The 521,508-nt window shown below is 37.1% G+C and overlaps 5 long non-coding RNA genes and 2 pseudogenes across 25 annotated transcripts in view, besides 9 other annotated features; 5 read left to right on the forward strand and 2 right to left on the reverse strand.

Moving 5' to 3' along the window:
• Positions 1-40,732: 40,732 nt before the first annotated feature.
• LOC124909341 (uncharacterized) lies at positions 40,733-47,875 on the forward strand. The gene is made up of 2 exons (XR_007095801.1): positions 40,733-40,782; positions 47,564-47,875. It is a non-coding gene; the product is annotated as an uncharacterized LOC124909341 (long non-coding RNA).
• Positions 171,776-172,436: an enhancer, noted in NCBI's record as "OCT4-NANOG-H3K27ac-H3K4me1 hESC enhancer chr3:6531628-6532288 (GRCh37/hg19 assembly coordinates)". NCBI's record gives its function as "activates a minimal SCP1, AML or CMV promoter by ChIP-STARR-seq in primed H9 embryonic stem cells {active_cell/tissue: H9 hESC(primed)}" and the evidence as "EXISTENCE:reporter gene assay evidence [ECO:0000049][PMID:30033119]".
• Positions 171,776-173,247: a biological region, named in NCBI's record as "CDK7 strongly-dependent group 2 enhancer GRCh37_chr3:6531900-6533099".
• Positions 172,048-173,247: an enhancer, noted in NCBI's record as "CDK7 strongly-dependent group 2 enhancer chr3:6531900-6533099 (GRCh37/hg19 assembly coordinates)". NCBI's record gives its function as "activates an origin of replication core promoter dependent on BRD2, BRD4, P300/CBP, MED14 and CDK7 cofactors, with strong dependence on CDK7, by STARR-seq in HCT116 cells {active_cell/tissue: HCT116}" and the evidence as "EXISTENCE:reporter gene assay evidence [ECO:0000049][PMID:35650434]".
• LOC105376944 (uncharacterized) lies at positions 172,277-418,574 on the forward strand. Of its 19 annotated transcripts, NR_188699.1 has the most exons (10): positions 172,560-172,781; positions 376,612-376,712; positions 379,231-379,346; positions 379,667-379,782; positions 392,288-392,378; positions 399,404-399,502; positions 401,922-402,106; positions 406,285-406,381; positions 414,106-414,330; positions 417,497-418,574. It is a non-coding gene; the product is annotated as an uncharacterized LOC105376944 (long non-coding RNA). The 19 variants fall into 19 exon arrangements; NR_188711.1 differs by lacking the exons at positions 172,560-172,781; positions 379,667-379,782; positions 392,288-392,378 and adding exons at positions 189,616-189,787; positions 388,471-388,563 and having other exon boundaries at positions 376,560-376,712; NR_188704.1 differs by lacking the exons at positions 172,560-172,781; positions 379,667-379,782 and adding an exon at positions 189,616-189,787 and having other exon boundaries at positions 376,560-376,712.
• Positions 172,437-173,095: an enhancer, noted in NCBI's record as "OCT4-NANOG-H3K27ac-H3K4me1 hESC enhancer chr3:6532289-6532947 (GRCh37/hg19 assembly coordinates)". NCBI's record gives its function as "activates a minimal SCP1, AML or CMV promoter by ChIP-STARR-seq in naive and primed H9 embryonic stem cells {active_cell/tissue: H9 hESC(naive and primed)}" and the evidence as "EXISTENCE:reporter gene assay evidence [ECO:0000049][PMID:30033119]".
• Positions 246,318-246,487: an enhancer, noted in NCBI's record as "experimental_70950 CRE fragment used in MPRA reporter constructs". NCBI's record gives its function as "activates a minimal promoter by MPRAs in K562 erythroleukemia cells, with activity observed for the non-introgressed 3:6606255 variant allele {active_cell/tissue: K562}" and the evidence as "EXISTENCE:reporter gene assay evidence [ECO:0000049][PMID:34662402]".
• Positions 253,043-253,243: a silencer, noted in NCBI's record as "peak4528 fragment used in MPRA reporter construct". NCBI's record gives its function as "represses an SCP1 promoter by STARR-seq MPRAs in K562 erythroleukemia cells {active_cell/tissue: K562}" and the evidence as "EXISTENCE:reporter gene assay evidence [ECO:0000049][PMID:32103011]".
• Positions 314,193-487,284, reverse strand: GRM7-AS3 (GRM7 antisense RNA 3). 2 transcript variants are annotated; one of them, NR_110123.1, is made up of 4 exons: positions 487,224-487,284; positions 472,888-472,976; positions 316,922-317,032; positions 314,193-314,414 (listed from the first exon to the last, which is right to left on the reverse strand). It is a non-coding gene; the product is annotated as a GRM7 antisense RNA 3 (long non-coding RNA). The 2 variants fall into 2 exon arrangements; NR_110125.1 differs by lacking the exons at positions 314,193-314,414; positions 316,922-317,032 and adding exons at positions 413,007-413,223; positions 418,575-418,672.
• Positions 326,542-326,631: an enhancer, noted in NCBI's record as "active region_19389". NCBI's record gives its function as "activates an Ori minimal core promoter by ATAC-STARR-seq in GM12878 lymphoblastoid cells {active_cell/tissue: GM12878}" and the evidence as "EXISTENCE:reporter gene assay evidence [ECO:0000049][PMID:35858748]".
• YWHAQP10 (YWHAQ pseudogene) lies at positions 374,154-374,923 on the forward strand (annotated as a pseudogene).
• Positions 451,071-451,678: an enhancer, noted in NCBI's record as "OCT4-NANOG-H3K27ac-H3K4me1 hESC enhancer chr3:6810923-6811530 (GRCh37/hg19 assembly coordinates)". NCBI's record gives its function as "activates a minimal SCP1, AML or CMV promoter by ChIP-STARR-seq in primed H9 embryonic stem cells {active_cell/tissue: H9 hESC(primed)}" and the evidence as "EXISTENCE:reporter gene assay evidence [ECO:0000049][PMID:30033119]".
• Positions 451,679-452,285: an enhancer, noted in NCBI's record as "OCT4-NANOG-H3K27ac-H3K4me1 hESC enhancer chr3:6811531-6812137 (GRCh37/hg19 assembly coordinates)". NCBI's record gives its function as "activates a minimal SCP1, AML or CMV promoter by ChIP-STARR-seq in primed H9 embryonic stem cells {active_cell/tissue: H9 hESC(primed)}" and the evidence as "EXISTENCE:reporter gene assay evidence [ECO:0000049][PMID:30033119]".
• MRPS36P1 (mitochondrial ribosomal protein S36 pseudogene 1) lies at positions 454,672-455,205 on the reverse strand (annotated as a pseudogene).
• LOC105376943 (uncharacterized) lies at positions 462,281-466,090 on the forward strand. Its single transcript, XR_940580.3, has 3 exons — positions 462,281-462,439; positions 463,896-463,974; positions 464,626-466,090. It is a non-coding gene; the product is annotated as an uncharacterized LOC105376943 (long non-coding RNA).
• Positions 487,285-510,463: 23,179 nt separating the features above from the next.
• The window catches only part of LOC105376945 (uncharacterized), a 19,196-nt gene continuing 8,151 nt past the window's right edge, over positions 510,464-521,508 (forward strand). Inside the window, exons 1-2 of one of the 2 annotated variants that reach the window (XR_007095812.1) lie at positions 510,464-510,539; positions 514,499-515,157. This is a non-coding gene — a long non-coding RNA (uncharacterized LOC105376945). Of the gene's footprint in view, positions 510,540-514,498; positions 515,158-521,508 lie in introns of those variants that run through there. The other variant, XR_940582.3, reaches the window with a different exon arrangement.

Genomic DNA, 521,508 nt, shown 5'->3' on the forward strand with positions numbered 1-521,508 from the left:
GTTTGTATTTCTGTGGGATCGGTGGTGATATCCCTTTTATCATTTTTTATTGCGTCTATTTGATTCTTCTCTCTTTTTTTCTTTATTAGTCTTGCTAGCGGTCTATCAATTTTGTTGATCCTTTCAAAAAACCAGCTCTTGGATTCATTAATTTTTTATGAACATTGATGCAAAAATCCTCAATAAAATACTGGCAAACCGAATCCAGCAGCACATCAAAAAGCTTATCCACCATGATCAAGTGGGCTTCATCCCTGGGATGCAAGGCTGGTTCAATATACACAAATCAATAAATGTAATCCAGCATATAAACAGAACCAAAGACAAAAACCACATGATTATCTCAATAGATGCAGAAAAGGCCTTTGACAAAATTCAACAACCCTTCATGCTAAAAACTCTCAATAAATTAGGTATTGATGGGACGTATCTCAAAATAATAAGAGCTATCTATGACAAACCCACAGCCAATATCATACTGAATGGGCAAAAACCAGCTCTTGGATTCATTAAATTTTTATGAACATTGATGCAAAAATCCTCAATAAAATACTGGCAAACCGAATCCAGCAGCACATCAAAAAGCTTATCCACCATGATCAAGTGGGCTTCATCCCTGGGATGCAAGGCTGGTTCAACATACGCAAATCAATAAATGTAATCCCTTTGAAAACTGGCGCAAGACAGGGATGCCCTCTCTAACCACTCCTATTCAACACAGTGTTGGAAGTTCTGGCCAGGGCAATTAGGCAGGAGAAGGAAATAAAAGGTATTCAATTAGGAAAAGAGGAAGTCAAATTGTCCCTGTTTGCAGATGACATGATTGTATATCTAGAAAACCCCATTGTCTCACCCCAAAATCTCCTTAAGCTGATAAGCAACTTCAGCAAAGTCTCAGGATACAAAATCAATGTACAAAAATCACAAGCATTCTTATACACCAATAACAGACAAACAGAGAGCCAAATCATGAGTGAACTCCCATTCACAATTGCTTCAAAGAGAATAAAATACCTAGGAATCCAACGTACAAGGGACGTGAAGGAGCTCTTCAAGGAGAACTACAAACCACTGCTCAATGAAATAAAAGAGGATACAAACAAATGGAAGAACATTCCATGCTCATGGGTAGGAAGAATCAATATCGTGAAAATGGCCATACTGCCCAAGGTAATTTATAGATTCAATGCCATCCCCATCAAGCTACCAATGACTTTCTTCACAGAATTGGAAAAAACTACTTTAAAGTTCATATGGAACCAAAAAAGAGCCTGCATCACCAAGTCAATCCTAAGCCAAAAGAACAAAGCTGGAGGCATCACGCTACCTGACTTCAAACTATACTACAAGGCTATAGTAACCAAAACAGCATGGTACTGGTACCAAAACAGAGATATAGATCAATGGAACAGAACAGAGCCCTCAGAAATAACGCCGCATATCTACAACTGTCTGATCTTTGACAAACCTGAGAAAAACAAGCAATGGGGAAAGGATTCCCTATTTAATAAATGGTGCTAGGAAAACTGGCTAGCCATATGTAGAAAGCTGAAACTGGATCCCTTCCTTACACCTTATACAAAAATTAATTCAAGATGGATTAAAGACTTAAATGTTAGACCTAAAACCATAAAAACCCTAGAAGAAAACCTAGGCAATACCATTCAGGACATAGGCATGGGCAAGGACTTCATGTCTAAAACACCAAAAGCAATGGCAACAAAAGCCAAAATTGACAAATGGAATCTAATTAAACTAAAGAGCTTCTGCACAGCAAAAGAAACTACCATCAGAGTGAACAGGCAACCTACAAAATGGGAGAAAATTTTCGCAACCTACTCATCTGACAAAGGGCTAATATCCAGAATCTACAATGAACTCAAAGAAACTTACAAGAAAAAAACAACCCCATCAACAAGTGGGCGAAGGACATGAACAGACACTTCTCAAAAGGAGACATTTATGCAGCCAAAAAACACATGAAAAAATGCTCACCATCACTGGCCATCAGAGAAATGCAAATCAAAACCACAATGAGATACCATCTCACACCAGTTAGATTGGCAATCATTAAAAAGTCAGGAAACAACAGATGCTGAAGAGGATGTGGAGAAATAGGAACACTTTTACACTGTTGGTGGGACTGTAAACTAGTTCAACCATTGTGGAAATCAGTGTGGCGATTCCTCAGGGATCTAGAACTAGAAATACCATTTGACCCAGCCATCCCATTACTGAGTATATACCCAAAGGACTATAAATCATGCTGCTATAAAGACACATGCACACGTATGTTTATTGCGGCACTATTCACAATAGCAAAGACTTGGAACCAACCCAAATGTCCAACAATGATAGACTGGATTAAGAAAATGTGGCACATATACACCATGGAATACTATGCAGCCATAAAAAATGATGAGTTCATGTCCTTTGTAGGGACATGGATGAAATTGGAAATCATCATTCTCAGTAAACTATCGCAAGGACAAAAAACCAAACACCGCATGTTCTCACTCATAGGTGGGAATGGAACAATGAGAACACATGGACACAGGAAGGGGAACATCACACTCTGGGGACTGTTGTGGGGTGGGGGGAGCAGGGAGGGATAGCATTAGGAGATATACCTAATGCTAAATGACAAGTTAATGGGTGCAGCACACCAGCATGACACATTTATACATATGTAACTAACCTGCACATTGTGCACATGTACCCTAAAACTTAAAGTATAATAAAATAAAATAAAAAATAAAATAAAAATAAGGCATAGAGTAATCAGATAGCTTTCCCAGATAGCATTAAAGATGATGACAAAAATCATTTCCTGTACAAAACAATGTGCTTTCCACTGATCAGTTTTGTACTGGCTATTTTACAGTGACTAATGAGAGCTCTGCACAGACTGAATACCAAAACTTTTACCATATTCTTGTAATATTCCTATAACTGCGTATGAATTGATGTTTTATGGAGATATTTAAACAGAAAGAATTATAGATGTATTGATATTGTGAATACACAGCTTACAGATATCCTATATATTTATATGTGAACACATTTATTGTGTGATTACTGCATCTGTTAAAATGTCTGATAAAGCAAACTCTGATGGACAAGTGATATTAAAACTGTACTTTCTACTTTTCAAATAATGAAAACATTTAGAGAATGCAATGGGTTTATAAAAAGGGAAGGAGGCTAGTAGATGCTGGAGTTCTAGTTCTATCTGCTCCTAAATGTGTGATCTATTTGATACATAGGTTAATATATTTAAATCTATTCTTTGCCTCTTAACATGGCAGGTCTGGAGTAGGTCATCTCTAAAATTACTGCCAGCTTTGGCATTTTGATTTCTCTTTGAATAACTTAGAACTTTATATTTACAATTGTTGTAAGTGTAATGCAGATCATGAAAGTGTTGAAGATCATACAAATGTTGTCTTCAAATTCTTACACTGAATGGGCTGGGCGCAGTGGCTCATGCCTGTAATGCCAGCTCTTTGGGAGGCTGAGGTGGAAGGATCACAAGGTCAGGAGTTCCAAACCAACCTGGTCAAGATGGTGAAACCCCGTCTCTACTAAAAATACAAAAAAAAAAAAAAAAAAATTAGCAGGGCGGGTGGCATGTACCTGTAGTCCCAGTTACTAAGAGGCTGAGGCAGGAGAATTGCTTGAACCTGGGAGGCTGAGGTTGCAGTGAGCCGAGATCACACCACTGCACCCCAGCCTGGGTGACAGAGTGAGACATTGTCTCAAAAAAAAAAAAAAAGAAAAAGAAAAAGAAAAAAAAATCTTACCCTGAATGGAGACTACTTATAAAATAGAACAATTATAACAGTATGCCAGCATTACTACTCTGGCACTTTAGGGTCATTATTAAGTTAAATAAGGGTGACTTGAAAACAGTCACTGCAATGCCACCACAGTCGATCTCATAACCAAGACTACTAAATAACTAGTGGGTGGGAAGTGTTAGCATGGAGACTCTGGACAAAGAGATGATTCATATCTTCCATGGGATAGGTGGGATGGCATGAGATTTCATCACATTACTCAGAAGGGCATGCAATGTAAAACTTGTCAATTTCTATTTCTGGATTTTCCATTTAAGATTTCTGGGCTGTGGTCGACTGGGGGTAAGTGAAACCTAGGAAAGCAAAACAGAGCATAAAAGGGGCATTACCGTATATGCCAGACCCTGAGCTAGTGTCTCAATAGCTAGATGATGAACGACTGAGTAAACTGACAAACAGAAGCCATAGATGTCAGCCCTAGGAGTAAAGAGGCAATCCTAGAAAAAACCATGGTTTAAAAGGATATGGTACCACGGAAGGAATGATCGATTGCATTAGCAAATGCAGTTCAGTCATAGAAGGCATGTTTATTTGTTGTCTGCTCCTGTTAGAAATCTGCTTTTAAGGTTGAATTGTTGAACAGTACTCTGTCATGTCAGGAGGATACAGGATTTACAAGTAAACTGGTCACCTATGCAATCTGGCATTAATTGCACAATTTCCTCTAGACTAAATTTAGAGCATCTGTATTAAGGAACACATCGTTAAGAGAGATTCCCAGAGAAACGTGCCTACTTCCCTAACATATTTCTGCTTCCAACACTCTATAATCAGCCCATTCCTTCCCCAGGCTAAAAACAATCTAAGGCAATAGCTAAAGAGAAAAACTAGAGCATAATCAGGTAAAATATGTATAGGGTACCCCAGTCCCTTCTTTTGAAGTAAAATAAAAGAAATAAAAGGAAAGGAAGTGGTGATTACAGGTATGTGATGAATGCTCACTATGCCTGGAGACTACGGACAAGTAAGGCATAGTCGTTGGAATCTACTTTAAGGTTAAAATACACTATAGCCATTCACACGCTTGTTATGCCACACTTGTTACTGGAGTCACTGAGATAAATTTTTGAGCTTCATTGTCTTTGTTTTTCCACTATTAATTTTACTTATTGCATGTTTTTAATATGCTAGACACTGTTCAATGTAATGCATATATTATCAGTACCTAATTGTAGAACTATCCCGTGAAGGACATCGCCATGCTCATTTTACAGACGAAAAAACAAAGGCTCAGATAGGGTCTACCAGTAGCCAATAGAGGAGTTGGGGTTTGATCCCAGGTCTTCCTCAAAACTAATGTATTTACAGTTAGCCTCTATTCTACACAGCCTTCAAAATCTTTTTCAGTGGAGATACTTGAAGTAAAGTGAAAAGAGTAAGCAGATAAATTCAGTTTACATTTCACCCAATGCCAAATAAAGCTTTCCCTAATCTTGTTTACTCTAAGAATATAAAGTTATTTTCTTAACTGGCTTAATGCATATTCATAAACACTATTAAACTGTCTAGGTTTGGCCAATCGTGGTGGCTCACGCCTGTAATCCCAGCACTTTGGGAGGCCGAGACCGGCGGATCACGAGGTCAGGAGATTGAGACCATACTGGCTAACACGGTGAAACCCCGTTTCTACTAAACAAAATACAAAAAATTAGCCGGGCGTGGTGGCGGGCGGCTGTAGTCCCAGCTACTCGGGAGGCTGAGGCAGGAGAATGGCATGAACCCGGGAGGTGGAGCTTGCAAGGAGCCAAGATTGCGCCACTGCACTCCAGCCTGGGCTACAGAGCGAGACTCTGTCTCAAAAAAACAAATTGTACTTGATAAACAATACAATTTCATGTAGAGAACATGGGGAACTGAACAAGATCACTGTGAGAGCAAAGCCTGAATTCCATAAATGTCCTTCAAGTATTTTCTAGTATAGAAAAATACCTATTTTAGAACATGAATTTCTTCTTTTTGATGGCCAGCTATGACGGACTCTCCAGAAATATTCACATGTTCACAAATTTTGAGTGTGCTTTAGGAATATTAGGCAAAAAGAAATGTTTAAAATAATGATGAAAACAAAAATGAAAAGTTATGATACACTGAACATGTAGTATGTGCAAGGAAAATTAAATGAATTTCTTGAATTGATTATTAATTTACCTTATTAGAGCTTAGGAGCCTATGAGATTCCATGTTGTCCTAACTACAAATCAGAACATTAAGGAGGACTAGTCTCTTTTGAACCAGTGCTTCTCAACCTGGGGTGTATTACCCTTAGGGGATTCCTGCATTCCAGAAATATTATTCACTTTTCATGTGCCTTTATATTTTTTTGGGAGGAGAGAGTCCATTTTTTTTCACCAGATGGCTAGAGATATCTGTGATTTTCTCCAAACTGAACTAGAGATGAAAAAATAAAACTATATACTGGCACCAAAATTGTGGTCAATATTTAATGACATTGGAGAGTACTTTTGAAATAATGTTGATTAAAAATTAAGAAAAAAATTATGTGGAGATATCTCATAACATCTCACATCTATAAAATAATTTATTGAAGATTTCAAATATACCATAATGTAAACAAACAGCAGTTATCTATCTGCTCATAGATAACTTTTAGTCTCTTTTTCCATTTATTTGTTAATGTTTAATGTTTTTAAGGTGTTATTTTAAAAGCTTTTTAGAATGACCATATTTTAACATTACACTAGAAAAATCAATATTTTAAAGATATTTGAATAAATAATATAAAATAAAATATATTCAACATGATTCCCCTTAATACCACCAGACTCTCCTGAGAAAAAGTGGACTTTTCATTTATCTAGAAAATTTGATTCAAATTTTTTGAATGTCCTGATTCATTTGTTCTGAAGGGAGACCTGCTGGTGCTGTCGGGAATGTGAATATTCATCATTAACTTATGATTTACATTCAGTTCTCCGATACTTTCCAATTGGGAAAAGTGGTCTTTATGTTCTCAAAGTTCTTTGCTAAAGGGGAATGTTTATCGTATGATTTTTATAGACAATCTGGTGTGTATGATCCAAATTAGATTTTGAAAAGCTTTTTTGCTCCAAATTGGCAGCTATTTAAGGACACTGGTGGCGCAGAAAATTCTTGTCCCCATCATGTCTCCAATCCTCTGAGATTTTATGCTTTTTTGTAGGTTTCATTTTATTTAAACCCGTGCAAATTTTTGAGAATGTAATCACATATCTACAATGAATCTTCTTAAAGCAAACAAAATTGTTTAAGTGGTGATTATGCATTTTTTTAACACTGAGCTCTGACATTCACTTTATTTTGAAGAGACACTTTACAGGCTTATTACAGAATAGCTCTTTGACTGGCCGTATATGAAATAATCTTTTTAAATGGCAGAATGATTGTTTGATTACAAAATTATTAATCGCAATTTGAGCTCTTTAGAGTTGGATGGGATGTCAGAGGTTATCTGGTATATTTTTCCATCTGATGCCTAAGTTGCCTCCAAATTTTCTAACATCTGAACACTCTGCGTGACCTAGAACATATTATCTCATTGGGCCAAGCATTCTGAATCAAGTAACTTTAATTTTAGACAAGCTTCTTTATTGCATGAAATCCCAATGCTTCTCTTTTGAAATGCTAGTAATTAATTTTTGTCCTGACTTTTAGGGTTATATGAAAAAAGTCTTATTCTTTCAAATTCCAGATGGAGAAGATTTACTACAAGCTACAATCAACCAGTCCAAACTAGATTAAGCAAAAAAGATAATAAATATTAATTCAATGCAGAATTGAGCAGGTAGAGTTTGGTCCTAAAGTGTGTGGCTTAATTACGATTTTGGCTTTCTATGTGTAAGACCCTCTCAGTGTACAGTAATTGTCTTATCTGTGGGACAATTTGTTGCACTTAACATAAATTTTAGCAGTTTTATACAACACTATTGAACTAATTTGTTTTCTCCGTGTGTTTCTCTTGTGCATATCAACTTTACCTTTTGTTATGAATCTCCTTTTGGAACCAAATTTTAAGATTTATAATCATTATGCTTCATTTTTTCTGATATGAACTATGATAATAACCAGTTGATATCTCTGGTTTGAATCACCTGTAAATTTTATGATTATGTCAAGTATGTTCTTAGACTATATAATGCATATAGATAACCTAACACTATACTTGCTGCATGTAGACTCAAGGTCTATTTGAAGTAAACTAGCATCATTCAAAGTATTACTAAAATGGTTGAATGGGGCAAAGCATAAGATAAAATTCTGCCATAAGACTTTACTCTTCTATCATGACAAACTGACTTTAATCATCACATTTAGGTTGCACATCAACCTAGAGCCTGATCCAGGTTTTGTTTAGCCAACCGGAAACAAAGCAAAAAACTTTAATCAAATGCCTGGCTGATATGTGTGCACGTGCATGTGCACACAAACACACATGTATACTATACGTACATTTGTATGCATATATGTGCATATATATGCAATCTAGACAAGCAACACTTAGCACACTAGCTGTCTGCTGTCTTGGATATATATTTTTTCCATAATGATTACATTTTATTTTTCAAATAAAAATAACATTTACTTTATGTTGAGTTTTTACCATAGTTTGTAAGCCCAAGTGTCTTATTTGTCATAACTTAAGCTATCTGACCAGCTTAAAGTACTTAAGAAATGCCTACTCAATAATTTATTCCAGAATTTTCTAGGAAATTATGTTTGATTCCTGATCTTCAGGAATCTACCTCTACCATCTAGGCATTTGTCTGACTCATTCTTCCAGTACCGATTTGACTTTCCAGGAGTCCCTGAAATTACACTAGTGGATGCCGTGCCCAGATCCCCTCTTCAGGTTTGAAGCACTTAACTCCCTATAGCTGTTGCACCTGCTGGTGGTAAAGGCCTCAGCTGTCAGCCTGTCTAAAAATGTCCTTCAGCTGATGAAAGCTGCCTCACACACAGCCACGCTCTTTTCTGGGGACAGCCTGGATCTGGTGACTCTTCCATACAGGAATGTAAAAACATACCCGCTTCTGACAGCTGAATAACCTCGAGGGCCCATCCCAGCCTCAGTGCTCTCCAGGAGATCACCCGAGCTCTTTGTAACTGCTTTGTAGCTCAACTTTTCTTTGCCAATCCTACTTCCTAATAAACTTTTTTCATGTTACTCTCCATCTCTGTCTGCTTCCCAGGGAACCCAATTTGAAGCAGTTACTGAGTCCAAGTCAGAGCTCTCATTTCTAAGTTCTCGGAGCAATGACTTGATTCATCTTGGCCAGATAGCTTCTAATCCATTTTTACCCTTTAACTCCTTCTAGTCCTGCTTGAAATTTAATTATTTCTTAAACATTTGTGTTCAAATTTTCTAGTCATATCTACATACACAAAAAATAATTTTAGATCACTTTTTTTAAACTGGATAGCTAATGAGAAATGTTATCAAAAATATGAAAAACTTGTGTTTTATTATCTCAACCTTCAAAGTTTTAGTGAAAGCGTTGGCACAACTTCATTGGTAAAGATAATGGGGCATAAAATAGAGAGATTATTGTTTCTAGAATATACTGTTTTCTGGTAATATTATTCACAGTTGGCATCAGGCTTTCTCTAGAAATTAATCTCATTTATTCAGTACATAAAAGTGTTATGAAACTATTAGACCTAATTAAAACTCCAATAATTACCTGCTTATAAAATAATTTATAACTTTGTAGATAACAATAACTAGTTTGAAAAGAAAATGACAGTAACGGATCTCATCCAGAGTAAAAACAAAATTTAAAATCTTTAAAGATAAGCATAACAGAAATGTAAAGGGCCTATACAAAGAAAGCTACACTTTTTTTTTTTTTTTCTGAAGATGGAGTCTTGCTCTATTGCCCACACTGGAGTGCAATGGCGCCATCTCGGCTCACTGCAACCTCCAACAAAATTTTGTTAAGGCACACAGAAAAGATTTGAAAATGTAAGAAGACAAAGGTGGTGATTATCTCAAAATAAATAATTTTAAAAACACTATATGTATGCAGGCAATGAATTAAAATGCTTACGCTGTAAACAGCTCCAACAAGTTAATGATAAAACTATCAGCACCTTATTAAAAATATGGAGCAGAGATGTCTGAGTAATGGAACTGGCTCCACCATTTATTAACTTTGAATAACATGGTAGAGTACAAAGTCCCTGTGAGCCTGGGACTCCATATCGACTGCAAAGCAAATTGTCTACCTTATGGAGTTAATGCAAGGAACAATAGCGATGATGAAATCTCTAAAACACACTGCCTGATTCTTGGCTGCCTTAATTAATTCAAATAATGACGGCTTTACTTAATCTTGTGAAAATAAATAAATAAATATATATATATATGTATGCAAAATGAAAGAAAAAATCTACTCTAGAAATGGAGGAAATTAAAATAAACATTACAATGAAGCATCATATTTTACTTACAAAACTTGCAAATTTTAAGGATTTTAATCACATTATTTACAATAACACAAAGTTTATAAATGCACAACAAATTGTGGAATTCTATATGTTGGCCATTGGATGGCTTTTAGAAAATGATCTTATTATATTGTACAAGTACATTTGATGATATAAAAAATATTCACTATACTTTGACTGGAATGTTATTAAATTCCCAGGGAACCCATTTTGTTAATGAAGGAATAAAAATGTAAATTCTAGTGAATAGTAGCCACATAGGAATATAACTGTTGTGTTATATTAGACCTTCCCCCCCAAAAAAAAGACTTAGGTAGGTATATTAAGGAGGATTACATAGAAAATCGTGTTTGAATTGTAAAGGAGCCAAATGGGAAATGATGCCAACTGGCACATATTCTATGCATTAACTGGTACTTTCATGGTATAGTAAGCAAAATTATAGTATATTACTTAATTGCCTAGAAATCTCCATGTACTCATTCACACATTGTGAATTATAAATATTATTTTTACTTCCAAGTATTTTCCTCCCTGGAAGTGTATTGCTTCTTTGTTTTTAATACAAGAGTGTAAAAGGAAAGTATTCCACAACATTTTTAACTGTGTCAAGAACAGTAGCAAAAAATATCTCTGATAGTGAAAATAACATAATTTCACTTAGGTGCACTGATGCTTGGTAAGATCATTTGTAGAATTATGGGCATTGCTTGAAGAACTGTTCTTAGTTATTTATTTTACTGATAGAAAAAATATTTTGCTCCACATTGGTTGTAAAAATAATGTAGAGAATTAACTTCATCCTCTAGCAAATAAAAGTAAAAAAAGAAAAGTAAATTTTTATAAAATAGGAGATAGAAACATATTTAACTATTAATTATCAGAAAAATAAGTATCCCTGAATTTAACATAGTCCCTGTATTATTTTAGTGATATACTTTACAATGGAACAGTCAATGGAAATAAAGAATATTATTTGCTTATTAGAGGGAGGAATTTTGTACTTACTAAAATGTCCATAGTATACAAGTTCTCTTCAATTCGGATGGATTGTGAAAAGGTTAAAATTATATCTAATATATATAATGTAATCTTTCATTATTATAACATATTTATTATATATAATACAATGTAACTATTATATTATGTATATAATATAATATATATTATATGATAAAAATTGTATAATATATAATATATACACATATATACTATATAATATATACTTTTATTATATATTATAATTATATATTATATTTGTATTAGATATTAAATACTATATAATATATACTTTTATATATTTTATATAATATATTGTAAAATTATATTATATCTAATGATGAATATGTTACGATGAAAGGAATATATAATTGTCAGCTTTTTACAAACCATCTGAATTGAAGAGAAGTTGTGTACTATGGACATTTTATATATTATAAAAGTTACAATATACTTTATAAATAATGCTGAATATATTATAATGATGTTCTTTTCAGTTGTGTATATGTATGTGAACCAGTGTTTTGCAAATCTATAAGAAGAAGAGAACCAGTCAGACAATTTACAAGGAAAAGATTTATGACTTGCTCACCATTGAAGAAATTGATAAGACATATAAGAATCACATGTTTTCAATCCACATTCCAGGAATCCCTAGGGATTATTTAAATCAGTGTGTCCCAGTCAAAATTTTTCTAGCAGGAGAAAAAGAAACAGAAAACAAAGAAGATAGCATGAAAAATGGTCTCAGTTAAAGATTACCAGGAAGGAAGGCATGAAAGGATACGAATTAATAACTTCCTCCCACCATCTCCCAGCCCTTCTGCAGCTTCCAGTACAAGTGCACATGTCTCATTAGTTTTTGAATTCACACCTATTAGAATGGCTACAACTTTATTTCCATAAGTTCAAATATAATCATTTTCATTAAACAGGAAGTAACAAGCACAACTGAAGTGGTTTTCTTTCCGTGCTCCTCCTTAAAAATATGTGCTTACTTACTGATATAGTTTGGCTGTGTTCCCACCCAAATCTCATCTTGAATTGTAACTCCCACAATTCCCATGTATCGTGGGAGGAACCCAGTGGAAGGTAATTGAATCATGGGGGCGGGTCTTTCCCATGCTGTTCTTGTGATGGTGAATAAGTCTCACGAGATCTGATGGTTTTAAAAAGGGGAGTTTCCCCGTATAAGCTCTCCTCTCTGCCACCATGTGAGATTCACCTTTCACCTTCCTCCATGATTGTGAGGCCTCCACAGCCCTGTGGAACTGTAAGTCCAATAAACATCTTTCTTTTGTAAATTGCCCAGTCTCAGATATGTCTTTATCAGCAGAGTGAAAACAGACTACTACGGTAAATTGGTACCAGCAGTGGGGTACTGCTGAAAAGATACCCGAAAATGTGGAAGCAACTTTGGAACTGGGTAGCAGGCAGGGGCTGCAACAGTTTGGAGGGCTCAGAAAAAGACAGGAAAATGTGGGAAAGTTTGGAACTCCCCATAGACTTGTTGAATGACTTTATCCAAAATGCTGATAGTGATATGGACCATAAAGTCCAGGCTGAGATGGTCTCAGATGGAAATGAGGAACTTGTTGGGAACAGTAGCAAAAGGTGACTCTTGTTATGTTTTAGCAAAGACACTAAGCATTTTTCCCCTGCCCTAGAGATTTGTGGAACTTTGAACTTGGAGAGATGATTTAGGGTATCTGGTGAAATAAATTTCTAAGCAGCAAAGCATTCAAGAGGTGACTTGGGTGCTGTTAAAGGCATTCATTTTTATAACAGAAGCAGCATAAAGCTTTGGAAAATTTGCAGCCTGACAATGTGATAGAAAAGAAAATCCCAGCAGGGCATGGTGGCTCACGCCTGTAATCCCAGCACTTTGGGAGGCTGAGGTGAGCACATCACCTGAGGTCAGGAGTTCAAGACCAGCCTGGCCAACATGGGAAAACCCCGTCTCTACTAAAAAAAAAAATACAAAAAATTAGCCAGGCGCAGTGGCGGGTGCCTATAATCCCAGCTACTCGGGAAACTGAGGCAGGGAGAATTGCTTGAACCGGGGAGGCGGAAGTTGCAGTGAGCTGAGATTGCACCACTTGCACTCCAGCTTGGACAACAGAGCGAGACTCCATCTCAAAAAAAAAGAAAAAAGAAAAAAAGAAAATCCCATTTTTTGAGAAGAAATCCTAGACAACTACAGAAATTTGCATAAGTCATGAGGAGCCGAATGTTAATCCCTAAGAAAATGGGGAAAATGTCTCCAGGGCATGCCAGAGGTCTTTCCAGCAGCCCCTCCCATCAAAGGCCCAGAGGCCTAGGAGGTAAAAGTGGTTTTATGGGCTGAGCCCAGGGTCTCCGTGCTGTGTGCAGCCTAGGGACTTGGCAACCTGTGTCTCAGCTGCTATAGCCATGGCTGAAAGGGGCCAACATAGAGCTCAGGCCGTGGCTTCAGTGGGTGCAAGCCCCAACCCGTGGCAGCTTCCACATGGTGTTGAGCCTGCAGGTGCACAGAAGTCAAGAATTGAGGTTTGAGAACCTCTGCCTAGATGTCAGAAGATGAATGGAAACGCCTGGATACCCAAGCAGAAGTTTGATGCAGGGGTGGGGCTCTCATAGAGAACCTCTGCTAGGGCAGTACAGGAGGACAATGTGGGCTAGGAGCCCCCACACAGAGTCCTTACTGGGTCACCACCTAGTGGAGGTATGAGAAGAGGGCCACTGTCCTCCAGACCCTAGAATGATAGATCCACTGACAGCTTGCACCATGTGCCTGGAAAAGCTACAGACACTCAACACCACCCCGTGAAGGCAGCTGGGAGTGAGGCTGTACCCTGCAAAGCCACAGGGGTCGAGATGCCCGAAGACTATGGGAACCTACCTCTTGCATCAGCATGACCTGGATGTGAGACATAGAATCAAAGCAGATCCTTTTGGAGCTTTAATATTTGACTGCCCTGCTGGATTTTAGACCTGCATGGGGCCTGTGGCCCCTTTGTTTTGTCCAATTTCTCCCATTGGCAATGACTGTATTTACCCAATGCCTTTACCCCCACTCTATCTAGGAAGTAACTAACTTGCTTTTTGATTTTACAGACTCATAGGCGGAAGGCGCATGCCTTGTTTCAGATGATACTTTGTGCTGTGAACTTTTGAGTTAATGCTGAAATGAGTTAAGACTTTGGAGGACTGTTGGGAAGGCATGACTGGTTTTGAAATGTGAGGACATGAGATTTGAGAGGAGTCAGAGGTGGAATGATATAGTTTGGCTGTGTCTCCACCCAAATCTCATCTTGAATTGTAACTCCTACAATTCCCATGTGTTGTGGAAGGAACCCAGTGGGAGGTAATTGAATCATGGGGCAAGTCTTTCCCATACTGTTCTCATGATAGTGAATAAGTCTCACAAGATCTGATGGTTTTAAAAAGGGGAGCTTCCCCACACAATCTCTCTTCTCCTGTCTGGCGCCGTGTGAGATGTGCCTTTCACATTCCACCATGTTTGTAACGCCTCCCCAGCCACGTGGAACTGTAAGTCCCATAAATCTCTTTATTTTGTAAATTGCCCAGTCTCAGGTGTGTCTATCAGCAGTGTGAAAATGGACTAGTACACTTACACATTCAAAAATAAATCATTTTTTCTTAATAAAGGGCAAAAATGAATTCATTTTAAACTCATTACGTATTATATATCAACAATTTTAAATACATAATGTATTTTATCTCTATTATTGAGTACCAGTTGACAATTTGGAATGTAGTAAAGCAGTATTTATCACTATTAGGTACGGGGCAGAAAATTTTTTATATGTTAGTTTTATATATATATATTTTTTTCATTAGTTGTGTAAAACAATATTTCTTTAGTGGTCTGAATATTGTTTCTTTCCAAGGCACAAATAACATAATTCAGCTTACATATTGGACTTATCAATAGAAATGAAACAAAACGATTTCTTTTGTGTGCATATATATATGTGAGAGTAAAGAACAAATGAAACAAAAATGCTTTGGGCAGGCCAATTATCTCTTTTGTCTCAAGCATATTCAAAGTGTCTTCAAAAACATGGAGTTTACATTGTTTGAATCAATAAATCATTCAGTATGAATGCCTTGCTCTACTCTTCAGACAACATAATTAGCAAACTAAACAGTATGAAGCATATCCAGGTGGAGAGATGATGTTTAATTAAAAATGGGACTACTTCCAATAATTTTATTTGTTTTGAGTTGCAATTTTCAGCCTTTGCACTGTTGAGCAGTGATCTAGATTTCCAAAGTGGAATCACGTTAGGAGGTGTTAATTTTGCTTCTTTGAAAGTGAGTTGCTTTAGTCATTTTCCCAATGAACAGTCTGTATTTTTTGCTTTTGTTTTTTGTTTTGTTTTGTTTTTTGGTCTGAGAAGCATTATTTAACTCTTCTGTTTCATTTTGAATACGTGTACTATTTGAGTAAGTCTTTCCCTCATTAAATAATTTTTTATTACTACAAGCCAAGCACTGTGCTGCATGTAGGAGATACAGTGGTAAAAAGGATATAGCAGTGTTTTTTCTTATGAAACTCACATTGAATTTTTAAAAATTTACTTATGTCATTAAAATGACATAAGTAAAAGCATAATTATATACAAAACCAATTTGTGTTAACTAATAGATAGAGGCAGTCACTTTGGATTCAGTAGTTAGAGAAAACTCTTTGGGTCCATTAAGCTAATACTGGATAGTTGACTATAAATTAGTCATGCAAAAGTGGGAGTGGAAGGTTTTTCTAGAGAAAAAGTGCATGCTTTGAATCAGGAAAGGCTTTGACATACTCTGTTAATTCCTAAAGGTCACTGTGGATAGAGAATAGTGAACGTGGAGAAAGTGGCCCTGTATAAATTTGGTGATATAAGTATTAGTCAAATTACAAAAAGGATTATAGTTCACGGTTAAAAGCTTGAATTTTATTCTAAAGTCAATTAAAAGCATGAAGTTTTATTGTCAACTGTGGAGGAATATGTGTTGAGTTATGGTTAGCCATGGAAGATGAACTAGTAACAGTTCAGATGAAATATGACAGTGTCTTGGATAGGGAAAGTGGTTATGAAAATGCAGAGAACTGGATACAGTGGAGCTATTATTAAATAAACAATTTTAACTAAACTTAGTCCTATTTGAGGACCAAGTATGTAGCCATTATGTGGCTATTATTCTGTAGCCAAATTTCTCAACAGCAGCACTACTGACATTTTATTACAGACACGCAATTTGTGTTTTAGGTTGTCCTGTCCATTGTAGCATTCTTGGCCTTTACATACTAGATGCCAGCAGCACACCTCCTTCCCGGACCAGGCCCGTTTTGGCAATCAGAAATGAGTCCAGACATTGCCAAATGTTATTTTGGAGGCAAAATGTCCCATACTTAAGAACTGCTTTTCCATAGTGATAGGTCTAGTGTCTGAGTTATTGAAGAGCAATATGCTGGGAATGAAAATAAATGTTCAACTTCACTTCAGTAACTCAGGGAAAACAATTTCAGAAACATGGAGAGTTCCAGTGAAACCACAGGCTGAGAAGCTGACTGGATATTCTGCCTCCACATCTTCTGTTATGGGATGAATTCTATACTTTCTTATTTTTGAAACCTGCTGGTATAAGTGTGTGTGTGTGCGTGTGGCAGGGTGGGGTCAAGTATGGGAAAGCCCCTTCCATTTAGGTTGAAGGACTGAATCATAATTGCAAATAATGGTGCAAATCAGAATCTCCTAATGATCTTGGCAGTTTACTTCACTCATACATTTAACAAATATTTATCAAGTGCTTGCTCTTCTATGTGCCAAGAATGTTTTGGACATTGAGAAGACAGTAGTAAATAAGAGACAAAAATGCCTGCTCTCCAGGAGCTTATCTGTAATGGGGAAAAGCTTGATAGAATTGTAAATTTTCAGGCCTCAGTTAGAAAGATTCTCATTTAGCAGGACTAGGGTGGAACACAGGAATTGGAATTTTTGTCAAGCATTTGGGCTGTAAATGTTTTTATTACTGCATTTTGAGGAACATTGAGTTTGAGTCTAAATGGAAGCCTCTGAGGTATTTTAGACATATTTTAAAAAATGATCCCTGGAGATTCAGGGATCATTTATTAAAATATGTTTATTTATATTTTTATATATACACATTTACATGTATAAATATATAGATAGACATATTTTATAAATACATGTTTTTTATATATACACACACACACACACACACACACATACATATACACATTTCTATATCTACAGCTATCTAATGTTGACCATAGGCTAGACAATTGCTAGGTCCTTTGGCTGATGCAAAGTTGTATAACAGTGTATCTGTTTCTAAAAGTGTTATATTTTAGCTCAAAAAGACATGTAAGTGTGCTTGCATGTGTATGCATATCTATACATACCACTAGGTTAAAAATGATTGTTTTGCTTATTATCATTGTTTTAAAAATTCAGGTAGATTTTCACCAAATATAGAGTTATGCTTAAAATGGGCTGTCTTATAGTAGTATATGTACAATATATAAAGTTCCATTTGAAGAGTTGCAGGAAAGCCAAATTCCTGTACAGTAGCAGAAATTGTAGAATGAAAAGTAGCCTCTAAGATTGGCATATATATTTAACACATAAAAGAGAGAAAGAAAAACAGAGGGAGAGAGAAACATGGAGCACTTTCAAATTGGAATATCATATCAATGTCCTCAAGCAGGTATCTGAAATTTTAGGTGTTTCTGTTTAAGTTGTTTCATAGAAAAATTCTAAGGTCTATGGCAATGGTTCTCAAATAATGGTGTCTAAGAATCACGTGAAGAGCTAATTGAGAATATAGAGTCTTGGGTTTGTGGAAGTCTGATATAGCCTGGCCTCTGCAGCTGTACCAATTTCTCCAGTGATTCTCATACACACCAAAGTTTGAGAACAGTTTTGCTGCCGGAAGAGTAGCAGCAGAAAACGGTTTATTTAACCATGGTTAATGATACTTCCAAGTCACATAAGAGGCTGCTAGAAATTTATAAATGTATACAGACATTTGCAAAAGTCCTATGCAATTACAGGAGTTTGTCAATTTTTGCATATATGATAGATATGAAATCGTATTTCAGTATCATTTTAATTTGTATCTATCCTCTCATAAGGTAATTTGAGAATATTTTTATATGTTTAAAAACCATTTTCATATCTTTCTTCATTAATTGTACGTCTTTTGTCCACTTTTCCAATTTTTAAAATTTTATGTATATTAGAGATATCGGCCCCTTGTTCTTTAAGTGAAAAAGATTGCCAAGACCATTCTAAGTGTCAGGACCTGCGCAGAAAATGACAAAGGATATAGAAGAGCAAATACTCTGTGTGTTGGATGAGAGCAGTAATTTCAAATGGGAAATTGGCCTTGAAATATATAAATAGTAGTGTTAGATAATATGTGGATATAATACTAAATTACTTTGAATCTTTCAGTGAATCATCATTCTAATTATATCAAAAAAGAGTTAATTTGGTGGTATTTGATAATCCTGTATTTTTTGAAAGAAGAAAGAGGCCTCAGGCTCAGAATCAGATGCAGGAAATGGTATCTAATGATAATTTAATCACATTATTTCATTGTGTTTATTTTCCTGTTATTTTCTGCTTATAATAATATTTTGTATTTTTGGAAGAGGGATATAGTGTCTTGAAAAACCCAGTTATTCCAGTAAAAATTGTATCATGTTTATGACAAACCAAAAAATATAATAGTGTAGGTGATGGCAAGAAATGGCCAAATCATGTAGGTGCTTAGGAAATAACTTAAATTTCAGCCGTAGATTTACTTTTACAAGCATGCAGTAAATAACTCTAAGTCTTTTTTTTAAGTCTTTGCTTTTGTTTTTCTTGTTAAGCGGTGTCATCTGTGATGTTCTGGCTCAGGTGAAGTATTGGTATGTCCACATGTTGTGGTCTTTTAGTGCCTAGTTCAGGGTTTTTCCTAAATGTTTTTCATTTCAAGAAGGGAAAGTAGGAGGAAGAAGATAAAAAAGAAGGAGGAGGGGGAAGAGGAGAACAACAGCAAGAAGAACAATGAAGGGAAGAAATTATATACTTTTATATAGGTAGGTTTGGCATATGATTAAAAAATAACAAAATTTTATAGGGGTCAATGATAAGCCAAGTCTCTGATTCCTAATTAATGATTTCATTTCAATGATACTAACAATAAATACAACAATACCGAAAATAAACTTTTATGGACTTTTCCTTTTTTTTTGAGACAAAGTCTCACTCCGTCACCAAGGCTGGAGTGCAGTGGCGCGATCTCGGCTCACTGCAACCTCCGCCTCCCGGATTCAAGTGATTCTCCTGCCTCAGCCTCCCGTGTAGGTAGGATTGTAGTTGCCCGCCACCACTCCCGGCTAATTTTTGTATTTTTAGTAGAGATGGGGTTTCACCATGTTGGCCAGGCTGATCTCAAACTCCTGTCCATCCGCCTCGGCCTCCCAAAGTGCTGGGATTACAGGCGTGAGCCACTGCGCCCGACCTGGATCTTTCTATATGTGTCATAATGAAGGTGTGGATGTATTATCTTTTTTCATGTCCTAACAGTATGGAGGTGAGAGTTATTATGATCTCCATTTCACCTATGAGGAGATTGCAGCTTATAGACGTTAGGAACTTGTTCAACGTAACACAGCTGAGAGTGAGAATCGAAGTTTGGACCCAAACCTCACAAGGTCCGAGTGCCTGTGGTTTTAACCCAAGTAGTATCAGGCCTTCAAGTACATCATACTTTATGGAGAATTTTCTAACATTTTGTTATTTCATGTGTTCTGTACTGCAGCCCTCTGAATTGAGCAGGATCAAAAACAGTCCCCCAAGAGAAAGTTGAGACTTAAATGCACTTGGGAGATTTGTTCTCAGCCACAATATCTACCATTGGATTGGGGCTACAACATCTGTCTTCCGGTGTTGCAGCCTGCAGGTTTTTACTGAGATATTTCCTGTATACACCTCCGACTCAAAGTTAGATGGCAATGGCAGATATTTACTGAAGCCATCTGGGAAAACCTCCAGCTACTAAGCTGTTCAGGCCCCAAATTCTAGGACTGTGTTCTTGATATCCCGCTTAGCCCTTCATTATCTGAGACCATTCTTGGGAGTCTCTTGCCAGGCGACAATGCCTGCATCAAGAAAGATAGATGTCTGGTAGTGGTGCCTCTGCAATTCCTTGCATCCTTGCTTCCTTTGCCCCAGGAGGATTCCCCAGCATGCTCACTTCGGTAGGCCCTCACAGTAGGCCCTTACTTTTAACGAAGAAGTGAGTTACTTCTTACCAAAGAAGTAAGTTAAAGTTAGTAAACTGTACTTTACTAACCACTTTATATTAATTCTCTCAGACCATATTAAAATTAGTTCTTATAATTTAAAAAAAATTGAGACAATATGAAGAATATTAAAGAAAACATGTATAACCCAATACCCAGAATTGACATCCTATAGCATGTTTTATTATTTGCTTGCATTTTTAAAAATAAAATGTTGGCATATATCGAAATTCCTTTTAATAATCCCCTTGTTCCCTTTTCACCACTCTCCTCAGGAGCAAAAATTTTCAGTTTTTGTTTTGTTTTGTTTTGAGACAAGATCTCATTGCATTGCCCAGGCTGGTCTTGAATGCCTGGACTCAAAGGATCCAATTGCCTCAGTAGCTGGGACTACAAACAGATGCCACAGCCCCCAGTTAATTTTTTCTAAATGTTTTATAGAGACAGAGTCTCGCTGTGTTGCCCGGGCTGATCTTGAACTCCTGGCTCAAGTAATCCTCCCGCCTCAATCTCCTGGGAGCTCATAAAATTTTAATACTTTAAAATCTCTTATACTTTAAAAATATTCACTTTTTAATGCTTGTAATACATATATGTAGTTGTAAATAACTAGTGTTGTTTTTTTATAGAGGTTTCGTGTAAATTTTAGCAAACCATATTTGCTAGTTATATCTTGAATTTTTCATTCAATGTTATTTTGAGATACATTTAAAATGAGAATATAAAAAATATATGGACATTATGTAAATAAGCTATACATTCTGTACTATGTACAAATATATGTGTTATGTGTTGTGTGTATATACTTATATATGTGTGTATATATTTACTGATATATATCCATATGTATGTTATTCAGTTTATTCTTTTAATTGCTGAATATTATTTCATGTGATAGATTAACTATATTTATTTATTCTTTTTTTCTTCATTTATTTCCTATTTTCAACTTGAGAGAGTTAAGGCTTAGTATAGAGGTTTAACCAAGACGAATCAGCTAGTAAAAAGTGAAGCTAGGATTTAAATACAAATCCATCTGACTCCAAAGACAAGGATGTCTAATTTGTATACACCTGGATCTCTTTATTTTCCCACGTCCTTTTAAGCCACATGTTCAAAAAGACAAGAATGCAGGCAATGCTAGGAATTTAAAACTTAAATCTGTCTATGTAGACCAGACTACATCTCTTGCACTGTGAAAGTTGGAAAGTAAATGAGAATGAAAGGAGATCAAGAAAAATGTACAAAGATGAAATCATGCATGAGAAGATTTATAAGTAGCCGTAAGTGTTTGGCATTAACTAAAAGAAGTAACAAAATTTCTAAACTGTCATGTACTACACATCATGCTAGTTCCTTTACAAATATTATGCTAAACATCACGATAATCCCAAAAGAGAAATACAGGTGCTTGCCATTTTACAAATGAGAAGCAGAAACGGATATCTGAATAATCTGCCTTTAAGATAACACTGAATAAGTAGAAACACTGGGATTCTAATCCTGAACTGTCCCAAACTTTCGTTCATGTTCTCATACCATGCTCAAAAGCAAGGGATTACAGTTAAAGTTGTTAAAATAGACCTCTAGTACTCGTCATTATAGGGCCTCAGGCCAGGTAACTGGCCAGTAGTATTAATGCACAAAAGGCTGCTTTATGGCCAGGCGCGGTGGCTCACGCCTGTAATCCCAGCACTTTGGGAGGCCGAGACGGGCGGATCACGAGGTCAGGAGATCGAGACCACGGTGAAACCCCGTCTCTACTAAAAATACAAAAAATTAGCCGGGCGCAGTGGCGGGCGCCTGTAGTCCCAGCTACTCCGGAGGCTGAGGCAGGAGAATGGCGTGAACCCGGAAGGCGGAGCTTGCAGTGAGCGGAGATCGCGCCACAGCACTCCCGCCTGGGCGACAGAACGAGACTCCGTCTCAAAAAAAAAAAAAAAAAAGGCTGCTTTAGATAAAATGTCACCAATTATCAAAATCCCTTAATTGATACTTATTTTTTGTCCTGTGTCTTTTGCTGATAAAAGAATTATTAGGGGGGGCAGCCAAGATGGCCGAATAGGAACAGCTCCGGTCTACAGCTCCCAGCGTGAGTGACGCAGAAGACAGGTGATTTCTGCATTTCCATCTGAGGTGCCGGGTTAATCTCACTAGGGAGTGCCAGACAGTGGGCGCAGGTCAGTGGGTGCACGCACCGTGCGCGAGCCGAAGCAGGGCGAGGCATTGCCTCACTCGGGAAGCACGAGGGGTCAGGGAGTTCCCATTCCTAGTCAAAGAAAGGGGTGACGGACGCACCTGGAAAATCGGGTCACTCCCACCCGAATACTGCGCTTTTCCGGCGGGCTTAAAAAACGGCGCACCACGAGACTATATCCCACACCTGGCTCGGAGGGTCCTACACCCACGGAGTATCACTGATTGCTAGCACAGCAGTCTGAGATCAAACTGCAAGGCGTCAGCGAGGCTGGGGGAGGGGCGCCCGCCATTGCCCAGGCTTGATTAGTTAAACAAAGCAGCCAGGAAGCTCGAACTGGGTGGAGCCCACCACAGCTCAAGGAGGCCTGCCTGCCTCTGTAGGCTCCACCTCTGGGGACAGGGCACAGACAAACAAAAAGACAGCAGTAACCTCTGCAGACTTAAATGTCCCTGTCTGACAGCTTTGAAGAGAGCAGCGGTTCTCCCAGCATGCAGCTAGAGATCTGAGAATGGGCAGACTGCCTCCTCAAGTGGACCCCTGACCCCAGAGCAGCCTAACTGGGAGGCACCCCCCAGTAGGGGCAGACTGATACCTCACATGGCTGGGTACTCCTCTGAGACAAAACTTCCAGAGGAACAATCAGACAGCAGCATTCCTGGTTCATGAAAATCCGCTGTTCTGCAGCCACCACTGCTGATACCCAGGCAAACAGGGTCTGCAGTGGACCTCTAGCAAACTCCTACAGACCTGCAGCTAAGGGTCCTGTCTGATAGAAGGAAAACTAACAAACAGAAAGGACATCCACACCAAAAACCCATCTGTACATCACCATCATCAAAGATCAAAAGTAGATAAAACCACAAAGATGGGGAAAAAACAGAGCAGAAAAACTGGAAACTCTAAAAAGCAGAGTGCCTCTCCTCCTCCAAAGGAACGCAGCTCCTCACCAGCAATGGAACAAAACTGGATGGAGAACGACTTTGACGAGTTGAGAGAGGAAGGCTTCAGATGATCAAACTACTCCGAGCTACAGGAGTAAATTCAAACCAAAGGAAAAGAAGTTAAAAACTTTGAAAAAAATTTAGAGAAATGTACAACTAGAATAACCAATACAGAGAAGTGCTTAAAGGAGCTGATGGAGCTGAAAGCCAAGGCTCGAGAACTACGTGAAGAATGCAGAAGCCTCAGGAGCCGATGTGATCAACTGGAAGAAAGGGTATCAGTGATGGAAGATGAAATGAATGAAATGAAGTGAGAAGGGAAGTTTAGAGAAAAAAGAATAAAAAGAAACAAACAAAGCCTCCAAGAAATATGGGACTATGTGAAAAGACCAAATCTACGTCTGATTGGTGTACCTGAAAGTGATGGGGAGAATGGAACCAAGTTGGAAAACACTCTGCAGGATATTATCCAGGAGAACTTCCCCAATCTAGCAAGGCAGGCCAACATTCAGATTCAGGAAATACAGAGAACGCCACAAAGATACTCCTCAAGAAGAGCAACTCCAAGACACATAATTGTCAGATTCACCAAAGTTGAAATGAAGGAAAAAATGTTAAGGGAAGCCAGAGAGAAAGGTCGGGTTACCCTCAAAGGGAAGCCCATCAGACTAACAGCAGATCTCTCGGCAGAAACTCTACAAGCCAGAAGAGAGTAGGGGCCAATATTCAACATTCTTAAAGAAAAGAATTTTCAACCCAGAATTTCATATCCAGCCAAACTAAGCTTCATAAGTGAAGGAGAAATAAAATAGTTTACAGAGAAGCAAATGCTGAGAGATTTCATCACCACCAGGCCTGCCCTAAAAGAGCTCCTGAAGGAAGCACTAAACATGGAAAGGAACAACTGGTACCAGCCACTGCAAAATCATGCCAAAATGTAAAGAATATCGAGACTAGGAAGAAACTGCATCAACTAACGAGCAAAATAACCAGCTAACATCATAATGACAGGATCAAATTCACACATAACAATATTAACTTTAAATGTAAATGGACTAAATGCTCCAATTACAAGACACAGACTGGCAAACTGGATAAAGAGTCAAGACCCATCAGTGTGCTGTATTCAGGAAACTCATCTCACATGCAGAGACACAGATAGGCTCAAAATAAAAGGATGGAGGAAGATCTACCAAGCAAATGGAAAACAAAAAAAGACAGGGGTTGCAATCCTAGTCTCTGATAAAACAGACTTTAAACCAACAAAGATCAAAAGACACAAAGAAGGCCATTACCTAATGGTAAAGGGATCAATTCAACAAGAAGAGCTAACTATCCCAAATATACATGCACCCAATACAGGAGCACCCAGATTCATAAAGCAAGTCCTGAGTGACCTGCAAAGAGACTTAGACTCCCACACAATAATAATGGGAGATTTTAACACCCCACTGTCAACATCAGACAGATCAACAAGACAGAAAGTTAACAAGGATACCCAGGAATTGAACTCAGCTCTGCACCAGGCAGACCTAATAGACATCTACAGAACTCTCCACCCCAAATCAACAGAATATACATTTTTTCAGCACCACACCACACCTATTCCAAAATTGACCACATAGTTGGAAGTAAAGCTCTCCTCAGCAAATGTAAAAGAACAGAAATTATAACAAACTGTCTCTCAGACCACAGTACAATCAAACTAGAACTCAGGATTAAGAAACTCACTCAAAACTGCTCAACTACATGGAAACTGAACAACCTGCTCCTGAATGACTACTGGGTACATAACAAAATGAAGGCAGAAATAAAGATGTTCTTTGAAACCAACGAGAACAAAGACACAACATACCAGAATCTCTGGGACACAAAGCAGTGTGCAGCGGGAAATTTATACCACTAAATGCCCACAAGAGAAAGCAGGAAAGATCCAAAATTGACACCCTAACATCACAATTAAAAGAACTAGAAAAGCAAGAGCAAACACATTCAAAAGCTAGCAGAACGCAAGAAATAACTAAAATCAGAGCAGAACTGAAGGAAATAGAGACAGAAAAAACCCTTCAAAAAATTAATGAATCCAGGAGCTGGTTTTTTGAAAGGACCAACAAAATTGACAGACCGCTAGCAAGAAAAAGAAGAAAAGAGAGAAGAATCAAATAGACACAATAAAAAATGATAAAGGGGATATCACCACCAATCCCACAGTAATACAAACTACCATCAGAGAATACTACAAACACCTCTATGCAAATAAACTAGAAAATCTAGAAGAAATAGATAAATTCCTCAACACATACACTCTCCCAAGACTAAACCAGGAAGAAGTTGAATCTCTGAATAGACCAATAACAGGCTCTGAAATTGTGGCAATAATCAATAGCTTACCAACCAAAAAGAGTCCAGGACCAGATAGATTCACAGCCGAATTCTACCAGAGGTATAAGGAGGAACTGGTACCATTCCTTCTGAAACTATTCCAATCAATAGAAAAACAGGGAATCCTCCCTAACTCATTTTATGAGGCCAGCATCATCCTGATACCAAAGCCGGGCAGAGACACAACCAAAAAAGAGAATTTTAGACCAATATCCTTGATGAACACTGATGCAAAAATCCTCAATAAAATACTGTCAAACTGAATTCAGCAGCACATCAAAAAGCTTATCCACCATGATCAAGTGGGCTTCATCCCTGGGATGCAAGGCTGGTTCAATATACACAAATCAATAAATGTAATCCAGCATATAAACAGAACCAAAGACAAAAAACACATGATTATCTCAATAGATGCAGAAAAGGCCTTTGACAAAATTCAACAACCCTTCATGCTAAAAACTCTCAATAAATTTGGTATTGATGGGATGTATCTCAAAATAATAAGGGCTATCTATGACAAACCCACAGCCAATATCATACTGAATGGGCAAAAACTGGAAGCATTCCCTTTGAAAACTGGCACAAGACAGGGATGCCTTCTCTCACCACTCCTATTCAACACAGTGTTAGAAGTTCTGGCCAGGGCAATTAGGCAGGAGAAGGAAATAAAGGGTATTCAATTAGGAAAAGAGGAAGTCAAATTGTCCCTGTTTGCAGATGACATGATTGTATATCTAGAAAGCCCCATTGTCTCAGCCCAAAATCTCCTTAAGCTGATAAGCAACTTCAGCAAAGTCTCAGGATACAAAATCAATGTACAAAAATCACAAGCATTCTTATACACCAATAACAGACAAACAGAGAGCCAAATCATGAGTGAACTCCCATTCACAATTGCTTCAAAGAGAATAAAATACTAGGAATCCAACTTACAAGGGACATGAAGGACCTCTTCAAGGAGAACTACAAACCACTGCTCAATGAAGTAAAAGAGGATACAAAGAAATGGAAGAAAATTTCATGCTCATGGGTAGGAAGAATCAATATATTGAAAATGGCCATACTGCCCAAGGTAATTTATAGATTCAATGCCCTCCCCATCAAGCTACCAATGACTTTCTTCACAGAATTGGAAAAAACTACTTTGAAGTTCATATGGAACCAAAAAAGAGCCTGCATCACCAAGTCAATCCTAAGCCAAAAGAACAGAGTGGGAGGCATCATGCTACCTGACTTCAAACTATACTACAGGCTACAGTAACCAAAACAGCATGGTACTAGTACCAAAACAGAGATATAGATCAATGGAACAGAACAGAGCCCTCAGAAATAACGCCGCATATCTACAACTATCTGATCTTTGACAAACCTGAGAAAAACAAGCAATGGGGAAAGGATTCCCTATTTAATAAATGGTGCTAGGGAAACTGGCTAGCCATATGTAGAAAGCTGAAACTGGATCCCTTCCTTACACCTTATACAAAAATTAATTCAAGATGAATTAAAGACTTAAACGTTAGACCTAAAACCATAAAAACCCTAGAAGAAAACCTAGGCATTACCATTCAGGACATAGGCATGGGCAAGGACTTCATGTCTAAAACACCAAAAGCAATGGTAACAAAAGCCAGAATTGACAAATGGGATCTAATTAAACTAAAGAGCTTCTGCACAGCAAAAGAAACTACCATCAGAGTGTACAGGCAACCTACAAAATGGGAGAAAATTTTCACAACCTACTCATCTGACAAAGGGCTAATATCCAGAATCTACAATGAACTCAAAGAAATTTACAAGAAAAAAACAACCCCATCAACAAGTGGGTGAAGGACATGAACAGACACTTCTCAAAAGGAGACATTTATGCAGCCAAAAAACACATGAAAAAATGCTCACCATCATTGGCCATCAGAGAAATGCAAATCAAAACCACAATGAGCTACCATCTCACACTAGTTAGAATGGCAATCATTAAAAAGTCAGGAAACAACAGGTTCTGGAGAGGATGTGGAGAAATAGGAACACTTTCACACTGTTGGTGGGACTGTTAACTAGTTCAACCATTGTGGAAGTCAGTGTGGCGGTTCCTCAGGGATCTAGAACTAGAAATACCATTTGACCCAGCCATCCCATTACTGGGTATATACCCAAAGGACTATAAATCATGCTGCTATAAAGACACATGCACACGTATGTTTATTGCATCACTCTTCACAATAGCAAAGACTTGGAATCAACCCAAATGTCCAACAATGATAGACTGGATTAAGAAAATGTGGCACATATACACCATGGAATACTATGCATCCATAAAAAATGATGAGTTCATGTCCTTTGTAGGGACATGGATGAAACTGGAAATCATCATTCTCAGTAAACTATTGCAAGGACGAGAAACCAAACACCGCATGTTCTCACTTATAGGTGGGAATTGAACAATGGGAACACATGGACACAGGAAGGGGAACATCACACTCTGGGGACCGTTGTGGAGTGGGGGGAGGGGAGAGGAATAGCATTAGGAGATATACCTAATGCTCAATGACGAGTTAATGGGTGCAGCACACCAGCATGGCACATGTATACATTGTGCACATATACCCTAAAACTTAAAGTATAATAAAAATAAAATAAAATAAAAAGAATAATAGAATATAAACTTGCTCACAAAAAAAAAGAATAATTAAAGCCTTTACTCTAAACATTAAAATATCATCCATGGTGTACTCAATTTTTGAATTGGTCCAATCTCATGGACTTATATTTCACTCTTATCCTGCAAACAACACTGCATAACTAGAATATTTAGGGTTTCAACATTCAAAATAAGGAAACAAAAAACAAAAGTTCAAGTGCAAAGTAGCAATTTAGTAAATGTTTTTGGCACTGAATTGCCTGGAATAAAGTCAAATCCTGGGTAGTTATATTTTCATGTATGTTTTTAAAGAATAGTTTTACATAAACACTTGTATAATTCCAAACTACAGTCTTCAATAAATCATTTGTTAATAAAAGCTAATTATTTAACTGAACTAGGATTTTGTTTATCCCTTACCTTTGTTGTGACTTCAGAACCTGAGTTACGACATGAGCGATGATCTTCCACTGGGAATGTGTAGATCTCCTGAGGTGTCTTGTGGATACCTGGTAATTCTCTGAAGGCTGCTGTGTAATGACCTGCAAAATTAGAAAGGGATGAATATACTGGTATCTTGGGATAGAATGAGATTCACGCCAGAAAAGGAAATCAGCTAAAGCTCTGATCAATCAATTGAGAAAGCCCGGGTTGGTGTTGCAGGGCCATTTCCTAGGCCTTCAAGCAAGACACAAATTTAAAAATAAAAACCAAAAAAAGCTCCTCTGGCTTTCTTTTTCTGTAATAGTGCAATCAGTTTTAACTCGGAAACTTCAAAACAGTAACAAAGACTTAAAATAGAGGTGTTAGAGTGGGGGAATCTGAGATTAGAACTTGTCACAAAAAAAAAAATCTCATTCTGTCTAGCAAATCCCACTTGGCTATGAGTCACAGGAGATCAAGATATGCACTGGTAACACAATTTAGTTTGTCCCTAACTGGAAAAATGTATGTGTGTATGCATATGCATATGTATATACGTATGTATGTATACACACACGCACACATATATGTTTTCATTTGGGATTAATTTACAATTCAATTTAGTTGTGATTTATAGTGTGTGTGTGTGTGTGTGTGTATATATATATATATATATATATATATATATACACATATATATTTAGTTGTGATTAATTCAGGGCTAGTCTCTCATTAGCACTGTGTTAGACCCTATGGTGGTCAGTGGTGGGGGCTAGGTACACAGATACAAAGATATCTATTGCAGAGACCTGTCCTCAATGAATTGATTGTAATTTAAATGAAGAGTCCTCCACAACTGAGAAAGTGTATTAATCAAGGTTCTCCAGAGAAGAAGAACAAATATGGTGGATGGATGGATAGGTGATAGATAGATAGGCAGGCAGACTAGAGGATTTATTTTGGGAATTGGGTCTCTTGGTTATGAAGTCCAAGAAGTCCCATGATCTGTGGCCTGCAAGCTGGAGACCCAGGAAAGCCAATGGCGTTATTCAGTCTGGGTCTGAAATCCTGAGGACCAGGGGAGCCAATGGTGTAGCTCCCAGTCCCAGGCTGAAGGCCTGAAAACTGGGATTGGGAGGTGCTGGTGTAAGTCCCGGAGTCTGAAAGCCCGTGAGGCAGGAACTCTGTCAGAGAACAAGAGAAGATGGATGTCCCAGCTCCAGAAGAGAAAGAATTTACCTTTTCTCCACATTATTGTTGTATTCAGGCTCTCAACAGATTGGATAACGCCCATTTACACTGGTAAGGGTGGATCTTCCTTACTCTGTCTACAGATTCAAATACTAATCTCAAGAAACACCCTTTTAGACCAACCTAAAAATAATGTTTCACCAGCTGTCTTAGCCCAGTCATGTTGACATATAAAATTAACCATCACATTCAGTAAATAATAAGGTTAAGAAATAGCTTTCTTTACAAGTGTTTGAAATACATAGTCAAACTCTAAACTTCAGCAAAAATAATATATTATTGCTAATAAGATGACAAGACAAAAAGTTGAACTGCCAAACGTATGCTACAAGACACAAGTGCTCATTGTTTTGTGAGAGAACTCACAGGGAAGGTTTTGTACAGGACATGAATTGGCATGAAGGATAAGGAGAAGTGGGTAGATGCCACCAAGATAAGATTAGACCTACCTTCTGGCTTCGTAAGTTGCAAAGCACCTGAGGAAGCCATCCCTCTGTCTGCAAATATGCCATCGTTGTACTAGTAGCTGAGAGCCATGAATAAAGAACTGTTTTCTTCTGAAGAGTACAGTGCTCTGCCCAGTTCTGGACCCTTCTACTTGCAAATTACTACAGCTGAAGCCACTTAACTGTTGCGTCTTGGCCAACCTCGGACCAGTTCTACTGCAGTCAACAATTCCCTGCCAGTAACCTCATGGCTCAATATAGATCACACCCACTCAGTATTCCTGTCTGGGTTTCCTGATCCTTAAGCTCGTGATATAGTAACTGGACTTTAAAAAAAGTCCTTCTCATCAAGATTATTCCTAGTAATATTGTGACAGTACTAGATTGTTCCTTTGTTTCTTTGAGCAGAGAGAATGTCGATTTCAAAAAGAACCAAGCTCCATCCTGACCTTAAAATTCAGGACTTGAGATTGAAATTCAGTATACCTCATCAAACATTCTTAATCTGCCATCTTTTTAGTCCTATACATATATAACTCATATATATCTTATATATGAGTTACTGTTCTAAGAGTATGGCAGAGACTATCTCATTTAATCTATAAAAAAGCCCTATGAAATAGGCACTCTTATCAATATCCCCATTTTTTTCTTAACAACTCTAGGTATTGAGGCATGCAGTGGTTAAGTAATTTGCCAAGCAACTTAGCTTGCAATAATGGTAAGTGGCAGAACCAGAATTCAAGTCCAAGCGATCTGGCTTAAGAGGCCAGGCTCTCTGCCACCATGCTGTCTCAGTCTTTTATTTGGTTACTGAGGACTCTAATGAAACTACTTTCTTTGGTGTCTTTGATGCAGACAACCCCTAGTAGCAACCTAATTCGCCGTCTTCAGAACCCACTGCATGACTTTTCTCCTCCCTTCTGCCCTCTACTTCTGGTTCTTTTCTGAGTTCCTACTGTATTAGTAGTACAAAGTTGGAGATTTTGTTTGTTTATTTTTGCAATGGGCCTTTATGATCTCATCCAGGCTCCATCCCACCACAGACTGCAGCTTGCTTTAGAGGGATACATACTTTTTCCCACCTATTACTGCATCAAACCAACCAAATTAGACCTTATGCAACAACATACAGATTGTGTAAACTCTGTTTTCTGAACCCTTTCATTCAATAATGTGTCTTGACGTTGCATGTATTCACAAGCCATCTTAATTGTGGCAGCCACTAATCAATCACCTAATGTATATTGTGCAATGCTATATAGGTTGTGAGGTGCTTTCATGCTTGGGAGAAACATATTCAAGAAGAGGGAACAACAATAATAACGCATTGCATGTCTGCAATGCCAGTATGTTTATTTTCAACCTCTTTTTAATTATGCCATTGAGATAACAGAGGCACTCAAAAATGTAAAAATTTGATCACATTAAAATGGGTTAATTACATCAGGGAAAGTTTCAGTAAGGATCTGGCATACTTAGTATTACTGGTTTTCAAACATCTAAGAATCTGATTTCTGGATTTAGACTACTTGCTTGTCTTAGCCTCAATTCCCATTCTCTACTGCCAAATATTTCACACATGTCAGTTTGAGAGTTGAATGACATTCAGAGCACTCTTTATGCCAATGGAATCATTGACATCAAGAGTGAGGTAATTACCCTAGGGAACATGCTGGACAATTAGTTTATTATCCCAAGTTGCTCCAATACAAATATCCTATATCACCATTTATTTGGACTTAATATGGAAATAGAATGGACTTTAGAAATACACAAGTTACAATTAGAAGGCATGTTTCTTAGGAAGAAATAAAAAGTCAAGTCGGGATGATTTTTTTTCTTGGAATGATTTTTAATAGCACTTTCACTATTATTATTGATAAATTAATGAATCAATAAAAATGTAAAATAATAAATAATGAAGCCTCATAAAGGCCATTCTATTTTCATATGAAGTCCAAATAAATGGTGATATAGGATATTTTTATCGAAGCAAGTTGGGATAATAAACTATTGTCTAGCAAATTCCTTGGGGTAGTTACCTCAATCTTGATGAAGCCTCATTATTGATTAGTTTACATTATAATTGATTAGTGCACACTCATTTAATAATCTGTTTCTACTTATTAGAATATAAGCTTAAAAAGTATCCAAGTTATTCTTAACTGTCCCCAGAACCCCCAAAACAGGCATAGAACACAATATGTGTAAAATATACATTTGTTGATTAAAAACATAAGTACTATAATATACCTTAAAAATTTGTTAAGAGGGTAGATCTCATGTTAAGTGTTCTTGCCAAAATAAAATAAATATAAATATATAGTAAATGTGTTTGGTTCTAATGGAAATTATCTCTGTGTGTTTAATTCTTTAGAATAGTAAATATTTTAAATATTTACTTTGCAAACTGCAAAAATATTTATTATATTTCCTTAGATGTAGAGATCGTTGCCTAAAAGGGTCCTTCTCAGTTTAATGCTCATTGCCCCTCGAAGAAAATAAACAAAAGTCTGAATATAAAGAACACATTGAAGCAATAAGTTAGTATATCTGGATGTCAGGTTTATTATCAACTACCAAGAATAACATAAGAAAAAAAGATACACTAAGAAATGTGTGACTGGTAGTTGAAAGAAAACAGAAACTATAATCAAGCCTTTATTCTTTCCTGATCTACACCAAAGTCTTTGCAGTGTAGGCTCTGGCTTCGTTACAGAATGCCTTAATTCACAAAGTCTGACACAATTCGTCATCTTCTTTCAAAGAAAATGTCTTTTTATTCTGTGCCTTGCCAAAGCTTCGTGAGGGCTGAGCAGAGAAGGGTGAAGCTGGAGAGCTCTGATTACCCAGAAAACTATGTTGTCACCCATGCTTGTCTCCTGTGCACACAGTCTCTGCCACTGCTCCTGTGCTCTGGTTTTCAGTGGGAAAGATAATGTCACCTTCTTAGTCATGGTGTTGCTGCTTATGACAAGTACCTCCCCCAACACTCTACCAATACTTGAATTCTTTTACATTCAGATGTTTAAACACCTGGGGAAAAAATTTATAATAGAAAATGCTGCTTATTTGTTAAATGTGATTTTCTTCCCACAAATTGATACTTTGCCAATAACCATCATTTTCTGCCACTCCTGTGACAGGTAAGGAACATGGACTCTGAGGTTCAGATAGCCTCCCATTCAAATCCTGACTCCACCATGTATTTGTCATGTGCTCCTAAGCCAGTGACTTAATCTCCATGTGCCTTGATTTCTTCATATGCACACTGAACAATAATGTCTGCCTCACAGAACTTCTATGAGAAATACATCAGATACTACCTCTAAAAAGTTCAGAATAGTCCCTGACATATTGTCTTTAGTTTTTAGTAGATAAGTGTTGGGTAGTTTTCTTTTCGTTAATATCAGATAAAATTTATGTAGAATAACCCATACATGATATAAAGAGGTGCTTTGGTGTTCTTGAGAACTAAATCCCCATCCTACCTTTAATCTTAATGATGACATACATAGCCTTTGATGTGGGATGTGGGAAGTTTTTCTCTGGGGTAGAAGAAACAAGAAAGGAGTAAGGGATTTGGCTATTGTAAGTAATTGAAAAGTATAATGAGTTTTAGATTTGAATAGCATTTTAATGACATTTTTACCATGATGACTTCCAAGTAACATTAGATGTACAAACAGTATTTATTTTATTAATTGATTCATATTTTGTTTTCAACCACAAAATATTTATAAAGGCTGGAGTGCAACAGTTGTTTTCATTCCCAAGTATGTCTGTTGTACTTTATTTCATTTCATTTCATTTCATTTTTGAGACAGAGTCTCGCTCTGCTGCAAAGGTTGGAGCACAGTGGTGTGATCTCGGCTCACTGCAACCTCCACCTCCCGGGTTCAAGCAATTCTCCTGCCTCAGCTTCCTGAGTAGCTGGGACTACAGGAGTGTGCCACCACACCCAGCTAATTTTTGTATTTCTAATAGAGACGGGGTTTCATCATGTTGGCCAGGCTGGTCTCGACCTCCTGACCTCAAGAGATCCACCCACCTTGGCTTCCCAAAGTGCTGGGATTACAGGTGTGAGCCACTGCGCCCAGCCTGAATTTTTATTTAAAAAAATTAACACAGGGCTTTAAAATTATTATATAGCATTTTCTCCAGTAACAGATTATAATCCACCCACCAATGCATATACTGAATAGAATCCCTGGGTTTTTTTGATCCATCAAGTCTGTCTTTATTTATTAAGTCCTCTTCGTTTGTAAAGTCTCCAAAGACTTATTTATTCCCAGTAAATACAACATTTTTCTAGTAATAAAAACAAATAGATAGAAAAAAACTAAAGAGATTTCTAAGATAGCTAAGATATCTATCCCTTCTGGGAGACTCTTAGTTAATAAGGAATTGAAGCTTGGATGTTTTCACACTGCATTTTACTGAAGTGTCTGCAGACATCTCTGGAAAGAAAACCTCCTCTTTGCATCCGTGGTTCTTGCCTTTATTTTTGTGTCTTAGTTTTTTTATTGTCATTAGTTGAGTTAGCATCTGGAAAATCAGAATAACGAAAGAATGAGTGGAAATGGGCCTTATGCTATAGAAAGGATATTATACTTGGAGTCATGAAGTCTAGATTCTTGTCTTGACACCCCCAATGATACCAGCTAATGCTTACTGAGTACACACCAGGGGCCAGGTAAGCCCTATTTATTCATTATCTCATTTAACTAAACCAGTTCAACTCTAAAGTGATTCTCAGGCAACATGGCTATGGCTAGCCTTGTGCCAGTGGATGAGCAACCTAATTGCTCTTTGTTTATAAAATAAAATCAGATAAAACAATGTCAAATAATTTTTTTAATAACTGAGATCATGTATATTAAACTTCTTTAAAATCTCAGTAATAATTGTTAGCATTTAGATATTTCTTTTGTGCAAGACACAATGTTATTCTTCATCTCACTTAATCCTCCCCAAAACCCAATGAGGTAATTATTAAAATACTATCATTTAGCAGATGTGGAAGCAGATTCAAAAAAAGAGTAACTGAGACTCCTATCCGTCTGACTTGATCTCAAACTCTTATCTACTATTCTATCTTCTTAAAGCTGATAATGCTCTGGCAAGTTTAGTTGTATATACAGCTAATTCTTTGAGAATGTATCTTACACATTTAGTGAAGTTTCAAGCTTCGGGAAAAAAGTTTTAAGAAACTATCTCCTTAAACATGATAAGCAGCTGGTATGTGTCAGGCACTCTGTCTTATGGTTCTAAAGATGCCCCAACATCCCCTCGATCTAACAACAAAGAGGCCTTCAAATTTTTTTTAAATGTAGTCCGCTAAATAATTATATACAAATTATATTCCTATGAAAGTATTAATGTGATTATATATATTATCTGTAGTCTGTATTTGATCATTTAGTGGCTTAAAACAACATTTTTACTGTCTTTGCATCAGGAGCGCAGGCACAGTTTAACTGGGTTCTCTGGATCGAAGTCTCTCACAAGGCCACAGTCAAGATATCAAGTGTGGCTGGGGTCCTCTTTAACCTCCATCCGAGTGGATCTACTGCTAGGCTCACGCACATGGCTATTGACAGGATTCAGTTCATTGCAGGCTGTTGGCTCTAAGTTCCTTACTATGTGGGCTTCTCATGGGGTAGTGCCCATGAAGGCAGCTGGATTCTATCAAAGTGAGCAAATGAGAGAGGAAGAGAGGTTGTAATTTACTTTCAGATGTAGCCTCCTGTCACTTTTGCTGTATTCTGTTTATGAGAGGTGAGTCACTGGGGCCAGCCCACACGCAAGCATCTGTGTGAATACCTGACTTTGGGGATGACTAGGGACCATCTTATAAAGCAGCCCACAACAAACAGCAACTCATCTTTTCTGGTTGTTGTTGTTGGGAAAGAGGTAGAAGAGGACTTTAGTTGAAGGCAAGTGTTGAGAATTGCTAGCACATTCTCAGCCTAGTAGATCTAGTAAAGATTCAGTAAAGAATCGGTCCCTGAAATAAATTAAATCCTGAGTGCCTATTCAGGTTGGCAACATCCTATCCTATTATCTTATCAAATGACTCTTAAGCATTGTATCTGGAATTCTGAGGAATGTGACAAGGGTTCTGAGCAGCAGCTGAGTATGGACAGATCTGTACTTTGTCATCACTCTAGTTGCTCAAAGAAACTTCCAAAGTTGGAAAGAAAGAAAGCATGTTTAATGCTTTCTTTGTACAATGTAAATATTTGTAAAATGAAGGGGTGAATTTTATGGAAGAAAGAAAGAATAAGATGAAACGACAAAGAACAAAATACCAAATTCACAAACTCTCTTCACACTTCAATATCTCAAAGATTGAAACCTCAGTATAAATTTGTTGAATGACATATCATAAATAAAATATAAAATATGTGCTCACATATCATATGTCTCTACAATAACTACTGAAGTGGAATTAAGTGCTGCAATGAAAACTTTGGTGGTATAACAAGGAAATATGAATTAGTGGAAGTCTGAGAATAGTACAAAGGAGTAAAGAAATGTACAGATAAACTCATATACTATAAGGAAAAAAAATATGCGATACTGAATGGATTTAGGGTTAAGCTATTTGTACTTATAATTTAGAAACAGTGTCTTGGTCCATTTTCTGTTGCTTATAAGAGAATGCCTGAAACTGGGTAATTTATTTTTAAGGAGAATTTATTTCTTATGGTGATGGAGGCGGAGAAGTCCAAGGTTGAGAGGCTGCATCATGTGATAGAAAGCCTTCTTGCTGGTGGGGACCTTTGCATAGTCCCAAGGCAGCACAGGACATCACATGGCAAGAGGACTGAGAGTGTTAGCTCAGGTCTCTCTTCCTTTTTTAACAAAGCCACGAGTTCCCCTTCCATGACAGCCCAATAATTCATAAATTCATGAATCCATAAATAAATTAATCCATCCAAAAAGGGAGAACCTTCATGACCCACTTACTCCCACCTCTCAATACTGCAACACTGGAGATTAAATTTCAACATGAGTGTTGGAGGGGACAAATATTCAAATTATAGCACTTAGAAAAAAAAGAGAAATTGAATTCAGAATGTTATGAACACTGAACACATAGCAAAAACCTACTGAAAGAAAATAGCTAAAGCTCGCTAGAGATAAATTTGTTGTAACTTCTGTTTTTGTAGCTGAATTCCTCACCCTTCCCTTCTGTCTACCGATTCATCTTCATGGATGTTAGAAGAAAATTTGAGTTGCAGAAATATTTGAGAGAAAGAGCTAGAGTGAGAATGAGAGAGAGTAAGGGAGGGGAGGGGGCTTTAGTCCCTGCTGCATTCTTGTTCTCTTTCCCTGTTCTCACTTCCTTGGCTAATTTCTCCACCTTCACAACCTAACTAGTGTTCAGCTATGCAGAAATCTGTCACACCGTTACTAAGCTGAGGGTTATGCCACTCCGAGGAGAAGCTGCGGGCAGAGGGAAGGACAGTGTGGCAGGCTGTGTTTGGGAATGGAGAGCTGGGGGGATGTTCTTATGTCTCAATAGACTCCATATCTGCTGATTACTATGTTGTTGCAAACAATCAATTCCTTTATTTCTTCATCCTTTAAGTAGTGGTTTTACAAATGCAGCACTTGCTTTTTTTTTTTTTTTTTTTTTTTTTTTTTTTTGCAAACCACAATTACTTTTCAAACAATTTATTGGGCTTCAAGACAATGAAGAGTTTACCATTCAATACTAGAACAAAGTAAAGGTAATATATGTTGAGACAGCATTTACAATGTGCTAGTAAAGTGCCAGATAATGTGTACAAGTTCTTTGCCTTCATGCAAAGAAGCTTTCCTCTCATCTCTACCAGGGAATGCTCAAACAGCATGATAAGATATTGGTTCAAGATTTAAACAATATTATCTCTGTCATGCTGAGTATGGTGCCAAAGGGCTTGAGTAAAGAAAGGGTGCCATATGTGATGTTTTGTGTACATTTGTGCCAAGAAGGGAGACTTAAACATAGATTTCAAAAATGATATTATTTGCCTGATTAGTCAGCTACAACTATACATTCAAATAAATGTAGACTATCAAGTATGATGCAAGAAGGAGAATATTTTGTTTGGTAATACATAGGAAAAAAAATTACCGGGAAGTTGGTATCCAAAACCAAGGCTTAGAACTTCAGACAATTTTATATTCATCGTTTCTGAAGGAAATCCTGAATAACATATTCTACATGATATACAATTTCATTTAGGATGTTTCTGAAAAGCTTGGGGAAAAACAAATATATTCTTTTACATAATGAGAAATAATGCAGATGTTGACACTACTTCTTTGCTGTTCATGGGTATGCATTCATTTTTATATAGATTTGGTCCTCAGGCTGGCCCTATGTTGGGGTTGTAAGATGGCAACAACAATTAAAGACATCACATCTAAATATGACATAGTTCATAGGAATAGAGTCCAATTCTTACTTGTAATTATCTGTTATTAAAAAAAAAAAACCTTCCCAGAAACTCCCAGCAAGCTTTCATTCACATCTCATTGGATGGAAATGTATCACATGCCCAAGCAAAACAGATCAGTGGCCAAGGACCACCATGATCATCTTAGTCAGGTAGGACATATGCTCGAATCTGGGGATAGTTGTCCTCATTGGAACAAGGTCATGTGGAAGATGGTGGGTACCAACTTCCACAAATTAAGGTTACCATCTTTTGCAAATTAAAATTAAAAAAAGAATATTGGGGGTAGAACAAGTTATTGGATATACATCTAGCAGTGTCTACTATAGGAGCAGTGTTAAAAAAAAAAATAAGAATTCCACACTTTGGGAGGCTGAGGCTGGTGGATCATGAGGTCAGGAGATCAAGACCATTCTGGCCAACATGGTGAAACCCTGTCTGTACTAAAAATACAAAAATTAGCTGGGTGTGGTGGTGAGTGCGTGTAATTCCAGCTACTCAGGAGGCTGAGGCAGAAGAATCCTTTGGACCTGAGACCCGGAGACTGCATGGAGCTGAGATTGTGTCACTGTACTCTAGCCTGGGCAACAGAGCAAGACTCTGTCTCCAAAAAAAAAAAAGAAAAAGAAAAAGAAAAAAGAAAAGAATTCCAAAGTCAAGTACGTTTAGAACATTTTGGGTTTAATTTTATTTCAAATTTTCTTGGCTATGGAAACTTTAGGGTACTTTTTTGATGCTTATGGGCATTATAAATCTACAAGTTGGGGTATAACAGGCTGCATTTCCCTTCCTGTTCTACATTTTTGTTGTTTCTACTGTTTTATCATTCTGTTATAACTTCATATGTAAATTTACTATAATATAAACTCATATGAGCATTCCACAGCTTATGAAATAGTACTAAAGAGCTGTAGCATGCAGGTGGTATTCATTTTGGCCTCCCAGCATCCTTTTCTGTGTATGAAAAATTATCCAATTTATGAAATTTTGTGAACATTAAGTTGCAGTTATGGCAATAACAGTTGAGAATTCTGCATACGTGCTTTCCCAGCCTGGCTTGCAGCTAGGTTGCAGAGAGTTTTGACATGAGATGTGGAAAGCCAAAAAGAAAATGATAAGAAAACATCTCTCCTCCCCACCTTTCTCCTCCACCTCCTACCTGCCACTCTTCCTCCTCCACCTCCTGTCCTTTCTCCTTCTTCTCTTCCTGACCCTCCCACCTGCTATTTTTGTAGTAACAACAATTTTCTCAGCAGATATGATCTGGTATAAAATCTAGGGTGATTTTTCTAGCTGTTTATTGTACGCATAGTTGTCTAGCCTTCCTAATATGTCTGTGAGTTAGCCAATGTCTTTTTAATAAGTTGCTGTTTTCATTATTTCAGGGTGAGCCAGCTTCGGGATTGCAACTGAGAAGTGGGACTATTAAAAGGTACTAAAGCAGAGAATACGACCAGTAAACAAACAAAAAAAAAGCACTTTAAATAGGAATAAAATATATTAATAAATGTGACCACATGGAGATTAGTGACCATAGAAGGTAATGATTCATTCCAAATAATTAGGCTAACAGGGAATTCAGAGTCATTCTGAATTGTCAAGGAAACATTTACATGTATGAAGACTTTTGTTCCAAAGGAGTTCATAATTTCTAGTAAGTTTACATTTTATCATGAATAGCTTAACAACTAAACATCACCATTGAATAGCAGAATGACAGGGGAGAAATATTTTCAACCAAAATGTTGAGAACCACTGCCAATGATAGATGAATTCAAACTAAGCCAAAGAAAACTCTAAAATGATTGTATAGGTCACTGGGAAAATAAGATTTGATTGATAAAAATCTGTTTAGAGGCCACAGTGGGCAGATCATGAGGTCAGGAGATCGTTTCCATCTCCTGATGGCTAACACGGTGAAACTCTGTCTCTACTAAAAATATAAAAATTAGCCAGGCATGGTGGTGGGCATCTGTTATCCCAGCTACTTGGGAGGCTGAGGCAGGAGAATTGCTTGAATCTGGGAGGCGGAGGTTGCAGTGAGCTGAAATCGTGCCACTGCACTCCAGCCAAGGTGACAGAGCAAGACTCGGTCTCCAAAAAAAAAAAAAAAAAAAAGAAATGAATAAATTTTATGATCAAATATTGAAGTGTTTAAATTTTGAAGAACATACTCGGGAATTTCAGAATTATATTTAAGTCTTCAATGCAATTATTCTCAGACTTTTTTCCCCAAGACATTCATATAATTTAACCATGCTATTGCACTTTGGAAGCTAAGAACCGTTCTTCTCTTTATAGAAAGCATTATTAGCTACCATCACACATGTTTAAATTAAACTCAAGAATTTTTATTTATTTTTAAGACCAAAAAAGATTGCAGAGAACTAAAAAAGAAAAGAAAAATGTGTTCACAGCTTCAGTATTTTATCTCCTAGCTAAAAATTCACCATACATGAGACTATACATCAGAATAAAAAAAAAAAACCTAACAAGTTTGAGGAAAATGGGAAATCATTCTTAGCATAGAGCCTAATCTATAATGTCTTGGTTAATTTCTAATGGTGAAATAACGCTAAATCAAATATACAGTAGTCTGTTTCTTTTTACTAAGATTGACCTTATAAAAACAAAGTTATAATGTTTTTCTAAGCACTTTTCATTGGACAAAAATGAATTTCTTCTACAGTTCCTCATTAGACAAAATGAAAAATGTTCGTATAAAACATGGACTTGTGTGTGATTATCCAACCAAGTAAAATTATGACTGACAGGCAGAAAATAATGACTTTGAGATAATAGCTGTACTGAATCAGATGACTTATGCAAATCTTTTATCATTGGTTACCATTTGAGTCCTGTTCTGATTCTTTTGCCTTTCCAGCCTTACATTAAAACGAGCTCATTTCTCATAGATCAGATTATGTTTTTATTTACAAAAACTAAAGTCCTAATCTAATTGATTACTTGGAAATATATATCAAGAAATTATGTTGCAATATCAGATTTTGACATTAAATCAAATAAATTTCAGAGTCTCTTTCATGTCTTATTCATTTTCTATAAACAGTTATAGATTTTTAAAAACTGATTTCTCTAGCATGTATGCACACATCTCAGCAGAAGTAATTGCTTCCCCTTCCAGTACATTTCTAGTGTCATTATTTAGTTTTTACTTTTTATTATTCTTATCTCTACATTCCAAAATTCCCCTACTTCTCCATTTTTCATTTATCACTTCAAACTCCTGGTAACAAATCATTAGCTACTAATGCAACCTGCTTCCTGGCACATAGAAATATGTTCAATAAATATATATTAGGTGAATAACTCAATAAGTAATAAAATACCCTACTTGTTTATGTTTTATTTTGCATTCCAAAGAAATACTTCTAGCAATAGAAATAGTCCCATGAGCTACTTTTATTACCATATTCAATCTTGCTTTTATATGGTAAACTGTTTAAGGACTTATAATTATGAATAGTAAGAGGAAGTTCTAGCCAGAGCAATCAGGCAAGAGAAAGAAATAAAAGGCAACAAAACAGGAAAAGAAAATGTCAAACTGTTTCTATTCACAGATGATATAATTCTATAGCTAGAAAACCCTAAAAATTCTGCCAAAAGGCTCCTGGAAATGATAAACAACTTCAGTGAAGTTTGAGGATACAAAGTCAATACACAAAAAAAGGCGGCATTTTTATACACCAATAATGTTCATGTTGAGAGCGAAATCACGAACACAATCCCATTTACAAAGCAACAACAACAAAAAATACCAAAGAACACTTTTTTTTTTTTTTTTTTTTTTTTTTTTTTGAGATGGAGTCTTGCTCTCTCGCCCAGGCTGGAGTGCAGTGGCACGATCTTGGCTCACTCCAACCTCTGCCTCCTGGGTTTAAGCTATTCTCCTGCCTCAGTCTCCCGAGTAGTGGGATTACAGGCACCTGCCATCACGCTCAGCTAATGTTTGTATTTTTAGTAGAGATGGGGTTTCACCATGTTGGCCAGGCTTGTCTCAGACTCCTGACCTCAGGTGATCTGCCTGTCTCAGTATCTCAAAGTGCGGGGATTACAGGTGTGATCCATCATGCCCAGCCTCCAAGGAACACATTTAACCAAGGAGATTAAAGTTCTCTACAAGGATACCTATGAAACATTGCTGAAAGGAATCATAGATTACATAAACAAATGTAATAACATTTCATCCTCGTGTATTGAAAGAACTGATATAAAAATGGCCATAGTGCCCAAAGAAATCTACAGATTCAATGCTATTCTTATCAATCTACCAACATGATTTTTCACAGTTAGAAAAAGCTATTTTAAAATTGATATTTTACCAAAAAGGAGCTCAAAAATAGCCAAAGCAATCATAAGCAAAAAGAATGAAGTCGGAGGCATCACATTGCCTGACTTCAAACAATACTATAAGGCTACAGTAATCAAACAGCATGGCACAAAACAGACACATAGACTAATGGAATAGAATAGAGAACCTAGAAATAAAGTGGCACACCTATAGCCATCTGATCTTGGGCCAGTTAATAAAAATAAGAAATGGGGAAAGGAATCCCTATTCAATAAATGCAAATGGGATAGCTGGCTAACCACATACAGAAGAATGAACCTGGATGCTTATACTTTTCACCACACACAAAAACTAACTCAAGATAGATTAAAGATTTAAGTGTAAGACCTCAAACTATAAAAATTCTGGAAGAAAATCTAGGAAACACCATCCTGAACATCAGCCTTGAAAAAGAATTTCTGAATAAGTTCTCAAGAGCAATTGCAACAAAAACCAAAATTGACAAGTGGGACCTAATTAAACTAAAGAGCTTCTGCACAGCAAGAGAAAATATCAACAGAGTAAACAGTCTACAGAATGGGAGAAAATGTCTGCAAACTATGCCTCCGATAAAGCTGTAATATCCAGAATCTATAAGGAACTTAAGTCAAGAAGCAAAAAACAAATAACTCCATTAAAAAATAGGCAAAAGACATGAACAGATACTTCGCAAAAGAAAACATACAAGTGGCCAATAAACATATGAAAAATGCTCGTCAGCACTAATCATCAGAGAAACGCAAATCAAAACCACAGTGAGATACCCTCTCACACTAGTCAGAATGGTTACATTACCATTAAAAAGTAAAAAAAACAACAGGTGCTGGTGAGACTATGGAGAAAAGAGAACACTTTTACACTGTTGGGGGGATGTAAATTAGTTCAGCCAATGTGGAAAGCAGTTTGGAGATTTCTCAAAGAACTTAAAATATGTGTTTCTGTCCCCTCTTATTTCCTTGAGCAGTGGTTTGTCATTCTCCTTGAAGAGGTCCTTCACATCCCTTGTTACTGTATTCCTAGGTATTTTATTCTCTTTGTAGCAATTGTGAATGCGAGTTCATTCATGATTTGGCTCTCTGCTTGTCTATTGTTGGTATATAGGAGTGCTTGTGATTTGTGCACATTGATTTTATATCCTGAGACTTGGCTGAAGTTGCTTATTATCATGGATAGGAAGAATAAATACAACAGGGGCCATACTGCTCAAAGCAATTTATAGATTCAATGCTATTCCCACCAAACTACCATTGACATTCTTCACGGAATTGGAAAAAACTACTTTAAATTTCATATGGAACCAAAAAAAGAGTCCATATAGCCAAAACAATCCCAAGCAAAAAGAACAAAGCTGGAATCATCATGCTACCTGCCTTCAAACTATACTACAAGGCTACAATAACCAAAACAGCATGGTACTGGTAACTAAAGAGACATATAGATCAATAGAACAGAGCAGAGACCTCAGACATAACATCACACATCTACGACCATCTGATCTTTGACAAACCGGACAAAACAAGCAATAGGAAAAGGATTCCCTATTTAATAAATGGTGCTGGGAAAACTGGTTAGCCATATACAGAAAACCGAAACTGGGCCTATTCCTTACACCTTATACAAAAATTAACTCAAGATAGATTAAAGACTTAAATGTGAAACCCAAAACCATAAAAACCCTAGAGGAAAACCTAGGCAATACCATTCAGGACATAGCCATGGGCAAAGACTTCATGACAAAAACACCAAAAGCAATTGCAGCAAAAGCCCAAATTGACAACTGAGTTGTAGTTAAACTAAAGAGCTTCTGCACAGCAAAAAAACAAAACAAAACAAAACAAAACAAAACAAACAAAAACCAAAAACAAAAACAAAAAAAAAAACTGTCATTAGAGTGAACAGGCAACCTACAGAATGGGAGAAAAATTTTGTAATCTACACACCTGACAAAGGTCTAATATCCAGAATATACAAGGAACTTAAACAAATTTACAAGAAAAAAACAAACAGCCCCATCAAAAAGTGGAAAAATGATGTGTACAGACACTTCTCAAAAGAAGACATTTATGTGGCCAAGAAACATATGAAAAAAAGCTCAAAATCATTGATCATTAGAGAAATGCAAATCAAAACCACAATGAGATACCATCTCATGCCAGCCAGAATGGCGATTATTAAAAAGTCAAGAAGCAATAGATGCTGGTAAGGCTGTGGAGGAATAGGAATGGTTTTCCACTGTTGGTGGGAATGTAAATTAGTTCAGCCACTGTGGAAGACAGTGTAACATTTCCTCAAGGATCTAGAACCAGAAATACAATTTGACTCAGCAATCCCATTAGGGGGTATATACCCAAAGGAATATAAATCATTCTACTATGAAGACACACCCACACGTATATTTATTGCAGTACTATTTACAATAGCTAAGACATGGAACCAACCCAAATGCCCATTGAAGATAGACTGGATAAAGAAAATGTGGTACATATACACCATGGAATACTATGCATACATAAAAACAAATGAGATTATGTCCTTTGCAGGGACATGGATAAAGCTGGAAGGCATCATCCTCAGCAAACTAACACAAGAACAGAAAACCAAACACCGCATGTTCTCACTCATAAGTGGGAGTTGAACAATGAGATCACATGAACACAGGGAGGAGAACAACATACACCAGGGGCCAGCCAGAGGGTGAGGGGTGAGGGGAAGAATAGCATTAGGACAATAACTAATGTATGCGGAGCTTAAAACCTAAATGACAGGTTGATAGGTGCAGCAAACCACCATGCCACACGTATACCTATGTAACAAACCTACACATTCTGCACTTGTATCCTGGAACTTAAAGGAAGATTAAAAAAAAAGAAGGTAAAATAAAACTACCATTTGACTCAGCAATCCCATTACTGGGTATATACCTGAAAGAAAACACATCACTCTAACAAAAAGACACATGCGCTTGTTTGCTCATCGCTGCATTATCCACAATAGCAAAGATATGGAATCAACTTAGGTGCCCATCAATGGTGGATTGGAATAAGAAAATGTGGTATATACATACATTGGACTACTACACGGCCATGAAAAGGAACAAAATCTTGTCTTTTGCAGCAACATTGATGCAGCTCGAGGCCATTATCCTAAGTAAATTAACAGAGGAACATAAAACCAAATACCATATGTTCTCACTTATAAGTGGGAGCTAAACATTGGTTACTCATGGACTTAAAGATGAGGACAATAGCCACTAGGAATGAATAGAAGGGAGAGGTATGGAGGGGAGCAATAGTTAGGTTTTTTAGGATTAAAACTAGAAATACGAATTAGTTTTTGGGAGTTTTAATCCTAAAAAACTAACTATTGGATACTATGCTCACTACCTGGGTGACGGGATCATTCATATCCCAAACTCAGTATCACGCAATATACTCATCTAGCAAACCTGTACATGTACTCTCTGAATCTAAAATAAAAGTTGAAATTGTTTTTAAAAAGAATATTAAAGTATATTGTTCATTTGATCTTATCATCATATATCGAGTTCCATTTTGCTTCTCATGTGTGGATGCAAGGGAGCAGCATTTGAACTTTTATTGCAATCTTTTGTCTTTTGAGTCTAGGATACTGTGGAAAATTTAAGTATTGCTTCCACTTTCTCTCCTTCCCCCTCACTGATGTGCTTGGCCATCTAACTTTCTAGTCCCCACAAAAGGCAGAGCACGCTTTCCTGTCCCATGTTTTTCATGTGGCTGTATGGCTTGCTTTAGCCAATGGGATGTTAGTAGTCATTCTGCAAATAGATGTTTGAAATATGCTTGTATGTTTGGTCATTCATTCTTTATTTCCTTCATTGCCACAGAAAGTCATGCCCAGGTGGCTCACCAAGCTGGAGAAGGGACAAGAGACCTCTGGAGCTTCGCCTTTATAGCTGATTGCTTTTTGAATCCCAGCCATCCCAGCCTCCACAGTCTGAAGCAGAAACATCTCATCCAAACTGCATTTGTGTGAGCAAGAAATAAATGCAGACAGTTATATGCCAAGGAGATTTTATAGTTGCTTGTTATGTAATAACAATGACTAATAGAGAAATGATTGAAGAGTACTGAATCACAACATTACTAGCTCAACCTGCTCCCCAGAAAATTGCTAATAAAGACAATAATAACAAGAATTCCCTCTTATTAATGCCTATCAAATGCCAGCAATAACTAGATGCTTTGCACATTGTAATCTCATTTTATCCTAGGAAGACAACAACTCTGTGAAGTTGGTGATCTTATCCCTATTTCATTCCCAGGAAATTAGGATTCAGAAATGGCTTATAGATTTTCAGAGATCACAAAGTTAAGAAGTATCAATTCCAAGCTTACAAACCAAAGACTTTAGACTATAAAATCCCTACCTGTTAGCTGGTGCCAATGTGGCAAGATTTACCTTTACTTCTCTTCAGCTTATCTTTCCATCATTCCATTCCCACATTTCCACTCCCATTCCCCAGCCCATGTAATTCCTATTGAGTGCTGTAACTTTATTCTATTTAATGCTAAGTTGTAAGGGCTCAGAATTTAAGTTGCCTTTCATGGTATCCTAATTTTGGTAGTAGGGAATAGATAGGCATAGATGGGGTGAAAAAATGCGTTCATATATTTGTAGAATGCTCATAGCAAAAAACAAAATGAAGTTATCTTAACTATGTCAAAAGTTTTAGTGAATCCAAATAATGTACACACAAAAAAAATTTTAAATAAAAGCAAGAGTTGCATAAGAAACAAATATTTAGGAAGAATTGGGATGTCTATCGCCACCCACAAAATTAGAGAGTTATTATATCCCCTGATTGTAGATCAGGAACAGTAGTCAAAGGGATTATTTGAAAATGCAAATCTGATTATGTCGCTTACATTTTAATAGGTAGAGACAGTCAGTAATTGCTATGGCCTGAATGTTTGTGTCCTAAAATTCATATGTTGAAACCTAATTATCAAAGTGATGGTATTATCATGTAGGCCTCTGGCAAATGATTTGATTTTGAAGATGGAGCCTGTATGAATGGGATTAGCGTCCTTATAAAACAGACACAAGGAAGCTCATTGGCTCTTTCTACCCTGTGAGCATGCAAAAAGAAGGTACCAATTATGAAGCAGAATGTGGGTCCCCACGAGATGCTGAATCTGTTCATACCTTGATTTTAGATCTTCCAGCCTGTGGAAATGTGAGAAATAAATTTTTTTAAACCACGTAGTCTATGGCATTTGTTATAGCAGCATATACAGATTAAGGCAGTAATTTTACAGATTGGTAGGTTTTAGAAAGAGACACAGGTTTTGAGGAAACTTGTGTCCCTTTTGAAAAGGGTGTTCCAGACATAAGGAATATTCAGTGCAAAGGTGTTAAGGCAAAAGAGTGTATCTAATATTTTCCAGGAACGTTAAAGGCAGTATGTCTGGAAAGAGTGCATTGTTGTAGGATAATAGGAGATATTATCAGAAAGATAAGAAACAGACAGATCACATAAGGCCCTCCGGGTTATTTTAAGGACTCTGGCTTTATCCTGGATGAAGTGGTGAATGGTTACAAGGTTTTGGACAAGAATAAACTGAGGGGAGAGTGTCAGAGTAGGAATAGGGAGACAAGTTTTAAGGTTCAGACAAGGGATTTAGAAAAATAAATGAGAAGAGGTAGTTGGATTTTTTATCTGTTTTGAAGAGAGCGTGATTTCCAAATAAATTAGAGGTGGGAATAAGAAAAACAGAGTTGAAAATGACTGCAATGTCTTAAGCCTGGGCAGTTGGAAGGATTGTCACCTTAAACTATGATGGGGAAGGAGGTAGGTGGATCACGTTTTGAGGGGGAATATTAGAAGTTCAGTTTTGGATATGTTTATTTTACATTGTAAGCAGAGATTCAAGAGTGGAGATAAATTTATATACCTGGTGTTGGTGGGAGATGAAGATATAGATGTAGATTTTGGAGTCATTTGCATACTGTTACAAACTAAGTCATGAGAAACATAAAAGAGTGAGTATAGAAAGAAAAGAAAAGACATGCAAACGGTAAGCCTAAAGTCCTCCAATATTAAGATGTATGAGACATAAAGAGGAATGCCAGGCTGCACTGGGAATGAGTAACCAGTGAAGTAAGAGAAAAACCAGGCTTTAATGTCCTTAAGCCCAATCAAGAAAGTGTATGAAGGAGAAGGAATTGATAGTCTGTACGTCCAGTGAGATAACTGAACATTGACTATCACAGTTAGAATCATGGAGGTCATTAAGATCATCGCTAGTAAAAGTTGTGGTGGGATGAATGCATGGTGAATAGAAAGGAATTAGAAACAGTGTGTTTAGACAACCGTTACGGGATTTCTGCTGTACCAGCTAGCCAAGAAATGGAGCAGCAGCTAACGGGAAAGTAGGATCATGGGAAAAAATGTGATCGATGAAGTAACAATCAGCTGTTTGCTGATGAGAATGATCCTCAAAGGAAGAAAACAAATAATGATTTAGGAGAAAAAGATAAGAATTGCTGGCTGGGCCCGGGGTCTCACGCCTATAATCCCCACACTTTGAGAGGCCAAGGTGGGCGGATCACTTGAGGTCAGGAGTTTGAGAACAGCCTGGCCAACATGGTGAAACCCCATCTCCACTAAACATACAAAAATGAGCTGGGCATGGTGGCACACTCCTGTAATCCCAGCTACTCGGGAGGCTGAGGCAAGAGAATGGCTTGAACCTGGGAGGTGGAGGTTGTAGTGAGCTAAGATTGCACCACTGCACTCCAGCCTTGGTGACAGAGCAAGACTCTGTCTCAAAATAAATAAATAATTGCTTCAATGACATCCTCAGATGGAGAGAGTTGCTAGGGTGATGTCCTTAACTAAGCAAAAGCAAATGGAAGCTTAAGCACAAGTGGGGGATTTGGCTGCATACAGAAACATAGGAAGTTTGTCTGTGGTAACTGGTTTGGTGTCATTTGTTTAACAAAGTTCAACCCACACAACTGTACGGTCCTTCAGAACAGAAGACAGAAGCCCTGTCTGTCTTATCAACCATTTCATGTCCATGGCCTACATATTACCGGGCACTGAGTAGAAACTCAGCATATAGTTATTGAAGAGGGATGGACAGATGAATCAATGTACACATGGATGAGCTTCACATAGTAAATAAGTCTCCTCCCACTTTTAGTGTAAAAGATGCAGGTTCATTGTTTATTTGCATTCTACATAGAAGCCAATGACGTGGTCTGAGCACTTAAAAGCATTATATGAAATGAACCAACCCACATATCTGACTATGATCAATGGAAGAGAAAAGCAACAACATGGTCTCACACTCTCACTTCAATAAAAGATAATATTGAAATAGCTCATGTCATCTGAGATGACTGTTATCAGTTCTGATTTTTGAGTAAGGAATGGCCCTGTCTGTTGTGTACATTTGTGAAATATTCCCCATGGAGTTCCTTCTGAGATCACATTAATGTGATGTTTTAAAAAACATGCGCTAATTATAAATCAAAATTTGCAAGTATCCTAAATTCATTCATTAGTTATTCTGGAGCTGCTAAGCATTTAACACTTTTGCATTTTTTCAGTGTAACCGAAATCCCTTGAGCACTTTTATTGTGAAAATAAATAAAATGCTCACTAATGAAAGTAACACAAAGAAATTTGGATTCTTGCTGGTCACAGATGAGATTAGAAAAACATGAGGCTTTGTTGAAACATGACTGATTTTTTCTTAGCAAGAATATGAATAAAATTCAAGAAAATTTGATCCATTTTTATCGCATTTTTTGCATACATGGACTCAAATTACAAATAACACACACACACACACACACACACTCCCCAAGAAACATGCATATGAATAACTAATTTTGTTTCATATAGCTAGAGATTTTACACATCTCTATGAAAAAAGTTCAGCAGAGGTAGGGAGAAATGAAAACTGAGCAAAGATTAGCACATCAAATTAGCTCACATGAAAAGCCCCCAAAGTGTATTATTTTGTTAAGAAATAAAAATGAAGTTCCTCACTGGTAAAAGAATTATCTGGTTAACTGCTCACCCAAGTCTCCACCTTAACTGGCTTTTGTAGATACAGTTTGATTGAAGTACTTCTGAGAATTAAAATGTAAAGCCAATTTAAAGTTTACACTACACAGGCATGTGTCACTTAATGATGGGATACATCTGAGAAATGAGACATTATGTGAGTTTATTGTCGTGTGAACTTTGTAGAATGTGCGTACGCAAACCTAGATAGTACAGCCTAATACACACATAAGTTCTATGAGACAGCCTGTTGCTTGTAAGAAGCATATTATTGGATTGAATACTGTAGGCACTTGTAACAAATAGTTAAGTACTTGTGTTTCTAACCAGATCTAAACATAGGAAACGTACAGTAAAAATATGGTATAAAATAGGGTTCTCTAAACTCTGGGCCACAGACTGATACCAGTCCATGGCCTGTTAGAAACTGGGCTTCACACCAGGAGGTGAGCCGTGGGTGAGCAAGGGAAGCTTAATCTGTATTTACAGCCACTACTCACCACCTGCATTACTACCTGAGCTCTTCATCCTGTCAGATCAGTGGTGGCATTAGATTCTCACAGGAGCGTGAACCCTATTGTGAACTGTGCTTTTGAAGGATCTAGGTTGCACGCTCCTTAAGAGAATCTAAAGCCTGATGATCCGTCACTGTCTCTCATCACCCCCAGATGGGACAGTCTAGTTACAAGACAACAAGTTCAAGGCTCCCACTGACTCTACATTATGATGAGTTATATAATAATTTCATTATATATTACAATGTAATAATAATAGAAATAAAGTGCACAATAAATGTTATCTGCTTGAGTCATCCCAAAACCATCCCTCCACTCTGGCCCGTGGAAAAATTATCTTCCACTAAACCAGTTCCTGGTGCCAAAAAAGTTGAGGACCTGCTGGTATAAAAGATAAAAAATATCACACCTGTCTAAGTCACTTACCATGAACGGAGCTTGCAGGACTGGAAACTGTCTTGGGTGAGTCAGTGAGTGAGTGGTGAGTGAATGTGAAGGCCTAGGACATTACTGTGCACTACTGTAGACTTTATAAATATCATACATGACATTAAATTTACTTAAAAATGTCATTCTTCAATCATAAACTAACCTTAGTTTGTTGTATCTTTTTTATGTTATAAACTGTTAAATTTTTTTAACTTTTTGACCCCTTTGTAATAACATTTAGCTTAAGCCACAAACACATTATACAGCTGTACAAACATATTTTCTTTATTATATCCTCAATCTATAAGTTTTTTTCTATTCCTAATTTTTATTTTATTTTTTGGCTTTTAAAACTTTTTTGGTAAAAACTAAGACACAAATATACACAATAACATAGGCCGACACAGAGTCAGAATCCCCAATACCACTGTCTTCCACCTCTACATCTTGTCACACTGGACGGTCTTCAGAGGTAATAACATGCATGGAGCTGTCATCTCTAGGATAACAATGCCTTCTTCTGGAAAACCTTCTGAAGGACCTGCCTGAGGCTGTATTTACAGCTTACTTTCTTTTCTATAAGTCGAGTATACTCTAATGATAAAAATCATGGCATAGCAAATATATAAGCAAGTAACAGTCATTTATTGTCATTATCGAGCATTATGTACTGTACGTACTTGTATATGCTAGACTTTTATATGACTGGCAGTGCAGTACATTTGTTTATACAGCATCATCACCCACAACATGAGTAATGCCTTCCACTATGACATTATAACAGCTATGATGTCAGTAGGTGAGAGGAACGTGTCAGGTCCATTATAATCTTATGAGACCATTGTATATGTGGCCTGCCTTTGACCAAAACATTATGCAGCACATGATAGTATATTCTTCCTCTCTTAAACATTTCATCATAGTTAATATGAGTTTTTGAAAGTCATATAATATTGTCAATATGTGGATTTTTCAAATTGGCTCACAGGAATTCAAACTAGAAAATATAGCATTTTTAAAGACAAATTTATTTTGCTATAAAATTGACATCACACCAACTCAATTTGACTTTGAAAGTAAGGATTTCCATGTTATTCATCTTGGCATAGTATAAATTGGTCAATGGTTTTTAGGTTTTTTTTCAGATAAACATTTTACAAATGTTTATAAGAAAAACAATTTGCCAAATATGTTTTCCCTAACTCTATTTTCTTAAGGAAATGTGGAGATATTAGAATGTCTGCCAGGTCTCTTATAAGGGAAGCTGAATTTGTTCTGATAACAGAAGTTAAATGTTACAGATAACAATTAAAGTGTTATTTAAATTATATATGCATATGGATATATAATTAAAATGTTATTTAAATTATATATCCATATGGATATATAATTAAAATGTTATTTAAATTATATATCCATATGGATATATAATTAAAATTAAATTTAATTACATACACATATATAATTAAAATTAAATTTAATTACGTATACGTATATATGTAACTTAAAATGGCTGTGTTTAAAAGAAACTTATCAAACATCTGCTTGAAAGTGAAGACATTTATCAAATCCATTAGGTAATAGGTTAATCAGATAATTCATATTCTCCCTATTTCACATAACCTTGGATAATCAATAATTGGCTTCATTTTCCTTAACAAATTGTTTTTCAAATGACTTGGCTTTAATCTGGTCAAGCACATATTCAATACTGACATTTTTATAGTGTCCAATAAAGTGAGTGAGGTACAGATTCATGCCTCTGTGTGATACGGACCAGACAAAGAAATCCATGAGTTCACAAGTATGTCTAATACATATGTCTTGGTAACATTTATTTTGTTTGTATAATAAAAAATTATATTGATTCAGTTGTTTCAGATATGTACGACTGAACCCACAGTGCTGGGCTGCTCTCTGAATTCTTTGTAATCCCAGTTTCAGTATGCAAAATATTATTTAAATTAATTTAAAATATCTACATAAATGCATAAATAAAAGAATATTATGGAATGATATGCTGTCATTGAAACCCAAGACAAATCTTATATGGAAAGAATTTCTCTGTTTTGTCTCAGATGCTATTTATATTTACATTGATTGTAAAACAAGATTTGGAATCAGGTGCAGAATCTGCTCCTAATCCTAAATCGAAAGTGATTTGAATGAATGGCACCAGTTTTCTGAATTCTACTGTATAAGCTTCATAAGCAAGATAGTGTGGCGATACCTCAGGAATCTAGAACTAGAAATATCATTTGACCCAGCTATCCCATTACTGGGTATACACCCAGAGGAATATAAATCATGCTGCTATAAAGACACATGCACACATATGTTTATTGCAGCACTACTCACAATAGCAAAGACTTGGAACCAACCCAAATGTTCAACAATGATAGACTGGATTAAGAAAATGTGGCACGTATACACCATGGAATACTATGCAGCCATAAAAAATGATGAGTTCATGTCCTTTGTAGGGGCATGGATGAAGCTGGAAACCATCATTCTCAGCAAGCTATCGCAAAGACAAAAAACCAAACACTGCATGTTCTCACTCATAGGTGGGAATTAAACAATGAGAACACTTGGACACAGGAAGGGGAACATCATACACCGGGGCCTGTTGTGGGGTAGGGGGAGGGGGGAAAGATAGCATTAGGAGATATATCTAATGTAAATGACAAGTTAATGGGTGCAGCACACCAACATGGCACATGTATACATATGTAACAAACCTGCACATTGTGTACATGTACCCTAGAACTTAAAGTATAATTTAAAAAATGAGATGTAAATTAAAGGAATTTAATTTAAATTGGAGGATTTGATAAAAACGTGAGTGTCGTGTGACATCAATTCATGTATTAAATATAACTATAACAATGTAACATTCAGAAATATTAAAATACTTTTAACTCTTAAGATATGAAGATGCCAGATAAGAGCCTTAAGCTTGTATTTTCCTTCTAATTGTTTTTCTTTCACTAACAGCTGATGATATTGTCAAGAAATACCAAGGATGTAATGTTGAAGCCTTTTAGATCTTTGAAGGATATTAAACTAAGAAAAATGCATTGACGGGGTTTTGCACAATCTGCATGACTGCCTAGGGTTGCATTCCTACTCAGAATTATTTAGTCTGTTCCAGGGTTCTATGTGGCCCTAATGACATCTATAAAAAAAAATTGCTCATTTTCTTACCTTTATTTTCATTGCTTCATTGACTTTGTGTGGCATGTCCAGCACTTTAGACAGAACAACTTAAAATACGGCATAGGAAGCAGCGCCTCTGTCATGATATAAAACATAAATCACTAACTTTTTTGTGCCTTTGGCAAATTGTGATTGCTTTTCTACTCAAAAAATGCAGGTCACTGGCCTTCTGGCAAACTCTCTTCATCAGCAGTCTGAATGCTTTGTTTTGAACAAAAAGGAAAGGCAAGAGAAAATGTGCAAGTTTGGTTTATAAACCGGCAGGTTATTCATTCAGATAATTTTAAGAAAGCAAGCAGTGGAAATTTCGATGAGAAAATAACTTGAAGAAAGAGGGAGTCACCTTAGGGTGAAGACCTTTGGGTAGTAACTTAATGACCAGGCTAGAAACTATGTAATAAAAGGGCAATGAGTAGCAGATAACTTTGTGGTCATCACACAATGGGGACTTGAGATAGACAATGGGAAGTACATGTATGTATGCGCTAATAGTTTCTAGCTTGATCTTAGAGCTCTCAGCCTATCTCTTGCTTTCTCCAAAAAAACCTCTTTCAAACCAAGAAGGATGTGTTCCTACAGCACCTAGCTCAGAAATATACACACATGTGCACGTGCACACACACACAGACACACACATCACATTACAAGATCTTTGAGTACACGGGCCTATAAATTATACTTAGATAGTACAATATAAGACAGAAGGTTAAACCCTAACATAAAGAGCACATGTTGCAGATCTGGTTCTTGCATATACTACCTCAGTGGCCGTGGATCAGGTATTAAAAATCTGTTGAGACTTATTTTCTTCTCATGTGTAAATAGGGATTTTAATTTCCATTCTGTGTCATTGTAAAGCCTAATTTGTATGTGATACAATGAGCAAATGCCAGACTATCTGCTGCACTTCCAGCACAGTGCTTTGCATATAGAAAGCACTCAATAAATTGATATTTTGGTTGAGGTCAAATGGAGAGATGGAATATTCTTGCTGTCTTCCAAATTGATGATAGTTCATGAAATAGAAATTTCACTTGCTCTTCTGTGTTTGTAGTCCCAGGAAAATCAACCCTGGTAAAAATGGTACATCCACCCTCTATATCTGCCATTCATTTCTCTCCACCCTCTTTGACATTCCCCAGAGTAAGACAAATTTTCTGCCTTAGAGTTTAGTTCAGAGTGTGGCATCCATTAAGCTACATTCCTCTACTAACTGGGGTTAATGCAGTAATGGCTGATACTTATATGAGCCCTGACTTACCTATGACTATCTCTTTAGGATTGCCAACAATGGGCTATAAAATATTCTATTCTTTCTTCTTTCTTCCTTCCATGTGATGAACTTTTCTGGATACTCTTTGACGAGAAGAAGAATTTGACTATGGAGTTTTCTAGCTTCTCTAACTATAATTGAGGGGTGTGCTTAATTCAGAAAAAAGAATAGTGTATCAGTTAACTATTGCTACATAACAAACTACCCCCAATGTTAAGCATTCTTTTTATTACTGTTACTTAAAATAACAACTGCCTACTAGCTGACTCCTTCTGCTGATCTGGGCAAGCTTTGGCTGATCTCAGCTGGGCTCCTTCACATATCTGAGGTCAATTAGAGGGTTGGATGGGGCTGAGGAGTCTAGGATTCTTAGGCAGAGATCACTCATTCTCCTTATGTTTCTCACATTGTTCCAGCAAGCTAGTAAAAGCATTTCCTCACAGTGATGGCAAGGATTGTAAAAATAAATAAATAAACAGAACTGTAGAAGCATTATTTTTAAGCCTTTGTTTGCAGGAAGTTTGATTCTGTCCCATTTGCCAAAGCAAGTTTCATGTCCAAGTCCAGAGTAAGTGTGGGAAGGTACTACCAAAAGGCAGAGATACAAGGAAGCATGAAAAATAGGGTGCATTAAATTAATAGAAATTGGGTGCACTGATCAATAGGAATTATAGTTTGGCCGCAGTTTCAAGCCATGTTTTCCCAACCAGTATCACCTGCATCAAAGCAGGTATTTGGCTCTGACTCTGGTATCTCTTTCCCAACTGGTTCAAAACCCTCACCCTAACAGATGATGAGCATATGGGAGATTTACATAACAATACAAAGACATGCTTTGTACTTTGTGAATGATCTGGCCAGGCTAGTGATGCTGGCACAATTTACAGGGACAGATATCCACCTATCCAAATCATTTTATTATATTGATTAAAATCCAGGAAACCTATAGAATACAAAAAGTTTTGAAGAAGCAGAATTTTCCAGGTAGGCACATTTATTTAATTAGTTTGAAATTCTGAGAAAAGAAAATGTTTAAATTACTTAATTAATGATTTTAAGACCAACTAAAAGGACTTGAAGAAAGACAACCTCTGTTGGAACCTGATTCAGCTACACAGTTGCACTGTGTAAGCCCCATGATCTCATTTAATCTAATTTGGAAAACTGCAACAATAACCGTTTAATCTTAAAGATATCTCTAGAGGATCATTCCTCCTGAAGATGCTTTGTAAACTTAAAAACGTTATCAAACACTATGCCCTCCAAACTCATCCCAAGTTTATTAGTGTCATAGAATTTTATTTTATGAAGGAAATTTAGTGAATATATATCATTACTTAGCATTGTATGTGAAACACAGCAAGTCCTAGGACAGTTAATAGCCCATTTGTCTAATTAATGTGTATATGATCTACCAGTCACTCAATACCAAGATAATCATGATTTTTCTTTGTCAGAAAACATTCTAGAAAATGAAATGTTTTGGTGAAGACTCAGAGATTTTTCTGCATATGCAAATAATTATGAAGGGAAACAAAAGAGAGCAAGTCATTAGTAAACAAACTATTTTCCATTGGTCAGTGGTCCCAAAGTTCTTTTGGTGCCTTTAAGCCAAGGGAGTCAAATTCAGATTTTACATTAAAATTATTAGGAACAGGCTGGGTGCAGTGGCTCACACCTGTAATCTCCGGACTTTGGGAGGCCGATGGGGGTAGATCCCTTGATGTCAGGAGTTTAAGACTAGCCTGGCCAACATATTGAAATTCTGTTTCCACTAAAAATATAAAAATTAGCCGGGCATGGTGGTGGGCACCTGTAATCCCAGCTACTCGGGGAGCTGAGGCAGGAGAATTGCTTGAACCCAGGAGGTGGAGGTTGCAGTGAGCCAAAATCATGCCACTGCACTCCACCGTGGGCAACAGAACCAGAATCCTTCTCAAAGAAAAAAAAAAGAAAAAAATTTTTAGGAACAAAGTAAGAAGTGAGGTGCCTGGGGACCAAAATTTAAGGAAGTTCTCATTCTTCGGTGAGGACCCTGTCTTTGCACTACACTAAGAGTGAGTGTCTCCTTGCATTTTGTGCCCAAGGAACTTCATTTGTCTTGCCCTAGTAAGGCCCTAGTTAGGGCATGGTAAAAATATCAGACATTATTCTCCTAGTAGAATCGGACTTTAAATCAATAAGCAGGTAGCTTAATTTTTAATGCATTGGCATTAAACACTTTTAAATGTAGGCTTCATTCAGATTCTTGATGCAGCATTTTTTAAATGTGTAGAGCCATCTAAAATATTTGAAAAATAAAAGACAATCTTAGCACAACAATTCTTCTTAGCATACTAGGTAAGAAATCCTCGCCATTTGGCCTTGGTTGAGAGCAGATTTGGAGTCTGTTAACAGGGTTTTGAAACCCATCTCCACCCTTTGCTGGCTCTGTGAGCTTGCACAAGATATTTAGTTTCCTCATTTGGCAAATGGGGATAATTTTTATAGCACTTATCTTTCATGTTTTACATGCAGGTGAGAGAACTAAATGTAATAATGTACATAAAACTTTTAACAGTAACTGGCTTACAGAAAGAACTTACCAAATGATAGGTATTATTATTGATATTATTTTTGTTATTATTTCTGGAATAAAGCCTTTGCCAAATTATTTTGCCTTTGGCACTAAAAATTCATTCACAGGATTCAAAATATCTGTCCTGATGCCTCTTTTCAGCAGAAGCAGCCAGAAAGAATCTTTGTCCAACACCCCATAACAGCAGTTAGGTTTACTTCTCTTGAATGGGAATAATACAGGAATTATTCAAAAATAATTTTTAGGCAGCTAGAAAGAGTAAAGGTTCTCGGCAGAATTTTCCTTTAATAAAAAGCAACCCCTGAAACTTTTCTTTTCGAACAGGAACGTGGCTTGAAAAGCCAGGCCAGCAAGCTTTTATATGCAAATGCAGGTGATTAGAAACTGGGTCCATCCAACATGGTGATTCCTGCCCTCTTCTGCTTGTCAACACATGTGCCAGGTATCATGGTCACCTCCAGATGACTCCACGTGTGCAGGACATCATGGTGACCTGTATTTGCATATTAAAAGACCAGGGTGGGAGGGCCATGTTTTTCGCTGGCTATGTGAATGACACACCTGGTCAAACCAATCCCCTGGGCCTTGTGCAAATTAGACACCACCTGCTCCAGCCTCCCAATATAGCCAACTGCTTTTCCATTACATATGGGATTTTCTCCATTCAGAGCTCTCCTCTCTCTGTATAGGGGAGCCATTTTCTTCTTTCTTCTTTCTTGCCTATTAAACTTTCTTCTCCTTAAAACCAAAAAAAAAAAAAAAAAAAAAAAAGTCCTGAAATAGATTGGAAGGTTGTCTTCCTTCTTCCATATCTCCTATAATGATTCTTATGAAGAGAAATCAAATGGAAGTTCTGGGGATATGAAAGAGAAGAGAGAGACAACAGAAGAATGAGAAGAATTATGAAACCTAACCTGAAATTTAAAACAATTTCAATTTTTTTAGCTTCTTGAAGAGAAGGTTTAGCGTGATTAATAATTATTTGTTATTATTACTATTTAATAATGATTGATAATTAATAGACTTTGGTAAGCTATTTTCTACCTCTTAAAATCCCATTGTTTTAGGACTCAAAAATCCTTCTGTCATTAGGGAAAGTTTTCTCTAAACTTTGAAAAGTTTTTTAGGATGTGGTTTTCCCCCAAACATTTACTTTACATATTCTCTTCCCTAAATTGATATTTTCAGAATGATAGAGGTTTTCCTTTTAATTGGTAGATTTAAAAAATAAATCGGCCTAGATTCATAGAATAGAAATGACCTCTAAGCCTCAAGTTAATATTGTGAAATACATGGTTAGAGGGCCTAACAATTAATATAGAAAATTATAAAAATAGCATAAAAGCACAGTAATAATCAATATCAAGGTAGAGAGTAATAGAAAATAATGAGTCTAGGTGAAAAATAGGTGTATTAAATAGGTATAATTTACATGAATTCTGAGATAGAGATAAATGTAATCATCTTCTGAAATAAAATTGTCTTCATGCATGTATTAATTTGTTTACTGATTTATAGCATATTTTGGCAAATCAATTCTCAAGGACCTGCATTATCAATTCACTAATTTTGGTGCTAATTTCTCAACATAAAAAGGATAGCAAAACAGAGCACAGAGAACATTTTCCTTTTGTATTTTTTAAGAATTTGAAGAACTATGGTGTTAAAGTGCTTCAACATAAAAAAAAATTCAGAAAATTGCTAATTGGATCACTCACATATTGTTTGAACACTGCCAAGAAAGAGATGATAATGTAAGTACCTTATAGGACCTTTTATGGGATGATTTTGGTACCTCAAACTTAGTCAAAATTGCACATTTAGGCTGACAGGTCATATTTTCTCAGATCTTCAACTTTGCTTGATTCTCGGTTGTATCAGTAGGGCTCAGCGGAGTGCAGTGGCACTGTCACAGCTCACTGCAGCCTCAACCTCCCAGGCTCAAGCAATCCTCCTGCCTCAGCCCCACAAGTAGCTGGAAGTACGGGCACATACCACTACGCCTGGCAAATTTTTGAATTTTTTGTAGAGACAGGGTGTCTCCATGTTGCCCAGGCTGGTCTCAGACTCCTGGGGTCAAGCAATCAGCCTGCTTCAGGCTCCCAAAATGCTAGGATTGCAGGAGTGAGCCACCGTGCCTGGCCTGAGCATCTTTTCATTTTATCTATCTAGCTATGTTGAAAGGAGGTATAGCACCATCTAAAAGAATAGAATTCTGAATGCAACAGATATAAGTTGTGTCCAGTTTTAACCAATATTAGTCATCTGGTGCTGGAAAAGTTAAAAATTCTCTGAACTCAAGTTTTCTCTTCTAAAAAAAAAGAGATCATATTTATTTTATAAAGCTACTTTGAAAATTAAATTAGGAAAAGAATATAAAATATTTGGCAAAGTACTGGCATAAGTACTCAATTTATAGCAGCTGCTAGAATTATTATGTTATTGTTGAATGGATAAGAAACTGGCTGTCAGGAATTAGGTGAAATCCTCTGACTCAAAAGATATATAAGGGAGAATAGCTATCCTTGGGAGCTCTTGATGGAATAGTCAAAAGTCCAAAGAGACAGATGAATAGATATTGATGGACGTCTTGGAAGCACAGAGGAGGAACACCAGGCTAGACACTGAGATTCAGGGAAGGCCTCTGTCTAAGCTGAATCCTCAAGCAGGAGAAATGGGGAACACATGGTGTCTAGTAGAGGAAACATTATGGGAGCAGACCTACTGGGTGTTCAGCAGGCTGGCTGGAGCAGAAATGGGAAACGAGGAAGAAACAAGAGAGGAGGCTAGAGAGATAAGTAGAGGCCAGATCTCAAAAAGGATTCTAAAGTCAACCAGAGAATTTGAACCATATCCCAAGGCTGATAGAAAGAGCTATGAAGGGTTTTAAGGCAGAGAGTGAGAGGATCGGATTTTCACTTTAGAAAGGTCACTGGAAATGAGAGAGGGAAAGCAATTAGGGACTCCATTTGTCCCAATTATGGCATAAAAGTAGTCTCAGCTGGAGAATTGATGGTGGGTACAAAAAAGTGGCTGGATCTCAAGAATGCTGAAAAATGTTGCCTTGCTAAAATTTAGCAAATGAATGAGAAAAGCAATGCACAGAGATCATTATCCGATAAGGCTGCTAAATCCACCCCAGCCACTGGATGGATGGCTGACCTTGGTTATTTGGCCTTTGATCCTGCATATGTCTCTTTTGTCAACCAGAACAAGTAGAAAGGAAAGAAAATTAATCTTTTCAGCCTTTTTCTACATGTTTGTGTTCTCACATAAAAACGAATTTTGAATTGGTTCTCTATATAATTTTCACCACTTACTTTCAGTTAATTTCCATGGATAAGCAAATTAATTATATCCTGTTTCTTTACATCAACTATACTGACATGGTTCATAGGTAATTGTACGGTGTCATTTCTGCTTTACACCATCACTGGGAATATTGGATCTGTAAATGTTAGCATGCTGCTTCTCAGGAAGATACAATTTTCTTTTATTATCATTTTTTTAAATCTTGAGGAATTCTCACTGACCTAGTTTTCTTTATTTTCCATTTCCATTTGGAATTTCATTACACCTAACATGCCATACAACAGGCATTATAATGAATAGATAACTGATTAATTGGGACCCATTTAAACTCAGTTGTAGCATAATTTCACTTCCATTTGATCCTAAGTCATTCAAGGTCTCTCTTCAGCTTGCCTCTCAGCCTCTCTCTTAATACTCCTCTCAATAGCCTTGGCTGTAGACCAATAGGTGTTTGCCATTCTCCAAACACTTGCTCACTTGCAGTTTTTATGGAGTCCCTAATGTTTCCTTGGCCTAAAACGTACTCCTTCCATGCTACCCTGATTTCATTACAGTAGTGCCCCCATATCTGGAGTTTTGCTTTCGAAGGTTTCAGTTACCTGTGGTCAGTTATGGTAAACCATGGTCTGAAACTATTAAATGGGAAATTTCAGAAATAAAAAATTCATAAATTTTAAAACATGCACCTTTCTGAGTAGCATGATGAGATGAAATCTTGTGCCATCCTGATCCATCCTACCCAAGCCTGAATCATCCTTTTGTGCAGTGTGTCCATGCTGTGTATGCTACTCCCCAATTAGTCATTTAGCAGCTGTCACAGTTATCAGATCAACCTACATAGTGTACATAGAGTTCATCTCTATCCTCAGTTTCAGGAATCCACTGGGGATCTTGGAGCATATGCCCCATGGATAAGGGGAGGACTCTTGTAATTCTTGTTCTTCTTTTCTCTGCTGAGAGATTCATTCGGAAAGGTTTCATGAACACACATGGCTCTTTATGGAGGGCTTACTTCACATTATACTAGGCACATAAAGAATTTAAAGTTGAGCAAAGCAAACTTGGCTGTGACCCTATGGAACTTCAAGTACAGATGAAAAGACCGATGTTAATACAAACACACACACACACATGCTCACATATATGTAGAGTGTCTCTGGAATGGCATCAAGGAAGAGGTAGAAAAAGGTAGTCTCTGAAGAAAGGAAATGGTACTAGGGTCACAAAGCTAAGAAGTCTTCTTCAGAAGAAGACATTTTCTTTGGAATTATTTAAATATGTATCAGATGGATATAGTTCAAGAATCAATTAAGAAATTTGAAAAATGCGGTAAGTGCTATGAAGTAATAGTACATGGTACGATTAGAGAAGATACCAGAATAGCCTAATTTAATTTGGGGAGCTAATTTTACTTTTCTCTGAAGAAATGATCTTTATTGGAATAGGGTAGAATATTCCAGATAGAACAATCAGCCTAGGGAAAGGCCCACGTCAGGAAAAAGATTGACCTTCCAAAAAAAAAAAGAGAGAGAAAGAAGAATGGCAGAATTAGATTGCTGAAGATGAAGTAAAAGTTGGTGAGGGGTGAGACATGAGTGGATGAAAGAAGCTACGTTATGCAGAAGCTTGTAGATCATGTTGTAGGTTTCACATTTTATTTTAAGTGCAGGGTGGGGGATGTAAGTATTTTGAGAAGAAAATGGTGAGATCTATTTTTCACTTTTAAAAAGTTGTCCTGGATATTCGGTAGGGAGTGTATTAGGGAGACAGTTTTATGAAGTATGTTAGGGAGACTTTTAAGACCATTGGAACAATGTTGTATTAGTACAAGTGAGATGTTCCAGTCATTTGGACTATGCCAAAGAGTGGCATAAGTAAAGAGATTCAACAAATATTGTGGAGATGTCCTAGGTAAGAATGGTAAGGCATTTTCTGTAGGCGGTGAGAGAGAGATAAGTATGACTTCCAAGTTTCTCCACAGAGCATTTTGGAATACAGTGAATTTACTTAGATGGAGATTATTCTGAAAAGTCTACCTACTCTATGATCCCAAGTATATGACGTTTTGAAAATGGCAACAGTCTAGAGAAAGTAAAAAGATCATTGATTGTCATGGGTTCAGAGAAATGCAGGGAGAGATGAAATAGGTGGATCACAGGAGATTTTTAGCACAATGAAATTACTCTGTATAATACCGTAATAGTAAATAAATGACATTATACATTTGTCAAAACTTTGTACATAGACCTGCAGGACAGAAAGAGTGAGCCCTAATGTAAGCTATGGACTTTAGTTAATAATAGTATGTCAATATTGGTCCATCGATTGTAGCAAATGTTGCATACCAATGCAAGATGTTAGTAACAGGAAATATTGTGTGCAGGAGAGTAGGTATAGGAAAATTTCATTACTATCCAATTTTTTTTCTGGAAATCTGAAACTTCTCTAAAAAAATAAAGTCTATGAATTTAAAAAGAAGAAGAAGAAGAAAAGAAGCTTTCTTCTTTTGTGGTAAACATGAGAAATGTCATGGAAGAAAAACGAAGGGGTATTCCATGAAGGAATTAGTAATCAAACATATCAAATGTTGCTGAAAGATTAAATGAGATAAAGAAATGAAATCCATTGAGTTGGACAATATGACATTTATTTGTGATTTTATTATAGCAAGAGTAGTTTCAATAGTGTAGGCAGAAGTGATGTTCTAGCAGTGTTTCAATGGTAGAGGCAGAAGTCAGATTGGTGTGGATAAAGATAAAATAGTTCCCCTCAGAAAATTTAGGATTTAAAACTTAAAGGATCAAGTGAACTAAAAGTACACTCTCCATAATCATATGTGGAAAAAATCCTTAAAGAATTTTTAAAACCTTGCATAGCTACAAAATACACAAAGTATGTATATGTGTGTGCATTGTTCAGTATTTTATATTATGCTGTAGGCATTATGCAATGGATATCTCAAGAAAGACCTAGTTTTACTAACTATCCAGCTTGAAAATTTCTTTAAGCTACATATGTTTTTAAACAGGATTGGTTATAAAATTTGGAATATTATTGTCAAGGCTAGATTGATTAACAAAGAAATTTCTCACATGGTTATCATAGATCCATCTATCACTGTATATAAAAACATATATTTTCCTCAAATATGTATGGAATATTCATAAAACATTATTCATATTTAGTATCATTGAGAAAAAAGGCAATGAATTTATGGTTACGGAGTAAGTTTAACAAAAATTTTTACTAAATATTAACTACAACTTGATGGGTGTAAAAATGAAAAGTTAGATAAAATTGATAATATTTTAGATAGAATATAAAATATCCTCCAGGAGAAATAAAGAAAGATGGATCTTTTTCTGACCAAGATAGAATAATAGCAAAAAGATATATCCTGCCTAAAACCACTGAAAAATCAACAAGATATAGTAAACAAGTTTTGATACTTTAGATATCATGCAATGAAGGTCAGTGACCCCAAAGTGATGGAAAATGAAAGAGCTGAGCTCCACGACTGCCCTAACTTACTGCCTGGCTACAGTTTACAGGATGCAGTATGGGAAACGGGAATCCAGGCAGTGTCTAGCAGTCTCCATGAGGTGAAGACACCGAGATGGGAATCTTCAGGGGCCACAGTGTCTAGAACTTGCAAGATAGAATACTAGAGAGGAGAGAGAGTGAGAACTCTGGATATAGACAGAAGGTCCCAGACTAGTCTCCAACTTAGTACTGATTGCACATGCACATGACAAAACTACCCCAAGCCAGGAAAAGAACTATTTGAAAAGGTTGGAGGGAATAATCCTCAAAGTGAGAACAGGCTGAAAATGGTTCCTTTTTCCACCACCAAGAGTGAAGAACGTCAAAAGTCATGGAATATTGGCAGGTTATTCCAAAAGGTTTGTCTCAGTAGTGAAAAATATTAACCTTAGACAAAATGTCATTCTGGATCAACTTGTCTCTAAGCAAGTTAAAGACTTTCCAGGACAAAGGTAAAAAATATTTGTAAGAATTTAAAAAATCCAGTATTTGTTCTTGTGAAGAGTATTTTAAGCAACCATCACTTATTTGTTCTGAATTCTCTGTAAGTTTCTAGACCTTAACTGTTTATACAAATGTAACTTTTGTCTAGTATCTTGTCATTTTCAAAATGCCAGATAAGTTTTCAGCAAAGTTTGAATATTATGAATGTGTGTGGTTTTAATGATTTTACATTAGTTTTCTATTTTTTGTGTGTGATTTGGGTTAACATATAAGTCATGCAATACAGTGCTAATCCAAATACAATTTGTAGACTGGAGGAAGTAAGGAGACTGTTTCTGAACCATAATAAGGTAAACACAAAAATAAAGACTAGTTTTTAGAAACTTTCAAGCCATGTGACACTGCTGCAACATCCAAACACATATTATAATTAATTGATTTGAGTCATTAAACAGAGTATATAGACCAGTTTGCATCATGAGTCATATGTGGTATGAGTTGGGTAATGGTGACTTGCAGAAGGTGTGATAGCCTGGAAATAAGATTAAAAAAATCCTGGACCACAGTTGGTTTGAGAAGCACTAATGTAAGTTATAAAATTCACTTCATGGCATCCAGAGGAGAAGAGTATTGAAAGAGATACACAGTCATTTCTATGGAAACTGAAGCTCAAATACAACTTAAGGTCTATGTGACTGTTAATAAGGACCGATGACATCATGTCAATACATGACAAGCATAACAAATCAAGCTGTCTTTTCAAATTTGCACCTCAAATAAAAATTACGGGGGTAAACACTTGAATTGCAGTTGTTTTTTATTAAGCTACTTCATATGTGGGCAGCTCTATGCAGTGAGTTCCAGGGTGAGAGGAGTATAACTCACTATTAATACTGCAGGTGTCAGTCTGTGGATGTCTCTATTTTTTGCTTCCTCCCTTGTATATTCACTCATCATCATTGTCCTCAGACGCCATTGCAAAATTGTTCTTTTTTGTTGTTCTGCAGATGTCACCAGTTTGGCAATATGAATATGTTTAGGATCATCTCTTCATGTCAATACTCTGAAAACTAAATTACCATTTCTTATTTTTGTCTTTCACCCTTTTTCCCAGTAATAAGATACGTAAGTTCTGAATATTTTCTTTTTTTTTTTTTTTTTTTTTAAAAAGAGTGACCTCCTATGCTATGAATCAAAGCAATATGATGCCAAACTTGAACAGACAGAATGGTGGCTGCCTGGTACCATCGGCTTTATTTTTTATTATTTTCCACAGTTACCCGTTTTTTCACAGTAGGAGAAGAGAAGGATTACCCCGCTGAGAACTCCATTTCAAATACCACAATCATTGTTGTGTGCTTACAGCGGGTCAACTGCACGCAGTGGAAGGATGAGGAATGCAGTGACAAAATCAATAATGCTGAGTTGCTCCTTGTTGAACAGTGAAAAAATTTTATCTTTTTGTTAATAGGATAGTGTTTGTTTTTACCCCAAATCAATTAAATACAACTGGAATGTGTATTTTATGTTTTCCTTAGAAACCAAATTAATCCACTGGTAATTGTTTCACTCTCTAGCGAATGGGCATAGACCAGCACTTTTATTCTATTTGTCTACTTAGTTTTTTAATCAGCAAGACGGGTTTAATGGCTTCCTAATTAAAAGTAACATTTTCTTAACTTTCACTTTATTTCTCCTGTTTCTTCTCCTTTTATGGGATTATCAGATGCATTCCAATAAATAACATTTCTCTTATGCTCTTTACAATATGAAATAATAACACATCAGGAAATTTGGTGATGTCTACTCTGTGCATGGCCTTTTGAAGGAGTAAGCATTTTGATACAGAATACCTTATATTGTCTATCTCTAATTATTTATAAGGTCATCTAATATGAGATTTGATTTTTTACAATTAAGCAGTGTGAATAAACAATTTTGGGCTTCATTCTATCACATCTGCAAAAGCAAAGTTACAGATTCAGGGAGGTGAGGATGCAGTGACAGTAGTGTCTCCCATTGAGCACTTTCTCAAATAGGAACTTTCTGGAAATGCTTTTTTAAAATAAATAAGGTAATATTATGGCTTTAAAGATTATAATAAAAGTGTATTTAATAAACTAACATGAAAGCAAGCTCATTCAACATCTAAAGAAGGCATCTGTAGCATGATCCTACCCTTTCTATGTGCTCATTCACTTTTTTTTTTTTTTTTTTTTTCAGACAGAGTCTTGCTCTGTCACCCAGGCTGGAGGGCAGTGGTGTGATCTCGGCTCACTGCAATCTCTGCCTCCTGGGTTCAAGTGATTCTCCTGCCTGAGCTTCCTGAGTAGCTGGGATTACGAGTGCCCATCACCACCCCCAGCAAGTTTTTGTATTTTTAGTAGAGACGGGGTTTCACCATGTTTGTGAGGCTGGTCTTGAACTCCTGACCTCAGGTGATCTGCCTGCCTCAGCCTCCCAAAGAGCTGGGATCACAGGTGTAAGCCACCATGCCAGGCCCTCACTTATTCTTTAACAAATGATTTAGATTCCACTCTGCTGTTGATTCTTATTTAAGTTGGTTCTGCTTAGAAGTTGCCTGAGTTTTTACCTAATTATCTAGGGAAATTATCCAAAAATTTATGCCTTTTTCCCCAGATAATATTTAAATCAGTAAAATATTTCTCTATTCTGAGGAAGTTGTCCACCATGAAGTTTACAGAGAGAATCTGCTTTCTTTTATTTTTCTTTTTTTCTTTTTTTTTTTTTTTTTTTTTTGAGGCAGAGTCTCACTCTGTCACCCAGGCTGGAGTGCAGTGGCGTGATCTTGGCTCACTGCAAGCTCCACCTCCCGGATTCACACCATTCTCCTGCCTCAGCCTCCCGAGTAGCTGGGACTACAGGTGCCTGCCACCATGCCCGACTAATTTTTTGTATTTTTAGTAAAGATGGGGTTTCACCATGTTGGGCAGGCTGGTCTTGATCTCCTGACCTCATGATCTGCCCACCTCGGCCTCCCAAAGTACTGGGATTACAGGCATGAGCCACCGCGCCCAGCCGAGAATCTGCTTTTATTCTATGCTGGCATTGGCAGTATTTTAATGTATATCCATCGTGGATTAAGGATCTGAGAAGCAGGAAAACGTTGGATAGTATTAGAAAGTAAGATAGTATACTCTCATTTGTGGTTACACCATGTGTTATAACAGAGAAATATTAGGTTACAGTAGATTAAAACATCTGAGATTTACTTCCTACTCACATAAAGTCTAACTGACATGGCGGTAGCGGCAGGAAGGCTGCTGTCCATACACCACAGCACGCTCACCGGCTCATGTTGCTTTCAGGATCACCCTGAATGAGCAGGAAGGCTGCTGTCCATACACCACAGCATGCTCACCGGCTCATGTTGCTTTCAGGATCACCCTGAATGAGCAGGAAGGCTGCTGTCCATGCACCACAGCACGCTCACCGGCTCATGTTGCTTTCAGGATCACCCTGAATGAGCAGGAAGGCTGCTGTCCATGCACCACAGCACGCTCACCGGCTCATGTTGCTTTCAGGATCACCCTGAATGAGCAGGAAGGCTGCTGTCCATGCACCACAGCACGCTCACCGGCTCATGTTGCTTTCAGGATCACCCTGAATGAGCAGGAAGGCTGCTGTCCATACACCACAGCACGCTCACCGGCTCATGTTGCTTTCAGGATCACCCTGAATGAGCAGGAAGGCTGCTGTCCATACACCACAGCATGCTCACCGGCTCATGTTGCTTTCAGGATCACCCTGAATGGCAATATGCAACCAGAAAAGGAAGGAGATGAGTGGAGGAGGCACATGTTTTGTTTTGTTTGTTTGTTTTGTTTTGTTTTTTTGCCAGGTCTGTCCCGCAGATTCTGGCCGAAATGAGTACTCAGACACAGGTATGTAGTGTAAAAGCAGCTAGGTTACTGCCTGTCTCTAGAGGCCAGAGAGCAGCCCTGAGAAGCTAGAGCTCCTTGCTTTTATTCAGTGCAGGCACAATGCCAAAAACCTGGGGCCAACACAACCTGTAGGTAATTAACAATTATTTTTCCCCTTTCAGGGAATGTCATGCATGGAGATGATCAAAGGTCAGTTCCTGGTCAACATAAGTAAACAAGCCTATTTAAGATAAATTCCTTCACACTGCCTTGTACCTACTCCTTGCCCTCTGCCTCAGGGTTATAGAATAGTTGCCTTCAGCTATTCTCCCCCAGGGCTCCGCAGAACCTTCCTACCTTTCAGAAGGTTTGTGTCCTTTCCCTATAGTTTTTCCCACCACTGTGACCAATCCCCCACGTTTTTTAATCCTATTGACAAAGAAATGAGACACATCATTTTTCTCATAGACCATGGCAAGAAAAAGTCACATGGTCACAACAGAAAACAAAGGTCGCTGAGAAATGTCTCCAGACAGACAGGGGCACCTTTACATTATGTAAAGGAAGCTAACATCTTTGATAGTAAAGCCAACTGCCTTTACCATGTATGATATATTTTTTCAATATTGGTGATACCTGCAATGAGTACATTTTACCAAAATCTTTCAAAGTGAAATGCAACTAATTCTTGATTAACCTCTTTTCAAATTGATACTGTTTTAATCAATGTACAACAATTCAATTCCATTATCTTGATTGGTCCTCCATTCCTTGATCAATAAAGAGTGCATTGACATTTTAGCATTCTTTATTCCAAGTTCTTTCAATTACTTTTCAAAAATAATACATACAAATAAATACCATATCAATTTATCTCTTAAAAAATGTTATTAAACAAATTATATTAATGAAGAGCTGGAAAAAAGAAAACTAAATTCCATCAATTCAGTTACTCTATGAAGAGTTTCAATTTTTCCAAGTTTTCAGTTTTGTTCTTGAGAAATTATAATATTATAGCTAAATATTTACATTCCATGATATTTACATTTTCTAAGAGTATAGTTGGACTGACCACTCACTATACTTTCATACTCAAAGATAAAGAATATGATTTATGTTAAGCGTGAGCAACTAACTGGAGGGTCTGGAAATGTAAATGTGAACAATTATATCAAGTTTAGGGCCGAAAATAGTTGCCAGTCTCATTAGAGACAGACTCACCATTCAGGACTATTATTTTGCAGAAATAGCCAACAAAAGCCAGTACTTGCTCAGCCCAGTTTGATTGCATTTTTGTAGTCTGCATTATCATTTTAATATTCAACCTAGCAGATAGTATTTTTAAGCCAAACACATCAAGGTTCTCAGCAGTGTAACTGCAATACTGTCAGAGTTGCATATGAGCAAGGGCTACATTGGACCCCTCAGCCTGTAGAGGGTAAGATAGTTCCTTATGATCCTAATGCCATAGGATTTGCTCAGACTGTTAGTTGGATTCAGATATGGTGTTTATTTTACTCTGCATTAGATACTGAGATTACTGAGACCTCCAACCTCTATTGAGAAGCCTCTGGCCTCTAGCACTATAATAATATGCTAATAAAATAACCAGTTTGTTTGTAATTTGTTTTAATCCTTCAAATTTTTTGGTTTGATTTGTAAAAAGGTTCATATACCTTTCCTCCCCTATTTTGGGTAATTGGTCGCTTCTAAAATATGTAAAATAAATATATTTTGAAGTAATCACATCAAGTTTTGAACAATCAAATAGATGTCTTACAGGGAGGCATGTTTTCCCTCATTGCTAAAATTCCTGAGGAGGATAAACCTTGGCTTTCTAGGCATTCTGGTTAAGTGAAGTTGGTCAAAACAAACTTGTGCTGTAATTATTTTTTTTGTATCTGGAGAAACACTTTTGTAAGTGACACATTTATCGACTTAAATTTTGTACTCACTGCCTTCTAAAGGTAATATTTTCTTCACTGTACAGTATAGCTGGATATTAAATTTATGTTCAGAATTAAACATTAATTATGCATAAAATACCTAGGAAAACTAATGCATTTAAAATATTTGCAAAAGAACAAAAACTACTGAAGGGAAACAAAGAGAGTTCTTAGTCACATCCCAGCTAGATAGGCTCCTGGAAATAAGTTCAGTTAATATACTCTTTCAACCATCAGAAGTCCATTCAGCACTTCACAGCTACACAATAGTGGTAAAAGTATTTCCTTAATCCATAGTCCCATTACTTAAAAAATATGCAAAAAATCAAAATTTTAGTTTTTTTAATGCAACTTTACTTCTTACAAAAATGTCTCAGTGAATGCAAAGGTTTTGCTTGAGGGGCTGGGTAGAAGGAATGCTGATGGAAAGGTTTGGAGAACCACTACCAAAACTATATGGTGAGCCATGTGGACACTGGGACTTATGAAGTTAGTTGAAATTTCCTTGGAATTATCCCTTTTCATTTTTAGGTATTGAAAGGTAAATTATTAAAGCATTTTTTCTTTTTAATGAATAAGTTTTCTTTATCTTTCTTCAAAAGGGGAAAGTCAATGGTAGAGTTAATCTGAAGTGGCAGATTTTGCAGCTCTTAAAAATTTACTCTCAGAGGAATAACCTGTATATGCTGACCATAATCTGTCTGAAATACTGGGAGATCAGAAATTTTGGGAATTAACAATAAAAAAACATTTAATTGCCCCATCCAAGCCCTCTGTGTAAGCACCTCCCCATAAGCAATTTCCATTCCATGTAGACAGAAAATGATCCATTATAAATTATCCAAGAGCTGATGGATTTTTCCAATTAATATAGTATCCCTTTAATTCCATGTTAACTTCTGTGCATCAAACCTTCCCTTATATTTCAGAAATCGGGACTATTTCTTTCCACTTGCCAGTATTTTAAAATAAAAAGACTCTTTAGTCAATTTTGTTAAGGGCTCACACATTCTCTTCCGAGTAGTGAACAGTACCGTGGAACATTTCCCATTGATGAGATCGGTAATTATTGCTGAGTAAAAGAAAAAACAGATTAGAATGATGATACTAGTATCTGAAAAGTTAAAAGAAAAAGATAAGCATGATCTTTCCATTTTGGCACTTTTGACATTTGGGGTGGGATAATTCCTTGTTGTGTGCGGATGTCCTGTACTCTGCAGAATGTTTAGCAGCATCCATGGCTTCTGCCCACTAGATGCCAGTAGCAGTTTCTCCTCTAGTTATGACAGCCAAAAATATCTCCAGACAGAGCCAAACATCCTCTCAAAGGACACAATTGCCTCCTTCCCCTCTCTTCATTAAAAGCCACTTGGGTAAAATAAGAACTAACAGGAATAATAAAAATTGCACCCTCAAGAATGCCAGTCTTCAAATAATGGGAGTAGATCACCTGTTTATTATAAATCTAGTAGATTGAAGCCTAATATATCTTCCCAGCCACTGCTCTCCTAGATGCTTCTCTACTTTTTTAGGTGTATTATGGATTGTTTAGCACGCATAGAAGATATATATTTTGTTAACCTGTGTTATGGAATGGAACTGGTGTTAAGTTTATGGGTTGAGATTCTGAAATTCTTAGTACTTCACTAAAAAATGGGAGTAATTATGTAAGGACTTGGATGGCCCATGTAATGCTGCCTGGTTTATTCCTTGGAAGAAACCTGACAGACTAAATAGGCAGCATTATCCATATGTCCATGGTGATCCAAGGAAGTCCGATATTACATAAAAGTCATTCTGGTAGTGTCATCCCCATTCTCTGTTTTCCTTAGTTCTCAACTGCTGGGAAGGGAGGCAAGGGTTTCAGAATAAAGAGAATGTAAGTGTCGGATGTAAAACCTGGAAGATTTATTCAAGATAGCAGTGAACTCTAGCTGTGTTAGCCTTTAGGACGTTGCCTTGCATACACTAAGGGCACCACTTTTTCCCTGTAATTCATTCATCTGCTCATTACTCCCAGTCAGTACGTGAGCAAATCCTTGCCCTATCCATCGCCAGGGATTTAAAGAATAAAGGTCATTAGAATATTTGGCTTCCCTGGCTACTGAAACTGGTGCAGATATTAGCTGATGACTCAAAGGATATTCAATGGCAAACAATCTCATGTCTTTTTTGGGACCAATTGGAAGCAGAATTTTTACTAGAATTGGGAACAGAATAGGATAATATTTGGAGGGTCTAGAAACCACGACAGAGGGATGGAGCAGATTCTGCATGAAATTATTCAAAACTCTGGAGCCAGATGGGTTTGAAAGTAGCTGAACTCTTGAATGTTTCTGTTCAAGAAGTAATTAACTCCCTCTTGTTACTCAAGCAATGAAAGTCTGATTTATTATTTCGCTTGCAACCCAGGGTCCTCACTAATAAGGATACAACTAGTCTCACGCCCACCATCCTCTCTTACAGTTATGGAACTGAGTATTAATGATTTGTCCAGAATCATGCTTTTCTGATCACTATCTTGTATAATTTAAGCTTAATCTGTATTCTAATTTGGGTTTTTTCCTTGATGCCCAGCTGTAAATTGAACTGGTTTATTATTTGGTTTGCATAACACCCAACAACTAGTGTTAATTATTTTTCATTTACTAATTACCTAAATTGATTAGATATACAGACTCTCTCGAAACTCTGGCTTGCATTATTTGTCTATCACTTCGTTCAGATTGAAGTTGTTATGTTGAGACACAAATATGCAAAAAAAGGGTAGTATAACTAAGTATAAATGATTAATCCCAGTGCTTCTTATTGATTCATGCTCTTAAATCCGATGCTGATTATCCTATTTATTGAGCTATTTAAATACCTATTGGAGTCCTAAAAGGTTTGTCACAGGACAGACCCACAGTCATAATTTTTATTGTGATTCCAGCACAAAACAACTTTTTATTTTTTAGGTAATTGTTTTTCTCCTTTCTATTTTTCCATGGGCACTATAAATCATAGAGTTTATTAGACATTTGCATCATTTTTGTTATGACAAATGTAAAGCACAATTAGAATATAGTAGCATCAATATGTTTATACAGATGTGAAGGTAAACTCATCAACATTCATTCCATATGTCTGTAATCTAGCTTTTTCTTTTATTGTCAAACCAAATAATTTTAAATTAGGGTAATTTTTACCAGTATCTTTTATACTTCTATGTGCAGATGTATAAGAAAATAACCTACGTTGTCACCGAAGTTGATGGTTATAGAGTTTTGGTTACTCTGTGTTGCTAAGGATGACAGAAATATAGAACACAGTCTACCTGTTTATGGGAAATGATTGTTGTGACCAATAATGGAAATGGTTTAATGTGATTCTGATGGGTTTGTATAAATCTCTGATCCAACACATTCACCACTAAAACTAGAGAAATTTTACAACACTGAAATCTAAAACCAAATGAGGATGTACCTAACTATGCCTTAAACTAGGATGGCCTGAGAAAACATGAATAAGTAATTTAAAAAATCGCTTTACTGAAGTGAGGGGAGTGGCGCAGGACTCTGAAAAACTTTAAGGTTTGACTTTACACTGATATTAGCCTTCCTGGAGATTATAAACCCCAGCGTCTCTGACGGCAAGACAAATTTCACATCATGGCAAGACAAATTTCACATCATGGCAGAAAAGTATCTGCTGGCCTTCAGAAATAGCAGCATAGTCAGAAATCCTGAATATCATCCCAGATTGTGTTAGCTTTGTCCTTCTTAAGATTCTTTTGGCTGTTTTCGATACTTTTATTTTCATATAAATTTTAAAATTATGTCTTAATTTAGGAACAAGGTATTGCTAAGTGAGTAAGGGGAGAAAGAAGGTTTGGTACCTATAGATTATGGGGACACAAGTGAGAGAAGAGGAAACCTGTCAGAGAAGGAACATCTTTGCTGGATACAGATAAAACCAGTAAAGCATTTGATGAACCTGAGGGCTGGCATGTTGATTTGAACATGAAGGAGCCCAAATGCAAAGATAATCTTCACTGCCAAGTGTTTTACCTGGGAATTTTGCTGAATCAGCATAGGCTGAGCGCCCCCCTCCCCCACTCACCCGTTTCAGTCCTGGGGCCATCACTGTTCACTTAGCCAATCCAGAGGTCTCTGTGGGTCAAACCAGTCTGATGAAGGTATGGACTCCACTGTCCATTATGGTAACCATGACCACTTAGTCTTGGGCAGTTGTGTTACCACTTGGGCCCAGAAACCTTCTATTTCTGTAGAAATCATGGCAGCAGTTCACCCTACCATTTCTGGACAATAAGGAATAACCACTACAGGATGCTGTACTCCCCTCATCTATGTAAATCTCAACTCCTGGGTGAAGGAAGCATCTGCAGACCCTCTGGAGAGACATGAGTAGAGGATGGGTGAGAAAGTCTTGCCCAATAAATCCAATTGAGCATTTCAAGTAGTGTAAATCTTTGTATAGTAAAGAAGTTCTGGCATTTCAGTTTATTTCAGTGTAAGCACCTGGGACCCCACTACAGACAGAGCCCACTCCCAGCCACTTAAGATGACACATCACAGGAACACAAAATCTCATTTTAGTGTAAGGATATTAAAACACTTAGTCCAATGAAGCATTTGATTCCTTTCACCTTGATCCCACATCCTCAGATATCATTCCAATTAATACTCTCCAGGTTTATGTTGCTACGAATTGGTAACATCTTGCAATTCCTTTGGACACATAACATACAGCATTTTCTTAAGGGTCACAATGTGTAACTGATCCCTTAGGAACTTCTAGGAGTTGGATATGATTTTAGGTGTACATTCAATGAGAGGTAGTATGTGGGAAGTGGGAGTGAAATTTAAAAAAGTTCGGCTATCCCCCACAGTGCAACAAACTCATGAAAAAACATTCTTCAGGTAAAGTGAGATCTACCTCCTCAGACAGGGGTAAAAGGGCTACTTCTGCTGGCAAAGAAGGTTGGTTGGATTTAGGAGTCCAAGTTCCTCAGTTTCATCAGAATCTGCTCAACATCTTCATCCCAATTTTCAGAATCCCACTCCTTTCTGCTGACTGTCCTGACATTAGAGAGTCTGTGAAGTTATGGATTCAAGGTGCACTATAATTTAGCCATCTACAGAATCAAATTTTAGTTGACAGAAAGTACAGATGTTTTGTTCCCTTATCTGATCCCTAAACTGGGTATGTAAATTTCTAAGCACATCATTTCATTTCCCTAGTTTCTGTGAAACACTTAGGCATATAAAACCAACCCCATTATAATTCTAATCTTTACTAAAATAGTCTATGACAATAAGTACTTTGCCTTTTTAAATAACTTGATTATAGATGATGATATAATAAATTATTTTGTCAGTTTATACTACGGGCTACCAGTATCTCCTTTTCCTCTAGCAATGAGGTGCTTCATGCCTTTAAATGTTTAGTCAAATTAAATAGATAATTCCAGGTCCCAGCTTTAAGGTTTGCAAAACTTAACTGCTTTTTTGTACCAATAAATGGTCACATTTCAATCAGAAAAACAAAACTACTGTGAGTGCAGTGGAATAAGGAATTAATTATAGAAATTCAGCTTTGCATTATTGTCAGAGAAATTAGAGAATCCAAAGTCCAAATGCAGGAGTTGAAGGATCAGAGATAAATCACTATCCAGGCTTGAAGCGTCTGAACAAATCAGAGCTTGCAGGAAAATTTGGAAGCTGTGTGTGTCTAGCTTTTGGAAGAGTTCCAAGAAAAAGGATGGTGTAAGTCTATGAAAGGCTGCTCACTCTTTGGCTATAGTCTCTCCAGTGGGGAGCAAGGCAGTTGCTGTTGATGAGTAGGACCAGCAGCAGGAAGAGGAGCTACATGCAGAGTGAGGAAGAGGGAAGACATGCTGGAAACTGCCTGTAATTCTGCATTTGTCTCCTATAGCCCTTAACCAATGACAGTCTTCAGAGTGTAACATAATCTTATCCAACTTCACTTTTGGCTATTTCTAACTTGGATCATACCTAGCAAAGTTCATTCCAGGAAATGTAGTTTCCAATATAATCACGATAAAAATACCACAATCCACCATACAACACAATGTACCCCTTTTATAAGAAAAGAAGTCTATACAATGGTTTAAAAAGTGATCTCTTGTATAGGACTACGTAGGGTTGGATATCACTCTTTTACTTAGTAAGCATGTAATCGTGGACATGCTTGAAGACCTCTTTTGCTCAGTTTCCTTATCTGAAAAGCAGGGATGAAGATAACATCTGCTAAGGCTTGTATTTTCAGTTCTCTCATATAAAATGCTTCAAAGTAATCAGTACCATCCACACAAATGAAAAGCTGAACAAACTGAAAATCAACTACTTTTCTTAGATCCGTCAGAGAATTGAGGTATTACGGCAAACGAGCACTCTGATACCTGAAGAAACATTATAGATTAAAGAATGATCCCCCCTCCCAAGCACCTTGCTATCAACACATCAATAGGCCATTTGTTATTACTACTTAATAACTGTCAGGCCTCTGAGCCCAAGCCAAGCCATCACATCTCCTGTGACTTGCACGTATACACCCAGATGGCCTGAAGTAACTGAAGAATCACAAAAGAAGTGAATATGCCCTGCCCCGCCTTAACTGATGACATTACACCACAAAAGAAGTGAAAATTGCCTGTCCTTGCCTATTACCTTGTGAAAGTCCTTTTCCTGGCTCATCCTGGCTAAAAAGCTACCCCACTGAGCACCTTGCGACCCCCACTCCTGCCCGCCAGAGAACAAACCCCCTTTGACTGTAATTTTCCTTTACCTACCCAAATCTTATAAAACAGCCCCACCCCTATCTCCCTTCGCTGGGAGATATCTTCCCTCTCTCTCTTTTTGAACTCAGCCCGCCTGCACTCAGATGATTAAAAGCTTTTATTGCTCACACAAAGCCTGTTTGGTGATCTCTTCACAGGGACACGCATGAAATTTGGTGCCATGACTCGGATCAGGGCACCTCCCTTGGGAGATCAATCCCTTGTCCTCCTGCTCTTTGCTCGGTGAGAAAGATCCACCTACGACCTCAGGTCCTCAGACCAACCAGCCCAAGAAACATCACACCAATTTCAAATCCGGTAAGCGGCCTCTTTTTACTCACTTCTCCAACCTCCCTCACTATCCCTCAACCTCTTTCTCCTTTCAATCTTGGCGCCACACTTCAATCTCTCCCTTCTTTTAATTTCAATTCCTTTCATTTTCTGGTAGAGACAAAGGAGACACATTTTATCCGTGGACCCAAAACTCTGGCGCCGGTCATGGACTGGGAAGGCAGCCTTCCCTTGGTGTTTCATCATTTCAGGGACGCCTCTGATTATTCACCCATGTTTCAGAGGTGTCAGACCATGCAGGGACACCTGGCTTGGTCCTTCACCCTTAGCGGCAAGTCCTGCTTTTCTGGGGGAGGGGCAAGTACCCAAACCCCTTCTCTCCGTGTCTCTACCCCTTCTCCACCTTTCTGGGGGGCAAGAAACCCCCAACCCCTTCTAATTCACTCTTAGCGGCAAGTCCCGCTTTTGTAGGGGAAGGGCAAGTACCCCAACCTCCTATCTCTGTGCCTCGATCCCTTAATTCCGTGCCCCGACCTCTTATCTCTGTGCCCCAATCCCTTATTTCTGTGCCCTGACCTCTTATCTCTGTGCCCCATCCCTTATTTCCATGCCCTGACCTCTTATCTCTGCGCCCCAACCCCTTGTTTCCATGCCTCAACCCCTTTCCCACTTTTCAGGAGGGTAAGAACCCCCAAACCCCTTCCCTCCGTGTCTCTACTCTCTTTTCTCTGAGCTTGCTTCCTTCACTATGGGCAACCTTCCACCCTCCATTCCTCCTTTTTCTCCCTTAGCCTGTGTTCTCAAAAACTTAAAAGCTCTTCAACTCACATCTGACCTAAAACCTAAATGCCTTATTTTCTTCTGCAATGCTGCTTGACCCCAATACAAACTCAACAGTAGTTCCAAATAGCCAGAAAATGGCACTTTCAATTTTTCCATCCTGCAAGATCTAAATAATTCTTGTCATAAAACAGGCAAACAGTCTGAGGTGCCTGACATCCAGGCATTCTTTTACACATCGGTCCCTTCCTAGTCTCTGTGCCCAATGCAACTTGTCCCAAATCTTCCTTCTTCCCTCCTGCCTGTCCCCTCAGTCCCAACCCCAAGCATCGCTAACTCTTTCTAATCTTCCTTTTCTATAGACCAATCTGAAATCTCCCCTCCTCCCCAGGCTGCTCCTCGCCAGGCTGAGCTAGGTCCCAATTCTTCCTCAGCCTCCGCTCCTCCACCCTATAATATTTTTATCACCTCCCCTCCTCACACCTGGTACGGTTTACAGTTTCATTCCGTGACTAGCCCTCCCCCACCTGCCCAGCAATTTCCTCTTAAAAAGATGGCTGAAGCTAAAGGCATAGTCAAGGTTAATGCTCCTTTTTCCTTATCCCAAATCAGTGAGCATTTAGGCTCTTTCATCAAATATGAAAAACCCAGCCCAGTTCATGACTTGTTTGGCAACAACCCTGAGACGCTTTACAGCCCTAGACCCTAAAAGGTCAAAAGGCCGTCTTATTCTCAATATACATTTTATTACCCAATCTGCTCCCGACATTAAATAAAACTCCAAAAATTAAATTCCAGCCCTCAAACCCCACAACAGGACTTAATTAACCTCACCTTCAAGGTGTACAATAATAGAGTAGAGGCAGCCAAGTAGCAATGTATTCCTGAGTTGCAATAACTTGCCTCCACTGTGAGACAAACCCCAGCCACATCTCCAGCACACAAGAACTCCAAACGCCTCAACTGCAGCTGCCAGGGGTTCCTCCAGAACCTCCTCCCCCAGGAGCTTGCTACAAGTGCTGGAAATCTGGCCACTGGGCCAAGGAATGCCCACAGCCCAGGATTCCTCCTAAGCCATATCCCATCTGTGTGGCACCCCACTGAAAATCAGACTGTTCAACTCACCTGGCAGCCATTCCCAGAGCCCCTGGAACTCTGGCCCAGGGCTCTCTGACTCCTTCCCAGATCTTCTCGGCTTAGCAGCTGAAGACTGACACTGCCCGATTGCCTCAGAAGCCCCATAGACCATCACAGATGCCGAGCTTTAGGTAATTCTCACAGGGAGGGTACGTCCGTCCCCTTCTTAGCCAATACGGAGGCTACCCACTCCACATTACCTTCTTTTCAAGGGCCTGTTTCCCTTGCCTCCATAACTGTTGTGGGTATTGGCGGCCAGGCTTCTAAACCTCTTAAAACTCCCCAACTCTAGTGGCAACTTAGACAATGCTCTTTTAAGCACTCCTTTTTAGTTATCCCCACCTGCCCAGTTCCCTTATTAGGCTGAGACACTTTAACTAAATTATCTGCTTCCCTGACTATTCCTGGACTACAGCTGCATCTCATTGCCGCCCTTCTTCCCAATCCAAAGCCTCCTTTGCGTCCTCCTCTTGTATCCCCCGACCTTAACCCACAAGTATAAGATACCTCTACTCCCCCCTTGGTGACTGATCACGCACCCCTTACCATCTCATTAAAACCTAATCACCCTTACCCCGCTCAATGCCAAGATCCCATCCCACAGCACGCTTTAAAAGGATTAAAGCCTATTATCACTAGCCTGCTACAGCATGGTCTTTTAAAGCCTATAAACTCTCCTTACAATTCCCCCATTTTACCTGTCCTAGAACCAGACAAGTCTTACAGGTTAGTTCAGGATCTGTGCCTTATCATCCAAATTGTTTTGCCTATCCACCCCATGGTGCCAAACCCATATACTGTCCTATCATCAATACCTCCCTCTACAACCCACTATTCCGTTCTGGATCTCAAACGTGCTTTCTTTACTATTCCTTTGCACCCTTCATCCCAGCCTCTCTTCACTTTCACTTAGACTGACCCTGACACCCATTAGGCTCAGCAAATAACCTGGGCCGTACTGCCGCAAGGCTTCACAGACAGCCCCCATTACTTCAGTCAAGCTCAAATTTCATCCTCATCTGTTACCTATCTGGGCATAATTCTCATAAAAACACACGTGCTTTCCCTGCTGATCGGGTCCGACTAATCTCCCAAACCTCAATCCCTTACAAAACAACAACTTCTTTCCTTCCTAGGCATGGTTAGTGTGGTCAGAATTCTTACACAAAAGCCAGGACTGCACCCTGTAGCCTTTCTGTGCAAACAACTTGACCTTACTGTTTTAGCCTAGCCCTCATGTCTGCGTGCAGTGGCTGCCTCTGCTTTAATACTTTTAGAGGCCCTAAAAATCACAAACTATTCTCAACTCACTCCCTACATTTCTCATAACTTCCAAAATCTATTTTCTTCCTCATACCTGATGCATATACTTTCTGCTCCCCCGCTCCTTCAGCTGAACTCACTCTTTCTTAGGTCCCACGATTACCTTTGTTCCTGGCCCGGACTTCAATCTGGCCTGCCACATTATTCCTGATACCACACCTGACCCCCATGACTGTATCTCTCTGATCCACCTGACATTCACCCCATTTTCCCATATTTCCTTCTTTCCTGTTCCTCACCCTGATCATGCTTGATTTATTGATGGCGGTTCCACCAGGCCTAATTGCCACACACCAGCAAAGGCAGGCTACGCTATAGTACAAGCCACTAGCCCGCCTCTTAGAACCTCTCATTTCCTTTCCATTGTGGAAATCTATCCTCAAGGAAATAACTTCTCAGTGTTCCATCTGCTATTCTACTACTCCCCAGGGATTATTCAGGCTCCCCTCCCTTCCCTACACACCAAGCTCGAGGATTTGCCCCAACCCAGGACTGGCAAATTAGCTTTACTCAACATGCCCCAAGTCAGATAACTAAAATACCTCTTAGTCTAGGTAGACACTTTCACTGGATAGGTAGAGTCCTTTCCTACAGGGTCTGAGAAGGCCACTGCAGTCATTTCTTCCCTTCTGTCAGACATAATTCCTCAGTTCAGCCTTCCCACCTCTATACAGTCTGATAACGGACCAGCCTTTACTAGTCAAATCACCAAGCAGTTTCTCAGGCTCTTGGTATTCAGTGGAAACTTCATATCCCTTACCATCCTCAATCTTCAGGAAAGGTAGAACGGACTAATGGTCTTTTAAAGACACACCTCACCAAGCTCAGCCTCCAACTTAAAAAGGATTGGACAGTACTTTTACCTCTTGCCCTTCTCAGAATTAGAGCCTGTCCACGAGATGCTACAGGGTACAGTCCATTTATATGGACGCAATTTCTTGCTTGGCCCCAACCTCATCCCAGACACCAGCCCTCTTGAGAGACTATCTTCCAGTCCTCCAACAGGCTAGACAGGAAATTCGCCAGGCTGCTAATCTTCTCTTGCCTACTCCAGATCCCCAGCCATATTAAGACACCCTAGCTGGATGATCAGTTCTTGTTAAGAATCTGACCCCTGAAACTCTACAACCTCGATGGACCAGACCCTACTTAGTCATCTATAGTACCCCAACTGCCGTCTGCCTGCAGGATCCTCCCCACTGGGTTCACTGTTCCAGAATAAAGCTGTGTCCATCGGACAGCCAGCCTAATCCCTCCTCTTCCTCCTGGAAGTCGCAAGTACTCTCCCCTACTTCCCTTAAGCTCACTCATATTTCTGAAGAACAGTAATAACCCTTATGAGCCTAATACATCCCTTCATTCTATTAGGTCTGTTCGTCCTTACCCTACTTTTTGCAACAGGGCTTTATGAAGTCACCCCCACCACTTAGGCCAAGCCCAAAAAAAACTTGTCATCCCTACTATTTTCTGTCTAGTCATACTCCTATTCTCCGTTCTCAACTGCTTATAAATGCCCTACTCTTGTTTACACTGCCGGTTTACACTGTTTCTTCAAGCCATCACAGCTGATATCTCTTGGTGCTATCCCCAAACTGCCACTCTTAATTCCCTCTTAGAGTGGGTAGATGATCTTTGCTGGCAGGGCACCCTCCAATACTTCCACCCTGATGAAGTATGTATCCATTAAAAAATTAACCCCAAAAGCACAAAAAAGAAGAAATAATTAAGGACAATAAAAAGAACAGGGGTGAAAACAATAAGGAACCTGAAGCTGCTGGCACTTACAGCTATAGGAAATATTAAACATATCCTAACTCCTGTTAACCAGATTAAAATAAAAAACACAGTCTGGGCGGGGTGCAATGGCTCACGCCTGTAATCCCAGCACTTTGGGAGGCCGATCTAGACCATCCTGGCTAACACAGTGAAACCCCGTCTCTACTAAAAATAGAAAAAATTAGCCAGGCGTGGTGGTGGGTGCCTTTAGTCCCAGCTAGTTGGGAGGCTGAGGCAGGAGAATGGTGTGAACCTGGGAGGCAGAGCTTGCAGTGAGCCAAGATCATGCCACAGCACTTCAGCCTGGGTGACAGTGTGAGACTCCATCTCAAAAAATAAATAAACAAACAAACAACAACAAAAAGGAACACAGTCTGAATAGACAAAGCAAACATCAGAACTAGACTCAAACATGGTACTGATTTTGAAATTATCAGACAGAGATTTTAAAATAACTATGGTCAATATGTTAAGCGTTCTAATAGAAAGTAGACAGCACACTAGGACAGGTGACTAATATAGGCAGAAAGATGAAAACTAAGAAAGCATCAAAAAGAAATGCTAGAGGCCAGGCACAGTGGCTCACACCTGTAATCCCAGCACTTTGGGAGGCTGAGGCGGGTGGATCACGAGGTCTGGAGATTGAGACCATCCTGGCTAACATGGTGAAACCCTGTCTCTACTAAAAATACAAAAAATTAGCAGGGCTTGGTGACGGGCGCCTGTAGTCCCAGCTACTTGGGAGGCTGAGGCAGGAGAATGGCATGAACCCTGGAGGCAGAGCTTGCAGTGAGTCGAGATTGGGCCACTGCACTCCAGCCTGGGCGACAGAGTGAGACTCCATCCATCTCAAAAAAAAAAAAAAAAAGAAAGAAAAAAAAGAAATGCTAGAAACCAAAAACCCTGTAACAGGAATAAAGAATACCTTTGATGAGCTGGTCAATAGAATGGGCATGGCCAAAAAAAGAATCAGTGAGCTTGAAGATATGTCAATATAAACTCTACTTCTACAAAATTATTTCTACAAAATGAAATAAGAAAAAAATGAAAAGAATAAAAGTATCTGAGACCTGTGGAAAAAAAAAAAAGTTGTAATATACACATAATGATAATACCAGAAAGAGGAAGCAGAGAGGAACAGGAGTATTCGCAGTAATAGTGGTTGAGTATTATTCAAAATTAATTACAGATAACAACCCACAGTTACATCCAGGAAGCTCAGAGAACACCAATCAGCATAAACATCAAAACATCTACATGTAACCATATTATATTCACATTGCAGAAAATGAGACAAAAGTCAAAAGAATTGAGAAATAATAATTGAGAAACAAGACAAAAATCTTTACCTATAGAAGAAGTGGATAAAAATTACACTGGACTTGTCACCAGTAATAATGCAGGCAAGAAGAAAATGAAGTGAAATATCTACAGAGTTGAAAGAAAGAAAATCAACAAACTAGAATTCTACATATAGTAAAATTATGCTTCAAAAGTAAATAAGAAATAGAGACTCCTTCAGACTCACAAAAGTTAAGAAAATATGTTGCCAGTAGACCTGCCTTGCAAAAAGTTTTTCAAAAAAAGTAGCTCAGAGCAAAAAAAATAGTGTTGTCATAAAATAGGATCTGCATTTTAAAAAGGAAGAACAGTGGAGAAGGAATAAGTGAAGGTAGAATGATACCTTTTATGTTGTTTTTCTTAATTGATCTAATACATGACTGCTTATTTTAGGTAAAAATAGCAAGAATGCTTTGGGAGATCATACCATATAGATAAGTAGAATGAATTACAGTAATAGTTTAAGAAATGGGAGAGGAAATTTGAGAATACTATGTTATAAAGTACATGTACTACCTATGAAGTGGTATAGTATTACTTGAAAGTGGACTTAGATTAGTTTTAAATGTATATGTAAAAACCTAGAGCATCCACTAAAAACAATGAAAAAGTCTGCAGATGTTGCTAACATAATTTCATAAAATTTTATGAAGAGAGAAGGCAGAAAAAAGAGGAATAGTTATAAAATAGCAATAACATGAAATAAGTGTAATGGATAAAAAACAGATACAAGCATGGTAGATATTTACCTAACTATATCAATAATCACTTTAAGTGTGAATGGACTAAAAATATCAAATGAAAGACAGAGAAAGTCAAAGTGGATTAAAAAAAGTAAAAACATAAGACCAATGATATGTTATCTAGAAGAAATCTAGTTTAGTATAAAGACACAGATACATTAAAAGTAAAGGGATGACAAGATAAGTCATGTTAACACTAATCAAAAGAAAACTGGAGTAGCTATATTAATTTCAGGCACTACAGGCTTCAGAGCAAGGAAAATCATCAAGGATAATGAGAGGCATTACATAATAATAGAGAAGTTTATTCTCTATTATATGGGACTACAAAAAGAAATAGACAAATTCACTATTATTGCTGCAGAATTCAACATATATCTATCAGTAACTGAGAATTCCAACAGACAGAAAATCATTAAGACATAGTTGAACTGAACAATACATAGAAATAAAGTGTATCTAATTAATGTTTGTAGAGTATTTCACCCAATAAGAGCAGAATACATATTCTTCTCAAGTTCACATATTCACCAAAATAGACAACATACTGCATCATAAAATACATCTTAACAAATTCAAAATGATAGAAATTATACAACTTATGATTTAGAAAGACCACAGTAAAATTAAACTAGTTGAAAAATCCAATATGTTTTTTGGTTCAACAATACACTTTAAAATAACACATGGAACAAAGAATTTGCAAGACAAATTAAAGAGATATTGTTAGTTAAATAAAAATATAAATATACTGTATCAAAATCTGTGAGGTACAGGAAAAGAAGCACTTAGAGGCAAATTTATAGCATTGAATACATATATTAGAAAACAAGAAATATTAAAATAAATAACCTAATCTTTCACATTAGGAAATTAGAGAAGAAGAGCAAATTTAGGACCAAAGCAAGCAGAAGAAAAGACCTACTAAAAATTAGAGTAGAAATCATTAAATTGAAAACAAGGAATCAATAGAAAAATTAATCAAATTTTTTGAAAATTTTGTTTTTTGAAAAGACCAATAAAATTAAAAAACCCTAATCCAGAGTGGGGGTGGAGAGGAAGGAAAAGGAAGAAAGGGAAAGAGAGAGAGAGAGAGACAGAACATTAATAGTCTTAAAAATGAATGGGAGATCATCACTACTGATCTAATAAACATTAAATGATTAAATTGATTAAAAAAGAAATATTATAAGCTACTATATGCCCACAAATAAAATAACTTACATTAAATAGGCCAGTTTCCTGAAAGACAAAAACTGTGATACACACAAAAAATAGATTCTCTAAAGAGGCCTATATTTATTAAATAAATTTTATCAGTAGAAAACAACCCCCAAAAGAGCACTTGGCCTAGATGGTTTCACTGGTAAATTCTATTAAATATGTCAGAAAAAAATAATGGTACCAACTCTCTCCACTTTTTTTAGAAGACAGGATCATAGGGAATACTTCCTAAATCATTCTGTGAAGGTACATTCCTCTAAAGCCAAAACTATATTAAGACCTTACAAGAAAAGAAAACTGCATACCAATATCCTTCATGAACAGAGATGCAAAAAATCTTCAAAATTTATTAGCAACTATATTCAACAGTGAATAAAAATAATTATACACCATGACCAAGATAAATTTATTTCAGGCATGCAAAAATGGTTCAACATTTGCAAATCAATTCATGTAATTCATCACATCGACATAGTGAGAGGTGAAGCCAGCTGGACTTCCTGGGTCGAGTGGGGATTTGGAGAACTTTTCTGTCTAGCTAGAGGATTTTAAATGCACCAATCAGCACTCTGTGTCTAACTAAAGGATTGTAAATGCACCAATCAGCACTCTGTAAAAATGCACAAATCAGCACTTTGTGTCTAGCTAAAGGATTGTAAACACAGCAATCATCCCTCTGTAAAAACGCACCAATCAGTGCTCTGTGTCTAGCTAAAGGACTGTAAATGCACCAATCAGCACTCTGTGTCTAGCTAAAGGCTTGTAAACGCACCAGTCAGCACTCTGTAAAAGGAGTTTATGGGAGGGAGAATTAGTGGAAAAAGTGCAGGGAATTTTTAGAACAATTAAATGATTCTATATGGCTCTGCAATGTACAAACATAGCATTACGCATTTGTCAAAACCCATAAAACTATATAACACAAAGAGTGAGCCTTAGTGTAAACCACAAGTTTTAGTTTATAATGATGTATCATTATTAACACATTAGTTTTAACAAACACACCACATTAATGCAAGATGTTAATGGTAAAGTGAATGTGGGGGTTGGCATATGGGAACTCTCTCTACTGTCTGCTCAGTTTTTCTGTAAATACAAACTGTTCTATGAAACAGATAAAGTTTTTAATAGAATTTAATTAAATGCTATTAATTTTTTAAAAAGAAGCTACTTCATAGAACTCTTGTATTAATATATATGTGGCATTTAGAACACTACTCAATAAAAATTACCACTCAATAAAAATTAACTTCATTATATTGTTATCATGATTATTATTATTATTACATAATAGATATATTAACAGAGCTGTGTCCTCTGAAAAACATGGTTTTTTTTTCCTTTAATGCACTTGTAAATCTAGAACTTGAAACTACAGAAAATGTCATTGCTTGCCCTAAAGAAAAATGTTTTCCTGTACAATTAAATAAAATGAGAAAATATCTTTCGTGTTTAGTTACATAAACTGACAATTTACAAAAAGTTTCATTGTAGCAATTGCTTTGTGCTACAACTACAAAGAAATATTTATTCAAAAATTACACTGTTTTATATATTACATTTTTACATTTGTTCATGTACTAGAAAAAGTCAGCACAACCAAAACATTGCTATGTTTTAGAATAAATAACTTTGTAAAAGGTATTTTATATTAAGACACTTTTGTCTATATGTATTTGTATTCTTTACAAATCTGGAAGATGAAAGATTATGTTTTCTTCACTTTTAATTTAAAACAGTAGGGAAACAACTGTCTGTTATTCAGAAATCATCTTTTTTATTTATTTTTCTGAATCTAAAATAGATATAGAATATCTTTATCACCAGTAGTGCTTTGGGAGACATGAAAGATACATAATTTGTTAAGTGACAACAGAACTTTCAAAATAATCAGATGTAGCTACTTTTAAATGTTTCTGAAGTTGTCACTTTCCTTTTTCTGCTTTAAAATTTCAGAAAGTACTTGCTTGAAAGTGAAGAATCCATCATTTGGACAGTCTTCACTTCTATGCCAAAAAGTTTCATTTGCAACATCAGTACAACAGTTTAATTTGAGCAACTTATAAACTAATTATTTCAAGGAGAATATATCAATCTGATTAATTACTTGATGGCAAGTAGACCAAATGCTTCACTGGGTCATTGAACCTTTCTTTCTTGTTCATGCCACATAAGCAGTTCTTCTTTGACATATAAAATTATTATTTTAAAACTTTTTTACTACAATGTAAAAAGAATAACCTACTGTCTTTTTATGGTGAACAGATAGAAATATATCATTTTCTAACATATCTAGGAAGTCTTCTTTGAATAACACCTGTAGTATATAAAAATTGTTACAAAGATGGCTTCTATTTCATACGCTGAGATCATCCAGCTGTGTCCATAGGGAGGAAGTGGCATACATGGTATGTAAATTTTTGAAATTGTTTATCTAATTTGTAATTATACTTTCTTCCTCTTATTTTATCAACTTTTTGTCTAAACCATTTAGTTAATCCAAAAGTCATAGGACTGATTAGCAAAAATCACCAGAGGTATCCAGGCAGTAGAAGGAAATGCAGTGCAGTTTTAGACAACTCAATTATGTCCAAGCTTAAAGCATTAAAAATATTGTCTAAGCATAATTTTGGCAAATAGACTTAATCCTCTTAGAACTTTTGGAGGAGTAAAGCTTTTTTGAAAGGTCAAGAGTTATTCTTGTGGGATGGTGATCTGTGTGACTTCCCCTTTGAATAGCTGACTGGTCCTATATAAAATCCTGGAGATGTTAGTAAAGTGAACATCCAAAGATTATCTCAAAACTTAACAATCATAAAAACCTAAAGTCATTACTGTTCCTAAAGTCATTCTTGTCTGGGTAACCCCAACTCTCCTCAGTCTCCTTAGCTTTAAGTGGAAGAAGAAGAGTTACAAGGACTTTGTAGTCACTTGCAATTAGATCTGTGCTGGGAAGAAGCATAGAGACTCCAGCCTGTGGAGTCTAAGAGATCTGTGCACATCTTGGGTGTGCCACTCACTGGTCGGATGTCCTTGCTGACATTTTTAGCTTTAGCGTCTTAGTAAAACATGTACAAAACGGAGACTGTATTTGAGTTCTCCAGAGAAGCAGAACCAATAGGATGTATTTTTGTAGAGAGAGAGATATTTATTTTATTTTTTTTCTGCAAGAGATATTAACCTTATTCTTTCATACCCCAACATAATTTCTACTTAGTTCCTCAATCTGCTTGTGGTGAAAACTTTTCAGTCAGTTCAGAGGGACCTCTGTCAAATCTTGCTTCAAAGAGAATAAAATACCTAGGAATCCAGCTTACGAGGGATGTGAAGGACCTCTTCAAGGAGAACTACAAACCACTGCTCAATGAAATAAAAGTGGACAAACACAAATGGAAAAACATTCCATGCTCATGGATAGGAAGAATCAATATCATGAAAATGGCCACAGTGCCCAAGGTAATTTATAGTTTCAATGCCATCTGCATCAAGCTACCAATGACTTTCTTCACAGAATTGGAAAAAACTACTTTAAAGTTCATATGGAACCAAAAAAGAGCCTGCATTGCCAAGTCAATCCTAAGCCAAAAGAACAAAGCTGGAGGCGTCATGTTACCTGACTTCAAACTGTACTAAAAGGCTACAGTAACCAAAACAGTGTGGTACTGTTACCAAGCCAGAGATATAGACCAATGGAACAGAATAGAGCCCTCAGAAATAATACCACACATCAACAATCATCTGATCTTTGACAAACCTGACAAAAACAAGCAATGGCGAAAGGATTCCCTATTTAACAAATGGTGCTGGGAAAACTGGCTAGCCATATGTAGAAAGCTGAAACTGGATCCCTTCCTTACACCTCATACAAAAATTAATTCAAGATGGATTAAAGACTTAAATGTTAGACTTAAAACCATAAAAACCCTAGAAGTAAACATAGGCAATACCATTCAGGACATAGGCATGGGCAAGGACTTCATGTCTAAAACACAAAAAGCAATGGCAACAGAAGCCAAAATTGACAAATGGGGTCTAATTAAACTAAAAAGCTTCTGCATAGCAAAAGAAACTACCATCAGAGTGAAGAGGCAACCTACAGAATGGGAGAAAATTTTTGCAATCTACTCATCTGACAAAGGGCTAATATCCAGAATCTACAAAGAACTGAAACAAATTTACAAGAAAAAAACAACCACATCAACTAGTGGGCGAAGGATATGAACAGACACTTCTCAAACGAAGACATTTATGCAGCCAACAGACACATGAAAAAATGCTCATCATCACTGGCCATCACAGAGATATTTATTTTAAGAAATTGTCTCATGCAGTTGGCAATTGTTGAGGCTGGCAAGTTCAAAATTTGCAGGGCAGACCAGCAGACTGGAGACTCAGGAAGAGTTAATGCTTCAGCTTCAGTCCAAAGACAGTCTGGAAGCGGAATTACCTCTTTTTTGTGGGAGGGGGCTTCTCAACTGATTGGATGATATGCATTCATATAATGAAGGGTAACCTGCTTACTCAAAGTGTACTTATTTAAATGTTAATCACATCAAAACAATACCCTCACAGCAACATCTAGATTAGTTGACCAAACATTTGAGCATCACCGCCTAGCCAAGCTGACACATAAGATTAATCATCACAGGAATGATAATATTAACAACATAAATCTCATTATATTAATGAGGATTAGATTAGATAATGATGGTTATGTTATTAATATACTGTTGGGAACATAGTAGTTTCTCAATAAATGGTAGTTACTATTATTGTTGTTGTTACCATTATTAGGTATTTCTATACAATCCCTGAGTTTATAGCCATCATCACCTATAAGTTTCAAGGAAAATTATTAATTCATGGTGGTGTTTTGGATAAATGTTAATTTTTTGCTTTGATAAAAGTACTATCTGTTACATGGTTTTACAAAATCTCTTGACAAACATGCCAAGAAAATACTTCTTTGTATGTGTCTAGAGCATAATAAACTTGGGAAGCCTAAAAAAAATTATGAGCAATGCTCTATAACAATGAATGCCCAATAAAATTTTAAAGGGTGAAATAGATATCTCTGTTCTTTAACTAATGTAATATCGTATGAAAATTGTCGAGTTTTGAGTAATGAAAATTATATAAGTGAAAAGTGCTTTTGAAGATGAATGAAGTGTATTATGAAATTTCTTCATCCCTGAGGCCACATTATTAAAATTTCAAGATACCACTGGGATAATGTGGTAAGTAGCAAGTTCCTACTACTCCCTTGCTGGGGAAAAAAGGAAATCTTTGCTGAAAAAAATCGAGGAAAAATATGATTGAAGAATACAATCATTTGATTAAGAAACATAGAACCAAATTCACTTGGCAATGCAGGACCATCACTCTAACTCAGTTCTTCATAGATTAGAAGTTGGTTAAAGCAAGAGGTAGTGAGGCCTGGAGCAATTTTCTTTCAAACTTTTGGACTACAACCTCCAGATCACTTGATAATATCAAATCATTTCATAGATACCTTTGAAAATAATTATCCTAAAAGAAAATTTTAATTAATTATCATTCAAATATATTTATATAAGCAGAATATACACCTTATTTTTCTGACAGATCTTAGTTGGTATGCAAATGGATTCACCAGCTATATGACGTAACTCCATAAGCCACCAGGAATTTGTGGCCTATAGGCTGGCAGTCACTCCTGTAGGGGAAAGACCAGGTAACTTCACAGAAAGCAAATTGGGTAATTGTCAGCCAGGATCATCTATGATACTGAGCAAGGACCTAGATTAAGATTGTAGAGTTTAGTTTGTACCATGCTTAGGTTTCTTCAGTAATTTTCTGGGGTGCTCCCTTAATCAAGTATAGTAAAGCCCCCTTGAAAAAAAAAGGAAGATGGCTCTTCCCTTGGTGTAAGAGTGATTCATAATCTAAAAGGGGATGCTATTTCATAAATTAGATTATTAGCTATAAAGAATTGAAACCTACCCAAAAGTCCCATAGAGTGTTCATTTTGATAAACACAGAAATGAACCTTTCTGGTCCTAAAGGTTGAAACTTATATTTGTTTCATCTGAGCTCCTTCCTCAGGAAAGAACCTTCAGGTCTCTCAAAAAACTATCAAAGAAGGGAAACTCACCAGATCACTGCACCAGATAGGACCCCTCATTCTCATGATTGCTTCCTTGCCCCTCCCTAGTTCCTGCTTTCTTACACATTGTTACATTTCTCCTCTGCTATATAAAGCCCTAGCTTTAGTCAGTGGGGGAGACAGATTTGAGACTGAGCTTCTAATTCCTCAGCTGCAGCACCCAATTAAATCCTTCTCTCTTGGCAATACTTGGTGTCTCAGTCATTGGCATTCTGTGCGGTGAGCCCCAGGACCTATACCAAACCCCTGGTGTTTCGGTAACAGAATTTTACCCTTTCTCTTTCTCTTTCTTTCTGTAATTCTGGAACTAAATGGAAGTTTTATCAGCTTTTTGGCATGTTTGTATAGAAGAGGATACTTGTTAATTCATTTTATTCATGTAGACATTGCCCCACTGAACAGGTCCTTAAACACAGAAATACATCTATCCAAATTATTTCCATTATTTTTTAAATTAATTATCAGAGTGATTCGTGTTTATACTAATATTTATAAATGTAGAAACAGTTTTACTGAGTTTAAAATCTTAACGTTTAGGTTTCTGCAGATGTCAATCACATGCCCCAAGCATAAATACAAATATTTTTGAGGGAATGTGTGTATAGTTCAGAATAGTTCTGTAGCCAGGAGCAAGCAGTTGGACACATATGTGTTTAGCTACATATGTGTAGCTAACAGTGAATGCTGTTGTAAACATGAAATCACTGGAAGGAAATAAGGAAACTCCCCCACTAGGAACATTATTCTCTCTCTGGAGAGAGAACATTTTCAACTCATTGATAATAAAAAATGACTATGGATGAGGGGCTAACCTTTCAGATTTGGAGCTTAAGCTTTTGCTTTCCTCTCTTCTCTGCCTACCTTAGGTTGCATGATTGTATACTTTAAATATACAACACCTGTAATTTAAACAGCATTTAAAAAATATGTCCTGCATTTCTATTCTGAGTTGACAACTATAGCCTTTAGGCACAAAACCATCACTTTACTTTTTATAAAAATATGTGTACATTATGTGATTTATGCATAAGGTAAAAAAAGGAAAAGAAGGAAAAGCAGGAAAAAAAATAAGCCTTGATTGTTGTTTTTCTTATCTTTTTAAAAATATTCTCAGAAAAAAATTATCAGGATAACTCACCCCAGGTTGGATTTTATGGCACTCTTTTGTGTTGGCTATTGAAAATTTCTTTTGGCATAGTTGTTGACTTCACCTCATTTTTTCCCTGCACTAAATATATAGTAGGTAATTACAATAAAAGTTTACTAGCTAAAAATCAAAGATAAGAAATTGAGTGAAGTTTATGCCACATATCATGTGATCTCAGGCAAGTTTCAAAGTCTCTAAATCTCAAGTTTTCTTATCTATAAACTCTGTCCTTGCTACCTTACATCAAGAAAATCAAATTAGAAAACACCATATTAACTACAAAGAACTGTAAAAATATAAGCTATTCTTGGAATTCTAACTGTGGTGAAGACTAGCAGAGTACTTTGGGATGCAAAGATACAGAAAATGTGTCCATCCCCATCCAGTTTACAGCACAGTAAGAAAGGCCCATAAATTACCACAGTACCCATGGTACCAAGCTGTATGTGATGCACATCAAATGACCAGTAGAGGTGATTATGGGAGTAAAGGACTTCAGCAGAGAGAGATCACTTCTGTTTGACAAGCTTATGACAGCATTTATGGAAGATGATGATGTTAAACAACACTAAGATCATCAACCAATATTTGAGTGCTACGATGCGTGGGGTATGCTACTAAGAGATTTATATTGATTGTCTAATTTAATTATAAAACATTTAATTATTCTAGGACTACTTTTATTTCCACTTTACAAATAGGAAACAGATTCTGAAAGGAGAAGCAACTTACCAAGGTCACATAATTAGTAAATAGTTGAGTTAGGATTGGAAACCAGGTGTGTTTGTCTTCAGGAATCATGGTTCTTGTCACTGTGATATGAGAGTATTAAACTGGAACTAGTTCTTAGAGCACAGAAAGAAAGTGGTATAGATTTTATTAGTGGTCCTCATTCCAATTTTCCTCTCTCCCATGTATACAACCCATGACCTTTGCTATATTTCTTTGTAGTTTCTGCCACATTAAAGGCAAGATATGTATCCCCAGCTTCTGACTGATTTCAACTGTGTGACTTGGTTGGAACAACAGTATGAGGGGAACTTTGTATCCCATCTGAGCCTAGGCTTCCAGGGTTTTTGCATGTATTTGTTCTCTTGCGCTTCTGCCGTTGCTATAGGGAGAACATGCCTGGGCTGTTCCACTGGTCCAGAGAAGAATTAGAAACATGTGGAGCAGAGCTGTCCCACAACCAAGACAAGGCTCAAGCAGAACCCTCAGCCAACCCACACGCTGCTCAAAACAGATGCATGAGTGTGTTTTGCTATTAGTTGATCCACACATCCATAAGCTGTAATAATACCTGATTTTAAAAAGTCACTGAATTGTGGGGCAGTTTGTTAGACAGCAATAGCTAACTGATGCAGATAATATTTTTTCATATGTAATTTTTTTATATTATAAAAATATCAATTCATTGTTTAATTGGAAAGAGCAAAAAAAAGAGTAAAAAGAAGAGAAAAAAATTAATCACCAAATCCTACCACCCAGAAGTAAACATTATGATATAAAAAATTTTAATGCTATGTACCATTTACTATGTACCAGGCATTCTTTTAAAAACTTTGCATGTACTGGGCTCCATGGTTGAGAGATATTGCCGACTGTGTGTATAGAATAGACATGAAAGCAGTTCTGTACAGTATGCTTTCCGGATCCTCTTTGGAGCTGTGTTTTGAGCAGCATGTATGTCGCCTGCTGATTTGATCTGAGAGAAGTATTGCACAGGGGAATAAAAGAGGTTTTTTAAAATACTTGGCATTTTTCGACTAAAAACATTTGGTCCTTAAAAAACATCGTAGTTATTATAATAGACACAGCCCTCTGCAATAGGCACCATTATTAGGCACATTTTAAACATGGGAAAACTGGGCCATAGAAAGTTTAAGTAACACAGCTAATGGGGATTAAAACTTGAAATTGAATCCAGAAAGAATGGCTCCAACAATAATGTCTTTAAACACTCTGTTCTACAGTCTCTCTGGCCATAATTCTCTCTAGTCCGTACTGCTGCACTTTGACTTCTGCTCATCACGGCATCATATAAAATGTAGGTGGATGAAGGGGCAGCTACGGTCAGGAAAGACGATAGAGTGAGCAATGGACTGAAGTAGGACCATGGATGGAGAATCACTCCAGGTCTTCAAAGAACAGAAGGCTTGCTGGTTTCACAGGAGTCAAGGCTGATGAATATTATCAGTTACCCTTGGAAAATATCTCACCATTAAAAATAAACATTTTTGAGGATGGTTCAGCAGTGCACACCTGTAGTCCCAGCTCCTTGGGAGGCTGAGGCTGGATTATCACGTGAGCCTAAAAGTTCAAGTCCAGCCTAGGCAACATAGTGAGATCTCTGCGTCTAAAAAAAAATTTTTTTTTAATGAATATTCTTTTGTGGTTTGTCATTTCACTTTTGCTCAGTTTTAGCCCAGAGGCATTTGAAAGTGAAGCTTAAAAAAAAGTCTCCAGTTACCAAGGCAAACACAGCTTGAAATGAGAACCACAGAACTGGAGACATTTGTACATTCAAGTGTTTATTCATTTCTGCACACACCCTGCTTCAAGATTTGTTTATGTCAGCTGAGTGCTGTTCAGGAACAGCCTATTGTACAGGTGGCAATATTATATACTGGGACAGCATCTCATCCCTTGACACTCCCGTGAGAATGAATTCTATGGATATCCCATTCTTTATGACATTGCTATGAGCAAGAAAAAGGCAAGCAGCGAGGATCCAGCTTATTTGAATGATCAGCATTTGTAGTGTAGGAGAATAATTCACTGCCACTCACAGGTGTCTCTAATGGCTGCATTCTCCTTGCCTCCTCTGTGCTGTGGACTACAATTTTATGCTTTTGTACAAAAAGGAGCTGCATCTTTATGCTTAAAAGCCAAGATTCCAAGACTCTTTTTAGCTAGACAAGGACTATCATGGCCATCCTAATATAACATAGCTTTTCATTGGCCCTCCTGGGTCTCATGCAGACTAGCACTATGCCTTCAAACATTAAAATTAAGATAAAAAACTTACCTTCTGCAAAGGTGCCAGAGGGAGAAGAGGCAGCTGTCAGTGTCCAGATTTGGCTCTAACTGTTAGCTCTCAGCTAATCACTTTTGGCAGCCTGTCTTCAAAGCCAAGGTAAGACCTGCATATGAACACTAACATTGGCCTTGCAAGTAATACCACAGTCTCTAAACGTAGCCAATTGTCTCCCACCAAATACCTTCAGGCAGTCAAATTAAATTAGCTATTATGGCTATTCTGGAGTTTCTCATCTGTGAGCCTCAAAGTTCCATTTTCTAATGTAGTCCATCTGCCACATATGACCACTCAGAAAAAAGCTCTCTGTAGTATTCAACAATGTGAATTCTAGAATATGAAATACCTACTGTGGGGGCGGGGGGGGGCAATTTTCCAGTTCTTTGTAAAATGCTCATATTCAGATGAGAAGTCAGCCATGTACCAGCCTAATTATATATACTATAGTAATTGCTATGTACTATAGTAATTGCTATGATGGAACCATGGAGTTGGAAGCCCACAGTATTACGGCCTTGCAGTTCTAAGAGCGGGCCCCAGACCTACAGTATTGCGTCATCAATAAAACATTAAAAATGCTATGGGGCAGGGCTTCTCCATTGCTGCTCATGTTGGAATCACCTGGAAGCTTTTAGGAATCAAGATGTCCAGCCAGGCGAGGTGGCTCACACCTGTAATCCCAGCATTTTGGGAGGTTGAGGTGAGTGGATCACCTGAGGTCAGGAGTTTGAGACCACCCTGACCAATATGGTGAAATCCCTTCTCTACTAAAAATACAAAAATTAGCTGGGGGTGGTGGCAGGTGCCTGTAATCCCAGCTACTCAGGAGGCTGAGACAGGAAAATTGCTTTAACCTGGGAGGCAGAGGTTGCAGTGAGCCAAGATGACGCCACTGCACTCCAGCATGGGCAACAGAGCAAGACTCCATCTCAAAAAAAAAAAAGAAAAGAAAAAAAAGAAATTCTGATGTCTGGTCTGTGGTCCAGCTTTCTTAAATCAGAATCACTGAGGGCCCAGACTCCAGTAGTTTTTTACTTCCCACCCCCTCCAAGGGGGCGCTGCCAACCCTGAAAGCCAGCTCTCTTGAGAGGAATGGCCAACTTTGTATCTATACCTATCTTCTACCATGTTATTCAATTGAAGGTAACGTTGCCTACCTAGGAACAGATTTTCTCATATTTTTGCTAATACCTAAAAAGTATACTGAAGTCAGCTTTCCAGGAATTATAAGTCTTAGGGCTGTATCTTAATTCACACTCTAAACCAATCCTGGTAACTTCATTCCTCTGCCAGTGACTGACTTAAACATGGACTCCTGGTGCCCTTCTGGCCAAAACAAAAGAGGGAATATGGATTCAGGATGACTAGGAAAGTGGTCTTCACTCTTAAAGAGGAACTTTAAGAGGTGGTACATTCTTTGTTCTTCCTGCAATTGAATGTTATTGTGTGATACCTGGAGCCACTGCAGATGGCTCATGACCATAGGGACTGAGGGCACATTTGGGCAGAGAGGTCAGAAGGGGGGTCAGAAGTTGTGTTATGGTTGACCTGCTGAACTGTCCAGCCTTCATAACTGTCTCTGATCTCCTTTCTGAAATACTAATTTTTCTTATTTATTAAGATACTTTTAGCTGGATTTTCTTTTGCTTTTTGCTGAAAGCCTCTTAGTAGCTAATATTTATCCCATAGATGAATAATAACAATAATAATGCATGCTATGAAATACTCTGTAATAACAAACATAAGTCATGGACTTTTAATACAGAAAGGACCCCAAACATCATGCAATCCAACTGTTCAGATAGTCTCTGGACAGTGCTGAAATATGTTTTGCTTCCAGCAGAATAACAGAAAATTTAGAAAACTTGCTGACTTGGTATTTTTGCAAGTCATCTTCTCATTTTCTGCCTTTGACTTGACAGATGAGGAACATCCAAATAAATAGATTGTTTCTGCCTGAAGGGGCACAGAATGCACTGCCTGGGGAAACATATTCTTATGTACAAGGCATGCGTGTGTATTGCTCATTTGAAAATGGAAGAACAATGAGTGGCTCATGAAGCTATTCTTGAGTTCTCCTTTGCTGACCCTCTCTTATGTAGAATTCAAATCTAGAATTATTAATAGAATCAGGAGGAGTTGGTAAATTTAAATTTAATTAATATCATTACACTTTCCAATTGGTTGTGATTAAATTAGAAAAAAAATACTTCTGGTATGGTTCAAAAGTAACTTGTAATCATGTCTCAAAATGGGTATTTTGGTCTGTTTCATTCATTGCAATATCAGCACAATATTCATTCATTGCAGTATCCTCAGTGCCTAGAATAGCACCTGGCACATTGTAAATACTCAATAAATACTGGTTGAAACAAATAAATGCATGAGTAACTTCCTAATGACTACCATATCTCACCACTGTTTCTAGCTTAGTTACTATCTGAAAGAGAGCACATCCTTAATAATTGTTAGCTGAATAAGTTAATGAATAACTGGACATTTCTTATGTTTTATATCAGATATTAGGAGGGTAATGGGTACCTTGGCTCCGAAGGCAAAATATTTATTTACTAAGAGATCCTGAAATATTTTCATTGACTCTAGAATCCCAAAGCTGAGGTTACCAGTCTTCAGGCTTACATATCACATTTTACTTTGCTGATGAAAATTATTATTTTTCTCTTGAAGAACAATATCCATGCTCTCACTGTGCGACATTACTTTCTTTAAATTTAGAGTTTTCGCTTTTTTCTTAACGTCAATAAATATTTATTTAATGTCTACTTCAAAGAGGCATTGGGCTCGGTATTGCAGAGTAAATAAAGACAAGAAGGACCCAAGGCCTGAGTTTGTAACCTAGGATGACCATATGCTTCTTGAAGTCATAGTAATTGTGATTTCCTCTAATGGTTAGCCAAGTGACAGGCAAGAAGTATTCAATAGGTGTGTGTTGAATGGAAAACTGTTACACTGAATTAAAGACAGTGTATAATATACATCTCTAAAGGAAATGCAAACTGCTCTGTGAGGTTTCTAGAGGGAATAGTCTCATCTAGACCGTGGCGCAGCTTTCTGGAGAAAGTAATCCTTAGAGACAGGTTGCCAATAGTTGCAAATGATAGGAGAGCCTACCTTACATGGATAAATCAGCTTAACCATCACAATGTCATCAGGCATCTTCAAAAAAAGTAAATAGTACAATTTATCTCATATATAGGTTGTTTAGTGTATAGGTCTTCAAAGATAACTAAGAGTTGCCAAGTGTAGTACTTGAATGCCCATACGAGTAATTTTTACTTGCATCATAGACATAGTCAACGGTTCCTAAATGTTGCTGCATGTTGTAATCACCCGATGGTCTTTGAATACTGCAGATGTTTGGTCACCCTCAGATATTCTGATTTAATCAGTATGGAGAGTAATCAGGACATTAAAAATATTAAAAGCTTCCCAGGTGACTGCAATGTGGGGCAAAGTTTGGGACCTGTCTCTGTAAGTGATGAAAGGAGGTATGACGATAAAGGGAGAGCAAGGTGGGAGTTACATTTCATTTCTGAAGGGTCACTTTGGACTTAGGAGTTTAATGTACTGAAAGGAAAGTCTGGCAGGGAATTCACCAAGTAGATCTGAAATCCAGGAGCAAAGACAACATTTCTTACTTAGGTTTGGAAGTCATTGGTATGGCAGAACCAGCTTCACCTAATGAACTCCTGTTCATTGTATCAATTACAGCTGACATTGCTTTTCACTGGGGAAACTAGCCTAAGCTGCTAAAAAGGTCAGACAACTGTGTTCCATGCTCTAAAAGCCATCTGAACTTCTTTGACACAGTACTGTTCACAGTTTATATTATATATATATATATTTTTTGGTGTTATGTATATATGCAAATGAGCTCATCTGTGATTGGAAAGTAGAGGATTTTTGTCTGTGCAACACAAAGTACAATAATTCAACTGAATATAGCAAGCTTAGATAAGGACTGTTCAGCAGGGTGTCCCCAGACTCTGCTATTTGGCTCAGATTGGTCAGATGTTTTATCTTGGAAGTCTTTACTGCATGGTTATCCCTATCTTTTGGCACTTTACACCATCTTCATAACTTAGTTCTCAGAGAATCAAGAAACACGGATAATACAAAGCTTGTATTAAGGTTCTCTAAGAAACAATCTATGGAGTATATATGTATTACATTTTATTGAGGGCTTTCAAGCTGAGGATCATGTAAAATTTAAACTAAAAGATACTACATTTTTCCCTAAAGAAATTTTAATCTTAAATTTTAAAAAGTAACTGATGAAACAAGCATGTTCAAAAATTTTTGTTAAAGAATAAACTCTTATTTTTCCACTTTATGTTTCTTCAGTCTTTTCTAATTTATTTTTTTTTCTGTAGTGCAGTTTTTTTCCTCTGTCCAGTTCTTGGCTTTCAATGACTTACCCTGTTCCTATTGTATTTATTTTTACAAGGTGTCTTTTTTAAAGTTAGCACTAATTCGTGTTTCTTAAGCTGTCATTAGTATTTATTTTGAAGCTTCCCCTCTCTTAGAGTTTATGATATACAGCAAGCATGAACGACTTTTGCTTAAAAGGCCAGATAGTGAATGTAGACCATGTAGACCAAGATGCAAAATTGAGGTTATTGCTCAGTCATTGCGTAGTTCCCAAATCACCTCAAATACCTTAGTCTTCCTTGTTCCATGTCTAAAACATAAGTTAATAGAGTCGCCTAACCCATGGAATGCTGTGTTAAATCTTGCTTTTCTCTAGAGGGTCCATTAAAGGTCTGGATCATTGTATTAGCCAAAGAGCTTCATGTTAGAATTGTAACCAAAGTTCAGGTCTTTGTTAAGGAGCAAAACTTTTTTCACAAACCCAGTGTACAATCGCAGCAAGTTTAAAGGCTGGTGACTATTAACATATTAACTAAAAATGTTGCTTAAAGGAGGAGAATTTTCTCCTTAGAAAGAAAGAAATGAACAAAAAATGAATGACAAGCTAGTAGCATTAGAATGGATGAAAATTTTGCTCTCCTACCATTAATTAAGAAAAGGTAAAGCCGGCCAGTGTAGCATCTGCATGACAAAGAAAGCAGTGCAAACAGAAAGTGGCTCAAGATTAATGTCCTCTTAAGATTCAAAGTTGAAAGGAGATATAAAACAGGAAAAATTTTACATTTGCTCTTGCAAGCATTTGTGGCCTTCAAGGGCTTTATCCTCCAGGGGAAAGAGGTGTGCTTGTCATTCAGACCTGTACGACTTTAAAAGAGCAAAACTGTTTATCTTTGCTTTCACATATGTAAACCATCTTCCTTTTTACTCTTTCTTTGTAGTTTCAAACTAAAGAATATGTTGCTGCTGATATGTGAGCTAACTTCCTCTCATCATAGGCTTCCAAAGTTCCTGTCCCTGCCAGTACTGAAATTCAGAGAAAATAATATGATGCCATCACATTGAGTCAGTGTTTGCAGCAGATAGAGGTTAAAGCTATGAAGCTAATTATTTTTTCTTTAGAAACACTGCGTCATTGTTATTTGGTGAAGTCTGTAAGCCAGTGCCAGTCCCCATGTTGTCTGTTACTGGTCTACAGCAAGAGAAGTTACAAATTTGACACTAAAGGTTTAGAGACATTAAGCACATTGACAGTAATTTTACATCTAATAATTATAATGATAAAAAAGAACCTGTTTGTGTGTCTTTGTTCTTATTCCATTTTCTTATTAATTTCTTTGTATTGTATTGTACAAAATTGCCTTTGAAAGATATGGTAGATTTTATTTTTAAATGATCTTTTATTACAGAGCATTTGAAATAACCTGTCTTAACACATTTTTGGTAGATTGGAAATTCCCACTGGAAAAATAACAAAATCAACAGCAACAACTACAACTACAATCCTCATTTTTGCTTGTAATACTATAATTTGTGTTGTTGTGGCAGGCCAGTTCTCATTAACACAGGCCTTCATAACAACTATTTCAGCCCTGACTGAGTGGTTGAGTTAAATATTCAAAGCTGAAAGAGCCAGTGACCTTATACAAAGGCTGGAATATAATAAAAGCCCACCAAGAGTCTGCTTAGGCCTTTCCTGGGACTTGAAGTATGACTGGATCATGAAGGAATTCTTAAGAAGACCCATTTAGGATTATTGGGGGTCTGAAGAAACTCCCCAGGCCTCTACAAACAAGTTTATTGGGGGTCTGAAGGAACTCCACAAACCTCTATGACTTAGGAGGAGACAAGATAAAAGTAGTGACCCCAGGACCTCAACCCATTCAGATTAAGTAAACTTACAGATTCCAGAGGAAGGTCGTCAGAACTCAGATCTTAGTTATAGATTAAAAGAAGTTAATCACTTATGTCTTTAGATCAATGCATACTTATACATAGACATATAACTTAGAAGACGTATTAGTCTGTTTTCAACACTGCTGATAAAAACATACCTGAGACTGGGCAATTTACAAAAGAAAGAGGTTTAATGGTTCCACATGGCTAGGGGGGCCTCACAATCATGGTGGAAGGCAAAAAGGAGCAAGTCATGTCTTACATGGATGGCAGCAGCCAAAGAAAGAGCTTGTGCAGGGAAACTGCCTCCCCCCAACACAGTTGTTTTTTTGTTGTTGTTTTGTTTTTTTTTTTGAGACTAAGTCTCTCTCTGTCACCCAGGCTGGAGTGCAATGGTGTGATCTCAGCTCACTGCAACCTCTGCCTCCCAGGTTCAAGCAATTCTCCTGCCTCAGTCTCCCGAGTAGCTGGGATTACAGGTGCCCACCATGACATGTGGCTAATTTTTGTATTTTTAGTAGAGACTGGGTTTCACCATGTTAGACAGGCTGGTCTCAAACTCCTGACCTCAAGTGATCCACCTGTATTGGCCTCCCAAAGTGCTGGGATTAGAGACATGAGCCACCACACCCTGCCAAAACTCCCATTTTTAAAACCATCAGATCTCATGAGACTCATTCACTATCACAAGAATAGCATGGGAAAGACTCACCCCCATAATTCAGCCACCACTGGGTTCCTCCCACAACATGTCAGAATTGTGGGAGTTACAATTCAGGATGAGATTTGGGTGGGGACATAGCCAAATCATATCATTCCACCCTTGGCCCCTCCCAAATCTCTTATCTTCACATTTCAAAACCAATCATGCCTTCCCAACAGTTCCCCCAAAGTCTTAACTCATTTCAGCATTAACTCAAAAGTCCACAGTAAAAGTCTCATCTGAGACTAGGCAAGTGCCTTCTTTCTATGAGCCTGTAAAATCAAAAGCAAGTTAGTTACTTCCTAGATACAATGGGGGTATACGCAATGGGCAAATACAGCCATTCCAAATGGGAGAAATTGGCCAAAACAGTGGCTACAAGCCCCATTCAAGTCTAAAATCTAGCAGGGCGGTCAAATCCTAAAGCTCCAAAATGATCTCCTTTCACTCTGTCTCACATCTGGGTCACACTGATGAAAGAGGTGGGATCCCATGGTCTTTAGCAACTCTACCCCTGTGGCTTTGCAGAGTACAGGCTCCCTCCTGGCTGCTTTCATGGGCTGATGTTGAGTGTCTGTGGTTTTTCCAGGCACACAGTGCAAGTTGTTGGTGGATCTACCATTCTGGGGTCTGGAGAACAGTGGCCCTCTTCTCACAGCTCCACTAGGTATGCCCCAGTAGGGACTCCATGTGAGGGCTCAGACCACATATTTCCCTTCCGCACTGCCCTGGCAGAAATTCTCCATGAGAGCCCTGCCCCTGCAGCAAACTTCTGCCTGGATATCTGGACATTTCCATTCATCCTCTGAAACCTAGATGGAGGTTCCCAAACCTCAATTCTTGACTACTGTGTACCCACAGGCTCAACACCACATGGAAGCTGCCAAGGGTTGGGGCTTTCCCCCTCTGAAGTCATGGCCTGAGCTGTACCTTGGCCCCTTTTAGTCATGGCTGAAGTGGCTTGGATGCAAGGCATCAAGTCCTTAGACTGCACACAGTGTGGGAACCCTGGGCCCAGCCCATGATTCCATTCTTTCTTTCTAGGTATCTGGGCCTGTGATGGGAGGGGCTGCTGGGAAGACCTCTGACATGCCCAGGAGACATTTTTCCTATTGCCTTGGGGATTAACATTCAGCTCCTCGTTATTTATGCAAATTTCTACAGCTGGTTTGAATTTTTCCTTAGAAAATGGGATTTTCTTTTCTATTGCATTGTCAGGCTGCAAATTTTCCAGACTTTTATGTACTGCTTCCCTTATAAAACTGAATGCCTTTAACAGTACCCAAGCCACCTCTTGAATGCTTTGCTGCTTAGAAATTTCTTCTGCCAGACCCTAAATTTTCCCTTCTCAAGTTCAAAGTTCCATAAATCTCTAAGGCAGGGGCAAAATGCCACCAGTCTGTTTGCTAAAACATAACCTTTGCTCTAGTTCCCAACAAGTTCCTCATTTCCATCTGAGACCACTTCAGCATGGACTTTATTATTGTCCATGTTGCTATCAGCATTTTGGGCAAAGCCATTCAACAAGTCTCTAGGAAGTTCCAAACTTTTCCACATTTTCCCGTCCTCTTCTGAGCCCTCCAGACTATTCCAACCCCTGCCTGTTACCCAGTTACAAAGTCACTTCCGCATTATTGAATATCTTTTCAGCAGCACCTCACTCCTGGTACCAATTTACTGTATTAGTCCATTTTCAAGCTGCTGATAGAGACATATCTAAGACTGGGTAGTTTACAAAAGAAAGAGGTTTAATGGACTTATGGTTCCACGTGTCTGGTGGGGGAGCTCACAATCATGGTGGAAGGCAAGGAAGAGCAAGCCACGTCTTACAAGGGTGGCAGCAGGCAAAGAGAGAGCTTGTGCAGGGAAACTCCCATTCTTAAAACCATCAGATCTTGTGAGAGTCATTCACTATGCAAGAACAGCACAGGAATGACCCGCCCCCATAATTCAATCACCTCCCACCAGGTTTCTCCCACAACACATGGAAATTGTGGGAATTACAACGCAAGTTGAGATTTGAGTGGGGACACAGCCAAACCATATCAGAAGGTATATAAGCTCTGGAAGACTTTATAATTTTTAGTCTGGCAATATTTTCCAGGCCTTCTCCCTGTAACCGGCTACAGAAATAAAAACTCTCTTCCTCCCCATTCATCTTGCATCTTGCTATTGGGCCATGAGAATAAGCAGCCTGACCCTTAGTTTGGTCTGGGAACATTGTGTTGTGTAACACCTACAACTGGATCAGTGACTTTTCTCATTTAATAATCTCAGAGAATCTAAGGAAGTTATTACCATTCCTACTTTATAAATGAGGAAACTGATACTCAGAAAGTTAATGACAATGTATAATTTTCAAAAAATTGAAACACATAGTTCTTATATAGATATAATGTGAGTACTTGTTAAAGATTTTAAAACTCATTAAAAGAGGAATCAGTAGAATGATAAAGCTAGTTCCAATGGGGATTCAAGATGTTACTGGAAAGGGGTCCTGTTCCAGATCCAAGAGAGAGTTCTTGGACCTCACACAAAAAAGAATTTGGGGTGAGTCCATAAAGTGACAGCAAATTTATTAGGAAAGTAAAGGAATAAAGAATAGCTACTCCATAGGCAGAGCAGCCCCATGGGCTTCTGGTTGGCTATTTTTATGGTTATTTCTTGATAATATGCTAAAAAATGGGTGGATTATTCATGAGTTTTCCAGGAAAGGAGTGGGCAATTCCTGGAACTGAAGGTTCCTCCCCATTTTAAACCGTATGGGATAATTTGCTGACATTGCCATGGCATTTGTAAACTGTCCTGGCACTGGTGGGAGTGTCTTTTAGCATGCTAATGTATTACAATTAGCATATAATGAGTAGTGAGGATAATCAGAGGTCACTTTCATCACCATCTTGGTTTTGGTGGGTTTTATCTGGCTTGTTTACCACATACTTTTATCAGTAATGTCTCTGTGACGTGTACCTTGTGCTGACCTCCTATCTCATCCTGTGACTAAGAATGCCTAACCTCCTTAGAATGCAGCCCAGTAAGTCTCTGCCTTACTTTACCCACCCCTATTCAAGATGGAGTGACTCTGGTTCAAACACCTCTGACAAAGAGACCAAAGCATTTAGAATTAATGAAAGACAGAATGCTAAAATATGACTGTAAAAACAGGTGGTTTTAGAAGAGCCTCCCAGTTAGACTCAGGTGGCTCTAACACCCTGAGTTCTTACGTAAGCCAACCAAACCCAACTCAGTGTGAGCAGTCAGATCCTAGAGAAACAACACTTAAACTTCACCAGTGAGAAGCTACTAACCAATCTCTAACTCGGGATTTTAAGGCCACTTCTCCAGTTTAACCATTCAAATATTTTCTTTGCCTTTCTGCTAGATAAAAAGCATTTTATTTTTTCTTAGATAAAAGTTATTTTCAATGTGTTCATTTTCTACAAGTTTAAATCGACTTTTCAGAGTATGAGCCAAGATTAATAATAAATGCGAAGCCAAAAGAAGAAAGAACTCTTAGACAAGTCTTTCAGGGCTAGGTAGATCACCAAATTCCATTATGACCATGCTTCTGTCTAGCTCAAAACATGATACTCTGAAGTCTGGCAACTTACATGCTGAGTACTTTGAACTGGAGACTGGAAGGACATCAAAAGCAAAGTCTTTGTGACTTTCTTCTGTCCTCCTGTCACCTGCCCATCGTTCTCCTCTTAAAGTGATTGGTAGAAAACAGAATTCTCCCCCAAGGTAGTTCATAGAAACTAGAACTCTTCTTCCCCAAAGCAAGCCATAAAACGGAGAAAAGTCATTCTCTGATATTCTCCCTTTTTTTTTTTTTTTTGGAAGATCCTCATTCCAAAGGGGTCCTGCTTCATATGCAGGAGGGAATAACGCTGCACAGAGAGGCCAAGAAGAATCCGAGCAGACAGCCCCTGCTGGGTTTTCCCCTCAGTCTATTTATTACTAGTAAATCATACCTTTGTCCAATCACATTTCTACAGAGCTGTCCATTCTTCATCTAACCCAAGCATATAAATAGACAGTTTTCCTGCAGTTTTGAGTCTTTAGTTCTGATCTCCTGAGTCATGTAAAATTTCGATTGCATACATTTGTTACTTTTTTTTCTGTTAACCTGTCTTGCTATAAGTGTCTGCTGTGGCCCCTATGATGGACAAGGACATATACCATAGTTTTTCACTCCTACACTTCACAAAGAAAAGTCAGAAAGTGACCATTCTAGGTTTTATTGCTTGCTTTGGGGGACAGGGATTCTAGTTTCTATGGACTCGATTTAGGAGACTGATAAGGGTGGGTGACAGGAGATGGGAGAAGGTCATAGAGACCTTGCTTCTGTGGCCCTCCTGTCGTCTTCAGCTCAAAAATACTCAGTGTGCCAAGGCAGGAGACTTTGGGATATTGTGTTCAGCACCCTGCCATTAGTAATCATGCTATGAATATTCAAATATAAGAGAACCTATTTTCACATCCATCTCTATATTCTAGAGTATTGATTACATACATAACGATAGATACGTGGAAGGATGGATACTAGTTGTATACTAAAAGGCTCAGGCTTTGGATACTGAACTGAAATTCTAGCTTAATTGTTTTCTAGCAGAATGATCTGGGGCAAATTATTATTTTTTTATTTTATTTTTTATTTATTTATTTTTATATTTTTTATTTTTTTATTTATTTATTTTTTATTTTATTATTATTATACTTTAAGTTTTAGGGTACATGTGCACAATGGGCAGGTTAGTTACATATGTATACATGTACCATGCTGGTGTGCTGCACCCATTAACTCCTCATTTAGCATTAGGTATATCTCCTAAAGCTATCCCTCCCCACTTCCCCTACCCCACAACAGTCCCCAGAGTGTGATGTTCCCCTTCCTGTGTCCATGTGTTCTCATTGTTCCATTCCCACCTATGAGTGAGAATATGTGGTGTTTGGTTTTTTGTTCTTGTGATAGTTTACTGAGAATGATGATTTCTAATTTCATCCATGTCCCTACAAAGGACATGAACTCATCATTTTTTATGGCTGCATAGTATTCCATGGTGTATATGTGCCACATTTTCTTAATCCAGTCTATCATTGTTGGACATTTGGGTTGGTTCCAAGTCTTTGCTATTGTGAATAGAGCTGCAATAAACATACGTGTGCATGTGTCTTTATAGCAGCATGATTTATAGTCCTTTGGGTATATACCCAGTAATGGGATGGCTGCGTCAAATGGTATTACCAGTTCTAGATCCCTGAGGAATCGCCACACTGACTTCCACAATGGTTGAACTAGTTTACAGTCCCACCAACAGTGTAAAAGTGTTCCTATTTCTCCACATCCTCTCCAGCACCTGTTGTTTCCTGACTTTTTAATGACTGCCATTCTAACTGGTGTGAGATGATATCTCATTGTGGTTTTGATTTGCATTTCTCTGATGGGCAGTGATGGTGAGCATTTTTTCATGTGTTTTTTGGCTGCATAAATGTCTTCTTTTGAGAAGTGTCTGTTCATGTCCTTCTCCCACTTTTTGATGGGGTTGTTTGTTTTTATCTTGTAAATTTGTTTGAGTTCTTTGTAGATTCTGGATACTAGCTACTCATCTGACATGGGGCAAATTATTTAACCTCTCTAAACCTCCTTTTACTGATGTATACATGGAGATAATATTAATAGCACATCATAGAGCTTTGGTGAGGATTGAGTTAGAGAATGCCTGTAAAAGCTTGACACAGTACCTAACATGCTTTCTCCCCAATTCTCCTAGTTTCTTCCGGTGAAATGTTCCAATAACAACAACTCCTGGCCTTGCTTTGCACTCTCACATATTAGGCCCTAGAGATGGAGGAACAATATCTATCTGAATGGTGACCTTGAAATAAGAAAGTAGGTATGCATATCCTGGTCCCTTCTTTCCTTTCTTTTTTCATGTGGGTATGCTGCTTGTAAGTATCACGTATTTTTTATCATTGAGCAGGACGTCATTTGCCTGCAGATACAGACCAGCTTCTCTAACAATAGTTTAATCCATATAGATCATTTTGACTCTTTTTTCTTATTTCTCAAAGGTTTTAGAACCTGGGCAAGGAACAGTGTTACTCCCTTGAACCTCATGATGGCTTATAGAAAATTCAATGAAAGCTGTTTTTAGCTCTATATATTTTTAAATGGTTATTTTACTGCTTTTTAGTTTTTGCTTGTTTTAAATTGGTTACCTTTCTTTATTGAGCTTTATTTCTAAATAGGATAAAATTATTAACCTCTATGGGTTATTGTAAACCTGGAAAATTATTCTGTATGTAAATTCTCTGACCCATAGTGAACATTCTATCTTGTGACCAGAATTCCTGTCAAATATTTTGCTCTTGAGAGTATGTTTATTTTATATATAGGGCCACTTAAGCATAATAACTAAATTGCTATTTTGCATGAAAAATACAAACTCTTGGATAGATAACAATGGAACCAAAAGGAAACTTTTATTGTTTTTTAATAATTAGGATAGTAACTGCCAGTCACTGCTTTGCTTTGTAAAAAGTTTGAAAAGTACATTTGGACTCAGAGAGTTTTTTTCCTGATGTCTAATATTAGTCAAGATACATTTTATTAAATCAAATTATTCAAATTTAAAATCCTGTGGTAACAGGATTGGGATGTGAAAAACAAATTATTCCTTAAAGTACTAACTGGAAAATCTATCATAAATGTGAAAAATTTTTTCAAAAAGGGACTTTGATCAAATAGCTGGAATTCCATCTTATGATGAATATCCATCAGAAACAAAATAGATGACTTAAACCACATGAGTGTCTTTCATGATAAAAAAAAATCGTAAACAATTCATGGATTATTTCACTTCAGTGTGTTGCTGATTTTTAATTAAATCCAATTAGAGTCAATTCATTTTATCACATGCAGTTTGTTTCTGTACCATCTTAGTTTCGAAGTATTTTTATGTTCCTAATTCTAAACTCTGTAGGCTATAAAGATGCATACTGCAAAACCTGTAAGGCTGGTATTTAGAGTGTTTTTGGTAACAGAAAAGAGCAAGGCAAAGGGATTATTTTTTTCCCCCGAGCTGATAAATGTTATTTATGAAGAATGGACATGAATTAATGGTTCTGTCAGTAATTCTGTAGTTATGACTTCGAAGCAGGCACCATTTCCTTGAATTCCTGGGAAGCTATATTTTATGTTTGCTTTCTTTTGACAATGGTTTTTGTTAAAACTGGGTTGCTAATAACTCCCTAAAGCAAGTTAGTTTACTGAGCAATATAATTTGACAAATGCTTATTAGTAAAAGCTATATTCTTGAGATTTACTTGACTGAAGTGTCCCATTGATTGTCATTAATTATCATGTTGATTCACAAACAAGTTTCTATGTTCATTTGTCACTCCAGCAATTTAGATATTGATTGGATCCATTTGGACGTGTAACACCCAAGTTGAGGCTCCCTTGAAAACTTGTCAAAAGGTACCAAAGATTATACTGACAGTCAACAGTACAGAACACAACAGCATTATATTTAAGCAGTTAATCATTTCTGGAGAAGAAAATGCAGTAGTTTCCAAAAGAAATTGGCTAAAAGAATACAAAGAAGTTGCCAGTGGAAGGCATTAGGATGTATTCTTGAGAATTCAGGTAGGCACAATGGTAGTCAGTTAATAGGGTTTAAGAACAAACACACAGACAAAAAATCACGTCACTTACAACCTCTAAGAACAAAAACATACCTATAGCTGATAGACCTAAGGCATGGGATTGCAGGCCTTACAGGGCAATACTCTTAGCATTTGCTTTTAGGAAGAACCTAGCGTCTGTCAACAAGTATATATCTGATGGAATGGCATTGATTACCACAGTGTTAAGATGGAAGAAGCACCAGATGGAGGTCACAAATCCCCTGTCACAAACCCCAGGCTCTGTCACTTAGCTGTATTCTTAGTGGGAACTCGGGCAAGATATTTAGTGACTTTTATCTTGCCAAAGATATCACTGAATGTAGATGTGCCGTTATTTTATGTGCCACTAGGAAAGAAAAATACCAAGAAACCGTGGCACGGTATCAATTGTAAAATGCAACTTCTGAGATGCTAAAAGTTATCGAAAAATATATATTCTGAAGGGACTTACTTCACTTATTTATCTGTGAATGGAGAAGACTGGGTTAGATTGGTGGCCATTTAACATAAATTCCTTGGAATGCTAATATGTATAATGTTAAATATAATTTTGCAACAAATAAGATATCCAAGAATACATACCTGTATATTTTATATATATAATAATAATATTTTATTATTTTCCCAAAATAATAAATGGGAAATAAAATCCCATTTATTTTTAATAAACTTAAATCAATAAATTAAGTCCATGAAGTATGGTCTCCCCTTCTCTGGTGACTTCAAGGACTTATAATTTCATCTTCCTGGTGTTACTGCTAATTTTCATCTCTATTCCTAATTCTCACTGTCCCCTCTTCACACTCTGCCACCAAATGAGTGTACATACAACTTAGGTTGACCTGTGAGAGTCCCCACATCCCTATCCACAGTGATGAAACAGAGATGGGCTTATGAACCAAATAAGCCTAATTAGACCCTTTCCTGAGATTGTATATGAACTCTAGAACAAAGAAAGTCCCTTTATGGTTGGGTTTGCATGTTGGGAACATAGGTATCTAGCATTCATTTTAAAGAAATGTTAAAAAAAAAAACTGTTGGGGAAATAAGCCAATTAGAAATAAGGAATGTAGGCTGGGCATGGTGGCTCACGCCTGTAATCCCAGCACTTTGGGAGGCCAAAGTGGGCGGATCACTTGAGTTCCGGAGTTCCAGACTCATACCTGTAATCCCAGCACTTTGGGAGGCCAAAGTGGGTGGATCACTTGAGGTCAGGAGCCTGGCCAACATGGTAAAATCCTGTCTCTACTAAAAATACAAAAATTATCCAGATGTGGTGGCAGGCGCCTATAATCCCAGATACTCAGGAGGCTGAGCCAGCAGAATCGCTTGAACCTGGGAGGCAGAGGTTGCAGTGAGCCAAGATCGCATCATTGCACTCCAGCCTGGGTGACAAGAATGAAACTCTGTCTCAAAAAAAAAAAGAAAGAAAGAAAGGAAAAATAGAAATAAGGAATGTGAAGAGAAAAATTGCTTTGAGGACATTGTTTATATCATTGAGTTCTGCCTTAGCTAAGGCTAGACCACCGCTGGCCAATGAATTGTATAAACCAATAAATGTCCTTTTTGCTTAACATGTATGTTTCTGTCATTGCTAATTAAAGGATTCTAATACAGGGGTCAGATATAAAAGTATATTCAGATCAATTACATCTTCAAAGGGACCGCTTTTTAAATGAACTTGTCTTTCATGAATGGACATTTCCTACTAAATTTTGCATTCATTGAGAGTAGTGATAACTCATCCATTTTTTATATATGCAGTGCTTAGCATGCAATTAACCTGGCACACAGTCATTCCTCCATAAGTCTTTTGGTGAACAAGTGAATTGCATGAATTTGAATGTTGGAATAGGGAAGACATGGAACAATGAAGAGGGTGGAAGATGATGTGATTCATTTTATTTAAAGAAATCAAGATTATCCAAAACATAAGATGTTAGTCAGCATTTTCCAAAGCACATTCCCTGGATCTCTAATTTATTTGGGGACAAATGGATGTGTTTCCCAAACAAATTCTGCATGTATATTGCCTACCATAGTACCTGGCATGTGGTAAATAATCAGTATACAATTTCTGTGTTTGTGCTCTTAGTGGCAGATTCTTTTTGAATTGCATTTTTGAGGGTAAAAAGAGGCTAAAAGTTAAACTTGTTCTATTCCTTACTGTCTGGTTTGTACCATTCCTGAAATCTCCGTTACTTTCTGGAACATTTACTCAAAATCCACATTACTTTCTTCTTTGACTTCTGCCAAAACAATCTAGTGCATTGCGACTCAAAGTGTGGTTCCCCTAACCATTACTGCTCCACTAACAAATAACAAATCAGGACAAAATACAAATCAGTGCATTCCTTCCTACATTAGAAAAAAATGTCAATTGAACTAAGTAACATCCTTAGTAATATAGCTAGTTTATCTTCTCGTTGGTTCTTCTTCCTGACAAAGACCAGTAACAAGTGATTGATGGATCTGTACTTAAAGTAGCAGTGACCTGTAAAACAACAACAAGTTGTAATCAGGAACAGCTAGGAATAGCCGGAGGACTTGAGGCTAACACACAGAAATCCCTGTCTTGCGAAGCTCTTCCTCCATGGTTAGAACTTCCAACCAGTCATACAGTGTGTGCGGTTGTGGGTGTGAGTGTTAAATTGCCCTCTCCAAGTTGTAGGTCAAAATGATTGAGAATCCTGTCGTTTTTCGTCATCATTTTATTTTGTTGTCATAAGTAATTTTTTTTCTTAATTTTATTGCCTGTCATATTAGTCCATTTTCACGTTGCTATAAAGAACTACCTGAGGTTTAATTGATTCACAGTTCCACATGGCTGGGGAGGCCTCAGGAAACTTACAATCATGGAGAAAGGTGAAGGGGAAGCAAGGCATGTCTTACATGGAAGCAGGAGAGAGAGAGAGAAGGTGAAGCAGGAAGTGCCACACGCACTTTCAAACAACTAGATCTCATGAGAACTCATTCACTATCATGAGAACAGCAAAGGAGAAGTCTACCCCCATGATCCAATCACTTCCCACCAGGCCCCTCCACTGACATGTGGGGATTACAATTCAAGATGATATTTGGGTGGGGACACAGAGCCAAACCGTATAACCTGTAGTTCCACATGTACGTGGATCAGCTCTTAGTCCCATACATTCCAAATTACATTATTTAAGCTTCTTACAAAAGGGCATGCTCATTCCAATGGGTTTCTTGTAATGTATATTTGATTAGGACTCATGTGCTATTCATTCAAACATTCTTTTGTTCATCGTAAATTAGTTTTTTTTGAGCCAATATTGTTAGAGCTTCTTCTAACCAAGAAGGATCTTTAGAAATTGATGCCCTCTGTGGCTTTGGTAGCTCCCAGAATCGATGAATCATGATTAGTTGTTTAAAGGAGAAAGAGTCTTCTTCAGATATAAAAAGGAGAAATGCCCACATGGACCCCACCCTCTACCCTGAGAAAGTTCTCAACTAAAAGCAATAGCCTTGTCATCTCACATCAGTGGTTTCTCGTCCTACACATTCTGAGATGTGATCTCTTAATCCCATTTATGTAAAAGTGGAAGAGTTTGTCCTTCTGTCTGTATTCCTCTCTCATGTTGTCTTGTAGAGCTCTTAATATCCATTCACGTGCTTAACATTTAATCTTTATCCATTTATTTTGCTCTGACCTAAGGCAGATAGTCACCTTCACAATTCTTTTAGGTAGTCAGAATGTATACAATGTGTTACAAAATCATAAAGGGAAAAGTGGTCTTACAGTTCTTAAGTATTTTTTATATTACAAAGTTTTTAAAAAGCCAAGTTGGAGAAATAATGTTTTCATTGGCAAGAGACATTAAGAACTGTAGTAATTGTTCACTAATTGGTTTCTCTGTGCCAGAGCTGTACTGGGCATATGGCTTATATAATTTACCTTGATATTCACAAGAAGCTTATGATGTGAGTTTTATCATTCTCATGTTAGAGGATACATGAGATTTAGATTTTACATGACTTGACTAGGCTTATGCAGCTAGTTCAAAAACCTGGGTTTCAGCTCATGTCTTTTAAAGTTTCAGGCTAATGTTCTTAAATATTAATGTGTAATATCTACTGATGATGTCAAATGACTGAATGAAAATTGCATTTTCTTAGCTATCATTAATAAGCAGTCTTCTCTAATTAATTCTGAGTTCATAGCCAAGTATTTCCTTAAGAAACATATATGTAGGAAATATGTTTGTGTGTGTCTAGATTCTAGTGATCTAATGATACGGATAATCCCTGTGGACTTAAGGTAGAAAATCTAGTGCATCACTCAATCATTATGCATCAGCAAATGAGAATGAATCTGTATTTAGTTCAAAGAATATTCATTAAACAACATACTTTACTTTTTGTTTGGTAGCATAATGGGAAAGTAATCAACATGTCACCTTTGTTGGAGTCTTTACAGCTGGATGATTTCTGAAATGCCAAACTTTACCAGGATTACGCCTTTCCTATATACTAATATTTAACTATTTACAAATGAATACAAGCTTTGGGATGGCTGAGGGATTTTGAGGGAGAAGTCTGCTATCAAGCATATGCAGAGCTTCTTTTTCTTCATCTTCCTTCCAGGCCTTGGTGCCATATTGAGAACTTATAATTAGGCCCTAACTCAAAGCCTGCCAAGAATGTATTTTCAATTTTTGTGCTTTGCTATCTCAGCTATTTCAATTACATATATCCATGCTGTAGGAAACATGTTATCCTAAATGTTTCTGGGGATTGATTTTTTCCAAGTATTTCTAACTTTTGTTTAAACATAATAAAAGTTAACTGAAATTAACAGGAGAGCTTAACTCAGAGAATCTCATCAGTGATTGTATCCATTCATTATGTTTTTTTTATGGCAAGGTAGGCATTGCGCTGGGCATTTTTGGGATTTGCCTCATCTACTCTTCATAATAAGTCTATAACTTAGGTACTATTGACCAACTTTTTAGAGATAAAGAAACTAACCTAGGGAGATTAAATACATTACTAGTTATTCCACCTTATGACTTGGCTTCTAAACCCAAGCTTTTAACTACTGTTGTAGGGCTTGGCAAAATATATTTTAGATTCCTGTTAATGGCTCATCATAATCTCTTTCATTTCCAGAGGGAGTTAGCATTATCCTCATTTTGTGTATGAAAAATCTCAGATATTGGAAAACTAGATGACCTATTCAAGATAACTTATTTGAGACATGAAAGAGTTGGAGCTTAGTTCCTTTTTACTTTTTAAATGATTAGTATATGATGCAGAAGCTTGTTAATTATTATATTCCTTGCAAGAGAAATTACTCTATATTTTAAAAGCATCATAAGTATAAGATAAAACACATACACCTGGGTTGTAATCATATAAAATATAGGCTTTTATATATTGGCTTCTGTGTTTGAAACTAACACATCTACATAGTAATAGAGTGGCCCAGCACCATTGAATATGAAACAAATTTTGTTTCTTTATGTTAGGAATCCAGTAAGCCCTGCGACTGGTTGATTTTGAAAGTCAGGTAAGGTTTCTTTACTCCCTGCAAGGAGGCATAGGTCCTATGAATCTGGGTTCCCGCTGGGGACAAGTTGGTATACAAACCTACCCCTGAGTGTGACACTAATCCTCTGTCCTCAGCATCTAATCCCAAGCCTCCCCCAAGGGTAATTTGAAGGTTCCCGGGATTTTGGGATTGGGGGTTACATAACTGCCAGGTGACTAAGGGGTTTTAGGCTGGATGGAAAGTTTAGAAGACAGGGGCTTAGGGAGGCTCTGTCTACTCTTAAGTATCTTCACTGCTTCCCTCTGTCTTCCATCTTCCTTCTCATTCCCTACCCCCTTTTTCTCTATCTCATCTTCTTTCTATTTGCCTTCCTACAAAGGACAACAAAAAAGGGAGAAAGTGTGAAAATCTCTTTTAGTAACTTGGGGGTGGGGAAATGTTGCATTTTCTCTTTTGCTAGAATTCTTTCCAATCTCCACTTTGTACTGGAACTCTGCAATTTTCCACTTGCCCGCCTACAGTTCCTCATTTTTCTCAATTCCCTCTCTTCTGCCCGCAATAAAGGTGATACTAGAACACATCAAAATGTGAGGGTACTGTTTCCCACTGCTTTTCAGTCCTCAGTTGTTTCTTCTCTGCATGATAACAAATGAAAGCCAGCTACAAAAATTTCTTTGTACTCAATCAATTCTGTCACGATTGTTAGCTATGACCAAGAACACTACTTACAATGGTGTAAACATTAATAAGATGTGTCACTCCACATGTGCAGGGGAGGCGTGAACTCCACATCCGTTACCCTCAGGGAACATACTATATTTCTCTTGGACTATCTCAGGTTGTTTTTTTCCCACAAGTCACCTTTGGCTTTAGGATGACTTATCTCAGGTAGTAAGACAGGATTCCTCTGTGTGTTGACTATCCTATTTCAGATTCCACAGCTCCAGCTATTGGTACATAGATGTAGATATGAACAGATACTGCAGAGGCAGATATATTTAGACAACTGAGAGACCACAGATAATTGAATACATAGAGACATAAGCAGATAGATAGATAGATAGATAGATAGATAGATAGATAGATAGATAGATGATAGATGATAGATTGATAGAATAAGAACTTGAGTTTTTATTCACATCTGTATACTCAGTACCTTTCCCAGTGCATCACATATTGTGGGCCTGAATGCATGCTTACTGCGTGAATGGACAAAGAGGACTACATAGCTTCCTAACCACGAAGGGCTGCTTGTTATTTCTTGTACTCTGAATGCAACTGGAGACCAAACTCAGAGTCAATATTGTCCCAATTTACTGAGACACCAACTAGCACAGTTCATTCAGACTTTGTTTTTACCACATTCCAATTTTAGAGAGCTTATCAATCCACCACTATATGTGCGCATGTGTTAGGGGCAAAGAGAGAGATGTATATTTTAATATGGAATTCAAACAATCTTGTTTTGGAAAGACCACAAAAGATATGAACCCTTTTATAACTTCCCTGCAAGTGAATGTTGACTCTATATTTGATTACATCTAGTGAAGGGAACTTAACCACCTCATGCATTTTTGAGAAAATCTGAAAAGTTCTTCCACATATTGAGTTGAAAACTATCTTCCTGTAACTTCTACCCCTTTATTCTGCTTTTATACTAATTCCGTACTTTTTCTTCCAGAATGGAAAGAGGCGAATGCTAATCGAGGGATTATAATCCCTGCTGAACAGCAGAAGTTTCTACCTTTGTATCCCCATTAAAGCATCCTTGAAACTATTCATTAACCTCCAAGGATGGCTCCTGGGACATAGAACATTTGAAAGCAGCAGCTCTAAAACAGAAATTTCCCAGAATACTCTGGCATGAGGACTTTCACCATTTTAATTTGGAGAAATGCTTTTTACCCCAATTGTATTTTCCCACTCATTTGTTAAAACTTAAGGAGACTCTAATACACTGTATATAATGGCAATTCCAGACTTCCCTCTGAAGAAGGAAGTTTGCATCTGCTGCCGTACATTTCTGCCACGGGGAAATTTCCATTTCTTACCTTTCTTTCTGTTTCTGGTTTCTACCTGGGGTGGAAGTAGGGGGAGTGAGTTCTGCAATCAGTATGTTGTACCAGAGGCACAAGACGATCACTATTAATGACATGTGCTGCATGTTCATGGACTATAAGAGGAGCTTCATAAACATTTATTTCCCCAAACATAAGAGAATCATAAAGTCCCCGCTCACTAAACTGAGTAGCACTAATTTAATTTCATGACTTGCCATGGAACAATGGGCCTGAGAGGCAATAAAGGTTGTCCAAGCATGATAATTTCTCATGATAAATAGCCAGGAAACAGAAAAGTGCTACTTAGAGACCTGGGAATAGGAGACAAGGACCACCAAGATAGTGGCGCTGTCACAACCTGCAAGGGGCCGTCTTAGAGCAACCCATCCGCTTGCTTTTGTACTATCAAAGGGTTCCACAAAGAACTACAAAAGCTTCCGCTTTCTTCAGAGCCTCATTTATTTTTATTAAGAGCAGATGGTGGCAGAAGTCCTCTGAGCACTTTACTAGCGTACTACCGTTCACCGAACAGCAGCCAGTAGAGCACAGAATAGAGATTTCTGTCCATCCGTTCATTTGCTTCTCCCTGCAGTCTCCATGGCAGAACAAGCAAGTGCAGTTTTAGTGTCAACAAGCATAATTAAAGGTCTGAGATGTTTCGTAGTATTGTGATTTCATACAGACTAGATAATGCCATTGAGAGTAATTTATGTCACATCTAAATGATTTTACCATATAAATATATTATTGGCTTGTTGTTCAAGATATACTGATAATTTGTTTAAATCACCTGCAGCTAAGTACGTGCCTCAAAAATATCTCTTTTACTTTTTCCTATTTTATGTTATTTATATATTTCAAGTAGGTACCCTCACATCATAGGCATCTTATGAGCTTGGTATGCTATGTTTATTCAAATGAATAACAAATTAGAGGGGAGAAGATATTTTTCATAGTCAGCATATTTTCTTCATATTTTTCAGGTGTACTCTGTGATCAGCCAACTATATTCTTATATTTGTCTAAGGAGAATCTTACAGTTCATTTAAAAACTTAATTTTTTTCCAAGGTAGGAATTGCCTTGTTTTCATGTAATTAACTCTTAGGCAACACATCATAAAATAATTTTATTGTATAAAGAAAATAAGTGATGGTTGATTTTAGGTGTCAACTTGACTGGATTGAGGGATGCCTAGATGGTTCAGGATGCATTGTTCCTGGATGTATCTGTGGGGGTGTTTCCAGAGGAGACTGACTTGTGAGTCAGTGGACTGAGAAAGGAAGACCTGCGCTCAATGTGGGTGGGCACCATTCAGTTAGCTGGGGACAAATGAGACAAGCTGGTAGAAGAAGGAGGATTTGGCCCTGTGTACTATCTTCCTTCCAAAGTAGGACACTTTTTCTCCTCTTGCCCCTGGACATCAGGCTCCAGGCTCTTCAGCTTTTTGACCTTGGGATTGGCACTAGCAGCCTGCAGGGCTCTGGGCCATAACTGGGCGCTGCACTGTTGACTTCCCCAAGTCTTCAGGCTTGGAATGAGCCATGCTGCTGGTTTTCAGCCATGCTGCTAACTTTTCTGGTTTCTCAGCTTGCAGTTGGCCTATTGTGGAAATTCTCGTCCTCTGTAATCCTCCTGTGAGCAAGTTCCCCCTAATAAATCTGCTTTCATATATCCTACTGGTTTTATCTGTCTGGAGAACCCTGACTAATACACAGTATTAATATTGGGAGTTGTGCTTCTGCTTGAAGACTCAATATCAAATATCTTATAATAAAAAATTACAAAAGTCATACAATATAGGGTTGTTTAATCAGCTAGGATAATTAAACAACATTCTGACACTTAAAATACAAACACAAATATGTTATAAAGGTGCAAATTGTGTGATGGTGTGTCCAGTTTATAAAAATAGGTCTTTTCTATATCATAATGCGTATGTCAACACAGTGCTTCTCACTTTGGGATTAGATGAGTAGACCATGAAAACTCATACTGTAGTATAATTTTTTTGTCTGTGAAAGTCTTTTTGTGATTAAATGGTAAAATATTGTAGGTATATTTGGCCCCAGGCATGATCCTCATTTATTTAAGCCCTGGGTAGATTAATGACCTCTCTGACCTAAAGTAACTTCACACAGGCAGTCCTCGAATGGAGGAGGAATTTTATGTTCTCCTCCAGGTGGCCATAAATACTTGCTGGTTATCAAATAATCTTAAATCTTCTCATTGAGGATGTTGGGGGCAAGGAAGTGTATAAATTTTAGCTGAGTGATGAAAAATGTACTCAGGTAGGCTGTGGGCTATGTCATATTTTTTGGAAGGTGTTGTAATTTTCTTCACTCAGTTGACTTTTTCAAGTTTGGATAGTAAAGAGCGTCACATTATAAAATAGAGGGTCATGTACTTTCGAGCCAGCCAGTTTTCAGGAGTTTGAGATTCTGCTTTGAATTTTGAGAGTTCAGCAAATGAGAGACAGATATCACACTATCCAAACTAAAGAACTAAAGGACTATCTCAAAATTGTGAAATAGGACTCTTAGCTTCTGCTCATTATATTTACTTGGATGAAATGATGCCTAAACATGTATAGTGAGACAGAGAAAAATGTGTCCAGCTCTATAATCCTACAAAGTATTACCATCAATATTAGAATAGTTTCATTGTGTTATCAGTGAACTAATCTTACCAACTACTGAGTTTCTTAGCTAATATTTATAAAGTTTTTAATGATGTTTTAGGTGCTATTCTTTCTCTCTCTATAGGATTTATATATATATATATATAGACTCATACATACAATAGTTTATGTGATTATATATATATACGTGTACACAAGAACCTAATGAGGTAGGTACTATTGTTATTGCTCTTTCAGAGAAGGGAACCCTGAGGCATAGAAAGGTTATGCACATGCTCAACATCACTTAACTGGTAAGAGGCAGAGTAGGATCTGAAACCAGGCAGTATGGCTCCAGAGTTTATATTCTTCCCCAGGGGTCAGCAGACCTTTTTCTGTCACGGGCCAGATAGAGAATATCTTAGGCTTTGTAGCCTGCACTGCAGGGTCTTTGTCTCACCTAGTCAACTCTGCTGTTACAGCTCAAAAGCATCCACAGATGATAGATAAATCAATGGACATGGCTGTGCTCCAATAAACTTCTATTTATGAACCATTTATGAACCCTGAAATATGAATTTCCTGTGGCACAAGATATGATTATTCTTTAGATTTTTTTTCCAATCACTTAAAAATGTAAAAACCCTTCGTAGCTTGAGGCCCATTCCAAAACTGGTGATGGGCCAGAGGTGGCCTGTGAGCCCTTTATAGTTTGTTCACCACTGCTCTAAACTCTTCCACTCCAAACTGCCCATGTGGTTCATGTATGAACAGTGTTGGCATCGCTGTCCAGCTTGTTAGAAATGCACATTCTCCAGCCTACTGAATTACAATCTGCATTTCACCAGGGGATGTATATGAATGCTAAAGTTTGAGAATCACTGCTCCAAGCAGCTAAGATATCCTCTTTTTCATTCTAAAAAGACTGCTTTATAAAGGTTGACTTTTAATCATCCCAATAATTAGAATGAGACTGAAAACAACTGTCATTTTTCTTATCACAGAATGTTTGTGTTCATAGAGGATACTGTCCAAAACAGTAGTTTGTGAGAGAAGTTCTATTTTAAAGGGAGGCTGTGATCAAATAAATAGGGGTCACTGTAATCTGTTCCAGTCTTGGAGATTCGCAATAACAATGAGTATGTCAAAGCCTCTGTGGAGTCCTGCAGGTTTTTAAGGTGCTTTGTTTAACCTGGTGTTTCCCAAACATAACTAGGGAACCCTTTTGGTGAGAAACACTTATTAATATCATAAGGGACTCTAAGAACATCGTGACTTAAGTAATAGTTTGAGGACAATATGGCATCAAGGAAATCAGTGGCCTCAGACAAGACCAATTTGGATGCCAGCCTAATTTCACTGACTATTTCTGTAACTACAGCAGGCTTGTCTTATACTCTGCAAGGTTGTATCATTCTGCACCCCCATCCTGTTTACATCTATATGTTTTGTGGCTTCTATAATACTATTTCAAGTTATCTCACCTTTCTAGGCTTCTGTGACCCCATCTATAAAATGTGATAACATGTGGGATAAATGGGATAAATGGCTTCCATGACCCCCATTTATAACATGTCTTACCACAATTAAAGGAGTTAATATGTATAATATGCTTAGAATCCTGCCTGACACATAATAAATATTCAGCTTATTCTAGCTTTAATATCATTGAAGGATAAAATGTCATATAACACCAAAATGACCTAATCAAAAAGGGTTCAAGGCCCTAGAGCAGAACTTTTTGAGCTGTTGGAAATGTTACGTATCTGCACGTCCAATATGGTAGCCACCCACCACGTGTGAAACTGAGCATTTGAAATGTCACCAGTGTGACTGAGGAACTCAACTTTAAACTTCATTTCACTTTCATTAATTTAAATTTAAAACACATATGTGACCATTGGCCACCATATTAAACCATACAGCCCTAGACAGGTTGGGGTATTATCCTTCAATAGATGTTTAAAGGCTGGTTATGGGAACTTAACACCACTTTTCAGCCCCTGCGTACATCAATAGACAGGCGTACAGATGTAGTAAAAAAAAAAAAATATTTGATCACAAAATGGAAGAAAAATTAAGTGGAGCCCTTTGAAAATATAAAATTTTTCACATTTCATCTACAGCCTGAAATGGTTAAAACTAGACTTATGCCTCTGACCTATCAGTCTACTTAATGCCCCATAAAGCTTTATGAGGCTTTTTAAGAAATGGAGCTTGGGATTCTCAGTGGTGTAACTGTCTATAGATTATGGCTTTGAGTGGCGCTGTTCCTTCCTGTATCACCCTCATGAGCTACCAGATGAAAAAATAAATTATATGCCACAGTCTTTTTTCTGGAAGAGAACTGCATTTGTGCAGAGAAAGAAATTATTAACAAACTTGCTGAGCAAGAAGCTAAGATACTCAGGGAACCAGAAGGTGTTTGCACTTTTCTGTGCTCGACGAAGGGATCCATTTTGGTTTTACTACCAGGAGGGAGGAAGTGTGAGAAAGGGAGGGCAAGGGGATAGAGCCAGATGCAGAGGGTATTCTGTGGACTCTGAAATCCATTCTAAAGCAACCTAAGTGAGTGCAAGTTTGATATGAGTGAGGGGTGTTGTCTGAAACAAAGCCTCATAACTAAGGTGGTGTGAGCAGATGCTATAGCAAAATAGAGGAGAGAAGATGAAGGAAATTAACATGAATTTTCAGGCCAAATTATCTGAGATGCAAAATTAAACTAGGTACACTATAGAGTCCCTTTGTGCTTGTCCCATTAGCAGAACAGCAGCCTTCTACCGCCCCTCTTTCCCTCCCCCAGAGATACTTCCTGCATGGTACTCCATCTCTCCTGAATGCAAAATTGTCCATGCATTTGCCAAAGTTAGAAATCATGGAGCTCTTTCCATCCTTGCTGTAGTCGGTCAGTCCCCAAGTCCCAGCCTCCTATCATCATGTCCCCTAAATGCGTCTCTTCCTTTCAACCCTTTCTCTCCAGTCCAAGTTGTCATCAGCTTTTTTTTCTGGAGCATTTCAACAGGCTTGTCTTCCCACTGAAGTTTTCGCTTCTACATTTTTTCCAAAGGTTGCTAAAGTGATCAATGTAAAACACAGATCTGCCCACGTCCCTCTACTTCTTGAAAACTTTTCAAAGCTCCCCATGGCCCTTGAGGGCTCTTTCAAGAGACATTGAATGCCCTCCACAGACTAGCCTAGTGCACCCTTTCTTCTCAGCGGCTGCTACTTTACTTCACAAAATCTATGTGCCAGGCAAACAGAAGGCCTCTAAAAGGCCCTGTTCTTTCCTGACTCTTCTGATCTCCTTGCCTGAAATTCCCCTTCTCCTGTCTCTCAGGCCTACATTGCACTCCTCTTTGAAGGCTGCCTCAAATGCTATCTCACCCATCCAGCAGGCTGTGGCCTCTCTTTTCTCTGAACTTCTGTTATGATTCACACTGCACATCTGTCAAAATTTCAGAGCTTGACAGATATAAATTCTTATTTAATGCCTTACTTGGGGCACTTCCTCCTCTGCCCCACCACCCCATCTTCAATGGAACTGGTAGCTCCATCTTTGGCATTTGTGAAGACCCCTCTGTTGTGCCAGACCCCTATTGACTCCAGTAGGGATGGCACTATGTTCAGGAAGCTGAAAAAAAGACCTGTAGCCAGCCAGTGACAAATAGGGTTTAGTGAGGATTTATATACAGTGGCAGTCCAGTGGCAGAAGGCTGGACAGGAGAATTGCTGCCATTCACAAAAAGCATGCAGTTTCTATAGCATTTTCACTCAGCACCCTCCACTTAACAATCTCCATTTAACCCAGAACAAAGGGCCTTGGTTCCTTGAAAGTCCTGTGCTCCAAGAAATGAGACAGGGATTCAGATGTCTTTCATAGATAAAGAGTGAATCTCTGGGTTGGCAATTCTTAGATTCCCTGGCTCTGGACTCTGAATAAACATACTTCTTAGACAGTTGAGTCATTCTCAAGGTATGCTTAAATTATTACTGTTAGGTGCATCTGTCATATACCCCCTATGGTTGCCTATAACACTTTGTAATATAATTAGTTGTGTCTATGGTTTTGTCCCAATCAAATTGTATCTCTCTGAGTGCAACTTTCTGGGCTTGTTCTTGATTATATCTTCAGAACCTATCACAGCACCTGGAACATTTCACATGCTTACCTGCTTAATGCATGCATTAAATAAATAAAAGAAATGAATGGATGTCAGTAAAAGACGAATGGAGAAAAAAAACAAAAGCAACATTCTACATTATTCAATTAGCCATACTATATTGCAGCATTTTGAATGCCAAATGCAGAAATTTTTCATTATTCCTTCTAAGGCTTGAGAAAGGCAGTTTCTCTGTTGTTTAATATGCTCATTAGTTACTAGCTTTGAGATACAGCAGTAACAAAATGCAATTAATCAGACAATTCTAATGCCAAATTATATCTAAATTTCTGCTCTTTCAGTTACTTTCAATACCTTTGAGGACAAGAGCAATGCATTATGCTATCTTTTTACTCCCTATCTTGCCATGTCCTCCAGCACAAAACAGTAAGAGTTCCATAAATGATTGATTGATTGTCATCAGAATGGAATCTATTCCACAGATGTAGGGTAGGGTGAGATTTGGCAGCATTTTTTGGCTATTTCTTGGCCTTTTACCATGTAAAGCCAGCATGTAAAAACAGAGACATTTCCAAAACTACAAATACATGGTTTGTATTTTGCAGACTTGTAGTGAAATTGTAAGTAGCCTATCACCAGGAAAAGCTATTGGACTTAATTTGGATTCAAATGAAAAGAACAATCGAAAGACCTTTTTCAGCAAGGATAACCTATTGACATGTAAGAGAGGATGATAAATCGGTTCCTAAAAAGCCTAGGGTTGTTTTTCCTGTGAAGAATCTTAAATGAGAAAAGCTGAGGAAGAACTAATGTGGTCATTTCAGTTCAAGTGTCATTATCATTATCATGCAGGATGTAGAAAATATTATGCAAATGTATTAACTGAACCACACAGTCTAAAAGGAACAAACCAGAGGAAACAAATGTCTGTGATTCTTACATTGTGGTATTCTGGGGCATGTACTTTCCGAAGATTTCTGTTCATTGAGATCTAAAATTCTGGAGAAGCTTGTGGCTTATTTTACTTCATTTTTACCCTTTCATCCACAATTGGCACTTGTTCTTTCATTCAACAAAGATTTACTGCGTGTCATGGATATTCACTCTAATTTTTTTTATTTAGCATCTCATCAAAATCATGACATCGTACTATGTTGAAAAGTGGCCTATTTACACAAATGTCTAGTACAATTAGGATATTTATTAATTGAAACTCTTTCAGTTACAAAATATAGAAACTCAAGTCACAGCAAAATGGGAATGCATTACTGCCTATGGCTAGACAGTTCAAAGAGTAATTTCCATTCAAACAATGCTGGATCCAAGATCTGTACCATCTGTGTATTTTTAGGAGGCTAATTTTTCTGCAGTTCTTTCCCCTGCTTTCCACTCTGTTGGTTTTATTTCCAGCTGACCTCTCCAGACACATATTCCAACTCCAGGAAAAGGAAAAATTCCCATGAAACTTCTAGCAAATGTCACAGAGTCAACTCTTACTGTATCCTTCCTGGGGATTATATGCTCTTCTAAACTCACTACTGATGCAGGATATTTTCTTGACCCCTTCACAGGACTCGTGACAGGGGTGCCCTGTTTACTCAGCATGCCATGCTCAGCCCCTCACAGGAGGAAGCATGCGGGTGAACAAGTGCAGGAACTGGCTGAGCACTTCTGAGCTGGTAGGAGCAAACTCCATTTATTCGGCTCTGCCACTCTCCACCCCTTGCAGAGGGAGCATGTAGGCAAGCCAGTGCAGGAACCAGCTGGCTTCTTTAGAGTGGCAAGAGCAAACTCCGTGCAGGGCCCTACAGCAGTGTCCAGGTGGAGGTGTCTGTGACCCCAAGGACTCAGAGGGTGTGTTACAGTGATCTCTTAGTGCTGTGATCCACAGATAGTGGTGTGTTATCAGCTCAGTGGACCCTTTGCCTCGTCCTGTGATGTGGCTGCCCTCTGCCAGCAAGGGCAGAGGGCCAGTGTGACAGCTTTTTTGGGCACCCGCACTTGGTGGGTCCCAAATTCTTGTCTGGTGCCCAAGAAGGAGGTCACATAGATGAATTGAAAGATGGTGAATGCAGAAATTTTATTGAGCAATGAAAGTGGCTCTCAGCAGAGAGGGGAGCTGGGAAGGGGACGGGAAGGGCAGGTCGCTCTCCCCTGAAGCACCTCTCTGCCTGTCTCCTCCAAAGTCAAGTTGCCTCTCCCTGATATCTATCCACTTCTCTCCTCCACCAGCCGACTCTGGGATTTTTATAGGCACAGGACGGGGGGCAGGGTGGGCCATAGGTAGTTTTGGAAAAGGCAACATTTGATTGGTAAAATGACATTACTCAGAAAGAACCAGTTGGGAGAGAGCAGGCAAACAGAAATAGAAGTTCTCACTTTGAGCCACAGGTTTCAGGCTACTTTTGACTTGAAGATAGGGTTCCCACCAGGTACCTACCCTTGTCTGCCTAGTGTCTGTCTGCCTTCTGCCTCTGTCACTACCAAGGTCAGGAAAGTACAATATTTTGAGGGACCACGCTGGAATCATACATCTAGCTCGTGGACCCAGCCATAATATTAGCTCCATATAAACCACAGGTGGGGAAGGAGAAGTGGTTCCATGAAAGAATGCTACGTAAAAGGAAAAAATATATATTTTTTATCTATTCCAGGAATATGATCTACAGCTAGTTCATTTTGTAAATTGTTCTCCCGTGTGAGAAAAGCAGAACATGTTTAAATCACATGAACTATTTTAAGTTAACCTGATTTCATGTTTTGAAATAGCCTTTAATTCATTATTTTAGATTAGAAATTATGGAAGATTCAAAGGCAGTTTGCCTGCAATTTGTGTCATGGGAAAGGCCTGAAACCCAAACAAGAAAAACTGAGCACTCCACTTGTAACTCAGGGAAAAATAATTCTGTAAAGAGTCTCTGAATTTGTAGCTATCATTTCCTGTGTTGCCCTAACTAGATGTCAGTTCTTTTACCTTTGAACTCTCCTGGCACTTTGATTGAAGATCTCATGTGGGATTTACCACATGCTACCTTGAATTATAAATAGTTGTGTACTTACCTTAGTGCCCTAGGAGATGATATGCTACTTACAGAACGAAGGAAAATTTTCTTCATCTATTCTATGCATCCTCATTTAGTGTTTGTTACTGGGCCTCATGTAACAGTAGGTATCAAATAATCTGTTAAACATAGTTCATTTTTTCCTTCCCTATTGTGAAAAGCCAAAATTACAGCAAATTTAGTTATATATTTAATTGACTTTTATTCATGATATATGAATTTTGGAGTAGCCTCCATTCTACAAAAGAGAATGAGAGTTCCCACTGGACAATAACAGAACATGGAAATTTGATGGGTGGAAACAAGGAAACAGAAGAATTAGGGGAATAGCTGTTTGGTTAACATCAGGTTACTTTAGGTTACTTTTTTGATAAGGGTTAAAGCAGAGGGACTTCCTTAATATGCTGACTCAAGTAGACTGGAATCTGTTTTCAGGAAAAAGTGGTTTGTTTGGGGATGTGTCAGTTTCCTTAAATTTTCAGTTTGATTGTATGTCATTTAGCATACGTGATTCCCTTTTTGTTTGGTCTGATCTCTTGGCGCCTAGTGCAGAAACTCAGTCGAAAGCAATGGCCTCCAGTGATATCAGTTTAACAGAATAAATCACTATGCAAATTCCAGGTGCACTGCTTTATTATCAGAAGTCACAAATGTTTTAGCAAATTGTTACTGAGTGTGCACTGTATGCCAAGCATGGACTGGATGTTTGTGTTTTTGTTACCAACTTTAATTTCCTGGGCTCTAGATTCCACCATGGCAGAGGCCTGTCTGTGTAGGCTCACCATGCTTTCTCAGGGCCTAGTACACAGTGACTCTCATTGGTGAGTAAGCATTTAAACAAGCCATCACAACAATTCCTTACAATAGTGGTTCTCAGCCAGGCGTGGTGGCTCTTGCCTGTAATCCCAGCACTTTGGGAGGCTAAGGCGGGTACATCACCTGAGGTCAGTTCAAGACCAGCCTGGCCAACATGGTGAAACCCCATCTCTATTAAAAAAAAAAAAATTACGTGAGTGTGATTACACATGTCTATAATCCCAGCTACTTGGGAGGCTGAGGCAGGAGAATTGCTTGCACCTGGGAGGTGGAGGTCGCAGTGAGCCGAGATTCCACCACTGTACTTCAGCCTGGGCAACAAGAGTGAAACTCCGTCTCAAAAAAATAATGGTTCTTAACCAGGGGCAATTATTTCCCCAAGGGATAGTTGGTAAAATCCAGAGACTTTTTTTTAATCATCACAAATGTGGGAGAATTCTACTGGCATCTAGTGGGTAGAGACCGGGGATGTTACTCATCATCCTACAATGTGCAGGACAGCTCCCCACAACCAAGAAATTATCTGTCCAAAAATGTCAATAGTGCCAAGCATGAGAAACCTTGTTTTGGAATAACCGTATTATCACTATATACATATAAGGAGACTAATGCTCAGAGGGAAAATGTAAATTCTCCTAAACTCACATTGGTGATAAATTACAAAGCATAAATTTTAACCAAGGTTTTTTGATTTTCTGATGCGGAATTAAATATCAGTTTGCATAATTACATGTAAATTTGTGCTTGGATTGTCAGTCATAATTTAGAAAAGTATATAGGATGCTTCCTAGTTAATTACTCAGTACTGTACCACCAGCTTAATAAGGCAATGTGCTGTTCCGGTTTACTATATGGCAAACCGGTTAATGTTTTAAAATCAAAATAGTGGACAGGATTTAAAAAAAAAAAAAAAGGTTTTCCAGTAAAAGTCTGTTTCAGTTTTGTCATTGATTGAAAAGTCAAATAGGCCCAGAAAGGGCAGTATCTATTTTCAGATATTTCACATGTTCACTCTTTTGAGGACTGGGTTTATTGGAATCAGATAATACTATTATATCAAGGTTCCAATCAGATTTCCTGAAAGGTTTATGATGCTGGGGATAGAGTCCTAAAATTCATCTTTACCAATCATGTTAAAGGAATCATTTCTTACCTCTCCAAAAGATGTTACATTATAAAGCATTTTGGACATATTCATAGTTCCAGGGCAAGAAATATTGCTGAGATAAGAGTTATTCAATTAAAGAAATTGAGTGTTTAGGATACTTCACTGCAGTTATAACTACATGGGAAGGAAAGAGGTCTGCATCTCTTTCTGATAAGTGTCTTCCTCGACTCTCATCATCTGTTTTCAGTATCTCAAAGTTAAATTGGACCTTCCAGGCTCAAAAAAAGTTATACTAAGCAGTATTCTCCTCAACTGAAGTCAGAATACAATAGAGGAACTAACTATGAAAATATTTAGAAATTTAGAATGAGAAAAGTGTTGTTGTTAAAAGGTCGTCCCTTCATAATTTTAATGTACACTATCTATAGCAAACTTGCAAATCAATATTATGATTACTTTATTCTTTGGGATACTGAGCATTTCTACTGAGGAACTCCATCCATGTGGTTCAGACACTATCTTAGAAAACTAGTCTCATTATTTTATAAACAAAAATCACTTCTTAAAAAATTACTAGATGACTGTCATTCAGTATGATTAAAGCCAGGTAACATTTTTCTTTTTCCAAAACCAAATATACCATTATAAAGGAAAGATTGTATCCAATTTGTGGAGGGTGTAAAGAAAACATGTCAGCCTATTTCATTGGTTTCTCAAGTGGAATTCCAACCTTTGAAATTAAGAAAACTTAACTTTGGAAAACACTTACCTACATAAGACGGTATCTGTAAATGGGGAAATATTCATTGGTAGGTGCTTATTTTGTTATGTTTCAAAGGTCACAAACTAGAATATGATATTTCCTTTTCATTCAGTACTAATAAATGTTATTTGGCTATGATTGACTTTAGTGCATTTTTGTGTAGCTAGCCACACCACTTAGAGAATATGTGGTAGCAAGTTATGTTTTCTTTTAGTATCTTTCTGTGTCCGGAATTATACCCTAAAAATGATTTATACTTTATATTTATGGGATCATGGAAGTTATATAGTTTAGAACCATCCAGGCTGGAGATGAAATAGGAATTTACCAATATTTACATTCAGAAGTATTGAAGTTGATGCTTTTAAACTGTGTCAAAGTTCTGACACAACAACTTTGAGTCATATTTACCCTTTGAAACTAAGCCAAACTAAAAGTATCCTGAAGATTTAAGACATTTCGTGATAAATTTGCTATTCCCAAATCTGTGCGTCTTTTGTACCCTTTATCTTGTGGGCAAAAAGTGTAAATGTATGCTGTATATTAGAGTCGCGGGGGTAGACAGAATACATATTATTGAATATGTATTCAACAATAAGAGAGAAAAAACAATGAACAAGAGGAAGAAATCCTTATAGTAGATCTTAGTGGCAGCCAAATTTGAAGCATTAAACTACTGTCTTGATATTCACAGTCTCTGGTGGAATACTAGGAGTAGATAAAGTGTCTCTTAGACAGATTTTTTTTTTTATTTTTTTGGGGAGCTAGGGGGATGGAGTTTCACTCTTGTTGCCCAGGCTGTAGTGCAATGGCGTGATCTCAGCTCACCACAACCTCTGCCTCCCAAGTTCAAGCGATTCTTCTGCCTCAGCCTCCCGAGTAGCTGGGACTACAGGCACCATACCTGGCTAATTTTGTATTTTTAGTAGAGACAGGGTTTCTCCATGTTGGTCAGGCTGGTCTGGAACTCCCGAGCTCAAGTGATCCACCTGCCTCAAACTCCCAAAGTACTGGGATTACAGGCGTGAGCCACCACACCCGGCCCAGACTGTTCTTTTTCTATGTGAGGTCCTACCGTAACTATTCTAAACAATACCATTTGTTATCCAAGTTTGTTATAGACTTACTTATGGATTATTGATAAAGAGCAAATCTGTCATCTAAAAATGCTTTCCTTTAGAAATCTGGATGACCAAAACCAAGAGAAACAGAAGTGGGCCCTCTGTTCCATTCATTTGGGTAATTTACTCATTCCAAGGGTATCGATTCTATGCTAGGCTTGTATATGGTAACTGCATTAGTCAAGGCTCTCCAGAGAAACAACAAATAGTAGATCTATGAAGGGAGAAAGAAGTTGTTTTAAGGTTTTGTCTCTTAGGATTATGAGGGCTGGAAAGTTTGAATCTGTAGGGCAAGTTGTGGGCTATAGATCAAAAGAAGAGTTGATGTTACAGATCAAGTCTAAAGATAGTCTGGAGACTGAATTTCTTCCATTTCAGGGAATCTCAATCTTTTCTCTTAAGACCTTCAACTGATTGGATGAGGCCAGCCCACATTATGGAGGGTAATCTACTTTACTCAAAGTCTGAGTTAAATGTTAACCATATCTAAAAAGTGCTTTCACAGCAAAATCTAGACTCGTGTTTGACAAAGGAACTGGGTACCATAGCCTAGCTGAGCTGACACATAAAATTAATCATCACAGTGACATAGCAATGATTGAGACAAACATGAGAATCCAGCCAGGACAGAAATTTATCCTGTTGGAGAAGACAAATAATAGATAGACAATTGCTATAAAAATGTGATGGAGTATTGTTGAGAGAAAAAAGAGTTACTAAATATATATATATATAGTAAACCCAACCAAACAAAACAAAACTGCCTGTGTACCACTATCCCTATTCTATCTCACCATCTTTTGTCTGCAGTAGAAATGAATCAAGAGAGACATTTGATAGAAGTGATTTCAGGGACACAATCTTGCATGCCAGAAAAACATATATCTCTCAGTGAATCTGCTTAGTCAGAGGGCTCCTCATTTGCTTAGTTCCTTCTGGTTATGAAATACTATAGCATTAAAGATTATCTGAGCTGATCTATTCAATGGGGAATCACTACCCTACCCTGGTTTTAGTGGAGAGGAGCCCAACCAAACATGCAACATTCATTGGCCAGCTGGCCTCAGTCCTTACGAAGGCCAGATATCTCAGCCTGGACTGGTTCTTACAAAAATACTTATGACTCCTCTCATGTATATATAGTGGCATCAGTGTATTTTGGTCAGTTCTAGAATCAGCTGCAAAATGTAATTTCTAATCATTAATAAACAAGTAGTGTGTATGAGAGCCCATTTATTGACAATGACAACTTTATTACAGAGTGAATGTGGGCTAATATACATTAACAGTGATTAACTACTAGCATGTTTGTTTGTTTGTTTGTTTGTTTGTTTGTTTGTTTTGAGACACAGTCTCACTCTGTCACCCACGCTGGAGTGCAGTGGCACAATCTCAGCTCACTGCAACTTCTGCCTTCTGGGTTCAAGCGATTCTCCTGCCCCAACCTCCTGAGTAGCCAGGCTAAGTTTTATATTTTTAGTAGAGACAGAATTTCACCATGTTGGTCAGGCTGGTCTGGAACTCCTGGTCTCAAGTGATCTACCCACCTCAGCCTCCCAAAATGCTGTGATTACACCTTTGAGCCACTGTACCCACCTTAGCATGTTTCTTATTTAACATGTTACTCTTGGTGTATTGTACCTACAATAAAATGTCCTCGAAAACTTTCGGACAGAACTATAAATACCTGATAAATACTATGAAGGAAATACACAGAGCACTATGAGCATGAATAACATGATAATCTGAGATATATTGGGAAAAGGGCAGGATCTCTAAAGTCTTCCCCCAGAGACTGAGAGTGAGGTTGAGAAGGGAAGACCAAGTAGAGGCTGACTAGACAACCGAGTAGAGGAGAAAAAGATGGAGCACTCCAGGCAGAGCCTGAACATAAGCAGTGACCCTGAGACCTAAAGCAGTTTGGTGCATTTTAGAAACTGAAAGAATTGAAAGAAATCCAGCCTGGTGGAGTCTGTACCTTTCATGATGAAATACCATTTAAGAAAACAACACTTCCTCCACAAAGGCAACCATCTACGGAACAAACTGGACTCTGCAGTTTTCAGGCATAAACCCACTTTCCCCAGGTTCTTCAAACTGTTATTTCTGTGTGATTCTTTTCATTGTCCCTGATTTTAACTCTTAGACAGGACCCAAAGCTTTTTCTGTTCCTCTGAGTCACGAGAACAGTCTCATTTCAGTCACGAAAACATCCAGCCTGGTGCAATAATCGGAACTTCTAAGTAAAGTCAGGTTAGCGTTTTAAAGTTAGCCTTCCCTCCCTTTCGTAGCTGTGAACTGACTCAGGCTTGGACATCTCAGAGTGGCATGGTTATCTTCTCAGCATTTCTCAGTTCTAATAGTTCTACATCCAATTCAGAGATCTAGTGGCTGTTGCAGTTTTAACCAGTCTTTGATTGCTCTGGAAGCACTTATCTCCCCTGCCTTATTTCGGAAAAGAGGTAAAGCTCTCAGCATTCCAGTAAACTACTCTAAGAAAAACTTAAGCCTCAAGTCCTTAACACCACACTCCTGCATGGGTTTTGACTATGACCACTAATGCTGAGAGGCAGGTTGACAAAACTGGACTCTGGCAGGTCTCACATGTATTGTCTTGCAGCTCACTTCAGGACGTGGATGTACTCGCCCTTGGGTATTTTGGCCAAAACTAAGACAGCCAAAGTCCCATTAATAAAATTCCTTGCTACTTTAGCAAGGGAAAGAGTGGCAAGAATAATGGACAAAGGCCAGATCATGCCAGGCCTTGTAACCATGATACATATAATTTTTTTTTTTTTTTTTTTTTGAGATGGAGTCTCACTCTGTCACACAGGCTGGAGTGTAGTGGCGCGATCTCGGCTCACTGCAACCTCTGCCTCCCGGGTTCAAGCAATTCTCTGTCTCAGCCTCCCAAGTAGCTGGGATTACAGGTGCCCACCACCATGCTCGACTAATTTTTGTATTTTTAGTAGAGACAGGGTTTCACCCAGGCTTGTCTTGAACTCCTGACCTCATGATCCAACCACCTCGGCCTCCCGAAGTGCTGGGATTATAGGCATGAGCCCCCACGCCCAGCCACCATGATGTATAGATTATAAACAAAATAATTTGACGTCCAGACATATCAAAGTCTTCAAAAATGCAAATACACATTAGTGTCTACACTGAAATTCAGCTTCTCCCAAATACTTTTCACCACAAAATTTATTTTAAAAGAACAACTAGTGATCCTTAAGTGGCCTATACTATGCTTTTATGACTAACATTGCAATAGTTCTTTAAGTTGGATCAAGAAAGCACCTAGAAAAATAAATGTATATATAATTCACTTAGATTATTTATCTTTTCTTGACAATTATAAACAAGATAAAATGGCTCTACTTAAAGGTTTTTTAAAAGAAAAAATTAGTAGTAAGAGGTATTGGTTTCCTGAAGCTGCAGTAATAAAATACTATAGAGTGACTTAAACAACAAAAATGTGTTGTCTCACAGTTCTAGAGGCTAGAGGTCTTAACACAAGGTGTCAGCAAGGTTGGTTCCTTCTGAGAGCTTTAAGGGTGAATCTGTTCCATGCTGCTCTCTCCTGGGGGCCTGGGCATTCTTTCATTTGTAGATTGTGTACTCACTGTGTGTTTACATGGCCGCCTCTCTGTAACCCTGTCTCTGTGTCCAAATTTCCCCTTTGTATAAGAGCAGTCATATTGAATTAGGGCCGACCCTAATGGCCCCAACCTAATTTGATCATTTGCAAAGACTTCATTTCCAAATAAGGTCACATTCCCACGTCCTGGGAGTTAGGACTTCAACATCTTTTGGGAGACACAATTCAACCTATAACATAAGAATAAATAAAAATCAAATCAGTTTGCTAAATTATAGATTTAACCCAAAACCTTCAGTTAATCATCTTTATCTCACGTGCAATAACTTAACATGTAAGTCCTTGATGGCAGAGTCTCTAGTAGCTATGATTTCAAATATACATAATGTATAAAAATTTAATTTTTAGCACCAAAGATAACTGTATTGTAGGTGGTAGAGAAAGAATAAAACTTAATTTCAGGAAAATCAAGTCTAGTCTGAGTTCACCTACTATTTATCCATCATAGGCTATTTCTTTAATCTCTGTATCTTCAGCTATAGATAATGGATAAAGGAGCATTTTTTATGCCTGTTTTAAAAAGTTGTTGGGGTGGATAAATGATATGTTTTCATGAATACATTTCAAATTATGAACACATTTAAATCAACACAAAATAAATGGAAAACATTTCAATCATAACCTTTCTAGAATTAGCCCTGTAATTTTATGCCATGGTCTACTTCCTTTTAACTATCCAGAGTTTAATTTTACATGCATAAAAGGCAAGTTCCTTCACTCGATTTTGAAGGGCCTAATCTGACATGAACAGCTTAGAAAACACTAGATGAGTCACTATTTTCTGAATGAATATGAATTTTTCCTTCTTCAGTGACTGAAATTAGATTTTAGTTGTAATTACCATGACCTTTTTACTTAATTATATTCAAAAATAATTTGTTGGATATAGAGCTAGAAATTTTATCTTCATTATGTGAATTAAATTTGGGATCAATTATGAGTAATTAAAAAGTAAATCATAGAACAAAAAAGTTAATATTATTAGATCTTTGCGTGTTACGTGCAGATTAAGGGAAAATGTGGAGATATTAATTTTCGAAGTCCATGTCAATTTAAAACAATAATTTCTTTAGTACTTGACAACTGAAAAAGATATTAGAGGGCTTTGAGTGCAGTTTTCTTATTGTTTAAGAGGAAGATGAAATTCAGAGAAGAAAAGTCATTGTTTAATCAGAAAGCGTGTTAATGGCAGATCCATTCCAGAACCTATGACTTTCAACTCCATTGAACAGTATTGTCAGTATTCCCTGAAATACGCAGAAGTAATAGACTTAACCTCTACTTTTGGAAATTATTTGTATTAATTGCCATTGCTTCATGTTTCTAACAATGCCAGTTTAAATACTTGAGATGATCAAGTGTTATACAGAACTCAGGCCAAGTCTTACAGGGTTCACTAGGTCAGCAGTTCTCAAACATTTTGCCTGCAGAACCCCTTTGCATTCTTAAAAATTATTGAAGACCCTGAAGGGCCTTTGCTTATAAAGATAATGTCTGTAAGTATTTACTGCATTAGGCAATTTTGGCAGCTTCATTGACATATAATTCACATACCAAACAATACACCAATGTAAGATGTAAAATTCAATTTTTTTCTCACAAACATGGAAAACCAACAGCCTAGTTAGTTCTAGAACATTTGTATTGTCTCAAAAAGAAACCCCATATCCTTTAGCTATGACCCCTGTATCCCTTTATCACTACCACCACCATCGCCTCACTCCCAGCCCTAATCAACCACTAATCTAATTTATGCCTCTGTAGATTTCCCTATTCCAGGTTTTCACATGATGGGAATTGTATAATATGTGTCTTTTGGTGACTGGCTTCTTTCACTTAAGCATTATGTTTTCAAGGTTTATTCATCCTGAAGCATGTGTCAGCACTCCAGTCATTTTATGGCTAAATAATATTCCACTGTATGGATATGCCACCTTTTGTTTATCCATTTGCCTATTGATGGACATTTGAGTTGTTTTTAAATGCTGCTGTAAACATTTGTATATAAGCTTTTGTATAGACATGTTTTAATTACCTTGGATATGTACCTAGGATTATAACTGTTGGGCCATATGAAAACTCTGTAATTAATTATTTCAGGGACTGCCAGACTCTTTTCCAAAGCTGCTCATGATTGTCAGCAAGTGTCCCCTCCTCTTCTGTTATTCAGACAAATTTGTGGTAATCAGTATTGGTTTATCTTTAAATGTTTGGTAGAATTCAGTGATGAAGACATCTGGGATTGGACTATTCTTTGTGGGTAGTTTTTTGACTGCTGATTCAATCACCTCACTAATTATGGTTTTATTCATATTGACTATGACTTCTGAGTCAGTGTCAGTAATGTGTCTTTCTAGGAATTTGTCTATTTCATCTAAGTTATCTTGTTGAAGTACAGTTGTTCAGTGTTCCTTTATAATCCTATTTTATTTCTGTAAAAATAGTGGTAATGTTCCCCCCTTTCATTTCAGATTCTAGCAATTTGAGTCTTGCTCTTTTTTTCTTGATAACTCTAGCTAAAGCTTTGCCAATTGTATTGATTTTTCAAATAACCAGATTTTGGTTTTACTCATCTTCTCTATTGTTTTTCTATTATCTCTCTCATCATCATCCACTTTGTTTTATTATTTCCTTTATTTCTGTTGCTTTAGGTTTAGTTTGATCTTCTTTAACAGTGCTTTAAAGTGGCAGCTGAGGCTATTGATTTGAAATGTTTCTTCTTTCTTATAATAGACATTTACAGCTATAAATTCCTCCACTGAACACTGCTTTAGCTGCATATCATGTTTTGGCATGTTATACCATCATTTTCATTCATCTCAAAGTATTTTCTTATCTCCCTTTTGACTTATTCTTTCATCCATTAGTTATTTAAGAGTGTGTGGTTTAATTTTCTCATACTTATGAAATTCCCTATTTTTTTCCTGTGTTGATTTCTAATTTTATTCTACTGCCAGGGAACATACTTTGTATTGTTCTATTATTTTAAATATTTTGAGGTTTGTTTTGTGGTCTAGCATATGGTTTATCTTGGATGTGCCATATGCACTGGGAAATAATGCTCAATCATCCCTCAGTTTCTGGGGGAAATTGGTTTCAGGACTCCCTGCAGATACCCAAATCTGCTGATGCTCAAGTCCCTTATATAAAATGACATAATATTTGCATATAACCTATGCACATCTTCATATATACCTAAAATCATTTCCAGATTACATATAATAGCGAATACAACATAAATGCTATATAAATTGCTATATTGTATTGTTTAGGAAATAATAACAGGAAGAAAAATCTGTAAATATTCAATACAGATGTAACCATACTTTTTTAAAAATATTTTCAGCCAGTGATTAGTTGAATCTGCTAATGCAGAACCCACAGATATGGAGGGTTGACTGTATGTTTTATTCTTCTAGGTTGAAGTATTCAATACGTTATGGCAGGGAATCCATATCGGTCTGCAGCAACCTCAACTCTTACCTCCTTAGAAGAAAGAACTTGACTGAGGGGCATAAGGCAGAAGGAGAGACCAAGGCAAGTTTTAGAGCAGGAGCGAAAGTTTATTAAAAAGCTTTAGAGCAGAAATGAAAAGAAGGAAAGTACACTGGGAATAGGGCCAAGAGGGTGACTTGAGAGATCAAGTGTGTGGTTTGACCTTTTGACTTGGGGTTTTATGTCTCGGCATACTTCTGGGGTCTTGTGTTACTTTTCCCCTCATTCTTCCCTTGGGGTGGGCTGTCCGCATGTGCATGCTTGAGATCAACTCCTGAGATCTTAATGGGAAGCTGCTCACCCAACTCCTGAGATTTTATTGGGAAGCTGCTGATCACCAGTTTCGGATGTTTTCTATCTATTAAGAGACTGCCTTTCCCTGGTACTGGCTGTGACCAATTATTATTTTAGAGAGACAGTTAACAACTGCCTGATCCTCACCTGATAGTTGCCTGACATTCCTGATGTGTGTGTATTGCGGGGGAGCCCTCCCCTGCCCTGCTTATAGCTGACTGGCTACCCGCTGTAACATATAGATGCCCATTAGGTCTAGTTGGATTGTAGTGTTGTTCCAGTATTTTATGTCTTAATTGTCTATTTACTTTATCCACTGTTGACAGCGGGTTGTTGAAGTCTCCAAATATTATTGTTGAATTATCTATTTCTTCGTTTATATCTGTCAGTTTTGCTTCATGTATTTTGACACTCCGTAATTAGGTACATGTATGTTTATAATTGTCATGATTTCATAATCAATTGACCCTTTTGTTATAAAACATCCCTCTTTATCTCTAGTGAGTTGTTTTTTGGCTTTTTTGTGTTTTCTGTTTGCATTACACATATTTTTTCCCATCCTTTCTCTTTCAATATATTTGTGTCTTTTAAGCTTTGTCTCCTGTAGACAACATGTAGTTGGATCATATTTTTTGTCCAGTCTGACAGTCTCTGCCTTTTAGTTGAATTGGTAATCCACTCACATTTAAGTTATTACTGATATGTTTGGGTTTATGTTTATAATATTATTTTTTATTTTCTATATATCTCCTATCCTTTTTGTTCCTGCATTCTTCCTTTACTGTTTTATATTAAATCTCTTTAATATTTAATATTAATTCTCTTAATGATTTTTTACCATATTTTTGGATATATTTTTAAATGATTACTCTAAGGTTTACCCTATACATCTCAACTTATCAGAATAAACCAGATTTATACTAGCTAAATTCCAGTGATTTACAGAAATATTATTTCTATTCTAACAATTGCCCTTTTTCCTTTTCTGTGGTATTATTATTTTACATATTAAAGTTACAAATCCAGCAATATATTTTTGTAATTATCACTTTACCATCTGTTATTATTTCATTAACCTCTTATAGTTTTGACTCTGCCCACCTACTTGGTGCTGTTATTAGCAAATGTATTTCATATTTTACATTTTTATATGTTATAGGCCCAACAATATACTACATTGTGTGTGTATATATATATATATATATGTGTGTGCATGTATATATATATATGATATGTGTGTGTGTGTATATATATATATAATTTGTACAATTGCTTTTTAAGTCAATTAAGAGAAAAAATAAAAGTATGTATTTATAATATCTGTTATAATTACATAATTACCTTTACTTAATGCTCTTTCTCTGTTTATGTAGACTCAAATTACTATCTGAGGTCACTTGGTTTCAGCATGAAGAAATTTCTTAAATACTTTTTGTAAGGCTGGTGTGCTGGGAGCAAATTCTCTCTCTCTCTGTCTCTATTTTGTCTTGCCCTTCAATTTTAAAAGACAGTTTTTTTGTATTGCCCTTCAATTTTAAAAGATAGGATTCATTGTTGTCTGTTTTTCTTTAAGCACTTTCAATATGTTTTCCCACTGCTTTCTTGTCTTCATTGTTTCTTAATTGTTTTTTCTCTCTGTTCTATGACTTGCATAATCTCAATTGCTCTAATTTTGAGTTCACTAATACTTTTTTTCTGCCACTGTATATCTACTGTTGAGCCCTCTAGTGAATTTCTTATTTCAGTTATTTCACTTTTTAACTCCAGAATTTCCATTTGGTCCTTTAAAAAATGTAATAATTTCTATCTGTCTGTTATAACATTCTCTCTTTGGTACAGTATTGTTATATATTTATTTCTTTGATCATGCTTTCCTTCATCTGTATGAACATATTTACAGTGGCTACTTTGAAATAGTTTTCTGTTAAGCTTAACATCTGGTTATTCTCATAGGCAGTCTCTGTTTCCTGCTTCTTTTCCTGGGTGTAAGTCATACTTACCTATTTTTTCACATGCCTTGTAAGTTTTTGTGGAAAACTGAACATTCCAGATAATATAGCAACCAACTCTGGATATTGCTTCTTCCCAAACCAGAGTTTGTTATTGTTATTTGCTTGTTTCTTTCTTTCTTTTTTTTTTTTTTTTTTTTGAGACAGAGTCTTGCTCTGTCACCCAGGCTGGAGTGCAGTGGCTCCATCTCGGCTCACTGCAAGCTCTGCCTCGCGGGTTCACGCCATTCTCCTGCCTCAGCCTCCCCAGTAGCTGGGACTACAGGTGCCCGCCACCATGCCTGGCTAATTTTTTGTATTTTTAGTAGAGATGGGGTTTCACCGTGTTAGCCAGGATGGTCTCGATCTCCTGACCTCATGATCCGCCCGCCTCAGCCTCCTAAAGTGCTGGGATTACAGGAGTGAGCCACTGTACCCGGCCGCTTGTTTATTTCTTTAGTGACTGGCTGGATTACTTTAGTTTAGTAAAATCTAGGGGGGAGCAGTTTAGGGTATGCCATGGCCACACTGGGACTTATAAGGCTCTCTTCCCATGTTCCCTACACACACACAGTTATTAAACTCCATTAACAATCTGGGATTGCTCTATTATTATCAACAACGTCCTGGACATAAATTCCTCTACAAACCAATCCAATCAAATTGTGGCTTCTTCATGTAGTTTCTATGTTCAATGTTTTTTATTTTTGTTTTCTGTTGCCAGGAGGGTTTCTCCAAGCTGTCTTCTTCTGCAGTTCTCTCCTGCAAACTAGCTGGTCTACGGTGTTGTCTGTACATTAATTATATCCACATATGTCTTCTTACTTGCCTATTACCCTAACTCTACTATTCCTGAGAGTGTCCCTACTTTTAAACTTTTCCACAATCTGTTTCAAACAAAGTCAGTTCCTCTGGGAAGAGATTGGGAACTACCCTATTTTAAGGCTTGTTTCTCATTCCTGGCAAAAATGTCTGAGTCAGGGCTCTGGAGATGAGAGTGGGGACAATGACAAGTTTCTTTCTGAGTGACACTTCCACTTAGGAGCTGAGTAATGTGAATGATGGCAGTAAGAAAGGGATGCCGGGGGGGCGTGCAAAAGCCTAAGTAAGGTCTTCTCAGCTTGCCTCTCCTAATATGGAACCACTGCCTCAGGAGCCAGGGAAACGGCTAGCAGGGCTTCCATATTCTCAGTGCTGCTGTGTCCAAGATAGAGCCTCCATTCCATTAGTGGAGATAGGGTAGAAAAAGGGATTCCCTAATTGTTCAAAATCATCTGGGACTTAGCCTCAGCAGAAGGCACCTGAAGGTAGGATGAGAAATGCTGAAGTCTTGCTCCTTTCAGGAAGAAAACCCTCTGGATGAGGACTGTGAAGAAAGGGAGCCCTATATTTTTGGTTGCAGCAGTCAAGAGTGAAGTTTCCATCTCTCTGAATAGAGGGGGTAGAAAGGTGGAGGGAGGAAGTAGTCTTGGTTCAGATACCACAGATTCATACTTTTCTTATTGAATTTTCTTATTGAATTTTCATAGATTTTCTTGAACAGATATTTCTTCATTTGCTGTTTTTCTTTAGAACTAGTCCCAAAGGCTTCGACTGGTGTTTTGTTCTTGTTGTTGTTCCATAATTTTCACCAGTTTCTCTGAAGAACAGGTAGAAGGAAATCCTCACGCTGCTATGCCAGAGTGGAACTCTTACTTCTGCATTAGAAATTAAATAGAATAAATGTAAGAATACGCAAACACATTCCTCTAGCTATCAGTGGTGATGTCATCACAAGTTATGCAGCCTCTATATGTTCTCTTTCTGTACATGCACCTTCCACTATACACTCATGAGACAGTGAGAGTGAACAAGGCAAAGAACAACTTAGTACAATCATAAAAATAATCTTGAGCTCCTGGCCCTTCTGCAAGTGTCTTGGGGACTCTCACAGGGAGCTGGACTACCCTTTAAGAACAACTGGTCTAGAATTTCCTTCTTTGAAATACATTCCTTTTAATGAGAAACAACACAAAATATTGACTAAGACTGAAATGTAGGTCTCCTAATTTCATTTCTGGGATCCTCACCAACTTACCAGGTAGCATACTTTGGACATTGATTCATTTCATTAATACTGTTTTGAGCAGAGCACAAAAAATTAAACTGAGGCCATTTTAACAAGAGCTTATGGGAAATCAATCTGTATGTGAAAAAGTTCAAGAATAACAAAATATAAAATTCTTTAAAAATGAACCATCACACACACACATACACACAGCACGCACACACACACACATTTTGGATGTATTTATATAATTACATTTTCAAAATCTGGCTTAAAATTTCCAGAATATTATAATATTATTTCAAAATCAATAAATAGATTGTTTAAGGAAGCACTAAATCGGCCTCTCATTGGTACACTAATGAGGAAAAATAGATTTGAACTCAATAGCATGTTTAATAACCTTGACATTCAAAAATGAGAACCAATCATGAAAACCCACTTTAATTTTCAATTAAGACATAAGAAGAATTATTTATGTAGAGAAACTAGGGCAAAAGGACATTTGGATGCTGAATTTATGTTTGATGAGATGAATCAAGCAGCTGCCCTTAGCATCAATTTGCGTGCAGAATATGAGTCTAACCAAGGAGAAAACCTCCTGAAGCTAGTATATATTACTTAATGGCCAAACACTTTGGATCTACAGAAACTTCAGAGATGAGAAATTAGCAACTCAGGAGACCATAGAGATAAGAGAATTCTAACTGATGGCTCTGGAAAAAGAACCAGTAAGAGAGAATAAAGCATGATAAGCTTAGATTCCAACTAATCAAAAAAAAAAAATCTGGCAGAAAGAAGACTTGCCAATTATATTCTTTATATCCTACACAGCAGTGAGAGTGAACTTTATTACTAGGGTTAGAAGCATTAGACCACACTTAATTGGCTGAAGAAAAAGGTAATGTTTTCAAATAAAAAGACAGTGATAGCTAAATTGTTAACTGATGTAGAAATGGCTACTCAGCCAGACACAGATTCCAATGATCCTCTAAAAGCAAACCAAGGATGATATATTTTGAGTGCAAGAGCAGGTTTACATGTAAAGACCTATAAATATAGAATAAATGTTAGATAACTAAGAGGTGTGAGAGACTCTATGTTTGAAAAAGCATAAATCTCTAGTATTTTCTGATTTTTTGTTGTTGCCAATCAAATTTATATTAATAACCCATAGTATTTGGTGATCTAGAGAAAACAATTGAGAAATGAAAGTGAAGAATCAAATTCTTATGATCAATTCAAGGATTTTTTGCTCCACATCAAGGAATTTTATTACTTTGATGTCAGGTGTGAGGACAATGAAGTTTCAGTTCATTTGGTTTTCTACATATGAATTTTCTGAGGAATATAATAGTTGTGTGAAACAATTATGTGGACTGATAAATACTTTATGCTCATTAACAATGCTGTGTTTTAGAACACGTTATGGGAGTATGACAACATAGAATTTGTACAGTTTAAATGGAATTAGTTTAGAGGTTTTCATTAAGGACCATAAGCAGATGTTTGTAAGATAGTAGTACATTCTAGATCTTTCTTAAAAATCTTCAATAGCTCTAAAGAATCAAGTCTTTAACAGGGGCCAAGTTTTATTGTATAAGGAGATGTTCTATTTGTAGACTGTACCTAAATCTCATGCAGTGGAGGCTTCTAAGGAGAATATAAGGAAAATGTTAATGAGATGACTTGAAAATCATTAGAGATCTTGCCATTCTCCTTATCCCCATCTACAGGAAAAAGAACTATAAGACTAGGTATCTTGAGTCCTAAATGGAATAGAGAATCTAGGACTTAATTATGGGCATAATTGGTGTTCTATATCCTCTTACTTTTCATTCATTTCTCCATTCATTCATCCTATGATTCATTTATTCAGCAGACAGACAAACACTAGGGAAGTAAAAATGGGGAAAATAGTTTTTATCCTTTTGTCATTCATGGAGACAATCAATAGGGATTGGTATAGGATTTTCTGGGAACACAGATGAAAGAATGACTAACTTCCTGCAGTAGGAAAGTATGAATGGATTGTAATACAGCGAAAGGGAACATCTTAACTGTCATTTGAGAAACGAAGAAGTTACATATTGTGGAATGAGAACACCTCTCAAAGCAAAAAGAACAGAATGAGCGAAAGGATATAGAAATGAACTCACATGCCTTTCTCAGGGAATACAAACAGGTGTAGAGTTTCCGGAAAGATGCAGAGAGATTGCAGACATTAGTCAACCAGCAGTCAAAACCTAGCTCCCTGGAAACTCCTCATCTTCCTATTTAAGCATCCAGCCAAATTTTACACAGCTCAAGTAATATCTCTGCCTATTACTTTTGCATGTGTCACTTGACCTCTCTTGATTATTGTTTCTGTATAATACTGTCCCCACAACATTTCCAATTCAGAAGATGCTGGGCTTGGATAATGAAAAATCACAGACTATATGGAAGACATTTTACTTTGGGTACCAGAAATTTCTTGAATGTCTACCAAATTTTAACTTATTTTTCTTTATAACTTGTAAAGTTTCTTTTTATTCTTATCAGATTTTATCTAAACATGAAACAAAATTTCAGATGTACACTTTCTCAAAAATGTTTCTTTCCTTTGAGATCTGTGTCTTTTCCCACAGGAGTGTGTTGTTTAAGCCATTCTCTTCATGTCTATTCTGATCTTTGAGTGAGGTTCTAAATCCAGAGAGCGCTATAAGTACTGAAATTTTCTGAGGACTTCCCATGTGCCAGGCAGTGTGATAAAGAGCTCATATGCATGGACTTATCCAATTTTCATAACAACATCAGGGGATAATGTCATTTTCTAAATGGAGAAACATTGCTTACAGAGTTTAAGGAGCTTGTTCAAGACCACACAACTATTTAGGGTTGGACTTGGTTTTAATACCAGACCATCTGATTTCAGAGATTATACCCTTGTGCTCTCTCTGCTACACTGTCTCTTGCATTTGCTAGCAAGAAAAAGAGGAAAGAGGAAAGAAAAGAAAAAAGAACAAAAGGGGAGAGGGAAAAAGTGAAGGAGGTAGGAAAAAAGAAAGGAAGACAAGAAGGAAGAAAAGAGAGAAGGATGAATCAAAGGAAGGAAAGAAGAAATAAAACAGTAAAAGAAGGGAGAAAAAATTTAGGAAAGGAGAGAAGGCAGAATGAAGGGAGAGGAAGAATGAAAAATGGAAGGAAGGAAGGAAGGGATAGAAGAATAAAATGAAGGAGGGGAGGGAGGGAGGAAGAGAAGGATGAAGGAAGGCAGAAAAGAGAATGAAGGAAGGAAAGAAAGGAAAAGGGAGGGAGGGAGGAAGAAAAGAAATGGGAAAAGGAAAAAGGAATGAAGGAAAGGAAGATTTAAAAAAGGGAGACATAAAGACAGGGAGGAAAAGGGATGGTAAGAAGGGACAGAGGAAGAAAGGAAGGAAACAATGTCATGACACAATTTAGAATCGTTTATTTCATTTTTTAAAATAAATAAAAGTAGCAAACTCATTTATGGGATAGGAGATAGTATAGGATAATGGTTAGGGGCTTGAGCTCTGACATCTGAGAAACTGGGTTCAAATCCTGCTTTACAAGTTTTGTAAGCTGTTTGGCTAGTTACTTAAACTCATATACTTTTACTTTCCTGGTCTGTAAAATGAGGATAATAGTTTCTCTCTCACTGGGATTTTAGTGAGATAATGCATGTAAAGTGCTTGGCATTTACTAAGTGTTGAATAAATGTTAGCTCTTACTATTTGGTATAAGTTTATAAAGAGAAAATGGCCTCTTATAAACAGAAGAAATAACATCCTTGAATTTTTTAATCTGCATTTGCCTTTAATGAATGCTATTAAATTCAGAGCTAGAGTAGAAATATCTGCACTTGGACAGATCAACTAACACTATTTTATCTGCTGCTTTTTATAACCAATGGAAAACTTTTGGAGCCAGGCTGGGTAAGCTCAAAGTCTAATACGACTTACATTTTAAGAATGTTTTATTTAAATTCTCCTTTCAAAACACCTAACTATAAAATGTGAAGAAGAAAAAAGTACCGTTTTTAAGTATAAATACATGAACGCTTGAGTAAGAAAGCTCTATTCCCACTTGGTTTTCTCTGTTTGTGATACAACTGAGGCTTGCTGATGGATGGATAAATCAGTCATTCATAGTCCACTGATTATACTGCATGAGAAAATGGAAACTTTAAAAAATTATTTAGCACTTTGATTTTTAAAAATGCACTGAATACCTTCATTGTTATTCTCTAAACCACAGTGGCTTGACTGAGATTCAAACTGACTCTCATTATTATAAACTATTCCCTTAGGAAGGTGTTTTAATTTCCTCTGCTTAGTGTCCTGCACTTCTGGTGTCTGGCACTGGTGAATAGTACTGCATGTGAAAAAAAAAAAAAAAAGGAGAAAATGGAAATTAAAGAGTATTAACGTTAAATGTAATGACAATATTTATATAAAATTTCCCAACATACTAGTGGTTTTTTTGGAATAAAGAGGTTATCTGGCTTACAGCTAAATAAATGTCAAAATATCAGAATAGAACAGGGATAAACTGATTTTATTTGTTTCATAATATTCAAACCCATCTTATGGAATGGAAAGGACTTATTGCTGAATCAGCTCCAGGCCCATGTGACTATGTGTGTTCATGTATGTGAGCGTGTGAGTGCACGCGGCTGTGTATGGGTGCACATGTGTGTATGTTTGCAAGTCTCTGTGCCTATCACCATAGAGCACAATGCTGACTCTACTTAAGTGACTCCAGGATCAACGGATCACAGAGCGGCAGGCTAAAATCAGATTTATGGCTGCACGTGGGTTCTTATTATCCAAGACTGGCAACCTTCTTCCCCCACCCCCGCCTAATCTGCCGTCCTTCCCTAAAGCATCAATAGCAGACACCCAAAGTGTAAAGTCAATTTTGTTAAAGGGAGATCTGAGAGAACAATTCGCAAGAAGGCAACTGCTGTGGTTGGAATATGTCCCCTCCAAAATACAGGTGTTGCCAATGTGATAGTATTAAGAGGTGAGACCTTTAAAAGGTGATCTGGCCATGAAGGCTCCTTCCTTGTTAACAAAATTAAGACCCTTATAAAAAAAAGCTTCAGGTAACGTTCTGCTAGTTTGCTATCTTGCCCTCCCACTTCTGCTATGTGAGGACACAGCAACAAGGCCTTCACCAGACACTAAATGCTAACACCTTGATTTTGGACTACCTAACCTCCAGACTGCGAGTAATATTAATGCATTTCTGTTCTTTATAAAGTACCTAGTTTCAGATATTCTTTTATGGCAGCACAAAATGGACTAAGACGTGGGCATACAGATGAACAACACAGTTACAGGCTCGCATCTGAAGCTCTCCATCATGTACATGCATCTTCTCTCCTCCTTTTTCTTTGTCTCCCTCCTAAGCCCAAATAAAGGACAAAGATGCAATCATAACTTCTCTTTGCACTATTTGTTGCTTGAGCTAATTACTGCTCAATTATGGTGTTTCCCACTGAAGTGGTTCTTCAACCAGGACAAAAAGATAATAAGTGAATTGGAATGTTAGTTTAAATCAGAATCAAACAAAACAGATACCACACAAAAAAAGAGAACAATGAATCAAATAATTCACATTAAAAATCTCGTGCTACTCTTTCTAAATGTCATTAATTCTAATCTTAGCTATATTATCTGGTTGACTTTTATAAAGAGCACACATTTGAAAGTTAATTGTCAAACCCCTTCACTGTTTATCACAGAGAAGATTGGATTGGTGTAGAAACAAAAAAAAGTAATCACCTCTAGTTATTAGCAGTATATAGCAAAATGAGTAATAACTAAGATTTATTGAGTGCTTATACTAAATATGCTTCTTTGCGTTTTACATGAATTATTTCATGTAATCGTTATTTGTACTGATTATAATCTGCATAAAAACATGACAAATGAGAAAGTTAAGGCATTGAGAGATTAAATAACTAGCTTTATCACTTTTATATTATGGTGTAAGCTTGGAATGGATGAGAAAGAATGGTCCCAGACTTCATGTTCTTAACTGCTACACACTATTTTTTTTTTTTTTTTTTTTTTTGAGACAGAGTCTCACTCTGTCACCCAGGCTGGAGTGGAGTGGTGCTATCTTAGCTCACTGCAACTACCGCCTCCCAGGTTTAAGCAATTCTCCTGCCTCAGCCTCCCAAGTAGCTGGTACTACAGCCGCATGCCACCACACCCGCCTAATTTTTGTACTTTTAGTAGAGACACGGTTTCACTGTGTTGGCCAGGCTGGTCTTGAACTCCTGACCTCAGGTGATCTACCTGCCTTGGCCTCCCAAAGTGCTAGGATTACAGGCGTGAGCCACTTTGCCCGGCCTACTACACACTATTCTTATCTCTTACTTTTGTCATATGCCCTATCACTTGTAAGTATCTTACTTATATATTATTTTGCTTGAACCTAAACTATTCCTATAAAATGGATAAGAGAAGCAATCGTGAATGGTTGCACAATTTCTAAATAGTTAGCCAACAAACCAGATTTTCTTGCCCAAGGTCCAGGATATTTTCCAACACACCACACCATTCTTTTTAACAAGCTTCCTGACTGGACCCAGGTAAGGGAGTCTTAAGAGTTATCCTTCAAAGTTCTTTAATTTGTAGAGGCCATTATCCTTTTTTTTTTTCCTTTTGAGATGGTGTCTTGCTCTGTCTCCCAGGCTGGAGTGCAGTGGTGCGATCTCAGCTCACTGCAAACTCTGCCTCCTGGGTTCAAGTGATTCCCCTACCTCAGCCTCCCAAGTAGCTGGGATTACAGGCACACCACCAAATCCAGTTAATTTTTGTACTTTTAGTAGAGATGGGGTTTCACCATATTGGCCAGGCTGGTCTCGAACTCCTGACCTCAGGTGACGTGCCCGCCCCGGCCTCCCACAGTGCTAGGATTACAGGTGTGAGCCACCACGCCCAAATGAGGCCATTATTCTTATCACTTTTCCTCCCACTTATTTCTTTCTGTCTTTGTTCACAGTTCCTGTCCAGTTCCAACATATGTTTGTTAAAACTATCATGACAAATACTTGGATGCATTACTAACTGACTCTAATAAACATCCTACATTTGTATGTGGCATTCATAAATTAACGTGTCCATAGTCAATGAAAATAGCATTCTGGCACACATACAAATTAGCATCTCCATCCCTGCTTTATGCATTTGAAGTCAGTATCATGGTTGATTTTTTTTTTAAATAGCTGATTTTCTTTGTTTATTTTGCTATAGGCTGCTAATAACAAAAATGAAGGTTGCTACAGTTTTTGTGTTTCTGCACAAATCTGGTTGTCTCTGTGAAGAAGTTTAGCAATTAACTTTCATATAGGTGCTCTCAAGAAAAGCCAAGCAGAAACCACAGCTAAGATTAGAATTGAGTACATTTAGGAAGAGTGACACTTAATTTTTAATGTGGGTCATCTGATTCCTTGCACTTGTTTTCATTTAGTTTGATTTTGCTTTCACTAACCTGCCAGTTTACTTGCAATTTTTCTGTAGTCATCTGATTGGTCCATTTTCCCACATTTGTTCTCTCCATGTTTATCAAACTTCTTCTTGTACACATTACTCTCTGAGCATGTGTGAATATGTGTGCATTTTGAAAGACAGAATAGCATTTTAGGAAAAAAAAAAAAAACACTGACATATCAAGCAGCGATTCATCACATCCCGCATTGAAGGCAATGAGGCCGCTTCGAAAATCAGCGCTTGGGCTGCCTTAATGCTGAGGGTCATTTCACAGCCCGACAAGTAAATCCTACAATAATCCATCTTGTTGTGACAGGAGATGCGGCGTCTTCTATTTTAATAATATCCCAAGAAAATACAGCTCTACAGTTCAGTGGAAGAGAAAGTAAAAAATCCCTTCCCATTAGCCCAGAGTATGAATTTACATTGCACATTTCAACTTCCAATAAATAAAGATTATTTCATCATTACTTTTTAAATTATTACATTAATCAATCATCAAAAATATCTAAAGTTCTTTCTCTAGGCTCAACACTCTGCTTAAGTGATGCAGCATTCCCTGATGGAGGAGAAAACAAAAACAACAAATGTATCTGCCTGCTAGAAAGTTGTCATTAAAGATTTTTTTGTTTTTTTGAGATGGAGTTTCACTCCTGTCACACAGGCTGGAGTGCAATGGCTCTATCTCAGCTCCCTGCAACCGCTGCCTCCCGGGTTCAAGTGATTCTCCTGTCTCAGCCTCCCGAGTAGCTGAGATTACAGGTGCGCACCACAACTCCCCGCTGATTTTTGTATTTTTAGTAGAGACTGGGTTTCACCATTTTGGCCAGGCTGATCTCTAACTCCTGACCTCAGGTGATCCACACGCCTCGGCCTCCCAAAAGTGCTAGGATTACAGACGTGAGCCATCACGCCCAGCCTAAAGATTTTATTTTTCATATAACTAACATGCTTAGAGATTTAACTATATGTCAAAATTAATCAAACTGTTGAAACTTCATATTGTCTTTTCCTTCCTGGTGCTTACTGTCTTGCACAGAAGATATAAAAACTCAAGAAGTACGATAGTTTTTCGAAATATGGGTAAAGTTCCGTGAAAAGACAGAAAAAAAACTCGATCCCAGGAATTCCAATTCCCTAATACATCTCATTAAATAAAACCAATTAGCTTATCAGATTAGCCATCTTTATGAAACATTCTCACATGTGCTTAAAAGCACTTGTTAGCAAGAAACCTTTCTTTGACATTTTTTAAAGGTACAATAAAAATACAGCCTTTGTCTAGCTTATCCCTAACATTATGACTAAAGCTGTTGGAGAAAAAGAAAAAGTATGTGATCGGCTGCTCACAGATCTCAGTATGTGATCTGATGCTACGTTTCTTCCTTTTTTTTTTTTTTTTCTGTTCTTTTTTGTTTTGTTTTATTTGTTTTGTGACAATAGGTGTCAGCATTCAGTTTGCATTTGGTAGGTTTGGTCCCTAATATGAAAATATCGGAGAGTGATTTAATTCATATGTCTACCCTCAGCTGTTCTATCCTTATCTCTGTTATGGCAAAAATTGAGCACCTTCATAATTTGTGATAGCCCTCCAGATGAATCTAGCAAAGAAAAGATATCCTGTTAAGCCAATGTTAGTTGCTTAGTATGTTATGGAAACCTCATAGTAATTACAAATGCTTTATGCAAATAGGGTGGCGAGACATGCAGACAAACACAAACTTATCTTCTTTGTCCACGTTTATGCTCCATTGTCTTGCTGCACTTCAATTACAAAACACACGCTCAAAGAAAAAAATCCATGTAGTTTATTTTGTTTTAGTCAATTAGTCAATTTCATTGTCCATTATAATGTCAGCATTTACAAAACCATTATTTATGTCAATTTCTAAAAGAAAACTTTCTTCTCTCCAGGGTGGAGGTGGCTTATACAAAATAAGAACTGAACGTACAAACTTTCTGTTAGTTAAGGAATGACCAGTTAGTTTAATCTCTCTTGAAGACTCATCCACTCATGGTGGTTGCCTGTATTGCAAAGGACCAGGGCTAAATCTGAGCTCTGCAAAAAAGAGTGCTTTGATTGGTTAGGAATGTCTGCCTTGAATGAGGGGCATATAGTGTCAGCATGCCTGCCTAGTATTTGGCATGCCTGTTCTAATGCTTAGTACTATTTCATTCTGTAGAGCAATCTACTTACTAAGTAGGGTTTAGGTTTTCATTTCCTTGAAATAAAACTAGCAAAAATTGTTTTTCATTCTCCCTGAAATAAATATGTTCACTAAAACATCTTTAGTTCTATTTTAAATATTAAAAATCATCTTTTGTCCCTAAACATAAATGTGTTATGAAATGATTTATAATTCTATTTAATACAACCTAAAGCCACAAAGAAATGAATCTTTAGGATGTTTCAACATAAACTAGGGTAGTACTTCTAGTCTATTTCTGGAAAGAATAATATAACTTTTACTACTAATTCTATAGGATTGATGTGAAGATCAGATGGGATCATGGGAATAAAAGCACTTTGGAAATTAATCAATACAATGTATTTTGTTATTTACTTGACCATCATTCACTGAGATGAGATGAATAAATGCTTGAAGAACAGTTACTAAAGGCATTATTGTTTGGATGGTTGGTAAACCATACCTTGCTAGATTTTCATATGAGGTCCATGTTTTGATATGCATATAAATTCACACATTGCAACAATGTGAAATTGAATTACACATGGCTTTCTTTTGACCTGTCTCTATGATAAGTCAGTTAGCAGGTTTGGTCTCTAATATGAAAATGTTAGAGAGTCATTTAATTCATCTGTCTACTTTCAGCTATTCTATCTTTATAGGAAGCCAAGGAAAGTTTTGAAAATAATTTACCATACTTAAAACACACACTTTATCTTTCAGTTACCATCCATCAAGGAATATTCAACCCATCTCCTCCTTCCCATCAGTCAGGCTCACAGTAACCCAAATCAACAGTTCTAGCTAGCAATCTGCCTACAAGTTACATGTTGTCCAAATATTGTGAACACATTTATGTTTTCCCTGACTCTTCTAAAGCCAATCAAACTAAAATAATGATAAAGGAAAAAAAAAAGCACTAACAAGTTGGCTTTACTTTAATTTTCCAAAATTTCTAAGGTAGGGAGCAAAGTTCCGTATCATTTCTGAATCTCACTGGCATTTTTCTAAAACTGTCTGCAAGTTATTTAATAATTATTGACAAGCTATCATGTGAGAGCAGAAGGATATTTTAAGTCTGCTGAGATAAATGAGACCCAAAGGCCGAGATATACATGGGACCAAAACGTACATGATGGTATTAAACCGAAACGGTTTGCATTCACCATTCTGTTTTTTTCTGTTGAGATCCACAAGGCCATTCACATCAACTGATGCATTTCTAATGTGCTTCTCCCCTTAGATCAAGCCAGCTTGAGGTTTCTGTCCATTAACTAGATATTATAAAACCCTTTGTGCCATTCAGGATAAATGAAGTATTTATCTTCATTTTAATACAGATAAAAACATCTGCATTAGATGTTTTTATCTGATAGATGCTAAACGTGAATACACACCAACACTTGCTTTTAGAAGATTTGTAGGTCGTGGGTTTTTAACCTGAGGTCTAGAGATGAGCTCAAAGGATTTCATGAACTCCCTGAAACTGTAAGCAAAATTGTATGTATATGTGTTTGAGTTTCTTCTGTAGGAAGGGAGTCTTGATCTTTCATCAGTTTTTCAAAAGGGTGAGTAAAAAATTAAAACCACAAATTCGTATTCAAATTGTGATAATTTTTGCTACAAAAGTCCTCATTTTGTTTTATTTTTTAATAATTTGAATTAATATTTTAGACAGTGGCTATATTAGAAGCTGAATAAATATGGAAAATGGGGAATAGATATGGCAGCTTTGAGTGGTGTCCTGTGGATGGCATGTGATGAGGAAAGCCTCAGCTTTCTCATCCATCAACTAGAAATTTCCTAGAGAACCCTCTGAGGTCCCTTCCAATGCAAAGAGAGTTTCCTGGATCCACTGAACCTGTTCGAAAGAAAAGCAGCCTAATCACAAAAAGCAGTTCTTTCCTCCATTTCCCTAAGCCTGGGGTGAAAAGAGGAAGCACAGGAAAAGAAAGTGGAAAGTAGATCAAATAAATATTGAGTTTTTCTCTTTTGGGACATATTCACTGAGCATCTTGTATGGTTAGTCACTATGTCACGGTTATTGTTTTCAGATGTTGAACCCATGTCCTCTAGATTAGGAAAAATAATGAAAAATGCCTATTGAATATATTATCCAGTATATTGGGTATACATGTTGGATTATATATATGTATAGGATTTATATCTTATATCCAATATATATGATATTCTATATCTTATTGGATATAATATCCAAAAGAAAAGAATTATTCCCTCTGCAATTTCAGACACATACTTTACCTATTAACTATTTACCTTACAGCATCATAGCAAGAGTTATGAGATACCTGTCATGCAAAATTAGGACCAATTTAGGATCAACTAGGACCAATTAGGCTGGTAAAGAAATGGGCTCAGCAAGGTAAACAGAGGTGGCATTTTAACAAGACCAGTCTAACTTGACAGTCACAGCTGTTAACCAATAAACTGAAGCTTTGCTCTCTCAGCCATTTTGTATTTAATTTCCTCAGCTAAAAAGGGAAAAAATATAACAAGAGATGCCCACACTTGGAAGTAAAATATGAATATTCTGAAAGGAAAGAATCAGGGAGGCAGAGCCTAACAGAAAACGTGAAAGATGCTAACAACAACATACTGTACGTGGAAGACGTGAAGAATAAGATATGGCTGTGCAAAAAAGAAAAGAAAGAAAAGAAGACCCTTTATCAGACATACAGAAAAATATAGTTCTGTGTCTGTCTCAGAAGGCATATAGTTACCTGTCACTCCTTTAGATAGAGGTATTCTAGTGCTTCAAATATCTTAGAGAGGATTTAAACATCAGGCGGAAAATAGTAAGTAGATAAATTCAGATTATAATTATTTATTTGTTTTTATTAACTTCATTTGGAGATGTGTAAAATAGGAGATGTAAGCAATATTGAAGATTATAAAAGTAGAAGTAACATATTCCCTCCAAGCTCATTTCATTCCTATTCCCCAGAAAGGATTATTTATTTCCAATGCTGGTTACCGTGACAATAAAGAATGTACAGAAACTTCTGGTCATTTGATGTATTCACAGTTTTCAATATATGCTATTGCCCTGCTGGAAAAGATAAGAGATTTAATAAACTTAGCTTATTTCCCATCTCCCTTCTCTCATCCACACTGTTATTATTTATTATTTTATTATTATTGCTATTGTTAGTAGTAGTTTATTCTATTTATAAGCATAAGTACTATACTTCAACAGTTAGAATTATTTCTTGAAGATTCAAATTTAAACACTTTCTGTCAACTTCCCGACATCTGAAACAAGGAAATGATAAATTTTTCCTTATCTCTCTTCTGTAATTATAAATAATCATTTGACACTTTGCTCTAAGCTGATTCTAAAAACTCAAGTACATTAGCAATGCTAAGAGTATTATTGTTTTTTGAATGTTATTCCTAACAAGAAGTACAATAGTACCTGCGGAAATTGAAAAGTGATCCTAGGACACAAAATAAGTATGAAATGAGTCTTCTTAATCTGTCATGTAACAGTTTGGTTTGTTTCATCTTAGGACCATGACTATCTTGGTGTTTTCTGTTTCATTTTGTTTTTTGTTTTTTTGTTTGTGGATGCGTTTTGTTTTTAGCAATGGCTTCCAATTTTATTTAATCTTGTTGAAGAAACACCTACATAGTGATACATATGATCTGCTAGAATATTAATGTTTTCATTTGTCTGATGAAATCTTTCAGACTGATTTCCCCTTCTAATTTAAACTGTTTTTTTTTCCCCTACATCTGCTGTAAAGCTGACAACCTGGAATATACACATATATATTTGGTATTGCATGAATATTTATTTACCTACTCTTTCCAGGATTCCTCTCACTAGAGGCTCAAATATTATTATTATTATTTTTATTATTTTTTTTTTGAGACGGAGTCTCGCTCTGTCGCCCAGGCTGGAGTGCAGTGGCTCCATCTCGGCTCACTGCAAGCTCCGCCTCCCGGGTTCATGCCATTCTCCTGCCTCAGCCTCCCGAATAACTGGGACTACAGGCGCCCGCCACCACGCCCAGCTAATTTTTTGTATTTTTAGTAGAGATGGGGTTTCACCGTGTTAGCCAGGATGGTCTCGATCTCCTGACCTCATGATCCGCCCACCTTGGCCTCCCAAATCGCTGGGATTACAGGTGTGAGCCACCGCACCCAGCCTCAAATATTATTTTTAAAAAGATAAACTTCCTGAATGATCGAATTTCTAAAAATACATTTATTTTAGACTCACACTTGATCGCCAGTATACCTAAGAACTGAATTCTAGATTAATAACAATATTTCTTAATGTTCTTATAGGCATTCAATCCTGAAGGATATATATATTTACTTTTGTAGGTTAACTTGCATTTTATCTTCCCATAAATTCTACAATTTTCTCAGTATTCTTAGAATTAATAAATTATTCAATATTCAATATTGATAAAATATTTCTCAGTATTCTTAGAATTGGTTCTAGATAAATTTTTAGTGTAGGCATTTTTACTAACTTATCTTGTCTTAAATCCAGTTGACTTTTTTCAGTATGAGAGTTTTAGACTTCCTTTAGCACAAATAAATTTTTAAGATTTACTTGAGGGCCGGGCACAGTGGCTCACACCTTTAATCCCAGCATTTTGGGATGCCAAGGCAGGAGGATCACTTGATCCCAGGAGTTCAAGACCACCCTGGGAAATATGGCAAAACCCTGTCGCTACAAAAAATAGAAAAATTAGCCAGGCCTGCTTGTAGTCCCAGCTACTCAGGAGGCTGAGGTGGGAGGATCACTTGAGCCCAGGAGGTTGAATCTCGCCACTGCACTCCAACCTGGGCAACACAGTGAGACCATGTGTCAAAAAAAAAAAAAAGTTACTTGAATCTTTACAAGTGAGTTTGGTCTATATATGTTTATTTTCTTTGTTTAATTTTGCTTTCAAAGTGTTCCAGGATGAACAAAATAAATCAAAGAGGGGTTGGCTTTTCCTTCTTATTTTTTGAAGCATGTACCAAATTTTGGAGATTTCATAAAATTTCGCTATAAACCTGGACCTGATGACTTTTTTTTTTTTGAGACGGAGTCTCACTCTGTTGCCAGGCTGGAGTGTAGTGGCACAATCTTGGCTCACTGCGGCCTCTGCCTCCCGGGTTCGAGTGATTCTCCTGCCTCAGCCTCACGAGTAGCTGGGTTTACAGGCATGCACCACCACACCCAGCTAATTTTTGTGTTTTTAGTAGAGACGGGGTTTCACCATGTTGGCCAGGATGGTCTTGATCTCTTGACCTTGTGATCTGCCTCCCTCAGCCTCCCAAAGATCTGAGATTACAGACGTGATGACTTTTGTGATTTTATTGTCAGTTAAATTTTTTGAAAGGATTTCAATTTCTTATTGTGGGAGGGGGGGATATTTGATACTTTTCTAGGCATTTTCATTTTATTTAACTTTTTAAATTTAAAGGTTTATGTTAGTTTAGAGTAATCAACTGGGACATTTAAAAACAATATAATCATTGATATGTCACTTTTTTCAATTGTAATGATTTTTATTACTTTATTCATTGTGTTTATTATTTTATTACAGTTTTACGTAATTTTATTGAAGCACAGCATATATATAAAAAACATAAAAAAAATTTAGTGTCTAGCTCAAAATATTTTTATCAAGTTAAAATCACACACTTATACAACCACCACCCAGATCAGGAAAGAGAATATCATTAGAACCCCAAGTCATTCTTGGGGTGTCTTTTAGTTGCCACAAACTTATTCCTGTCATAGGACTCTATATTCTTTTTTTTTTCCATTATGTCTTATTTTTATTTCACAACTTGAGAAGTTACCATTGTCAGCTATGCTTTTAAAGACATCAGGCCCATTCTTGCTTCTTCTGATGAAACCAAATCCGATTAAAAACCAAAATACCACTTCTATATACAAGGGTCTAACTATTTTGGACTGAAAGCAAAAATAGTAATTGGATGACCAGTTAATGACCAATTAATGCAGTACAAAGAATGAGAACAGTTCTATTAATGTCCTAGACTGTTAAAATATCATTTTACCAAAAGAAAGTATGTACTTATGAATGTATTCCATATTTATTTACGGATTTTTGGTAACTTTTTGCAAATGATGGTAAACATGGAGTTATAAACCTGAGAACAGATTATAAAACAAAGGTTAAGAAGGGTTTAAATAAATTAATGGATTTGACATCAATCACCAGTTCTTAAAATTAGGGAAGTAAAAGGCATCCCATTAGTCTTTTCAGGTCAATAGTCAAGGACAATTATCATGAATGAATCTGCTTACTATATACTTAACACAAGCTTTGAGAAGAAAAGCATCATAGTTCTGAAATGATGATTGTTCCCTAAGCCACAAATGAGAGGTAGGTTTCCCACCTATCTCAGTTGATAATGTCCAAAAACATCCTTCTCCATGCATCAGAGTAGAAAGAGAATGTACCTCCTACTATGTCAAATGGAATAGATAACTGCAAAGTAGGAACACGTAAGAACATTCTCTAACATTGGTATCAGTCTGATGCTTCCCCTTATCTGCCACTTCAGAGATACACAGGAGAAACGGGTTAATTTTGTCTGAAACCAAGCACAATTAGGGCTAATAAATAATTTAAAGGTGGGGTACTGTAACATATTTCTTACCTACTAAATACGTAAACCATTTGAATCAAGTCCACCTTCAGGCACAAACAAATTAGGAATGGCCACCTACACTGGAGTAGCATAACCTATCAAGTATTTGGTTAGAAAATAAGTGTACTATTTGTGTGATAAAGTTTCACTTTAAATGGATTTTAAAATTATTTTCCCATGAAACATGACAGTTTCTTATATTTGGACTGGAGGTCCCTAATAAAGATACATTTAGTTGTCCCAGCAAAGAATGCTTAGATTGCACATGGAAGCAGTAAACTAAGACAAAGAGATGGAAAATGACATTTAGTTATTTTCCTATACAGATAAGATTTGCAATTGCACTCTTAACAAAACTCAACTCTACAATTTCAATACAGATGGGGAAAGCTGCATATTAACTTAAATACTCTTTTAGCCCTGTACACTCTATTAAAGAACACACTTCTAAATCTAAGGCACACAGATTCCTCTATTTCACAGAGTAAGATTATGGAAGGAAGAGCAAGATTTTGGTTAAATCCCTTACAATGTCCAGGAGATCTTGGACAGAAGACAAGTTATATAGCATTTTGTTAGTGCATAATTTAAAAGAAATGCTATGACTATGCTCTGGTCTTAGAGGTTTAAAACATGCACTCAAATCATTAAAAATAATTTACCAGCACTTTATAAATTCAAGTGTGAAACATAAAAGTGATCACGTTTTCCTTAAAAAGAAAAATACCCAACAGCACTTGGAAAGAAAATTAGAAACCATTTCAATGAAAATGACACCATTACATTTTTGCACACGTCTTTTTCTCTGTTTTTTTTTTTTTTTTGGTAATTTTGACTAGTAGTTTATGAACTTCATTATTTTTCAAGAAAAAATTTTGTCTATTTTTTATTGTATTATGGTTTTCTATTTTATGAATTTCCACCCTTACCATTATTATTTCCTTTGTTATACCTTTTATGTGTTTGTTTACTATTCTTTTTATACTTTCTCAAGATGGAAACTAAGCTGATTAATACTCAGCCTTTTCTCCATAATGTATGCATTTAGGGTGGTAAATATCCCTCAAAGAAGGATTGTCCCTGTATTTCACAACTTGGATATGTTGCATTTTCAAGATAATTCAGTGCAGAATATTTTCTAATTTACACTTTTTTATTTTTCTGTGATCCATTTGTTCTTTAGACATGTGCTTTTTTCAAGAATTTAGGGACCTTCTTTTCCCCTCTGCCTCTTTGTCCTCATTATCCTCTTATGCTTTTTACCACCTTCTCCACATTATAATAATGTTGCATGTTATTATTATTTAACTTAATATTCAGAGACAATATTTATTTTCAATGCTTTTATATTCTTTGAGGATTATTTTACAAGCTGGCAAGTCTAAATTTAACAATTCATATCCATTTGAAAAAATATCCTTATCCATCCCCTAGCATGATGCCCTGTATAATCCACCTTCTGTAAGGTGTACTGTTCGAATGTTTGTCCCCTCAGAAACTCATGTCGAAACTTAATCCCCATTGTAACAGTATTAAGAGGTGGGAACTTTGGGAGGTAATCCTAAGGATTCGGCGAGTTCATGAGGGTGGGGTATTAGTGGTTTTATAGGAGGAGAAAGACCTGAGCTACTACACTCAGCCCCCTTAGCATGTGATGCCCTGTGCCTCCTTGACACTCTGTAGAGGGTCCAGCAAGAAGCCCCTCACCAGATTTGGTCACTTGACTGTGGACTTCCCAGCCTCCAGAACTGTAAGGAACACATTTCTTTTTTTTAATCAGTGACCCAGTTTTGGGTATTCTGTTGGAGCATCAGAAAACAAACTAAGACAAAGAGGAACTCATGACTTGCTTCTAGCCCAAAAGTACAGCAAAGATGGTCACCCTGTATTAGTCAGGATTCCCTAGAGGGACAGAGCTAATACACACACACACACACACACACACACACACACACACAAATATAAAGGAGAGTTTATTAAGTATTAACTTACACAATCACAAGGTCCCACAATAGGAGACAGCAAGCTTGAGGAGCAAGGAGAGCCAGTCCCAGTCTCAAAAGTGAAGAACTTGGAGTCTGCTGTTTGAGGGCAGGAAACATCCAACACGGGAGAAAGATGTAGGCTGGGAGGTTAGGCCAGTCTCTCTTTTTCACATTTTTCTTCCTGCTTATATTCTAGCCACACTGGCAGCTAATTAGATTGTGCCCACCTAGATTAAGGGTGGGTCTGCCTTTCCCAGTCTGTTGACTCAAATGTTAATCTCCTTTGGTAGCACCCTCACAGACACACCCAGGATCAATATTGCAACCTTCAATCCAATCAAGTTGACAGGCAGTATTAACCATCACACACCCCATGATTACATTGTTTTATAAGAATCTGTTTTAGCCACACAGGGAAAGTTCTCTTGATGGCCTTAAAGAAGCAAACAGCCATGCTGTCAACTGCCCATGAAGGAGGCAAGACCTGAGGGCAACCTCCACCTAATAGCATGTAGGAAGCCGAGCCTTCTGTCATACAGCCACAAGGAAATAAACTCTGTCAACAATCTAGATGAGTAGATTCTTACCTAGCCAGAGGACAACGAAATGGCACTTTCAATGGAATACAGTATCTGTCAACCCAGAAACCCATATTCAGTAAAATAACATTTCCAGACAGTCAAAAACTATCACTTTTCTTCATCAATCTTATTGATGAAATGAGAATGTAGTCCAACCAAGACATTAATTGCAACGTGGTGGGACCTCAGAGCAAAGAACCCAGCTAAGCCATTTCTGGGCTCTTACTCTATGGAAACTGAGAGAAAATATATGTGTATTGTTTTAAGCTGCTGTATTTGTGATAACTTGTTATATAATAATAGAAAACAAATACACTGTCTATTACACAATGAATGAAATGTGCTTTTTCATCTCTACTACTGCTTTGGAACTTAAGGTTAACTGGATTTATATTAATATAAGTAAATCAGCTTGCTGTTTCCATGTTGCCATTGCATAGTATACATCATTTTACATTCTATTACTTTAGCCTCTTGTGCCCTCATACTTGAAGTGTATATTTTCTTAGGCACAAAGTTTGTTTTTGTGATTTTATTGTTCTAGTAAGAAAATCTGTGTTTTGTTTGCAGTACTTAGTCTATTATATACAGATATTATTCAGTTTCAGTCCCTTAATGTTTATTTTCTTTTTTTGGCCTTCTTTTTTATGAAGTGTTTTTATTTTTTTCATTGTCTTCTATTATGTTTTTACTTATACATTTGCTTACTCTTCTTTCATTGGCTTTCAAGATATTAAAAAATTCATTCTTGAATTAATATATTTTAGTATAAACTAGTGCTCATTTTTAAGACAATTCCATTTAACATCCGTCTGCTGTTCCTGTTATTGTCATCATGTATTTTACTTCTACATATACTTTAAACGCCAGTAGACATTATTAGTATTTTGTAGAGTAAATTTGCAATTAGATTTACTCACATAATTATCTTCCCAATTTCTATTTATTCTTTCCTCTATTTCTAGTTTTCTCTAGAAAACAATGTTCTTTTCCCTGAAATACTTCATTTTTTATCTTTGGAATATGATTAATAAGGAAAAGTTTTCTTAGTTTTCGTTTGCCAGGAAATGTTATTTCACTGAATTTGAGTGTTTGGGATAGCAAGTATTTGCTTTCAATTAAAGGTAATATTTCATTATCCTCTGGCTTTTATTTTTTTATGTTGAGATGTCAACACTCAGTCCTTTTTATCTTTTTTTTTTTTTTTTGAGATGGAGTCTCACTCTGTTGCCCAGGCTGGAGTGCAGTGGTGCAATCTCGGCTCACTGCAAGCTCTGCCTCCCAGGTTCATGCCATTCTCCTGCCTCAGCCTCCGGAGTAGCTGGGACTACAGGCGCCCACCACCACACCAAGCTAATTTTTTTGTATTTTTAGTAGAGACAGGGTTTCACTGTGTTAGCCAGGAAGGTCTTGATCTGCTGACCTGGTGATCTGCCCGTCTCGGCCTCCCAAAGTGCTGGGATTATAGGTGTGATCCACTGCGCCTGGCCAACACTCAGTCTAATGTTCCTTCTTAAAAGATAATAGGTGTGTTTTCCTTTACCTCTATTTAAGAATTTATCTTTACCTTTAATTTTAAAGAGTACTAATACATTAGACATGCCTATTTGTCACTTACTTTCTATTCCTAGAAAGCAAATTCTGTTTAGGTTCCTAGCACTTCTTGAATCTGCAGATTGATATCTTTCATCATTTTGGAAAATCATAGGCATCATCATATGAAGGATTGCTTTTGCCATTCTTTTTCCTTTGCGATTTCCAAGACTCAAATTATGGATATGTTAAATATCTTCGTCATATCTCATCATATCTTCATCAAGTCTCTTACATTCTATTTTTTTTTTAATTATACTTTAAGTTTTAGGGTACACGTGCACATTGTGCAGGTTAGTTACATATGTATACATGTGCCATGCTGGTGTGCTGCACCCACTAACTCGTCATCTAGCATTAGGTATATCTCCCAGTGTTATCCCTCCCGCCTCCCCCCACCCCACAACAGTCCCCAGAGTGTGATATTCCCCTTCCTGTGTCCATGTGATCTCATTGTTCAATTCCCACCTATGAGTGAGAATATGCGGTGTTTGGTTTTTTGTTCTTGCAATAGTTTACTGAGAATGATGATTTCCAATTTCATCCATGTCCCTACAAAGGACATGAACTCATCATTTTTTATGGCTGCATAGTATTCCATGGTGTATATGTGCCACATTTTCTTAATCCAGTCTATCATTGTTGGACATTTCGGTTGGTTCCAAGTCTTTGCTATTGTGAATAATGCTGCAATAAACATACGTGTGCATGTGTCTTTATAGCAGCATGATTTATAGTCCTTTGGGTATATACCCAGTAATGGGATGGCTGCGTCAAATGGTATTACCAGTTCTAGATCCCTGAGGAATCGCCACACTGACTTCCACAATGGTTGAACTAGTTTACAGTCCTACCAACAGTGTAAAAGTGTTCCTATTTCTCCACATCCTCTCCAGCACCTGTTGTTTCCTGACTTTTTAATGATTGCCATTCTAACTGGTGTGAGATGGTATCTCATTGTGGTTTTGATTTGCATTTCTCTGATGGCCAGTGATGATGAGCATTTTTTCATGTGTTTTTTGGCTGCATAAATGTCTTCTTTTGAGAAGTGTCTGTTCATGACCTTTGCCTACTTTTTGATGGGGTTGTTTGTTTTTTTCTTGTAAATTTGTTTGAGTTCATTGTAGATTCTGGACGTTAGCCCTTTGTCAGATGAGTAGGTTGCGAAAATTTTCTCCCATGTTGTAGTTTGCCTGTTCACTCTGATGGTAGTTTCTTTTGCTGTGCAGAAGCTCTTTAGTTTAATTAGATCCCATTTGTCAATTTTGGCTTTTGTTGCCATTGCTTTTGGTGTTTTAGACATGTCCTTGCCCATGCCTATGTCCTGAATGGTAATGCCTAGGTTTTCTTCTAGGGTTTTTATGGTTTTAGGTCTAACGTTTAAGTCTTTAATCCATCTTGAATTGATTTTCGTATAAGGTGTAAGGAAGGGTTCCAGTTTCAGCTTTCTACGTATGGCTAGCCAGTTTTCCCAGCACCATTTATTAAATAGGGAATCCTTTCCCCATTGCTTGTTTTTCTCAGGTTTGTCAAAGATCAGACAGTTGTAGATATGCGGCGTTATTTCTGAGGGCTCTGTTCTGTTCCATTGATCTATATCTCTGTTTTGGTACCAGTACCATGCTGTTTTGGTTACTGTAGCCTTGTAGTATAGTTTGAAGTCAGGTAGTGTGATGCCTCCAGCTTTGTTTTTTTGGCTTAGGATTGACTTGGTGATGCGGGCTCTTTTTTGGTTCCATATGAACTTTAAAGTAGTTTTTTCCAATTCTGTGAAGAAAGGCATTGGTAGCTTGATGGGGATGGCATTGAATCTGTAAATTACCTTGGGCAGTATGGCCATTTTCACGATATTGATTCTTCCTACCCATGTGCATGGAATGTTCTTCCATTTGTTTGTATCCTCTTTTATTTCACTGAGCAGTGGTTTGTAGTTCTCCTTGAAGAGGTCCTTCTCATCCCTTGTAAGTTGGATTCCTAGGCATTTTATTCTCTTTGAAGCAATTGTGAATGGGAGTTCACTCATGATTTGGCTTTCTGTTTGTCCGTTGTTGGTGTATAAGAATGCTTGTGATTTTTGTACATTGATTTTGTATCCTGAGACTTTGCTGAAGTTGCTTATCAGCTTAAGGAGATTTTGGGCTGACACAATGGGGTTTTCTAGATATACAGTCATGTCATCTGCAAACAGGGACAATTTGACTTCCTCTTTTCCTAATTGAATACCCTTTATTTCCTTCTCCTGCCTAATTGCCCTGGCCAGAACTTCCAACACTATGTTGAATAGGAGTGGTGAGAGAGGGCATCCCTGTCTTGTGCCAGTTTTCAAAGGGAATGCTTCCAGTTTTTGCCCATTCAGTATGATATTGGCTGTGGGTTTGTCATAGATAGCTCTTATTATTTTGAAATACGTCCCATCAATACCTAATTTATTGAGAGTTTTTAGCATGAAGGGTTGTTGAATTTTGTCAAAGGCTTTTTCTGCATCTATTGAGATAATCATGTGGTTTTTGTCTTTGGCTCTGTTTATATGCTGGATTACATTTATTGATTTGCTTATATTGAACCAGCCTTGCATCCCAGGGATGAAGCCCACTTGATCATGGTGGATAAGCTTTTTGATGTGCTGCTGGATTCGTTTTGCCAGTATTTAATAGAGGATTTTTGCATCAATGTTCATCAAGGATATTGGTCTAAAATTCTCTTTTTTGGTTGTGTCTCTGCCAGGCTTTGGTATCAGAATGATGCTGGCCTCATCAAATGAGTTAGGGAGGATTCCCTCTTTTTCTATTGATTGGAATAGTTTCAGAAGGAATGGTACCAGTTCCTCCTTGTACCTCTGGTAGAATTTGCCTGTGAATCCATCTGGTCCTGGACTCTTTTTGGTTGGTAAGCTATTGATTATTGCCACAATTTCAGATCCTGTTATTGGTCTATTCAGAGATTCAATTTCTTCCTGGTTTAGTCTTGGGAGAGTGTATGTGTCGAGGAATTTATCCATTTCTTCTAGATTTTCTAGTTTATTTGCGTAGAGGTGTTTGCAGTATTCTCTGATGGTAGTTTGTATTTCTGTGGGATCGGTGGTGATATCCCCCTTATCATTTTTTATTGCGTCTATTTGATTCTTCTCTCTTTTTTTCTTTATTAGTCTTGCTAGCAGTCTATCAATTTTGTTGATCCTTTCAAAAAACCAGCTCCTGGATTCATTAATTTTTTGAAGGGTTTTTTGTGTCTCTATTTCCTTCAGTTCTGCTCTGATTTTAGTTATTTCTTGCCTTCTGCTAGCTTTTGAATGTGTTTGCTCTTGCTTTTCTAGTTCTTTTAATTGTGATGTTAGGGTGTCAATTTTGGATCTTTCCTGCTTTCTCTTGTGGGCATTTAGTGTTATAAATTTCCCTCTACACACTGCTTTGAATGCGTCCCAGAGATTCTGGTACGTTGTGTCTTTGTTCTCGTTGGTTTCAAAGAACATCTTTATTTCTGCCTTCATTTCGTTATGTACCCAGTAGTCATTCAGGAGCAGGTTGTTCAGTTTCCATGTAGTTGAGTGGTTTTGAGTGAGATTCTTAATCCTGAGTTCTAGTTTGATTGCACTGTGGTCTGAGAGATAGTTTGTTGTAATTTCTGTTCTTTTACATTTGCTGAGGAGAGCTTTACTTCCAAGTATGTGGTCAATTTTGGAATAGGTGTGGTGTGGTGCTGAAAAAAATGAATATTCTGTTGATTTGGGGTGGAGAGTTCTGTAGATGTCTATTAGGTCCGCTTGGTGCAGAGCTGAGTTCAATTCCTGGGTTTCCTTGTTGACTTTCTGTCTCATTGATCTGTCTAATGTTGACAGTGGGGTGTTAAAGTCTCCCATTATTAATGTGTGGGAGTCTAAGTGTCTTTGTAGGTCACTCAGGACTTGCTTTATGAATCTGGGTGTTCCTGTATTGGGTGCATATATATTTAGGATAGTTAGCTCTGCTTGTTGAATTGATCCCTTTACGATTATGTAATGGCCTTGTCTCTTTTGATCTTTGTTGGTTTAAAATCTGTTTATCAGAGACTAGGATTGCAACCCCTGCCTTTTTTTGTTTTCCATTTGCTTGGTAGATCTTCCTCCATCCTTTTATTTTGAGACTATGTGTGTCTCTGCACGTGAGATGGGTTTCCTGAATACAGCACAGTGATGGGTCTTGACTCTTTATCCAATTTGCCAGTCTGTGTCTTGTAATTGGAGCATTTAATCCATTTACATTTAAAGTTAATATTGTTATGTGTGAATTTGATCCTGTCATTATGATGTTAGCTGGTTATTTTGCTCGTTAGTTGATGCAGTTTCTTCCTAGTCTCGACGGTCTTTACATTTTGGCATGATTTTGCAGTGGCTGGTATAGGTTGTTCCTTTCCATGTTTAGCGCTTCCTTCAGGAGCTCTTTTAGGGCAGGCCTGGTGGTGACAAAATCTCTCAGCATTTGCTTGTCTGTAAAGTATTTTATTTCTCCTTCACTTATGAAGCTTAGTTTGGCTGGATATGAAATTCTGGGTTGAAAATTCTTTTCTTTAAGAATGTTGAATATTGGCCCCCACTCTCTTCTGGCTTGTAGGGTTTCTGCCGAGAGATCCAATGTTAGTCTGATGGGCTTCCCTTTGAGGGTAACCCGACCTTTCTCTCTGGCTGCCCTTAACATTTTTTCCTTCATTTCAACTTTGGTGAATCTGACAATTATGTGTCTTGGAGTTGCTCTTCTCGAGGAGTATCTTTGTGGCGTTCTCTGTATTTCCTGAATCTGAACGTTGGCCTGCCTTGCTAGATTGGGGACATTCTCCTGGATAATATCCTGCAGAGTGTTTTCCAACTTGGTACCATTCTCCCCATCACTTTCAGGTACACCAATCAGACATAGATTTGGTCTTTTCACATAGTCCCATATTTCTTGGAGGCTTTGCTCGTTTCTTTTTATTCTTTTTTCTCTAAACTTCCCTTCTCACTTCATTTCATTCATTTCATCTTCCATTGCTGATACACTTTCTTCCAGGTGATCGCATTGGCTCCTGAGGCTTCTGCATTCTTCACGTAGTTCTCGAGGCTTGGTTTTCAGCTCCATCAGCTCCTTTAAGCACTTCTCTGTATTGGTTATTCTAGTTAGTCATTCTTCGAAATTTTTTTGAAAGCTTTCAACTTCTTTGCCTTTGGTTTGAATGTCCTCCTGTAGCTCAGAGTAATTTGGTCGTCTGAAGCCTTCTTCTCTCAGCTTGTCAAAGTCATTCTCCATCCAGCTTTGTTCTGTTGCTGTTGAGGAACTGCGTTCCTTTGGAGGAGGAGAGGCACTCTGCTTTTTAGAGTTTCCAGTTTTTCTGTTCTGTTTTTTCCCTATCTTTGTGGTTTTATCTACTTTTGGTCTTTGATGATGGTGATGTACAGATGGGTTTTTGGTGTGGATGTCCTTTCTGTTTGTTAGTTTTCTTTCTAACAGACAGGACCCTCAGCTGCAGGTCTGTTGGAGTACCCTGCCGTGTGAGGTGTCAGTGTGCTCCTGCTGGGGGGTGCCTCCCTATTAGGCTGCTGGGGGGTCTGGGGTCAGGGACCCACTTGAGGAGGCAGTCTGCCCGTTCTCAGATCTCCTGCTGCGTGCTGGGAGAACCACTGCTCTCTTCAAAGCTGTCAGACAGGGACATTTAAGTCTGCAGAGGTTACTGCTGTCTTTTTGTTTGTCTGTGCCCTGCCCCCAGAGGTGGAGCCTACAGAGGCAGGCAGGCCTCCTTGAGCTGTGGTGGGCTCCACCCAGTTGGAGCTTCCTGGCTGCTTTGTTTACCTCAGCAAGCCTGGGCAATGGCGGGCGCCCCTCCCCCAGCCTCGCTGCCGCCTTGCAGTTTGATCTCAGACTGCTGTGCTAGCAATCAGCGAGACTCCCTGGGGTAGGACCCTCCGAGCCAGGTGCGGGAGATAGTCTCCTGGTGCGAGGATTTTTAAGCCGGTCGGAAAAGCGCAGTATTCGGGTGGGAGTGACCCGATTTTCCAGGTGAGTCCGTCACCCCTTTCTTTGACTCGGAAAGGGAACTCCCTGACCCCTTGCACTTCCGGAGTGAGGCAATGCCTCGCCCTGCTTCGGCTCGCGCACGGTGCGCGCACCCACTGGCCTGCGCCCACTGTCTGGCACTCCCTAGTGAGATGAACCCGGTACCTCAGATGGAAATGCAGAAATCACCCGTCTTCTGCGTCGCTCACGCTGGGAGCTGTAGAGCGGAGCTGTTCCTATTCGGCCATCTTGGCTCCTCCGGCTTACATTCTTGTATGTATGTATCTTCTGTCTTTTCTGCTCTCCAAGTTAGTTCTGAATATTTTCTGATGAGTTATTTTTAGTTCTTATATTCCTTTTATCAGCTACCTGCAGTTAAACTAATTTATGATCTATTAATTTCAGATATTATGATGTTTATTTCTCAATTTCCACTCGGATTTTTTAATACAGATTCTTAATTCTCCGTGAATTCCTATATTCTCCTCATCCATTTTCTTGAAATAATGACAGTGAGTTTTAATTAAAGTCTGATCACTACAATATCTGTATCATCTGTATTTCTATTTGTGTTCACTCTTGGTATCTCTTTCTGCATATATGTGTGTATATGTTATCCATTCATTCATTTATTTATTTGTGAAAATAAGCATATGTATGTTTTTACTTATTCAGTTAGTATGCCTGGTGTTTCTTAAATGCCAGATATTGGGTATAAAAATTATCAAGAATATGAATGACTTTTTTTCTTCCTCAAGAGAGAGAATTCACTTTATTCTCCAGAAGGCAGCAAGAGAATGGATTGCCTGAGTCCAGTAAGAATTGGGAAATTTTTAAACTGTATGGCAGTGTTTGTAAGTCTTACTTTTAATCTGAGCGTGTAATCCTCTAGATGTTCCAAATGTGAGCCTGGAGTATTTAGTAGGATTCTCCTCCTTGGTGGATAATTAATTACAATTTTTTTTGTACAATATTATGGTACTGCCAAAAAGTCTACCATGGCCACTTTCTACATGATTTCTTAACTTCTTTCTCTGTGTGGCTTAAAAATTAGCAAATGCCTCAGTATAAAAATATGTGTTCACTATTTGACTAACTTCTTTGTGCCCTCTTCTCTCTTTAATAAGTCCTTGGTTACCCTCATGTCTCTAAACTCTAGTTTTTGTCTTCTGCCCTAGAGTTCCTGGCAGCATTTTCAATCATTTCTTGCCTCTTAGAAGATGTGCATTGTTCTGTTTTTCAGCCACAGAACATAAATTCCCCAAAGAGAAAAGCAGCGTGTAGAAAGCTGGGCTCAACTCAGTGAGAGCCCCTTCTCTCCAGGGTTTGGCCCCCATGTGCTGGCTGCCTTACCAGCTCTTCAGTGCTTTCAGAGTCATTTCTATACTTTATACCACTTCCTTGATAGTTTTCATCGGGAAAATCAAAATGCTACAAGCTACATTATTATAACTGGAAGCAGAAATGTCCTACAAACAATATATTTAATTTTCAAGAACTATTTCTATTTCTCTGAATTCTTTAATTTCATGTTAACCTATGTTTTTTAGGTGGACAACATGATGTTGATACCACTAAAGACACTAGTTAGAATCTTACATTTTCTTCTGTCTCTTTCATTGCACCTATTTCCTCTTATACTTACTGTCCTCTGTATTCATTATCATCTTTCAATTTCATGCTTCAAATATTTGGTCATTTTTGGCTTATTATTTATGTCTATTTTTGTGGATAACTAGTCGAAGTTTTCTTTCCAAGTATGGAGGTCTATTTAGCTAAAAGACTACATTACTAAAAGGAAAGGCTACTGTGTTCTCTGTGTAAGTAGAAAGTCTAATCATTGGCAGGGTTGTCTTCATGGACATTGACTCTGCAGTAGGCAGGTCTATTCAAGATTCTTGTAATTGCCCAAGTAAGAAGTCTTTTTTCCTATGAAAAAAGACTTCTTAAACTTGGGCAAAAAAGACTTTTGCTCCTGGTTGGAGCTCCCTTTATTTTTTCTCTGAATCTCTTTTGCAGGTTTGGAGTTACTTTGGCTCACTTTACTCTCCACAGCTCCATTACTGACTCAGTAGATCTTTTCCAGAAAAATAATGTACTCCACTTGGAGAGCACTATGTTTAGGTCACCAGCTAGGAACAAATTCTACAGGCAGAGCAAGGAATTATTTCCCCAATTACATAAGGCAGGCCACAGAAAACCTGCAGGTAGTTCTCTAGGGAATCAACCTGAGACGTTTCTATCCGTCCCCTCTACACAGATGTCAGGTTTTATTTGGATGCTTTTTTTGGGCCCCATCTTGCAAATCATATAGGTATTCATGTATATATTCTCCATATTCTCGTGTGTGTGTGTGTGTGTGTGTGTGTGTGTGTGTGTGTGTGTGTGTTTCCATCTGCATAATTTCAGGTGTTTTTTCTTCCAAGTTACCTCAGTAGGTCAATTCAATCTAGTGTCACAAGTTGCACCTTTTGTTATATGATTACTCCTAATATTAAGAATCTATCACTTGTGATATCTAGATTTAAATCAGGGAAAAGAGCGAACAATGCATTTTCAATTTGTGGATGGAAAATAAAATATTACATATTTAACAATAAGTAGTTAAATTCAGGATGATATGTACTTAATACATTTATGTAGAAAGATAACTGAATAGCATTGAGGTCTCACCTAGACTACTAGTTTATGTTTAATTCTACTAGAAAAATCACATATAAGGTGGTCATAAATTCATATCATTAAACTAGAATTATAATATTTTCACACTTTGGACTCCTGTGATTATATACACAGCATATACATAAGTACAATTAGTTTGCTATAATGGATGATTTTCTAATTTTACTTGATGCACTAGTGAAACTTGCAGATGTCTTGCGTGCCATACATTCCATTTTATCTATACAATGTTTATTATATTTACTTTGTACAAAATATAAATGTAAATCCTTCTTTTATAGCATATTTATTTTTTTCTGCTGACTGTTTATTCACTGCATTTTCATTGCCAAGTTAATTAAATGAGTTACACATAATTGACTTTGGTGTTCAATGAGAATTAGAAAACATTTAAGAAGAAAGTTTATAAAATAACCAAAGACTTTTAAAAAGGGTACTGTGAGCAGAGTATCATGTGAAAAGTAATAACATATAAAGCAAACAGCTGTAATATATGAAACAAAATCTTGTTGTTAATTTAATTTCTGGATATGTCTAATTTATTACAAAACTGTATGAGTACCTACTAGGTGCATAGTACTTTACAAGGTAATATGGAAGCACTGTGAAATGAATAAAACAGAAATCCCTTCTTCACTCCCTCCCTTTAGAAGTACTGATCTAGGTGCTAGAGAAGAATAATGTGTAAGATACAGAAACAGAAAAATAAGTATGCAGCCTGAGTTTAGCATATGAGGATTTCCATAAAGATGAGCACAGGGTCCTAACATGGACCACAGCAGAAACATATAACCCAGCTCAGAGAGTCAGGGTGGGCTTCTCAGAGGTGACACATATACCCAAGGGAGCTCACATCCAAAGGGCTACAAAGAGATGTACACAGAATTCCTTAACTCACTTGTGCTTAACTACATTTGTATTTCCAATCCCCTCACAGAAATTTTCTGTGTCCTTATTCATTATTTGTATTATTATTAATATTATTATTATTTTGAGATGGAGTTTTGCTCTTTTTTGCCCAGGTTGGAGTGCAATGGCACAATCTCCGCTCACTGCAACCTCCGCTTCCCTGATTCATCAATTCTCCTGCCTCAGCCTCCCAAGTAGCTGGGATGACAGGCATGTGCCACCACACCTGGCTAATTTTGTATTTTTAGTAGAGATGGGGTTTCACCGTGTTGGCCAGGCTATTCTCCAACTCCTGAACTAAGGTGATCCGCCTGCCTCAGCCTGCCAAAGTGCTGGGATTACAGGCTTGAGCCACCATGCCCAGCTTTGTATTTTAAAATCACTGTTGGATAGTAGCACAAGTGTCGGTGGGCTCCATTTCATAGTCACACTGTCTTACATGAACTAGGCCTCTTTTGCCCCTGAGGGCTCAATTTTAGAAAAAAAACACAGTGATATAAAATTAGACATTTCTCATGAGGCTTTGATGAATGCAGTTGTGGGGCTAGCTAAACAGATCGGCTATGCTGGTTGCTTCTGTACTTGTGCTGAGGCTGAAGTCAGCAGGGTAGGCGGTTGGTGAGGAAGGGACAATGAAAAAAGAACAAGAGTGAGCATGAACAAACTGGAACCAACCAATGAGAGAGGCTGGAATCCATGGCCATCTCAAAGCACCACCAAACCTCCAACTTTGATGATCCAGGCCACCTGCAAGCGATGCTGGTTTCCTGTGTCATAGAACTAAATATTCACTGGCCTAGGAGGTGGAGATGCTAGAGAAGGAGACAGAATGGCTGGAGAAGCCCCATGCTGGGTAGATGCCCCAGAGGTAGTACTTGGTGACTTAGGATTTGGAGAAATGTGGAGGAGGAAATCCAGCATGTGCAGGGGCATGAGGGCTCAGCAGCTTCCCAAACCAACAGGACCCATAGGTCAGGGACAACTTGGGACAACTGGTGCCCTGCTCTGACTTTCAGATGACAAAGAATAAAGATGATGCTCTTCTCCCCCTACCCAATTCACACAAATTGTTTGTGGCCAGAACTATGCAGAGAAAGGGATTCAGGGAAACATAACCCTGATTCACTAACGTGACACAGTACTAATTCCTAAGAGCCACTCAAAAGCTCTCATTCACCTTAACTGGACTCCAAATACACACTCGTGTGCAGCTATGCCCAAGTTTTCTACTGTCTTATATTTCAAAGTCCAACCTGGTGTCCCTTACACCTGATAATCCAACAACAAAGATAAAAGTGTGAGATTTAGGGCAAGCCTGGGTTTTAGTCCTGACTTGGCCTCTTCCCCACTATGTGACCATAGCTATATTTCTTTTCCTCCCTAAGTCTTAGTTGCCTATTTGTAAAATGTGGTCAACTATGGCTTACCCCATGAGGCTGTTGTGAGGATTAAGTGGGATACTGCCGTAAAGCCCTGAATATTTTATCTAGTAAATCATAAGTGCCTCCGAAATGTTAGTGCCGTGGTGATACTGGGGGTATTGTTTCAGCAGATAACCTTCCCTCATATCTTAATAAACTGAGTTACTTCAAAATTGTTCCTCTGTACTGCAAAATTTTTCTTAACTCTACTCATTACCAACCATCTCACAGATAGAACATGTCGCTCTTTATTTCTAAAGGGAACTTCCTCCTGTGTTGTGTAATTCTCATTTCTCTACCTTTATTTATTTGTCTTATAAATATTGATTTATCGCATATTAAAATGTCAAGTAGGGACATTATATTGCTGAATGAAGTAGATGCTTCCTCCCCAATGTGCAGCTTAGAGATAACAAAGAAGAAAGCATGATATTTCCTATTTTGATAAGTTATATCAAGGAAATACATGGTACTGTGATAGAATATGATTTCTGGGCAGGCTGCTTCAGCGAATGTGATCAGAAAAGATCTTTTGAAGAAGAGCACATTTGAATGAGGCTCTAGGTGTGAGGAGCATCCAGGCCAAGGACAACGTAGACTGTATCCTGAATCTGACACTGACTTGATGAGTTCAGGGGCATTAATGGGGCATCTAATGAGGGGGCAGGGCCATGAGATGAGATTGCAGGTGAAGATGGAGCCAACCCATGTCTTGTAGGAATGGACGGAAGGCTTCAGTCCATCAAAGATCTCATTCTTACTAGGGCCTTCTCTTTTTTAAAATTGTCAATACTCAGGTACACAACATGATGTTTTGATATAATTACAAATAGTAAAATTTTGACTATAGTCAAGTACATTAACATATCTGTCATCTTGCATAGTTACCCTTGTGTGTATGTGGTAAGAGCCACTAAAAGCGACTCTCTTAGCAAATTTTCAGTATACAATATTATAATTATAATCCTCGTGTTATACATTAGATCTTTAGATGTATTTATCCTATATTTCTGCAGCTTTGTACCCTTTGACTTACATCTCTCATTTCTCCCATACCCTGCGCACATCTGTCAGCCCTGATAACCACTGTTTCATTCTCTTTTTTATGTAATTGGCTTTTTTTTTTTTTTAAGATTCTATATATAAGTGAGACTATGCAGTATTTTCCTTTCTGGGCCTGGCTTATTTCACTTAGCATGATGTTCTCCATGTTCACCCATACTGTTGCAAATGGCATGATCTTGTTCTTTTTTAAGGTTACTATTGTTTTTATTTTATCTTTTTCCACTGGACACTTCTCCTGATACACATAGTAGAGTTTTTCATTCCAATTTCTTAAAAATTATTTGATTCTGTTTCTTTTCTCAAACTGCTATGCTAACTGTTCCATTCCATTGAGGGCCAAACTTTTCAAAAGAAGTTTACAGTTGTTACTCCTCTCATTTATTGCCTAATCCATGGAGTCTGGGCATATTAGCCTTGTCTGTGTACTGAAAAATCTTTCTTGAACTCACAGTCCACTTGCTAAATCCACTGGACTTTACTTGTTATACATTTCTTTAGAATGATGCAGAAAAGGCCTTTGACAAAGTTCTACAACCCTTCATGCTAAAAACTCTCAGTAAATTAGGTATTGATAGTACGTATCTCAAAATAATAAGAGCTATCTATGACAAACCCACAGCCAATATCATACTGGTTGGGCAAAAACTGGAAGCATTCCCTTTGAAAACTGGCACAAGACAGGGATGCCCTCTCTCACCACTACTATTCAACATAGTGTTGGAAGTTCTGGCCAGGGCAATCAGGCAGGAGAAGGAAATAAAGGGCATTCAATTAGGAAAAGAGGAAGTCAAATTGTCCCTGTTTGCAGATGACATGACTGTGTATCTAGAAAACCCCATCATCTCAGCCCAAAATCTCCTTAAGCTGATAAGCAACTTCAGCAAAGTCTCAGGATACAAAATCAATGTACAAAAATCACAAGCATTCTTATACACCAATAACAGACTAACAGAGAGCCAAATCGTGAGGGAACCCCCATTCACAATTGCTTCAAAGAGAATAAAATACTTAGGAATCCAGCTTACAAGGGATGTGAAGGACCTCTTCAAGGAGAACTACAAACCACTGCTCAATGAAATAAAAGAGGATACAAACAAATGGAAGAACATTCCATGCTCATGGATAGGAAGAATCAATATCGTGAAAATGGCCATACTGCCCAGGGCAATTTATAGATTCAATGCCTTCCCTATCAAGCTACCAATGACTTTCTTCACAGAATTGGAAAAAACTACTTTAAAGTTCATATGGAACCAAAAAAGAGCCCGCATTGCTAAGTCAATCCTAACCAAAAGAACAAAGCTGGAGGCATCATGCTACTTGACTTCAAACTATACTACAAGGCTACAGTAACCAAAACAGCATGGTACTGGTACCAAAACAGAGATATAGAACAATGGAACAGAACAGAGCCCTCAGAAATAATGCCACGTATCTACAACTGTCTGATCTTTGACAAACCTGAGAAAAACAAGCAATGGGGAAAGGATTCCCTATTTAATAAATGGTTCTGGGAAAACTGGCTAGTCATACGTAGAAAGCTGAAACTGGATCCCTTCCTTACACCTTATACAAAAATCAATTCAAGATGGATTAAAGACTTAAATGTTAGACCTAAAACCATAAAAACCCTAGACGAAAACCTAGGCAATACCATTCAGGACATAGGCATGGGCAAGGACTTCATCTCTAAAACACCAAAAACAATGGCAACAAAAGCCAAAATTGATAAATGGGATCTAATTAAAGAGCTTCTGCACAGCAAAAGAAACTATCATCAGAGTGAACAGGCAACCTACAGAATGGGAGAAAATTTTTGCAATCTACTCATCTGACAAAGGGCTAATATCCAGAATCTACAATGAACTCAGACAAATTTATAAGAAAAAAACAAACAACCCCATCAAAAAGTGGGCAAAGGATATGAACAGATGCTTTTCAAAAGAAGACATTTATGCAGCCAAAAGACACATGAAAAAATGCTCATGATCACTGGACATCAGAGAAATGCAAATCAAAACCACAATGAGATACCATCTCACACCAGTTAGAATGGTGATAATTAAAGAGTCAGGAAACAACAGGTGCTGGAGAGGATGTGGAGAAATAGGAACACTTTTACACTGTTGGTGGGACTGTAAACTAGTTCAACCATTGTGGAAGTCAGTGTGGCGATTCCTCAGGGATCTAGAACCAGAAATACCATTTGACCCAGCCATCCCATTACTGGGTATATACCCAAAGGATTATAAATCATGCTGCTATAAGGACACATGCACACATATGTTTATTGTGGCACTATTCACAATAGCAAAGACTTGGAACCAACCGAAATGTCCAACAATGATAGACTGGATTAAGAAAATGTGGCACATATACACCATGGAATACTATGCAGCCATGAAAAATGATGAGTTTATGTCCTTTGTAGGGACATGGATAAAGCTGGAAACCATCATTCTCAGCAAACTATCGCAAGGACAAAAAACCAAACACCGCATATTCTCACTCATAGGTGGGAAATTGAACAATGAGAACACATGGACACAGGAAGGGGAACATCACACACCGGGGCCTGTTGTGGGGTGGGGGGATGGGGGAGGGATAGCATTAGGAGATATACCCAATGTTAAATGACGAGTTAATGGGTGCAGCACACCAACGTGGCACATTATACATCTGTGACAAACCTGCACATTGTGCACATGTACCCTAAAACTTAAAATATGATAATAATAAAAAGAGTTTGCGGTTTGCTGTTGTGTCACTATTCTAAAGGAAACTTCCCCTTAGCTTTCAACGTCCTCTGGTCTGTCTCCTTTGAGTCAAATTTTTGCTTCTCTTCCCTAAGTATAGACATTTCCCAAGTCTGTGTTCTTGCTCACCTTTTCTACTCTTTCCTTATGTTCTTCTTTGTCTGCATCATCAAATGCTATGGCTTCAACTATTATCTTTGCCTGGATAGTCACAAATCTGGATTTCTAGTCTTGATAATTCTCTTGCAATGTCATATCTCATTTCTAGAGCTGACTGGCTAGCTTAACTGGAAGTCACTCAGGCACTGCCAACTAAAAATATGAAGAGGTAGATCATTATGTTTTCTACAAGAATACGTCTTGGTTTCTTATTTTTATTTATAGGGATGTTACCATCTGAAGATGTATAGCTATCTTTAACTTCTTTTGTTTTCCCTCTTCTATATTCCTCACACGCAGCTTATCACCTTTCTTTAAATGCATGAGAAAAGCAAACCATCTTCCATTTTCTCCTGTATTTTTCCACCACAAAGTCTTCTAACCTTCCCTGCATTGTGCTCATCTTTTTTCTTCCACCTGTTACAACCTCTGCAACCACTTTCCTACACTGGTTATCTTTCCTCTCTTCTGAACCTTCCCTCTATCTCCTGGATCATTTCCATCCAAATCCAAAAGGCTTTCACCTCCTCCATCTAGAAAAGCAATAATAAATGACAAAACGTCAACAAAAACAAAATATATCCTTCCCTTGATCACACCTATCTTTTCTGCATCTGTCCTATTTCTCTAGCCTTTATTTAAAGTGTAACTTCTAGAGCTAGTTCTCTCTACAAACATGTCTCCAGTTCTTCATTTCCATTCACCCTCATCTTGTTAAAGTCTAGCTTTTGTCTCAAACTCCGTTGAACTGCTTTTGTCAAAACCCAATGACCTTCATGTGGTTGGTTATTGCCCTCACCCTACTCCTACCTTGTTGTTTACTTGGGACGCTTACATTGTGTTTTCCTTTTGGTAACAACCGCTTCCTTTTGCCTCTGGGACATTCCTTTGGATTCTTGGTTTTCCTGTTATCACTTTAGCTGGTGCGTATTAGGATTCAACAGTTATTGTTGTCAATATGTTTTTCATCATCTAGAAGTTTAGCACTTGATAATGCAACAAAAAAAATACCCTCAATATTTCCATAAAAGATTAACACAAGATTTCTAAGTCTATAATATATTTTCTCCCAGTAGGGGGTCATGTTTGAATATAAAGTCTTTTCTGTGCTGATATTCAGTTGAGGCAGATGATGAAAGAGCTCAGTTGGGGGCATCAGGGAATTCATAAACCTGTGATAGAATCAAAGACTTGTTTAAGGCAGATGCAGTACATGGAAAAGTCATTAATGCCTTCAAAATGTAAGTTAAAAGTTATGAGTAATAAGAAATTCTTAAAGTCCTCTAGACAGTATGCTGAAATTTAGCATTCAGCAGTATTGTTGTACCTATTTTTTCCTTAGGGTGGCTTCTCATCCTTTTTTATTAACTCATGCATTGAAGGTATTTCTGAGCTCCTTACATGATAAGAACCTCAAAGAAAAATAGTCAATCTCTGTTAGACATAAAGTTGGCAGGAGTTATTTTTCCATTTCCCTCTAAGCCTTTCCGTTTAAGAAGTTGTTTGAGTACAAAGCTAAGTTTCTTTTCTACTTGCTACAATTGTTCTATCTCACCATTACTTTCTGCTATCATAATGCCTACTTTTAACAACACAAATTTGCTTTGTTTTTCAACCAAACACTATGTAATGAAAACAGCTGACTGGGGAAAGATAATTTGCAGAATTATTGCTTAAGTTCACATTTTGACAAATAACTGTCTCACTCCTCTGAGTCTCCCATTTTTTTTCCTCTTTCATCCGATTAAAAATTATTTGATTTATTACTTCCAGACAAAAGATAAATCGTATTTCCTGGTGTACTTTTAAATCAAAACTAAATAAGACAAAGTAGTTTAATAATATTTTATTCCAGACTTACTTATCTCCATAACCTTTAGCTTAGCCCTGTCAGGAGTGATATGTCAATGATATCCTTTCATACAGTATTTATTCCCTGTAATTTCCCATCTTCTTTTATTTGTGGAAAGTGACAAAAAATGCCAAAGAAAATGTCCAATGAATCCCACTGTGATTCAATCTTCCAGTTGCTATTTGATTTATTCTCTTTAATTCACATTTTATTATAGTACCTATCCTCTCCCTGATTACCATTAAAAGTGGAACAAAATCATAACTTCTTGTCTTGACATTGAAGAATTTTTAAAATTTAATAATACCAATAGTGAATACTGTTTTATTTTTCTGCCCAGCCTCCTTCTTTTCTTCTATTACTAATACTGTAAAGTATTCCCTTTGGGATACTAATTTTCTTCATCTTTCAGCCAATGTAGTAACCAAACTCAGTTGACTTTGCTACCAGCTTCTGGGTGCATATGTGACTCAGGCTTGGCCCATCAAAACATCACATTCTCGGGTCTCAATGTTTATTCTAGGAATGGGTAAAAGATTCAATCAGAACTTATCAAAACCAACTGTGAGACTTTTGGAGGAGAGATTACTCTCTTCATCCCTGAACTTGGGTTTTGAAATGTAAACCTTGAAGCTTTTACTAGACATCTTATCATCATGAGGGGAAAAATTATGTTTAAGAATGAGACCAATAGAGAGAAAAGCAGATAACAGAGATAAGTAGAAACAAGGCTTGGTTTTGATGACATTCACTTAGTTTCTTGATCAAGCCATGCCTGAAAGTGCAAAACTCTGAATTTTTTTCTTTACATGAGGTAATATATTCTCTCTGTGTATCTTTTTTTATTTCAGTTTTTACTAAATTTCTACCAATTCCTACGAAAAGTATTAACTCAGCACATATCCAATCATTCATATCTCAAAATTCTTCTCCATGAAATACTTGTTTTTGAAATGTTTAAAACATTTTTAAACACATCATTGACTTCTCTAACTGAAATATTCTATCATTATGAGATTTTCCTTTCATTTTGGATTATTTATTGTGCTTTTGGATTATTTATTTTCTTCCTGAATTCCTGCTACCTAAATTTAAGATGCAAATAAATTTACATTATAAAAGTTATTTATGTTGTATAGTCTTATAAGATCCCTCTAACATTGTTATTAGCTATCACTTACATACTGAGCTATTGGACAGCATTTATAACTTGTACTGATTCCAACACTATCATATATGCTGTTTAACTACCGTATCTTTTATTTTGTTCTATCCTCTGTTATGAGGAGGAATGCCTTACCTAGAAAAGCTCGGTGAACATACTTCAGCCTGTAAAAGTATATGCATGAAATGCGTTCATTGGTGGGAGATTCTAAACCAGAAATTTCAAACTTAAATACTCCCAGGGACCAGGCAACATAAAAGTGTAAAGTTAACATCAGACCATAGGTGCTAAGCTCTTGTACTATGTCCAGCCTCAACAGTGGCTTAGTTACATTGACCTTTCAAACCGATTGCCCCTTAAAATATGAAAGCTGTGTGCCAGCCAACCACAATGGCCAAACCAAACACAGTGCTTACCTAATGTAGCCGCTGGGCTGATGGCCAACATCTTGGTTGAAGGCATCCATTACTCCTCTAGATTTCAGCTGTGAATGCTGCACTTTTAATGTTGTTTGTGTCCTTACACCCCCTATACACAGACATACACACACACACACACACACACACAAACAGTCACTATGTGATGGAATTGATACATTAATTGATTTGATTGTGGTAATCATTTCACATTGTATTCTTATGTCAAATCGTTACACTGTATATCTTCAACATGTCGAATTTTAATTTGTCAATTATGCCTCAGTAAAGTTGAAAAAAATATTTTTTAGACACGCAACTTCTACCCCAGATAATTAGTAATATCATATCATGAGTGTCCATCCCACTGTAGAAATAGTTTACATCTTCTATACATCTAAAGGGTCAATCATAACTAAAAATGTTTTTATGTGAGGGATTATTAAATAATTTAACTTGCAAAGAATTTAAAATAGACTTGTTATATTAAAACAAGCATGGATATATTATAAAGTAGATTATAATTTTTATAGGAATTTACATGAACAAATTTAAGCAGACTCGTTTTTTTTTTTTTTTTTTTTTTGAGACAGAGTCTCGCTCTGTCACCCAGGCTGGAGTGCAGTGGTGCAATATCGGCTCACTGAAAGCTCCGCCTCCCGGGCTCACGCCATTCTCCTGCCTCAGCCTCCCGAGTAGCTGGGACTACAGGCGCCCCCCACCACGCCCGGCTAATTTTTTGTATTTTTAGTAGAGATGGGGTGTCACCGTGTTAGCTGGGATGGTCCCGATCTCCTGACCTCGTGTTCTGCCCGCCTCAGCCTCCCAAAGTTCTGGGATTACAGGCATGAACCACCGTACCCGGCTTAAGCAGACTCTTAAACCTAATTCCTCATTAAAAAAAGTCTGTACCTCCTTTCTCCCAATAAAACAAAACATCCAATCAAACTAAAAGAAGTTACTAAGCATGCATGTTCTCCTCTCTCTATCTATTAGGCTCTTATGGTGAAACTATTGAGAAACACTATTCTAAAATGATTTCTTTTCCTAGGACATTTCAAAAGTATGCAGATATTTATGGAATTAGAAGCTCTGTCTAATTTATTTTTTAAAACCATTGCTATCTCTAGTCAGTTCAACAAACAAGTATTGTTTGTCTCCCCTATACCAAAAACTGTGTTAAATGCTGAAGAATTACAATATAAACAGCTCCTGGAACTGGAGAAATAACAGTTGCTTGGGGGAAGGGAAGAAGTGAACTTAGTAGACTTGTTCCCATCTTGGGTTTAACGTTCACATTTTTACTTACACAGAAGATACTATACTGGGAAGTTCATGTCAAGGAAGGCCTTTACAGTCTGGCTGAGGCTTAGGTTTGAATTTTATGCATGGCTAGTCATTGAATGTAGTTGACCTCCCACTGTTAATAGCTCTCTCCTGCCATAATTTATTGTATTTCGTGAGTAAAATGAGGTGCTTTGGGGCATTATTGAATGTGATGATTGCAGAGGTCTCAGAATATATCCATCAAAAATGTCAGGGGTTTTCTCTACAGAGATTTGATGAGCAGTTTGAATACTTTAAGGACATTTCTGACTTTTAGAGATTTATATAGTCTTAAAAAGTATGAATGTTTCTCTCCCCATGAAAAATGAGAAAAGCTGAAGTCCCATCTACCCAACTCCTGCAGTGTATTTATTTTTGTCTAAATATCAGTAAGTTTTCCCCAAGGTGTTAGATTTTTTTTAATAGCCTGGGGGAACATGTCTTAAAATCCTGCTGCCTGTGGTTTGAGAAGCTACCTCACCTGGCTCAGTCTTCATTTGCAGTTGCGGCTGGTTCTGGTCTAGGTTTCCACAGTTGTACATACGTATGTGTTTATTAAATGAAGAAATAAAATGAATCTTCTTTATGTGGGAAAATCCTTACTGTGATCATTCCAGTGGTGAGAATGGGGTACAGATTCCCAGGAATTCTGAGGCTTTACTGATAAATATTAATTAAGCTCCAGACAGATCAATTGAATGCCTGCCATGTGTCGTGGACTATGAAAGAGGCAATGAGATTTATACATAAGATGCAGTCATTCCCACACCAGTCAGAATGGCTTTTGTCACAAAGTCAGATAATAACAGATGCTGGCCAGGTTGCAAAGAAAAGAGAATGCTTATACACTGTTGGGAGGGTAAATTCATTCAACCATTGTGTAAGACACTATGGTGATTCCTTAAAGATTTAAAAACAGAAATACCATTCGATCCAGTAATCCCATTACTGGGTATATACCTCCAAAATATAAATTGTTCTCTTATAAAGACACACACACATGTATGTTCACCGCAGCACTATTCACAACAGCAAAGACATGGAATCAACCTAAATGCCTGCCAATGATAGACTAGATAAAGAACATGTGGTACATTATACTATGGAATACTATGTAGCCATAAAAAAGAGCAAGATCACCTCCTTTGCAGGGACATGGAAGGAGCTGGAGGCCATTATCCTTAGCAAACTAATGCATGAACATAAATCCAAATACCTCATATTCTCACTCGTAAGTGGGAGCTAAAAGATGAGAACACATGGACACATAGAGGGGAACAGCACACACTGGGGCCTATAGAGGGTGGAGGGTGGGAGGAGAGAGAGGATCAGGAAAAGTAACCAATGGGTACTGGGCTTAATACGTGAGTGATGAAATAATCTGTACAACAAACCCCCATAACACAAGTTTAGCTATGTAACAAACCTGCACATGTACCCCTGAACTTAAAATAAAGTTTAGGGAAAAAGAAACATAAAACCATGCAGTCATGCTTCCCAAGGAATGAATGGATAGGTGTGACCATCCACAATGCTATGTGCAATCTTACTGCTTTTACTAGGGAATTTTTCTTACCTGTCTTGCCCAAGGGTTTGAAAAATTTTCTCAGTACATAAAGTTTGAAGGACGGGGCATTGCAATTATGAGCTAACTTTAAATCTCAACTCTGTCATTTTGTAAGCCATTTTTAAACCTTTGTGATCCTGTTTCCTTATCAGTAAGCTGGTGATGATTATGGCAGCAGTATCATAAGAATAAAATTGATAGGCCAGGCACGGTGATCAAGCCTGTAATCCCAGCACTTTGGGAGGCCAAGGCGGGTGGATCATGTGGTCAGGAGATTGAGACCATCCTAGCTAACACAGTGAAACCCCATATCTACTAAAAATACAAAAAATTAGCAGGGCGTGGTGGCAGGTGCCTGTAGTCCTTGCTACTTGGGAGGCTGAGGCGGGAGAATGGCGTGAACCTGGGAGGCAGAGCATGCAGTGAGCTGAGATCGTGCCACTGCACTCCAGCCTGGGTGACAGAAGGAGACTCCATCTCAAAAAAAAAGAAAAAAAGAATAAAATTGATAATAATTAAATATAAAATATGAAAGTAAAAGATCTCATTAAGTGCTTGGCACTTAGTAGGGAAAATGCATCAATCTCGCTCATTTTCTTTGATAGTCTTGTTTAAAATCACGGAATGAACTGTTAAAATAATAGATCACAGATACTTTTTTGATAGGGTTAAATACTATTTCCACACTATTCCTCAATTCACATACCACAGTATAAATAAAGACCATTTTAACTCTAAATAGTATATATATTGAAAATACTGTATTTACCCATTTGAGCTTTGTACCTACTACCACTTTCTCATTCTGCTCAGGGTCAGTTTATTGGTCCTGTCTTTGTTGTACCTGGATGGATGCTGTCTGCTTTGGATTTAATACTTTCTCTATTTTGATTGAAAATAAATTGCCACTCAAGCACCATTTATAGATAGGAACCTAATAACCTCAAAAACTGTACATTTATTTTAGTTACTCCCTGTGGACTCCCATAGCACATTCTTGATAGCACTGGTATACTCTGAACATTATATTTCTTAAAAATATCATTAACTGGTGTTTCTGAGTAAGTAAATAACATAAGGCCACTGTAAAATGAGATAAGGAAGATACAATAATATAAATATATATGTAAAAGGATGTTTACAGTGCTGGGTGTAGGGGCGAAACAAAAGGGAAAACATTGAAAGCAAGTTAAATATCTGTGAATAGGGAAATTATTGAAACCACTGCGGTTCATTCATACAATGGAACATGGAAAGCATCACAATACGGTGACTTTCCTGTGTTGATGGTGTAGCTCCCAGGCTATAAGAATTCCCCACCTGTAGTAACAGCCATTAAATTCATTTTTTTGGGTGATTATTAAAATTAATGAGTTAAATCTATTATCTTTTGACCTGGAATAATGTCCACAAAAGTGAGAGAAGCATGCTGCATAAAAACATAAAAACAAAGCAAAGAATCCTTTATATTTCATAAATGATTGTAGAGGTTTGTATTAGAATGATAAAAGGTATAGAAATATACACAGCAGAATGTTAAATTGGTTGGTGGGCATGAAGAGGAGGTAGAGACGGTAAGGAGATATAGAGTTTTTTAAAATATGAAAAAAAAACGAAGCTTAACTTTCTTGGTCAATAAAAGTGAAGAAACTTAATTAATTAATTAATTTTTTTTTTTGAGACGGAGTCTCGCTCGGTCGCCCAGGCGGGAGTGCAGTGGCGCCATCTCGGCTCAGTGCAAGCTCCGCCCCCCGGGTTCCCGCCATTCTCCCGCCTCAGCCTCCCGAGTAGCTGGGACTACAGGCGCCCGCCATCACGCCCGGCTGCTTTTTTTGTTTTAGTAGAGAGGAGGTTTCACCGTGTTAGCCAGGATGGTCTCAATCTCCTGACCTCGTGATCCGCCCGCCTCGGCCTCTCAAAGTGCTGGGATTACACGCGTGAGCCACCGCGCCTGGCCTGAAGAAAGTTAAGTTCAATTTTGAGTTTTTTTCATACGTATAAAGCTGTGATATTTAGATGGAAAAAGACAAAATACAAACAACAGAAACTCCAGACTTTATTTGGTAAAGGGGTCGTAAGCGATTGTTGTCTAGAATTAATTATTTAACTATTTTTGGAATGGTGTTTTGCATTATTTAGAAAGAGAAAAAAGTATAAAAAATAAAATACATATAATCTAACAATTCCATTATAAACACCGACCGCACTGCTTATTTCCTTCCCATTGGTCAGTTGTTTGCTTCCTTCTTTCCTTCCTTCTCAGTTCCGCTCCTTTTTCCCCTTCTTTTCCTTTCCTTTCTTTTCTCCCCGTTTGTGTTCATTTCCTTTTCTCTTCTCCTTCTTTTCTTCATCTATCTACTTACTTTTGTAATATTATATGGGTATAATGGAAACATTTTAATATAATGTTTAATATCTTTTAAAATAGGATTCTGTGTTGCCACTATATTCCCATTATATGGAGACACCCTAAGTTGTTAACCTTCTTTGGTTTGAACATTGGCTTCTATCATTTGGTAGTGAATTTCTGTCGTTTTGCATATGACCATGATTATCCTCAAGACAGAGTGACAGTCTAATTTATCTTTGGGTTTTGTCTTTGTCCTTCCAAAATAGTAACAGCACACGCTAAGTACTCAGTGTTAGTTTTTCTGACTAAAGAAATAAGTTTGCTTGTTTCCTGCTTTGAATGTTAACTGTATCTGACATGAAGATCAGTTATGGAATTCACCAGTTAGCATTGTGTTTACATGTTTACATGTATTTACATCTATTAAGAACAGTGCTTTTCGGAAGAAAGTAATATTCCTCTGCTTTAATTAAACATATGCATGTTTTCAGTAAAGAATAATGTTTCTGTTTCTTTAAGTATACCTTAATATTATAGGCCTTATATTTTACCAGAAGGACCCGATTTAAAGCAAAAGTTGAATGCTCTGTAACCTATAATCAGCCCACACACAGTCTATCAAAATAGCAAAATATCATTTCTTTCCTATAGAAATATATAAGCTTCTAATTTACAAATCTGTATGTTTATGTTATCAACATGAACTTGTATCTCATCTTTCTGTTTATGGGTGCGTGTTTCTTACATTCACCATTTTTACTGAAACGCAAGTGGCAACTCTTATTTGCCAAGAAAAGATGACAAAAAATAAAGAAATGCTTTCACAATAAAGGGAGAATTTGCAGTAGCAGAAAATTATTAGCTGAGAAAAAATGTTAAAATAAGCTTATTACTTGAGCCATGCTTTTTACTATGAAAGTGAAAAGTTAGAAATCATTATTTTAAAACTTTCACAAGGAATAAAACGTTTATGCATATAGTCAGGGATTTGAGGTCTGAATTATTCAGAGTATTTATCTGTATAGTTCATATTCCATGGATATTGGCTCAAATCTCTATTTTGCCTGATAAAGATTTCATTTTCAGTTTGACCACATTGAACTGGGTACTAAGCATTCAAAAGGTTGTTACATCTCATTTTTTGCAGAAAAAGAATGAAATAATGGAAAACTTATTGACATACATAATAAGTGCAAACCAAAGACTGTGTAGGCATTATTATGTAAAAAGTTCATGCCCAGAGAGAAATTAGAGCAGGATACAGTTCCTCAGGGCAAGGAACTGCTAACTATACACCCAGCTCTGTGACATTTAGCATTCTGTGGCCAGCCAAAAATAATAATGTTAGTAAGTGTATTGCCAGTTTTAATTAAGTCGCAAGTGAAATATTTGTCATTCCAGTTTCTCAGAACTTTTGTGCTGTGTATATGTTTCCATTGTTTATTGTTTTATGATTCTTCTGTAGATTGGTGAATGGAAATACCTGAAATTGCAAGATTAGTCCGGCTGCAATGATATAATGCATACGTCTATACTTTATAAAATGCAGAGTGTTGTAAACATTTAGACATTGTCACTTCTTATCATTGCGTGTATCATGCAAGTATATAATCCAGATATTGTGGAAAGTCCCAAGCCAACATCTGTAGTCATTTTAAATGTATGGAGACTATTAACACTTCCAAATGTCATTCCCTCTGGATGAGACACAAATCACTTAAAAAGAACCAGTGACTACTTAATACCCCAGCGAAAAACAAAGACAATGAGTACAACTTTTCTGTGTGCATCAGTTTACCATTGTTTCCAAAGCTAATAGAAAGATCCTCAAATGCATACTTTTACATACTAATATGTTGCATTTCACACTATAAACCAGACCCAGCATATCTGTTTAAGCATCAGGTGCTTTATCTAATCCAAGTATACTTAATTACTTAAATTGTAATTAATTCAAAAAATGATGTGAATAAGCAGGAAAATATTCAAGAATTTACATATTCTCCATTTCAGCGACCGTTAGCCAAACTCAGATTTAGCTGACAAGCTTATCCCAGTTTTTGTTCTCTCCCTCTTTCTTAGTATCTTCCATTAAGTTTCTTGAAACTTATTAATCTCATCAGTAGGAGACCATATCAGTCTTCTTACTTATTAACTAACATGGGTCAACTTCAAAGTTAACTTTTGCTAGATTCTATAATCTAAACTTGATGTAAAGAACAAAAATAAGGCTTTCTATATTTATAGCCCACTTATTTTCAGTTTGGAGAAACATGGAGAACCGTTCAGAAACCAATGGTCAGCTAATTGTGCAAACACTAAACTTTTCAAAAGAAAACTTACTTAGGAAAGAAAATAAATGTTTAAGAAACTAAATTGGATAAATATATAACATTTTTCCAGGTATTTAACTATAATAGTTTCTCTACATATCTTTTCCTGTGAATTTTCTTTGGAAAGCTGACTTTAAGTACACAAAATTAAGATGAATTGTTCATCTTCAGTTAACACGATAGTATTTTGTCTCAGACTCATGAACTGACAAAGAAAGCAGATAATCCTAGGTTGATTTACAGAGCAACAGCTATCTTTGCAACCAGAGGGTTAGAAGTGAAAAGGAAAAAAAATCTTATCTTAAATAATAAGACTCCCTACATATTTGCAGAATAAATAAAAATGAAATATCTACAGAGAGGACCTAAATTCCCAGCCACAATATCCATATTTTTGGATATCATTCTGCTGTTGATACTATCTGTAGTCTTTCCACACTTGCTTAGCTTGTCATCAGTTTCCTTCAATAGTTTGAAACCTGCTTCAGAGACAGATGTGTACCAATGGAGGCATGATTACATGTGAGAGGCTGGACTGTGAATAGCAGAAAAAATACAGGGGCAGAGACAAATAAATATTTTTTGTTATAGTCGCAAACCAAGTGGATGGTGCCCAATTCGTAATGCTGTTGGTCATGATTTTGATTTTATTAATATAGGACCAGATTTCTAGGTGTATGTTGTATTCTTTGTCCAGGCTAGAGAGTAAAGAAAAGGAAGTAGGGTAATTCCCTATTTCTTTTTCTTTATTTTTTAAGTTGTATTGATATATAACAGTTGTACGTATTTTGAGGGTACATGTGACATTTTGATACCTGTATACGTTGTGTAATGATCAAATTAGGGTGATTTGGATATCTATCACCTCAAACATTTGTCTTTTCTTTGTCTTGGGAACATTACAATTCTTCTGGCTGTTTTGAAATATAAAATAAGCTATTGTTAACTATAACCTCACTAATATACTATTGAACACTAGAACTTATTTTTTCTATCTAATTGTGTTTTTGTACTGATGAACTAATTTCTTTTCATCCAACTTCCCTTCTTCTTTGTCTTCTACCGATCCTAAGTCTAATTTGACCACTTTTCTGCCGGTCCTGTATTTAAAAAAGAAGGAACTCAAGAAGTATCAAAAGAAGGAGTGTTCAAGTGGAAAACACTGAAGTAGATTTTACTTGCTCAGCATCCCACGGATTTGGGGGAGATTTTTGTGTCCATTGCTTACCTTCAGGTGGCCAGCAAAGCCAACCAGTGGAATGAATTTAACATGTCCACAACTCTGGAAGAAAAGCTGTTGTACAATGTGCAGTGGGTACAGGTGCACACAGTCTACCGCCATGGAGTATAAATATAAAACAGAATTTATTGTGAGGAAAAACCTAGAAGCAGAAAAGCACTACAGAGGTTCCCCCGAGGTCTCATTATTCCACACAAAAATGTGCTTAGGCTGGGTGTGGTTGAGCTGGATATAGCACGGAAGTTTCCAACACAGGGCTCCTATTCCTTCAAGCCCCTCAGATTTAAAGGGAACAGGGCGGTAGGACACATCTCTTTGATGCTGTAACAATGGTAATTTATAGCTAAGGAAGTGGCTTCCTTGGTAAAAAGCCTCTGGATCTCTATGACAAGTCCTAGTCTGATCTGCTGATGTGGCTCAGACATGCAGAGTCCACCCACTGCTTGCCCAACAAAATGGGGAGGACTGAAGCTTCCCATGCCATCTGGATGTGTCTGTCTTCACAGGTCCAACTCTTTGGCACCTTCTATTGTACTGAGGAATAAAGCTTTAATTTAGAGCATGTCTCAGTCAACAAGGCACCTGTGTAAACAGCCCCCTGCTCAAAAGGCTGCTGTCTGGACTCTCTCCACAAACACTCAGAGGCTCCAGCCAGCAAGGGAAAGCCACCCTGTACAGTTTGGAAGACAGCTCTTTGAAAACCCATTGTGGATGTCACAGTGATGCATTGCCTTATCTTAGGGATGGAGCTCTGCCGAGGACAACCAGTTGCTGAGAGGCAAAGCTCATCATTTTGAAGGGCTAGGTGAAGGCCCATTTAATTTCCTCCAGGAGAAAATGTCACCACCACCATTGGTAAGCACAGGGGATGCAGAGTGAAATTTGGCTACATCTTCATACAGAGTTGCTCCTAGAAGAGAAAGACATGATTTATGACTGAAGAGCCAGTATTTTCCCCTAGGAAATTTATTTCATTTATGAATAAAAAAAGGGAAAGATATTTAAACAAGAAATTTCCTAGTTTTGTTGATGATCTGAAAACCTCCCCTGCCACTTCGGCTGTAATAAAAAAAAAAGTAAACTGAATTCACAACAACTGGTGATTTCTATGCCAGTGACTGAGAAGCAGAGAGATTAATATCTCCCCAAACAAAATTCACTAATGATGCTTCTCTCCCCAAAAGAGTGAGTATTACTTGGTTTCTAGATAACACATTTTATTTCACATTTCTTAATGCCCAGTGAGTTTCAGGTAAACACACACATAAACACACACACACACACACACACATGCACACATCTTACATAAAATTATATTTATTAAGTGCCCTCAAGTCAACTTCTTTTTACTTTGGAACATCACAAAACTTATTTTATGAGGCACATCTTTTGGTACACCAGATGTTTTTGAACTAAACAGGTTTATTTATTTATTTTATTATTATTTTTATTTATTATTATTATTTTTTTGAGATGGAATCTTGCTCTGTTGCCAGGCTGGAGTGCAGTAGCACTATCTTGGCTCACTGCAGCCTCCGCCTCCCAGGTTCAAACGATTCTCCTGCCTCAGCCTCCCAAGCAGCTCTGACTACAGGCGTGCACCACACCCAGCTAAGTTTTGTATTTTTAGTAGAGATGGGGTTTCACCATGTTGGCCAGGATGGTCTCAATCTCTTGACCTCATGATCCACTCACCTCGGCCTCCCAAAGTGCCAGGATTACAGATGTGAGCCACTGTGCCTGGCCTATTTATTTATATTTTTTGAGTCAGGGTCTCACTCTTTCACCCAGGCTGGAGTTAAGTGGTGCGATCACGGCTCACTGCAGCCCTCACCTCCCTGGGCTTAGGTGATCTTCCGACCTTAGACTCCTGAGTAACTGGGCCTACAAGCAAGCCTGGTTAATTTTTCTGTTTTTTGTAGAGACAGGGTTTTGCCATGTTGCCCAGGCTAGTCTCTAACTTCTAAGCTCACGTGATCTACCCTTCTCAGCTCCCAAAGGCCTGGCATTACAGGCGTGAGCCACCACACCTGACCCTAAACAAGTTTATTAAAATAAGTGGAAAATAAACAACTGCCTTTTTTTTTTGGTTAAGTAATGATTTGATAGGCAATTACAATGTTTTATAAAGATGCTCTGGATAAATATGTTTTTAATTTGAAACACAATCACATAAACTCTACATCTGTCAAGAAAATATTTTTCTTCGTGTCATTTTCTACAGCATTGCAGCCAGCACAGGACACATAAAATGTGGAAATATAAACCCTATACCAACCTCATGGTGGTGTTACAGGAACTCATTAATACCTTTGTCTTACAATTGCCTTTGCATTGCTTAGTTGATGCTAGCTACTATGATTATTATTACTCTTTTCCAAAATTTTCATGTATTGCACTTTTTATCTTTTCTTAATTAAATGTCGTGTTATTGTATTTGTTTTATTCATCCCAGCTTACACGATGTATTTTGAATTACTGCACCCAATCTCTTTATATCTCTCCCAATCCATGCTATATTCCCATTTGATGAGCTTTGCATAAAGGTGATGTTGAACAAGACAGGCCTTATGATAGAGCTCTGGAAGTTACCTAGAAGCCTCCTTTATCCCTACCTGAGTATTTAGCATTACTTTTGAAGGGTGGCAGAAGATGCCACCCTACACACTATGCCCCTTTGACATGAGAATTAATTTGAGCTAAACGCACTTGAAAAACAGCCGATGCAATAAAGGCATTCTCATCCACCCTCTTATTTCCCCCTGAAAACAGGAGATAAAAACTTGCATGTGAAAGATGCCCTCCCTCTACCAGGAGAAAAGAAATATTCTTCATTAAAGAGTCATAGATGAGAGAATTCTGTACAAACAGAACTTGCCCAAATAATTCTTATCTTTCTTTAGCCTCTTCACATAATTTACTTTCTTTTCCACAATTACCTCTCTTTGTTCAACCTAATACTAAAGAATTCAGATTGTACAACTTCTTTGAGTCTTCATTTCCTTATGAGGGCTCCTGTGTCACATAAAGCTTATGTTATATTTACAAGCTTTTTTTCCTGTTAATCTGTGTTATGTCAGTTTCATTCTCAGGCCCACCCCAAAATCCTAAGAGGGTAGAAGTAAAATTTTGCTTCTCCTACACTTCAACAAATTCATTCAACATGTCATTAATTCATCTACCCATCTGCATTCTTCTCCATGCTGTAAGATCTCACCATGTCAATAAGGAAATCATGAAAACACTATCAAATATACATGCACTGAGGCTGTGGCATTCTTCTGATCTACATTTTTTTTTTTTTAGACGGAGTCTCGCTCTGTCGTCCAGGCTAGAGTGCAGTGGCGCGATCTTGGCTCACTGCAAGCTCCGCCTCCCAGGTTCACGCCATTCTCCTGCCTCAGCCTCCCTAGTAGCTGAGACTCCAGGTGCCCGCCACCATGCCCGGCTAATGTTTTGTATTTTTTTTTTTTTTTAGTAGAGACAGGGTTTCACCGTGTTAGCCAGGATGGTCTCAATCCCCTGACCTCGTGATCCACCCGCCTCGGCCTCCCAAAGTGCTGGGATTATAGGTGTGAGCCACTGCGCCGGCCCTGATCTACATTTTAATAACTCTACTCGCAAAAACAAAACTAAATTAAAATCAAGCAAATAAAAGGTAGGGAGACATATGCTTGAAGCAAGATATATAAAAACCAAAGATAAGTCAGTGCAGGAATTTTAATTCAGTTCAACAGACATTCATTGCATTCTAGAAGGTGGCACACCTCAGTATGAGCAGCCCACTCAAGTCTTAATCCTTCTGAGGCCCCCTTTGTGGGCCTAGGTCCATCTGTTACACTTTCTATGAAATATCTGGCGTCAAGTTGGATTTGATGATGTTACTTTGTAATAACATTCTGTCTACATCACTTCCTCTTGTTATCCAGGAGCACTTGGCAACTCCCACTATATTTTTTCAGCACCCCCACTCTCCTTTCCTGTGTATTCATGCCCTTAACAGACATAGGAGGTTAACTATTTCAGAAGGAATTGTACCAAGCATCAGGTGGGCAGAGTCTCTATGAATTCCTGCTTTGAATCCTTGCTGAGCCAGTTTTCAATAGGAAGATAATATTTCGTATTGTTCAGATTAGTACAATCAAGCCATGGCAATAATGGAGACGCTTAGAAAATGGGGGCTAGGTAAATTTAGCAATAGGCTCAGTTATATTTTGTCCAGGTAATAAGTGGCTCTTTTGAAATAAGACAAAGCTGATCACTTCATTATTTGATTAGATTCTTCTAATTGTGCCCAGGTGATCAGTTAATTCTCTGCTAAGTCTCAAAACAAATTTAGAAAATCAAAAGAGGATGCTGAGAATAGAAACCAAACAACACTTTGCTATCTTGTACAGATAGTGCTAATTGACCTTTCTCCTGTTACTTTCAAGGCAATTAGGGAGGATAATTGTAGCTTAAGAAACTTAGCACAAGTTAGAGGGAAGAGTAACAACAGATGGAAACAGGGATATATTTTGCCTTGAGAAAGTTAAGTGATACCATTTGTGACAAGGTCTCTGATGCTGGGAGTGGGAGGTAATTTCTACAGATTCACTGGCATATAAGGCCTGCATGTATCTATATATGTTGTAGGAAGTTCCAATTTCTAACTTTCTCTTAGATCTTTTGTCCTAAAAGTCAGGGGAACATCCATGACCCTGATTCATTTATTTCAAAGAGAGGTATGCTGGCATCTGTTGTGGAATATTTCTAAGGGTCAAACTGCACATTATTCTGAACTGACGCCAGAGCAGGCAAACTCTTCATTTGTAAGAAAAAAATGATAGATGCTGCCTTTAGGAGCTATCATATTTACTTCATGCACCTCAGCAGGCTTTGTTCTTGAACATTAGGAAAGTGAGCAGGACTTGGTTTCAGAATGAGGTTGGATGAATCACATTGACTAGAAACTGTATTATCATATTCCGTTGTGTCTAATCTTGAAACAGGCAGAATGGTTTTGGTACTGCTGGGTAGAGGCTGTTTGTCTCTCTTCTGGCCTGGGATGATGCAGTAACTCTGTCTCCTTGGCTATAGAGAAAAATATGATGCCCCTGTCCTGATTCTGTCCTAGCCAAAGAAGATTCATTTGGGGAGCTCAGCACATTTTTGGTATGTATTTGTTTAGTGAATGGAGATGACGAATTCAGGCCTTTTTTGGGTTTAAGGATGGGGGTTGGTAGGCACATTAAAAGGTGGGGAGGTAAAGAAGAAAGTGTTGTTGGGGGATGCAAGTTGTGCTGAGAGACAGGCAAAGAGAAGTGTGCAATTGGAAATTTCAGTAACAAGCCTCCAGCAATGACAGTTTGCTTGGATCTCTTTCTCGTTTGCATGTCGCTAGAGGAATCTTCAGACTGAGCAATATGACCCTAGGATGCCAGGGATGACAGAGAAAGGATCTTTTCAAAAAACCTATTAAAATTGCTTGGAAATCAAATTTGCAAAGAGTGCAATTTTAAAAGGAGGCATCCCATGTTTTTCCGGTTATTACAAGTGGGGTTTTACTAAATTACCAAATCTCTCTGTTCCTCCTTCATCTGACAAAGTGGCTAATAAAAGCCCCCTCACTGGGTGATTGATGTTAGTAACACTAAACCCATAGGAAATACATATTTTAAATATTCTTTGTTACAGTTAGTTGTTCTTACTTACATAACAATATTAAAATATCCTATATAAATTTTGAGTAAAAAATAGAAAAACACTTAGTATTTAAAATAATATTTTACCAATATTTGGCCATCTAGTATTTATTTGCCAAGTAGAGCTGCCTGCTGATAATGTAAAGAAAAACAAGTCATGGCCTCTATCCTTATGAAAGGTACAACCTATTAACGAATACTATTAGTGTTTATTTTCTTTTTTTTTCCCCTTTTCTCATAGGTTATTTTAATATAGTAGCAAAGATTCTGCACATGTATGTGGCAGATACACATTCTTTTCCTTGTTTTTGAAGAGTTTCATTTGTCTTTTACTCCTACCTATTCTTTAAACAAAGTCAGTTCCTTCCGCCCTTGACCAACAAAACCCTTGACCAGCTTAAAATATCAGTAGATGCCAGAATATTAACAAGGATGAAACTAAATGGTTATGTTTACAGAGATTTAAAAATTCCATTTCCCCAGGAATATGCCATTTCAAGATTTGTGTAAAAACAGGAAGAATGAAGAAAAGGTTCTTGTTTCACCTTGTCTTTTTACGGATGAAGGTAGTCAACCAATAGTCCCAAACGTGAGAATTTCTACTTTTAAAAAACATTTTGGAATAATTCCAGATTCATACAAAAGTAAACATGGGATTTTTTTAATAAAAAATAAATAAATGTTTGTCTTGGAATGCCAGATTCCAAGTATTGGACAATTTGACCAACGGCTTAGAATTTAAAGTCATTTCAAAAATTAGTACTTGAAAACACTTTCTTAAATAGCCTGATTTCTTTCCAGAGTGAGCATGTGGATGAGCCTTAGTCTACCATTATTAGCAAATTATTTATATTCTTACTTTATTCCCCTTCTAATTAACCTATCATCACTTCTTAATCTATGTCAATTTTTTTTCCCCTAGTCAAACACAAACAGAATCAGGAACTTCATTAAAATATTCCAACTGTCATTATTAGTGGCTGCTATGATAATAATATTTATTTTGTATCATTCTTGACAATTCTATTTGGAAAATATTGCAATGATTTTGTCACTACTTATATAATTACAATAGGAAATGTTAATCATGAAAATTTTCTCCAGCTCATTTTCTAGTCCCCAGTCATCACACATTCTTGGGTTCTAATAAGCTATGTGTCAGATATAAGAAGAAGTTCCTCTTCAAAGGTTTAGCTTGTTTAGTTTCCTTGTTCTTTGTTCTCTACTTTCAAGGCCAAACTTCCTTACTCTCTATGCCTCCCTGTCTCGGTTTCAGTAAACAACTCTCCCTCCAGTTGTTATCTACAGAGCTCACATCTGCTACCCATTCTGTAAATTACCCCTCCCATCACAATGGCCCTTCCCGCCAAAATTGTCCTTCCTGCCAGTGTAACCGCATTCCTGCACTTTTCAAGTTAGCCAACCAGGTTCAGCTTAAGTTGTGTGGTCCAACTCCAGCCAGTGGAGGCAGGACACAGTAGCAGGGACAAGTTGCGTTAAGGATAAAAACCCCTTCCCTCCTTTGTTCAGTGTGCTCTTGTGGCATCCAGACCTGCGAGAAGCACCCTTCTGCAGAAGTAAATTTTCTTTGCTGTCTGGTGTCTGGTGAGGGTCTGCTTCCTGGTTCATATACAGCTGTCTTTATGCTGTGTCTTCATCTGGTAGAAGGGACAAGGCCACTCTGTGTCTTCTTTAAAGGACATGAATCTTATTCATTATGGCTCTGCCCTCATGACTTAATACCCTCCCGAAGCTCTCACCCCCTACTACCATCATCTTGGAGGCTAGAATTTCAACATATGAATTTTGGGGAGACACAATCATTTAGACCATAGCATTTGGGCCTGCTTCTTCTAAATTTATGTTATTCTCACATGAAAAAATATATCCATTTTATTTCAGTTAAGCCCAATAATCCCCAAAGCCTTAATTCATTCCAACATCAACTCAAAAGTCTAAAGCACAATGTTTCATCTAAATATCGTCTAAGTCAGATATGGATGAGACCCAAGTTACTATTCATTCTAAGGCAAATTACTCTCCAACTGTGAGCCTATAAAACCGAGAAAAGTTATGTGCTTTCAACATACAATGATGGAACAGGCATAGGACAGACATTTCCATTCCAAAAGAGTCAAATGAGAAAGAAGAAAGGAGTGGCAGATCCCAAACAAGTCCAAAACCTAACGGGATAAAATACATTAAACTTCAAGGCTAGAGAATAATTCTCTTTGGCTTGATGCTCCGCTCTCTAGGCCCACTTGGTATGCACTGCCACTTTCTGGATACAATGACGTGGAGGGGCACACTGGGAATGTGGCCCCACAGATTTGCCAAGACCCTCCAGGGGTCCCAGTGGCCCTGCTCCCATGGCTTTGAATGACCCACCCCTGTGGCAACTCTGCCTGGGCCCTCCCCTTAAAGTGGTTCTCTGTGATGGCCCCACCTCCCCAAGACTGTGTGCATTGGTCATGCCCCAAGATCACTTTAGGCTCTAATTGTAGGCCAGATATTGTGCTACCCACATTATAACAAGGATGACCTTTCCTCCATTGCCCACTGGGTAGCATAGTATCGGGTGTACAATTAGAGCCTGGAGTGGGGGTCTGGGTTTCCGGTGGTGGTGGTCACACCCACATGTCCTTGCTGGTCTGGGGTTTTGGGGGTGGCCACACCCACATGTTCTTGCTGGGCTTTTTCCTAATGGTAGTTCTCTGCAGTGGCCCTTCACCCACTGGGACTCTTGCACTTTGGACCTGTGATGGGAGGGGCAGCTCTAATGAATTTTGAATTCCTTAATGGGTTAATCTTCTATTGTCTTGGACAATAGGTACTTACTTCTGTTTAGATGGCCTATAATCTCCTTCTCAGATGGTTGTTTGGCCACAACCTTTATGTTCTCTCTTGAACATGTGCTCTCATTCTTTTCAATATGGATAAAATGAAAATGTTCCAAGTCTTTAAGTTCTACTTCCCTTCTGATTACCAATTCCATCTTTAAGTCATTTGTCTCTTCTTACATTTTACTATGAGCAGTCCAAAGGAGCCAAGCCAAACTTTCAAAGCTTTTCTTAGATATTTCCCCAGTCAAATATTCATCTTCACCTCTGAAAAGCTCTACCTTCCCCAAAACACTAAAACAAAAACACAATCCAGCCAAGTTTTTTGCCACTTTATAACAGGGATGGCCTTTCCTCCATTGCCTAATAACATGTTCTTCATTTCCACCTGAGGCCTCATCAGAATGGTCTTTACTGTCTGTGTTTCTACCAACATTCTGTCTATGTTTACGTAGGTAATCTCTAAAAGGAAGTTTTCTGTACAACTCTCCTCCTCTCCTTCTGAGCTTTCACCAGAATAGCCCTTAATAGTCTGCTCTTGGTAATGCAGGGTTTTTCTAGCATGCACCTCAAAACTCTTTCAGCATCTACTCATTACACAGTTCCAAAACCACTTTTACATTTTAAGGTATTTGCTGCAACAGCACTCCATTCTCAGTACCAATTTTCTGTCTTAGCCTTTCCAGGATTTTATAACAAAATATTATAAATGGGTGGCTTATAAACAGCAGAAATTTATTTCTCACAGTTTTGGAGGCTAGAAGTCCAAGACAAGGCACCAGCAAATTCAGTGCCTGGTGAGTGGAAAGACCCCTCTTGGGCCTCTCTTTTAGGGCTAATCCCATTTATGAGGGCTCTATCCTCACGACCCATACCCTCCCAAAGGTACCACGTCCCAATACCATTATCTTGGAGGCTAGGTTTTCAACGTATACATTTTGAAGAGACACAAACATTTAGACCATAGCAGTACCCTCGGCACTACATTCTGTGGTCCTGCTTGTTATTGTATTGGATAGCTAGAAGAACCCTTAGTTTCTATTATGTGTACATTCTCATTGAGTAAAACTAGCTGACAGTTCAGGCAAAGCCCAGTTCTGCCAGCCAGAGCCTATCTCATTGCATCAGAAATGATACATAACCTCTTTGAGTCTAATTGTCTCATCTGTGATATTATTTAGCTCATGATATTATTGGAAGGATTACATGAGCTAACACCATGATTATTAGCCCGTAATAATGTTTCTAGCATACCTTGTAAAACTTGTAAGAACATGCACAGAAAAATGGAATTTAGAAAAAGAGGTAAATTTGAAGAAGAGAGAAACCCAGAATTAATTTTATGTTTGTGTCTAATAATAGTGTTGCTTAATGGAAAAATAAAAATTCATGATGTCAGCTGGCTTCATGTATTGTATAATGCAGGGTGAATCATGCAGCCTCTCTGAGTTAGTGTTTCCTGATTAACTAATGACATATACCTCATGGAGTCATTATAGTGATTAAATGAGGTGATGTATGTAAAGTAGGTAGAACAGTATCTGGTATATGACATACACACAATTTAGTATTTTGAAGGGTTGTAGCATAGTCATATGAATGGGTCCAGCACACTCTTGGAAATGAAGGTTGCAACTCAGATGAGCAACCAGGCTTGAAGACATGCATTTGGGAATCTAAAATAAGAAAGTCATTTGTAAGAAAACTGTGATAACAAGTAAGATTACAAGAAAAAAAAAAAAAGCAGTGGTTCCCAATTTGGCTGTGTTTCTCTGTCTCATGTAGAACCTATATCAGTTAAGTTTCCAAAGTTCTTACTCAAACCCACTGATTTACAATTTCCAGGTGAGAGCCACAGAGGATGCTTATGAAGTCAGTTGTGCATTTGGGCATTAAGGGACAAGAATTTGAAGGATGACTTAATTTAGAGGGCAGAAGGTTTCCTAAGAGAAATTCCCAAAAGGCCTGAAGAGTCCAGATGTTTGGGGAGTGAGGCCAAGAAAGAGGAAAGTTAGGATAAAGAAATGGACTACATATAGATAATGTTTTAGAAAAAGGGTTAAAGAATGTTGAAATAAAGCAAAAACCTTAAATAGTTTTTATGTGGCACACCATGTTAATAAGCTTAATGTAAATAAGCCAAACATGTGAATAAATTTCTTTTGCCAGGGCAAGAAAAAAAGTCAATAGAAGAAAATGTTTTTGACAAAAAAAAAAAAAAAGCTTTTAAAAAATCTCCTCTTTTCAGCCTTGGTCCATGAAAACCATTTGATAAAGGAGATGGGGTATGCAGTGACCCTAAATGCATCTGAATCATGAATTCATACATCAAAAAAGAGAAACTATCAGGAAGTCCATATAACCGTACAGCATAACAGCTAAATAGTAGCCATTGATAAAGTGCGAAAGAAACAGAAGGATATTTTCTGTACTGTTCATAGTGCTATGCAAGATATTTATTTTCCTGGCCACTTGAACGCATCCAGGGTCAGAATGCAAATACCTCCTGATTTTGTTATTTGCACACGTTCAAACAAGTGGTGAGTGAAATGGTCCGCTCAAAATGCAAGAATCAGAAGCCTACTCTAAGGTTTTACTTTAGGAAAATAATTTAAAGGAATGAGACTTAAAACATAAAACCTCCTGTAAGAGAGAGATTAAAAACGATTAGCTTCCTTCACTGTTCCTCTGCTTTTCTAGGGGGATGCATATGCACTCACATTCTATCATTGATTTATCCTTCTAGTGGAAACACAATGCTGACTATAGCATGGGCCTCTCTGTGACCAGAATGCTCAACAAGCAACTTAACAGTTTCCATGTTTCAGAATATGTCATTCACACACCCCTGGGGAGAATGTTTAACATTTCCTTAAATTGGTGTGAGTTTTCACTAAGGCTACTGTCATACCAACCAAGCAACAACTATCATAGATAGCTCCAGTGTGCATAACATGCTAACTCCTTTTAACCCGTCAGTGTCCTGATATGCTTATTCAGTGTACAAGCTGCTATAAAATCATGTATTATCAATTCTAGAAAATATTAGGAGTGCACCGTGGAACTTAAGTTCTAAATTATTTTGCAGTAGATGGCTTTTTAAAGCTAAATAGGGTCTGGATAGAGCTTATAAACATTTGATTGATTAAGTTGTGGATTAGCTGATTTATGAACTATACTTCAGGTGTTATGAATCACTTTGAAGTAAGTACCCCATGGGGCATTCCTGGGGTGTGGGTTTCCTGGTGGTTTGGTAGACAAGCTACACATTTCTCTTTTCAAAGGGGATGATGACTTAGTACACACTGCCCCAGATGAAACCTCTTCTTTCTGAACAACCTTCACAGAAATCTTGCCAGAAACTGTGTAACCAAAGTCGAAACATGTCGCTCCTTAATAGATTGGGGGCTTATGTTGGCAGGTTCAGTGACAGACACTGGGACAGAGTGCCAAAACAAAAGTTGAGGCTGAGTTTCAAAGCAATGTTATGAGAAAAGTAGTATTAATTAAACAAAACAGATTTATTGCAATTTTATCTTTTGTGAACTCCTTACATATGTCTCTATTAGAACATACCAAATTATGCTTTAACTTTTGGCACATGTCCTCTGCCTAGGGCTGCTGCATCAGCCCATCTTTGTAATCCAAAAATGCTTTGTATGAAGTAGATGCTTAATCATGCTGGCATCATTTATCAACTTGCCATTCAATTTCTTCACATTTAAAAATATTTGGTGCATACCTGCCATAACCCTATTGATAACTGGCAATATGATACAGAGCCATAAACTAAGCTGATAATATCCCTGTCTTCTGGGACTTCCCATTCAGTGGAGGTAGGGATGGAAGTAGGAGAACACAGAATGAAAAATAAACAAAATGAATACCAAAGAAAATTTCAGAAAGTTGTGTTAGAACACATAGAGTTAATGTGAATAAATTAATGAATATATTCATGAATGAGCTGTCTAAAGTTGACTAATGGACATTTTTAATATATGCTGTCTACTTGAGTGAGGGTACAAAGCAACAAATAAAACAGAGCTTAAGTTAGAACAATTTGTTTCGTTTACTTAATTTTATTATTCTAATTATTATTATTTTTTTTTAGATTTTGTTAACTCTAGATATAAGGACAGCTTGGTAAACACTAAACTGGGTTACCAAAGTAAAGTTACATAATGCTGTTTCTTGGAGCTGTTTAAAAATAGAAGGTACTTTAGTGAGTTGCAAGGTCTAGTTGCTAATCTGCCTGGAGGCAGGGAGACAGGCAGGGTGACCTCAGATGGACTTCTCCAGCCAAGGCTTGTTTCTGCATTCAGCATTTAGACCAACTGAAAACTTAGATGGGCTAGAAACATCAGCTAACCAAAAGTGCAAAGACTTTATAACCAGGTAGGCTGAAGTTCTTTGATTCTGGTGTATGAAAAAGGGAAACCCATTCCCTTTACACAACCTACAACATCAATTCAGATGGAGACTGTTTCCCTCTTCTCTCTAAAACATCCTTCATTTAGAAGATTTTGCAGCCTGGAGTATTAATGCTGTGAGGTTGGCAGGAAAGGGTCATGGGAAAACAAGGCTCCAAAGTGCAGCTTTCTCGATGAACCATCACTGGCAATAAAGTCCAAAGTCAATGGAAACATGAAGGAGGTTTCTGTGTACAAGGGTTATTAACTTTATCCTTCCAAGAGCCTTAATTATTCATTCTGATCATCTATAAATGGAAAGGCATAACCAGCTCAGAACATAGTCTGCAAAGTCAGATGTTCAAGAAAGTCTATTTATTCATTGTTTTAAAATCAAAATCATTCTGACTCAAGGGTTCCATACTATCTATCAGCTGGCAGAAAAAGTGATATAAACCATTATTGGGGTTGTTTTGTCCACAGTTGTGCAACATTCCTAGAGATTCTTCAGGCTTATGGAATTCAGCCCATCCATAAGTCATTGGTCATTGATGATCCATCCACAGCGTTGATAGAGATGCCCTTTGTACCAGTCTCCATGATACCTTTGGACATACCTTTGCTGCTTTGATGCTCTGTTTGGATAAAAGGCAATTACTGGGAAAATAAAATCTTTGTATCTAGACTTCCACATCCTTAGAAACACCAAAAAACCATCTCCTTTCAGTCAGCTCTTACCTACTGCCTGAGATATTGATACCAAAGTCTAAAGGATCCCATTCTCTCTGGCTTATTTTCTTACTTCCACAACCTCTAATGTCTTTTTAGCCTTTGGAAAATTTCTTTTCTCTTCTTGCCCTTGAAGGCACTCACTAACATAATTGTTTTAAAGTTTTTTATAAAAGACTGGAAAAAGATTTTAGCTGTAAGTGGCATCTGTTTTCTACTGTATAAACATCTGTGATTAAGACATGTCTTCTAGCTTGCAGTGAGGGAAAGGAAAAAGAAGAAGAACTAATACAAGTTTATCTCTCAGTAAATTATTCTTGCACAAAATATCCTAAGTGTCAGGAAAAAAGAAAGAGAAAGAAGGAACATTTGGTTCAGTCAACTTTAAAAGGACAAAGAAAATATATTAAGAGCATTTTACTTAATAGTTCATATTTCCCTTTGTGACTCTTTTCAATTACATTATCCAAATCTAAATTGCCCACATCTCTCCTTTGCTTTTCTATCTATACTTTAAAAAGTACTAGGATAGAAAAAAAAAATTAATGCAGGTTTTTATTGAAGTAAATAATTTAAAAAATCTATTTGCACTGAAGTGAAAGTCTATTCTCTGATGAAAAATAGGCATGTTTCCAGATAGTCTTTTTTAGCTGCAATGTTGTGGGCCAATTTTTCTAATATTCTACACCAAAATGTTGGGGCAGACCAAGATGGTTTGTCTGCAGAGACAGAACAACCCATAGCTGAGAACCCATCTGTTAGTGACAAAAGCAGCTGCGGAAGGTTTGGTGGTGGCCAGGATATGGAGTTTGATGAGTTTCTTCTGCACCTGGGAAAAAAAACTTGCCACTAAGCAGGTAAGTGCAAAAAGGAACTGCAGCTGCCAGCGTGGAAGTTTGTACTGTATTCATCTAGGCTGACTCAGAATCTAGGGTGTGGGCCATGGAATTCCACTGATTACGTTTCTCAAAGGCTCGCAGTGTGGTGAAGACTCACAGCCTATAGCAAAAGCTCTACAGAAGTGGTGAGTGGGTCGGGTGCAGTAGCTCACACCTGTAATCCCAGCACTTTGAGAGGCCGAGGCGGGTGGATCACCTGAGGTCAGGAGCTGGAGATCAGCCTCGCCAACATGGTGAAACCCCATCTCTACTAAAAATACAAAAATTAGCCAGGCATGGTGGTGCGCACCTGTAATCCCAGCTACATGGGAGGCTGAGGCAGGAGGATCACTTGAACCTAGGAGGTGGAGATTGCAGTGAGCCAAGATCACGCCGCTGCACTGCAGCCTGGCTGACAGAACAAGGCTCTGTCTCAAAAAAAAAAAAAAAAAGAAAAAAAAAGAGAAGTGGGTGATGAGAAAATGTGCTTATTTTTGGTCGTCATGAATAGACTGCCTGTGGAGAGAAAGAGGAAGAAGGGAGAAGACAGGACTAAGTCAGAGGGTTCTACCAAGTCTTTTGTTTACAGTTGGCTCCAAGTGAGACTAACACTCGACCAGAGTCTGCCAAGGTTGAATCAAGGTCACAGAGGAGTGCAAGTTTGAATTGAATCTTGCTCTGTGGTGAGGTTAATGTGGTTTGTGTCCTCTAAAACCAAAGCAACCAACCTGTCAGAGGTCTTAAGGCCTACCATGTCCTGTTAATGGTGAGTCTAGCTCTTAAAAATTTAGAGAATGCTACCTTTAAGGTCCCCCTAATAACTATTCTTGGTCAGAAAAAGACTCTGAAGAAATATGACATGTCTGAAAATGATTGAGTTTACTTAGATCCTGGTCGAAGATATAAGCTGATTCTGCTTATAAAAGTCAAGATAGTAAATATTTTAGGATTTGCAGGCCACACATATTAGCAGCATTCTCTCTGTTGCATATTCTTTTTTTTACTGGTTAATGTTGTTTTGTTTACAACACTTTAAAGATATCAGCACTATTCTTACCTTGAGGACTATACAAGAACAGGTCCTGGACTGGATCTCACCCTTGAACCATAGTTTACTAGCCACTAATCTAGAGCATTTCAATTCCAAACTATATGTGACCCAAACAAACAGATGAATGGAAGAATGCAATGAGGAATGACAGTGGGGGGACAGCCTGGAATACTCTGGAAGGCCAGATTTCAAGGATCATGTGTTGCGCATGGTCCTCACAAATACACAGAGTATCTTGGTTTCAACAGTGTCAGAAACAACAGAGAGAGTTTCCCTAAACTGAGGACACAGCCCCTGAGCCTGTGAATCAAAGGAGGGTTGGATGTTAACAATAGGTATATGGCATGTGGTTGGCTATAGGTCTCTTATCGTGGTGCGACCGACTTAGTTCCAATTCGTGCTTTTTCTTTTAAAATTTCCATGAGAGATTTTTGTCAGGATTTTGTCAGGTACAGCTAGACCTGACTGTGGATGGACTCTAGTTCCCTACTATAAAGTTAGTACCCTTACAGAGACAAAGCATAGGCTTGTCTACCTGGAATTAGTCTGTTCCCCTCCCCTTTGTCACCCAGATTACATCTATTTCCACAGTGTTATTCAAGACCCAGTAAAATACCTGTCTTTTTTTTTCTTCTCTAGACAATTCAATTGTTTCCATGAGTTTGAATATGATCCTCTTCTGGTCCTTTGAATAAAGGGCCCTATAGTTTCATTTTGCATTGAACTCTGAAAATTAGGTAGCTGATTCTGCTTGCATTTGACAGCAGCTACCTAATTTGCAAGGTTCAGTGCAAAATGAAAATATGGGGCCCTTTATTCAAACAGTATTACAAAGTCCAAGATATCAACATCAGAACGTTAATGCAAGCCTGGGGCCCTTCTGATCTTGGACTCTGAGCCACTGCATAGATAGCTCTGAGCCACTGCTTAGGTAGCTCTGAGCCACTGCATAGGTAGCTCTGAGCCACTGCATAGGTAACTTGCCCAGGAAGCTGGCCGTGAATGGAAGTAATGACACACACATTTTCTTGAGATTCAAATGAGAGTATGTACATACAAATACTAAGTAAAGCACAATGTGGAAAAATAATTTACCAGGATTTGTTAAATATCTTAATAAAGAATTTATTGTTACAAGCCTTGTAAATGTTTTCATGAATTTTTTGACCATTTCCATGGCCCTGATTTTGTGAATAAACTGAAAATCAGAAAACTCGCATGCATTTCATATCTTCTACAGTCCTTCCTGATCTGGACTTATGCCTAATATGTTGTTTTTCATCCAACAGGTTCTCAACAGGGCTAGCAAATATCTAAGTGGTCAGAGAAAAAAATTATTGCCTGTGATGTCTTGAGACTCAGGCAACATGGAAATGTGCTTAACTTTTTGAATTTGCTTTGGCCATAAAACTTTTATTACCTTCTCTAGAATTAAATTAATATGCACCCCCCTATTTATCTATATTGGATTTATTTAATTTTTGACAGCTTGTGCTAATACTAAACACAAATTTCTTCTCAGCACTAAGAAGAAATTATTGTAACTCAAGTATAGTACTAGTACTGTCTGACTGAAATGAAATAAAACCCATGACTGATTGAATTCCTGGCCACTTCAAAGCAGGTATGAAAGTGATTCATACCCAAACATCACAGGTTCATTTGAGAGTTAAGAGATTGAATAGATCATGAGTAACTGCAGTTAATTTAAACCATGTATGTACAAGTAAGAATGTAGTGTCAAAGGTCTGTGTTTGTCAGGAGAAAATTGGTTTTTTCTCTTTCAGTGTTTGTTGGCAGAATTGCTGAAACATACAAGAACCATTCAAAGTCTAATATCTGCTACTAAGCTGAAATGAGCTAGAAAGATGGTCTCCCACGATCATCTTTTCAATAATCCTATGGGCTTTGCCGATTCTGTTACCACTATTTAAATTTTATTTTATTATTACTTTTTTTTAGTAGCATGCCTTGAAGATAATTTAAAGTGAGTGTCCTCCAAACACAGGATTTTTAGTGCAATGCAGAATATTTGGAGGTGATGATCAAAGCGAGCATTGATAATAATATTCATAATGTTAATTCATAATGTTAATGCTTTGAGGAAATAAGACAGCAGTAACCCTGTCTTCTTTAGAGGACCTCTGGATTTATATCCATTTAGAACATTCATATTGTTAAATTAATAAAACTTCTTTAGGAGATTGATTATTTTACCCAAGTATGCTTTCCATATTAATGTAAACATTAATATCAATAACTTTATATGTTCCTCAGAGTGAGGGAAAAGTCAACCTTAACATAGAGTCAAAAATAAACACAAGAACCTGAAGACTTTAACCAAAAGTTTTTACTAACCTGTTCCCTAAAACTTGAGAAATATAAAGATAGTGAAAGTGGTTTCCTCCCAATACATTTATTGAGCATTTTAAGTTTATGGAACTGTGTGGTGGATTTTCCAGCATATCAGGGAAGCAAAAGCGATGTCTCTTGTCTTCACAAGCTTAAAATGTCATTGGGGAGACAAAGCAGGCTGAATAAATGTTAAATAATTTTTTTAAAGAATGGAAAAATTAAGAACCAAATATATGGGGTAATTTGCATTGGTAAGAATTCTGAAGAAGTAAACACTTTCTAGTTTATCTTAAACAGGCAGGAAAGTGGATATTTGCCATTACTTTATTTGATACAAATTCATCTTTTAAACTAATATTTTTTGTCCTGAACTCATGGATGTTCATATATTACTTCTTGGACATATGAGTAATTTACTTTGCTTCCTCATTTTTAAAAATTATTATGTGTTCATTAGCATGTACATAATTTAAAATTTAAATTATTTTAAAATAATAACTAAAAATACAAATAAACATGTGGCCCGGTGCAGTGGCTCACACCTGTAATCCTAGCACTTTGGGAGGCCGAGGTGGGTGGATCACCAGGAGTACAAGACCAGCCTGGCCATTATGGTGAAGCCCCGTCTCTATTAAAAATACAAAAAGTTAGTTGGGCGTGGTGGCAGACGTCTGTAATTTCAGCTACTCAGGAGGCTGAGCCAGGAGAATCGCTTGAACCCAGGAAGTGGAGATTGCAGTAAGCTGAGATCGCGACATTGCACTCCAGCCTGGACAACAAGAATGAAACTCCATCTCAAAAAAAAAAAAATTAAAAAAAATAAATAAACGTAATTATTTTTACCTGTCCATTAGTATGTAATAATTTAAAAATTATTACATGTTCTTCCTTTGCATATTGCCTCTCTTTGTCATTATTATTCATGTTAGATATTAAGTTTCTAGGAGGTATAAACAGTATTTATTGAATTTCTTCTTTGTAAAGTCTAGCCTAGAGAATTTGGAGTTCCTGATACGTTATTTTTGGTTCTTTTTAAAATAATTATCACGATAGACACCATGTGGAAATGTTAAAGTAACTCAACCTAATTCTCAAAATGACCTATGGTTTGTAAGTGGGGTTTTTAAATCATGCTTATTTTGTAATTATATCCAGCATATATACAGAATAGAATCAGAGAATATCTGGAAGAAACTTTTCAGTTTACCACCCTAAAAATTTTATTAACATCTTCAAGGGACATTTGTGGAAGACTTGCTGGTCAGGTTGGAGCACATGATCGGAGGTGTTCCTGAAGCCAGATACATAGCTTCAGCGCCCTCACGATCCCATCACGAAGAGCAGACTTAAATAATTAACTGTTAACGCTGGGGCAAGTCCATAGGGTTATGGAGAATGCACTTTGGAAGTACAGGAGCAGGATTGATTAATTCCTCATGAGAGAGGTCAGGAAAATCATTACAGAGGAGGTACTATTTGAAATGGATTTGGAAGAAGGGCTGGAATTTCACCCAGTGAAGATTAATGGTGTTCCAGTCAGAGGGAGTCACATGAGCAAAGGCAGGGAGACCTGAAACTCTGCAGTGTTTTTCTTTATTTCAAGTGTAAAAATTTCTTTTATTGCAAATTTGAGCTTTTAATGGCTATGAAAAGAAGTTTTATGTCGAGGGGGAGCAACAACTATTTGGGCCGGTGGCACAGGGATAAAATAATTTATCAAGACAATTGTAGGTAGAGAAAGGCATATTTATTAAAGAAAGTAGAAAAATACATTGCCTTCTCTCAACGGGCAGGATCAGCAGAAGAGAGGCTGACTGCAAGGAAACAAAGGCTTGCTGGAGATTTTATAGAATAATGTGTATCTGTCTGTTGAAGAGGGCTTTGTGCCGTATCGATAATGCCAAGGTTGCAGTGACGGGGAAGGGGCATATGACAACAAACTAGACCACTTAAGTACTCTTTCTCATAAATCCAACTCTTGAGCATCCGTGACACCAAGGCAAAAAAAAAAGGGATGGAGTCATTTGTCAAATCAGTCTCATCCTGGAAAAATCATCTATTCTGCCTCCTAGAAAGCCAGAGTGCTTGGAAGCTAGTTCCACCTTCTCCTAACAGTAAATTGCTTTGTTTGTTGGAGTTAGCTAGAGTTGCTTTTTGTTTTTGTTTTTGTTTTTTTTTTTTTGCAATTCTTATTTAGTAATGAAGGAGATAACTCCCTCAGGCAAGTTAAAAGGATGGTGAAGATAAGCATAGAAAGAACGAGGTTTGGCTAAGTAAAGGTTAAAGTTAAGGCTTGAAGTAAAATCATAGCTAAGTAAGGTGGTAGGAGCTACTGGCTGGAGTTTCATCTTTTCAGTTCTCCATTCATCTTTATAAATTCTATTTAGCGACTCATGATTAGAGCCAAATCACTACATTCTATTTAGTGACTCACCGGGTATACCTGAGAGTCAGGTATACAACAGATACCTCTTTAGAGTTGCTCAATATGGAGGCTTGATGAATATTGACTCAGTGTTTATACTAGAAAAATTGTCTATAAGTTTTGGTGCACTTTAACATAATTCTCTGAAATGATTTTGAAAATAAAGCTAGAGATTATGAGTTAAATATGTAATATCTTTCAAAATTTCAGCACTTACTGGCTTTCATTCTTCAACTTTTCTAGACAGACTAAGCGAGTCTAAATCTGACTTTCATCTTTGTTAATTTGCCTTAAATCATTTTTTGATTGAGTCATTAGTGATTAATGTCACTGCATTTTCCCATTCTGGTGGGATTCAAATTTGAAAGAAAAATCACTATTCTATGTTTGTCTGAAATTGTTTGAGCATTTTATTTTTCAATAAATGCATGTATACAGGAGGATGAACTTTTAAACAAATGCAAATAAGAACCCAAGCAAGCTAGCAATTTGAAAATAACCTGCTAATCTGTATGTATTGCAAGGTTTTGAAAATAATTTGCCTTAGTTTATACAATCAGTGCTCTTTTTTTTTTGACAAAATTCACTAAAAGGGTAGCTGCAGAAAATAAATTCCCTGTGCAGAGAAGGTCTTTATAAAAGCAATGCCTTTGTTGATCTGACATTTTTTCTTCTGTAGTTAGTTGTTTTTCACTTAGAGACTGAATTTTTTTTAACACATCGATAGAAGTAGATTTGAACAGAGAGGCTTTTTGTTTCTTGTATGATTTGATGAATTAACATTTTGTTGAATGTCTACTCCGTATAAAATGCTTTTGCAGATGTAAAGATGAACAACACACAAACTTGTCCTCACAGAGCACACACTCTAGTAGGAGATCAAATATAACTCCGTGCATTATAACACAGAATACATTAGAAGACAGGTAGAGTATACAGTAGTGATTCAGAGAAAGTCTAAATTGAGGTCATTGGAAATGGCTTCTAGAAGGAAGTTGCATTTAAAACGGTCCTTAAAGATTTTCTACCATCAGAGGAAGGGAAACAGACAATCTAGAAGGAGAGTACAAAACCTACCCTCTTTAGATATTGATAGCCTCCCTGGTGTCACTGGAGTAGGAAAAAAATCGAGGCATTTAAAGGTATTTCAGGTCAGCTTTACTTGCCACTTATCCTAGCATGTGTAAGGAAATACTTTGTAGTATCACATCATCATCACCATAATCACCTCCTCATCCTCACCCTCAAAGTCTGTGCACTTTACATTTGGCATATAAGAAAGAACAGATTTTTTTCTATTCTTGCCGCAAACCAATTTCTAACAACTTGGAGTCAGAAAACTGAAGGTACTATTCAAGGAAAAAGAAAATACACCAGTTAAATTGGAACAGACAGAATGTTTTAAAAAATTAGAATGAAAGAAAAGCTCAATTTTTTTTGTTGTGCAAGAGCACTGTGGAGCTGTGATGTCAAATGAATCTAACATGTCCCTGGAATTTTTTAGACAGATTCATATTACGATTTGTGATTCAGGAAAACTCATTACCAAGATGTAGGTTGTATTGAAGAGGAATAATAAAGAATGTAGTTAATATTTGATGTGGTTCCATTTAGAGAATATCAAAGTATTAAACATCCAGGCTCAATAATACAGACTTAATTTTGTATAGCATATCCCAGTTTATAATGAATTTTCCCATCTACTTCCTTAATTCATCCTCACAGTATTGTAAGGTAGTAGAGAGGAGGGAGAGTTTGCTCTCCTCTAAAATAAAAGTATTACTGACACTTGAAAATAGCACGAAAACAAGATTCAACTAAAGTCACTCAACTAATTCACTAAATGGACACAAATTGTTAAATTGCTTGTTTTTACTATTCTCTGCTTTGATGTCCTGTGAAGGTTAACATTTGTCACCATACATGATAATTAAATTAGTCTCCCTCATTTTCCTTATCCTGAATAAAAATGATTTCTAACCTGGGCATGATGTTTTGCACCTGTAGTCTCAGCCACAGGACTGGGGACTGGAGGCTGAGGCAGGAGGATCACTTGAGCCCAGGAGTCTGAGCCTGTAGTAAGCTGTGATCATTCCTGTGAATCCAGTGGTGACTGCATTCCAGTTCAGGAAACATAGCAAAACTTTGTCTCTGAAAATAAAAAAAAATTAAAAATATTTCTGTAGGTGTTTATTTGATATTATAGAACAGTAATATATGCACATTATACAGTGTTTGAAATATATAAAAAACATGTACAGTGAAATGTAGGTCTCCTCCCCCTGTCCACAGTCATTCTGTTCCCTTCCAACAAAAATAAATTGCTAGTATCTTGTGTATGCTTCAAGAAATATTCCATATCTTTATGGTCATATTTATGTCTTTAAATACATTTTCACACACACACACACAAAGCATCTTGCTTTTCTTCACTTAGTAACACCAAGGAGGGTGTTCCATAATATTACATCCTTTTAAATGACTGCATTATTTGCCACTATACAAATATCCCATGTTTTGTGTGACCAGATATAGAGTTTTTTTATATTTCATACCTCCTTTTTATTTATTTATTTATTTATTTATTTATTTTATTTTATGTTTTATTATACATTAAGTTGTGGGGTACCTGTGCAGAACGTGCAGGTTTGTTACATAGGTATACATGTGCCATGGTGGTTTGCTGTACCCATTAACCTGTCATCTACATTAGGCATTTCTCCTAATGCTATCCTTCCCCTAGTCCCCATCCCGCTCCCAACAGGCCCCAGTGTGTGATATTCCGCTCCCTGTGTCCATGTGTTCTCATTGTTCAACTCCCACTTATGAGTGAGAACATGCAGTGTTTGGTTTTCTGTTCTTGTGTTAGTTTGCTGAGAATGATGGTTTCCAGCTTCATCCATGTCCCTACAAAGGACATGAACTCATCCTTTTTATGGCTGCATAGTATTCCATGGTGTATATGTGCCACATTTTCTAAATCCAGTCTATCATTGATGGATATTTGGGTTGGTTTCAAGTCTTTGCAATTGTGAACAGTGCCACAATAAACATACGTGTGCATGTGTCTTTATAGTAGAATGATTTATAATCCTTTGGGTACATACCCTGTAATGGGATTGCTGGGTCAAATGGTATTTCTAGTTCTAATCCTTGAGGAATCGCCACACTGACTTCCACAATGGTTGAACTAATTTACGCTCCCACCAACAGTGTAAAAGCATTCCTATTTCTCCATATCCTCTCCAGCATCTGTTGTTTCCTGACGTTTTAATGATTGCCATTTTAACTGTCATGAGACGGTATCTCATTGTGGTTTTGATGTGCATTTCTCTAATGACCAGTGATGATGAGCTTTTTTTCATGTGTCTGTTGGCTGCATAAATGCCTTCTTTTGAGAAATGCCTGTTCATATCCTTTGCCCACTTTTTGATGGGTTTGTTAGTTTCTTTCTTGTAAATTTGTTTAAGTTCTTTGTAGATTCTGGATATTAGCCCTTTGTCAGATGGATAGATTGCAAAAATTTTCTCCCATTCTGTAGGTTGCCTGTTCACGCTGATGATAGTTTCTTTGACTGTGCAGAAGCTCTTTAGTTTAATTAGATCCCGTTTGTCTTTTGTTGCCATTGCTTTTGGTGTTTTAGTCATGAAGTCTTTGCCCATCCCTGTGTCCCGAATGGCATTGCCTAGGTTTTCTTCTAGGGTTTTTATGGCTTTAGGTCTTACGTTTAAGTCTTTAATCCATCTTGAGTTAATTTTTGTAAGGAAGGGATCCAGTTTCAGCTTTCTACATATAGCTAGCCAGTTTTCCCAACACCATTTATTAAATATGCAATCCTTTCACCATTGCTTGTTTCTATCAGGTTTGTCAAAGATCGGATGGTTGTAGATGTGTGGCATTATTTCTGAGGTCTCTGTTCTGTTCCATTGGTCTATATATCTGTTTTAGTACAAGTATCATGCTGTTTTTGTTACTGTAGCCTTGTAGTATAGTTTGAAGTCAGGTAGTGTGATGCCTCCAGCTTTGTTCTTTTTGCTTACTATTGTCTTGGCTATGTGGGCTCCTTTTGGTTCCATATGAAATTTAAAGTAGTTTTTTCCAGTTCTGTGAAGAAAGTCATTGGTAGCTTGATGGGGCTAGCATTGAATCTATAAATTACTTTGGGCAGTATGGCCATTTTCATGATATTCATTCTTCCTGTCCATGAGCATAGAATGTTTTTCCATTTGTTTGTGTCCTCTCTTATTTCTTTGAGCAGAGATTTCTAGTTCTACTTGAAGAGTTCCTTCACATCCCTCGTAAGCTGTATTCCTAGGTATTTTGTTCTCTTTGTAGCAATCGTGAACGGGAGTTCACTCATTTTCTATAAGGTGTAAGGAAGGGATCCAGTTTCAGCTTTCTACATATGACTAGCCAGTTTTCCCAGCACCATTTATTAAATAGGGAATCCTTTCCCCATTGCTTGTTTTTCTCAGGTTTGTCAAAGATCAGACAGTTGTAGATATGCGGCGTTATTTCTGAGGGCTCTGTTCTGTTCCGTTGGTCTATATCTCTGTTTTGGTACCAGTACCATGCTGTTTTGGTTACTGTAGCCTTGTAGTATAGTTTGAAGTCAGGTAGCATGATGCCTCCAGCTTTGTTCTTTTGGTTTAGGATTGTCTTGGCGATGCGGGCTCTTTTTTGGTTCCATATGAACTTTAAAGTAGTTTTTTCCAATTCTGTGAAGAAAGTCATTGGTAGCTTGATGGGGATGGCATTGAATCTATAAATTACCTTGGGCAGTATGGCCATTTTCAAGATATTGATTCTTCCTACCCATGAGCATGGAATGTTCTTCCATTTGTTTGTGTCCTCTTTTATTTCATTGAGCAGTGGTTTGAAGTTCTCCTTGAAGAGGTCCTTCACATCCCTTGTAAGTTGGATTCCTAGGTATTTTATTCTCTTTGAAGCAATTGTGAATGGGACTTCACTCATGATTTGGCTCTCTGTTAGTCTGTTATTGGTGTATAGGAATGTTTGTCATTTTTGCACATTGATGTTGTATCCTGAGACTTTGCTGAAGTTGCTTATCAGCTTAAGGAGATTTTGGGCTGAGATGATGGGGTTTTCTAAATACACAGTCCTGTCATCTGCAAACAGAGACAATTTGACTTCCTCTTTTCCTAATTAAATACCCTTTATTTCTTTTTCCTGCCTGATTGTCCTGGCCAGAAGTTCCAATACTATGTTGAATAGGAGTAGTGAGAGAGGGCATCCTTATCTTGTGCTGGTTTTCAAAGGGAATGCTTCCAGTTTTTGCCTATTCAGTATGATATTTACTGTGGGTTTGTCATAAACTGCTCTTATTATTTATGAGCTCTTATTATTTATATTTGAGGCATTCCATCAATGCCTAGTTTATTGAGAGTTTTTAGCATGAGGGGTTGTTGAATTTTGTTGAAGGCTTTTTCTGTGTCTTTTGAGATAATCAGGTGGCTTTTGTCATTGGTTCTGTTTATGTGATGGATTACGTTTATTGATTTGTATATGTTGAGCCAGCCTTGCATCCCAGGGATGAAGCCGATTTGATCATGGTGGATAAGCTTTTTGATGTGCTGCTGAATTTGGTTTGCCAGTATTTTATTGAGGGTTTTTGCATCGATGTTCATCAGGGATATTGGCCTGAAATTTTATTTTTCTGTTGTGTCTCTGCCAGGTTTTGGTATGAGGATGATGCTGGCCTCATAAAATGAGTTAGGACGGATTCCCTGATTTTCTATTGTTTGGAATAGTTTCAGAAGGAATGGTACTAGCTCCTCTTTGTACCTCTGGTAGAATTCGGCTGTGAATCTGTCCAGTGTAGGGCTTTTTTTGTTTGGCAGGCTATTTATTGCTGCCTCCATTTCAGAACTTGCTATTGGTCTATTCTGGAATTCAGCTTCCTGGTTGAGTCTTGGGAGGGTGTATGTGTCCAGGAATTTATCTATTTCTTCCAGATTTTCTAGTTTATTTGCATAAAGGTGTTTATAGTATTCTCTGATGGTAGTTTGTATTTCTGTGGAATCAGTGGTGATATCCCCTTTATCATTTTTTATTGCATCTATTTTGTTCTTCTCTCTTTTCTTCTTTATTTGTCTGGCTAGTGGTCTATCTATTTTGTTTATCTCTTCAAAAAACCAGCTCCTGGATTCATTGATTTTTTTGAAGGGTTTTTGTGTCTCTCTCTCCTTCAGTTCTGCTCTGACCTTAGTTATTTCTTGTCTTCTGCTAGCTTTTGAATTTGTTTGCTCTTGCTTCTCTAGTTCTTTTAATTGTGATGTTAGGGTGTTGATTTTAGATCTGTCTTGCTGTCTCTTGTGGGCATTTAGTGCTCTAAATTTCCCTCTACACACTGCTTTACATATGTCCCAGAGATTCTGGAATGTTGTGTCTTTGTTCTCATTGGTTTGAAAGAACATCTTTATTTCTGCCTTCATTTCGTTGTTCACCCAGTAGTCATTCAGGAGCAAGTTGTTCAGTTTTCATGTAGTTGTGTGGTTTTGAGTGAGTTTGTTAATCCTGAGTTCTAATTTGATTGCACTATGGTCTGAGAGACTGTTATTATTTCCATTCTTTTGAATTTGCTGAGGAGTGTTTTACTTCCAATTATGTGGTCAATTTTAGAATAAGTGTGATGTGGTGCTGAGAAGAATGTATATTCTGTTGATTTAGGGTGAAGAGTTCTTTAGATGTCAATTAGTTCCACTTGATCCAGAGCTGAGTTCAAGTCCTGGATATCCTTGTCAATTTTCTATCTCGTTGATCTGTCTAATATTGACAATGGGGTGTTAAAGTCTCCGGCTATTATTGTGTGGGAGTCTGTCTGTAGGTCTCTAAGAACCTCCTTTATGAATCTGTGTGCTCCTGTATCGGGTGGATATATATTTAGGATAGTTAGCTCTTCTTGTTGCATTGATCCCTTTACCATTATGTAATGGCCTTCTTTGTCTCTTTTGATCTCTGTTGGTTTGAAGTCTGTTTTATCAGAGACTAGGACTGCAACCCCTGCTATTTTCTGCTTTCCATTTGCTTGGTAAATAGTCCTCCATCCCTTTATTTTGAGCCTTTGTGTGTCTTTGCACGTGAGATGGGTCTCCTGAATACAGCACACTGATGTGTCTGGACTCTTTATCCAATTTGCCAGTCTGTGTCTTTGGATTGGGGCACTTTGCCTGTTTACATTTAAGATTAATATTGATATGTGTTAGTTTGATCCTGCCATTATGATGCTAGCTGGTAATTTTGCCCGTTAGTTTATGCAGTTTCTTCATAACGTTGACAGTCTTTACAATTTGGTATGTTTTTGCAGTGGCTGGTACAAGTTGTTCCTTTCAATGTTTAGTGCTTCCTTCAGGAGCTCTTGTAAGGTAGGCCTGGTGGTGACAAAATCTCTCAGCATTTGCTTGTCTGTAAAGGATTTTATTTCCCCTTCACTTATGAACCTTAGTTTCGCTGGATATGAAATTCTGGGTTGAAAATTCTTTTCTTTAAGAATGTTGAATATTGGCCTCCACTCTCTTCTGGATTGTAGGGTTTCTGCAGAGAGATCTGCTATTAGACTTACGGGCTTCCCTTTGTGGGTAACCTGACCTTTCTCTCTGGCTGCCCTTAACATTTTTCCCTTCATTTCAACTTTGGTTAATCTGATGATTATGTGTATTGGGGTTGCTCTTCTCAAGGAGTAACTTTGTGGTGTTCTCTGTATTTCCTGAATTTGAATGTTAGCCTGCCTTGCTAAATTGGGGAAGTTCTCCTGGATAATATCCTGAAGAGTGTTTTCCAACTTGGATCCATTCTCCCTGTCACTTTCAGGTATACCAATCAAATGTAGATTTGGTCTTTTCACATAGTCCCATATTTCTTGGAGGCTTTGTTCATTTCTTTTTCACTCTTTTTTTTTTCTCTGATCTTGTCTTTTATCTTTATTTCATTGAGTTGATCTTCAATCTCTGATATCTTTTCTTCCGCTTGATTGATTTGGCTATTGATACTTGTGTATGCTTCACACAGTTCTCGTGCTCTGTTTTTCGGCTCCATCAGGTCATTTATGTTCTTCTCCAAACTGGTTATTCTAGTTAGCAATTCATCTAACTTTTTTTCAAGGTTCTTAGCTTCCTTTCATTGGGTTAAAACATGCTCCTTTAGCTTGGAGGAGTTTGTTATTACCCACCTTCTGAAGCCTACCTCTGTCAATTCATCACAGTCATTCTCTGTCCAGTTTTGCTCCCTTGCTGGCGAGGAGTTGTGATCCTTTGGAGGAGAAGAGGCATTCTGGTTTTTGGAGTTTTCAGCCTTTTTATGCTGGTTCCTCCCCATCTTCATGGATTTACCTACCTTTGGTCTTTGAAGTCAGTGACCTTTGGATGGGGTCTCTGAGTGGATGTCCTTTTTGTTGGTGTGATGCTCCTTTCTTTTTGTTAGTTTTCCTTCTAACGGTCAGGCCTCTCTGCTGCAGGTCTGCTGGAATTTGATGGAGGTCCACTCCAGACCCTGTTTGCCTGGGTATCATCAGCAGAGGCTGCAGAACAGCAAAGATTGCTGCCTGTTCCTTCCTCTGGAAGCTTTGTCCCAGAGGGGCACCTTCCAGATGCCAGCTAGAGCTCTCCTGTATGAGGTGTCTGTGAGCCCCTGCTCTGAGGTGTCTCCCAGCCAGGATATACAGGGGTCAGGGACCCACTTGAGGAGGCAGTCTGTCCCTTATCCGAGCTTGAACACTGTGCTGGGAGATACGCTGTTCTCTTCAGAGCTGCCAGCCAGGGACGTTTAAGTCTGCTGAAGCTGCACCCACAGCTGCTCCTTCCCCCAGGTGCTCTGTCCCAGGGAGGTGGGGGTTTTATCTATAAGTCCCTGACAGGGGCTGCTGCCTTTTTTTCAGAGATGCCCTCTCCAGATAGAAGGGAATCTAGAGAGACAGTCTGGCCACAGCGGCCTTGCTGAGGTGTGGTGGGCTCCACCCAGTTCTAACTTCCTGGCAGCTTTGTTTACACTGTGAAGGTGAAACTGCCTACTCAAGCCTCAGCAATGGTGGTTGCCTCTCCCCCCACCAAGCTTGAGCGTCCCAGGTCGAGCTCAGACTGCTGTGATGGCAGCAAGAATTTCAAGCCAGTGGATCTTAGCTTGCTGGGCTCCATGGGGGTGGGACCTGCTGAATCAGACCACTTGGCTCCCTGGCTTCAGCCCCCTTTCCAAGGGAATGAATGGTTCTATCTCGCTGGCATTCCAGGCACCACTGGGGTATGAAAAGAAACTCCTGTGACTACCTTAGTGTCTGCCCAATTGGCCACCCAGTTTTGTGCCGGAAACCCAGGGCTCTGATGTCGTAGGCTCCAGAGGAAATCTCCTGGCCTGCAGGTTGCGAAGACCATGGGAAAACTGTTGTATCTGGGCCAGAGTGCACGGTACAGTCCCTAATGGCTTCCCTTGACTGGGAAAGGGAGTTTCCCAACCCCTTGAGCTTCCTGTGTGAGGCAACACCACGCCCTGCTTCAGCTTGCCCTCCTTGGGTTGCGCCCACTGTCCAGCCAGTCCCAATGAGATGAACTGGGTACCTCAGTTGGAAATGCAGAATTCACCCACCGGCTGTGTCGATCTTGCTGGGAGCTGCAGACCAGAGCTCTTCCTATTCGGCCATCTTGCCAGCAATCCCACATTTAGAGTTTTAACAGCTTTTTGCTAAAACAATCAATGATGAGATAAATATTTCTTCATGAATATCATTTTTGTACACAAACTAGTTATCTATAGGCAAGAATTATTTTTAAATGCAAGTTCTGCAGGCCACTTTAGTTGATAGTTTCCAACTAAGTGAATAAATGGCTTTAATCTGTACTTTAGTAGACCAAAAAAAAAAAGTATGGTCAGTAGGACATTTATAGCCCCAAATTACGATTTTTCCTGTCTTCTGTATGAAACTAATAAGTCCTCTTGTTTAGCGTGCAGATGTGGTTAGGCATGGTCATCAAGTTAGTTATCTTTTTTATTTCTTTTTTGAGACAGGATCTCACTCTGTTGTCCAGGCTGGAGTAAAGTGGCATGATCACAGCTCACTGCAGCCTCAACCTCCCAGGCTCAAGCTATGCTCCCACCTCAGCCTCTCAAGTAGCTGGGACAACAGAGGCTTGCAACCATGCCTGGATAATTTTTTTTTTTTTTAGTAGAGTTGAATTCTGGCTATGTACCTTGGTTCGTCTCGAACTCCTGGGCTCAAATGATACTCCTGACTCAACCTCCCAAAGTGCTGGGATTATAGGGATGAGCTACTGTTCCCAGTCCACATTAGTTATCTTGATCATTCTAGCCTCTTTCTGTAAGAGATTAGAGGTGTGCTTTTCATGCTTCTCAAACTTTAATGCCTAGAGGAATCATCTAAGGGTTTCATTCAATGGCCCATTCTGCATTAGTGGATCTGATAGGAGCCCAGAGAGTCCACATTTCAGGCAAGCTGCAAGGCGACACCAACACTGCTGGTCCATAGTGAGTTGAGTAGAAAGGATGTGAGGATGAGCTGAGGAAGGAGACAATGGTGGGATCAGTGAGAAAGTCAATGGGCCAGAAACAAAAAGAGCTGAGGTTTAGATGCCAGTTTTCCACATGTTATTTGAGCTACAACTCCTCCAATTAGCTCCTGAAGTCTGTTTACCCAACTGTTAAATTGTAATAAAAATTCTAGTTTGCCTTACCCACATCAGAGAGTTGAGCTGAGGCTCCCGTGAGAAGACATACACACTCAATGTATGACGTGTGCGACAGTTAAACAAATATGTGAAGGTAATGCTATTGATTTTGTATAGTACCTTGTTTCTGGAAAGAGATTATGTGAGCAGTTAGAAACTCCTAAAGCTTAACCCACTTTAATTAATCTGTAAAAACCTAACAGCATACTGCAGTGTGTACACAGCAAGAGCTCAGCTATATAGATTGCACAGAAGAAAAAAAAGATAGAAGAAAAAAAAAACTGTTAACACTTGTGCCTGAAAGAGGAAATGACAATTACATGATTTTTTCTAATTCTTCATGATAGTTCTTCAGTTTTGTGTATTCTATAAATGTGTGTGTCTCTCTTTTATAAGACTCTAAAACTTTGGTCACTCTCCTCTCTATAGATTTGGAATATATTGTGGTCTTGTATCATCATAACAAATAAATAATAATGCACTAATATTAACTGAGTTCCTACCATATACTACACACTGGTCTAATCCTTTACATATGTGAGCTCTTCAGTGTAACTCTGTAAGTTAGCCCCATAATTGCATCCCTATACAGCAGGGAAAAGCCTTTTTAATATACAAGTAAGATCTAATTTCTCCCCTATGTGAGATTCTCCAGTAATCTCCCACATCTTCATAGTCTACAAAGCCTGGTGGAAGCCAGCCCTGGCCTATCTCTTACCACTTATTTTCCTGCTGGGTCTTTCTTTTCCAGCCACAATGGTCTTGTTTCTGCTTCTAAATTTCATTAGCTTCATTCTCACCTTGGAGCTTTTGAAGTAGCCAAGTGCATGCACTGGAATATCCTACCTCCCCAACACACACAATTTAGATACATATTCAATTGTGGCTCTCTTAAATACAGACTTCAGTGAATTTACTTTTTAATATGGTATCCCAACCTCATTGGTATTCTTAATATTTTAATTGAAATTAGTACTGTTTAAAATTAAATCATGTATTTGTTTCCTTGTTTTAGTTGTTTAATATATTTATTCTCCACTAGAATTTGAATTTTGGGAGGACAGAGATTTCATCTTACTTCTAGCTACAGACTTGATAAGGAAGAGGTGGTGGATATGGTGGACTCAGAGCTTATGGTTTTCTTTGCTTATCATGGAATCCAATTAGTTCAGGACTCAGGCTTGCATGTATGTATGTGTATGCATTTGGAGCAGTCCATGGGAAAGCACAAATGTGCCAAGTTTCCAATGTGAGAATATTCCTCAGGATCAAGGGGGTAGAATATAGAGAAGCGAAGTTTATTTTGTCATTCCAAATATTGTACCCCAATGTTACTAGTATGTAGTGAATGAAAGGTAGTGTCAGAAGAATAGACAGTGTAAACACTTGTAGTACGTCTTTGCACATACCTTGCCATGCTTTTGTCAGGAACGAAGTGTTCTGCATACTTCCAAGGACACGAACAAATTTTAAAAATTGTTTATTATTGATAATTGAAATAGCTTTGGGTTGAATTAGTCAAAACATCTATTTTTACATTACGCTTTTACATTTTGGAACATTCTCTTTTCACCCTTCTCTATCTTCTGAATACCATACAACTTAAAAGTGTATAGCTGAATATAAAAATTCTACTTTGGAAGGCAGGGCACAGTGGCTTACGCCTGTAATCCCAGCACTTTGGGAGGCCAAGGTGGGTGGATCATAAGGTCAAGAGATTGAGACCACCTGGCCAACCTGGTGAAACCCCATCTCTACTAAAATATAAAAATTAGCTGGGCGTGGTGGTGCACACATGTAGTCCCAGCTACTTGGGAGGCTGAAGCAGGAGAATTGCTTGAATCTGGGAGGTGGAGGTTGCAGCGAGTCAAGATGGCACCACTGCATTCCAGCCTGGCGACAGAGCGAGATTCCGTCTTAAAAAAATAAAAATTCGACTTCGGTTGTTTGTGGAAAGAGTTGACAGAACACTTTGTGAAAAATCTATCATAATTGAGAATTTTGTGTTAAACAAAAATACACCACTTATTGGCTTTCTAGGGCTTCTGGGATGCCTTAGAATGAAAATAATTTTTCCTAAACCTTACTGTGTACAGACTCAGGACACTGCTGAAATTTTAATAACAAAAGAGTTTCACAAATTTTTTTTAGATGGTGATTCTATTATTTATCGGTCTTGAAAGTGAGCTGACCAGGGGAAGGATTTCTGTGACTATATTTAACTGTGTGGTTTGGAGTAGGATATTGAGGAAAGAAACTTCAAGGAAAAGAAGCAGAGAAAAATTTATAGGTTGGGAGGGTGAAGAAAAAACTAAAAGCAAATACTCTTGAAACTCAGCAAACTGCAACAAAAGGCTTCAAGATATAGAAATTGCCTTTACATTCCTTTTGGCATCGTCTGCAGTGGGAGTAACTTTGAATTTTACTCAAAACTGAGTTTCAACTGGCATTTTTATTATGTTTACTTAACAGCATAAAAAGATGAGCAATGCTAGCATATTTATTTAGCATAAGATAGAGCCAGATGTCCAAAACATACCCAAGAGTGGACTCCATATTCCAGGACTGAATGATAAATATATTTTAGTATCTATCACACTGTCAAAGTTTTCTTTGGCTTATTAAATTGCCTGAACAATTATGGATTGCTTTTGTCATGATGGGATGAATCTTCTAGACAGTTCTTAAAGTCTTTACAATTCATAAGCCACAGTAAACTCTTATTTATGTTTCTGCAAATCCTCCCATTAATTCAGTAGACCTTTCTCATAGTCTTTTGAACATCTAATAAGACATTGGTGGTTGTAACAGCTTTGAAGCTAAGTCATTTGTATTAACACACCTAAGTTTGCTGCTGGTATAGTTTCTGTTGAAGTGTATACAAATTGGAATGCAAGATAATTATCTTTGAACCTATACAGCAAAATAAAGTTTTAAATCTTAATGAAATGTGTATATAGGATCAATCTTTACAGCTCCTTTCAAAACAAGGTTTTTAAAGAATATATTTATTGCAAGTGTCAGACAGCAGTAATAATCTTGCCTCCCTCTTAGTGTTTTTATGACATTAAATGAAGTAGAGTAAGTATATCATTTGGGATTCCTTCAATTGCAAACAATGGAAAACCAAATTAATCATGATTTAAACACTTTAGGACTTGTTTTTTCATATAATGAGAAATCAAGCATATAGTATGACTACTGTAGGTGTTCAATGGTCCTATTAGGGACCCAGCTCTTCCATCTCCTCTCCCATCCAAAAGACCTTGGCTTTTAACTTCACATTCACAAGATGGCTGCTGCACTTTCTGGCACTGTGTTTGTGTTCTGGACAGAAAACATGGTAAAGGGTAAAGAATGAAAGCAGTGATGTCCAAGTCTGTCCTGTCGAAAGCTTTGCTAGATGCTCCAGCAATTGATTTTCACTATCAGGAAGTATATCACTTAAGCTGGGCAAGGTGGCACATGCCTGTAATCCCAGCACTTTGGGAGGCCAAGGAAGGCAGATTGCTTGAGCCCAGGAGTTTGAGACTAGTTTGGGGAATATGGCAAATCCCATCTCTACAGAAAAAAGACAAATTAGCTACTCGGGAACCAGAGTTGGGAATGCTTCCTATGCAGTAGTTGTTTTTCTTTTTTTTTTTTTTTATTATACTTTAAGTTTTAGGGTATATGTGCACATTGTGCAGGTTAGTTACATATGTATACATGTGCCATGCTGGTGCGCTGCACCCACCAACTCGTCATCTAGCATTAGGTATATCTCCCAATGCTATCCCTCCCCCCTCCCCCACCCCACCACAGTCCCCAGAGTGTGATATTCCCCTTCCTGTGTCCATGTGATCTCATTGTTCAATTCCCACCTATGAGTGAGAATATGCGGTGTTTGGTTTTTTGTTCTTGCGATAGTTTACTGAGAATGATGTTTTCCAATTTCATCCATGTCCCTACAAAGGACATGAACTCATCATTTTTTATGGCTGCATAGTATTCCGTGGTGTATGTGTGTCACATTTTCTTAATCCAGTCTATCATTGTTGGACATTTGGGTCGGTTCCAAGTCTTTGCTATTGTGAATAATGCCGCAATAAACATACGTGTGCATGTGTCTTTATAGCAGCATGATTTATAATCCCTTGGGTATATACCCAGTAATGGGATGGCTGGGTCAAATGGTATTTCCAGTTCTAGATCCCTGAGGAATCGCCACACTGACTTCCACAATGGTTGAATTAGTTTACAGTCCCACCGACAGTGTAAAAGTGTTCCTATTTCTCCACATCCTCTCCAGCACCTGTTGTTTCCTGACTTTTTAATGATTGCCATTCTAACTGGTGTGAGATGGTATCTCATTGTGGTTTTGATTTGCATTTCTCTGATGGTCAGTGATGGTGAGCATTTTTTCATGTGTTTTTTGGCTGCATAAATGTCTTCTTTTGAGAAGTGTCTGTTCATGTCCTTCGCCCACTTTTTGATGGGGTTGTTTGTTTTTTTCTTGTAAATTTGTTTGAGTTCATTGTAGATTCTGGATATTAGCCCTTTGTCAGATGAGTAGGTTGTGAAAATTTTCTCCCATTTTGTAGGTTGCCTGTTCACTCTGATGGTAGTTTCTTTTGCTGTGCAGAAGCTGTTTAGTTTAATTAGATCCCATTTGTCAATTTTGGCTTTTGTTGCCATTGCTTTTGGTGTTTTGGACATGAAGTCCTTGCCCATGCCTATGTCCTGAATGGTAATGCCTAGGTTTTCTTCTAGGGTTTTTATGGTTTTAGGTCTAACGTTTAAGTCTTTAATCCATCTTGAATTGATTTTTGTATAAGGTGTAAGGAAGGGATCCAGTTTCAGCTTTCAACGTATGGCTAGCCAGTTTTCCCAGCACCATTTATTAAATAGGGAATCCTTTCCCCATTGCTTGTTTTTCTCAGGTTTGTCAAAGATCAGATAGTTGTAGATATGCGGCATTATTTCTGAGGGCTCTGTTCTGTTCCATTGATCCAAATCATGAGTGAACTCCCATTCACAATTGCTTCAAAGAGAATAAAATACCTAGGAATCCAACTTACAAGGGATGTGAAGGACCTCTTCAAGGAGAACTACAAACCACTGCTCAAGGAAATAAAAGAGGATACAAACAAATGGAAGAACATTCCATGCTCATGGGTAGGAAGAATCAATATCGTGAAAATGGCCATACTGCCCAAGGTAATTTACAGATTCAATGCCATCCCCATCAAGCTACCAATGCCTTTCTTCACAGAATTGGAAAAAACTACTTTAAAGTTCATATGGAACCAAAAAAGAGCCCACATCGCCAAGGCAATCCTAAGCCAAAAGAACAAAGCTGGAGGCATCACACTACCTGACTTCAAACTATACTACAAGGCTACAGTAACCAAAACAGCATAGTACTAGTACCAAAACAGGTTTTTCTAGGCATTTTATCTGCATTATCTGAATGAAGTCTTGCAATAACACTATGAAGCAGGTAAAGTGATTGTGATACCACGATTTTATGGGTTAATGGCCTGAGGTGTAGAGAAGTATGGCAGTGGCTAAGGTAGGGTTTGGCATCCAGAATCTCTGCTCTTAACCACTACATTAAACTGTGTATTCCAGACTATTTCCTGAGATATAAGTCTATAGAACTTTAATGCATGAGGTAAGAGAAAAGTTACTCAAAATTTCTTTTACAAGTGGAGGAATTGGAGGCCTGAGAAAGAACGGCGGTGCTGAAGGTCACCAGGATTTTTTAGTTAAAAATGGCTTGAACATGGAAATGAGACTCCTTACATATAGTTCACTGTTCTTTTCTCTAGACTATGAGACATTCTTAGTTAATTTCCAGGTCAGCTGTGAAAAGAATAGTCACACTCATTATCAGAATGATTAATCATCATTTCAAGTATATATAAAACTTGCAAAACTGTTTTTGTCCAGTTGTTTTTATGAGCTTCTTTTGAATAGTCAGATAAATAAATGTTTGGCAGAAATTTTCCATAGGTGATTCTGCGTATTTTACATTGCACCATATCAGGAGGCCATAAAATCAGCCAGTGATGCTAATTTTCATAAGCTAAAGTGGTGCCAGCAGACTTTTTTCTAGTCTAAGGCTGTATTTTTCCCCTTGCAATGAATAAATACTCTGGAAGGGGATGGAGGGATTTCTTTGGTCCTGGCCTAGGAACTGGCTCTGCAACAACCTTATGATATGGACAAGAGGCAGGGCAATGCTGGGTAGAAAAGTGTGGGGTCCATGGCTAGAGTTCCACCCTCAAGACTGGACCTACAGCCCTAAATGAGAACTTCATATCCCTGTTTTCTCACCGGAATGTTGCCTTTTGGCCCACCACATGCCCTATCCTGTGCCCAAAAAACCCCCAGGTTCCACTGACAGAAGAAGAGAGTGGTGTGGCAGAGAAGGACAGAAGGGAGAAGTGTCTGAACATCAAGAAGAGAGGAAGCATGGAGAGGAGTTTGGCTGGGGACGGTCTGAGAGGAGTTTGGCCAAACTCCAGGGAAAGATCACCTTCCCACTCCATCCCCTTTCCAGCTCCTCATCCCACTGAGAGCCACTTCCACCTCTTAATAAAATCTCCACATTCACCATCCTTCGAATCCATGTGACCTCACTCCTCTTGGGCATTTGACAAGAATTTGGGATGCCCTAGGTGTGGGAACCCAAAAAGGCTGTCACGCTCGCCCTTTGCCCTCACTGACAGAGGGCAACCAACCCATGCAATGAGACAAAAGGCCCACTGAGCTGGTAACATGCCTTCTGGGGCTCTGGGGGGGTCACAAGGCACCACCTCCCATAAGACGAAGCTAAAAGATCATTGTAACACACTTTGACACTGCCACCAGAGAGAAGTGGCTGGCAGTTCCAATGTTCATTTGCTCCTTTTCCCGCACCCATCTGCTTGCATGTTCCCTCCCATAAGGGGTTGAGACTGGCAGCTGAGTAAACAAGCCACCTCTGTCACAAGTCCCATGAAGAGGTAAAGGGAACTCTCCTGTTTCACTGGCATCGAATAGTTTTAGTATCTTTTGGTTGTCCTTTGCTCAATCAATCATTTCTTGGGTATTGTAAAATGGTGACTTTTTAATACTCTTTGTCCTTCTATATTATTGACTGAATTTCCTATAAAGAAGCACTTCACCTCATTAACTAAGGGTAAAATATAGCTTCTTCTAAAAAAGCAGACTGAATACTTATTTCCATTTGATTAAAAATATTCAAGGTAAAAATTAATATAACATTGCTTCCAAGGAGATTTAAGTTTTTGTCTTTTGGTTTTTGTTTTTATTTTCTTGTCTCCCGTTTTTCTTTTTTTCCAAAAAGTGTCACTCTAGACACATGAGCTAGTATTTATTCAATATGTTACAATCAAACTTCCAGGAAATGAAGAAAGAATAAAAATGCTAAAAGACAGACAACATGAGACAATTCTAGATGTAAGACGTTCTACAAAATAACTGTTTTGATCTGTACCAAAAGTCAATATAATGAGAAAACAAATGGATACCTGTCACAGGATAATATAGACCAAAGGGAAATAATTTTTAATTCAATGAATGATTTTCATAGTTGTCCAAAGTCAAATGGGTTAAAATTGAATGTTGACTGTATATTAACTATTTAAAAAATTACTGTTTTATTTGTGATATGATAGTGACATTGTGATTATGTGGGAGAATACCTTTGTAAGGGAGGCATCCTAAAGAAATTATGGATGAAGGATTATGATATGTGCAGCTTACATAAATTCTATAAAATAAGTTTGTTAACACACAGTCACAATACTTAATGTGGCATATCAAAATATGGCAAAATGTTAAGCATTGAATTTATTTGTAGAGTATATAGGTGATCATTATTTTATTAATTCATTTTTTTCTTAATGAGAAAATTTATTTTAAACGTTTTAGAGAAAAATAGATGGCTATGGTTGCTTTGGAAATGTAGGATACTTTCTTAATTTTATAGTCTACAGCAGTGTTTTCTGAAATATGTGTTTTGCCTTGTTTGATTGGTTCAATATTCACGTAGAGAGGGCTGGAACCCCTGTCTTTACTTTAGGTAGGATAGATTTTAATCTAATTTATATTTTGGGAACCTCCTTACGATTTTATTTCTAAAAATTATAATACTTTTGGAAAGAAGTTATCCATTTAGTCACAAGATCCTTGATGAAATTTTCCTCAACTGGCCAATGTTTTGCATACCTGATTAAGAGTCTTATAATAGAGATTGGCAATGGACCAGATGGCAAATATTTTAGTCTTTGTTAGCTACACAGTCTCTCTTACAACTACCCAGTGTGGCCTCATTAGTGGATGAAGCAGCCATGGAAAACATGCAAATGAAAGGGTGTGGCTGTGTTTCAATAAAACTTTATTTACATAAATAGTTAAGTGACCTGATTTAGTCTGAAGAAAGTGTGCAGATGCTTGTCAATCACATCAAAACATAGGGACAGTTTTGTGATGTGATACCATGACTCCTTCTTTCTCAGGACCTGTGCACGTGTTGCTATCTTTCTCTGAAAATTTCTCACCTCTCCTCGCACCTAGTTAATTATTTCTCATTTTTAATTTCTCCCCATAAGCATCTCATCCCCCCGAAAAAAGATTCCTTGATTAGGTCAATTCCTGAACTGCATGATTTTATCTTTCTCACAGCATTCATAACAATCATGCATTTATATCACTAGTTGATTAACTCTTAAGATTATTGATTAATGATCATCTTCTAGGATGGAAATTCTTCAGGACAGGAACAGTTTCTGTTTTGCTGTATTGTTGTTGTTGCTATTGTTGTTTTTTTATCGATTTTCTTTGGCCTTTTTTCACTGTTTTATCACCAGACTAGGAGAATACCTGGCACTCAAGTATTAGTTGAATGGATTAGGTGATTGCCTTCCAGGCCTAGCTGCTGTTATACTGTGGATATAAAGAATAAGACAGAAGTTTAAAAGATATTAATGGACATATTAATTTGTAAGCTGAGATAAGTTATTTTTCTTTTCGAATCCATTGTCTTTTAAATGCCGGTGAAACAAAAGCATAAGAAATGTGGTATGAAACCTGTTAGTTAGCATACTAATGGTTTAGCTGAATCCTGGGAATGTTCTAAATTTCTCACCATATTTAAAAATAGTTCGGGGCTGAGTGCGGTGGCTCACGCATATAATCCCAGCACTTTGGGAGTCCAAGGCAGGTGGATCATTTGAGGTAAGGAATTTAAGACCAGCATGGCCAACATGGTAAAATCCCGTCTCTACTAAAAATACAAAAATTAGCTGGGCATGGTGGCATGCGCCTGTAATCTCAGTTACTCAGGAGTCTGAGGCAGGAGAATTGCTTGAGCCTGGGAGGTGGAGGTTGTGGTGAGTCAAGATCACGCCACTGCACTCCAGTCTGGGTGACAGAGTGAGACCCTGTCTCAAAAAAAAAAAAAAAAAAAAAGAAAGAAAGAATAAGAAAATAGTTTTAAGCTTGAGTAATGAAGTCTTAATGAATTATATGTGACTTAAGTTATTTGAGTTTTCTTCACAGAGGACATTGGCTTATTTCTTGTGTTATATAGAACAAAGTTCAAATTCTATGAAGTGATCCCTCAAACCCCCTAATATCTGGTCCCAATAATTAACCAGTTATTTTGTTGTTCTGATACATCTTCTGCTTTTGTCAAACTGGCTTATTTGTTTCTTGAATCGTATCTTTGGGTTTTCCCAACTTTGTGAAACTGGCTTATTTGTTTCTGGAATCTTATCTTTGGGTTTGTCCAACTCTGTGACTTTCTATATTCTGAACCTTTCCGTGAATTTATTGCCTCCATTATCTTGTACTTTCTAATTTAATTCAACTGCTCGTTTTTCATGTGACTATTTTCCAACCAAAACATAAATTAATTTTACAAAATTATTTTATTGTTTAGTTTTGTCACAATCAGTTATGCAATAAATGCTGTACAGTGGACACTTCATGAAAATATTTTGAATATTGGGTTGCTTCATGAGGGCTATCCAGATGATAAAGCTGGTAATAGCTCTCATCTGTGATATATATGGTAAACATGTTTTTACCAACCTGTGTGGTAGGAGTTATTAAGAAATTATTTTAGGCAGATAGAGAGGAAAAGGGGTCCTTGGGAAGCTTTTGTTTTTTAAAGCATCTCCAGAAAAGTTTCTTGTAAAGCCCAGGCTCTTAGATCCAGGCAGGCAAACTTTGGTATGCAAATACCAGCCATTAGAAACTGGGTCCACCCAACATGGCTATTAGGAGGCCTTCTTGCCCTTGCCCAGCATGTTCCTGGCAACATGGCCACCCCCACATATCCCCATGTGTGTAGAACATCATGGCACCCCACATTTGCAGATTAAAAGAGTAGGGTGGGAGGGCCAGCTCTTTTGCGGGCTACATGAATGACATGCCTAGTCAAACCAATCCCCTGAGCCCTATGCAAATCAAACACTGCTTCCTCTAGCCTCTGCATGTATACCTGGCTGGTGTCCCTGGCAGGTGGGGACCTCATCTTTCAGCTTCGGAGCCCCCTTCCCTCTGTGTCTGTACAGGGGAGCTTCTTCTTTCTTCCTTCTCCCTTCCTTCTTGCCTGTTAAACTTTCCACTCCTTAAAACCACTCCGTGTGTGTCCCTGTCATTTTACCTAAACCGGCATGAGGACCAGGAACCCTGGTGTTCCTCCACTCATTGGAGCCATATCACCTGGACTATCCTGCAGTTAAAACATAATTAAGCTAGAATCAGTCTTTGTCATTAAGCTTAACTTATATAAATATCTGTCTGCTGAGTTTTATATTTTTAATTAAAATTAAGATTTAATATAATGTTGGTAACTTTGAGGTGATAAAACATCTGTGAAGGTGGTGGCAGTTCTGCAGTTGATCTGCATAAGATTTACTGTTTCTGAGATGAGAAATAATTACAATATTTCCCGAAAATAAGTCTGTTTGTCCATTTAAAACCAAAAACCATATCAAAATGAATAGAAAAGGTCAATCTTGTTAAATTGAGCACAGTCCAAATGAGCTAAATTTCATTTTCTACCACACTCATTCTTCTTTAATGAGCAGAAAAATGAAAATGTATTTTTTTTTGCTTCTTAATGGAGCATGAAGAAAGAAAGGGAGAAAAAACTCAGAGGCATTTGTTTTCCTATGAATCCGTTGAGATAAGATGATCCATCTCATAAGATGATCCATCTCTGACCTAAGCTACTCCACTAATCGGGGGTGGGGAGTTTGGGAGAAGATCAGTGCCTTTTTTGAGTTATTTTTAAATGATTTACATTTTATTGAATTCTGATTTCAGAAGGTCACTTTGTTTTTGTTGACTTGGATTCTGTATCTCTAAGGAGAATTTAAAGTATTATAGTAATTTGAGATGATTTCCTAAATAATTTAAGTTAAAGCACTAGCTGTTGAAAACAGTATCAAGTTAAGGTAACTGATAACTGTCTGATCCTTGCATTTGAAGATAAACTTTAATAGAGTGTGAGTGTGTGTTGTGTGTGTACATAGTCATCATAAATCTGTGTGATACTCTGTAGCTTTTATTCTTGTAAATCTCTTAAAATGGATGCCATTGTAAATTGCTTTAAGAAATGGTAAACACAAACTTGAAGTTAGGATTTAAAATGTATCATATCAGGGCACAGTGATAAAAATGCCCTAGTAAAGTTCAGTATATGAAGTGGGCAATAGAGGAAGCTAATCCTAGATTGCAAGCTGGACTGCATCATGAAAAGTATAGATGCAAGAAGGACAAATTTTAGTTTTTAGAGGGTTGTGAATTATTAGAGTTGGTAGGAAAGGACAGCGATGTAATTGAATACTTATTTTAGCACAATTAATCTGAGGGTGACCTAGAGAATAACGTGGTATGAAAGCGCTGGGGATGCACATAACAGCAGATAAGTTCTCAGTGTGATCTAGCAAAGATGAGCTCTCAGCATGATCTAACAATGGTAGGAAGAGGAATGACTGAACTAAACAACATTTAGAAGAAAGACATGAAGTCTTGGCTATTACTTCATGTTGAAAATAAGGAAGCCCACAAACAATTTGGGCATGACTGATTTTTCTATAGCTGCAGTGATGAGTAAACTGCCAAGCAAACAACTTGTTCAATCGATCATGCCCATCAGGCAACAGCACAAAACACACTGATAAAGTCAACATGCATTTTCTTCCACACTTTCACATCTGTTAGCAACCCAACTGCAAACAAATTCTTCTACCAGATTCCATAGTAGATCATCAGTTTGCTCTGCCAAATGAAACAATTCCTGGTCACCATAGTTCACCTTTGTTTCAGCAATAAGCCTTTTTGGTTTCAAATTCTGAGTGGTGAACTCTTTCTTTGGTAATGGTTTCTACATTTTATCAATGCCTTGACATTCTGTCATGTTTCTTTGCATTTAATTATTAAACTTCTCAAAACAATGTTTTGTAGTCGATGCCTTTATTTTCTTAGTATCTGTTTCCTCCTCATTTGTATACAGTGGAGCTGCCTAACACAATCTAAACATTTAATTCTTGATGAATGATATTCAAAATTTTTTTAATTAACTTGAACCTACTTTTCACCAACTTGAACTCTCATTACACACTTTATTCAAGTTAAACTAGACTATTCTTCCCTATTTTAAGATGCTACATGGAGTAGCTCTTGCATGTTTTTTACCAGCATTCTTCTCTCCTAGAATGTCCTCCTCCTAGTTTCCACATAAATTCGGTCTATCTCACCTCCTACCTGTTCCTTGAGGCAGCCTCTGACTCCAGATTTAAACAACTCCTTACTCCTAATAACACTTGTATTAGTTTTCATGGGTTGCCGTAACAAAATACCACAGACTGGTGGCTTCAACATCATAAATTTATATTCTCACAGTTCTGGAAGTGAGACATCCAAGATCAAAGAGCCGGCAGAGTTGGTTTCCTTCTAGGTTTCTTTCCTTGGCTTGCAGATGGCGTCCCTCTTGCTGCTTCTTCACAAGGTAGTCCCTCTGTGCATATGTACCCCAGGTGTCTCTCTCTATGTCCTAATCTCTTCTTATAAGGACCCAGTGATGTTGGATTAGGGCCCACACTAATGGCCTCATTTTAAGCTCATTACCTCTTTAAAGGACTTACCTCCAAATACAGCTACATGCTAAGACACTGGGTATTGGAGCTTCGAACACATACACTTTAGCATGGTGGGGAGAATGTTATTCAGCCCAGGAAAACAGTTATATAAAATCACTGGTTCCCTGAGCTTGTGATTTAATAGACAAACACAGTTTGCCAAAAGCAGACCCCTCTCACACACAAATAAAAATATGAAGGTCACTTAATGTTGCTAACATTCTTTTAAACATAATTTCTGATGAACAAATCATCTAATAATGCCATCATTTTATAACCTGCATTACAGCATCATAATTATCATGGAAAGCATGAAATAAATTGAACTTTATGAAAACCTAACTACATTGTTCTTATTTTTGTCATTCTGCTATAGACCAGTGAGAACTTTATCATAAACCAGCTCTAGTCACTGGTTATCATCTGGGAAGCACCAATGCATAATAGTCATTTTTAATAATCACCTATGATACACTTATTTATAATACTCCTGTATTTTTATATATGTATATACAGTTGACCCTTGAACAACACAGGTTTGAACCATGTAAGAACACTTGCATGTGGATTTTTTTCAATACAAGTTACACTAAGTGTGCCTGGCTCTCCTGCCTCCCTTTCTATCTCCTCTACCTCTTCCACTTTTGTCACCCTGAGACAGCAAAAACAGCTCTTCCTCTTCCTTCCCCTTCTCAGCTCCTCAATGTGAGGAAGATGAGGATGACGATCTTTATGATGATACACTTCCACTCAATGCATAGTAAATAATTTTCTCTTCATGATTTTTAAAATAATATTTCCTTTTCTATAGCTAACATTATTGTAAGAATACAATATGTAATATATACAGCATACATAATGTGTATTAATCAATGGTTTATGTTATCGGTAAGGCTTCTGGTCAAAAGGAAGCTATTAGTAGTTAAGTTTGTGGGTAGTCAAAATTTTATACACAAATTTTCTACTGCATACAGGTTCAGAGCCCCTAGCCCCTGCATTGTTCAGGAGTCAACTGTAGATATGTATATTTCTGTCTATATATTTGTGTCTCTGGGGTCATTGAGTTGTCACTTGCTTCCAAAATTCATAATCGGTCCTAGTAACTACAGATCTAAAGCAAAATTTGGGGTACTTCCTGGGGATCTCCTTTTCTGTCATCTTTGACACCCTTTCTGAAGTTTTTAATATCCTCCATTTCTAATGTTTGAAACTGAGAGGCAAAGCTGGAATGCTCGTTTTTGAACATTCCCTACCTCTGTCTTCTGTCAGTCTCTCTTTCTCATCATTCCCTCTGAGGCTCTACCTGACATCTTCCTAGGTGATATTTTCCTTCCTATTCATGGGATAAATATGATATCAGAACTTCAAGGAATAAAATCACATCACTGGTGAAAGAAAATGGGTTGAGAGGTGTTATTAAAACATTATGTTCTTCATTTTTTAAATTGTTAATTATTTTATCTTCACAGAGGGATTACTTTCCTCACTTTGTTATATATCCTGGAAGCTATGAACAATGATGCTTCTTCATACTCTTCAACCTCATCATGATACCTTGCACGAAGCAGGAGCTCAACTAATTTGGGTTGAGGCCAGAATGCCAATAGTGAGCAAAAAAGGATGATATTTGACACTTGGCATTGAATATCTGAATCATGATGTCCACATAACTACAGCTATGCACCACATAATGATGTTTTACTCAACAACAGACCACATATACAATGGTGGTTTCATAAGGCTATAAAGGAGCTGAAAATTTCTTACCACCTCATGTCCTCATGTCATAGTGCAACATATTGCTCTTGTGTTTGCAGTGATGCTGGCATAAACAAACCCACTGTGCTTTCAGTTGTATAAAACTGTAGCCCATACAATCATGTACAGTACATAATACTCAATGATGATAAACTAAATGACTATGTTACTGGTTTATGTATTTACTATACTATACTTTCTGTCATTATTTTAGAGTGTTCTTCCACTCGTTAAAAAAAAAAAAGTGTACTATAAGACAGTTTCGGGCAGGTCCCTCAGGTGGTATTCCAGAAGAACGTATTATTATTATAGGAGATGACAGCTCCATGCATGCTAATCCCGCTAAAGAATTTTCAGTGTGACAAGATATGGTGGTGGAAGACAGTGATATAGATGATGCTGACCCTGTGTAGGCCTAGGGTAATATGTCTGTTTGTGTCTCTGTTTTCCACAAAAAAAGTTTAAAAAGTAAAAAGTAATTAACAGAAAAAAGCTTATAGAATAAGAATATAGGCCAGGTGTGGTGGCTTATGCCTGTAATCCCAGCACTTTGGGAGGCTGAGGCGGGTGGGTCACAAGGTCAAGAGATTGAGCCCATCCTGGCCAACATGATGAAACCCCATCTCTACTAAAAATACAAAAATTAGCTGGGTGTGGTGGCGCATGCCTGTAATCCCAGCTACTCGGGAGGCTGAGGTAGGAGAATCACTTGAACCCGGGAAGTGGAGGTTGCACTGAGCCAAGACTGTGCCATTGCACTCCAGCCTGGGCAACAAGAGTGAAACTCTGCCTCAAAAAAAAAAAAAAAAAAAAAGGAATTAAAAAAAAGAATATAAAGAAGAATATAAAGAAAGAAAAAATATTTGTGTACAGCCGTATGTGTTTATGTTTTAAACTGTCATTACAAAAGTATCAAAAAGTTTTAAAAAGTGTATAAAGCAAAAAGTTACAGTAAGCTAAAATTTATTGTTAAGGAAAGAAAAATATATTTTTAATAAACTTAGTGTAGACTAAGGGTACAGTATTTATAAAGTCTACAGTGGTACACAGTAATGTCACAGGCCTTCATATTCACTCACCACTCACTCACTGACTCACCCAGAGCAAATTCCAGTCCTGCAAGCTTCATTCATGATAAGTGTCCTATACATGCATACCATTTTTCAATCTTTCATATCGTATCTTTACGGTACTTTTTCTATGTGTAGGTATATTTACATATGCAAGTACTTACCACTGTGTTCCAGTTTTCTAAAGTACTCAGTACAGTCACATGCTGTACCAGTTTGTAGCCTAGGAACAACAGGCTGTACCATACAGCAGAGGTGGAGTAGGCTATGTACTCTAGGTTTGTATGAGCACCTTCTATCATGTTCACACAATGATAAAATTGCCTAAAAATTCATTTCCTAGAACATATCCCCATTGTTAAGCAAGGCATGACTGTATTTGGTGACTGGGAAAATAAATTCCTATTTGGAATTTATTTATGCCAAAGAAATGAAATAAATATATGAAAGTTCTTCTAAGCTGTAACTTGCCATTCATAGTTTTATCCCTATGAAAAAGAAAATGAAATAAAGCAAATATCAAGAATCACATTAATGAATCATACTAATTATCTATTTGAACAATAACTTAGTGTTTTATGGTGTACACAACAATTATTTCAAATAAAATGATTTTTTATTTTGCATCCATTTATATTTGGCATATTTTTGACATTTTTCAAGAAGCAAAAATGGTACATTTTCTGTGGACATAGCTTGGGAAGAAAACTTAAGTCCAGTGGCCAGAAAGGAAATAGGTGTTGAGACAAGAATAAAATACCAATGCTTCCTTTTATATTTGTGCATTGAACCTATTTTATTTAATTCTATAAGCCATTTTTCAGATGTCACCAAAGTTTAAACTGCTACTGGGTATAAAATTTAAAATAAATTGCCTTTGGAAAACTCTAAAAACTAAAAACAAAAACAAAAACAAAAAAAAACTAGGTTTGGCTTAGTTGGACCCCAAATGGGTTTTTAAAACATCAGTTGAAAAATAGACTTCTCGTCTTAGTGCTGTTATTGTATGTGTTTTAATAGCTTCTTTTAAAAAATTTCCTCTGGAATAATATTCATTAACTTTCACACTGAATTTTTACAAATTATTATTTTTATTACTTTGGCATGTGTCTATACTTTAGTTAGGATGAGTTGCTATCATCAGTCAGGCTTCTTCAAAGAAACAGAACCAATATAATAAGTGTGTGTGTGTGTGTGTGTGTGTGTACATGTGTGTGTGTGTATATATATACGCATATATAAAGAGATTTATTACAAGGAATTGCTTTAGAAGGATTCTGAAAGCTAGCAAATTAAAAATCTGCAAAGTAGGCTGGAAGGCTAGAGACCCAGGAGAGGCAATACTGCAGCTCTAATGTGAAGACTGTCAGGCTCGAGGCCTAGGATGGCAAATGCCGCAGTTTGAATCTGTAGGCTATCTGCTAGAGAATTCTTTTTTGCGCAGGGGAGCCTGGTCATTTGTTCTATTTAGGCCTTCAACTGATTGGATGAGGCCCACCCACTTTATGGACGGCAACCTGATTTACTTGGTGACCAATTTAAATGTTACCCTCATCTACGAATGCCCTCACAGAAACACCCAGAATAATGTTTGACCAAATATTTGTGCACCCCATGGCTCAGAGAAGCTGACACATAAAATTAAACATAGTAGGTGAGGTATGATTTTACAGGTTCATGTTACATGTCCGCCAAGAAAGCTATGAAAAATTTTATTTTATAGCAGCATGATTCGTGAAGCCAAATGAGATAAAATTATGTTTTTAGTGGTAGTCTTGTTTGGATGAATAAATTCTTTTCTAAGAGAAAGATAGCAATTCTGTTTATTTAGTATGTTACAGTTTACAAGGCACTTTCACATATGTTAGCACTTTTTATCAGTCAGCACCATTCTCTTCAAAGCTTTGGCTGCAGGCCCTGCTACCAAGTTATGGACTGTATCTATCACAAGCAAAGTAAAGTTCGGTGTTGTATTTGTTCTCATGCTGCTAATAAAGACATACCTGAGACTGGGTAATTTGTAAAGGAAAAGGTTTAATTGACTCACAGTTTCACATGGTTGGGAAGGCCTCAAAATCATGGCAGAAAGCAAGGAGTAGGAAAGTCACGTCTTACATGGTGGCACACAAGAGACAGCGTGTGTGCAGGGGAACTCCCCTTTATAAAACCATTGGATTTTATAAGACATATTCACTATCACAAGAATAGCACAGGACAGACCTGAGCCCATGATTCAATTACCTCCCACCGGGTCCCTTCCATGACATGTGGGAATTATGGGAGCTACAATTCAAGATGAGATTTGGGTGGGGACATAGCCAAACCATATCAAAGGTAAAATAATTATGCAAAGAACTTGATAAATATAGAAACCAATGTGAGCAATTTAGCCAAACAAAATCCCATCTTTAATTGATACTTATTCTCTCTCAATTATGTGGGAAAATATCTCAGCTTGACTGTCATTTTGCAGAAGATGGTGATATCTGTATTGGAACATCTTCATATTCAACTTCAAATCTACAACATCTAGAATCACGACTGGAGCATAGTCGTTAAATGAAAGTGTTGTGGATGATAGTGAATCAATTCATGATCATAATAACTCAAGAAATTTATTCTTCATTCCCTTTAAATAAAACCTAAAAATACTAGTTCTAGGTGTGTGTGAATACTTGTGCATTTCTTGCTAAATTGTCAAAGGACTGGCTCCTTCTCCTGTCTTACATTTCATTTCTTTCTTAACCTTTTCCAATTTGGGTTTGACCCAACTACTCTTTTAGAATGACCATTGTTTCCTAATGTCTAATTAAGTGGCTTCCTTTCATTCCCCTTTATTGATCTGCATCTCCACATGTAGACCCTCATATTTACTTCCTTGAGAAATATTTCTAAATGTATGTGTCTAAATCCCTAACGTTGAAGATGACTGAATCAGAAAATATTAACCTTGGCATAAAAGTTTGTTTTCTCTTGTATTCCCCTTTCCAGCAAAGGTGTTGCCATGCATTTATTATTAGCACATTAGAAATATCTCTCTTACTCCCTTCTGAACAATAGCTCAATTTATATCCATCATATTTCAAATCCAGCATCTCTCTGACCAACCTCCCCTATCTCTCTACCTTGCAACATTGATCCTGATTTATACCCTACATTTTTGTGTAAGTCCTTTCCAATGGTCTCTCTGCCTCTGTTTTCTCACTATCAATTTATTTTACATATTCCTTTATGGACATCTTTCTAAAGCATTAAAGGAGTATTAGACTCCTACTCAAAATATTTCACAGCTTTAAAAACAATAAAACTACAGTGTGAGGTGGTGACAAGTTCATAGAAATAGAACGTACAAGTTGTTTTCAATATTGGACATAAAACTGGAACAAATTTGACTTGAGGATGAGTCCCTAAAGTGTTGTCCTTAGAATCCTTAGGTTATGTATGGCTAAGGACACCATGCATCCCAGAGCCTAAGTTAAAACTGATTTACTGTTAAGGGATCAACTCACCTCCACAATGAGGAGCATGAGAATTATGGAACAGGAATAAAGCATGGCATTATATTTACATTGTATGGGCAGATACGCTAGTGATGTGTGCTTATGCTGATTTACCATATTGTAGTATACTGTGAACTCATGTTTAAATATGACAATGTTTAAGCAACACGATCACCCACTTTGCCATATTCCTTCATTTTTCTTGAGTTAACGTGGCTGTTAAATAATTTTATTGACTTTTGGATTATAGTACACATATTATAACCAGATGCTGCTAAAAGTAATTGGCAATTTGTTTTGGCCAAAACTAATTCAATGAAGAATTTATAATCATGAAAATCATTGTGACTTTTCAATGATATTCTTAATTTTGATCCATTCCCCACCTATCAATGGAAATATAGAATATTAACTTCATTTGTTATGTCAGCTATACTTTGTCCTAGAACATGTATTTTTGTTTGTAAACTCTTGCTTCTTACAATCTTTAGGGTCTATTTGGATCATTAAGGAGTTGTCATTTTAGCATACAGAACTCTATTTCTCTCTATCCCACCCATGTCTACCCTCAGTAAAGATTCTTTATGTCAACTGGGTGAAAAACCAGGTGGTGATTCTCCAGTACTTTTGCTGCTAGAGGAAGAAATGCAAGTTAAAGAGCAGCAATACTGCCTGGCCCTGAACCTTCAGGGCTTAAATAAAGAGCCTAGAATATCGTCTCAGCTACAGTAAGCCATTCTTACATTAAAACTAGCTCTTTAGATTTTAAGCAGTCTGATGTAGCCTCATTTTCTAACATTTAGAAGCTTAAGTGTCTTATTTTTTACCAAATACAGTATAGAATGTCAACAAGCTAAACACCAGATCAGTGCAGAAATAATATGGAATGGCAACCAAGAAAAAGGAAAAATGAAAGTTTGTCAGGAGGCACTACAGTTGTCCCCCAAGTTTATTATTGCAATTGATCACATTTATGAAAATAACAGTTATAATGCAAGGAAGATGGTTACAGTATAATGTAAAGAATTCGCTCCATATACCACTTGACAACTTTATTTCCCCTACAAACTGGTGTTATGGTACATATAAGTTATTCTGTGACAGGATACCACTGGTGGATTATGTTGCCATATGTTATTTGTTATAAAAATCACAATGATGTTACAGGCCATTTATTGAAATATCTAAACACAACTGGGAAAAATGACTTTCTGTGCTAGACCAGCTGTATTTTCCATACTCATTTTGGCCATTGCTTCTCATTATCAGGTTTCTGGGAAGATCATTCTCTAGCTGACAGGCTTTCAGAACTGGAATTTGGGGGAATAAAACGAGGTAACAAATGACTATATTTAAATGTTGGAGCACAGAGTCCATTCTCTATTTCACATGGTAAATTTTCTCTTTCAGTGAAAAGGTTTATCTGGCCCGGCACGGTGGCTCACACCTGTAATCCCAGAACTTTGGGAGGCCAAGGCGGGCAGATCCTCTGAGGTCAGGAGTTCGAGACCAGCCTGGCCAACATGGTGAAACCCCGTCTCTACTAAAAATACAAAAATTAGCTAGGTGCAGTGGTATGCACCTGTAATCCCAGCTAATCAGGGGGCTAAGGCAGGAGAATTGCTTGAACCCAGGGTTGGGCGGAGGTTACAATGAGCTGAGATCACACCACTGCACTCCAGCCTGGGCAACGGAGGGAGACTGTGTCTCAAAAAAATTAAGAAAGAAAAGAAAGAAGGAAGGAAGGAAGGAAAGAAGGAAGGAAGGAAGGGAGGAAGGGAGGGAGGGAGGGAGGGATTCTCTGGCCTTGAATTGCTTCTTTGTTCCTGATCTATTAGAAACTTTGAGAGTAGCTATTTAGACTTCATAATGTAAGCATCATAAACACTACTCCTCATTGATGCTGAAAACCATTACTAAATTTTTGAGTTCTTATTACATTCACTTTTGTATATTTTCTTATTTAATTTTTGTAACAATCAGATAAGCAAAGAGAAGCACAGAGACTTAGCCACAATCCCAGTGAGTGGTATCAGAGCCCGGTACATTTAAATTCAATGATTTCTTGTTGAACTACTTCCATTCTTTTTGGTTACTCCAAATAGCCAGGACTAGCCCCTGTATAAGATTATCTATCAGAGGTTGTTAAGCCTGATACCTTGTTATGCTGAGGTCTTTTCCCCTTGAGAAGAGGACTTAACAATGGATTGGCCACAGGTGACAAGGGAAACAATTCAGCAAATGTAAATCACCAGTGGTATATCTGGCAGCACAGAGTGAGCAACCACATGGTCCCAAGACTTCTTCCAGTAATGGCATTTCATATGGGTGTCCCGTAAATAAACAAGATTATGGAAGCCAGTAAGGGACCAACCAAACCTAGAGCACAGAAGCATGTAAGAACAGGTGTTTATTAACATTTTACGGCCGGGCACAGTGGCTCACGCCTGTAATCCCAGCACTCTGGGAGGCCAAGGCACGCGGATCATGAGGTCAGGAGATCGAGACCATCCTGGCTAACCGGTGAAATCCCGTCTCTACTAAAAATACAAAAAATTAGCCGGGTGCGGTGGCGGGCGCCTGTAGTCCCAGCTACTCGGGAGGCTGAGGCAGGAGAACGGTGTGAACCCCGGAGGCGGAGCTTGCAGTGAGCCGAGATCGCGCCACTGCAGTCAGGCCTGGGCGAAAGAGTGAGACTCCGTTTCAAAAAAAAAAAAAAAACCATTTTATGCCATCCATATATCCAGCCAACTTCAGATTTAGTTCTGGTGTTCAAACGTCTCATTTTTATAGAAAAGTTTAATCCTGATGCATATTCATCCTTCACAATCTACCCCGAGCCTCTTAATTCTATTTCCTTCTTTGATATTCAACCTATCTGTTTTCTGCAAGTCTATGCAGCTTACAGTAACATATTGTTACATATAATCAAAGATTGCCATATGTGTTGTACATCTATGTATATATGACAGAAATCTAGAGACATAAAGCCTAAAAAAGTGCTTTGAGAAAAATTTACCATTTGAATTTTTAAACTATAGGTGTCATACAGACTCTTACTGATATTTTGGGTAGTTTGGAAAAAGCAGGCAGAAATGAGGACACACAAAAATAAAATTGAAGCCAAAGAAGAGAAGAAATTCATACTGGATAAGAGAAATTCTATTTCATTTTGATGAAGTGTTTTCGAAGGCCTAGAGAGACTTTTTTTCTAACCTCCCATGTTATATTTATCTCGTGTGCTTCTGAGGTAACTAAGAAAAAGAAGATAAGAGGAGAGAACGGAGAAATAGATTTTCTTTTCCTCTTGAAGCCTGTTTCTTGGTACATATAAATGTAACACAATAGCCGCAAGAATCATCACACTTTAAGGGCAAGTGGATTTTAAAGGACCAAATAAATAGCTTTTTTCCTAAGCTGTATTTCCATCTCATCAACAGTAAAATGGTTTCTAAAATGAGGTGTTAAAAAATAAAAATTAAAACATTGCCAGATGCTTTTGAGAATGCATACTATTGTGATTTGAGACCTCATAGGACTTAAAATATGCCTTTTTAAAAATTATTCTTTTGCTGTGAGAGTTTGTAGCTTAAATAATTCAGAGTATATATTTCATTTTACATGGCAAAAATGACATGCGTTTTGATGATCAGAATTCTATAGTAAGTCAGATAACACACAATATAAAATTACTTAATGCAACACTGCTGCTTATCAACCCCTCCACCTTTTGTTCATCTCTCCATCCAGCAATCACTGGGTAAGTCTCTTCCAGGACTGATATTTTGCTCAATGCTGGGGATATCATAATGAATAATATTTTCCCATTTTCTAGAAAGCTGATGTTTTAATAGGAGGTGATTACTGGGGTTAGGAAAGTGAATATTTTGTCTTTGATAGATCCTAGGGATTATATCTCTGTGGAGAGTGACCCTTTTCTTTGCCAAATAAATCTAGGCCCAGCCCAACCTCTATGAAGTTCTTTTTCCCTTGATTACCTGGAATTAATATGCTTGTCCTGATTTTCATAGACCACAGTAATATATATTCAAGTCTCTTGCTCACCTACTATAACTTTGAAATTTTTTTAGCAAAAATTTTACCTTGAAATTATCTCAAAACCCAACTTGTCCTCAAGTTGCTGAAATAAAGGTAGCAAAAAAGAAATTATACAGCGAATCTATCAGACCTCCATTTTAATTCTTAGAGTTAAATTTTGACATAATTCCTTCCCAAAATTTAGTAGCATTTTTTTCTTTCTTTCATTTTGGTATTCGGATAGCCTATGTATCTCAAAATGAATTTATATTAGAAACTGGAAACTTGGCAAGTCATTAGCAAGAAAACTTTTACCAAGGTTGTTATTTTTCGGGGAAAAATTATAAGCAGGCAAAAAATAGTTTAATCAACTAAACTTGAAATGTAAAATACCTTTAGAAATATTTTTGTGTCTGTGTATCTAAATAAAACTCAAAAACTCTTTGAGAGGCCAGGCATGGTGGCTCACGCCTGTAATCCCAGCACTTTGGGAGGCCGAGGCAGGCAGATCACCTGAGGTCGGGAGTTTGAGACCAGCTTGACCAACGTGGAGAAACCCCGTCTCAACCAAAAATACAAAATTACCCAGGCATGGTGGTGCATGCCTGTATTCCTAGCTACTTGGGAGGCTGAGGCAGGAGAATTGCTTGAACCTGGGAGGTGGAGGTTGCGGTGAACCGTGATCGTGCCATTGCGCTCCAGCCTGGGCAACGAGTGAAAACTCCGGAAAAAAAAAAAAAACTCTTTGAGAAAGTAATAATTATAAACTTAATAGTCTAGGAGAAAATGTTCCAGTTTATTTGATTCTGCTATGTTGTTTTAACCCCAATATGGTGTATTATGGTAGTTTGAAAAATTCTAAGCTTTTAATATTGTTTAAACATCTGCTTTTGAGGAAATGTATTTTTTTTCCTGGATATGATACATATAAAATATCCTATCTGGGCTGAGTGCCAGGAAGCTACCATGCTTAAGTAATAAACCCAATTATCTTGCTAATAAACAGCAACTAGAAATTGAACTCCTGTTGGCAGATATATAGGATACTTAAACACTAAGTGGGATTAATTAAACTCTTAAAGGAGTTACATTACAAACAAATATAATGATAAATCTTTATACAAATATAAGTATAGTAATTATCTCATTTTCTCCTCTTTTTAGCTAATAAAGTTTATGCTTTTGAATTATCATGAGAAAAAGGCTTCAGAAATAATGAAGTGCTTACCCCCAAGGATCTTCTGATATATAAATGTCAGGTTCCCAACTGACAAAAGATGAATGTGATGATAGATATTGTGGTCCCAATGCCAAGGGATATGACTGTGATATTCTCAAATATGGTGTAGATGTTAGGAAAATATTGATACTATAATGTGTCAAGCAGAGTGTTTTTGGGGGCTAAAGTGAATAGTAGTTGAGATGATTCAGGTCAAACATAAGTACGTAAGAATGAATTTATGGTCAATGTAATAGATTTACTTAGAAAAGTATTATAGACTTTTGTACAATTTATTTTCTAATTATTTCAAAGCAATTACCCAAAGGCAAAGTTGTCTATATGAAAAAAAATTTTTTTTGTTACAAGCGGCAACCTGTTTTGTTTGAGGTCATTTCAGAATTTTGCCTGAGTTTATTGCATTCAAAAGGGAGTCGTAATTTCTAAGAACAAATAGTGTACAAAATTAGGGCCTCTACTCTTCTTTCTTCAAAAATGTGTAATGAGATGAGAGGAGTGAGATAACCTCACGCCTACCATTACAAACAAACCTACACACAACCAATAAACAAACACAAGAAAGAGAAGCAACAAAGCTGGAAGTAAGATATTACCTTATGTCAGACATTTCAAAAAAGTTAACTAAGGAAATAAAGATAATTTCAGGGCAACAATGTGTTATATTTAGTCATGACATTATATTCTGCATCTGTTTTGATGAGTTGCAAAATCCTGTGAATTCTAATATCCTTAAATCTCAAGAGAGAAAAATATTATTCCCTTCCTTTCTATTATATAGAGCATGGGGGTATAGTTTGAACTACTGATGGGGAGATAAGCATGAAGATAGATGTCAATAAAAGAATCCGAATGTCTCAGATGAAGACCTAAGCTCCAAGTCAGTCTCAGCTTTGGTGGTGATGATGTCAGGCAGAGTGGGTTTTCTGTACCAAGGGCAGAGTTATAGTCAGCCAAAGCAAATGTTAGAGGTTATCTAATTGATCAGAAAAGATGACAGAGATATGGTATTCCCACTAACAATGCCCAAGGTGCCAGCTGAGTTTTTAACTTTCCTTAATCCCTTATTTGTCCCACATACTACAGAAGAGATTGCAATTCTCAAGTATTAAATTACAACCCAGAGAAGGCAAGGGCCATGTAAATTATAAAAGTAATAAATAAAATTAATCTGATTTATATCAGAAGAGATACAAAATCTGGACAAAGCTATCCATGTTAGGTAAGAAGAAATAAAGGATCACAGAAACAAGATCAATATGATATGGCTAAGGGGTAGGGCAGCGATAACAGAAGAGGGTGCCAAAACCATGAAGCCTTCAGCCTACAATAAAGTAAAGCCTAAAGAGTTAGAAAACGTTCTTCTGAGTGTTTTACGCTGAGGTGAAACTTCAGTAGTAGGCATTTTCAACTTGAATAAAAGGTATTTTCTGTAAAATGATAAAATGAGATGAGATGACATCATAGTTAATACAATGATTGTTGTGTGTGGTTTTTTTTTTTTTTTGGCAGCTTAGATATATTCACTTATTATACTTTATCTTCACAGCATCCCTATAAGGTAGGTTTCATTCCCATCTTACAGATTAGAAAACTGAGTCACAAAGAGCTTTAGCATGATACACAAAGCCTTGCAATAAGTAAGTGTTGGAGTTGGAATTTAAGTGTAAGCACTGTAGCCCCAGAGTATGTGCTTTTAGATGCTATGATATAATGTCCATTAATACAAAATCACATGAAAAAGGTATATTGCAGATGTAAGAAAATAAGTGATAAGTAAAAGAAGTAATGCATAAAATTAGAAGTGCAAGAAATAGAAGCTAATAAACCCGAAGCTAAAGGGTAAAATATAAAGATTAAGATAAATATGACTAAAATAGTTTCAATTCTCTTCCTGCATTGCAAACGCCCCTCAAAGGACTTAAAACTAGGATCATTTGGTTTCTGCAGGACAGTTGTTCAGGCAGGACTCACTGATTATGAGCTCTCTGTTGCATAGTATCAGATGCGAAAGTTCAAAGGGGAATGAAGGATCCAAAGTGTTGTAATTTACATGTGTTTGTTCTTGATGGCTTCTTTGTGACCTCTCTCTTCACATGATTTCTTATAATTAAATAATTTGGTGATTAGATTTAAACAGAGTGAAAACATGCTTAAAGCTGAGGTCTAGTATTAACTTCTGCCATATTTTCTTTTTTAAAAAATTTACATATTTGTTTTAATAGGAAAAACATATAGACCATTTAAATATTAATCATAAAAGAATGTCCAAACATTTAACAATTCTATAGCATATATCACACAATAATTATAAAGAAATTAAAATTTTGTACATTTACATTTCATAGAATTACCAGTAAACCTGAGATTATTTCAATAATTTACTCTTTCCCTATACTTTGACTAAGGTTCTGTAGGTCTCTTTACTTGACTTACTTTGAACTAAATGGTTTAGTATTTCGTTGCTCCCTGTATAAATTCATTAGTTACAATCATATGAAAATCTTTGGATACACTATTAAATCATAAATTCTTTCTTTAATATAGTCTAATATGCAATTACTTTTAACACCTCTCCCACACTACTAATACCTTAAAATTTTATTTTAATCTTTCCTGACTTTTGTCTTACTGTTGTCACGCACTTTAATTTTACATATATTTTAATCTCCATAAGACATTTCTAAAATCGCTTCATAAAACAATATTTATTTATCTTTATCTTTATCTTATCTTTTCTACTGCCTTTCATTCCTTCCTGCATTTTCAGTTTCAATATGGGATTATTGTCCCTTGGAAAGAACTTGTCACAGTATTTTTTTTTTTTTCCTTTTTGATGGAGTCTCGCTCTGTCGCTCAGGCTGGAGTGCAGTGGCGTGATCTCGCTCACTGCAAGCTCCTCTCTCGGGTTCACACCATTCTCCTGCCTCAGCCTCCCGAGTAGCTGGGACTACAGGCACCCGCCACCATGCCCAGCTAATTTTTTTTATTTTCAGTAGAGACGGGGTTTCACCATGTTAGCCAGGATGGTCTCGATCTCCTGACCTCGTGATCTGCCCACCTCGGCCTCCCAAAGTGCTGGGATTACAGGCGTGAGCCACCGCTCCCAGCCGAACTCGTCACAGTATTTTTAAACAACTCACGGTAATTCTAATTCAGACTGCTAACAGTGAAATAGTTCAGTTTCAGTTTTTCTTAACACAACTTTATTAATTTGCTCAAAGCTAAGCACAAAGTTTAGACCATATTGAAGAAGAAAAGAAATAGACACCACCTCTTGATAGAAGGAGTGGCAAAGTTGCATTGTAAACAGGCATGCAGGATGGAAAGAATTGCATGGACATCTTTGAAAAAACTCAACAAATAAAGAGTATTCTACAACTCTTTATTTTTCAGACTCACTGTGTTGATCATTTTATATGTATTCATTTATTCGATCCTCCCAATAACCTAACAGATACTATTGTAATGTCAATTTCCATTTTGCACACGAAGGACTTGAAGAACATAGGACTTTATTTAATGTCTAAAAAACACACAACTAGTAGATGATGGTGCCATATGTCAAAGTCAGGCCTCCTGGCTTCAGTCTCCACTAGTAATCTGTCTCATTGCTCCCTCATTTCAGAAGGTTCTTCCTGAAATTCAGAAGGAACGGAATCTGCACATTGAGAAGGAACACCAAGTCCAGGAATGATTCATCTATGCAATGGCTAGTGAGATGTACCTTTGTAAGATCGTTTAGCTTAAAGGTAAAAAAGGGAGATTTTTAGCCATCTGGACAACAAAAGCAAACCAACCATAAGAAGAAACATGAGGTTGAGTTAAGAAATGTTCAGATCAGTGTTCCATGCTAGAGGACTAGGGAGCAATGTCAACAGTACTCATGCAATAGAAAGGACAGTGTGTAAACAGCCAGCCGAGGTGTTTTGGGGACAAACAAATGGTCAAACCTCAAGGTATACCGGAAGTGCTATGCCCATGAGTTTTTGTGGGGGAGGGGAAGAAAAGAAAAGAAACTCAGTAAGGAAAATCAGCCATATAAATACAAATGAAAATGGACCTCAGAAAATGGAGAACTTAGTTTTTGTGTTCAAATGAACATTAAAGATCTGTATACCATCTATAGAAATATAACAGAACGAATTTTGTGCAGGAATGTTTCAAGGCAAATATTAAGTAATAAACATAAGTTTTGGAGATTAAAAATAAGTGGAAGTTGATAATATAAGAGGAAGTCTTGTTGTGTTTTTGGTGCAGGGATCTTGCCAAGCCAGTAGCCATCATAGGTTTTGTTTGTTTGGCTTCCGTTGCTGTAGCAAGGGTTACATTATTTGGGAAAAATTACTTCCTGGGTATATCACAAAAAAGCAGAAGTGATGTGTGAAGGAGAAGTAATAAATATTTTTAAAATATTTTTTAGATTCTATATTGAACTTTATTTACATTAAATAATCTTTTCACAATAGTACTGCAAGGCAAATATCAATAATAATCTCAGTAGGTATATAATTATGTTTAATGAAATATTATGATTTTTTCTCAAATTTTTTTGTTAACTTTAAGAGAGCATTTAACATCCAAAGAGACAGCTTATAATGTCTCCCAAAATTTTCCTATAACTTGAAATCTATATGGTTTTATGTTTTAACTTTCAAACTTTATTTCATCTGCATAAGTTTTGATAGCATATAGAAGGAAATCAGATGTGTGTGTGTGTGTGTGTGTGTGTGTGTGTGTGTGTACATGCACATTTTTGCTTGGATAAACAATTATTCATTTACTACATATTGAATAGTTATTCTTTCCTCATGGGTTGAAAAGTTAGTTTGTGTTTTATAAGATTATTCTGATAGACAGCTAACTAGCTAGTTAGCTGGATAAATAGAATCATTCTATTTTTCTCTTTTACTGAGCTCCATGTCTGTGGATCTAAGCTATTTCACTCTCAGCTACTGTATGGGTTTTTATTACTTCATTGGTCATGTCATACATTCTTTTTTAATATTCTTTGCTATTCTTATACATGAATTTCTTTTTTAGAAATTAACTTGAAATTGAATTTGCCAAATTTTCCTCTATATAATCTTATTGAGATTTTGACCAAAAGATCATTTAATTTATAAATAAATTTGAAAAGTAATGACATCTCTACAATATTAAAACTGCTGTTTTGGATTATTTTATGACTATAAACAATTACTTATTTTTTGCTTCATATTGTTTTGACTATTTTGTGATTTAGTCCTGTATATTTTGAAGTTCTTTTTGGTATTTGAATCATAGTTTTTTCTAATACATCAACTTTCATATTTTACTGTTGCTCTATAGAAAAGATACTACTTTTTTGGGGTGGCGGGGGACGGAGTTTCGCTCTTGTTGCCCAGGCTGGAGTGCAATGGCACAATCTTGGCTCATTACAACCTCCACCTGCCGGGTTCAAACAACTCTCCTGCCTCAGCCTCCCGAGTAGCTGGGATTATAGGCATGCACCACCATGCTTGGTTGATTTTGTATTTTTAGTTGAGACAAAGTTTCTCCATGTTGGTCATGCTGGTCTCGAACTCCCGACTTCAGGTGATCCACCCACCCCAGCCTCCCAAAGTACTGGGATTACAGGTGTGAGCCACCGAGCCCAGCCAAGATATTACTTTTTTAAATGGCTTTTCAAAACAGATAGCTTACTATATTCTGATCAACATTAATGTACTCTTCAATTATTCTCATGGAGTTAATGTAGCTAATTTGAAAATACTTTTATGTTCTTTTATTATGCATACTATTTATTATTCTTCAGTTTTGCAGTTGATAAACATGCCATAATAATATTGTATAAAAATAATAATAGGAGCTATGCTCACCACTTTTAGATTAATGTTTTTCATTGAAATTGATATATTCTATTGGTTTTGCATGAATAGTTTTAATTACAAACAGTTTTATTCTGTATTTAGTCAAATCAGTAATAAATGCTAAATTTTATAAAGTACTCCTTTTTAAAAGAAAATGTTAGATGTCTTTCTTCCTTTTGTTTAGTAACATAGCATGTATTAAATTCTAAATATGTTCTCAAATTTGCATTTCTGGGACAAATCCTGTTTTTGTAAGGCATTTTATTCTTTGTTTAGCATTCTTTTTTTTATTGTGTTTATATATGGTTTTCACTAATGCTCCTAGATTAAACCAATATATTGTTTTCTTTTAGCACAATATTTGCCAGACTGTGATGTACTTTTCTAAGACTTAAAGTATGATTTGAGATGTTTTCTATTTTTTAATATAAACTTAGCCACAAGGCTTATTCAAATATCTCTAATAATTTGAAGGGGCATGTCTACCAAACATAAAATGAATCCAAGAAAAAAGATAGCATGTGGATACAGAAAAAGGCATTAGCTATATTCAAAAAAGGAAGATTGCCAGTTTCAGCAGCAACATTCACAGTTTGGAAGCCACCATTCCCATCTTTATAAGAAAAGAAAAACTTAACAAACTGAACATGAATAATTTTCTTTAGATTCTACAGAGAATTAATGTCACAGAGCAAACCACCATTCTGAAGTCTAGAGAAGTGGGTAACAATGGATAATATCAAACCCGGGATAAACTTACCCAGAGCAGAAGCCATTGAACAATTAAACAGTAATTGTCAGATTAATGGAGACTGAACATGGGCTAGATCAAAAGTTAAAAACATCTGGAAACACAGTCTTTAAGGGGAGGTCTCACACTTTCCTGGGTTTTACCTCTAATCATCCCACCCAGTTTTTAAGATGAAGAAATGAGACAAATACCCTTCTGTTTCAGCCAGAGATAGGGAATGAATAACCATTTTTAAATAACCCTAGGGGAAATTTTATTATTTTGAGATATTGCCAGAACATTCTTCTTAACAACAGCCTGCCCTCCATGGGAAACTGAGTTATCTAACCCTTACCTGACTTGGAAGAAAGGGTATTACACAACTCCAACATCTTCTAGCCTTGTGGTCTTACGTAAAAGAGGAAGGAAAGGCTAAAAGATGCCTATGGATTTTCTGGACTGACATCAGCAAGATGATGAACTATTAATAGTAAGCTCCAGGCACCTTGTTCCCTCATAAAAACATTAAAACAAAACAAAACAACTAAAACTGACTTAAATAACGTTGTAGGAATGCTGAAAAGGTGAATGATTTACAACAACCAATCAAATGTCCAATTAAGAAAAAATGACATTTAGAATGATAGAAAATTCTGTGGAGTTTTTACTACCTACTCCCACTGCACAAGATCCACCCTGGCCCAGTGTGGGAGAAATAGCTGTCCAGCTTCCGATTTCCTCCTTCAAACTGGAGGGAGCAAAGAAGACTTTATTTGCACTGTTGAAATCTTTCTAGGGAATGCCTGAAAGATGAGTCTCTATTTTTCCTCCCTCTGAACTCATTTGGGGAAAAGCTGCATATCTTGGGTCTCAGGCTGGGAAAAGTCATGCAAAGTAGCTTTTGAAAACTTCAGGAGGTGTACAGACCCACAGATGCCTGGGGCAAGATTTTTTTGTGGAGGGATATGATAGCATATCTACAGACCCAATATAAACCAGGAGTGGGACTCTTTGGAAAATTAAGATATTTAATTTATGCCATATATTGGTGTACATTTTTATTTTTTTGAGATAGGGTCTTGCTCTGTCACCCAGAACAGAGTACAGTGGCCTAATCATGTCTCACTGCATCCTCAAACTCTTGGGCTCAAGCAATCTTTCTGCCTCAGCCTCCCAATGAGCTGGGACTATAGGCATACACTATCACACCTGGCTAACTTTTTAATTTTTTTGTAGAGATAGGGTTTCACTATGTTGCCCAGGCTGGTCTCCCAACTCCTGGGCTCAAGCAGTCCTCCCACCTTAGCCTCCCAAAGTGCTGGGATTGCAGGGGTGTGAGCCACCACACCAGGCCTATACTAGAATAAATTTTAGAAAGCACACATGCAAGCCCAGGGAATACATATGCTCAGAAAAGGACTGAGAAGACCTTTAAGACTTTATTCTGGGGAGATGTCAAGGTTCAGAACATTTCCTGCTAATTAGTAAAGGTCTTTCCTGACAGTCTGAAAAGATTGATAAAATACTTTTTTGCAATGTCTGAATTTCAGCAAAGATCACAAGACATACAAAGAAAGAGAAAAAGATTGCCTATTCAATGGAACAAAATTAATCTCCTGAAACTAATCCTAAAAAAACAAATCATTGCACATTCTAGAGAAAAACTTTAAAACAACTCTCCAAAAATTGTTCAAAAACAAAAGGAAAACATGGACAATGGACAGAGAACCAAAGGAAATAAAAAAAAATTACGTATCAACAAAATTAGAATATTAATAGAATGATAGAGATTATAAGAAGAAATCAGGCTGAGCACAGTGGTTCATGCCTGTAATCCCAGTACTTTGAGAGGCCGAGGTGGGCAGATCACTTGAGGTCAGGAGTTCAAGGCCAGCCTGGCCAACATGATGAAACCCCATGTCTACTAAAAATACAAAAATTAGCTGGGCATGGTGGTGCAAGCCTTTAGTCCCAGCTACTGGGAAAGCTGAGATGGGAGAATCACTTGAACCTAGTAGTTGGAGGTTGCAGTGAGCTGAGATTGTGCCACTGCACTCCAGCCTGGACGACAGAATAAGACCCTGTCTCAAAAAATAATAATAATAATAAACAAAAATTAAAAAGGCACTAAAGAGAAATTCTGAAGCTGAAAAGTATAATAAATTGAAAAAGTCATTAGTGGGGATTCAACAGCAGACTCAGACAGGCAGAATAAGGAGTTAGCAAACTTAAAAACAGTTCATTTGAAATTGAGCGTGAGGAGAAAAAAGAAACAAAGTGAAAAAGAGCCTAATGAAATTATAAGACACTGACAAATGGACCAATATATGAATTATAGAAGTCTCAAAAGAAGATAAAGAGAACAAGATGGAGAGACTATTTGAAGGAACAAAGTAGAAAACTTCTGAAATTGGAGAAAGAGCATGAATATACAATGTCAATAACTCAATGAAGTCTAAGTAGAATAAACCCAATGAGATCCATGCTGAAACATATTATAATGTAATTGCTGAAATCAAACAGCAGAAAATCTTGAAATTGGCAAGAGAAAAATGACTCATCATGTTCATGGGATCCTCTGTAAAATCATCAGTAGATTTCTTAGGAGAAACCTTAGGGGACAGGACACAGTAGGATGATATATTTAAGGGGCTGAGAGAAGGAAAAAGAAAGAAAAAAAACTTCGTCAACTGAGAATTCTATATCTGATAACAAAATATTTCTTTAAAATATTCCTTATTTTAAATGAGGGAGAAATTAAGAGACTCAAGAAAAACAAAAGTTGAGGGAGTTCAGTACTATCAGGGCTGGATTACATACAATAAATGCTAAATTGAGCCATTTTAGTTCATATAAATGGATGCTAGACAGTAGCTCAAAGCCATACAAAAATCTAAAATTCTCTGGTTAAGCAATATATATGAACAAATATAAAAACCAGTATTTTTGTAATTTTGGTTTTAACTCTTGTGTTTTATTCTTCCACAGGATTTTAAAAAACAAATGCATAAAAATAATCATATGCTTAAGTTTATGTGTAGACAATTTATAAATATGTAATTTGGGGTATCAAAAACATAAAGGGGAGATGAAGCTTAAAGTTGTGCAATTTTTGTATGCCATTGAAATTATGTTGGTATGAATTAAAATAGATTGTTATAACTCTAAGATGTTACATGTAGTACCCATGGTAACCACATAGAAAATATATATGGAATATACACAATGAAAATGAGAAAGAAATAAAAATGTGTCACTAGAAAAAATGAACTGAACACAAAGGATAGTAGTAATTAAAGCAATGAGAGGCATAAAACTATAAGACACAGAAAACAACAAATTGACAAAAGTAAGTTTTTCCCTATCAGTAAATACTTTAAGTTCAAAGGGATTAAACCCCCTATGATGGTTAATTTTATGTGTCAACTTGATCAGGCTAAGACATGCTCAGATAGCTGGTGAAACATAATTTCTGGGTGTGTCTGTATTAATGTTTCTGGAAGAGATTAGCATTTGAATCAGTAGACTGAGTAAAGAATATCTGACCTCACCAATGTGTGTAGTGTTGGTTCAATCTGTTGAAGGTCCAAATAGAACAAAAGGGTAGAAGAAGGGTGAGTTCTCTCTGTCTATCTTCTTGAGCAAGGAAGCCATATATCTTCTCCTACCCTTGGACATTGGAGTTCCTGGTTCTTGGGCCTCAGACTCCAGGACTTATACAATTGGTTCTCCTGGCTCTTAGGCTTTCAGACTTGAACTGAATTATACCACCAACTTTCCTGATTTCCCAGTTTGCCAACAGCACATCACAGGACTTCTCAGCCTCCACAACATTGTGAGTTAATTTTCATAAGTCTCTCTCTCTCTCAATCTCTGTGTGTGTATGTGTGTGTGTGTTTGTATGTGTGTGTTTGTATCCTATTCAATTTATTTGGAGAATCCGGACGAATACACTCATACACAAACGATATAGATTGCTATAATAGATTTAAAAAAATCCAATTATATGCTGTCTACAAGAGATTCAATTCGGATCTAAGAACGTTCAAACGTTCATAGGCTAAAAGTAAAAATAAAGATAAAGGTTATTTTATGCAAATAGTAACAAAAAGAGAGCAATGGTGGCTATACTGATATCACACAAAATAAACTTTAAGTAGAAACTGTTATGAGAAACAAAGAATGTTCTATATTGATTAAAAAGGTAAATTCAGCAAGAAGATACAACAAATATAAACAGACAGTATTTCTGTCTTGCCTATGGTTTTGCTTTTCATGGTCTCAGTTACACACAGTCAACCATTGTCCAAAATTATTAAATAAATTCAGAAATAAACAATTCATAAGTTTTACATTGTGTGCCATTCTAAGTAGTGTGATGAAATCTCACTCTGTCCTGTTGTGTCCTGCCTCGTATGTGACTCATCAGTTTTTTCTACTGTTTCCATGTTGTATATATGCTATCTTCCCATTAGTCACTTAGTAGCTGTCTCAGTTATCAGTTTGAAAAAAATATTAAATATGGAGTTCAGCACTATCCATGGGTTTGAGGCACCAACTGGAAGTCCTGAAACATGGCTGTTTCAGTTTTCAGATTGAAAAAAATATTAAATATGGAATTCAGCAGTATCTGTGGGTTTCAGGCACCCACTGTTAGTCTTGAAACATAGCTGTCTCAGTTATCACATTGAAAACAATATTAAATATGGAATTCAGCACTATCCATGGGTATCAGGCATCCACTGGCAGTCTTGAAACATAGCTGTCTCAGTTTTCAGATTGAAAAAAATATTAAATATGGAATTCAGCAGTATCTATGTGTTTCAGGCAACCACTGTTAGTCTTGAAACATAGCTGTCTCTGTTATCACATTGAAAACAATATTAAATATGGAATTCAGCACTATCCATGGGTTTCAGGCATCCACTAGGAGTCTTGAAACTTATTTTCTGCAGATAAGAAGGAACTCTTGTATATGCACTAAATATCAGGTCATAGATACGTGAAGCAAATGTTGACAGAAATGAAGACAGAAATAGATAGATCTACAATAAGAGTAGGATACATCAATGTCACACATTCAATAATGAATAGAACAAGACAGAGGATCAATAAAGAAGTAAAAGACTTAAATTACATTATATACCAATAAGATTTAATAGAATATAAGGAATGCTTTGCCCAGCTATAACAGGATATATTGTATTTCCCCAAAAGCACATGGAATGTTCTCCAGGAGAGACCATTTTTTAGGCCAAAACCCAAGTCTTAATACATTTTAAAAGACTGAATCATACAAACTGTCTCTTTTTGACCATGTGAAATAAAACTATAAATTAACAGCAGTAGGACTATTGGAAAATACACAAATATGTAGAAATTGGGCAATACAGTCTTCAGCAACCAACAGGTCTCATAAGAAATCCTAAGAGAAATTCGACAATATCTTTGGTCAGATGAAGATGTGAATACAATATACCCATACATATGGCATGTAGCACTGAAATGCTTAGAGAACAATTTATAGCTATACATTATATTATATTAAAAGAGAAGAAACACCTGAAATTAACAATGTAACTTTATGCTTCTAGAAGCTATTTAAAAAATTAAACCCAAAGCTAGGAGACAGAAGGAAATATAGCCTAGAAAAGAAATGAATAACATAGAGAATAGAAAATAATAAAGAAAATCAATGAAAATAAGAATTGATTCTTTGAAAAAATCACCAAAATTGACAAACTCAGACTGAGTAGAAAAAAAACCCGAGAGGACTCAAATTACTAAATTCAGAAATTGAAGTTGTGGCATCACTACCAATTTTACAGAAATAAAAAAAAATTAAAAGATTACCCCAGGAGAGGGCTGTATTACTATCTCTCTCTCTCTCTTTCTCTCTCTCTCTCTCTCTTTATATATGTATATATGATATATTTATATATATTTGTATATATTATATATATTTATTTATGTATATATATATAGTAATGCATATATTACTCTCTTGTATTACATATCAACAAATTGGGTAGCCTAGATGAAAATAGACACATTCTTAAGAACATACAACCTAGATTGACTCAAGAGGCAATAGAAAATCTGAATAGACCTATAGTTATATAGTAGTAAGATTAAATCAGTGTTCTAAAACTTACCAAAAAATAGCCCATAACCAGATACCTTCACTAATGCGTTCTACCAAACATTTAAATAAAAATTAATATCAATCCATCTTAAAATCCTTTAAAAAATTGAAAAGGAGAGAACATTTCCTAACTCATTCTCTGAGGCCATCATTGCCCTGATGCCAAAGTCAGAAAAGGACACTACAAAAAACTATAGACCAATATCCCTTAAGAGTATTGATCCAAAAACCCTTTAAAAAAGTAGCAAACAGAATTACACAGTCCATTAAAGAAATTATATACCACAACCAAGTGGGATTTATTCATGGAATGTAAGAATGGTTTAACATATACAAATTAATCAATTTATTACATCACATGAAGAGAATGAAGGGACAAAATACAGATAATCATTTTGATTAATGAAGAAAGGCATTTGGCAAAATTCAATGCCCTTTCATGATAAGAAGCCCTAAAATAAGAATAAAATAAAACTATTTCAACATAATAAAGACCATATATGAACAATGCACAGCTAACATCACACCAAATGGTGAAAGACTGAATGCGTTTCTTCTAAGATCAAGAACAAGGCAAGGTGATGACTGTTTCAACGACTTCAATTCAACATTGCAGTAGAAGTACTAGGAAAAAATCCTAGAAGGAAAAAAACTATAGAAAAGTGGCAAGATATAAGAGTAATATTCAAAACTCAATCATTTTCCTATATACCAACCAGAAACAATTGGAATTTCATTCAAAAACAATTAGAATGAAAAAGTTATAGTATTTGGTAGCACAATAGGATGGCTATAGTTAACAATAATTTATTGTATATCTTAAAGTAACTAAAAGAGTGGAATTGAAATGTTCCAATACAAGGAAATGACAAAGGTTTGAGGTGATGGATATTCCAATTACTCTGATTTGATCATTACACATTGTATGCCTGTGTGAAAACATCATATGTTTTCCATTAATATATGCAACAATTATGGATCCATAATAATTAAAAATAAAAATAAAAAAAACTTTATATTAATATGCAAAATATGAAATATTAAGTATAACTGCAACAAAATATTTACAGGATCTGTATGAGGAAAACTACAAAGTTCTGATGAAGGAAATCCAAGAAGATCTTAATAAATTGAGAAATTTTATTTACATGAGTAATAAGACTCAGTATTATCAAGATTTCCGTTCTTCCCAAGTTCGTCTACAGATTCAACACAATCTCAGTTAAAATCCCAGCCAGTTAATTTGTGAATATTGACACACTAATTATAAGGTTTATATTGAAAGGGAAAATAGCCAGAATAGTCAACACTGTATTAAAGAGAAAAACAAAGTCAGAAGGCTGACACCATCCAACTTCAAAACTTATATAAAGCTGCAGTCAACAAGTCAACATGATATTGGCAAAAGAAAAGACAAATAGATAAATGGAATAGATAGCCCCCAGATAGACCCATACAAATATAATCAATGGATCTTTGACAAAAGAGAAAAGGCATTTCACTGGAGAAAGGATAGTCATTTCCACAAATGGTGTGGAACAACTGGATATTTATATGCAAAATATCTAGACACAGACATCATATATTTCACAAAAACTAACTCCAAATGAATCAGAAACATAAATGCAAAACACAAAACAATGAAACTTCTAGAAGATGCCACAGGAGAAAATCTAGATGATGGCTTTGGTGATGTCTTTTTTGATATAACACCAAAAGTACCATTTATTAAAGAAAAAAATTGGTAATTTGGACTTCATTGAAATTAAAAACTTCTGCTCTGAAACGACACTGTTAGGATTGTGAAAAACAAATCAGACTGGGAGAAAGTATTTTCAAAATACTATCTGATTAAGAACCTGTATACAAAATGTACAAAAAACCTCTTGAAACAAAAAGAAAATAAATGACCCAATTAAAAAATGGACAAAAGATCAGAACAGACACCTCCCCCCCAAAAATATACACATGATAAAGAAACATGAAAATATGTTCAACGTCATAGGACATTAGATAATTGCAACATCAAACAATAAGATACTATTACATACCTATTGACTAAAATCCCCAAAACTGGTAATACAAAATGCTAATACGGGTGTCATGCAGCAAGGACACTCATGAATGCATGAGCAATGGCCAGTGGGAATGTAAAATGGTCGCTTTGGAATTCCTTTTAGCAGTTTCTTACACAGCTAAACATGGTTTTACAATATATTCCAGCAACCATTTTCCAAGGTGTTTACCCAATTGAGTTGAAAACATAACCATACAAAAACCTACACGTGATTTCTTAGAGAAGATTAATTTATAAGAATAGAAAACTGAAAACAATCAAGATGTCCTTCAATAGGTGAATGGATAAACAGACTATGGTATACCCATGCAATGGAATATTATTCAGTGATAGAAGAAATGAGTTACCAAAGAACAAACACGACAAGGAGTTTGAAACCTTAAGTGTATATTGTTATGTAAAAAGTCAGCCTGAAGAGATTACGTGCTCTATGATTCCTACTATATGGTATTTTGGAAAAAGCAAAGCTATAGATACTGGAAAGATCAGTGGTTGTGGGTAGGGGAATGGTAGTTAAAAGAGAGAGGGCTGAGTATGGAAAGCACAGGGAATTTTTAAAGTGATGAGCCTATTATTATTCTTCTAATCCAATATGAGTGGCAAAATTGTTCCTTCTGATACTGTAATGGTATACAAATGATGATATACATTTGTCCAAACCCATAGTAATATTGCACTTTAGTTAATAATGATTTATCAATATTGGTTTATTAATTGTAACAAATATACTATACTAATGTAACAGGTTAATGTGGGGGAAATTGCTGGAGGGAGGGGAATATATGGGAAATCTTTGTACTGTCTGCTCAATTTTTCTGTAAATCTAAAATTGTTTTAAAAAATAAAGTTTACTAATTTAAATAAAAGGCACCAGTGACAATAGAGTGTAATTGAGTAAAAGATACATTAGGATTAACTTATTATGCATATTTTCACAGAAATATTTTCAGACTTTGTCTTAATCGGTAGACATAATGCCCCAAACTATGATTTTCTGCTTGAACAGTACAATTTCCGACAAACTTGCAGTTGCAATTTTAGTATAATCTCTGCAATGTCATGTTGGCTTTTTAAAATTTTTACTGATCTATTTGTCTCTGGGTATAGGAAATTAACTGTTCACTAAGAAGCAGAATGATCTTCACTGGAACAACGAAACAACGGATGATCTGCCTTTAATAGGATAAAAGCCAGTATTTGCAAATATAAAATACTATTTTGAGATCCTTGTGGAGTTCATTTTTGTGTATGGTCAGAGGTTATTGTCAGTGTTCATTTTTTGCCATATAGATACCTGGTTGTTCTACCATTTGATGAAAGGTATTATCATGTCCCCATTGAATTACCATGACACTTTGTCAAATATCACTTGACCCTATGTATGAAGGTATATTTCTGGCCTCTGTTTTGTTCCATTGATCTTATGTGTATCACTGTGCCAATATAACCCTACCTTGATTACTGAATCTTTACAGTATATCTTGATATCGTCTAGGGTAAGTGATCTAAATGTATACTTTTGTTTCTAAGTATTTTTGACTTTGGTTCTTTGAGTTCTCCATATACATTTGATAATCAGTTTGCCAAATTTCTCAAAAAGCCCTGCTGGATATTGAATGGAATTATATTGAATCTAAATATCAGTTTGGAGATAACTGACATCTTAATAATACATCTTCCAATCAAATGCATACAATATATCTCATTTATTTAGATAGGTTTGCTTTAATTTATTTTAGCAATGTTTGCAGTTATCTGTTCAGTATTTTATTTAAATTATTCCTAAATATTTCTTGATTTTTGATGCTATGGGAAACAGTGTATTTTATTTTTTTCATTAATCATTACTTTTGTAGAGAGAGACAATGGATTTTTATATGTGAAGCTTATATGCTGCGACCATGACCACGCTAAACTCACTTTTTAGTTCTGATAAATTTTTTTGTACATTTCATAGGATTTTTGGCATACATAATTGTGATTATGTCACTTATAAATAAAGACAATATTACTTATTTATTTCTAGTCTGCCTGCCTTTTTTTGCCTTATTGCATTCACCTGGATCTCCATTACAATATTTCAACAGTAGTAAATATGATGCTCTTATGTTTTTCAGTCTTTTAGGAGTGAAGTGTTTGTGTTCATCACTTAAAGTGGTTCCAGTGATGGTTCCATGGTAGAGACTCTGTCAGTTTGAGGAAGGTATCTTTTTTGCACAGTTTGTTAAAAGGGTTTTTTAAAATCATAAATGGACATTGAATTTTGGCTTATGTTTTCTTTGCTTCTACAGAGTGATCAAATTTCTTCTTCACTTTCTTGAATTATATGTATTGAATTATACGTATCGATTTCTTTGTAAATTATGTATATTGATTTCTCATGTTTATTAAATCTTACATTCCTGGGAGAAGTCATACTTTAATATGATATAATTTTTTAAGTATTGTTGGATTTAATTAGCTAGTATTTTGTTAAATATTTTTGTGCCAGTGCTAATGAGAATTTTGTTTGTACTTTTCTTGTAATATTTTTCTCTACTTTTATTATTCTGGCCTCTTAAAATGAATTACAAAGTGTTTCCTCCTTTATTTTCTAAAAGTGTTTGCGTAAAATTAGTATAATTTCTTCACAAATCATTTCTAAAAACCAACAATAAAAACACCCTGGCTTTTTGTTTTTTACAGTAAGGTTTTTGATAAATAAAAATTCTTTAATAAACATAAAAACTATTCAGATTTTCCTGATTTCTTGAGGAAGGTTTTGTTTTGTTTTGTTTTGTTTTTTGAGACGGAGTTTCGCTCTTGTCACCCCGACTGGAGTGCAGTGGCGCTCTCTGGGCTCACTGCAGCCTCTGCCTCCCAAATTCAAGAGATTCTTGTGCCTCAGCTTCCCAAATAGCTGGGATTACAGGCGCCCGCCACCATGCCGGGTTAATTTTTGTATTTTTAGTAGAGACGGGGTTTTACCATGTTGGCTAGGCTTGTCTCTAACTCCTGACCTCAGGTGATCAGCCCGCCTCGGCTTGCCAAAGTACTGGGATTACAGGCGTGAGCCACCGCGCCCGGCCTTGTGGAAGGTTTTCTAAGTATATTTTTCATGAAATTTAGCAACTTCATCTATGTTGTCAAATTCATAGATATAAAGTTATGCATAATATGGTATTATCGTCTTAATAGCTATAGGATCTGTGATAATATCTTTCTGGTATTAATAATTTATCATTTTATCTCTTTTTCTATTAGTCTTGCTCAGAATTTCTCAATTTTATTAGTAATCTAAAATATGCAACTTTTGTATTCATTGTTTTTAATGGCTTATCTTTTTGCTTTAATTCATTAATTTTTATTTGTATTATTATTCACTTCCTACTGCCAATTTTTACAGCTTATTAAATTGGAAACTTAAATTATTAATTTTGCCTTTTTTATTTCTAAGCACTTAGAGTTATAAATACAGCTTTGGCTGCATTCCACAGATTTTGATATCTTGTGATGTTGTTTACATTAAGATCAAAATATTTTTCCAATTTCTCCAGGAGTATCTGTTTTTTGACCAATTGATCTTTTTTGACCTATTGCTTATGTAGATATTTTGTTTTGTAAGTTCCCATTATTTAGTGCTTTTCCAAATATCTGTTTTCTACTGATTCTTAATTTAACACATTGTGGGCAGAGAATGGATTCTGTAAGATTTCAATCTTTTTGAATTTATTGAGATTTATTTGATGGCACAGCATGTGGTCTATCTTGGTGAAATTTCATGTGCACGTGAAAAACATGCATAAGTTCTGTTGCTGTTGAGTGCAGTGTGCCAACTACATACATCAGCTCAATTAGGCTGATTTTAAGTCTTCTATGTACTTACTTATTTTCAGTCTACTTATCCATTTGATGTTTTTCAAGTTTTTAAAACACTTCCTTATTTTCTGCTTACTTTTTATATCAATTATATGTGGGTAGAAAGATCTAACTGTAGTTGCAGGTTTATCTATTGATTCTTTTAATTTTGAGCAGTTTTGCTTAATATATTTGCTTCATATATTTTAAAGTATTATTAGCAGGTGCACACATATTTATAATTGCTATGTATTTTTGATAATTTTACACTTGTATCATTTCTTCTGAAATATTTCTTATCTGTCAATATTATTTGTCCTAAAATATATTTTTTTGATATTTACACAGCCCTTCATTAGCACAATGTATCTTATGTCTTTATGTTTACTTTTAATATATCTCTGTTTTTACATTTAAAGCCCCTTTCTTGTAGACAATATATAATTCAATCTTACCCTTTTATTTAATCTGATACTCTCTGTTGTTTATTTGGAACATTTAGACTACTTAAATGTAATTATTGATATAGGCGGTTTTAAAATCTCACACCACATACAACAGTTAACTCAAATGGATTATAGATATGAGTTTAAAAAATTAAAAGTAGAAAATTTCTGAAAGAAAGCATTCAGCAAAGATTTCTTAAAATAGGGTATAAAGAGTAAACATGACAGTGGAAAAAAATCAGCAGTTTGAACTTCAGAATTAAAAACTTTAGTCTTTCAATAATCACTCATAAGAAGCTATCAAGGGAGTAAAGAGACAGCCTACATCATGGGAGGAAATATTTGCAAACAATACATCTGACAAAGGTCTAAGACCCATAATCTATAAAGTACTTAAACAAATCAACAAGCAAAAAAGAAATAACATCATTAAACAGTAGGCAAAGGATATGAACAGACACTTCTCCAAAGAAGTAATACACACATCCAACAAACATGAAAAAAATGCTCATCATCACTAATAATCAGAGAAATGCAAATCAAAACCACAGTGAGTTACCATCTCACACCAGTCGAATGGCTTTTGTTAAAAAGCCAAAAATAACAGATGTTGATGAGGCTGCAGAGAAAAGGAAATAGTTACAAACTTTTGGTTGGAATATAAAATAGTTTAGCCACTGGAGAAAGCAGTTTGGAGATTTCTTGAGGAACAGAGTTGAACCACTATCTGACCCAGCAATACTGTTACTGGGTATATACTCAAAGGAAAACAAATTGCTCTACCATAAAGACACATGCACTCTCATATGTTCACTGCAGCACTCTTCATAATAGCGAAGACATGGAATAAATCCAAATGCCCATCAATGGTGGATGGGATAAATATATATGACGTTTTCATATATATACACCGTGGACTACTATGCAGCCATAGAAATTGAAATCATGTCCTTTGCAGCAACATAGATGCAGCTGGAGGCCATTAGCCTAAGCTAACTAAAGAAAAAATAGAAAACCCAATGCCGCATATGGGACTTAGATATTGAGAGGGAGAGGGACGGGGCTGAAAAACTACCTATTGGGTACTGTGCTCACTGCATGGGTGACAGATTAATTTGTACTGTAAACCTCAGCATTGTGCAATATACTCATGTAACAAACCTGCACATGTACCCCTGATTCTAAAATGAAAAAAGTTGTCACTCTTGCAAAAATGAAACGGCAAGCCATGATCTAGAAGAAAATATCTATAAAGCAAAATATCTGACAAAGTATTTGTATTTAGATTATATAAAGACTCTTAAATTTCAATACCTCTTTTAATAAAAAGTGGATGAGAGCTCTGAACAGACACTTCACCAAAGTTGATATTAGAATGGTGCACTAGGAAATGAATATATATGCTTTCATTAGAAAAATACAAATTATAACTGCAATGAGGAATCACTATAAACCAATTCTAATGTCTAAAAAGTTAAAGACCAATCAAACCAAGTATTGGAGAAAATATGGAGCAACTGGAAAACACTCTTCAGGATATTATCCAGGAGAACTTCCCCAACCTAGCAAGGCAGGCCAACATTCAAATTCAGGAAAAACAGAGAATGCCACAAAGATACTCCTCAGGAAGAGCAACTCCAAGACAAATAATTTTCAGATTCACCAAAGTTGAAATGAAGGAAAAAATGTTAAGGGAAGCCAGAGAGAAAGGTCAGATTACCCACAAAGGGAAGCCAATCAGACTAACAGCGGATGTCTTGGCAGAAACTCTATAAGCCAGAAGAGAGTGGGGGCCAATATTCAACATTCTTAAAGAAAAGAATTTTCAACCCAGAATTTCATATCCCCCCAAACTAAGCTTCATAAGGGAAGGAGAAATAAAATCCTTTATAGACAAGCAAATGCTGAGAGATTTTGTCACCACCAGGCCTAGCTTACAAGAGCACCTGAAGGAAGCACTAAACATGAAAAGGAAAAACCGTTACCAGCCACTGCAAAAACATGCCAAATTGTAAAGACCATTGAGGCTAGGAAGAAACTACATCAACTAACAAGCAAAATAACCAGCTAAGATGATAATGACAGGATCAAATTCACACATAACAATATTAACCTTAAATGTAAATGGGCCAAATGCTCCAATTACAAGACACAGACTGGCAAATTGGATAAAGAGTCAAGACCCATCAGTGTGCTGTATTCAGGAGACCCATCTCACGTGTAGAGACACACATAGGCTCAAAATAAAGGGATGGAGGAAGATCTACCAAGCAAATGGAAAACAAAAAAAGCAGGGGTTGCAATCCTAGTCTCTGATAAAACAGACTTTAAACCAACAAAGATCAAAAGAGACAAAGAGGCCATTACATAATGGTAAAGGGATCAATCCAACAAGAAAAGCTAACTATCCTAAATATGTATGTACCCAATACAGGAGCACCCAAATTCATAAAGCAAATCCTTAGAGACCTACAAGAGACTTAGACTCCCACACAATAATAATGGGAGAATTTAACACCCCATTGTCAACATTAGACAGATCCATGAGACAGAAAGTTAACAAGGATATCCAGCAATTGAACTCAGCTCTACACCAAGCAGACCTAATAGACACCTAATAGACGTCTACAGAACTCTCCACCCCAAATCAACAGAATATACATTGTTCTCAGCAACACATTGCACTTATTCCAAAATTGACCACATACTTGGAAGTAAAGCACTCCTCAGCAAATGTAGAAGAATAGAAATTATAACAAACTGTCTCTCAGACCACAGTGCAATCAAACTAGAACTCAGGATTAAGAAACTCACTCAAAACTGCTCAACTACATGAAAACTGAACAACCTGCACCTGAATGACTACTGGGTACCTAACAAAATGAAGACAGAAATAAAGATGTTATTTGAAACCAATGAGAACAAAGACATAACATACCAGAATCTCTGGGACACATTTAAAGCAGTGTGTAGAAGGAAATTTATAGCACTAAATTCCCACAAAAGAAAGCAGGAAAGATCTAAAATTGACACCCTAACATCACAATTAAAAGAACTAGAGAAACAAGAGCAAACACATTCAAAAGCTAGCAGAAGGCAAGAAATAACTAAGATCAGAGCAGAACTGACAGAGATAGAGACACAAAAAACTCTTCAAAAAATCAGTGAATCCAGGAGCTGGATTTTTGAAAAGATCAACAAAATTGATAGACCGCTAGCAAGACTAATAAAGAAGAAAAGAGAGAAGAATCAAATACACACAATAAAAAATGATAAAGGGAGTATCAGCACCGATCCCACAGTGATATAAACTACCATTAGAGAATACTATAAACACCTCTACACAAATAAACTAGAAAATCTAGAAGAAATGGATAAATTCCTGGACACATACACCCTCACAAGACTAAACCAGGAAGAAGTTGAATCCCTGAATAGACCAATAACAGGCTCTGAAATTGAGGCAATAATTAAGAGCCTACCAACCAAAAAAAGTGCAGGACCAGATGGATTCACAGCCAAATTCTACCAGAGGCAAAAAGAGGAGCTGGTACCATTCCTTCTGAAACTATTCCAATCAATAGAAAAAGAGGGAATCCTCCCTAACTCATCTTATGAGGCCAGCATCATCCTGATACCAAAGCCTGGCAGGGACACAACAAAAAAAGAGAATGTTAGACTAATATCCCTGATGAACATCGATGCAAAAATCCTCAATACAATACTGGCAAACCATATCCAGCAGCACATCAAAAAGCTTATCCACCATGATCAGGTGGGCTTCATCCCTGGGATGCAAGCCTGGTTCAACATTTGCAAATCAATAAACATAATCCATCATATAAACAGAACCAAAGACAAAAACCACATGATTATTTCAATAGATGCAGAAAAGGCCTTTGACAAAATTCAACAGCCCTTCCTGCTAAAAACTCTCAATAAATTAGTTATTGATACAATATATCCCAAAATAATTAGAGCTATGTATGACAAACCCACAGCCAATATCATACCAAATGGGCAAAAACTGGAAGCATTCCCTTTGAAAACTGGCACAAGACAGGGATGCCCTCTCTCACCACTCCTATTCAACATAGTGTTGGAACTTCTGGCCAGGGCAATCAGGCAGGAGAAAGAAATAAAGGGTATTCAATTAGGAAAAGAGGAAGTCAAATTGTCCCTGTTTGCAGATGACATGATTGTATATCTAGAAAACCCCATCGTCTCAGTCCAAAATCTCCTTAAGCTGATAAGCAACTTCAGCAAAGTCTCAGGATACAAAATCAATGCGCAAAAATGACAAACATTCCTATACACCAATAACACACAAACAGATAGCCAAACCATGAGTGAACTCCCATTCACAATTGCTTCAAAGAGAATAAAATACCTAGGAATCCAACTTACAAGGGATGTGAAGGACCTCTTCAAGGAGAACTACAAACCACTGTTCAACAAAATAAAAGAGGACACAAACAAATGGAAGAACATTCTGTGCTCATGGATAGGAAGAATCAATATTGTGAAAATGGCCATACTGCCCAAGGTAATTTACAGATTCAATGCCATCCCCATCAAGCTACCAATGACTTTCTTCACAGAATTGGAAAAAACTACTTTAAAGTTCATATGGAACCAAAAAAAAGCCTGCATTGCCAAGTCAATCCTAAGCCAAAAGAACAAAGCTGGAGGCATCACGCTACCTGACTTCAAACTATACTACAAGGCTACAGTAACCAAAACAGCATGGTACTGGTACCGAAACAGAGATATAGACCAACGGAACAGAACAGAGCCCTTAGAAATAATATCACCCATCTACAACCATCTGATTTTTGACAAACCTGACAAAAACAAGCAATGGGGAAAGGATTCCCTATTAATAAATCATGCTGGGAAAACTGGCTAGCTATATGTAGAAAGCTGAAACTGGATCCCTTCCTTACACCTTATAGAAAAATTAATTCAAGATGGATTAAAGACTTAAATGTCAGACCTAAAACCATAAAAACCCTAGAAGAAAACCTAGGCAATACCATTCAGGACATAGGCATGGGCAACGACTTCATGTCTAAAACACCAAAAGCAATGGCAATAAAAGCCAAAATTGACAAATGGGATCTAATTAAACTAAAGAGCTTCTGCACAGCAAAAGAAACTACCATCAGAGTGAACAGGCAACCTACAGAATGGGAGAACATTTTTACAATCTACCCATCTGACAAAGGGCTAATATCCAGAATCTACAATGAACACCAACACATTTACAAGAAAAAAACAAACAACCCCATCAAAAAGTGGGCAAAGGTCATGAACAGACACTTCTCCAAAGAAGACATTTATGCAGCCAACAGACACATGAAAAAATGCTCATCATCACTGGCCATCAGAGAAATGCAAATCAAAACCACAATGAGATACCATCTCACACCAGTTAGAATGGCGATCATTAAAGAGTCAGAGGATGTGGAGAAATAGGAACACTTTTACACTGTTGGTGGGACTGTAAACTAGGTCAACCATTGTGGAAGACAGTGTGGTGATTCCTCAAGGATTAGAACTAGAAATACCATTTAACCCAGCCATCCCATTACTGGGTATATACCCAAAGGATTATAAATCATGCTGCTATAAAGACACGTGCACATGTATGTTTATTGTGGCACTATTCACAATAGCAAAGACTTGGAACCAACCCGAATGTCCATCAATGATAGACTGGATTAAGAAAATGTGGCACATATACACCATGGAATACTATGCAGCCATAAAAAAGGATGAGTTCATGTCATTTGTAGGGACATGGATGAAGCTGGAAACCATCATTCTCAGCAAACTATCGCAAGGACAAAAAACCAAACACTGCATATTCTCACTCATAGGTGGGAATTGAACAATGAGAACACTTGGACACAGGGTGGGGAACACCACACACCGGGGCCTGTCCTTGGTTGGGGGGAAGGTGCAGGGATAGCATTAGGAGATATACCTAATGTAAAAGACGAGTTAGTGGGTGCAGCACACCAACATGGCACATGTATACATACACATGTGCCCTAGAACTTAAATTAAAAAATAATAAATAAGAAGAGAATCATGAACAATGTATGTTTTTTAAGTTACTGCATTTTAGAATGTTTGGTTGCACAGTATCTAACTTTCACAGTTAGTGAAATATGGAGCAAAATTTAATCCCTCTAAAATTTTCCTAATTTACAAAATGGACCTTGGAAAACTGGTACCACTTGTACATGTCAACTAATTCATGCTTTCAGTAAGGATCAAAGGAAGTCATATGCAAATGCCCACTAAAAACTATAAGATTAAAAAATTACCTTTTTGGTGCACAACCTTTAATGGAATACTTATCAATAATATTGTTGGGATATATTGGTGTTTAGGTTCTGAAATTTGAGATTCACATTTTGTTGACTTTACCTTGAGTTTCTTTTATATAAATGATGCCAGTCATAAGATAAGTAAAATAAGCTAGAATAATCATTCAAAGTAAATTTAAATTGTAAAGAGAAACAAAACTATTGTGCTATATTCTATGTCAAAAATGCTAATAATAATATAATCATTTGGGGAGTGTTATATTACTAAAAGATAGCAATTCAATAATTAGAACCTTCCTAAGACTGAAGGGTAGAGTGTGAAAACTATAAATATTATCAAGGGATCTGAACGCTAGGACTTTTCATCAAATTTATTTTAAATGGGGCAAACACTTGCCTGAAAAAATTTTTATACAGTTTTATAAGCTTATATAAAATGACATCGTTTCTATTTCAAAGACAAATTTAATTTTTCATTTAACATTTGATTGTCTTTATTTTAACATTATAAATTGACAGTTTTTAATTGTGTATATTTATGGAATAAAAAGATGTTATGATTTATGAATACAATGTGAAATAAACTATAGTAGTTAACATATTTATCAACTCAAGTACTTAACATTTTTGTGGGGAGAACATTTGAAGTTTTCTCTCACCTATTTTGTAATAATATAGTAATAATATGGATAATAATATGTACAATTACCTATTAATATTGTACCTATTATTACCTATATTCACCACACTGTGAAACGTATCTTTAAAAAATCCTTCCTGTCTGAGATTTTGTACCATTTGATCATCATCTTTCCATTCTCCTTACTCTCCAGTCCCTGTAACCACCATTCTTATTCTCTGCTTCTATGAGTTTGATTGTTTTAAATTCCACATACAAGTAAGCACATAGAGTACTTGTCTTTCTGTTGCTGGCTTACTTCACTTAGCATAATGTCCTTCAGGTTAATCTACATTGCCTCAAATGACAATTCCCTTCTTTTCTAAGGCTAAATAATATTTCATTGTGTGTATATACAGCATTTTCTTTATCCATTCTTGGCTATTGTAACTAGTGCTGTAATGAACATCTGATTGCAGACATCTTTACAAATAGATTTTAAATATTTTGGGTAAATATAAGTGGGAATGTTGGATCATATAGTAATTCTACTTTTAGTTTTTTTGAGAAATTTCCATAGAACTTTCCAAAATGCCTGTACTAATTTGCAATTCTACCAACAGTGTACAAAGGTTCCCTTTTCTCTACATCCTCACCCAAACTTATCTTTTATCTTTTTGATAATAGCCATTCTGACATGTTTGAGATTATATCTCATTGTGGTTTTAATTTAAATTTCTCTAATAATTAGCAATGTTGGGCATTTTTCCATAGGTCTGTTTGGCTTTTGTAGGTCTTCTTTTGAAAAATGTCTGTTGAGGTCCCTTGCCCTTTTAAAAATTGGTTTCTTTTGTTTTGTTTGATTCCCATTGAGTTGTTTGAGCTCTTTATATATTTTGAGTACTAACTCATTATCGAATACATGGCTTGAAAATATTTTCTCCCAATCCGTAGGTTGTCTCTGCATATTGTTAATTATTTACTTCGCAGAAGATTTTTAGTATCATGTAATCCCGTTTGTCTATTATTGCTTTTGTAGCTTGCACTTTCAAAGTCAAATAAAAAAAAAGTTATTGCCCAGATGATTTTTTCAACATTGCATGGTTTTTCATCTGTTTTCTTCCAGTAGTTTTACAATTTCTTGCCTTACAATTAAGTTTTTAATGTATTTTGAGTTGATTTTAGTGTATGATATTAGATAAGGGTTCAGTTTTATTCTTCTATATGTGGATATTTAATTTTCCCAATAAAATTTATTAAAGAGCCTATCCTTTTCCCATTGCAAATTCTTGCCACTTTTGTAGAAAATTAATTGATATGAATGTGTATATTCACTTCTGGGCTCTGTATTCTCCTTTATTAGTCAATGTGTCTATTCTAAACAGTACCATGCTGTTTTAATTTCTATAGTTTTGTAGTATAGTTAGAAATCAGGTGTATGATACCTGCAGCTCTGTTGTTTTTGCTCATGATTGCTTTTGCTTTTTGTTTTATTTGTGGCTCCATATAGATATTAAGATTGTTTTTCTATTTTTATGAAAAATGATAATGGAATCTTGATAGAGATTTCATTAAATCTGTAGACTGTTCTGGAAAGTATGAATGTTTCAATAATGTTTACACTTTCGATCCATGAGAAAGGGATATCTTTTCATTTTTGTGAATTCTTTAATGTCTTTCATCAACATTTTATAACTTAATATACAGGTCTTTTGCCTCCTTAGTTGAATTTATTCCTAAGTACCTTTTTATAACTATTGTAAATAAAATTGTTCTCTTGATTTCCTTTTTAAGTAGTTTGTTGTTAGTATATACAAATGCTACAAATTTTGTGTGTTAATTTTGTTTCCTGTAATTTTGTTGTACTCATTTGTTCTCATAGTTTTTTGGTAGGGTCTGTAGGATTTTCTTTTTTTAAGATCATGTCATTAGCAAACAATGACAGTTTCACTTTTTTCTTTCCTGTTTGTATGACTTTTATTTTTATCTCTGGCAAGGACTTTCAGTAGAAGTAGCTTTGAAGTAGGACTTTGAAAATAGAACTTTGAATAGATTCAGCAGGAACATACATCCTCATCTTGTTCCAGGTATTAGAAGAAAGGCTTTTGATTTTTCACCACTGAATGTAATGTTAGCTGTGGGCTTCTTATATATAGCCTTTGTTATGTTGAAGTATATTACTTCTATACCTAATTTGGTTAGAGTTTTTATTTTGAAAGTATGCTATAATTGTCAGATTTTCTATGTCTTCATGATTCAGTCTTGGCAAGTTGTATATGTCTAGGAATTCATTTATTTATTCTAGGTTATCCAATGGGATGATGTAATTGTTCACAGTAGTTTCTTATGATCCTTTGTATTTCTGGATTACTAGTACAAATGTCTCATCTTTCATTTCTGATATTATTTATTCCAGTCCTGTTTTTTTTTTTCTTAGTGTAGCTAAAGGTTCCTCACTTTTTGTTTATCTTTTCAAAACACAACTCTTAGTTTTGTTGAGCTTTGTGTTGTTTTTCTGGGCTCTATTTCACTTATTTCTGCTCTGATTTTTGTTATTTTTTTCCTTCTTCAGACTTTGGGCTTGGGTTGTTTTTCTTTTTCTCATTCTGTTAGGTGTAATGTTAGCTTGTTTATTTGAGGTCTTTTTTCTTTTTAGATGTGGGGATTTATTGTTATGAACTTCCCTTTTAGATCTGATTTTGATGTATCCCCTACATTTTGCTATATAATATTTTCATTTTTATTTGTATCAAGATGCTTTTGCAGTTTCTCTTTTAATTTATTTATTGACCCATTTGTTGTTCAGAAAATTCCTTTTATTACTGTTTCTAATTTTTATCATTGTACTTAAAAATAATATTTGATATCATTTTGCTATTCTTAAATTGGCTGAGGCTTGTTTTGTGCCCTATCATGTAATCTGTCCTGGAGAATGTTCCATGTGTGCTTGAGAAGAATGTGTATTCTGTTGTTGTTGGGTAAAATGTATGCATGTCCGTTTGATCTACTTGGTCTAAAATGTTGTTTAAGTTCAGTATCTCCTTATTAATGTTTCCCTACTGAAAGTGGGATATTGAAATATCTTACTAGTATTTAATTGCAATCTATCTCTCTCTTCAAATCTTCTAATATTTGTTTTATATATTTAAGTATTCTGATATTGAGTGCATATATATTTACAATGGTTGTATCTGTTTGATGAATAGATCCTTTATCATTATATAATGCCCTCCTATGTCTTTTTTTTAATGTTTTTGGCCCTAAGGTTTATTTTTTATTATGTTAGTATAGATGCCCATGCTCTTTTGGCTTCTATTTTCTTGGAATATCTTTTTTCATACCTTCACCGTATTAATCTGTTCTTACACTGATAATAAAGACATACCTGAGACTCAGTAATTTATAAAGGAAAGAGGTTTAAGGGACTCACAGTTTCACATAGCTGGAGAGGCTTCACAATCATGGTGGAAGGCAAAGGAGAAGCAAAGGCATGCCTTGCATGGTGGCAGGAAGAGAGCATGTGCAGGAGAACTCTCCTTTATAAAACTATCAAATCTCATGAGATTAATTCACTATCACAAGAACACCGTGGGAAAGGCCCATGTCCCATGATTCGATTTTCTCCCACTGGGTCCTTCCCACAACACATGAGAATTATGGGAGCTATAATTCAAGATGAAATTTGGGTGGAGATACAGGCAAACCATATCATTCACCTTCAGTCTATGTGTATCCTTAAAAGGGAAGTTAGTCTCTTACCGGCAGCATTTCATTGAGCCTTGTTTCCTTTATTTGTTTCAATCCAGTTGCTCTATGTCTTTTTATTAAATAATTTAATTTTTTTTACACTCAACATATTATTGATAGGGACTTACAACTGCCATTTTGATAATTGCTTTCTGGTTGTTTTGTAAATACTTTTTTTCTTCTTCTATGGCTATCTTCCTTTGTAGTTTGACGGTTTTCTGTAGTAATATGCACAGAACGCTTTGTTGTTGTTTTGTGCTTCTAATAAAGATTTTTGCCTTGCAGTTATCATGAGGCTTACATAGAATGTCTTATAGCTATAGCAGTCCATTTCAAGCTGAAAAAACTTAACTTTGATTGCATACCACAACTTTACACTTTTACTTTCCTCTGCTTCAGATTTTATGTTTTTGATGCTAGAATTTCCATCATTTTGTGTCTTGTATCCCTGAGCATTTATTTTAGCTATAATCATTATTAATAGTTTTGTCTTTTAATCCTCTTCCTAAGGATACAATTGCCTTATGTAACATCTTTACAGGCTTACATTTTTCCAATTATGGTTGAACTTCCCATTTTGCTCCTGAAGGCAACCAGCTCATTTTTGCAGATAGGCTGCAAAGTTGGCTGGTATCTGCAATAGAATGCCACAGCTGGCACTACCAGAAGTACAAGATCTGCATACTGGTCACTATGTGACCTTTGCCTTCTTTTTTTGTTTGTTTGTACCTGACTCCTGGTGGTCTGTTCCTGCTGTTTCCCCTGGTGTTACCCACGAGGTGAGTTTGAAGTGGGCTTTCTGGGAAGCATCTTGAAGTGCTAGAGAAGCTAGATGACTGCCTTCAGTTCTTTTTCCCACTTTCATAAATTGCGGACCCAGGAAAATTCTCTCTGTCTGATGTTTTGCCAAATTGGAGGAGCAGCACTGTTGGAGTGAGACTTTTCTTCTTACCTTTCTAATTCAGACTTTCTTCAGTTCTGCAGACCCAATAGGTGTCTCAGGCTTCTTTCCAAGTAGTGGGTTTTCAAAAATATCGTCTGATCTGAGCTAGTTGAAGTTTCTGTGATGGGGAGTGGCATCTGAGACTTCCTATTCTGCCATTGTGGTGATATCACTTCTTTATTTTTTTTTTCTGAGACAACTTTATATATGCTTCACTTGCTACTTTCTATACAAATAATGAACACCATACGAAAATGAAGTCTTCATGCTTTTGTTTAAAGATAAAGGGTTTAAGCATCCTGGTTGTAAATTAAGTTTAGAGGGATACTTGGCATTTGCATAGCCTGTAACACTTAAAACATGCTTCAACCCATTAAAAGCTATTAATTTGTTATAATGTAATGATAACATAAGAAGCTATTGACAGGAAAAATAAGAGATCAGTCAAATTTACTTTCCCAGTTCCATATAGCAAGTAGAATTTACTGAAGAAAGTAATTTAAACCTATGTATATTGATTATTCCAGAATTTTTCTTTGCCAGCAGGCTGTGTTCAGTCTTCTTATACTCATTTTGATCAATTGATCAACAGAAATAATTAAGTTTATAATACAAACATTATACTTTTCTGTGCTAAGTGGAAGTAGAGGATGGAATTGAGGTCCCTGACTTCAAAAAGATCCACATCTTATGGGGATAGAGGGTGCAACATGAGAAATCACACAGTGATGTTGTACATGTTATATATAGCCAGGAGGGGACTGGCTGTACTAGGCAAAAAATTTCTGCCTAGAAAACTTAAGAGAAAGTGTGCCTTTACCATTTCCTCTCTCTCTCTCCCATCAGCCAACTAGATGTGAGTCTCTAAAATAAATTTAGTAGTTATATGTCGACGAAAGAGTCTCTGCCACCCTCACTGACTTGCATTGGACTGATTTGACCCAGGAATAAATATATTTTGCTAAACCACTGATATTTTGGAGTGATTTATTGTAGCTGCTCATATGCCCTGACTAATTCCTAAACATACTCTAGTCACTCAAAAAAAAAATTTACTAAGCACCTACTAGGAGGCAAGCACAGTGCTAAGAACATGAGGGTACAAGGGAGAACAAGATAGACAAGAGTCTTCATTTTCAAAGCATACATTGTAGTGTGGGAGACACACAAGAAACATGTATTTAAATAATGATAATGGTTATTAATTATGTCTTGAGCCATGTGATAAGTAAGCCAGATTGTATGACTCAGAGTAAGTCAGTTACATGATTTAGGGATCTTTCACATGGAATGGTCAGGGCATGTCTGTAGAAGGGGGTAACAATGAAACTGTGACTTAAAGGACAGAAAGAAATAGTAAAGCAAAAGAATCTAGACAAGAGGGCTCCTAGCACAGGAAACGGGGCAAAAAGATGCTGCATCTGGAAGAACTTAATACATTTTGGAAATTAAGAGAGATTTGTATGACTTAAGTATAGGAAGGGAGAGAGGCAAGTTTAGACTGGAGAAGCAGGCAGTGGCTTGCTCATGTAGAATTCGGGGTGGGGGAGCATTTATTTATTTTTATGTTTATCCTAAATACAATAGAAATACATGGAAAAAGGCCAGGCATTGTGGCTCACACCTGTAATCCCAGCACTTTGGGAGGCCAAGGCAGGAGGATCCCTTAAGGCCAGGAGTTCAAGCCCAGGTTGGGAAACATGAAAAAAACCTGATCTCTATCAAAAATACAAAAAATTAGCTGGGCTTGGTGGCATGTGCCTGTAGTCCCAGCTACTCAGGAGGCTGAGGTGGGAGGCTGGCTTGAGCCCAGGAGGTGGAGGTTGCAGTGAGGTGAGATTGTGCCATTGCTCCCCAGCCTGGGCAACAGAGACAGAGAAAGAAAGAAAGACGGAAAGACAGACAGACAGAAAGAGAGGGAAAAGAAAAGAAAGAGAGGAAGGAAGGAAGGAAGGAAGGAGGGAAGGGAGAGAAAGAAAGAAAGGGAGAGAGAGAAAAAAGGAAGGAAAGGAAAGGAAGAGAAAGAAAGGCAGGAAGGAAGGAAGGGAAAGAAAAAGAAAGAAAAGAAAGAGGGAAAGAAAAGAAAGAAGAAAGAAAGAAAAAAAAGAAAAGTTGTAAGTAACGGAACAATGTGACTTAGTTTACTTTAAATGAGTTAACATGTAGAAAATGTGTAGCTATATTAAGAGCTACATATAAGTTAATAGTAGTAGGTAGTACTGGGGCTTATCTCTGAAAATATAGCGTGGAATACTGTAGGACATATGGGTGGAGTATGGAGACAAGAAGAAAATTGGAGAGACAAATTCAGAAGCTATTACGGTGGCCTAGACTATGCCAGTGATTTGACCTAAATTGCTAAAAGAAGAGATAGAAAAAAGTGGATGGATCCCAGTTATAGCTTGGCAGTGGATGTCAGAGTGAGCATGAGGAAAAGGTAGAAGGGAGGCATGTCTCCTAGATTCCTGGCATTAGAAAGGATGCCAGAGGATGGCGGTATTCTTTTTTGGGATGGAGCAGAAATGGCATAGGAGTCAAAGATTCCATTTCAGACATGTTTATGGAGGTGCTAGTGAGACATACAGATGGTGAGCTCAAACAGGCAGGGGAATATTTGAGTCTGCAGCTCAGAGCAGAGGGCTAGATGGAGACATTTATTTGAAAAGTGGTAACATTAAGATAACCTTGAAGTCTGGAGTAAAAATGAAGTTGCTAAGTAAAGAATATAAATAGAAAATAAAAGTGGCCCAAGAAGTAGCCCTTAAAACAACAGCAACAAGATTTAGAGGTCTGGAATGAGAGGAGAAGCAAATAGTGAAACTAAACTCCATCCTTCAGTTCATGCCTATACAAGTTCTAACTACTGTAAATGTCTGAAACAAGCTCCATGTCTTTTGAATATACCATTCAATTTGTCCACAATTCCTTACCCACTCGTGCCTGTTCTTATTTCATTATTCCCTGTGGACTTGCAGAGGTCTTTCTAGCCCTTCTCTGTTTCTCTGTATCTTCTCTCTTTTCTTCTTCCTGTTCTTGACTACCCCAGTATTCTCTGTTCTGCAATCAATACCCAAGAGGAAGTCAACCCATTTATTAGGCTACGTTAATTAGCATTGTTCTGATCATAGTGGAGAGCTCTTTGTGACAGGCCACCTCATGAGTCATCCCAGCGTATGGGCGGTAGCCATTCTATTATAGTTAGTGCTCAATTTCTGCATTACAGTAACCCAGTATCTTTTGCCTGAGCAAATAAACTGTTTAGCTAGAAGGAGACTTTGAGCATAGCATGTAAGTGATAAATCTCATAAAATAAATACTTATTGAATTGAAATTATTCAGTCACTTATAGGTGAGTCACCATTCTATCTGTACCAACTGACAGCTCTCAGTTTTCTACCCTTCTCTTTTCACCTTTATCACCATTCTGAGAAGTGATTGGTGAGCATCTTTCAGTAGTCTTTGCAGAGATATAGAAAGACATTGCAGGTAAAATGTGTGTCAGGATACAGGATATGTGAATCAACTAAAAAATTAGCAAGGAGTTTTTATTTTTGCCAAATTCTCTGTTTCACAATTACATCCAATTACTGTCCCAGGGATTTGCGAATATGGATAAATGAAGGCAGACATGTGTACTTTAATAATGTGGTTACAGGCAAAAAAAAACAAAAACAAAATCTGTGGCCCCATTTGTGAGATGGGAGAATTTACTCTCACTTGTTTTTAACCAATAAGTTTTTACTTTGTTTATTTTTTATTTTTATTTCTACGTATGTATTTATTTATGACATATAACCTGCTGTTTTGGAGAGTTTCATCTGAAATACTTGGGACAAAAAGAGAATTCAGTTACAGATGAAAATAGTTTTGTTTCCATTATTCTAGATGTGTAGTGACCCAAAAATTATCTTGTATTATGACAATTATGTTTATAAAGCCACTAACTATCACCAGATGACTCTGATGTTTGATTGCAGGTTTTGGGGTTTTTTTTGGTGCCATTTTGTGGAGAAAAAGAAAGACATTATTGCATCACTGGTTAGAGTTGGTGGTTCTTCCTTTAAAAAATTATTTGACTCTACAATTTAGAACCAAGTCTTTGGCCTGCTGCCAAAAAAACTATGTATAATTATTTTTTCTATCATTTTTTTCCAACAATGGTATTATAGTCACATTAAGTTCAGAAAAAACAAAATTTGCATCAGTTTAAATCCTTGCACTATTGTGATGAAAGATAAATTAACCAAAAGTCCCATGTAAGACAATTACATTGCCATCTCCTAGAAAATAATGTTACCTAGTTATGTGTTCTATTGTTCTTGTTGTCTATGAATATTTATCCATAAATATTTGACAATTTCAACATATTTTGAATGCTCATTAAATATTAATATATTGTACATTTATTGTGTGATAAATGGAACACAGGTAGATGTTAAAATCAATACAACTTTCAATTGAAATAAACTACCTGCCAGTCTCATCCAGAAGCTTAGGTTTTATAGATTGCCAATTTAAAAGGGAAAATCTCAGACTGCTTGTGGATTCATGAATGTCGTGAATTTCACTAGGAAGAACTGTTCAATTACTTCTGCCTGTGGAGTTAATGGTCTGCCTACTTCTCAACTCCTGCAGTGCCAACCCCTACAGACCCCAGGCTACTGTGTTCACAGAGAGGGTCTTTATGGAACATGTAAGTATACCTTGAGCTCTTGCTGTGGGCAGCCTTGTAATACAAAGGCTCTTCCTCAGGCTCAACAAAAGATGCTGCTATAAGGAAAAGTGTTAAGAGGTAGGGGATCATGGAGTTTGATCCAAAGTTCTTTGAATTTTGGTCATGGTGTTTTTGGGGTTTTATTGTTTGGCTGTTCTTACATAATAACAGAACTCCTTATTTTCTTTTGGGAACAACTCTTCCACCTCTTAGTCATGTGGTTTTTATGTGATCGACACCCACAACTCTGCCTCCCTCTCCCCAGTTGCCATCATATGTAGCCATGTGATTCAAACCTGGACATATAGAGCACCACACCACACTGCCCATAGTGATTAATCCTGGGTGCTTAATCCAAGGTGAAGTTCTATGACACATAGAACTTTGAAATCCCTCAATCCAAAAATGCCTGAAATTGCTCCTGTTTCTCATCATTTCTATTTATTGTATAAGCTCATTTGAGCTTTTGCTGTCACCTGCAGTTGAATGAAGCCTCACTTATACAGAAATATTTTGTTATTTCACCTTGAAACAGGATTGAACATGAGCAATATTTTGTCTTCAGTTTTAGACTGTTTCCTATTTCAAAATAGTTTCAAATTTGCAAAATTTGCCAAATAAGAAAAATAGTATGAACAAAAATCATATACAGTTATCCAGATTTTGCCTTTGTGAACATTTTAGTACATGGCTTTATCTTCTGTTCTCTGTCTCCCTCTCATTCTCCTCTCCCTCTACTCTCTCTCTAATACATATACATATATACATACAGCTAATTTTTTGAACTGTTTCAGGCTAAGTCAGATATGTAGTTGTGGCTCAATGTGTATTTCCTAAGAATACAGATACTCTCTTACATTATCACATCATTGTACACATAAACTTTACAGATTTACATAAATCTGAGATTTACTCATTTTATCTAATCTATAGCCATATTTTATTTTCTTCAATTACAATAATGCCTTTTATAGAATCATGCCACCCTACTCCTTCAGGAGCTGGATGGGATTTAGGTATTACACAGGATTTTGCTATGTCTCTTTAGATTCCCTTTGCCTGAAACAATTCCATGGCCTTTGTTTTCTGGTAACAGTTTTTAACAGTACCAGCCATAACTTGTAATATAAAATTTATTGTTTTTTGCTTGACTAGTGTTTCCTCCTCATGATTAGATTGAGTTTTCGCATTCTTTGCTGGGATAATACATAGGGATACTGAGTCCTTCTCAGCGAATCTCATCCATCACATCTAGAGCCACACACCATCCATCCGAGACGGTGCTGATAATAATTTTGATCCTCCAGTCAAAAAAGTGTTTCCTGCTTTCTCCAATATGTGCTTTTTTTCCTACCTTGCAATTAATAATCTGTGAGAACATACTCTGAGAACCATAAACATGTCCTGCTTCTCCTTAAAATTTCCTAGTAAATTTAGCATCTATGAATGACTCTTGCCTCGCTTCCTTCATGTTTAAAAATAAGACTTCTGCATGTAAGTTGCTTATTTTTGTACTTAAATATTTTAATTTGAGATTAGTGTAGATTAACAAGCAACAGCATGAAATAATACAAAGAGATCATATGTACCTTTTACCCAGTTTTCCCTAATAGTAATATCTTCCCAATTATAGTAAGTGTAACAACACGATACTGACATTAACACAATCAAATGAGGCATTTGCATCACAAGGACCTCTCATGTTGCCTTCTCATAGCCACATCCACTTTGCTTCCATCTGCACACTCTCTTTAAATCCTGGGAGTCACTCATCTGTTCCCTATTTATATAATTTGGTCATTTCAAGAATGTTATTGAAATGGAAACACATAACATGTAACCTTTCAGGATTGACATATTTACTCAGCATAATTCATATGACTGAGTAGTGTTCCACAGCATGGATTTACCATAGTTTAACTGTTTGCATATTAAAGGATATCTGGGCTGTTTCCAGTTTTTTACTATTATGAAAAAAAGCTGCTATATCTCTTCACATACAGATATTTGTGTGAACGTAAGTCTTTATTTCTCTAAGCTGAATGCTTAGAAATGCAATTGCTGAGTCATATGGTAGATGCATATGTACTTTTTAAATAAACTGTCCAACTTTTGAGAGTGACCATTCCGTTTTACATTCTTACCAGCAATGTGCGAGAGATCCAGTTTCCCTGCATCCTCAGTAGCATTTGGTGTAGTCACTATTGTTATTGTAGCCATTTGCATAGATGTATAGTGATATCTCACTGTGGTTTTAATTTGCATTTCTCTGATGACTCATAACGTTGAATACTTCTTTGTGTGTTTATTTTCTATCTATATATCTTCTTCAGTGAAATGTCTCTTCCTGTCTTTTGCCCATGCTATAATTAGTTTGCTTGGTTTTTACTATTGGGTTTTAAGAGTTCTTTATATATCCTAAATATCAGTCCTTTGTTGAATATGTGGCTCTTGAATATTGTCTCCCATTCTGCAACTTGTCTTTTTATCTCTGAAAGGGATTCTTACTGTGCAAAGTAGCATAATTTTGATGAGGTCAAATTTATCCATTTTTTCGCTTAAGGGTCATGTTTTTGATGTTACGTCCAAGAACTCTTTGCCTAGCTCTCTATCATGAAAATTTGCTTCTGCATTTTGTCCTAAATGTTTTATAGTTTTGTGTTTTACATTTAAGTTTGTGATATATTTTGGTTTGCATTCAAATTTATTGTGATAAATAAGGCGACATAAAATTTGCCATCTGAATCATTTTTAAGTGTGTAGTGCAATGGTGTTAAGCATATTTACATTATTGTAAGACAGATCATCAGAACTTTTTCTTCTTGAAAATCAGAAATTTTATACCCATTAAACAACTTCTTTTCTGTCCCTCTGCCCAGCTCCTGGTAACTGTCATTCTACTTTCTGTTTCTAGATTTTGTCAACTTTAGATACCTCATATTTATGGAATTATACAGTATTTGTCTTTTAATACAAAAGATTGGCTTATTTCACTTAACATAATGTCATTTTGTTTTCCTTTTGGTACAAGGTATGAGACTTAGAAAGAGATTATTTTATTAATTGATTGATTTATTGATTGATTATCTGTGGATATCCAAGTGAACCTGCACCATTTGTTGTAAAAGCTATCTTTCCTGCATTTAATTGTTTTTAAACCTTGATCAAATATTAGTTGGGCATATTTGAATAAATCTGTTTCTGGGTTGTAGATTTTTGCATTGCAATTCATAAAATATATTGGTCTGTAGTTTGTTTATGTTGTACCTTTTGTCTCATTTTGCTATCAGAGTAGTTTGCGCTTCATAAAATAACTTGGGAAATGTCTCCCTCTTATATTCTCTGGAAGAGATTGTGAATAATTGGTGTTAATTATGCTTTAATTGTTTCATTGAACATTTAGGGGGACGGTTTGTAAATTCAATTCCCTTAATAGTTGTAAGAGTATTCAAATTATCTAGTTTATATTGAGTAAGTTATAGTAGTTTGTGTCTTTTGAGAAACCTTTTCATCTAAGTTGTCAAATTTATGCATGTAAAGTTGTTTATTAGTTCTCTGTCCAAATCCTTTTATTATCTCTGTGTTCTGCAGTGGTTATCTTGTTTTGTTACTGATTTTGATAATTTGTGACTTTTTTAATCTTTTTTTGTTAGAAATGTTAGACATTTGTTAATTTTATTAATCTTTTCAAAAAACAGCCCTTTGTTCTATTGAATTCCTCCATTGTTTTTCTGTTTAAAATTTAATTAAATTCTGTTTTGAGCTTTCTCATGTCCTTCCTTCTGTTTACTTTGGTTATTCTAAGTTTCTGAGTTGATTAGATTATTGATATAAAACTTTCTCTCTTTTATAACATATGCATTTAGTGTTATAAATAGTGTTCCAAAAACTATCTTTTAATTGTTATATTTAAACCATTTTTATTTAATATAATTATTTATATGTTAGAGATAAATTTCATCATTTATTTTTTGTTCCCTGTTTTTTATTATTATTATTATTTTCAGACAGAGTCTCGCTCTGTTGCCCAGGCTGGAGTGCAGTGGCGTGATCTCGGCTCACTGCAACCTCCGCCTCCTGGGTTCAAGCGATTCTTCTGCCTCAGCCTCCCGAGTAGCTGGGACTACAGGCACGTGCCACCACGCCGGGCTAATTTTTTGTATTTTTAGTAGAGACAGGGTTTCTCCATGTTGGTCAGGCTGGTCTCGAATTCCTGACCTCAGGTGATCCACCTGCTTTGGCCTCCCAAAGTGCTGGGATTACAGGCGTGTGCCATCACGCCTGGCCTATTATGCTTTTTTTTTTTTAATTTCTCTGTTTTCTGTTTCCTGCTATTTCTATTTCCTTAGTATTTCAGTGGTTTCTGTAGGTATTTGTATCGCAAAAAAATTAACCTTGCCCGAAGAGAGGTCTGGCCTTTGATCTAACTAAGATTTTGGGAGGTGAGCTCTAGGAATGTCATGCCTGAAAAGAGTATCTTTGCTTATCTGGGGTCCTTAGATCACACCAAATTGTATAACAATGTAATCTAGAGTGAGGACTTTGGGCCACACCAGATAGTCTAATAATGTGAATTAGAGTAGGGGTTTGGGGCCACAAGGTATCAGCTTGACTCTGCTGAAGTCTGAGATTAGCTGTGTGAGCAGCCATCCAGGTTTATGTGACCTAATACAAATGCTAGAAACTAAGGCTCAGGTGAGTTTTCCTGGATGGTAATGCTTCATATATATTGCCATAAATTATTCATGGGAGGAGTTTACACTGTCCATTATCTCATTAGGAGAGGACAACTAGAAGCCACAGGTTTGGAACCCTTCTAGGCTCTACCCCTTGCATCTCTCCTGTTAGCTGATTTTAATTTGTATCCTTTTCACTGTAATAAACCACAACCATGAGTATAACAACTGTCAGCAGAGTCTGTGAGTTTTTCAGCAAATTATTAAATGTAAAGGTAGTCCTGGGGACCCCAGAACTATTATTTGGTATCACAAGTGAGAGTGGCTGATTCTTTCCTCTATCCCCTACATTCTGCTATTGAGCCCATCTACTGAGATTTTTTTTCAAGTATTGTGTTTCTCAGTTCTAATATTTCCATCTGGCTCTTCTTTTATTTTTGAGGGGGCAAGGTAGACAGAGTCTCACTCTGTCACCCAGGCTGGAGTGCAGTGGTGCGATCTTGGCAAACTGCAACTTCCAACTCCCAGGTTCAAGTGATTCTGCTGCCTCAGCCTCCTGAGTAGCTGTCACTACAGGTGTGTGCCACCACTTCTGGCTAATTTTTTTTTTTTTTTGGTAGAAACAGGGTTTCATCTTGTTAGCCTGGATGGTCTTGAATCTCCTGACCTTGTGATCCACCTGTCTCGGCATCCCAAAGTGCTGGGATTACAGGCGTGAGTCACTGTGCGTGGCCTCTGGCTCTTCTTAAGATCATCTTTTTCTCTGCTTAGATTTTCTGTTTCTTTACTGAGACTTTCTATTTATTCAATAGTTTCAGGTGTGTTTGTGTATGTTTGTTGAAGCATTTTTGTCATGGTTGCTTTAAATCTCTGCCAGATACTCCTATCATCTCTGTCACCTTGGTGTTTGCATCTATCAATTGTCTTTTTAAATTTAATTTTAGATATTTCTTTTTCTTGCTGTAATAAGTAATTTTTAGCCTGGATATTTTTGTATTATGTACTGAGTTTCTGGATCTTATGTATACCTTCAGCTTTAACTGTGTTTTCTTTCCTTTCTTTTTGACACTGCTCCCCCGGGGAAAAGGAAAAAGGGCACTGTTGCATTACTGTCCTATGGAAGAATGAGTCAAGGTTTCCAGGTCAACCTCTGTTGACATCTGAGAAGGGTGCTCCTCCTCACTGCTGAGTGGAGATTAGAGTTGGGGTGCCTTATGGTCTCCACTGACGTTGTGGTGGAGGTCAGCTTGTTACTGCTGGATGACCGTGAAAGCCTGCACTCTCCTCTAGTGCTCTTCTGATACTACCACAATGCAGGGAGAGTTCGTAAAGATCCAGACTCCCTGTTTGTTCTGCACTGACCTCATGAGGCATTTGCTGTTTACTGACCAGCCACCCTACTTGGCCTTCTCTGATCTCCCTTGCAGGGGTATTAGGGCACCTAAGACCCTCCTGAAGGTGCAATCTGGCTCTCTACTTATCCCTTGCTAATGTGGGTGTGGACAGAGACACTGTTCTTTCTGTGATGTTGGCTGAAATAAAACATGTATTGTCTAAAGTTTCCTGTCTTCTTTTTTATTGGTCCTTTGACAAGATCGACAGGCTTCTGATGGATATTTTTTTGTTTTGTTTTGTCTGTAGCTGTTGTATTTTTGAGTTGTTGCCTTCTTTGGCACCAGGAATGTCACTACCTTAGCTTTTCCCACGTCCCGAGGTCACCAGTTAGTCTGCCTTTCAGAGTCTTCTTATTTTTGTTTTACATATATCATCCAGGATTTTTAGTTGCAGTTAGCAAGAGAAATAAGGAAAATATATCTGCTCCATTTGTCTGTAAGTGAAAGTCTCTAAGTAAGTTATTTTTAAATGCCTTCCCTAGGTTCACATTTCTGGTTGGGTCTAATTGCTACTATAGAGTAGAGAGTTTTTTGAGTGCCCTTTGGACTTTTTATATATATTGGCCTTTTCATAGAATAAAGAGGAAATGGATGGACAGCAGGGTCAGGGATTGCTTAGTGTTTTGTGTTTACTGTTAAGTTCCAAGAGAGCAGAAAAATTTTCTCTTGTGTTTCTGCTGCATTTTCAACTACTTGCAGAGCTCCTGGCATGTGGTAGAAACTCACAACATGCTTCCAAGGGAACTGTTTGTCTTAGAAATCTCTAAAGACAGAAAATGACAATTGTTAGTTGGTTTTTTAACTTGACCACCAACAATCAACATTGTCCTATGGTACCTCAAACATGCTTGAAAGGTCATAAACTTTAGTTACACTAAAATTGCCTTTAATGGGTAGACTATTCTAATCTCACATGGATAATTATTCTAGAAAACACAAACCCATTTCTTCTGTTCTGAGACTATTTTAACACTTGTCTTCAAAAAATATGAATACACGCATCGCATGATCTGCTCCACTGGGTAATTTAACAGCAGTTTTGGGGAGAAACTTTGTGGGTGCAGCGTTTATCACTTCATTGCTGGTAATTTCCTGACTTAAGAGATAGTGGGAGATAAGGAAGAGTAATTGGACATGATAAGACAGGCTGTGTTTAAACCAATTTCTACTCCAAAAACACCCATGGAGATTTTTCACACAATAAAATTGGAAATAATTGAAAAATAGTTAATATTTTTCCACAGTGAATTCTGCTAGCGAGAAAGTACAACTAAAAGGAACAGCAGTCTGAAAAATGATAAAACAAATGTATTATTAGAAACATGCAATTACAATAAATTAAAATAGTGAATGAATAGGTGATGTTTTATGTGCTACAATTTCATCTATGAACATCCATATTTTGGGACCCATAAAAAGGATAAATTGGTTATTTCTGTTTTATTAAACCAGTAAGTCATTGGAAAACACACAAACCCACACTTATTTGCTTGTTTCCCATTCATTTGTGAGAGAGGGTGAATATAATGGCTCAAAAATATTTCCCATCTTCATCAGGGTAATACATCCTATTGATTTCTTGTTTCCAACAAATGGTGATGAGCTGTAAATTCTGAAGCACTCTATACCCTATCTCCTCATCACTCCTTTTATAACTACCAGGAGCAGAGTTTCTATCTGCTTTTGTATTTTTAATCATTAGTTTGTAATCTTAATATCATCCATTTAGTTCTCAACAAGATATTGTACGTTCGGTTTGAGGCTTTTCTTTTTTTGGAGGAAGAAAAATGAACATTTTGCATTTTAAAACTGCACTAAATAATTTAGAACTGCACATGAAATTTTGTTCTTAGAAACTGCAACCAAATCCTATATCAGTAGATTTGATTATTGAAAGCACACAATAACAATTGCATTGCAATGTATAAACATGCTGATGGAGAACAATAGAATGCTGTATGTTACAGCTTTGATTTACAGATCAGCGTGGGCAGATTGTTTTTGATCTTGACCTGTGAATTATTGATATGCTTAGATCAATGAAATGGTTTCCTTTCAGCTCATCTCAATTTGCTCAATTTGAAAGAAAACTTTAAAGAGTGCAAGTTTTATTGGTAAGGGCTCCTTTGTCTGCCTGCCTGAAACCTAGTGGTTCAAATCATGTTAAAAGAAGATTCCATGGCATCTTGATATCTTAGGTAAATAATACCTGTTGCCTTGGAGTGACAGTCTTTCCCCTCAATGCAGCAATTATTGCCCCTGTGTATCAGATTCTTGAAGAGTCCTGGTGCGTTTATAAGGTCTTGGTCCTTTGTCATATACCTGCCTTTCTTACTTTCCTTTACCATCTGACAATAGGGAATTTTCTTTTTTTTTTTTCCATAACATACAAAAGTGCCCAAGATGAGTTGTTAAATTAAAAAGCAAGCTGTAGAGCTATAGAGGGATTTTGGAGTAGATTCACAATTTTTCACAAAATTGTGCCTGTGTATGTACAGAAAAAGTGGAAGACTGTGCCCCTAAATTTAAAAGAATTATATCTTAGAAGTAGATAGAAAAAGATTTTTTAATTTTTTGTGCATTTAGTTATTGATTGAAATTTTCACAAGGAACATGTATCCGTTTTACATATAACATTGAAACAAAAAAAATGACATTTGCAGTGAGTCTTTGTAAACTATACAAGTATGAAATTTACATTCAAAGCCTCTCACAATTTGGCCCCTGCTGATATTTCCACCTTTATAACTCACTTTGTTAGGGTGAAGGTGAGGCAATATGACTCCCAACGTTAATTGCAACTTGCTTTTATGATTCTCTAACTTTGTTTTGACCAAAGTGATCTTCCTTTTCCTTGAAAATCAAGTTAATGTGTAGTGTTCTCTCTGAATCCTGGCCTCCTTTAAAGACCATCATGTGTCCTTTATCTTTCATCATATTTTCACATATCCAAGAGTTCTGCCTATCAACACCAAGAGCAGGGTTTACTGAGCTTCAGGGAGAGTGTGGCATCATTATAGTTTTTTACAAACCCACGTGTAACTTCTAATATTACATCATTCACTGCAATTACCTCATTGTCTTCTAAATGCTTTTATAAGAATAACTTTGTATAATTAAATCCGGTGGAACCACGGATATGATGAGTCAGTTTTAATGGCTACTAGAATAAAACTGTTAAAATATCTCATATGTTAAGAGTGGTAATTGTTCACTGCTCCGGGATAAAATATCTTTTTGCATAGATGAATTGCCTACTTTGGACATTCATATAGCTTTGTATAGAATAACTTTAAAATAATTGTCTCAAAAAATTGATGTCCTCTTTACCCTATAGTAGTTCCTGAGTGTTTGAGATGGCAGATTTTTAATATACAGGTCTGCTGACAAATTTTATCACCTGATTTAATCTTTCTATGCCTCACTTCTTCATCTAGTTATAATAATAGTACCTACCTGACAGAGTTGGGAGACTAAATGAGATCATTATAATTTAAATGAGCTTAGAATACTGCCTGGAACAGATTAGTAATATCTCAATTAATTCTCACTGGGAACTCATCTTGAGGGTTTGGTAAAAATGATTTAGGTATAGCACTTATGACAATGCCTGACACACAGTAAGTACTCAGATATCATCGATGATGAGGATGATAGTGATGATGGTGATGATAATGGTGATAATGTGATGATGATGGTGATGATAATTATGTAATTGATGAAGACAATTACTACTAAAACTAAAAAGGGAACGTTGAAGGTTTGGACAAGCAAGCACAACTGGGAGATGAAATCCATCCCACTTTTGATCACTGATCCATAAGCTTTTGGATGGGGTTGTGTCATCCATAAGAAAGGAACACCTTTTATTATTTTTCAACCCAGAGGTTGCCCCTTTTGGTAACTTCTATATTCAAAGGTAAACTTTTGCATTAAACTTACAAGAAGGTATCATGTAAGTTAGTGGTCTCCTTAGAAATCACAATATGTATAACTCATGCAAACATGTTTAAAGAATAACTTATAGAAATATCTCTTCTTTCTTTCTTGTCCCCATTTCTAAATTCTCCCTTACAACATTTCACAAAAATATAGAGGCACCTCTTACGCTCTTTTGCCTCAGGGCAAGTTTGTATTTCAATGCCAACTGCAGGAGTTTTCTGTAAGGTATTTTCCTCTCCTGAATTTTGTTTTTTAAAGACTGAATATTCTGAAAAGATGGTACTGTTGAGATTCAGAAAGCAACATCCCCAACATGAAAGCCTCAGAAGCAAAAGTTTTTCTCTGACCCTCTCCTGCCCTCCTGTCTCTTAGTCCCATTCTCCTCCTAGGCTAGCCATAGAAACTAGACTCCCTCTTCCCCAAGGTGGGTCACAGAAACCAGAAACACCTTTCCCCAAAGCCAGCCATAAAACCTCAAAATTACTACACTAACTCTCCTGACTTTCTGTGCAAAAAAATTGGCCATAAGGAAATTATTTGACCTATGTTGTTGGCCTGTAGGTTATAAGATTCCCCCAGTCCAGAAAGGGTCTGGCCCAATACCCAGAAGGAAGAAATGCATGCTCAGAGAGGCCAAGAAGAATCCAGACAGACAGGCCTCTAATAGACATTTAGTCTATTAGAATTAGATTATATCCTTTTTGTCCAATCATATTTCTACACAGCTGGCCATACTTGTTGAACCTGAGCATAAAAAAAAGAACAATTATTCTTGTATCTTTGGGTCTTCATTTTGAAGGCTCCCATGTACACATTCACAAATTTTTATGTCTTTTCTCCCATGAATCTGCTTTTTGTCAGTGATTTTAGATAAACCTTCAGAGGTCAAGTGGAAGTCTTTCTTTGGCCCCAACAAGGCCAAGTCCAAGTTGAGCACTGATATTTATGAAGAGGCAAAAGGATTTTGGAGGGGATGAGTTGTTTGGAGGTAGACTTTTTTTTTTTTTTTTTTTTTTGAGAAGGAATCTTGCTCTGTTGCCAGGCTGGAGTACAGTGGTGCAATCTTGACTCACTGCAACCTCCGCCTCCTGGGTTCAAGCGATTCTCCTGCCTCCGCCTCCCGAGGAGCTGAGACTACAGGCGCACATCACCAAGCCCAGCTAATTTTTGTATTTTTGGTAGAGACGGGGTTTCACCATATTGGCCAGACTGGTCTCGATCTCTTGACCTCATGATCCACCTGCCTCGGCCTCCTGAAGTGCTGGGATTACAGGCATGAGCCACTGTGCCCAGCCTTGTAGGTAGACTTTTAAAAGCTTTCAGGCTCAGTCTTTAGGCTTCATAGCATAAAAGCAAATAGCTGTTCCATGATTGGCTTGTATAATGAGTATGTCAATGGTAGTCACACCAGATTACAGTATGAAGCCCTTTCTCTGTAACTGTCCTAAATTAGGAAGGAACTCTGGAACACAATACATCCAATAATGACAAATGTTGTAGTTTTCATCAGCCCAATAGGCTTTTAAGAATGAGACTTGGATTTAGTTTTGTCACCTGAAAGCATAATCATTGATAATTCTTGTATACTCTAAAACTACATTCACAGAGCTTACCCAGAGAAATTTGGTCCTTTTATCAGCTTTGTCCCTGTCATACTGAGATATAAACCTTAATCATCCAAGAGAGTTTAATACTTAATAATCTGAGCTCCAAGGCCTGCCCTTGTCTTATAGCCACTCTTTGGAGGAGGTACAAAAGGTTTTTAACTAATCTTTATTCAAGGATACGTCGTAAAAAGTTCTGGAGGCATAAACAGTGTGAGCTTCCCTGAGAATAAAACAGAACAAACACACTAAGTGGTAATCGAGAAGTCATTCGAAAAAGTTAACTATGTTTATTTTAACTAAAAATTCCAAATCCAGCAATGAATGGTAGAGCAGCAAATGAAACATCATCTCGTTGCCACAGACTCCCAAATGTAGCATAAACTTCAGCTTTGTTGCAAGAATGAATGTAAAAATATTCTTCCTTAATGTGAGCAGCAGACCAGAGGTGTTTAATCACCTCTTCCAAGTGTAAAATCACTGATGGTAAAACACCTCATCATCCTTATGGAGGTGAGAATCATTTACGTAAACATAAAGTCACCCTTGACAAACAGGGTCTTTGTTGATTTCATTAAGTGCCAGATTTTGGTCACCCAGCTTGCCTCTGAGTAGACACACCTCATTTCCATGAGTATTCTAGGAGGACAGCATATGTCATTTGCCAACACACCAGGCAACATCCACATAATAAAATGCAACCGCCATTGAAACTGGGCTAAAAACCAATCCATCCAGTGTTTAATGAGTAACATTAGCACACTCTTAAAAAACACTAATAACAAATTTACTGTTGATTTTAGTGTTGATGGCAGGTATCCAAAACCTAACTTCCTACTAAATTCATTTTAGTAAAAGCAAAAAATAATGAATGAAATAAATGAATGTAATTTCAAGTTATTGCCAGAAGTTAGACTTTTATTATCATGGCATTAACTCAGAAGAGAAACATCTTACTTTTCCCAAATTACAATTTTATTTTAGGGAACCCTTTTCCTCCTACTCTGAATTTCAATCTAATATTGTTTTCAAATTAGCTTTTATTGTTTTACTTTTAAAGTAATATTATTGTATGCTTTTAAAGTTTTACTCCAAAAGGAAGAAAAATAAAAAAAAGTTGCAGCTTTAAAAAATTTCTAAAATATAGAAAAATGACTTACAGCATAATTTAAAACAGTTCTAGTGAACATTTGATTTGTAGAGAGCTTTTGGTCTGAGAGCTCTCTGTTACCTGTGACTAATCAGTACACAAACCAAGGGGCAGCATTAGGAATTTTTATAACAACCTGATATTTTCATAGTATTTTTACTGTATTTTCCAAATATTGTCATCTGCTATGGTCCAGAGAGGAAAAACATTCTTTAACACAGAAACATTAAGAAACATTGAATTTTAAAAGACATAGGTCTTACTTTCTTAAATGGAACATATGATAACTAGAAACATTATCTTAAATATTTCGTTTTTATTATTTGATTAACTTTTTTCAGATTTTTTCCCAAAAAGAGGTATATGCCTATTAAATAGTCCAGATATTTCAAGTATCTTAAATTAGCCATTGATTCTTTAACTGTATTTGAACATAACCTTTCTTACAAACTCATATTTGTGTGCTGCTTTGAGATTCTTCTTACTTTGTGCCAAGCATTGGACTAAGCATTTGATATGTCACTATTTGATTTAATTATGAAAATGATAAAATGACAGCATGGTGTGTTATCTCATGCCTTATAATCAGGATGAGGGCACAGTTTTCCCGTGAATAGTTGATGCATAGAACGAACTATGAATGAACACTTGCTCAATGTATTTCAAGGAACTAAGGCAGAAAAAGCTGAAATTTAAGCCTGGAAGATGGTGGGTAAAGAAATCAGGAAAATTTCTGTGGTTTGGATGGGCCAATCAAAGGAATCGAGAAACATTTTGTTGTAGAGAAAAGACTGGATATTTGAATCATATAAGTCTACATTTGAATACCCATTTCAGCTCACACAAGCTATGTGACTTAATTCTGGTCACTTGAACATTCTTTCCCACAATTTCTCAATTTAAATGAGGTAATAATTGTGGAGGGTCATTTGTATTGGCTTTATAACACTCTTTCTGACGATTCCATGCATGCCTTTGTTACTTTTGAGCCTTCCCAGCCTCTACAGTGCATTTCCTGGCTCACTTGCAGCTACAGTTCTGGATGTGATTTTAGTTTTGCAGATCACATGTACTCCTTGGAGTCTCAGATTTGGAATTTGGAGTTCCATTTGACTCACGGAGATCCTGGCACAAGTGGATCAACGGCCGAGCAATTCCCTTCCCACACTAGACACAGAAGTTACCTGGGCAGCCCAGGTATGGCCCCAGCCTGAGTCTGGAGTCTATTCCTTTACTTTTCTATGATGATAAGCTTTTCTTATTTAGGTATTTATAACAGAAAAAAAAATCTAGTCTCTACAGATGAACCCTAAACAAGACAGCATTTAACTCTGACCCATAAGTTGCATTATTTTGGTAATTAAATGAGATAGTTACATGTAAAATGTTTAGTCCAATGCTTATCACAGAGTAAGAGCTAAGTATTAGCTTCTCCTTTTCCCCTTATGATAGTTTACATGCCTAATGAAGTTTGATGTGAACTTGCCTGAAGATAGAAAAATTAAATCATTTTGATATACTCTTTAATTATGTTGGTGGCTACATATGACTTAATACAGAAAGACATAGAGATAGTGTGTTATAATGATAGAGACATAGAAGAGTGAACAATATTTAGAGCAAAATGATCTAAGCTTATCTAAGTTTAACTCTCAGAACTACTTAATCATTTGCCCTTGAGCAATGTTTTCTGGGATTTATTTGTTCCATCTGTAATGAGAGATGGATTAGGTTATATATATTTAATGTTCAACAAGTCTTTAAACACAATTCTGAGACTCAAATTCCAGCTTCATTTACTCCCAATTTACAGTAGTGATTTAAAACATGAGGAGTGTTCACTTTAGATGATTCATTGTTGAAGGAGTGTGATGGCAAACTATGAAGAGACTTTCTTTTAAAAACGTGCCTAACAATTGTAGTAAAGTCATGAAAGGTGAATGAAACAATGTAAATATATATATAGTGAGAATGGTACAGGTTGAGCATCCCTTTTCCAAAATGATTGGAGCAAGAAGTGTCTTGGATTTTGAATTTTTCAGATTTTGGAATATTTGTTTACATAAGGAGATATCTTGGGGATGAGACTCAAGTCTAAATACATTTATTTGTGTTTTGTTTACACTTTATACACATAACCTGGAGGTCATTTTATATAATGTTTTAGTAGCTGTGGGGCATCGTGAAGAGCTTGCTGTTGGTGAGACTGGTCTGGACACATGCCATTTTATTACACTCTGCATGTGCTTGCTTGGGGGGATATGGGTACCTGTGAAAAAGATATATCATAGCTGAAGGGGCCTGGGAGGATCTTCTCTCCTTTAGAGACACTGAATAAACTGTGTATTGTTCATCTGTGATTTGACTGTAACCCATCATCACATGAGGTCAGATGTGGAATTTTCCATTTGTGACATCATGTTGACAGTCAAAAAGTTTCAAACTTCTGAACATCAGATTAGGGAGACTCAGTCTATACATTGTGTAATTTTCAGGGGACCAGAGGAATTGAACTTAGTTTAGTTTGTCATATCAGTGGGATTTTCCATGGTGACAAGTGGTAATTATTCTAAGATTATAAACCTTAATACACCTGTTTGTTGTTGTTGTATTTTTATTTTTTACAATTATAAATCTTGAGTATAGTTAAAATTTAGAAAATTTTTTTCAAAGTACTGTGTGGAATCGAAAGATATCTAAGACAATAGTCTTTCAAAGGTGCAGAAAGTAGATTCAATCTATGCAGAGAAAAGCAGATTTCAAAAAATATAACAGAAGAAAAACAGTTGGCTGAACTTACTATAAATACATATAGCTAAAAGGGGAAAAAGCAGAGGAGAAACAGTTATCTTCTGGTCTTGTAGAAGTTTAAGGTCTTGGTAGATATTAGGAACATGCAAAAGGTAATGTTTGTGTGTTCTCTCTCTCTCTGCCAATGCTTTAAAAATCTCTAGGGATATATCAAAGCTGTTTAAATAGAGTTTTAAAAACATGACATGAGTTCATATTTGGGTTGACACTACTGACAAGTCAGTTTTCTCTTAATACAAATGATAGCAGTAGCAATGTTTGCATCTATCTATTTGATTGCAAGGAGGAAGAATTGAATAGAATTATTCCAAGGAAAAAATGGCTTTGTTATTGTTATTATTGACATATAAACTTTGATTGGAACTGTAAGCCTAAGCCTAGAGATAAATATTTATCTCTCTCAGTCATTGTTTCTCTGTGACCAGCCATCCTGTTTCTTATTCCAACCAGTTAAAGTTGTCTCCTTTCCCTTATTTTCTATGTCTTCATTATTCAGCTTGCCCATTCGTACATTTCATCTTTTCTAGATTATCTTTGTCCCCTTTCTACATCACACAATTTTTCTCTAACTGGTATTTTAATCTTATATAAAAAATAGGAATCTTGTCTCTGTGGGAGAAAGAAGAGCATGCTTCTCTTAGAACAGCTCCTTTATTTGGGAGGACATGACTAATAAGACTGAGGAACTTGAGATTAGGGCTGCTGAGCATCCATCACTCATTCATATTCCGTCTTTGTCTTGTTCTCTTGCTCTTCCTGTTTCTTAATCATTTCAGTTTATAGAGAAAGAAACCTTGATTTTTAACACCAACTTATTCTGGTTTTGCTAGAATGACAGATTGTTCAACATTCTTTTTTTGATTTATGTGTATGTTTATCTACTACTTTAAGATTCATGGGGTTGTTATTTTTCAACTGTGGGTGATTTTGGCCCCCCAGAAACATTTGACAGTGTCTTGAAACATTTTTATTGTCAGCACAGGGACATGGGTGCTACTGGCATGTAGAGTCCAGAAATGCTGGGAAACGTCCTACAATGCACACAACCTCCACATTAAAAAAATAATAATAATAAAATAATTATCTGGCCCTAAATGTCAGTAGTACCAAAGTTGAGAATCTTTGCCATAAGGGAAGTGAAGAGTTTGAGATGAATTATTTTATTTATACTCAGTAAGGTTTTGAGTTTTTGTTTCCTTTTCAAACTGTCTAATCTCTCAAATACACCCTTCCAGGTTCCCAGAACAAGGCATAATTGGTGAAGCTGATTTTGGGGCCAGGCTCCACAAAACATAGAATTCTACCAATGTTTGGATTCAAGTTCCTTAGTCTTGTCTAAGCAGGTGAATGGGAGAAAAATTAATATCTTTTCCTTACCCATTGCAAGTGTCATGGGTGACACCCCATAAGACAAGACTGATTAACAAGAGAAAAGCATAACAAATTTATTTAACAAAGTTTTAGATGGCATGGGACCCTTCAGAAATGAAGACCCAGAGACCCAGGGAAAACTGTATTTTTATGCTTAGGGTCAATGAAGAATGGACAGTCATTGAGAAATGTGATTGAACAAAGAAAGGGGTATGATTTAATGGTAGTAAACTGGGAGGAACTCAGCAAATCTTGTTTGTTCAGATTCTTCTTGGCCCTTCTGAACAACACTTAATCACCTCTAGGTATGGAGCAGGAAGCCTCTGGAATGAGGGTCTTATAATCTACGTTTGGGTGAGGGAGGTCAGGTAATTCCTTTATGACCATGCTTCACACCAGAAAGCCAGGGGAAAGTCACAGTGAACTTCTGGCTTCTGTGGCTTTCTCAATTGCCCAAGGTGTCATATGTTGGATTATCATGTCCTGAGCCCTGACACAGACCGAGCCCTGACACAGATATGGTCCAATACAGCATCAGCTGTGATACATGATATACATATCATGTGATAGATGTGATACATGATATCCATATCATGTGATAGATGTGATACATGATATCATGTGATACATGATATACAACATGGGCATGTTAACAATCATGTTTTTAAAAGGTGGTGGGGAGAGTAATTTTTTTTTTAAAAAATGGATATCATTAGACAGAAATCATAAAATATCTATAGAACAAAAAAAAGTATAATTACCTCAGTATTTACTACCTTTTTATTGATGAAAAAAAACCCAAATGGGTCTTGCATCATTTTTTTTTATGATGATATTGATACACAATGGCTGGGCTCCTGGCTAAACTCCATCCCCAAGCCTGGAACCTTGGCTCTAAGTGAAAGCAGCTGACCCCATTTTTCCTCCCAAATGACTGTTTTTTGTCCCGTCCTGCCCCCTATCCTGTGCCCATAAAAACCAGACAAACTGGCAGAGAAAAAAGAAGAAAAGAGCAACACAAGTGGCTGATTCAAGTGGTTGGGGATGCAAGCTGCTGAGCATTGGGAATACAGGCTGCTGAACACTGGGGATACATGAGGCTGAGCATTGGAGACTAGCAATAGTTGTGTCTAACTTCAGACAGTGCGGCTTCAGGGAAAGATGACTTTCTTCCTGCACCATCCCCTTTCCAATTCCCCATCCCACTGAGAGACACTTTTATCACCCAATAAAATCCTCCTTTCAAACACTACCCTTCAAATAGTTTGTGTGACCTGATTCTTCCTGGATACTGAACAAGAACTCAGGTGTCAAAAAGAGCAGGTGCTGGAGGCTGTCATCCTGACCCTTCACTGAGCTGTTAACACTTAGCTGTCCATGGACTACAGGATGAGTGAAACGAACCACTCCAGTTCCTGCCCACAAATGGGTTCAAGGTCAAGGGAATAACCCCATGCCAATATGACTCAAATTATTTTAGATATTCATTTCTCGTATTTCTGAGAACCTTTCATTTTTATTAGCTTTGAGAAAAAGGAAAGACAAACAATGTAGTAAATGAATTGGTGACTTTCCTGTTCCTTAGGCACCCTGGAGGGCCATGACCCTCATTTCTAGAAACCTTCCAAAGCTTTTTTACAGAACGAATCTCAGAGCAAGAGTGCAGAGGCAAGGCAAGACATTCTGCTTAGATCCTAATATTCACTAGAAGAGGAGAAGGGAACTATCTTCCAGGGAGTGAGAAGGAACTTCCAGCTCCTTCCAGTCCTGTAATGACTAATGGAACTGGTGTGTGTTGTTCCCAGTTTACTGCATATTTGCCCCTGAGAATACAGTGATTAAAATGAATGATGAGCTGGAATTAAAACACTCTACTGTTTGGTACTATTTGTTTGTTGGGAAACACTTGCTGACTCTAGCCCTCATTTAAATTCTAGCACAATTTAAAGCCCATGAGGTATGTGCAAGAGCCCAGAACATGACTTTGGAAAGGATTACTTCAGGTCCTTGCTTTCTCCCAGTCTTGGACTATGCAAATAGGGCAAGTCACTTAAGCATTTTGGGCTCTAATCTCAATGTCTTTATTTTGAAGGTAATACCTAGTTTTCAGCATTGTGCTAAGATTTTTAACAGCTTTTAACTGAGCTTCGATACTTTCTAGTTCTGTGAATGCTGTTTTGTTCTGTAATATTATCTGTCTACAGCAGATCAGCGTTATAGTTATATCTACTTATATCTTTAAAAGGTATCTCCATTTGTAAGGATATCACTCTCTCTCTGTACCAGGAAAACACAGATGATTCTGCATTGCCAAAGACTCTTATCAATGGGAAAGCATCAACTTAAGTCTGCATAACAAACTTTACCTTTGTTTACTCTGCATTTTATGGGCATCTCTCCATAACCAGCCCTTTCCACACCTTTTTTATTTCAGTGGACAGTAGTATTTAAACCTGAATTCAAAGTCACCTTGAGATTTACTCATTTCTTTGGGTATCTCTTCTATCTACATGAAGTATATACATTACTAAATTTCTGTGTCTTTTTCTCTTGTCAATCTTTCTTTTGCAATCTATCCCATCTAAACACTATAAAATGTAGAGGAAAAATTAATTTTTCCCCCTACCTGCCTCAATTTTCTCATTTGTAAATTGGGGAAGATTGTATCTGCTTCACAAAGTTTTCTTGAGATGTAAATGAGTTAATGTCTGCAAAGCACTTAGGATGGTGCCTGTCACAAACGTGAGCTATTATTATTAATGCATGTTGAGCTTTCATCACAGTGCTTGACACCTGGCAATCATTCAGTCAATAGTAACTATTTTTATACACAGTCAGGTATCATTATTAATAGAAACAAAGAACTATATGGATTTATGGCAAGGGAGAATCTGAAAAATGAGCTAGGAAGGTTTGTTGTTGCCTAAATAAGCATATGCTTAGTGATAATGGTTAGGCTTAGTGGGAAGCCATCAGTTAAGCAGGAAAGATGAGGCAAATGAAGAAGGCTTTTCAGTAAACATGAGCGTCATACTGGTAAATTGGATGGAGTTTTCGCTGGAGACACAACTTGAAAATAATTGAACACTCTGTGAATATTTGTAAAGTAGACTTACCTTAATACTGTAAATGGCTCATATACATTTTCTGGCACAAATTTACACTGTATAGGTTTTCTGCACATTTGTGAATCCCCTTGCAGGGTTAAACCAAATGAACAGAATCCTTCCATCATGCTCATTTCTAATGCAACCTATATTGCTACCATAAGCAGCAAAATAAAATTCTTTGCATGCATCTGTACCTCACAAAGCAAGGAGAGAGGCATTTTGAGACAGATTGTGTAAATGATGAAATGGAGATCTTGAGATTACATAGTGGTTTTAATGACAATGATGCCTCATGTTGGCACAAGATTCCTTTTTTCAAAATGTATTCTTGTAACTAATCTCCTAGGATCTGCACAACCAAATAAAATATAAGTGGAGTTAAATAAAATTTGAAGGAGGCTATTGATTTGGACAAGGCTGTTAGACTAGGCCCAACAGACCAAACCAAAATGGAATTACTCACGCTAAACTTCCAAGTCACCAACTGAAACTAAGTTGTTTATCTGACCTTCCAAAAAATCAAGAGAGGAAGAAATAATAAGCAAAATATCAAACAGGTCAGTTTTTAGCCCGCATGATAAGGGAGTCTCTTCTGCTTTAACCTTTATAAGGGAAGTGACTTTGAAATTACTAATCTGCTTTTTGTTCTCAGTTGCTGCTTTCTTCAGCCCCTTTCTGCCTATAAAGCTAACCTCTGCTCAGTTCACTCATTCTGTTTTATAGGATGAGGTGTTGCCCGACTGATTCCAGAATTGCAGATAAAAAACAATTAAGATTTTTAGACTAAATTTGCTTTAATTTTTGTCTTTTAAGGGAAGGAATACAAAACTGTTACCTCCTCATTACAAACTGGAAAGCTGAGGCTTCTCTATCAGATATACACGAGAGATGTTTTTTAGCCTAACCTGTAGTCAGTGATTCCAGACTTCATTGTCATGTGGAATGTCTTCTCTTACTATCCATGTTAGCCCAGAGAACTCTCCTTGTGTAGACTTTAATCTGACTCCTTTAAAATAAATCCCTGCTAACCTTTCTTGCATCAGATGCTGGAAGACCTAAGTAAACAAGTCTACTTATTCTTCCCAACTACCCCTAAAGCTAGCAGTACCTGTAGACCTGAATCCTCTTTTCTTTAAATTAAGCTTCCTTCAATAGGTCTGAATTTATCATAAATCCTATAAATTTTACCTCCTCAGAAAAAAAATGTAGTTTACCTAACTCCTTGAGAAAAAAAAATGGAATAATTGACTAATTAATTCAACTAACATTGACAATTGCCAGTAGTATTAGAATCTTTTCTGTGTTCTTATACTCAGCCGTAAGCAGGAAATAGAAGATCACTGATCTTAGGTAATTTGCATAGTAGGGCAGGGAAGATAGGTGATAACCAAGAAATTAAATAATTTTAAATTTTATTCAGCAGTAAGTTATTCAGGAGACTTAAAAAAAATGAATGTTCTGGAGTGTTACATAATATTACATTGAATGAGGCAAGAAGTTCTCCTGGAGGAAATTGCCTTTGAATGATGAAAAAGAAGTCAAACATTCAAAAATCTGGGACAAAAAGGGGCTAAGTAAAGGAAAAATCAGGGCAAAGGTAAGACCCAGGGTAGTATATTCAAAAGATAAGGGAATTCAGTAAGCATAGACTAAGTAGAACATAGGATTAAATGAGAAGAATCAGCGTGTGAGACAGAGACAGAGACAGAGACAGGCATTATGTGGTCTAGTGAGGGATTTAGATTTTATTCTAAAGCCCAATGATATATAATGGCTTTAAGTATGGAAGAATTTAATCTAATATATAGTTTTTAATAGATTTCATTGGCTGCTTTATGGAGAATAGATTACAAGGAGGCAAGAGTGGAGGTTGGGAATTTGTGAGGAGTTATTCAGTAGAGAGAGAGAGAAAAAGAGAGAGATCATAATTTAAATTTGTGGTGGAATAGTGAAGACTGAAAATAGACCAAATTAGGATAAATTATTCAATTGCCAGTACTTGATGATGGATTTCTTGTGTTACAGTTGGGATCAGTGATGATTGAAAGACAGGACTAGATGCTTCCTAGTTTTAGGATTTGAATAACTGGGTCGACCCTATTGTTCTTATCAGAAATGGGAAAAAGGAAGGGTGAGAGAGAAGGTCTTGGGGCTGGGTGAGAATGAATAGTACTATTTTTAAAAATTCATACTTAGAATTCACATAATATTTTAGATACGTTTTTACTTACATTCAGTGCAGATTGAATATAGTCTCCTTAAACTTGGGACTTTATTTCTATTAGATCAGTCTCAGGTTATGGTTGTTTACTTAGTAGTCATAGGTAGAAAAACATTGTATTCAATAGCAAACTATGCATCCTCTTTGTGTTAGCCCTCCTGGCTGTTAGAGTTTAGTTCCATTTATTGTATTTAAGCCATTTTGCAACTCTTTGTAAATAGGTAACGGATAGATACATAAATTCTTTCCTGTTTAATAGTGATTTTAATTAATTTCCTCCTTCCTATGGAAAACCACTTCTATTCCCATTTGTAACATTTCCCATCCAAACTTTTTTTATTCTATGTAATTTTTGCTTTTTTGACTTTTCCTTTGAATCTGTTACAACATCTCCCTGGTTTCCTAATATCGTATGAGTAAAATAAAATCTTTAAGACTTGTTCATTTTTACATGTGTGTAAGAATCGTGATTTGACCTTTATTTGAAAATTATCTCTTAATACATATCTCACCAGTGACTCATAGTGCTCTCATGATCAAATGATACCCCATGTCTTTATTGAATGGATTGCTGTTAACTTACATCTTCTAAATCCTGTGTTTATATAATGTGACTTTGACACATTTATTTCATATAATGGTAATTTCCCTGAAAAATGTTAGACTTTCATATGAATCAGCTAGACTCAATCCTACCAATACAATTATAAATTCAAAAGGCAAATGACCTGGAAGCTGAGGCAGGAGAATCGCTTGAACCCAGGAAGCAGAGGTTGTGGTGGGCTGAGATCGTGTCATTGCCCTCCAGACTGGGCAACAAGAGCAAAATTCAGTCAAAAAAAAAAAAAAAAAAGTCAAATGACTCAGATTGTACCTCAGCACCAGGAACATTACATCTTCCAGGGGTAGGGGAGAATTTCTTAGCTGTTTTAACTATCAATCTTAGAGGTTCTGCAAGCCTTTTATTAAAATTCCAAACACTGCTGAACAACAGAATTACCTCGTCAATAACGAAAGACATCAATGAGTGTTTCCAAGCAAATTCACATTTTGTCTCTATTCTCAGAAGTGAATACTTTAGTGGCTAAGATTCTGAGAGATTGCAACTCATTATTTTTTAAAGAAACCCTACTTAAAGCTATATTCTAAAACTATCTTTTAAAAATGATTAGCTTCTGACTCATAAATTGGAGTGGTTCCTGTTTTATCTTGTCAAGGAAGAAGAAAACAGATTTCATTGATGAGGAAAACATAAACATGGCATCTTTGGCAAAAGTGCTGTTTAAATATTTAGAAAATTATCATTCATAACTCAAAAAAGGTAATGATCTAATATCATTCCCAGACCAGTATTTGGGCAAACACTTTTCCTACTCATGTAACATTAATTGATAGTAGAGCGTTGTAGGGGAGGGCACGTTTTTTCTCTTTTCTCTGAGGGTTCAATAATTGAGTTTATGAAATTGAGAGTAGGCAGATTAACAGGAGAAAGGTATACAGATGCTCTTCACCTTATGATGGGTTCACATCTTGATGAACTTATCGTCAGTTGAAAATGCATCTCAAGCCCTGATAAACCCATCATAAAGTCAAGAAATTGTCAATTTCAATTGAACTATAGTATGTTGAGGACTGTCTGTACAAATTTATTATATACATGGGGACATCACACAAAAGAAAAGTGAACACCCCAAAACCCAGGGAGATCTAGAAGCTTATATACTCTTGTTGGGGTTCAGAAAATAATATTCCAAAGTGAAGGCTTAAGAAACAGCCTCAGAAGCAAAGTGTCTCTCTGAACTTTTTTGCTCTCCTGCCTCTTGCCTCTCATTCTCTCCCAGGCAAGCCATAGAAACCAGAACCCCCTTTCCTCAAAGCCAGACATAAAACCTAAAATAATACTCTAATCTTCCCCCCACCATTCTGTGTAACAAGTGGTCATAAAGAAATTAAGACCCTCATTCCAGAGGGTTCCTACCCCATACCCAGGAGAAAGGAATACTGCACAGAGGGGCCAAAAAAAAATAGGAACAGATAAGCCTTATTGGGTTTTCCCTCTCAGTGTATTAACATTAGGTCATATCTTTTTTTCTCCAATCACAATTTTCTACAGAGCTCTTTAAACTTCACTGAACCTAAACATAAAAATGTGTAGTTTTCCCTGTGTATTTCGATCTTCATTCTGAAGGCTCCTACGTCACACAAAGCTATGATCAAATAAAATTTTTATGCGTTTCTCCTTTTAATCTTAGTTATAGGGATGTTGGCCATGACCATCATGATGGCGAGAAAAGGGATCAACCCCTTTCTGCATCCTACACCCTCTTCATTAGAGAGGGGTAAGCGGGGGATGTAGGCGAACTTAGGGAAGTATAAATGATTTGGGGGAAAGATGAAGAGGCCCTCAGAAGAATAAGTACTACACTACGGCAAAGTCTGTCTGAGCATGGTGTCAACCTCCAGTGTCCTCTCCTGTGATACAAGTTTAATCTTCCCTGGTTAATGAGACTCCCGTGAAGGAGATTCATGATAGTTGAGTTCCTTTCAGAAGATCTGCTTTTAGACAGATAAAGGAAGTTCAGAGGAAGCTTCTCCCTTAATTTACTGTTCCTCAGGTCCCCTCAGTTTGAAATAATCAGCATAGAAAAGCAGCATATTTTGGGCTAGCATTTGCTGAACTACTCCAGCATTATTTAGTTCTGTAAGTTAATAACATTTAGAATATTACATCCTGAACATTAAATAAGAACAATTATTTTACAAAAATGAATTGTCCATTTATTTTATTATAATATCTTGACTTTAGACCAACCCTGTAAAACCGTAACAGTTATTTTAATATATTATAAATCAACTTTTGAAGAGATTATTTTAGAGAAATAGTAGGCATAAACAGAACTTTCATTGCAAGTTGAGAATCTAAACAAAAAATCATAGATTTAATAATATATCTAAGGTAGTTATGATCTCTATGAGTATCACAAACATAAGTAGACTTATGAGATAGATTAATGATCACCAATTTTTTTCTGACATTATAATAATGCAAACTTAAATGTTACACAAAACTTCTCAGATGTAAAATGCTTTCTTGCTTAAACCTGCTTTTTCCAGAATAAATTGACATTTTTGGTATATTTTGGGCAATTTTTAAATAAAATATTTCCTTTGTCATTGAGAGACTATAGACAACTAGACTTGAGGAGTTCTGGGGACTATGGGCTTCTCCTCTGTGTTTGTTTATCTGTAAAAGAGAAAATTTTAGTTTTATTTTCTGGAAATGTGGGGCTGCCTCCTCTGCTCCTTGTATTAGACAACATGTTGTATTGACTTTATATTCCTTTCGAATAAGCAAAAAACAGCCAGGTGTGGTGGCTCATGCCTGTAATCACAGCACTTTGGGAGGCTGAAGTGGGAGGATTGCTTGAGTTTAGGAGTCCCAGACCAGCCTGACAGCATAGTGAGACCCCATCTCCACAAAAAGTTTTAAAAAATTACCTGAACATGTGGCACGTGCCTGTAATCCCAACTACTTGGGAGGCTCAGATGGGAGGATCACTTGACCCAGGGAGGTTGAGGCTGCAGTGAGCTCTGATTGTGCCACTGCACTCCAGCCTAAGCGACCGAGCAAGACACTGTCTCCAAAAACAAACAAACAAACAAAAAGTACAAAGCAATAAATGACAATTTTCTCACTTCTATAAATTCTCTACTTGAGGGTGAGATTCCTACAAGTTTACAAGTATTATCCACTTTAGCTTTAAGACCTACATTGTTCTGATGACTGGTGAGAAGACACATAGGCATGTCTTCGCCTTGCAGAGGAGTCTTTGTATGTTTTCTAGGGGCCATAACAAGGTCAAAAATGAAGTAATTGGACACCATTTCTAATTTTTCCAGGATCCATGGTGATAAAGAATTACAACTGTCTTACTATATTTGGCACCTTAGGAGGCATAAATGAAACTAACATTATTTCTAATGAAAGACAGTTTTCAAAGGATGTCTCTAAAAATTACATGTTCTTTTATTTTGGTACTATATGTAAGAACTATCTTCTGGGAAAGTGCACCCAGATAAAATCACGTGCTTCTTCTTTAAGGGGGAAAAAATAATGTTTGGTCAATCCCATTTGCTTCCCATGAAAAAAAAGTTAAATAATTGTATGGGGGTTTCTAGAGAGTCTTGACTCCATAACAAGTATTTTATAGAGAAGTTCTCTTAAATCAAAAATTGAACCAGGCAATGTTTAGTTTATGATTCTATTTCAAAAAATTTTGCTACTTTTTTCTTTTACCTATCCTGCAAAGTGAGGGTGTTATAAGTTGACTAAGTAATGTAACACAGATTTTATATTTAAAAGATTTGGGAACAGGGAGTAATAAGAAGTTTTTTCACTCTCTTCTCTCTTAGTTTGAGCGCCAATCTCAGATTTCAGGAAAGTGTGTGGATAGTGAAGAGGAGAGGAGATTAAAGTGTACTTTGTTTCCCTGGAGGTCTCAGAGCTCCTTCGGAAGAAAAGTAGCTTAGATAGCCTAATATTTTGAGACAAATAACATGGAAGGCAACTGACGTAAGGTTTATTGTAAAATAAACTCCTTGATATTAATGTCAAAATAGGATAGATGTCTGGTCTACGATATTTGCAATTTAGTATGTTCTTATGCCTTTTGGAAAGAAAGGCTGAATTGTATCTTGCCTGGTTTCCAGCAAATGGCCATAGGTCAATTATTGCTCACCTGAATTACAAATTTTTTGAGGTAATTCTTTTTCATTGATGTTATTTAGGGCATAAGTGGTTAGTTTGACAATTAGAACAAAAATATACTTAAAGAGGGTTTTTTAATTAAAAAAAAAAGATTGAGACTCTATAACCTAAATATAGAAAATACTTAATGAATATATCCAAAAGTAATTTTAATCTTCACAGCGGTGAAATGGCCCAGGGTTAATTGTAGGTTTTTCAGCTAGACAAAGAGTTATATCCAAAGAGTACTGAAGAAATTGCTTAATATCAGCTTTTCCTTTAAGATTGGTGTAGGCTTAATGAATTTAAATTAGCATATAAGACAGAGACAAAAAAATTAAATAATAATTTTCAATAATAATAAATAAAAATTAAATAATAATAATACATCATCTTAAAATATCAACTGAATTGACAGAAACTATATCCTTTTTAATAATTTTCCAAATGACAACTTCAGGAGATGTTGGAATAAGACAATGTATGACAGGCACAACTCTTCCAGAATAACTTCAATCTGTTATTGATTGATCAACAGAGACCTGTGTTGATCAAACCCAGACTTTTCAGTTTTTGTAACCTAACAGTTTACTAATTTTTCAAAGAGAAGGAAGTAGAAAGGCTCTTGTACCAATATTTATGAGATTTTTAAGAATTTCCCCTCCAACTGAACTGATACTGATATTGAAAGCAAATTTACGCATTTTAGAAGTTTTTTGTTTTGTTTTGTTTCTGAGCTAGGGCCTCACTATGTTTCCCAGGTTAGTCTGGGAACCCCTGGGCTCAAGTGATCCTCCTGCATTGCCTCAGCCTCCCAAGTAGCTGGGATTACAGGCACACCATCATGCCCAGCTCATGTTTTTTATCTTATTTTTTCATCTTTAAAGAGAAGACACAGTAGAATTTCACAATTATCTGAAGAAAAAAAATCAGTATAATTTTTGGCATCATTTTCAAATTTGACTTTAAAAAACTGGTTAGTAACATTATGAAATAAATTCTTCTCTAGATTTTTTGAAAAATATTATATTATTAACTGCTAGGACTCAAAACATTATACCCCAATATATGGTGTCTTGGCATGCAGAGTACTTTGAACTGAAGGGCACTGGAAGGGCCTCAGAAGGAAGGCCCCTCTGACCTTCTCTCACTCTCCTTTCTCCAGCTCTCCTCTCTCCCAAGGCGGCCCATAGAAATTAGAATTCTTTGACCTCACAGCAAGCCGTAAAACCTAAAAGGGTCACTCTGACCTATTTTACCAGAAAATAGATCAGAAGACCCTTTTCTGGCAGTTGTTCTTCCTTATATGGGGGGAAGGTATGCTACACAGCAAGGTCGAGAAGAATCTGAAGAGACAGGCTTTGCTAAATTCTCTACAGTTTATTATCATTAGGTCATACTCTTTTTGTCGAATCACGTTTCTCCACAACTATTCACTTCTTTCTTCAGAAGCATACAAATTCAAAATTTTCCCTGGGTTTGGGTCTGCATTTCTGAAGGCTCCCACGTCACTTAAAACTTTATTAAATGAACACATTATGCATTTTTCTTGTTCATCTGGTTTTTGTTATAGGTATGTCAGCTGTGACCCTTGTAATGGGTGAGAAAAAGACATTATGTTTTGCCACTACATAATAAGCAAACTAAAAATTATTGGCTGGATTTTATTGCTATAATTCCGTAAATGGACAAATGGATATCCGCTAACCATGGTTTTCTACTCAGATTTGGGAAAACTTATCTCTTCTAGTTTCCACTATTGTGATAGGAGCAATTAATATTTAGATACTCTTTTACTGGTGGTGTAATATTGCAGGATAGATAGTATGTGGGGAAAGTAAAGTTCAAATATATTTATATGCTATACATAAAGCATGCTTTCATTGTGTATTCATATGTATTTATAAATAATAACTAATAATAGTAAATAATAATAGGGAATTGATGGTTTGAAAAGAATGTGATAACCTTGGAGCAATCTCCAAGTAATTTTTTCATAAATAATATCACCTGAAATATGAGGAATGCTTTGTGTTAAAACCTGAAGCTCTGTGAATGTTTATTGATGATGACAGCATTTCTTATAATTTAGTAATTTGCTTTGTAAATGATGTACTTTAAAGTATTCTATGAACCAAAAATATCAGCTGTGTATTATATCACTATTTTTTAAAGGCTTTCCACTTGTTTTCCTTTGGGTTCTCATTTTTCCAGGGACAGAAACTATGACAAATTATCCAATTCCATAAAACCAAAGCTAGTCCACCATTCTCTATTCAATCGAAGACACAATTCATCTATAAAGTGTTCTCATTGTATGTTTCATGTGGAGAAAGAAACGAATGTCATAAACGTGCTGCAGTTATTTTCCATTTCTTCTTGTTTCTGCAGTAATAAAAGAAGAAAGAGAGTTAAACATGTATTTACTTGTCAAACTGGACAAAATTCTTCAAAAAGAAAAATTATGTACTACCTTAACCACTTTAGCAATTTGAGCTAAGAGGAAAAAAAATTAAAAAAAGGATGGATTTCTTATTAGCTACTTTATTTTTTATTCAGTGGGTAACACTTTTTTCCCCCTAGACATTTGCCTGTCTCAAAATTAAGGAGTTATTTTAAAACCACTTCACTGTGTTTTTTGAAACCTAGGTGACTATTCTGTACTTAAAATATACAAATACTGTATATGGTTGGAGGTATTGAAATGATGAGTATATTCTAAGTGCTTTCTAGTAAGTTGATGTTAAACCTTTAAGATGCCTTTACAATGAACATGTAAATGGATAATTCACTCGATAAGCCAGAAAAAGAAAAGAATTATCTTTTGTTACATTTAGAAGGCATAACATGTTCATTTAAAACAAAATCTATTAATCACACATTATTTGGAGAATAATGTACTGATTTTGTTTTTGTTTTTGTTTTTGTTTTTTGAGATGGAGGCTCGCTCTGCTGCCCAGGCTGGAGTGCAGTGGCACGATCTCGGCTCACTGCAACCTCCGCCTCCCGGGTTCAAGCAATTCTCCTGCTTCAGCCTCCCAAGTAGCTGGCATTACAGGTGCATGCCATCATGCTCAGTCAATTTTTTGTATTTTTAGTAGAGGTGGGTTTTCACCATGTTGGCCAGGCTGGTCTCGAACTCCAGACCTCAGATGATCTGCCTGCCTCGGCCTCCCAAAGTGCTGGGATTACAGGCATGAGCCACCATGCGTGGCCTATGTACTGATTTTATAGGCAGAACAAAGAACAGGCACATTGTCTCCCTTTTAAGTATTTCCTTTTATGATGTGCAGAATAATTACATGAAAAGTAAAAATAAAATTTGGACATGGGGTACAATATCTTTCATAGCTAGCAATAGTGATGAGACTTTACAAAAAAGGATTCTTCCACTTTAACGAGGCTCCTTGTGCATATAGGAAGATATCCTTTTCTATACAGAACTTGCATTTTGAGGTATTTTAGCATTCTATAGAATGTGGGTTACTGTTGTTATTAAATGTCTGGCTTTATTAACGAGATCATTTATTACTCCTTGCCTGTGCCACCTGCAAACACAGCTGTAACTAGGTTCAGTATTGTTCTGATTAATTTTTCTTGACTATTTTCCTTTTCTTCTTTCTTTTTCCTGTTTAAATATGGAACGTGTGGAGTCATAGTTGTGGGAGTATCTGAATTCTAAATCAACATTTTCCAAAACATCATTTCCAAATTGACTTCAAAGTTGAATTGGCCATTGGCTGTTGTTTCGTTTTGTTTTGTTTTCTTGTGAATGTAGAATTTTAAATGCTAAACATCACGTGCCAGTTTTCTTCTTTGAGGCCAAAAAAAGCAAATCACTAAAATTTTCACAACAATAATGTCAATCTTCTATGTCAGGAGTAGGGACACTACGGTCTGTGAGCCAAATCAAGATCGTCAAGATCACAGCCTACTTCTGTTTTGATAATCTGTGATGCAGCAATATTTTTTACATTTTTATAGGGTTTTTTAGAAAAAAAAAAGAAAAGAGAATATGTAATGGAGACCTTATGGCCCACAGAGCCTTAAATACTCACTATCTGACTCCCTTAGAAAAGTCTGGTAGACACCTGCTGTCCTATGAAAGTATTTATACACACAAGCATACTAAGTGTTCCTCTTGTAACTCTAATTTCCAGCTCTTACATTTTTGCCTTGGGCTTGCAATCTCTTAGCTCTCTCTTGTTTTCTAGCCCTCCCTTTTGAGTTCTTATAAATAATCACATTCTTCTACAGTATAAATTAAGAGGTCTCTAAAATGACATGTGGCATGGGCACAAGAGAGGAGCATGTTGGTTCTTGTGTATGTAATCAAGTGAATTTAAATGAGATTAATACCTGCCCTTCATTTTTCACTTTTCTATATTTGTTGACATAATGATCTTTGTGATTTATTTCATTCACTCTAACCTATGAATATTAATAAACTCTGTGTACAGTAAATAAGATACAGCTCCTGCCCTCATGTGTTTACAGTTTGATGAAGAAGACAGAAAGTTAAGTAGGCATTACAATACACTCTCATAACTACTACATACTACTATATAACTATGTAGGTCAGAGTAGGGAAACAAAATCAAACAGTATTATGGAAGGCATTTAGAAGAATTGCATTTTGCATTCAGCTAGCTATTAACATGCACATTTCTAGCTTCATGGAGCTTTACATAGAAGCATTGCAATTAGTATCCCAATATTTTCAAGAAAAATTAAATAACTTTCTAGCACTTGTAGCCTGTTACTGCTTAGAAAAAGAAAAAGAAAAAAAAAGATGGTGGCAGACTATGTATTTTCGTGACAGCAAATTTTTAGACCTTTTGAGAAATCCCTTTAACTAGAAAGCAATTGCTCCATTTTAAAGTAAAACTCACTGGCAATGTCATTTTGAACTTCAAAGCAATGTCAGTTTTCATCTCTTAGGGAGCAAATGGTCAGTCATGCAGGTCTTGTCAGCAGTAACAAGACATTTCAAACTGGGGACCCTGGAAACCAAAAAGTGGAATTTTTTTTTTTTTCAATAGGTACAACTTCATTAACTTGAAAATTAAAGGTAAACATTTGATTTCAGTTTGCTTACTCTAGCTGTCCAATTCAGTAGCCATTAGCCACATAGAATCTCTCAATGTAAATAAATTTAAATTAAATTAAATTTAAAACTCAATTTCTTAATCACGGGAGCCATATTTCAAATGCTCAGTAGCTGCATGTGGCTAGTGGCTACTATATTGAACAATGAAGATAAAGGAAATTTCCAACATCACAGAAAGTTCTATTAGAAAGCACTGACTGTTCCATTGATCACAGTAAAGTCACATCTATTAAGTTCCCCAAATAGCAGTTGTTTGTCATATACCATTCGGACAACTTCTTTTTGTAATTGCACTTCAAAGAACAAATTTTTGAACTTCAGTTATTGCTTTAGCTAGATATAAACTCTTCCAAAGTTTTCTTCTTCAAATAAGGTCTACACCTTGAAAAGCCCTTGTAACCGTATTTACTTTTCATTATGTATTCAGATTTTAAAGGTCTTTAAGGAAGCTAAAATAAGTATAGAAAGGTGCATGTAGTTCAATAAATAATCTCAAAATGAACATTCTCATGTAACCCTCACCAAAGTCAATAAATAGAACATCACTTATTATAATTTTACTTACTGAGTAATTTTTAAAGAGATTTTTAGGTTCTTACCATTTTGTGTAATTAAATTAAAAGTTTTGTAGAGTAAATTTGGGTTATTCATGAAATACCCAATTTATAAATTATCAATTTTCATTTTTCTTATTTTTCTCTGTCACTATGCTAATAATTTTAGCCTCTTTTGTTAATTATAGTAACTCACTCCTTCCCCTGTCCATAGTTTGGTCATGTGGATAGAGTCAAGGAGGAAATAGTCAAAGGCCAAATAATCAAAACTGAAGTAATCATATGCTGTCATTTGGTGGTTTCACTGTCACTATTTATTGGCATCCAATATGCTGAAAATCTGAACCACACATCTGCTAAATGATACGGTCATCCATGTATTTTCTTTATTTCAATACTATATCTTTGCTATTTAAGAATGCAAAATTTGATCAATATAACTTTCAATTGTGTCATAGTAAAATACATAATAGTTATACTGTGTGTGATATTTAAAAAGTGCATTTCATAGAGTTGACACCTATGATTTAAAGTTTAAAATATCTCTGTCCACTTACTCAATTAAGTAAGTATTCTACAGTTATAGTTTTGGACTTAGCAAGTCCTCACTTAACAAGGTATTAAAGATATACTACATAGATGACCTAGTGCAAATTCATTTAGCTTTTTCATGCATCGGTTACGTGTTTTGTTTTGTGCCTTAGGAATGCCAAGCTTTTATGTACCTTGGGAAAATGAAATAATGAATATCTTTTTTTTTTTCTTTTTATAGGAAAAGCAGAATACTTTTATTTCCTAAGAAATCATATCTAAAATAAAATTTTACTCAGTTAGTTTGAGGAGTAGGCCATCTTAACTATTAAGTGCTTCAAAGCAATGGTAGTTTAATAATTTCAACTGAAAATTAATTCCAACTAATTTCCATAGGCATTCATCACAGTTTTACTTATTGCAGACAAAGGAGCCTTCATTGAGGATTAATGGACTCTCAAGATGAGCTCTGAGATATTTGAACTCTCTAAAATTATATGCAAAGCTGTGGATGTGTATATATTGGAAATGCCCATACCTTTAGATTAATGTAGATTAATCTAATTAGTGTTTGGATTTATCCTTTCTGTTCTATCCCTGCTGCCACCACCCTAATTTAGATTCTCCATGTCTTTTACATGAACTGGTCTATTGGATCATGGCTTGGCCCACTAAAGGCTATCTCTTATAAAGCCATTCTCTCCAGCAGCTGTTGAAAATAAAAGGTGTAGGCAGGGCGCGGTGGCTCACGCCTGTAATCCCAGCACTTTGGGAGGCTGAGGCGGGCAGATCACGAGGTCAGGAAATCGAGACCATCCTGGCTAACACAGTGAAACACTGTCTCTACTAAAAACACAAAAAATTAGCTGGGTGCGGTGGTGGACACCTGTAGTCCCAGCTACTCGGGAGGCTGAGGCAGGAGAATGGCGTGAACCCGGGAGGCAGAGCTTGCAGTGAGCCAAGATAGCGCCACTGCACTCTGGCCTGGGCGAAAGAGCAAGACTCTGTCTCAAAAAAAAAAAATTTTTTTTGTCATTTCTCTCCAGTGATTCAAGTCTGAATTTTTTCACAGGTGAACACGTTTCTCTGTTGTCTACTCCAGCTGGCCAAACTCATGTCTTGCCACTCTTCACTTTAAACTCAGAGTGTTTTTGTCTTTGGAATATTCTTTCTTATCCCTTTTTAGATAACTATTCATACTCTGTAATTTCACTAAGACATTCTCTTCTTGCCTCCAAAAATTCTTCACAGGCTGGATAGTTGTGTTAATATTTTGTTTGCCTCTCTGACACCTGGGCACATAACTATCACTATAATTACCACAGCATGTGTGTAGCTTTAATGTGTGTGTGTGTGTGTGTGTGTGTGAGAGAGAGAGAGAGAGAGAGACAGAGAGATTTCACTTGACAGTGAACTTCTTGAGAGTAAGACCTATGTTACTGATTTTTCTATCACTAGTATCAAGCACAAGGTCTGAGACACCAAAGGTGCTCAATAAATACATGGCAAGTGAATAAATAAATGACTGAAGGAAGTATTTTTATATCTGCTCATTTATTTAAAAGAATTCATTTCAATTCAAACTTGTTTTCACATACATACACATTAAAGACCTGATAGTTCTATTAACATAATTCAATTACCTTATTAACTTACTTGACACACTTTTTCGTGGTGAGAATATGAAAATCATACAAACCTATCAGACTGGACTTGGTTATATCAGCGTTTGAAGAGATCAGAAAGATCATCCTTTTACAACTGAGGAATTGGAGGATTAAATTCAGTGGGTAGGCAGGAAGAAACACGGCATGGCACCACCCAGGCTTAGTAGTTCTGTATTCCTTGGGCAAAGCTGTTTTACATCTTTAATTCTCACTTTTTACATTTTTAAGGTGAAACAACAATAACCAATTCATTTACAGAAAACTACTTTCACCATTTTGTTTTTTTTTTTTTTCTAACCAAACATTCTCCAGTACATTTTTCTGATGTTTGAGGGAGGAAATGGGGAAGAAAACAGAAGAAGGGCCGAAGGAAAGAAGGGAGAAAATGAGAATGTGGATTACAAAAATTTCTAGGACCTTGGTACTTATTTGAAGACGCAAAAGACCCTGGATAGGCAAAGCAGGCTTGCGCAGAATGACCAAAGCTGCAGGCATTACAGTACTGGACATCAAAATATTCCACAAAGTAAACAGGACAGCATGTCACGTGGCACAAAAACAGACACCCGGACCCGTGGAACAGGATATAGAGTTCAGAAATAAATTCATGCATGCACAGCTAACCGATTTTTTATAAAGATGCCAAGAACACGCATTGGGAACAGGACAGTCTCTTTAACAAATAGCGCTGGAAAAATTGGATATCCACGTGCAAACTAATGAAACTAGATCCCTACCTACCACCATATACAAAAATAAATTCTAAATGAATTAAAGACCTACGTGAAAGACCTGACACTATGAAATTAGAAGAAAACATAAGGGAAGCACTTCATGAAATTGAACTGGGCAAGGATTTTTTTTAGTAAGACCTCAAAACACAGGCAACAAAAAGCAAAAATTAGAAACTAGATTACATCAAACTAACAAGATTCTGCACAGCAAAAGAAACAATCAACGGAATGGAGACAGAACCTACAAAATGGATGAAAGTATTTTCAAAAGTATGCAATGACAAGGGGTTAAAATCCAGACTATATAAGAAACTCAAACAAATGAGTACCAAAAATAATAATAATTTGATTAAAAACGGGCAAAAGACCAAAATAGGCAAGTAACAAAACCAGACACAAATAGCCAACAGATATATTTTAAAATGCAAAACATCGCTAATCATCAGGGAAATGCAAATAAAACCAGAGAAGATATTACTCCACGCTTGTTAGAATGGTTATTATCAAAAAGACAAAAAAAATAACAAATGCTGGCAAGGATGTGGAGAAAAGGGAACTCTTATGCACTGTTGGTGGGAATGTAAATTAGTACAGCCATTATAGAAAACAATATGAAGTTTTTTGGTTTTTGGTTTTTTTTGAGACGGAGTCTCACTCTGTCGCCCAGGCTGGAGTGCAGTGGCGCTATCTGGGCTCACTGCAAGCTCAGCCTCCCGGGTTCACGCCATTCTCCTGCCTCAGCCTCTGGAGTAGCTGGGACTACAGGCACCCGCCACCACTCCTGGCTAACTTCTTTGTATTTTTAGCAGAGACAGGGTTTCACCGTGTTAGTCAGGAGGGTCTCGATCTCCTGACCTCGTGATCCACCCGCCTCGGCCTCCCAAAGATTTTAAGAAAAATAGAACTGTCATATGATCCAGCAATCTCAGTACTGGGTATATATTCAAAGGAAATGAAATCAATATGTCAAAGAGATATCTGCACTTCATATTTATTGCACACTATTTACAATATCCAAAATATGGATTAAAGTAAATGCCCATCTACAGATGAATGGATAAAGAAAATGCAATATATATACATAGAGAGAGATATAGATATAGATATATCAGACACACACACACACAATAGAATGCTACTCAGCCATAAAACAGAATGTGATCTCTCTCTCTCTCTCTCTCTCTCACACACACACACACACACAGACACACACACACACACTGGAATGCTATTCAGGCATAAAACAGAATGAAATTCTATAATTTGCAACAACATGGATACACCTGGAGAACACTACATTAAGTGACATAAGCCAGGCATAGAAAGACAAATACTGCGTGATCTCAGTCACATGTAGAATCCAAAAAAGTTTATTTCATAGAAATAGAGAGTAGAACAGTGGTTACCAGAGGCTGAGGTGAGTACATGGGAGGGAGGACCTGAAGAGGTTGGTCAACTGTACAAAATTAGGGTTGGATAGAAAGAATAAGTGCTGATGTTTAATTACAGAGTAGGGTGACTATAGCAAATAGCAATGTAATGTATATTTCAAGATAGCTAGAAGAGAAGATTTTTAATGTTATCACCACAAAGAAAGGATGAATGTTTAAAGTGATGGATTTAATGACTATCCTGATTTGGTCATTATACAATGTATACATTCCCTGAAACATCACACTACAGCCCAGAAACATGTACAGTAATTATGCGCCAATTATAAATAAAACATAAATTTTTAAAAAGCTAAGAAAATACTACAAAAATTTGCCAAAATCATATAATATTATATTTATAGTTTTCTAGTCCCTGATTTTCACTTTTTAAGTGTGACATTTAGTTATTGCATGGTATTCCTTCACATAGATGCACCATATTTATTTGATAGCTTTTCCATTTTTGTTCAGCAAAGAAGTTTCTGCTTTCACACAACTACATGTCATGTGGCCTTCAGCATGAATCGTTTCCTGTATTGGGAATCATTTCTTAACTACTGATTCCCAGGAATGAAAAGTTTCTGAGACATAGCTCCAAGACTCTGTATCTATTTGTATTGGCTTCAACAATGTATTGACTAAATACCAAAATAGGAACAATTATTGCATTTTAGAATAGACATCTTTAATGACAATGGAAACTATCTTACCCCTCTTTATACACTAGTTGGACCTTCTTCTTATACTCATGGGAGTCTTTGAGAACTTGAGCATATATTGTTTCCCTCCTGAAGGGGGTCCTGTCAGCTGTGGTGGCACTTGTGACATCTGAGAGGGAAACAGCTGTATTTGAAACAATAAAGGTAGTGGCTGAGGCAGATGCTCTTTGGAAATGACTCATCTTCTTTTAGAACTCAAGTTGTCACAAGCAGGTACAGCAGACAAGTTTATGTTTATGTGTAAAGTGATATGTGATTATCTTTCCCATACACTCAAAGCCTTATTTATTTTGACTACATTATACAGATGCTGCTATCCGCAGGGTGTAGAGAATATGCTAAGTAGTATGTCAACCTCAACACCTCAATAGATAGAACTTACTTACTCATCATGTTAACATATTGGGCCACATTTTTCCAGAGTGTGAATTACTCCCGCTCAGGAAATTTCCACCTGAGAAACATCATTAACTCTTTCATGGTACCAGCAATCTGGTTAGCAAATTGCCTCTTTACTGAACTAAAATTCTACATTCAGAAAGGTAAGGAAGTGGTCTGTATTCCTTCTCCCTATTTTTGTATAGGACTATCGCAGTAAAAATGGCTAAGCGTGTGAATTCTAAGGAAGGATTTCTGGATTCAAATCCTTTCTCCACAAAGTATATAACTCCTCTATTTTTCAGTTTCCTCAGAGGTAAATAATACCTACTGCACAGGTTTATTGTGAGAATTAAATAATTGTATGCATATTAAGTACTTAGATATAACTTTAATACTAAATGTAAGCACTCAATATGTGTTAGCAGTTATATTGTTACATGTGCTATTATTGTCACTATTATTTTAATAATCTTCAAGAAAAATTGCACATCCTACTTCCATGTTGTTGAGACCTGAGTGTCCATATAACGCCTGGTACTCTCTGAGACAGTAAATAACTCTAGGAAAATACAGTTAGTGGACTAAAATTAGGGCCGTGTCCATTTAAAAAAATTATAAGTGAGTCGTACGGATAATCACAGTTGACATCATTGTTCTTGTGTCCTTCACTGTGAACTCTTAGGAACATAAAGATTTAGGTCTCCATGTCCTGAGGCAGTAAATTGTTTAAGAAGAAAATAGCTACATTGATAGGTTCTGGTTTGCTTATTGGCATTTGGCTTTGTGGGTCCAACAGCGGCACAAAGATTTCGAAAATCTGTGTTCAAGACCAGCTCTGCCTCTTAGTAGGATGACCTTGGACTGCTCAGTGTCTGTTTTTCAGATCTTTATCCATTTTTGTAGGACTTGGTAGTCTCTGAGATGTCTATGAGAGCTAACATCTTATGATTAAGTCTGCAAGGACATTTTTCTTATGCTTTAGAGAATGAGTTCTCTTCAGTTCCTCAAGTAGACAAACCATTATGGTATAATAAATTGTCAGTAAAGTTATTCTGATTATACTTGCCATTGGAGAAAGAATCCAGTGATGTGTTTCAGGTAGGGTATAGATTGTCTGGATAAGACCACACACCTGGCTGAGTTAGATTAAGTTTCTGATATAATAAGCTAATAAACAAAATTATATCAAAAGTGAATTGGTCACACAGAGAATTGGCATCTGCAGCCAATACCAGAATAGCTTTCATTGGTCACCTGTTTCTAAAGGGATTAGTCACTCAGTAGTGCCATTGTCTGTGCAAAGCAGTTCTCTCCAGCTTTGAGAAACTCACTTCTTGGTAGAGTCAAACTCTTTTAAATTTAGTGCGTCCCTTTCTGTGACTTTATAATGTTTGACACTACCTTAGTCAGTTTGGGCTGCCATAACACAATACTAAAGACTGGGTGGCTTTAACAATGCCATTTATTTTTCACAGTTCTGGCAACTGAAAGCCCAAGATCAGGGTGCCAACTTGGTCATGTTCTTGGTAAAGATCCCTTTCCTGTTTACAGAGTGTATCTTCACATGGTAGAGAGAGGGAGAGGAGGCAAGCTTTGTGTGTCTCTCCTTAAAAGGGTACTAATTCCATCCTGAGGGCTCTACCCACATGACCTAATTACCTGCCAGAGACAGTGGGAGTATTATTACATCAGGGGTTAGTTTTTTAACATATGAATGTGGGAGGTGCACGAACACTCAGTCTACTGCAGGTACTTCATGGTTCTTGAAATGAACACAGTGTCAACAGGTCATATTTTCATCCAGGAGGAAAAGGTCAAACTATTGCCCAGATGTAGCTGGTAAACAGTGCTTCCACATTTGTAGTGTCCTGGTATTGCCTGTGTTTACCTTGGGAACCAAGACATGCTGATCTAATGGCAGACCCTTGCGTCTCCCCATTCACCACTGCTTATGAGGAAATGCTAAAAGCTGTTGTATTTTTATCTGTACCTCTTATTCAAGATAAAGCAGTATTTTGGTGGTCCATTGACACGTTGATTACAGTGGAGCCATGTTTGACTCAGAAATTAGGGTTTAAAGTCAGTAGTTATAGTGAAATCCATGTCTAGTAAAATTGCCCTTAGAAATCCGTTAAGCTGGACATAAAGTGCATTGTAAATAGATTTGTGTATGCAATCTTAAGTAGCAAAATAGTATTTAAAAATAGTAGAGTAGGCCAGGCACGGTGGCTCATGCCTGTAATCCCAGCACTTTGGGAGGCCAAGGTGGGCGGATCACCTGAGGTCAGGAGTTCGAGCCAGCCTGGTCAACAAGGTGAAACCCCATCTCCACTAAAAATACAAAATTAGCTGGGTGTAGTGGCGCATGCCTGTGATCCCAGCTACTTGGGAGGCTGACACAGGAGAATCGCTTGAACCTGGGAGGTGGAAGTTGCAGTGAGCAGAGATTATGCCATTGCACTCCAGTATGGGCAACAAGAGTGAAACTCTGTCTCAAAAAAATAAAAATAAAAATAAAAAAAATTAAGATACTACAGTAGAACCCTCATATTCTTGGAGGGATACATTCCGAGACCCCCAATGGATGCCTGAAACCATACATTTTACCAGACTCTATATATACTGTACCATGTTTTTTTCCCATGCATGCATACCTATGATGAATTTCCAAATTAGGCACAGTGAGAGATGAACAACAACAATAATAAAGTAGAAAAATTAGGACAATCTACTGTAATACAAGTTATGTGAATGTGGTCTCTCTCTGTTTCTCTCTTTCTCAAAATATCTTAATATTTTTGAACTGCAATTGACCACAGGTAACTGACACCATGAAAAAGCAAAACCACAATAAGAATGGACTACCGTATTTCTAAACTAGACTTAACACACTGCAAGACGCTCACACTGACAGAGGCTCCCAGAAACATACCCACTGTAGGCACAGCTAATTCATGTCCCCCTGTTCACTGTTCATGACCCTTCGGGTTATATTCATTTCAGGAAAGGGAAGAGAGAGTCACTCAAGACACTAATATTGTTTCTCTTCTTCTCTTTTTGATTCCCCAGATGTCTATATTTGGAATATTGTAAGCTAAATGCACAGTGATGTGACTCCTGTATAGCTAAGGTTAGCAATATATCCATTGAGGGAAGAGATGAACTAAGAGTTTTGAATGATAGGCTGCTGCAGGGAATCAGTTTAAGTTACCTTTTGACGAGTCAAAGAACATTTATTAAATATCCATGTTATGGATTGAATGTTTGTGTCTCTCCCCACCATTCATATGGTGGAGCCCTAAACCCTAATGTCATGCGACTTAGAGGTTAGGCCTGTAGGGAATAATTAGGTTTAGATGAGGTCATGAGAGAGGTGTCTTCATAATGAGACTTGTGTCCTTATTAGAAGAGGAGGAGCTTGCTTTTTCTCTCCATGAGCACACCCTAGAAAGGTCATGTGAGGACACAGCCACAGCCAGAGGTGGCCATCTGCAAGCCAGGAAGCAGACACTCACCAGACACTCAAGCTGCTGCCACCTTCATCTTGGACTTCAAAGCTTCCAGAACTGTGAGAAATAAATGTCTGTTGTTTAAGCTGCCCATAGTATTTTGTTATAGCAGCCTGAGCTGACTAAAATAACCTACTATCTCTTTGATCTAGATTTTTTAATCCAGGAAAAAAATACCTTGCCTGTCTGCATGCAAATGTAAATGGGATGCATAGTAGAGATGGCATTAGAAATCAGTGAATAAAACATAGACGGGCAAATAAATAACCTGGAGGCCTTTTGCTATGCGTCTAGAACATATAAATAATTCTGTACATTTCGAGTGCACACAAATCACTTACATGTAGGTTAATACCTAATTATATAAAGCAAACATTAATTTCTAAAAAATAAAATATGTAACTTTTTTATAAACTCAGAATACAGAATGGTTTTTTAAATGAAATATAAAATTACAGAACTTGAGTAAAACAGTTGATAAATTGGTCTACATTAGTATTTTAAAACATCATGTTCTACTGAGACCCTGTCTCTACCAAAAATTTAGAAATTAGCCAGGAATCGTAGAACACATCTGTAGTCCTGGCTACTCAAAAGGCTGAAAAGGGAAAGGTTGCTTGAGCCCAGGAGTTTGAGGCTGCAGTGAGCTATAATCACATCATTGCACTCTGCCTGGGTGACAGAGAGAGAGTCTATCTCTAAAAAAAAAAAAAAAAAGTGCTGTTCAACCAAAAATCCTATAAACTAAGGTAGTGAAGTTACTGACTGGGGGTAGATATTTGCAACATATATAAACAACCTAGGATCAGTATTTCAAATTTATAAAGAATTCCTACAAATTAACACAGAAAATGACAATAACTAATAGAAACGTAGACAAAAGATTCAAGCAGGCAATTTCCAGAAGAGACCAGATTGGACTGACCAATCAAGAAATTAATAAGATGCTCGACTTTTCTAGAAATTGTTGAAATTTATGTAAAAACATTGAGATAATGTTTCACACCTATCAGACTGCTAAAACATTTTAAATTCTTAAAATAACACGTGTTGGCAAATATACTTAGAAAGGGAAATTCTTAGACCCTATTGTCTGAATAGATTACTAAAACCAATTTGCAGAGCAATTTTTTAGTATCTAGTAAGTAAAAATATGCATATTTTCAACCTAGCCATTCTATTAACTGTGATTCAAGAAAAACTCACTGGTATGTGTGCAAGGAAATATAAATAGACTTAATTATGGCATTATTTGTATTAAAAATAATATAATACAAATATGCTTATTAGAAGGTCTTTCTTGTTCTTTCATATACTTATTTGATTTACATAGTCTGCATACTTAATCACTTTAAGAACTCTAACAGTATGTCTATTAAGTAGAACCAACAATTTTCTCCTATTACAAGAGAAAAACATCACTTTACACCCACCCAGTACCTTATAAAACCAGTAGGCAGGCTGCAGGGGGTGGCAGTAGGGGAACAGCCTCTAGTTGATGGCTGGGTGTCAGGGGTCACTGCAGGAAAGAAATAAAAGGGCACTTTCAAGCTGGGTACAATGGCTCACACCTGTAATTCCAGCTACTCAGGAGGCTGAGGCAGGAGGATCACTTGAGCTCCAGAGTTTGAAACCAGCCTGGGCAACCTAGTGAGACCTAATCTCTACTAAAAAAAAAAAAAAAAAAAAATTAGCCAGGCGTGGTGTCACCTGTATTCCCAGCCAGGCGTGTTGTCACCTGTATTCCCAGCTACCTGGGAGGCTGAAGTGGGAGAATCGCTTGAGCCTGGGAGTTTGAAACTGCAGTGAGCTGTAATAGCATCACTGCACTCCAGCCTGGATGACACAGTGAGACCCTGTCTCCCTCTCCCTAAAAAACAGGAAAGAAAAGGGAAAAAGAAAAGGGCACTTTCAGATAGGAAATACTTGATTGGCTTTGTGGCATACTCACACAATAGAGCCCAAGAACACAGCTGAAGCAAATTATTTGGAACTATGTGTATCAACTTGGCTAAGTCTCAGATGCAATGTTAAGAGGAAATAAAGCATGTGGAATATCAAACAGAGTAACATTTACTGGGTCCTTATTCTGTGCTGAGCATAATGTAAATATGGTATCTATATAAAGCTTAAAGAAACAGGCAAAATGTTGTTTTATATCCTTCAGAGAAATCATTTTGTAAAAGAATGAAAATATACATAAGAACAATACACACAAAATTCAGGAGAGTAGGCCCCCAGGAAGGGATGTTGAGGAGGGGAGAAATGTGATTGATTGTGTAGTTCACAGAAAGCTTCAGCTCTATCTGTAAATATCAAGTCCTTTAAGAAAAATGTGAAGCAAATATGGCAAACTGAAACTATGTGGTGGGTATATGAATATACATTACTTTTTTCCCTAGATAACTTTTGGTATATTTGGAGTATTCCAAATGGTTAGAAAATTTAAATTTGCCATTGCAGTTATTTTTGCAATGTATTAACTTAGCAGTTCTGTGCAATGTATAGCAACAACAGGGCAGATGATCCTATATTTCACATCTCCAATTATAACAACAGGTTGTAAAGTTTCACCTGGAATTCATTTCCATAAACTGCAGGAGCCATGTAGCTAGGTTCATGACTTTTATATTGAACAGCCTTGCTTTGAATATAATGCTAGAGGAAACACAATTGGTGTGAAGGCTAAGTAAACTGAGAGGACTCAGATCATTTGTGGATTCACTGCATATTTGCATTTTGTATGTTTACAAGAAAAAATAAAAACACTTAAGCTACACAATAGAAGTATTAAGAATGCTTAAACCTTCCCGTTCAATAAAAAGTTCTTTAAACAAATTTAATCAAGTTGCACACTGATTGTAAAACTAATAAAGCTGAAGATACTGTCTTTATTTTCTTGAGTTTATTTAGGACAATTCAAACTGCTTGATAGGATTTTCAAGTATGAATGGACATAAGAATCAGCAAAGCATATGACAAGAAATTTAATACATATCTTTTTAGGATTTCTGTTAATTAGTTTTCTGCAGTTCCATTTAGGTATCATTTTAATACTTAGAAAGGAACACAAAGATTTTTTTCAAATGAGAAAACTTTCAGCTTTTATCAAATATTTATTCATTCAAACAACAGTATCTGCTCTGTGCCAGGCATAGTTCTAAGTGCTGAGGAAGAACAGTGAACAAAACAGACAAGAAAACTCTGCCCACAAAGAATTCATATTCTAAGGGAAAGAGGAGGAGCTCACTTTCTTTTAAACTAGTCTCCACATCCTTGGGAAAATGACCAAAAGGTAATTAGGAGTCTTTGTAGCTTTGGGAAGAAAAGGGAGAGCCACTGAATGGGCTCTCTTTATAATCTTAATGTAAGTCAAGAATTACAGAATGTAAACACAAACAGGCTTTTCCTGTTATAAAAATGAAGATGTTTGTACTAAGTTTTTGGGTGATGGCAGCCCCAAATGTCTGAAATGTAGGAGGAAAATAAAAAAGGTCGAGGCAGCTTTTCAGCTATCCTAAGACTGCCTGTTTAACTATTTCTCCTTGCCAAGTCTACTGAGCTTATGACTTGATTGACAGGTTCTCTTTTTCTCTTCAAAAAGGAATTCAAAGAAAATGTAAAGCACTCTTCTATTAAACTGACTCTTTAAGTTTTCATTAAGACCTTCTGTATCAAGCACTGTCCCAGGGTCTGTGTGTTCACAAAGCACAGCCCCTGCCCCAGGAAGACTAGGGTTATCAGGGCTGACTGCTAGTGCTAATGGTCATGCAATGGGATAGGTGCTCTTACAGTGGTGTATACACAGTTCTGAGTAAGTGAGTCCTTTCTACCTGGGGTAGGTGAAGCTTTCTAGTGGAAGATATTTTTGTATTGGGCCTTCAAAATGAGTAGGAGGTGGCCAGATAATGAAATAGGAGGTGGCCATTTCAAACAACCTGATGATTCCTATTAACCGCCTAATGTATTCATTGCCTCCATGTGCTAGAACTTCTGCGTGCCATTCATTCCGTTGTTCATTCGTTCATCCATTAATTTATGCCATTAAGCTTCAAATCTCTATTACATAGTCGGCCATTTGCTAGCTATGGTATAAATGAGGAACCAAACTGATGACATGCTTACCTTCCTTTTGCATGTCAGCACCAACGGCTAGAATTAAAGTCTACATAAATATTCCAGTCCAAGCTTTTTAAATTACAAAATATTTGAGTTATTATATTTAAAGAAAAAATGATTTGGTTTTGAACTAAAGTACTTATCGTATTCTAAAGTGAATAAGAACAGTTGGAGGTTAGATGATGTATTGGATCATAGTATAGAACCTGATCAGAAAAACAAATAAATCAAACAATTCTTTTGGTGCTTGATTTATCTACTTGTTTCCATGCTATCTAAATAACTAAATTAACAACAATTTGGGGAGTACACAGGACACTTTTAGGTATGTTATCTTGTTTGGTGCTGACAGCATCCTGTGAAGTATGTAGAGTTTGTGTGTTTTCCAAAAGCACGGGTAGAGTAGGTGACAGAACTCCACCTAGAGTCTAGCTTGCTTTCCACCATGCTTTAATGTACCTTAAGAAAGCTCTGAAATTCCTGCATGCCTCTCAACCTCTATTTTTTCTTATGATATATATTTTTATTACTTTTAAAATAACTTTTTCTTACTTAGCTTCCTTTAACTGACAGACAGGATTTTCCTTTTTCTCCAGTAAAATAAGTAAAACAGTGAGGTAATGTAGCTACCAATATAAAAATGTTTATGCTTCCCAATATGGTCAATTTTGTCAACTAGGAATGCAGCCATTTTTTCCTGGAAACATAACTTCAATAAATTCTGTTTAGTTGCAAATGCAAAATTATATTTTCTTTATTAGGGCAAAAATATACTTGTTGGCTGTTTAAGAAAGTAAATACTATAACAAAGGAAATAACTGATCATAAACTCAGACCTAATTGTAACTCTTGGCATGCAATCTTCTTGTCAGAACACATAAATTACAGAGAAGGGAGAACAAAGATGCTAATCTTGTCAACCTCAAAATGCCACAGATCTAAAAAACGATGATAGTAGCATATATCAGTATTTCAAGCAAACCCTCTTGACTCTCTTACCAGCATAATCCCAGGATTGCCAGTGAGTTAATATTAGATATTTGTCCTAAGAGAGCATCACACAAAGCACTTGTTTTCTTGTGACTGAAGAATAGTCAACTTATTGCAGCTCACTTTTGTTGAGCATCTACTACATAAACCCACCAAACAAACAGTATCACATCCATAAATCTCAGAGTTCTACACAACCACTGTAGGGTATTGGTGTTTCCAATTTTGGGGGCAGTTGTCAGCAATCAACCCCCAACACACCAATTTTCAACATATCACTGAGGCAATAAGTCATTAGAAGCAAAATAACCTAGATCAAAATAGATTATTAAAGGGCTTTGGAGCTATTCATTTATTTATTTATTTTGAGACAGAGTTTCATTCTGTCGCCCAGGCTGGAGTGCAATGGTGCAATTTCAGCTCACTGCAACCTCCGCCTCCCGGGTTCAAATGATTCTCCTGCCTCAGCCTCCCGAGTAGCTGGGATTGCAGGCGCCCACCACCACACCCAGCTAATTTTTGCATTGTTAGTAAAGATGGGGTTTCGCCATGTTGGCCAGGCTGGTCTTGAACTCCTGACCTCAGATGATCTGCCTGCCTCGGCCTCCCAAAGTGCCGGGATTACAGGCGTGAGCCACCGCACTCGGCCGGAGCTATTTTTAAAATTGATACATATTTGGTATCTATTGACATGCATAGGTCTTAGATATGTAGTTCATTCAATTTTGACAGATGCCAAAACACATGCAACCCACACCCCTATCCTCACAGAAAATTTCTTATGTCTCCTCATAGTCAGACCTACCCACCACATGAAGACTCAACTATGGATCTGCTTTCTGTAACTATAGTTTTACTTTATTTTACTGTATTTATTTACTTAACTAGGGTTTTATTTTATTTTTAATATCATAGATTTATAAGTAAACAACCTTTAATGCCTAGCCTCTTAGCATACTGCTTTTTAGACCTCTCCATGTCATTGCATGTGTAGATTCTTTTATTGCTGAGTTGTATTTCATTGTATAAATATCCTACAGTTTATCTATTCTCCTTTTGATGACCTGAGCTGTTTTCCTCTTGGATCAATTTTAGTTTGAAAATTTGTCTGCAAAATCTGCCACCCTGACATTCCCAGTTATGGTAGGCCAGCTAAGGACAGTTCTTTGGGGCGTCTCATTTTCCCACACTCATTTTCATGGAGCTGTTTTCTTTCTTATGACCTATTCTCCTACACTCTCCATCCTCTCCATGGTGTCCTCTTTACTGACCTTCCCCGAGAACTAACTCCCAGACTCCAAACCCTGTTTTGTAGTGACCTAATACTGGGTTTCTCTGGAGTACTCTTTTTCCTCTGTAGCCCTTGGAATTGGGTATTTACTGTTCGTTACACTACACTAGACATTCTTAGGGTTGGATGGTACAATTGGCATCTTCTTAACTCTTCAATGTCCCCTTTAGACTCATGCTAGATTATTTTCGGCCCTTAATTTGTCACCTTATTTCCAAACACAATGGGACATCCTAACTTAGTTGTCAGTCAGCAACAGACAACTTCTGGGGCTTTCATTTTTTTTTTTTTTCTGAAGTGTAAAATCTGTTTTCCTCTTTATTCAAAGCTGTGCCATCTTCTTTATAAACTCATGGTGCTTCCCTGCACAAGTTTCTCAGTTCCTCGACTAACATAAATGTCACCTTCTCTTTACTTTTAATCCCCACTCACACCTCACTGCTATGATCCAACCATCAAGTAGAACCATCTCTAAGCCATGAATTCAGACAACTCACCATCTGTCCGCAGTGTTTTATTCTTCCAACTCTGTCATTTGGTAGCTCCCCATAGCATACACAATCTCCCAAAGACATCCAGCCCTTGATCACTGTGGTTTCTCTCTACTGGTCCCCATCTGTTTTTTCTCTCTCCCCACCCAACGTCCTCTCCAGGGCTCATCGTTACCTTTGCCTGTTGCTTTAGCCTCATTGGGATTCTGTTAAACTCAATTGGGTAAACCCTGGGCATGATCTAGTTTCCAGCTTTCTCTGGACCTTGCTCTGGAACCCTGAATGCTGCTGGAGAATATGACACCGCTGTGAAGATGATATTAGTAGTATTTTGTCATCTTCAGTGCAACTGACTCCTCAGTACTGCCCTGCAAACTCTAGGTGCCTTCTTAGGTATTTGTTCCATTCTCTACAGTGGCTAATTAAAGCTCTCTCAAGTCTTCTCAGTTTTATCACCTGTAAAAGCAAAATAATAAAGTACCTATTTCATGGAATTATTTGAGGCTAAAATTAAGTAATTCAGATAAAGCTTCTAGAACAACATTACAAGATAGTATGGAACAACATTACAAGCATGTATACTTCCTAATGACTTGATGCATTTACTTTATCATCAAATTTCAGTTCCTACGTCTTACCTATTTACCATCAAAGTGTCTTCACCTCTCATTTCACAAATAAGTAGAAAGCAAAGCCTTCAAATTCTGACACCAACTTTGTAAATGTAGCCGCAGGACCATGAATCTATACTTTTTTTTTTTTTAAATAAAGGAAGTTTTTTCTCCTCTTTGACATAGGGTTAGAACTTGGGTTTTTTATATAAGAAATTCCGTTTATTCCCACTTCCTCCGAGGGAGGCCTATTCTGTTTTTCATGTTTTTTCAACTTCTTTTTCAATCCTGACTGCATTTATCAGCATTTAAACACGTTTAGGTCTGCTCTGTTTTAACCAAGCAACCAACTCACCAGCAGAGTTGCCCTGACATCATAGCCCCTCCCACCAAATGATATTCTGTAGTTTCCTTTCATAGCCACCTGCATTTTCCCACTTCCTTAGCAAATCTAGGCTTGAAATTTGACTTTGTCTTTCTATACCTCACTGAAATCTCTCTCACCAAGTAACTGTGTCTAAATCGTATTGCCATTTTCACTTTTTGTCTTAAAACTTTCAAAAGCCCTTCCATAGATGAGTCCTCTCCTCTTTATGAAGTACTTTTATTCCCTCACGAATTCCACAAAAAACACATTGCCCTATCCTTCTCCTACATCTCTGCCTATTTATCTTCTGTCTTCATTATGGGTACCTATTGCTTCAGTAAACATCGATGTTCCTATGTCATCTATCCAGTAATTTCTTCCCTTTTCAGGTTATATATACTCCTTCTGCTGTGTTGCTTTCAGTAGCCATTTATATGTTCATTATCACCATGTCTACATATGCAAACTGCATTTCCCATCTGCCCTAAACTTACATTTTCCAAACACAATGGGACATCCTCACTTAGTATTATCCTAAGAACTTCAAATTTGTCATATGCAAATCTGAATTTATGACCTCTCACTAAAACATGCTTTTAATCACGTGTTCATCATTGGCACTAGTGTACACTATTTAAAACAGTTTAACCAATTGAGCACTTTTGTTTGACAAGGGGTGTGCCAAATATTACCGTTTAGGTGACTTTGTTTTAGGGGAACTAATAGTTTAGCTCCTTTAAAATAGTCTTTTCAAGCCAAACCTGGCCATTATTATGGAATATTTCTTCTCCCTCTCTACACCTATTCACATCCCCCCAGATTCCATTGCCCCCCGCATCATTCTTCTTAATTCTTTCTTTGAAATCTCTCAAATCAGTCCCTTTTTTCAATCACTATTCTTATTACTATCCTTTTCAAAATCTTTGTCCTTCTTTTCAGGATTCTCACACAGAGTAGTGTCATTACAGACTGCAACTCAGCACCTTGGGCACAGAGAAATAAGGGAGAGAGAAATTCTGGTTGGAGGACCTTAGACTTTATTTACCAACCATATGTTAAGTCTTAGGCATAAAATAAATCTGTTAAAATACCAGAACAGAAATATAATTGAACAATAAAGTAGTGCATTATTTCACTGTCACATAGCTATAAAGAACTACCTGAGACTGGGTAACTTACAAATAAAAGAGGTTTAATTGGCTCATGGTTCCCCAGCCTGTAAAGGAAGCATGGCTTGGGGAGGCCTCAGGAAATTTACAATCATGGTGGGAGGTGAAGGAGAAGCCAGTGCAACTTCACATGGTGGAATAGGAGAAAGAGAGAGTGAGGGGGAAGTGCTACACACTTTTAAACAATCAGATCTCATGATAGCTTCCTCAAGAGACAGCACTAAGGAGATGGTGCTAAATCATTAGAAACCACCCCCATAATCCAACCACCTCTCATCAGGGCCTACCTCCAACACTCAGGATCACAATCCAACATGAGACTTCAATGAGGACACAGAGCCAAACTGTATCATTCCATCCCTGGCCCCTCCCAAATCTCATGCCCTTCTCACATTTCAAAACACAATCATGCCTTCCCAACAGTCCCCTAACGCCTTAACTCATTCCAGCATTAACTGAAAAGTCCAAGTCCAAAGTCTCATCTGAGGCAAGGCAAGTCCTTTCTGCCTATGAGCCTGTAAAATAAAAAAACAAGCTAGTTACTTTCAAGATACGAATGACGTACAGGGATTAGGTTAATAGACTCATTCCAAGAGAGAGAAATCTGCCAAAACAAAGGATCTATAGGACCCATGCAAGTCCCAAAATTAGCAGGGTAGTCATTAAATTTTAAAGTTCCAAAATAATCTTCTTTGACTCCATGCTTCACATCCTGGCCACAGTGATGCAAGGGGTGTGCTTCCAAGGCCTTGGGCTGCTCTGCTTCTGTGGTCCTGCAGGGTACAGCCCCTGCAGCTGCTTTCATAAGCTGGTGTGGAGTGCCTGCAGCTTTTCCAGGCACACAGTGCAAGTTGTTGGTGGATCTACCATTCTGGGGTGTGGAGGATGCTGGCCCTGTTTTCCCAGCTCCACTAGGAAGTGACCCAGTGGGGACTCTGTGTGGCAGCTTCAACCCCACATTTTCCCTCCACACTGCCCTAGTAGAAGTTCTCCATGAGGGCTCCACCCCTGAAGCAGACTTCTGCCTAGACATGCAGGCAGTCCCATACATCCTCTGAAATCTAGGTGGAGGCATTCAAGCCTCAACTCTTGCCTTCTTTGGACCCACAGGCCCAGCACCATGTTGAAGCCACCAAGGCTTGGGCTTGTACCATCTAAAGAAATGGGCTGAGCTGTACTTTTGTGTATTTTAGCTACGGTTCAAGCTTGAGTGGCTGGGATGCAGGGTGCCATGTCCCAAGGCTGCACAGAGCAGCAGATCTCTAGGCCTAACCCACAAAACGACCTTTCCCTCTTAGATCTCGGGGCATGTCATGGGAGGGGCTGCTGCATAGGTCTGAAATACCTTAGAGGCATTTTTCCCATAGTCTTGGCTATTAACATTTGGCTCCTCTTTACTTGTCCAAATTTCTGCAGCTGCATGAATTTCTCTCCAGACAACGGAATTTTTTTTTCTACAACATGGTCAGCCTGCAAATTTTCCTAACTTTTATGCTCTGCTTCCCTTTTAAATATAAGTTCCAGTTTCAGTTAATCTTTTCATTCATTCATATGAGTGTATGCTTTTAGAAGCAGCAAGGTCACTTCTTTAATGTTTTGCTGATTAGACATTTCTTCCACCAGATACCCCAAATCATCTCTCTCAAGTTCAAAGTTCCACAGGTCTCTATGGCAGGGGCAAAATGCTGCCAGTCTCTTTGCTAAAGCGTAGCAAGAGTGGCCTTTACTCCAGTTCCCAATAAGTTCCTCATCTCCATCTGAGACCACCTCATCCTGAACTTCATTGTCCACATCACTATCTGCATTTTGGTCAAAACCATTTAACAAGTCTCTAGGAAGTTCCAAACCTTCTCTCATCTTCCGTCTTCCTCTGAACCCTCCAAACTGTTCCAACCTCTGCCTGTTACCCAGTTCCAAAGTTGCTTTCACATTTTCAGATATTTTTGTAGCAATGCCCCACTTCTCTAGTACTAATTTTCTGTATTATTTCATTCTCACTTTGCTATAAAGAACTACCAAAAACTGGGTAACTTATAAATAAAAGGGGTTTAATTAGCTCATGGTTCTGCAGGCTGTACAGGAAGCATGGCTGGGGGAAGCTTCAGGAAACTTACAATCATGCTGAAAGGTGAAGAGGAAGCTGGCACATTTTCACAAGGCGGAGCAGGAGGAAGAGAGAGAGAGAATGAAGGGGGAAATGCTTCTCACTTTTAAACCACCAGATCCTGTGACAACTTCCTCATGAGACAGCACTACGGGGATGGTGCTAAACCATTAGAAACCACCCCCATGATCCAATCACCTCCCACCAGGCCCCACCTCCAACACTCAGGATCAGCATTCAACAAGAGATTTGGATGGGGACACAGAGCAAAACCATATCAATAACTTATTATGGAAAAAACTTCTAAATAATACAATGTAATACATAAATTTTCCTTTTGCCAGCTAATTCTATACTAATCATCTAAATTGATTGCTATTTAATTACTCATTTCTGTCTCAGGCATCACCTCCCCTAAGAATATTATTTCACCGTTTTTAGGCTATTTTGACAGAGATATATTTCTAGACTGTCTTTTCCAGCTGCTGTCGTCTTATCTCTTTCTTTCTATCTTTCATTGTGTCGGCCTACCCAGAAGCCCAAATTTGTACACTTAAAAACCTGTTCACCCTACTTAGTTTAAATTAAGGGGATTGCTTATTTGTCTTTTCAAGCCTACTGCATCAGATAATCTCATCTCTTTTCCCACTAATTGAGGCAGTGAAAATCTTTCAAGAGCCTTCAGACCTACTTCCCTAGAGAGGAACCCCAGCATTCTAGAGTTGAAGATAAAGAAAAGTTAGCAAGGCCAACTATAGCCATTGCTCTAAGGTGCATTCGCAATTCCAGCATTACAAGTATTCAAGTTTCTGTTTTTACGATAGGCTCCTTCTTCCTGTTACTCATTGTTTCATTTGGGTTTGGATTCTGGGGACAGCCTAAATATCATTCCTTCTGCTCTCCATGTTCTTAACCAATTAGGGCTTGTGGGAAGGTAGGCAATGGGATAGAATACAATGGAATTAGAGAGCAAGAGAGAGAGACAGAGAGAGAGAGGGAGAGGGAGAAATTCCAGAATTCCCAGATGGGATTCATGGACGCCATATCTTCAATGGTTTACGCCAATTTAATATACATTTGCCTGAACAAAAACTGCATGTCGAACACTGTACTAGGTACTGGAGATACAATGAAGAAGAATACAACAAAGAAGAACCCAGGAATACATTCCTTATTTTTATGAGGTTAATATACAGTATTTAACTCTAAAAGGAAGGGCAGATAAGTAGCATAAAATGAACTTTACAATCAGCTATATTCAAAATTTGAATTCTGATTTCATAAATTACTATGGTAAAATACATTTGGTTGCTTATTTTCTTAATTGTTTATCATGAGAGATAGCCAAAGAACATTTTAGAAGCATTTTTTTAAGAGTCAGAACAGTATAGTAGGAAGAACATTTTTATGTATTGTCTCAATTTTAAAAGATTATAATTTCTTATTTTGTTTTTTTGAAAAAAGCAATTAAAATGTTTTAATATAATGGGTCTACGCTACATAATAAATGTTTTAAAGGCTTAAAATAAATTCAGAATGATTATGAAATTTTTTCTGCATTAATGAAATATACACAATTTACATTTCAGGCAAAATTAGGATTATGAGTCAAAAGACTTGAGTGCTAATTCAAGCCCAGGAACAACTTGTTTCTTGCTTCTGGGAAAGTTATTAATTTTTCAAAGCGTCTCTTTCCTTGTCTGCATTCTAGAGGAATTTATAGTATTTTGACGAAGATTACTCAAGATCATGAAGGTGGAGAACCAAGCCCTGATACACCCTAGCTATTTAGTAACTTTCAGTTTCTTTCTTCTTCTATCTTGTAACCCATTGCACTACTTAGTCCTCTCTACTCTTGTGACAACAAGCACTGGACTCCTTTGGATTTATAGGGAGGTTTGATAGAGCATAGAGATGATACTTAGAAACCATGCTTCCAGGGTAAACAGAATCTCTTGACACCTTCTATTTACATTCACATATGCCTTATGTTTACATATCCACAGCTTCTTTGATCAGAAAATATAAGCTTTGCCTAGATTATCTGTAAATCATATTCAAAACCATTCATGCCAAGTCTTTGCAGAATGTGGGGAGTATAATTTCATAACCAAACTATTTGAAATTCTAAATGAAAGAAGATATTTCTAACATGCAAATTGCTGACATTTCCCAATATATTTGAAAGATGCCAGTATAGCCAGAAGGAATTTGTCTATAACTGTTCCACACAATGTTCAAATAATGAATTCCTTGTATTAAGCTACTCTAAAACATAATTACTTTACTAGTTGTCAGATCCCAAGGTTTTTGCCTAACTGTTTGGATCCTCGATATGGAGAGAGAAATGAATCAATTTCAGTTGGCATTATTCATGATGCTCACCTAGTTCATAATTCAAACTCCACTGAGAATGGAGCTTACAGTTTCAGATATAATAGAACTTTATCTTAAAGAATTTCACAGATTAAAAAATAAAGATATATGCTTGTTTATATTATCCCTACCAGTCTCTTAAAATGATAGTTATTGAATATTTTTATATTCCAGACATTGATCTAGAGTCAATTACATAATTTAGTCCTCCCAATAACCCTGATTTTGAAGCTGGGGACATTTTTACCTGACAAGTTGATTGACCCAAGGTCAAATATGTGTAAAATAGCACAAAGAAGATAAAAATCCTAGATTCTAAGTTCATTTGCCCACCATATCATGTTAGTAAGTAATGATAACAATATTCCTCTTAAGGTAAGTAAGCTCTAGAGGCCAGTTGAAGTGTAAAAAGTTCTGTTTAACAAAACTATGTGGAGCTTACAATAGTCTCCTCCCTCCACTTTCCAGAAGTTCATTCACTGATAAATGCTAAGAAATTCTTACAACACCTCTTATGTGCTAGGCAGACGAAGCATGGACCTGAGACACAAGTAAGCATCTCAATGTCTGATCTTCAGTATTTTTATCTTTCTTGCCGAAATCAGCAATGTGTCTCACTGGTAAACAGGAAGGGTCCAATCATGAATCATGTAGTATTAGTAAAAATAAGACTACCTCTTGCTGTTTTAAATCACATCTTTATTAACTTTAGAGGGTTACTTTAAGAACGTTTTCTCTTGTGGTAAAGAATGTTTACAATTAGCAATTACTTCATCCTCTCTACAATATCTTAATTGTTAAATTTAAGTTAAACTAAATTTACCATGAAACTTTCAAAATCATTGTAGAATGATCCCATTTTTACCTGATTATCTCTTTGTGTTTCTTTCTCATCACTTATTTATTTTATCTTTATTACTCTCTCTCCACCACCCATTCATCTATTCATTCATTTCTCCATAAGAACTGCAATACACAAAAAGACCTATTTGCATATTTGCATAAGCAAGATCTAAAATGATGTAGACAAATGTTAATAAGCTGTCTTGTGGTGAAATTTAGTTTTTCCCTTTCTCTAACTTTTTTGGATTGTTACATATTGCCTGCATTTTTAACCAGTATGATTTATTATTTTAGCATTTTTATCAAAAGAACCTCTTTTTAAAAATTGAGTGATTTCAAACTATATGGATAAATATTTTAAAGATTGAAAATATCAATTCAAATTTATTATGAACTCTTTCCTTAATTAATAAAATATACATTAGATATATTTCATGTATAATATGAAAAAATACCTCTCAAACCTGAGTGGATTATAAACTAGGTTAGATGTAGATAAAATAAGAGAAATAAATAGAAAATTCACAATATAACTCACTCCAAGTAATACAAGAGTTTTAAAATTCTGCAGTTGAGTTGATATATTGTATGTTACAGTAAGAAAATGTATTCCAGTAGTGGATTGAAATAATATTTTACTAAATTAGAAACTGGACTAGTACTTTGTTAATAACCCAGGCTTTTGCTTATGGGAGAAATACTAATAAATTTCAGAACACATTTTTCTTCAATTCAGAGTAATGTTGATTGCATAGATGTCAAAATAGCTCTTGTCAAGTTGAAAGTAATGTCTACATATTTCTTTATTTTCACCATTATTGAGCATTTACTAAGGGCTATGCACATTATTTCATACTTTATAAGAATTCTTCCATGTACTCTTTCATCAACCATGTAAAATAGACAGTAGTATATTCTCATTTTCAGATGAGTGAACAGGTTTTCAAGGGTGGTAATTGTTTCAAGGTTATATAAACCTGCAAGTTGAAAAGAGTAGTTGGAAATTAGTGTTTGCCCCAGCTCCAAACTCTTCCCCTTTCAAAAAAACAAATGGTAATGCCATCCTTAGACCCCATATTGCTTAAATCTTTTGTGTCAACTAGACTAGGCTGTGGTACCTAGTTGCTTAGTCAAACACTAGTTTAGATTTTCTTGTGAAGGTATTCTGTGTATGTGGTTAACATATATAATTAGTTGTCTTTAATTAAAACAGGTTACGTAGTCTGACCTGTTTGAAGACCTTAAGAACAAAAACTGAGATGTCCTAGAGAAGAAGGAATTCTGCTTCGAGACTGTAACATTTAAATTCTCAGAGTTTCTAGCCTGCTGGCCTGCCCTACAAATTTCACGCTATTTCACATGACAAAACCACTGTCTGAGTTTCTAGCCTTATGATCTGCCCTGTGAATTTCAGATTTGCTAGCTCCCATAATGGCATTACACAATTTCTTAAAGAAAAAAAACTTTTAGTACACACATACACACACACACACACACACACACACACTTGATTCTGCTTCTCTGAGGAACTCTGACAAATGTTGGGTCTACACAATATTTTTTAATTAGCTAACTTATTTCAACTTCTTCAAGGTTGACTAATTTGTCATTTGACTAATTTGTCAAATATAATTAATATGATTATATTTACAGATGGTATATTTCTACTAAGTTTTAAGTCTTATCATTTCTGTAATAAGCACAAATGGTTACTTTTAATGAAAGGCTACAAATGGAACCAGGTGTAGAAAATATCACTCCCTCATTCAAAATATAAATATTTTGCACGTTTTGGCTGTATAGTTGAAGCTAGCTTATAGACGATTTTTCACAACTATTTTGTTGCTAATAGAATTGTGTTCTATGTATATCTAAGTGTATCAATCTGTTTTCACATTGCTAATAAAGACATACCCAAGACAGAGTAATTTATACAAGAAAGGGTTTAATTGGGCTTAGAGTTCCATGTGGCTGGGGAAGCCTCACAATCATGGTGGAAGGCAAGGAAGAGCAAGTTACGTCTTACATGGATGGCAGCAGGCAAAGAGAGAGAGCTTGTGCAGGGGAACTCCTCTTTTTAAAGCCATCAGATCTCATGAGACTTATTCACTATCACAGGAACAGCATGAGGAAGATTTGCCCCCATGATTCAATTACCTCCCACCAGGTCCCTCCCACAACACGTGGGAATTCAAGATGAAATTTTGGTAGGAACACAGCCAAACCACATCACTCCACCCCTGGTCCCTCCCAAATCTCATATCTTCACAATTCAAAATCAATTATGCCTTCCCAAGAATCCCGCAGAGTCTCAGCTCATTTCAGAATTAACTCAAAAGTCCACAGTCCAATGTCTCATCCAGAACAAGGCAAGTCACTTCTGCCTATGAGCCTATAAAATCAAAAGCAAGTTAGTTACATCTTAGATAGAATGCGGGTACAGGCCTTGGGTAAATACAGCCATTCCCAATGGGAGAAATTGGCCAAAACAAAGAGGCTACAGGCCCCATGCAAGTCCTAAATCCTGCAGGGAAGTCATACTACAGCTCCAAAATTATCTCCTTTGACTCTGTGTCTCACATCCAGATCACGCTGATGCAAGAAGTGGGTTCCCATGGTCTTGGGCAGCTCCATCCCACTATGGCTTTGCAGGATACAGCCTCCCTCCTGGCTGCTTTCACAGGCTGCCATTGAGTATACGCAGCTTTTCCAGAAGCACAGTACAAGCTATCAGTGCATCTACCATTCTGGGGTCTGGAGAATGGTTGCCCTCTTCTCACAGCTCCACTAGGCTGTGCCCCAGTAGGGACTCTGTATAGTGGTTCTGACCCCACATTTCCCTTCCGGACTTCCCTAGCAGAGGTTTTCCATAAGAGCCCTTCCCCTGCATCAAACTTCTGCCTGGACATCCAGGTGTTTCCATACATCTTCTGAAATCTAGGAGGAGGTTCGCAAACCTCAATTCTTGACTTCTGTGTACCCTCAGGCTCAGTACTATATGGAAGCTGTAAGAGGTTGGGGCTTCCACCCTCTGAAGCAACAGCCCAAGCTGTACCTTGGCCCCTTTTAGTCACAGCTGGAGTGGCTGGTACACAGGGCATCAAGTCCCTAGATTGCACACAGCCCAGGGACCCTGGGCCTGGCCCACAAAACCATTTTCTCCTAGGCCTCCATGCCTGTGATGGGAGGGGCTGTCATGAGTGAATACCTCTGACATGTCCTGGAGACATTTCCCCCTTTGTCTTGGGGATTAACATTTGGCTCCTCATTATTTATGCAAATTTCTGTAGCAAGCTTGAATATCTCCTCAGAAAATAGGATTTTCTCTTCTATCACATTGTCAGGCTGCAAAGTTTTTGACCTTTTATGCTCTGTTTCCCTTTTAAAACTGAATGCCTCTAAAAGCACCCAAGTCACTTCTTGAATGCCTTGATGCTTAGAAATTTCTTCTGCCAGATATCCTAAATCATCTCTCTCAAGTTCAAATTCCACAAATCTCTAGGGCAGTGGCAAAATGCTGTCAGTGTTTTTGCTAAAATATAACAAGAGTCACCTTTGCTTCAGTTCCCAACAAGTTCCTCACCTCCATATGAGACCACCTCAGCCTGAACCTTATTGTTCATACCACTATCAGCATTTTTGTCAAAGCCATTCTATGAGTCTCTGGAAAGTTCCAAATTTTCCCAAATATTTCTGTCTTCTTCTGAGCCCTCCAAACTGTTCCAACCTCTGCCTGTTACCCAGTTCCAAATCACTTCCACATTTTTGGGTATCTTTTCAGCAGCACCCCACTCTACTGGTATCGGTTTACTGTATTAGTCTGTTTTCTTTTCTTTCTTCTTCTTCTTCTTTTTTTTTGTTTTTTTTTTTGTGACAGAGTCTTGCTCTGTTGCCAGGATGGAGTGCAGAGGCGTGACCTCAGCTCACTGCAACCTCCACCTCCCGGGTTCAAGTGATTCTCCTGCCTCATCCTCCCAAGTAGCTGGGACTACAGGTGCACACCATGACACCCAGCTAATTTTTGTATTTTTAGTAGAAATGGAGTTTCACCATGTTGGCCAGGATGGTTTCGATCTTTTGACTTCATGATCCACCTGCCTCAGCCTCGCAAAGTCCTGGGATTACAGAGGTGAGCCACCATGCCCAGCCGTATTACTCTGTTTTCACTTTGATGATAAAGACATACCTGAGACTGGGTAATTTATACAGGAGAAAGGACTTAATTAGATTTACAGTTTCATGTGGCTGGGGAAGCCTCACAATCATGGTGGAAGGCAAGGAAGAGCAAGTCACATCTTATATGGATGGCAACAGGCAAAGAGAGAGAGGTTGTGCAGGGAAACTCCTCTTTTTAAAACCATTATATCTCGTGAGACTTATTCACTATCCCAAAAACAGCATGGGAAAGACTTGCCCCATAATTCAATTATCTCCCACCAGGTCCCTCCCACAACACATGGAAACTCAAGATGAGATTTTGGTGGGGACACAGTGAAACCATATCACTAAGTTAAATTTTTAAGGGTTAAGACCAATAGCAATATCTTTCACCCTCCTTAATACTTAATAGTAAAATGAAATGCAATTTGTGCCAAAAAATTTCAGAATTAAGTTACTTCATTTATAAGCTCATTTAGTGTTTTCCAAACTTCACTATTTGCATATTACTTTACAATTTTTGACATAAACATTGCTACCTATACTCTAATTTACTTAATACAGTAGTTTCCTCTTATCCTGGGATATGTTCCAAGACCCTCAGTGGATGCCTGAAACTCAGGTAGTACTGAATTCTATAGATACTATGCTTTTTCTATAAATACATACTTATAATACATTTTAATTTATAAAATAGGCACAGTAAGAGATTAACAATAACTAATAATAATAAAATAATTATAACAATATAATAAAGGTTACGTAACTGTGGTCTCTTTCTCTCTGTGTGTCTCAAAATATCTTATTTTACTGTACTTAAGGTTCCTGTGATCCAAGAGATGGGTAGAATCTATAGTGTGGATACCATGGACAAAGGGAGGGTTCACATCCTGGGTGGGCTAACACTGGCCAGCATGAGATTTCATCACACTACTCAGAATAGCACACAATTTCAACTTATGAAGTGTTTATTTCAGGAATTTTCCATTTACCATTTTTGGATCACAGTGAACCCCAGGTAACAGAAACCCTGCAAAGTGAAGCAGCAGATAAGGGATGACTACTGTATTTTAAAGTTAAATCACATTTTACACATTTACTTAAAGAGTACACTTTGTCTTATTATCTTAAGTGAAAAAAAACCAGACTCATTTGTCATAAATAAAAGGTAATAATAAAAATGAATATGAATATAAAAAAACAATGTAATTAAGTTCTACTGAATGACTGTTCCCATTAAACATAACAGGCCTGGGGCCTTCCTTCACCTGGTTAAAAAGAAGATTACTAAGTGTTAAAGTTCTACTAGTTCTGAACTCAGTCTTTCTCTTAGTGGGATTTAGGAAGACTGAAGGCAAACTCTCCTATTTAGTTAAGGTAACATGCTAGTTTGGGGAAAGGCAGTCTCACACATACAGTCTTTCAACTCCCTGTTTTCCCCCTAAGGATGTGCCCTGGACCTGGAGCACTTCCTTACCAAGAGATATAGAGTTCTAACAGCCTGTGCTGGACTTGTGTGGGGATATCTTTCCCATTTCAGACTCAGTCTTCACTTCTCTGTTCTGCTTAAGCATGTGCACTGTGCAGCATCTGGCCAACCCAACTGCTATATCTGTCCCCTGTGTGGAGGGAACAAGGTCCTCTATTGTGACACAAGAGGAGTGTTAATTGCCTTGCATTGGCTGCCAGAAGGGATCCAATGGCCATAGGGACCGGTGCACACTCCTGAAGCCAATCTTGCTCTGTTGCTTCTCTATGTGAATAAAATGTTGTTCCATTCAGTGTTTGACTAAGTTATGTCTTCCTTGGTGACTCTGATAACAAGATACAGTGGGCAGAAGTGCTCAAACATCCACTCCTGGTAACAAGCAAGAGATGCCACTTACTTAACAACTACTGCCTAAAAGTCTCACACTTTGGTAAACAACAATTTAAATCAATCCTATTCCCTGTTCTTTCACTTGAATGTACTCATTAAGTGGTTACCTGGTCTCTCCCTGATAACTCCAGAGACAAAGACTTCATGAGAAGTCACATTCCCTTTTATTTATTGCTTTAATTGTGAGAATGCTCTTTCTTCAATTGAGCTAATGTCTATTTCTGTAACCATCAGTCTTAGATCAGCCATCTTTATTAAAGTTGAAAAGTCTAATCTCTCATTCACAAAAGTTTCCTTTTAACACGTCCATCTTTTTGACCTCATCTTCTCACATGTTATGACATCTTTTTGAATTCCTGTGCACATGCACTACAGCCTTCATTATGAATAGATAAGAAACAAAGAAGAAAAGTAACTTCTTTATCAAAGAGAAATTATTTGAGAAGGGAAAAGTTAAAGAAGTTTGTTTTTTTTTATTCTTTCTGGAAGAGACTCTCATTATTGCTTTAGATAGTGTAATTGCTAAAGAGATTAAAAATTTTTAAAGAGATTTAAGACTGTTAGAGAGATTAAAATAATAAACATAAAAATATACTTATGTTAAGATTAGAGGTAACATGGACCAGAAGGAAGTATGATGCCATTTGTAACTCTGGAATAAATGTTATACCTTTGCTGTGATGAGTGAATATGGCAGAATTTAGCGCTCAGCTCTTACCACATTGTCAAAGAGAAGATGCTCAGTAAACTAAACCTTCTGGACAAACACAGATGGCCCAAGAGACTCTTCAGATGACTTTGATTTTATTTAGTGAAGAATTTTGTAGTTTCATAATTTTCCTGCATGAAATACTCTTAAACAAACTTATCTTCTTAAACAAAAAACAGGAAGCCTAAAGTAAATCCAACTTGATAATTAAATTACATATAAATGTATATGATTTCAAGTACAGATTTTCTCATGGCGAATGAAAAAAATTCAGTTGAGGTAATCATTACTTAAGAGTTCTTATGGTCTTGGTGGAAGGAAGGAAGAAAGAATGAGGAAAGAAAAGAACAGAAGGAAGACAAGAATTAAAAACAACCTCTTTTTGTTGCTCAGACCTACATCTACAAAAATTTTGGACTAAACAATAAATAACAGTAATTAGAATTCAAGAACATTCTTTCTCAAAATATGAAATCAGAAGCTTCATATCGGTGGAGGCTAGGAAGCTGATACAGATGAAGTTTCATGGTGTTAATTTCTGATCAATATCTCATAGGGGCAATTTTTTTATGATTCTGGTATAGTTTGGATATTTGCTGAGCCAAAATCTCATGTTGAAATGTAATCCCCAATGTTGGTGGTGGAGCCTTGTGGGCGCTGATCAGATCATGGGGGTGGATTTCTCATAAATGGTTTAGCACTCTCCCCTTGATGATATCCTTGCCATAGTGAGTGACTTCTCACAAGATCTGGCTGTTTAAAAGTGTGTGCCACCTCACCCTGTACCTTTCTCCTGCTTTTGTCATGTATGCCTGCTCCCTCTTTGCCTTCCACCACAATTGGAAGCTTCCTGAGGTCTCCTCAGAAGCAGATGCTGCTATGCTTTCTGTACAGCCTGCAGAACCATGAGCCCATTAAGCCTCTTATAAAATATCCAGTCTCAAGTATTTCTTTATAGCAATGCAAGAACAGCCTAATACAGAAAATTGGTGTCAAGGAGTGGGGCATTCCTATAAAGGTACCTGAAAATGTTGAGGCAGCTTTAGAACTCAGCAACATGTAGAGGTTGGAAAAGTTTGGAGGGCTGAGAAGAAGACAGGAATATGAGGGAAACTGGTTGAATGGTTGTGAACAAAATTTATTGAGAACTGGAGCAAAGGTCACACATGTGCCTTAGCAGAGTTTGGTTGCATTGTGCCCCTACTGCAGGGATCTGTGGAGGTTTGAGCCTCAGAGTGATAATTTAGGGTATCTGGTGAAAGACATTTATAAGCAGTAAAGCATTCAAGAAGTGGGCTGGCTGCCTCTAGAAACCTATGCTCAGATATAGGAGCAAATAAATGACTTAAAGTTGGAATTTATGTTTAAAAGGAAAGCAGAGCATAAATGTTTAGAAAATTTGCAGGCTGGCTATGTGGTAGAAATTAAAAGCCCATTTTTCAGGAGAAGTTAGGCAGGGTGCTGAGAAGCCATTTGCTAGAGAAATTTGTGTAACTAAAAAGAAGGCAAGGGCTGATAGCCAAGACAGTAGGAAAAAGGCCTCAAAGGCATTTCAGAGACCTTCAAGGAAGCCCTTACCACACAGGCCAGGAGGCCTAGGAGGAAAGAATGATTTCATGGGCCATACCCAGGATACCATTGCCCTGTGCATCCTTGGAACACTGCTCTCCATCCGGCCTCTCTGGCTCCAGCCTAGCTTAAAGGGACCTGGGTACAACCTGGGCTACAGCGCCAGAGGGTGCAAGCCATAAGCCTTGGTGTCTTTCATGTGGTTTTAAGCCTGTGGGTGCACAGAGTGCAAGAGTTGAGGCTTGGGAGCCTCTGCCTAGATTTCAGAGGATGTATGGAAAAGCCTGGATGTCCAGGCAGAAGGGTGCTGCAGAGGTGGATCCCTGGCAGAGAAACTCTACTAGCGCTGTGTGGGAGGTGGGTGTGGGGTGGGAGCCCCCACACAGTCTCTGCAAGGGCTCTTCTTAGTGGAGCTGTGAGAAAGGGACCACCAACCTCCACACTCCAGAAAGGTAAAGCCACTGGCAGCTTATAACCTGCACATGGAAAAGTCACAAGCATGCAACCCCAACCTGTGAGAGTGGCTATGGGGCATGAACACTGCAAAAACACAGAGGTGGAGCTGCCCAAGGCCTTGGGAGTTTACCCCTCACAGCAGTGTTCTCTGGATATGGGACATGAAGTCAAAGGAGATCATTTTGGAGCTTCAAAATTTAATGACTGCCCTGCTGGGTTTTGAACTTGCATGAGACCTGTAGCCCATTTCCTTTGGCTGATTCCTGCCTTTTGGAATGGCAGTGTTTATCTAATGCCTATACTTCCATTGGATCTTGGAAATAAGCAACTTGCTTTGATTTTACAGGCTCATAGGTAGGAGATGAGTCTCAGAAGAGACTTTGGACTTGGACTTGAGACTTTTGAATTAATGCTGGAATGAGTTAAGATTTTGTGGGGACGATTAGGCAGGGATGATTGTATTTTGAATATGAGAAGGACATGAGATTTGGGGGGGGGGGGGGTGCCCAGGGGTGGAATAATATGGGTTAGATATTTGCCACAACCGAATTTCATGTTGAAGTGCAATCCTCAATGCTGGAGATGGATCCTGGTGGGAGGTAGTTGAATCATGGGGATAGATTTTTCATGCATGGTTTAACGTCCTTCCCTTGGTGCTGTCCTCACCATAGTGAGTGACTTCTCACAAGATCTGGCTGTTTAAAAGTGTGACACCTCGCACCCCTCACTTGTTCCTGCTTTTGCTATGTAATGTGCCTGCTCCCCCTTCACCTTCTGCCATGATTGGAAGCATCCTGAGGCCTCTTCAGAAGCAGATGCCACTGTGCTTCTTGCACAGCCTGCAGAACCATTAACCAATTAAATCTCTTTTCTTATAAATTACCCAGTCTCAGGTATTTCTTTACAGCAATGCAATAATTGCCTAATATAAATTCAAAATGCCCTTGTTAAGATATGTGATTAAAAAATAATAGAGTTTTATAACTTGAACCACAACCTAATTTTCTTGTCTTGCTTTTACTCTAATTATCTTGGCCAAATAAAAACTTGGTTTGTTGATCTATTTGCTGACTAGTAAGATAGAGATATTGACTTGATGTGTAGCATTTTGCCAGAGGATAGAGGATGCTAATCATTTACCCTGCCTTCCCTTTGGGTCCTAACCAATTGTGATATCAACATAAGAAGAGTATACACCCCTTCTGAGTTGAAGGTACTCAGGGCCTCAGATAACAAGTCTCTGTACTATCTTGCACATTCACTATAGAGAGACCACACTTGTTTTCAAGGCACTCTATACCATGAACCACTCTACCTTCTATGAAGCAGAAGTCTCTCCAAATTAATGATGAGATTTCCTCTTTTGATTTCATTTAGGCCCATTCATGTCTTGATGCACCACTTGTTAAATTCTTATGCACATGTAATAAAGTCCTGGCTTAGAAGTGAAATGCAAACCCTGATCATAATTTTTTTCTTAGTATTTGTCTATATTGTAGATAGAAAATAGGTAGTATTCTTATTAGCAAAGCCTGTTTCCACTGAAGATATAGTTTTTCAAATCTGATCAATGTCAAAGGACTTTTCAGAAAGCTTTCTCATTTTGAAAGAATCTTAATGGGTCTTCAAAATAGGGAAGTCAGCAGAAGATTTTGAGGGTTTTGATATCAGGGCTCAAGTAGCTTAAGGCAAGCACCTCAAGGTGAGAAACTAATTAGGATAGGACAAAGTAAAGATATAATAATTTACAATTGGTGGTCTCAGTAAGATGAGAGTCTTGAAGTGAGTTTGACAAATGAGATGTTTGCCTACATGAGCAATCTAATGTCCTCATAGGAGAACTGATTTGCCCAGATGAGAAAACTGTTTGCTCAGATATATTGGTTTGTAGGAATCTAGTGAAGCAAACAGGGAAGCTGTCTATTGGTTTATAGTCTTATCTCTCTGAGAAAGATTTCCCTGGAAAAAGTGGTTAAGTCATGTTGACAGAGATGGCTTCAGTTCTCAGTCCTGTTAGTTAAGTTCTACAGATACAGACGGTCCCAAATGTCATACCTCTGTAATTTCTCTTTTACTGCTCCCCAATCCAAACAAACATTTATTTTTCTGGGAGATGACTCTTTTGTTTATAACAAGTTTCTTATCTTCCATTTTGTTGTTATACTTACTTTACTTACTTGTCACATATAGCTTTACTTAGATTGTGTTTTCTTAGTGAGTATGAATAATGATTTTTTTAAATCTCCATGGGTTAAGATGTCTAATCTATTTAGAGGGTTCTTTAGGATTTTCTATTTTATTTAAACTTGGCTATTTATTTTGCTTCTCTCTAAATGCCTTGTCTTGGAGCCATCTTAATATTTCTAATCTACTCTTTATTACAACAAATGCTTCTCTCTTTTTTTTTTTTTTTTTTTTTTTGAGTCTCACTCTATCTCCCAGGCTGGAGTGCAGTGGTGCAATCTCGGCTCACTGCAAACTCTGCCTCCGGGGTTCATGCCATTCTCCTGCCTCAGCCTCCCGAGTAGCTGCATCTATTTTATAACAAGTATTGTGTAAAGTCAGATGTTCTCAACCTTGAATTTCATTTGAATCACTTTGAGAGCTTTAAAATAAAATAGTGGGGAGTTTTAAAAAGTACTGAAACTCAGGCCAGCACTTAAACTTTTGTTTAATTGACCTGGGGCATGGTCTAGGTATTAGAATTCTTTTCAGTCTCTTCAGGCGATTTTAATTTTTCAGCCAGGATTTTAGTGAAGTCAGTGATGAACAAGACACATGTGGTTTCAAGGAGCTTAGTGGAGGGAAAAAAAAAAAAAACAAACACATTACGCCAATACAATAATACTTGTTAGAATAAAATTGTGGTTACGTTCTACAAAGTAAAATTTCAGGGTGCTGTGAGAGCTTATAGCATAGTTACCTAACTTCTGTGTTAGGGATGTCAGAGAAGGATGCCCTGGGAAAGAGACAGGTAGGGTACGACTTGAAGGATGAAGAGAAATTAACCAGAAAATACAGGAAAAGAAGAAGGAAGGTGAACAATATGCTTTGGGACTGGGAAGGTCTTAACGAGTTAAAGGGTGAGAGAGGAGACTAGTGTAAGTAGAGTTTAGTGAATAAGCAGCTGGTTATAGTATAAAAATCATGGTGGAGTCAGCAGTGGCTAAATCATTCGGGGGCTTCCAGGGAAGAGGAAGGTTTTTTTTTTGTTTTTTCTTCATCATAAGGGTAATGGGAGACTATGAGATAATTTATCCAAATGTATTTTATAAAGCTTACACTAGCAGGCAACCACAGATGAGATTAATATAAGGGAGGGGCAATGGACCAGGTTGGGCTGTGGGAACTAGGATCAGAGGCTGTTGCAGACCAGACCCGAAATAAGTTTGGACAGGAATGTAAAAGTGGTGATGGAAACAAATTGAAAGATATGAAATATTCTTTGGTGATATCATCAACAGAACTTTTCAATTAGTTGAATATGGCTATCTGTTAATAACTGAACTGATAGGGTCAACACTATTAATTCTACCAGCACTCTCATTCTATAATTATATTATCTTAGTTTATTTAAAAACTCCTGAGCCAGCAGAATTTGTCACACACATTAAAGTCTGGCCTAGGTTCATTTAAAATTCTTGAGTGTTCCAAATAATCCAGGGAGTTGGTTATTAAGTCAATAAAAATGTTTTAGGGGGGAAAATATTAAGAAACTTAAACTCCTTATAAATGTTCTGATAAAATTTAAAACGTGGCCTTTTTTTTAATGACAGTACCTTGAAAGCTGTTTCTTTTCCAACATTAAATGTGAGCTGACTAATATGAGCTTCCTAGCATGCTCTGCCCAAGTTATCCAGCACAAGAGTGTTTAGGTTAATAAAGGTCATTTTACTACAAATTACCCTCTGTAGTTGTAGTTGAATCTTTTTATTTTTGAGAAGAAATTATAGTGAAAATATCATTATTATATTTGTGGTAAGTATAAAATTTGGTCTTTTTTTTCCTGCTGTACTAACTGTTCATAGGTCTGTAGTGAACAAAATAATATTTACTAAAACACAAATTAATATTTAGAACAGAAACAACTTAGACTCACTCTGGACTCCCATAAAAATTGATTACTTAGACATTTAAATATATTTACTTAATACTGTAATATTATATACATTTCCTAAAGCAAATTTTAAGACATAATATTTGGAAAATCTAGTAGAGGTTGTCAAAGCTACTTCTGTTGGCCAATAGCAGTTGCTTTTATAAAATCGTATTATTTCCTGCTCAAACACTTCATTAACTACATTATGGCCCAAGATTTCTGACAGCATGTCAAGATGCTTTATCTTCTAAGAGAAATTTCAGTTAGACTTGCAATTGCTAACTCAGAAGCTGACTTTAAATGCAGGCAATAATAAGTATAATGATGGATACATGTCATTGTACATTTGTCACAACCCATATGATAGATACCACCAAGAGTGTACCCTAATGTAAACTGTAGATTCTGGGTGGTAATGACTTGCCAATGTAGATTCAACAGCTGCAACAGATGTACCATTCTGGTGAGGGATGTTGATAGTAGGAGAGGATGTGCAAATGTGGGGTCAAGGAATATATGGGAATGCTCTGTATACTCTGTTCAATTTTCCTGTGAACCTAAAACTGCTCTAAAAGATAAAGTCTATTAAAAATGCAAGGAATAGTACAATTCTCAACTTCATTGAAAACTTTGTTAATGAGGTAGAAGTTAGGACTAGAAAAAACATAGCAGAATAGCGGTGTTCCACTCAAGAACTCACAGGCCAACCCTGGCACTATCCTCTGGTATTGAAACCCTGACATACCTGGGTGGGAGTGATACTCATAGCCCATCTCAAATTGTTTATTTCTGTCGTGGTGCTAGATTTATGTTAAGAAATCTACAAATTTTGTTTTGGCTCCTTCACTGGTACATTATACAAATTATGCAATGGAACTATTTATGCCCATGGAGAGGTTGACATGGAGTGTATGTGTATACAAAAAGGGGGGAAGTGGAGAGAGAGAGAGAGAGATTTTGCAGAGATTAAGAGAAAATGCACTGAAGATTCAGACAATTTTCATTTCACATCTCAGCTCTGCTGTTTTCTGTCCTTCTTCTTCAATAAAAATTAACTTCTCTCAGACTCTTTTTTATCTATAAAATTGTGTTAATATTAGGTGAGTGTAAAAGTAATCGAAATTTTTGCCTTGTTGGAATTTGCCTTTTGATATTGGAATACATTCTTAAATAAATGTGGTTATGTTATACATCATTTTAATGGTCATCTCTCACTTTGTGTTGTTTTGCTAATGACTTATTACTTGCTGTTTATTTTATGTTTATTTTATACTATGGAAATGTTATTAGACAAAACGCAAATTCGAGCAATTTTCTTATTCTAGTTCAAAATGGGTTGTAAAGCAGCGAAGACAACTTGCAACATCAACAATGCATTTGGCCCAGGAACTGCTAATGAATGTGCAGTGCGGTGGTGGTTCAAGAAGTTTTGCAAAGGAGATGAGAGCCTTGAAGATGAGGAGCGTAGTGGCCGGCCACCAGAAGTTGACAACGACCAATTGAGAGCAATTGTCAAAGCTGATCCTCTCACAACTACAGAAGAAGTTGCCGAAGAACTCAGAGGTGACTATTTTACGGTCATTCAGCATTTGAGGCAAATTGGAAAGGTGAAAAAGCTCGATAAGTGGGCGCCTCATGAGCTGAGTGAAAATAAAAAAAATCGGCGTTTCGAAACGTCATCTTCTCTTATTCTACGCAACAACAATGAACCATTTCTCTCTTCGATTGTGACATGGGACAAAAATTGCATTTTACCTGACCAGCTCAGTGGTTGGACTGAGAAGAAGCTCCAAAGCACTTCCCAAAGCCAAACTTGCGCCAAAAGCAGGGCATGGTCACCATTTGGTGGTCTGCTGTCGGTCTGATCCACTACAGCTTTCTGAATCCCGGCCAAACCATTACATCTGAGAAGTATGCTCAGGAAATCGATGAGATGCACTGGAAACTGCAGCACCTGCAGCCGGTATGGGTCAACAGAAAGGGCCCAGTTCTTCTCCATGACAATGTCTGACCACACATCACACAACCAATGCTGTCAAAGTTGAATGAATTGGGCTACGAAGTTTTGCCTCATCCGATATAGTCACCTGACCCCTCGCCAACCAACTACCACTCCTTCAAGCATCTCGATAACTTTTTGCAGAAAAAATGCTTCCACAACCAGCAGCATGCAGAAAATGTTTTCCAAGAGTTTGTTGAATCCTGAAGCAAAAATTTTTACACTACAGCGATAAACCCTTATTTATTATTGGCAAAAATGTGTGTTGATTGTAATGATCCCTATTTTGATTAACAGAGATGTGTTTGAGCCTAGTTGTAATGATTTAAAATTCACAGCCTGAAAGGGCAACTATTTTTGCACCACCCTAACATTACTTATTCTCAGACTGGCGATGGAAATTAAATACCAAAATGTTCATATTTGACCCACTGCAGTGGGTTACAGAATCAGTGCCACTTACCATTTGAGCTTGGACAAGTCTCTCAACTGCTTGGGAACTCCAGTTCTTTATTTGAAAAGATGGGAGTTTCGCAGAATTATGGTTTGATCCCTCTGAGCTGTAAAATGTCATGATTCTTTTCAGTGCTAACTGGACCTCAAGGGAAATAACCCACTGACCTGTTTTCTCATTAATACCATTTTGTGAACAACAAGACTAAATATTCAACTGCACTGGAGAAGTGAAAACTTTATGATTTTACAGGCAGGGTTTTATTCTGTCCCTCAAAATCTGGCAGATGGTGAAATACTGGGAACATAGAGAAAGCAGCTTCTATTACATCTCCTGTATTTCATAGAGGGAGAGCCTATTCCACTCTTACCCAGATAATTGTGTAGGTGTGTAGCTGCCAAAATCCTAAAACCAGACCTGACCCATGACTAGGACTGCAGATAAATTTTAGTATGCCGTTGGGTGCGGTGGCTCACGCCTGTAATCCTAGCATTTTGGGAGGCTGAGGTGGGCGGTTCACGAGGTCAAGAGATGGAGATCATCCTGGCCAACATGATAAAACCCCATCTCTACCAAAAATACAAAAATTAGCTGGGCGTGGTGGTACACGCCTGTAGTTCCAGCTACTCGGGAGGCTGAGGCAGGAGAATCACTTGAACCTGGGAGGTGGAGGTTGCAGTGAGCCGAGATCACGCCACTGCACTCCAGTCTGGTGACAGAGTGAGACTCCATCTAAAAAAAAAAAAAACAACTTTAGTATGCCCAGGTAAACTTCAAATCCATATAAACAAAAATTTTTATTTAGTATAAATATTTTCTAAATATTGCATTGGATCATGTACTAAAAAATTATTCTTTGCTTATCAGAAATTCAAATATAACTGGGAATCCTAAATTTTTATTTACTAAATCTGTCAACCTTACAACAATAAAATTCTTATAGCTGGGTTTTTTTTTTTTCATATAGCTGTTAAAAAATGTACAACTACCCTCAAATCTACCCCCTCCTCTGTGATTTCATTGCCACCTGGTTAAGGTGGGATAATCTCTAAGGCTCTTTCCACTATGCTGAAGAACATTAACTTCTATTGTATTTTCTACTGATGAATGGGACTTCATATCCATTTATTCATTGCCGTGCCTTTACACAGACTCTGGGTCTCCAAGTAATGCTGGTTGACCTAGTTGGAGGGTAAAGCCCTTGACCATGGTCAGAAAACTCAACTATCTAACTTAAATAAGGCTCCAACTCACCATCAATATGGAGATTAGTTTCAACTTTTTATTATTCCAAGGTTAATACCAACCAGGTTAATGGGGTCAAAATTGCATTTGTTGGGTCAGAGCATGAAGTGGTCTTTAGATGAAAAGACAATTGTTAAAACCCACAAAGAGAGCTAATGATAATGAGATGCTTAATGGTGTGATGGAGGAGAGACAGCTGTAACACTCTCTTAATGGAAGTTCAAATGATTTTTGGTGAACTTTCTCTAACTCCTTTGCTCTTGCATTATGTATAATTTATCACATCTAAAGCTCTGAGCCCAATGTATAATAAGCCTGGATTTTGAGATATACTTTCAGGCACTCTTTAATCAGTTCTGAGGTTTTGTTATATGTGAGCTCTCTTTCCTCTTGAAAGTAAACGTAGGTAGTACTCATTCAGAAAGTACACAGAGAAATGATATTAGTGGAAGATAACAGAGAAACTGATGAATTCTAATTGTTGAGCAATTATTGGATGCATTGGGGAAGAAGTCACTTTTGTAAATTATTGTGTTGGTGGGAGGAAATATCCAAAGCCAAACAAGGTAATATTCTTTAGGACTTATGGAATTTATCTTATTGTGTCTCTCTTCTCTATAAAATGGTACAACTTGTTACTCATTCTCTTTCACCATTACCCCACCCTATATATCTCTTATTCTGAATGTGTGTCTTTCAGGAAACCAGCATCCCATGGCCTTTAAATACTCCAGAATTAGAGGTGGACTGAACTCATGGCTCTGCCGCACTGCTACTTATGAGCTTCATGACCTTTTAGAATTCACTTAAATTCTCTGACTCTTGGTTTCTCCTTTGATACATACATTCATAGAATACATAAAATCCGTACCTCAAAATTGTAGTGAAGACTTAAGTCGGCTAGTTCATGTCCAGTTCTAAGCACACAGTCATTATCCAATATCTTGAAAGAAAATAATGCTTAGTATTGATTTTAATGGAAAGTATAAACTCATACTGGTATTAGGGAAAATGGGTAATTTTGCTATAATCTTTTAGAGGGAAAAACTGCCCAATTATGACTCAAAATCACAAACAATACCAGAAAAGACTGACAAGTTATACTACAAAATCACAATAACCTTTGCTTAGCAAAGGACAGAATTATCAAAGTGAAAATAAAAAAATTTTAAAACCTGAAAAACTAGAAAAAATTACTCTAGTCATAGAATAGCTCTAGCCTCAAGCTGCTTTTTCCTACCCCTCAGGTGTTCCTCTCCTCCCCTTTCTGTCTTCCTGGTCCTGAGCATTGTATCCTTGTCTTTCTTGAAGTCACTTGCGTCTACCCCCATTTCCATATTTGTCTAAATGTTACCAAGATTCACTCTCCCTAGAAATAACCCCAAATTGGGAAGTGCTTTATAAACAGCATACACTTCACACTTGGATTAATAATTTTCCATGAATATGACCAATCTATGTCAGCACTTCTAATTTTCAGGGATTGTGAGATTTTTCTCTAATCTTGACCCAACCTTGTATAAAAATAAGAAAGCAGTGTGAAAGATGGAGACAAACCTTTAATACTTCTACTAAAAGCCATAAGAATCCTTATATCTCCAGAAATAAAATTCCCTCAAACAAAAATCTTGTCCCAATTATCTCTCAGTATGGGTCCTAACAACTGTTTCCTTGATCTTCATTGTTCTCTTCTTGCTTCAAGGGATAACATGAATTGAAGGACTCAGCTAAAACATAACTAAACAGCACTTGTAACCATCTCACATTAACATTTTCTTTTTCCTGTTTTTATTTGTGCTTCAGACCTTCACTTGCTTTCATATTTCAGCATTCCTGTTTCTTGAAATAATCACACGCTGACTTTGTCCTAAAGACATAACACATGATCTTCACCAAATCATATAGAGTTGTTGGTCGCCCAAACACTAAATGAAGATTCAGAGAACGAAGATTCTGGTTTCTCAAGCACAGTATCAACCTGTCAAATCTCTTATAATGTGCTTAGGGAAGGATACAGAGAAGATACAGTTATTAACCAACTATTTGGTCAACATAGTAGGCAAATAAAAATATTTTAATGTGTGAAAAACTTTGTGAGAATATGTTATATTGTCCAATTTCCAGATTTAATAAAATTCACAGAGATTAATATATTGAATTATGTAAATCAAACACGCATTGAGTTCCTACTATGCCAGACACTCTTCTAGGTGGTGGGACAACACTGGAGAATCAGATCAATTCCACCTTCTCCTACCTTTCCAGAGTTTATAATCTGGCAAAGAATGGTGTAATAAACACAATGTTTACGTATATATTAATATCATATAGGCTGTTCAAGATAATATGGACTAAGGAAAAGAAAATTTAGAGCAACATGAGGGAGTTGCAGTATTAAACATGGTGGTCAGGGCTTCCCTCCACGAAACTGTGAGATAGAAGCAAATGCCTGAAGGTGAGGGAGTGAGCCCTGTAACTGTCTGAGGATGACTGTTACAGGCAGTCCATTAGGGAAGAACATGCTAGCACATTTTGGCATAGCTGGAGAGGCACAGGCAATGAGAAGGATGTTGAGAAAAGGCTTTAAAGAGAAAGGAAATAGCAAAAGCAGGGGTAGCAGTTAGAAATCAATTAAGAAAATTCCCCATGTTAAATAGAAAGAAGGTGGGAAAATTGGAATTCAAATCATGGTTTTCCTGACTCCATAATTTCAGCTGTTGGCCCAAGCTTGCATCATAAATTCACTGTTGCTTTTCTGTGCTGAAGACTTTTTTGTGGCATAAGGTTTGTAGTGGATGAGTTGGGGGAAGGATGGAAATAACTTTGTTACCCACACTAAACCTGTAACCTCTTCCCATATTTGTCTGCTGCCCTCTCCCCTCTCCTTTATGAGGTTTGATTGGAAGAAGGAGCTATAGGAATCTCTTGAGTTGCTTTCAAAAGGATATAAAATGACTCCATGAATAAAATCTTGAATTCAATTATTGTGGTTGTTTCCACTTCAATCTGTGTTTTAGACAGCCATCAAACATTTCCCCACCTTATTATGAAATAATTTAAGGAGAAATGTGAAGGCAGGTCACAAGAAAAGCATGGGACCATCGACTTCAGCTGAACATCTCTAATTGTGGCTTTAATTGTAATGGAGCTTTGACTGAATTCTCATAGAGCTTAGAGATGGGAGTTTCTAATAAGATATATTCAATAGAGGAATTCTTAGAGTGCATTGGTGCTTAGGACAATGTGTGGTTTTAAAAATCTTTGTTATGTGCCCATAAACTATACATTGAGAATCAATTCTAAAAGATCAGTCCTGAAGACATAATAAATGACTTCTGAGGTTTGTCCATGAACTCTATGAAATTTCATATATGTGTGTTCTCACTATTTGAGGAATAAGACCTACAGATTCCTTTAGTTTATTTACCTCAAATAAAGTAAAACTAAGATCAGTGCGTTTCCTTAAGACTCACTGCTTTGTGAAACAATGATATTTTAGATTTGTACTTCGCAGTTTACTAAATGCACAAACACACACACATATATACATTTAACCTCAGTATTCAAAGAACCTTTAGCATTGGTTGTCTAAACAACATCCCATGCTAAGGTTTTTGGAATGGAGCAAATTATAAATAATATTTTTTAAAATGTGTGAAAAGTTGGCTGCTTAGAAAACATGGTCGTGACCACAATGTTTATATTAGCCCACATGATTAGGTTTCCTGGTGTATAAATAGACACACTCAAACTTGTTTAAGCAATGAAGAGAACTGGTTCAGATAACTGAAAATTACAGAGATAAAGTTGCTTTTAGGTGTGGTTTGATCCAGAAGTTAATTGTGGCTCCCAGGCGCCGGTTCTTTCAGCTCTGCCACCTCAGTGTGTCAGTTTTGTCCTCAAGTTGGTGTCTCTTGTGGAAGCAAATGGTCATAACAGTTTCATGTATCTTGTTCCTTGCAAAGTGAAGAGGAAGTGAAACTCTTGGATGCAGCATTGACTGGCCAGTCCTGGGACCATCCGATTGGGCTAGTGCATTGGTTCACATGTCAACTGAACCCAGTTTTTGAGACCAGAGGGCACTGAGTGTGCTCATTGGCTTCAGCATGGTCACATACTCTTCTGGAAGAGCTGAGAGTAGAGTCGCATTCCTTGGGGCCACATGGACAGCAAAATGAAAAATTAGTGGTCTTAGAAAAGGGAAAAAATTATGAACACTGGGAAAGTGAAAAGATAACTTCTACACTGAGGCAGATGAAAAATACAGTGTCAATAGCAAACACTGGAGGAGAATATCTTGACATAAGCAGCATTAAGGCTATTTAAAAGGAGGAAACAGAAGCCCAGAGAGTTGGAATAGCAGCCTATAGGCACACAAGCAGTAAGTGGATGAACTGGGACTCAAAGGCAGAACTCTTAACCCCAAATCTATTGTTCTTTCTCACATATACTGTTATTTCCACAGAGAACCAAGTGCGTAGAGCTCATAAACTGCAAAGCAAATTTGGCTGTGCCTGTGGAAATAAACTGCTGGGTAATATATGACTTAGACCAATGACAGCTGTGAATTTCAGTTTCATTTCCAGATACAGAGATAGTTTGCAGAATGGTGGAGTTTTCACTTGCAGGGCACAGTAATGCTCTTCACTTCTCAGAGGCTTTTCAGCTAAGACTGTCAAAGGTCTCTGGAAAGATGAAACATATTCTACTCCATAATTGAGGAGCCAGAGGCAAAGGGTAGTGAATTAGCCAAGCCACCACCAGCGCAGCCTAGATGGCCTTGGTCTCCACTGAGCAGTTTATAGTTGTTTTCTACTATAAATAAGGGCATGCACGCAGGAGCATGAGAGTCACAGACCAAGTCACCAAAGGTGACCCAGAGAGCCTGTGATTAACTTTTCTGTGGCCAGAGAGAGAAAATGGAAAAGTTCAGTAGCAAAGTAAATTTTTGCCACAATGGTGTTGTTGAAAAATACCCATGACTCAACTCAGCAGATTAAGTTCTGCTCCTGGCTCAGTAAGAAAATAACCTTGGCCATATTATTATTATTCCTCCCGATTTAAGACGAGGAATCTAGACTAGACCACCAGAGACTTCCCCAACCCCCATCCCAGCTTTGAGCATTTGTGTGCTTTGTTTTTGGTCTTTATTCTTTTTTTCTTTTCTTTTCTTTTTTTTTTTTTTTTTTTTTTTTTGAGATGGAGTCTCGCTCTGTTGCCCAGGCTGGAGGGCGGTGGCGCGATCTCGGCTCACTGCAAGCTCCGCCTCCCGGGTTCCCGCCATTCTCCTGCCTCAGCCTCCCGAGTAGCTGGGACTACAGGCGCCCGCCACCACGCCCGGCTAATTTTTGTATTTTTAGTAGAGACGGGGTTTCACCGTGTTAGCCAGGATGGTCTCGATCTCCTGACCTCGTGATCCGCCCGCCTCGGCCTCCCAAAGTGCTGGGATTACAGGCGTGAGCCACCATGCCCGGCCTGTTTTCAGTATTTATTCTTCTCTCTGCCACTGGGTTATGTAACAAATGATGATTCAAACCTGACAATTAAATTGCATTAGATCAGTGCTCCTCACACCTAAGGTGCAAAAGGAATCCCCTGGGATTCTTGTTAAAATGCAAAGTCTGGTTCAGCAGACGAAGGGTGGAGCTTGAGGGTCTGCATTTCTAATAAACCCCTGATAGATACCAAAGCCGCCCATGCCCAGCCATACTTTGGACACTAGGAGTAGAAAGGGTTTAGAATTCAGTGTATGTTTCCAGCAAAATACATCCAGAGGAAAAAGACGGCGAGAAAAAGGAGTGGGGGAAGTATGATCTACTGATTTAAAAAAATATGGTATTTACAAATCAAGTATAAGTTGAGACTTATAGATTTAAAAACAAAACTATCCTTTGATAAAAGCATACATTCAAACGAAAACACCGATAAGATTTAGTTAAATGTATTGTTGATATCCTCACAGCAGTTTGTTGTTTAAGCTGATGAGGAGAAGCACAGGGGCCGGTTCTCCTTTGATTGGCACAATCCTTTCGAGAAATATGAGGAAGGTTCTAAAGGCTCCCCGCACATGACGCACTAAGGCACGGGGCGGGGGGATTCAAGGATTTCTTTCCTCAGTGGTCCACGGCTGTCCTTCCAGCTAGAGATGTATTAGAATGTCTGCCAGGATCCCCAATTCCTGGTCCAGTGCTGTTGCTATTAATGGCACTACTCATCAAACTAAGTCACCTCCTCTATGACCTACATCCTTTTTTGCCAACTATTTTGTGTTAATGGAATCACTCTATCTCTGCAATGAAATGCAAATCATTATTCTTCAAATAACAGCCGTAGTGATCCTGAAGCTCTTTGTGTAGGCTTCCTTCATTTATCTTTCCCTATAATTTCAGTAATGAGCATAAAAGGATCTAGACAAAAATAGTATGTTGAGAAATGCCAACATAAAACCCAGCAGTGACTCATTTCACAAGCTATCTTTTATTTTCCCTATTCTCATTCCCTGGGTCATCGATGAACAAAGTTGCCAGCCTTGCTTCATATGTTACCTCTTGCATGGATTCAGCAATAATAATTGGAACTGAAAATAAATGTATGTCCAGGAATGAATGATCAGCCCTTTATTCGCCAGATGATTCAAGATTTCCAGTTTCTCCATTGTCATTTTTATACTGCATATGCTCTTTGTTCTCTGCAATGCTTTATTGACCTCTTTCAGGTTGTAAAGAAGCAGATGAAAGAGGCAGCCAATGAGGAGCTGGGAGGCATGTGCTGTAAGGGGCTCCTTCACTCTGGAGCAGCACAAGTGCATTATGTTATGTATTGGTTGATAAACTCACCTTTGTCCCCCTAATTTGGAAGCACCTTGGGAAGAAAATCATACTATTGGCCATTTTGAACTCTACCGGTTACCTATTCCAAGTCTATTGGATTCCAGATGAATATTTTTTTGGTCATTAAAAACCACTATTTTTGTAACTAAGAGGAAGATGTTGGTAGCTCTCAAATCCAACTGAACTCCTTAAGCACATGTACATTATTTAGCCCAACCTCTAACAACAACACATAATAATAATGGTAATGATAGCAGCTAACATTTATTGAGACTTTTTAATATTCAATTGCATAGTTATAAATATTATCTCAACTAGTATTCTTGGGGAACTTATAAAGCAGTTATTATCATTCTTCTTCTTTTCCTCCTCCTCCTTCTCATTATTATTCCTTGTCTGTAGATTTTTTAAAAATGGTCTCAGGAAGATTACACACTCTCTCAAGTCATGCATTTATCAGTTATGGAGCTGAGATTGAAACAGCTCCAGAATCTGTGCCTTACCTCTTTTATTTGGGCTTCTTTGATGTAAGCCCAGTATTGCTCTTCTATTCAACATCCCTTATCATTACAGCGTGTCAACAAAAGTAGAGGTCCTGATTGTCCTTTTCCCTACGGTGGTACCAATACTAAGAATAATGCCCACATCTGGCAAGGACTCACTGTCTAATTGGAGAGAGAGAGGAAAGCAGGGAGATGAAGAGAAGGGGAGGGAAGGGAGGAAAAAATGAAGTAAGAAAACATTGTGAAGCCTCTACTGGCATGTTTAATCGTTTGCTATGTTTGATGTGAACATCCCAGATCCCAGAAAGCCACAGAAGGGAGGACAGAAAAAAACATGATAAAGATGTTTGTGGGAAAGTAAAATCAATCCGGTGATACTGTAAGCAAAACATCCTGCAATATTAGGTTTAATGCTAAATAACGTTCTATGAAATATTTATTTAAAATCTGTCATCTTAATTGGGAAGGTATTTCAGAATGCTTCATATGCTTCACATATATATATAGCATTAAGACATTTTAATTAATTGATTTTTTTATTATACTTTAAGTTTTAGGGTACATGTGCACAACGTGCAGCTTAGTTACATATGTATACATGTGCCATGTTGGTGTGCTGCACCCATTAACTCGTCATTTAACATTAGGTATATCTCCCAATGCTATCCCTCCCCCCTCCCCCACCCCACAACAGGCCCCAGTGTATGATGTTCCCCTTCCTGTGTCCATGTGTTCCCATTGTTCAATTCCCACCTATGAGTGAGAACATGCGGCGTTTGGTTTTTTTGCCCTTGTGATAGTTTGCTGAGAATGATGGTTTCCAGCTTCATCCATGTCCCTACAAAGGACATGAACTCATCCTTTTTTATAGTTGCAGAGTATTCCATGGTGTATATGTGCCACATTTTCTTAATCCAGTCTATCATTGTTGGACATTTGGGTTGGTTCCAAGTCTTTGCTATTGTGAATAGTGCCGCAATAAACATACATGTGCATGTGCCTTTATGGCAGGATGATTTATAATCCTTTGGGTATATACCCAGTAATGGGATGGCTGGGTCAAATGGTATTTCTAGTTCTAGATCCCTGAGGAATCGCCACACTGACTTCCACGATGGTTGAACTAGTTTACTGTCCCACCAACAGTGTAAAAGTGTTTCTATTTCTCCACATCCTCTCCAGCACCTGTTGTTTCCTGACTTTTTAATGATCGCCGTTCTAACTGGTGTGAGATGGTATCTCATTGTGGTTTTGATTTGCATTTCTCTGATGGCCAGTGATGATGAGCATTTTTTCATGTGTCTTTTGGCTGCATAAATGTCTTGTTTCAAGAAGTGTCTGTTCATATCCTTTGCCCACTTTTTGATGGGTTGTTTGTTTTTTTCTTTTAAATGTGTTTGAGTTCATTATAGATTCTGGATATTAGCCCTTTGTCAGATGAGTAGATTGCAAACATTTTCTCCCATTCTGTAGGTTGCCTGTTCACTCTGATGGTAGTTTCTTTTGCTGTGCAGAAGCTCTTGAGTTTAATTAGATCCCATTTGTCAATTTTGGCTTTTGTTGCCATTGCTTGTGGTGTTTTAGAGATGAAGTCCTTGCCCATGCCTATGTCCTGAATGGTATTGCCTAGGTTTTCTTCTAGGGTTTTTATGGTTATAGGTCTAACATTTAAGTCTTTAATCCATCTTGAATTAATTTTTGTATAAGGTGTAAGGAAGGGTAATTAATTGATTTTTAAACACAGTAGGTAAATCAGTTTATATTCTCAGTTGTAATGCTTCTTTTAAAGATATAATTAGGGTGAAAACTAATTAAAGTTATTTTCTATGACATAATGACATTTATTATATTACCATATTCTTTACAATTACTATTACACTCAACAAATTTCTTCTTTTATTTCTTTTTTCTGTTTTTATCTTTCTTTCTCCTTTCTTTCTCCTCCCTCTCTCCCTCTTTCTCTTTCTTTCTTATTTTAAGCACTTCTAATGTCAACACAAAAGAAACTGAAGAAAATACTACCGCACATGATATTCAACAATCCGTATTATATTTAGCTGTTAAAATCATTTCTCACCTCTCTCTTTCTCTTCCCCCTCATCTCTGAAATTCCAAAAACCTATCTGGGAAAAAAATGATTTGAATTTACAGGCACCCAAAGTAAAGGTCAGAGAGCCTGCCTAAAATGATCCAGGGGCTTGGAGAGCAGAAACAAGATAAAGGATGAACACTGATGTATGAAACCATTCCTTTCCTTATGCCATTACCATTTAATCTTTTAGGGCCAGGGGTGGTGGCTCATGCCTGTAATCCCAGCACTTTGAGAGGCCAAAGCAGGCCGATTGCTTGAGGTCAGGAGTTTGAGACCAGCCTGGCCAACATGGTGAAACCCTGTCTCTACTAAAAATATAAAAATTAGCCAAGCATGGTGGTGCACACCTGTAGGCTGAAGCAGGAGAATTGCTTGAGCCTGGGAGGCAAATGTTGCAGTAAGCCGAGATCGCACCACTGCATGCCAGCCTGGGTGACACAGGGAGATTCTGTCTCAAAAAAAAAAAAAAAATTAAACTTTTATGCTTGTAAATTCACCAGAGAGGGTGACATTAGCTTAACTTCCTTGATCTGGGAATGTGATTTCCGGCTATGTTTTCATGACAAAATTGCATCACAGCAAACATTCCAGATACCCCAAAGGTTTAGATGTAATGGCATTTGATTATATGAGTACTGTGTTCCATCCTGAATTTTTAATTCCTCTCTCTCAAAAAAAATTGGGGTATACTGTACCCTACATGGCTCCCTTCTGAACCATTTTGAAGTAATTTTAGAGAATATTACTCATCACTTCTTCTTTAACATGAATTTGTCGTCTCTTTTGATTACCACAACTAAGCTAGAGTTGTCACCAATAAGTATACAACTGAATCAAAATTTTAAAATCCCCCAAAACCATATGCATTAGACTGTAAGTCTGAGTTAAGCTTTTCAGTAGTAAGCCACACACAGTGTCAGCATGAAATAATTATATATATATATGAATTATATATAAAGAACTAGTTTTAGAAATATATATATATATATATATATATATATATATATATATATATAAAGAACTAGTTTTAGCTGGTGACTCTGAGCTTGGAAGACACCTAGTTCTGATAACTGGGGATAAACAGAATAATAGTTTGTATTAGCACTCAACTGGATTTTTCATTGTTCAATAGACATTGACTGTTCTGGGTGCTGGAAATCCAGTAGTGAACAGAAAAAATTTTTTTATCTACATCAAGTCATATTAATGTAGTAACATACATTGTCTAAGAAGAATTTATAGATAAATATATAGATTATATATATATATATATACATGTGTGCATATGTTGTGTATGTGTGATCAGAAAGAAACTTTTGCCCTTACATGCACACAAACACACACAAATCATTTTCAGCTAAAAAATCTTTGTGCCTTCAGAGGATTTTCGGAGTAAGAATCTTAGCAGAAGTACAGTTTCCAAAACAAAGTCCAGAAAATAGTTTTTATTTCTCCCATTTGTCAGTTAGGCAAAAGAACAGTAAGGTTTTGGGCAAAGGGATGGAAAAGGAGGATTTGATGATATTGTGCCAGTGAACATGCTTCAAAGAAAACTAACTCAGAGGCTTTATTTGTTTCTTATTGCTGCTGTAACAAATCACCACAAACGTAGTTGCTTAATACCAGAAAACTTAATCACTTATAGTTCTGGAATTCAGGAGTTACAAAATCAACATGTCAGCAGGGCTGCGTTCTTTCTGGAGGCTCCAGGGGAAAATCTATTTCCTTGCCTTTCCAGTTTCTAGAAGCTGCTTGCATTTTTTGGCTTGTGGTGCCTCCCTTACATAATACAGACCTCTGCTTCTGTGGTCATATCTTTTTGACTCTGACCCTCCTATAAAGACTCTCTTATAAAGCCCCTTGGAAATATGTAGATCCCAGCCTATAATCCAGGATAATCTTATCTCAAGGTCCTTACTTTAAGTACATATTTTGGGAGACTCATTATTCTGTCTAGCATAGAGACTGATGTATTGGATGAAATATTCAGGTTCTGACTTGCACATTTACTGCAAGTTTGTAGGACAAATTTTGGATACTACCTCAGAAGTCTCAGGTACCCTAAAAGCAAAAGAAAATCCATTCTTCAAATCACCCTTTGTTTGTGTAGCTGTGGATGACTTTGCAATCAGGGAATAAATTCTGTTTCATCATGAGCAGAGAGGTCATCAACATTCATGAGTTAAAGTCAACAGATGCATGGGGTTCTTTTCCATTTGGCAATAGGCATCTTATCTCCATTTATAAATAAATATATATATGTGTGTATTGCATTAATATACATAAATATGTATATATATACATATTTTTCTTTCAAAAACTTCTTTATGCAGCCCTTTCAGGTAGTTCTCACAAGTAAAATTAGGTTGCTTAGATGTGGCCATTTAAAGCATATTGGAACTGCCAGCAATATAGGAATTAGTTGTATAATTTATGTCATATTAAATTGTTACACAACTTCATGTACTTTCTTCTTTTGTCTGAATTTATTGCCTCACTCATCTGGGAGAATAAAATGCATACAGAGTCGCACAGTGACAAAGGCAAACTGCTTTTTGTAAAGAATTTTAAGATTCTTCATTGTGGATTTAATTATAAGAGTGCCTTTTTGTCTTGACATCTCTAAAATCTGATGGAAGTGAGTGGGAAAAGCTGATGCTATATGGTTTTTCTTACCCAACTTGGATGTCATGTTTACTGATATCTGATTTTAAATACTCAGAGGAATTTTCAGACAAAAAAAGTCTTTTTGAAAAACATATTATGGACTTTAGGTTAGGACAAGATGATATAGAGCCATTTTTTTGTTCCTCCCATAAATTAAAATTTCTAAATTTCATAAATTAAATTCTAAATACAACTATAAGCCCAGGAAATAGCACAAGAGGTATATTTCAGTCCATTCAGGCTCTTATATCAAAAAATATCACAGACAAGATAGCTTATAAACAAGAAACCTTTCTTTTATCACAGTTCTGGAGGCTAGGAAGTCCAAGATCAATCTACTGGCAGATTTTGTGCAGGGTGAGTCCCACATCTATGTGCATAGACAGCTGTCTTCTCCCCGTGAACTTACATGGGAGAAGGGGTGCGAAAACTCTCTGGAGCCTCTTCTGTAAAAGTACTAATTCCATTTGTGAGAGCTCTGCCACCTAAAAAGCCCTACCTCCTAATATCATCACCTTGGGAATTAGGTTTCAGCATATGAATTTTTGGGCTACACAAACATTCAGACCATAGCAAGGCAACCAGGGAAATCTCTGAAAGGTGATAAGACAGTGTACTGGTCAGGGACCCAGGACTGGAGGAACAGCACAGCCAAAGGGTGTCTTATGGTCCCCAACCCACAGAGAAAGGAGACTCAGAGCCAGCATTTCCTGACCACCGACCTAACAATAAAAAGTAGCAGAATTAGGCCCATTCCTTCCGCACATAGAACCAGAACCCCACAGGAAACACAAAACTGGCAGAGCTGGCAAGGAACTCAGCCTGGAGGCCCACAAACAATGGACAACCAAGGAAACATGCTTCTACCCACTGGGGCAGAGACAACTCCTCCACAGAGAGATAGTGAAGCTGCCAATGGCACTTACTTGCAAGAGAGACCACAGCAAGCAGATGGGTTTGAGAAGCCTGCTTGTCACCATGGTCTTGAGACTTCCCTTCCCAGAGACACCAAAAGGGGAAGGGGCACAGGTATAGGGATCCCACCACATAGTGACGGTTCCCAGGATAGCTCTCCAGATCCCCGTAGGCAGGGGAATCCTGCCATAGCGAGCTCCTGACAGTGATGCCCCTTACAGACTTAAGAGTTTCTACCCACACTAGGAGACCCCCATGTGGCAGACAGAACTGAAAGGAGGAACTCACACATGGAAGGCATCCTGATCCAGAAGGTCTTTTTGTGTACATATGGGCCTGATACTCCCTTCCTCTATGCAGAGCAGAGACACTAGGGCAGCCAGGTTTAGGGGCCAGCAATAAATGAGCATCCAGAGAGGGAACCTGGGTGTCCTTTCCTCTACCCGGAGACACCCAGTAGCCCCACCTGAGTAATCTTTTAGTTTCCTATTGAGGCAGCATCAACAAGAACCAGTGAGAGCTCAACAAGCATCAGACCAAACTAACAAACAAGCCAAAATAATAGCACAAAGGATGTAAAAATTAAACCATCAAGGAACTGCAGATCACAGAGTAGACTAAACCATGTCTAAGATACAACTGAAAAATCACCCATCATACCAGGAACCAAGAAAATTACAATTTGAATGAGAAAGGACAATCAACTGACAACCATCGGCAGTTAAATGAATCAGATGTTGAAATTATAGTTGAATAGATGAGGATTTTGAAACAGCTATCTCGGAACAATCAATTACAAATTCTTTTGAAACAAATTTAAAAAGTAGAAAATCTCACCAAAAACACAGAAGTTATATAAAAAAGGAACCAAATAAATATATAAAAGGGAAAAATACAATATTTGAAATAAAAAAAAAACTCTGTGTAGGCTTAATAGTGTTGTTGAGATGACGGAGGATAGAATAAAAGAACACAGGACAAATCAATGTAATTCACCCAATTTGAAAAGTGGAGAGAAAATAGGCAAAAAGAGCAGCTGAAATGTAAGAGGAAGAAGAGAAGGAGGAAAAAGAAGAGGAAGAGAACAGATCCTCAAGGACTTGAGGGAACATAACTAAAGGTTCAGCATTCATATTACCACAGCCCCCCAAAAAGAGAAAAATGACAATGGGTCTGAAAGAGCATTCAAAGCAATAATAGCTGAAAACTTCTCGACTTTGGCAAAAAAACACAAACCTTCATGAAAGAAATAACACAAAGTGGTTAAATGCAGAGAAATTAATGCCAAACACATCATAAATAAATTTCTAAAAATCACACACAAGGAAAACATTTTGAAAGCAGCAAAAGAGAAATGAAATATTATCTACAGGACAATACCAATTCTAATGTCAAAGGGTTTTTCATCTGAAATCATGGAGAGAAGAAGGAAGTGGTACATTTTTCAAATATAAAATGAAAAGAACTCTCAACCATGAATTAGGTCCCTTTACCCTCCCTACTTTTAAATAAAATGATCTAGTGTAAGATGGTATTATAATTTTGGCTTTAATTATCCAATATAATTACTAAAACTCATAAGTAAGATATAGTCTATTGTATCTACCTACATTTATGCTCTTTCCATTTTTCCTTTTTCCTCCTTGAAGCTTCAAAATTCTTTGTTTTATCATTTATTTTTAAATAATTATTATTTTTATTTATTTATTTTTTATCTAACCTTTAAATCAAGTCTACTGGCAATACTTTCTTTTGTTTTCTTTTGTCTGAGAATGCCTTTGTTTCTCATTTTTTTCCCAAAAAAGAGTTTCAGCACATGTTGATGCAAACATTAATAAGAAAGTCAGGAGTAGCTATATTAATATCTGGTTAAGCATACTTCAGAGCAAAAAAAATTACAGACAAAGAGGAACATTACATTACATAATAATGAAAGGTTCAATTTGGCAGGAAGATATAACAATTATAAATGTGTATATACCAAACAACAGAGCCTCAAAATACATAAATAAATCAGACAGAGCTGAAAGGAACAATGGAGAAATCCATAATTATACATGTGGACTTTATCATCTCCTTCCCAGAACTAAAAAACAGATAGAATCACTAGACATAAAACTGAACAAGGATACAATCTCAACAACATACTCAATCAACAGCAATTACTATATATGCACACATATATATGAATAAATATACATATATGAACACACATGCACAAATATGCATATTCCTTCTTCCTCTCTCTCTATATAAAGTCAGTCCATTTCAAACAACAGTAAAATGCTTATTTTATTATTCCAAATGGCTATGAAACTTTCACCAAGGTAGACTGTATTTGGAGCCATAAAACAAACCTCAACAACTTTTTAAAAAATAAAATCATACAGAATGTCTTTTCTGATCATAATGAAATCTAACCAGAAATCAATAACAAAAAAGAGAACAGAAAAATCTCTAATCTAATCAAATAGAAATTTTAAAACATACTTTTAAATAATTTATAGTCAAAGAGGAAGTTTAAATAAAAATTTAAAAAGATAGATGGAGTTAAATGAAAATGAAAATACAGCATTTCAAAATATGTGGGATGCAAGTAAAGCTGTTGAGAGAAAAATCTGAGAACTGAATGCTATGTTAGAAATTAGGAAAGATCTCAAATCAATAATCTAAACTGCTACTTCAAGAAAATTGTAAATGAAAAGCAAAATAAGTCCCATGTAAGAAGTTAGAAAATAAATATAAGAACAGGTTGCTTAGAAACTTAAAGTAAGAAAAAAATAGAAAAAAAATCAATGAAACAAAAAACTAGTTCCAGAAGAATTAATAGAATTGATAAACCTATAGCAAGACTGACAAAAATAAAGAGAAAAATTGAATTGCCAATATCAGGAACGAAAAAGAGGATATTACTACAGATCCTACAGCAATTAAAATGATAAAGGAATAATACCAACAACTTTATGCCCCAACATTTAATAACTTAGAAGAAATGGACCAATTGCTGAAAAATCACAAACTGCCCAAACTCAACCAAGATAAAATAGATAATTTAAATAGTCATATGACAATTAAAGAAATTTAAGTGCAACCAGAATACTACTGAAAAAGTAATCTCTGGGTCTAGATGCTTAGACTAGAGAATTCTGCCAAGGGTTTAAAGGATAAATAATCAGTCTACATAATACTCCAGAAAATAGAAGAGGAGGGCACACGCTCAGCTTATTTTATGAGGCCAGTTTTTCCGGATAGCAATACCAAAGATAGCACAATCAAAATAGAACAAAAAACTACAGACCAATACCTCTTATAAATTTATATGTGAACATCCACACCAAAATATTAGCAACCTGAATCTGATGATGTATAAAAGGAATTCTATGCCATGATCAAATGAGATCTGCTTCAGGTATGGAATACTGGCTCACCATTCAAAAATCAATCAATATGTAGAGGGCTATTGGCATATGGCAAGGAACTATTGTACCTGATTGAAACTCCAGGAGGGAAGTAATACATACTTTATAAACATTAAATATTGTAATTCAACTTGGTAGATAAGTATTTAATAGTCAGTGCAACTCCAGACAGTTAAGGTCATCTATATCAAAATGGAGATTACTTCTAGTATCTTGTTGAAGTTGCATGTGTCGACATTCAAAACAAATGACAGATAATATCCAAAGATTTTACCAAGAGGCTTTTGATATAAGTAAGAAAGGGATGAAACTGTTACACTTAATCTGCCTGGGGCTGGCTTTTAACATTTCTATATTTTACTGTGAGATCCTTAATAACCCAGAGCTTTCCTGCACCTTGGTTAATATAACTTTTGATAAGCCCATCACAGAATTTCACACACTGAATAAAGACTTTTTTGTTGGTTTTTTTTTTTGTTTTATTTTGTTTTTTGAGACAGAATTTCGCTATTGTTTCCCAGGCTGGAGTGCAATGGCGCAATTTCGGCTCACCACAACCTCCATCTCCCGGGTTCAGACGATTCTCCTGCCTTGGCCTCCCAAGTAGCTGGGATTACAGGCATGCACCACAATACCTGGCTATTTTTTTTTTTTTAGTAGAGGCGGGGTTTCTCCATGTTGGTCAGGCTTGTCTCAAACTCCCGACCTCAGGTGATCCACCCACTTCGACCTCCCAAAGTGCTGGGATTACAGGCGTGAGTCACTGCACCCAGCCCTACACTGAATAAAGATTTATATAAAGACAGCATCCTTATCATGAAGTTGCTTAGAGACAACCTAATCTTATGGACATCAGACAGTGCAGGGAGGAACATGATGTGGCGTAAGGGCAGAAAACTAAATGCATACAGGTGTCATCCTTTTCCTCCTAACACAACCCTTTTACACTCTCCATTTCTTATGCAACTTGGATTTCCTGTAACGACAACAATAAAACCCATTCCGTATGGAATCAATTGTTTATAGTCTTTTCACACTGTAGTTCTGGGAAAACTTCGCTGCTTGATTTGTGTTTGTTTTGGTTTGCCTGGTGTGCAGAGAGGCATTCAAATCTTCATTTCATATAAATAGAAGTAATTTCCAAATACTTATGTATAAGTCTAAAATGTATGTAGTATTTAAACAATCTGAATCCATTCTGCAAGTAGCAGTTTATTGTATTACTATGAAGATATGAAAACATACTTAATTACAATTGAGTGTTCTTACATAACTTTTTAATTTCTACATTCCCTCCCTATTCTTTTTCGGGAGTTTTCTTTCAATAAACAACATTTTCATGTTTTTAATGTATTTCTTTTTTAACAGGTAAACAGGTGAATTAGGTTGAATGAAAAAGTATTTAATATTTCTAAATTAAGGGTCACATATTAAAAATGCCTACTATATAGCATATTATGAAGGTCATCTATATTTGTGACAACAGGAAGTTTCCTTATTCACTCTTCATTTGCAGTATTTAAGTTGACAGCTTCCCTTCCTAAGAAAATTTTTTTATACTAAATTTTTTTATATTATATTTTATATTATAAAAATGTTTATATAAAAACTATATTATATAAAAATTTTTATAATAAAAGAAAGAAAAAGAAAGATCAGTCAATATAAGTACACCATATAACAAATTAAGATTAAAAACCATGTAATTCTATTAGTTGGTGCAGAAAAAGCATTTAACCAAATTCAACACTCATTTATATTAAAGACACTCAACCTATTAAGAATAGAGGGGAACTACTTCAATTTAATAATGAACAACAATAAAACATCTATAGCTAAAATTGTACTTAATGGTAAATGACTTAATGCTTTCCCCTAAGATTGGGAGCAAGGCAATGATGTTCACTTTCTCTGCTCTTATTCCACATAGTACTGGAGGTTTTAGCTATTGCAGTTGAGGCATACAGATTAGAAAGGGAGAAATAAAAATGTCTCTGTTTGTAGATATCATGATTATCTACATAGAAAATATATTCCCCCTTAAATGTATACAAAGAAAAAAAGCACTGTAAAATACTATAAAATGTTATCGTGACACATAAACTTTCAGAATCATTCAATAATAAGCAACAATAAAATAAAATAAACCTTTAAAACTTAATCAGCCAATCTTGAGGGTCCTCTCTTTGGCTCTTCTCATTTGCTTGCTCTGATAAATCAAGTTGATATGATATGAGTTGCTTCATGGAGAGGGCAGAAGGTATAGGACTGAATCCTGCCATAAAATTATGTAAAGGAGCTTGGATACAGACCCTTCCCTACTGGAGCCTTGAGATGAGACCATAGCTCCAGCCAACTCCATGACTGCAGCCCTCTGACAGATCCTAAGTCAAAAGATCCTGCTGAACCACATCCATACACTTGACCTACACAAGCCATGAGATAGTAAATGTTGTGGGTTCAAGTCACCACATTTTGGGATGATTTGTTATGCAGCGATAGATATCTAATACAATCTCTATCTTTATATTATTCAGGAAGTCATTAAAGAAGCAACCCATGGCAAAACTAGTTATTTTCTTAAAACAGTAGGAAGAAGAAAAGCTTTTTGAATGAATCACTTCTCATCTTCTCCGAAGTTGGAAGCATCAAGAATCTAAATAAGCATTTATGATGGCTGGCATGAATATGTGAGTAAATACCTGAAAAACTGGCCAGAAGTGTTTTTTTTTTTTAATGAGATTAATCTCGCTTTGATGGAATTTCATTCAGATTATCAAAAGAAAATGAAATATTTTTAGCAAAGTAGATGACTGGGAAGAATTAGGAGAGTAAATGGGGAAAGTGCTCTGTATTAGCAGATCTGCCTGGGACAGGCCTCCTAAGCAGGGTTTCCTCTTCAGCTTCCATCCTTTTTTTTGGTTTGGTTTGGTTTGATTTAGTTTTTATTTTGCTTTTTGCTCTTTACTTCTGAAAACACATTATTTTTCAAGAGGATATATTAGATTTCTTTCTTTCTTTCTTTCTTTCTTTCTTTTGAGACGGGACTGTAGGCACATGCCACCACGCACGTCCGGCTAATTTTTTGTATTTTTAGTAGAGACGGGTTTCGCCGTGTTAGCCAGGATGGTCTCGGTCTCCTGACCTCGTGATCTAACTGCTCCGGCCTCCCAAAGTCCTGGGATTACAGGCATGAGCTGCCGCGCCCGGCCCATCAGTTTTCTTTGTATAGCTCTGAACACTATAACAACCAGGAGTCCCTCTGATTGAAGATGTGAGTGTGCTTGCGTGTTAGCTTAGTGGTGTCTGTATTGGGGTGTTGGTATGGGAAGTTCCTAAAGCAAGCATGATAGCTACAATGTAAAAGGCACACTGTTGTTATATATTTTCTCAGTGAGGTGAAAATGTGCATTCTTCTATTTCCTTTCCCATGTAACATTATGTGCCACTGAAATACCCATTAACAGTTGCTATAGGTTTAATACCCTTTACCATCTTGAGGTACAAAATATTGTTTTTAAATGTCTAAATTACTGTGATTCTGAATGCTCACAGATCACTCTTTCTTTCCCAGAAACCTCAAAGAAATCAGTCTGAGAGCTGCAAGGGTTCACTCTATTCAGTAGCGTCCACATTGGTATCTACTTTCTTCCTGAATTTTTTAAAAGTAATAATAATCTTAAAAGAATCCCTGTTCTCTGTTGTTTCTGTAGCAGTGTTACCACTCCATCTGGTCTCCTTTGAAAATAATAATGTCTACTACTTCAGCAAAAAACCCAGATTGCAAATACAGAGATGGAGATTTTGAATCAGGCTTAAATGCTAATCATAATTTGAATTGTCATCTAAATGTTTCTCTATGTCAATGACAAGAAATATGCAAGAAATCCAAGAGGGCCATTGGTTAGTCTTCTTCCCTCATCTATTCTCTGAGTTTCTCTAAAACCCAAGCAAGTCCCCAGCCTCTCACATCTCCCATGTTTGGTGTAATACTTATGGGCTTGTGTCACTAGATGCCATAATTAAAATTTGAGGCTGAAAGAAGAGTGCCTAAGGGGAGACTACTTGTTTCTTAGCAATTATAAGACCATCTAAAGGCTATGCGCACAAACAGTATGAAACAATTGCTAACTGGGTTTAGTAATATGGAGGACCTCCTATAGCAGAAGCTTAAACTTTGCCCACTAGACAGTTTCTACCCACGTGCCATTGGCCAAGTGGATCAAGGTTGAGAGCAATTTGAAGAGTGACTCTGGAGAACATAAGTTAAAACAAATTTTTTTCCAGGCTTGATGTCTGGGTTCACAAGAGTCTGAAATATTCACACAGTTGTATCAACTATTCACTGCCTATTTACAGTAAGCATAGAAAAATGAATAGAAAATCGACAAAACTGGCCAAAATGACATTGAGATTATCTACCAATTCTATTTATACCTTGTCACAAATAAATAAGACTGTTCTCTCACAACTCTGTTAGCAACCTAAAAGTTTAGAGAACATTTTCTAAGTTTACTAATTTACTTTCAGTGCATTGTCTCTACGTAGTAGGGCCCAAGGCCTTGTCTGAAGAAGCATTCCCATAAAAGGTGTTATGTCACACAAATAAAAATGGCGTATTAATGATATGAGATTCCCTGCAACTTAAAGCCAGTTAAATTTGTGTAGGCATTTTGTCAATGAAATTGGACTAATGAAAATGAAACCAGGTACAATGTAATTTATTTGAAAATTATTTTTAAAAACAGTTTGTGTTAGTTTTCCCTAATGTAGTGTTACCATTTTCATCATATTTACCTTAATGGCATAATTATACATAAATTGTTTGGAGAATCCTGTGAGCTCTTAAAAATGTGTATTATGAGGCAGTAAAAGATATTTATCTTCAAACCAATTGATTGATGAATCATACTCAACTTCCTGGTCTATACACTATTTTATAAATAGACTTTTGTCACTATCTTAGCACCAAATTACCATATTAATAGTATATAATTACCATTAATACTGTAACATAGTATTAAGATATAATTTATGAGAAACTTTCTCTCACTATTACAAATCTACAATTTAATCTTAGAACCATCCATTTCAGAGAGCCAGGATAAAATACAGATACCTTTGAAATGATACTGAATGGTAATATCACCATCCTAGTCATTATGGAGGGAGAAAGGTGAGAGAAAAGTTACCTAATTTCCCTTTCAGTTCTCTCCTTCATCGTGCCTATTTTATGAACTTGAACAAGGAAGTTGCCACAACATCTGTGGGCCAGAGAACTATGCCAGAATGTTATTTCCAGATTGCTTCCTGTATTTACAAAGGTATAAATCTTTGATTTCTATATATTCTTCTCACACCCTTCTCTGCGAACACACCTATCTTCCCCATTTTTTAACTGGCTAAGTTCTATCTGCCTATCATGAAAAGCAAAGCCACCTATAACAAATTCCTTAGATTTAAGTAACTCTTTTTTAAATTCCGGTGTATTTTTTGTGCCTTCTATTGGTTAGATTTTGTTAAAATAATGCTGCATAACAAACCTTTCCAATAATAATTTGATACAATAATTTATTACTGTTTATGTACCTCCAGGTTGCCAGGGCGTCCACTGGTCTAAATAGCACTCATCTTCCTACTGCAGGTCTATAGGTCCACTGATACGGCTTTGCTACTCTACCCCGACACCCTGAGGACTAATCTATTAATAGTATGTACTTCTTATAATGATGAGTGAGGCACAAAAGAGGAAGCAGAAACGTAAGAGACCTTCTAAAGCCTATTCTCAGAACTGCCATACTGTCGTTTCTGCCTCTGGCCAAAACAGGTCATCAGGTACAAAGTCAAGAGCCCAAAGCCACATGGTCCTAAGATGAAGAAAGCCTGTGGATTCAGGAACAGATGAATTTTAGGAGCCAACAACGCAATCTACCACTTGCCTCTCTTAAGAAATATCATTGTTTACCTATGTGGTAATTACCTGTATACCTATTTTTCTCTGCTATGTTAGTACCCATCTGCATTGACTATTTTATTTGTATGGTGCCTTTCACTTGGTAAGTTCTCAACACTGGAAAAATATGCAAGCCAACTAACTTTATTCCCCCTGCACATTGCCAATTACATGTAAGCTTATATGACATGGTCTTTCTATAAAGGCAATTATACAGAAGCCTGAATTCTATGCAGAGTATTGTTCTTCTACCTTACTTTACAACAAGTAATCATTGTATAGGTTTCAGCACAATTAAAATGTAGCAAGTCCTGTGAAGATATTTAGTCTGAATTAATAGGTTCTCGGCACTGGGCTTCTGGATTTCTTTTTTAAAAATTTTTTATTTAATTATGACTAATGTTCATCTATTATATACACTTTAATCCAGTTACTGTATATCCATGAATTTTGGTAATGGGAGAATAACAAGACAGCTGCCATTCTAGAACCTACTCAAAGGAACTGGTATATAACAATACTCAAACTTTCTTCTCATCAACACTATCCAGTCTCACAAACCAAGATCAAAATGACTTTTCAATTTGCATATACCTTACCTTTAGCTCCCTTATGCCTTGATAAGTTGGTTATGATTCTAAGTACACAGTAATTTATAATTACTTAAATGGACCATTAAAGAAGTATCTTGGTAAAATCTCCACTCATGAGATTTTCACTGGCCTTTTATATACTCATCAAGCAAAAGAGGAAAAAAATATTTACGGATGTTCAGGTCAGGATCTTTCCTATTATATTTTTTAGTAGAACATCATATTATCTTTCACTTGCCTAATATTTTATCTTTGGCACACTTATAAATGTTGTCAAATTTGGATGACAATGCTAATGTGTTGGAAAACTTAAAATTAACAAGGAAGTAGATAGAGCACTAAGTTTTAAGGAAAAAATAGACCATTCTCTGTACCGAATGATTTGATGTAACTGGGATAATTTTTAAAATTAAGCCTTTTTCTCAATCCACCAAAATCAGGGTCCCGTCTCTACTGCTCTGTCTCTTTAGCTCCAGAAGTCCCAATGTGGCTCCATCACCACCTCTGTCACCCTGTAACCTGCAAGTACTGGGAGATCTGTAGAAAGGATGCTGGCATGACCAAGAAGCCAGGAAATGGTATTACATTAAAACTTCTGCAGTTTCCTTGAAATTCTACTCTCATCAGGACACACACTCCCATAGCCATTCCACCACCATGCACTTGCCCATGACTGCCCACTGCCCTGCCAGTGCATGCTCACCCATGGCCTCCACACTACAGCGCACTCTCCTGCGGCTCCCCATCACCACACTGGAGCGCTTTGACTGGCAGCCCCCACCAAAATGTTGTTAGTAGTGGACTGAGGACACCTCAGTCACCCCAGCATAGCAGGAACTTGACCTAAAGGGGCCAGAGAACAAACCTGTGAACCTGGTCCCAACCCTCCAAGTTTAGACTATGCAGTCCAGGGATGCTGAGCTGAGCCCTGGTCCATGAAAGCACCCAGAAATGAGCTCCATCAACCAAACACAACTTTTACCAGTCCAGGGATGCTGAGCTGAGCCCTGGTCCATGAAAGCACCCAGAAATGAGCTCCATCAACCAAACACAACTTTTACCAGTCCAGGGATGCCGAGCTGAGCCCTGGTCCATGAAAGCACCCAGAAATGAGCTCCATCAACCAAACACAACTTTTACCAGTCCAGGGATGCCGAGCTGAGCCCTGGTCCATGAAAGCACCCAGAAATGAGCTCCATCAACCAAACACAACTTTTACCAGTCCAGGGATGCCGAGCTGAGCCCTGGTCCATGAAAGCACCCAGAAATGAGCTCCATCAACCAAACACAACTTTTACCAGTCCAGGGATGCCGAGCTGAGCCCTGGTCCATGAAAGCACCCAGAAATGAGCTCCATCAACCAAACACAACTTTTACCAGTCCAGGGATGCCGAGCTGAGCCCTGGTCCATGAAAGCACCCAGAAATGAGCTCCATCAACCAAACACAACTTTTACCACAGTCAGACCCTCAAAGGTTTCAAAAAGCGTAAAGGCAAAAAGCACCATCCAACGGACAACAACTTCAAAATTTAAAGAAACATCAGCTAACACAGATGAGAAAAAACCCAGCAAAAGAATTCTGACAACTGTAAAAGTAAAAGTGTCTTCTTACCTCCAAATGATCACACTAGCTCCCCAGCAATGATTCTTAACCAGACTGAAATGGCTGAAATGACAGACAAAGAATTCAGAATCGGGATAGCAAGGAAACTCAATGAGATGCAGAAGAAGGTTAAAACCTAATTCTAGGAAAGCAGTAAAATGATCCATGAGTTGAAAGATAACATAACAATTTTAAGAAAGAACCAAATTGAAATTCTGTAAATGAAAAATTTACTACATGAATTTTATAACACAATTGGAAGCATTAATAAGAAAATAGACCAAGCTGAGGAAAGACTTTCAGAGCTCAAAGACCACTCCTTTGAATCAATACAGGCAAACAAATCCAAAAAAAAGAATTAAAATATGAACAAAACCTCCAAGAAATGTGGGATTATATGAAGAGAACAAGCCTATGATTCATTAGCATTCTTGAAAAAGACAGATAGAAAGAAACTTGGAAAATATATTTGAGTATATTGTCCATGAAAATTTCCTCAACCTTACTAGAGAGGCTGACAATAAATCCAGAAAATTCAGAGAACCCCTGTGAGCTATTATACAACATGACCATTACTAAGACACATAGTCATCAGATTATCCAAGGTCAATGCAAAAGAAAAACTCTTAAAGGCAGCTAGAGCAAAGGGACAGGTCACTTATAAAGGGAAACCCATCAGGCTAAGAGCAGATCTTTTAGCAGAAACCTTATAAGACAGAAGAGATTGGGGCCCTATAGTAAGCATCCTTAAAGAACAGAAATTCTAACCAAGAATTTCATATCTGGCCAAACTAAGCTTCATAAATTAAGGAGAAATAAAATCCTTTTCAGACAAGCAAGTGCTAAAGGAATTTGTGATGACCAGACCTGCCTTACAAGAGGTACTTAATGGAGTACTAAATGTGAAAATGAAAGATTGATACCTGCCACCACAAAACCACATGTAAGTACATAGCCCACTGACACTATAAAGCAACTATACAATCAAGTGTACATAATAACCTGCTAACAACACAATGGCAATCAAATCCTCACATATCAATATTGATCTTAAATGTAAATGAGCTAAATGCCCCTCAAAAAGCAAAGAGCAACAGGTTGGATAAAGAAGCAAGACACAACTGTATGCTGTCTTCAAGAGATCCATCTCACATGCAGCCACACCCATAGGCTCAAAGTAAAGGGATGGAGAAAGATCTATCAAGCAAACAGAAAACAAAAAAGAGCAGGGGTTGATGTTCTTACTTTAGATTAAAAAAAAATGCTTTAAACCAATAGTGATCAAAAAGAACAAAGAAGGGCATAACATAATGATAAAGCGTTCAATTATACAAAAAGAGTGAACTATCATAAATATATATGCACCTAACATTGGAGCAAACAAATTCACAAAACAAGTTCTTAGAGACCTATGAAGAAACACACATAACCATACAATAATAGTGGGAGACATCAACACCCCACTGACAGTGCTAGAGAGATAATCAAGGCAGAAAACTAACAAAGATATTTGGGACAAAAACTCAATACTTGGCCAAAGGGATCTAACAGACATCTGCAGGATATTCCACCCAAGAACAACAAAATATACATTATTTTCATCCACACACAGAACATACTCTAAGATTGAGCACATGCTCAACTGTAAAGCAATTCTCAACAAATTCAAAACAATTGAAATCATAAATCACACTGTCAGACCACAGTGCAATAAACATTGAAATCAGTATGAAGAAGACCTCTCAAAACCATACAATTACAAGAAAATTAAACAATTTTCTTGCTTCTGCTCCTGAATGACTTTTGGGTAAAAAATAAAATTAAGGCAAAATTCAAATTCTTTGAAACTAATGAAAACAAAGATACAACATACCAGAATCTCTGGGACACAGCTAAAGCAGTGTTAAGAGGAAAGTTTATTGCACTAAACATCTATATCAAGAAGAAAGATCTCAAATTAAGAACCTAACATCACACCTAGAGGAACTAGAAAGATAAGAGCAAACCAACCCCAAAGGTAGCAGAAGAAAAGAAATAACAAAAATCTGAGCTGAACTGAATTAAATTGAGATGCAATATCCATAAAAAGAATGAATAAAAACAAAAAGTTTGTTCTTTGTGTTCTTTGAAACAATAAAGAAGATTGATAGACCAGTAGCTAGGTTAATTAAAAAAAAGAGACAGAGAAGATCCAAATAGATGCAATCAGAAATGACAAAGATGACATTACCATCAACCCGACAGAAATACCAAAAAAAAAAAAAAAAAAAAAACCTCGACACTGTTAGAAACACCTCCATGTACACACACTAGAAAAGCTAGAAGAACTGGATAAATTCTTAGAAAAATACAATCTCCCAAGATTAAATAAGGAAGAAATTTAAATCTTGAACTGACTAATAACAAGTTTCCAAATTGAATCCGTAGTAAAGAAAAAACTGCCAACCAGAAAAAGCCCTGTACCAGATGGATACACAACAAAATTCTACCAGACATACAAAAAAGAGCTGGTACCAATCCTACTTATATTGTTTCAAAAAATCAAGAAGAGACTTCTCCCTAACTCACTCTATGAAGCCAGCATCATCCTGATACCAAAACCAGGCAGATACATAACAATAAAGAAAACTTCAGGCCAATATCCTTGATGAATATAGATGCAAAAATTCTCAACAAAATAATAGCAAACCGAATCCAGCAACACATCAAAAAGCTAATCCACCACAATCAAGTAGGCTTTATTCCTGGGATCCAAGGTTGGTTCAACATATGCAAATCAATAAATGTGATTCATCGCATAAGCAAAACTGAAAACTAAAACCAAATGATCATCTCAATAGATGCAGAAAGGCTTTTGATAAAATTCAACATCCCTTTTTGTTAAAAACCCTCAAAAACTAGGCATAGGAGGAACATACCTCAAAATAACAAGAGCCATCTGTGACAAACCCACAGCCGACATCAGACTGAATAAGCAAAAGCTAGAAGCATTTCCCTTGAGAACTGGAACACAACAACGATGCTCACACTCACCATTCCTGTTCAACATGGTACTGGAATTCCTAGCTAAAGCAATCAGGCAAGAGAAAGAAACAAAAGGCATCCAAATAGGAAGAGATAAAGTCAAACTATCTCTCTTTATAGACAATATAATTCATGCCCTGAAATCCCCACAGTCTCTGCCCAAAGGCTGCTAGAATTGATGGACAACTTCAGTGAAGTTTTAAGATACAAAATTAACATTAAAAAATTTGCAGCATTTCTATCAGCAGTAAAGTCCAAGCTGAGAGCCAAATCAAGAACACAATACCATTCACAGTAGCCACAAAAAGAATAAAATACCTAGGAATACAGCTTACCAGGGAGGTGAAAGATCTCTACAATGAGAATTACAAAACACTGCTGATAGAAATCGGAGACTACACAAACAAATGGAAAAACACTCCACGCTCATGTAGGAAGACTCAATATTGTTAAAATGGTCATACTGCCCAAAGCAGTTTACAAATTCTATGCTATTTCTATCAATCTACCAAAATTATTTTCCACATAATTAGAGTAAACTATTCTAAAGTTAATAGACCAATAAACAGCCTGAATAGCCAAAGTAATCCTAAGCAAAAAGAACAAAGCCAGAGACATCAGTTGCCCAACTTTAAAGTATACTACAAGGCTATCGTAACCAAAACTACACGATACTGGTACAAAAACAGAAACACAGACCAATGGAGAAGGTTAGAGAACCCAAAAATAAAGCTGCACACCTACAACCATCTAATCTTCAACAAAGTCAACAATAACAGGCAATGGGAAAAGGATTCCCTATTCAATAAATGATTCTGGGATAAATGACTAGCCATGCAGAAGAATGAAACAGAACCCCTTTCTTTCACCGTATACAAAAATCACCTCAAGATTGATTAAAGACTTAAATGAAAGACTTAAAACTATAAAAATCCCAAAAGAAAACTAGAAAATACCATTCTAGATATAGGTCTTGACAAAGATTACATGATGAAGGCTCAAAGAGCAAGTGCAACAAAAACGAAATAGACAAGTGAGACTTAATTAAACTAAAGAACTCCTGCACAACAATAGAAACTATCAATGGTGTAAACAGATCATCTACAGAATGGAAGAAAATATTTACAAACTGTGTCTGACCAAGGTGTAATATCCAGAATCTATAAGGAACTTAACAAGCATAAAAACAAACAACCGACTAAGGACAGGAACAGACACTTTTCAAAAGAAGACATGTCAGGTGCCGTGGCTCATGCCTGTAATCCCAGCACTTTGGGAGGCTGAGGGGTATGGATCATGAAGTCAGGAGTTCAAGACCACCTGGCCAGCATGGTGAAACCCCATCTATACTAAAAATAAAAAAATTAGCTGGGCATGGTGGTGCATGCCTATAATCCCAGCTACTCAGGAGGCTGAGGCAGGAGAATCACTTGATCCCGGGAGGCGGAGGTTGCAGTGAGGTCAGATTGTGCCATTGCACTCCAGCATGGGCAACAGAGAAAGACTCCGTCTCAAAAAAAAAAAAAGAAGATACGAAGTCATGCATGTGGCCAAAAAGCATATGAAAAATGCTCAGCATCACTAATCGTTGGAGAAATGCAAATCAAAACCGCAATGAGATACCATCTCACACCAGTCAGAATGGCTATTACTAAGAAGTCAAAAAAATGAAAACTAAACGTGTTGGCAAGGTTGTAGAGAAAAGGAAATGCTTATACACTGCTGGTGGGAGTGTACATTAATTCAGCCACTGTGGAAAGCAGTGTGGAGATTTCTCAAAGAACTTAAAACAGAACTATTATTTGACTAATTACTGGGTACATACCCAAAGGAATATAAATCATTTTACCAAAAAGACACATGCATGCATACGCTCATCACAGCACTATTCACAATAGCAAAGACAGTGAATCTACCTAGATAATCATCAACGGTGGACTGGTTAAAGAAAATGTAGTGTATATACATCAAGGAATACTACATAGCCATAACAAAATAAAATAATTTGCTTTGCAACAACATGAATGTAGCTGGAGGCCATTATCCTAAGCGAATCAATGCAGGAACAGAAAACCAAATACTACATGTTCTCACTTATAAGTGAGAGCTAAAGATTGAGTACACATGAACACAAAGATGGGAAATTAGACACCATGGCCTACTTGAGGGGGGAAGGTGAGAAGAGAGTGAGTGTCAAAAAACTACCTATGAAGCACTATGCTTACTACTTGGGTGATGAAATAATTCAGACACTAAACCCCAGCGACACACAATCTACGCATGTACCAAACCTGCACATGTACCCCGTGAAACTAAAACAAAAGTTGAAAGAGAAATAAAATAAAATCATCGGAAAAAGGAAATAAAATAATAATATAAAAGTAATAAAAATATATTGAAAATTAACTTTGTCAACAAAATGTTTGTTAGTCTAATGACCAAACAATGAGAATTGCATGAGGCTAAATAAATATAAACAACACAAAATATCTCTGGTGTTGAATTTTGATTTTTTTAAAATTTTAGTGTTAGAATAGTCTATATTTATGGATTCAGATATACATCTAAAAGTGCTTGAGAGACTTTATGGATTGCATAGTTGTTTAAATTATATTCTTCTCTTTCTTATAAATTTACTTGCAAAAAATGTATTACTCTCCCCAACTTACCATGTATTAGACCCAATATCATTAAGACAAGTTGTTGAATTGAAATAAACTTTATTTCAATTTCCTCAAGTAGAATGTCACTGTGTACACATACTATACGTAAAAAGGAATATGATCAATGATAAATTTTCTTGTGATTTTACTTTCTTCCAGATCAGAGATATCTAGATAAATTCTCTAAATATTTTAGGACCAGAAGGAAAGATTCACAAAAGATTGGTTAATTGGGCAAGATAATGTTCTTAAATAGAGTTTTGTACTATCTTTGAGGACATTCTTTCCTTTGGAAATTTGTTGTGGTGCAATCATCTTGATAAAATAAGCAGTTTGTACTTCTATTTGGTCTTCAGCGCTAAGATTTTAGTGCAATACACTCTCTAAACCACTACAACTCAATGGCAGGAGGTGTGCCTTGCTCTTCTTTATATTCCAGACATGCAGCAGTGCCTGGAATAGGAAAGGAACCTAAATTACATCTGTCTAAGAGCAAGTCCAACAGCTTCTTGCTATTTTCCAACGTATTTGACTGCTATTTATCATTTCATCCTACTGACCGTTCTATCAGATGTTCTTGTTTTCCACCTAAAACCTTCCTTTTCTTCCAGGTAACTTTCAATCATGGTCCCAATTTAGTCAATTCTGCTACAGCACATGCCCAGGAAAGATGATGGATCTTCATTAATTTAAATGAATCATAGGTAAAATCCGTTTCACTTATCATTGATTGGTTTGGGAATAAATATCTGACTATGCCTTGGACAATGAGCTGTGAAACAGATTGAACATTGGCAGTGAGGGCATTGTGTCTGGGAAAGGTTTTCTGCGAAGAAAAAGAGCCACAAAAGTAAAACATTTTATTTTTCACTGTGCATTGCCATGTTTGTGTGTTACACTTGGAACTGAGGCATCTGAAAGCCACAATCTCACATACTGAGGGTGGCACAGCAGAAATGTTGCAGAACTTTGAATCTTTGCCAATTTCAAGCTATCTAAATAGTCACTTACACAGCTGAACTCTCTGAAGTTTTTAAAAAATGCCTTACGATTTAATCTATTTAAATTTGAACTTTCTTACAGCCTAACTGAATCTAACCACACAATAAAGGTATTTTAAAAATCTCTTTATTCTTTAGGCTTATATGACATCGGGCTTGCCTGTTTCTTATAATTATTTAGTTGCAGTTTCCTTCTGTGTGTCTAACAGTTTGTTTCTGTGTATCTCAGACTTTTCTTAAGGTTTTCTTCTTGGTCCTCTTATAATCTGCCAGCTGTCTTAGCACTTCCACTCACCTTACAGCTTGACTTACCAACTCTGTCTTCATAACTACAAAATCTTTTCTAAAGTTTTGACTTCTCTACTTAGCTTCAGGCTCAAGCTTCTTCTTTGTAAGAGACTTTTACTCTGGATTCTCATAGATTTCCTCGAACTCATTAGTTCATGTAAAACCTCATAACCTTGCCAACCCCATGCTGTCTTCTCTTGTCTTAGAGTATAGCCTCCTGAGTGCCTTGGTTCAAAAGCTTCCAGTCATCTTTGTTCTCTTCTTTCTCTCTCTGGGTAATGAGCCACCAAATCCTGATATTTTATGTCTGAACTGTGTTCTTAATCTGTCTCTTTTCATTGAAGAAAATGGCTGGCACATCAAATGGGTTTGCAGATTTACAAAGTTTTTGGGGTAGAAGTGTGATGTAGACTGAGACATGTTTAACTTTCTGGCTTTTGAAATTCATCTCTAATTTTTCTGATTCCTTCTAAGATCCACTATAGGTATTCTGAAGTTTCTCTATAATGTGCCTAGATTTGAATTACTTTTGTTTTTTGTGTGTGTATGCTTGTAATTTGTTGTACATCCTGAATCATTCATAGAATACATATCTTTCCTCAAATTCATATTATTATTTTCTTCCCAAGTATTATTTATTTACTTATTTATTTTTATTTCAATAGCTTTAGGAGTACAAGTGATTTAGGGTTATATGGGTGAATTATATGGTGGTGAAATTCATGGATGAATTGTACGGTGGTGGAGTTCATGGATGAATTGTACGGTGGTGAAGAAATTCATGGATGAATTGTATGGTGGTGAAGTTCATGGATGAATTGCACAGTGGTGAAGAAGTTCATGGATGAATTGTACGGTGGTGAAGTTCATGGATGAATTGTACGGTGGTGAAGTTCATGGATGAATTGTACAGTGGTGAAGTTTATGCATGAATTGTACAGTGGTGAAGTTCATGGGTGAATTGTATAGTGGTGAAGTCTGGGCTTTTAGTGTACCTGACACCCAAATAGCATACATTATAACCAATAGATAACTTTTTATTCTTCCTCCCTCTTCTCCCTTTCAATTTCTGAGTCTCCATTGACCATTATTATCACTCCGTATGCCTCTGCGTACCCACAGATTAGCTCCCACTTATAAGTGAGAACACCTGGTATTTAGGTTCTTGTTCCTGAGTTACTTCACTCAGGGTAATGGCTTCCAGTTCCATTCAAGTTTCTGCAAAAGACATTATTTCATTCTTTTTGTATGGCTGGGTAGTATTTCATGGTATAGGTATATACCACATTTTCTTTATCTACTCATCAGTTAATGGGCACTTACGTTGATTCCATATCTTCGCAATTGTGAATTATGCTGTGATAAACATATGCATGCCAATGTCTTTTTGGTATAATGAGTTCTTTTCCTTTGGGTAAATACCCATTAGTGGTATTGCTGAATTGAATGATAGATCTACTTTTAGTTCTTTGAGAAATCTCCATACTGTTTTCCAAAGAGGTTGTACTAATTTACATGACTAGGAGCAGCATATAAGCACTCCCTTTTCACATCTGGACTAACATCTATTGTGTTTTGACTTTTTAATAATGGCCATTCTGGGTCGGGTAAAGTAGTATCTCATCTCTCACTATATACAAAAATTAAGTCAAGATGGATTAAGATTTAAGTCCAAGGCTGCAAACCATAGAAATTCTAGAAGAAAACTTAGGAAAAACTCTTCTGGACATTGGCCTAGACAAAGAATTTATGAATAAGACCCCAAAAGCAAATGGAACATAAACAAAAACAAATGAATGGGACCTGTTTAAGCTAAAAAGCTTCTGTACAGCAAAAGAAATATTCAACAAACAGGTAACCTACAGGATGGGAGAAAATATTTGCAAACTGTACTTCTGACAAAAGACTAATATATCTAGGATCTACAAGGAGCTCAAACAAATCAGAAAGGAAAAAAGAAAAACAAATAATCCCATTAAAAAGTGGGCAAACAATATGAACAGATATTTATCTCGAATTCCTGACCTCAAGTGATCCACTCGACTCGGCCTCCCAGAGTGTTGGGATTACAGGCATGAGCCGCCACGCCTGGCCAGAAGATATTTATCTAAAGAAGATACACAAATGTCCGTATTTAATATTTGCTCTTCAAATTCTGCTTCCCCTTCATTCTTTCTGTTATTTCCTTTTGGGACAATACAGCACATGATTTTTTTTTTTTTTTTTCATTTCTACATACTACTGTATGAGTCTTCACTTAGGTTTTTTTTTTCCACAATTGTATTTTATCAAACTGAAGTAAATTCATAAAAACCTACCACAAATGGAAATGTGGTATCAGGAACCAAAATAGCAATACTTGTACCAGTTTCTGATCTAAGTATTTATACATATTAACACAAATTTTGTCCTCAAAATAACCCTTTCTACTATTATTATTATCATCCCTACTTTAGAAATAGAGTAAATGTGACACGGAGGAAAGAAACGGCTTGTCTTCAGTCATACGGCTAGTAAGGAAGGGATAGAATGAGAAATTGAAAACAGGCTTCAGAATTATTCTTAAGCACCACACGCCACAGTAATACATTGCACTATCCCATGTGTTACCTTTTCAAGGTTTTCAGATAATTCTTTGTGAACTAAAAGAAATAACTTAGTAACCAGAATTCAATTTTATTCAATTCAAAAAATATAAATTGAATGCAGGCAGCTAGCTAATGATCAGCTTTGAAGAGACCTGATCATTAGCTAGCTGTGATCTTCTTTTTAACTAAAAAAATTAAAAGTCTGCATCTAAAATGAGAAAAAGAAATATCCCATATATATATGTGTGTGTGTGTGTGTGTGTATACACACACACACGTATATTTTTCACAGTGTTTTCTGAAGTTTTGCGCTCTAGTGTTATTAATAACCAAGAACACAGAAAGAAGGTGCCTACTATCCACAAGTTGTATAATACAATGCAATCAAATATATAATACATTTTAATCTTTGCATTTGAAATGCAAACATCATTGTGAAGTACAGCCTAAGTGTATTTTTGAATTTATTAAAAACATAGGCGTTACTGATTCTAGAGATAGTAACATGATGCCACATTACACTTTGAAAATGCAAAATCATTTTCCTCCAGGCGGAAGATAGAATGGGAGTCCTAGTTGACCTTCATATAATTTTTAGAAGATGGAGCACTTCAACTTCTTCCACTCATGAAAAGAGAGGTGGTAAGCTGACAGAAAAAATTTCTTTTTATTTACTGGCCATTACAGTTGTAAAATACTGCAGACATGAGCCTAACATAAATCAGTTCTCCTCAGATGAATATGCCTTAAGAGAGGCTTTCTGCCAAGGTTTCTTCACCTTGGCCATATCTCTCTGGAGTACTCTTGATCTGTCTCTGGCAGCCCTTTTGAATTTATTTTGTGTTTAATTCCAAATAATCCTCAATCAGAAAACAAAAATGGAGGCTCAATGCTCTACGGCTGAAAGGAACTTCAGAGGTTATATCAGTTCTATCATCTGTATCAGAATTCTTTCTGCTACAAGCAACAGAAAACACTGCTCAAACTTGCTTAAGCAAAAAAGAAATTGATTATCTCTGTAAAGTAATAGTTCAAATATATGTCATGCTTCAGATGAGGCTTGATCTAGTGGTTCAAAAAGCTCATGAAGGCCAGCATCACTTTCCCTTAGTTTATTCTTCCGTTTATAGTATGTGCCTCATTTTTGGAGTCTTTATGACTCCCATCATGAGAAGACGGCATGCACTGATTAACTTTAGCCACACGGAGTCCATTCTTTTTTTGGGCAGTACAGCCAATACTACCCAGACCATATGGTTTCTCTACAAATGGAAATTCACAATGCTAAAAGAAGTGGGGAAAATGGATGCTGGGGAAGAAGTCAAAAGATACCCATATCATCAACCCCATCGTTTTACAGATGAAAAAGAGACGTTTCAGAGCTACAAGATGGAAGGAGACCATCTGTTCTAAAACTACATTTATGTGACCAGAAGGAAATGTTAATTTTATTAAGCCAATAAGATGTCAAGGTTTATTTCTAACATTGGGGAAATAGAAAGTTTTCTCAGTCATCTTTTCAGTCTTGAGTTTGAGTTTCAGTCATTGACCTAGAATACACATCCCGGATCTTGCTCTCAGAGAACTCATGCTTTAATTCTTAATCTCTTTGGTGTTTAGTCTTCTGAGTGATTGCTTGAGGTTTCTACTTAGCAAAATGGGGACAATGAGGAATGTGTACCAAGATGAAAGAAACGCTTCATTGATAAATTAGATAGCACCTGCACATGCAGAGTTACAGTTGCATTTCTTACTGGCTTCGCCACATCACTTCTTACTCCTTGAAGTCATATAAGGAAAGCTTTTTTCTTTTTTAAAGTAGGGCATCGGTGGAATGACATGCCTTTTGAGACAGGGAACACAGCCTCATGGAAAATGCTCAAGCAATATATGAAGCTGTTGGCTGCTTTGTATAAGATTCATTTACACAATATTTATTTAGGTCCACTCTGTGTCAGGCTATCTTCTGAGTACTTTTTATATGTGTGAACAAGGTAGACAGAAAGTCTTGCTCTCATTGTATGTGCATTCTAATGATACAGAAAGAAAATAAATATGTAAAATATACATCAAATAGTGTGGGTACCATGGGGACAAATAAAGCAGGAGAAGGAGATGAGGAAAATGGTATGGGATGAATGTTTGCCTTGGCTAAGAGCCTGAATGAGATAAATTTTCAGATAAATGTCTGATTCAGTTGTATAATTACTTAATTCTAGGACATGGTCTTACTTATAATGGAAATTTAGGCCAATAAAATGAGACGTTAAACATAGGACTGTCTCTAGGTAACCTGGCTTCTTATGAACACTCCTGAATGACTTTCTCCCTCTCCCTCTTCAAGTTCTTGTTTGGGTGCCACTATCTGTATGAGGCCTATGTTGACCAGTTCATTTGTAAACCTGACATCTGCTCACTCTTCATTCCACTTCCCAGCTCCACTTTTATTTCATAGTTTCCACAGTGATTATTACTTCTTAGCACCTTATCTAATCTATCTATCTATACATAATATACATAATATATATAATATATAATATATAATTAATTATATATAGTTATAATTACTTATATATAATCTCATTATATTATATATAATATATAAAATATATGAATATATAATTATATTTATAATTAATTATATATAATATAATATAATGAGGATTATATATAATATATAAAATTATATATTATGTAATATATTAAATACATATATAGCTACATAATTATTAATTATTATATGATTATAATTAATATATAATATATAATATGATTATATTATGTATAATATAATAATATAATATGTAATAAAATACCCATTATACATTATATATAGTGTAATAAAATATATCTTATATTAATCATATATAGACAGAAAATACCCATTATACATTAGATTATATAATAGTATAACAGGTATTTTATTACACATTAATAATATCATACATGTACATATATGATGTATAATGGATATTTTATATATACATATATAATGTTTAATGGGTATTTTCTGTCTGTTCATATAAGAATTTAAGTTTCATAAGACAGGCTATTTGCCCACTTTTAATTGTGTATCTCCAGTACCTAGAAGAATTCTTAACACATACTAAGCAGTCAATAAATATTTGTGGAAGGGAGACAGGAAGGGAGGGACAGAGAAGCTGTATAGTATACTAGGCAAGAGCACACATTTTGGAGATAAGACAGTCTTGGGTCAAGTTGACTCGTAGTCAAGTAATACCTTTTTGAGCCTTAATTTATACACTATAAAATGAATGTCAGTAATATTGTTTTCCTGGGAAAAAAAAGTATTGTAGGAATGACATAAAATAATATAATATATGAAGGTCTTCTCCTATTCCTTAGTCGAAATAAGTAAGAGTTACTCCTGTTCCTGTTGGTCATATTGTGTTAGTGCTATTATTTCTTCATCCAGCAGATATTATTAATTAGCTGTCTAATAATGTATCAGGCACAGTGCAAGGCAAATGCTGAAATCAGCAAATTGCCGGATCCTCTCCTCTGGCCCTATAGTACTGGAGCTCCATTCTCTATGCCAGAGTTTTGTTTCCAGGCATAGAATCTTCCAAATAGTGAATCTTAAATCTGGTGATATATTTCAAGGCCTCAGAGGATTTTTAAAAATACATAGATCCATAGGGATGGAGAGGATCACGTCATAATTCTTATGGAGCAGGTCTGGAAGAGAGAAGTGTGAAGGTGCATTTTTAGCAGTTTAAGAATGACCTTCTTCCTTTTTACTAAAATAACTACATTTTATAATAAAGTTTTAGAAAACACTACTCTGAAATATTATGGTTGTTCAAAGATGGTACCAGTAAGACATATTTTCACTCCAGCAGTGAACTTTTTAGACCAAATCCATGTTTAAAAGAAGAAAGCAATCTTTAAGAAGATAAGTAGAGGTAGTTGAGGGAGATTTTTAAAGTGATTATGGAGTGTGAAGAAACACTCTAAACCTCTCAAATAATATTTGATAAAAGATCACCTTCTTCTCTCTAGCTGGGAGTTAACTATTGATGCCTTTTTCTATTTTGAGGATTTTTTCCTCTAGATTAAAAGGAAAGAATCTCCAGTCCCTGTGAACTTGTGCAAAGAGGTTGAAAAGGAGCAAGCCTCCCTGTTATGCCACATGGGTATCTTTCATCCATAGGCAATTTGGCTCCGGGGCTGCAGAACACTTCTGGCCCATCTGGAAAGCTACTGAGAGCAAGAGAACTGAAAGGCACATCTTTAATTTTCATTTCCTAGACTTCGCATAACTCAGCCTTGGGCCAAAACACATCATAGTCAACTCAGAGATTTTGGCCCTACCTTTGGTGTCTTCTGAAATTCAGTGTCAGAAGAGATTGAACAGGACTGTTCTACCTTTATCTAGGAAAACTACCTGGAAGGAAATATCAGCCGAGAATTTATTTTTTATTTTAAGAAAAAAATTCTCTCTCTCTCTCTCTCTCTCTCTCTCTCCTCACTCTCTCTGCCTATAGATACAAATGTTAAAGATGGGTTTTATCTGATGAGGGGAGATAGTAGTTGGGCATTCAGATTCCTCAAAAGCAGGAAGGAGGTAATTTATTGACAGAAGAAGCACCTATGTCTACAAAACAAAAAATGATCTATGGTCCTCTGTGTATAAAGGAGAATGGGAAGAAACACCAGAGACAAGTATTAAGTTCCCAAGGGGCTAAAGAGATACAAGACTTTAAAAAGGTAAATGAAGACAACATAGGTGATGAGGAAATTAAGGAGATTGACATGAAATGAGATTATAGTTCTAGGAGAAATCCCATAACTGATAGGAAAAAAAAGAATTTCTGAAACCGAAATCTGGCTAACATTTAGAAGGGAAAAACCAAATGCCAAAGAGACAAAGAAAAATCTAATAATCGTCATTGTGTGCAAAGGATTTAATAATGATAAAGAAACTAGATGCCAGATTGCAAAATGGCACATACTCTAGGAGGTTACCACACTGTGGAGCTCCAATAATAGTGTCCTGCTCTATATCCAGAGACAAAATTACTGACCTACCATCTGTTTTAGCAGCCACAAGGATTCATTTGGACATTCCAGTTTACACCCCTACCACACATTTTCAAGACAAGAGCCTGTGGCTCTCATTTGTTCCTCTAGCCGACATCAATTTTTTACATGAGAATGGAACTCAGTCTCGGGTCATTTGCACTGGCTGGGCTAACCAGTAAGAGATACTGCATCATGTAATAAAGATAATGACATTTTAGAAGGGGCATGGCAAGTGATTATGCGTGATGGGTCTTGAACCATAAGGGCATTGTCTTTGAGAAGTAGATAAATGTCTAGAAAGGAAACTAAAAGCACTAACTTTGGCATTTTATTCATTGCATGGGTTTAGACCAATGGTTCTCAACTGATGGGGTACTTTTGCTCCACAGAGAACATTTAACAATGTATACAGGCCTTTTCATTGTCACAGCTTGAGGGGGAAGGGGCGGTCACTACTGTCATGTGATAGTAGAGGCCAGGGATGCAGCTAAACGTCCTACAGCGCACATCATGGCTCCTCAACAACATAGACTCATCTGCCCCAAAATATCAACAGCGCCAAGGAGAAGAATCCTGCTTTAGACAAATACTTCCATTTATTTGTCTTTTTTGTCCTCTCCTTACAAGAGAATAATATCTTACGTGGTTGATGTAAAGAATCAATAAGATGAATCAATACATACAAGTGCCTGAAAAATGGTAGGTAGTCACTGCATTTTGAATATTATATATATATATATATATATTTTTTTTTTTTTTGAGATAGGGTCTCACTCTGTTGTGTAGGCCAGAGTGCAATGGCATGATTATGGCTCACTGCAGCCTTGACCTCCCAGGTTCAAGCGATTCTCCTGCCTCAGTCCCCTGGGACTGGGACTACAGGCATGAGCCATCACACCCAGCTAATTCTTTTGAATTTTAGTAGAGATGAGGTCTCACTAGGTTGCCCAGGCTGGTCTCAAACTCCTGGAGTCAAGTGATCTGCCCACCTTGGCCTCCCGAATTGCCAGGATTACAGGCATGAGCAACCATACCAGGCCTGAATATGAATAAATGAATATTTAAAACTATGCTTGTCAAATTTTAATGTGATTCTAAGTCTATGAAGCAGTTTGGAATAGGATTTTGAGTGTAAGGAGCTTCACATTTTAAATTACATCAAACTGCATCAGGTAGAAGAAAGGAGTAAATTTTTGCATTTTATGTAATTATAAGTAAATAAGTATTTCCTACTCTGTAGCAGCATGGACTAAAACTTTTTACAAGAAGTGTTCATCTTTTTCTCACCACCTCCAAAAGTATTCCTCAAAAAATGTGTATGGACAATTTAATGTAAATCAACTTAAGTCATTGACAAACATCACCTTGTCTTTAACATGCTAATATGTGCTGCAGATGTTGGACAGAGGATATGGTATTTTCTAAAAGGTATTTGATTATGGCAGCCCTCTTTTTCAATATGTCTTTTAACATCTCACATTAAACTAAATTATTTGAACATAGTTTGGGAAATGCTGAGGAGAAGAAAGGAAGAAAGGGAGGGAAGAAAGGCAGACGGAAAAAATATATTCATATCATCCCCAGGCAGGTGTGCAGGAAAGCAGCCTGTGGCATGACAAGAGTGACACTGTCTTGAAAAGAAACCATGATGATGACAGACATTTGAATCCTGCATATCAAGCTATTCTGCAGCAGGGTCTTAAAACAGTGCCTACAGCATAAATCACCCCTCAGAAAGATGCTTATCTAACTTCCTCAGTAACAAGAAAGCATGAGATGTGACCAGCTTTGTATGTTTTATGCTAAAAACTTCTACAGAAATGAAAATTTTCTGGAAGGCTGGAGCTGAGATCTACCATCTCCAGTCCACCCAAGACATTCCTTTCATTTGTAAGCCCCTCTTGAATATTTTCTTTCTGAGAAACTATTTGTCAGCTTCTTTCTTTGGTCTCTCAGCTCCCTCTCAGCCTTCGGGGGTAGGTTTTTATATACCTGCTCACCATGAAACAAGGTGAAATGACCAGGTGCAAATGAAATGCTATACCTATAATCATTAAGGCATAAACACATGTCATCAAGAATGGGGAAAGCCACTATCTGGAACAGGAAACAATGAAGAAAGAGAGAGAGAGCCAGAGATTTGATCAGGAAGACCCGAGGGAGACAAATACACTTAAGTTGCCCTCACCTTGACTGTGTTGAGCTAATCAAATGAAATACAGTGCTAAGAATTGGATTTGGAAACACAACGAAAATTACTCATCACAGCTATGAAACTCTTTTTCTAACCTTCATGTACACATTCAGCCAAGCTGCTCTTTCTCATCATATTCTGGAGTCTTTTTCAAAGCCGTGAGTCAGAGAATCTGGAGAAATTGTAGTAAAGGTGAAACTTGTCTACTCTGTTTAGTAGTTCTCAAACTTGGCTGCACATTTGCTATAGAATGGAAGTTTATGTCCTCCTCAAATTCATATGTTGATGTCTAATCCCCACTATGATGGTATTTGAATGTGAGTCCTTTGGGAGGAGATTGGGTCATGAGTAAAGCCCTCATGAGTGGGATTAGTGCCCTCATAAAAAGAGATATGAGAGAGCTCACTTCCTCTTTCTCTCCTCTCAGACAGGTGAAGACAGAACAAGAAAACAAACCAAGAATTTCCCCTCACCAGCCACCAGCTCTGCCAGCAACTTGATCTTAGACTTCCCAGCCTCCGTAACGGTGAGAAATAAATGTTAAAGCCACCCAGTTTGTGATATATTTGTTTTAGCAGCCCAAACTAAGACATCATTGAAATCACCTGGGGATCTTTTAAAAAACTACTGAAGCTATTTTCTCTACCCCACCACCACCATCAGAAATTCTAATTTAGTGATTCTGAGGGCAGACTGGACATTAGGACTGTTATATAACCGCAAATGATTCTATGGGGAAGCAACCTAGTAAATGTCTAATCTAGAATGCATGAAAGTTAGAAAGCAAAAGGAAAAGATCTCTCTCTCTCTCTCTCTCTGTTTCTCTCTGCTTTCTTGCCTTTGCTTTTTGAATTTTTTCTTTGTGAGTCATGTTAAAAAACTATGAGGACATCAAATAAAATAATGGCTAACATTAACTAAATACCTACTGCTTTTCATCACTTAAACTGTGCTTTATCTTTACTGATCAATTTAATTCCTCTAACAACTCTTGAGGCAGGTATTGTGAGGCTCCATGTGAGGACACATTACCTGGACAAAAAGGTTAACTAACTTAGCCAGTTTACTCAGTAAGAGACACACCAGTCTTCTCGATCCTGCTCACACAAAAACTAAAGTTGGACACAACTGAACCTGAACTTGGCAGAAAAGTCTAGTGGTTCCTAATGCTAGATGAACACTAGAATCTCATGGTAAGCTTCCAGAAAGCCCCCCTGCTATATTTTAGTGGTGTATACTTGATACTAAACACTTGTCAAAACCCACGTAAGTTTACAGCTCAAATGCTGAACTTTAATATATGTAAATTTAAAAAATCAATTCAGGAGGTCAGAGGGTTCCAAGATGGAATGTAGACGGTGACTAAGGAATCTAACTGTATTACAAAAGTATGCATAACCGCACTGAAGGAGGCAGAGAAACAAGGTGCTGATCTAAGTTTTTTTGGAATTGAGTAGGCTGAGACTGAAGGCAATAGGAAGTGTGCATAAGCACTGCACTTTAATTGGTAAAGTTACTTCCTACAAAAGCACAATCTAACAATTCTGAAACCACTCTACATGTATATAGGGTTGAACAAGTATTTAAATAGATGCTGAACAGTGCCAGATTTCTCACTGTTGAAGTGGGAGGTTATAGATGGGCAAGGGGAAAAAAGTACAATGGTCCACGTAGTAATGGATTCAAGTAGGAGACATCAGTATGAATTCAGGTTACTTTTAATGTAGATATGTATGTGTTCACAGGTTAATAGTGCCAACGTATATTTTCTTTTTTAAAACTTTTTTATTTTTAATTTTTTTAATTTTACTTTAAGTTCTGGGATACATGTGCAGAATGTGCAGGTTTGTTACATAGGTATACATGTGTCATGGTGGTTTGCTGCACCCATTAACCCATCATCTAGGTTTTAAGCCCCGCATGCATTAGGTATTTGTCCTAATGCTCTCCTTCCCCTTGCCCCCCACCCCCTGATAGGCCCCAGTGTGTGTTGTGCCCCTCCCTGTGTCCATGTGTTCTCATTGTTCAACTCCCACTTATGAGTGAGAATATGCAGCATTTGTCTGTCTGTTCCTGTGTTAGTTTGCTGAAAATGACAGCTTCCAGCTTCATCCATGTCCCTGCAAAGGACATGTACTCATTCTTTATTATGGCTGCATAGTATTCCATGGTGTGTATGTGCCACTTTTTTTTTTATCTAGTCTGTCATTGATGGGCATTTGGGTTGGTTCCAAATCTTTTCTATCGTAAATAGTGCTGCAATAAACATACAACATATATTTTCTAGTTCTGTCTACTGACAAGTCTTAGAAGCACCAATAACACCCCAGAAGCAGTGAGCACACTAAGTGCCCAGATACTGGTTTCCAGTTCCATTCTCCAATAAAAGGAACCTGGGCTTCTTGGAGAAATGGCTGCTTCTAAGGCTGGGGCAGGGAATACGCAAGATGTGCCTGGCTGGTGTTTAAAAGACAAAATGATGGAAGCATATAAAGGGGACACAGAAGCCAACTAAAACAGCTCTCAATGGTCAAAGCTGAAACAATTTGAGCAGCAAAATAAATAGCTTAATATTGGAGTATAATCCAAGGTATAAGTAAATATTTTGAGCCCACGTGGATATAAACCGATGATTGAATATGTACATAAATAAGTGGGGAGAATAGACAAGTCTCCCAATTACAGTAATTCCGAATAATTTACGTAAATATTTCCCCCTCAAGGAGTTGGAATATCACTCCCCTTCCCTTAATTGTGAGTTGCATATAATAACTTTCTTCTAGAGAGTGCAGTATAAAAAAGAAGAAAGGGTACCTTACAGTGAAGAAATCTGACAAACACCACCTCAGCTAAGTAGGTGATCAAGGTCAACATCAACAATAATGTCATGTAAATGTCATTTATTCCTGATGTGAGGTGATAAGAATGGCACTTTTTCTCTGCAGTCTTCCTCCTAAAAACCTGTAACCTCAATCTAATCATGAGAAAAGACATCAGGCAAATCCCAACTGAGGGAGATTTTACATAGTACCTGAGCAGTACTCCTCAAAACTGTCAAGGTCATCAAAAACAAAGAAGTATGAAAAACTGTCACAGCCAAGAGGAACTTAAGGAAACATAATAATTAAAGGTAATGTGGTATGTGGGATGAGATCCTAGAACAGAAAAAGGACATTAGATAAAAACTAAAAACATCTGAATCAAGCATGGGCTTTAGCTAATAATAATATATGACTTTTGAATCATTAACTGTAAAAGAAAGTATTAATATGAGATGGTAATAATAGGGGAAATTGGGTATGGGGTATATAAGAATTCTCCGGACTTTGAAACTTTTTGTGAAGGTACATTATTCTAAAATTAGAACTTATGTGAAAAACAAGCAAAGAAAATAAAACAGAATATCTATCTACTGGAACACCTTCAGAGACTCAGATTTAATTTGTCTGGGGTGAGCAGAGCTTGAGTGCTTGGTAGCTTTTAAAAGAGCCCCAGGCATTTTTAATAAATATCTAATAAGAAATGATATCCATCCAGTTTGCTAATCCCATGGCACAACTTCAGGCCCTAAGATATCCCTTTTCAGCCCAGAGATCTGTACTCTTCCCTATAGCTTATTGCAACCAATAATCAGCAAAACTATTTTCATTTTGTATGAAAGTTCCGGAGAAGCTGAGCATAAGAGCATTGAGAAAACTCTTGGAAAACATTACTAAATTTAATAGAATGCCTTGATGTGAATTAAAAACAAGAAAAAATCTTGCCAGGTGCGGTGACTCACGCCTGTAATCCCAGCACTTTGGGAGGCCGAGGCGGGCGGATCATGAGGTAGGAGATCGAGATCATCCTGGCTAACATGGTGAAACCCCGTCTCTACTAAAAACACAAAAAATTAGCCGGGCATGGTCGCGGGCGCCTGTAGTCCCAGCTACTCGGGAGGCTGAGGCAGGAGAATGGGGTGAACCCGGGAGGCGGAGCTGCAGTGAGCCGAGATCGCGTCACTGCACTCCAGCCTGGGCGACAGAACTAGACTCGGTCTAAAAAAAAAAAAAAAAAAAAAAAAAATTCATGTAGTCCCCTTATCAACTGACCCTCAAAGGGCCTCCCTTGACCCTGATGGTTTTTTTTTTTCCCCGTGCCTGGTGCCTTTCACACTAATATAAGGAGACCAGGTTTGGCAAAACAGTGCAGAAATTCCATTCATTGATCAAGTAATGGAGAACGGGAGCTCATGCTCAAAGCACCTTCTCCCTGGAAGTAGAGTAAAGGGAAATTTTTAAGGACTTTTGGGCAGGTAGGTGGAGACAGGGGTGGGGATTCCTTGAAAAAAGTTTGTTCTTCCAGGAGGGGTTAAGTATGCGCAGTCTTGCATTTTCTTTTGCATTGGCACTTTTTGCACCCAGCAAGGTACATTTCTCCCCACTGGATGGAAATGTTGGTATGAGAAAGAGGCAAGAAATCAGGTCAGGTCTCGCACTGAGGCAGAAGTTCAGGTGAAGGCAGCATTTCTGGGCTTAGCTTGTCCTGCAGGTGGTTCCTGGTTATTGGCATCTGACTGTTGTTTCTGTAAGCAAGCATAGCTACAAGCATAAGTTAGTTTCAGGGGTTTTGTGCCTTCCTGAGAGAATCTGAGTTATGCTGTGGTAACAGGTGACGGTTCCTTAAATTTGAAAACCGAACAAACAAGAAGACTTAGAAGTTATTAGCTGAAACTATGATTCAGAAGGATAATTCAATCCCCAAAATTATGGTGCTTCAAAGGTGGCAACTGAAATAAAAGTGACTACCTGTATTTTTATACAAGTTACTTGTGGCCAGCTGTTTTTTCTATGCAGATATGGGGTTCTCATTTCACAGCAGATCCATATTACAGGCAGAAACAAAAATGACAGAATCATAAACCTTTGAGATTATCCAGTCTAGTGGTTTCCCTCTGTGCTACATATTTCTTGGGAGGCTTCCTTGATGTTTAGGGGAAGATAGAGTGGAATGAGTTCCGTGAATCCGCTCTGCTTCAATCACAGATCCAATTTAACCAATTGTTTGTGTGTGTGTGCATGTGTGTGTGTATGTGTGTGTGTGTGCATGTATTAGAATGTTCTCATGCTGCTAATAAAGACATACCAGAGACTGGGTAATTTGTAAAGAAAAAATGGTTTAAATTGACTCAATCTACGTGGCTTGGGAAGCCTCACAAGCGTCACAGAAGGCAAAGGAAGAATAAAGTCACGTTTTACATGGCGGCAGACAAGAGGGCTTGTGTAGGGAAACTCTGATTTATAAAGCCATCAGATCTCATGAGACTTACTCACTACCAAGAGAACAGTATAGGGGAAACCACCCTCATGATTCAGTTATCTCCACCTGGCCCCATCCTTTACACTTGGGGATTATTACAACTCAAGGTGAGATTTGGGTGGGGACACTGTCAAACCATATCAATGCATGAGTGTATGTGTGTTTCAATGTAAGATTACATGTAAACAAAGATTTCTAATGCTAAGAAAAGCATTTAATCCACCAAACTAGTTCAGTTTCCTCAATTTACAGAGTAGATTCCTGAGGCTCCAAAAGGTGAAGTGTGTGTCATTCTGATGCCCAGTTCTGTGTACTGTATACAAGTAATGATATCTCACTTTGCTCTCAACATGAGTGTCAATGATGGTAGCAAATTTAAACTTTTAAAGGTCTTGTATCTTTCTCTTTCTAATAAACAGGTGAGCTCAGTTTATGAGCTGAAAACCATTCAAATACTATCAATAAATTTTATTATTTATGTCCTTCTCCCTTCCACCACAAATATCAGATCATGTAGCTTGGAATTTGTTTTAAAGAACAAGTTTTATTATTTTTCATTGGCTTTGGATGCCAGTTTCAGTTAGATGTTGAACCCAATTTAAATAATACACACCTACATGTCAGTCTTCCATATCTGACTATGCTGATTCCAGCAGTAAAACGTGTTCTGTTTTCCCAACAGTGCTTAGAAATTGGAATGTTTTGCCAAATGTGGGTTGTGTTCTTCTCTATAAGGGTGTGAGTTATGTTCTTCTCTACTAGGGAATGTCTTTTTGCCCACACTCTTTTTTTAAAGAGACTCAGACCAGGTCTAAACCAATTGGCTTTCTCTTTGGAGTAGCAAAATTGTCAGAATATATTGCAGAAAACTCTGGGCAAATGGCATGTTAGAAAGATTACCTATTCAACACAATAAAGCTTGAAGCAAATCAACTCCAATGAGATGAGTCAACTCCCTATACTCAAGGGTGCCCTTGGCAATAACTTTTGACAAACCTACCAATGCACAAAGAGCTTTGCCTGTCAGGTAGATATGCTTTGAAAAGCTTTAGTGCTTGAAAAACCCTCAACTACACAAACACAACCATGCTTTTTATTATTGCCAGTTTCTTTATATGGCTGAGGAGAGAAAACACTACTGTATTTTTTTTAAACCTATAACAAGATAGAACTAGCAGATAGTTATGGCCCTGAGGTGACTTAACTATATAACTCTTTCAAAAGTTCTCAAGACTAAATTACCTTTAGTTTTTGACTCAGCATTTTACAAGCTAATACTAGAACATCTACTTAGACATTATTAAAAACCCTTGAGAGAACTGTAATCATGTTTCTGGAAATTTTTGAAAGAATTCAAAATGTCTACAAAGAAAAATACTGGGCACTGTAATTACATTTTGTTAAAAATAACATTTAATTTTACTCAACAGGAGTTGAATTTTAGCTTAGAAGTAAAAATTAGTGAGAGAGTGGAGAGAAACAGCAAGGCTTCACCGATTAGGAATTGAGTACCCACATACATGGATTTTCTACTAACTGAAACTTACACATGTATACATTACGTTTTTTGCAAAGATGAATAATTTTTAAGTACATATACATACTTTTCTGTACAATTACATCATTAGTATGATTAGCCATTTGTATTTTGAGCCTTCACGTGTCTGGGTTCAAATTCCAGCTCTGTAACATGCTAACTCTGTGACCTTGGGCAAGCTATTTAACATCTCTGAGCCTTGGAGTCCTCATATATAAAACGAAAATAATTACAGTATATATCCCATTAATTTGTTGCAAGTATTAGAATAAAATTGCCCATGCAAATCACTTAGGTCCTGGTATTGAGTATAAAAGAAACACTTGGTAAATATTAGATATTTTTGGTGTTGCTGTTCTTATGGTAATGATTTAGTATACAGCCCTCTCTTATCCTGGCCGAAGTGTCAGCGATTTCTTTTCTTGCATTTTTCATTATCCCCTGACTCACCTTCCTTTCCCAAATCCTTTCAGCCTCTGCTTATAATCTGTCATGGATTGGAAAACTAGAAAAAACAGTTTACAGAGTATAACAAACTTTGGAGGAGTTAATCGACTCTAAGTAAAAGAGGTAAGCCTGTAGCTGTAACATAGGACTTAAGGGTAAGTCTTTTGGATCTGAGTCTATTTTTATATTTAGAGTTTGGGAATTTGTTATTATAGCAGTTTTTGGAAATCTGGTTTATTGTTAAATGTGGTAAAAGTATACACATACAACTATATGATTTATCATTATGTACAGCCTATACATTTTGTTTTGGCAATACGAAGGTTTTCATTTTATTTTAAGATATAATAATTACTTAATTATAGCTTTAAGACAACTGAAATAAAAGAATTATCATTTTTATATATCTAAAGAATATTACAAATAGAGTTTATTTTTCTTAACAAATCAATATTCCAACAGCTTTTAAAATGACTTGACAAAAGAGAAGAAAGGCTTTCCACTAATCTCACCATTTTAACACATAGATTATTTCCAGTTTTGTGCTTTCCCTTCTAATTCTTATGCATAAGTAAACAAACTCATATCATTCTGATCAAAGAACACAGTTTTTAAAAGGCTAAGGACATTATGCTTTTCCCACTATGGGTCTGAAACCCTTTAGCCTGAACATAATACATCTGAAAGTAAAGAATTCCTCTCAAACATGAACTCAATACTTAGCCAACAAGGAAACAAAAGATGTCTCGTTTCCAGTAGATTTATTGGTTTCAGGCAGTGAACAAAGATGAAGAAGAAAGACATATCTTACAGATGGTGGTAATAAATATTTCAAATGAAATCCTCTTCAGACTGTTTCCTTCTCAACCATTCCACTTAAGCATATTTTAATCAGATACCGATACTATTATTGAATTAAAGACCACAAAATCATTTTTCCTTGAAGTTTATTTGCATCACACAGTAACCAAACAGGAAAATAAATTAATATTCTGAAAAATGATAATAATCAATTAGCATATATACACACATGAATTGGAACACTGGAAGTTTAAATTTTGTCAATAATTTCTTTTTTAAATTTTAAGGGATTTTCCTATGGTCTGCTAGCAAGTTTTTGGTTGTTTTCATAGTTTTATTTTATTATATCGTACTTATTTATAATAATAGTTTATTTTCACTGAGTTGGGAATAGGTTTGGCTTCAGTAATTATGTTCAATAATGTTATTTCTGAAATACTGGATGTTTTAGACTGACAAAATCCTGAACTAGAAATTCTCATATGTGTATATAATGGAAAAACGATGAAGCATACTACTGTTTTTGTTTAGGGATAGGAGAAGACTCGTTTCTCTTTGAATGCTGGTGTTTTCCTAATTGTTCATTATCAAATGAAAAAGAGACAAAATAACTACATTAAAACCATCAATAATTTAGAGAGTTCTTAAGAAAAGGGTCCATCATATTATAATGATCCATGTCTAAAAAGAAAACTATAAAAAATTTTACAAGTCATTTCATCTACATTTGGATTTTCATTTGCTTTTGGTATACTCACATGGTTGTACTATTTGAGTGGCTGATACAAATCAATATGATTTGTAGTTGGACAAATTGCTAACGTTCCTACCCTGAGAGTTCCACAAGCTCTATAGTGACCATGAAGGGTTTGGGCCTGAGAAATGCTTGCTTTTGTGTTACGGGTCTGGGAAACACATGTCTGAGTTTTGCTCCTACCCTTCCCTGTTAGTTTCTTGCCTTCCCATTTCTCCCCGTTGGCTTTAATTTTTCTGAGTTTGGCGTTGCTGCATGATCTTGACCATCTTAATTCCTGATGGGGCCTTTATTTAGTAGTTTTACCTTTCTGTTTTTGACCCTGCATTGGTATCAAGTCAACAAGAAATCACTGTTCAGAGAGAAAAGCTGCAACCCCTCCCTCTAGCAGATTTCTTCTTTAAATTGTCCGTAAATCTATTTGTTTCATTGGTTAATAAATGGTTTAAAATCTACTTGTATCCCTGAAGCTTACATCAATCATTCTCTGGCCCACTGAAAATGACTCTCTGGTTCACCACAATAAATCCATTAAGCAGGCATATTTCAGGCCACAGGGTTCTGATAAAGTGAGTCCATGATGAAAATGTAATTAGACCTGAATTGTTCCGACTCCCGAACCATCCATAAATATAAAATACCTGCTTTTCACAGCTCCTTGTCCTCTACCTTTCCATATTGAAATTGACAGCTGCTATACAATCTGCAAATGAAAGAACCTATATTTGATAACATTTATTCTTTGGGGCTTTGAGAAAAAAAAAAGGCTCCATTAAGCAGCATTTTTGGTTTGGCACTTACATAGGCTAGTTTGATTCTTATTTCCAGGTCACTCTGCATCATCTCATCTCAACCTTGACTTGGGAATTACTAAAGGAATCAAACTACAAGGCTCTTATTCCTCTCATAGGTTACTGTAGAAATAGTGGTTGACAGGACTGATGTCAGTCCAGCTAACTCATGATTTATTGCCTCCTATGGAGAGAGTAATGCAATAAAACCTTAGTATTAAAGATCCTGCTGCATTTTATTCTGTTGTCACTATTTAGTCATTGCTTGTGCTTTCCCTCTAAGTTCTCTGCCTGCCACTTCCCTGTTTTCTTCATGACAAGACCATTTTACAACCATTTATTGTATGCCTCTACTAGTTGGATGATAGAGACTCATTCAATGATAAGAAAGACAAAAGACATGGCTAAAATCCACAGAATAAATGAAATCACTGTTGCACAATATAAATGAACTGTGTTCATTGAGCATTGGTGAGCAGGTAGGTAGGAGGAAAACAGAGGAGGTCACAGTGTGAAATAATCCAATGAAAAACTGACATCATGTTCATTTTTGTGGCTGAGTAGTATTCCATTGTGTATATATACATTTTCTTTACTCATTTATCTGCTGTTGGGCATCCAGGTTATTTCCCTATCTTAGCTGTTGTGAATAGGGAAGAAATAAACATGTGGTGCAGGTATCCCTTTGACATACTAATTTCCTTTTCTTTGGATAAATACCCAGAGTAAAGGGATTGCTGGATAGTATGATAGTTCTATTTTTAGTTGTTAAAGAAACCTCCATATTGTTTTTCATCATGGCTGTACTAATTTACATCCCCATCAACAGTTATAAGGAACCATTTTCCTCTGTATCCTCACCAGCGTTTGTTATTTTTTGTCTTTTTGACAATAGCCATTCTCATTCAACATGGATGGCCTGGAGGACATTATGTTAAACAAAGTTAAGTCAGGCACAAAAAGATAAATATTACACGTTCTCACTTATATATGAAAGTTAAGAAAGAAATTTTGAGCTCATGGAAGTAGAGAGAATTGTGGGTATTAGAGGCTGGGAAAGGCATGGAGAAGGGAGGTCAGGGAGAGGTTGGTTCACAGATAGAAAGTTACTGCCTGGTTGGAGGAATGAGTTCTGGTGTTCTTCAGTACTATAGGGAAAATATGGTTAACTCTAATTTATTGTATATTTTCAAAAAGCTAGAAAAGGGGATTTTGAATGTTCACAACATGAATAAATGGTAAATGGTTGAGGTGATATTCTAATTACCCTGATTTGATCATTATTCCTTGTTTACATGTATCCAAATATTACTCCATATCCCTTAAATATGTATAATTATTACATGTCAACTGTAAATAAAAGGAAACACAAAACCGACATAGCAAACTACCAGTACAGGTGGTAGGAAAGCAAACCATGGAGGCTGGCTTTGGAGAATGGATCTGTATTTAGATTGAGCCATGACAACATTGCAGGATAACCTGGACTCTCAGAACACAGTGTCAAGATGGGATTTTAGGCATGAAACAAAATAAGAAAAAATGTCATGTAGAAGGCTGATTATAAAAATAGACACCATTATTTCTGCCTTCTTGTATCCATGCTGTGTTCAGTATGAGTCTTCACTTCTCTCATTGAGAAGTGGAGCCTTTTTTTCCATCTATTAAATCTGGGCTGGCCTCACAGCTTGTGGCTTGATTCAGCCAACAGAGTATCACAGAAGTGATATCAGCTGGTTCCAAGCCTAAACATTAAAAGAGCTTGCCTGCTTCCTCCTGCTCTCTTCAAGCTCTTCCTGCTGCCAGGTGAATAAGCTCAGGGAAGTTTGCTGGAGAGCAAGGGACTCTGTGGGACAAGGGTATTCATACTTTCTGAAGCTGTCCAGCCCATCCTTAGCTGATCACATATTCATGACTAAATCTAACCAAGACCAGCAGGACTTCTTATTCCAAATTGCTGACTGATAGAATTGTATACTTAATAAATGATACTGATTTGGGCTACTAAATGTGGAGAATGTTTATTACGTGTCAATAGCCAACAGCTACAACTCCATTTATAGGGAATAGCGGTTGTTCAGAATTTAGATTGTGTGTTAGAAGGCTAGATCCTGACCACTGGAAGAAGAGTCCATTCAATATCAGCTATGAAACCAAAATAATACTGAATGAAAAGATTTTAGTTCAGTAGTCCATTTCTTTTTCCAGAGTATCAGGCTAGTCCAAGAACTTAGAATAGGCATAACAGCCATAGCTCTAGACTCCAGAGTATGGAAGAAATTATGGGGATTGCTATTTTAAGAAGTATTTTGAGAAAACCAAGTCAAATTAAACTATCTTTATTTATTAAACACTGTACTAATAAGGAAAGGTGACCCAAAAGAAGTCAAATGGTGGTTCTTTTCTTCAAGATTTTAAATACTAGGTAAGGATTTTGCTAATCAAAAATTGTTGTAAAACAAAAGATAAAAAGTGTTGGCAAGAATACGAAAAAATCGGAATTCTTTTAAACAGTTGTTGGGAATGTAAAATGTTATCGCCACTATGGAAAATGCTATGGAGGTTCCTAAAAAAACTGAACAATAGAATTACCATAAGATCTAACAATCCAACTTTTGGATACATAACCAAAGAGAGTGAAATCAGGATCTCGAAGAGGTATCTACAATCCCCATATTTATTGAAGCATTATTCACAATAGCCAAAATGTAAAAACAACCTAAATGACCATTGACAGATGAATGAATAAAGAGAATGTTGTATGTACATACAATGGAATATTATTCAACCTTAAAAACAAGGAAATCCTGTCATATGCAGCAACATGCATGAACCTGAAGGACACTTTGCTAAGAAAATAAGCCAGGCACACAAAGATAAATATTGCATGATTTCAATTATATAAGGTATCTAAAATAGTCAAACTCATAGAAACAGACAATAGAAGGAGGATTACCACGGCCTGGGGACGGGAGAAATGGGAGGTTGCAGTTCGATGGGTGTGTAGTTTCAGTTATGCAGGATGAATAAATTCTAGCGATCCACTGCACAACATTGTGCCTATAGTTGACAATGCTGTATTGTGAACTTAAAAAAATTGTCAAGAGGATGGATTTCCTGTTAAGTGCACTTACCAAAAAATAAAAAAAAAATGCAAAAGAAGATCCGTGTAAACACATATGATTTTCAGCCAATTTTTCCCACATTGACATAGATTTATAGCCAGCCCTCTTCATCCATTGGTTCTGCCTTTGTGGATTCAGCCAGTTGGGGATCAAAAAATATTAGAAAAAAAACAATAAAAATAACATTACAACAATGAAAAATAATACAAATAAAATACAGTATAGCTATTTACATAGCATTTATATTGTATTAGGTATTGTATTAATCTGTTCTCACACTGCTATAAAGAAATGCCTGAGACTGGGTAGTTTATGAAGAAAAGAGGTTTAATTGGCTCACCATTATGCAGGCTGTACAGGAAACATGGCTGGGGAGGCCTCAGGAAACTTAAAATCATGGTGGAAGGTGAATGGGAAGCAAGCATGCCTTACATGGGTGGAACAGGAGGAAGAGAGAGGGGAGGGGCCACACACTTTCAAACAACCAGATCTCATGAAAATTCACTCACTATCATGAGAACAGCAACTGAGGGTAATCTGCCCCCATGATCTAATCACCTCCCACCAGGTCCCGCCTCCAGCATTGGGGATTAAATTTCAATATGAGATTTGAGTGAGAGGACAAATCCAAACCATATTAGGTGTTATAAGCAATCTAGAGATAAAGTGTATAGAAAAGATTATTTAACCTTTGCATAGTATTTGCATATAACCTTTGGATATAGGTTTATATCCATTTTATATCAGGGACTTGAGCATCCTTGGATTTTCATAACTTTGGAGATCCTGGAACCAATTCCCCATGGATACAAAGGGACAACTGTATAAGAGTTAAAAGTTGGACCTACTTCAGCATAAAATTTCAGAACAGAAAATAAACATAGAGATATATAGTACAATTCTGTCATTTTGTAAATGTTAAAAATGGCTCTGCTGAAGTCCTATAAATATTACATGGCAGAATTTTCTCTAACATTTACTTATTTCTCCTCATCTGGTCTTTCGTCTACATAATCTAATGAGTTTTTTCAAAAGTTAAATTAGTAGAGAATATTTGCCTCTAGGCCAAAGTAAAAAGAGATATGGATTTACAAAAATTACCCACCTTAAAATTTCTTTCCTTTCTTCCTCAGGCACTGTCATGATTGCTAGTCTGATTGCCTATTCCATTGCTAAGACATTTTTCTCTTACAATATTTTTAAGATCCTCATTATTGCCTAATTAGTAAGAAAACCATGACTTAGTTTAGTCTTGGGAAGAATGAACTAGGTAGAAATGGCATCACAATTTTTATTTTCAACCCAAACAAGAGAAAGCTAATGGAGCAATTTAATAATGTTCCTCCAGATCCTGAAGAGTTCACACATCACCATTGGGAACCATTGATTTCCTGTTTTTTTAATGTGTGTACAGAAACGCAGTCTTAGGCACAATGAGGACATGAGAAATAAAGGATTTACTCCATGCTCTCTGGTAACTTGCAAGTGAGTTAGCTATGAAATAAAGACATAAACACAGGGAAAAAGTTGTATTATAGCATGTGCATATGGAAAAAAGTTGTAATACAACATGCATATTTCTATATGGACAGTCTAAAATGCTTTATACAAACAAAAATGCAATAAGATTTCAAACAACATGTGATTGATAACATCTACAGTCCTGCTAGAAAAAAATAGAATTAAGCTTCAAGAATAGGGAGGAATTATGATTAAGGAATGAGAAATAGATTGCTGTTCCAGGTGAAGGGAAAAGTGCATGGAAAATTTCATCTGTCACTGCTAAATATTCAATGAGACAGTAGGGATATCTGCTTGATTAAAATAGCACAAGGAGAAATGGAGTCAAATTAGCAATGACAAACAAGATTATGAGACTATTTCTATGCCAGCACGAAGATTAGAACATTAGTCTATAAACAAACCTAACCTGTATTCAATAAACAAACTTAACCTGACCAAACGAATACTGTAAACCGAATTAATGCAGTCATTGACAGACTAATCCTTTCTCACGGCTTGGAGTGTGTTAAACAACAATCACTGATAGTTCAGCCACTAACTCTGACAAATGGTGGCATTGTTTGTACTGCCCTCATCAAACCTAATCAGTCTAGGTATACTAACCCCATAGGAGAGTCATGGCTCTAAAGGTAATGGGCATATAGTGTCTGCAGTCTAGCCGTTGCATTACCCAGGTGGACCATTATACTTGCCACAAGAGGCAGAATATCCTTATTTCCAAAAGGCCTTAATTTGGCTAAATTCTCATCTTTGTCAGCCAAGGAAAGTGGGGATCTCGTTGTAGACATTTTGAATCTTTCATTGGCACTTCTATATATTATACTAATCAGTTCTTTTGTCTTTACATTTTAGTATCTAGCACGGCTGTGGAACAAAGGAGAGACTCACAAACTGTTGAAAGAATAAATGAATGAATGAATTCTGTTCATGAGCTTTAATAAAACAGCTCTGAGTAGTAACAGTGGATCAAATTTAGGCTTCTTGATGCAGGCATGGTGTAGATTACTACTTCTGTATTGTCCCAGGAGCTCAGCACATTCCTGCAGAGATGATAGGAGCTCATCTGATACTTGTCAGGTAAATATGCTCAGTGATCATGGAATGTTAAAATGAAAGGAACATGCAATTCTGGTCTTTTCCTTAAAAGTTTCAAAAATAATATTACACACAGGAGCATTGTTACACATTTAATTTATCTGAGTAAGTCCCTATATACTACATCAATACTGAAGACATTATCTGGTTTATCACAGATATTTATCTTCTAATAATCTTTGTCTTGACTCTTAGAGATTCTCTGCATTAATTCATAAAAGCATAGAAACGACTTGCTGGAAAAATGTAGTTTTTTATTATGGGAAAGCCAAAGAAGCCCTTTTGTTGATTGTTGGCTATCCCCTCGAGCAGTCTCTTTTCACTGTGCTCTGCACTGCTTATTGCTCTCTCTAGAGTCATGATTCAAATGTTCTAGGCAATTTAAAGTCACTAGTGACTCTCAGTCTCTGAGACTGCTTGGGGCAGCTATCTGAGCCATCATTATGTCACATTATGTCTTAACATTATGTCCTGCCAACCTGAAGCCCCAGCCTGCAACAAGTACAATGGCACGCTGGGTTCAGTCTTCACCTGGCTGTTAATATTGACTTGATCTCAGAAGAGCTTTCAAATGATACAAACAAAGCCTTTCCTGGAAGCCCTTCATGTCTACTGCTGTGATTATTGAACTATCACCATTGCCTACTTTCTGTCAGATTTTTGAAGACCACATAGCAAGTATGCTCTTAGAGTGAGGGGCAGTACAGTAAATACAGTGGCTCGAGAGTTACATTGTTGTTACAACTTGACTCCGAATTATATCAGTTGTGTGATCTTGAGCAAATTGTTCAAACTTTCATTTATTTTTCTCTATAATGGGCACCATAATAATACCAAGCAAATAGGGTATTATTATGGTGAAGACTAAATCAAGTGTCTTGTATATATTAAGCATTAACTAAATGTCAGTCACTTCTGTTTGTATAATCTAATCTTCAATTAGAATTAATATGGCTTTAAAGTCAAAGAGGGCCAGGTGCCGTGGCTCACACCTGCAATCCCTTTGGGAGGCCAAAACGGGAAGATCGTTTGAGACAAGGAGTTTAAGACCAGCCTGGGCAACAAAGTGAGACCCCATCTCTACAAAAATTTTTAAAAGTAGCTGACCATGGTAGCATATACTGTAGTCCCAGCTACTCAGAAGGCTGAGGTGGGAGTGTTGCTTGAGCCAAGAAGGTCCAGGCTGCAATGGGTTATGATGGCACCACTGCACTCTAGCCTGGGTGACAGAGCAAGACCCTGTCTCTAAAAATTAATTAATTAATTAATTAATTAATAATAAAGTCAAAGAGATCCAGATTAGAATCCTGTTGCTACTTTCAAACTTTATGAGCATCTGTTTTTGTCCTGATAAGCAAAGGCAAAGGTCAGTGCCGAATGACTTTGCGTAATGTTACCACCTCTGAATTAGTGTTGCGTACATTGCATGGTGCTAGTACAGTGAATGTTTCAGCTAGGCCACTGGGTGTGCAAGTAGTGGATATTTATATTCAGCATCTATTCAGGTTGATCACTGCCTATGTTGTACTGATTATTTCATAATTTGAATATCATACCAGGGTATTAGTATCAAAGTACCCGTTTGTTGCTTTTGTTGTCATATAGTTAGAAACAGATATTCAAGAAATTTTCAAGTAAAACATTATTCCCATCTATGGGAAACTTCAGAAGCTGCAACAATTCTAAGAACCAGCTTTTATCCCTCCAGACACACATGGATTCTGTCAAGGGAGTACCCGTATCTCTTTGACACTACCTACTTATCAGGCTGCCCCATATTTTTTCATTGTTTTTTAATTTCCTTTTCTGGCCAGGGGTATTTTCTGTTCCCTCTTCTTCCCTTGTGCTCTTTTCTTACTATTAATTGTTGTAATTTCTTTGTGTTTTTGAGTTCAAATTCTTCAGAAGATCGGATCAGCCAACTTCTTATTTTTAGACACTGCTACTCTGTAGATAGTTCATCCTTTGTTACATGTTCACCACAGCTCTGTAGCCAAGACCAGGAAGTGGCTGCATTACAAGGTACAAAACATGCCCCCACAACCCCCAGCTCCCGACATGAGGAAGATGAGCAGAGCAGTTTCCTCTAAAATCTGCTTGGCTGGGGCAAGCATGATGATATCTATAGGTAAAAGGTAATGTGCAAGGATGCCGCGACTCTTGTTTGTTTGACGTTTCACAATTTTATTTATGGAATCAGTTCTGTTGGATAGAATGATTGCTCATGATTTTTGAGGCTTGGATATTGGAACTTAGAAAATAAATTGAATTGGGCACTGCGTAAATGGTCCAGTCAAAGGAAGTGTCTATTTTGGCCACTTCATTTAAAACACAGTAAAATTTAATTAAAGGACAATATTGGTCCAAGAATGTACCTTTTAAGACACAGCAGTATAGTATCAACTCTGTTTGTGTTGTGTCGAACAAAACAAAACAGATTAAATACACAAACAAATATTAGAATATACAATCAGTTGCCACAGTTTTGAAGTGCATGTATATATTTCCTGATCAAAGAATGTTTTCAACTGTACGGAAAGAGTTAGCTGCAGTTTTGTAGCATGTTTACAAAATGATTTCTCTTTGACCATTGAAAAGAAAAGCTGCTATAGGCCGGGCGCGGTGGCTCATGCCTGTAATCCCAGCACTTTGGCAGGCCAAGGCGGGTGGATCACCTGAGGTCAGGAGTTCGAGACCAGCCTGGCCAACATGGCGAAACCCTGTCTCTACTAAAAATACAAAAATTAGCTGGGTGTGGTGACGCCTGCCTGTAATCCCAGCTCCTAGGGAAGCTGAGGCATGAGAATCGCTTGAATCCGGGAGGCGGAGGTTGCGGTGAACAGAAATTATGCCGTTGCACTCCAGCCTGGGCGACGGAGCAAGACTCTGTCAAAAAAAAAAAAAAAGAAAAAAGAAAAGAAAAGAAAGAAGGAAAGAAAAAAGAAAAAGGAAATGCTGCTATAACCATATACTAAAACACTATGACACTATGAAAAAAATTAGTAGTTTTTAATTCTTAACAATGGATGCTAACAAAGAAATATTGCTGAAACCAAGGAAAGGCTGAGAATCAATTATTTCATTCCTGTTTAGTTCTTTGGGCAAGGCATACTAATTTGTTAACAATTTACCTCTTCATCTTTCTTAGCTTTGAATAAACTCCAGTCCCCAAGAGAGAGAATGAGAATCACCGGAATACGAAACTTCCCTGTTGGACTTCCCAACATTCTTGAATGCACCAAGATAGCCTCTTGCTGTGAGATTAATAAATGAATAAATGCCTCCATATTTTTCAAATCTGTGAAGTTAACAACATGTAGATTTTTTTGCATATTTAAAAACTGCAACTAAATCTTAATGCCTCTGAAGCAGATGGAAGAAAATAATAGGCTTCCATTAACTGTGTCAAATTGTATAGGTCTTGGCCATCACTGGTCCTGTTGTGATGAAGGTTTTTTGCCCTTGGATATAATTTAATTTTCAATTCTTCTAATTATGGTACTTCAGAACATCAATATTTGAGATGAACTTCTCTAGTGTCAAGGACTGATTTGAGTTGTGTAAACCCTGAATATCTGAGACAGGTCTCGATTATTTTAGAAAGTTTATTTTGCCAAGGTTGAGGATGTGTGCCTGTGACACGGCCTCGGGAGGTCCTGAGGACATGTGCTCAAGGTGGTCAGAGCACAGCTTTGCTTTATACATTTTAGAGAGACATGAGACATCAACCGACATATGTAAGATGAACATTGGTTCCATCTGGAAAGGCGAGACAACTTCAAACGAGGAGGGGGCTTCCAGGTCATAGGTAGATAAGAGACAAATGGCTGCATTCTTTTGAGTTTCTGATTAGCCTTTCCAAAGGAGGCAATTAGAGTGAGCAAAATGAACAAAATCAATTATTTTGATTCTGAACAAAATGGGAGGCTGGTTTTCCCTAAGCAGTTCCCAGCTTGACTTTTCCCTTTAGCTGAGGGATTTGGGGGGCCCAAGATTTATTTTTCTTTCACCGTTGTATCAAACTACACAGGCGGCCTTGGAAACCATCACAGTTGAGAGTAGGTAACGCCCATTTGTTGCATAGTTTTGTGCTCCACACTCTTATCTACAAAATTATGAATTTTTTTACATATATTAATTTCAGAAAAACTAAAAATAAAACAAAGTAGTTTCAAACTAGTATTGTTTTTATATCTTAAAAATAAAGCTTTATATACTCTCCTTACCTCATCATAAATAGCTTGCCTTATTTAATATATACTCGGCATTCTATCTGTTTTATTTCCATTTTGGGATATGATATTTTAATTTTTTAATTTGTTACCTAAACAAAAAATAATACACAAATTATTCTCAGCCTTTATATATGTACTTGTTGAAAGATGAGATATATAAGTGCCGGTAAGTGCTTCAAGTAAGGAAGACATCTGGCCTGTGTCTTGGGGATCGCATAATCACTGTGGTGACAGTTTCAGAGAGTAGCATGTGTAGGGGTTTGTGGAGTTAGCAAAGACAAGAAGCATGAAGCACAGCCAAAAGTTTTTTTTCAGACACAAGATATATTTGAAGTTTGAAATAGAGTGAAGACCCATAAATGGGGAAGAAGTGAGGATTCTAAGTGTCTGTGCAGAAAATTTAGCATAATTTGTTGAGGATTTGGAGAGTGTGTCAAAAGACAGATAAAGATTGCAGATAGCTGCAAGATCCCAGCCTCAGGGGATCTCAAGCCGTAGGGATTCAGCATTTAGTCCTGCACCTATGTGTGTGTGTTACAGGACATGAGAAATGATTTAAAAAAAAACACCACCCTGGATAAATTCTTAGTTCTGCTCTGTTTAGTGTCTAGTGCTAGGAGATCAAAGGAGAAGACTGTAACTTGAGCTTGACTTTGAAGTCAATAGGACTTGTACAGTGTGGCGAATATACCATAAGGGGAGTCCCAGTTGAGTCATACTTGTTGATGATCCCTATTCCTTGAGCATGAACAGAACCTGAGACTTGCTTCTAACCCATAGAATATGGCAAAAACGGTGGAATGTCACTCCCTTGAGGTATAAGTTATATATAGATATAGTATAGATATATATAGATGATATAGATGTATATATAGATACAGATATAAATGTAGACATAGATATAGATGTATGACTGTGGGCAGACAAGGATGAGATGACAGACCCTGCCTTGCTGGCCCTGAAGATGTGAGCTGCTATGCTGTGAGGTGGGCTACAAAGGAGCCACATGATAGGGGACTGTGGGAACCTGCAGGAGCTAAGAGTGGCTCCCAGCTAACAACCAGCAAGAAAGCAGAACCTCAGCTCTGCAGCTGCAAGTAACTGAATTCTGCCAACCATCATGTGAGCTTGGAATAGGACCCTGAGCTCCAAAAAGAAGCGCCACCCAGCTGACACCTTGATTGTAGCCTTGTGAGACCTTGATCAAAGGACTCAGCTAAGCCATATCTGGACTTCTGATCCATGAAAACTGTGAGATGATAAATGTGTGTTGTCGTAAGCCACTACGTGTGTGGTAATTTATTATGTATCAATAGAAAAATAATATAGATGGCTAGAGAAAAAGATGAGTATATCCTGGGCACTCTAGATGTATGGTACCACACGAGTTAAGTACAGAGAATAAGACGGACATTCTTATTTGGACCTCTGCACTTAAGCTCATGTGGTTCCATACATATAGAGTATCCGGAATATACTTATCTTTAATACTCCATATTGTATATTGATCCGAATATTGAACAAGTATTTATTTATTTATTTATTTTTGAGACGAAGTCTTGCTCTGTCGCCCAGGCTGGAGTGCAGTGGTGCAATTTTGGTTCACTGCAAACTCCGCCTCCTGGGTTCAAGCCTTTCTCCTGTCTCAGGCTCCCAAGTAGCTGTCACTACAGGCACCATGCCTGGCTGATTTTTGTATTTTTGGTAGAGACAGGGTTTTGCCAGGCAGGTCTTGAACTCCTGACTTCAAGTGATTCACCCACCTCAGCCTCCCAAAGTGCTGGGATTACAAGCATGAGCCACCACACCCGGCCTTTGAACAAGTATTTCCTGAGAACCTACTGTGTGTTAAAACTTGACCAGGAAACCAATGGGGGAAATGAAAATTAAGAGAGCTTAAGTAACTTGTGCAAGTTTACAAAAAAACAATTATATAAGAATACAGGAATGCTGTAGGGGAAAATGGAGTCATGTTTGTGTGACATCCCAACCAGTAGGGTCTCTGAGTACTTAATCTGTATCTTTGAATACAGCTTGTTTTTCTTGTTTCCTTTGCACTATAGTTTAAGTTGTGTGTTAGATCATCTTGAAAGCACTTATTCTCCTTGTGTCCAGGGATGCTTTAGGATAATTTAGCAGTAAATAACTGAAATTATCTTTCTAAAACAAAAGTATACTTTTTCTCTACTGAGTTTCCCAGAGTGTACAAAAGAACATTGAACACTGAAAAAGAAAATAAATCCTGAAGAAAAATAGACACAGGAGCTGAATCACTGTTTTGATTTCAGAACAGGAACATCTAAGTCTGTAAAATATTGAGTACTTTGAACTTTGATCTCACTAAATTTAAGCTGTTAAATTGTTATGCTTTTCTGGGAATTCCTAAGAACTTCCCTGTATTACAACGGCTGACTCTGAAATTTTGTTCATTTGAAATTTTTGATTTTTTTTTCTCCATGTTAGAACTGGAAAAGATATTTGTTCAATTCAATATTTTAAACAAATGAAGATATATTTGGAAATAAAATAAAACCTCTTCTGCAGTGGATCCTGTTGATACTCTGTTAAATCTCCTCCAATCCCCTTTTCTCCTTGGCTGCATCCTTCTCCTGGCTTGTGTTTGCTTTTGTTTTTCTGTTGCACCTGCATTTCTCTTAGGAAGGCTGCCTCAACTGCTGGAATCCCTTTACCACCTGCTGCAGAGTTCTTAGGGGTTTCCTTCCTGCCCAGCGTGGCCCCTTTCTCCAGCACAGGCTCTTAGTCAAAGAATACTTGAAAGCCCAACTTCGTTGCACGGAGGTGAACAACTCTGAGATTAAGTTATGCTCTTGAGGTCCCCTGCAGGAATAGACAAGAAACCTCTGGGAAGACATCACCTGAAACCACACACTTATTGAGTTTCTTCCACTTTTCTCTTTTCTGCTTCCCTGTGTCTTACTGGTTCCTTTTGGGGGCACTTCTGGAATAAACAGTTTCTGTAATAAATCCCAATTTCAGTCTGCTTCTAGGGAATCAACCCAAGACGGACACCTTCTTACCTGTTTGCTGAAATATAAACTTGGTTATCAATCCAGAACTGCCAAAGTATTTGATACAAAATGAGATATTTCAAAATGCACAGGTGTCCTAGATTTTTGTCATTTTAATGACTTTTTCTGGATAATAAAAGTAGCTTATATTAATTGTTGAGTTTAGAAAATGCACAAAAATAAGGTAAATTACATTATCTGTAGTTTCTATTTATACCTTGGTAAATTTTTCCAAAAACTACCGCTAGCCCCACCTCCAATCAAGACTACATCTTTGAGTATATATGCTAATTTTTTCTAATTAAAATTATGATTCTAATTAACATACAGAATTACATTCTGCTTTGTTGTACACAGGTGGTTTAGTTATTTAATATTTTTTAAAATGTCAAGTGCTTGCACATTGTAAATTACTTTTCAAAGAACAAAAACAATGAAAGAAACAAAGTCAGGGTTAGAGCAGAAATTTCTCCTCTCCATTTTCATTTCCCAAACATAAATACTTTACAAGACTGGTGAAGATTGTTCTAGATTTTATACACACAAAAGCACATTTACACACACATACACACAGACACTCACAAGGATGTACATATACAATGCACGTTTTTACTCTTATTTATAATGAAACTTGTGCATACTACATATGTATTTCTTACAATTAGCTTTCTTCAGTCTAGGAACTTGATGAACTCTTTCCACAGTAGAGCTTGGAGATCAGCCTCAATTTTTGTAAATAATACATGAATACTGTTTTTCCTGATAAACAATACGTCACTTCCTGTTCTTATGCGTTTCTGTATGCATGGGTAGGGACATTTCTTCCATGTGCTAAAATCCTAGAAAGGCACCTAATGATTAGTAAGAAATGTTTAAATCAATACATAACTGAGCACATTTAGAAAATATTAGCCTCTACTGAATGTAAATCCTTAGTTTCTCACAAATACCCCCTCCCCAATATCCCTGCTTCTCTCTCAAAATGTCTTGGTATAAATGCGTATGTGCAGCTTATCCATCCTCTATCAAAATGTTAGTAGTTACTACCAAATTACCCTATATTAGTACAAGTTGTAATAATATATAGTCCAGCCAACATTCTATATGACCAGGTATATGAGCTTTTGTATTTATAAATAATTCTCCAGTCTGTCTTTAATTTTAAGTTGTTTATTGTGTTACTTGCCATAAACGAATTTAACTTTTTTTCATTAAACAATTCCAGTATTTAATCTCTTTATTACTTCTGATTTTTATTTTATTCCTGGAGAGGTACCCATTCTCCAGATTAATGTTTATTTTCATCTAATATTTTAAGATGTTTTTTCTACCTTCTGGTCATGTATTTATTTGGAATAAATGTGTGTCAAATGAATACATATATGTTAGGGAAGATATGCCAGGTAGGAATCAAACATAGTTTTTCACCACAAATTGATAACCTATTGTAGCTATCCACTCCACTGAATGGTCCATCCACTACCTGTTGATTTTGAAATGTAACTTTTTCACATAAGGATATTCATATATGAATATAAATAGATGAATAGATAGATAGATAGATGTGATGACTGTATGGATACCTAACTATTTATATCCATCTATTTATGTATGTGCATTTTGGGGCTCTACTGTTTCACTGATCCATCATTTTCACTTCAGAACTACACTGCTATAATTGCTATAGCTGCATGGCACGTTTCCACATGTAGTAGAGCAAGATCTCAGTCATTATTCTGCTATTTCAAGACTGTTAAACTAACCTCATGCAAGATTGCTTTATGAAGATCTCTTGACAACATCTATATTTTCTACCTTGATAATTTCCTTCTAAAAGCAAAAATACATTTGGATATGTTTTGTAAACTCTAGTAATCATACAAATGTAAATTGTGCATGCCTTGTAGGTAGCAGGGTCTCTCTTATAATTCTCACTCATCTTAGGTACAGGAGGGAAAAATGTAGCTTTTAAATATTGCCTGTAACTATCTGCCTCCTACAACCCCATTTTCAGGTTATTCACATAACTTGGGGATAGGTGGTCAAAAAAATAAAACTTAAACCAATAACTAGTCAAGGACTTTTAAAAATGGTTTAGATTATTTAAATATAATTTCCTGCTCTCTCTCAGAGATTGCTCTACCTCAAACATCTCTGCTTATCCGCTAAAGATGGCATCTGGGTAGAAGGGGAGTAGGTGTTTATACTTCTTGCGATTCCTGCCTTACCCTGACCTCCAAAACAATGTCCTTTGACCACCTTGGGGTGGTTAGCCCTGCTGGCATTTAGGACTGTGGTCAGCATCTTTTTTTTTTTTTTTTTTTTTCTCAAGCAAGTTCTCACTATGTTTCCCCAGTCTGGTCTTGAACTCCTGGGCTCAAGCAATCCTCCTGCTTTGGCCTACCAAAGTGCTGGGATTACAGGTTTGAGCCACTATGCCCAGTGATGGTCAGCATCTTTTGTCTGGGGGTAGTCAAGGCCATGTAATACGTTTGCACTTTCTCAGCTTTATTTGAGCTCTTGCTGGTGCTATCCACCCTCTGATTGTCTGACTGGGAATCTCATTTAGCTCGTAGCCCTTGGAGCAGAACCCCTAAGGGAAGCCCCTCTGCCCAATGTGCCAGCCAAGTGTTTAGCTGCTTTGGATATGCCTTTGCCTCATCAGACCCAAGGGCAACCCAGGAAACTAAACCTCTGCCTGACCTCTGCTTTCATGTGACTGCCCTCCCTGTGAGTGTGAGTGCAACCTACATGGAAGCCTCCTTCCAGATGAATAAGTGGGTGGCGAGGCAAGAGTCACTCTCCTCTGTGACTTCATAAACTATCAAATGTGCTTTTCCAAACCAGACAGCCATGTTTGTTTCCTTCATGAGCTTCTCTTCCCTGGTCTTCTCTTCTTTGTACCACCCTAGTGGGCAGATAAAATTATTTGTTTTCTTTTGACTTCCCTCCCATCTTATGCTCCTTCTACTTGATTTCAACCATCTTTAATGGGGAACAGAAATATCTCCCTGAATATTATTTAAATTGTATATTACATGAATGGCAACCCCCGGAGAAAACCATTGCATACAATGTAGATGATGCCTGCTGTATCTGTGCAACTTGGAAGCCTTGATCTCCTCAATACAATGAGGAGATTTCACAATGAGTCCAGCTGCGTCAGTTAAAAGAAAAGAAATAATAATTTAGCTAGTCTCTTAGAAGGACAACAGCCTGGTTTTCAAGACTATTGTCCTCCTGAATTCTGAATGTTAATATCACAGTGTCTTCCTTCTGGCAAAAAAAAAAAAAAAAGAGAAAAGATGAGGAATAAGATGAAAGCCAGGTGCTGTAAAATGTCTAAGAGGAAACATTAAGCTACTTCTATGCCTTATCCTTTCATCTTTAGTCCCCTTCTCCCCTTTTTGCATCCTTTCTCATAGCTACTGATGTTAACCACAAATAAAGACAGTATCTGACTAATCAAGATCAATTCACATTTCTGCAGCCAGGAGAGGTTAAGGAGTGGCAGAAAAGGAAGTGAAGTTCTTTGAAAGTTACTGAATAACAGATATTGTGCTTATAACTTTCCATATTTTAGTTGGTTAACATTCGTAAGATTAATCTCTGTTTCACAGATGAAGAAACTGAGGCTCAGAAGAGTTTGGAAATTGTTCCAGATCGTACACTAGTAAGGATCAAAGACAGACTTGAAATCCCGCTATGAGGAAGTGCAAAACTATTATTCCTCATTCTAAGGAACTTTGTACTGCGAAAACAATGCATTGCAAAAATTGTAAAAAGTGGCCCTTTACTTGTTAAAGGGTCACGTGAATTAATCAGAGGGGCCTATGGGATAAATGTCACGCTGCTCTATGGTGCAATGCCAGTAAGCTTTTGGCCATTTCAGCACCTGTGGGTTTTGCCGTCCTAATTTCAAGGTTAGGCATAAAAGTAAGTCTCACACTGTTTTATAAGAGTACATTTCTGCTGGTTTCTTAACCATATTTTACTGCTGCCAAATAACCATACCTTCTCCTCATCTCCTTCTCATCATAAGTACATGATACCATTGTTGAAATTCCACGATGTTTATGCTCTCATTTTTGAAAAATTTAACCTTGGTCTTAGACATTAGTTATTTCCATGAAAAATGTGACATGCATTTTAGGAATACCTAGATAGATTTAGGGATGATGTATTGCACATTCACCCTCATTTACTATTCAGCTTTACTTGCTATTTAATTCTCCTGTCACTACCAAATACTTTGGCGGACTAGGACTATGCTATTTTTGTGATCATTTCACATTTTATATCAATCCTCCTGCCCTTATGTATCATGTCTCATGTTTTTATTACATCTTATCAGACCCAATCTTGTCACAGAATGTTTCATTTTCTGCTATAACTAAGATTTACTGTGCCTAAGGGTTCTCAAATTTTAGAGCCTATTTCATTTTAGTTTTGTGTATTTTTTGAAATGAACTCCATAATGCATTTGTAGCTTTGACTTGCCTCAAATTGAGGTTTGTCATTAATTTGCTTTTGAAACCGATCCCAGTTTATCTAATACCAAGTAAACCGTTATTTGAACAGAAAATTGGAATATCTTATTTGTGTCCTAAAAGCAAAATCTTTGTTGTCAAAGGGGAAAATAATATCAGGTGCCAAAGGAAATCATGTTTTGACGTCAACTGGGGTCCTGTTCCTCAAACACAATAGAAACTCAACTTTTGTTTGAATTAATTCTTTCCAGTTTTTTTATAGGACTAGCTTCCTTATTGGTCTCTAAATTACTCTGGGTCAGAAGAGTGGTTCCCCTGAAGTGAGGAACTGATAAAATGAGACTATTTATCGATTTAATGGATATATTTTTAGGTATGTTTTTAAGGCCCTTGTGGAAATAATTGCCAGTGAAGGTGCTGTTTTTAACTAACATAAGGAGACATAAGAGTCACCGGCTTTAAAACAGTGGTGAACTTTAAAAGGAGACAAACCTTGAGGAAAAACCATCATATTCACAATAGGCCTTTTCCTTTTTGACCTCAAGACTCTATTTCTAGGAATAATTAGAGAAACACCCAAAGATGTATTAAAAAGTAGGATTATTGCAGTCTTACTTATATAGCAAATACACTAGAAACAATGAAAATATCTAATGACAGCAAACTGATAAAATATGGATTTCCAATAGTAAGCTCTGCAGTCTTTAAAAATTATGAATTTGATGATAGGTAATAATCTGGAAAAAGGTACACAAAATTCAAGTAAAAATATACAACTTAAAAAAAAAAGTAAAACTATTAAAAATTTTTAGGCCGAAAGTGATGGCTCATGCCTGTAACCCCAGCACTGTGGGAGGCTAAGGCGGGTGGATCACTTGAGGTCAGGAGTTCAAGACCAGCCTGGCAAAAATGGTGAAATCTCATCTCTGAAAATACAAAAATTAGCCGGGCATGGCAGCATGTGCCTGTAGTCCCAGCTACTCGGGAGGCTGAGGCAGGAGGATCACTTGAACCTGGGAGACCGAGGTTGCTGTGAACCCAGATTGCACCACCGCACTCCAGCCTGGGTGGCAGAACAAGACTCAGTCTCAAAAAAAAAAAAAAAAAATTTGTTTACATTTATGATACCAATTTAAAATATATATATGTATGTAACCTCCTGACAGATTATTCCTGCCCACTGCACAAATAAAAACCACAGCACTGCAGTAAATAAAGAGTTTAATTGATATGAGGCTAGCCATGCCATGCGGGAGACAGTTAAATCAATCTCATTGAAGGCTTGTAGGGTAGAGGCTTTTCAAAGGCAGTTTGGAGGTAATGGTGGGGTGGCTAGGAAATGGGTGCTTGCTGCTGACTGGTTGGAGTGGAAATGAAATGATAAGGGGTCTAAGCTGTCCTTTTGTGCTGAGTTGCTTCCGGGTGAAGTTATAGGAGCAGTGAAACCACCAGTTGGTGGGTCTAGTGGATCCATCCGTGTCAGACATACGAAAACCCTGAAAAGATATCTCAAAAGGCCAATCTACATTAGTGATGTTGTCTGCAGGAGTAACTGAGGAAGGTGCATATCTTGTGACCAGTCTACATTTTACCAAATTGAGGCTCCTCTCCTCCCGCTACCCTGGTCTCTCATTAGCTTTACAAAGATGGTTGATTTTGGGGGAAGGGCTATTATCATTTAGCCTGTAACCTAAACGTCTTCCAAAGTTAGCTTGACCTAAGTCCAAGAATAATTAAGGCAGTTTGAAAGCTAAAGGCAAGGAGGGGGTTGGCTAGATCAGATCTCCCTAACTGCCATAATGTTTTTACTTACATAATTTTTGCAAACGTGGCTTCATGTATTTTTGTGCAGAGAAAAAAAGAGGGAAAAAAATACCCCATAATGACGGTAAGGGTGTACAATAGCTGGTGGAATTAGGGGAAAATTTTATATACTTTTTTATAACATTTTGGTTAAAATAATTTTTTTCTTCGTCTTTTTTTAACGAGAAGAGATTTTACCAAAATTCAGAGTGACTCTTTTCACTAGAATAAACTTAAATCTTGGCTAACAACAAAGATAAAAGGCAGAAAACAAAAGGTTGTGACCACCAAAGATTCATTATGTTGTACATTTGCTTTCTGTTTAATATTGATTTCATCTCCCTATGAGATCTCTGGGTTTATTTTATTATTTTTTCTCACACATCCGATCAGAACGGAACCTCCATTTCCCTAGAGAGAATCATGTTGTGTCGACCAACCATCTGTGTCAGAGAGCAGAGGAATCTGGGACTTTTAAACAGTCGTCGTGTAGGCTACAGATGGGTAGTAGCAACATGAAATTCTCAGTCCATTTAAGGCAGCTGGCACAGGCAGGTCCTTCTTTGTACCTTAGCCACATCAATAGTAAAGTGGCATCATCTGTGAACCTAGAGTTTTCCGAGAAGTCTTGAAAGCATCATTCTTAACTGCGTGTAGCCCATCAAGTGAAATTGACATGAAAGTACGCACAATTGTTGACGCAAATTCCCTCAGCAATGTTATATGTTGTAAGCTGTTAATACTACCTTTTAGATCCAATCTCCCACCCCATGGGGACTCCCCAGTGGCTCCGCTGCACCTGCAAGGATTCACAGTCCATCACTGGCAAACTCTCCTGTTGCGTTAACCTCTCGTACTCTACCTGAAGCCTGCCATCCACTGGGTCCAGCCACCTCCTCTGTAGCCTTTTTCATTGGTGGCTATTTTTCCTTCTTCTTCTTTCACAGCCTAAGACCTGCAAGTAAATGGGTTTCCTTCTTCCTTCTCACTGCAGCAAAACCATGTTTCCTGTTCCTCCCTCTGTTTTTGGTTAAGGGAATGTAATTCCACACCTTCTCCCGTTCCTGGTGACAGAAATCTCCCCTCCACAGCATGTTATCAGAGGCTTCCACAGTCAGCCCTCACATGTTGTTCCCTTCTGATCCAGCACAGATTTCAAGGCCTATCAGAATAAGCATTTGTTTGCACATACCCGCCATTCCTTTGCACCACCTCTGTTGAGTTTGGCCAAAAAGATATCAACCCTCACTACATCTACACGTCTACCTACTCTGCGTCTACAGTTGAGGAGCCAATGTGGCTGGTGGATGCCATTTAAATTTACACCCTCAGACCTGAACTGGGTTGTTAGCTGGCTTCTTACATTTTTCTGATTGCTTCCTGCTTTCAGAGATAACAGATTTATATCTTCTCTCTTGTCCTTCTTTGACTCACGTCAGTAGAGAAATAGTCATCTTATCTTACTTCATCTTCTGCGTCACTTCCTCCACTTCTGCCTCACTGTCCCTGAGGAGGGCACCTGTCCACCCTCCTATAATGATGATGGATTTCTCCTTGCAACTAGGTAAGGGCAACATTAAATATAGTACTCCTATTCCATTTTGCTCATTCACGGACTTTCCTGGTGTCTCATTCTTGTACAACCAATTATGCCTTTTAATCTAATGAACATGAAAAACAGTTCACGTATTTAAAATTAAATTCCATGCTAGGCCCCACAACCCCTTTCAACTATTATCTTATTTCATTCTTTTGTTTACAATAAAGTTTTTGAAAATGTCTGTACCTGCTTTCTCTATTTCCTCACCTCACCCCTCCTTTGCTTCTCAATCCCCTCCTGACAATTTTGGCCTTCCCCACTCTACTGAAACCACTTTGACATGGTTAAGGAATAACAATGTTTTAAGAGAATAGGAAAAAGTATGATGCAGAAACTTTAGTCTTGAGTAGAAGTTTGTCCAGTGGTCTACTAGAACAATGCTCTTCTTTTCTTTTCCCATCACCTGGACAAGAAAGTCAAGATACTTTAAAATGTATATTTTATTTGACCTAATAAAGGCAAAATAAAAATGAGTAGCTGGTACTCATTTGTTCGATACCTTGAGTTTCGTGGTAACAATTTGAAGAGGACCATAGTATACAAAGTAAAGATTACCAGAATTTAAAGTGTCCTATCACACTGACAATTTATAAGCAGAGATTTCTAAGTCTCAACATTATTAATAATTTGTGCAATCTATTTTTTAATTTTGGAATAGTTTAATTTTAAATTATAGTAATATTCTATTTTATAAAATTTATATATTGCAAATAAGATGTTTTAATTTTATTTTATACAGATTAAGAGATTCTATAGAATCTCTTACAGAATATTTCTCTGATCAAGAAATATTTTCATATACTGTTTTTAGACTTGGTATTGTTTTAACCTTTTTACTTTCTCCTAAATTTTGTGGATATACTTTTAATATTTTATTTAGCATTAATGTAAAATGTACTACTTCAAGTGTTTAGCATGAGCTTTGTTTTTCTTTTTCTTTCTTCATCTTCTTCTTTCTTCATCTTCTTCTTTCTCTTCATCTTCCTTCTCTTCTTTTTCTTCCCCTTCTCCTTCTCCTCCTCCTTTTTTTAGTGGAGGCAGCCAGGCTCGGAACATCAGCTAGCCTTTGCAGCTTGAGTAGCAGAGGCTGTAGCCACAGCATGATATGGGACTCCTGAAGTCATTCCCCATGTTTACTGCTTTTACTGAGTAATGTGGTCTAGCATGACCTTTATCCGAATTCTAAATAACTATTCCAAATGTTTTAGAAATTAGCAGCACTGAAGCAATATCCTGAAGCAACCTGGGTGTGTTTGTGTGTGTATTCATATTGAAAGCTTATTTCCCTATTACATTTTTTTAGATTTCAAATCCATTTATTGATTTGATTTTTCCAGCAGTATCAAATTGCTTCTTTTAATAATGGACCTGATGCATAAAAGATCACATATTGTGATACCTAGAATAAGTCTCAGAATTAATTTCACATCATAATTCTTATTGGCTATGCAGTCATGGACAAGTCACTGAACATTAATTTCTTTATTAATATATCTGGGATAATTGTATCTTCGCTGTATGTTAAAACATGATAACATTCGGCCAGGCGCTGTGGCTCACGCCTGTAATCCCACCACTTTGGGAGGCCAAGTCGGGCGGATCACTAGGTCAGGAGATCGAGACCATGCTGGCTAACAAGGTGAAACCCCGTCTCTACTAAAAATACCAAAAATTAGCTGGGCACGGTGGCAGGCGCCTGTAGTCCCAGCTACTCGGGAGGCTGAGGCAGGAGAATGGCGTGAACCCGGGGGGCGGAGCTTGCAGTGAGCCGAGATCGCGCCACTGCACTCCAGCCTGGGCGACAGAGCGAGACTCCATTTCAAAAATAAAATAAAATAAAAAGATGGCATTCAATTAATGGTTTTGTTTTTGCTGTTAGTAGTTTAAAAAAGAAAGCTCTCATAGAAGTTGTTTAAAGCTCCTCTGAATAAGTAATATAGTATGCGCTCACAATGTCACTACTAATTTTGACGTTTCATTTCCTACTCATTGATAGTTATCCGTGTTTTTTTCTGTTTTAGATGGCTCCATTTGTGAATGTATTACAAACAGAAATACATTTTTATTTGAAATATCAGGGGTTATAATTTAATAACACCTTTATTACATCACTTAGAATTTCTTTTTACCATCTATGATTGCCAACTTAAATTTTGGCCAGAAATCTTGGTTGTAAAACTCATTAAATTTTATTGTAATTTATGTGTGTGTGAATATTATTAAAACCTTATGTATGAGGCCGAGTGCGGTGGCTCACACCTGTAATCCCAGCACTTTTGGAGGCCGAGGCAGGCAGATCACCTGAGGTCAGGAGTTCGAGACCAGCCTGACCAACATGGAGAAACCCCGTCTCTACTAAAAACACAAAAAAAAATTAGCCATGCCTGGTGGCGGGGGCCTGTAATCCCAGCTATTCGGGAGGCTGAGGCAGGACAATTGCTTGAACCTGGGAGGCAGAGGTTGCAGTGAGCCAAGATCACCCCACTGCACTCCAGCCTGGGCAAAAAGAGCAAAACTCCATCTTAAAAAAAAAAAAATTATGTATGAGTTCCAATTAATACTGTTTTCCCCTTTTGTGTAGTATCATGGAAGTTTTTATAGCTTTGACTTATTTCATTTATTTTTGGCATTGCTAATATTTGGAGAGTGAAACCTTTTTGAAATTGACACTTTTGTCACATTACCACTATTTCTCTGTATTTTTGAAGTCGCTTATTTGATGACCACAAATTTTACAGGGTCCACCTTGAATTTCCTGCAGTCTCAAAATTTCTTACAGCCCTAATTCTTTTTATTGCTTATTACTATACAGATTTTGATTTAAGTATGGGTTATTTCCATTGTATTATTTCCTATAAGCAATGGTTTAGAGCTAGGTAACACACAAGCCTCTAACCAATTCAATAACACAATAGGAAAATTATATTTTCTTATTTGCTTTTGACAGCATGAGTACCTGCTGATATTTTCAATTTATTTGAATTTATTATCCTTTTATTCTTTTCTTCTCTCTTTTTCTGAACACACTTCCTTGTTTTTGCTGTGTATAATCTATTCACCTAGGCTCTACACTGTCACATATATTATTCCACATAAAATCATAGTGTACCGTATTACACACTAGGAGATGTGCAACAATTTTCCTTCAAATTTAGAAACAATTTTCTATAATGCAGTTGAAGTTTACTCAAGCCAGATGTCACAGTGTAGCTAATAAATAACTACTATACCATAACATTTCAGGAAAAAATTCATGTATGTAAACATCCTCAGGTAGAATACACATGGGAGTGGTCTAATAGCTAAACCACATAGTCTCCTAAACATTGTCTCTGCTGTAATTACTAAGATTTACTTTTACAGTATATATACCCATTTGATTTACTTTAAGCAATCATAAAAGAAGTTAATCATGACAGGTGTATGGGAAAAACAGTGCCTTCAAACAGTGTTTGTAGCAGTGTACACTGGCAAAATATTTTTTACAATTAGGAAAGACATAATAGATCCTTAAACCTTGTCAACACTTTGGCTTAGTGATTTTACTTCTGGAAAAATACATATAATTACATCTTTTTCATGTAAAAAAAATTAAACAGTAGATTCTTCTCAAGGTTGGTGGTTATGGGAGGTGACAATTGTAGCATATCATCTCCCGGCTTCAAGAGTGGGCCTGTGTTATACTAGTCATGAAACTTCAGCTTCGTTGACTATGCCAGTTGGTCCAGGGGCTGACCACACAACCCATGACAAAGATCCAAAGGGCTTTTCATTCTGAAATAAGCACAGTAAATTTCTTTCTGCCCTGTGCAATTTCTGCCTTGTTCTTTAGATGGGAACCTACGGTTATAGCCACATGGGAATCATGAGAACTGACAGCCTGAGAGGCTAAATCCAAAAGACAGCCAGAAGCAGGGAAAAAAGAGAACAGTGATAAGACAGAAACAACAAGACAGAGACAGGAACGGAAACAGGTTGGATGGTGTTTTGTCTCTGAATCCAGCTCTACTGTGTTCTTTCTCTGGTGTATTATATTAACCAATACACTCTCATTTTGCAAAAGCCAGTATAAGTTGGACTCATGTTTTTTTGCAACTATAGTATCTTGACAAATGTGAGCTTTATAAAAACCTATATAATAATGTTAAAATTTTTTATTATAGAACACTAAGTATAAAAATCATGATACAACATTTTATGTAGAACACTATTGCAGATGACCCAAAAGAGAAAACACACCAAAAAGAAATTATATACATAATACATAAAAAAGAAGAAAAATATGGAAATATAAAAATAGTTATTTTTGGATGGTAGGATCAAAAGAATTCATTTTTAAATTTTTTTCTGATTTTCTATTTTTTCACATTTTAATAATATGTAAAGTTATAAGTGGAAACAAAACTTTTTAAGTTATAATTTTCATTATAATAAAGAGATTTCTTTTTTCTAAAATAATGGTTCTGAAACTTGGTACAGAAAAGAATTATCTAGAGCACACCAAATTCCTAGGCTCCATCCCAGCCTACTGAGTCAGAAATCCTAAAGTGGGGTCAAAGTATTTTCATTTCTTCCAAAGTTCTGAAGAACCTCTGGAACTAGAACCAAGATGGTACAACATGACAGGTGGGGGTGTTGGACTGGGTATTTAACAGACCTGGATTTGAACTCCAGTTCTGCCATTGGTAACTGGATAATTTTCAAGGATCTTTTTATTTCCTCTAAGCCTTGACTTTCTTATCTCTAAAATGAGACTAAATAGATTTGATCATGATACGTTGTATACATGTATCAGAATATCACTGTGTACCCCATAAATACGTGCAGTTATGTGTCTACTAAAAAAGGAAAAAAAAATAGATAAAATGAGGCTAATTATTTTAATTGCCAGGGTAGATGAAGCACTGTTTATACAGCTTATACAGCACGTAGTATGATGTCCAGGCACAGCATAAGCACTCGAGCATAATAATACATTATTTAAAAATAAAAAATAGATAAAACAAATTTAAAAATAGTAAATGTCATCATCATTATTATTAACCTTCCATGATGATGACAAAAATTTATAGGAAAAAGGTTTTAATTACCCCAAGTCGATTTATATACCATTTTGAATCTCATGCCATTGATTGGGGGAAAATTTCCTATCATCTTCTACTCTCCAGGGTATACTTCCAAATGGCATAATTCTCTGTCATAAAATATTTCCAATTTTTCTTCAAATTTCAGTAGAAAGGGATTGAATTTGAAGAGTCATCACCGCAGTTCTGCTTTCATAAACAAAAGCAAACAAGCAAACAAAAATCACTACGAGTGTTTTGTAAAGGGAGAAAGGCACCAATAGGTTATTAAAGTTGAATTACCAGGGCCATTTACGCTCATTCCCAGTGCCTGTGTCACACATAACCCCTGAAGAAGGAAAATAGCAATACTTAGTGAAGCAGGTAAACGGAATTTCCAGCCAAGGAGTTCAACAGACAATCTGAATTCTGGCTGGCCTTTTAACTCAGAGGTAATTACAGTAGATTTGGGGGCCTAACCTTAGTTTGCAATATTTTTTTAACTGATATTATATTTTATGCAGGCCAAGTCAAACACTTGAAGGGCAGAGGGCAAGATGTAATTAAATTACTACCTTATTTATGTTAATTATTCATTCTTATTAAATGAGGACAAAGATGTGAGTCTGTTTTGCTTGTTGCTGTTTTTATTGTTGTTTTTGTTTCTTGATGCCGCTGTACTACCAGCAGCTAAAGCAGTAGAAGGCTTAGAGTAGGCTTGCACTAAATGTGCTGGATATTGGATAGAAGCATAAATACCATCACGTATGCAATGGCAGACTACAGATACCACCATCCTTATCTATCTACAACTGATCAGAAAACAAACAGAGACTAAAAAACAAACTAACAGATACAATCCTCAATCACAAAAATCACAAATGGTGAAGAAGGGGTGCTACGTGAAGAAAGGATCTGCCTGGTGTGCAGGAAGGTACCAAAGAGAAACACTGCAGCAGCCAAGGGCAGCAGAACCTGGCGAGGACCAAACTCCAAAGCTCAGGAGCATGCCAAGGGGCCACACCTTTTCTGTTACAAAAGATCAGTACACACAGCTAGTACAGAGCTTCCTGGTTTGGTACCACAGAACTCTAGGGACTGGAGGGGTGCAGGGAATTGAATTAGGTGACACATGACATTTTTGCCAGGAGTAAGTCATCTGTGAGTCAAGGTCTAGAAGAAAGATTCAGAGTTGTTAGATGATCTGCAGCCATAAGTCTCTAAAAGTTAGGGATAAACAGAAGGCTAAATCAATCCCTCCCACACACATACACCCCCCTGTGTCGTGAAGAACTCTGCTCTGAAGCAGAGAGACATTTTGCAGCTCTGTCCTCTCTCCATCATAAAGCCCAGAAAATAGCTGGTCCAGAAAGGGCTCACCTAATTCAAAGTGAACAATATTTGAAAAGGATGCACAATATAGGCATGCACAGCATAATCATGTTTTTGTCAACTCTGGGCCACATATACAACAGTGGTCCCATAACATAATACTGTATCATATTGTATTTTTATCGTACTTTTTCTATATTTATATGTGCTTAGATACACAAATCCTTACCATTGTGTTACAATTAACTACAGTATTTTTACAGTAGCATGCTATACAAGTTTGCAACCTGTGAACAATAGCCTATCCCATACAGCCTAGGTGTATAACAAGCTATACCATCTAGGTCTGTATAAGCACACTCTATGATGTTTGCACAATGACAAAAATCACCTAACAATGCATTTCTCAAAATGTATCCCCATCATTAAGTGATACATGACTGCATCTGTGTAAATATATTATAAGAAAAGAGGAGGACTAGAACCAGAAAAACAAAAGTCAGAGACTACACATCAGAAAAATATTACCAGGGCCAGAGAATCTCGTGTCCAAATGCATTTTCATGGATTTAAGTAATTTTAAAAAACAATCTTAAATTTTTTTAAAAAGAGTTCCTAAATTTAAAGAAATAAGAGTTCACAGAGATATGGGCCAGGTAAGACATTAGAAATATGTTTCAATGGAAACAGATGAAAATTAAATTGGCAGACAGAGCCCAGTAAAGCAGTGAAAGACAAAAATAAAACCATAGTATAAGTGAAGACTATATTAGAAAAAAGCAAAAACAAGTAACTTCAGGGACTGTTTAAAACAAAATAAAAATATGGAGAACAGGACAGATTGAATAAAATTAACACATACACTAGAAACTAATAATGAATTAAGTAGGGTTAGAGGAAAAAAATGGATAGATCCTGAAAATTTAACCATGGAGGTGAAAGAAGTCTACACTGATGTCTGTAAAACATTGATAAAAGAAACTAAAGAAGACACAAGTAAATGGAAAGATAGTCTATGCTCATGGGATAAAATAACATTGTTTAAATGTCCATACTACCAAAAGCTATCTACAGATTCAATGCAATCCTTATCAAAATACCAATGACATTCTTCACAGATATAGTAAAACAAATCCTAAAATTGACATGGAGTTATAAAAGATCCCAAATAGCCAAAGAAACCTTGAACAAAAACAACAAAGCTAGAAGCATCACATTACCTGAATTCAAAATATACACTAAAGCTATAGTAAAGAAAACAGCATGGTACTGGCTTAAAAGATAGACAAATAGACCAAAGGAACAGAATAGAGAGCACAGAAACAAATCTAGAAGCCAACTGATTTTTGACAAAGTTGCCAAGAATACACAGTAGAAAGTACAGTCTCTTCAATAAACAGTGCCTTGAAAAGTGGATATCTTCATGTAGAAGAACAAAGCTAGATTCCTATCTCTCAACAAACTCACACAAAACTCAGCTCTAAATGGATTCCGGACAGAAATGTAAGGTTCAAAACAATGAAACTACTTGAAGTAAACCTAGGGTAAATGCTTCATATTGGCCTGGGCAATTTGGAAAAGACCTTGAAAGTATAAGCAACAAAAGCAAAAATAGGCAGATGAGATTACATCAAACAACTTCTGCACAGCAAAGCAAACAGACAACAGAGTGAAAAGACAACCACAAAATGGAAGAAAATATTTGCAAACTATGCATCAAGAAGTTAATAACCAGAATGGATAGGGAACTGAAACAACCCAATAGCAAAACAAAAATAATTATATTTAAAAATGGGCAAAAGACTTGAATAGCCTGGCTCAGTGGCTCACGCCTGCAATCCCAGTACTTTAAGAAGCCGAGATCACTTGAGGTCAGGAGTTTGGGACCAGCCTGGCCAACATGGTGAAACCTAGTATCTTCTAAAAATACAAATTAGCTGAGCATGGTGGTGCATGCTTGTAATCCCAGCTACTTGGAAGGCTGAGGCAGGAGAATCGTTTAAACCCAGGAGGTGGAGGTTGCAGTGAGCCCAGATTGTGCCACTGAACTCCAGCCTGGGTGACAGAGCAAGACTGTGGGAAAAAAAAAAAACAAAAAAACAAAAAAACAAACCTGAATAGACATTTCTCAAAAGAAGACATACGAATGGCCAATAAGTATATGAAAAAATGTTCAATATCACAAATCATTAGCAAAATCAAAACCACAATGAGATACCACCTCACACTTGTTAGAATGGCTATCACCAAAAAGACAAACAATAACAAATGCTGGTGCAGATGTGGAGAAAGTGAAACTCTTACATGCTGTTAGTGGGAATGTAAATTAGTACAGCCACTAAGGAAAATAATAAGGAGAGTCCTCAAAAAAATTCAAAATAGAACTATCATGTGATCCAGTAATCCTGTTACTAGGTATATAGCCAAAGAGAATAGAATCAGCATCTCAAAGACATATTTGTTTTCCCATGTTTATTGCAGCAGTATTCACAATGGCCAATATATGGTAGCAATCTAAGTGTTCATTAAAGGGTGAATGAATAAAGTAAATGTGGTATATATACACAATGGGCTACTATAATATTTGGTCAATAAAAATAATGAAGTTCTGTCATTTGCAGTAACATGAATGAAACCGGACAATGTTATGCTAAGTGAAATAAGCCAGATACAGAAAGACAAATACCGCATGATCTCACCTATGTGCAGAATCTAAAGACGTAAGTCTCATAGTAGTAAAGACTAGAATAATAGTCACCAAGGGCTGGGGAAGGGAGAGAGAAGGGGGAATAGGGAGAGATTGGTCAACGGGTACAAATTTATGGGTAGATAGATAGAATATGTTCTGGTGTTCTATTGCACAGTAGGATGACTATGATTAACAATATTGTGGCCGGGTGTGGTGGCTCATACCTGTAATCCCAGCACTTTGGGAGGCTGAGGTGGGTGGATTACCTGAGGTCAGGAGTTTGAGACCAGCCTGGCAAACATGGCGAAACCCCGCCTCTACTAAAAATACAAAAAATTAGCCGGGCCTGGTGGCAGGCGCCTGTAATCCCAGCTACTTGGGAGGCTGAGGCAGGAGACTTGCTTGAACCTGGAAGGCGGAAGTTGCAGTAGCTGAAATTGCACCACTGCACTCCGGCTGGGCAACAGAGTGAGACTTTGTCTCAAAAAAAAAAATATATATATATATATATGTGTGTGTATATATATAGTATTCTGTATCTCTATATTTCAAAATAGGTAGAAGAGACGATTTTGAATGCTCTCATCACAAAAAAATGACAAGGTATGAGGTGATGGGTGTGGTAAATACCTTGATTTGATTTTTCCATAATATATACATCCCACTGTACCTCATGCATATGTACAATTATTATCTGTCAATAAAAACACAGTTTAAAAATTACTGAAATACAACCCAGTAAAGTTATGATTTTTAAAAATATAATTCTTTGAACATCCAGACAGAAAGATCAAAAACTTGTACGAGAAATATATCAGGCTGGCCTTAGCATTCACAACAATATACATCATCAGAAATCAGTGGAGAGATAAATGCACAGTCCTCCAGGAAATAAAGTGTGAGCAAAAATGTTATACACACCTAGACAAATTGCTGAAATAGAAAGGCAACAGCAGGCATTTTTGATCATGCAAGCACTAGGAGAATATATTTCCTCTAAAGCCAACTTGAAGAAATTGTTTAAAAAAATAAATCTCAGTTGAACACCTGTTGAATAGAAACACTGTAGCACAAGGACAAAGGTGAACCTAAACTCCATTTGACTTTAAAAGTAAGGAAAAAAGAACTCTTGGAATCACAGCTTCATTAGTACAATGTGAATGGAATGACAACGGAGAAACAATGTAACTAATAAAAGTTGGCAAGAAATTAGGCAGTTGTGTAAGAATATTGATTATTTCATGTTTTATAATCAGAAGTCTAAAAGCCTCACTTATAGCTGATAGTTCAAACAACTGAGGTTTGGATATATTTTAAGGTGTGAAACAAGTACAAGTAGAACTAATAGTAGTATCTACTAAGCCATATTGGAGAAAATGAATGAATTGGAGATGTATCAATACATCATTGTTCTAGTGTCTACAAAATAGGAGATAAGTACACTAAATCATGTTATAGATATAGAATCAAATACGAAAATGACCCAAAACAGAAACAAAAGTTTCCAGAATGGTAGTAAGATACCCAACCCACACACAAAAAAGCAAAGAAATATACACAACACAGAAAAAATAGAGCAATAAAACAGAAAACAGCATAAAAGATGACAGAATGAATAGAAATACAATATTATAACTTTTCATTGAAGTTAGGAAGAAAACAAGGACGTTCATTATCACAAATATAAGTGTGGCATAAAAATGGGAAAGAGGGAAATAATGCTATCATTATTTGAAAAAGATATGACATACTTGAAAAACTCAAGAAAATCATCTTGACGTCTTATAACAAGAGAATACAGTGACATGATTGGGAACAAAATTAATCAACAACAAAAATTAACGGCCTTGCTATAGACAAAAAACTAAATTTTCAAGCGACAGAAGAGACTCCATTTTAAATACAAATAGAAACATAGAATACCTATGAATAAACTAAAAATATTGGAAGACATATTTATTGAAGAAAGTGTAGAAGGTTGTTAAGACACCTAAAAAGTGCTTGAATAGAAGGAAAATCATACTGATCTGGGATAGGTAGACTCTATACAATGAAGATTTCAACTCATCCTAAATTATTCTATGAATTTAATTCAATTCCGATAAAACAGTTGAAAGGATAATTTTCTCTCTGGAATAAGGGATTTAGATTCTAAAGATTATATGGAAAACTAGTTATGGCCAGTATCTCCAAAAGAGGAGTAGAAAGAGGTGAGAATATACTCTCCAAATCATACTATAGATATTATCAAACTAATTAAATGGCAAATACAGTGTTGGAACACAAGAGAGTCCAGAAATAGACCCAAATTACACAGGGAATTCATTATATATCAAAAATGGAACTCATATCAAGGAAGAAAGGATAGGTTATTTGATAAATCTGATGGAGAAAACTGGATAAAACATGAAAAGATATAAATGGAAATAATGAAAACACGAATGTTCCTGGGGAAAGCATGGAAGCCTTTTTTTGAAGATACAGACCTTTCTTAGTATTGGTCAAATCATAGAAACCATGCTAAGAATTTATAACTTCATAAGCATTTTGAATAGAAAAAAAACAATGTCAAAAGCCAACACAACAAACTAGAAAAAGATACTTCCAACAAGTACTTTAAGTGTGACTGCTATTCATTTTTACTGTATAAAGAACTTTTTATGTATCAGAAAACAAACCAACAGGAAAAAATAGGCGTAAACAAAGCTTACAGACAAATAAGAAACTAAAATTTGTCTTTTAAATATTTGAAAAGGTGCTAAGCTCTACTTATATATAGATACACAGACACACTCACACACACACACATATAAACTACATTGAGACATCACTTTTCATTTATCAATGAAGATATAGAGGAAAAAAACTCTCCTTTATTGTTGTGACAGTTTAAATTGCAAAACTTTTGCAAAGGTCAGCTTGACTACAAATTTGATAACACACACCACAATTTAAAATGTAGGTATGTTTTAATTTAGCAAATTTACTCCTAGGTATTTTTTTCTTCAGGTACTCTAGTATTTAATAGGTATAAACAAAGACATATATACAAGAACAATCACTGAAAAATTGTTTGCAATACTTAAAACACTTCAAATGTTCAATAATAGAAAACTGAATTCAATATTATAATACAGCTTGATTATGTAACTATTCGTGCATTGGTATTGGTTAGGACTATATCTGGAAAAATTCACACAAAATGGGTAATAGTGCTAGCCTATAGGGAAGGAAACAGGAAAACAAACAAGTGGAAAGTCTTACTTTCCCTATGTGTGCATTCATAATTTTTGATGGCATGTCATGTACACATATTATCCATTTAAAAAAGAAGACAAAATAATAATGGAAGTGAAATGATTGTACTAAGTACTTCCTAAATGCAGTTTGTACTGACTTAAAATTAGTGTGAAATATTGGCTCAAAACTGTCCTTTTCATTATTTTGTATATTAGAACAGTTTAATTTTTTAGAGGCTGATACATATATTGAATTGTTTGACTGCATACAAGCTTCCACAATACTTAGATTAAATCTGAAAGTAATCAGTTCTTCTATCATTAACTTGCTGCTCTGTTTATGCTAAGATATTGGATCAAGATGAATTTTTTTCCTAAACTGCAGTCATCAAATCTCATTTCCCGTTGACGTACCTATTTATATTTGAAGCACAACTGTTTAACTCTGTCCATTTGCATAGGTCAGTTAATAAACCTTGCAGATATTTAATTTGTATCCATGATGTATCTAACCCAGAAGCATTGGTCTATTTTGATTTAATTTGATACTCTCTTTTTAGAACAGTCTGAATATTTACTACAAAGATTGTAGTTTCCCTTAACATTTCATCGTGGACATTTTCATTCACTCAACAAATATTGACCTAAGCTCTCTGGGTTTATGTGATGATGGGGATATTTGTATAAAAGATAGTGAGAATTACATATAAATATTATGTTCTGTAGTGCCTTATAAGCCTCTGATATTTTGCTATAATGTAAGATATTTATTTACATTCACATTCAACTTACATTTATTGGATAACAGATATTGGGATATAAAACCAAATCAGCCATGGCTGCTGACAATCCAGCAGGGTGGAGAGATATATGAATGGTTCATTACAATTCGATATGGCAAATAAATTTATAGAAAGACTCACATGAGCAAAGGAAGAACACATAACCCAACTCAGTCAGGAGAGCGGGGAGAGGGTGCTGGAGACAGTGACTCTGTGTCTGAAGAGATGGTTGAATTTAAGTAGGGCAAACACAGTGAGTATGGCATGGTGATGGAGTGCTAGTTTAGAGTCCAAGAATCTAAAACTTACTAACTCCATGTCCATGGGCAAGTTACTTTACTTCTCTGTTTAAAATGGTGATAATAATGGTCCATGCCTGTCAAGATGGATTGGGGATTACATGAAATGATTAGAACAGTACCTGGAGTTTAGTAAGCAGCTTATAAAAACAAGCTGCTATTGGGTTTTTGTTTGTTTGTTTGTTTGTTAAGTTCCAGGGTACATGTGCAGGATGAGCAGGTTTGTTACATGGGTAAACGTGTGCCATGGTGGTTTGCTGCACCTGTCAACCCATCAACTAGGTATAAAGCCCAGCGTGCATTAGCTAGTTTTCCTAATGCTCTCCCTCCTGACACCCACGCCCTGACAGGCCCCAATGTGTGTTGCTCCCCTCAATTGTCTATGTGTTCTCATTGATCAACTCCCACTTATAAGTGAGAAGATGCAGTGTTTGGTTTTCTGTTCCTGTGTTAGTTTGCTGAGGATAATGGCTTCCAGCTCCATCCATGTCCATGCAAAGGACATGATTCCATTCCTTTATATCACTGCATACTATTCCATGGTGTACATGTGCCACATTTTCTTTATCCAGTCTGTCATCGATGGAAGACATGCTATTGTTTTTATTATCAAGTATGGTAGAGTGGGAGAAGGGAGGTAGAGCCTTACAAACAAGAGAGTGACAGGAAGGACACAGAAGCAGAAGAAACAGCCTTGCACAGGGTGCAGTTCAGGCTAGAGAATGGCGAGAGATGAATGTGGAGAAGCAGGCAGGGACTAGAGCACAGTGGCTGTGAATGCCCTCCTTAGGCACTTGACGGTCATCATGACTTGGGGATATTCTCATTCTCTGCAGGGGAAGGATGTGCTCAGACTTGGCTGGCTGAGCTGTCACTCTGGATGTTTGCAGTCGAGAAGACTGCAGTCACAAAGTGATGGATCAGTTTAGCTAGAAATGATGAAGTCTGAACTAGAAGAACAATGCTAGAGAACAGAGTGGAAGCAAGCAATTTAAGGAATATCTAGTGGGGAAATATTATCAAGTCAAAGTGGATAATTCGTTGTATTTTGTGGAAAGATGGGGGAAGCCATGGGTCACATGGAGTCCAGCTTTACAGGCGATTTTTGCCGTTATCCCCAAAGGAGAGAACAGGGATAGCAGGGAGAAAAGAAGATGAGCATGCAACAGCGCAGTGCCATTACTCACAGCCCCTTTCCCCAGTTTTTTATATCCAGAACTTCTCCTTAAACAGCTAAGCCTTTCAACTTGCTAAAATATCAGCTCAGTTGAGCAGTCTGAAGAATAAGGAAGCATGAGTCTCCACTGACGAATTATGCCTTCTCTCCGTCGATGTAAATGCTCCCTTAAATCACCCTTGAATTTCTCCTCTATTCCCGAGGAACTGGTTGGGAGTTGAAGCAGGCTATAATAATTTAATCTCTACATAAATTCATAGAATAGAAGTGACAGGACAAAGTTGCACACCACATATTCTGAATGTTCACATCTCATTTCTGGATGCCACTGAATCTTTATCCGTGAAAAGAACAGCACATTCTTAAAAATCCCGTAATTTTCTTTTTCTTATTTGATTTGCTGTGGCATTCTAAAGAGATTCACCACATTTTCCATCTCTGCTTTTACGCATTTGTATTCCATATAGATGCTTTCAAGGTTTCAGTTGCTGAATCTGCATTGTTGAGATGAAATCATGAGCCTTTTGATTTACTGTAAGAGCTTCATTATTCTCAGCTGTGTCATTTGGTGCCAGTATCTCTGCTGCCTAAAAATGCCATCAGGATTCATCGAAAAATAAACAAAACTCTCTTAAAATTTACTTTCTGTCTGTAAACAATAGGAAGAGTAGCCGGAAGGGTACAAGGAAATCTAAAGAGGATGCAAAATATATGCAGGGATTTTGATACACGTTATTCTTCTGAAAACTTCGTTTCATGCTGCCATGTTAAAAATTTCTAAACAATTCGGAGAACAACCCCCTTTTTCCTTCCCATAGAAAAAGAGTTTAGATTAAGGATATTAGCATTATTTTCTCTTCTAATTTGTGTTCACTTTGTATTTCACAAAGATGAAATGGATGCTTATTCTTACAGTATTCCTGTGTTATTCTTTATGTACTCTCTACAGATAGATCCAATTTGGTATCTCATAGAAGGTGAGGCAGGCATCATGTACATACAACTGTACCAGAGAAATCATGCTTCAAAATAGAAAAATATTACCATCCTCATAACATGATTTTATCTACTAAAGTGCTTCCGTGTAAAAAAAAAAAAAAGAAAAGAAAAAAAAAGATATCCTAGGAGGTTGCCTAAGACTTACGTTTTCCAAAAGGGGGGACATGTAGCACTGCTGATAAATGAATATGGTTTTGAGTATAACACTAAGGTGGAATTAATTACCTAGAAACACATAATAAGAAAAGTTTTCTTGTTTCAATTCTTTCAGTACTTCTAATTACTTAAAAGACAAGGGAGAGGATCAGGAAAAATAACAAATGGGTACTAGGCTTAATACCTGGGTCATGAAATAATCTGTACAAGAAACCCTATGACACAAGTTTGCCTGTGTAACAAACTTGCACGTGTATCCCTGAACTTAAAATAAAAGTCAAAAAAAAAAAAAGCAGTTGTGTGCTGGGTTGCCCCTTAGATGCTTACAAGAGGAGGCTGTTTGCATCTCCTCCCAACCATATCCAGTGATGTTACCTCGATAGCCTGAAATTATCCATGGTGGAAAGATCTACAGACAGAAATCAGAAATTTCTGCAAGTCAGACTCTTTGTCTCACATAGCTGTTAAACGTGGAACAGCACATCATTGTTGGGAGGGGATAGTGTCGGTCTGGTCCTACCATTCAGGTCTTCAGCACTTCTGTAATACATGCTCACCTCTTTTTTAATAACAAACCTGCAGTTTCCAGCCTTTTGTGTGAGGTAGCCTCTCCTAGTACCATTTTCCTTTCAATGACATCACTTTGGAAGTTATCTTTAATTTATGCCAGCTGTATAGGTTTTGCTTTTATAGTAATGATACCGTGTCTTTCTTTTTTTTTAAGTATATCTTTTTTTTTTATTATTATACTTCAAGTTTTAGGGTACATGTGCACAATGTGCAGGTTAGTTACATATGTATACATGTGCCATGCTGGTGTGCTGCACCCACTAACTCGTCATCTAGCATTAGGTATATCTCCCAATGCTATCCCTCCCCCCTCCCCCCACCCCACAACAGTCCCCAGAGTGTGATGTCTCCCCTTCCTGTGTCCATGTGTTCTCATTGTTCAATTCTCACCTATGAGTGAGCATATGTGGTGTTTGGTTTTTTGTTCTTGCGATAGTTTATGGAGAATGGTGATTTCCAATTTCATCCATGTCCCTACAAAGGAGGTGAACTCATCATTTCTCATGGCTGCATAGTATTCCATGGTTTATATGTGCCACATTTTCTTAATCCAGTCTATCATTGTTGGACATTTCGGTTGGTTCCAAGTCTTTCCTATTGTGAATAATGCCACAATAAACATACGTGTGCATGTGTCTTTATAGCAGCATGATTTATAGTCCCTTGGGTATATACCCAGTAATGGGATGGCTGGGTCAAATGGTATTTCCAGTTCTAGATCCCTGAGGAATCGCCACACTGACTTCCACAATGGTTGAACTAGTTTACAGTCCCACCAACAGTGTAAAAGTGTTCCTATTTCTCCACATCCTCTCCAGCACCTGTTGTTTCCTGACTTTTTAATGATTGCCATTCTAACTGGTGTGAGATGGTATCTCATTGTGGTTTTGATTTGCATTTCTCTGATGGCCAGTGATGGTGAGCATTTTTTCATGTGTTTATTGGCTGCATAAATGTCTTCTTTTGAGAAGTGTCTGTTCATGTCCTTCACCCACTTTTTGATGGGGTTGTTTTTTTCTTGTAAATTTGTTGGAGTTCATTGTAGATTCTCGATACTAGCCCTTTCTCAGATGAGTAGGTTGCGAAAATTTTCTCCCATTTTGTAGGTTGCCTGTTCACTCTGATGGTAGTTTCTTTTGCTGTGCAGAAGCTCTTTAATTTAATTAGATCCCATTTGTCAATTTTGGCTTTTGTTGCCATTGCTTTTGGTGTTTTAGACATGAAGTCCTTGCCCACGCCTATGTCCTGAATGGTAATGCCTAGGTTTTCTTCTAGGGTTTTTATGGTTTTAGGTCTAACGTTTAAGTCTTTAATCCATCTTGAATTAATTTTTGTATAAGGTGTAAGGAAGGGATCCAGTTTCAGCTTTCTATATATGGCTAGCCAGTTTTCCCAGCACCATTTATTAAATAGGGAATCCTTTCCCCATTGCTTGTTTTTCTCAGGTTTGTCAAAGATCAGATAGATGTAGATATGCGGCGTTATTTCTGAGGGCTCTGTTCTGTTCCATTGATCTATATCTCTGTTTTGGTACCAGTACCATGCTGTTTTGGTTACTGTAGCCTTGTAGTATAGTTTGAAGTCAGATAGTGTGATGCCTCCAGCTTTGTTTTTTTGGCTTAGGATTGACTTGGTGATGCGGGCTCTTTTTTGGTTCCATATGAACTTTAAAGTACTATGTTCCAATTCTGTGAAGAAAGTGATTGGTAGCTTGATGGGGATGGCATTGAATCTGTAAATTACCTTGGGCAGTATGGCCATTTTCATGATATCGATTCTTTCTACCCATGAGCATGGAATGTTCTTCCATTTGTTTGTATCCTCTTTTATTTCTTTGAGCAGTGGTTTGTAGTTCTCCTTGAAGAGGTCCTTCACATCCCTTGTAAGTTGGATTCCTAGGTATTTTATTCTCTTTGAAGCAATTGTGAATGGGTTCATTCATGATTTGGCTCTCTGTTTGTCTGTTGTTGGTGTATAAGAATGCTTGTGATTTTTGTACATTGATTTTGTATCCTGAGACTTTGCTGAAGTTGCTTATCAGCTTAAGGAGATTTTGGGCTGAGACAATGGGGTTTTCTAGATATATGGTCATGTCATCTGCAAACAGGGACAATTTGACTTCCTCTTTTCCTAATCGAATACCCTTTATTTCTTTCTCCTGCCTGATTGACCTGGCCAGAACTTCCAACACTATGTTGAATAGGAGTGGTGAGAGAGGGCATCCCTGTCTTGTGCCAGTTTTCAAAGGGAATGCTTCCAGTTTTTGCCCATTCAGTATGATATTGGCTGTGGGTTTGTCATAGATAGCTCTTATTATTTTGAGATACTTTCCATCAATACCTAATTTATTGAGAGTTTTTTAGCATGAAGGGTTGTTGAATTTTGTCAAAAGCCTTTTCTGCATCTATTGAGATAATCATGTGGTTTTTGTCTTTGGTTCTGTTTATATGCTGGATTACATTTATTGATTTGTGTACATTGAACCAGCCTTGCATCCCAGGGATGAAGCCCACTTGATCATGGTGGATAAGCTTTTTGATGTGCTGCTGGATTCAGTTTGCCAGTATTTAATAGAGGATTTTTGCATCAATGTTCATCAAGGATATTGGTCTAAAATTCTCTGTTTTGGTTGTGTCTCTGCCCGGCTTTGGTATCAGGATGATGCTGGCCTCATAAAATGAGTTAGGGAGGATTCCCTCTTTTTCTATTGATTGGAATAGTTTCAGAAGGAATGGTACCAGTTCCTCCTTGTACCTCTGGTAGAATTCGGCTGTGAATCCTTCTGGTCCTGGACTCTTTTTGGTTGGTAAGCTATTGATTACTGCCACAATTTCAGATCCTGTTATTGGTCTATTCAGAGATTCAACTTCTTCCTGGTTTAGTCTTGGGAGAGTGTATGTGTCGAGGAATTTATCCATTTCTTCTAGATTTTCTAGTTTATTTGTGTAGAGGTGTTTGTAGTATTCTCTGATGGTAGTTTGTATTTCTGTGGGATTTGTGGTGATATCCCCTTTGTCATTTTTATTGCATCTATTTGATTCTTCTCTCTTTTCTTCTTTATTAGTCTTGCTAGCAGTCTATCAATTTTGTTGATCCTTTCAAAAAACCAGCTCCTGGATTCATTGATTTTTTGAAGGGTTTTTTGTGTCTCTATTTCCTTCAGTTCTGCTCTGATTTTAGTTATTTCTTGCCTTCTGCTAGCTTTTGAATGTGTTTGCTCTTGCTTTTCTAGTTCTTTTAGTTGTGATGTTAGGGTGTCAATTTTGGATCTTTCCTGCTTTCTCTTGTGGGCATTTAGTGCTATAAATTTCCCTCTACACACTGCTTTGAATGAGTCCCAGAGATTCTGGTATGCTGTGTCTTTGTTCTTATTGGTTTCAAAGAACATCTTTATTTCTGCCTTCATTTCGTTATGTACCCAGTAGTCATTCAGGAGCAGGTTGTTCAGTTTCCATGTAGTTGAGCAGTTTTGAGTGAGATACTTGATCCTGAGTTCTAGTTTGATTGCACTGTGGTCTAAGAGATAGTTTGTTATAATTTCTGTTCTTTTACATTTGCTGAGGAGAGCTTTACTTCCAACTATGTGGCCAATTTTGGAATCGGTGTGGTGTGGTGCTGAAAAAAAATGTATATTCTGTTGATTTGTGGTGGAGAGTTCTGTAGATGTCTATTAGGTCCACTTGGTGCATAGTTGAGTTCAATTCCTGGGTATCCGTGTTGACTTTCTGTCTCGTTGATCTGTCTAATGTTAACAGTGGGGTGTTAAAGTCTCCCATTATTAATGTGTGGGAGTCTAAGTCTCTTTGTAGGTCACTCAGGACTTGCTTTATGAATCTGGGTGCTCCTGTATTGGGTGCATATATATTTAGGATAGTTAGCTCTTCTTGTTGAATGGATCCCTTTACCATTATGCAATGGCCTTCTTTGTCTCTTTTGACCTTTCTTGGTTTAAAGTCTGTTTTATCAGAGACTAGGATTGCAACCCCTGCCTTTTTTTGTTTTCCATTGGCTTGGTAGATCTTCCTCCATCCTTTTATTTTGAGCCTATGTGTGTCTCTGCACGTGAGATGGGTTTCCTGAATACAGCACACTGATGGGTCTTGACTCTTTATCCAATTTGCCAGTCTGTGTCTTTTAATTGGAGCATTTAGTCCATTTACATTTAAAGTTAATATTGTTATGTGTGAATTTGTTCCTGTCATTATGATGTTAGCTGGTTATTTTGCTCATTAGTTGATGCAGTTTCTTCCTAGTCTCGATGGTCTTTACATTTTGGCATGATTTTGCAGCAGCTGGTACCGGTTGTGCCTTTCCATGTTTAGCACTTCCTTCAGGAGCTCTTTTAGGGCAGGCCTGGTGGTAACAAAATCTCTCAGCATTTGCTTGTCTGTAAAGTACTTTATTTCTCCTTCACTTATGAAGCTTACTTTGGCTGAATATGAAATTCTGGGTTGAAAATTCTTTTCTTTAACAATGTTGAATATTGGCCCCCACTCTCTTCTGGCTTGTAGAATTTCTGCCGAGAGATCCGCTGTTAGTCTGATGAGCTTCCCTTTGAGGGTAACCTGACCTTTCTCTCTGGCTGCCCTTAACATTTTTTCCTTCATTTCAACTTTGGTGAATCTGACAATTATGTGTCTTGGAGTTGCTCTTCTCGAGGAGTATCTTTGTGGCATTCTCTGTATTTCCTGAATCTGAATGTTGGCCTGCCTTGCTATATTGGGGAAGTTCTCCTGGATGATATCCTGCAGAGTGTTTTCCAACTTGGTTCCATTCTCCCCTTCACTTCCAGGTACACCAATCAGACGTAGATTTGGTCTTTTCACATAGTCCCATATTTCTTGGAGGCTTTGCTTATTTCTTTTTATTCTTTTTTCTCTAAACTTCCCTTCTCACTTCATTTCATTCATTTCATCTTCCATCACTGATACCCTTTCTTCCAGTTGATCACATTGGCTCCTGAGGCTTCTGCATTCTTCATGTAGTTCTCGAGCCTTGGTTTTCAGCTCCATCAGCTCCTTTAAGCACTTCTCTGTATTGGTTATTCTAGTTATACATTCTTCTAAATTTTTTTCAAAGTTTTCAACTTCTTTGCCTTTGGTTTGAATGTCCTCCCGTAGCTCGGAGTAATTTGATCATCTGAAGCCTTCTTCTCTCACCTCGTCAAAGTCATTCTCCATCCAGCTTTGTTCCGTTGCTGGTGAGGAACTGCGTTCCTTTGGAGGAGGAGAGGCACTCTGCTTTTTAGAGTTTCCAGTTTTTCTGTTCTGTTTTTTCCCCATCTTTGTGGTTTTATCTACTTTTGGTCTTTGATGATGGTGATGTACAGATGGGTTTTTGGTGTGGATGTCCTTTCTGTTTGTTAGTTTTCCTTCTAACAGACAGGACCCTCAGCTGCAGGTCTGTTGGAGTACCCTGCCGTGTGAGGTGTCAGTGTGCCCCTGTTGGCAGGTGCCTCCCAGTTAGGCTGCTCGGGGGTCAGGGGTCAGGGACCCACTTGAGGAGGCAGTCTGCCCGTTCTCAGATCTCCAGCTGCGTGCTGGGAGAACCACTGCTCTCTTCAAAGCTGTCAGACAGGGACATTTAAGTCTGCAGAGGTTACTGCTGTCTTTTTGTTTGTCTGTGCCCTGCTCCCAGAGGTGGAGCCTACAGAGGCAGGCAGGCCTCCTTGAACTGTGGTGGGCTCCACCCAGTTGGAGCTTCCAGGCTGCTTTGTTTACCTAATCAAGCCTGGGCAATGGCGGGCGCCCCTCCCCCAGCCTCGCTGCCGCCTTGCAGTTTGATCTCAGACTGCTGTGCTAGCAATCAGCGAGACTCCGTGGGGTAGGACCCTCCGAGCCAGGTGCGGGAGATAGTCTCCTGGTGTGCCGTTTTTTAAGCCCGTTGGAAAAGCGCAGTATTCGGGTGGGAGTGACCCGATTTTCCACGTGCATCCGTCACCCCTTTCTTTGACTCGGAAAGGGAACTCCCTGACCCCTTGCGCTTCCCGAGTGAGGGAATGCCTCGCCCTGCTTCCGCTCGTGCACGGTGCGCGCACCCACTGACCTGCGCCCACTGTCTGGCGCTCCCTAGTGAGATGAACCCGGTACCTCAGATGGAAATGCAGAAATCACCCGTATTCGGCCATCTTGGCTCCTCCCCCGTAAGTATGCAGTGTCTTTCTTTAAATATATTTATTTAAATCAATTCAGTAAGAAAGATGAGCTCAATTTAAAAAAAAGTGATTATGTAGACAATACATTAAAAAGGCAAAACAAAGAAAGTGTTACTGGTAAACCCAAAGATTAGGACACATTGTTCTGGGCAGTTTTCCAGTTTTTATTGCTATACAGTTTAATGGGTCATAGTTCTCAGCCACAATTTCTACCCTCGTTATCTAGCCTCGGGGAGTAAGTTTAGGGTATCAAAGAAATATGCATACCTTTTCTCTCTCTGTGTCTTTCATTCTTTCTTACCTCAATGCAAGTTTCTGTGAAAACTAAAATGAGGATTTCTCTGTGGTTGAGTCTGGCCCTCTCTTGAATGGTTCTGTTTCAACCTTTTCAGTGATTTTATAGTTGTCTGCCTTAAATGTAAAACTCCTCCTGGTTCCTTTGTTAGGTCCCTGGATGTCTTCCCAGGGCTCCTAATGTGAGGGCTGGGGAAAGGATTGATGGCTGAGAAGGGAAGAAATGTGGGAGACTTTAATTTCAGAGCTTTTATTTGTGGTTTGTTTTCCTATTTGTTTTTGTGAAAAGGCAAGCACATAGCATGAGGCTGGAGACGAGACTGTGCAAGTATATTATTACTCTAATACTGACTTCGATTGCCTCCTTTTGACCACTTTATTGATATCTAAGATATATAAACAAGACCAGCTCCTTCCCGTCACTCAAACCAACAGCTGATTTATATTGCACTATATAGTCTCTCACTCACAGGAGCATCAGTCGTCTGAAAAAAATGTGCCACTTAATCCCTTTTCTGACTGTCATTCTCTTCAAAGGCCCTACTTCTGGGAAGATATAAAGGTGAAAGTATAAGAAGATATGGGATATAGTTTGAAAATTTGTCAGCGTTCAATATTTAGAAGTCAGAAATTAGTTATCCCTCCTTTCTGGAGACTCTGCTTCGGCATTCGGTCTACTAGACAAGCTGAGAATGGAGACATAAAATAATTTGAGAGTAGTTGAAATAGACGATAAGATTAAACCATTGTTTGAGTGATTTCTAGACAGCAATAAGTTTTGCTCAAACATTTCATCTTGATTTCCATTTGCTCTTTCTATAAAAATAAATCTAGATCGACAGGAGCTGAGTCACCACTCAGACATGACATTTTACATTGTCTTTTAAATACAATCGCTATTATGGTGACAATTACGCACATGAAAAATGTGCCTATTGCCTTTTGTCCATGTTTGGCAGCCAGCTGTGGTGTGTGTGCATGTAAATGAGTGTCGATGTGTGCATGTGCATATGCGTTACAATAAGATAACCTCCATTTGCTATTCTATTCTAATACCTCTGGTGAGCCTCTGTTTTGAAAAAGAAAAAGTTAGATTGAGAAATAAGTAGTTTACAATAGACATGTTATAAAATTAATATAGAGAAATTCTAAGTAGTCATAATGTTCAGATACCCAATATTTTTTCTAATACGTTATAAAAAAGAGTATGTGCTTGGATGAGGATTTGATTTGAAAAAAAAGGAATGGGGACAGAGAGAGGAAGAGAGAGAGAGAGAACAAGAATTAACTCTTTGTATGTTTCTGGGATCTTTAAATGTTATGTCTAATTCTATGTAATTGGAACTGTCTTGTATAGTAAAATGTATGTGAGAATATTAAGAAGTTATTAATTCCTTCTTTTATAAAAGGGAATAATGGGACCCAGAAAAGGAAGTGACTGGCTCAAGGTCAGCCAGTTCTTTGGAGGCATCAGACTAGAATCCAGTTTCCCTCCTTCCTTGTCCTGTGGACATTTTGTTACTCTTATATGTAAAACAAATATTTAATGTGATTGTAAACCTCAGATCGTATATGTTACTTAGTTGTGAACAGAATGTATTCACTGTGAATACTGATTTACTAAGGTGAAAATTTATTATTTTTCACTTTACAAACCTTTACACAAATGAATGCAAAATCAGAATATATATTGAAAGCTGCTTGTACTGACTTAGACACAGACATTCAAATGAATTTATACACTAGGGTCACCAGTCTTGCCTTTTTTTTTTATAAGTAAATATTTATGTTGATTTTATAAGGCTTTCAGACATGAAGTTTGAGAAAGTTAATAGTTATCAGGATTTGCATGCAAGATCACAAAACAGTAAAATAAACCAAAGAACGAGACTTCCTTACAACCTCCAAAACATAATAATTTGCAGTTTCTAGTGAAATCTTTATTCTTATGCTATATTCATTTTGGTCTCTTAATTATTTTCCATTTTATACTCTTTGACTTTCTTTGGAATCTCTTGTATGATCTCCTCTGTCTTAATAGTATAGTCACCTATTTTAGCTTGACTGTATTTTTATCATTCAGAGTAGGATATACTTACTAAGCCAGTTATACTCCGGTAAACTTGTGAATGAAAAAACATTAGAGAACAGAGAATTAAGAGCAAGTAATAGAGTCATTATTTCACTGATCCTCACCCAATTTCAGGAAAATCATATCCCTAAAACAGCAATTCTGACTGATAAATTTTTCCATGTCTAAACAGAAAGAAAAGTGAAATTATGGGAATCCTATGATAGATTACTATACATTGTGTGCTTTTAATAGTTCAACACTGGTAATGTTTGATAATCAAGAGTAAATTAATAGGCTAACATTTAGAAATGTATACTTTAATAAGTATAAAGTATATAAACAATTAGGTAAGCTTGTGGAGAAGTTGACCAAGATACATAAATTAGAAAATACAAGTGTCCATCTAAATTTTCTATATTTCATTTTTTTCATAATATTTATTAAAGGCGTTTAATGTATAGTTTCTCATCTGCCATTTTGGGAGTCCTTTATTGTAAAGACAATTCTATTGTTTGATGACAAACAGCAACCACCATGGTTATTCAGGACCTCCACATTGGATAAATTCAATTTCTTCTTGAGACACAAGTTTGCTTCTGTATTTCTGAGGTAATGTTTTTATTATTTCTGCAGTGTCTGGTGGACCCTGATACATTAGCAAATCTGGTGATGTATCCCTTAGAATGTTGTGAAATTACAGAAGAGTGAGATGGTAGCCCTGCTGATCTCAAAGCTTCTGATACATTGGGTTTAGGATTGTCTCTTCTGTCAGGAAACCTTATTAATGGAGTGTGTGGTTTGACTACCTGAACGACCCTACTGGCAGACGCCATCTTGCTGCCAATCGTCACCCCTGAGAAGGGGCAGTTTCCAGTCTTGCCTTTTAATTTATGAAATTTGTGACAAGTATGGACTTGAAGGAGCATTTCCAAACTGTGGGCGTTTTAGGCCCACATCTTGCATCTGTACATCTTTGAGAAGTACACAGAGAAGGACTGAAGATGAGTAGGTCTGAATGGGATCCCAGCCCACACACTGCTTCTTCATGCAGTTAGCTCTTTCTTAAGTTCAGGAACTTAAGTTGGAACACCTATTCTGACCAGACCAACATGTTTAGGCAGGTTTGATGATCATTTCCTGGGTTTCCATAGTATCTATCCTGTGTCTAAATATGACATATTGTGTTGAACTAGTCTATAAATTCCTTGAGGATGCCTCTGTATCTACTATACCTCCCCACCTCTGGACACAAGCAGAAGCTCAAGCAGTGTTAATGAAATGACCATATCTAAGCAACTTCCCCCAGGATAAAACTTCCCCATTCCCTGCTATCATTTTGTCATTACCAAGTAGTGACATATATACATCCTAGCTTGATTGTACAAATTCCATTCCTTAATTGAAGGGTAGATTTTAAGCTGCCTAAGATTCAAATCTTTGTTTAAATTTGTATAATGAATATGTGCTTGTGCCTGGCTCCATGGAGTAAAAGTCAAAACCTCAAACCAGCAAGAGACCCAGATTCTAGTCTCACAAAAATGTGTTTGGTCATCTGGGATCAGCTGTTGATACTCTCAGAGCTTCAGTGCCTTCATGGGTCAATAATTGGAACATCTGTTATTTGCCTCATAGCACTGGTGCAAAATATAATAATATGAGTATTTTATTAATAGCAGTTCACATGTATGAAGATTTTCCTATTTTCCAGGCACTGTGTTAGTTCTTTTATAAGTATCAATTTATTCTATCCTCACCACAAACCATATCCTCGAGTTCAATAGGGCCATGATTCATATCCAGGCTAAATCTGATTTTGAATCCAGGTCTCACACTCCTAAACGATTGTCTCATACTGTTTGCCCTCAAATGAGATAAAATATGCAAGTATTTTGAGACATACCAAAGTGACTCAGAACTATAAGGCAATGATGGTGTAGAAATGGATGCATAGACTGAATCTTTAATTAAGCAAGAAAAAATTGACATAGAGAAATGCGAAGAAATTCACGAAAGACATTGTCCCCATGGAAGGAGGGGAAAAAGTGGTCCAGTGATATATTTGAAGGAGATAGAGTGGGGAGGTGTGATTGGCTAAGAGAGTTGGAATCACATCTGTCATTACTTCCCTTGCTTTATTTACAGCAGGTGGTAATCTCAACTCCCCGTTCTTCCACTCTCCCTACACCCACCTTCTACCACCTTCTCTAACCTGGTCAGAAATCTTCTAGTCCTTTAATGTTCAGCCAAATCACCACCTCCTTGTGATTTCTTTTTAGGTTTTTGCCTTACTCCCTTAGAAATGAACCATTTCTTCTTTTCTGCTCTCACAACCTCTTTTACTTCTATTTCAGGGTTTCTTAAATTTGGTATTCTTGACATTTTGGTCCAGATAATTCTTTTGTGTTTGGGAGCTGTCTTGTACATTGTAGGATGTTTGGCAGCATCTCTGGCCTCTTCTTTTTGAATGCATGATTTACGCCCCCAGTCATGACAATCAAAAATGTCTCCAGACATTGCCAAAAGTCCCCTCCAGGGCAAAATCACCTCAGTTGAAAGCTTTTGGTTTTTTAGCCATTGTAACTACATGACCCAGTTTTTAAGGGGAGCCCCATACCTGAGCAAATTGTTCCAGTGTTCACTTTGAAAAATATTCTTACTATTAATATATCACCCAGTGTTTCTCAAACTTTAATGAGCTTTAGAGAAACCTGGGAGCTTATTAACACATAGATAGCTAGCCCCCCAAGCCGCTTTTCCCCAAGTCTCTGATTCCACTACTCTGGGTGGGGGTGTAAGAGTGCCTTTCTAATACATTTTTTTTTCTTTTTTCTTTTTTTGTTTGTTTTTGTTTTTTTTTTCTAGCTTCACAAACTTTGTTTAATAAGTGTCATAATCTCACAAAGTAAAATGCTATCATTGAATATAACAAATGTTTGCATCATATAAGTAACAAATATTTATCTGGTATAACTACTACATGTATTCACTTATCTATTTAGATGTATCAATATCATTATATAAATGATATAATGCAGCACTGCTATCTGTGTAGATTCATCAGTGACTTTTTTTTTTTTTTTTTTTTGAGACGGAGTCTCGCTCTCTCTCCCAGGCTGGAGTGCAGCCGCGCGATCTCGGCTCACTGCAAGCTCCGCCCCCCGGGTTCCCGCCATTCTCCTGCCTCAGCCTCCCGAGTAGCTGAGACCACAGGCACCCGCCACCACGCCTGGCTAATTTTTTGTATTTTTAGTAGAGACGGGGTTTCACTGTGTTAGTCAGGATGGTCTCGATTTCCTGGCCTCGTGACAGACCCGCCTCGGCCTCCCAAAGTGCTGGGATTACAGGCGTGAGCCACCGCGCCCGGCCCATCAGTCACTTTTCTACTTCCCCCACCAGTTCTTGACCGTTCTCTTGATTAGTACGTAATCAAGATGGAATATCTGCAAGTGCAAGTTTCCTCTCGTCTGTCTTCATCAACGTTTTTTTTCTGATAGGAAACAACTTGCGTATATACAGAAATTTAGCTTGATTTAATAATACCAATGCTGAATATTCTCATCCAGGCATGTGAGATGCCCATGCAACTTTCCAAAATTATTTTATATGCTTCTGTGTTTTTTCTATAATTTTTATAAGTTTATGTTTTTATTTTTAACTTTTATAATTTCAACTTTTAGATTCAGGGGGTATACGTACAGGTTTATTACATGGATATATGGCAAGATGCTGTGGTTTGGGATACAAATGATCCCATCACCCAGGTAGTGAGCATAGCACCCAATAGGTAGTTTTTCAGTCCTTGCCCTGCTCCCCCTCTACCCCCTGCAGTAGTCCCCACTGTCTATTGTTACCATCTTTATGTTCATGAAACATATTTCTTAAAATGTGGTGCTGCTGATGTGGGAGCACACTTGGAGAATCATGGTCAGTACCGCAGTTCATCCATTCTGCCCCAGGTTTAGCTGGTTAGATGCCTCTTAGGCTGGACCGTACTTTACTATTTCTTCTGCCCCCAACTCTGTGTTTAGCATGTCATATGATCTCATTGAGTTGAACAAAAAATCAATAAATCTGAAAGTGCTTTGAAAAGGTTAAAAAGATTTAAAGATATAAAATGCCATTAGTAAGGTAATGGGATTTGCAAAATTTGGGGGTCAGGTAGAGACAGTTATGTTTCCCAGGCATTTCGTCATGAGCTCTAGATGAAATGCCTCCTGTGAATTTGAATACATTGGGATTCAACTAAAGGGTTGCCGTAAATTTTTCTGTTGTCATGGCACATCAAGGAAGTTGATGGATAAAAGGACATACTAATGAGAGTCTAAGTGAAAATATGAAATGAAATGTATGGTCTCTAAGCGACTTTTCTTCAAAGACATTGGGAAGGCATCTATTCCTATCATTGCTGATTATCAGGACCACTAAGCTTTTTTAGGAGGTGGATGAACTTGTACAGATCCTGCCTTTTTGACCATATCTATGTAAATATTGGGAAGAAAAGTGATGAGAGACCACTTGGGAAGTGTAAAAAGTGAGAAAATACGTATCTGGATTCTTAACATGAGCCCCTTCATGTAATAAAGTGTAAAGTTATGTTTGATAAGTCTGGCTGAAAAGGATGACGCGGGAGTCCACACACGCTAAGCATACCTTCATTTAAACAGACTCAGAATGTCCCCGGAGGGCTCCCTCCACCAGCCAGGGGAAAATAAATAAAATAAACAGTCACATCCCAAATAGGAGTTATATATATATCTTCAATCCCGCCTTAGCAACAATAGCATTTGGCTTAAAGGATTACACTAGAATCTCTCAGCATCTCAGCTATACAGGGAGGAAATCAAGGTAGAAACTCAATACCTGAGCATAAAGCAATTGGAAGTTTAAAGAAAAAGCACACCATGAAGACTGGTCACTGCAAACTCTTATAATCCCACATAAGCAAGAAACTATTCCATTTGAACAGCCCCTTTATAAAAAATAGCAAAACTCTTTTTCTATTACTTTACTTTTTAATGCATCACTTCTATCATGTGAAAATGTTTGGCAGCTCTAACTAAACTCAAGAGTTCTGGAAGAAGATAATACTAGTAATAATAATTTAGGTTATAAAAGGCAGTAACATTGCATTTGAAATGTATATCTTCACATTAAAAAGAAAATAAGTTTTCTAACCTTAATTTTGCACATAAAATATCTGGTCTATGGTTAAATGTTCCTCAAAACCTTTTCCAGATTGTTAAAGAAGTCATCATGCTATAACTTGAGCTATTTAGTCTCGTTTATTTTCTCTTTATGTGGCAGCCACTAGCTGTTCCTACTTTCTCATTACCAGACCTTTCACAATTATTGCCAGAAAGCATATCCATTTCACTGCTCTGTTGTAATTTTGCTACTTCTTCCTTTATTATACTGCTTGATCTCATTCTTATTCTTGTAGAATTCAGATTGTTAATCTGTATCTTTTAGGTAGCCTGTTAACCTACAGATGACATTTTTCTCCCAACTCCATCTATAATTCAATGCCTATGCATTTAGATCCCCAAATGCCATCTCTTGCTCACTAAAAATCCTATACTTGTCACTTCTACAATAATTTAATCCCAAAGTATCCTAATTAATGGATTTTCTATATTTTCTCACATATTTTTCAAAATCCAAGTCTCAAATTATAAGTTCCTGGCATGAAAAGATATTAAAAACCTAGCGTTAACTGAATTTAAAAAGTCCATAAGCCATTAAAGAATTATGGAACGTGTTATCTTATTTTTATTAAAAGAAAAGAAAGGAATACATGCATAGAAACAACACTAAAGAAATATATCCGCCAGGCGCGGTGGCTCAAACCTGTAATCCCAGAACTTTGGGAGGCAGAGGCAGGCGGATCACCTGAGGTCAGGAGTTCGAGACCAGCCTGGCCATCATGGGGAAACCCTGTCTCTACTAAAAATATAAAAATTAGCCAGGCATAGTGGCACACACCTGTTGTCCTAGCTACTCAGGAGGCTGAGACAGGAGAATCACTTGAACCCTGGGAGGCAGAGGTTGCAATAAGCCAAGATAATGCCACTACACTCTCACCTGGATGACAGCAAGACTCTGCCTAAAAAAAAAAAAAAAAAAAAAAAAAAAAAAAAAAAAAATCAATTCATTCACTGATTATCTCTTAGAAGTGAGATTTTAGAGAATTTTCAATTTTTATATACCTTATTGCTATACTTTTTCTCTACTAGTCAGTGTACACTAGTTTTATTATCAGAAGAAAAGAAAAAAGACTTTTTTTCTATTGACAAAAAAAGAAAATGTGTTTTAATGAAAGTAAATCCATATAACATATATAATATGTCATATGTATTTAATGGTTGTAAACATTTAGCACAGATCATGTGTAAGACATAGCAGTAACAGAATAGAAGAAAATGAAAGATAGGATTCAAAACTTAAGGTGCTTGGGATTAATCTAGAAAATGCAATAAATCATTCAAAATGACATTAAACCCTACTTGTTTGTTTATTTTAAAAAATCAGAGTTTTTTATATTCAGTATCAGGAACTCTTCTTGGCATGGAGACATCCTGTGAACCCCATCAAAGCCCAGCATATTTTGCAGCTAACATTCTAGGGGAAGACAAAAACTGCCAACAAATGAGCAAGTTATCTAGCAATGATAAGTATAATGGAGGAACATGATGAAGAGTAAGAGGAGAGAGGGTGACAGAGAAGTGATATACAAGTTAGGGCATTCATGGGAGGATTCTCCAAGTAGGTGAGATTTTTGCAGAGGGGTATGTGACGTGAGAGAGCAGCCAGGTGGCGCCGTCGGGGAAGAGCAGAGGAAGACACCAGTGCAAAGGCCCCGAGGCAGAACATGTGAGTGGCATTCAAAGTACCCCAAGAACCCGTGTGGCTGCAGGACAGACACAAATCAAGATGTGATGTGGTGGGAAATGATGTCAGAGAGATGAAGTGAAGTGGGAGACAAATCATATAGGGCCTTATGGGCCAAGGGAAGAATTTTGAATCTTATAACAATCATTACTAGAATCTATAGGAAGGTTTAGGGAAACAGGATGAAATGAAATCTTATTATAAAAGAATCATTATTCTGGCTCTCCTGCGAAGAATATTGTTGGAGAATAAGACGTAAGAAAGGTAACCCGTTTGTTGAGAGATGATGGTTTAGGTCAGTGTTTGGCAAACTATGGCCCATGACCCAAATGTAGCTCATTGCCTGAGAGCTTAGAATGATTTTTAACATTTTTTAATGGTTCCCCTATAAATGGTTATAGAAGTACCTACATAATATTTTTGATGTAGCCTCTTGGCTGGCAAAGCTTAAACTGTTTACCTATCTAACTTTTAAAGAAAAAGTCTGTCAACCTCTGGCCTTGGCAATGATGTTAGGCCTTAGGCCCCTGCTGTTTAATCATTTATTATTCCTCCATGCAAATTTTTATTCTGGAGAAGAAAGAGAGAGAAATGATGATTGCCAGTCAGAATGAAGGACAAAACATGAAGAAGAGACATATAGTTGGATTCAGGATGTATTTTAAAGGCCAAGTGACAAGATTTGCTTAGGGATCAGACACAGTGTGTGAAAAAGAGGAGTCAAAAATGACTCCGGAAGTTTTTATCTGAGCAACTAAGTCGATGATGGTGCCCATTACTGAACTGGTGATGAATGGGAAGGAAAAAGTTGGGCCAGGGTAGGGGGAAATGAGGTTATGTAGTTTTGGACATGTTAATTTCAGGATTCCTAATAGGCTTCCAAATAGAGATGTCTAACGAATGTCCAAAATATGGTGTAAATAACATGTAATAAAGAATTTCAGAAGATGGCCGTGGGTTGAGGCACTGGTATAGGTTGAGGTTTTCATATTCATAATACTAGTAATCATAACAAAGATGATAATAATAATTAATTATCATAATAATGTCCCAATCTATTTTAAGCACTGTGTGAGGTAGCTGTCAGACACCAGCAAGCACCCAGCAGACCTCCACCACAAGGAGCATAACTGAGGAAGAGCCCCAGCTGCCTCGCTCTGCAATCTACTACCCTCTTTGCACTAGGGCCTGGTCTCCCACGGACAACTCCCAGTGGAGGTGAGAGCATGGCAGGGATTCCAAGGCAAGAAGGACTCCTCTGATGGTTGATTATTGCTCCAGGACTCCCCTTCAGCCTTGCTGAAACTTCTTTAGATTGCATGGCAGTTCAGGACACTTGTACCCAATCTTCCTTTCCTCCTCGCTTTCCTTGGAGTCAGACTTGCTTCCTGATGGCTCTGCTCTTCTAGACTTCCCTAAGTCCCTTCCGTTGTCCTTCACAGGGACATTTCCCCTAGGTAAACTCTTACAAGTTTAATCCCATTTTCATAGCCACTTCAGATACCCAAATGAAACACAGCAGCTGAAATACAAGGTCTCACTAAATCCCACTTAAGGCCATTAAAGCATCTCTCTAAAAATAGGTGTTTTGTTATTCCTACGTCACAGATCAGGAAACTAAGGATTGGAAAGGTTAAGTGGTTATCATAGTTTTCAGCCTTTATTTAACAAGTTCTTATTAAACGCCTACTCTTTTCAAAATCAGGTGATAGGACTGAATCAAGACTTAAACATGTTGCTTTCTAACTCTAAAGTGTATGTGTCAACCAGTACATTGCAGCAGTGGTTCTCAACTGGAGGCAATTTTTTCAGAGGACATTTACTTAATAATGTCTGGAGACAATGCTGAATGTTGTAAGGGGGTGGAGCATGCTACTGGCATCTACTGGGTAGAGGCCAAGGACGCTGCTAAACATCCTGCAATGCACAACAAAGCCCCAGCAACCAGGGAGTATCCAGCATCAAATATCAGTAGCGCAGAGGCCAGGAAACACTGCATTGCAGCAGTAGAATTTCACTGAGCTAGAAAAGGAGGCAGATTCCCAGATATAAATGAGTAACAGAAGAATCAGGACCGTCAGGTATAAAAGTAAAAATAAATAAATATGGTCTCCAAGGAGAGGAAGGGAAGATTCAGATATCCCTAAATAAGAAAGGACTCATAATCATTGCAATACATAGTTATTAAATGCCTACTGTTAAAAAAAAAAAAAGCACTCAAAATCTGAAAGGCCAAGGAGAATGGAAACCAGGAAAAAGAGCTGGTTTGGGCTAATGTTACAAAAAATTGACTTTTTCTGAACAAATACAACTTCAGCATTACCTAAAAAATTGAAAACAGAAATAAAAGGCATGCATGTATGCAATATACACAGACACACATGCACAGGTACACACATATATTGTGTGTGCTTAGTTATATTCCAGGCATCTATGCTGAGCAGTTTTGCCACATGTATGTTATTTCTGCCCTCACTTTAAATTTCAGAAAACTGAGGCTTAGATCTAGAAAGTAGTTGAATTCCAGTAGAACCTAGAGCCAGAACTCAGAACCCTGTGCTCTAAAGCTGTATTCTAGAATGCCTGTGAGCAATGGAAATAAGTGAATTGTTTAGTAAAAACATTCTTCAAATTTTAAGAGAGTTGATACTAATAATTTGGTACACAATCCTAGGAAGCTTTTGAATGTGAATGCAGAGTTGAACGAACACAAACAAACAGAAAGCTCCCAGCACTTTTACTTCTTTTGGCAGGTATGTGTGTTGTATATATATATAACATATAAATAATAATGTGCTATGATTTGAGACATGGTGCAAAGTATGGGAAAAGTAACTTTATGCCAACATGATTTACTTCGTTGTGACCCAAGGAGATTTTGTACCACATGGGGAATACAGATTGACAATTATTCTCATTTCCATTTGCACATATCAATTGGTTAACAACAATTTCACGTTTAATCTATTACTTTTGCAGATAGATGCATTTTATTGATTGAATCAATGCTTAAAGTTTTCATGAACATCACTTTCTACAGAAAATAGTTTCCCTAGAGGGTTCTAAAACGATACTTTTTAGAACAATAAACAATGGCTTTGTCATTTCTTGTAGTAGTGTTTATGTAGTATTTCCACTGGAGACTGAATGTCATAGTCATCAATACAAAATTTGCAAGAAGTTTCCTAGAGAACTCATAAACCATTTGACAAAAATCAGTATCAAGTCAAGAGAGAAATATTCTGGTCATTTCTTTTTAGGTATGTTTCTTTTATTTTATTAGATACTTAATTCTCTTGCATGAATTTTTTTGGATAGTACGCGATAGGATTCCCATACACATCCCGTAGAAGATATATTGCTTAGGACCATGCAATTTAGATGTTTGTTATAATTTTTTTCAGATTACATTTTTTGTTCCAGAGAAGTAAAGGGAAGAAATGAAGACCAGCAGGTTGCATACAACACAGAAAAGATCTGATGAAAATTCTACTATGGCCTGTTTATTTAGAAACAGATTGGCCGGATAATGCTAATACTAATCACTGTCGTGGCTAAAATTTATTAAACACTCTCTCTGCTATGCATTTCAACATACACCCCTAAGAGGTTGGTACTAAATTTTCCATTTTAAAGATACGGAAAAAGATACATGATAAGTTTAAGTAACCTGTTCAGCTAGTAAGTGGCAGAGCTAGGTTACAAACCCAGGTGATCTTATTCCAGATCAGAAGATCTGGACCAAAAGAATTGGAAACAAGTCTGTCCTTCGTCTACTGTAACTCTTATTGAATATCATATGGGGATGATAAGTTAATAAACAAGTAGGCAAAATTATACTTATGTTGTGAACTGTGTGGACTTAAGGATTCGGTAGACTGGACTGTCACTTATATGATTAGAAATTTGGGTGGGACAATTAAGTTTACTCCCTTGAGACTAAGGATCTTCCATTATAAAACAGAATGGACTAGATTATGTAATCTCTAAAGTACTTTGTCACTAGTTCAAAAATACTCCAAAGGACTCTGGAGGCCAAGGTGGGAGGATTACTTGAGGCCAGGAGATGGAAACCGTGTCTCTAAAAACGTTAGCTGGGCATGGTGGCTCGTGCATGTAGTCCTACATTATGTAAACTCCAAAGTTCTTTCTTGCTAGCTCAAAAGTATTTCAAAGGACTCAGGAGGCTGAGGCAGAAGGATTGCCTGAGCCCAGGGTTCAAGGCTTCAGTGAGCTGTGATTGTGCCACTGCGCTCCAGCCTAGGCATCAGAGCAAGGCCCTATCTCTGGAAAAAAACAAAAAACAAACGAACAAAACACGCCAGAGCAAAATGTCTTAGTGTTCAATCATTCTTTACACTTGTTTTATTTATTTTTAATTTTTATTTTTTGTGGGTACATAGTAAGTGTTTATGTTTATGGGGTATATGGGATATTTCAATAAAGGCATACAGTGTGTAATAATCACATCAGGGTAAATGGAGTATCCATCACCTCAAGCATTTATCCTTTGTGTTACAAACAATCCAGTCATACTCTTGTAGTTATTTTTAAACGTACAATTACATTATTCTTTATGCCTGTTTAAGATGCATTCTGAATGCGTAGAACTAAAGTCATTCTTTGATACAGCAGTGTGAAATAGGAACTATAAAGAGTCGCTCTTATAGATGGAATGTGCTTCTGTGTTCTCTGTTTAGAAACACAGGAATAAAAATTTGGAATCTCTTCTGTTTGGATCTCACATGGTAGACCAAATGCCAGAAGGATAAATTAAATATTACTTAGTAGGGGGCAAGGACAATATAGATAATTTGTTCTAGTAAAACAGTCTTTACTTCTCTTTCATGAAGTGGGCAAAGAGATGAGTGTCACAGAACATGAATGGGGACAGCTACAGCAAAAGGTCAGATTTATCCTGTGAGAGAATCTTCCATGTGTTGGGCACCAGTGGAGCCACATTTTTATAAATGGAACCACGCGAATTTAAAATAGAGAGCAACTTAAATATATCAAAATACTTTTACTTTATATATAACATTTGAATAAAAAAATCTCTCAAGCAAAAATATAGTTAGAATTTTGTAATTTGAAAACTGGTGAGTCAAGTCCACTGGAAGCTAGCTGGCTTTACCCTTCACATGGTGAAACCACTTTAGCTGGTCAAAAGAAATAACCAACGAAATTATGGAGTTGGCAAAAAGATCAGTAGTTGCCAAGGGTTTTGGGGAGGAGGGATAAATAGGTGGAGCACTGAGGATTTTTAGGGCAATGAAACTACTCTGTATAATACTACAGCAGTGAATTTATGTAATTATACATTTGTCCAAACTCATAGAATGTACAACGCCAAGGGTGAACCCTAGTATAAACTACGGACTCTGGTGATAATGATGTTATCAACGTAGGTTTATTAATTATAACAAAGGCACCACTCTGGGCAGGGTGGTGTTGATAGTGGGGGAGGGTATGCAAGTGTAGTGGCAGAGGATATACAGGAAATCTCTGTACCTTTATCTCAATTTTACTCTGAACCTAAAATTGCTCTAAAAAATAAAGTCTTAAAAAATACCCATCTTGCTGCCCCATGATTGGTTCTGATTTGTTTGACATTGTCCCGACCACATCCCCCTTTCATAAAGTAGCAGTCTTATGTCTCATTTAATCACAACAGGAGCCTCTGACCATGTCTAGGCATTTTCCTATAAATATAACATGACATTGTTTCCATGTAACAGTAAAAATATTAGAGTCTGTAAAGAAAAATGTGTTTGAACTTATATGTGATGTCATGAAGTTTATGTGTGTAGATATTAACAGGCAGAACTGTTTCTTTTGAGTCTTCTGTAAGACCTCATTTAGCTTTCAAATAAGTACCTCGAAAGCCAAAAATCTTACAGATGAAAAATGAGCTATGATGTGGATTATTTTTTAGACATAATGGTGAAGAAGCATGTTCATGATCACATAAAAGTGTTGGTAAGAAAGAAATTCTGTAACAAAATTACTGTATAGTTCAATCTATCAGAAACTATTCTTTGAAGGATGTCATTTATCAAAGTACAGATGCTGCTCTAAAAACTACATTGGCCTTTAAACATCACTAATTAGAAAGGAAGTAGAGCTTCAATTTGCAATTTTTTTAATCTTCAATACTATTGACATCAAAAAAATCATTCAGAATGCTCATAAAAATTGCTTTCCATGTTTCTTATGACTAAAAAGATTTTTTCTGAAATGAATTAATCCTCATTCCCTGACACATTTGCCAGCATTCTGAGATGAAAAGAAAAAAACATTATTATGCACCCTTCCTGAGAGAGCAGTAGGGGCAGGAGCTGAGTTCAAAATTATTCATTTCTGCTTCAAATCTTTCTTGAAATCTTTTCCGTGGCTGTGATGTGCAAGAAATAGCTGGAGAATTTTTATCTCCACCCCCTCAAGTAACACAAATCATCTGCTCCCCCTTTTACAAACATGAAAGAGGAAAACTGTCCATGATGATTTGCAGAGAGTGGGTGTGTGTGAGATCTGCTATTTCCATGGCTGGTTCAGAAGCTGATGTCACGATTACTTCCTACACAGCAATGTGGGAAACCACATTAGCAGCAGGAATCCCAGTTGGCAGAATTGCCAATTGTACCTGATAAATAGACAGTTATTTGGAGGAGGAATCCTCTGGACACCTTAGAAAAGTCAGTCAACATTTCATTTAGAAATTAGAAGCTCCTAGAATGGGATGATGTATTTCAAAATCTTTAAGAAGTACAGTGTGGTACAACAATAAATGATTATTTTTATAGTGTTTGTCATCATCATTATTACATTACTATAGCTGTATGCAAGTCTTTCAATAGACACATAAATGTTTCTCCCAAAGCAAGGGTTTTGGTGATCAGGAATGAAACTTAATATAAAAACTAAATTAAATTGAACTTTTTAGAAATTGCCTTGAGAAAACCTGGGGTGGGAAATAAGGACTTGAAACTAGACTGGAAGATAATCTTGGATTCCGAGGGGACCCAAGATGATTGGGAGCATGACTTTGGCAGGAAGTCATTTTAACATCATGGCATTGAGACATAAATGCCCACCTGAAATAGCTGGTAATATGGGGACTGAAGTACTCATGTTAGTGTGACAGCAGCAGGGTCACTGGATTGAATAACTCCAGGGGGCACCATTCATCCATTCCTTTATTCCAGGAAGTGTTATGGAATACAAGGTATTACACAGAAGCAGCAATTTGGAAAGACCATCTTGAGAGATTCTTCATAAAAACAGAACCCCAGTCTATAAGGTACACATTGAGATCAGTGTCACTCTGTCCATGCTCTCATCCCACTTCTGTGTAGATGTCTTCTCCCATTTGCTATTGTGTTAAGACATCAGAATGGATCTTCCAAGGTGCTAATCTCTCTCCACCCCTGCAGAGGCTTATTGTTTCTTCTGAGAAAGTTGGCTGGTTATCCTGATGCAGCCAATTGATCTGTTGTAATAATAAATGCCCACTAAATTCAATTGCCAGGTTATCATTTATGGGTTTCAGTTCCTGCTCCATGGTTCTCTTGGAGGTCTAGGACTGAGCAAGACCTGAACTTGGTAGTTACCCATGTTCCAAATATAGTGTCTCTCAAACTTTGTCTTGACTGAACATTCCTTTGTTCAAAGAAATACTTACAGAGATGCCCAGTAAATGAAATAGAGAAGCTATGAATGCTGACTTTGGGAGCCTTTCCTGCTCATTGTCAATACCCACATGTTGACTTCACTTGTTCCACAGCAGCCACTGCGGGAATTCCATTAACTATCTAGAACTCTTTCATAGCCAGTGCTAATAACACTACTTAAACAAAAGCTGTTTCATTGTCTTTAACTGAATTTCTTGGGGTCTATTATCAACATTATTTGGAAATGTTCCCTTCTCCACTCTAGAAATGAGCTGTGTTTCTAACTGATAATTTAAAACTAGCACTCCATCTCCATCAACTTAGAAATTAAATAAATTATTAAAAAAAATAAAATTAGCACTGCAGTATTTATCTGTACCTACGGAACTGTATTATTCAGGATCCTTTGGTTGCAGAAAACCCAACTCATTCTGACCTAAAGAGGCTCTATTGGCTTAGAGGTAGACATAGATTGAAAGACTTAGAGGTGGCTCTGGATTCAAGCACAGCTTGCCTTCAGAGGGAAGAGAATATGCAAGATTCTATCTCTCTTTCTCACTCTTTTCCTGTTATTCACCTCAATTTAACTGATATTGGCTTTATTTATGGGCAGGCTTTCTTCACGTGATAGTCCCTAAGAAGTCTTTCCTGTGATTTTCTTTCCAAGTAATACCTACAGAATTTTTGTAACTATGATTCATTTGACCAGTTGTTTTTTAATTAATAGACTTTATTTTTTAGAGCCCTTTTAGGTTTATCAAAAAATTGAGCAGTGAATACTGACAGTTCCCAAAGATTCTCAACCCCTCCATACACAGTTTTCCCTATTAACATCTTGCATTGATGTGGTACGTTTATTACAGCTGATGAACCAGTATTGATATAGCATTATAAACTAAAGTCCATAGTTTATATTAGAGTTCACCTTCTGTGTTGTAGAGTTTGTAAGTGTTTTGACAAATATGTAATGTCATTTATTCACCATTACAGTATCGTACAGAATACTGTTCTAAAATTTCTGTCCTCCACCTATTCAGCATTTCCTCCCTCCTGCCAAACTCCTGGCCACTAGTGATATTTTTACTGTCTCTCGAGTTTTCCTTTTTCCTGAATGTCATATAGTTGGAATCATACAATGTTTCATCTTCACAGATTGGCTTCTTTCACCTAGCAATATGTACTTAAAGTTCCTTTCCGTGTGGCTTGAGGGCTTGCTCACTTGTTTTTATCACTGGGTGTTATTGTGTTGCATGGATATACCACAGTTTGTTTTCTCATTCACCTATCGAAGGATATCCTGAATGCTTCCGAGTTTGGGCAATTACGAATAAGTCACTGGAAATGCTTGTGTGCAGGTTTGTGTGGACATAAGTTTTCAAATCATTTGGAGAAGTACCAACAAGAGTAATTGCTGGATCATATGGTAATACTATGTTTAGCTTCCTAAGGATCTGCAAGACTGTCTCCAAAAATGGCCATACCTTTTTTCATTTCTATCTAAATGAATGAGTTGCTCTTACTCCACATCCTGGCCAGCATTTGTCCTTTTCAGTGTTTGGGATTGTACCGTTCTAATAGTGGTATCTCATTGTTGTTTTAATTTGCAATACCCTAATGAGACTGGACTGGTTTTAGTTGGTGTCCATTCTTGAATCAAGCTCTGTAGTCTAGGGGATGGAATATAGCGATCAATCAGTTATGCATCTTGGGCTTTTTATTTAAGCCCAGGCCAAAAGGATAGTTTGTGATTTACAGATAACAAATTCACAACTGAAAAGTGATTCACAGTTAAGAAAGACAAGTGGATGCCATACTGATAATACATCAGGAATTCACAAAATAAATACATAAACAAAACCTTCTGACAAAATGTAATATTAGAGTGTTCATATTTATATCATTCTCAGGTGAAAACCACATGGTGTCTTTCAAGGGTCAAGGAAAGAGGTGGTGTACATATGAAGTGTGGGAGTTGCAACAAGTGGTAGTGGGAAGGCTGGGCTCCATTTCAACAATTTTTTAAAAAGTAGAATAAAATACATTTGTTTTCAGTATTAATTCTCCATTGTACACATTGATTCATGAGTATGTATAACTTCTCTCTGTATAAAACATATCACACAGTGTAAATGAAATAAACAATCCACTAGAGGTCTTTTACAATTTAAATTAAGCTATTATTCAATGTAATTACTAGTCTGAACGTTTTGAAGTTTTTCAAAATAAGAACTGTGGAGGTTGTTTATTCTACAAGATAGTTCATTGCACAATTATGAATGATCAGCAAAACTCTGTGAGTTGATGATCATAGGGTATGTTTTAGTTGAGAACATATTTTTGGCAATGAATACACAATGCCTATTAATTAAATCAAAGAGATATTTTATATATGTTGATTCAATAAATGTTCTTTTGAAAAGAATACATTGGCCAAGTAATAGGTAGCCACTCTAAATGCAATTGGTAAATTTGAATCTTACAGCAGGAAAGGAAGTATGGGTTAAATGTTCGTAAATATTGGCACAAATTAGTGATGTTACTTGGGGAGAGAAGAAGAGAGTTGGCGTAAACATTTCACAGTTTTATAATGGTATTTGTCCAATGATTGATTTAGTCTTGTGATTGATCATTAGCAAAAGTGTAAACCATATGGCAACTGACATTTATAAATGTGCTTTTATCAGTCAGTTTTACCCATTGAGAACAGCAATTTAAAGATTCAACACTTTGTAAGTATATTAACAGTATTCTGGAGAATTTATTGAGTAATAGTGTTGGAAAGATTCTGTGTAGAATCTTTATAGAATCATGAAAGAATAGTATTGGAAAAGAATTTAAACTGGTGATAGACTATGTTTACTTCATTCAAAAACCTGTGTTTATTTCATCCAAAGTTCTGATAATGTCAGAAGTTAGTGATTTCTGGAAATGCACTGGAAATAAATAAAAGAAAATGAGAAAAATGTACTTCATTCTTAGAGGATATGAATTTTAAATACCATGTGAAAAAATAGATCTGACCAAAATCAAATGGCCACAAAGTGAATGGGTTTGCTAAAGAGAGGAAAATCCTAAATATTTATACAAATTTCATCAGTCTCTGCCTTTGTTTTCTAATTTCTATACATTATTATATAGAGAAATTTTTCTAATGTATTACATTTATAGAATTTTAGAAAGTAACTGATGTAGCTACCAGTCCCACTAAAACTAGCAATAGTAGCTGTAGGTTTAATCAGTCGGCCTTTGTGTTTAAAATGAGACAAATTATTTTTGCCACCGTAACAGCAAATATAAGACAAAGTACAACATTCTCTGATTATAAATTGGAGAACTTGGTTAGAAGTTCACTCCTGCTTATCAGTTGACTTAGGATATCATTTAACTATGATTTAAGTTATCATTTAACTGTCAACTTTTAATAATGTTATGACAAAGTACATTTTCACTTTGATAACAATTGCTATTGTCATAATCATCTTCATCATCATCCACATTTTATTTCCATGATACTTCAAAATAGTCAAGTGTCACACTGCCCAAGAGAAGTATATCAAACATGGTGCCATATTTTGGTCAAAAATTGTTTTGAGGTCTGAATTTACAGAAGGAGAAATAAGAGAAGAATCTGGATTGAAATAAATCATTTTATAGATGTAACCTATTAAACACGCATTAATATACCAGAATAGTCATTTGGATCACTATGTTTTCTGGCAGATAGAGCACTTGAATGAAGATATACAAGTATGACTTAGTCATTAATTAATTTCCCAAAACCTACTTAATCCTTCTGGGACTTGTCTCAGCTATAGAACTAAGAGAACAAAGTCAAACTTAAGTCAACGCAAGGTACTTAGCTTATGTAGCTAGTGTCTTTCAAAATATCTTTGAACAGTCTTAGTGGAATGTCACTTCACATTTTTCTGACATCTTTAACACTATTTCGGTTTCCAAAACAGTTGCCAACTCTCTACCCAACTCTTTCCACCCTACCTTGGGTTATGTAGCTTCCTGGCTTTTCATTCTTCGTCTAGAATAAGATCAGAATTTTTTCCCATGTGACTTATTTTAGAGGATTCCAGCTGTGGAAACAAACAAACACATATGAAAAGATGTAGCAGATTTCATCTGAATATTCTTTTAGAATTTTGCCAATCATAAATGTTTCGAGAAAAGAGTGCTCTTAAAACTCTCCATTAGTATTTGCCCAGATTTGTTTATTCAATTTTGTCCAGAAAGAAGGGAGTTGGTTATTTTAAGTGCAAATACAGGACTCAATATTTCATTTATTCAGAAGGGGGCACACTTGTGCTTTTAATAGCAGATGTATTCGGATTTGCTGGTATACAAAATTTATACATAAACTTGCCACAGATGACAGAACTACTTCTCATTACCATGGTTTTTTAAAAGGCTTAATACTTCTTAAACAAGAAGAGTGACAGAATTCAACATGCAGGTTTCTTTTTAAAGAAGGTTTTTATTTTTTTTTTATTTTTTTTTTTTTTAAGTTCGAGAGTCCTTTTAGGTTAAAAACTTTGCAGTTTGTTCTGATAATTTTTCAATGTGATTGAAAGACGTCTATGATCATGGAAGTAACATGTTTTTGACAGCTTCTAATACATTTTAGTTTGACCTCTGACTTTCAGCAATTTGATAGCCTTAAAAATATTTTCTCTATTGGTTTTCATTAATAATGTGACATCATTTGTATGCCAAGATAACACTGACCTATTTGGAGGATAAAAACTTATGCAATAAGCTATCTTTCTACCAGTGGACTTAATTGTTCTTAGCCATAATTGTTTTTCCCAGGGACACAAGATCGTCTTGGCATGTTTGGCTAAGGAATTTACTCTAAAACCTTTGAAAATCATAGCCAGCTTCCACTACTTTGGCCTCAGTGCTATTATGCTCTAGACAATTCAAGTATTTGGTCAAAAATGATAAAACCCAAACAATTTAAAATATACAGTAATAGCTGTGATAAATACAGAGGATACGAGAAGATAGAATACATATACAATTAAAATTTGCTTTGAGGTATTGTTAAAAACTTATATGGGTTGTAACCTGTCTGAGAATATATATGACAATGGGGGATATCTTTACTATATAAAGCACTTTTACAAATGATAACGAATATTTAAGATAATTCAGTAGAAATATGCGAAGGTAAAAGATGGTCATTTGACAATTTCCAATATGGATGAATGGGAAATTATCATTATACTATAATCAGTGTATACAGGAAGACAGACCTAGTCTATATGGTTGATATAGTTCATATTTTTGTCCCTCTTCAAAACTCATGTCTAATTGTAATTCCCAATTTTGGAGGTGGACCTTGGTGGGAGGTGGTTTGATCTTAGGGGCAGATTTCTCATGAAGAGTTTAGCACCATCCACTTGGTGATGTTCTCATGATGATTAGTTCTCATGAGATCTGTGTGTTTAAAAGTACGTGGCACTGCCCCCACCACTCTCTCTCACTCTGTCTCCCCTTCTCAGCATGTGATGAGCCTGCTCCCCATTTGCATTCTGCCATGATTAGAAGCCTCCTGAGGTCTCCCCAGAAGCAGATGCTGCTGTGCTTCCTATACATCCTGCAAAACTGTGACCCAATTAAACTTCTTTACTTATAATTTACCCAGTGTCTTATAGTTTCTTTACAGCAATGCAAGGAAGTCCTAATACATATTTTCAGTCTTCTGCCCTCACAAACTTTTCAAGACAGCAATCTTGATACAGATGTTAATTGATATTTCATTTTCAGATGATAATCATGCAATATGTATCACTGATTTCAATATACCCCTTGACTAACCATTCAACATCTTTCTTAAGGAAATGATCTGAGAAAGAGATAACTGTACAAAGATGTTTATTGTCCTGATGCTTAAATAGTGAGCAGTTGGTAACCACATAAGCATCAAGGAAAACTAATTAGTTAAATGTGTTGTGGTACTTCATAACTATTTAAATGAGTACTTCATAACTATTAATACCACAAAGAGAGTCTACACCTATTGATTTTTTAAGTCTACATATGTTGGTAAATTGAAAAAGTAGGTTAACAGGGAGATTATGGAGTAATTCCAATTTTATGAGAGAACCATCATTCTACCCTCTATGTCTATGAGATAAATTATTTAGCTTGCACACATAAATGAGAACATGAAATATTTGTCTCTCTTTTCCTTGCTTATTTCACTTAACATAATGTCGTCCAGTTCTACCCATGTTACTGTAAATGGCAGGATTTTATTCTTTATGGCTGAATAATATTCCAATAGACCACATTTTCTTTATCCATTCATCCACTGATGAACACTCAGGTTGATTCCATATCTTCACTGTTGTGACTAGCGCTGCAATGAACATGAGAGTCCTGATATTTCTTGGATATACTGATTTTTCTTTCTTTTGGATATGTATCTCCTTTATTTGGGACATATGATAGTTTTATTTTTAGTTTTTTGAGAAACCTCTATACTGTTTTCCATAGTGGCTGTACTAAGTTACATTCCCACCAACAGTGTACAAGCATTCTCCTTTCTCTGCATCCTTACTGGAATCCATTATTTTTTGTCTTTTTGATAAAGGACATATTGACTGGAGTGAGATGATATCTCATTGTGGTTTTGAATTGCAGTTTTTAGATGATTATTGATGATGGCAATTTGTATGTCTTCCTTTAAGAAATGTCTACTGAGATCTTTCGCCCATTTTTAAATCATATTATTCGTTGACTTTTTTTCTACTGAGTTGTTTGAATTTCTAATATATTCTGGCTATTAACCCCTTGTCAGTTGAATAGTTTGCAAATATTTTCTCCCACTCTGTAGGTTGTCTCCTTGCTTTGCTATGTGCTAACTAGCTTTTGTTGCATTATATTGGCCAAGCAAGTCACAAAACTAGTCTAAATACAACAGTCACAGTGGCTCACGCCTGTTATCCCAGCACTTCGGGAGGCCGAGGCCGGTGGATCACCTGAGGTCAGGAGTTGGAGACCAGCCTGGCCAACATGGTGAAACCTCACCTCTACTAAAAATACAAAAAAAATTAGCCAGGCATGGTGGTGGGTGCCTGTAATTCCAGATTCTCTGGAGGCTGAGGCAGGAGAATCACTTGAACCTGGGAGGCGGAGGATGTAGTGAGCCAAGATCATGCCACTGCACTCCAGCAAAAAGAGTGAGACTCCATCTCAAAAACAAAACAAAAGACAGTCAACAAAGGGATCTCACCTCTTGATGGAAGAAACTGCAATGTTACATTGCAGAGGGCAAAGGAAGGGGTAAAGAATAGGGGTCATTTTTGTAGCCTGCTCCTCTAGTAAAAAGCTAAATTCTGAGAAAACAGACTAAATATAGAAACTCAAATTGTAAATTCAAGGCGGAGAAAAAGGTTTACTAAATCACCAGTGAGTATCAAAAAAAAAAAGACTAAGGTTTTCAAGTTCTTGAAGCATACATGTGAGATTCCTATCTGAGGTTCTTCATTTTCTAACTACAGAAACTTAAATAATACATCCATATGGATAAAAATATCTTGTGTCCTTTCAAATGTGGGTAATACCTATGATTCCCTTCTTTGTTGTTGTGAGAATAAAGCAGGATTACTTTTTTAAAAGTTCTTTACAGAGGCTTCACATTGCAGTTACTTCATGAGTGTCTAGAATAATTCACTGACTTTATTATGATTAACCCTGCTGTAGTTATTAGTGAATCACACTGGACAAACTAATGAACTAGAAAATAGAATCAAAGAATCAATACAGTGGAAATAAGACTGAAGTTGAAGATATCTGGCCGGGATCATGGATTCTAGATCTGTGCAACCTTAGGCAAGTCACAGTATTTCTCTGGACCTGTGTCGTTTCTAAGAAAATGATGCTTCTTCTTAGAGCTGAAATGTCATTCTGCTCTAAGAAAATTACAACCAAGAATGTTCCTTTCTCATTTTCATTTTCCACATTGTATTTCTGCTTGCAAAACAATATTGTATTCTTGTATCAGAGAGTTTTAGGGCAAACAAAGATGATCAAGTGAATATCTGAATGTTTGGGAAAGGAGTGGACCAGAGTGAGGAGTCCCAAAATTATCACCCCAGTTGTTAAGTAGCTGAGAAGGACTCCACACATTATTAATATTTCTGGTTATCAGGCCTGTCTGAAGTTATTCCACATAATTTTTGTTTTCAGTTACAGCGATGTGTGACTAATTGTTCGTATGCGTTCTTAATGAGCATATATCAAATTTAAAAATAAAATATTACTTAAAAATACTACAAATAAAATCACACAACTTTGAAGCTGAGTTCTGTTAAGTAGCTGAATGTGTGAATTACATAAGAATATGAGATATAACCTAATGTACTAATGCATCTTCTAGTATCTATCCTACACTGCTCTGGTTAGCACCAGTGGCTCCAAATGACGAGAAAGTGTCATGACATCAAACAATAGGGCAGAATTCCACCAAAGAATACTGAACACTTTTATTAGGAAAATAGGAAAAGGAAGAAAAATAGGAAAGAGTGGCAGTTTCTTTGGACAAAATCTGAGTAAAAATTATTACCCTCAGGGTAGAAATTTTCTTAAATTGGGAAATCATACCTCGAGCTGACAGCTTGGGATATTTGTTCACAAACCTATTAACTTCTCTATAGCTTCCCATTAAACATCACAAGTAGTTTATTCCCATATCTTCTGGGCCAGTGGGCCAAATTTCGCCTTGAATTTCTCATTCCTATATTTTCTTTGGCTGTTTTACTGATCTTCACGAACTTTCTTTTTTTTTCCTTTCCTTTTTTTTTTTGAGATGGAGTCTCACTCTGTCGCCAGTGCTGGAGTGCAGTGGTGTGATCTCAGCTCACCGCAACCTCCATCTCCCAGGTTGAAGTGATTCTCCTGCCTCAGCCTCGCAAGTAGCTGGGATTACAGGTGCATGCCACGGTGCCCAGCTAATTTTTGTATTTTTAGTAGAGACACCTTGAAACTATAAGTGAAGAGGTCACCTCAAAATATACAAAGTCAAAAACAGGCTTCTGAGGAGGTAAACGTGTTTTAAATAAGGAAATCTCCATTATAACTTCTAAAATGTCATTCATTCAGAAGGTAAAGCAACATGAAAATAGACCTTGAACAAGACTCTTTTTCATGTCTATTTAAATAAGAATGCTATTGAATTTGTGGTGCTAATAAAATAGTTTAAAATTTATAGCATTATTTTCTGTATCCAAATAAGTGAAAATATTTTTTTAATATTATTTAGTATGGTTTATAGTGAGTTAGCTCTGAGGATGCTAACACTCTCTAATACTTTTCCCCCAAATGTTGATATATTTGTATTTATTCTATATAAAACATTCAAATAGTATTTTAAAATGATATCCACAGTGTCATCCAAAAACCTACAACATAATTTTTTAGTCTTTATTATAATTTCAATTATGTGGAAGTTAAACATATGTGACTATAACACTTTTTTTAGATTGTGGTTTACAAAAAAAAAAATCATTCCCTTGTTGAATAATTCAATAGGTTTATATTGGCAAAATCCATGTTCTGGTCACTTGGGTGCAGCCCCCATTAAGCCTGTAGTCCAATGGAAAAAGAGTTCAGTAAATTCTTAAAACTGAAAACTTAACATGCAGTATAATAGTTCTATGCTGGGGTCAACATAGTGTATTACAATTGCATATTGCAGAATCCTTTTATTTGAACTTACAGGTTCAGAGAGTTTCCAGGGAAAGTAACATGGAAGGTAATATCTGACAAATCAGTAAAAATCAGCCAAAGACATGGAACAGAATGCTTCATCTCAGTGAGCATTATATACAGATGTATAGGGGCAATAAAAGAGTTGGCATTCTTTAAAGAAGTAAGAGTTCAATGAAACTAGAAGTTAGAATTCCTGAAAAGATGAAATGGAGATTGGGAATAATAAGTCTGGAGTGGTAAGCTGGGGTTGCATCATGGAAGTTCCTTTCTATCAAGTTAAAGAATTTGACCTTTCTCCTAAGAGGATTGGAATTCTACAGAAATGTTTTAAATAAGAAAGCAGCCTGGTTAGGTTCACATTTCAGAAAAATCATTTCATTACGAATAAAGGATCATAGACAAATGAGAGCTGCAAAGACAGAGGCTGAGAAACTCATTTGGAGCCAGCTATAGTGGTTCCAGGTGAGAGATGCTATTGGCCTCAACTAGAATACCTCTTAGTGGGGATGGAGACAAGTAGCTGCAATCATCATATTTTTAGAAGATTAAATTGAGAGGGCTTCAGATTGGATGTAAAGGAGGGTTAGGATCAAGGGTTAAGGAAGCTAACTAGATTTGTGAGACCTGTAACAGTGGTGATTGATTCCTCAACCAAACTAGGAAACATAACGAAATTGGCAAGCGAAGGTAATGCGATCATTTGGTGGCATAGTAAGATTTTCTTTCTGTAAGACTTCAAGTGAGATGGCTAGCAGAAATTTGTACCTATGGATTATGAACAAAGTCCTTTTCAGGAACAAGATCTGAGCTAGAGATATAAACTTTGAGAATGTCAGCAAGCAGATGGTAATTAAACATATGGGAGTAGATAATATTACTTGGGGATGATTTATAAAGAAATGATTCTCAAACTTTGGGGTCAGATTAATTACCCAGGAAACCTAATAAAATTCAAAATCCTGGGTACCAACTCCAGAGTGTCTCATTGAGTATGTGTAGAATGTAGTTCCCAAACCTGTCTTGTTGAAAAGTAGGGCCCCACCCCCAATGGTTCTGATGGAGATGATATTCTGACCCCACTCTGAAGTATAATGAGAAGAGGATCTTGCTTAGTGTCCTGAGTAGTATCAGAACATAAGCGATGGACAAAGAAAGAGGAACCCAGAAAGAAGACTATAAATAAGCAACTGGAGGTACTGAAGGAAAACCGGGAGAAAAAAACATTACAAATTCTATAAGAAAATAGCGGGTACAAGAGTGGTGAACAGGGTCAAAGTGTTGAGAGATAAAGTAAAGATAAAGGCTAAAAACACCCACTGGATGTAACAAAAAGGAGGTCATCACAAAGTTGGCAGGAACAATTTTGGTAGAATTATGTGGGCTGCAGCCAGATTGCAGTGGGCTGAGGGTTGAATATGAGATGAGGATAAAGAGACAAGAAGCAGAGGCAAAATGTTATAAAAGAAGTTCGGACTAGAAGGGCAGGAAGTTGCTGCAGCAGAATGTGGACTGAAGGGTGAGATGTTTTTAGGAGGGAAACAACTTGAGTGAATGTGGTATCTCATACCTGACGTGCTGCATCCCTAATTTCATTTTAAAGTTTTTTTAAACAGATTCATTGAAGTGTAATCTATATATTATAAAATTCATCTTTTTAAAGTATACAGTTGATTTTTTTTTTTTTTTTTTTGAGACGGAGTCTCACTGTGTCACCCAGGCTGGAGTGCAGTGGTGCAATCTCAGCTCACTGCAATCTCCTCCTCCCGAGTTCAAGCAATTCTCCTGCCTCAGCCTCCCAAGTAGCTGGGATTACAGGCTACTTGTATTTTTAGTACAGACGGGGTTTCACCATATTGGCCAGGCTGGTCTCGAACTCCTGACCTTGTGATCCACCCACCTCGACCTCCCAAAGTGCTGGGATTACAGTGCTGTGCCCGGCAATTCAATGGTTTTTAATAAAATTACAGAGTGTACAAGCATCACCACAATCTAGTATTAAAACATTTTCATTGCTCCATATTCCATATACCCGTTTACTGTTAATCCACATTCTTACACTCTGCCCCAGGCACATACACATGCATTGTTGGTCTCTACAGATTTACCTATTCTAGACATTTCATAGAAGCCATACAACGTGTGTGTTCTTTTGTGTCTGGGTTCTTTTGTGTCAGAGTTCTTTTGCTTAGTATATTGCTGGAGAGGTTCCCTCCTGTTGTAACATATATCAGTGGTTTATTCCTTTTTTATTGCTGCATTGTATTCCATTTTATGGATAGAGCGCATTTTCTGTATCCATTCATCAGCTGATGGACATCTGGATAACGTCCCCTTTTTGACCATCATTCGTGAATGATAGTGCTATGAATATTCACATGAAAATCTTTATGTAAGCATAGGTTTTCATGGCTCCAGGGTAGTTATCTAGGAGTCTGATTGCTGGGTTGTATGTTAAGTTTGGGTTGAACTTTCTAAGAAATGGTCCAACGTCTTTCTAACGTGGCTGCAATATTTTACATTCACACTCTTTCATCCCTGCCCTAATAAGCACATATTCACTTACTTTTATACCTGCATTCATTGAAAAAAAAAAAAAAAGAACTGTCCCCTCTTGGATAGTGGGGAGCAAAGTAAGGTGCTGCTTTGGGTTCTGTGCATTATGGTTAGGCCAAAAATGATGGAAATATGAATTAGCATCAGCCTGCCCCCTAGTGGTGGTCCAGACTGCTGTGCAGTCAACCTAAATCCATGGGGCCAAACTTCTAAGCGATCTACTCTTTCCTTCACTCACTCTTGTCACTCTACCTCCGTCTTTTCTGGCAAAGACCAAACAGTGGGCAACGAGTTTAAGTATGCTCAAACAAATTTAGAAAGTGTATAGTGAGGTGCAGTGGTTCACCAGTATCAAACCGTCTACCAGTCATGTCTACCAGAGATATGGACACTTACTCTCATGTGTTTAAGGATCAGCTGCTGGGGGACTTGGGCAAAGTTACTGAACTTCATGTAACCTCAGTTGTTTCTTTATCTCTACAATGAGGATTATGATAACACCAGGCTTAGTTATACTGCAGTGATTCAATGAAATTTCATATGTAAAGCACCTAACATAGTTAAACCTAGAGTTGGCATTCAAGAAAAAGTAAGTATTCAAATTTTATGATAATAAAAGTGGTCACGAGTGTAGTCAAATGCTACAATGACATTCTATTCATATAATTATTTTTTATCTGTTCTCATTTACTTATATCCTATGTTTATGCTCTCTATTTAAAATTGAAATGTCTTTGAATTTAGAACTACAGTTGACTGTATTTATTTGACAGTCTACAGTGTACTGTAGACAATTTATTTGATATTGATAAGAATCACAAAAGTAACAACAATACTATCCTTCATTATTTTATAGTAACAATATATCAGGACATTTGCTAAAATCTCCCTGTATGTAAAATTTAATGCAGAAAACATTTTTATAAGGTAGGTAAAGATCTCAGTCTGTGTTGGAGAAAATATTTCAGCCACATCTTTCTCGCTGCACCCATTTTCACTACCTGTTGTGCTGCCACTGCCAATGGAAATGACAATATCAATTACAGCTGGTTGATAATTGAGAAGTATAGAGACTAGAAAAGTGTGTGTGATGTGGCTCAGATCTGGATTCTCATGATCTTTTGTTGCTCTTTTGTCAAAGAGAAAAAGTAAGACCAGAAATGACCTGAGTTTGATGATTACTGCGGTTTGCAATTCAGCAATTCAAGATAGTTGCACTCTCCTTCCCAATCCACCCTAACACCTGCTTCCTTTTCCCCATTAATAGCTAAAGTTTTCTCCCCGAAATAGTCAAAGGTTCATTGGAAATTTTATCCATGTAAAGTAAGTACATAGGCCTTCCTTTGTTTTTCTCTTAACAATGCTGCAGACTATGTTTGTTTGGAATCTGTTCTCTGATGGCAGTTGTTAAGTTATTCATTTTAATGGGTGTTTTATAACTTTAAAAGGAAAATTGTTTCCAGGGAAGAGAGCATGCCTCTAATACAGAAATCAGGTATTTAGGGGGAAGAACAATCTAATAAAACACTTTGGACAGCCCGTGATAGTGTTCAGACACACAGTTCTAGAAGAGAAATAAGAAAGCATTTCTTTGGCCAAATGTGATCTGAACCATCCGGGTTTTTGCCTCACATACTGTAAGAGACATTTATTCTCTTCACTATTCAATTATTTTGCCAGCGAGATGTGGGAATTAAAGTAGCAGCAATCATGATAACATGTGTGAAGCATCAAAATACTTTGCACTGAGCAGACAGAGATGCCAATTGTATTTTCAGCTTGGGTTTACATATGGAAAATATTGTTATTATTTCCTTCAATGTCATCAGTTTTTAATGGCTCCTATTCCATCCAATTTTTAAGCTGTAAATATAGTCTAGTATTTGAAAAGAAAATCTAAGTAGTTCTAATGCCAGAGGCTGGAACTAGTTTGCCAGCAAAATTCATCTTTAGTTTACATGTATTTGGATGCTTGATTATATGTCCCCAAATCCAGTCATAATTTAGCCCAGAATTTTAGACTAACAGAACGCAAGTGTAGATACATTTGTTTGTCTCATGCAGTTTAAAAAAAAAAATCTGTGAGCAAGCCTTTAAATATCAAGAGATTCCACAATCTTTATTTGGGCTTCTCTTCATGAATAAAAGATTTTAAAATGCTTTCTTATCCCTGAGTAGGACACCGGACAGATAATGCATACTTACACTCTACTATTTGATATTTGTCCAAGACCTCCTAAACACCTTTGATTTTTGCTTAATATTACTCGATATTTAATCTACTGAAATATTTTAGTCCGTCTTTTTTTTTTTCCCCTGTAGAAAATTGAGTCTAAATTTAAAGTGGCCTTTCTAATGCAATCTGAGCCAAAAGGTATAATTCACTTTAAAGTAATTTGGGGGCAAGCTTAGAAGTGTGTAGGCAGTAGGGCAAACATTTATTTAATTTCCTATGCTACTACAGAAACGATAATAACTAACAAACATTAAATACTTATTCTATGTCAGGTGCTGAGGTTTATATACATTATCTCGTGTAATTCTCACAACAGGCCATAAAGCAGGTGCTAAATGCTATTATTAGTTTAACAGCAATAACAAAAAAAACTCTAAACCTCAGAGCAGGTATGTGCATTGCCTAAGGTAAGGTAAGGGACTGAACTAGGACTGTCTTCTCTCTAAAACTCACTTCCTCACCACTCACTCTCTTACTCTGTCTTACCTTGACATTACATTCTAAAGTATTTTTTAAAATATATTTAGGTCCTGCACACACCTGTTATTCCCGCACTTTGGGAGGCCGAGGCAGGCGGATCACTTGAGGCCAGGATTTCGAGACCAGCCTGGCCAACATGGCGAAACCCCATCTCTATTAAAAATGCAAAAATTAGCCAGGCGTGGTGGTGCCTGCCTGTAATCTACTCAGGAGGCTGAGGCAGGAGAATCACTTGAACCCAGGAGGCAGAGGATACATGAGCTGCGATCCCACCACTGCTTTTCAGCCTGGGTGACAGAGGGAGACACTGTTTACAAATAAATAAATAAATGTTTATTTTAAATGTAAGTAATTAAAAACATAAAGCTACATAAAAATGCATATTTATATATATAAATATTCATCTTCATACTGAATAAAATGCTCAAGGAACTCTCTGCTCCTCATCACACCTTTTGGGTCACAGAGGGTCCTCTTTTTATGATGGCCCATCAAAGAGGTCAGTGTTAGGTAGCATTCTTTCCCAATATTTTCCTTTTTTTTTTTTTTTTTTGCTATTGTAAATGAATTATGTATGCACCCTGAAGTAATTAGCAAAGACGTTGTTGTTCAGCTGAATTTTAAACTAATTAATCTGACCTAATTCTTGTCAAAAATAATTAGGATAAAATATGTCCTCCCTAAGCAACTCTTTGAAGCTGAGACGCTAAAGCACAGTACCTCCTGTGTATGCACTGCTCTAAAATTGAGAGGGCCATTTATTTAACAGTTTTAGAGGAAATGCTAAAATGCTACCTTGTGAATTGCCACCTGGGCATCATCTCCTCCTCCTCCGTTTCTATATTCAAATAAAGAAAAGAAGCTGAACTAACAATGGGACTATAACATGAGTGGTCTCAATGAGCCCTTCACATCACGTGGTTTACAATTAAAACATCAAAACTGGTTAATTTCTTCTCTTCCAAAAGGCTTCCTGCTGAATATGTGTGCCCCATTTCTCAGCCCATTCACTTTTTTTTTTTTTTTTTTTGAGACAGAGTCTTGCTCTTGTCCCCTAGGCTGGAGTGCAGTGGTGTGATCTCAGCTCACTGCAACCTTCACCTCCCCGGTTCAAACAATTCTCCTGTCTCAGCCTCCTGAGTAGCTGGGACTACAGGTGCCTGCCACCATGCCTGGCTAATTTTTTTTTTTTTTTTTTTTTTGTATTTTTAGTAAAGACGGGGTTTCACCACGTCGGTCAGGCTGGTCTCGAAATCCTGACCTCAGGTGATCTGCCTGCTTTGGCCTACCAAAGTGCTGGGATTACAGGCATGAGCCACCGCACCTGGCCCACTTTTCTTAATACAAAATTGATTAAGCTATTTTCTGTCTCCCCATCCCCTACCTGCCCCAAATAAGCTTTTAAAATATCCTTAGTGATATAATGAATTGGGAAAATGTCTCATGTAATAACCAAGTCCTAAGCTATATGTTTCTAGAAAAAATAATTTAGGAAAAGCAAATAAGCAAGCTTTACCCATAGCTGCAGGTTGTCAGCAAGTTGAGATGATCTCGGGTTGCAGCAACTGTGGAGGTTTGTATATGCTGGTGTTTGCCCAAAGCCTTCACTACTGCCCTGTCATTCTATAGCAGCCTCTTCTGCGTGCCCCCTAACCTTGCTCTCAGACATATTACGGAGCTCTTGGGAGAGGAGCGCATTGTGGGATATATCTATCACATCCCCAAGCAGTTCAGAGTTAATAATTTCCTTATTAAACCTATGAACCCTTCATGTTTTCTAGTCCTCCCTCCCCAACCCCCTTCCAAGTTAGTTTCTAGGCAACCAATAAGCACTGAATTACATTAAGCTCTTTATTTCAAGGCTGCAGTTCAGAATTTTGCTGCATATTTGTTGGCTCATTTATAGAGACTGCAGCATAAAATGTATTAATTCTGTCTAATCTGCAGTACATCAGTGATTTGGTTAGAACCACATTACCCGTACCTGTTTTTCATGTTTAAATCACTCAGTGCCATGATGCTCTTCTTTATGCAGCTTATGCCAAAGATACTGTGAGCTCTAATTTGAAATCATGGAAGCAAGAATTTCCACAATTCCCAGTTCCTGGTTATCATTTAGCACCTTGAGATAGTCTTTTAGGAAATTAGAATTTTCAAAATCTCCTTTTTTGAATGGCCGAAATGTCTAACAGATGACTTTTAGTAAGAAAGATCAGAAACATACGGTTCAGGAATAGCCTGAAATGCAGGATAAAAGGGAGGATATTGTTTGCTTTAACAAACTGAAATTTTGGTGTGAAAGAGAAGCAGGCCCTTGAAAATATTCCTTTGTTGGTATGAATCAAGGAATTGAGGTTGTAATTTCAAATTTTACCAAGGACAGTGTGAGAATGAAGATTAATCTTCCAGCAAAAAAGAACTGTTCTCTGTTTTGAATGTTGAATGGTTTGAGATATTCTCTAGAAAACTCTGAGCAAGCATGCTCTCTTTCTCTCTCTGTGATATTTATAAAGGGATCTGGTAAGTCTCTAAGTGTATAATATATTAAGGTCCTCACAATTGAGCAAAAATATAAATTAAATGTTAGTTCACTCTGTAGTTTCTTAAAACACAAAGCAGTAATCTACACTGGCCACACTAAAATGGTGGCTTTGAGAAAACAAAGTAAAATCCTTTTAAAACTCAAACTTGAATCTAATCTCTTTCCTTTCACCTGCTTATAATGTAGCTGAGACAGGTGTGTGTGGCATATAAAGCTGTAGAAATAAATTGAATGGTCTTGTGGCATAGAAAGCCAGCTGCCCACTAGAGTTGCATGGTAGAAAAACCTTCTAGGAGACCCTACTGCCAAGGAGGAGTGGCCCAGATTAGGCAGCAACTGCATCTTCCAGGTGACTTTGCACTTAGAGGTGCCACTTACTGGATTTGCTTCAGTAAAATATGAGCAGAAGGGAGGTATGCCATTTCCAGGCCTGGCCTACAAGATCTTCTGTGTGATCTCCCATGTGCCTGCCTTTCTTTTTTTTTTTTTTAATTTTACATTCTTTTATATCAATAGTTTTTGGAGTACAGTTTTGGCTACGTGGAAAAGTTCTTTAGTGGTGATTTCTGAGATTTTAGTGCACCTGTCACTCAAGCAGTGTACTCCCATATGTCTCTTTCGTCCCCCCCGTGCACTGGATATCACTAACCTCTCAACCTGGGGAAAAGTGAGATGTTTTGTCAAAGCCTCCATTACCAGTGACTGCATGGAGTATCACCTGTCTAGATCCCTGACAATAAAACTATTGTTTATCACTGAGAATTTGGGTATATCTGTTTCAACAGCTCGTTTTACCTTGACTTATAGACGTGCCATGCATGAGTCACAAGATAGGATCACTTCAGTCAGTAGAACCACAAATATTCTTGACTGCTTACTATGTGCCTTACAATGTAGATTCCAAGGATTCTATGGTAACCAGACAAGAATGGCTTCTTAAAGTAGTAGGAAAAAAAAGACACACTTCAAACTATTGCAATCAATCTATTAATTATATACATGTAATGAAATGCAAAATAGAAATTTAGTACCTATAGAGCATATAATATAGTAAGATTTAACTACAGTAAGGTTTAAATACAGTAAGATTTAAACTACTCTGGGGTTTGACAAATATTTTCATTCATTAATACTTATTATTTCCAAATGTTAGTTCAGATGAAAATAAATCTGGATTTCATGTTATACATAGAGAGCTGAGTCCAGAGTAGACCAGTAGAATCAGTAGGTTAAATTGTTTCTTCCTCTCCTCCCCCAATGCCCAGGAATCAGGATGCAGCTATAAACCATTTATTAAATAAATTTTTCTTTTCCTTTGAGAAAAGGAGGCTGGGCGCCGTGGCTCACGTCTGTAATCCCAGCACTTCAGGAGGCCAAGGCAGGTGGATTATTTGAGGTTAGGAGTTCGAGACTAGCCTGGCCAACATGGTGAAACCTCGTCTCTACTAAAAAATACAAAACTTAGCTGGGCATGGTGGTGCACACCTGTAATCCCAGCTACTCAGGAGGCTGAGGCAGGAGAGTCACTTGAACCCAGGAGGTGAAGGTTGCAGTGAGCCAAGATTGTGCCACAGCACTCTAGTCTGGGCAACACGTGAGGCTCCATCTCAATAAAAGAAGAAAAAAGGAAAGCACTTAGGAAACATTTCACTTAATCCTTCCTTTCCTAGATGAGGAGGAGAAATGTATTTTCCGAGCTTATAATACCTTCCATTTTAATATATGGAACATTTAGTGTGGGCCAGAAACTATGCTAGTTGCTATTTTTTATTGTAAAATTTAATAGACATATAGATTAGTGCACCATAAAAATATATAGGTCAGTGATTTGTCCCCCGAAAAAAAGAACACTCAGGTAATGCTGCCTAAATCAAAAAACTGATCATTGCCTACTCCTGAGAATCACTAAACAGCCTGGCCCAATCCCAGCTACCTTTTTCCCCACCTACTACCCTTCCTTTTATGGTCATGGTTAGTATCTCTCTTTATAGTTTTACTGTATTACCATGAATTCAAAAATACTGGGCTTTATAATTTTTTGAAGTTTAAATACATTGGATCTTAACAGTATATATTCTTGTATGTGTGTCTTCCCTCACTCAACTCTACGTGTGTGGCTTTCATTCATGCTCTTGATTGTAGCATTCCTTGGGTCTTTCCCATTCTGTTGTATGAACATATCACAGTGTATTCCATTGTATGGACATTATACAATGTATCTAGTTTAGTATGAATGATATTTAGTTGTTTGTTATGAATAGCAGGGTTCTACATAATCTTATACCTGCTTCTTGACACACAGGTGCATGCCTGTACTTCCAGTTCCTAAGTTTCAGACTTTGGTGTTATGTTATAGCAGGCACCCATGCCTCTGTATCGTTCCCCAAAGTTATTTTCTTATTTTAAAAAGTTGGGAATGGAGGGCTGGGATAACGTAATAGAGCCAGATATACTACACTGGCCGTCTGGTTACAGTGCCACAGACATTTAGTTCAATATTTAATGGGTGAAGCTGAGTTCCATCCTGTATCATTGAAACAAATGACTGGAGAAAACAGATGATCAGTATCCTCTTTGGAATGCCATTACTCATTTCTTTTATTTGTTTAACCATTTTTAACGTGGGTAAGATGAGTGTATTCTTGCTCTCAAGTTTGATTTTACTACTTTTAATGAATTTTTTTTCTGACTTTTTGGTCAAGCCAAGTTTTTTCCACATCATAGCATAAGCTGTTCCCTTTGCCTGAAATGTTCTTATTTTAAAGCTTTGCATGATTAGCTAATTCCTTATTATGATAGTTTTAACTTAACTCAGAAGTCTCCCTTGAGTATCTTACCTGCCCCAAGTCACTCTTTATTACATTGCCCTTTATATTTGCTATTAAAGAATTTATCACTACATGTAGCTATCCTGTTTATGTTTTATTCCTTTTAAATGTTTCCTGGGACCTCCTTTTCTTGCCTTCCAGAAATATAAGCACCAGGAATCTCATCTCTTTTTTTTCTTGAGCAAGCTCTCTCCAGTGTCTAGAACAATACATGGTTCATAACAGGTGTTCAATAAATGAACTAATGAAAATGAAAGAAACAAAGGAAGGAAGGAAGGAGGGAGGAAGGAAGGTAAGAATGGAAAGAGGGAGGAAAGAAGAACGGAAGGGATATTCATGGAGACCAAGGAGTAAAGACGCTCTCCACTTGATACAAAAGTTTTGTGATTCTGTAGGACAGGTATAAATGAAAGAAGATCTGTGCACTCAACTCTCATAAGTTGACTGCAAGCAATTCAAAATGTACCGAACCATTAAAGGTTAGAAACAGGCAGGGGGCCCAGTGTTTCCACACAGCGATGTAGACTGAAGGCAATAAGGGAAACCAAGGACCCGGGAGAGCGTGTGGCCATCATTCCAATTTTCTATACATCTCCGTGCCAAGCTGTGTATATATGAGTTGCTAACCGCATGACTCATGTGAATCTCAAAGAAAGAGTCTGAGTCAAAAGCAACCTCGGGGTTACTAGCCATGGAAGCAGAGGAGGGAGAGTGTGGTTATTAAACATTGTTGTCAAAGAACAAAGAAGAGACAAAAAAAGAAGAAACTCAGTAAGCAATGGTTCAGTATTCTCTCGCATTCATTTGAAGGAAATTGGATGACGTCCAAAGTTTTAACGTGAGCAAAGAGACTGGATAACCCCTGGGAGAACTTGTCATCTTGGCAGGCTCTGCAAAATAGCTTATGTCTATCACTATTGTAGTAACAGACAAAAAGGGTTGATATTTATAAGGCTCTGTAAGAATGTGTAGTAAGATGTGTCTAGGAGTTGTCTCCAGAAAATCCCAGAGCAATAAGAGTCATAAACTAGGTACAAATTCCAGGAGTTGACCAAAGCATTAACAATAAAATAAATATATTTTTGACACATGAAAAGAAGAGAGGCAAGGACTCCTGTAGGTAGATTCAATAGGAATGTAATATAATATTTGTGGTTATGGACAGTGAAAATGTTTAAATATCTACAGTGTCAAATTGACATGTATTAACCCTTGAATTGATAATGGGTTCTACTCATTTCGGTTGTTTCCTTCTCCCTCCAAAGATGGTAACTTTAAGTTTACTGTGTTAGCTGGAACAGAAAGTGACTCATTTTACAGACAACTTGACAAGAATATAAAGTTAGGAAAGGATGGTATGAACTGTGTCCTATAAATACCAAATTCCTTTTCTAAGTCATTGCTGAGGAAATAGTAAAATAGAACAACCCAGGATATCCAGGAAAATTATATGGGAGAGTAGTCAATAGATTGCAGAGGGGGAAAATATGAGCATTTCTGAGCAAAAAAACAACAACAACAATAAAGTGACTTTGATGTGGTGACTATGACGCCTAAATGGAGCATAGAATCTAGGACAGAGAGCCGCCTCTCATTTGTGAGAGCTCAGAGAGTGAGAGTTGTGCTGAGTAATTTTGCTTGGCAATGAACTTAATACCTTCCTCTTCTTCCCCCAATTAAAAAAATTGCAAAATTAGACGAGGTAACAGAGGTAGATTATCTCCCTTCTAATGCCCACTTAACATTCCAAACATTTATTTATCAAATTGCAAGCCCTATGATATGAAAAGTGGAGTCCATTTTGCTACCTTGCAAAAGGAGCTTCAGCTTCCCATTTCTCTTGCCTTGTGGTTCACATGATGAGAACGACCCAGATGGGTTATCCCTGAGGAACAAAGAGACCCAAAAGAGTGATACTGACAACCCAACCCTGACCCATATCTGCCCTAAGAGCTGGCAAGTCCTGTGGGCCTTGAGGATGCTCCATTTTCCCATTCATCTCGAAGAACAAAAGTGTGACTCTTTCAACTGGGTTCCTCTCAAGAATCCAGAGCGTATGATCTATTTAACTAAAGTAGCACAGGAAATCCCCAAGGCTAAAAAAAGAAGAGCCAGTCTCAGTGCAACCCTATAAAACTTTTATTATTTTCTAGTCTAGGGATCAAGGCAACATTGAAAGAAAATTCTCAGTTCCTGCTTCACTTAGAGGTAGTTCAAGTCAGGGAATCACAGAATTTCACAGCCAAAAGACATATTCTTATATATCTACTGCAACATCCTCATGTTCCTGATGAGAATATCATGATCCAGGGAGGAGAGGTGACTTAATACAATTTGTTCCTTCATGCATTTATGTAACAAGCATTTATTGAGCATCAACAATATATTGCCATGCTGTGCATTTCATTAGGGAGTACAGATAAAATAGTGCCTAAGGCTTAACTCTTGCCCTTAGGAACTTGCCATCAATTTGACAGTTAGGATGAGTAAACTGAGAATGGCACTACTAGGCATTGCTGGAGCACAAAAGAGGACAGTGTGCACAATGGTAAACAATGCAGGCTGTGGATTGAGGTACTCTGAGTTAAAACACTGCAACACTGTTTGCATGTTGTATGACCTTGGGCAATTGATTTCGCTTCACTATGCTCCAATTTCCTTTTCATAAAATGTTGAGAACATTAGCATCTATTCCATAGGGTTCTTTGATGAGAAAATACATACCTAGTAAAGTATGTAGGAATTTGTAACTGATTAATAAATGCAGTAGTAGTAGCAGTATTATTATTATTATTACTAAAATCAAGACTTGGAAGTCAAACAAAAAGCTTCCCAGCATTGTAATGAATAGACCCTGAATACGTTAAAGTTCAAGAAGTACGTTCTGGCAAAAGGAATTAGGTTATTTTGTGATGTTCTGGACCTGGTTTTCTGGACTGTGTTTCTGACTTTTTGTGGCTTTTTGAATGCCCAGTTTTTATCTTGGGTCATAATTGCACTGTGCACACAACTCTAGAGGGTGCCTCTCATGGTCATAAGATTTGATCTTATGTGTAGTCCTAGATTTTTATCTCATGTGTTCCAGCAAATGGCCGTGAAGTTCATAAGGAAGGAGCTAATGCACACAAAGGCCTTGTTTCAGTGTAATGTCTGGCTTCTTGAGGTATTTATTCCAACTAATTCACACATGATGAACTACATGAAAACATGATGTCTTCCACTATCGATTGTACACATTTTGGACTGCATCAGTTATCTATTACTGAGTAGCCACTCCAAAACCTGGTGCCTGAAAAGACAATTATCATTGAGTCGGCAATTTGGGCAGGGCTCAGTAGTGACAACTTGTCTCTGCTCTGTGCAACATTAGCTAGGGCAGCTTGACTAGGAGCTGGGGAGCCACTTTCGAGATGGCTCAGTTACATGGCTGGAGCTGGCAAGTTGAAGGTGGCTGTTGGTGGTAAACAAGTTTAGGATATGAGGCCTCATTTCCTGCCAGCTCTTTATTTGGGCTTCCTTATAGCATGGCTACATTACGACAGTCAGACAACTTACACAGTAGCATAGAGCTCCTAAATGAGTGTCCCAAAAGAACCAAGCAAAAAACTCTGTGGCCTTTTTGACCTAGTTTTAGGAATTGAATAGCATTGGCATTGTCATAGTGGTAAGCCGTAGTTGTAAGATTGAGGGGGAAAGAACACAGACCCTCATCTCTCTACAGGAAAAGTGTCTAAGTCACATTATGAGAAAAATATGTGAGTGGTTTTTGAAAAATATATCCTCCCAAAAATGCCATTTTTATCCCGCCCACCTGTCCAGCACAGTGTCTGACACAATATTGCTCCTTAATAAATATTTGCTCATTAAATACATACAGCGTATGAAAATAAATAAATCAATAAATCAGTGTTACAGTATTATTGCTGTAGTTTCTATTTTTTTGGATTGACACTGAGTTTTGGTATCAACCTTGACCCCTGGTTTTAAATTTTACCCTTCAATCTGAGGATTTACTTTTGTATCTCCACAGTTGATACTGGAGTCTTAAACTTCTTTGGCGACTAAAGAAAAGATTACAAAGAAAGATTGGTAGTGCCTTTGAGAGAAGTAATATGAATAAACAGAGTTGGGATTTGACTGTAAAGACTTATCAAGGCATCAAAGAATATTGTAAGAGAGAAAGATAGTTCTGAAAGAGGAAAATAATTGATAATGAACTTGGTTGGGATGAAGGGAATAAGATGACGACAAGCAATCTGGCAGCTTCTGGGGGAGCAGCAGCCAAAAGAAGCATCAGCAGAGCTATGTTTAATTAATGAACAGTAGCAGAAGAGGGTGCTCTAAAAAGATTAGAGATAGCAATTGAGGCTATGCCTCCTGGGAGGTATTGGATGACTGAAGTACTTCTGTGTGTGATGTGATTAAAATAATCAACGAGAATGTTGAACATCAAATCATGAATTTAAAAGATTTAGTGTTCCCATTGAAAGCTATAGCAAACATCAAACGATAATTTCTGATTAGTCTTGGAGTATGTGGAAGACCACCAATATAATCACCGCTTTCAAATGTCATGGAGGAAGTGTCTTATCCTTTGTCCACTGCAATCTGATGTATTACTGCCCATCAAGATTTTAGCTCTGTGTCCTTGTGGTCAAACGTATTCAGACCCAAAAATTGCAACTTGAACTTGTAATTTAGGATAAATTACAGATTGTACGTTTTTCCCCTATGTCATCCATAATTCTATTTCTTTTTAATGGAAGCAAAGAAAACAGTTTGTCCAATCTTGTTAGTAAGTAGAAACTCCTCAAACTTCAGAAGAGCAACAAAATAGACTGCAGCTGTTCACACCACTCCTGACTATTTCACTAATAGCAAGCATTTCTTGGACTTTTCCAGAACAGCTTACATTTTGCTAATTTTGGTTGAAGTCAAGAAAAAAAGAAATGTGCTTTTTTAAATCACTTCTTATCACCCTTCTATAAATTTTTGTCGTAGGAGAAAGAGTAATCGCATATACCAGGATTTAGCTATCACGCTTCCGAGTGCCCCAAATTAACATGAGAGCAGTATCATTCCCATATCTTCTGACTAAACCATTCTGCCTGCTGTCACAATACTACAATAAAAACATGATGTACCTGAATGGGTTTGAGGAAAAACATGCTATTAGTATGTGAGGAAATTTATGTTTACTTATATATTAACGGTATAGGATTTGTACGGACATCACAGTTTTATCTCTGGATTTAAAAATTACTTCTGGCTCCATCACTCAGGTTGGAGTGCAGTGGCATGATCTTGGCTCACTGCAATCTCTGCCTTTCAGACTCAAGCCATCCTCCCACCTCAGCCTCCCCAGTAGCTGAGACTACAGGTGTGCACCACCACACTCAGCTAATTTTTGTGTTTTTTTTGTAGAGACGAAGTTTCACCATGTTGCCCAGGCTTGTCCTAAACTCATGAGCTTGGCCTTGCAAAGTGCTGGGATTACAGGCGTAACCCACCACACCGGACTGCATAGAAAATTCTTGACTTAGCTTCAGATTTACCATGAGGGCTTTAAAATATTATATGCATATATTAAGAGGCTAAATAGTCAAAGACATTGTCTATTTTAAACCATGCTTCTTGAGCTGTTGTTTTCTAAGTAGAAAGTTAATTTATGTTTTATTGTTTATAAGTTGGAATTAAAAAGTAAATATATGCTTTCATTGGTATAACTCAACCTTTAGATTAAGGTGTCAGAAGCAAGCTGGGCATGAGCCATTCAATATTGATACCATTGACCTACTAGTGGTGATTCCAGATATGGCAAACTATTATAACAGACCAAAAGTACTGCATAAAGATATACAAACTACCTCTTCAAAATGACTGCCATGATTCTGGGAATGACCAGTAAGTATGTTGTTGGTTTGTGGAGATGGCCACATAAGCGGGAGATAAAATTCAGATGGTGCTGCGGTTACACAGTGAGACACTGACCCAAAAACCTAAAGTCGTTTTTCTTTATTCCTACCAGGTCATCACTCTCCCCTACCACCTTCTCATAGTCCTAATCAGCCCCTATAATTAGATATTTATATGTGTCTTAATATTCTTTTTTCTTTTTTTGAGACAGATTCTTGCCCTGTCACCCAGACTGGAGTGCAATGGCGTGATCTCAGCTCACTGCAACCTCCGCCTCCCGGGTTCAAGCGATTCTCCTGCCTCAGCCTCCCAAGTAGTTGAGATTACAGGCATATGAGACCACGCTTGGCCAATTTTTTGTATCTTTAGTAGAGATGGGGTTTCACCATGTTGGCCAGGCTGGTCTTGAAATTCTGACCTGGTGATCTGCCTGCCTTGGCCTCCCAAAATGCTGGGATTACAGTCATGAGCCACCGCGTCCAGCCTGTGTATTCATATTCTTAAGTATGAGAGGTCCCTGATAGAAAGCCCATGAGTAGTTCGTGTTCTCTCTGAATCACCAGGAACTACTACAGGGTTTTGCATATAGATAGGCGCTTTGCTAGTTTTTATTGAAGGGTTAAAACTGCCATGTTGGGAAAAAGATTTCTCATTTAAACCCAATGAGAGGAATGCTGGGATCATTCCTGTCTTACTGCTGTAAAAGAATACCCGAGGCTGGGTAATTAAGAAATAAAAGAGGTGTATTTGGTTTACAGCTCTGCAGACCATACAGGAAGCATGGCACCAGCTTCTGCATCTTGTGAGGGCCTCAGGCTGCTTCCACCCATGGTGGAAGGTGAAGGGGAGCTGGCGTGTGCAGAGATCACATGACCAGAGAGGGAGTCAGAGAATGAGAGGTGGGAGGTGCCAGGCTCTTTTTTAACAACCAGTTCTCACAGGAATTAATAGAATGAGAACTCACTCGCTGCCCCTTCGCCACAAGGAGGGCATTAATCTATTCATGAGGGGGTCCTCCCACCCCCCTGCCCCAAACACCTTCCATTAAGCCCCAACTCCAACATTAGGATCAAATTTTGCCAGGAGATTTGGAAGTGTCAGATACCCAAACCATGGCAGTTCCCAAGCATAGAATCCGGGTCTTCAGCTGATGCTCAGGTCACCAGCATTGTCTTCTCTCTGGCAACAGAGTCACAGGAGTTGAATTCAGAATGTCTTTTCTTTTTCACATGCTCCTTTAGGCATCCTTAATATCTCAAAGTGGCATCCATGCTATAAAGCCCTCAGGAGAGTCAAGTCATGTGGTGGAAACATATGAGTGAAATCTAGCAAAAAATAATAATAAATAAGATGTAGCGAACCATCTCATCTTTCAGTTAGTGGCATCTCCCTCCAGGGTAAAGAGTAAATGTTGACTAGACCATGTTGTCCGTCCGAAAGAAGGAAAATGGCTTTTTCTGTTCAGAGGCTTTATTGTTTTCTCTTCTGACTGAGACAAGACTAGCTGCACCATTTCTTGGTTGTGAGTTCCTATTTGTTCCCCTGTGCATGCCCCACACCATCTGGCATGGCACTTTGCCCACAGAAGACCCTCAGCAATATCTGTTGACTTCAACTGAGTCACTCTATTTAGCTATTTGGAGGCAAATGTGGTAGAAGTGGAAGAAAAAAAAAAAAGAAGTAATGGAGTTGCACCATTGCACTGTCCAAATTTGAGGATTTAGTGTGGGCACTGGCACTTTTGAGCTGTGTGATCTTAATTCAGTTGCTTGTACTCTGAAAATTTTAGTTAAATAGTGTCATATTTAATAAAATGATATAATTTTTGCAAAGGTTTTGGCATAATACCCATGGAGTGTGTGAGCATATAAGCACACTCCCCTACAAATAACAAATGAATATTTATTAACAAATGCAAAGTAAAACTTAACGCTCCGCAATAATCTCCTAAACGCTCATAAAACCAATATAATCAAAGTATACACACTCCCCCATGATTTTAGCATAAAAAGGCAGAAGATCAGATTTGGTTTGTATCAAGTCACAGAAGGTTTACCAACGACGTTAAGAGAAGGATGAAAATAAGAGGTTTTTGCTTCCTCTAACGTGTTCCTACTTTTCTGAAACAGCGTTGTGGAAAGATATTAGCATATTTGGTACCTCTTGGGACTTTTTTAAAGGGTGCTTTAAAAATATCTTCTTTGCAATATCCATAACACGAGGAAGGTGAGACTCTCACAAGCTTAACAGGAGAAATAGATCAGAAGCTTTTTTTTTTTTCTAAATAAAGAACTTATTTTCATGGTGCCTGGTCTCTCTGACCTAAATTGCAGTAATTCAGTATGTGTGAAATTACTTTTTCTAGGACGAGAAGATCATAGCAAAAAAAAAAAAAAAAAAAAAAAAAAAAGGGAGACAAAAAATGGTGAGAGAAAGAGAAAAGAATATACAATATAGGCAAGAGTTCAGGCTGTCTGATAAAGAGCTTGAGAATAATAAGAAACTAAGTAGTTATAACAAAGCAAACTCAGAAATGGAAACTACTAATAAGAAGGACTAGCAATTATCTCCACTGAGCAGCCATGTTTAGGAGAGGTCAGAAGGTCTTTTAAGAACTAAAATAAAAAGATGTTCAGGCCAAAGTATGGCATCTGAGTTCTCTATTTCTAGGGCTTATTTTATTAAACTTTTTATCACTTTCAAGTTCATGATGATGGCAGAGCAGATTTATTTCTGTAATTAAATGGATTGTTATTTACCAGCAGATATAAAGCTGGCATAAAAAGACACATGATCAGTAACATAGTTCAGACTTTATGAATTATTAGTAAAGGCTGATGAATGGTATTGTTATTCCTCTGCACACAAGTTTGTGAATTGTGTTTTAGGTCTGAACACTTGCAGCAGATCAGCAAAAGCCAGTTTCCAGCAATTCGTGACCATCCATAGTTCTTTCTGCCCCACTCCTTTGCTTCAGGATCAGTCATAAAAATATCTCAAAATATAAGCTTTTCATAGTGCTGTGGTCTGCACTTGAACAATGTGAGTTACAGTCATAATATTATCGCTGGCAGGTGTTATATTGTGGGTTGGATTTTGTAAACTGGGATTTGATGTGTGGGAGCATCAGCTTGGGGCTGGAGCTTCTCATGTTAGGGGTGGGTGGTGTACGCACAGACAGGTTCTACATGAGTCAGTCTGATACAGAGTTAGCATTTTTACATGGTTGAGGAAACTTCTGGAGGATAATAATGACTTAACTCTGAGTCTCAAGGACCTTGAAATTATTAAATCTTAAAGGATCTATAATAGAGAGAAAGAATATTATAAAAATGGTGCAGTTTTTGTGGCAGGAAAGGGGAAACAAAGTAGGAATGTCATGTCCAGAATCCACAATAAATCTCTGCTGAACTTTTTCAATCCACGATAAACCTTTTGAGTTCATATGTTTAAATAATTCTGCCCATAAAATCTACCTAAGTTGACCAAATTGAGTTTGTGGATGAATGATAAAAGAACATACAATTTTAAGTTTGAAAAGTTTAATAAACCTGTATCAGATTTTGCATAGAAGAACATCAAATGTCTCTTTCCCTTTCTAGTGTTAGCCATAAACTACTGGGAGTCAAACTTTTGAGCTTTGCAAAGAAGAGTGAAGACAAGAACAGACCTAATGGTAACATAGTCCATTTGCTAATATAGTTCAGTCAAGATGAGTATGGTTCTGCTATGTTAAAAAAATATCCCACTGACTGATCATGGTGGCTCACACCTGCAATCCCAGCACTTTGGGAGGTTGTGGCAGACAGATTGCTTGAGCTCAGGAGTTCGAGACCAGCCTGGGCAGTAGAGCGAGACCTCATCTCTACTAAAAAAAAAAAAATCACCTGGGCATGGTGGCACACATTTGTAGTCCCAGGGACTCAAGTCCCTGTAGTTCCAGCTACCCCCAGCTGAGATGAGAGGATTGCTTGACCCCAGTAGATCGAGGCTGCAGTAGACCAAGACTGAGGCTCAGTAAGCTGTGATCACACCACTGCACTCCAGCCTGGACGACAGAGCAAGACCCTGTCTCAAAAAGAAAAAATATTCCCCATATCTCAGTGGTTCAAAGCAGCAATGGACTTTCTCTCTCTCTCTTTTTTTTTTTTTTTGTTTGTTTGTTTCCTTGAGATGGAGTCTCACTCTGTCACACAGGCTGAAGTGCAGTGGCACGATCTCAGCTCACTGCAACCTCCACCTCCCAGGTTTAAGCGATTCTCCTGACTCAGCCTCCTGAGTAGCTGGGACTATAGACCTGCACCACCACACCTGGCTAATTTTTGTATTTTTATTAGAGACAGGGTTTAGCCATGTTGGCCAGGCTGGTCTTGAACTCCTGGCCTCAAGTGATCCACCCACTCGGCCTCCCAAAGTGCAGGGATTACAGATGTGAGCCACTGCGGCTGGCTGACAATAGACTTTCTTATGCCATATGTCTATCTTGGGTCTGCAGGAGTCTCTTCTTTCCATTGTCTTCAGTCAGTGACACGAGTTGATGGTCTTTCCACTATGTGGAATATCTCTTTAACTTTGGCAGATGTAAGAAAATGTGATGAATTGTGCCTCGGCTCATAAAGACCACATCTCACATATTATAGGTCTAAGCAAGTCACCTGCAGGCCCAACTTCAAGTGCAATCCTACTGTAGGATCAGAATGAGGAAAACCAGAAATACTTGATAAATGGCCACAATAACTGCCACATCTTAAGAGCCATCTTTTCTTATGTGTTATTCTATTTTGCACTGCTGTAAAAGAACACCTGAGACTGGGTAACTTATAAAGAAAAGGAGTTTATTTGGCTCATAGTTCTGCAGGCTGTACAAGTATGGCAGCAGCATCTGTTCAACTTCTGGTGAGGGTTCAGGAATCTTTTATTCATGATGGAAGTCGATGAGGGGAGCAAGTGTGTCACATGGTGAGAAAGGAAGCAAGAAAGAGGAGGGAGGTCCCAGACTCTTTTTTAACAACCACATCTTGTGTGAACTCATGACCGTAGGGAGGGCACAAACCCATTTGTGGAGGTTCTGCCCCCGTGACCCCAACACCTCCCACCAGGCTCTACCTTAAACACTGAGGATGACATTTCAACATGAGATTTGGAGGGGGGCAAACCTCCAAATCATATCACCTCGATGAACACTGTTTCTCTAAAAATGCACGCTTTGCTCTTACACATCCCCCACCCCTCTTTCTCTCTCACTGCTTAAAATTATCCCAACAAACATCTCTGGATTGGATGAAGGCTGTAGTTTCAGAAACGCTGAGTTCAACTGCTAGAGGGATCGTAGAGAATATTTGATCCCTCCTCTCACTTTACACATAAAATAGATGACAGAAATGTGATCTGGCTATGTTAAATTGTACCTAATTGCACAAACTGAGTTAATGTCAAAGGTGAGCACTGATTCTGAATCAGCATCTATTCTGTTACATGGTAGAGTGTCCTTTGGGATACTATAGCAATAACTGCAGTTTTTGAAGAACTTCAATTGGAATTTCAATAATTTTCTACATACAAAGCAAAATACTTACAACTTTTGTTTTTGATAATGTGCTGGATATGTCTATATTCTTGACACTTAGAAACCCTCTTTGATATAAGTTCATAGGTTTGGGACACTTGAATTTCACTAACAATTATATTCCCAGTGCCAAAAGTAATATCTGGCACATAGAAAGTGTTGAATTAATATTTGTTAGGTTTCTTTATTTCTTCTTTGCATATTCATTTATCCACTCTTGCTAGTGAGTTCAAGAGAGTTCTGTTTTATTCATTTATGCAGAATCAGTCTTTAGCAAAATGCTTAGGTGATAGCACTTAGTTAACTTTTGGGATGAGTGCATAAATAAAAGGAATAGTAAGCTATCATTAGTTTTAACTAATTATGAAGTCTACAAGGGAAATCTGAATTACTAGACAGGCTGAACTATAATACATTTTTCAAAGAAATCTGATTTTGTTTAAGTTCATATAAATGATAAGAAAGCTAGCAATGTCAGTCAAAAGATTCTTCTTGAAATGTTTACCTCACGTGAAATTTACCTGCACATTTGTGAAATGAAGTGAAATTCTCACAGATCATTCACTAAATCTGTTTTTTTTCCTTATTGTCATTAGCAAAGTGTAAAAAACTAATTATGAAGTCTACAAGGGAAAACTGAATTACTAGAAAGGCTGAACTATAATACATTTTTCAAAGAAATCTGATTTCGTTTAAGTTTATATAAATGATAGGAAAGCTAGCAATGTCAGTCAAAAGATTCTCCTTGAAATGTATACCTTACATGTAAAAATTAAGCTGCTCATTTGTGAAATGAAGTGAAATTCTCATAGATCATTCAATAAATCTGTTTTTTTTCTTATTAGCATTAGCAAAGTTTTAAACGACCTGCCATCAGTCCCATTTTAGATGTGTTTAAACAATTTGGGACACTTAGCCAGGCTGACCATGAGCTAGCAAGTATGCAGGTGGACTTGATTTGAATTTATTGTAATTATCTTATTCACATTTATCTTTAAGCTGTTGATTTGTATGTGCTTAAATGTGGTATATTTAAATATTTATCCTGATTCTTTTATCAGCATGTCTTACTTTCAAAGTGCATAAACTGCTCATTTCTTTTTCAGCAAAACATTCAGCCTCCACGTCAAAGATCTCAGGTGTTGTATTGACCAATATACAAAAGATTAAAATATAGTGTAAGTGCAAACCCCAAGGCAAACACTCCCTTCAGTTGAGTCTCTTCTAGCCCCCACCTCATTTTCCTTAGTGTTCCTTTGACATCCAGCAGATTAATGGAAAACCTCTGATTGTGTTCCCTGACTAGACTCATCCCTCTGGGGATGTGTTGGTTTAATGTTATAACATACCGAGATTTGTGTGTATGTGGTGGGGCTGGGGGGAGGAACAGATTATTTTGTACTTTTTATTTCCCAGTTGAAGAAAGTTAAAAATCAAAAGAGCTGATCTAAACGGCACAATGAGTTTGGCTTCCATGGGACTGCCTGGAGCAAACAGCACTGTTAGCATCGATAACCGAAATGTGACAAGCTCCTCATCCACTTCCTTTGGAGAAGCAGACCTCAGCATTCTGATATATCCTAGGAACAGCTATCTCTACATTATATTAAAGAGAAATGAATATTTTTACTAACTATTACATGACAATCCCTGAAAAACAATCTATGTTAGACACTACATGACCAAACTTCATGAAAGCATGTAAATGTTCTGTTTTCTCTATCTTACCTCCCATCTCCATAAACAGTCCTTATTCTCTTTCTCAGCGGACTTTGCCGTCAGTCAAGCTGATTTCTATTATTTTACCCTCCCATTTCACTCCTCCTCCAAGACACACACACAAGCACAGAGACACACACATACACATACAAGCACACACACACACACACACACACGTTGTCTGTACTTATTTTTTTAAAAAAAAGCAAAATAAAAAATCTTGCTTTCTTCAGTAAGGATTCTCATCTATTCAGAAATGTAAAATAGTAAGTCCTTTTAGAGGGCAAGAGAGATTGTCTATAGCACAGCATGGTATTTTTCTTGTTACTCATATAGGAACTGGTACCCTGCCCTGTGTCAAATTTTGTCCCATGCTTGAATTAACATATTCATTCATTTAGTCAACAAATATTTATTGAATGACTACAATGTGCCTGACATTTTGCAAAAGATGAGCCTAACATTTAATAATGATTCACCAATTCATGATTTGTTTGACCAAAAAACATTCATGTCATTATCAGTAAAGATTTCTTGCATGGTGATGGCCACAAAGCATTATCACAGGTAGTATTGGGAGGAGGAGGCAATGTTTATGACATTAAGAAAAGACAGCTAGCTCTCTTGGACCTCTGCAATTAATAGAAGAAATACTAGTATCATAAAAATAAAGCTTCAAGGTCTACCTTTGTAACTGGACACTTATATACTTATTCCCGGCCTGAGAGTAATATATTACAGATTCAAAGGTGTCTGAACAGTAAATAAATTAAAACATCACACGAAAGAGAAGTAATAGGAAGTGAGAGTTGGAATGGATCTAGAAGTTATAAGGTTTAAAATTCTCATTTCATGTATGATAAAACTAAAGAGCACACAGAGTACAGACAATTTTCCACATCTTGGTAGGTCTTTCCCACTTCGGAGCATGCAATCATGGCTTCTCTTTGTTGATGTAAGAGTTGGTTTTGGTGGTGAAGGCTTGGTGAGTCAGGGCTTGCTGGGTTGGACATGACGTTTGAATACACAGTTAAAGAACTCATCTAATAACATGCAGCTGCAACTGCAAATGACTGTGGTGGGGATATATAAAAAAGTAGAATTAATGAACCAAGATAGAGTAATTCTGTCCCTCATTCAATAATTGATATACGAAAAGACATTTTCTTATGTGAAACTTAAAATAGTATGACCAAACGGATCCCCTAGGTACCGTTAAGTGCAAAAAATGGCTATCAGCAGAATCCAGAATATTTTCAGGTTAACTAGACCCTCTAACTTCTCTTTTGAATTGGTTTTCCTCATTTTTAATTATCTGATAATCATACTTGAAAACCGCTTCGGTCTGAATTACTTAAATAATTTAGGTAAAGGATGGGTTTCCTTAGCCTGAATTATCTAAATAATCTATGTTGGCTGGAACCATCTGATAAATGCCAATCCTGGACTTCCCTTTCCCTGGTGCAGATGTGGCCTCAGAAAATTAATCTGAACACTATTTTAAATTTTACACGAAGAGCATCATGTCCATATGAATGCCCTTTAGGTGCAGAAGAAAGGAATTCTGTGTATGGGTTAAATGAGATTATTCAAAGTAATCAATGGCTAATTTGAAGAGAAAGAGAAGAGGGAGCATGATTTCTGGGCTCTTTGTGCATTTGATCATTTTGGTAAGTATTCCAGTTGAGAATGGTACCTTCTCAAACTGCCTCAAGCTTCAGAGAAGTAAATGTCATTGGCCCATATTTGGGCTGCACACAGAAGGGTCTCTCATGTGAATGACATTTTCTACTGAGGATCCTGTTTCATGTCTTAGCAGATATTGGTTCACCTTCCTCAGGGGAATAGATACATCTAGATCCTTCCCCTTAGAAGTTGAGCTTTATATCTAAAGCCTATAGCTTTTTTGTGGTCTCATACAGTATTGTCTCCGCAAAATAAATACAAAGGCATAGATCGATAGATTACTTAGACAGATAGGTAGATAGATAGATAGATAGATAGATAGATAGATAGATTACAAGTTTTTGTAGTAAAAAATGGAAAGCCTATGTACAAGCCATGGGAGATTGTTTGCAAATTCAAAAAAAAAAAAAGAAAAGACTGCTTAGTTTGCCCTTTTCTACCACCTTGCCTTTAATGTGGTGGATAATTTTTTTTTTTTTTTTTTGAGACAGAGTCTCGCTCTGTTGCCCAGGCTGGAGTGCAGCAGTGCCATCTCAGCTTACTGCAACGTCTGCCTCCCGGGCTCAAGCTGTTCTCCTGCCTCGGCCTGCCGAGTAGCTGGGATTACAGGTGCATGCCACCACGCCCAGCTAATTTTTTGTATTTTTAGTAGAGACAGGGTTTCACCATGTTGGCCAGGTTAGACTTGAACTCCTAAGCTCAAGTAATCTGCCCTCCTCAGCTTCCCAAAGTGTTGAGATTACAGGCATGAGCCACCACACCTGGCCAGGTTAACTAATATTTCTAAAATGAAAAAGAGTATCTGCTTTCAACAAATATATATAATATAAATGTATAATTACCTATATTATATATAGTTCATCTATTATTATACTTAAAGATATATCCCTCTTACAAAAAGAAAATTCCTATGAAATAAACTATATGGGGCACTCATGTCACTTAGGGTCTATGATAAATTTGCTTCTCTGCTTCATAAAATATGACTTTGGTGCTAGGGCCTTTTGTCTTTCAGAGTGGGATTTGTAGTCTATCACCATGAGAAACAACCGGATCTTCTAAATAAGCAAGTTCCTAGGCTCCGGCCAGACCTACCAAGTAGGAAGTACTGGGGATAAGTCTCAGCAATTTGCATTTTTCATAAAAACACAATGATTGTTAGGCACACTTAAGTATGAAATCTAAAGATATTTTTTTCTTATTCCTGCTCTGCCAAGTGTCTTGGACAAGTCACACCAACTTTCTGTGTCCTATGATTTGGTGAATAAAATAAGTTGGTCTTAGAGATGGAGACTCAGTCTGAATTTAAATCTGACAATTGCTAGCTGTGAGCCTTTGAGAAGAGCATGTGAACAAACTTAGCCGTGTCTGCATCATTTATAAAATGGAAATATTAACGTGTTTAGCTTAACACGCACATGTTGTGAAGATAAAATTAGATAATAGGAGTGAGTAAAACTTGTAAACCTTAAGAACAATAGAGACGAGAACATTTTTCTTTGCTGTAAAATAGAAGATAAAGACTTCCCAGGTGTGATATGAGGGCAAATACAATTATTTAGAAAGTGTTTTGCTTCTTTTTTTTTTAAGTTAGGTGTTTCTAAAAAGAGAATATGTCTTGGGTGAGTTACTTTTAATCTTTTTAAGGTGTATTATTTTACATCTGAAAATGGTAATTTATAAAGGGGTTCAGAATTCTCAAATGACAAATATTATAAATATTCTATGTTTCCCTTATATTTATATCCATAATTACTAAGTGCATAACAGAAAAAATTAACTAGTCATCTGTTAACAACACTGAGGTTTTTATGCAGAGTGAAATGAGGGACAACCTAATGTTATTATAATTAACGACAGCCTCTGCCAGTTAAATGATAAATCTATTTGCACATTATTCTACCCTCTTCCTGCCTGAGCCTGGCACAGGGCTGTGGGATTATGGCTTCATTTTTCAGAATGAGATCCAACTCAGCAACTAATTCTAATGTTCTCTGGAACTAAAAATGATTTTCCTTTGTACTGTCCTAGGGATAAAACCTGATTAGGTAAATATTCCTCCAAGTGTATTGTTTATACCATGAACGTGAGTCTTGATTCGCAAAAGATCTTTTCTCTCAAAGTTACTGCCTGTGCAACAGAATCCCAAAGATGAGCTGGGAAGCTCAGAAGATACAAATTGACATGTTTGCTACCTTGACATTCTCCACAGGGCCTCTAATCCTGTACCTGTCACCGATGCAAATGGTGAAGGATCTCAGGGCAACAAGAAAATTTAGGATAAGAAAAATCTCAGGTCGTAGCTCAGAATTCATCTCAGATACTAACCGTGGTTGGGGAATGAAATGGCATTAGGAATGCGAAAGTTATTAGTACCACATTTGTCTCTTACTTTGTGTTCAAAAAATAATTAGTTTATTTCTCTTTCCCTAAATTCCCTTTTAATTCCGCTCTCAACCCCATCCCTTCTTTTTAAGTTTTTCATTTATTTATTTATTTTCCCAGCTTTATTGAAGTATAGTTGACAAATAAAAATTATTTGTCATTATGCTGTACATTCAACATGTACAGCATAATTATGTGATATACATTGTGAGTATTTGATATATGTATACATTGTAAAATGATTATCACAATCAAATTGATTAGCACTTCCATCACCACACAGTCACTGTGTGTATGTCTGTGCATGTGTGTGTGTGTTTGTGTGTGTAGTGAGGTCATTTAAGATTTATTCTCTTCCCAAACTTAAGTAAACAACACATTATTACTAGTCACTGTTTACTTTTTACATTGTGTTCCCTCTTTTCAATGCTCTGTGCCCTCACGTATGCAAAAAAAAATTGTCCTGCATTCTTGCTACAAGCATGTATTTACTAGGAAAACAGTGACTTTCATTCACTATAGATGTAAATGACTTCTAGCAAATCTTCTTTGTAGGGAAGAACTTTCAGGGCATTTAGCAGGTGAAGAGACATGACAACCTTACTCAGAAAGGTGACTTGAAAAGAAATACAAACAAAATCTCCTAGGCACCTTTTCTGCAGGAAGAGCCTATTTTTGAAGGTTATCCCTAAGTGATTGTGAGGTCATTAACTCAAATGCACTTGGATCTATATTTTTTGATCCAACATTGTCATTGCCTTTGGCTCACTCCATGCAGAAGTATCACCCCAATGATATTGTCCAAGTTAATTTACCCTATAAAAAATTAGGATAGCTGCCCATTTCTGGTGAACAGTGAGTTTTCCACTTCCTAATGGGAAACCACCCACAGAGAATTGGCTGCTCATTTCAACAAACGAGAGGGAACACACTGATTTCTTAACTCATCCCAGGACACAAGATAAATCCATGAATCAAAGATCAGTGTAGTGCTTGATTCAGCCACCAAATGTCACTATATTCTCAGTGTCATACAGTGATGACACTTGGATTTCTGCCCATCAAACTCCAGCCAAGAGATAATTGCTCATACTCATGCCTAGGCATGAAGTACACACTGGCTTCCTGCTGGAAACCATACTCAGAAAGTGAGTTAACAATTCTGATCTTCCCAATCTTGGGGTTCTGATGTAGCTTTGATTTTTATTTTCATTTGACTGTGAAAATTTTTCGCTCCTTATGTCTTTGGAATAAGAATCTGTGACATAATTTATTAGAAGCCATCTATAGAGATACCCATAGACTGTTGGGTAGACAAGAACAATGCGTGCAAACGACAGGCACACCACTGGGCTGCAGTATGCTGTTTTCACTGTTTCTTTTTAATTTATTGCTACTAGGACTTTTGAAAAATATACTATTAATTGCATGCCTGAAATAAAATTAACTTGGCTGGACTTGCCCTAACTAAAATTTTGGAAAAGTTTATCTTATGTTGAAAAATAGTTTAAGCAAAGCACACCTGAAGGAAAAGGGGGAGGGAGAATATCTCTAAAAATTAAATGTCTTCATTAGTAGAAGTTAGAGATAGCTCATTCATCTTTTAGTATGCTATAATCTGACCTCATAAAATGAAAGAAAGAAATAGTCTAGTGAGAGGTTACCCAGCTCCAGTGGTTATTAAGTATAAACACAATAAAAGCAAGCAAGAGAATTTTAAAACACATTATGTTTTATAATTGTTTGTAATAGTAACAAAATAAAGATGACACAATTCTTGGATGTTTGAACTTTTATTAATTGTAATATTTCATAGTGCTTGGAGTTGTTCTGTTGCTGTTGCTGTTTTCCTAATAAAAGTTTGAAATCTCTAATTTATTTCCTTAAATGCCAAATTTTGCAAAAAGGTCAATGAACCCATCATAGTTCCCCCATGAGAAATGTATGTATTCCTCAGAAATGAATTTCACTTAAAACTTTCTGGTTATAACCACAATTATTTCTGACTGTTCTTGGAAATAATTTAATAAACTGGGCTTTACAAAAGTGAGATTTAGAAAAATGAAAACAGACCGGGCGTGGTGGCTCACGCCTGTAATCCCAGCACTTTGGGAGGCCAAGGCGGGCAGATCACAAGGTCAGGAGATCCAGACCATCTTGGCCAACATGGTGAAACCGCATCTCTACTAAAATACAAAAAATTAGCTGGGTGTGGTGGCGCGTGCCTGTAATCCTGGCTACTTGGGAGGCTGAGGCAGGAGGGTCACTTGAACCCAGGAGGAGGAGGTCGCAGTGAGCTGAGATCGTGCCACTGCACTCCAGCCTGGTGACAGAGCAAGACTCCATCTAAAAAAAAACAGGGTAAAATTAACAGAGTGTAAAATAGGTTGGCTAATTTATCCATAAGAGAAAGGGAGAGTGGATCATCGATTTGAAAGTTATAACAAATGAGATAAATATGGAAATTATAATTTAAACTACAGTGAGGAAACAGATTCTAGAACCCATGGCCTGTGGCTATGATGGACCACAATTAGGAGGATAGCAGCATAGATCTGAGAGGTAGACTGGGTTCACTGCCCTGAAGTAATTCTGTTGAACTGTGTGTGCTCACAGTGTTGCACCTCAGAAAGATCTTGTTCCTGCTAAAGAGAACAGCACTGGTTAGAAAAAAATGCACTGTACATCTTACAGCGTGTACAATGGGCATCTTCGCATTTTTATGAAGCTGATGATAGGGATGGCTTCAAGTGAGACATCAAGTGGAGATGGGTTTGTGATAGGCGGGATTTTACGAGTTTGGAAGGCAATTATCATTACAGAATTCTACAAACGTAACAAAGAATCCATTACTTTTTGTCCCGTCTGAACATTTAACAGCTCTAACATTTTTGCAATTATAGCAAGGCCTTATCATGACTCTTATGTCCTGGCTATTTACCAAGGCTCCAACTTCATCCAAGGTCACTTTCTGCCTTTCCTACGGCACTGTGGCTACCCTGGTCTTGTTTTAGTTCTTCTTTACTCCAAGCTGTTTTCCTAAATCTAGTCTCACATTTTTCCTCAGATAAAAACACCAATTTCCTTCCTTTTCTTTCCTTTCCTTTCCTTTCCTTTCCCCTTCGTTCCTCCCTCCCTTCCTTCCTTCCTTCTTCCTCTCTTTCTCTCCTTTTCTTTTTTTCCTGCTTTCTTTCTTTTTTGCTCTCTTTCTTTCCCCCTTACAATTAGTCCTTTCTCGCCTCCCGGTCTCACCCATCATGTCACCTCCCTGCCTTCCTCATTGAAAATAGGTTTCCTCACCATACCCTCTGGTATTATCTTCCTCAATATCCCTTTTTTTCCTAAGTACTATTTAAATGAGAGTTTATGAGAGGTTATATTTGCATATATTTATTGTGTATTTTTCATCTCTTTCTTTCATTAGAATGTAGTTGCCATGAGAAGCAGAATTATAACCATTTGTTCAAGGTTGAATTATCAGTATATAGTAGAAATTGAATACTACTAATGATTTTTGGGGAAAAAAAACACAACCATTGAATTGAACAGCTATAATGAGAACCAAGTCAATACAACATGCTACATCTCTGTGCTATTCTAGTGACCTCATAGGAGACCATGGCTACCTGGGAAGTGTAGTGCTAGCGAAAAAGCAAACCTTTATTTTCCCATTAGGTCAGGGAATAAAACACATTTGGAAAACAAAACAACTGAACTGCAACTAGAGAATGTTCTATTAACTACTAGAAAGTATAATAGAAGAAAGTTAGAAAGATTGATAATAATATAAAAGAGTGGAGGACATAAAAATAATTTCTTTTAGCAAAATTAGCTTCATGGAAAGAACTTTACTCCTCTTGGATTTTTCTGGAATTAATCTGTAATTCTTACTTACATCAAATAGGATATAACTGACTCAGGGTTATGTATCTTTTAGGAAACATCCATGTCTGATTAGCATGAAGGTTATGAGGAGAACGTGATCACAGCCAAGGTAGTCTTCTCAAAAAGGTGAGTCTTCACAGATTCTAAGTTTGTTTTAAATTCACTGCTACATTTCTCTGACAATATTATGTAAGAGCATTTTTTTAAAAAAACAATGATCATGTGATCTCATTATTCAATTCCCACCTATGAGTGAGAATATGCAGTGTTTGGTTTTTTGTTCTTGTGATAGTTTACTGAGAATGATGATTTACAATTTCATCCATGTCCCTACAAAGGACATGAACTCATCATTTTTTATGGCTGCATAGTATTCCATGGTGTATATGTGCCACATTTTCTTAATCCAGTCTATCATTGTTGGACATTTGGGTTGGTTCCAAGTCTTTGCTATTGTGAATAGTGCCGCAATAAACATACGTGTGCATGTGTCTTTATAGCAGCAAGATTTATAGTCCTTTGGGTATATACCCAGTAATGGGATGGCTGGGTCAAATGGTATTTCTAGTTCTAGATCCCTGAGGAATCGCCACACTGACTTCCACAGTGGTTGAACTAGTTTACGGTCCCACCAACAGTGTAAAAGTGTTCCTATTTCTCCACATCCTCTCCAGCACCTGTTGTTTCCTGACTTTTTAATGATTGCCATTCTAACTGGTGTGAGATGGTATCTCATTGTGGTTTTGATTTGCATTTCTCTGATGGCCAGTGATGATGAGCATTTTTTCATGTGTTTTTTGGCTGCATAAATGTCTTCTTTTGAGAAGTGTCTGTTCATGTCCTTCACCCACTTTTTGATGGGGTTGTTTGTTTTTTTCTTGTAAATTTGTTTGAGTTCATTGTAGATTCTGGATATTAGCCCTTTGTTGAGATCACATGGACACAGGAAGGGGAATATCACACTCTGGGGACTGTGGTGGGGTGGGGGGAGGGGGGAGGGATAGCATTGGGAGATATACCTAATGCTAGATGACGAGTTAGTGGGTGCAGCGCACCAGCATGGCACATGTATACATATGTAACTAACCTGCACAATGTGCACATGTACCCTAAAACTTAAAGTACAATAAAAAACAGAAAAAAAAAAAAAAAAAACAATGATCAATTTAAGAAAAAAAAAAAAGCAATTTTGGGAGCTTGGACATGAAACATTCTATTCCTCTAATACCAGAATATGAGAAAACAATTTGCTTTCTTTGCTCTCAGATAATGAAAAAATATATTTGGGGAGAAAAAAGTAAAATGGGTTGTTTGGTACCATGATGATAGAACTGTTGATTTGCTAAATATTTGATTCTTTAAAATACGCCTTAGTGCTCTCAAAAAGGTGGAGTCTGGTTTATTAGGGACATGTTATGCATTTCACAAGAAAACAGAACTCTTCCAATAAAACGTCTCCTGAGATCAGATGTCATTGTTCTTATTAAATGTACTGGCCCAATGTATCAGCCGTGAGCTTTAAAAAATTAGAAAATGAAGGCCAGGAGCAGTGGCTCACGCCTGTAATCCCAGCACTTTGGGAGGCCGAGACAGCGGATCACTTGAGGTCAAGAGTTCAAGATCAGCCTGGCCAACATGGTGAAACCCAGCCTCTACTGAAAATACAAAAATTAGCCAGGTGTGGTGGTGGACGCCTGAAGTCCCAGCTACTTGGAAGGCCGAGGCAGGATAATTGCTTGAACCTGGGAGGCGGAGGTTGCAGTGAGCTGAGACCACACCACTGCACTCCAGCCTGGGCAACAGAGTGAGACTTTTGTCTCAAAATAAATAAATAAATAAGCAGAAAATAAAGACATTTTGAGGGTGCACATTAGAGAGTTTCTATTTGTCAGAACTGCCCATAGATCATTTTAATAGGTAAAACCAAGGCAAGTACTACACATATTTGTTCACTGCAATTTCTGCAGAATCAGTGGAATACATATTGCTTTCTCTATGAAGAGACAAACATGGTTTTCCTCTCCAATACCTTCATTTCCTTTTCTTAGTTTTCATATTTGAATGAGTGTGTATGTGTATGTGTAAAAAAATGATGTATACACTCCCACTCATATTGGAAAGAATAGAATACAGATTCCTTATTTCTCCATAAACGAATCTCAGAAAAACTTAAATTTCCTATAAACTCATTGTAGGGGAGAATGGATTTGTAGGAACCCATCTCAAAGGGTGTCCCATCATTCCCCTTCCCAATGCAGGTCTACTTTAGGTGCGTAGAGATACCTATCTATCTCCATTGATTTGGGAAAATGGCCCCCAGTCTACCTGCTCTGCTCTTGCTTGGTTCAGATAAATTCCAGAAGAGTAATGGCTCAGCTGAACTCTGAGCTGTGGTTTCACATCTTGCCTTATATGTTGCTGAATCTTGAGGCTCGTGGACTTATCACTCATGGACTATTCATAGTATAGCGGTTCTCTTTCCCCAGTAACTTGACTCCATTGTTACTTCAGAACTTCTCAGTCTCAGAAATGCCACCCTTCAGGCCCTAACATAGACCATCCATGTTAAGGCATCCGTACCAACTCTACCTATTCCCTCACCATAATGGCTCCAGCCCCTCCACAAGTTTGGCCCTCATGCCTCAGCTCTTCCTCTGGAGGCATCTCAGTACTTCTGGACCCCTCTCCCACTCTGTGTAGGCTTGATGCCTCTCGTGACTACTCTCTTCTTAGACAAAGCAATCTGATCTCTCGCTCCCCAAATGCAAATGCCTGTTAGCAATTCCTTTTCAGAGGGAATAACTTTCAGGGTATTTAGCAGAAAAAATGCATCACAACATGATTTTTAAAAGCAGACCTCAGAAACAACGCAAATAAAACTTTCTAAGTACCTTTTTAGAAAGAACAGAATTTTTAAAAAATTATCTATAAGTGATTGAAAGGCCACTAACTAAAGCATACCTGATACATATTTTTTGATCCAACACTGGCATTTATCTTATTAGGTACAAAATTCTTTGGAATATTGAGATTCTGATATTGCTGTTGACATAGTCAGGATATGAAAACTGTTTTTGCCATGGGGAAAAACAAGTCACTTTGAAGTCAACTTGAAACTGAACAGTGATTGCATTATTCTGGGCTGAATGTACCCTATTTTTACCTGGGGTGATAAATTTCATGGCCAAGTTGTCACGGTAGAATGAGTAAAAAGAAAGAAATGGACTTACCAGAAAGAAGAGGTACCCGGGGGAAGTATTTTTAAAATAGATTTTTGGTATCATATATCATGCTTAAATTGGATAGAATGGAAGTATTCTATTCAACATGATTAGTCTAATTGATCAATTAATAAGAAAAATCATTTAAGTCATATAAATCATGAAATGTTTTATAAAGATACACTATTTAAGCTGTCGTTCATTTTCCAATATTTTGAAGTAGGACTAAATTTATTTCAATGAGTTTGCTGATTAAAGAGCTATGTTCCTTTCCTTGTATAAACTATACTCATAATGTATTGTCATTTATTTCCCCGTTGTTTTTTTTTAAGTGAAATGAGAACTCAGACATATTTGTGAAACAATGCAAGATTACAGTCCTCAGAGATCTTTATTCTCACTCCCAATCTTTTTTATTCTTCTTTTTCTGCACATAATTCAAGAATATTTTTTGTAACTTGCCTTTATTAGTATTTTGAAACCATTAAACATAGTTTTCATAGGAACCGCTCTCTTTCCATGCTCATATTCCATTAGCTTATATAAATAATGAAGGAAGTAATAAAAAGTACACTTAGAAAAAAAACAGATCTGGGAAGAAAAATGATTCTTGATAAGTATACAGCTTATCTGGGGGTAGCAGAAATGTGAGAATACTAGAATATAATTAAGTAGCCTTGGGCATTCCTTAGATGATCAACATAGTGTTATGTTTTATAATGAAAAGTATAATTCTTAGTTAATCCAATGGGTTATTTAAGTGGGGACCAGTTAAAAGAGATTCTACTGTATTTACACACTTATTTTTGTCATAGTAATTACTATCATGAATATATCGCATATTTCTTTCCTGTTTTCTTTCAGCGCAACTAGATTCATCAGCTTTTGGAGCACCTTCTTGTGGGCACATACTCTGCTATGTATTGAGAATATCATGTTGAATAAGGTCTGGTCCCTGAATGCAAAAAGGGTCCAAAAAGGGATAACACACACCATCAATATTTTCTATGCTTAGAATTCCATAAAGACAAAAATTTAAAATATATGGCTTCAACTATTAGAAATAGTTCCCTATCTCACTTACTTTTATATATTTTTTTGCAGTATTTTATGTAATATTTTCTGCATAATTTTGACCAAGTTTTAAAACCATAAAAATAGCTGGATAAAATGTGTGCCCTTATCACTGATTGTCAATCTATATCAGTTACAATTTTTTCTTATTGTTCTTCACTCCAGTGTGAAGAGTTAAGTTGAAATATCTCTCAATCCCCTGAGATTTCTGATTCATATATGTGGCTCTGAAATACTGTGATAACTTTACACCAGCAGAGCGTCCAATGCTATTGCAGATGGTTTTCACTTATGAACTACTGTATGCAACATGCCTTATTCATAACCTCTCCATTAACATGGAAAATGAGTAGATAGGTGACATTATCTGACCTTACAGCATTTCTGGTCAATATTAGGCCAGTATTATTTTCTGACTTTCCTTAATTTTTTCAAAATTTATGACAAACCAAAAATGAAATAATTATTTAGTGGTTAAAATGGTCCAAATATTTTTTAAAGAAGACTGTATTCTTAAGTCTTTGAAACTAGGACAAATTTTATTTGAAGTTTCAAAATTATAAAAGCTTTCAGTATTATACATTTCTTCAGTGGTTCCCTTAACAATAAATTTATGATGTTTTTCAGTCACTTTTTAAGCTCTTTTTAGTTTCAATTAAGACTTGGTAGAACATATTTTTTAACTCATATATGGAGAATGTAAACTTTAAATAGAGATGTAAATCACTTTCTTTAGAATTTTTTTTCTACTTATCTTTAGCATGTTTTATTCATTTTAAAATGTCTACCCCAATGCCTGACACTAATTTGGCACTCAGAAAAGTTTATTAAATTTATATATTTGTACTGAAATACCATAACTTCATAGGCAAAGCTTCTCTTGTTTTAAATAATTTTTAACATTTTTTTTATTTTTTAAAAAAAGATAACAGAAAAATTAAAAAAAAGAAGTGTAACGCTAATAGTGAGCTCTAGAGCAATTATCCAGTCCACCTTCTCCAATTTTCAGATGAAACTGAGAGCTGAATAAATTAAGTGATTTGACCAATGGCAAATTAATCTGACTTCAAACTCTTAAATGAATTACTAATCCATGTAGCTTATTTGGTTCTAAATTTTGATTTAACCAACAAGAATTAGAACTGAGCAATTATAAAGGCACTATAATAAGTGCTGCTCTAAAAAAAAAAGAAAGAAAGAAGGAGGCCAGGCACAGTTGCTTATGCCTATAATCCCAGCACTTTGGGAGGCCGAGGCAGGTAGATTACTTGAACCCAGGAGTTTGAGACCAGCCTGGGCAACATGGTGAAACCCTGTTTCTAAAAAAAAATCAGAAAAGAGTAGCCAGGCATGGTGGTGCATGCCTGTAGTCCCAGCTACTCAGGAGGTAGAGAGGGGAGGATTGCTTAAGCCCAGGAGGTTGAGGCTGCAGTGAGCAGTGATTATGGCACTACACTCCAGCCTGGGCGACAGAGAGAAGAAGCAGGAGGAGAAGAAGGAGGATGAGAAGAAGAGGGAGAGGGAGGGGAGGGGGAGGAGGAGGGAGAGGGGAGCGGAGGGGAGGCGAAGGAGTGAGGGAGAGAAAGTTTCCTACCCAGGAAACTTTGAGTAGTATTTGGAAAGGACTAAAATTTGATTCTCAAGATCAAGACTGGAGTCTGGGCTGGAAATACTGGTTTGAGTCATTAGCATCCAATCATTATAACTAAAAAACATGTAGTGAATGAAATCACACAAAGAAAGGGAATAAAACAAAAGAAATAATAGAACTAAGGATAGAGTCCTGATGGAATCATGCTCTTGGTGGAGACGTGTATGAGTTCACTTTCTGTTATTTATAAAAGAATACCAAAAACTAGGTAATTTATAAAGCAAAGAGACTTATTCTTACAATTATGGAGGCTAAGCCCAGGTTGAGGGCTGGATCTGTGAGAGCCTTCTTACTGGTGTAGACTCTCCAAGGAGTCCTGAGGTGATGCAGGCTATCAGGTGAGCGGGCTTGGCAGACTCACACACTAGCTCAGATCTCTTCTTCTTCTTATAAAGCCATTAGTTCCCCTCCCATGACAATGCATTAATCCATTACTCTATGAAGGGATTAATCAATTCATGAGGGCAGAGTCCTCATGATCCAGTTACTTTTCATAATCCCATCTCTCAATACTTGCGCATTGGGATTAAGTTTCAACAGGAGTTTTGAAGGGGACATTCAAATCATAGCAAGACATATAGGATGAAAATCAAGAAATGTATATTTTTTAAATCTTGACGGGGGGCACAAGATAATCAAGTAATGAGTAATGGATGGTTTTATATACACTACAGAGACCCAGTTAGAGTGGAGAATTAAAAGACATTATTTAAATAAAAAATTCAGAATCACTGGAGATTCTTGCAAAAGTGCTTTTGCTACTAAGGGAGTAGCATATTAAAGGGTCAAAGTGCAGATTCAAAAGATTTTGAAAAAAATAAAAGAGAAGGGAAGGAAGATAAAAATCAAAGACCAATATTTTCCAGTTTTTCCTGCTACCTTCACAGGTGCTAATAGCTATTACTTGAAAAACTATACAGGAAAATGTTGGGACATAGTCCCACAGTGAAATAACTTGGGAAGACAATTTAACATTATTTTTACTGCAAGACTTCTCAGAAAATTTGTTTGGCAAGTAAGAACAAAAAATATCCACAAGAGTGTGTAATTGGTCATCTAGTTTTTAATAAATGAACATATTTGGGGATTAATATTCTACAATAGTTACTTGGGAAATTTTGTTTTGAAAGTTTAAGAAAGCCAAGGTATTTGACACTACACAGAAAGAAAGGAAAGGAAAGAAAAAAGAAGGAGATCAGTCATGGTGGCTAACACCTGTAATCCCAGCACTTTGGGAGGCCTCAGTGGGTGGATCTCTTGAGCTCTTGATGTCAGGAGTTTGAGACTAGCCTGGCCAACATGGTGAAACCCCATCTCTGCTAAAAATACAAAAATTAGCCAGGTATGGTGGCACATGCCTGTAATCCCAGCTACTCGGGAGGCCGAGGCACAAGAATTGCTTGAACCTAGGAGGCAGCAGAGGTTGCAGTGAGTTGAGATTGCACCACTGCACGTCAGCCTAGGTGACAGAGCAAGACTCTGTCTCAAAACAAACAAAAGAAAGAAAGAAAGAAGAAAGAAAGAAAGAAAGAAAGAAAGAAAGAAAGAAAGAAGAAATAATTTGATAGCTTGAAGAAAAACTTTGTATGAGTTGAGGCGTGAATTCTTTCTAGCACTGAATAGGTTTAACCAGATTCGAAGTATTAACATTTCAATAGTTTTGTAGGGGAGGAAAACGAATATTTTCCTTATACACTTCTAGGATCTCAGTTGAGGCCTATAAGAAAAGACAGATTAACTAAAAAAAAAACAAAAACAAACAAACAAACAAAAAAAGCATTTTATTTTCTTTTTTTTTAAGTTTTGAAATGGAGTCTCTTTCTGTCTCCCAGGCTGGAGTACAGAGGTACAATCTCAGCTTATTGCAACCTCTGCCTCCCAGGCTCAAACAATCCTCTTACCTCAGCCTCCCAAGTATCTGAGACAACAGATATGCACCACCACACCCAACTAACTTTTGTATTTTTTGTAGAGATGGGGTTTCACCATGTTGCCCAGGCTGGTCTTGAACTCCTGGGATCAAGTGATCCACCCACCTTGGCTTCCCCAAGTGCTGGAATTACAGGCGTGCACCACCACACCTGGTGCATTTGCTCACTATAAGTCTAATGTGACATGGGATACTCCAAAATGAAATGAAGATCCCAAAGAAAAAATGGTTAAACCTGACTATTTTTATACTAGGTTTGATGAAGAGTACAAAGTTATGAAAAAATATGGTAGGATTAGGAGGTATGAGATAAGACTGGTAAACTGGGGTTGACTTATCAAGGCTTGTTCATTTAGATACCTCTCATCCTCTCTCTCTTCATCTTCAGAGATAAGGATGCTGCTTTCTCCCAGGTACAGGAAGGGCACCTCTCATACAAAAGTCTTATGATTTCTTCAGGGAAAAGTCAGAGTCATTCCCACACTTACTCTTTCTCAAATTCTTTCAGCTTAAAACATTCAATATATCAAGGCACCATATTTTGGGGTAGTATGTTCTGAACCCTATGATATCTCCATCTGAAACTTTTCCCCAAAGCTTTTACAGCCCAGAAAGTGAGCTGGCAGATTGTCCCATACGTCACTGAACCAGTCTCTCAGTCCTGGGATTAGATTCCTCTGCTTAAAGAGCTGTGTCTTATTTCTGGACTCAGTAGTATAGGCAGAAGTAGGTTGCCTACCCAAGTTAAACCTCCATGAGGTGTGAGCAATAAGGCATTTAAGTAGGGGTATTTCTATGAAAACACAAATAAAAAAAGGTTAATTGTTAAAACAAGCTATAAACTCAGTTTTTGAATCCAGAATGCAATTTAAAAATTTCTAGATATTGAGCTGAAAGTATCCTGAGATGGTGGAGTGACAGTAACAGTGGACATCCAACATATTTTTGGGTTTGCAGTTTGAATGCCTCTAGTGATGGCACTGTGTCTTAGCCTGTTTGTGTTGCTGTAAAAGAATACCTGAAGCTGGATAACTTACAAAGAAAGAAGGCTTATTTGGCTCACAGTTCTGTAGGCTGTACAAGAAGCATGGCACCAGCATCTGCTTTTAGTGAAGGCTTCAGGGAACTTCCGCCCATTGGAAGGCAAAGGACAGCAGGCATGTCAAATGACAAGAGAGAAGGAAAAGAGAGAGGGGAAGAAGGTGCCATGCTCTTTTAAATAATAAGTTCTTATGGGAACAAATAGAGCAAGAGCTTGCTCATTACCACAAGAACAGCAGCAAACCATCCATGAGGGGTCTGCCCACATGATGCAAACACCTTCCATTAAGTCCCACCTCCAACATTGTGGATGAAATTTCAACATGAGATTTGGAGGGTAGAAATCTCCAAACTGTACCACACCATTATGTTTATTCTCAGAACAAAGTATGGAAGTGCCCAGTTTCAGCTTGCAAGGCTTCTTTAGGTATTCCAAATAAGGATGTGAGCAATCAGGCTTTAGCTCTCAGAGGTGCCAAATCAGGGGGGTAAAAGAAAAATGTAAAATGTGGAAGAGTTGTAACCACATTTTCAAGGAAGCGAACTAATTGAGCAGGATCCATCCAGTTTACAGTAGATAACAAAACTTCAAATCCAATGAACAGGGGGAATGGAATTGTATAATTCAGATGATGTGACATTGTTTGCCATTGAAACATAATTTTTGTCTCTATAGTCACCTCCATTTCTATCAAAGATAATCAAAGTAGGACTAATTCGTTTGCAAACTAAGTCTTTTTTTGTTTATACTTTAAGTATAATAAGCCACATGAACTTGAAAAGCATTTGGGTTAGTTTTTATATTTCTGAGACTTTTAGGAGTACTAAATGTGGAGTCCTGAGAAGATAAGTAAGCAGCAACCAGGAAGAGGTCCCAGATGGAGGAGAACAATTGTTCTGAGAAACGGCTAATCACACACAACCCACTGGTATGACATCCTATTCCCAAATACCTCATTCTGCACACAGCCCCAGCAGCAAGACCTTATCTGCATACTTTATCTGCATATAGACCCTCCAGTACAACCTACCTAGTACTTCCCTTCAGTCCCTGCCTCTTGGCAGACAGCCCTTTCTCTGCTGTGCTGCCCATTGCACTCTTGCAACGTATCTCCTGTCTTTTCTAATAAATCTGCCTTTCTTCGCCCATGACTGTCTTGGTAAATTATTTTACTGCCCATGACACCAGTCCCAACCAGATGTACCTGTGACAATTTATATAAGTGTGCATTTATCTCAAAGCCAATTTGAATATAATTTCTTTTGAAAATTTTATAAATGACTATGGTAGAAATTAATTAATTTCTAAAATTAATTTTCAACCATTCAGGGATAGAAAGTATTACACATAACATACATACACTCATAAATATACAGACAGATGCCAATAGAGATTTTATAGCTTTCATTGTAAATTTTAGCCATAAATGAGGTATAGATACAGAAACACAAAATTTGCTTATTTATATAAGAGTTGATTCTCATCTTTGTCTTATTACATTTCTAGCAGTTGGAGCAAATAAGTCAAGATTACTTGCTCAATGGAAGCTAAAGCTTTTTTAGCAATATTTGTGAAAAAGACTTTTAAGAATTTCATATGAGCTTGATAAGTAATTTTATGGAAGCTGTGGACTACATTTGGGGTGAGGGATGCTGTGAAAATATCAACTAGCAGTTTATTTCCAAAATGTCTCCCTTGTTTCTCCATCTGAGTTGAATGCAAGAGTTACCTTTTTGAAAGTTTGCATTTCCAAAGAGATGGTAAGATTTATATCTCCAAGTGAAAGAGAAATGATGTAGGTTTTCTCCAAGAAGGAATTAAGAAACATATTTGCTTATTATAGTGTCAGAAATCTAGGGTAATTATAATATAAGATTTTTCTGGCTCACGCCTGTAATCCCAGCACTTTGGGAGGCCGAGGCAGGCGGATCACAAGGTCAGGAGATCAAAACCATCCTGGCTAACACAGTGAAACCCCGTCTCTACTAAAAATACAAAAACATTAGCCGGGCATGGTGGCGGGCGCCTGTAGTCCCAGCTACTCGGGAGGCTGAGGCAGGAGAATGGCGGGAACCTGGGAGGCGGAGCTTGCAGTGAGCCGAGATCGCGCCACTGCACTCCAACCTGGGGAACAAAGCAAGACTCTGTCTCAGAAAAAAAAAAAAGATTTTTCCCCT

The sequence above is a fragment of the Homo sapiens genome, chromosome 3, assembly GCF_000001405.40.
Source record: "Homo sapiens chromosome 3, GRCh38.p14 Primary Assembly".
Classification (NCBI taxonomy): Eukaryota; Metazoa; Chordata; class Mammalia; order Primates; family Hominidae; genus Homo; species Homo sapiens.